The following is a 548,089-nucleotide window of genomic DNA, read 5'->3' on the forward strand; positions in this document are numbered from 1 at the left end:
ACCATGAAATATTTTGTCCACCATCATGGGGGTTCTTCAAGGCCAGCATAAATGGTTGTAGTGCAGGGTGTTTCTACACAAATCTGACATTGTGGCTCTATAGAAAATGTGAAGCAAAAAGGCATTCCTGTTGGCTACGTAGGAAAATGAGATCTTTAGCATGAAATGCAGTGAGCGAAATACTACCTTGATTAGTCTACTGATGCAGTCCTAAATAGTGCGTAATTTATGGACAGTCATGTGCAGACATTGAGATAATCATGTGCAGTTAGGTGCAGTCTTCTAAATGAAAAGCCCTCCAACTCGCAATAACAACTAATCCTAGATACATTGCGAGTTACCCGTGCGCCCTCACTTTGCTGTTTTCATGTGCACTTAAAGATCTCAGCCTTGGTGTGGGTCCTCTTCAAACCTCTGATTGTCGCCCCCATCTGGATCTACACCTTGTTCCATGTGAGACTGCAGTTTAGGACTGAAATGTATACAGAGATAGGTATGTTTGAGACAATGAAAACAGCGCAGAAATTTCTTATGCCTTTTTTGATGGGATATAGATTGTAGGATGATATGATATTAAGATATGGAAGAGTTAGAATGTATAGCTATGTGACAATGTATTACTTCACAGAAAAAAAAGTATTTATCCAGTCCTTAAAGATGATTGCTAGGCAGAACAGTGTGTTCTGTAAATATACGTACTTAGCATACTCATGCCCTCTAGTGTTGGGCTTGGATATTTGCAAGCTGTTTTTCTTTGAAGTCTTTAGAGTCAGAAGATGTGCAGTTACTCCTACTCTTCTTGTAGTTTGTGCATTGGCATCGACTCCATCATAGACTGTTTTTTTCTGCCATATGGTTCCGAAGTGCACTGAGTGGGTTCCGAGACCATCATGTTCCTAACATGTTTTCGTTCAGGCTTGTTCAATTATTCTTTTATCACATCGTGCAATGAGCTCTGGCATCATATTTCTACTGGCACAAACATCAGCAGCACTGATGATTACCACCACCACAAGGAGGTGTCGAGGGTCTAGCTCCCCCCAGAGGTCGGCATCAGTTCCTTTCCCCTGTCATCTGCAAATGCTGCATGGATGATGGAATGGGCTCTCTTCCAGAACTGTGCTTTCTGCCACTCCAAATACACTTGGTAATCCCTGCCTATTCCACGATCACAAGCCACCTACAGCCATTGTGTCTCACTTTGCATTGGAAAAAGACACTTCAGTACCAAAGTGAACTCCATTGGGAGCACAGCAGGATGTTGGCACTCTCGACATCTTCAGTGAAGATCCCCATGGTACCCACGAACAAGAGGAGGCTGTGCCATCTCGACTCCCATCAGCACAACTGTCACTCAGTTCATAGACCTTGTTCTGACCACCAGGGCATGGAGGATGTCGACCACGTGCCAAAAAAGTCCCTCACATGAGCCCTAGGTCATGAGTATGTCTTCGGCGCACGAAACTCATACCACCAAGGGGAAGCTTCATAAAAGACTGCATGCCAAGGCAGAGTACTGCTCCTGTGGGAATCTGGCATAAAGCCCTGAGCATGGGGGTCAAGACAAGGGGAAACACGGGCCCATTATGCTTTTGGACTCCAACCGGCACCAGCAAAAATCTTTGGACACTGCCAAGCCTTCAGCCCAGGACTGTGACTTTCATCATCCGCTGAGCACAGAGCATTCAATTGGCACTGAACACCAGTTCCTCCTCACCAAGACAGAGCCTACACCTCATTCGGCATCTAATGCTGAAGGGTTCTTCGTCTCCAGATCCTTCCTCATCTCAGAAAACCTCCTCAGATCCAGTGGCACAGGCGAAGGCTAGGCAGTGCTTCCTAAGATCTTTTCGAGATGAGATGCTTGAAAAGATAAGAAAAAATGCGGCAACAGCAAAATCCTTGAGGGCAATTAGTCCACTCCCTACCAGGGTTCCTTTCAGAGGTCTCTGCCTCTTTCCAAAGGCAGCAGCAGGATTTCCACCACCAAGCGAGCAGGGGGTATGATTGGAGCTCCTTCAGAGGCAAACCCCAAGGTAGAGGCTCCAGCAAGTGAGCTACCACCTCCAATCAGCGACTTGCCCTGTCTTCCACCCATCACACGTCACCTGTTGGGGTGGTTGTGTGATTTTCCCACTGCTATGCAGAATTCTGGAAATCATTTCAGACAAGTGGATCCTAACTGTGGTCCAACATGGCTAATTCCTCGAACTACATGTCACCCCACACAACATACTGCTTCAAACTCACACTGTCAGCGAGGAGCTCGTCCCCCTTCTTTAAGAGAAAGTACATGCCCTTCTGCAAAAAGGTGCCACAGAACTGATACCCCCGGAAAAACATGGGAGCTTGGTGTACCCCACTAATTTCTATAAAGGAAGAATCACGAAGATCCATCCTCATTCTCAGACCCCTGAATTGATACATTCTATCAGAACATTTCCACACGACATCCCTGCACATTATCATCCCTACAGGATGTCATCCTACTCCTTCAGCTGGAAGACTTTATGACAGTGTTTGAACTCAAGGATGCCTATATCCACATTGCCATCCCACGCACACATCAGAGATACCTTCCTCTAAGGGTCAGTGGTAAACACTACCAGTTCAGAGTACTCCCCTTCGTGATTACTATGGCTCTTAGGTTGTTTGCCAACTGCTTATTGTTTGTGGCAGCACATCTGCAGAGAGAGGGCATTCACATCTTTGATAGCTTTTGGCTGATCAAGAGCAGCTGCAAGCTGCAGTGCCTTGCACACACCCAAACAGCAGTGCCTTGCTTCACTGCTTGGGCTTCACCATAAATGCTGCTAAGTCCCACCTCCAACCACTGCAGATACAACCATTCTTAGGCTCAGACTTAAATGCAGTCATAGACAAAGCCTACCCCAAATCAGCAAAGAGCCTTAGCTTTCCAGCACTAGTTACCTCTTTTTCAGGCCTATCGTCAGCTCACAATTTGCCTGGTCAAACAGATTTGGGGTTGATGGCCTCCTGCACTGCCATCATCCTTCACAATAGGCTGCACATGCACCCCCTCTAAGAGTGTCTTGTGTCTCACTTATCACATGTGAGGGGTCACTGGGTGCATGGGGCACACATCTGAACAAGATCGTAGTCCAGGGGTTGTGGCCCTCTCAGCACCCGGGTCACAACAACTACCTAGAACTGAATGCCATCCACCTAGCTCTCAAATCTTTTCTAAAGATCATTCATTTCAGGGTTGAGGGCTTTAAAAGGGTCTTTCAATCCAGGATATGTTCAGCTCCGGGAAGGAACCTCAACTTAGCCCTCATCAGACTCATGGGTGCACCTCTGAGCCTATACATTCCATGCTCCCTTCAGTTCCTCTAGTGGTAAGTGACTGTTAATTAAAACTATTTTTACATCAAATTTAGTATTTAAATTTGGTTACATAACATATACATGGTTGAGTTATGTATATGTTAATTTCTTTTACTTTTATTGTTAATATACTCAATTTAATGTTGAAAACATTGATTAGTTTTAGAATTTTTGAAAATATATATATTGTATTTTGATTACTTGTTAAAAAACAGGTTGATTATAAGAATATTTTTTAGTTTAACATTTTTAATGAATTACTTATAACGCTAAAAACTCAGATTTGTTGTCTCACCAGCATCTCAAATTGTCGAAGAAGAGATAAGAATATTCACATATGCTATTCAAAATTATTTCAACTATAGTGATGACTTACTAGTGTGTGGAAAGAGTAACAAAGAATATGATGATGCTCTTCTTAAAGTCTGCCAAGCATTCCAGGATGCTAATCTGACACTCAAATTGAAATTCAATGGGTATATATTCTTGGCTGATGGCAAGAGGCCAGACCTCATTAAGTATCCTTTGTGGGCTTGCCAGCTACTGTTGTAGTTACTTGCCCAATTTCGCCTCAGTAAGTGAGCTTTTGAAGAAACTCACACAAAAAGTATCTGCTTTTAAGTAGGTCCTCAAAATGTCAGTGGGCATTTCAAGACCGCAAAGACAAAATATCAGCAGAAAATAGACTTGCATACTATGATGATTCATTACTCACTGAACTGATGGTTGATGTGAGTCTAGTAGAACTTAGAACTATTCTAGCTAGCATAGAGAGACATGGACCCTAAAGCATCTAGGAGTGTGATTGTTTATGAATGTTTTAATCATTTTTTTGCTACAAAATGGTGATTGATAAGAAGAAGTTTATAGATCAAGTAAAAAAAAAATAATTTGGTCCACTGGAGCTTAATATGACTATGATTGTTTATAATGAGACAACGGACTTGATGATATGACTATGATAGTTAATAATGAGAGAGCTGAATTGATGAATCGCCTGAAAGGAATTGAAATTGAACTTTTGATGTTTGAAATCAAGACCTGAAATTTCAATGTAGAGCAATATTATTGATGGTTGAAAAACAGTAATTTTGTATGTTCTATACGTCCCTCACTATACATAAGGGAATAAAGATATATTTGTACATAAAGATATAATTGTACAGTAACAAAATGTTGCTTACCGTAAACCATGCAACAAGGTATAGTGTGTTTTTTGCTCAAGTCGGGGGGATGCTGCGGATCCTTCTTTGTATCGGCCGCTAACCATGTTGAACTGTGACGTTCAGATACTCTGTAAGATTCTGGCCACTCGACTTAGAGGAGTGATTCGGGGTCTGGTGCATGAAGACCAGTTTGGGTTTATCCCGGGTCGCAGTACGTCCTTTAATTTGCGTCGTTTGGCGCATGTTCTGCATGAGACTAAGGGAGAGGAGTTGGAACTGGCACTGGTGTCTCTCGACCTGGAGAAAGCATTTGACACAGTGGAGTGGGACTATTTATTGGAGGTGTTGCGGGACATAGGCCTTGGCTCCGGCTTTTGTACATGGGTTCAACTATTGTCCACTGCCCCGACAGCGCCTGTGCGTGTGGGGGGAGAGACTTTGGCTGTCTGGGAGATTGGCAGGGGTACACAACAGGGGTGCCCTCTCTCGCCTCTCCTGTTTGCTTTGGCAGTGGAGCCCTTGGCGATCTGGCTCCAGGAAGAGATGGTGCAGTGGGGGATACTGGTGGGTCGAACTGTACACGTAATTTCTATGTATGCTGATGATGTATTGGTTTATGTGCGTGATCCTCGCGTATCGGTGCCGGAGTTGTTGCAGAGGATGGCGGTATTCGGGGCTGCTTCCGGTCTCAAGATCAATATGAAAAAATCACTTCTGTTCTCTCTTGCGTCTCTTGTTGGGGTCCCCCCGGTCAGGCTCCCTGAAGCAGGGTTGCACTAGGAGGTGGAGTGTTTTCGGTACCTGGGTTTTGGGTCGCTAACTCGGTGGATGTGTATAACACTCACAATACTGAGCGGGTAGTGGCGGGCCTGGAGCGCTCAGTTACTTTTTGGAACAAGCTGCCCCTCTCTGTTATGGGTCGGGCATCAGTAGCAAAGATGGTGTTTTTACCCCAGTGCCTTTATCTGGTGCGGAACTCCTTGTACCCGCTGCCTGCTCGGATTTTCAGATGCTTGGATAGCTTGTTGATTGCCTTAGTATGGGCAGGCAGGCAAAGCAGGGTGGCGCAGTCTGTGTTGCAGAATGACCTAGATGGGGGGGGGGACTGGTGATCCCCAACATCAGACATTATTACTATGCAGCGCAGCTACAATGTGCAGCGAAATGGCTGTCAGAGGTAGATAATTGGGAAAAGAGATTGTATGCTGGTGTGTGCGATGGGCAATCATTGGCGCACATTCTCATGTCCGGGGGCAGATCCGACCCCACTGCGCCTTATCTGGTGAGGACTACTGCTGGGATTTGGGAACAGGTGGTGAAGCGGGTGATCCGGCGGGCTCCCTTTGATAGGGAATTAAGAATATGGACTCTATCTCCGTTACGGGATATGGCAAGGACAATGTCGATGGAGGCCTGGCGATTGGGTGGCTGTGAGGTGGTCGGTGATATGTACCCTAATGGTGAGTTTCTTTCATTCTCCGAGGCTCTGGATTTGTTTGAGGTGGGCCCTGGTCAGTTTCTGCAATATGCAAAACTTGAGAGTGTAACCTGGGAGATCTGGGATGGTTTCCCGTTGGCTCCCAGGGCCTCCTCGAATCTGAACGGTCTTCTTAATTGGGGCGAGGATACGCACTTGATTGCCCTATTTTACAGAGCATTACGGGAGAATCAACCTGCGTTTGGTGCGTAGAAGGCAGGGTAGAGGGATTGTCTATAGGATGGTACAGTTGGCTTTAGTATTAGCCAAGCATAGGGTAGCGATCGGATGGATGAGCACGCGGACCCCTGCGATCTCTGACTGGTTGCAGGATTTACTGGAGTGGGGGGCTGCGGAGGAGCAACACATGCACATAACACATAGCGATGAGAGGGCGCTTGCTGATGTGACTGCTTGGAGTGCACTTTTAGAATGGTTCACTGATGAGGACATCTGCTCTGTGAGCAGCAACATGGTGGTGGGGGACGGGGAAACACACTCTCTCTCATAGTACTTGTAACGATCAAATGTGGAGTTGATCTATCTTGACTTGTTTATGTTATTAACGGTTTGGTCTCATTAAGCTGTGGGGCTGACACTCGGGATTTAGGACCGGATGGGGGGTCTGGATATGTCTTCACCGGTGATGCAATGCTGTGTGCGCCTTTGGGCATCATTATATGTCCGTGACCTAACTCTGCTGAACCTGCACTGTGTTGATTTTTTTGTTGATCTGTAATCTTTCATTTGGAAAATAAAAACAGATTAAAAAAAAAAAAACTGTGAGCAAGGCTATATGTTATCCAAATGTGTTAACTGCTGCCACATAGTTTGAATAAACAACAATGCGATGTTGATTTATGCTGATTTATATCATGGAGGGCAGTCCCTGCGTACAGAGGAGCACTCCTTCCAGTCTGGTGCCCTCTGGCAATCTGCCAGTCGATTTTGGGGATAGTATATTTACTCGCTAAAAAAGGATTGTCATATTATAGTTTGGTGTTGTAGTAATATAAAACCTAATGCTTAAACAACAAAAAAGCCCTGCAATTTACCAGTTATAGTTTACTGAACTAACTATAACCTGCACCCCTGCATTTTACTGCTTATGACTTCTCATATTACATTACTCATGATATGTTAGATGACAATAATTAATTAATTAAACTAGGACTGTTGTGGTGCCATGCCTTCCTTCTGTTTTGAATGCCCTGACTCGTATATTAAGCAATCTAAGCTCTGTTGAAATAATTGACAGGTGATTTCCAGTCTTACAGTGTAACACAAACTCGCTATAGTTTTGTGATACTTAATTGTGGCTAAAACCAGACTGTGGCTCAACAATTATGGACCTTACACCACTAGACTATTATGTCATCTCCACTTCTTGTGAAGGTAAACATGGAGGTCTTTCCATTATTTTCCAAGAAGCTATAAAATCCATTTGGCTCTTAAAATACTCTTGATCGAATTAAATGACCCCATCCGGCAAGTTTGGAAACTATTTCTGTGCTGCTATCGTGTTCTGACAACTAAAACCACTGAAGCACTGAAACTGTCTACTGTCTTATATCCATTGTCTTTAGCTAAAGGGCCTGATTAGGAGTTGGGCGGTTGAACCACCTCAACTCAAATACAGCAGTGGTGAGGCAACTTTCAAGCCAGTGGCCTCAAGCCGGCGGCATCACCATAGACGTACTGCAAAGGTTCCATTGGGCTGACCTGCAGAAACATCATATTAGGGGGCAGGTATTACGATGCTTCCTCTGGTCAATGCCATCGCACACAGCACCTTCAGAATGCGCACTGTCTACAATAGCAGACAGTGTGCATTCTGAGGGTGCTGGCAGGGGGGCCCCTGCACTGCCCACGACATGGTTGTGAGCAGTGGAGGGGTCCTCCTATGGCCCCAACACTGCCTTTCTGCCAGCCCTTTCATGGCAGGGACCCCACCATGAAAAGGCTGGCAGAAAGGGAAGTAGTGATCAGCATGGTGGTGCCGAACTCAGCATCGCTCTGGCTGGCCAGGACTTCGACCACTGCCAACCTGTCTGGATCCCTGAGCCCAGCGGAGGCTGCGGTCTCTTGGCGGTCCAACCACTAGGGTCGTAATCTGGTGGTTAGTCCAGTTGGGAAAACTTAAAGCTGCCTGTTCTACCTTAAAGAGACAAAAGCCTTCTAAGGCAAAAACTGGCATGGTTCCTTACACAATGCGTTTTTATTTAGAAGAAGATGAATTCCTGATCTTAGTGTAAGACATGATATCAATTGGTTGAAAGCCCTATATTCTTCCTGCCAAACTACATAGGAATTGGTTAAGTCTTGAACACACACTGATGACGTCCCTCTGTTATTCCACTCTCTGTTAAAGAGAGATTGGCATTTCTTCATAGAAGAAACCATCTTTGGATCCTGATCCTTTAAATAACTATAGACCAATCTCACAATTGCCTATCTAGCCATATCTATCCAAATTTATAGAAAGCAACTTATTTAAATCAACTTTCAAAATTAGTTGATTTGCATAATACCTGATACTTTATGCAGGTGGGTTTTCGGACAGGGCGTGCTGCTGACAGTGATCATGGCATCATTTGATGAATTTTGTCATTACATAGACCAGGACATCCCAGCACAGCAACCTTTCTGCTGCATTTTACACAGTAGACATTCATGCATTGCTGATATGCCTTGAAAATTTTATATTGGTGGTTTAGCCTTATCCTGAGTACAGGACTTTCTTACACACAGATTGGTGCAAGTTTCTCTTGCACATTTTCACTCTGACCTTTTATCAGGGCTCCGTATTTTTACTCACATTTGAATATCTACTGGTGTTTCTCATTCAGTCTTCTGCTTTTGTTCTTTTTTGTTGTATGTAGATGATACTGAATTCATCTTTAAGGCATCTGGAGCTGCATCACTGAGTGCAAGTTATATCCATGACTGCTTGTGTTAAGACTTGAATGTTTCAGGATTTGTTTATACAGGATGATGGCAAAAAGGAACTACTTCTTTCTCTTAGATCTTCTTTTTCCTATTGGCCTTTCTGTCTCAGCAACAAAACCACACCAGTAACCTTTAAAATAAACTCCTGACATCAAAACTGACTAATCATTAACCATGTTGAAGCAAATAAATTATATCGCCAGCTCCTGTTTTTTCAACTTAGCCTCTTGAAAAGGATTAATCGTAATTTTTTGTTTTTCTAATAAATTCTTTATTCTTAACTCTTCCATCGCTGCATGTTTGGGCTACTATAACACTATTTGCTTGAACCTACCTGGACAGGCATTAGTGAAGATGCAAGTTGTCCAGAACTGATTGCAGGTCATCACTGGTTGCTCCGTGTTTCTCTGTGCCTGCGGTGTTTTGTTGTATTCTATCCTTTTTCACAAACCAAATAAAAATACTTTAGCAAAAAATAAAAAAAAAAGGAGACCCAGTCATATTTTGTCTGCCTTGGTGTGAGTGCACTGGCTTCCAGGAAGTCTGCCTAAATCACTTTGGGCCTGTTTACGAGTTTGGAGGTCCATGCATCTCATGGTGGCGGTGGCAGTCCGACCACCTTCGACTTGGCGGTCATACCACTGTATTACGATCCTGGCACGCCTATGGAGCAAAGACAGTTGCGGTGCTGCCGGCACGGCCAGGCAGCACAGACCACTGCAGTGATGAGGCAGGACAAACAGGCTGATGGAGACAGTGTTTCCGCCTGACTCATTATGATGTTGCACATCGCCAGTATGACCACTTCCCAGCAGGCGGAAACGGAGAGTATAAAAGAAGCAACTCACCTGCCCGCAGCCTTACATGTCCTTTGCCACCATGGAGCCTATCACACACGTACTGCAGCTGCTCATTAATGGAGCCCAAAATCCACGCCACTGTAGACGCAACCGACGGAAAGTACACACGCCTACCTGTGCCATTAACCTTAACTATAGAGCGTTGTGCCGTCGTCCATATGATATGGGGACCATGCTATGGGCACCAAGTACACATCATTGTCTATACAGGGAGAGTAATTCACACAGAAGGGGACATTCACAGCCCTGAAATGACCCCTTTGGGCAGATCACTCACACAGCACTGCCACTATACACAAAAGCACATGTCTGCACATCTTAGGCACAGGGATAGTGAACTGTGCACAACATAGGCCCAGATTTAGGGGCGCCTAGCGCCTCCTTGCGCCACATTGGCGTCATTTTTTTAGCGTCATTTGTTTACATTAATGTGGCCCAACAAGGCCAAAATTGTCGCACAAGATTTACAAAGTGGCGCAATTCATGCATTGCGCCACTTTGTAACCCCTTGCACCACATTATGCCTGCGCCAGTTAGTGGGGCTGAAGAAATGGGGTGAAGAAATCTACAACTTTTTTGTGCACCATTTTTTGCAGCATTTTTAACTATTGCGCAGAGCAGGCATTAAAAGGGGGCACACCATTATTTATAATGGGCTTCAATGTGTTTTGCAGGATGAGTGTCAAAATATTTGACACTAATCCTGCAAAGCGTCAAACTAGTGTCAAAAAGTTTGACTCTAGTTCCCTGACCCAATGGTGTGCCATATCTTAATACAGTGCACACATGGTGGCGTTAGGAGTGCGCTAAGGGGTGCAAGAAAAGTGGCGCTGCATTGGATGCAACACCACTTTTCTTAAATCTGCCCTGTAGTGTCACACAGAAGCAATAACGCAGCAACATCACATCTACCAATACAACTGACACCCTCATATTGCACACATGCCATGGACTGTCATCAGATTCAACATGCATATGTATGGATGTGTCATGGAACACAAATACCCCTCCCATGAAATAGCCCTGGAATGGACCCACACACCATCCATATTGCAACACAATGGAAGGACAATGGGATGCACAATAGTCAGAGCGACAAATATCCAAAGCTCACATGCAAACAATACTTGCGCAGTAGGGATGGGGGCATCGGGAGCACTCATGGAATTATACTGCCCTGGGACACATCACACTTTGCACATGCCCCTAAAACAACATTTGTATAGGAACTGGCCCTTTAGGTATCTCAGGGACAAACAATACTATAGCCAAGTGGCATGCCCATCTGCATAATGTGGAAGTGCAAGTGAAGAAACACATACAACTGCAACAGAATGGGCCATACATCTAGATGGAATAGCTGTAAGGTACACAGCAAAATGGACACATGCACAGTCAAATGCAAAGGAAGCTAGCATATGTGTATACCCTCCGTGTCTGCAGAAAGAAAACTCAAGCTGCCAAATGAAAAAAATCTACAATCCATATCAGGGAGACAAGTCTTACACCATATATGCTGACATTGGACCACAAAAGATTAAATAATTACCATCCCATACACAAAACAGTGCAATGACACCCCATTTGGAGTAACACCCACATATCCATACAGTCAACTTTAGTCTTGGGTGACACCAGCACTGCCCACAAAGTCAGAAAATGCAAACAACAGCAAATGGATCAAAAAGCAGGCTGAAACAGACACAACTTCAGTCATACAACACAACTTCACAATGTCAGACATACAACACAAGTTACTCAGGAACAACAAACATAAAGGTAGAAAAAAACTTGCAGGACAAATGTGTATCCAAAAAAACAACTACTTGAGTTTATTGAATTGAAATGAAGAAGATCAAAGGCCATTGGCCAGTCCAATTAATGTCTATGTACATGGTTGTGCCCATACCTGACTCCAATCACTGTCAGGGAACCTCCACAGGAAGGGGCATCAAATGGGCAGGCAGGCACCTCAGTGATCATCCTTGGGTGTGGTGGGGTCAGACTGGGAATGGGTGGGACTGGATTTGGGAGGACTGGACTGTTTATTTGGAGGGGTGGGCTTCTTGTGGGGAGGGGTATGGGTGCTTGCAGGGAGGGCAGGTGTGACAGGGAAGGACTTTGATGTGGAAGGAATGGGTTGGAATGTGGGTGGGGGCATCTTGGGTTTGGGAGTGGGCTTGGAGGCAACAGGGGACAGGGCAAGGCCAAAAAGGAAACTCCATCGGAACACTGGGACAGTCATCAGAAGGGGTTGGGGTTTCGGAGGTTAAGGGAGTGGTTGTTTGGTGTGTCGGTGTAGATGTCATGGGTGTGCGTGTAAGGTATGCTTCTGTTTGGGTAGTTTCTGTTGCATGTGCAAGTGTGGGCATTTGCGTGTCTTGGGGGGCTGGGAGGTGCTGGGTGATGGAGTGGTGGATGTGTGTGTCTGTTGGGATGGTGTCTGTGGGTGTGCTGGATGTGGTGGATGTTTGTGTGTCAGTTGGGGTGGTGTCTGCAGGTATGTTGGATGTTGTGGATGTTTGTGTGTCTGCTGGGGTGGTGTCTGCGGGTATGGTAGGTGTGGTGGATGTGTCTGTGTGTTGGGCTGGTGTCTGCGGGTTTGCTGGGTGTGGTGGATGTATCACTGACTGTGTTGTGGTGCCTGTGGGTATGCTGAATGTGGTGTTTATGTTGGTGGGGGTGGTGGCTGATATTGTGTCTGTGGGTGTATGTTGAGTGCCTGGGTGCTGGTGTTTCTTGTGGTGTTTGTGTCAAAATGTGTGCTGCTTGTGTGTGTTGAGGTGGGTGCATGCAGATGTGTCTGTGTGCTCGGGACAGGTAGGCGAATGGGGAATTTGCATTGGGAAGAGGAAGGTGGAGGGAGGGAGGAATGTGGGGGTTGACTGGCTGTTGTCAGTGAAGAGGTCAGAGCCTGAAAAGATCTCTGAGGGCCAGGCATGGCACTATGAATCCCTTCCAGGAAAGCATTGGTCTGCTCAAGTTGGCTGGCCAACCCCTGGATAGCATTCACAATGGCAGTCTGCCCCAAAGAGATGCTTCTCATGAGTTCAATATCCTCCTCACTCAGCAGGGGTAACAGGGGCAGGCGGAGGTGCCTGCGGCAAAGGAGACGCCCACCCTCATTGGTAGGCGGGCACTGCCAACTGATTGGGAAGCAACAGGGAAGGTGGCAATAAAACTAAGGGTGGCAGACAAAGATGGTACAGGAGCAGGTCCTGATGCATCCACCACCACTAGGGAGTGGCCACTGAAGGTATAGTCCAATGATGAGGATGTAGATTCAGTCTCCTCCGTGGCACTTCCCTCACCCTCTGGGCCACAGGGTCCCTCAGTGTCGGTGGTGTCTTGACCGGAGCTACCATGGCTAGATGCTTCCCCACTTGGTTGTGCCCTGTCTCCTTCGCTTGCCTGGGATGATGCTGCAAATACAAAGAGGAAGAGGGTCACCAAATGTTTCTTAACACACTTGAACCAGAGCTGTGATTAGCAAACATTACCATGATGTTAAGTATGCCCCAGCAACAACCCACATCAAAGTGGCTCCTACATGTAACACACTATATGCATACATGCAATCTAAACTGTCAAAAGTTGCCCACAGGAAAATCAGGATCTCAGACAACTCAAATTGTGTGGCTGGAGCTGTGCAATCACAATAACTACTGAACAAGTAGTAGACCACATCACCTTCAATGCTTTGCCTCATGGAGCTTACCTAAGTTACCTGTTGTCATAAAATAGTAGCCCAATACCAACTTCATTCCCACAGATCCCACACAATGTCATGCAGACATCTATTTGTCACATACACAATACCACAACAATAAGAAATGATGCTCCAACATCCTGACATGTTGCTGACAGCAGTACAGTAGCCTGGAGAAGGTGACCTGGAAATACACATGGCACACTGGAAACATATCAACAATGCACACTTCACCAAGTGAAATCTGTCACAATGCTACATATTTGGCATGGAAGTGGACACTGTAAACAATAGTGCTAAATATCAGGGAGATATGTCCCTAAAATCCACAACACAATGAACCAGCAAGCCACAGGAAAATCACCCCTAATGTCTGGCACCCCTTACAATGACATACTCTGATTGCATCAGTAGATGCCCTTATCCTTTGTATGTCTGAGAGGCACTTAGATTTGCAAGTACTGGTAGAAGGCCCTCAACATATTGCCCTGTGGGAAGCTACATCACGGTCCCCATTTTGGTCCCACAAACCCAGATGTCTGTTGGTGAATGGGTGTACCCCAACACATATGATTTCAACATAACTGCAAGTGACTCCAAGATGCAGGCCAACAGTCATGTTTCAAATATTCCCCATTAGACATATGCAGTGCACTTTCCCACATGATGCCAAATCAATGGCATGTAAATGCATATTGTGGCTAAATAATCTAGTCGTCCACGTCATGTCCCCATTGCTACTGCAATTGTACATGTCAAATGACATGCTGTGATGGGTGAGGCAGCAATCAATGGTGACACACTTTCAAACACAGGTTATGATGCAGATATATGTGAGGGAATACAGAAATAATCCCTTGAACACAGGTAGACCATGCATGAATCAGCAGTGTACAACTTTGTCAAAAGAGAAAGGGACACATGCTAACATGTTGGCACAAGTAATGTTGGCAACAGTGATGGCACACAAATCATGTCAATGGACATTCCCCACTTACCAAGAGAAAATATTGATTTGTTGCTGCATCTAAATAACAATGTATGCTCTGTCACATGTATGATGGCCATCATCACATTACAGACAGGGGTGAGGCACCAGCACTCATCTCATGCTGAAGACAAGTAGCCTGTGGATGGCAGATGCCAATATACTCCTTTGACCTAACACATGGCTGAGGACAGTGATCCATCACTTACTTTCCTTTGGCCTGCACCACTGAGGAGTAGTAGTCTGTAGCATAGAATTTACACTCACAACAATTACTTGATTGATCAATGTACACAGCCATGTGTTGTCCCTGGAGAGCAACTTGTTTGTGGATTATACCCAATTGTGTCCTAGGCCCCTGAGCGAATAGGCAAGGTGCAACAGTGCACAACATGACTTATCTACTGTGTCACACCTATCTCCCCCTTAATCGTCAGGGGGAAATATCAGAACCTAACACATTAACTTAGCAAAGTGGCAGGCAGGAATATGCCCTGTACTCACTCCCTTGTGGCTTCTGTGCTCTCATCAAACCCCCATCAAGGTCTGGGTATGCCACTGCCAGGATGCAGGACATTGGGGAGGCCATGGTCCAACGTGCTCCTGGCCTACTTTGGGAGAACAGCCTCAGCTGGATCTCCGAGATCTTCGGGACCCAGCGTCTCAGGTCCTCCCACCTCTTGTGACTACGGGTTCTCTGTCGGCTGTGGATCCCCAAGGTCCACATCTTCTGAGTGATGGCTCTCCATATCTCTTTCTTCTGAGGGGTGATTACCTGTATGGGTACAAGGGACAAATCTAGGGATTACAGTCACAAGTTTTGGGACAAATAGTTGTTTCACACATGTCAGAAACACCAAGCTAAAAATGTTCAATTTTCAAAGCCAAAAGGTACAAGGACATAATTACTGACATTGTGATTCATCTGCAGACTCACCCACTAGCCTGCTCAGGGCCTACAATGACTAAACAAGCCTACTCACATTAGGTGGAACATGCTCCAGCAACATGTACTCAGATTTGACCACAATGAAACACTAAACACATATGTGGCTTCTGAAGGGTAACTTAGGACTGAATGGACCAACACATTCACACTCTGTGAGATTGATTCATTGCACACATCCCCTATAGGCAACTTCCATAGTACAGACTTCACCCTTACACTTGAGTGACAATGAAAGGGCTGGCATGGTGGGTACAGAAAATGTCTTCCCTGTGCATGTATGGACCTGTGGCCTACCAAATGCAGACTCATGCCACTTCAGGGGGTCTCTGGTACACAACCACCATGTGTAGTGTGTTGCAGGGCATAGATGTTGTTTGACAGTGGTGCACAGTCCACCGCAACTGACGGTCTTTTTGGCGGTCAGAAAATACAGTCACATCTTGAGGAGCAATTGTGTTGGAGATAGTATATTTCAGCCAAATCCATGTTATGGGCACATGTGTTGACAACCGTGGGGGTCACTCTTGACCCTTGTGTAATTGCCAGCTGGGATGTGTACTGTGTGTCATGCCTATCCAGTCAGAAATGCTTTGTCACATAATATTATTGGCATGCATCATGTAAGTTTCTGTTTCCTCTCAGCAATGATGAAAGACTCTGACAGCTACATCAGGTTCCCCTGATGTGGGAATTTAGCCAATGTGAAGGTTGACTTTTATGGTTTTGCTCGCCTCCCACATGTGGTGGGGACATTGATGGCACACATGTTGGCTTGGTGCCACCGCAGGCCACCGGACAAGTCTATTGCAACAGAAAGAACTTCCATTCCATCAACGTACAAGTTGTCTGTTTGGCAGACCTCTACATCTCACATTATCCCATTATCAGGGATCACCCCATGATTCCTTCATAATGCAGAACAGCATCATACCACAGCTGATGTCACAACTGCACCCAGAGAGGGCCTGGCTGGTTGGTATGTCACATCTTTTCTGATTGTGTGTGCAATGTCAGGTGCTACAATCATAAAGTGAGGGTCTCATTGATTCACTTATGTTCCATTCTTTAACAGGAGACTCAGCATATCCAACCTGTCCTTGGTTGTCGACGCTGCTAAGGAACTGAGCCAGGGGAAGTCTGCTTCAATGCCAGCTCCTGAAAGCCAGATTTAGGTGTCTGGACAGGACTGGTGGAGCCCTCCACTACTCACCTGGGAAAGTGTGTCAGATAACTGTGGCATGCTGCATGTTCCACGACATCGCCCTGTGGAGGAATATCCCGTACATCCAAGAAGAGGGGGAGCCTGCAGTGCCACCAAGTTAGAATCCTGAAATGCCAACTGAGGATGACAGTGGTGAAGAGGAAGGAGCTGACTTGAGAGAAGATCTTATCCACAGTTACTTCTCATGAGTGTAAGTATGTCTTGTGATGTCATGACTATGACTGTGCGAGGAACTGTAGTTATGAGAATGTTTTGAGTTGAGTGTTTTGGATACAGATAGGGAGCTAATGCTCTGCAATAATCATCCAAAGGCTGCTTGATGAGATAGCTTTTGAAACATCCCCACCTAGATGATGTTGCTTTGTTTGTGCAGTTTTCCTTGCAATGTACTTTGTCTTCCAGATGCTTGTTAAGTGACATGTGTTATAAGTATGGTTTCAAGCCTATATTGTTCTTTGTACAGGCACCTTCACCATGAAATCTTCATGTGGACATTTTAGAGTTGTGACATTGGCAGGTATGTGATGTTGGTCTGAGAAACCAACTGGACATGGATTGATCCAGTATAGGACACCTATACCAAGACAGCTTTCACAGTGTTTGGGTGGAAGGTCAGAAGTGCCCTGAGGACTTGTTTTGTGTACTGTGGTGGGCCTGATGCATCATGTGGGCCTGAAATATGTAGTGCTATCTTAAGACCAATTCATTTTTCATTCACATTGGCTAAACACTGTTTTTGTATGTATCTAGCTGTAGATGTATTTTATCATTGTAGGCCACAGTGCCTGTGTCACAACACTGACATATGTTTGTGTCATACTACCAGACGCATGGGGATTAGATTATGATGGCCATGTAATCAGGGACTGTTGTACTGCCATCTGTCTATATCTTTGATTATGTGATGTTGACTAACTGTGGTGTGGTATGTGATAAGGCTCAAGCTGCTGACATAAACCACGTCAATGTTTGCCTGTTCTACAGGACAATGTCTGATAAATCCCTTCCTTCAGTGTTTTGAAGGTCTGTACCTGTCAACATGTTCATTTACTCAGTATGAGTCAATCGTTCTTGATTTCCAGTAGTCCTGACAGAATGACAGCTGTGTGCTCAAACACTGTAATAATATTTTTCATTTGAGCAGACACTTGTATGTATGTGTTTGTATGGTAGGGTTTTAATCCTGAGCTGGACACTGTGTACATGCAACACATCCCATCTTGAACAAATAGCTTGGCTCATCATTGTACGGTTCACCTGGTCTAACATATCTACATGGCTAAATGTGAAATCAAAATCGGAAAAGAGTCAATGAAGGGTAATTTTATTGTGCATCTATGATTAACAGAAAATATTTGTGACAATACTCAAAACAAAATCAAATGTGAAGGGGTCAGTCATGGTGAATCATTGGAGTGGATGCCACATCACTGGGAGTCCAAAGTCCAGAGTACTCCTCCCATTAGAAATGGTAGGTGGTTCTGGATTAGTCCAGAGTGAATCTGTAACACACAAAGGAGGTCCTTAGGGTTACTACTGGCAGTGGTGGGTGTCTTGCCATTCGCACCTCCTGGATTCTTTGCAGGTCGTGCTCGATTGCATGGGAGGGTGGTCTGCTCCTATAGAGACAGGGGTGTCTAGGCCTTGGTGTTCCTCTCGCAGGGCCTACCTTCCAGGGGCTGGTGCCAAAGTTGCTGGGCCTGTTGTTGATTGGCTAAGGGAAGGGGTAGATTGGTGTCGAAAAGCCCTGCTCAGGTTGGTATGTATGTGCCACAACACCCCTGTTAGGGAGACCATGTTGGTATTGTGGGCCTCCGTCTGTTCCCGCATGTCCCAATGCATGTCCCTATGTAGCTGCTTGATTTCCCGGAGTTCAGTCAACACCTGGCCCATCACGCCTTGGGACTCCTGATAGACCCCCATGATGTAGATGATGGTATCCTGGCCAAGAGCAGCCCCAGTGGCCTCATCCCACTGGCCCACAGCACCCCACCCACGCACCCAACTCCCACAGGCCTGTGCCCTTGCCACAGGGTGCCCCCACAAACGTGTTCCTGGACCCTTAGAATCCGTAGTGTGGAGCTGCACCTCAGGATCCAGGACAGGGGGAGCACAAGATGGTAGACCCTGTGCTTGGGAAACAGGTTGGGGATGAAGGGTTTCCTGTGAGGTGGAAGCTGCAGAGCTGGGAGGTGACATTGTGGGCACAGTGAGACTCACTGTTGCCATTTGACCAGGTTGCACAGATGGGCGAGAACCATCCTCCACGTCCAGACGTCCAGGAGTGTCGTCTTCACAGAGGGCTTCATCCGGGGGTAGTGGCAGTCTGTTCTGTGGCCATCTGGTGATGCATCTTGAAGCCTTAGGAATACTTGTTGTATACACTGAGTAAGGTGTCATTCCTGTCCTCAATAATTTCATCTTGTGTTAGCAAGTCAATATTGAGCTAGGTAGCCAGACATATCTCTGATTTGTGCATGATTTGTGCTTGAACACTCCCAGGTGAGCATAATTAATTTGAGATTTGACAAAGAGGGGTCTATGGACAAGTGACCACTGTGCTGGTGTTTGGAGTTAGAGAGAGTGCCTACTAGGAGTTGCAGTCAGGTAAATCCCTGTACTGCACACACTATACAAATGTTATCCCCCCAGGTGAGTACACTTAATTTTTGAGTTGACAAACAGATGTATTGGGGCATGTGACCACTGTGCTGGTGTTTGGAGTTATAGAAAGAGAGCCACCTGGGATTTGCAGTCAAGACACTTCCTGAACAACACACACTATACATAGGCTGGATATTACATATCTGTATGCAGACTGCATTCAGGTTTGGGCATACATTTACATGTTGGGACATGCCATGATTCCTGGGATGGTTTTTTGATATTGAAAAACTTACAGGCCCCATTTGGACTTATGGCATGTGATGGGCCTTGATAGCTGTGTTGTTGTGTCCCACAGTACACATTGACAGTGTTACAACTCAGACATTTTGGATATTGAATGTTGGTGAGCTACATGAACAAGACAGTGGGTACAGGTGAGCTGTGAGCACGCATGACATTGCATTTTTGTGACATTTTTTTGTGTTGTAACTTACCAGACTCCACACCCTCAGGTATTCCTGTCAAGCCCTCAGGATGCTGGATGGCCAACACCGTCTTCTCCCAGGGAAAGAGACTTAACGGAGCACTGAGAGGGTCACCACCAGTGTTCTTGGTCTCCAGCTAGTGCCTGGAGACCAGGGAACAGACCGTGACCATGAGGTTGTTCCACCTCTTCCTTATCTACTCCTTTGTGCGCAGGGTTGTGCCTACAGCATTCACTCTTTCGACTATCCTGGCCATGTTTCCATTTTCCTGCTGAGAGGAGTATGCTGGACTTGTTCTCCAAACAATTGCGGCTCTACTCTTATTATTTCATCCACCATTACTTTTAACTCATCTTCGGAAAAAAATAGAATTTTTAGAACATGGCATGGTGGGAGAAAACTACGGGTGACAGGGATGTGCTTAACACGGGAAGTGCAATAGGGTGTGAATGGACAAAATTGTGTTCAGGGTGTGGCATGGGATGGTGAAAAAAAGGAGTGCCTGATCTATGAAGTTTATGGAAAATAAGGTGCTCAGGCTTCTATGTCTTGCAGTGGAAATGCAAAGGATTGTGGTCTGTGAAGGAGTGTGTTTTATAGTGTCATTTGCAGGTATGTCCACTTGGCCAATGTATGTCAGCTGCGCTGTTTTTAAATCCATCCAATGTACAGTTGTCTGTTACTTTGCTGACTGCAAACCACTGTGGTTCTGGACCTTCATTGGCTGATCGCCAGGGCGACTGTGTGATTGTAATATGCTCAGTGGTTGGTCGCGGTGCTGACGGCGTGGAGGTCTCATTGCCTGTTTCCAGGCTTTCGCGCCGATGATGGTCTGCCATTTTTGCTTGGTGGTCCTGCCTTTGTAACTCATAATAGGGTGGTCTGGAAGACTGCTGGTATAGTGGTCTATTCAGAACCGCCAACATGGCGGTCTACCAGTCCAACTGCCAAAAGTATAATCAGACCCTAAGTCTTGTGGCCATGACACTACAGATGTGTCCACAGGGATACCACCATTCTTTATTCATCAGAACCTTGGGCACATGGTTAAAAACTGTTTATAGCATTATTTTAAGAAATGCTAACATGTTTCAATACTACTATAACCTAAGGGGATGTGGATCAGGAAGAGTTAAGTGGTCCAGTGCATCAATCTCCATACATGAACCTATATTTCTTTTTTTACTGAGATGCACTGTTCCAACGAACAAAAGGATCTGTGCAACCTAGTTGGGTCTTGGTCTTACAGGTCCCTGCAAGCATCCGCCGAACAGGAACAATAGCCCTCACTCACCATTAGGTGCCATGCTGCATCATCAGGCCATGCCCCTCGTCATGCTGGCTCTCCAATGCCTGACGGGCCCTACAGGAGGGCTCTTTACTGGAGATCTTCTTAATAAAATGCCGGTGGTGAGTTGAAGTGAGAGGGGCTAGAACAAAAAAAATTACAATTGGCAACATGTGCCCTAAACAGCTGTTATTAATACAGCCTAGCACCTATGTCAAGATTAAAAACAGAGATTGTGAAGAAAAAGGATAATGATCTGCCTTCCTTTCAAAAAGTGAATGTGTGCCTACTACTCTAAAACAAGTGTAGGTGTAGGAAAACTGTGAGGCATATTTATAATCCCCTAGTGCCACCTTGCACCACATTACCGTCATTATTTTTAATGTTAATGTGGCCCAATGAGGTCAAAATCCATGTGCTGTATTTACAGAGTGGCGCAATGCATGCATTGCGCCACTCTGTAACCCTTTGCGCTACATTATGCCTATGCCAGGCATAATGTATGCAAAGGGGACATTCCCCCGTTAGGGGGGCCGAAAACATGGCACATGGAATTCTCATAGATTTCCTTGCGCCATTTTTTACGGCACTTTTAACACCTGCTCAGAGCAGACGTTAAAAGGGGGCCTCCATTATTTATAATGGGCCCCTATATACTCTGCAGGACTAGTGCCAACATTTTGGCACCTCTCCTGCTGAGTACATCAATAGGGTCAAAATGGATTACGCTTTGCCCCCTACCCTGCACCATGGTGCACCATATTTCAAATACGGCGCACATATGGTTGGGGTAGGGTAGCGCTAAGGGGCGCAAGAAAAGTGGTGCTGCACTCGGTGCAGTGCCACTTTCCATAAAGTACTCCCTACACTACAGAACTATTGGTCAACAATGTTCTCACCATAAAGTAGTATAATAGATTTGCTGGCGATTCTTCAGGAACTTTAATGTGCTTAACCCCCACTACAAGATTAAGAATTCTATGCTATGACATATGAAAGTACTGAAGTCTTACACTGGAGAAATATGCTTCCGAATGCAGGGACCTAGAACACAACAAAACAACTATATTAAGTTGGAATATAGACAAATGTTTGTACAGACATCTTTCACCCTAGCAAGTGTTGTAAATGCATGAATAACAACAAGCTATACTTATGCACAATGTGGGGTAAAAAGAACACATATTCATGCTAGGACAGAGGTGGAGCATCCCCAATCGAGTGATTCTTACCTTCCTAATACAGGTACGCAGGCCATGGGGATTGCTTGGATCTTAGCTACTCATCTGTAATGGTAATTATCAAGATTAATGAAATGTTTTTCGATATCATTTATAGGCTATAGATAGCCATCTGTTAGTTAATGAAAATTCATGATGGATCTTATCTGCAAAACATTATGGCCTAATGAGTTAATACATGTGTACAACTGTCGTGTTTTTTAGTAATTGTTAGCCAAAATATTGTTTCTAAATCATTAGTAAGGGTTGTCTACTTTCACTTTCCGTGATATCTGTCTCTAGTTTGCACAAATATGTCTCAATTTCTCATAAATAATAATACATTTGTTATTCATGTGTCCACTTTGACAGCACCCTCCCAGCAAAAAGCCTCCTGAAACAGAGGCTCTAATATGACATGTTTCAATGCCATAGTATTTTTGGGGCATTTTACTCAGGGCAAGGGAACCCAGTGTTCACTCATTAAGTCATTGCACCAGTAGTCCATCAGGTGATTGCCTACCGGTGAACAGTCAGTATGCAGTGGATAGTCAAAGCGCACCAACTGCGGCGTTGGTGTCAGTGGCGCACATCAGTCCCTGGGGCTGTAACTTTGTCCCTGGGGCTGTACTTTTGTCCCTAGGCCTCTAAGTAGTCTGTTCATTCACCACACCTTGTGGCCCAGGCCTCTGTACACACATTAAGATTTGTCTCACATTCAAGACCCTCATCACCCAAAAGAGGCAACTGCCTCATCTTGATGCTCTGAACTTCGGAATTTGAAAATCTGTGTCATCCAAAGTAATTTCTAGGCCATTCTTCATATTATTTTTCTCTCTCATGCGGCCATTGATCCTCCTGACAGTACTACAATTGACAGTGTACCTGTTCAAGGGTAAAAGCAAACTCATCTGCACTGGGATCTCTCACCAGAGCCTATATAATGCATGTTGCATACATCTAGAGTAAATTCACTTTGCTTCATTTTATTACAATCATGATTGACAATGCAGTAAACAGATTCTGCTCCAGTCTGTATTTCATGAAGATATTTTGCTCAAGGAAAAGTGAAGGAAACTGATTGCAAAACGATGCTTTTACTCCAGCTTTTATTATGTATAAAGCAAAATCCATGAAATATCCATTTGCAATAGTGCAGTGATTTAGGGGCTGATTACGAGTTTGGTGGTCAGAAAAACCTGACTGCCAAACTCCCGATGAGGAGATCACCACGGTGCTGTTGGGCTTCCCACCGGCCTCATTACGAGTTTTCCACTAGGCTGACTAGCGGAAAGCAAGGTTTCCGTCGGTAAGGACAGTGGAAAAAGTGCAGCTGCTTTAGACTCGGCTCCACATGAAGCTGAGTCCAATGCCATCGCACAGGGCCCCCTCCTAGCACCCTGGGAATGCGCACTGTCTGTGCTATGCAGACAGTGCACATTCCAATGGTGCTCGGGAGGGGGATCCCTACACTGCCCTCAGCAATGTTGTAGGCAGTACAGGGGCCCCCCTGTGGGCCCCAGCACTTGTTCTCCACCAGCCTTTTCATGGCGGTTCAACTGCCATGAAAAGGCTGATGGAGAACATGGTTGTAATCAGCGCCACCATGCCTGATTGCATACATGACCGCTGTGAACCCGTCGGGATCAAAAATCCTGGTGGAAACTGCGGGCTTTTGGGGGGCTGACCACCAGTGTCGTAATGTGGCATTCAGACCTTCACAACCGCAGTGGTCTGACCTCCACCGTAAGTATGGCGGTCTTTGGACCGCCAGACTCATAATAGGGCCCTTAGTTTGGAATACATCTTTTTGGTTCTATTCTCTGAAAAGCAAGCAGCAAACAAAAGTTTTTGCACCTATACAAAAATGTGTGTAATGCAACTGATGGCATCAAGGCAGTGAAAGGTTGAGTGTACAACTGCCTACATTTGATTATATCAAACTATTTTAATAATATTTGGCCTCTTTCAGTTCAGTTCAACCCAACAGTAGAGGACCGTGGAAGGCTGGCTATTCCCTATTGTTACAAACGTTGCTGCACTAGTATAGTGTGACACTCATCTGGTGTTTTACTTCAGGAATAGCTAGGCAGGGAGCTAAAAGCAGACCTATGAAATGCTGTAAGACCTGCTTAGAATTGCATCAGGCAAGCCTGATCAGTATGCATGCTTGTCCCTCTCTAGTAGTGATTGAGGAACACCACATGGAGAAGCAACTGGTTGTACTCAGTATCACACACAAGTGTAAATATGAGCCAGTGCAGCTTGGTGCTGGGAGATGGGGCAATTGAAGATGAGTCTGCAGGTAAGGACGCTTCCAACATTTTCTCTGACACAGTATTAAGCCTGAAGGAATTCCTTATGGTTGCTACACAAGGTATCACACATTTTGAGTGATGGTTGGTGGAAGACAGTCTACCACCTGCTTTTGTCAACAGTGAAAATCCAGCTGACACAAGTGATATGAAGAATTGAGGGCCTGGATGTTGAGGGAGTTCTGCTGCTGCAGGCTAGAGACCTGCAGGATGGGCAGAGGGATTATTGAAGGTGACCTACTAACTCCTCAGTCAGATTACCACTGCCCTCACCTGTTCTGTCTCCAGTAACATGCAGTACTTAAGGCAACTTCACTATGTTAATGTGTGGTTCTCTGAAGTTTGTTTGGGGCTTTTACAGACTGCTTACTGCCCCTCTTTATACAGAATACTGGCATGGTCACATTTAAATCATTTAATGAATGCAAGAGCAGGTAAAATGTATTCTTTGTGACTGCCAAGGAAGGTCTATTCTATACCAGATTGAGGAAGAGAGTGCATTTGTTTTCACTAGCAAATCCCTGTCTATTTATTCATTTCTTCTGTTACAAGGCTCCACGTTGTCCGTAGAAATTTGTGATCTGTGATCCACTGCCACACAAGTCAAAGTGAAGAAATTATTCTCTTTTGTGTCTTGGATATAAAGCATGCCATAGCCCAAAGGGCCTCCTACCCGCTGTCAGAGGCAACAAAGTATCCTGGAGCAAGTTGTACAGGGAACCAATGATGGGAATGGGTGAGGCAAGAAGGGTGAAACATAACACAATAATACCCAATTTACGAAAACCTGATAATATTGTAGAATGAACACCAGGGGTGATCTCACTCAGCTCAGTAGCCAAAGCACCTGCAAGATTACAAGTCCCACTGGTCCCTAAGAAACCCAGACTCATGGATGCTGTGTTCAAATGTATCAGCTTTTCCAGTAAAGGCTAGCCTTCAGCAGACTAACCTATCTATCCTTGAGAGGATTCAAAGGATAAAATAAGACTAGCAATTGAGTGAAAGGTGGAGAAGACAAATCCCACTCAACACCATCTCACTGGCCTAAAATGGAGAAACATCTAGCCTTTGCAGGGAAGGGTCCCCTAGAGGAAGCCATGGAGGTGACAATGCAAATCCAGGAAAGGAACACATCTTTTGACTAACTTTTTCTCAGAGGACTTCTACAAGGATCATTCGTATGGTGATCTTTTAATACTGATCTCTACCCACGAACGTACAATATCTGGCCTCGAGGAAGGTTAAGATCAGGGCAGAGTTTAACAACACTAAGGCCCTCATTACAGCTTTGGCTGTCTTTTTTAAAGACTGCCAAAGCCACTGTAGCCAGCATACCGCCAGTGCTGGTGGTATGCTGGCCATCCTATTAGGAGTTTTCTGCTGGGCCAGCAGGTGAAAACAGCATTTCCGCCCGCTGGCCCAGTGGAAAACTCACCACAACAATGAAGCCGGCTCATAATTGAGCCAGCAGCAATGTTGTGGTGCGTCAGGTGCGACAGACGGGGCTGTCCATGGGGCCCCAACGCCCCCTTTCTGACAGCCTTTGCATGGTGGTGATACCGCCATGCAAAGGCTGGGGGAAAGGGGACTTGTAATCCCCAGTGCAGCGCTGCTATGGAGGTTTACGACTGCTTAGACCGACAGGCTGTGGACAGGCGGCACCCTGGCGGTGCCAGCGGTCAGACCATGGCTCATCTGCCATGGTCATAATAGGGCGGTCAGACTGCCCTGTCTGCGGCGGTCTGACCACCATTGCGAGTGTGACGGTCTTGAGACCGCCACACTCGTAATGAGAGCCTAAATTTTCAGTGATCATTCAAACCACAGCCAAAGGACCACTGTCAACAAAAGCTAATCTTCTAATGCAGACTGTGCTGGGTCAGCCTTTATGTACAAGAAAAGTGAAATGTCCCAGTGAATCCATACAGGTTCCTCCCGCAGGAGTGCTGATTCAATCACTGATTGTCTGCAGAAGTGCCCTCTGTCAAACAGATGGGTAACCTTGACCAAATGGGATGTTTTCATGTTATATTTAGGTTCTGAGAATGAAAAATATTCCCATTATTTAAAGTTAACCATCTATAAGTTTGTGATTTAAATTTGTGACTTGCTTCTGTTAAGCAAATTGCCAGGATCCACTAAGGCACTTATAAAGCAGTGTGATCTAGCATGTTAAATGTAGTACCACTAGTATTATACTTAACATATCGCTTTTTCATGTGGCATCACACTGACTGGTATGGGATGATGACATTTTAAAATATTGTAAGTTGTTTTTATAAACAAACAATACCATGTTTACAAGTATAAAACAGAGGTTGTGAAAACATAAAAACAAGATCACTGTTGTTGCATACAGTCACTGGTGACAGGTAAAGACCACCATTGCCATTGAGCCTGAATAATTTCCCTGCCCCATATTACAATGTGGACTACTTAGGGCCTGATTTATACTTTTTTAGTGCTGCATTTGCGTCATTAATTGACGCACAAGGGGTGCAAACGTAAAAAATATAATTGAATTTTGTGAGTTTATACCACTTTTGCGTCACAAAATGATGCAAATGTGGCACTAAAAAAGTATAAATCAGGCCCTTAGTTTCCTGCTTACCATTATTGTTACACTATAGTTACTGCCCTATGACTATCAGAATCTCTTTTTTTATGGTTACGCATTAGAAACATTTTGTCAAGACATTGCTTGTAATTCGCCTGAGACGCTTTTCCTTCCATTTCCACAAAGTTCCATTACCTCAACTCTTGCTCTGGAATTTCTCCTCTGTTGGAATTCTTTTCTCGAGAGTGCTAATTGAGTCATATGTCACCTTTAATAAGGTTTGGGGGGGGTTCAGTAATTGTACCATACATGTAATTCTCTTCTTGGCAGTTTCTAAATTACTATTACTATTATTATGTTAAGAGTGTCAGCACAAAAACATACTAATTTCACCTCACATTTTGTTTTTGTGTGTCAAAGCTCCCAAACGTCTCTCATTGTGGAGCAGGCATGCGACTGATCCTATTGAATGAATATAACTTTGAAGACGAAATCCTTTTAAAATTAATATGTATCATAGATGTATTTTTATTTATTGCACAATAATTGTGAATTGGTCACATTTTTCAGATTCATTCTAATAGTAATAGAATGTCCACCCAGGATTCTACAAATGGTGCCGGACCCCATAGCAGAGACTCTGGAGACGATCTTTGCAGAGGTTCTCAAGATAGTGTCTGAAAAGAGGCAGCGGTTATCCCATTGAAAAAGAAAGTAGATGTGTAACATCTCCGCCCTATCTCACGCTATCTTTTCTGGCAAAGATCTTGGAGAAGCATGTAATCCAGGATTTAGCTAACTATCTCCGGATCCATGATTTCCTAGACCCCTTGCAAAATGGGTTCAGGAAGAATCGTAGTAATGAATCAGCTCTCATCGCCACTGCGGATTGTATCCATGGACAAGTGGATCAGGGAGATGCTGCTATCCTGGTTCTGCTTGACCATCGGCAACCTTTGACACCACCTCTCTATTTTTAATGGTGCAAAGGCTGTGGCAGTTGGGGTTGAGGGATGCGGCGCTGAAGTTGATGGACTCCTTTCTGCATAATAGATCAATTACTGTGAGCTGTACCGATCTTAGAGCAGCCCCTTTTCAGCTTCCCCGAGGCGAGCCCAAGGGTCATCACTTAGCCCAACTTTATTTAACTTGTATGTTTCCCCCTTGGCCAAACTGGTACAAGGTTTTGTCTTTGAGGTGTTGTCCTATGTGGACGATACCCAGATCATCATCTCCATCACAGATGACTGGGAGGAGGCAGCAGATAGGTTTAGGGAGTCTATGCAGGAAGTCAGCAGGTGAGTGAGGAACTAACTGGCTGAAAATGTAAGGGGAAAAACGCAGATTGTGGTGCTTGGAGTGGATAACTCCATTTGGATGGAATGGTGGTGGCCTGACAATTGTAGTGCTCTACCTGTCTCATTAGTGGCGGCCAAAAATGTAGTCGTTATGTTTGACTATAGCTTGACTTTTGACTCCCAGGTTAATAGAACGGTCAGCTTGTGTTTCTGGATGATTACACTTTTGAAGAAAATTCTGCCTCTGCGTCCAAAAGAGCTTAGGGTACCGGTGGTCTTAGCTCTCATTTCATTTCGTCTGGACTACTGCAATGCTCTGTATTTAAATATCAACCAGCTCTCATTAAACAAACTTCAAGTCATCCAGAATTCGGCTGCACGCTTAGTTCTGGTTTTACCCAAACACGCTTTGATCACAGAAGGGTTGCATCACCTGCAATGGCTGCCATTAAAAAACAGGTGGCCTTTAAGGCTCTTTGCCTGATACATAAATCGCTTCATTCTGTGGGCTCGGCTATCTTAAGAGAGCAGTGCAGTGGTATGTTCCTAGGAGATTACCGAGATCAGCAGGACATTTCAAAGTGGTTGTTCCACGGTGCAAGAAATCCACGTGGGGGATCGGGCCGCCTTTTCGGTAGCTGCAGCAAGGCTGTGGACTTCCCCTCCTGAACACATCCAGAGCCTGAGTGGACATCTATTGTTTTGTAAACAATGTGAAGCATGGCTGTTTGCCTTTTAGTACCCATTGGGGGCAACTTTTGAGGGTCTGTCTGTTTCTGGACTGTGGGGACATCACCTAGCGGTGTTTTTTTTCTATTCTCCCCAGCGCCTTGATACCGCTGCCGGTCTAATGCATTTTAGAAATGCTACATATGCAAAACAAATATAGTGTTATGTTGATTTATGTTATGCAGGAGTGTGGAATTCCTACTTGCATGGGATCAAGAACAGATAGATTTCATATTTACTCATATTTTTCCATCTATTCACCCAGGATCTGGAACAACATCCCTGTATCCATCAGGGCTGCCCCAGCTCGCTCCAATTTAGGAAATAGTCGAAGACTTAATTCTTTAATGAAAAACTACATCACAATCCATTACCCGTCCACAACTCAGCCTCTTCTGTAATTATTCATCAACTTCAAGCTTTCCTTGACCATGTACAGCTCTCCGCTGCCTTCTGGCTAGGTTTCACATTATAAATATCATGTGCATAATTATACATACATTTATTTTGTTTACTGGTCAAGTAGTCCCAAGAGCCTTCAGCACAAACTCTTTGGTTGTCATTTTAGATAGGTGAATGGATTAGTGAAAGAGGACTGTCTGCCTTTAAAGCATAATTTGTAGCCCTATGTATAAGTTGTTCAAATACATATATATATGATCTATCAATGCAAAGCCTTTACCATAAATACAGTGAGCAAGGCTTTTATTACTGACAGTGGTTCCAATGTAAAAACGTGTATAAATGTTTCAAAATGTAACAATTCAAGGTTGTTTATAATGCTCTCAGATCCTCCCTGTTTATGTGAAAATACACACAGAAGCTCGAAAGTAAGGCTGGTGGGGGGGCATGGTTTAGCTGCTGCGAAGTGCTGGTTGCTCCGCATGCCGTAGCGGGACGGAGGCTGCGGAGGGGGACCCCAGCTGCAGAGGGGCCAATACAGGGCCTCCTACTTAGCCCTGACCGGGCGAAAGAGCCCACGGGGTCAGAACCTGTTGCCCAGCGTCGGCACCGGCAGGACCGCGGAGGAGACTTGGCCTGCATTGTCCGAAGTCTTGGGGCGCTGCATGGTGCAGTACGCAGCCGGGGGATCGCCCTCCAGCTGCAGACAACTTTATTCTGGTCCGTGCGAGTCACAGATCCTTCTGCAGTTTGGACGTAGAGGCCACAACAGACGGACTTCCCAGACCTGTGGCGCGGTGGGGAGGTGGAGGGGCTGCAAGATACCACGCCGGAACCGTGCCTGAAGCACATGAGGGGTCATTGCAAAATACCATAGGGCCAAGCATCGCAGCATCTGACCACGTGGACTGCCCTGGGGCCTGCTGCGCAGTCGGACTTACTATATCCTACAACATGATACTCTACTCACCTCTAGCTGCCTGGAGAGGTAGGAGAGCAGATGGCTGGTGAGTCACACCCCCCCTTTAAAGCCCACACCATATACAGGGGAGAACACAGCCCTACAGTCCACGACACAGGAGTACTGCAGTGGTGTACACTCCCATACGCCCCACTGCCACGTGGAAAGACCCAGAGAGGGGAGAGGCTCTACCCTACCAGTCGGGCTGGCCCCAACGCTATAACCTCTGAGGGGCCCGGAACCAGGCCCCATGTGGGTGACGCACACCCCCTTAGCCCAGGTGAACAGAACTTAGCACAATACAACAGCGGGCTATCCTCAACCCAGGACAATGACCACTGCCCTCAGCGCTGTGAAGACAGAGCTACGACACAGCAGGCTCAATTGTGTCCTTACCTCCCTTTGGTATCCACTCAGGTGCATTTTGGAGACAGCTGTGGTCAATCCACCTCAGCATGCGGGCAAAGCCAGTACGCCGCTCATCTCTTGCCCCTGGGCAGAACTGTGAATCCCTATAACGCCAGGACACACCTTCGACAGGCCACGGCAGGATAGGGTGGAAAGCCCCTTAGCGCCCAATCCTCTCACATCCTCAACAAGACATCAAGCCGCCCGCCTCCTGCAATTCTGGGACTAATATCACTTAATCACTTTGAACGTCTTCTCTAATAGGAACTTGCTCAGCCGTATCGGATACCCACTAGCATAATATACGTAGAGGATCCTAACCATTACTGAGCAGATACTTTAGCTTACTGATCTGAAACATAACCTCATCGTCAGGGGTGTATGGTTTGACCCTCCCAGAGCCTCCCATCTTCAGAGGCGATGCCCAGTGGGAAATCCTCCGGCAAACATTCCCATCAACTGCTCTTCTCAGAGGCCATAGCTCAGCCGAAAACCATGACTACTCAGCCGACCCCTTCCAGCCCTACGACCATACCGGCTGACCCCTGAGCGGTAGATGCCACTGACCACATATTGCAGGAGATTACAGCGGTAGGACAGCGCCTTGAGGCTATGGACTTAAAGATTTCAGACCTTTCCACAGCCTCTGCCTCCATCAGGACGGACATAGCCTGTTTCAGTGAGAAGGTAGCGGATCTGGATCGACGCCTTACAGCTGTAGAAGAACACGTCGGGATGGTACCGGAACATGATGCAGAGTTGCGGACCCTGCGAGCAAAGCTACCGGACCTTGAAGACAGGAGCCAGAGAGACAATGTCTGTTTCTTTGGCATACCAGAACGTAAGGAAGGCACCGATATCAAAGCTTTCCTTAAAAGTTTGCTCCCTGAGCTTACCGGACTGACCTTTTCACCACCGCTTGCGTTCCTGAGAGTGCACAGGATCGGCCCTCTTCATTCAGCAACCTCGGGCGGCCCCGCCCGGTCATCGCTTGCTTCCTCCGCCATGAGCAAGCTCAGCAGGTTCTCTCGACAGCTCGGACGCAGGGTCCATTCTTGCTGGAGGGTCACGAGGTCAGAGTGGCAGCGGACTTCTCCAGGATTACGAATGAGAAGCGAAAGGCGTTCCTGGCCCTCAGGCCACAACTCCGGAAACTGGACATCAAATTTGGCATATTTGAACCAGCTCGTAAGTGGATCACACACAATGGCAAATCGAGGGACTTCATGGAACCTACGGACCTTAGCTTTTTCTTGGATGACCTCGCTCAGCGCCGCATGGACTGTACCCCGACGTCCTTGTGCCCGGATCCTCCTGCTGGGGGGACATTTCCTGGGCCTCTCCTGCCTTCTCCCAACCTCATACTGTTTCACAGAAGAGAGGCAGGATCTATGACCGCCCGCCTAAATCGCAGGATGGACGCGATAATGCTCTACAAGTAGTGATTGCACATACCCAAGACCAGGGCAGAGACAAGTTTTGTTCTTGTCAAGACCAGAGTTCTAGATGTAATGCTGTGTGTTCCTGATATGTACTCTCAAAATAAGATTCATAGGATGGTTCAGAAATTACTCAGATTGTTTCCTGATTCTCATGCTAAAGAAAGTACTTGAATCTGAAAGTTTTATCTAACTTCTCTTGTTTCCCCCACAGGTATTCAATCATCTAAAAGCCTAGTCATTTTAAGACTATTCTAAGGTTGTTCATGTTTTCAGAATGACGATGCTTAGAGTCATAGCATAGTACTGATTTAATGAGATGTAATTCTGATGTTGTGTGTTTTAACCTTTTGCTTCCTACAGGTCTCCTTCGCAGCTGTTCCCTTCCTAATCCCCTATTCCACACTTGGACTCTCTTATACTCTGTGACAAATCTAATCAGAGTATTGGAGCTGTCTTGTGAGGAAGTGTTGGGAACGTGCACAGACCCCGAGGATCTGGTGACTCTGACAGAATGGTGAGCCCACAAATTATTATCCTCCTGGTTTGTGTATGTTCTCAGCATGGCCACACTGGATGAGCTAGTCAAGGCTATCACCCACCTCCAGTCAGAAGTGGTATCATCAAAAGATTTGACAAATAGCCTAGCTGAGAGAGTGAGTCAGTTACAGGATAAGGTAGAGAAGAAGGAACAAAGTCCCACAGGTGTGTCTTGGCCAGGTACTTCTTCTCAGACTTCTGGAGGTAATCCGACAAACATTTCCCTCAATGATCCTTCAGCCATTCCTTTAGCTCCCCCAGAACGTTTCTCAGGTGACCCCTTGAAAGCGCAATCTTTCCTGGTTCAAGTGGAACTACACTTCATCTGCAGACCACATACTTTTCCTGATGCCCAGTCCAAAGTGGTTTCTTGTTGTCATATCTGTCTGGAGATGCAGCTACCTGGGCTATTCCTCTTGTGCATAAAGATAGTCCCCTGTTGTACAGCTGGAGAAATTTTGTTCGTGAGTTTGAGCGAGTTTTTGATCGTAGAACTGTAGCACTGTCAGCAGATCGTGAACTATTAGACTTACGCCAGGGGAATCAGGACTTAGGGGGTCATTCTGACCCTGGCGGTCATTGACCCTGGCGGTCATTGACCGCCAGGGTCAACGACCGCGGGAGCACCGCCAACAGGCTGGCGGTGCTCCCAAGGGCATTCTGACCGCGGCGGTATGGCCGCGGTCAGAAACGGAAAACCGGCCGTTTCCCGCCGGTTTTCCGCTGCCCTGAGGAATCCTCCATGGCGGCGCAGCTTGCTGCGCCGCCATGGAGATTCCGACCCCCTCACCGCCATCCTGTTCCTGGCGGTTTTGACCGCCAGGAACAGGATGGCGGTGAGGGGTGTCGTGGGGCCCCTGGGGGCCCCTGCAGTGCCCATGCCAATGGCATGGGCACTGCAGGGGCCCCCGTAAGAGGGCCCCAAAAAGATTTTCAGTGTCTGCCATGCAGACACTGAAAATCGCGACGGGTGCAACTGCACCCGTCGCACCCTTCCCACTCCGCCGGCTCCATTCGGAGCCGGCTTCCTCGTGGGAAGGGGTTTCCCGCTGGGCTGGCGGGCGGCCTTCTGGCGGTCGCCCACCAGCCCAGCGGGAAACACAGAATAACCACGGCGGTCTTCTGACCGCGTAGCGGTATTCTGTTGGGGGAACTTTGGCGGGCGGCTTCCGCCGCCTGCCAAAGTTGTAATCACCTCCTTAGTGTCATATTTAGCCAACTTTAATCGGCTGTTAGCTGAGACATCCTGGCCAGAGGAAAAACAAGCGGCCTTGTTTTACAAGGGACTCAAAGAGGAATTAAAAGATATCTTGGCGCAAATCGACCCGCAACCCACAGACTGTCAAGAATTAATAAACCTTGTCTTGAGGCTTGATCATCATTTAACTGAACGAAGAGGAACGCGTAAAAAGACTGAAAAATATTCCTGGCATGTTCACAATAACAGAGACTCAAGAAATCTGAAAGAAAGAACGCCTAAACCGATGGAGATTGGAACCATCAGGAGACCTTTGACCAAAGATGAAAAGGACCTACATAGAAAAAATTGACAATGTCTCTATTGTGGGCGGAAAGGTAATTTCATCAAAGACTGTTCAATCAAACCAAAGAACAAGCGAGGTCCAGTTCAGAAGGTTGCAGCCAATGCATCAGTTGAGTCGGAAAACTAAAACACCCAAGATGCAGAGAAGGGTTGCTCTTGGGTGTCAGCGTGAACCCTTCACATTCTAAACATCTCAAACTGGGAATAAGAGTTCAGGTTAAGAAAAACACTTATTTTAAGAAGGATCTAGTCGATTCTGGGGCTACCGGGAACTTTGTTGACGCCCAATTGGTTCGTGCATGGGGGATCCCATGTATTGAAAAGAAGACCCCAGAAATCATCCAGGCAGTCGATGGAAAACTCTTGACTGGAGGTCCGGTAACTCTTCAGACTGTCCCCTTGTCGGTGATTTGTGAAGATAAAAATCAAAGAAAGAAACATAAAGAGAAACTTATCCTTGACGTGATCCATGCTCCCCAGTATGGGATTATCCTTGGCTTGCCATGGTTAACTCATCACAATCCAGAGATTAATTGGGCAGAACGAAAAGTCGTGTTCTCATCTGTGCTATGTAAAGAACGATGTCTTTGGACTCAAGAATCGGAAGTTCGCAACTCTTACATAGCTACCGCCGCAGAGAAAGAAGTCCAGTTGCCTAAACAGTATTCATCTTATGAAGATGTATTTGATGAGAAAGAAGCAGAGAACTTACCTCCTCATAGATCTTATGACTGTCAAATTGATCTAGTCCCAGGTGCGATACTTCCCAACTGTCGTGTGTATGCCCTGTCAGAACATGAAAATCAGCATTTACGAAAATACTTGGATCAATTCTTAGAGAATGGTTTCATCCGCTCCTCTAAGTCTCCCGCAGCTTCTCCTTTGTTTTTTGTTCCAAAGGCGAATGGAGAGCTTCAAATTTGTATCGAATATAGGGGTTTGAACAAAATCACCATCAAGAACAAATATCCTTTGCCTCTAATTCCGGTCTTACTGGAACAAGTAAAGAAAGCAAAAATCTACACGAAGCTTGACCTTCAAGGTGCTTATCATTTTGTCAGAATGAGAGAGGGTGACGAATGGAAAACAGCATTCAAAACAAGATATGGCCTTTTTGAATATACCGTTATGCCTTTTGGTCTGTGCAATGCTCCAGCAGCATTTCAATTTTTCTTAAATTACGTTCTTGGAGAGTACCTCAATATATTTGCCATAGCCTACATTGATGACATTTTGATCTACTCAGACAATGAAAATGAACATGTCCAACATGTCAAGAAAATTCTGGCAGCCCTTCGTAAACACCATTTATATTGCAAACTAACCAAGTGTGAGTTTCATGTTACCACAGTTGAGTTTTTAGGGGTTATCCTTACCCCTCAGGTATGGTGATGGCAGAAAAGAAAGTAAAAGCCGTATCTGATTGGCCCACCTCATAGACTGTTCGTGATGTACAATGTTTCCTGGGGTTTGCAATTTTTTACCAGAGGTTCATAAATAATTTCTCCCAGACAGTGGCTCTAATTACTAAGCTATTAAGAAAGAAAGAAACATTTGTATGGTCCCCAGAAGCCGATCAAGCCTTTTCAACTTTGAAAGAAGCTTTCTCCACCACCCCAGTCTTGACTCATCCAGATGCGGATCGACCTTTCATAGTGGAAGCTGATGCTTCAGATGTGGCGATAGGAGCAGTCTTGTCACAACAAAACAAAGACACTGGTCAGCTTGATCCTGTAGCTTACATGTCTCGGAAGTTGAACTAAGCCAAACAGAACTATGTCATTGCTGAAAAAGAGCTTCTGGTGATTCGTGACGCCTTTAAAGAATGGAGACATCATTTGTTGGGTGCCAAATATACAGTCACAGTATATACTGATGATCGCAATCTTCAATTCATGAGTTCCGTCAGACTTTTGACTCCTCAGCAATTACGTTGGGTGCTGTTTTTTGCCGAGTTTGATTTTGTGGTAACCTTCCAGCCTGGGAAAGATAATCGCAAAGCTGACGCCTTGTCCCGCCAAGAGTCTACCACATTGCCTGCAGTTCAAACCTCCAGAGCTATCATTGCTCCTGACAAGGTCCTATGTATCATAAAAACAGAAGATTTCTTTGAAGTCATCCGCAATTCATTCACTGTTGAAAAATGGCAGACGTGGGCACAAGCAGATCCCAAAAGGTCAATCAAGCAAGGATTACCCTTTCATGACGCTTGTTTGTTCGTGCCCACTACCAAACTTCGCAAGATAGTGTTTCATTGGTTGCATGTTATACCTACGGCAGGTCACCCAGGTACTCCTAAAACTCTTGAATTAATCCAACGTTATTTTTGGTGGCCTACCTTAACAAAGAATGTAAAAACAATGGTAAACAACTGCAAAGTCTGTGCTCGCACTAAAACAGGTCATTCAAAACCGAAAGGATTGCTACATCCCCTCCCAACCCCAAGTCGTCCGAGGGAGCACATTTCTTTAGACTTTATTACTGGTCTGCCAGTGGTTCAACAGCATTCAGTAATTCTGGTGGTAGTAGATAGCCTCACGAAATATGGACATTTCATTGCCTGTAAGAAATTGCCCACCTCTAGTGAACTGGCAACTATCTTACTGAATAGATTGGTTCGTTATCATGGACTACTGCCAAAAGTGATCCTCTCCGATCGGGGGACGCAATTTTCCTCCAACTCCTGGAAGACATGGTGTAAAACACTCTGTGACATCTATACTATCTACTAGCCACCAAACCAATGGTCAAACGGAGAGACTAAATCAGACTTTGAAGCAATAACTACGTGCTTACGCTGAAAAAGCACTTCATTCTTGGACATCAATGCTCTGGTTAGCTGAGTTAGCCTACAATAACTCTTTCCACATTTCTACTGGCGTTACACCCTTCTTTGGTTTGTTTGGCTATCATCCTGACACCTTGCCCATCACAATTCCTCAAGAAAGTTCTCTTACTCCAGCTGTGTCAGAAACCATTCAACATTTGCATCAAACCCAGAAATTGATTCAACAGCATTTAGAAAAAGCCAAACAAAAATACAAAAAGCATTATGACAAGAAACATTGTGAGGGACCGCAGTATCAACCAGGTGACAAAGTGTGGCTTACCACAAAACATATAGACTTCAAGAAGAAGCACATGTTCAACCCCAAATTTATAGGTCCTTACACTGTCCTTCAGCAAATCAATCCTGTGACCTATAAACTGCAATTGCCCAGATCATTAGGGATTCATCCAGTGTTCCATACTTCCCTCTTAAAAAAGGCAGTCCAAAAGGTCCGCCCTCAACCAGCTCCTGTTCTAGTACAGTAGCGAGGCGCAAAAGCCCTTACGCGATGCAGAATCACATTTTGCGAGTCGGTGCCGACTCGCAAAATGTGATTCCGACTCGCAAATAGGAAGGGATGTTCCCTTCCTATTTGCAACAGTATCGCGATGTAGAGTTGCTTTGCGACCGCGAAAGTGGTCGCAAACCAACTCGCAGTTACCATCCACTTGAAGTGGATGGTAACTCATTCGCAAAAGGGAAGGGGTCCCCAAGGGACCCCTTCCACTTTGTGAATGCAAAAAAAAAAAAGTTTTCAGAGCAGGCAGTGGTCCTATGGACCACTGCCTACTCTGAAAAAACCGAAACTAAATGGTTTCGGTATTTTTTCTTTTTGCAGCTCGTTTTCCTTTAAGGAAAACGGGCTGCAAAAAGAAAAAAGAAAAACTGCTTTATTTAAAAGCAGTCACAGACATGGTGGTCTGCTTTCTCCAGCAGGCCACCATCCCTGTGAGTGCCTAGACTCGCTATGGGGTCGCAAAATGCGACCCACCTCATGAATATTGATGAGGTGGGTCTTTGCAACCCCATAGCGAGTCGCAGAAGGTGTTTGAGACAACTTTCTGCATAACATTTTGCGAGGTGCAAATTGCGAGTCGCTAGTACTCGCAATTTGCACCTCGCAAAATGTTTTCTTCCTACATCTGGCCCTTAATCTTATGGAAAGGTTATGGTCCTGAAAGTAAGTCATGGGTTTCCGCATCTGATATTCATGCTCCAGTACTTGTGGAACGCTTTCATCGTCTCAATCCAGACAAACCAGGCCCTAGAGCGTGCCTGGGAGAGGGGAGTACTGTCAACACGAGGACAGTGCGTGCTCTACGGGCGACTAGAATGCAAAAACTCAACACTCTCAAGATAATGTAAATTATGCATTGTACTGATATGTTATTGTTTAACCTTTTGCATTGCAGAATTCCATCCAGAAGATTCATTCTTAAGGTGCTTATAAATACTGTTCATTTGCAATGAATTGCTGCAGGCTTTCAGAGTGAGTCAGGGTATGGTCCCTTTCCAGGGCCTTCTAGAAGCTTTCCCTGCAGCATGCCAGGGTGTGGTTGTGGGCTGGGCCAAGACTCAACAGCAACTTCCTGAGCTCCTGTTCCGGTGGCCTACCTTGACCTTCCAGGCCCCTGAGCTTCATACTACAGTGGTGATCCTTAGTCAGGGTGGTAAGATGGAGGTTGGGCTGGGCCCCCTACCCCATGATCGAAGACGCTCTCATTCTTGGGCCTAATTCTTCATGTTAAAACAATTTGCTCTTGCATGTGTAATTATGCATATTGGATTTTTCATGGCATTTGCATGTTCGCATTCGAATCGGCAAGACACACAATTCTTTCCTTGTGATTAATTGATGATATTCATTGTGCGCTACCATTCCTTGACAGTTACATGGTGGCCATTGAATCAGCAAGACGCGCAATTCGTTTCCTAGTGGTTTAACCCTTGATGTTCATAGTACGCTACCATTTCCTTGGCAGTTTCATGGTGGCATTCGAATTGGCAACACGCGCGATTCTTTCGTTGTGAGTAATTCTTGATATTCATTGTATGCTACCATTTCCTTGACCGTTTCATGGTGGCATTCGAATCGGCAACAAGTGCAATTCTTTCCTTGTGTGTAATTCTTGATATTCATTGTACGCTACCATTTCCCTGGCAGTTTCATGGTGGCATTCGAATCAGCAACACGCGCAATTCTTTCCTTGTGTGCAATTCTGGATATTCATTGTATGCTATCATTTCCTTGGCAGTTTCATGGTGGCACTCGAATCGGCAAGAAGCACGATTTTTTCCTTGTGGTGAACTCATGATATTCATTGTACGCTACCATTTCTTTGCAGTTTCATGGTGGCGTTCGAATCGGCAAGACGCGCGATTTGCTTTCTAGTGACGTAACCTTTGATTTTCATTGTGCGTTACCATTCCTTGGCAGTTACATGGTGGCATTCGAATCGGCAAGATGCACGATTCTTTCCTCGTGTTTAATTCATGTAATTCATAGTGTGCTACCATTTTATGGCAGTTACATGGTGGCACTCGAATCGGCAAGACGCACGATTCTTTCCTTGTGCTTAATTAATATTATTTACTGTGCGCTACCATTCTAAGGCATTCCTTTGGTAATACTCGAGTTGACAAGTTGCGTGATTTATTCCTTGAATCTACGTTGTGTTATTTCATGGTGCACAATCCTTATATGGTGTTTAATACTTATATAAAAACCTGCAATGTGCGCAATTCATTTTCCAATGTTTTGAGAGAACACAAAAAGACCAGAGTTCTAGATGTAATGCTGTGTGTTCCTGATAAGTATTCTTAAAACAAGATTCATAGGATGGTTCAGAAATTACTCAGATTGTTTCCTGATTCTCATGCTAAAGAAAGTACTTGAATCTGAAAGTTTTATCTAACGTCTCTTGTTTCCTCCACAGGTAATCAGTCATCTAAAAGCCTAGTCATTTTAAGACTATTCTAAGGTTGTTCAAGTTTTCGGAATGACGATGCTTAGAGTCATAGCATAGTACTGATGTCATGAGATGTAATTTTGATGTTGTGTGTTTTAACCTTTTGCTTCCTACAGGTCTCCTTCCCAGCTGTTCCCTTCCTAATCCTCTTTTCCCCACTTGGACTCTCTTAGACTCTGTGACAAATCTAATCAGAGTATTGGAGCTGTCTTGTGGTGGAAGTGTTAGGAACGTGCACAGACCCCGAGGATCTGGTGACTCTGACAGTTCTCCTCTGAAGCCATCAACTACTGACCACACCTAATGCTACTATATAACCTTCATGGACCATTTGTAAGCACAGCATAACAGAGGGACACTCTGCATCGGACAGCTAAGTGCTTTGGCTGCTAGCCTTCCCTGTCTCTTCTTTGTTTTGTGGGAGGGTGGGTGTGGGGGGATTAATGTGTCAGCACTCTAGTGTAACAGTGTTACAGTTCTGTTATAGTGTTGTTACTAGGGTCCACTACGTTTATGCACTGGTTTATCCCAGTGCTGACCCCATGGGACATATATCACCTGTGGAGGCCTTGGTCTGACACGGACTACTGACCGGAGATATGCCCACATGCCCAGCCCACTTGATTCACTGGATTCTTACCACCTCCCTGTACTCTTGGTCCTGGTCCATCCGGGTTATTTGAACCCCCCTACACATGGTTGACGCTCTGTGTTTGGCCTTATACCCTCTCTATCTTCTGGATCTCGTTCTTTATCATAATGGGCGCTCCACCCTGCCCCCCTCTCGCCTGTAGACCTGGCGACAACCGCTACTTCTTACTAGTGGTTTATAGACGGCCCTTATGTTCCACGTACCTCTCTATGCCCTCCGCCTCTTCGCGCTTGCTCTGCGCCCGGACCATGCCAGCACTGACCCGCAGTCGAGCAGAGCTACTGGAGGTGAGGAAGTTCCTTACCTGTCACAGATCCCGATCTGTGCTCCTTTTTTCCTACTTCCCCTACTTCGAGGGACACACGGTTTGGGTCCTTTCTTTCTCAGAAATATCTCTAGCTTTGTCCCCTCTCTCTTTCTAAATACTGACCTAGTCTTTGTATTCCTGCATTAGCATTTGCTCTCCCTTTTCATTTCTTTTCTTTGCCTCTTAATTCCTACTGGTTTGACCCTCTTCTATTTTTTGACCGGGGATCCCCCATAACTCCCCACTTCTCCCGGGTCTGCCCTCTATCACCGTTTCCATACTCAGAGTTTCACCCCACCCCATACAGTCCCTCCATTTAGAACACTCCCCCTTAGGAGATCTTGAGTCCTCTCACAGCCGAATCCCTTCTATTTCCTAATGGGTTCCACAGCTCCACTGAACGTCCTTTCCTGGAACGTTCATGGCATGACACATTACATTAAACAACAAAAAGTTCTATCTTATCTACGATCCAAAAACTCAGACATTGCTCTATTTCAGGAAACCCACTCATACCCATCAGAATCGGAGAAGCTGCGTAGGGGTTGGTTGGCCAAGGTGCTCTACAGTGGGGAGCTACCAGTGCGAGATGGGGCGCAGGGCACAGGAAGGAGATGTGGAGTGGCGATTCTCATTCACCGATCCTTGCATTTTAGGCTTCTTAATACATTGTGTGACCCAGAGGGACGCTATGTCCTCGCTAAGTTAGTATTGGGCCCCTCCACAGTGTGCGTACGATCTCCCACGAGCTCCAAACGTTCCTTTTTCCTTTCTCTTAACAGACTACTGAGGGAGATCGGAGCTTCTCACTATCTTCTGGGTGGGGACTGGAACCTAGCACCTAATGCTATCTTAGATAGATCGAGCAGTAGTGATGCGGGCAACAATGCGGGCAGGTCTTTTTTGGGGGAAGTCCTATCAGACCATGGTTTGCTGGATCATTGGCGTCTCTCACACCCCACCGACCGTGACTACACCTTCGTCTCCCCAGTTCATGGGACCCAATCCAGACTGGACTACTTTCTAGTTTTGCATCGGCTCTTGCAAGCTATTAGAGAGTCCGAGATACTTCCAGCAGCTTTGTCGGATCACTCTCCGGTTTTATTGTCTCTAAGGCTTGGGCAAGTTTCAACCGGTCGTAAACCATGGCACCTCAACACCTACTGTTACCGCACCCCGAAAGGGAAAGAGCAGCTTAGATCCCATGTCACCGATTACCTCCATAATAACAAGGGCTCGGTCTCCTCACCCCAGCTGCATTGGGCTGCGGCTAAGGCGGCGATCAGGGGACAACTAATGAGAGATGTTGCCCTTGCCAATGCACAGCAGAAAGACCTGGAAGATTGTATTATACAAACTACACGTGAATATACTCGGGCCCCTTCCGTCGCCGTTTAGAACACACTAAAATGGAACTTAACAATTTTTTCACGTCACGCGCAGAATATGCCCTACAAAGACTAAAAGGCCGTCATTACAAACATGGTGAGAAAGCAGGCCGCATGCTAGCTGCCCAACTCCGCCAACAAGAGGCAACATTGGCCATCCCGGCCCTCTACAACACCCACAGTTCACTTATTACACATCCCAGGAAATTGCTAATGAGTTTGGTCACTTCTACCAGACCCTCTATGCTCCAGAAGTGGAGGAAGATGTGGTCAAGGTGTCCACCATTCTGGAGAAGGCGAACTAACCTCACCTCTCAGACGAGGGTAGGGCTCTTCTAGAAGGAGACATCAGCAGAGAAGAGATCCGACAGGCTATTGCTAACCTACCATATCATAAAGCACCCGGCGAGGACGGGTACCCAATGGAATTTTATAAATGGGCAGGAGAGGATTTGGTGGAAACCTTATATGAGGCCTTCTGCTGGGCTAACCAAACTGGCTCTCTCCACTCACTATCCCACAAAGCCCCTATAATAGTACTGCCCAAACCAGGTAAAGACCCCCTTATGTGTGGCAGTTACCATCCCATATCCCTCCTCAACGACGATGTTAAAATTCTGGTAGGGATACTCGCAGCTCGTCTTAAGATGATTATACCCTCTCGGGTCCATCACACACAGGTTGGCTTTGTGCCCGGCCACTCTTCCAGGAATCACCTCTGCACACTGCTCCATGCTATATGGGCGACGCGGGACTGACGGGAGGAAGCTCTTGCCCTTTCTCTAGATGCCGAGAAGGCATTCGACCGCATAGAGTGGTGGTACCTCTTTGAAACACTAAAGAACTTTGGCCTCGGAACTACCTTCATTAATATGGTACGCCTACTATATGGCTCTCCGAACGCACAGGTCAACTGCGGTGGGTTCCTCTCTGACACATTTCCGGTGGTAGGGGGACCCCCCAGGGCTGCCCTGTCGCCCCTTGTTGTTTCTCTTGGCTGTTGAACCCCTGGCGGCCATGATACGTGGCTCCAATACAGTCTCTGGGATACCCATCCCTGGTGGGTGTTCAAATGTTTATCTGTATGCCGATGATATCCTACTTATTCTCACTGACTTATCCAACTCCTTACCGGCTCTTTGTGCCATACTCTCCGAATTTGAGCTCCTTTCAGGATATTGAATCAACTTGGGTAAGAGCGAGGCATTACCGTTGTCCCCCGTAACGGTGAGCGCATCAGTCCGGAATCTCTCAGTAAAATGGAAACGGTTGCATCTTCAATATCTTGGCATATATATCAATAGTGGGCTGGATAAAATCTTAACAGATAATTTGGACCCGTTGTTAACCAGTATGAAACGTGACTTTGACAAGTGGGCGCACTTAGGTCTTTCCAAGTGGGGTAGAGCTCAGGCGGTACGGATGGTAACCCTACCACGCTTCCTATATGTCCTGGGTATGTTACCTTTACACATTCCTCTGTCTACTCTCCAAGAGATAGACCGTCGCATTCAGGCCTTTGTGTGGGGATCAATGTGTCCGCGGCTACCCAGGGCAGCATTACTCGCCAGATGTGAGTAAGGAGGACTGGGCCTTCCCTCTGTGGAACATTACACGCTTGCGTTACACCTCTCACAATTAGCCTATCTGCTACCGAACGCGCGGGACCAACCTCTTTGGGTGGAGGTGAAAATTACTCTTTCCCACTCCTTGTCGGGGCCACATATAATCTATAATGCAAGATCTGCTCCCTTGCTTTCCACCAATCCCATGATCAGAGCCATGCGCAACTCATGGTGACAAGCTCATCGATCGCTCAAAATTGACCCCCTGATCCACGACAGAGCACTGTTGTGGAGCAATTGGGGATTACTCATAGGGAAAAAAAACATCTCCTGGGAGGAGTGGCGTTCAAAGGGCCTTCATCGACTTGATCAACTTCTGAATCTGGGCACATTGAAATCCTTCACAGAACTAAGGGAGGAATTTGATCTCCCGAAGCATCATCTATGACGCTTCATTCAGCTTAAACATTGCCTGGAGGGGCGATTGGGAAAGCCCCCCTGGGACCTCCCTCAATCCCCAGTGCTCCACTACTTGGAAACCTGGGGATCCCTTTGTGATGTAATTTCCGGGCTCCACTCTCAGCTGAATCGCCACCTTGTTTCCCTCCCACTTTTGCTCTCCACCAAGGCAAAGTGTCAGGCGCGCCTCCAGACTGAATACGAATTGGAGGATTGGGCAGACATGATTGTGGCCAGAGATGGAGGAGCTAGAGAGGCCCGCCTAAAATTTAGTCTCTTCAAGACATTGCACAAATGGCACTGGACCCCCCAGAAGCTGCGCTCTGCGGGGTTATTATCCCACGCCTCTTGCTCGAGATGCCCTCATGACCTCTGCGACCTGCCCCACATCCTACATGACTGCTCAGCTATACAAACTTTTTGGCGGAAGGTGGGGCGCACCCTCAGGGAGATAATACCACTACCGCCCTCTCTCACTCCTTCACTATTGTTATTGCACAATACCAGTGAGCTAGGCTGCCTATCACAACCACAACAATGCCTACTACATACTGCGCTTGCTACGGCCAAGGTATGTATCCTCAGGCACTGGTGCACAGCTGTTGTCCCTCTTCATGGGAAATGGATTGCTGCTATGTACCAGACGGCCACGCATGAGAAGCTCATTTATGGCCTCAAGGACAAGCAGACGTGGGCCCCCTTTCTATCTGTGCCAGGGAGTTAGCGGACATATGTGTGCACCAAGTTCAACACTAACGGACATTGCTACACACACAGGGGACTTACACATCCATGCACTAGGATACTACCCTATCTTTTCACTTCGTACTAGAGATGCCCTATCAAGCAATCCCATTTGGGCTAAGTAGTGGTTGGCTATGGATAAGATGTACTTATCTACTTATTGTCCCTTTTACCCCCGCCCTCCCCAATGCCTCCCCTTCCATTGGACTCAGCTACTTCAGCACACCTACTTCCCCTAGGTCCCCCCCCCTTATCCTTCCCACTGCATTTCCCATCCTCTCCCCCCCTCTTGGTCGATGTTACTATTTCTATTATTAACTTTTCGCTTTTTTCTTGCCCTTTTCCCTCTACCCTTCCCTTAGCTCCTTCTCTCTTTTCCACCTTATTTTTTCTTTTCTCATGAACTTTGTGTTTTATCATTGTATTTTCCTTCCTGTTTACGGTCCTCACACCTAATAGCTCAGAGCCAGCTTCTGATAAATAACAGGTCATATCAGATGTTCGTTATCCCTAGTACTCCAAGTCTAGCATCTATCCTTCCCACCCATTAGTCAGCATGATTTATATCGATTCAGAAACCTGCTTAGTGTTTTGAGACGCTCTTAACATCTTAGCACTCTCCAGCATGTCCTTGAAAGGGCGACCATCTACGTTATTCCCCCACCTATCTTCTTCCTCCCCACCCCTCTAGCATATCTATAGATTCTTTTTCTCAGCTCTATTTGCCATGCTTTCCCTCTTTCTATTCCAATCTCTCTCTCTTGCCCACTATCCCTGTCTTTCAGCCCCCGCGACCTACAAGAACCACTCATCTCGTTCCGCTGATCTCCCCGTTGGTGACCTCCCCATGCTGCTTCCCTTGCCCCCGCTCACTATGGCGGTTGCTGCAGAGGCGAGGGGGTAGGGGAAAACTAGTCGACAGGGATCTACCTGAAATACTGATCGATTCTGAATACTATCATCGGGATACGATTGGAGACATGAATGCATCCTTATACACTTATCAGACTACTTGTGCTGAGTTATCAGTTGCACTGCATTTTGGAAGTATGACATTAGGTTTTGAAGCCATGTACGACATTTGTTCACCCCATGTCACATATTATCTTTACATGGCTATAGATTCCTTCATCTATGTCTAAGCCTTTGTAAGTGACACCTGCCTAATGCATGTCGAACGGGATCTAAATACTATGTTGATGCTTTTGTTCTTGAATGTTGATTCTACCACCTTTAATAAAGAACTACAACATAGAAAGTATGGCTGGTGATTGTTTGCTTTCAAAATAAGAAGTTGAGAAAAAAAATACAACAAACTGTATTCCTAACATACATTTGTGAAGTCCATTTTTTCATACTAATACAAGTGTATATTTGTTCATAACAAAATATGCTAAATGATAGCAAATTCATTTTCCCTAGACCAGAACAATGTTTTACAGTTGCTCTTTTCAGGAATACATTTCTAATATTTTCCAGTGGGCTAAGTAAGAGTTTGGAGAAGAATTGGTGAACGTATAAGTTTGTGGATGTGCAAAAACTCAGATGCCATGCCAGTCCAGGAAGTGACACTCCCCGCCTACTTGCAGGCACTCTCTGTAAAGTTGCGCAATAGTGGCAAAGTTAGTTCTAGAATACAAACCCTGCTATAATGATCACTGGCATAGTCAGTGAGGCCATTATCAGGCATTTGATATAATGAGATTGCTGCAATAATTTGTCACCTCTCTGCAAGGCACAAAAAGTGACAAGTGCATTTACTTTTTACAAAAGATGTAGCTTTGTGAAGCACAGAGTCCCTTGGACATTTAGATATGTTTTAGAAAATTCCACATCCCTGCTATTTAATCTTATGTTCTGTATTATTATGTTTCATTATGTTATGCCAGCTGCTTGTAAAAAAGAAGGTGTGGTCAAGAAAACGTTTATTGAAAGTGATTACTAATTATGATTAAAGAATAAATGAATGTGTGCACATTTATTTACAGCTCGATATGTATAGCATGGAATGGATGGACAAGTTTTTTAAGAATTCGCTCACTTTTGACCCAGATGCCCCAAAGTAAGTATTTGGCCAACCTTTTATTACTGATGTCAACTTTCTAGACAATTGCATTATTTTCTATTGCCTACCATATTTATTTTTAGGTTTGTTGTACACGTTGTGCTACCTGTTTGGATATTATAAAAAAAATACATATTTCTGACTGAGAATATTAAACATGTAGCCCACAAGGTACAGTTATTAAACATGTAGCCCCCAAGGTAATGTCCTTTATATACACACTATATTTTTATTTATTATAATTATATATTATTTGGTAGTTATAGTTAGGACCATGTTTTCATTGAAGATTGATTTTGTGGTTTGCTAATAACTCTGATGTTGTTTACAAATCTTCATGAAACTTTCCAAAAAAAGTCTCATCAACCTCACCTCCTGGAATTTTGGGGTGTTCCGTAAAGTAGGGGCTGAGAAAAAGGGGGGGGGGGGGGGGGGAAGGGGTTAAAACACATTTTCCCCACTCATTTTGCCCTCCCGGTGCTTCATTGAGGCCTGGTGACCCTATCCTCCGTGGCCAAGACTTACATTTTTGGGAGGGGGCATGTGGGCCCCCCTCCCCAAGCTGCTCATAAGCGCCGGGTACCCCATTCCTGTGAGCTTGACCTAAGCAGTGTCCCAGTGCCCCATCCACCAGGGCACTGCTGTTTCCTGTCTGCACTCTTTTGGGTGCAGAAACAAAATGCTAACTAAAGTAGGATTGTCAAAAATAGAAATTGGGTGGATTGAGGAAAGGCAGAGAGATCAAAGTAAAGGAAGTGGATACAGTCATATAAATTTGTTTCAAGAAACAATAAGAACTGGAACGTACATTGTATGACTTTAGTCTTTGTGTGACTTATATTTACTAATAACACTTCTGAAAATGTTCAGATGTTCATTCATAGAGTTAGTTTCTTAAGTCTGTCACTGCCTTGCAACAAAATCTCAAAACTGCTTAAATCTAGAAATAGGAGTGGGATTCCATACAGAGTAATGGAAAACATAACTTGAGAGTTTGAAAACTAGAAATAGCAACAGCGAAACTGAGTAATTTTTAAATAGAGATGCACAGTCTAAGAGAGGAGGCACAAATAAGCCGATTGGAGACTGGCTGATAACAACTGTAAAGAAAGAACTAGATAGCAATAAGGGGACGGGAACAAGAACACAGAAAATGGTGTAGCATGGGTGTCATGCGCCATCCAGTCTGCTTGGCTAATAAAAGTCAAAGTTGAGATGAATGGGCACCTCATGACCCTGGACCCCAGTGATACCACACCTGCCGCACAAATGATAGCTGTGCACCTAAAAGAGACCATCCGCCGATAGACGAGAGTTTTGACTCAGTGGTTCACGATGGCGGACACGGACACGGGCATGGACACGGAGCAGCTCGGATGATCGGCCGGGGGCTTCAGTGCTCCAGTGCTCCTGCAACTCGACCCGACCCACTGGGGGGGGTGGGATGCTATCTTTACCTTTACCAGGCCCTCGCCGGGTCTCTGCTTGACATTTGTTGCGCCTAGCTAGAGAGAAATGGTGCTTACTGAGCACACGTCGCTGCTGTCGCTGCTGGGAGACCTTTCTGATCCCTAGATGGCCAGTGCCCAATGCTGCTTCGCTGACCACAGGACCGCTGGGCTACCGACCACAGACCGCTGGTGGTGCTGGAGCGGAGTGGAGTTGGAGGTCCGCGTGAGTCCGGTAACGTAATAGTGCACCAGTGAAGAAGCTTTTTTCCTCAAAAGTGAGGAGCGCGAGGAGTGTGAGGTCATTGGCAGAGGAGGAAACAGTGAAATAAGTGTTACACCGACTGTCGCATTAATTATGGGGGGCTTTCCAGTGATCCTCAGGAGAGAATTGGAGACAGGCAGATGAAAGGGGGGGCACTCCCAAGACAGCTCCAAAATAAACAGAACTTTAGATGGCTTTCTACAAAAGGTTGTCGGCGCTATAGAAAAGAGATTGAATTTGCTGAGCGCTGTTTATCTTTACCATCAGCTGCCAGCTCCTCTCCTCCACCCCCCTCACTATCATCCTCACAGCCTACGCATGTTTAGACAAATGGAGCTCACCCAAAATCACTCATCGAGACGCTATACATGAGACTACCAAGGAGACCCGTGTGGGATAGATGGGACAGAGCCTGCATTGGCACCACCAGGTCCTCCGATTGGCGCAATAGACCATGATATTGATGACGCAGAAAAAGAAGGTCCGACATATATTCATACATATCGCATAATCAAAACGTATATTGTGGTGTGATTTTAGTAAAGAAAATAATGTACGAGGGAAATTGTGCCCTCGGGGTAGTTCGCCATCATTGTAAACGAGCTTTATTAATCATGAAGTATTGAAAATGTAGTAATCCGTCATAATTGCAAATGTATGCCATGATTTCTTGTTTGAAAACTGTTTTGCTTAGCTTAAATTTAGTACAGGCTTTGGCCTAGTTGCCTGGTCTCAAATTCTAACTGCGTGGCTTTTCCTTGAACTAATAAAACATATATTCGTGCTTGAAGTTGTATTTTTCCAGCAGAGATGACTAATACACTTATCTCCAAGGTTTCGTACTAGGCCGGTTTCATCCCCTTTGATACAAGGTCAGTCTCTGCAGGTGCGGACAATGAAGGTACAGATACCAAAAATAATTGCAAACCATGATACAACTTGTGTTCCAAGGCTCCAAGGCTAATGTATGCATAAATGAGTTCTAGTAAAAGACAGTTTTCATTGGACAATTTGAAGCCAACCTATGAACCCTCCAATGGAAGACCCTGCAGAATTTGGAATGATCTTTACTTAAACCCACCGGACAAAGAGAAGTCAGCCATTTTCCTTGATGCCAATTTGAAGCCAGATGCCCGACTCCATTTTGGACGACACCCTGATGTTCTTTTCTCTATCTGAGAGAAGGAAACTTTAAGAATTCTCACCCTAGAGACTTTAACTTTGACTTGCCCCGTCTTGCCCATGAAATAACTTTGCCCTATTTTCCTTGCCGATTGCAAGGAAGCTTGCCCTTACCTTTGCCCCTTTTGAAATCTGCCCCATGCTGATCGAACCGGTGCCTGAAGGACGAAGACTTTTCTTGAATGCTGATTGTATTTGGTAAATATGAAAGGATAAATGTATTATGCATTGTGTTTTTCCTTTTAGGTACCAACTGCTAATTTTATAAGGTCCTAGCTAGAAGTTTTCCAAATTTGTGTTGACTAAATTCGTTTTGCATGAAGTCCTACATGCCAATGCTAATTAGAGGTTAGTTGAGGAATTCATTTGATGCACCATGTTGATTTGAAATCTTGTTATGCTGACCAATGTATGAAATTAGTCAAATACAGTTAGTTATATTAGTGATTTGTATTGCGATAACTGAGTGCATTATTATCCAGATTTTGCGTAGATTGCGTTTCTTCCGCCGCTATGGACAGCTTGCAATGTTCATATACATATATCATTTGGTTTTGAGACTTATATACATCGTGCTAGCTTTGTTAATATAGGGAAATAAATTCACTAACTTTTAAATAAACTGGTGTGGTTATTCATGACTGAAAGGTCATGGTGCGCCGAATTACAAACCGTTATTGATTTCTGAGGTGATACATTGATCTATTAATTGAGTATTGATTATCGATTACAATAGTTATTGATTATTGATCCAAATGACCCGACTATTCTAGGATGAGGAGAGCCCGACTTGGTTAAAAGATCCACCGACCTCCAACGTGTCCAGGTACAGGTAATTTATAAGGGCTGGACGCGTTATCAGTAGATGGTAGCAGAGATTGATGGTTTAGCCCTTTTGGGACCCCTTCCGAAATAGATAGAGTCAAGTTAGAATTTTCTTTGATAAAACAAGTTGGAGGAATGATGATGCCCTAAGTCCCCAATGACTTTCCCGGGATCTCGGAGCTTGCGAATGGAGGACATGGAGGTGTGAGAATGGTTTCGGCGTTTCTGGTGACGGTATGAGTGAAGTTAGGGTTTTGCGCTTGCATAGCTTATTGCTGCAGACTAATTGAGAAGTTTGTGAGAGGATTTTAGGGAGTTAAGAGGAGTGTTACCCTAAAGGTGTGAGAGTAGGGAAGTCGTCGAACTTCACGTGTGTGTAGCGCTTTGTGCAGAAAAATTGTCCACGTGGTTGTTGATCTTGAGACGGGCCCTGCGAGGTCAAGAGACTCCGGAGTATATTGAAAAGTGTATGAGACACTTGTTTAATGTTGTAATCTGGTCGGTTTAATAGGTTGATCGGGCATGGTCAACAAGTCGGTATGAATATTGCAGAGCGAAAGAAAACTTTGACTTTGAGATTTGACAAATTCTAAAGTGCACTAGAATAGTTCATTGATCAGTTGAGAGTAAAGTTTGCGGGTCAAATTTTGCTTGCGAAAGCGGGAAACCGAGAAAGATGGAATAACTGCTGAGGCTAGTGAAAAATCCCTAAGGTTTCTGAAGCGATTGTGTTACCCTTCCTGTAGTAAACCGACAGATTTGTTTTATTATTTTGGATAAGTGCTCGCGTTATATTGCAGAAATTAGTTTGTGAGTGAGAAACGAGTGAAGGAAGACAAGCCGCGGGACTTTGTCAGCCGCAGTGTGTGAGTGTGACGTCACTAGGAGCCGCGCTGGGATAGGTCGATTGGAGAGAAGGGTCGCGCACGGATTGCATACAGTCCATGAAGCGCAACCGGTAGGAGAAAGGCAAACGAAGAGTATTCCGGGAATTAAAGCCACTTATTGATTACACATTTTAAGAAAAATAAGAGACGGAAAGATGAAATTTTTCAAAGCATTTAAGAGTGCCATGAGGGGAGACGTTTATATTAAAGCAAATGTAGGAGAAGAAACACCGCCTGAGGGTACACCAGCTTACATTGTCATTGAAGAAAAGGGTGTAGCACCATGTCTATGGTTAAAACAATGGTGCAAATTAACGGAAAAACATGGAAGTGTAGCGTTCCCTATCCACGGGTCGTTTAATCTGAGGGTTTTAGAAAATCTGAGATTTGCGCTATACGACATGAAAGTACCCCCGAGACCAGCACAGTTTGAAGCGTTAGCAATTTGGGAGCTGATAGCTAGAAACCAACAACAAAAGAAGTTCGAGACTAGGATAAGAAAGGTAGAGAAGACACTAGCGGATGCTAGATGGGACACCACACAAAAGGTTTGGAGATCAGACGTATTGCAGGGGATTAAATTGTTCCCAGCAATTACTGATGAAGGGGAAACGGAAGAAAGGAAAGCTACCTATAAGACAAACAGGAGTCAGTCCAGAGATAGAGAGAGCAATAGAAACTCAAAAAGGGGAGACGAGTCAGACGATGAGGAGTTCATTATACAATTGTTGAATGATCGCCCGCCACCGTATGTGGAAAACGAACAAGGCTCAAGTATTAGTACTGCCCCTCCAGAACCAACACAGGGTAATGTAACACCCAATTTGAGAATATCTCAGAGACCGAGCAGCTCCGACATGCCTTTCTCACCACACATACCACAGATTCAGAGAATTTATCCAGACGTGCCTACATTTAAACCTGCCGATAACTATCAGCCACAGGTTCAAAGGCACTGCTGTGATGAGCATAACATGGGAGCAACTTCTGATTTAACGGCACAGGGAGGACAGAGTTATCAAAGACCAACATTGATTCAAGCTGAATCAACACAGTTCTTGATGCCCCAAAAGCGGACACAAGAAGTGCCGAAGCATACCCAAGTGACAGGGAGCCAGTTAGGCATACCAGCAATGATGAACCATAATGTGGGGATTAACATGCCACAGAATTTGGGGAACGGGCAGAATCCAGATGCAATATCTCTGCCTATTACTGTAGGTCCACCTGTACCACTATACATACAGGCAAACTCAAGCGCAAGCGACCAAGGGTTAATAATACAGTGCGACAGGGAGAAGGTGCATAGAAACCACCCCAGAGACAACTCCGATAGCGGCACTGCCAAATGGATCTGGGTCCTTGTCGGAATTCAGTCCAATTCCGATTTGCGCTCCGTCGACTGTGGTAAGGTCACATCCACCACTATTAGTACCGTTAACCTCAGAAACCGAAACATTACAGAAACCATCGGTGGCAGTTGATGTCACTGCTACACTGATGGGACTGAACGCACAACAGTTAACGCAATGGTTCAACAGCCTGAACTCTCCACAGAGTACATCCAGCGGGAAGGGAGAAGAATATCTGAATAAAATAAGGTTGGGTATGGAGGCAGACGAACTGGTAGAGGGAACAATGGGTTTGAACAGATTAGAATCATACACAGAGGAAGAATTAACGTACATGTGCCCTAGAATTACAAGAGAAGTAAGCAGCATACACAAGAAGTTACAAGAAATTGCAGACAGAAACGAGATTAATATAAGTAAGACTAAACACCTGAGTAGAAGTTACAGGTTAGATTTCGACACAAAAGATTTTGAACACATGAGATCCGCAGGAATGAAAACTCACCTTAAAGAGATACTGCAGAGTGCACAGGTCTGGAGATGTTTAGACAAGTGGGAAAGCAGATGGGTTAAGAAAAAGGACAAAAAGAAAGAAAATACCCCAGAGCGGAATGAGAAAAAGCAACAGAATGACGATTTGATAACTATGTTACCCATGAGAGAGACAGCAGGGGGAAAACTTGTACATGTACCATGGCACAGGTGCGACATTCAATCCTTTACGGATGACTTTCCCAAATTGAGAGAGAAGCCGATTGAGTGGTATCAACAAACAGATAGATTTGTGAAACTCACGAAATGTCTCTGGGAAGACCTAAACACTCTATTTGAAATTGTGTTTCCGGCAGATTTGTGGGAAGATTGTAAAAGAGCTGTAGGTTGGCCGACGAGTGAACCAGAGAGAGATAGGGACACAGGTGCGCCATCACCTACGGTAATGAGTTTGTACCACAAAGTGATCGAGCACTTGAAAACCAAGGTTGCGTCGAAAAACGTGGATTGGCAGAGGATTGACAGGACAGCCCAAGAGGTCAAAGAATCTATACATGCGTACTACGAGAGATTGTTGAAGGCGTTTAAAAATTACAGTGGCACAGAGATGATAGAGGCAAAAGACATGCTCCATTTTGTGTTCAGATTTGTGGAAGGATTGAGACCCGAAATCAGCCAAATGATTAAAACGTATTTGATTTGTTGGCAGTCAAAGTCGATCGATGAGGTGTTGAATTATGCAAAATACTGCAGTGATGAGATTGAGACAAAGCAGCAAAGGTTGAAAGAAAAGGTGATGGTGATGCAGCTCAGAGCAGCTCAGACAGGCTTACAAGGTTTGCAAGGTTTTCAACAACAGATGCCGCAGCAGCAGCAGCAGGGAAATGCTATGTTTCAGCCGCAGATGAGAGGCAGAGGCCGAGGAGGTTTTGTGAATAATGGTCCTGATTTGAATACCGTTATGATTCCGAATGGTATACAGGCAATGAAGAAGGTGATGCCGTGTCACACGTGCGGAATCGTCGGGCATTGGAAACGGGAGTGCCCAATGATGGTGCAGGAAGGTGTAGGTCAGCAAAACAATGATGTCAATGCATTTCAGACTATGAGAGGACCGAAACTGAGAGGTCCAAATCCAAATTTCCAAAACAATATAAACCAGCTGCAGGGTTTACAACCCATGCAACCGCAACAGATGCAAATGCCCCGTGTGCAAATGACACAATTGCAGCCAATGCAACAGCAGTTTCCTATGGTACCTAATCCGCAAATGCAAATACCCTTAGCACCAATGAATCAGCAGCAAGCAATGCTTCCTCAACAGGTCACGGGTCAGGGAATGAGTCAAAATGACACAGTACACCAATTCCCATTACACAGTGAGAATGGAATAAACGATGTATGGGAGAGTGAAAGTTCAGATGAGGAGGGAAATTGTGTGCTTGCAGCATCTTTGGAAGTTGATCAAAAGGGTCCGTATGTGGAGAGAAGAGTTATGGGTCATCGCGTTTCATTCTTGGTTGACACAGGAGCTACACTTTCCACTGTCAGGAGCATTGAAGTACCAAATTTGCCACTTTCAGGGAGAACAGTACAGGTAGTGGGAGTGGCAAATAGGTACCTGACGAACCCAATCACAGACCCAGTACAAGTCAGAATTGGCAACTACCGAGGGTCACATAAATTTGTGGTGTGTGACTCAAGCCCGATATCACTGTTAGGGAGAGACCTATTGTGCAAATTGGGATGTTCAATTATGTGTTCAAATGATGGAATTAAAATTCAGACGAGCAGCGATGGGGAAGAAGAGGACAGTGCAGGAGGGGACGAAGTGGAAACTGTCGATGAAGAGTATCCCTTGATTACCCTTTATCTAATGGTCACTGAGGCAGACGTTCCTGCTGAACTACAGGAAACAGTTGGAAAGGAAGTGTGGGATATGACAGGGAAAGAGATGGGATTGGTGAAAGGAGTAGAACCAGTGAAAGTGACTGTGAAACCCAATGTAACCTTTCCCCAGACCCCACAGTACCATATGGCACAAGACACCCTCATAAAAGTTGCCCAACTCATTGATGAGTTTGTGAAACAGGGAGTACTGAAAGAAGTGTTGAGCAGTCCATGTAATTCGCCAATAATGGGCTTAATAAAACCCAGTGGAAAGGTCCGAATTGTTCAGGATTTGAGGAAAATAAATGACATAATAGTAAAATGTTGTCCTGTAGTACCGAATCCAGCTGTGATAATGTTTCAAATTCCCTGTGACGCTGAATGGTTCTCAGTTATCGACTTATCACAAGCGTTCTTTTCTGTACCTCTTCATGAGGACAGCCAGTTTCTCTTTTGTTTCAAATTCCTAGGCAGAGTTTACAGTTGGTGTCGAATTCCTCAAGGGTTTTCGGAGTCACCGTCAATCTTCAATCAGATTCTAAAGAAAGATTTGGAAGCACTGGAGTTGCCATTCGAGTCAACCCTAGTACAGTACATTGACGACTTACTGATCGCGTCCAAGACAGAAAGTGACTGCACAGCTGACACCATTGCCCTACTGAACCATTTGGGAAGGAATGGACATAAGGTGTCCCCTTCAAAGTTACAATTCTGTCAGAAGAAAGTGAAATATTTGGGTCACCAAATAGAGAAAGGATCACGTAGAATAATGAAGGAGAGAATAACAAGTGTACTTCAAATGTGTCCCCCAAAGACGAGGAGGGAGGTGAGGAAGTTTTTGGGAATGGTGAGCTACTGTCGCCAATGGATTCCCAACTTCTCAACTCTAGCAAAACCTCTGCTGAAATTGACCCAGAAAGATGCGTTGGATGAAATTGAGCTGAAAGGAGACGAGATGGATGCTTTTATTGAATTAAAGGAATGCATGTGTAGGGCTCCAGCTTTAGGTATGCCTGACTACACAAAGCCTTTCACATTGTTTTGTCATGAACGTGATGCATGTTCCTTGTCTGTCTTGACCCAAGCCCATGGTGGCGTAAACAGACCAGTAGCATATTTTTCAGCTACTTTGGATCCGGTCGCAGCAGCACTGCCAGGGTGCTTGCGTGCCGTAGCAGCAGTTGGTATCAGCCTCACTCAGAGTGAAGGAATAGTGATGGGACACCCTTTAACAGTCATGGTCCCTCACTCAGTCGAGATACTTTTGACACGTTCCCGAACACAGCACATGACTGGTGCTAGACTCACAAGGTATGAAACAATAATTCTGGGATCACCTAATGTGCAGCTGAAACGGTGCACTACGTTGAATCCAGCAACATTGTTTCCCACTGAAAATGCCGAAATTGAGAACGCTGAAGACATCGAGCACGACTGTTTTCAGGTGACTGAATTTTACACCAAACCAAGACCTGATATCAAAGATACCCGATTGGAAGAAAACGATCAAATCATTTTTGTCGATGGTTCATGTTTAAGAGATGCATTGGGAATATTGAAGGCAGGATATGCTGTATGTACTGTAACAGGTGTTCTGGAAGCATCTTGGCTTCAAGGAGTCTACTCTGCACAAGTAGCAGAATTGCTAGCCCTTACTAGAGCTTGCCAACTCTCTGCATTAATGAAGGTTACCATTTACACTGATAGTCAGTACGGATTCGGAATAGTGCATGATTTTGGACAATTGTGGTCACAGAGAGGCTTCATGACCTCTTCAGGATCACCAGTGAAAAATGGAGAAAGAATAAGAGAATTGTTACATGCCATTCAATTGCCAGGGGAAGTAGCAGTGGTAAAATGCAGTGCACACTCGAAGGGACAAGACTATGTTTCCCTGGGAAATGGATATGCGGATCAAGTCGCAAGGTTTTGCGCATTGAACTGTATATTGCTCAGGGATGAATGGAATTTGATAAGTGAACCAGAACTTGAACCAAGCGAAATCTTTGCTCTAAAGGTTATAGATACAATGGACGAATTGAAATCCTTACAGAATGATGTCAGTGAGGATGAGAAACTCTCATGGACCAAATCACAATGTGTAAAGAGACTAGATGATTTATGGGTTTCAAGTGAAGGGAAATTTATTCTTCCAAACAGCCTTTTGACACAGATAGCAAGATTTTACCATGGACAAGCACATCTTGGGAGGGATGCCATGATTAGATTGTTTAAAACTGATTGGTTTAACGCCAAATTCCGTCAGGTTGCTGAAGCAGTTTGCCACCGTTGCGTCATTTGCCAACAGATGAACGCAGGGAAGGGAACTGTAGTAAATTTGAGCCACATAGGAAGAGCAGGGGGTCCATTCAGCAGGATGCAAATGGACTTCATTGAGATGCCTGTGCATGGAGGTTTGAAGTATGTGTTGGTGATTGTGTGCATTTTTAGTCATTGGATTGAAGCATACTCTACACGCAGGAATGACAGCCTCACAGTTGCAAAACTACTCTTAAGAGAGCTAATACCACGTTTCGGATTCCCGATCTCTTTAGAATCAGATAGGGGAAGTCACTTCAATAACGAAGTAATAAAATTGCTTTGTGCAGCACTGAACATTGAGCAAAAATTGCATTGTAGCTACCGCCCTGAAGCATCAGGTCTGGTGGAGCAAATGAATGGCACATTGAAATCGAGAATGGCGAAAATATGCGCATCAACAAATTTGAAATGGTCTGACGCATTGCCTTTGGTGCTAATGTCAATGAGAAACACCCCTGACAGAAAGACTGGACTGTCCCCACATGAGATCCTCATGGGCAGAGCTATGAGACTTCCAGCAGTTCCTGCAAATGCGCTTTTGAATATTACAGATGATATGGTGTTAGACTACTGCAAAGGTCTAGCTGATGTGGTTCGCTCTTTCTCTCACCAGGTGGAGGCAACCACGTTGCCACCGATCCAAGGTCCAGGACACGCCCTGAAAGCAGGTGACTAGGTTGTGATAAAGAAGCACGTGAGGAAGTCGTGTTTGGAACCCCGTTGGAAAGGACCTTTTCAAGTGATTCTGACGACTACCACCGCTGTGAAGTGTGCGGGAGTTCCCAACTGGATTCACGCCAGTCACACAAAGAGGGTATTGTGTCCCACAGACGAGGAAGTTGAAGCGCTGAAGTTACCAGTACCTGATAACAAAGTGCCAAGCGCTGAGACAGAGCGAAAAAGAACTAGAAGCGAACAGGCAGAGATAGAGGAGGGAGAAATATTCTCTGAGGACGAAGCAACTGATTCACTTGGGAAAGACCAAGGAGGAGCCTCAGAAAGTGACGAAGCGGCTGAAGATAACAAAGGGCCTGAAGCAGCTGAAAGTGACAAAGAGCCTGAAGAAAGTAACGGTGACAAAGGGCTCGAAACAGGTGAAGAAGCAGGAGAGCCTGATCAGAGGAGGGCTTTCCCAGAAGCAGACGATACAGGAAAGGAACAGGAAAACCTAATTGACTTCCCAGAGGGAGAAGACGAAACAAGACAGAGTGAAACTGTTCAAACTCCTTCGGAAGAGGTTGCAGGTCCGTCAAGTGGACCCAGTGCAAAACGTAGACAAAGCATATCACCAGTAAAACTAAGAATAAGAGAAACGTTGAACGACAGTGAAGGGCCAAAGGTGAAAGAGAAAAGAAAAGAAGTGTCTGTCGTAGTACCGGCACCAAGTGAAGAAAAGGACTTGGCCAAAGAAGAAAGAATCAAAGAGAGATGCAAAATTGAAAAGAAAAAGGATACCGAGCAGAAGGTATTCCGGTCCAGAGTGGGCATACGTAGCCAATAACGATTGGTCAGACGAATTCGTATCCCTCAGTCTCGAGAACGAAGAAGCAGAACTTCACTTTGGAAACAAAAAATTTATGTCGATTGAAGATATTGACCACCTGATTGACTTTCAACCGGCTAAGACATTGCTAACTTGATTGACTTTGAAACCGATCTTGAGACAACGCTGCTAACCGACAAGAGACAAAAGCTGCTAAAGAAAACTGTGTGAACATTGAACTCGTTCAGCTTTGTAAATACCTGCAAATACGCTTTGATAAGGTGTCTTCAACTCTCTGATTCTATACAGATCATGACTAGTTTCACTACACAGGGGCGTAAAATGAAGTGTTGTAAATACATGTGTATAGGTTTAATAACTGCATGCGTACTAATCATCGTAGTAATAGTTCTTGGAATGCATGGCAAGAATGAGAGAGAGACGAATGATGCTACTACTTCTAAACCTACTATCGTTACTGAACTAACAGCTCTGAAAAGACTCGAACAAGACGAGAGACACTTGCATGATAAAAAGGAACTTTCATCTAACGTTTTCTATCGCTTGCTGAGTGAGTATGTTGAGACCATGGATGCGAAAGATTGTTATGTGTGTACACAAATACCTACCTCAGTGGTGGAAGGGGTAACATATCACAGCATGCCTCTTACATATGGAATTACATGTAGTATTATAGCGTCCAGATTTTACGATCAAAAGAATATTCATTATTTCTACACTAATTATGATGTTACTTTTGCATATGTCCCCATAATAGGGCACCTGAGTAAAATAGCCAGAGATTGGTGTGCAAAATTAATGAGGGAATTCTTCGAACCAATGTCACCTTTTCACACAGCTCACGCACATAGAGAGAACCTTACCTCCTTGCTTTCACCAGTAGAAATGAATTTTTTAGACCGCACTGATGATAGGAGGAATGAAATGAAGGAGAAATTAGAGAGGGAATTACATCAAAGAACGTCTGTAGATAGTTATGCATTTGCCGCAATAAAGACACAAGGGAAAATAGCTTTAGATACATTGCACGTAGGTAGATTTTGTATATATAGAGCTGAATCATATTATGACACAGTTTTTGTGGGAACGAGTGAATGCAAACACACGTATGCATTTAAACCTAAGTGGACATTCATGTTGAATGGACAAGACCCAGTTATTCCTGGAATATATTATATTTGTGGACTCAACGCCTATTATCGTCTTCCTAAAGGATGGTATGGGAGATGTTATTTGGGAATAGTGTTCCCAAAGGTTTATCAACTAGACGATTTAAAGAAATTTCCAAAGCTGTCTGAATCACATCATGTTCAGAAAAGGGAGACAGCTTCTGGTGTGGTAGGAGATATATTTGGAGCATTGATTCCTTCAGTAGGAGTCATATTGAATTCAATCAAAATACGAAAGTTGTCTACTATTGTGGATAACATGCTGACAAAGTTTTCAGGAGCTATAATCCTGATGGATGCTGAACTTGCTGCAGAAAGAGCCATGACTCTTCAAAATCGGCTTGCCTTAGACATTCTTTTAGCAAAGGATGGCAGCGTTTGCAAAATGCTTGGTACATGTCACTGCTGTACATACATACCAGACAGCAGTGGAAAAATTAGAACGATGCTTACGAACTTAACCAAAGAAAGCGTAGATTTGAAGGAATTGAAAGAGCCCGGAGTTTGGGAGAAAGTTGGAAAAGGATTTGCTTCTGTGGGAAATTTGCTCAGCAATGTTTGGAACGGATTGTTATTAAAAATAGTAAAGGGAATATTAATAGTATTAATTTGTTTATTAGGCCCTTGGGGAATATGGAAAGCTATTAAAATATTAAAAGCAAGGAACAAAAGGAAAATAGAGGAGAAAATAGAGAACAAAATGGTGGAGATATACAGAGAAAAATCAAAAGGGACTAAAAGAAAGAGAGAATTGACTGAAGTGCCAAATTACTATACAGAATTTTAATGGAATAAAATTTGTGGGTAGATTTGATGTGATGACATAATTAGTCATCAGAGGAGGGATTGATGACGCAGAAAAAGAAGGTCCGACATATATTCATACATATCGCATAATCAAAACGTATATCGTGGTGTGATTTTAGTAAAGAAAATAATGTACGAGGGAAATTGTGCCCTCGGGGTAGTTCGCCATCATTGTAAACGAGCTTTATTAATCATGAAGTATTGAAAATGTAGTAATCCGTCATAATTGCAAATGTACGCCATGATTTCTTGTTTGAAAACTGTTTTGCTTAGCTTAAATTTAGTACAGGCTTTGGCCTAGTTGCCTGGTCTCAAATTCTAACTGCGTGGCTTTTCCTTGAATTAATGAAACATATATTCGTGCTTGAAGTTGTATTTTTCCAGCAGAGATGACTAATACACTTATCTCCAAGGTTTCGTACTAGGCCGGTTTCATCCCCTTTGATACAAGGTCAGTCTCTGCAGGTGCGGACAATGAAGGTACAGATACCAAAAATAATTGGCAAACCATGATACAACTTGTGTTCCAAGGCTCCAAGGCTAATGTATGCATAAATGAGTTCTAGTAAAAGACAGTTTTCATTGGACAATTTGAAGCCAACCTATGAACCCTCCAATGGAAGACCCTGCAGAATTTGGAATGATCTTTACTTAAACCCACCGGACAAAGAGAAGTCAGCCATTTTCCTTGATGCCAATTTGAAGCCAGATGCCCGACTCCATTTTGGACGACACCCTGATGTTCTTTTCTCTATCTGAGAGAAGGAAACTTTAAGAATTCTCACCCTAGAGACTTTAACTTTGACTTGCCCCGTCTTGCCCATGAAATAACTTTGCCCTATTTTCCTTGCCGATTGCAAGGAAGCTTGCCCTTACCTTTGCCCCTTTTGAAATCTGCCCCATGCTGATCGAAACGGTGCCTGAAGGACGAAGACTTTTCTTGAATGCTGATTGTATTTGGTAAATATGAAAGGATAAATGTATTATGCATTGTGTTTTTCCTTTTAGGTACCAACTGCTAATTTTATAAGGTCCTAGCTAGAAGTTTTCCAAATTTGTGTTGACTAAATTCGTTTTGCATGAAGTCCCACATGCCAATGCTGATTAGAGGTTAGTTGAGGAATTCATTTGATGCACCATGTTGATTTGAAATCTTGTTATGCTGACCAATGTATGAAATTAGTCAAATACAGTTAGTTATATTAGGGATTTGTATTGCGATAACTGAGTGCATTATTATCCAGATTTTGCGTAGATTGCGTTTCTTCTGCCGCTATGGACAGCTTGCAATGTTCATATACATATATCATTTGGTTTTGAGACTTATATACATCGTGCTAGCTTTGTTAATATAGGGAAATAAATTCACTAACTTTTAAATAAACTGGTGTGATTATTCATGACTGAAAGGTCAGTGTGCGCCGAATTACAAACCGTTATTGATTTCTGAGGTGATACATTGATCTATTAATTGAGTATTGATTATCGATTACAATAGTTATTGATTATTGATCTGAATGACCCGACTATTCTAGGATGAGGAGAGCCCGACTCGGTTAAAAGATCCACCGACCTCTAACGTGTCCAGGTACAGGTAATTTATAAGGGCTGGACGCGTTATCAATATCCCCACAGCAAAAGAGAAAAGAAAGCGAGGCAATAGTTCATTAAAGAAGAAGCGGGTGCATACCATGGGCACCACCAGCTTTAGCTCTGAAAAGGGCAGTGTCAGGTTGGGGAACCTACAAGAGAGCCCTACTGTCTTGGACTCTGCCGTGTTGGAGTACGTAATGGAGGAGTTCACCAAAAGCCTACGCCCTATCAAAAGACGCCTAAAGGCCATAGAAGAGAAACTGGGAGGGCTTACCCGGCTTTGTATGCAAAATGACGTACTACAGAAGGTTGCTACCCCTCAACTCCAGCCACAGCTCCAATCCTAGAACGATTTTCCAACGTCGGTGATAAAAGACAAGGTCTCCTTGCATCTTGCAGGAGTCCCAATGAACCACGGGGCATGCTGTACACATATCTGCCAAGCCTAGGAGGTCTTAATTGGTGGGCTGGATTGTATCCCAGTGTTAGTTTGCTGTGGCGATGTAGCCACCACTTATATGGGGGAACTCTGGTGCTAATCCAGTAACCAATTCAGTGACCAAGATGTCTAAGGAGACCAATGCTCATATTCCTCAAGCAGAGAGCCCCTTGGCGATGGAACTGGAGTCAGTGAGCGTTAGATCTATCTCCCATGGGGCTCAGCTAGGGGTCTTACATCTTCCCCAGGAATCCTCCCCATATGTGTTAGTAATTACAAATGTCTCCAGGCAAATAGCACAGAGACCTATATTGAATAAAAAAATAAGGTTATTCACTGGCTATATGCTAATGGTCAAATTTCCATTTTCCATGGTATCTTTGATCCTTATGGTGAGGAGGGTAGGCTGCGAGGGTTTGCTGAGCACGTTTTGTGAGGGAGACTGTATTGTTATAAACTTTGAATCGCCTGCTCTGGTTCAACAGATTTTTTCAAATTGCTATAAAGGTGGTCCCCTAATTGGAGGGGCATCTCTGTGCAGACTCCCAGCATTCTACCCCCAAATACGCGATCCCGCCACACAGGGCCTGATGTTTGGCCACAGAAGTCCTCCTAGATCACATTTGCAACAGTTTGAACGTAGGCATATTTCATCTTCCCTGTCTGAAGTGGATTGACTTACAGCCAAGGTCAAACAGGGAACTCTTAGTAATGGGGGCGGAGGTTATCTCCCGGGGTGTGTGATGCCACCAGAGATAGAGATGCCAGGGGTCTAGAGTCGGTAGCCTAGAGGCAGAGTCAATGGAAAACTTGACCCTTGAGGGTCCTATACAGACTACATGACAAGCTCAGGCATTTTGCCAGTTACCGTTATTAGCTGGAACATAGCTGGTCTTGAAACCAAAATGTGCATTCCAGATTGGGGCTCCTTTGTAGATGAACATAAGATCTGCCTGTTTCAAGAAACATGGGCCTTGGAGCCCAAGCTCAGACCTGGTTTCAAGAACTTTTGGGTTCCAACAAGTAAGGTGTCCCCTAGAAGACCTTCGAGGGCTTACTTACATGGATCAGCAGCTCTCTTAAGTGTCAGGTCAGGGAACTGGATATGGGGTGTCCCTATCTACAAGGGCTATTATTGACTACTGAAAGAGACTAACCCTTGCTCCTGGTGAATATCTATAGCAGGAGTGTGGGCGGCAGTCGCAAATCCGATGTTTTAACTGTATTAGACAATATTCTAACCAGTAGATGTAATACCCATTACATTTTATTTGCAGGGGACTTCAATGCTACTTTTGAGTCCTATCCATTGGCTCAGGAGCTTTATCAAGAAGAGGACATATTTTGGGGTATCCCGCTATTAGTTGAGAACAAAGGTCATAGACTGAGCAGGGCGGCTTATGAAATTGTCAACATTACAATTGTCTTCGTGCATGCAACGGGCATTCTCGCTCAGATGTTAATCCCTCCCCCACCTTCAGACAAGGAGCATATATAAGCCATATTGATTATTTTTCACTAGATATCTGCTTGTATGGGGCATATGGTGGACTTGATGGTAAAGGAACATGAAGAAAGCGACCACGACTCGCTGATTCTATCTACCAGGGGTCTGTTGCCTATAACAGGGGCCTCTGATTCGAGGGATCTCGATCAACATCTCACTGTGAAAAATAATAAACTGAATGTCAAGTGGGAAACCATCAATTCCTCACCGTGTACAATTCCAACTATATTTAGCCTGCTGGCAGACCAAGTAGTGTTGTAATTTAGTAGCGATTAGATTAAGGATTAGAAGAAGACATCTTGTATTTAGCAACTATTGTGAACATTTCGTGGAATCCATTTGTATTCATGGCAACCATTATCTCTGCCACATGCTGCCATGTGCTCGCCATGTGCTCTGTCCTACCTTCCTGTTAACTACTCTTGAAAATCTGTCTAGTGACAAGTTATATTTAGCATCTTCCACTTTCGCACATGCCCAGTAAGGTCTGCAGCTGTTAGTAATTAGTAACAGACAGTAATGTGTCTACTAGTCCTTGAAAACTGTTAGCCCCTCCTACCTGTTGACTGTGCATTTCCATATGACCTTATATGTATATAAGTCTTGCTTCTATAATTGTATCACTTTCTTTTTAGCCCCTGCATGGGTATAAAAGGACCATGCTTTCTTAGTTCAGTGTGCTACTTCAAACATTGCTGAAGGGTGCTGTTTGAACTGTAGTACCACCTCTTGACGTTTAATAAACTTTACCAACACAAAAGAATGATGGACGGAGTGCTGACAATGCAAACACTCACCCCCAGTCACAGATCTGGGTTTAATCCATCGTTTTTTTGCTGCCCATGCCATTCCAGTTTGGACCCAGCCATATGCAAATCAGTCTTGACCCTGTTCCCATGGGAACAGTCCAGCCCGAACTGCCAGGCCAGGTCTTCCCTGGACTGGAAACAAGCATCCTGGGACCGGTTTCGGGGTTTCACCCCTCGTCAGCCAGGCTAGCTTGAATCCAGTGGCATGGGAAGCACGGGACCCACGTCTGGGCATACCCTTCCCACTTAGGGCAACATTACCAACACAAAAGAATGATGGACGGAGTGCTGACAATGCAAACACTAACCCCCAGTCACAGATCTGGGTTTAATCCATCGTTTTTTTGCTGCCCATGCCATTCCAGTTTGGACCCAGGCATATGCAAATCAGTCTTGACCCTGTTCCCATGGGAACAGTCCAGCCCGAACTGCCAGGCCAGGTCTTCCCTGGACTGGAAACAAGCATCCTGGGACCGGTTTCGGGGTTTCACCCCTCGTCAGCCAGGCTAGCTTGAATCCAGTGGCATGGGAAGCACAGGACCCACGTCTGGGCATACCCTTCCCACTTAGGGCAACATTACCAACACAAAAGAATGATGGACGGAGTGCTGACAATGCAAACACTCACCCCCAGTCACAGATCTGGGTTTAATCCATCGTTTTTTTGCTGCCCATGCCTTTCCAGTTTGGACCCAGCCATATGCAAATCAGTCTTGACCCTGTTCCCAGGGGAACAGTCCAGCCCGAACTGCCAGGCCAGGTCTTCCCTGGACTGGAAACAAGCATCCTGGGACCGGTTTCGGGGTTTCACCCCTCGTCAGCCAGGCTAGCTTGAATCCAGTGGCATGGGAAGCACGGGACCCACGTCTGGGCATACCCTTCCCACTTAGGGCAACATTACCAACACAAAAGAATGATGGACGGAGTGCTGACAATGCAAACACTCACCCCCAGTCACAGATCTGGGTTTAATCCATCATTTTTTTGCTGCCCATGCCATTCCAGTTTGGACCCAGCCATATGCAAATCAGTCTTGACCCTGTTCCCATGGGAACAGTCCAGCCCGAACTGCCAGGCCAGCTCTTCCCTGGACTGGAAACAAGCATCCTGGGACCGGTTTCGGGGTTTCACCCCTCGTCAGCCAGGCTAGCTTGAATCCAGTGGCATGGGAAGCACGGGACCCACGTCTGGGCATACCCTTCCCACTTAGGGCAACATTACCAACACAAAAGAATGATGGACGGAGTGCTGACAATGCAAACACTCACCCCCAGTCACAGATCTGGGTTTAATCCATCGTTTTTGTGCTGCCCATGCCATTCCAGTTTGGACCCAGCCATATGCAAATCATTCTTGACCCTGTTCCCATGGGAACAGTCCAGCCCGAACTGCCAGGCCAGGTCTTCCCTGGACTGGAAACAAGCATCCTGGGACCGGTTTCGGGGTTTCACCCCTCGTCAGCCAGGCTAGCTTGAATCCAGTGGCATGGGAAGCACGGGACCCACGTCTGGGCATACCCTTCCCACTTAGGGCAACATTACCAACACAAAAGAATGATGGACGGAGTGCTGACAATGCAAACACTCACCCCCAGTCACAGATCTGGGTTTAATCCATCGTTTTTTTGCTGCCCATGCCATTCCAGTTTGGACCCAGCCATATGCAAATCAGTCTTGACCCTGTTCCCATGGGAACAGTCCAGCCCGAACTGCCAGGCCAGGTCTTCCCTGGACTGGAAACAAGCATCCTGGGACCGGTTTCGGGGTTTCACCCCTCGTCAGCCAGGCTAGCTTGAATCCAGTGGCATGGGAAGCACGGGACCCACATCTGGGCATACCCTTCCCATTTAGGGCAACATTACCAACACAAAAGAATGATGGACGGAGTGCTGACAATGCAAACACTCACCCCCAGTCACAGATCTGGGTTTAATCCATCGTTTTTTTGCTGCCCATGCCATTCCAGTTTGGACCCAGCCATATGCAAATCAGTCTTGACCCTGTTCCCATGGGAACAGTCCAGCCCGAACTCCCAGGCCAGGTCTTCCCTGGACTGGAAACAAGCATCCTGGGACCGGTTTCGGGGTTTCACCCCTCGTCAGCCAGGCTAGCTTGAATCCAGTGGCATGGGAAGCACGGGACCCACGTCTGGGCATACCCTTCCCACTTAGGGCAACATTACCAACACAAAAGAATGATGGACGGAGTGCTGACAATGCAAACACTCACCCCCAGTCACAGATCTGGGGTTAATCCATCGTTTTTTTGCTGCCCATGCCATTCCAGTTTGGACCCAGCCATATGCAAATCAGTCTTGACCCTGTTCCCATGGGAACAGTCCAGCCCGAACTGCCAGGCCAGGTCTTCCCTGGACTGGAAACAAGCATCCTGGGACCGGTTTCGGGGTTTCACCCCTCGTCAGCCAGGCTAGCTTGAATCCAGTGGCATGGGAAGCACGGGACCCACGTCTGGGCATACCCTTCCCACTTAGGGCAACATTACCAACACAAAAGAATGATGGACGGAGTGCTGACAATGCAAACACTCACCCCCAGTCACAGATCTGGGTTTAATCCATCGTTTTTTTGCTGCCCATGCCATTCCAGTTTGGACCCAGCCATATGCAAATCAGTCTTGACCCTGTTCCCATGGGAACAGTCCAGCCCGAGCTGCCAGGCCAGGTCTTCCCTAGACTGGAAACAAGCATCCTGGGACCGGTTTCGGGGTTTCACCCCTCGTCAGCCAGGCTAGCTTGAATCCAGTGGCATGGGAAGCACAGGACCCACGTCTGGGCATACCCTTCCCACTTAGGGCAACATTACCAACACAAAAGAATGATGGACGGAGTGCTGACAATGCAAACACTCACCCCCAGTCACAGATCTGGGTTTAATCCATCGTTTTTTTGCTGCCCATGCCATTCCAGTTTGGACCCAGCCATATGCAAATCAGTCTTGACCCTGTTCCCATGGGAACAGTCCAGCCCGAACTGCCAGGCCAGGTCTTCCCTGGATTAAACCCAGATCTGTGACTGGGGGTGAGTGTTTGACAATGTTCAGCATTCCGTCCATCACTTGGTGTTTTTGCTTTGTCGCCCTAAGTGGGAAGGGTATGCCCAGACGTGGGTCCCGTGCTTCCCCTGCCACTGGATTCAAGCTAGCCTGGCTGATGAGGGGTGAAACCCCGAAACCGGTCCCAGGATGCTTGTTTCCGGTCCAGTGAGGACCTGGCTTGGCAGTTCGGGCTGGACTGTTCCCATGAGGAACAGGGTCAAGACTGATTTGCATATGGCTGGGTCCAAACTGGGGTGGCATGGTGAGCAAAAGAACGATGGATTAAACCCAGATCTGTGACTGGGGGTGAGTGTTTGACAATGTTCAGCATTCCGTCCATCACTTGGTGTTTTTGCTTTGTCGCCCTAAGTGGGAAGGGTATGCCCAGACGTGGGTCCCGTGCTTCCCCTGCCACTGGATTCAAGCTAGCCTGGCTGATGAGGGGGGAAACCCCGAAACCGGTCCCAGGATGCTTGTTTCCGGTCCAGTGAGGACCTGGCTTGGCAGTTCGGGCTGGACTGTTCCCATGAGGAACAGGGTCAAGACTGATTTGCATATGGCTGGGTCCAAACTGGGGTGGCATGGTGAGCAAAAGAACGATGGATTAAACCCAGATCTGTGACTGGGGGTGAGTGTTTGACAATGTTCAGCATTCCGTCCATCACTTGGTGTTTTTGCTTTGTCGCCCTAAGTGGGAAGGGTATGCCCAGACGTGGGTCCCGTGCTTCCCCTGCCACTGGATTCAAGCTAGCCTGGCTGATGAGGGGTGAAACCCCGAAACCGGTCCCAGGATGCTTGTTTCCGGTCCAGTGAGGACCTGGCTTGGCAGTTCGGGCTGGACTGTTCCCATGAGGAACAGGGTCAAGACTGATTTGCATATGGCTGGGTCCAAACTGGGGTGGCATGGTGAGCAAAAGAACGATGGATTAAACCCAGATCTGTGACTGGGGGTGAGTGTTTGACAATGTTCAGCATTCCGTCCATCACTTGGTGTTTTTGCTTTGTCGCCCTAAGTGGGAAGGGTATGCCCAGACGTGGGTCCCGTGCTTCCCCTGCCACTGGATTCAAGCTAGCCTGGCTGATGAGGGGTGAAACCCCGAAACCGGTCCCAGGATGCTTGTTTCCGGTCCAGTGAGGACCTGGCTTGGCAGTTCGGGCTGGACTGTTCCCATGAGGAACAGGGTCAAGACTGATTTGCATATGGCTGGGTCCAAACTGGGGTGGCATGGTGAGCAAAAGAACGATGGATTAAACCCAGATCTGTGACTGGGGGTGAGTGTTTGACAATGTTCAGCATTCCGTCCATCACTTGGTGTTTTTGCTTTGTCGCCCTAAGTGGGAAGGGTATGCCCAGACGTGGGTCCCGTGCTTCCCCTGCCACTGGATTCAAGCTAGCCTGGCTGATGAGGGGTGAAACCCCGAAACCGGTCCCAGGATGCTTGTTTCCGGTCCAGTGAGGACCTGGCTTGGCAGTTCGGGCTGGACTGTTCCCACGAGGAACAGGGTCAAGACTGATTTGCATATGGCTGGGTCCAAACTGGGGTGGCATGGTGAGCAAAAGAACGATGGATTAAACCCAGATCTGTGACTGGGGGTGAGTGTTTGACAATGTTCAGCATTCCGTCCATCACTTGGTGTTTTTGCTTTGTCGCCCTAAGTGGGAAGGGTATGCCCAGACGTGGGTCCCGTGCTTCCCCTGCCACTGGATTCAAGCTAGCCTGGCTGATGAGGGGTGAAACCCCGAAACCGGTCCCAGGATGCTTGTTTCCGGTCCAGTGAGGACCTGGCTTGGCAGTTCGGGCTGGACTGTTCCCATGAGGAACAGGGTCAAGACTGATTTGCATATGGCTGGGTCCAAACTGGGGTGGCATGGTGAGCAAAAGAACGATGGATTAAACCCAGATCTGTGACTGGGGGTGAGTGTTTGACAATGTTCAGCATTCCGTCCATCACTTGGTGTTTTTGCTTTGTTTAATAAACTTTGTCTTTTATTTCAGTTTCTGTGCCAACTTCTTCCTATATGGTCTGAGGACTTTGTGCAGAGAAGGGTGAACCCCTTGCACTAGTAGGCCTTGCTGAGGCTTACTTCGACAAATTGGCGCCCAAACAGGGACTCATCGGGGACTCGGACACCCGACGGATTGGTCGCAATGAAGGATTGGGATCTCGCTGCGGACGATCAATGCCTGAGGAGACCCGAGTCTTGGCAACCACAGCGTTTTTCCCTTCTTTCTGATTTGACCATCCAGGTGGCACCGGTCCTTGACTGAGATCCTTATTGTTCATTCATCATGCAGTGACCATTTGGTCGATTTTAGAACTTGGCAGTTGGAACCTGGACACCCTGTGATTGGTAAGAGCCATTTTACGGCACTTGCTGTGGGTTTTGATGCCTTTGTTTGGTAATGTAGTTTAGCACCACTTACTGTGGCTCTCATGTTTTGGGTGACTAGTCAATTTGTGTCCTTTGAATTTATATATAAATTGCAATTTATATAGGCAGGTAATGAGGAGAATTTTCTCCAATTTTCTTTTGATTTGGACAGCACATAGTACTAGAGGTACCTTAAGTGCTACTTTGATTATAAAACTGCATATTCTGCGCTATTTTTGGCATGCCTCTTTTTAGTGCACTTCGTAGGATGTGTTGCTTTTGTAATAGTACCAATTTGAGACAGGAAGAATCGCAACCGGCACCCCCAGAGGGGACGTCCAATAGAGATATGTATGTTAAACATGGTCATTCTTCTATAATGTACAGCACATTATGGAATAAATACACTCGTGCGGATCCTGAGTTACATTGGCCTATGCATGGGTCATTTGATTTGCGAAAGATTGAGTATGTGGAACAATGTATGTGTAAGCAAAGGTCTAGGCAAGATATGTTTGACTGTGTACGAATGTGGGAGAAAGAATTGCGTGGACGAGTGAAGCGTGAGCAAGCCTTGCTTGAGAAAGAGCAGTGGAAGAATGTATATGTGAAAGCACTGGAAATGAGAAAGCAAGAAAGAAACGATTTAAAGGACATAGAAGAGAAAGAATGTAAATTACAGGTAACTGGACAATACACTGTTCAGCAACCTCTCTATCCTATCCTTAATAAACCGCACAATGATTTTTTGTTACTAGATCACCCGCCACCTCCGTATGTCGTTCCTTCTGCCCCTCATGAGTTAGCTGAGGTCTCCAGTTCGGAGCAACAGAAGATACGAGACAGTCGCTCTATGTTGCCTGCGGACCGTGCGTCTGAGCTTAGATTTATTGCTCGTAAAACAATTTGTAGCGTTATCTCTGCTTCTGAACTTTTAGGCAACATGAAAGGGTGGACGGAAAAGGAGCAGCTATATTTTACTGAGGCATTTGGCACAGAAGTTATTGAACTATTTCGGAAATATTCTGATGAGTTAGAGCCCGATGATGTAGCAGCTGATCGTAAGCAAATGCATGATGGTCTTTTTGTTTTCTCCCAGGTGGCTGATGCAATCAGGCATTTGGTGAAATTATGTGTTGTGGCAGTCCGTTTGCGAGAGGAGAAAAGGGCCGTGGATGTAGTTGCACGGACATCTCAGACCGGCGGGGTGCATGCTTCCATCTTCGGAACAGATAAGACTATGATAGTTCACGCGAAACCAATGCGGGAGGCCGCGCCTTTGTATGTTCCTCCTAAAGGATGGGGTACAAGTGATGATAAAACTTCTGTTGATACTAAGGGTTATTTTATTTATAATTGGGTGTATACTCCTTGGAATAGGGCAGATGTAATGGCACTTAAAACAGAATTACCTGACCCGCGGAAAAATCCAGCCACCTTTTATGAGGAAGTTGAGGGAGCAATTAGTTCTTGTACTATGACTTTGTCTGACATTGATTTATTTTTCGGATTGATATTACCGCCAGATATGTGGAGAACTGTTCGTAAAGTTGATGATCATGTTGCTTTTGAGGCATCATGGAAAGATTTAGAACAGATAGATAGGGATAGGGAACCTGCGAAAAAGCCGTATCAGTTGATTCTAGATCTTCCTGCAGCCATATTAGTGAAGTTAAAAGTGATTTTTCTCCTAAACAGATAGATTGGACTGTTTCAGTGTCTTGTAAACAAAAGGCAGATGAATCGGTCTCTGATTTCTTTACACGCTTTGAAGAAGCATTTCATGATTTTAGTGGCCAGTTATTGTCAGATGATACGGGCAGACATTTGTTAGTCAATAAATATGTCGCAAATCTGTTATCAGGAATAGCTAGTCATCTAAAAGCTAGTGAAAGTTCATGGACTACCTCTACTCCGGTTTCTCTTTTGACTATGGCTCAGTATTATGAAAGTCAGGAATTAGAAGCAAAAGGTAGCGAGGATAAAAAGATTAAAGAATTAAAGACGAAGGTTATATTGGCTCAAGCTTATGGTCCGCCTTTTAGAGGTAGTGATAGAGATGGACGTGGATCTTATGGTTCTTCTTACACTCGTTCGAATTTGTCTGTTCATCAGTGTGCGTATTGTAAGAAATTTGGGCATTGGGCTGCTGATTGTCCAGCACTACGTGTTCAGCAGTGCTCACGTGCTCGGGGACAAATGAGAAATTCGTCAGGATATTCAGGGCCTAGAAGAACCACGAATGATCATGCTAGGTTTGATGCTAATGTACGAAGGCAGGATGGGTTTAACCTTTTTGATAGACGGAACCAATACCAGATGTCTAACTATGTGCAGCCTGATTTCCAAGATTCTGCTTATGCATAGGATTGCCTAGGATGGGGTAAGGAGTCAGTTGAGGTTTGCCCACTGTTCAATCCTGGGGAGTGCAAAGCCACAGTCTCTCAAGTCTCTACAGTGGGTGGTTTGCCCACTGTTCAATCCTGGGGAGTGCAAAGCCACAGTCTCTCAAGTGGATAACAGTCTCCACTGGTTCTGGAGGGGGCTTTGTGCCCAGAGTGCTTCATCCTGCCAAGGACTGTATGAGTGGATGTGACTCTCCACTAGTTCTGGAGGGGGCTTGGTGCCCACAGTGGTTCAACCTGCCAAGGACTGTGTGAGTGGACGTGACTCTCCACTGGTTCTGGAGGGGGCCTTGTGCCCAGAGTGCTTCATCCTGCCAAGGACAGAGGTAGTGGATGTCTTTCTCCACTGGTTCTGGAAGGGGCCTTGTGCCCAGAGTGCTTCATCCTGCTCGTGGCGGCCTCAATAGCGTCAGAGCTTTTGGTGCTCATGGGCCTGTGGTGCTTGTGGCGGCGGTGTCTTTGGCAGCAGTGCTTGTTGCGCCGGTGTCCTTGGCAGCGGTGCTTGTGGCAGCAGTGCTTGTGGCGGTGTCCTTGGCAGCAGTGCTTGTGGCAGCGGTGCTTGTGGCGGCGGTGTCCTTGGCAGCGGTGCTTGTGGCGGCGGTGTCTTTGGCAGCGGTTCAGGTGCTGGCGGTCCTGTCTTTGGCAGCGGTTCAGCTGTTGGCGGTCCTGTCCTGGGCAGCGGGGCTGCTGCTGGCAGTCCTGTCTTGGGCAGCGGGGCTGCTGCTGGCGGTCCTGTCTTGGGCAGCGGGGCTGCTGCTGGCCGGCTCCTTGGCAGCGGGGCTGCTGGCGGTCCTGTCTGGGGCAGTGGGGCTGCTGGCGGTCGGCTCCTTGGCAGCGGGGCTGATGGCGGTCTTCTCCGCCATGCTGATCTTCCCAGACTTGCTGGTTTTCTTGTGCCCCTTCCCCACCTTGGAAGGTGTTGCAGCTGACTCCACACTCCCACCTGTACCCCTGGGAGCAGCTTTGGTGGCTGGTGTCTTCCCCCTCTCCCGCCGGGCACTGGCTAACTTTTGATGCTTGACAGATGGGGGACTGTCCGTGCTGTGTCTCCTTGCCACACTGGCTGCCCTGCTGCCTCGTGCACTCCATAATCTGGTGACTATTGGCATCACTGGTCCGCCGATGTTGTGGCTGAGGTGCTAGGTTGGGACCTGGAGAGTCGGGCCCTAGGGGGCGGACGGGGTGGGGGAGGTGAGGGAAAGAGGTCAAGGCTGGCTAGGAAAAGTTTCTTAGGAACACTGGAACGGGTAAATGGAGGGGGTTTGGGAGTGGAGGAAGAGGTAGTGGTCGTAGGAGGTGTCCGTTTGCTGACTTTGGGTGAAGGTGCATGGGCAGGAGGCTGTCATGAGGTGGATGGCTGTTGGGTGGGTGTGTGGCTGCGTTTGTGTACTTTCGTAGGAGGGCTCACTGACACACTGGGAGAGGACACAAGGGATGTGTGAATGGTAGTGGGGGTGGTGACTGCACATGAGCAGGGTGTGGTGGTGGGTGTGCTGGTGATGGACGTAGTGGCTGAAGATCTAGTGCATGCAGGTGTGAGTGGAGACGAGACTGGGAGGGATGAGGGAGACGAGGAGGAGTGGGACACAGTGGAGGCAGTGGATGTTGTTATGTCTGCATGTGTGATGCTTGCGTGAGTGCCTGTGGGATGTGTGGTGGCTATGTTTGCCAGAGCTTCCTTTGTGTGTTGCGTTGTGTGCATGCTGGTCTGATGGTGTGCTTGGGATAGGCTGAGGTACAGGGGTGTGGGTCTGGGTGGAGGAAGTTGGAGGGGGGAGGCTAGAGACAGGGACAATGGCTGCCATCAGTGCTGAGGCCAGGGTCTGAAAAGCTCGCTGAAGGGCTGCCTGACCAGAATGAATGCCCTCCAGGAATGCATTGGTTTGTTGCAACTGCCTCTCTACACCCTGGATGGCATTCAACATGGTAAACTGCCCAACAGTGAGGGACCTGAGGAGGTCAGTGGCCTCCTCACTGAGGGCAGCAGGGGTGACTGGTGCAGGGCCTGAGGTGCCTGGGGCGAAGTTGATGCCCACCCTCCTGGGTGAGCGGGCACGGGGCAAAGGCTGAGGGGCTGCTGGGAGGGCGGTGCTGGAGGGGGTGGTGGCGGCTGTACCTGTAGATGCGGGGGGCACAGATGGGTCCACCGCCGCAAGGGAGCTCCCATCAGAGGACAAGTCCGTATCACTGGTGTCAGCTCCTGTCCCGGCCGTGGAGCTCGCCCTCCGTCCCACTGGTGAAGTCCGAGTCTGTAGTCTCTCCCTCCAGGGCCATGTGGGATGCAGCTCCCTCCTGCTCTGGTGCCACTGCTCCTCCGCCTGATGAGGCTAATGCACACAAGTACAGGGAGACCACAAAAAGGGGGGGAAGACAGAAGAAAGACATGTTCAGTGCATGCATTACCGCTACCATTGGCGGACACGACAGACACAGAAGCCCCCTGCACAACACCGCGCACTTGGGGTCCACTATTCAATCCCTAGGACATGGCCTACAAGGCTATGGCCGATATCTGCACACATGGATGTCACAGGAGCCTGACTAGGTGTAGTTGGCACTGTACCCAGGTGGGGTGGGGTGCCACAGGGTCTGCCTGAAAAAGGGGACTTAACTAGCACACTCGCCCTGGCCTAGGGGAACCCACAGCCCACCTCCCCCACCCAGATACCTCCACTGCACGCTGAATCAGCAGAATGAGAGTGTACTCACCCCCTTGTTGCTGATGCCCTCAAGCGCCCATGCAATTCTGGATACGCCACCTTCAGGATCCTGAACATCAGCGGGGTCATAGTGCGATGGGCACCCCTTCCACGTTGGGAGGCCATCCCCAGCTGGGCCTCCGCCGTCTTCTTGCTCCAGCGGCAAATGTCCTCTCATCTTTTACGGCAGTGGGTGCTCCGTCTGTGGTAGACCCCCAGGGTCCAGACGTCCTTGGCGATGGCACACCAAATATCCTTTTTCTGGTAGGCGCTGACCTACAGGAATTGTACAGGGGAAAAAGAAAAGTTATTACCAACTGCACCGTCACAGTCATTGGCCCGCATCCCTACCCTTGCCATGTGGCACATGCACTCACCGTAGTTTCATGCACGCCTCATTCCCCCCCATCTTTCATCCACCCCACTCCACACAGGCATTGCCCATACAGCATGCTCACAATGTACTTACCTGTTTGTCTGGAGGGCCGTAGAGTAGCGTGTGCTGGGGGTCGCGTAACTAGTTAGCATGGGAAACCTCACCCGGCCCGGACACGGAAAGGATTGATAGCTCTTTCTCGATTCTGTGGGTGGTGGTGCATGGCCGTTCTTAGTTGGTGGAGCGATTTGTCTGGTTAATTCAGATAACGAACGAGACTCCTCCATGCTAACTAATTACGCGACCCCCAGCAGAAATCTGGACTTGAACTTTGGATCATAGCAATCTTGGAACAACAGATCAATTAATTCTACTATTTGGATTTGGACAGTCATACTGTAATTGGGGATTATGTTGGAAATAATCCTATTAATTTTCAGAAATATATGATAAAACATTACCTCTGTATACTGACTTATGAATACTATTATTTTTCATGTTATAATGAGTGCCTCTTGTACTTTATATTTGCAATAGTGCTTTTAGCATCTATCAAGACCTTTTGGGTGTGGTCTTTCAAGAGTGCACCATTTCGAGATTCAACATTCTTCGTTGATATTCACCTTGCTACCCAGAGCACCTAGTTTTCTCCCAGTACAATACACCCACACGTAGTTACAGATCATCGTGGTCAGAGTATGCTTCACAACTTGGCTTTGCGATGACAGGTGCCTTTTCTGCAGGAGGATGGTCCAGATGGAGGTATTGTGGCAGCTGTGGAGCCTGTGGACAGTGAAGACGAGGAAGCAGAAGAAGAGGACATCGACAACAGGAACTCTGTGATCCTGCAATACTTCCAGTGAGACACAGGTAAGAAGACAAACATGCCTACTACATGTACTTTAACACTACTACCTCTCTACTGTCTGTCCTTTTCACCCAGTGTATGATCACTGAGTTTTCACTTTCTCTTACGATTTCACAGATGTGGGTCCCACTGTGTGACATCTGCTTTGTTTCCTCATGGACTAGAGCTGTGTGACATAGGTATGTTGACATTACAATTGAAAGAGCATTTTGTCACTATAATTGCTAATACACTAATTCGAAATCACAGACAGACTCCAGATTGTTTTGTGCTTTAAGGGTGTTTATTTAAGTGCTCAATATGGTGAGGGGTGATGGTGGAGGAATGTCCATGGCAGAGTCCAAGCTATTAATCTCACAGGTTCATTGTCCAAAGGGGCATAGGAAGTGGAGCTGGGGCAGTTTGAGGATGGACAGGGTGACAAGGTGGCACGAAAGGATGACAATAAGGGTAGTCTCATTTCTTGGCGGGGGTCTTGGCATCGTTCTCTGTCTTTGTCCTGAATCTCAGGGACCGTTTGCGGGGTGGCTCTCCGTCTGCAGGGGGTGGGGTGCTGGTGTGGTGGTCCTCTAGTGGTGCCTCCTGTCCACTAGCACCAGCGGAGGTGGTGGGCAGTTTATCATCCAGGATAGTGTCAGGGGCCCCTTGTTGTGCCACAGTGTCCCTCCTGGTGTTGAGGACTTCCTTCAGCACCCCTACGATGGTGCCCAGGGTGGAATTGATGGATCTGAGTTCCTCCCTGAAGCCCAAATACTGTTCCTCCTGCAGCCGCTGGGTCTCCTGAAACTTGTCCAGAACCGTTGCTATCGTCTCCTGGGAATGATGGTAGGCTCCCATGATGCTGGAGAGGGCCTCGTGGAGATTGGGTTCCCTGGGCCTGTCTTCCCCCTGTTGCACAGCCGCCCTCCCAGTTCCCCTGTTTTCCTGGATCTCTGTTCTCTGAACCGTGTGCCCACTGCCACTGTCCCCAGGTCCCTGTTGTTGTTGGGGTGGTGGGTTAGCCTGGGTTCCCTGTAGTGGTGGACACACAGCTGATTGATGTGTCCTGGGGACGGAGGTATGGGCCCGCTGGGTGGGTGCTGTGCTGGTGTTTCCAGAGGGGGGAAGGTCTGTGGTGGCCTGTGACTGGGTGAGGGGAACCGACTGTCCCGAGGTCCCCGATGGGCCGGGCTGGTCATCTAGATCCAGTTGGACAGAGCTGCTGTCATTACTGTGGGCCTCTTCTGTTGGTTGTGTGGACATGTGTGGACCCTCCTGTCCGGTGACGTTGGGTAGGGGTCCTGCAGGGGTATGAAAGGATGGTTATTACATCTGTGTGTGGCATGGTGTGCAATGGGTGGGTGACCGTGTACCCCAGTGCTTGCATTCCTGTGTGGGACCTTGTGTGATGATGGTTTAGGGAGTTGTATGGGTATGTGCAGTGGGCATGCTTTAGTGATGGGTGTCCATGCTTTGTTGTTGCATGCAGGGCTTGGTGTTGGGATGGGTGGTTTGTGATGTTGGGACATATGTGAGGAGTTAGAGTGCTGGGAGTGAGGGTTGGGGTATGTGCTGGCATGCAGGTAGGGTGGGGGATGTAATAATTAAGATTTGTCTTACCAGAGTCCATTCCTCCACCTACTCCTGCGAGGCCCTCAGGATGCAGAATCGCCAAGACCTGCTCCTCCCATGTTGTTAGTTGTGGGTGAGTAGGTGAGGGTCTGCCGCCAGTCCGCTGAACTGCCTGGTGGTGTCTTGAGACCACGGAACGCACCTTCCCCTGTAGGTCGTTTCACCTCTTCCTGATGTCCTCCCGATTTCTTGGGTGCTGTCCCACTGCGTTGACCCTGTCCACTCTTCTTCTCCATAGCTCCATCTTCCTTGCAATTGAGGTGTGCTGCACCTGTGATTCGAATAGCTGTGGCTCTACCCGGACGATTTCCTCCACAATGACCCTCAGCTCCTCCTCCGAGAACCTGGGGTGTCTTTGCTGTGCCATGGGGTGGTGTAGGTGATGTGTGGGGTGGAGTGTGTGGTGATAAGTGTGCTGATATGTAGTGGTGTGTTGTGTGAGGTGCGTGGAAGTTCTGTTGGTGATGGTGTTGTGTGCCTGTGGATGCTGTTGTTCTTGCTGGTGCTGTCTGTCTCTCGCCTTCTTTCGGAATTTTTGGTCGTAGGGGTTTGTGGGTGATGTGGGTGTGTGTTTTATATTGTAATGGGTGTGTGGGAGTGGTGTGTGTATGTGTATCAGGTGTGTGTATTTCGAATTGTCCAATGTGGCTGTGTTTTGTAAGAGTGTGTGTATTTTGAGCGCAGCGGTGTGTACAGCCAATGGAATACCACAGTTGAAAGACCGCCGCATGGATTCTTGTGTTGTGATAGTGTGGGCGTTTTTCTGTTGGCGTGACAGTGGAGGTTTTGTTTTCGCCAGTTTATCACTGACCTTTGGTGTGGTGGACTTGTGTGGGTGTCTGAATTTTGGCGGATTCCGAAATGTGTGTCATAATAGCTGTGGCGGAATTCCGCGGTCGCGGTGGTGTGTTGGCGGTCTTCTGCACAGCAGTAAGCGGCTTTTACCACCAATGTTGTAATGAGGGCCTTTGTCTTTTATTTCAGTTTCTGTGCCAACTTCTTCCTATATGGTCTGAGGACTTTGTGCAGAGAAGGGCGAACCCCTTGCACTAGCAGACCGTGCTGAGGCTTACTTCGACAATGGAACTTATGCTTCATTCTGCTGAGGATGAAAGAAGTCTCCTGACCAATCACTCGGAATTATTTGACTCTTTAAAAAAACTTTTCATTAAAGAGGCTGCTTGCAAAAAGAGAACTAAGTGCAACAATAGATGGTATAATCGATCATGCAGAGAAGCAAAACACAGGCTACTGAGGGACTTGAGAAGGGGGATAAAAGAGCCAATAAATCACTCAAGGGAGAATTACAGGCTGGAGTTATCCAAGGCATGAAGAAGCTGGGAAGAGAAGCAATGGCTTGCTCTTGTAGAAGCTGCGAGAACCAAAGATACCTCTAAGTTTTGGAAGTTGGTCTCAAATGACAGCAGTGACTCTATAATTATATAGAGCAGATCACCAACAGGGAAATCAGTGTACCCTCAATTAAGTTTTCTTTAGCCAAGACCAAGGCAGCAATAGTATCCTTCAAGTGGGGCAAGGCCCCGGGACTTGATAAAATACCAGGTGACCTTTTCAAATCAAAGGCTGGGCTCCTTACCTAAAAATGTTTTGCAATGCAGTGGCCGCAGGTGCACCTATCCCCTGTACATGGAGGGGAGCAGAGATAGTCCCCCTCTTCTAGAGGGGCAGTACCTGCGATCCTTACAACTATTGGCCAATAAGTCTGTTAGACAACTTCCAAAAAATCTTTGCGAAGCAGATTTTGACTCATCTAGAGGGAATGTATTAATGAAAGCTGGCCATTTCTGACTTACAGGCAGGATGTAGGCCTGTGGTCAGCACAATTGACCAAGTGCTGAGATTTTTCACAATTAGATGGAGGACTGTGGATATCGGTGGAGGAAACTTATATGTAGCCCTCATCGATCTCCGTGCGGCCTTCGTCTTGGTACCTAGGCATAAGCTATGGTTGACACTGAACAACATGTGAGTTCCCAGAGGTCTCTTGAATCTTATTGTTCGACTCCATGAAGGTACCATTGCCCTAATTAGATCTGGAAAGAATGGTGAATTAACTGATCCAGTTACCACTGGGAGAGGAGTGAGGCAAGGCTGTATTCTTGCCCCTACCCTCTTCCTTTTTCCTTATCGTTCTTATAAACAACTGTATCAAGTATTTAAATAACTGTATCAATGATTCACCACAGTTGGCCTGTCAGAAACTCCCAGGGCTCTTCTACGCGGACAACACCATCATTATGGCAAAATCACCCATGGGATTGCAAAATCCGGTTGACCAATTCTGCTTATTTTGCATCGACTTTGGTCTGGAGGTTAAAGTCGGGAAAACAAAGTTCATGATCTGTAGCTCAGGAAAGAAGAATGTGAAAGCCAGTATATCAATGAACTCTCTCCCATTGGAGAGGCTCAACGAGTTCGACTACCTAGGAATTGGACTGATGGATTCAGGTAGGTGGGATGCACATAGTAGCAAAGGAGCGCACATCATATGCCAAAGAGGGTGGGCCTTGGGCCGTAAAGCCAAAGCTGTTGTCAGTCCCCCACTAAACTCCATCGTAGAAATATATAAAGTTCAGATAAGGGGAGCTGCTCTGTATGGAGCAGAATTATGGGGCTCTTACAGACAGCAGGTTGCTTTACAAATTAAGGCAAATAATTTCATCAGACATATAGCCAGGATGGGGAAGGGCTGTCCGATGATTCCCCTTAGACCAGATCTTGGGATAAACAGCATCAAAGATGTTGCGGGTCTGAGGCCCCTCTTATACTGTATCTGCCTTTGGAGAACAGAGGAGCTAGAGCCTTTTCGGGAGGCAGTCAGAGATTTACTAACGAACCAAGGTAGCTGGAAGAGGGTCAGCTGGGTCGAGGGAAATTAAATTTGTCTGGGATGAATTGGGTTTCCCCCAATTTTGGGAGAGGCTCGACTCAATCCCAGCTAACACCATTACGCTAGTCAAACAGAGATACTGGGGGAAGGTTAACGAGCAGATCCTCCATAGTAATCGGGTGGGACGTCTAACAACAGAATTCATGCTTGTTAAGCAGGAGCCATGTCCCGAGCAATTCTTTGACCTGCCAATACCCTTCCATGCTTGTTCCCTACTTCTCCAGCTAAGATATGGTACTCTGCCTGTTAACGTTTTTACTGCTCGATGGTCGTCGAATAGCCCTGAGGCCAATATATGCAAAATGTGCAAACTGTGTGTGGAGTCAACCGAACACCTACTGTTTTTCTGCCCTTTTTACAAAACTCCTAGAGGAAAGCGGATCATTCCTCTTTATAAGATCTTGTTCTTGTATGACCGTGCTAACGCTTTTAGAATCTGTAAATATGACTCATCTACTTTAGTAGTAAGTGCAGTCACCAAATTTTTATCAGCAGCCTGGTCTATTCGCAGCAGGGCTACTATAGCGTTGGGCCATAGTAGTTAACCTGCAATGTTTAAGCAAAGAGCCTTTTCGATATGCGGCTCCAGCGGCAAATGTCCTCTCATCTTTTACGGCAGTGGGTGCTCCGTCTGTGGTAGACCCCCAGGGTCCAGACGTCCTTGGCGATGGCACACCAAATATCCTTTTTCTGGTAGGCGCTGACCTACAGGAATTGTACAGGGGAAAAAGAAAAGTTATTACCAACTGCACCGTCACAGTCATTGGCCCGCATCCCTACCCTTGCCATGTGGCACATGCACTCACCGTAGTTTCATGCACGCCTCATTCCCCCCCATCTTTCATCCACCCCACTCCACACAGGCATTGCCCATACAGCATGCTCACAATGTACTTACCTGTTTGTCTGGAGGGCCGTAGAGTAGCGTGTGCTGGGGGTCGCGTAACTAGTTAGCATGGGAAACCTCACCCGGCCCGGACACGGAAAGGATTGATAGCTCTTTCTCGATTCTGTGGGTGGTGGTGCATGGCCGTTCTTAGTTGGTGGAGCGATTTGTCTGGTTAATTCAGATAACGAACGAGACTCCTCCATGCTAACTAATTACGCGACCCCCAGCAGAAATCTGGACTTGAACTTTGGATCATAGCAATCTTGGAACAACAGATCAATTAATTCTACTATTTGGATTTGGACAGTCATACTGTAATTGGGGATTATGTTGGAAATAATCCTATTAATTTTCAGAAATATATGATAAAACATTACCTCTGTATACTGACTTATGAATACTATTATTTTTCATGTTATAATGAGTGCCTCTTGTACTTTATATTTGCAATAGTGCTTTTAGCATCTATCAAGACCTTTTGGGTGTGGTCTTTCAAGAGTGCACCATTTCGAGATTCAACATTCTTCGTTGATATTCACCTTGCTACCCAGAGCACCTAGTTTTCTCCCAGTACAATACACCCACACGTAGTTACAGATCATCGTGGTCAGAGTATGCTTCACAACTTGGCTTTGCGATGACAGGTGCCTTTTCTGCAGGAGGATGGTCCAGATGGAGGTATTGTGGCAGCTGTGGAGCCTGTGGACAGTGAAGACGAGGAAGCAGAAGAAGAGGACATCGACAACAGGAACTCTGTGATCCTGCAATACTTCCAGTGAGACACAGGTAAGAAGACAAACATGCCTACTACATGTACTTTAACACTACTACCTCTCTACTGTCTGTCCTTTTCACCCAGTGTATGATCACTGAGTTTTCACTTTCTCTTACGATTTCACAGATGTGGGTCCCACTGTGTGACATCTGCTTTGTTTCCTCATGGACTAGAGCTGTGTGACATAGGTATGTTGACATTACAATTGAAAGAGCATTTTGTCACTATAATTGCTAATACACTAATTCGAAATCACAGACAGACTCCAGATTGTTTTGTGCTTTAAGGGTGTTTATTTAAGTGCTCAATATGGTGAGGGGTGATGGTGGAGGAATGTCCATGGCAGAGTCCAAGCTATTAATCTCACAGGTTCATTGTCCAAAGGGGCATAGGAAGTGGAGCTGGGGCAGTTTGAGGATGGACAGGGTGACAAGGTGGCACGAAAGGATGACAATAAGGGTAGTCTCATTTCTTGGCGGGGGTCTTGGCATCGTTCTCTGTCTTTGTCCTGAATCTCAGGGACCGTTTGCGGGGTGGCTCTCCGTCTGCAGGGGGTGGGGTGCTGGTGTGGTGGTCCTCTAGTGGTGCCTCCTGTCCACTAGCACCAGCGGAGGTGGTGGGCAGTTTATCATCCAGGATAGTGTCAGGGGCCCCTTGTTGTGCCACAGTGTCCCTCCTGGTGTTGAGGACTTCCTTCAGCACCCCTACGATGGTGCCCAGGGTGGAATTGATGGATCTGAGTTCCTCCCTGAAGCCCAAATACTGTTCCTCCTGCAGCCGCTGGGTCTCCTGAAACTTGTCCAGAACCGTTGCTATCGTCTCCTGGGAATGATGGTAGGCTCCCATGATGCTGGAGAGGGCCTCGTGGAGATTGGGTTCCCTGGGCCTGTCTTCCCCCTGTTGCACAGCCGCCCTCCCAGTTCCCCTGTTTTCCTGGATCTCTGTTCTCTGAACCGTGTGCCCACTGCCACTGTCCCCAGGTCCCTGTTGTTGTTGGGGTGGTGGGTTAGCCTGGGTTCCCTGTAGTGGTGGACACACAGCTGATTGATGTGTCCTGGGGACGGAGGTATGGGCCCGCTGGGTGGGTGCTGTGCTGGTGTTTCCAGAGGGGGGAAGGTCTGTGGTGGCCTGTGACTGGGTGAGGGGAACCGACTGTCCCGAGGTCCCCGATGGGCCGGGCTGGTCATCTAGATCCAGTTGGACAGAGCTGCTGTCATTACTGTGGGCCTCTTCTGTTGGTTGTGTGGACATGTGTGGACCCTCCTGTCCGGTGACGTTGGGTAGGGGTCCTGCAGGGGTATGAAAGGATGGTTATTACATCTGTGTGTGGCATGGTGTGCAATGGGTGGGTGACCGTGTACCCCAGTGCTTGCATTCCTGTGTGGGACCTTGTGTGATGATGGTTTAGGGAGTTGTATGGGTATGTGCAGTGGGCATGCTTTAGTGATGGGTGTCCATGCTTTGTTGTTGCATGCAGGGCTTGGTGTTGGGATGGGTGGTTTGTGATGTTGGGACATATGTGAGGAGTTAGAGTGCTGGGAGTGAGGGTTGGGGTATGTGCTGGCATGCAGGTAGGGTGGGGGATGTAATAATTAAGATTTGTCTTACCAGAGTCCATTCCTCCACCTACTCCTGCGAGGCCCTCAGGATGCAGAATCGCCAAGACCTGCTCCTCCCATGTTGTTAGTTGTGGGTGAGTAGGTGAGGGTCTGCCGCCAGTCCGCTGAACTGCCTGGTGGTGTCTTGAGACCACGGAACGCACCTTCCCCTGTAGGTCGTTTCACCTCTTCCTGATGTCCTCCCGATTTCTTGGGTGCTGTCCCACTGCGTTGACCCTGTCCACTCTTCTTCTCCATAGCTCCATCTTCCTTGCAATTGAGGTGTGCTGCACCTGTGATTCGAATAGCTGTGGCTCTACCCGGACGATTTCCTCCACAATGACCCTCAGCTCCTCCTCCGAGAACCTGGGGTGTCTTTGCTGTGCCATGGGGTGGTGTAGGTGATGTGTGGGGTGGAGTGTGTGGTGATAAGTGTGCTGATATGTAGTGGTGTGTTGTGTGAGGTGCGTGGAAGTTCTGTTGGTGATGGTGTTGTGTGCCTGTGGATGCTGTTGTTCTTGCTGGTGCTGTCTGTCTCTCGCCTTCTTTCGGAATTTTTGGTCGTAGGGGTTTGTGGGTGATGTGGGTGTGTGTTTTATATTGTAATGGGTGTGTGGGAGTGGTGTGTGTATGTGTATCAGGTGTGTGTATTTCGAATTGTCCAATGTGGCTGTGTTTTGTAAGAGTGTGTGTATTTTGAGCGCAGCGGTGTGTACAGCCAATGGAATACCACAGTTGAAAGACCGCCGCATGGATTCTTGTGTTGTGATAGTGTGGGCGTTTTTCTGTTGGCGTGACAGTGGAGGTTTTGTTTTCGCCAGTTTATCACTGACCTTTGGTGTGGTGGACTTGTGTGGGTGTCTGAATTTTGGCGGATTCCGAAATGTGTGTCATAATAGCTGTGGCGGAATTCCGCGGTCGCGGTGGTGTGTTGGCGGTCTTCTGCACAGCAGTAAGCGGCTTTTACCACCAATGTTGTAATGAGGGCCTTTGTCTTTTATTTCAGTTTCTGTGCCAACTTCTTCCTATATGGTCTGAGGACTTTGTGCAGAGAAGGGCGAACCCCTTGCACTAGCAGACCGTGCTGAGGCTTACTTCGACAATGGAACTTATGCTTCATTCTGCTGAGGATGAAAGAAGTCTCCTGACCAATCACTCGGAATTATTTGACTCTTTAAAAAAACTTTTCATTAAAGAGGCTGCTTGCAAAAAGAGAACTAAGTGCAACAATAGATGGTATAATCGATCATGCAGAGAAGCAAAACACAGGCTACTGAGGGACTTGAGAAGGGGGATAAAAGAGCCAATAAATCACTCAAGGGAGAATTACAGGCTGGAGTTATCCAAGGCATGAAGAAGCTGGGAAGAGAAGCAATGGCTTGCTCTTGTAGAAGCTGCGAGAACCAAAGATACCTCTAAGTTTTGGAAGTTGGTCTCAAATGACAGCAGTGACTCTATAATTATATAGAGCAGATCACCAACAGGGAAATCAGTGTACCCTCAATTAAGTTTTCTTTAGCCAAGACCAAGGCAGCAATAGTATCCTTCAAGTGGGGCAAGGCCCCGGGACTTGATAAAATACCAGGTGACCTTTTCAAATCAAAGGCTGGGCTCCTTACCTAAAAATGTTTTGCAATGCAGTGGCCGCAGGTGCACCTATCCCCTGTACATGGAGGGGAGCAGAGATAGTCCCCCTCTTCTAGAGGGGCAGTACCTGCGATCCTTACAACTATTGGCCAATAAGTCTGTTAGACAACTTCCAAAAAATCTTTGCGAAGCAGATTTTGACTCATCTAGAGGGAATGTATTAATGAAAGCTGGCCATTTCTGACTTACAGGCAGGATGTAGGCCTGTGGTCAGCACAATTGACCAAGTGCTGAGATTTTTCACAATTAGATGGAGGACTGTGGATATCGGTGGAGGAAACTTATATGTAGCCCTCATCGATCTCCGTGCGGCCTTCGTCTTGGTACCTAGGCATAAGCTATGGTTGACACTGAACAACATGTGAGTTCCCAGAGGTCTCTTGAATCTTATTGTTCGACTCCATGAAGGTACCATTGCCCTAATTAGATCTGGAAAGAATGGTGAATTAACTGATCCAGTTACCACTGGGAGAGGAGTGAGGCAAGGCTGTATTCTTGCCCCTACCCTCTTCCTTTTTCCTTATCGTTCTTATAAACAACTGTATCAAGTATTTAAATAACTGTATCAATGATTCACCACAGTTGGCCTGTCAGAAACTCCCAGGGCTCTTCTACGCGGACAACACCATCATTATGGCAAAATCACCCATGGGATTGCAAAATCCGGTTGACCAATTCTGCTTATTTTGCATCGACTTTGGTCTGGAGGTTAAAGTCGGGAAAACAAAGTTCATGATCTGTAGCTCAGGAAAGAAGAATGTGAAAGCCAGTATATCAATGAACTCTCTCCCATTGGAGAGGCTCAACGAGTTCGACTACCTAGGAATTGGACTGATGGATTCAGGTAGGTGGGATGCACATAGTAGCAAAGGAGCGCACATCATATGCCAAAGAGGGTGGGCCTTGGGCCGTAAAGCCAAAGCTGTTGTCAGTCCCCCACTAAACTCCATCGTAGAAATATATAAAGTTCAGATAAGGGGAGCTGCTCTGTATGGAGCAGAATTATGGGGCTCTTACAGACAGCAGGTTGCTTTACAAATTAAGGCAAATAATTTCATCAGACATATAGCCAGGATGGGGAAGGGCTGTCCGATGATTCCCCTTAGACCAGATCTTGGGATAAACAGCATCAAAGATGTTGCGGGTCTGAGGCCCCTCTTATACTGTATCTGCCTTTGGAGAACAGAGGAGCTAGAGCCTTTTCGGGAGGCAGTCAGAGATTTACTAACGAACCAAGGTAGCTGGAAGAGGGTCAGCTGGGTCGAGGGAAATTAAATTTGTCTGGGATGAATTGGGTTTCCCCCAATTTTGGGAGAGGCTCGACTCAATCCCAGCTAACACCATTACGCTAGTCAAACAGAGATACTGGGGGAAGGTTAACGAGCAGATCCTCCATAGTAATCGGGTGGGACGTCTAACAACAGAATTCATGCTTGTTAAGCAGGAGCCATGTCCCGAGCAATTCTTTGACCTGCCAATACCCTTCCATGCTTGTTCCCTACTTCTCCAGCTAAGATATGGTACTCTGCCTGTTAACGTTTTTACTGCTCGATGGTCGTCGAATAGCCCTGAGGCCAATATATGCAAAATGTGCAAACTGTGTGTGGAGTCAACCGAACACCTACTGTTTTTCTGCCCTTTTTACAAAACTCCTAGAGGAAAGCGGATCATTCCTCTTTATAAGATCTTGTTCTTGTATGACCGTGCTAACGCTTTTAGAATCTGTAAATATGACTCATCTACTTTAGTAGTAAGTGCAGTCACCAAATTTTTATCAGCAGCCTGGTCTATTCGCAGCAGGGCTACTATAGCGTTGGGCCATAGTAGTTAACCTGCAATGTTTAAGCAAAGAGCCTTTTCGATATGCGGCTCTGACAGGGTTTCAGCACTGGTTTCTAGGTCATGAAAGGGAAAATCTACCCTTAACCATTGCTATATTACCATTGCTTATGTAATGATCTGTTCCTGTAGCCTCATATCTGGGCCCCATTATAGTCGCTGCCAGGAATGGTCCTAAAGGATCCACTGGACCACAATCCTTTTTCTCATGGCCCACGTTCCTGTGTGCCATTGCACTGTGCACTTTATAGATAGTCCTTCTGTACTTAACAGGTGTGAGCTGCAGTCCAATTTAAAGCTTGTGCTTTCCCCACTGTGTTCCTGTAGTTGCTAGTTTTACTCTAACACAAAGCTGCTAGCCACATTAAGAGGGCAATATACGTCTTTTGCTATGCTTGGTGCATGTATTTTAATGTTTTGTGTGTAAGCCATGTGCCCTCTGGAAAGATTGTCCTGCTCCTCGTATGTATTGCCATTATGGCTCTGCCGAAAGCAGAACTCCTCTGTCAAGCATCTCATTTAAACTTTGTGAAATTGTATAAAAGCACAATGTAAATCTAGTATTTTAGACTTTGTGTCGGATTACCCGCTTTTACCCTGTTGATTGTACCTTCTGGGTAAAACCGAATTTACATTTATTCATTTCGAACTGCCAGCAATTTAACATTTATACAATTTTAATCCTCTGGTGCCGATTCTTGAGTTCTCTCGGAACCTAAATGCAAAAACATATTTCTGCTTTTTTTGTAAAACAATTTGTTGATTTATTAATTTGCTGGTATTGTAACAATGTTTGAATATTGATCTGTAGTTATAGAGTTTCTATTTCTCGATTTTAATTTCAATCTCTGATCATTGTACTGTTAACTTCTTTCTTGCCAAAGAATTTGCATAGATTGTCCTATGGACCATGGTGGATTATCGAAAGTCTCTGGATTATGACCGGCTCTTTTAATCCCATTTGTTGCGGCACTAGAGAGCTATTTTATGCAAATCCCATTTTAAGTAAGTGTGGCGTACTGTTAAAATTACGACAATGAATGTATCTTTTTTCTCCTTTTATTTTTGCTATGGTGTAAACTTTTATGATCTAAGGTCGAAATAAAGTATGATCTGGTCTGATCTGATAGCTGTGCACCTAATTGCAGAAGTTGAAGAAACAGCCTGAGACGAGCAACCTACAGATGAAAGAAGCATAAGAATGCATTCTGACAGATACTTGAGTGAGCTGCAAGCTCGCTCGCCTATTGGCAGGTCGCTATTACTGGCTATGGCTTTACTGACTAGCAGCGTACTAGTGTCTTATTGGCAGCTGTTGTATTTTAATGAAAATGTTGCTTGTTTTTTTCCATTAGACCCTACCTCACCCATTTCCCATTTTCTGTGGGACTTTCATGCATGGGACAAGCTTTTTCACAGGTAGGAAAATACATATGGGATGCTCTCCTAGATTCATTATGGATTCCACCTATTTGTGTTTATCTTAGCATATCAGACTGGGCTAGTTTTTCGTAGTGTAATCCCACTACTAGTCATAGTTTATTGATTCTCGTTGAAAAGATCATTGCATGACTATTAAAAGCAGACTGTGACTAATATTACGCAGCAGTTCATTAAATTAATGTCAGTGGGGAACACTGCAATTATTTTATTCTGTGGCTGTGGATTTCCCCCAAAATTGTGGATTTACCAAACTTGAAAAAATCCACCATAGTACTTCATAACTTGCGGAGTTCAACGCATAAATGTTTCTGACTCTAACTAATCAACAGGTATTAAAAGGTACTAGAAAAAGTGGCACTTGCGGTGCTGGCAATTAGCAGAACATTGACTTGGCACCTTTCAGCTGATAAATGCTGTATTCATGTGGTAAGCTCGTAACAGTTAATGACGAAGTGAAAGCTTTTCCCAGACAGGATTAATATAATAATGATGTAAACAAAAATAATAATGTCACAGAATGTGCCGCATTTTGAAGCATAATTTAGTCACAAATACCAGTAACTTGGTCCTCCACTGGGGTAGAATTCCATTTGCCCTTATTAGAGTGCAGTTATGAAAGAACACCATTTTAGCTACTGCTTGACCTTGTTTTCCTTGCATAGCCAATGAAGAGAAAGTTAGCTATGAAATGCTAGACTGATGATCTTTTTAATTTAGAATTTGTGTATCAAGTGAAGCCAACTCTCGTCAGGAAGATTAGGGAAGTTTGGGGGGGCTAGAAGCATACTGGCTAGTAGGCCCCAGGACTTACAAGTATATTTGAAAATAGGGATAATGAAATAGTCCAATGCTTCTACAATAGTATAAATGTAATGTGCTGCAGCAAATTATGTTGTTGCCTATAAAAAGTGTGTGTCTGATCAAAAACAAACAAAATTCCTTTGAAACACACATTTAAAATGTTGTGTCAAATTATAAGGACACTGGTTGTTTGCAAGTCAATATCATGCACAATTTCTGAGTCGTTAATAAAAATAAAATTGATACCTTTATGTATGAGGCTGCTGTCATCATATTTCCAGTACTCCTAGAACATATCCCAGTGTTTTTCAAACTTTTTAGGGCACTCCTTTTTTAGGTGCTTCTCAGTTATTCCCTGACCCGGTCAGTAAACCTTAATGTTCCTGGCAGGAAGAATTGATAACATTATATATTGGTGTATCCATAGTACCTCCTAGACAAACCTGAGCGGTTATCACATCTGTAAAAATATATATTGTATTAAGGTGCTACTCCAGTATTCTAGTGTTCTATTAATAATGTAATTGAACATGTGCCTGCCTGCCAGGGTGTGTGTTCAGTTATGCATTTGTTATGCCCAATATGCAAGACTGCCAGGGGTGATCACTGGTTCTCAAATTTGCGAGGGCTCATTATGCCATGACCTCCTAGGGTGCCAGGACTAATTTTCAAACTTCGAGGGCACTGGCGCTGGTTACCTATTTTCCTCAGATGGCTGATTTGACAGACTCCGGCCTCATATACTGACTGACCCATTATATGACAATCATATGTATGGTACATTCTGCTGACACATTGCAAATCTTTCATTTTGATTTGGCATGCATGCTGGTTTTTTTTTTCTGCACTGCACTACTGCTGCTGCATTAAGCACTGAAACATCATCTAGGACTTCACTTCCCTGGTGGCCAATCAGTGGTTTGCTGTGCCCTACTTTAGTGAGGTAGCTTAGAGTAAAAAACCACTAGAATCGTGCAAAATGTGATACTAATATGGCACTTGGCACAGTGTTAGGTAGTCATATAAACATTGATTTTTTATACAGACCCCAAAAATCTGACCCCCCCATTTTAGGCATGTGATGTCATAATACAAAATGGCCACCACAGGGCCAGAAATTATCATAAATGTAATATTATTTTTCCAGCACATATTTGTAATGTTTTTTTTTAACCAGGGATTTAAAAAATGTTGCAATTTAATTGACTCATAGTACACTATGATAAGTATGTAGATATATGGTAGATATACAGGGTGTTCCACATAGCCTGCTCACCCCCCTTAACTTTTGAATGGCTAAAGAAAGACATTTCAAACAAAAATCATGATTCATCAAAAATGTAAAATTTGTTTTGTTACTATTTTAGGGGCACTTTGGCCCCATATACAAAGTGTACCAAAACTCTATTACAAAATTTGAAATTAAACCCTGCATATTTTTGCTCTATTTTTTGTTAGACTATAGAAACAGATTTTGCAACGTTAAAACATTAAAACATTTTGTTTTATTGAAAAAGAATGAAAATACAAATGATATTGTTATTAATGTTAATTTTTATTTTAGTCAACAGTTTTTTAAAGGTTACAATTTGGTCAGTCATCTAAAACATGTCCTCCTGATTGCATTGTACATCACAAACATGAAGACTTGTACATGGAAGAGACATCTGTTCACATTTTCAAGCATGGGTACACAATGTTTTACATCCACACTTAACAAGTTCCTTGCAGTGTTTTGAAGCATCAGGCAAAAGTGACCACAGAGGTTCATATCCAGGATCTTCCCTCTGCCATCCCCACTGAGCTGGATCAGGTATATCAGGATACACAGTCCACCACCGAGACCACACATAACCTGCTCGGAAAATAGCTCTCTTGCTGTGTTGTAAAAGAGCAGCCTCACTTGGTGGCACATTTTCTAGAGAGCAATTAAGTGTGGTCATCATCATTCTTCAGCACTCAATAACAGAATCTGTTTTAATGTTCTGATTGTATAATCTAATTACAAATTGCTGAAGCTGACTGAAACTGTTTATTTGAAATATCTGGTGGGCAATGAGAGAGCTCAATAAACAGTTCTGTGGCAGCCTGAAAATGTTGCCACATTTCCCAACCTGTTATCTTGCCATGACCTACAAATGCAGATACAGTGTTGCAACCCGTAAATGCATGGCAAAAATAAAACACTTTTTAAAGTTTTTTAGCATACTTATTGATAATCAGTAGCCTTTGATGTTTCCCAATACCAAACTAAATCCACAAATATAAAAGATTTAAGCTGCTAAGTGAATATAGAGCAATACATGCTACATCGGACTCAACAGTACATATAGTTATACACTTCTGACCACCTTCACTAGCATATTGTGCATGTAAAAGTATTCTGGTATTAGCTTCTTCCTGATAAGATGGTCTAAGTTCAGATACATTCAGATTTTTGGGAATATTTACCACATTATCATCCTTTGTCATCTCTACAATTTTACCCTCTGGTATCTCAAGACTCGAACAGTTAGAAGCCAAGAATTGGAACAAATCATTTTTGTTATCTTCATTTTATAGAAACGTCACCCAGTTTTTTGGTATCTTTGTTGAACCTTTTTCACAATAGCGTGGACCAAAACCTCGCCTATTTCTTTCTTCCTTTTTCAGAGACTCCTCTATGTATCAGTCAAATACTATGTCTACTCATTTCCATTTGTTAAGTATGTCCATCACATAAGGCTGAACTATATAGGTGATGTAGTCTTGAAAATTGCGTACATTGTCGTGTTTTAAGAAATTGATTATTGCTGATCCATCCGTCTTAACACAACTTGCAGTGTCAGGAATGTTATTCATGTTATCTACAACACCATTAGGCTTTTCCAAACAAGAGATGATGTCTGACTTCGTCCCTTTTCCTAGCAATCCTCCCTCAGAAAGTGATGGAGGATAATCAAGATTTTCATGGGCAAAAAATCCTTTAAATCTACTTCTCTTTCTTGACAAGCAATATACAGTCTAATGAAAAGTGAGCATACACTTTTTAAGATACATACTTTGTGCCTCACTGATTTTGGGACTACCTTATGAAATAAACATAGCTTGTTTCTAGGAATAGGCTCAAAAATAGATTTTTCGCAGCATACTAGGCATTCTTGAACAAATGTTCCATATTGAGTTCTCCACATGTCATCACCAATGCACACAGATTTATTTGCATTATCATTCATGATTAAGTTGGATGCAATAGCCATAAGATTTTCGCAATGCCACAGGCATAAGGATTTCTGTTATCATGCGAAAACACGTGTTGCAAGAGACGTTGTCTTCATGGTGAACACAGTTATTTTCGTTTTCACTGAATCTCATTTCGTCATTGAATTGTCCCAGTAAGTTGGCAATTACAGGTCCAGACACCATCCATTTTATCAATGCACTAGGATTATCAAGAATACCATCTGTCCCGATGTTTGATTTTATATCCTTGTTACACTGCTCATGCATGTGATCATGAGATATGCAGGAATAAGGTCTACCACTTTTACAAGCAACAAAATATCTGTTGGAAAATTCTTCATAAACATCTGGAAGTCTTGTTTTCAGCTCAACAATTGTTTTAATGAACTCTGGTATCCACCTGGTATAGTGGGTCTGGTCCATAGCAAACATCCAAGGATAGATTATTTCCAGGGTTACAATAAACTTCTCAAAATTTGCTGATCGAATGGTATCAAGAAATTGAAATAGCAGTAATTCAAGCTGAAGTGTAATATACCAATATTTGAAATGAACAAACTCTGCAACTCTTTGTTTAATCCATTCTTTCATGGATATTTGCCCATTAGTAGATACATAATTAAGCTTTCTTCAAAGGTATATACAGTGATGCAACACTAACCGTATATGTAGTGGGATCATTTTACATGAGACCCTTTTAGACATTGTCCAACTTTACCCTCACTAGTAACATTGGCTTCAACTAAAATATCAGTCCAGCCACTACCATCAAGCCAATCTCCTAAAACTGCAAGGAATGACATTTCAATGTGTAATGCTCCCATCACGACTACCATTTTGTCTTCCCCATACAATTCTAGTAGTACCCATTGTAATTGTTTATCTGTTGCATTACTGATTGATCACATTTCACCACAGGAGTGTGATTAGGATTAATTGTGGCCAGTGTACGCTTACGTATCTCAAAGCAGTGGTGTACCATAGAAGGAGAATTTGTTGACTCATTTAATAAAGGTAGCTATAAACTATGGCTTTTTGTAACAGAACCACTTCTGTTAGAGTGGAAGGCAGCCCAACTGTTGTGGCTTATACTGGTTGCATTATGTAGATCAAGAGTTTGAATTATCTGCAGCCATTCTTCTGGCATGGATTCATTATTAATAGGAGGAGGCTGGAAGGCATTGTTATTACTTACAGGTACACTTGGTTGTTTTTTTGCCATTGAACATGGTAACTGCAAATACCACTCTGATAGGGATGACGTACATTTCTTGGTCCACTCATTTTCTAAATTTTTTAAGAAGGATGATATACCCTGTGCATCTGATTTTCTCTGTATCAGATATATGGGTGTTCTGTAGAATTACTGAGTGGATGAAGATGACGAGGGACTGTGATCAATGTTGTGTATTGCAGCACAAGTGAAAGTGGAGAGTTGAAGGCCTGTTGGACACACAACCCTGTCATTGCAGACTTGCTTACATTGTTAGTTATTGTTGCTGAAACTTCTCGAACACACTCATATGACACGCATACACCCACTTTGTGCAATTTGTCAACTAATTCCCATTTTTGAGTTTTATGATGCATCATTTATCCAATATAAAGAGGTAATGGAGTTTCATTATCTTTTTTTGTGGTGGATATTTCCTTTAGGATTTGCCTTCTTACAGTTACTGGTATGATACTGAACAAGCTGTGAGACTGACAAAACTGCTCTCCACTTATCATTTATTGTGCTGTCATTTGAAATGTTACACACCTTCCATAATCATTGGTATTAGATTTAGCATAGCAGCCCCCACTGAGATTTCTTGGCAATTTTGCTCAGACTGTCTACTAAATCCATGTACTTCAAGTTGAAACATTTGTTTTAGAATAATAGAAGCTGCACTGGATAGGGAGACACCATCCTGAAGAGCATTTTATTTACAGACACTGAATATATTTTCTCCTATATTGTTTTTGCATATTAGAAGAATATCTCTACCTTTTGGTTCAGCTGTAAGTTCTGGTATGAATGCAAGAATCTTTTCTTTTAATCGTGTGATGTGTACATATTTGTCTGCATTTTCTACACCTAATGCTGTCATAGGATGAACTACAAGTGAAACAAGTAAATACTGACAAAACTTCAGAATTTTGAAATGTGTTTTCGAGATAGTTTACAATTTCACCTAATACCATGCCATAGATTCAAGTCAATTTTTTGTCTTCGCTTTTTTCTTTGTTCTGTATTTGCCAAGCCAGTTTTAAGACAAGACACTTTTTGTGGTAATTTGCTTTGTCGCAGCCATATCACCACCACTTAACTAGGGGAGTACTTTTGAGCTACTTAATGCAACTTCAGCAACTCGATTACTCAATTCAAGTGAACACGCATTTATAGGCTCTGCCCAGACTCTTTGTCACATAAGAAACATGTATCTTTCAATTCATCAACTAAAAATGAAGCACACGTACACCTTGAAGTACTCTCTTGAAAACTGTCTTGAGCTAGTTTAGGTTTTTTTGATAACCTTGCAAGTTTGTGATTATCAAATTTGTTTCTACATGTTTTATGGAATTTTCCACAGTTTTCATTTAACAGTTGTTCAACTACATCATGATTTTTTGGCAGCTTAGTCTTGATGATCAATGGAAATCTTTTTATTTCGTCAAAAACCTGGTAGTTCGCCAAGTAAACTTTTGCACCCAATTCCTTTATCAGAACTTTTACTATTAGCTGGACAGAATAAAATGTCTGGTAAATCTTGTTGACACAATACACACAGATCCCAATCAATTTCAGTTACAACATTTTGTGTACTAGATATAAACTCTTCATTAATATTTACAAATTCACATCTTCTTTTGGTAAACATTTTTACTCATTGGCAGCGGATAATCTTTTGACAATTTCAGAAACCTGCAACAGAAAAAGTGATTTGTTAGTTTACAAGGGCTATACAACATACTTGTTTATTTCCATCATAAGGTATTTACCTACTGGATCTTGTAAAAATTTCTCTGACTTCATCAGGGGTCAATAAAAATTAAGAATTTCTATCACCTTTGGCATTCTCGACCAGAAAAACGTGGGACATGATGAAATGGATGCCTAACATTAGATTCACAATCGCAATACAAATAATAGCGGTAGTCATTTTCTTTTATGATGTTTTACAGGCAAAGTAGCCACATATGATTTTTGGGGTCTGTATCCTCACTCATTTTTACCTTATTATTAAACCCTGTGCAAAGGTTCACGTTGGTATCACATTTTGCACGATTCTAACATTAAGCTATCTCACTACTTAGATATTGAGTCAGCTCTGTGCATCTGGCACCATAGATGGGGCGCAGAGGCATGCAATGCCTAACAGAACATATTTAGGCCTTTTTGTGCCCTTTTTAAATGTTCATCCATTGATTCTATCTATTTCTGAATGCATTACTGATATCAGTTAGGATGCCTCCAGCAGGCTGTTGTGATTGGTAGATAATAGTAACTCTCATTATGAAAAATGGAAACTACAGTCACATTGGAAAATGTATCTTCTCACTAAACAAGCCATAACTCCAAGAGAATGCAGTTAAAAACAGACTGAGAAGTCTGGAATACTGAAAGTCCCTCAACCAAATGTAAAGCATGAGGGCAGCTAAAATATTGTCCTAATATTGCTGTTTGTTGGTATGGCGTGCCCAGGAGATGGATGCTCTGATCAGAGACTGGAGAATTGACTGTATGTCTATCACTGACACCTGTCTTGCTCCTTGTTGTTGTTAAAAAACAATCTCTTACTTTTTTCGAATGCTTTACTGTTATAAGAAAAAACATCTAGTTGAACTAAAGAATGGTGGGGTGGCAATCATCTTGCGTCAGGGATTACAGACATTTAGCCCAGTTAGGCCATGGGAGTGAATCAGAATATATTTTCAATATATATTGCAGCTAGAGTATTCAGAGGTAATTCCAGCCACCTGGGGCCAGATGTATCAAAGGGTTTTACCCAATCTGTGTCTATGGGAAAATGCTTTAGTACATATGGCCTCTAGTCAGACAACTCATTAATCAGTTTCCAAGTGACCATCCCATCCACCTACATTTTCTTACAACCTTCCCGTCACCTAGATATGTCTTCAAACAAGGAGTAATTGAAAGTCGCCTTATAATCACTAATAGGGTTAACTCTAGGGCAAAATTAGTTCTCCAATTTGAAGGGGACTGGGGAAAAATAAGAACATTTAATACAATTTGCAAATCTAATATTAATGAATAAACTCTAAAGCAATGAACTGGGTACCAGCTCACTCAGCACCATGGTATTCTATGCAATGATTAAGACAGATGGCACACATACAGGAGTCCACATAACAGAAGAATTATGATCCAAAGAATAGAAGTGGTCATAGAATAAATAAGTGCTGAAAATGTATCACAAACCTATTATTAAATAGAAATCCACATACTGAGGTGCCACCATTAATTACACAAAAAGTAAAAACAATGCACTTTTTGAAAGTGTCTGTCCTCTTCTCCCTGGCAGTAGACACTGTCTGAGAGGTATAGACTCAGAATCTGTGTCAGGACTAATGAGACATTTGTTCACAAATTGTCACCATTAATCACATCCATTGACTGTAGTGAAACCACTTCCTATGTTGAAAAGCAGGCAAATAATCTATATCACAATCAGCCAGGACCATGCACAGTAAGATCAACACCCCACCTTTTAGTTCCATGAAGTGGGAGTAGAGAGACTCTCAAACTGATTGGGAAAGTCAAATATGGCAACAAAGAAAGTGCTATTAGTAACCTGCAATCCTGAGAATGGGTATTGGCTTTAAAGCTGCATTTTTACTATGGATTGACTAAATAATCTATTGATGTAGCGGGTAGTTCCCTCTGCTCTGAAGATAATAATGGTTCTTCTTTGCTGAAGAAGCCATCACAGAAAGCCCTTACGTTACCACAGACCTATATTTTGTAATCTCTGGAAAGAGACAGGTAAGACTGGATTGAAGATTTGTCAGGTTCCTCAGCAGACAGACTTCTATTTGCAGACTTGGAGCAGTGGGAAAATCTGCAATTTACGGTTTTGACTGTACTTGTCTGCCAAGGTAGGGGCAACCCCTTCTAGTAGCCACCAGCCCAAAGACAATGGAATATCTAAGCAGACAGTGCAGATCAGAAGGAGCACCCAAGAGGAAAAACTTTGAAGAAAAAAACCTCTGATGGCGATCGGAGACTCCCGGGAGGCTGATGAGGACTGGTACTGATGGCAGAAGACCAGGACTGCAGCAAGGTTCAGAAGGCGGAGATAAGGCTAGTGGAAATGCCGGGAACCAGGAGAATAGAAAGGTTCATAACAGGAGCAAGAATTACCAGTAGGAACAAGGAGACACCAGAAGAAGTGATGATACACCAGCAAGAGCGAGAATACACCAGCAGAAGTGAGGATACACTAGCAGGAGCAAAGACACACCAGCAAGAGTGAGGAGTGTTGCAATGCAAAGGAGAAAGGCAGTTCGCTCTTTATATTCCCAAAAACCAGAAGTGACATAGAGGAAGAAGTGAGGCCTCCATGATAGATTGGGAAATAATGGCAAGAATGCATGCTAGAACCTCCATGATGGATTAATTAAGTAAACCCCCTCCTAGGGAATTCTGGGAAGAAGAAATTACAGAAAGCAAGAAAAGGGCCCCTAAAGGGAGGAATGTCTCCAGCCTATCCGACAAGCAAGGTGAAGAACGTCCCTCTGCGGCACCTTGCAGGACTCCCCAGGCTGCAGGTAAGTGTTTACGTTGTCCTGCTGTATAACATGGGATGCCAGGGAGTAAGTGAAGTGAACCGTGGGTCATGCTGCAACCCATGGCGTAACAGGCTTAACTTTACTCAGCACCAAACCCTGTGACAAATGTAGGCCAGGCACCACAAACTCAACTGACTACGATCATTCTAAGGTAAAAAAATATGAACACTATGCTGACACACTCTTAGTTCCATCACACAGTAAACATTCAGTGGACCCATTACATAGTTGACACACACAGTTAAGCGAACAAAACTGCACTATATCTGGCTCTCAGTCAAATTATTGGGACAATGTTTATGTGTCAGCTACACAGTTGGAGGGGCTAGCTGAACAAGCAGTACTAGACGTAGTGGATTCCATTCCCCTCGTGACAGGTAATGGGCACTTTGCTCTTCTTGTGCACTTGGGCCTGTCAGTTCCATCCAACATAGTGGACATAGGGTAACTTTGACCCACTTTACACAAGAGAGCGGCATGCTGACCCAACAACATTCATGATAATGTTCCTGCCTCTTTGGGTACACCTGCATAATTGAACTCTCGCAATTAGATGGAGCCCCTAGAGAAATTAAATAAACAGTCCCTACAGGCACCACTCACACCCTGCCTTTTCATTATGTATGTAAGATCACTGATAAGCTTGATTAAGCAACAGTCTACATTTTAGCCATTCACAGATAGCTCCCTAATTCTTATTTAAGTCATAGGGGAAGAATTTAATATGATAATCTGTTAGGATTCCTATAGCAGATCAGTAATTGGTTGTCCCAAAACTGGCTTCAACTTCACTGTGCTAAAATTGGAGTCATTAGACTGGGAGCAAAATGTGAATTGTAAAATGCAGCAAAAGCTAGAAACTTGTAGAATTCCTTGGTCTGAAAAATAGATCAGTTGACAAAGTCTTGGTGGTTTCATGGGTAATTAATTATGTATGATTCAACAAGTCAACCTAGTGCTAAAAAGAAATAGATTTTCTTTTTCCATCTATCTTGCCCAAGAAGACCATTTAACATATCCCTGGACAGTTCCCAGTTCCAGTCGTACCCCAACTACACTGATAGTCTGTACCCAATAATGCCTGCATGTTTATTGAATAGGGCTTTGAACGTGTCTGCCAGGTTATATGTAGATGCACCACGATGGCCATCTTGGAATTCAGTGTTTTCTATTTTTTATACTTATGCCATTCCAAGATGCCACCAAAGTTGTGTCTAGATGCAAAGTGATGGCCATCTTGAAATGCTCTAGCTATATTAAACAATACAAAGAAACTGAATTCTAAACTGGCTACTTGAGAGCATAAGCTTTATAAAGCTAGATGGTTTCATAAATCCAATATTGGATGCAGTGGGTGTCAACAATGGCAGGACGGCCATTTTTGTTGTGTCCTGGCTTCTGAAACAGCGCATTATGAGAGGGGGCTGGAAGGTAAGCAAGGTACAAATAAAGCAGAGAGTGGGAGGAATAGAGAGAGGGTGAGCAAAGAGCACATAAGTGAACAAGCCCCATAAAAAGAGTGGATGACAGAACACTAGCCATGGCAACAGCAAAGAGAAGGAGCAAGGAAAATGGGAAGGGCCATGTAATCACGTTAAGTGCAAAAACGTAACTGCCATGGAAAGTAGTTTAAGGAAAAATAGTTCAGTGACATCAGCGGTGCATAGATACAACTCATTCAAACACAACACAGTGAGACTAAAATGCTCCGCTTGGTGGGACAAATGTAGGAATAGGGGGAAATCCTTCAAATAAGGACCAATGAGCTGAAATTGGTAAAGCTGGGCAACCACTCATGAGCAAGAGGTAGACCCAATGACCAGTCTAAGTATGTGTTAAAATATTGGTAACAATTCTATTTGTTACATCCAGTTAAGGCTTCCTGCAGCAAGACTGAAAAACACTAAAAGTGTTTAGCAAGACGAAAATTAATTTGTGCTAATTCCTATGCAACATTGTTTCAAAGACACAGTTGGCCACAGGGAGAATTGCATAAAAATTCAGTAAAATACATTGTTTGATGAACATGATAACCTTTATTGGAATAACAGCAGTAATCAACAAACGTGGGCATCTTAATCCTTCTTCCAACACACTTTGTTGAATGTGGAATTGGCAATCACCAGTGATTTGCTGAGTAGTAAACATACATGTTTTTTATAGTTTTTAGGTTCCTCAGATTATACATACACTGCATTGTTATAGGTTAGTACCCTACTGATGTCCTGTAAAGTTGGCGTACAAACTAAAAACTTGAAACTGCCTCAACCATAATGCAAAGGAGCAGGCATTCACTAAAGAATGCCACTTTATCCTTGGGTGTGTTACTACTTCCTCTGGAGTTTTTAAAAGTAAATACTTAGGGCATCCTCACTTAGCTTTTTTACATACAGCATTTTGCAATCAGTTGGCTAAAAGCCTCTTTGTTTGGTACACGCTGATGAAAATACAAGATATGTCTGAATTTTGGGCCTCTGCCGTACCATTTCCCAAAATGTATTAAAATGTAAAGCACCAAAACCATGCTAGTTTCCATACTGATCCAGTATGTAAAACACCAGAGCCAGACTCGTTTTCACAGTGCCGCAGAATATAAAACAATTTCAGTTTCTGCAATGGTCATTGTTTAAAACACCCAGTCCCGGCCTGTAGCCACATGACTCTTGTATCTGAAACACCACTGTCTGGCAAATTTTCACAAAGCACAAAAGCAAAGCACCACAGTCAGGTCAATTTTCATAATGCACCAATATGTAAATCCCCATAACTGTGATAGCATGTACATTGTTGCAATATGTAAACCACCTAAATAGCCCAATATCCATATGAACCTAGTAAGTCCACCCCCTAACTGTAAATCACCATAGCAAGGCATGTGTTCTTGTTGCATCAGTATGCAAACACATAATAGTCAGGTCAGTCTTCACAATCATTCAGCACGCAAGGCACCGTAGACATATCAACAGTCACAGTTGCCATGAATTTTAAAGCCCCAGCTCTCACACCTTCCTACCCACTCCCAACCTAATCATGTATATTCACCAGCTAGTGATATTCTGGAGCTCTTTTACACCTACTGCTGCTTCATACTAACAAGAATTGTATATATATGCAACTTGTTGTGTTCCACCAGTGGAAGCATTGTGGTTCTATCGCATGTCCTCTGCACTTTAAACCAAATGTGAAAATAAGCACATGCCCTGAGTCTGATGCTGAAAGAGAACCCTACTTTTGTGGCAGGGGCCACTCATACAGCCCTGAGAATAGCCTAGGGAGCCGACAGCCTAATCAGTAATTTCCGGGTGCTCTTCATGGCCAGTCCACCCCGGGGAGCTACTCAGCAAAGATTTGAATCCCCACATATTTAGAAGTGGCTATTTACAAGGCTGCCATGCCAGCTAGATAGTACATAATCCCTGAGTTTACCCAGTGGCTGGTTGTTTAGCTGGCCACAGGCTAATTCATAGAGATGTTGAATAACATAACATTTCCTAGCTTTTGTAGCCAAAAGTTTCAATTCTATTAAGGACATGGAGGCGAGGATTACGCCTTCTTTCTTTGCCTTTTATTCAACAGCAGCCATCTCAGAAACAACAACTAAACAAAAGTCAACAGCCAATTAGAATGTCCCGTTGCATGTTATAGGACTCTGTCACCACGTTCTCTTCCTTCCCTTGAGCGAAGAGCAGATAGATAGAGGATAACCGCTAGTCTTTCTGGCCCCCGTAGTTGCCTATGAAAAAATGAAAGGTGTAAGTATATGCTACATTTAAGTCTTTTAACTGCTAATAAGCTGGCAATGAAAGAGCAATGTCAATAATCAACACGAACACAGTACACATGCAACAAGTGTAATGTTTCAAATGAAAAAATCATTACTCACCACCATTACAGAGTTCTGCCTACCGGGTGGGCACAGTCAATGGACGACTCCGAGCAGGATAATCTTTGCCTCCGTGTCCTTAATATAATTGAAACTTTCCATGACGAAAGCTAGGAAATTTTATATTCTATGTCAGGACCAGAGGTGAGGTTTATGCTAGTTTAAAGCCTGTCGACCACCAAAGATGCCATAGCACCAAAGATGCCATAGAATGAAGCGGTTTAGAGTAAAAATTCTTAAAGACTGAATTTGAAGACCACTGCATTCATGATATCTTCCAACCTAGCTCCCAAAGATAAAAGCCTTGGAAGCCATTGTTCCCCTGGTGGAATGAGCTCCCAACTCCTGCATGTCTATCCCAGCCTCTTGCATGGCCCACTTCGCCCACCTGGCGACCGTCGGTGAACAGGCTACTTTATGAGGTTTGGTTAGAGCGATAAGTAGCCTTCGCTAGGGGTGTAACTCTTCCTTCACTGATTGATAAGACTTCAAGCATTCCACCAGGAATACCGGATAGGAAATTATCATAAAATCAGTTTTTGTTCTCCTGGAAAGAAAAAAAGGTCACTCCCTCAGGGGTAAAGACCTAACAAGTGGCATCCAACGCTCTAATGTCCATAACTTGCCTACAAGAGATTAGGCACAATGAGGATGCTAGCTTGGCTGACAGCTGCTTACGAGAGAGATACTTATTTATTGGCCATGAGAGAAAAAGGTTGAGCAGCACGTTCACATCTCAAAGGGATGAATACCAAGGATCAGGGGGAATAGGCAATCGAATCCCACGAAGGAGCTTACGCGTCAATGGGCGTTCCCCCACCGGTGACCGTCTCCTGGGCCATGACCCGCCGATTGAAAGGATTTAATCGTCCTGTAAGCTATACCTTCTTCCGCTAAAAGAAGCTAGAAAGTTCTGAATATTCACAATGGAAGTTGCCACAGGATCCAGGTCTCGCTGATGACACCAACTCAACCATTTGAGCCAGGCTGATCGATATTGCTTAACTGTGTTGTCTGCCCAAGATTTGGTGAGGAGATCTGAAGTCTGTTGCAAAAGGCTCGGGACATACCAACATCCCGGTAATCCTCCATGTCATAAGGTTGAGGGATCTGTTCAGGATCAGATAATGGAGATTCCCCGCGGGCCCCAAAGTAGAAAAGGAAACAGGGGTAGGCGGATTGGAGAATCCCAAAAAAGTTCCATCAGAACCGACGCACCTGGGTCGACATTCTCATGATCATTGAGAAGGGGGGAAAAGCTTATCCCTTCTCAGGCCCCCAGTTCTGTTGTAAAGCATCTGTTGCTAGGGCCAACAGATCTGCTCATCCAGCTGAAAAACCTGCTCAGTTGATGGTGCAGCCTCGACGCAAAGAGATCGATTGAGAAAGTACCCCATTGAGAACTCAGTGCTTTGAAGACCGTGGGATCCAATTTTCCTTCAGTAATCATGACTGCCAGTCTGTCACCTTGTTGTGGGCCCCTGGGAGGTGCTCGGCTGTCACAGATATTTTGCGCTCCAGGCAATACTACCAAAAGCTCTTGGCTAGGTGTACCGGAGGCTTGGAATGCTTCCCCCCCAGGTGGTTGATGTAGCGTGGTGCGGCTATGTTGTCCATCTTCAGAAGATTGTGCACTGGACCTGATCCTTCATCCAGTATTTGACCAGAAAGGAGCCGGCTAGAACTTCCAAACAGTTGATATGGAGAGAGCTCTCTAGTTCTGACCATTTCCTGCCGGTGGACAAATCCCCACTGTGCGCTCCCCACCCTACACCGCTGGTGCCTGACTCTATGATAAGGTCTGGTTAGTAACCAAAGATAGCTTGACAGTTCCACGCTTCCATATTTGCCAGCCACCAGCAAAGCTCTGCTCTTGCTTCCTCTGACAATGGCACCAGTTGGGAGCATGTGAGGCCCTTCCGAAGATGAGACATCTTGAGCTCCTGAAGCACCCAATAATGGAGGGGGCATGGGAAGATGGCTTGGATGGAGGAGGCCAAAAGACTGACGACCAGCGCAATCTGCCTTAGGGGAGTCTCCCGTTTGGCCAGGACTGGAGTCAACTTGTGACATATCTTGGCTACATTCCTGAAAGAAAGACTGAGTGTGGCCTGGACGGAGTCGATCACAAAGCCCCATAAAATTAGGGATTATGTCAAGCTAGAACTGACTTGGGCTCATTTATAAGGAACCCCAAAGATTGAAGCACGGATATTGCTCATTGCAGATGTACCCAAAGGGTTAGCTGATCCCGGCTCATCAAGAGGAGGTCATCCAGGTAGGCAATGAGCCGGACCACCTGCCTTCTGAGGGATTCCACCACCGAAGCAGCTTGTTGACACCCCACATGGCAGATGCTAGTCCAAAAGGAAGAGTTGCAAACTCGTAGGTAACCTGCTGCTACTGGAACTGAAGGAAGCAGCGGTGAGGAGGGAAAATAGGACTGTTAAGTAGGCATCCTTCAGGTCTAGCCGTGCCAGCCAATCGTTCGGAGAAGCAGGTCACGGAGCAGATGGATACCTTTCATTTTGAAATGGGGGTAAACCACCCATTCATTGAACTGCCTATGATTGATAACTGGATGCTTGCGCCATCCTGCATGCCTACTAGGAACAGGTTGCTGAGGAAACCTCGAGTGTGGAGAGAAGAGGGCCTACAGTCCCTTTGTCCAGTAACTCCCGTGCTTCGGCGTCAACCAAGGATGACTCCTCAGAAGAAAACCGAAGTGGGGGAGGAACCTGGTATTGAACCAGGCAGTCGTAAAGCTTTATTCACTACCTTTGAGCCGTCTGCAATATCCAGGCATCTGATTTGAGAGTCTGCCAACTGGGAAGGAACTGTGCAAACCTGCCCCCCCTAGGTGCACTGTTGCAAAGGAAATTACACTCACCGTGAGAACTGCCTTGTTGAAAACCAACTATGAAAGCACCTCTTGAGCCTTGCAGCCTGGGATATCCCCGGGTGGGATAGAAACCTCCAAATCTGGATTGGTCCTGTTACTGTGGGCTTTGCAGGGTTGGGCCTCGGGATGAGGTTTGTTATCCACGGCCAACGGAGCACCCCACCAGGCCCGGACCGACAAAAACCCAGGAAGTGAAGATTTTCTTAATAGATGATTGGGCCTTATTGAGTGCAGCAAAAGTGGCTACAAATAAACTACGTTCTTTAATAAAGGGCTTGCCAAGGAGACCCCTTGAGCCACCAGGCCGGCCTCTGAAGTTGCCAGGTCCCCCAGTTTAGGATCAATCTTGATCAGAAGGGACCACCTCCACTCTATAGAAATAGCACTGTTGGTGTTACCCAAAAAGATAATCGCCCTTTGGACCCATCTGGAGAGGAGGTCCGGAGAGATCAGGGCCATGCCTAGTATCTTAGTTAACGGGCCCGCTAAGTCAAACACTTGTCCTGATGGGAGTGCCAGGAACAATCAATTCTTTTTTTGGGGTCACAAATATATTTTGCAAGGAAGCTTGACATGCGTGAGTCAATATCTGACGTGAGGGCCACCTTGTCTGCCAAGGAGGAGCGTGGACATTCTGCGCAAAGGAGGTTTCAAACCTTTTTGTCAAAAGGCTTATGCTAATCTTCTGCCACATAAGCAGCTACGTTCTCTGCTGGTGTTCAGTACGAGGACCAGGGGTGGAGAAGTAAGTCAGAGTCCAACATGCTGGACTCCGTGGCAGCCGAGGGGGTCTGGTTCATCAGAAGGGGGAAGGGAATGTCGGGTGTGGGCGCCAAGGCCTGCCTGGTTCGGGCTCACCCTTGGAAGGGTGGGAGTCATCCGTTCCTGGTGAAGGAGGAGGTGGGGAAATGGGACTCAGGGCTGAACCTGAAAGGCTGTCAGTGGAGCCAGCTGGTTCGGTGTCCGCTTGGTCTAGGAGAATGCGCTGGAAGCGAGCAATAGTGTCCAAATCGACACTGGCGCACTTCCTTCAGGGCACCAAGGTCTTGGGTCTTCCCAAAGGCTGGAGTGTATGGGCCCCTCTAGTTCTGCCCTTGGGTCGAGGGGTTTTAGGAACTTGTGCTGTGAGGTTCATCAGCTTCCTGTCCAGCAGTGCCATAGCCTCCGAGACCGCCTTGTGGATGGAAGCATCCATGATATCACAAAAGTGTTCCTCAACAGGGAGGTAGATAATGGCCTCCTCTTCTGTATAAGGGTCACATATTTCTTGCATGTTGGAAGATATGTTATGGGGTGAAGCCACAATATTAACTTAGGCCTAACGGAACCTAATAGGCAAGATGGGGGACACTGCTGCCCTTCTTTTATTAGGGTATGATAAATAGAAATATAGGGCCAGATGTAGCAAACAGTTTGCGAGTCGCAAACAGTGAAAATCGCCGTTTGCGAGTCGCAAACCTGAGTTTGCTATGCAGAAATGCATTTTGCGAGTCGGAACCGACTAGCAAAATGCATTTCAGAGTCGCAAATAGGAAGGGGTGTTCCCTTCCTATTTGCTAGTCGCAGTGGTATGCAACTCCATTTGCGACCGCGTACGCGGTCGCAAATGGAGTCACAGTTACCATCCACTTGAAGTGGATGGTAACCCACTCGCAAACGGGAAGGGGTCCCCATGGGACCCCTTCCCCTTTGTGACTGGACCCCAAATTATTTTTTCAGGGCAGGTAGTGGTCCAAGGGACCACTACCTGCCCTGAAAAAAGACCGAAACAAAAGGTTTCGTTTTTTTTTCTAAGTGCAGCTCGTTTTCCTTTAAGGAAAACGGGCTACACTTGGAAAAAAAAAACTGCTTTATTTAAAAGCAGTCACGGACATGGAGGTCTGCTGACTACAGCAGGCCTCCATACCCGTGAGTGCCCATAGTCGCTATGGGGCCGCAATTTGCGACCCACCTCATTAATATTAATGAGGTGGCTCTTTGCGACCCCATAGCGACTCGCAGACGGTGTCTGAGACACCGTTCTGCATAGCAAATTGCGAGTTGCAATTTGCGAGTCGCTCGGACTCGCAAATTGCAAGTCGCAATTTGCAAAGTACCTACATCTGGCCCATAGTCCATTGGCTGCCGTCTGCTTCACTCAAGCCTCTGTAGTATCCCCTCGTACTAAGGGGCTATTGCTCACAGAACTGAGGTAAAAACGTCAATTGTCAAAACCTTGTGCGGTATCAACCTCTTTTACAGACCCTGGGGGCGGGGCGTCACCACCGCACACTAGCTCGCTTAAGCTATCCAGTTGAGGCACCGGCCTCAAAATACTGACCACGATCGGGTGTCACTGCGCACACGGACACGAAATAGGACTTCACTGCGCTTGCTGAGGCAAGGTATTGCGGGTAAATACGGACCCAAGGGAGGCGCATTGTTCCAGGCTGGCGGGCAAAACAGCAGGCCACAAGTTTACCTCTCTGCGTGCTTTATTAACTGTGTGATAACGTTTTGGACACCGTGCGCAGAGGATCTGCTCGCCCAACAAGGTGGGCCTGCCATAACGTGCGGATTCCCCCAAGCAGCTGGCAGACCGCACCGCTCAATGCCGTTCTGCAGTGTGCACCGCACAGAAGCAAAAGCGCTTCTGCTGGAGAATCCTGAAAGCAACACAAGGTTAAGATGCTAAAATTAATATCAGGTTAAACCACTTCTCAGAGCACAATGCAAAAAAAACAAGGCACTTATCTGAAGGGTGCGAGGAGCAGAAGAGGAAGAGAGCGTGGTGATAGAGTCCTATAACATGCAAGGGGACATTGTAATTGGCGGTTGACTTTTGATCTTATCCCTGATGGGACTTGTGGCTGTTTCTGGAATGGCTGCTGTTCAATAAAAAATAATCCTTACCTCCGGTCCTGACATAGCAATTGATTGGCACCAGGATAAATAGTCTTTGCTTAGCTGGTCGCGAAGTAAAAAGGGACTCCAGGTAATGGCAGAGTGGAGGCCATCTTGTAATGGGGATGCAACATGTGTGAAGCACTTGATATTAAGTGCATACAAAAGTGTACAATACTTAATACTCTATAAAGGTAAGCCCATGTATTAAGCCAGGCTGTTTAAAAATTAAACAACAATACATTCAATTTTGTATAAAAACATGTTATTTTAATATTTAAAAATGCAGGAATCAGACTTCTATTTTAGGAGTGTAGGATATGGTTCACAGACATTTTGCACTGCAGTCTAGGAATATTCCGCTTTCTGCAAAGAATAATGAGAATGGTTGCAAAGCATGCTACATAAATGTTGTAACCACTCACGAGAATACATTGTTTTTTTTTTATGTTCATGGTCCTCCTTGTGATTATGTTTTTTTTTAGGGCTGGGCTTTTCTGGACTTCTTATGGAAGGTCTTGTGCTAGCTTTAGGGTTCTTTTTGAGGGGGAGTGAGCTTGCTTAGTGTGTTTCATTCTGGCAACACAAAAGCAGTCAACATGCTGCAGCAAAAATGGAATGCAGATAGGTTGTATCTGGGCCCAAGAGGGAGGGACATGTGCAGTAGCCAATTTGGTGCTTGGGGACACTTGCAGGAGGTACATTGAATGAGATAGAGTAATGGGGCTTCTATGGCATGGAGAAGTGAAAGTAGGAGACAAGTAAAGTAATGCACTCGGGTAATTCACACTGGTGCCTGTGAATAAACACACTTTTTGATACTATTCATCCAGCAGAGTGGTTTTCAGGTATAGATGCTTATTCATCCAATGTCATGGGTGTCCCCATCAGCCACACTGACATTTTAGTCCCCTTCACAATTTATCGTGGTAGTTTTGATTTTTAACATGCTAAGCAGTGGGCACAGCTCTGTCTCTACTGAATCCAATGAGCCCTCGGTTCTGTCCTTGACAGTGCTTTCTCAGCAAAAGAAATCTGGAAGCTAAAAAAAAGGGAAAAAAAGAGTGACGGGCTTGGAGGCTGTAAATAAAGTAATTGTGGAATGGGTCTGGGGAGGAAGGAGTAGGACCACTAGGAGGTGAATTATGACAAGTAGGAGAATAAGGGCCAGGAGATGGACCCCCTGGAGGGCTAGGATGGCCAGAACCACAATAACCACAACAAGAAGTACCAGACCCAAGGAGACCTAATCTACGAGAAGCAGGGTTATCAATGCCAAAGGGGACCAGCAACAAACAGACAATGAGGAACCCGACAAGGAAAAAGAGAACTAGGGCTCCTTGGGCCAGGGTGAGGAGGATCAGGAAAAGCAGGAGGATCTGACCACACTTTACAAGGATCCCAAAGGAACAGATGGACCAGGGGTAGAAGTGCAGGAAGCCTGGACCATAAAGACAAGGAGAGCTAGGAGGATTGGAGTGCACCGCTACGAGCAGAGGGATGAAGATAACCAGGGCCAGTAATAGCAGCCCCAAGTAGACAGACCAAAGAGGGCCAGTACCAGGAGACAAGTGGAAAGAAGGAACTGAGACAAGAAAGCCAAGACCACAGAGATCAAATCAAGGAGGCTTAAGGGGCCAGAAGCGAAAGGACCAGAACTGGGAAGACCACGACTACAAATGAACAGGCTAGTAGGATCTGGAAACCCTAGATTAGAATGTCCAGGGGAGATAGAAATGACCAGGAAGTCTAGGCCCAGTAGGACCAGGATCAGGTGGTCGACGAGGATCAGACTCAGGGGGATTCTAAACCATGGTGAGAACGGCTACATCAATCAAGGTGAACTATAACTTGGGAAATAGGAGGACTGGTGCCAGAAGGGATGGGGAAGACCAAATCAAGGAGGACCATTACTTGGAGGAGCATGATTAGAGGCGACCAGGGTTCATATGAAAAAGAACAAGGTGGAACAGGCAAACCAGGTGGACTAGTACCACTAGGATGAGGTATTAGGACCGGGGACTAGGATGGCTAGGAAAGCCAAAGTAAGTGGGCCAGTACCCAATACAGGAGGACCAGACAAAGGAGTACCAGAGCTAAGTCCTAACTAAATACAAAAGAGGGACAGGAGAATAATGGTCCAGTGTACAGTCTCCCATGTAACCTAATATAAAGTAAGGTACACTGTTCCATAAGGCATCCAACCTATTCGGGGTGCAGTAGAGTAGGGCGTATGAAAGTCAGAGATCCAGAGGAGTATCAGGAGAGCCCTCAAGCACCCGCTGAGGTGACCTGTTTCATCATTGGGCAATCTTCACGCCAGACCAGTACTGCAATATCTGGCGGGCTTCCCCCCAAGGGGGGTGGTACTCTACCGAAGGCAACTTGCCAGGTGAAGGTCTGGAATAAGAACTGACTTTGGAAGTAAAAAGAAGTGTATGTGAAGGAGAGTAAAGATAAAAATAGCTCTGAGCCTAAAACATCATTTTAATGTATCCGAAACGGTTCAGGCCAAGATTAAAAACATTAAGAGTATTGGCGGGAATAATGTCCTGCTATGCTCTATAAAGAAGGAAGGGTAGTATACCTAATCCTATCCCTCAAGCACGTCCTCAGGGCAGGTGTACCATAACCACGGAGGATATGAGAATATCACCTCTTTGGTCGAGGCCAGCGCGTGCCTAGGGAGCTCTATCTCGAATGTGGGATGGGCGACAGATTGACCTACTGACTTTGACAAATTGTCTTCAACTTGTAAGTGACTCCTCAGCACTTCATGCACTTCAGCACTTCATATTTTGTTTTTGAATAGGAGAAGTAGTTTCCAGGTCCTGATGAAGCATCGTGGGATAATTTTTTGACCCAAAGAGACGCGAAACATGTTGACCAGACGATAGATAGGATTATGTATACTACCCTTCCTTCTTTATAGAGCATAGCAGGACATTATTCCCGCCAATACTCTTAATGTTTTTAATCTTGGCCTGAACCTTTTCGGATACATTAAAATTATGTTTTAGGCTGAGAGCCATTTTTATCTTCACTCTCCTTCACATACACTTCTTTTTACTTCTATAGTCAGTTCTTATTCCAGACCTTCACCTGGCAAGTTGCCTTCGGTAGAGTACCACCCCCATTGGGGGGCGGCCCGCCAGATATTGCAGTACCGGTCTGGCGTGAAGATTGCCCAATGATGAAACAGGTCACCTCAGCGGGTGCTTCAGGGCTCTCCTGATACTCCACTGGATCTCTGACTTTCATGCGCCCTACTCTACTGCACCCCGAATAGGTTGGATGCCTTATGGAACAGTGTACCTTACTTTGTACCAGAACTAAGATCAGGACTACATGGATCAGGAGCAGAAGGATTAGGAACAGGCAAACCAAGCAACTAGATAAAGCATAAGAGCAGGACCAGGAGGACTGGAGATCAAGATTTATGATGAGAGGGGTGATAAGGTCCATGAACCTGTGAAACAGGAGACGCCGGACCCAAAGGACTAGATGCAGGAGTACATGAGAACGGCTACCAGACAGACAAAGAAGTACAGGGATAGGAAGTTCTAAGGCTAGCATGAATTGGAGGTCAAAGAACATCAGAACTAGGAAGGCTATATTTTATGGTGGTCCTGGACACTTTCCAGAAACATGAGGGCTAGGAGCAGGGGGACTAGGGCTAGAAGGATGAGGACCATAATGATCAGGACCAGGAAACCAGGACAAGCATGAAAGGGACTAGGAAGACTAAGGGGGCCAGTACCAAGGGCACCCGGAATACCAGAGAAAGGATGACTAGGTGAACTGACAGCAGTACAGTCCTTACAGGTAACAAGACCAAGGTGAGGAGGAGTATATGTAAGAAAGTCAGCCAGAACACGTAAGACCAAGGGGACTAGCCATTGATGGCCAAGAGGACCAGGATCATAATGACAAATTTAATGAGGACTGAACAAGTAGAACCTGGATCAAGAATGAACGCTACAGAACTAGTAGGCCTAGGAGGACAACGAACAGAACCTGGAGGACCAGGATAACGCAAACTAGGAGGCCAAAGACTGATAAGGCTAGGACATGAGAGGCTAGGTGGACCAGGTCCTGCGGTACTATGGTAACGAGGTTTAGGAGAACCAGGACAAAGTGGCCAGGGCCAAGAGGACCAGAAAAAAAGACCCAGATGTGCCTAGATTGGGGAACCAAGAAGGGCAAGGATGACCAAAAGGCAAGGTTTATGATAACAAGCACAACAGGATATGAAGGACTGAGACCAAGGCTAGGATAGTTGGTAAACCAGTTCCATTAGAACTAGGCACAGGAGAAACCAAACTATAAGGAAAATGACGAAGAGGATCAGGTCCAACTGGAACATAATCTCAAAGGAGACGGACTATGAAAAATAGGAATAGCACAACCATGGCCAGGAGTTTCAGGGAGGTGTGACGAGGAACACAAGTAACTAGAGCCAGAAGGAAACGTTCTAAGAGGACCAGGAAACAAAGGACTAGGGTATTCAAGAAGATCAGGTCAAAGAGGATTAGGACCTTGAGTACTAGGACGAGGAGGACCAGTGTGAGGAGGAAAAGGAGGATCAGGACCACGATGACCCCAACCTGGAGATTCAGCCCACAGTGCCAGGACATGATGTCCCAGAATATGAGGAAAAGGATGGTCAGTCCCAGGAAGATCAGATCAAGGAGGACCATGATCAGTTGGTGTAGAAGTATGAGGACAAAGAGCAGGATGAATAGGATCAGAACCATTGAAGACTAGGAAGGTTAGAAGCATGAGGAGTATTGGCAGTAGGATCTGTGGACCTGACTATGCAAGGAAGATAAGGGGGCCGGTACCAAGGATACCAGGAGGACCTCTACTAGGACTTAGCAGAGCATGCCAAGAGGGATGCCTAACCACCTTAGACACTTCGATTAGTAGACTCTCAGGACCTACTGGCATGCTCAGGGATCCTTGGGGAGGGCTCCTACTTTCGTCATCCAGCCCTCCATATTAGGATTTGCCTAGCTGCACCTTTATATGGCTCCTGGCATCCCCTAAACAGCAAAGCCCTCCATTAAACTGTTGTTTGAAGTTGTTCTCATTACAGACAGGTATGTAACTTTCTCTTTAAGTGGTGAATCACCAATGGAGGGGGGGGTAGGTTATTAAGTTTAGCACGAAAAAAGCTTTTCTCTTACTTCTGTAGCACTGTGTCCTCTATGCTGCCTGTGGTTCTTGTACCAAAACATTCACTGACAAGCTCTAATGGAAGCATTGTGATATTCTCATACCTATACACCATTCACTGTACTAATTCCTTGACCAGACGTGTTTTTTTTATTTTGTGCATTGTTTTTGTAATCACTGAGACTCTTACACAATGGTATAATGGTCTCTTATCTGAAAATGCAAATACAAATATATTTTTTTTTAAAGGATAACATGAGGGCTAGGAGGACCAGGGCAAGGAGAATGAGATGGATCAGCACTGGCAGGACCAGGAACAGGCTGAGGAGTGCAAGGGGACCATGTCCATATGACCAGGGCCCAGAGTACCAGTTGGAGCAGAAACACCAGGACCTGGTGGTAGCAGGGTGAGGGTGAGCAAGACCAGGAGGATCAGAAGAGCCCAAGCCAAGAAGACTAAGGTGACCTCACCTGGGTGTCCAGGAAGACCATGACCAGAAGAACCCAGACAAAGAACCAGGACCAAGAAGGTCCACACCATTGGGTACAGTGCCAGAAGGACCATGTGGACAAACCACAGGGTCAAGAGGACCAGGATGATCCAATCAAGCAGACAAGAGTTCAGAGGTCAGAGCCTAAGAGCATCGGGACATAAGAGGCCCGGTGGACTGAGGGGAGAAGCAGGACCAGGAACTAATGTACTAGGAATCAGATGAGCAGGGGGAGAATGTCCAGATCAAGTCGATGAGAGTCAAGAGGACCAGGAAGGAAGAGGAGGTGCTAGGAGAAGTGGGCTTGCAAAGATCAGGACAGCCATGAGGACCAGAAACAAGATGTTTAGTCATCCAAAGACCCAAACAAGGAGGACCAGAAACAAAAGGATCAATTCTAGCAGGCCCCAACTTAGGAAGCGAACACAGACTGTGTGGGCCAGGAATAGGATGATCAGTATTAGGCAAACTAGACTGAGAGTGAGGAAGACTAGGAAAACAAGATCTGAAGAATAAGAAGGAGATGCCCAGGCAATCTAAGCCAGCAGTACACAAGCTAATAGGACCAGGACATGGAGGACCAGTGGAACCACAACCAAGGGGAAAAGGAAGCTCAAGACATTGAGACCCAGGAGTATCAGGACCTGACACACCAGGACAAGTAGAACCAAGAGGAAGAAAAAGGAGGGCCAGGATAAGGAAGGCCAGGGTGAAAAGGACCATGATGACCAAGACAGGTGGTTAAGAATAGGATGACCTAAATATGGAGGATCAGGAAAAAGCGAACAAGTTTGTTTAGGATGACAAGCAGGAGGGCCCCGGCCAAGAATATCTTGACATGATAGAGAAGGACTCAGATGGGGGAAGGATTAGGTGAAGTAAAAGTGCCAGAATAAGGAGCAACCAGAGAGGAGCAGAGCGGTCTGAATCAAGGAGACCAGGACCTGAAGTTCCAAGTGGAGCAGGAGGATTCAGAACTGGGGTATTAGGACCAAGCTGGTGAGGATCAGGGGAACTAGGACACCCTGAGCCACAAAGACCAATGGGACCTGACCAGAACAAAAATGACCGGAACTAGCCCAAGATGACATATAAGGAGGACAAGGTCCATGGATGCAGTGCCAGGTGGACCACAAAGACCAGGGCAAGGAGAATCCGTCTGGCCCAAACCAGGAATACTAGGATTTCCAACCCTAGGAGAACCACGAGAACAGGGTTAGGTGGGTAAGATCCCAGCAGACCAGTGTGATCAGGGTGAGGACTGGTAGTACTTAGATCAAGAGGCCCAGGAAGGGCTAATACGATGAGCCAGTTGTAAGGCCAGAAAGAACAGGGTCAGGAAAGACTATTACCAAGAGCACCAGATATAGGAAACCAGTGCCAGGGTGACCAGAACTTGTTGGACCAGGGCCACAATTAGGTTCAGGAGGACCACAACAACCCAGAAAAGGAGAACTTGGAACAGGACTAGTTGAAAGACCAATGCTGGAAGGCACAGAACAACCTTTAAGAGAAGGAAGAAATTCCAGGAGTAGGAGGACACCTATGTGATTCAGGGCCACGTATATTAGGATAACACTTTAGTAAATGGTTCTTATTCATGCTTCTTAAGTCACCAACCACTAAAAACCCCCACCTCTCCAACCCACCTATAAAACTACTAAGTATTTGCTGAAAAATAAAAGCATGCAAAGTGAATAAAAAGCAGGGACTGTCATCTGAGTGATAGAAGATGCAGTCTGATGATGGCGCAGTAGTCTGAGGGTGGATCTGAGGGAAGATAGACTGACACTTGGCAGATGAGTTTAAAGGTGGATGGGTGAAAATTAGTGTGTTCTGTGATGGATGGCAGAAAGGGTTTGAAAAACTCAGATGGCTAGTAAAAAATTGTTAATCGCAAACAAGGGGGTAAAGGGTTAAGGCAATAAACAAAGGGGAGCTCAGGGTCATTAGAAGGCTCCAATGGGCAGAAGAGCGGGGTGATGGAGGCCCAAAGAGGGATTCTGTGTGACCCCGAGATCTTTGCTCTGACATTCGATATGAGTGTGTGTGCGGTGGGTATATAGCAAGGGTGTAGTAGTAAAACTTCTTGTGTGGTGAAAGTCGTAATTAATGGACCAATGGGATGCATTTTGCATGATGTAATGGAGAGTAAATACAATATCCCTACACAGTGTGTATACTGACCTCATCCTAGTGGATGGAATGGTAAGACGTAGAACTGAAGGGAGGGAGAAAGAAGAAAAGGCTACCCAAATAAATTCTGTGAGGTCCTTTTGAGCAAAGGGCTGCTGATTAGTTCTTCTTGATTGATGCCATAGGGTAGATGGTTGGATTAAGGGGTAGGACAGAAGTTTCTTCTGTTAAAGGTGCCAAGGTTTCTGAGCAGGGATGCCTTGCGTCTGATGGCTGCTCAGGAAGGCTAATGGCAGTCAGATGATGAGGTCTCATACCTTATGTTTTGGATACTACTACTTGGAGCAAGCACTGTTGGTACTGCAGTGAGAGCCATCACCTAGCAAAAGGGCTGTGTCTGAGCTGTAGCCAGACAATTATATTTGAAAGAGAATCACAAAAAATCAGTTCTGAAACTTCTGTAGTGGATCCTCATCCCATGTCTCTTAAATGAGTATTAAAGCAGAACTGTGAAATAATCGATCCGTAGGGCACAAGAATCAAGGTAACAAAATGCCTGTTCTTTCAGTGTCTTATTTCTTACAATAATTGTAATAAAGTCAGTGAATACAAATCTCTGTGAGTTTCTTTTCTTCTGTGTGATTGAGGCCACTTTGCCTTTATCTGATTTACTCAGAAAAGTAATTCACATTCAAATGACATTCTATTCAATTTAATATAATCCCAATCCTTTGCTTGTGGCTCCTCGATGGAATACTTCCATTGATGGCCCAGCAGAATAGGGACCATTGAACAAAGTGTTTATATTATCTACCCTATTTAGAGTAAAACCTGTTGTAAGGGACAGGAAAAACAATAATGACCCAGTCACCCAGGGAAAAAAGTCCCAGCATGTGGGACCATTAGTTTTTTTTAGTTTTTCTAAAACAAACTCCTGCTTTGGGAATTATTTTTGAAACGCCTGCTGGTTGGCCACCATGCCAGATGGTACTGTCCTTCAAACATTCGTGCCTAGACAGGAACCACCATAACAGCAGTTCCTGTCAACTTAGACAACTGTCCACGGGACCAGCGGACAACTACAAATTTAGTAGGAGGAGGTCCTTCAGGATGGAGGAGGTATTGTCCTCCGCCATCCTGATTGAGTTACCTCCATCCTTGAAACTCTGACCCATTGTTTTTATTCCTTCTGTCCTGAGACTGAAATGAATCCTCCTAATTATACTGTGTTGGGCACTTCATAAGGGGCCCTATGTAATTGCTTCTATTTTGATAAAATCACCCTAAGTATTAGATGACTCTATGATCCTGGGATACAACATTTACAGTTCTGGTTTATGCTTTTACAAATCATTGTTTTCAGGTGTTTTAGTCTGAGTTGGTTAATTGAACTGAACCAGAATTATTAATTCCAGAATGAACTGATTTGCCATGAAAAAATAGGCATTCTGATAACATGGAGCCCTTTGGTAATCCTCTATCTGGCCATGCTACATTCCCATCGGTTTGCGAGTTAGAGTGAGTACATAGCTTTAGAAGAGTAGACTCTTTAACTAGTCTTACAGAGGTTCTAATCATCTTCATCTTTAGTCACCACTGCAGATAAACGTAAAAGGGTAGCAGAGCTTGTAGAGCACGAGATAGCTCCCTAAAAGGCTTCCCAAGTCGTTATGTCTTGACCCATGATGTAATGGAGTGGAATTCTGTACCGTCTTTGTCAAAATATCATGGAAACATTCAAACATTTTGGGCCTTTAGAACTATAAGTAAGTACCTGCATCTAAGCCAGTTTTAGCATTAAGGACCTCATGTTGCAAAATCACAGAGTCTGTGTACACAAAAGTGCTTTTCATTGTGTACAAAACCCTTTTCATGAGTGTGAAAATTCTTTTGCCTAGTAAAATGGCTTTTGCGATTGTTTCTGAATTGCAAATAGGAGGGTTTATGAAAGAGGTTTCTTCCCTCCCCTCTAAAATCAGGAAAGGAATTGATTGATAGTTTGTGCATGCAATTGCTATTCCAAACCATTAATGAGCTATTGCCACCCAAGGTGCAATGGTAACTAATTTGTGAAGGCGAAGAGCCCCCGTAAGACCCCCTTTCCCTTTGGAAATCATATTGTCAGTCTCGGGTCAGGGTGGGTGAGTTTTTTTTTTTAACCAGCGCTGCTTTTTATAGGAGCACAGGCTGCTTGGATAAAAATATTTTACATTTTGGAGTACAATCATATAGATGGTAGTGTACTGTCTCGTGTAAGTCACCATCTCTGTGATTACAGCCAGTCACAGAGAGTCACAAATCGGCACGTGCCTAATGGATAATAATAAAGGCATGTCATTCTGCAACCCCCTGCGTGTCAGTATTTTGTGAACAGACAGAAAAGTACGTAGGTTACTTTGCAAAATACTATTCCATTAGTTAAAAGTATGCGTGGAATTTGTGACCACTTTTTGCTAATTAAATTATTATAATATATAAGGACTATAACTTTTATAAGGAGATGAATGCCAATTGTGTTCATGTCTTGTTTGCATTGCTATGTGAAAACTGCACAAGGCATACCAAAACACAATTTAAGCTGTTTAGATAGCAGCCCGGTAAATAGTGACGTTCTTCCGCTATTTGCATACTGTTCTCTGTAGGTACACTGACTATACATTACCTCATTTCTTCTATTGTGGCAGATGTGGGGTAGATATGGAAATGTCTTTGCTACTTGCCAGGCTGCTGGGCAAACAATATACCATTTCTGCTATTTACCCAGCAGACACATAAATAATTACATGTATTTGATATTTGCATGATTAATGGCCTAACTGTACATGTCTGCTGTTTTGTTAGCAGCTTGGTCATGAGTGAAGTTTTTTAGGGCCAGATGTATCAAAGGGTCTTACCTATTCTGTGTCTATGGGAAAATGTGTTCGTACATATGGCCCTTAGTTGCTCTACTGCTAGCCAAATAGTACAGAACTTCTGATATTTAGCTAGTGGCCCAAGTTTCCTTGTTATTTGCACAGCTGTTGGCCAGACAGTGCTGAATCTCTACTATTCAGCCAACGGCTGGATTAATAGGGAAGTTTCTCTGCTATCTACATGGCCACTGACCAAATAGTAAATCATTTCTACTATTTCTCCAGTGGTCAAGTAAATAGAAAAAAAATACTATTTGCTTAGCAGGTGTGTAAAAAGCCACCGCCCACATCTGTTGCTTCTGCCAGGGTGGTTGTTTAACCCCTTTGCAAAAGGTTATAATTGGACGGTGTGCATTATTGGTTCATGGAAAGTTTTCTTTTTGAGTATTTGTGGATCAATTGTACTGTAATTGTTTTTCCCAGGGCTTTAAGTGGGATGGTCCCTCCATGTCCCACATCCTGTAGTAATTAAAAACAGGTATTGAAATCCTTCAACTTGAGTTCTATATTAAATGTACGTAACTTTAGTTGCTAAAACACTGACAATTTCTAAGTGAATGAAAAAAACGTTAAGGTGATCCATGTCAGCAGTTAGTTGCTATTTGTATTTCAGAGGCTTTACTGAAGCATTTTATGTGCTTTATCAGGATGTTGTGTTCCTATTTTTTTTTGGGTATAGCATATTAATCTTGAATAGTGCCTACTTTGAACTGGGTCCCCTCCATGGGTTTATAACAGGCCGAATAGTGTGTTTGGCCTTGAGGCTGAAGGCAATGTGAGTTCTCACAGTGCCTTTCAGTGGGTAAAAAAGGGTCTTCAGAAAGCATGGTCATCCAATCCTTGATCTCTCTGCAGGTGCTCATGTATTCTAACTGCAGTGTGTATCTGGCAAGTGGTGTAGTGAAAAAGATGCGAAAAAGTGTATTGAGGGAAGTGTGTAAGGAGGGTGCTAAATAGGAAAGTGGTGAGAAGCAAGATATGCTGATGGAAGAGATGCAGAGAGAGAAGGGGCGCACATGTCTAACATAAAGTGAACATACAAAGAGTGATTGTTACATTTTGAACAATTACATGTTTTCTACAGCCCTCAGTAATGTTTAATTCACAGTCTCACAATTTCAGAAGTGACTAATTTTTTATATACATTATTTACAAGAAAATCATTGTTGTTACTCATTTATTTTACACAGCTAACAACCATTGACGAAGTCATTAGCCTTGGCTGGTTTTAGATGTATGCCAGTCACGTTATATATTTGGCTACAATAACATAAAGCTCAGAGAGGAACCAAAATACAGTTCTGGTGGCACACTATGGCAAATCATCAAAATTTAGTGTACATATCCAAGCCAAGCTCTTAATTGTACTTGTCACGACTCTCCCACCCAGTTTCTTCATCCCAGTTAAAGCTCTTTATTCCCTAAATCTAGTCTTCAACTGCCAAGTCCCCACCACTTTGTCAAAGCTAATCTGCTTTTGAATATTGATTTTCTTTCTTCACAGATGAAGGCCAAAGTGGTGATGGTGAAACTGTTACAAAGGTTTGAATTTCAGCTGGTGCCAGGACAGAGCTTTAAGACTGTGGACACGGCGACCCTGGGGACGCTGGATGGTGTAATCTGCACACTGAGACCCCGCAAAAGCAGAAAAGAATCACAATAATTTGATTTCTTTGGTGTTCTTCTTTGAGGTTTCTTTAAAAAAAAAAAAAAAGTTAGATTAGGTAAGAGTATATGGAATAAATCACCTCCTACCACACGTTATAGAGATATTGGAAGTTACTGAGGAGTTCAATAATCATTTAGAGGAATGAGGTCAAAGTTGACTTCCTGTACAACATTACACCTGAGGTGAGATGCAATATCTTTTACCCATTTGGTTAGGTGTATTTTATTCCTTACAGTCAGGGCAACTGGAATCATGTGAATCTGATGATATGGTGTTTTTTAATTATAATGGATGTACAGCACTTGGTACAAAATTCAACATCTGCTGCATGATTTGCAAATTTAAACAAAAAAATTGTTTATACCTCAGACTGACAATAACTCCAAGCATGATGCAGCACAGTGCCAGAGGTTTCCCGGTCACCTTCCCGCTGCTGATTGGTGTATTCATATATTGATCAAATGAAGCACATCTTTTGCCCACATAGTATTGACGTGTGTTAAAATGACAAAAAGGTCAAATAATAGTTCCACATAATATACCACACTATGCCTCACAATCTGCCATTTCTTGCCTCCTAATATCTATATTAAAACCTGCCTCTTGCTTTGGTCCCCACCTTATGCTGTAAGGTCATGACATTCATCACTCTTGCCCTCCACCCCGATGAGATATTTATCTTCTGCTTTTCTACACAAGGTGGAATAGTGGTGGTGGACAATGTGGAACACGTGGAATTCTTGCAAACTATATACTTAAGCCAATTAACTTAAGTCATTATCAAGCTATTGTTATGCTGTAGACTATGAAGGTAACATGGAGATGGTTTCCAGCTCTCCTGTATTAAACCACACCACTGCAATAAATATTTTACCATAAAAAGCTGACTGTGTATATTCATTATTTATACCCTTTAGAAGGAAAGAGCTGAAAAGCAAAGCCTCTCTTTGATTGTTTCAGTCGAATTTAAGGGTTCTGTTCACAAACTTGCTTTTCAAAGTGTCTGCTTACTCTGAAAGTAACATTGTGATATCACAACTCACCTGTAAAAACGTATCACTGTAGATTTGCAATGTCATTTTCTTAATACATGTTAGTAGCGATTGCACTCCTAGTTTTGATAGGAAATTAAAACATATTTTTCTAAATGGTCTGAAAGTCTCTAATAATAGTAATAACATACTTTTTAAGAGCACTTTGAGTATGTATGTGTGTGTGTTTGTGTGTGTGTGTATAGATATTTATTCACTGAAAAAACCAAAGGGATGTTAGTTAGATTCTGAATTTACTCATACAAAACCATAGATATAGTTAGTTCATGTAACTATAACTAGCACCTTAAGGTAACTATAGCTTGTGCCCTTGCATGCACACTTTTATTAACAATATATTGCAAATGTTGCAGTGATAATGTCAAAGATGCCATGCAAGATCTCATCAATGATATAATATGTGGATATAATATGTGGAGTATTTAGCTGTGCATGGCGAAGGAGCGAGATATAGTTACCTTAGCGCACAAGTTATAGTTACTTAAGATAACTCTTAACTATAACTGCTGAATTTCTATGGTTTTGTACGAGTAAATTCAGAACCTAAGTAAAATGTCCCTGTAACCTTTGTTTTGTTTTGTGAATTTTTATGTTTTTTTTAACGTAAAGCAATTTTAATTACTATATGTTACTCCAACCCCGCTGTGCACGGCCTTTGCTGTGTGCAGTGGGGGTTGGTTGCAATGCTTGGCCTGCATCCAGGCCCTTACAACCACCCAACCGTGCACATCCTTTGACAGTGGGCAGGGAATGTTGCCCATAAGGCATGTCTCTATCAGTGGTTCTGTAAGTGGCTTTGTGTTTGAGGGGGTCTGAAAGTGGATGTGTGAGTCTGAGTGGGTGCATGAGTGTCTGAGTGAGTGTGTGAGTGGGCACATGAGGCTCTGTGTGCATGAATAAGTGAATGAATTAGTGTATGAATGAGTATGTGGTTTTTGTTTCAAATTTGTCCATATTTGCAAATAATTTGCTAAAATGTGCGCATTTTCACGAATATCACACATAGTAATGCAAAATTGTTTTAAACCCATAATTTGTCCCTAAAACACACCTATATGACACTCCTGGGTTCAGGGGACCTTCACCCTGAACCCTTAATGCCACTTTCATTTTGGATTTCCACCCCGGGGACTGTGTGCCCTGAAATAATAGGACGGCCAAAACTTTTCTAGTCAGTACGCGGTCAGCCAATTGCAAAGCTTCTTTTCACAAGCACATTGTGAAAAATTTGTGAATTTTGCGAATTATTCACAAAACATTTGTATAATCATCGTGGCCAGAGATATACAAATCTAGTTTCCCTTTAATATCTCAAAAACTACTGAACGGATTTACACCAAATAAGAGCAAGCGTGATCTGCGTACCGAAAGCTAGCTTTCTGCCAAATTTGATGTAATTCCGTTCAGCGGTTCGGGCTGTAGCATATCTAAAGGTCCTATGGGAATTAACATAGGAAACACAACTTTTTTTAACCCCCCTTTTTCTCTGCCCCCCCCCCTTGAAGGATCACCCAGAAACTTTTTGTGTGCAACAAGATTCACTACAACATGTTTGTTTTTGTGAAGATTCGTCAAAGGGTGCCAAATATATAGGCAAGTCAAAGAACGCTTTTTCTATGGAATCGTCCTAAATATAACTACCTAGTGGTGACTGCCACTAGGTAATACATATACATATATATATATATATATATATATATATATATATGTATATATATATATATATATATATATTAACCAGTGGCATCACCACTGGGTAGGTATAGTTAGGATTGTGTTTTTGTTTCTATAGGAAATACCTGTTTTGTGTTGCTAATAACTTTGACAAATCTCCGTGAAACTTTCCTAAAAAGGCCTACTTGTTCGCATGCAAAGTTATGGAGTGATCTGTCAAGTGACCGTTGACAAAAGGGGGGACCCAAAGCATGTTATCCCAATTCACTTTTCCTTAGGAACATTAGACACAACCACAGCCAAAACCTCTAAACAGACATACACCAAATTTAGCAGAAAGCTAGATCTTGGTCCAGAAAGAATGTTGTTTGTGGTTGGTGTAAATCTGTTATAGTTTTGGAAAAATAGAGGCTAAAAAAATTGTAATATCACGCCATGGAGAAATTGCAAAGCTGATAGATCTCATTCTGAAACCTGATTGGCTGCCACTACCTCAACCACAAATTGGTATCAGCCATCTTAGGACTCAGAACTCAGGCCCTCATTTTGACTTTGGCGGTCTTTTGCGAAGACCACCGTCCAAGTAGGTGCCAAAAGACTGCCTGTGTCACCAAAATATTTCTGCCCATAAACAGGCAACGTTGGCCTGACCGACAGCGGTGAGAGGTGGTTCCAACACCATCACCACCGACATCCATCCCCTCCTGGACGACCACCGACAACGTGGGCTGCTGTGCAGCCCAGACAGGTAGGTGGACTGATCGGAAGAGGGGAGTGTGTGTGGTAGGTGCATGTGTGTGGTGTGTACAAGCATGTGTGTGTCAGAATGGGTGTGCATGTGTGTGTGTGTGAGACTGTATGCATGCAAGGTGGTGTGACTGTTTGCAGGAGGGTGTGAATGTATGCAGAGGGGGTATGTGTGTGTGACTGTATGCGTGCGTGGTGGTATGTGCATATACGTGCAAGCGAGTGGGGGTGCGGGTCTGTGTGCGAGCGAGTGAGTATGCGTGTCTATGTGCAACTGGTTGGGGTGTTTGGATGTATGCGTGAGGTTGGGTGGGGTGTTTGGATGTATGCGTGCAGTTGGGTGGGGGTGTTTGGTTGTATGTGTGTGGTTGGGTGGGGGTGTTTGGATGTATGCCTGCATTTGGGTGGGGGTGTTTGGATGTGTGCGTGCGGTTGGGTGGGAATGTCTGTATGTAGGCATGCAGTTGGGTGGGGGCATCTGTATGTATGCGTGTGGTCTGTGGGGGGGTGTCTGCAAGTGTGTGGATGTGTGGGGATGTGTATCTGCAGGTGTGTGGACATGTGGGGATGCGTGTGCCAGTGACAGGAATTGTGATTTCTGTCGCTGGGTGCATTACCGCCAGGGTTTTCATGGCAGGCGACCACCGCATAAAGTCTGGTGATTTGCTTGCCACTGTCTCAAGTGCCGGGCATTTACGCTCTCTCCTCTCATCATGATATACTTGTGACCAAAACTTTGAACTTAGGAGATCTTTATTCAGGCTCCAAAGCAAGCACATTCGCAGAATTGGTGGCTGCTGATACTATGCAACCCGGGGCCTTCTTGACATTCAGTGCCATCACTAATCTTCTACACAATCTCTGGGGACGTAGTCCCAATGAACCTAATGAATCCTCTCTACTTACTTCAATACTCTCTATGGGCAACGCAAAGGGCGTCATCACTAAATTATATAAAATACTCCTATCAAGTAATAGCATTGCCCTAACTCAGGTTAAACATCGCTGGGACTCTGTCCTCACTATACCAACCACCCAGAAAACTTGGGAAGTAGCCCTTGCCACGATCAAGTCCGTATCCCATAACGTCAGGCTAAGATATACTCAATTTAATTACATACATCAATCATATCTGTCCCCGGCCCGTATCAATAAAATATACCCAAATTCTAAACCAGTATGCCCAAGATGCGCCACTCCTGCAGCTAATTTCTACCACATGGTTTGGGACTGTCACCCAATAAATACTGGTTGGCGTCGCATCATCAAAACCACAGCAGACATAGTAGAACACGTGCTTTCACCCACCCTGGAATCCTGCTTGCTAGGTATACGGCATCGGATCAAGGGTGATAAACACGTTCACAAGTTTATAAACCTTGCATTTGTGATATACAAGCGCTTGATTGCCACATACTGGAAGGCCCCAAATGCCCCTCCTTACTCTGCCTGGCTTAGAGACTTGCACAGCTGCACACTAACAGAGGCTCAAACATTAAGACAATTGCAATATAATGGTCAGATACAGGAAGGCACTGAAAACTGGGATCTTTTTGTAGTAAAAATAGAAACCAGAGACGACACGTACCCTCCCTGAGATGCGCAAAGAAAAAGACATCCGAGATGGGATCCCCTGTCTGACACTCAATAAGCATAGCACTTGAATCCTCATACCTCTCGCATCATATTAGCAGGGCACCACCATACTCAACCAAAACATAAAAGCAACTAATAAATGGAGCCTCACCCAAGAGTGAACCAAGGCGACAAGTTTGCGCGCTACTAACCCGTTAGCCCCGACCCGACACTACTAACTAATCACACTAACCACATGCAAAGTATAGATACTTCTCGTGCCCACACAGCCTAATGTTACCGCTACTATTCCTGACGCCATTATATATACCTAAGCACAATAATTGATATGACTAATGTTACAAGTTACACAATGTTAAGATGTATGCCAGTACGCTAAAATGTAACCGTATTGTATAAAAACTACAAATACGCATGGATGTACATGAGAAGAGAAGATGTTTGTTCACTTACTAAGCTAAGTGGAATGTACTGTTGCTTTTGAATTACGTTTAATAAACAGATTAAAAAAAAAAAAAAAAGCCTGGTGCTTTGCTGCCTCGTAATACGGCCAGCAATCTTAGGCATGCCGCCGGCCCGCAGGAGCTCACTGCCAGCCGTGCCAGTCCGACCACACCGGTGAGACTGATGAAGTTGTGACGGTTTAGCTTCGGCCAAACCGCTGAACTCAACAGCTGACATAAGCGAGCAGTTTCAAAGCTCCAAGGCCGCCAACAGCGTGAGCGCAAAGGAGAGATACAAAAGGAAAAATAAGTTTGCTCGCTGTCAAACGTATCAGCAAAAGGGCAATTATCCATGTAACAGGGTTGATAGCCAAGGCGATAACAAAAAAGGTCCAAGGAGGGACAAACATAAAGCATTTACCAATGATAACAAAGGATTTTTGAAAGGCAAGCCCATGACCGTGTGGTAGGGATTGGCATGCGGTGGCGTGGGTAAAAGCCCACAGATAGATTACAACAGGCCAGAGCGCTTGGGCGCTTGACCTAAAAAGGGGTGGGAAGCTCTGCTGCCCCTCTCCCTGAGCCTAAAAAAGGCCATGGACACTCCATCCCCCAGGGCTGTAAGTTTAAATTAGGTCTTTCGGTCCAAAAGGCCAACCCTATGCCAGTTGCCAAAGGCTGTGTGCAGTGTGTGGAGGGCTGCCTCCGGGGTGCTGGCTGCCTTTAGCATGGCCAAAGGATGTGAGCAGCATGGGTTTGCTGCATGCGAGAGGTTGGCGGCAGGCCTTGTGGCCAACCCCTGCCGCTCACGGCCAAAGCCCTGCATTGTGTGGAGTTAGCTGCCTTTTGGGAGGTTGTACACCGGGCCTGGCCATAGGCCACACCCAGAATGTGGCCATGTGTGGAGGGGATTGGATTTACGTATGGTAAAAAAATATTACTTTATGTTAAAATGACCCTAGAAAATTCACTGAAAACAAAAGTTTAAAATAATATATGATATGATATCCTATATATGGTTAATTTTTATGGGATGGAAGGCACAGAGATTTTCATATGTCACTGAACCCCAAAATTCAGGTGTTATTTAGGAACAGTGAAAAAGTAAATTGGGTGCTCCTGGGCATGGTGTGCTTGCCCTCCTTCACCCCTATAATTGCCATTTCAAGGAGAATACAATTCCCTTAGCCTTGGGTGAGGGGGTGTAGTTTTTGACCACACCCACCTTGCCAAAGAGTGACAAGGACAAATTGAAATTGACCAGATAGGGGTGCTTGGTAGTCCCATACCAGTGCCTTCAATACCAGGAGCACGCTGATAACCACCAAATGCACCCCACCTTGCCCATGGGCAGAGAGGCTTGTTCTAGACTTTCATTTGCCCAAGTGATGTTGGGGAATTGTCCCAATACCCTCACTTTACACATAGCATTAAGTGCTTGCAACCCCCAAGAACCCTAGACGTGCTGAAATGTGGTGTGTACCTGTGCAAACCTAGCCCCTCACAGCCCTAGTTCACTCTCTAAACCATAGCGTGAAGGAGGGATGGGACAGATTTCTGTTTTTTTCCCTTCCAACCTTCATGAACCTTGGGAGGATGAGGGTTGTAGTATGCTTATAAGCATTTTTGTAAATTTTCACATTTGTGATCAAGTATCCATGTTTTCCAGTGATCTTCAACATTTAAAGATATATTCAAAATTGGGGCATGTGGACATTCACAGATTTGCCTATATCTTCAAAATAGCTAAATAAAGTTTCAACAAATAAAGAGAAGGTAATTAATGATGGCTATGCTGCCATGTCATTACAATTTGGTGCATTTTAAATTGCCATTCCCCCATAGAAAACGTTTCCTATGTAAAACCCCATTTTATCTGAGAACATGGCAAGTTCTGTGAGACCCTTATAACTTTTAATCCATTTGATCTGTCTGCCCAAATTTCAAAATGTTCTTATATTATGTACTAAATAAACACACTTGATTGCGCACTGTGATAACTACTACCATAAATGGTAACAATTGAAACACCATGTAGTTATTTACATATTGTTTTGTTCCAGACCATTTTTAATATGCATTATCCATCATATTTTCTTCTGTACAAGCAGACAAGTTAAGAATGATTAAGTAAATGGCCACCGTGTCACATCTAAAAAAAATGATAATGTTTTGATATTTTTGGGCATGTTGGACTTGGTCATCTCTGAAGTGTCATCTGCAAACTTTTTACATTCACTCCTCCTGTTTTCTGAGCCTGTTTTTGTTGGCTTTTAGGAGACTTTGTACTTTACCACTGCTTCTTACAGCTAAAGTGCTTGTGCTTTCTCCCTAGAATTGGCTTACACCCAATTGGCACTTTTAATTTACGCATAAGTCCCTACTAAAGTTGAACTAGATGTAACCAGGGCCTATACATTAAATGCTACTAGTGGGTTTGCAGCACTTGCTGTGCCACCCACTAAAGTAGGCTTTTAAAACATGTCTCCGGTCTGCCATTGCAGATTGTGAGCAATTTTGAAGTGCCATTTCGACCAGACAAAATAAATGTTTTGCCCAGCCTAAACGTTCCTTTTTAATACATATACGTCACCACTAAGGTAGACAGCCCATAGGGCAGGGTGCATTGTAATTGAAAAGTTGGACATGCAATTTTAAACTTTACATGTCTTGGAAGTGAGAAATTCACAAATTTGTTTTTCATTTCCGGGTCACATTGGGTTACCTTATTACATTTAATAAGAGCTCACTTTTGTTTAGGAACAAGTATAAATGTCATGTTTATTTCAAATTAATTGCAATTTTAAACTCTTTATAATGGTAAAGTCAGATTTTAAGTCACAATTCTGAAAATGTAACTTTTAGAAAGTTAGCACTTTCTTGCCCTAACCATTTGGTGCCTGCAGCCTTTGTACTGGATCACCCGTCTGTGAATGGAGTAGCAGTTGGCCTTTGTCTAATCCTCCTTTTAAGACAATGGGAGACTAGGTATTGGCAGGATGGGAGTGGCTTTTCCCTGCCCCACTTACATTTAAAAGGGGCTTCCTCTGGGACCCGCAGAAAGAACTTCACACCAGGCTTTTGTCACCCTAGACATCTTAGGGCCTGGGCAGGGGAAGGAGGGAAATTTCCAGAACCAATTGTGGGGGGGGAGGGGAACTCTAGAAGTTTCTCCCACTTCAAAGGCTGCCACCAGGTATAAATATTGGGCCCTCATATTGTCGCGTATCAAGTGTGTTCCATAGCCCCAGTGTTAACCAAGGAGGCATTCCATGGAGTGCCCATTGATGAGTTGTCGGCAAATTCCTCCAGGAAGGGTAACTCATAATTATCTTCACTTAGCAAACGCAACCTCAGTGCGCATGTCTGGTAATGAACCCTCAACGAGAACATCAACAGATCAGCATCTATTGCTGGGGTGCGCTGCTGTGACAGACAAACTTCCAGTGCGTGTTCGAAAAAGCACCAGAGGCACCGAAACACGGGCTGCACACAATACAGAACCGGTCTGAATGACAAAGACCAGTCACACTCCAATTGCTCCAGGAATGTTGCTCCAAAATGCTGCATCATATGTTTACTACACAGCTGCGCTGATGAGAGCGCCGTCATTTCTCCTCATTGCGGCGGGACAGCCATTGCGCATAAACAACAGCAACAGCAGGATGCCAGCTAATAGCCAAAGTTATTGGAAATCCCCCAAAAATACTATCGAAAATTGAGTGGATAGCTGAAGGTATCAAACCGAATATGGAGGAGAAGGTGTGAACGAAACCAGAACCAACTGCTTTGAAAAAATGTGTGATTCCAGTCATGCTGGATGCATTAAATATTCATCCAACGAGTTCACCAAAGTGTCTGAAAGTTCTTATTTAACAGGGACTGTATTTCTGCTGATGACCTTGCCACTTGAAGTGCGTAGGTCTTGAGCGCAAATGTAAGGGCCGCATGCCTTTGAAACAGTAAAGCCTTGGGTCTACTCAACTTGTCAAAATTCACGTTTGAAGTAGCAATGTAAAGCCAAATATCCGCTACCTCCTTAAATTTAGTGGGGGGAAACAGTATGTTCCAGCAGCATGTAACGATCTTAGAGACCGAAACAACATAAACTATTCCGGCCCGCATGCCACAACAGCCTTCACTATTGAGAAGGACATAGCTGCCGTTTGAAAGCACCTGGAACGTGGGTCTTATCAAAGGGACTGGGTCTCCCTTAAGATAACAAGCCAAGTTTACAGCCGAGGCATTACACGCCCCATGCATGGACAGATGTTTACAAATCATCGAATGGCGGACTGAAGTCTCGTATTCACTACCGCTAAGAAAGACCTCTTTCATGCCATTGAAGCATTTGTACGAGAAGGTAAGCTCCCACACCTCATGGATGTAACTATCTCCCAGCTTTTCATATCTGCCTACCGGAATGTGTTTTATACAGGAGGTGAATTGTAGTGTGGAAATAGGCAGATTAATAACCCCATGTATTAACCACTCAACCGATGGTATTTCGACCTCGGTAAAAGGCAACTTTTCTAATTTCTCAATGTTAAGCATGACATAAGTCGCTTTCTTCTTAGCCATTAATTGTTGTTGTCGCGTTAGATTAAAACAAGAAAATATCTCCCTTGCACTGACGTGCTGCCATGGAACGCGACCTGCCTTCAATATTTGAAGCGTCCAACCCAACTGCATAATGGACCTGATCTGACTCTGTCCATGGTGTAAGGAAGACACACCAGATTGTATAATGTCTATAGTAGAAGAGACAATATTATTAATGGTATATTATTTACAACAGCTAATGCCTTTTTTTAAATTTTCCTGGTCTATTTGCCTTAACCGGGCAGCAGCATCTTGTTGGGAAAGTTTCCAAATCTCATTGTATACTGCATTTAAAAAACGCTTCTTACGTTGTGTTCTAGGTCCTGACAAGAAATCTTGTAAGTCAGTGGCGTTAGACAGGAGATTGAGGTGTTCTCAAACCGCGTTCAGTGAGGATGATTTTAGCCACTGTTGGCATAATATTCCCACACTATATGATGTAATTGTATCTGCATGCTCTGGTGATATAGCGAGGGTCTGGCCTACTCGTCCTAAAACCTGAGGAGTTAATAAAACGTTGATGAAACCCATTGGCATCTATTGGCCACAATAACCACCTCCCTGGATGTGTCAGTGAAGCTTTAAACATACCATTCTGGACCCACTCATCGAGCTCATCATCAGTTGCATTTGTACATTTTTGCCATTTGTAAAATTTTGCTTGGGCAGGTATACTGGGCATGTTTAATTCCCTGATTGTTGCTAAGCCTAAACAACTCGTTTGTTGCACTGTTTCATTTAAAAAGATCATTTGTACAGGAATGAGGCATGCTCTAAACAATGTTTCTTTTCCCTTAATTTGCCAATTTTTTGTTCCCCAGACACTTTTCAGATCAATTGATTTGGACCAATATTCATAGCCTTCTATCGATAACTGGGAAACAAAGGATTCCGAATACATTAATTTCGTATTGGTCAATAACGTGTATATCTTTAGTAGATGGTACTTTAAAATAATATGACTCAGCATTCTTTTGATTGTGCCCAGAATATGCAAACTTTTCAGAATATGTTTTGGAACTCCCTTGCGGCGGAGTCGGGCAATGTTCCCATGTGTGTAATTAAAAACAGTTTGGGGACTGCTAGCTCTATGTATGAAATGTTGCCCATAATAATTATAGCAAAACATATCACCATAATTTTCTTTAAATTGGTAAACATCTTTGTTTTCAAAGACGGTATAATATTGCAATTCAGTCATCATAGAATCAGCTGGTTTCACATCCCAATCATCAGAAACAATGCCTGGTATCACTATATCATTCATTGATAATTTGAACACATACAGTATTTGAATAACTTCCGTGGGACCATATATATCAAACATTACTTTGTCACAAACAATCCCATCAGGAATTGGCACTGCGGAAGTGTTCACAAAGGATAAGTCTCTTCGGACTTTATGTGAAGAAAAATGTGGTTTCAAAACCTTTTCCACCAGTTCAACTGTTGATCTTTCAGGTAAAAAATGACCATGTATTAACAAGAAAAAGGAAATGACAAAACCAATCCAAAGTAGAAAGGCTAGGACAGTCAAAGAGAGCCATAGATAATTCCATGGAAAAATAAAATAAGTTTCTTTAAGACAGTTTGTTAGCGTACGTGTACTTGACAAATCAGCTGTCGGAGAGGCAAATGAGTCTGAGAAATCATTGTTGAAGTCGGCAAAATAACCAGAGGCAGTTCGTGCAAATGGCGGAGCCGTTGTCAGTGGTGGAGTTGGTGTTTCCTGCGGTGGCACACTAAAGACAGCACCATCCGTTTGGCTTGAAGTCGAGTTGACTTGGTCAAATGTTTCTAAATTAGTTGACGTTAGTGGAACTAATGCAAGATCATCTTCCATGTTCGGAGAGGTGCCAGTGTTGGTGTAGACAACTTGTAGAGGAACTTCTTTGTCAGTAGTGAGAGGGATTCGGGAACTACTGGATGTTCCTCTTGGTTGGCTGTGCAGGATCGGCCACATGGTGTAGTTTGACATTGTCAACAGAGACAAAATGATTTTCTTTGGAACTGCCAACGGTGGTAGAATAACAGTTCTGGTACCGTGTATCCCTAGTACAGGGACTGGTGCTCGATAAGAAGGGCCAAATTCCTTTTTCACTGCGACTTTTTCACGTACAAGATCCCCAACTCTGGGAATCCAGCCGGCAGATGTTACAGGCACATCCTTAATTCCTGAGGAGGCAGCACTTTTGGAAGAATTATCATCACGGGACTGTTGCAATTCCTGTAAGACAGTGACACGTTCATTTATGTCAAAAGGTGTTTCTGCTGCCTCCATGCCAGGACCATCAAGATCCGGAACATAGATTCGAGTTCCGAACAGGCACTGATAATAAGTACGGCCCCCCAGGAACCTTCTAGGCAGATTATTTAGTGCTCGCTGGACTCCATATAGGTGGTTAAGCCAACTGCGACCCATACTTAAGACTCTGGCTGTTAAGGATTGCTTTAAATCACAGTTTAATCGCTCCACTACACTATTTCCCTCGGGATGAAATGGAGACGAGTACTGGAGTTGGACCCCCAACGAAGCCATGGTGTCCCTGAACGCCCTCTAGGCGGAAGCAGGGCCCTGGTCCGAATGGAAGGCCGCAACTGCATATGTACCGATAAAGATTTGAAAATCTTTATTAACAGTCCCAACGTCAGCCGAGCGTTGTGGCCACACCCATACAAATCTGGAGCATGAATCAACAGTGACTAAAATATATTTGTATGCACTATCAGGTGATAAGGGACCACAGTGGTCCAAGTACACACATTGTAATTGTTTGTTTGAAATTAAGAGGGGTGTCTGCGGCGGGCGCTTGGCAGTGGAAACTTTGATTTGTTGACAGATGTCACAACAAAGGACATACTGCTTAGTCTCTTTGTATAGACCTGGCCACCAATAACGGGCCTGCAAGATCGAAATTGTAGCCGCCACACCAACATGGGCAGATGCCACCCCTTCATAAGCTGCTTTAATCAATTGTGGTCTTATATCTTTGTTGGGGATGTCTCGTACACCCACGCCTTGTATCTTAACTTCAGCGTTCACCATACTTCCCATACGATAATGATATTTGTTAGGAAATGCTTTAGGATGAGGCGTACCATCAGCCGTAGCTGTCACGGCAGCCCAAATGTCTGCGACCGGTTTGGAACTCGAACGAGTCACCGAAGCTACAGTGGCTACTTTCACTGCTGACTTTGCGGCTTCATCAGCCAATGTATTTCCAGCAACATGTATTCCAACGCGCTGGTGTCCAAGTGTATGTACAACATGGACATTCGGTAGCGTCGCTTTCAGGTCAGCTACTTTCCCCCACAGTAGTCTGTGTTTAATGGTGTTGCCTTTGGATTCTCTGAACCCATTCTGGTGCCAATAATGCAGGTATTCATTAAAGGACTGGACACAGTAATATGAATCACAAACAATCAGCGTAGGCTGTGCCGGATCCTTGTGTTCCAGTGCCATCAGCAGAGCTTTTAGCTCAGCCAATTGTGTTGTACAATCCTCTAGGGTCTGTGTAAAGGTATGTAGAGGGCACAATTTATCGCCCTCCATATAGCCACTTACGACTGTGCAAGCAGCAGAATATTGAGGTTTAGTTCCAATCGCAGGTTGTGCAGAGCCATCGGTGAACATGACTCTATGATACTGTTCAATAGGCAAAGTATTTGCTGGAACTGGAGATTCTATTTCATATTGTAGAAATTCCTGAGTTTGTAGCTTTGGGTCAAAAATGTAGTCTACATCAGTGGCTGTCAGAGACGTAGCCCATTGTATCCAACGTGGATGTAATGCATTTGCGTTTGGAACGCTAGCTTTTGTAACAGCCTCTAGGGCTGGGATTGGAGAAACGACAATAATGCGTTTTCCTTGGGCAAGAGGTCTTTCTTTAATGACAGCCATCTGTACAGCAGTGAGAATTTTCTCTATGGGAGCAAAGCGCTGTTCTGCTGCTGAGTATATATGTGATTTATATGCAATTGGGACTGTCTCACCTTCATTAAACGTCACATAGGTGAAACCGATGGCCCCAGCTACTACTCTGAAGACCAAATGTGTTTTGTTGTCCCTTGTGTGTAAATTTTGAGCTACAAGGATGTCTGTCCGCAACTCTCAAAGAATGCGTGTATGTTCGATAGTCCAGAATTTACTTGAAAAATCGGGACGTATTAAGTCCTATAAAGGATTTATGCGTGTAGCATAATCTGGAAAGTAGGTTCTGACAAAATGTAAGAAACCCAATAATGATTGCAGTTTTTTGATTGTATTCAGTGGTTTTAACTCTGCGCACTTCTCTAAGAATTGTGGTGCTAGTCTCTTCCCTTCACTTGACAGCTCATATCCTAGGAACAGGATGCTGAGGAAGGCTATTTTTGTTTTTTTGAAGTTACATTTGTAGCCAAATTCGGCAAACCCTACAACAATGCTGGCTACCCATCTTAAATGTTGTAGTAATTCATCACCCGTCAGGTATATATCATCTACATAGGACAATGCTTCAGGGTCAATCTTGTGCAATATAGCAGTGACACGAGCTGCGAACAGCCCTGGGCTGTTCTTATACCCCTGCGGTAAACAACAGATTTTTTTCTGGGATCCTAGTGCTCTGAAACTTGTTACATCTCTACTCTCAGGCACTATATTCTGGCAGAAAAACCCATTGGAAATGTCTAGTGATGTTTTGTATTTTTTACGCACTATGTTGCTCATTAGTGCTGTGCTATGCGAATTTTGGATAGCATAGGTACGTGTTTGACTGTTTAAATGTCTGTAGTCTAAGACTATGCTGTATGAATGGTCTGGTTTAGCTATTGGTAATAATGGGTTATTCATTGGTGAGACACAGGGTTCAATCACACCCTGGTACTCTAATTGTGTTAATATTTCTCTCACTGGTGCTTTTGCTTCATGTTTTATAGGATACTGTGGTTGTGCCTGAGGTTCATTTTTAATTGGGATTACATGGTAGGGGGATTCTTTATCCCATCCCACGTGATTTCTGTATAATGCATGTGCTTGTGCCAAAGCCCATTCAGTGGAATAGGATTCAGCAAGTTCCTCTGGAACAAGGGGCGAGAAAGAAGGCTTAGTGACATCTTCTCCATATGGGCAGGCACGGACAAAGTCAGGCGGCCAATCTTGTTCAGCCAACAAGACATCATATACTTTTACTATGCGATCCCAAAAGATGGCGTCTACTGTGCGTTCAATGTCTCCTTCTAACTGTAGCGTTACCTTGTACAGCCTATCAGGCGTGGAGACACGCATGCCCGCAGTTTCTACTTGTATAAAGTCATCTGTTGCTTTCACCTCCAGATGCTCTATAAGATTCCGGCAAACTATTGTGACCTCTGCCGCACTGTCTAGCAAGGCTAGAGCCAATTCCTGTTCTTCAAGCGGACCCTCTTCCTGTGTGGCATGTCGGACTGCGACTGCTGGCACTTTTTTCTTTTTAAATTGTTGTTTTTGTTGGGTGGGTTTCTCTTGCTTTTTAACAGAAACCTCTGAAGAGCGTTGTGATTCCTGTCTCGGTTTCAAGTACTCTGTTCTTCGCTCTGATCACCCAACTCTCTCATTTATTTTTTCCGATGAGTTCTGAAAGGAACGAGATTGGCGTGTATCTGTATATTGATATCTATCAGGCGTTTTGATATTATCTCTATTTCTGAGATTATATTTATTCTGTGGGGTCTCCATACGCAGAGATTCTCACCTCTCTTTCTTAGGAGTTTACTGCTTTTTCTCCCAGAGTTTCTATTAGCCTAAGGTGCTTGCTTGGGGGTATCTTTGTTTGATTTACCCTGAAATTGAGGTTTTTGTGGTCTGGCCCCTAAGCTATCTCGACCAATACTTGAATAGGTCTCTGCTATTATTGTAGGCAGCTCTCGTTCTTGATCCTGTTGTGGAACATCACAAAGCTACATGCGCACTGCAAGAGTGACTGCTTCCCCTTAAAGGTTACTTAAAATGATTGAGGATACTGTGGCAAAATTGCCCATCAATTGCATCCCCAAATCTAAGGCCAGGGCAGCCCCATATTCATCGTGAATTTGTTTCAGCACTTCCGGTAAACTGGCAAGTGTCGGTGTACTGTGTGAGGTTGTGTAGAGTGCGGCAAATACCAGGCGCCAAGTATTACAGTTTTCTACTGTAGGGACCATCCCAAAGGGCAAGCACATTGTTAATATTCTATGTTTATCCTGAGGTCCCGTATGGGGAAACACTGCCTCCAGCGTATTAATTTTCTGTGCTAACCAAAACGGAGATTACTCGCGTTTGGCGGGTACTTTACCCATAATCGAATGTACAGTCGCAAGATTTATACCTGGCGTTACTGCATGTGGATGTGATGGAGCAGCACGTGCTGGGTTTGTATTTAGTGTTTGCATCACTAATTGTACTAATCGTCTATATATAGCTATTAATTCAACATATAAGTGATGAACTCCAGCTACTGCTAAATTTGCAACCACAGGATGTGGTGTATAGGTGGCCAATAAAGGCCAGGTACGACTGTCATTACTTAGTGGACCTAACCTTACTGGTAATATTGTGTGGGGTAGGGCGCCATCAAGCCAATTATTATGTTCTTGATAAGATAGAGGTATCTCTAAATATGCGTATGCTCTGTATTGCCCAGGCACATTCACAGGTGTATATTGGTGAAATGTATTTGTGTTCCCATCAACTGCTGGAAATGTGAACCAAGAGTAAAAACTGTCTGTTCTATAAGCTGCATGAGCGTCCATCACGAATGTGACTGGACCTCCCTGGGCCGTTAGGCCATTTGCTAGTAGGTGTGCTATTAGAGGTTGTCTCATATTAACAGCTATTTGTACCTGTTGGGGATTCGCCATGATAGTAACACTATGAGTTCAGAGAAGGCACACCAAAATGTGTTTTCCTTTTAAAGTTCAAGCTTGAACAACCGCCAGTTGTAGTAGGATTACCTACACAGCTGTGGTGGAAATCCTCAGCACCATGGAGGTCTCCACATACGGCATTGAGGTGTCATTATATAAAATGAGACAGAGATACTCCGGAGGACTCGAAAATTAGAGCCTGACCAAACGTTGGCAGCACCATGTCGTGTAGGTTCTCATTATTCTAATGAGACTACTGGATTTTGAGCAGCAAGATCGTCCACGGTGTGGGAGACTGAGTCTGACCCACTGCGGGTGACACCTGCGGCTCTAAATACAGGTTTTTCTCCGGCTAACTAGCAGTGCCTCATCTCTACCAGAGGATAGGGATGATTAGGCAGCAGAGCGCGTAACATATTAGGTTTCTCAGGGAAGTCGTGGTCACTCAGATCTCATCCAGTTCTCTCATTCACACTTCGGTCTCATATATAAATGACAATAAAAAGCAGTATAAGTTTTAATGACTGGTTTAATAAAACAACTGCATTCTAGATAGCAAAGCGTTATCTGCAATAACCAGGATGACACAACAGGACAATATTAAAATGAAGACGAGGAGAGTGAAACATAAGAATAACACTATCATATTGTCACAAGGATTTATGGACTATTTCCTATCTAAGTCATAATCTGAGCACAGCATGTTAAGCTCTTATTCTGCCTTTCAGGAGGACATCAACCCTCATACCTGAGCAAAGGCCTGTAGTCTGTGTTAGCATCTGCAGCAAAGCATTCAGCAATCAGCATACAGTTGTGGTTCTCTGGCTGGAATCTCCCTCTTAACGTGTAATGGGACTAGGAAGTGTTTTTATAATAACACAGCTGATGTTCTAAGAAAATGTCCCTACGTAAGGATGTGTATTTTCTACGAATGTTGAAGACTAAACTTCTACCACCTTCACTGGCAATGTACCAAACTGTAGCCTTGACTGAAGCACAACGTGATCAACAATGTCTTGTTTGAGAACACAGTGCTGGGCTAAGCAAAAACAGTTAGATAGATGAAAATAAAACAAGACCGTAAAACTGGTTATTATAAAAATAACAATGCGAAGCCGAATAAAATATATCTAAGTCAAAGTGCACAGCGGCCTAGTGTGTTAAACTAACGTGCATGGAGCTATAACTAAAATGGCTACACAACAATATCATCTCTACAGTACACTCCTGCATTTCAGAGAAAGGACTGCCTTGTTTTTCAGAGGACTGCTTGCCTTTTTACCCCAGAGGACTGCCCTGCTGCTTGAGGCCTGCCCTGTTTTTCAGAGGATTGCTCTGCTTCTTGAGGCTTGCCTTGTTCCTAGAGGACTGCCCTGCTACTTGAGGCATACCCTGCTCTCTGTGAAGGAAGACTAGACCTGTTCCCCTCATACCAGGCTACTTTGGTTGACTCCAAGGGTCAGTTGGCTGATCTCCTGTTCTGAGCTACAGGGACACAACAAGCTCCAGAGGGCACCCTGCAACTGCCCAGCTGACCTGCTGCAACTGTACCTGCCTGAGCCCTACTGGCCTCTGCTGGAATGAGTCCCTGATCTGCAAGAGGTGCCATCCCAGGTCCTTGACCATTGGCAGGCTTCGGCATCGGAGTGCACTCCTCTAAAAGAAAAGGAGAAATCCTGAAGTTCTGGACTTGTCGTGCCAGACTTTGAGCAGGCAACTTTATTAGTGGGAGTAACCTGGTCCCTGTATCTGGTCTTTGCACCATGGTGGTCGGTCTGAACTTTTGACTTTCCTTCGGTCTAGCAAGACCCAATGACCAAGAGTGGCGCTTTATGCTTTTAGGTGCTATATTTACCTAAAACTTTGAAATTCAGTATCTCCTTTTCTACTGATACTTTGTTGTTTTGCCATCATTTTAATTATTAAAATGTGTTCTATATTTCAAAATTTGTTTGGGATTTTTTATTGTGTTGTGTTTTCACTTTATTACTGTTTGTGTGTTGCGTATATACTTTACACTTTGCTTCTAAGTTAAGGCTCACAGCTTTAGTTTCAAGCTACCATAGGATTAAGGACAGGTTAATTTAGTGACTTTTGAGGTTCACCATGACAAGGATTGTATTTATCGGTTTGACACTGAGAATTCCACCCTGCCACCAATGTAAGAAATTTGGTTATTGGTAGACGGGGAGGAAGCCCCTCTGAGGCAACAACCACAATCCTTGTCGGAGCGAACCACAAACGTCACTAAATTAACCTGTGCCTAACCCTCTGGTAGTTTGGCACAAAATCTGTATTATTGAGAAATGATATAATGAAGACTGAAGTGATGCAGTTAAACAGAATGCAGGCTGGTGGGAGACAAATGCAGATGTCTCCTGGTGGACAAAATGCAGTGCAATATATGCAAACTGCTTTTTCTACCTGCAGACAATTAAATATTGAGCCTAGTTCAATATTTGTTGTAAGGAGTCCCTCATACCCAAGTGTTTTTATCTCTGAAAAGTGCACTGACTCCCTATTGAAGTAGAGAGGGCCTAAATATACAATGTAAAATAAATAGGTAAATGTTACCTAATCTTAACCGTCCCCCCACCAAAGCAGGCAGCACTTAGAGCAATTTTTGTCCCTGTCTGTATTATGGAAATTGACAGGATATTAACCTGGTTCCTGCTCACTCAAAACACAGTGTTTCATTTGATTCATGAATCATGAGCATTTGATCCTGTTTTGCCTCGTCTTAGAACCCTTCCATTGCTCCCGGTCACAACTCTAGACCCTCACAGGTGATTTTCCACGCTCTATGAATGTTTGATCGATTGAATGATTTCAGATTAGGTATAAAGTTCTCTGCATGGTACATCATGGAGTGCATGCTACTCCACCACAGTTTTTGAAACAAATTAGCAACTGATACATCTAGCAGAGTAACACCATTAGCACCCTTATGCCATCTTCGTGAGCTAAGCTGTTGGAGACAAGAAGAAGACTTGCAGCCAGGCTTGTTCCGTTCTTGCTCCAAAACCAAAAACTAATCTTCTGCTGAATGATACCATGATCTCTAGAGCACCCGAGTCAGGAAACCATTTAGAACCTCACTTTTCTCCCACTTTACATGATCCCTAGTGATTGTCCTGCTTTGAGGCCGTCTTTCTACACCAAGTATGCTTCATATATCTTTGTTTGGTATTTATGTAGCATATTTCTTATGCTACAGTGGCCCTATGGTGCTGTTACCTTGTCCAAGAACCATTGGGATAGGAGAGCATACACACATGCACATACACATACAATAAGTTTATTATTCATGTGTCTCGTAGACTGAGAGATTCTGTAGCCAGTGGCTATATAGGACAATCCTTTTTGAGAATGTCTATGGTACTTATCTTTTTAGGCCTGTATAAGTAGCTTTGGTGCCATGATTTTTGTTGCCGAGCATGGGTTTTGAAGTAATATTGTTTTAACAGGTGTTTTATTTTGTTAGTTTTATCTTTGAAAATCGATGCTTTAATAGTTTCTGCAATGTGTTTAGTTAACTCCATTACAGGACTTCCACATCAGTGTTGAAACTTGTTAGATCTGTGTCTTCAGTGGAGGTAGGGATTGCAAAGTTGGAGAATTTGTAGCTTTGAAACTTTTTGTGCTGAAGACAGCAATTTCACAAAATGAAGTGCTTACAAAGAAGGAGGACATTTTCTGTGACTCACACCTAAAGTGCAAATCCATTCCCCTGCACTTTGTGGCTGCTTAGGATAGCAGTTACTTGCCCCAGCGCCAAAGAGACATCCTCCACCCAAGTTTGGATTCCTGCTGGACAGTTTTCGTGTGTCTAATTTTGCGGAGAACACTCCCTCATAGGTGGAGCAGCTATGTTCTTTTCTTGGATGGGTAGTATAGAATTTCAAAAGTCCTCCATCTTGGGGAGATGCACTGTTAAGTTATTTTACAAAAAGGGAGAAAAAATTATCCATCCTGTCACAGGTTGATTTCATAGAGATATATATGGTGATAAGGTGTTTTAAAGGCTAGTTCTTCTAAGGTTGAAAGGCTGGGTGAAGCAAAAAGTATAATCCCTGGCTAGATTTAAGTGCAATAACTCATCCATGGAAAAGTGCTGCATCCTAAGGGAAGTTGCTGAAGGTGTACTCATCGAACAGAATCTCGTTTTTGTAGTGTGGTACACTTTTGAGCAACAATTGATTTGGTTGATACAGCTTTTTTCCTGGGCAAAGCTGAAGCAGAACATACCAGCTGAGCTCTTGCCAGCAATATGATTGTTACCCTATGAACATTGGGCCTAAGTAGAGGGTTCCTCAACTGGGAGATTTGTTTTAAGGAGAGTCCAATTCAGAGTGACATTAAACCGGCTCCCTTTCGGCCTTTAGTGTATTTAGATTCTTTATTGCATATTTACTGCACTGGGTTGCATTGACTAATTTGTATTCCCAAAAGGTGTAAGTGAGCATGTTGGTTGCCTCCTCTTTGCAGACAATCTCGAGTTGATTTAACTCAATCTTATTGCTTTGCAAAGGAAAACTGACAGATTACAAAACTCGTTCCTGTCTTTTAAACCACTGATTATTAAAACAAATAGTGCGATGGTGTGTGGGAGGATGAAGTGGAGCTCCCCATTGGTGGTTACAGGATACAAAGTTGGAAATTGGTGATAATTACCAATGTTTAGGTATACCATTCTCTAAAACTATGTCTTGGGTGCTGCTTTTTAAACAAATGAACTCAAATGCCTTTGATAAGCTCACAAACGTATTTAACTATAGATTTGTTAGGCCATCCAAAAATGCACTCCAATAGTTTACATGGGAGAGAAACCCTACTTTTGGATAGTAAAATATACTACTCTGCTATTCAAGAGGTGATTACAAATTGAGTGCTGGGCTTACTATTATGTGCAATGGTACATGCAATAAGATGAGAGCTAGAGATTCGATTTGTCAGATTCAGGCTGAACACATTTGTTATATAAGCAAATGAGTGCTAATACCACAAGACTATTACCATTTTGTTTAGCTGTAATTAGAGCATGTGAAAATAAATTATCTAAGTCTCTTACTCTAAGGATAGATAAATTAATTCAAGATGGAAATAATGCTAGAAGCTTAGGTTGTAATATGAGAAAATTGGTGCTAAATAAATAGTTTAGGGCTTTAGGAAGAGACAATAACTTTCAGTATTTAGAGAGTAAAAAGTTAATAGCCAACCCTAGCAAATATTTTGGGTTTAACAAGAATATGACAATTTCCCCCGGATTAGAAATAAACTGTTATGGTGGAGAATTGGAGTTCAGACACGTTGCTCCTTATTAGGCTCTGATGTAGTGTCACAAAGATAAGCATGCATGTGCTTTAAGAGGGAAATATACCTAGATTCACCTTCTACTGAACTTTCCATAGCTAACTCATTTGCATCATTTTGATTTGCATCTAATGTTTTTAAAATGTGGAGCTTGAAATCATAAAGATTACATTGCCCTTCAGAGTAGTCAGGATTTTTAGACAGCCCCCTTACACTGGGCAAACATCTTTGTATTATTGGTATTTTTGTAATTATATCAAGCTTGTTACATTGTAACCATGTATGAGTGAAAATGTAAGGCCCGCGGCCCTAGATATGTAATAATGTGTGATTAGTATTGTTTGTTCAGACTTTTTTTTATAATGCTCCATATTTTAGCCTTCTAAGATTTTTATGGTGGAAAAGATAGCTGAGATAAAGGTAGCACGGTTTGTTCACGAGCACACATTATCTGAATTAAAGATTTGTGTACAAATTTACACTTATTAATGAACTTTCTCAAATAGAGATGCAAATACAGCCTCTTGGTCTACCTTTATTGTTTATATTTTAAAATTGGTTAGAATAAAGTAAGAATCAATAAAGGTAAATAAACAGTGTCATGCCATGCAGCTCACATTTCTATTTATGTGTTCCTTGGATGACACATTGTTATTTTAAACATACTCATTTTACCAAATCAAGAATGATAGAAGGCTAAGTTGGACTTTGCCACAATTTAATTCTTCTATCCTATGTCTTCCTGTCTGTTAAGAAACCTTTGCAGGAATGGCTCTACCCATTGAGCTATTAGAGCTCGTAGCATCTTCCACTGGATTACGCTTTCTTTATAGTGCACATAGGGATGGGGAGAGGATAGATTGACATTATACCTAATGTATGTGTCCGTTTTTTTCTATACCTCTTTCTTGAATTAACGTGAATCACTATCATGATCTTGATACTGTGGACAATATATACACACCATGCAAACACCATCACACGGTAGAGGCTTGCCATTCACAGGCAGTACCAAAACACAAACACGGTGACAAAGGCGGATTCATACATGCCAATCTAACCGATTTAGATGGGAGACTCCCGATTTTTGAAGCACAAAATGACTTTATTTTGGCTGTTTTCTGCCTGAAATTGCCTCTGTTTCAACAGAAGTTAGTGAGCTAAATACATTCTCTCCATTATATATTTTTACATCTCCTGATTCTAAAATGTTGTCATGTCTACAGATTGCACTATATATGGATGCAGTTTTCATTGGGAAAACGAAAGGGCTTAAGATGGCCGCTGCAGCCCCTATGGCCTAGGCTCCCAATTCAGCCCAAGAACAATGAATATCTGAGATATGGGAGATTCAAGGTCCCCCGATTCTATTCTGCATGGGGGGGCCGTCATTTTGTTTTACATCACTATATCCCACGAATATTCATAGACCTTCGGGTAAAGCCATCAATCCATGCACTCACCCACGCATCATTGTACTCTTTTTTTCCTTCCAGTCACTGACACACACCATCCAGTCACTGACACACACACACACTTAAATTGTGCTGATACCCTGGGAGAGCTCTGGGCCCTTGAAACAGAGGGAATGTGCTGCACAAATGCACTTAAAGAAACATGTAACAACATATCCTACCCCATCTTCCTTCTCACTCCCCTACAGGTGCCCCACACACTGTATTTACTCCTTCATCCGTTCATGCCTACGTCCATCATTCCATGCACACATGCACTCTCGTTTATCCAAGCAGTCAATATCATATTCATTTACTTAACTGTTCCTACATAAGATCAATAAATCATTGTCTTCACTTACAAGCCAACCCTACTGTATTTGTAGTGACTTTATTTTTAATAACAAAAACTTTAAACATTAATTTCTTATGTCTTTCGCTAGTAATACTGGGATCCGTTTACAAGTGGCAATGTAGCGCTCTCATGCAGTTAGCAATACAGCACTGCAGATACTTAATATTAAGAAGTTATTCCCTTCCCATGAATTTCATCGCCAGTTTGTATTTTTCAGCACCTTTTCATTGACATACCGAGCGTTCCGAAGCGCCCACCCCTTCGTTCGCCCTTTTTACCCAAGATCCTTTTCTCTTTTCTGAAAGCGATCGCCCTTCCTGGGTCTGTTTCCCTCGCCAAAGTCAAAGCACCCGGCCGGGTTCAGAAGATGGACGCGTCGAGCTTCGTTTCCTGGTTCTTGCTCACTGTCCTGGCCGTCGCAGTCCTCACTTTCCTGCTCTTTTGCTGTTATGTGAAATACACGCACATGAGGTTTGACCACATCCCAGGACCCCCGAGGGAGAGGTGAGCCCAGCAGCGCCGCAATCTTTCTTATCTTTAATTTCTAGCGCACTGCGCGGGGTATCGAAAGACAAAGCGGATGGCATTCTGCGTTCTGTGACAAACTGTTGTGTGTATTTATCTTGCATTTTAGTAAATATTGCCAGAGAGTAGAACAACAACCACAAGTGCATTGTTTTGATTAAGTAAGCCCTCAGTTACTTCTAAACACTGCCTAGACGTAAAACTAGCAAAACAGTGACCTGCTCATGTAAAGAACAGTAATTTGAAGATGGGCATATGCTGCCCTCTAGAGTCATTTCATGATCATACATTATAAGTGGATAGTTACCGATTTTATGTGCAGCCAACCGCTCCACTTTTGTTTTATGTTCTTAATTTTTTAGGTCTGGGTTTTGACAGCGCTGTTGTCAAATTTACCTATTGCTAACAAATTCTTTAAGTTACCACGCAACACCATATTCAGTGTTGCCAGATGTGGAGATCCGTCCGAAGTCCAAAGCTGTCCAAGATCAAGACCAAATTCAGCCCAACATAGAGCAGTATCAGCCCTAAAACCAGCACAAATATACAACTCTCATATTATGCAAAAACTGCCTTCAGGAAACATTTTAAGGATAATCCTAAAGTCTATTCAATATTTATATAGGTGGAGGAGGTACAATGGGCACCAATGGACTTCTGCAATCATGTCCAAATTCTATTAAAAACACTAATTTTGAAGACCAGTCCCCACTGTGACCATCTAATTGACATTTCTGTCACCACAAATCCATATTTGAGTATGGTGTTCATGAATTAACTCTACAAGAACAGATTATTATCAACCTTAATGAAATCTAAATATTGGAACTTCAAAGCTATTTAGGCAGTGTGGCTCCAAAAAACAACATAGAATGGATCTTGCATAAGCATCACAACACAATGATATATGTTTTATGAAACAACCCTTGTGTTAATGTAATTCCAGTAGGACTTGTCTGGCAAGGTTTGCATTCTATCGATTTGCCTGAAGATATTTGAACAAAAAAAAACTCTTCTACAATTCATTCATGACAGTACTGAACAACAATAAAAATTACCATTGTGGTGGACAATTAAATTAAAGAGGAGTATAAGTAAACAAAAGAACGGAATAAAAGGTATATAATATGACAAACAAGTCTGGGAAGCAGTTGGCCAGGTGGTAAAGAGCATCAGGGCGACCAAAGTGGAAAGATCCATGGAGATGCTCTGTATCCTGTGTAGGAGGAAGAAAAGTCGGAGAAAGATGCTGGAAATGCAGAAAAGAAAATCAGGAAGGGTTAATAACAACAATGGTAGGATAATACTCGCCTCTGTGACTGCAATAAAATCTAGCCTTTCTGACACCAAGGCTATGAAAATCTCAATTTTATTACGAGACCGGAGGCTCATATTATGCATGTTCAAAGTATTGCAGTAAGATATTTGGAGATACGTGAAATAGGTTTGGGATGAAAAGTTCTAAAAGTATTTACATTGGACCAGTCTGCAGTTCTGAGAATGTTGGGTAAAGAAGCACCAGCCCAGAAAGCCTGAGACATCATAACTCCGCTGGCGGAATGGGCACCAAAAGAATCAATTTCAATTCCAGCTAAGGACATGATCCATCTGATTCAACAGGTTAAGGTGGGAGAGAAAACAGGTTTGTGGTGTTTTTTAAAAGAAATTAGTTACTGATTAGCAGAGGGGATCTCAAATCTGCAGTGCGAGTAACATAAGTTTTTAAACAGTTTCCAACACACAACTTGGGTTGAGAAAGGAAAACTGGATAATGAATCGTGGATAAGTTGATTTTGGTGCGTCTCTGAACCTGAAAGGAAACACCAAGAGGAGAGTAATGGAAAGAAGATGCATCTAAAGCTCTAACATCTAAAATACGTTTTAAAGAAATCAAACATAAAAGCATTGTTAACTTTCCACAAAGGTACTTACGCGAAAGTGATAAATTGTCTTACAATGAAATAAATAATTTCAACACCAAAATGTCATCCCATGTTTTGCTATATTTAGGAATAGGAGGTTTAACAAATCTTTCTCCCTTTAAAAGTTAACAAATCAGAGGATATTCTCCTTTGGGTCTGCCGTCCACTCTGTAACGTTCGATTGAAATAGCTGATCTATAAGTGTTGATTGTATGATAGGCCTTGCCTTGAGAAGCTAAAGAGGCTAAGAAATTCACTACAAGAGTTATATCTGCTGAAAAGGGATCTGAATTCCTGTTCATACACAATTCACACCAGGCGAGCTAGGCTGATCTGTAAATGTTTGACTTGCCAGGGGCCCAAGGTTGTTGAATGAGCTTGATAGCGTCTTCCGAAATTCCTGTGGTTCTTCAGGACAACCCGAAATCCTCCAGGTGATCAGAAAAAGGGAGCCTTCTAAAATCATGTTGTGCTGATGACCCAGAGGGTTGAGCAATAAATCGGAAAAATTAGGAATCCAAATGGGAAGTCTGAAGCCATCTCCAACAGAGTTGGAGTTATTAAGACCAGGGAAGATTGCTGTCTGCGAGTCTGGGCTAGGATTTGTGCAATTAAAGGAAGGGGGGAAAAAAGCACAGAGAAGAGTTTGAGACAACAGTTGAAAGAAAGTGTCTGTAGCTAAAGCCTGAGGATCTGACCTCCAACTGAGAAAGGAAGGAAGCTGGGAGTTAAGTCAAGAAGCAAAAAGATCTACTGAAATGTTGCTGAAGATCGAAGAAAGTTGATTGTACACTGAAGGGTACAGTTGCCAATCGCTTGAGTCCTGAAGATGTCTTGAATCCTAATGTGCTGCTGTGTTTAATTTTACCGGAAGATAAACTGCTCTGAATGAGATATTCTGGTGTAAACAGTACTCCTAAAGATGTTTGGTGAGATCTGCCAGAACCTTGGACCTTGTACCCCATAGATGATTGATATAGCTGGCAGCTGGTAGATTGTCCATTTTCAGAAGAATGGTGCAGCTGACTTTTTCTAACATAAAGGAACCTGCAAGCATCTCTAAACTGTTGATATCCAAGAACAACTCCCTCTGACACCATGCATCTCCAGTCAAGAACTGACCACATCTTGCACCCCAACCTGTTAGACTTGCATGGTATTCTAAGGCGAGATCTGGGGCAGCAGAGAAAATCGTTCTCCGTTTCAAGCGTTTAAATGAGTCAGCCGCCAAAGGAGTTCTTCTCTGGACTCTTGATCGGATGAGACTAGATCTGAATAGGCGAGCACTTTGCGAAGATGTCAGATTTTTAACCTTTGAAGGGCTAGATAATGAAGAGGGCCAGGAAAGATAGCCTAATGAAGAAGCTAGTAGACCTACTAAATGGGCTACAGACCTGATAGAGAAGTGAGAAACAGTTAAAGAGTGACAAATCTCCTTTTTACGAGAGCGACCTTGTGTTGAGGAAGCTAAAGGATAGAAGGAGATGTGTCTAGCAGGAAACTCAGAAATTCCAGCTGTTGGGCGTGAACTAGAGCTGACTTCTGGATATTGATGAAGATGCAAATGAGAAAGAAGAAGATTCTTGTGTTGGGACATGATAAGGTAATTGTCAAGATAAACAATTAGACCTTGTGGTTTGAGGAGAGCAACATTCAGTCTGAGACCCTTGTTGAAACAACACAGAGTTGAAGAGAGACTGAAGGGAAGAACCTTGTAACAATAAAATGAATTCCCCCATTGGAACTGGAGATATAATTTTTTAAAGGGATGAATCGGAATAGTGAGATAAGAATCTTGAAAGTCTAGCCTGACCAACCAATTGTTTTGAAGGAGAATATCCCTGAGATGGAGAATAGTCTGAAATGCTGATACATTACGAAGTTGTTGAAGACTTTGAGATTAAGGACAAGTCGAAAATGGTCGTTCTTTTTTTGAACCAGAAAAATGGTGCTGAGCAAACCTGAGGGATGGAAAGAGATTGGTTCTATAGCTTGTTTGAAAAGCAGAGTTTGAATCTCATTGTGGATGTGAAGATTTTGGTCTTGAGAAAAAAGAAGAGGATGAGGGAAATGAGACTGAACTGGAGGTTGATAAAACTCAGAGATACCCTTGAACTGGCTGAATTACCCAGGGATCTGTGGTAAGATAAAACCATTCATTTAGAAATAGAGCCAAACTGCCTCTGATGGGAGGAAGGCCAGAAACTCTTACCTGAGAATTTTTCTCCTTTGTATCCCCTGGAGCAGAATCCTCCTGATAGTCAGGGATATACTTGAGGCTTGTATCCGGTATAGGTATCAAGATGAGATTGCTGGTTGAAGGAGTGTCTGTTAGGGTACTGACCCCTGGAATAGCGGCCGGCAAAGCGACTCCTGCCTTTTTCCGGTCCTAGCGAAAACCTGAGAGGAAAAATCTTTTTTAGGGAAAGCTGGGCCTTGTCCATAGTAGCAAATGTAGATATGTATTTCCCCAACTCCTTGATAAGAGTTGCCAAAGAATAGACCGTTAGCCAAGGGACCCTGTTCTTTAGAAATTTAAGAGCCAAGTTTGGGTCAAATTTGAGCAATAAACTGGTCCTTCTCTCCTGACAAATATGAGCATTTGCATTGCCCAAAATGCAAATAGCCCATTGGGCCCACTTGAAAAGATTCTTGAGATCAATCAGAGTGCACCTCATCCTGGCTTCCTCAGCTAAATCCACAATTTTGGTGAGAGGACTCTCCAAATTCTGCATTCTGTCCCTGGCAAGATGACCTGGCTTTGTCCACACTTTTTCTGGGATCTTTACCAAATTTTGTGAATAACATCAACATATTGGACTCAAAAATAGGGGTAGCTGTGACATTGTTGGGTTGGGAAGGGGCGGGGACACTCAGATTTTAACTTATTTCTGGTGATTTTATGTAAAGGATTATGCAAGTAAAAGGAAACCTAATCCACCACATGTTCTGCAGGGAACCATTCTGTAGAATTGGGGTGGTGGATGAAAGAGGGGTAGACATTAGTTCCCCAAGGTGATCAACACGATCTCGAGACACTGGGTGAGACATCACCATCATCAGGAGAAATGTTTTGCCTTTTCTCCAAAGGGCTCATAATTTATAGGATCAGATGATCCGTCCATATCACCTGTGTTGCTCAGCACATCACCATCCTCATCAGTGTCTAGTAATTAGGATATGAGTAAAGGTGAACAAGGGGGCCCTGACATAGAAACCTCTCGGGTAGTACGACCAAATTTCATTGAAACGCCTTTCGCAGACCCAGTCATCAAAGCTGCACAGTTCTTGCCCTTTATAGGGCATTCATTGGAGGAATAAAACATTTAGGTAATGGAAGCCTCTAGATTTTTGGAGATCTCCAGCATCGAAAATGAGACAGCCTGCTGAACAGAAACCTTGATAAAGGATTTTAAATTTTCCTTGAAAAGTTTTATCTCCTCTTCCTCAGACATAATGAGTAAAAACTCAAATACAATATAAATTGACAATGGAGAAATAAATAGGAATAATTATTATATAAAAGAAAGGAAAACACTGAAGGGAAGTGTTAAAATCCTCAAGAAAATCTGTAAATCCCCATTAAATGGTAACTCCTCTTTAAGGGAAAGAGAATTGGAGGTCAAGGGTGGGACTGAAAGAAAAATGGGGAGTTAACTATGATACTTACACCGCTGACAGACTGAAGCGAGGGGAGGAGAAAAACAGGAAGCCCTCGTCTCAGGGCAGAGCACTGACATAAGACTATGTTGAACTCGGAGACTGAGGCAAAAGCAGTGGAGGTGTGGAGGAGGCAGCAGCTGCGGGACCTAGCACAGGAAAGGAAAGCTTCTGATAACCATAGGAAGCAAGAGTGACCAGACGTGTTTCGTAACAGTAGATTGGAACTGTTAAGGGATCACCAGCATTTGTGAAAGCATGAGGGAAGCACGCGAAGAGCACGCAAGAATGTACAATATTAACAGTACAAGCAAGTAAGGTTAATACTTTGACTAAATAAATAAACGCAATGAAAATGTAAAGATTACCGAACTTTGGAGAGAAATTATAAAGTACTTATCTTGACTGTGAGCAGCAAGAAATGAGGACTTGTTTGCAGTCAACATAATTCTTGGATTAGTCAACATCCTATTGGCGGTTCCCATTGTGATGTCATTTAGTAGTTCTATGTTCGGTTTTTTTGAAACTTTGTTCTTGCTTGCCTGCTGCTTTAATAAAGCAAGAAATTACTGCATAATATGAGCCTCCGGTCTTCTGGTAAAATTAACAAGTGTGCTTAAATATGAAGTGACAGTGTGAAAACTTAAAAGGACTAGAAGGAGAATGGTCCTATATGACAGCTGCGAGGATCACCACAGCAAGGTGATGGACTTACACCCATCAGTTAAAATGACTTCAAGAGGCCAGAAAAGAAACAGGCACCTACTCTGACCAGCTCCCTTCCCTGCCCACCACTCCAAAGTCCTTCACAATGACCATATAATCTGGCCTCGAAAGTAATAAAGTACCTGTGCTGTTGCCTTCATGTTACAGCAAAAGTTCGACTAAAGCTGCTAGTCTAGGCATGAAGGAAATGTGTTTGCTTTGGGGTCTAAAAGAGCCATTTTCCCAGAACTTTTGGCAACGTCCCCCCTCAACATATGAACATTCTCTCAACTCTGCTGACATTTCCATCACTCCCTTTGTTCCATCCCAATCGATTCCACTTCATTATTCGTGCTGTCCCGCTGCATACCACTGCTAACCTAGGCAATCAGATGACCCTGTGCTACTGCTTTATACTGATCACCCACAGTTAACTTTATGTGGGGAGGGAATCCATTTCAGCAAAGCAGTCCTGTTTACATTTCACATGATTTACTTCATCCTTACGAATATTTGTTTTTTCCAGGCGATGTGTCTGTAGTTTTATTTTCATGCAATATATGACTATTATATAGTACATACTATGAACAGTGTCGCCTCCTGATGTCTGTGTGAGTTCAGATTGTAGTTGGGTGTTCATGATGGTGTGATTGAGAGTCCTAAGGCTGAAAGCAGTACGAGTTTTTCACAGTGCCTGCCAGTAGGCCATTAAGGAGTTCAGACTGAATACACATGCAATCCTTGGCCTCTGCAGAGCCCACGGATTGATGGTCACATTGCTTTCCTTCTGTGGGTATTTCATATAATGAGTGCAGGAAATGAGGGGTATTATCATTGAGCTAGTTCTTGTCTTGGGACAGCATCTGTGAAATAAGATGAATTTGATTCGGTGTAATTTGCAGGACAGGGTCACCACCAAGAAACCTAATCGATCCATCAAGAAATTTCTTCAGTGCACTATTCACCCGATAGGGTCTCAAGGAGCTGGGGGGGGGTAGTGGCTGGTTACTGCTCGAAAGGCCATGTTTTTAGGTGTTTTCTGAATGTTAGTAGGTCTTGGGTCTTGCGTAGGTTGGTGGGGAGGGCGTTCCAGGTCTTGGTGGCGAGGTGGGAGAAGGGTCTGCCGCCGGAGGTGGTGCGTTGGATGTGGTGGGACTGTGGCGAGGGCTAGGTTGGCGTGGCGGGCGAGTAGGTATGTGGAAGTTTACTCGTTTGTTGAGGTAGGCCAGTCCGGTGTCGTGGAGGGCCTTGTGAGCGTGGACGAGCACTTTGAAAATTATCCTTTTGTTGATGAGCAAACATTGTAGGGATCTGAGGTGGGTGGATATGTGTTCGTGGCGAGGGGGGTTGAGGATGAGTCGTGCGGCTGCGTTCTGGATCGCTGGAGTTTTCTTTGAAGTTTGGCTGTGGTCCCAGCATAGAGGGCGTTGCCGTAGTCCAGTCTGATGCTGATGAGGGTGTGGGTGACTGTTCTTCTTGTTTCTAGGGGTATCCATTTGAAAGTCTTGCGTAGCATGTGAAGGGTGTTAAAACAGAAGGATGATATGGCGTTGATTTGCTGGGTCATGGAGAGGGATGAGTCCAGTATGATGCCAAGGTTGAGTGCGTGGGTGGTGGGTGCTGGGGGTGGCCCGAGAGTCGTTCCATGCTGTCTTGTTGGGGCCGAAGATGATGATCTCTGTTTTGTTTGAGTTCAGTTTGAGGTGGCTTGTTATCCATTTGGCAATGTCGAGGAGTCCGGCATGCAAGTTAATCTAGGCGGTGGCTGGGTTCTTGGTGAGGGAGATGATGAGCTGGGTGTCGTCAGCGTAAGAAATGATGGTGATGCCATGGGGGTGGAGCATGTTGGCGAGAGGAGCCATGTAGATGTTGAAGAGGGTGGGGCTGAGGGAGGATCCTTGGGAGACCCTACGGATGATCTTGGTGGCTGTAGACCGAAAGAGAGGGAGGCGAACTCTTTGGGTTCTTTCGGAGAGGAAGGAGGTGAGCCAGTCCAGGGCCTTGTGGCGAATTCCGGCGTCAAACAGGTGTGCGCGAAGGGTTTGGTGGCCTACGGTGTAAAAAGCTGCAGAGAGGTCTAGGAGGATGAGGACGACGGTCTTGCCCTTGTCCACTCTGATCCTGATGTCATCTGTGCAGGCGATGAGGGCGGTCTCAGTACTGTGGTTCTTGCAGAATCCAGATTGGTAGGTGTTGAGTATGTTGTCTAAGAAGTATTGAGGGAGTGCTGTAAGGGTTAATTTAGCCCCGCATAATGCTATCTGTATTTAACTACTGCTCCATCTTGACCACTAACTCCATTTTGTCCTTAGCTTAGCTTCAAACACGTCCCATTAGTGGTGAAGGTATTTTTCTGTGCACAAATTATGCAACATGTTTTTCGCTCCTTTCGTTCTTTCTCACCAAGGGCAGAGACATAACATGGAGGAGTGAGGGAGAGATAAGGATGTACCAGAGAATGTTTATGGTACGGCAGGGACCAGTTCGATCTTGGGAGCGCACCTTGGCATGTGGCCAATCGCAAAATGTGCTCTTTCAACACTGACCTGGCACAGCCAGCGTTTGAACAACAACCTACTGGATGGGGGGGGGGTAGTTTCTAGAATTCTCCTCTCCAGCTTGTTTAAAGTACATACGGGGAGGAAGCTGGATGACCGTTATTGGAAAAAAATCATTTTCTGGTAGGGGACATCTTGCTCGGAATCCCATTGTGGGTAGTTCTCTCTTTTCGTTGGGGTTTGGATTCACGACTTGAAGCTGGCAAAGGGATGATGTAGCTGTCAAGCCCAATGGTGATGCATTTTTAATTCTTAATTGTAGCTAATCTGATATATATTATCCATGATTGAAGTAGTGTATTTTCTTTGTTTGTTTCTATGATCATTATTATTCTACTGCTGTGTTTATTTTCAGAAGTGCACTTGTGTTGTTGCATTTGACATAAACGCTTTCCCTATACGAACCTTGAGAAGTGCCTTAATAAATTCATTAGACAGACTTTTATTTTGTCTTCTCTTAGCCTGAAGTGTAGCGAAAGCTCTACAGTGGGAGTGCTTGTTTTCTGGCTGCATTTAATGTGACCTGAAAGGTGTATAAGAAAGGTTCATGGTGTGCAGCACCCTCTAGGGGCTGAGTCTATGGTTGCATTTTGGGTGGCCATAAAGCGGTGCCCTCTGGGGGCTGTTAGTGTGGTTGAACTTTATGTTGATTTTAAAGCCTTTTACTGATATAATTATGCTGACAGTGACTATTAATCATTGTTGATAAGCTTTATTAAGAATTGCATTCACACATGATTATTATTGATGATTGCATTTACAAACAAAATGATGACATTTTTAGCATGTGGTTTGTTGTTCTCGGATAAAGCAAATAGGCCTGTTTTATCTAAAGTGATACCCCTCTATATTGTGATGTGCTATCTGGTATACGTGCGTGGTACTATGATGGTGGGGTCATGACCCATTAAGAGTCAAATGTGATTTCAGGATGTCATCTGAGGTATTTTCCTCCTATCTTGTCTATATATTAGTAAATGCATGCGTAGTCTTTAGTAGTGATGTGTAATAAAATGCACAACTCCTTTTATATAGAAACAGCACTGACTGGACAATCATTTGAGTGTTATTATTGTGTGTCAGCGAATGATGATTACTAGCCCACACCACCTCTCTTGAGTAGGCCATGGACTGCTCTGCTTCCTACCCTGAGAGAGTAAGGTGCTACAATGGGGTGCTTGGTTCGGAGTAAGAGGAAATTGTGGACCTATTACTTGCTCAAGCCTTACATTCTGCACAACAACCCAATTTCCTACACACTACATTAAGATCTAAAATTAAACTAGATTCTCAACTAGAATCAGGATTGTGGATTAGTGATAATCCATCTTTCCGCAGTCGGACTGAGGCCCAACTTTGTTTTTGCTCCATGGTTTGATTGAAGGGATCTCAGCGTTTCTGTTGGCATTCTCAGCTATCTGCTCAGATTTAGTAGCCTTAAATGATTGTTTACAAAATCAAACTGATCTTAATAGATTGTTGCAGATCACCAGACCATCCAAGGTGGCCAAAATGCAACTTGCACCTTGATATCGCTGAGCTGTGCTCATTTGCGCTGTGTATTGGGCATACAGATTGATGGCCATAGTTGAGTTAGGTTGCATCACTTAGCCAGGTTCTCCCTGATGCCGGCCGTACTGCACACGCTTGATGCTAGCTCCCCACCAAAGGCTAAGCAGATACCTTCTTCAGCCCCGCCTTCACTACACCCTAAAGGACCCCTTCCTTACCGTTCGATTGCTCAGACTTCAGGGGGTACCTTAAAGGGATAGGTTTGTCAGAGGGTTGTGTTTGTCACAGCCTCCCCTGTAGGGTGTGCTTGAGATAGAGCTGTGGGCCCTAGCATGCGCACATGAGCACCAATAAGTTCTTAGTTCCAGAAGACCAGGAGCTAGGAGTCCAGGGTGTCCAAACAAGAGTGCACCAAATTCACACCAAGAGTCCAGCCTCAGTCTCACGCAGTATTCCTTCCCGGATCCTCAATACCATCCTCCTGCTGCTGGTTGTAGTGACTACTGTGATCGAAATCCTTCAGTGGTGGCTGCAGCACTATGTCCATAGAAAACAAGCCCTGCAGCACATGTAATGGACAATATCTGACTCCGCAGCAAGGGTGCAGTCTGACGTGCTGCTCCTGACTCCTGCGGCTAGCTCCTTGTGCCAACTGGTGCACAACACAATAACCAAATTTCACATCCAGACAGCTTCTTACTACGCTAGAACATAAGGGTTCAAGTAATCCTACCACTAATTGTAGATTTAGTAGAGAGAGAGAGAAAAGCTTTTAGGCATGATTGAATACCTCACTAAGGCCCATGATGAACACAACAAGGCTAGGTGTTCACTTACTTGGATTACTAATCCCAACAGAAAGCGCTCCCAAATACTCACACTGCTGAATGCAGAGGGTCAGTGGGTTTACATGCAACAAGAGATCTATGTGGAGTTCCTGGTTTGTTACACTCGTCTTTACATTGCACGAGATGGCCTCCTCATGCAAGAACTCCATACATATATAATTGACGGTAAAACCAACAGGCTGTAGGGGACAGGTCAACACTTCTTTGGGGGACATTTTGTTTAAAAAAAGTACTGGGGGCCATCGATATCCTGGCTAACAGCAAGGTGGCAGAGTCCAATGGCTTGTCCATTAAATTTTATTTAACCTATATTCACGTGTCCGCACTGGTACTGACTAAGCTGTTTAAGGAAGCGACACAATAGGGCTGCCTCCCATCCATGATGCATGAGACGTTGATCATCCCACTGCTTAAAAACAGGGGGAAAGGTGGAGAGTATGTCACTTTGAATAGGGCCCTATCTGTTCTAAACATGGATTAGAAACTCCTCGCCAACACACTGATTGACCCTGCTCAGACGCCTGAGCCATTTTTACACTCCACTCTGAGGGCCTTCATCAAGGTTTTAGCCCTCATTATTAATATTGAAAAGGCTTTTGACTCCCGCTTGTGGGACTCCCTATATACAGTCATTGCCAGCCTTGACAGCGGGTTTCAAAAATGGAAACAACTGCACCACACTGGTACAATGGCACATGTTAACAAAAGGGCACCAGACAAAGGTGACCACTCTCTCAGATACTTTTCGCTGTGGCAGGAAAACAGTTAGCCTTGACCTTCAGACAGGGCCCCTCCTTCTAAGGTCCTCGTCCGATGGCGCATCACTGTGCATTTCATTATATGCAGAAGATATGCTTTTCTGTCTAAATGGTGAGTTGTCACATATCGTGGGCATTCGTGAGGCATTAGAGCGCTTTAGTTACTTGTTTTGATTCTGGGTTAACTGGGGTAAATGTAACGCTTACTCATTACATGACTCAACAGTTGACTTTCAACCGCCAGAAATCTGTGAATTGATCTGGTGGGAACCGTGAACCTTTAGATACCTTGGGTTCAATATTTTCTGGTCTGAAACTCAGTAACTTGATGGCATCATCTGAGTGGCCAGGCATTTCTTCTTTTGGTCAGTCCGTCAACATTTTCTGAAAACTCCAGTTTTCTGCCTGCTGGTACTGTTCCTGAGCCCCAGGGCGAAAGCTGTATCATCCACATTTATTGATCTTGCTTTGGTACTTGCTCATTGCCAACTTGCCAATGCTTGGAAGGCCCCTGCTGGACCCAGGCTCTGGGTATGGAATAAGAAGCTGTTTAAATAGGTGGAATGCAAGTGGGTGATTCTGTGGATAGAGGTGCAATGAGGAATTAAAAGTCCTGAATTTGCCCAGGCCTGGGATGGTGTCCTACGGAATTGCCCATCAATAGATTGCTTGGGCAGACTTAAAACTCTTTCGGGGGAAGATAAGGGCATGAGTTCCTGCCCACAGTCTGTATCTGTCATGTCAAGAGCCAGGTGCCTGACAGTATTATACTATGTGTTTCCATAAGAGAATGTCAAGAACAGAAGGAGGCCTGGTATATTCCAAATCATTTATTTTTGTTACGTTTAGTAGTGAGACTTCAGGATTTGAGGCGAGTGATATTAACAGAAGGATTGACGGGCACATTACTGGCAAATATTTTAGATCTGATATATTTACTAAAAAAGGCGAGTTCTATTGAATGTATGGTTCTCTCCCCTTTCATGAAGTCTCTAGGTTGATTATACATTTTCTACTAGTTTGATTGATCATGCAATCCTTAAGTGTGAGCAAATTCGATTTAAGAAAAAGCGATCAGTCAGTGACCCCAAGGAATTGAATGTTACTTTTGAAAAACAATCGTGTGAAATTGTTGATTCCAAAAAAATGCGGCCACTCTTTAGGAGTTTTCTTCAGCCTCATAGCAAATCTAGAAATTATTCAACGTTATTCAGTTAAAAAAACGTATTTTCACTATTTAACTCCATCTTACAACTGATACTCTGACATTTTATAAGCAAAAAAAGCTCTTAATAACTATTGGTAGAAACAAGGCCTTGTACATTTTGGCATTGTTTTGCTAGTAGAACCGGAACAAGGATTACTATTATGAATGTGCCAACTCCTGGGATCGCTTGGATTGATCATTTTAAATAATTGTGTTCAGTAAATACTGGATCAGGGCCTTTTAACATTGAAATCCCACATATAACTAAGGGCCAGATGTAGCAACTTTGGAAATTGCGACTTGCAATTTGCGAGTCGGAGCGACTCGCAAATTGCAAGTCGCAATTTCCAATGCAGAACGGTGTCTCAGACACCTTCTGCGAGTCGGTATGGGGTCGCAAAGACCCACCTCATTAATATTAATGAGGTGGGTCGCAAATTGCGGCCCCATACCGACTATGGACACTCGCTAACATGGAGGCCTGCTGTAGTCAGCAGACCTCCATGTTCGTGACTGCTTTTAAATAAAGCAGTTTTTTTTTTTTTAAGTGTAGCCCGTTTTCCTTAAAGGAAAACGAGCTGCACTTAAAAAAAAATCCGAAACCTTTTGTTTCGGGTTTTTTTCAGGGCAGGTAGTGGTCCCTTGGACCACTACCTGCCCTGAAAAAATGTTTTGGGGTCCATTCACAAAGGGGAAGGGGTCCCAAGGGGACCCCTTCCCATTTGCGAATGGGTTACCATCCACTTCAAGTGGATGGTAACTGCGACTTCATTTGCGACCGCATACGCGGTCGCAAATGAAATTGCATTCCATTGCGAATCGCAAATAGGAAGGGAACACCCCTTCCTATTTGCGATTCGGAAATGCATTTTGCGAGTCGGTCCCGACTCGCAAAATGCATTTCTGCATAGGAAACACGCATTGGCGAGTCGCAAACGGCAAATTTTGCCGTTTGCGACTCGCAAAGTGTTTCCTACATCTGGCCCTAAGTCTGTTCTTCATGGGATTCCATATTATTTTTGAATCCTACAATTAAGTAGATCTATACGAAAGGCAGAGATACTCATGTACCTGATGAAATACTCTTTTCAATATTGGAAAATGACCCAGATTGTTGAAAAGTCATTTTTGCCCTGCTTTATAAAGAGTTTGTGCTGTTATGGCAGATTCCAAGCTCGAGGGTTGAACATATTGATGCAGTTACTTTCAAGGGGTCCAGAAGAGATCCAGGAAATTATAGACTGCTTTTACTCCTTCATGCCTCTGGAAAAGTCTTTGAGAGGAAATCTAAAATGACTTTTACAAACTGGATCAACGAATATAGTATCTTGCTGATGCAGCAATAAGGTTTTCATATCTAAATAAATTGACATTACAATTGTGTTGGAAAAGGATGTAATGAAAAGGCAGCTTTTTGTTGCTTTTATTGATTTTTATACCTCATCTGGTGACATGAAATGACAAATATTGTGCCACAGACTGACTGCCTTGGATATTCCAGATAGCCATTTGAGAATGTCTTATTTTTATATAATCTGTTTATTAAGAGAAAATCAAGCAAAAAGGAAGTCAAGAAAAAGAAACACTGTAGGTTCAGTTGATACATCATTGGTATTACCTGAAAGCAAATTACCACCCCTATTGCCCAGGTTCAAAAGATGAATAATATACACCATTCACACTGTTCCTTCTTGATAATGCTGCTATCCAACCCTCACTCTTGCTGCTGTCACTAGCGGGCTATGTCCCTTTCCCCAGTCACAAAGCCCAGCCTCAGTACCATTCGCTTAACATGTAAATCCCTCATCATCCACAATGTTGGAGAGGGCCACCTTGGGTGTGAGTGTGAATGCATGGCTGAAGCCCTATTCAAGTGTGCCGCAATGTAGTTCCAATGAGGAAGAAGGACCTGGCAGTCCCAGTTAGTATAGGGAAAATTTCCCACATCTTCCCTACATCGTAAACAGGCTGGGTCATCTGTTCTGTTCATTCCCCATAAGTACTGCGGAGCCAGATATATGCAGTGCAAGTACTTAAACTCTGTGATGAATCCTCGCGTTTATGGCGCTCTCTAGAGCTCATGCCGTTGTCTACTCTCCCTCATCAAACTCCCCCAGGTCATACTCCCACTGTTCCATCTGTTTCTGGAACACACTTGGGGTATTAATCCCTAAGAATGTGTAGATAAGGGAAATGCAGCCCTCATTGTCAGCTTTGCCTTAAGGGGGCTAAATTCTGAAATATTGTTACACCCTTGAAGGTATGGTCTCAAAGCATGCAACAACTGTAAACGCCTATAGAATTGAGACTTTTCCAGCCCAAAGTCATCCTGAAGCTGTGTAAAAGAGTTCATGTCTATACCTGTAAGGATATGGTCCAGGGTAGTAATCCATAGGGAGTCACAACCATGGAACCCCTCTAGGTGTAAGACATCTGGCATGAGGGTTCCACACCACAGGGGCATTTCCAACATCCGCCTACCCTCCCAACAAAGGCCTCTGAATATTTTCAGTGCTGCCTGTGTCAGAGGGTGGTGCATGCGGTGTCAGAGGGTGGTGCATGCGGCGGCAGCCGGCTTCTGCATATGTATAATGAAGCGGCGGTAGAGCAGTCATCGCCAATGCTCTGTCAAATGTGGACTTGCAGCATTTGCTGAAGTGCCCCGTTGGGGCCCACCTGCATTGAGGGCTGACATGAATGCTGCCAACGTCATATAGAGTTGGGGCAATTTTGTACTCTGTAGAGCAGCCACTAGAAAGTAATCATCTTCAGCAGCACCAGTTGTTGAATATGGATAGCGGTAGTTACGAACAGCACTGCAGATCGAGACAAGTTGGGAGGTGAGGTTGTCTGCCCTAGACTGTATTTTGGTATTGCAGACATTCACCCCCAATTAGTGGAACCCTGTTGGTTCCAGCGTTGAACCCGTGCCTGAAGCCCATTCTTTCATCTCTCCACTCAGCCCCACCGGGACAGCTTTGTGTTACCCCATTTGACCTGTAACCCAGAGTAGTTACCCAAAGTATCAGGTAGCTCCATGATTGTAGGTCCAGTAACATGCTGTTGCCTGTAGTACATCAGCAGATCATCTACACACAAGGATACCTGATCCTCGCAAGTCCCAGACAATTGAAAGTCCTCTACTCGTGAATCAGTCCAGATAAGATGAGCACGGGACACTATTATCAGCTCAAATAGTAAGGGTGACAGGGCATGCTTGTCACGTGCCGTGTCTGAGTGCTATTGATGTTGACAGAGCCCCGCCCACTATAACCCAAGGCATTTGTCTGACAGAGTAATTAAATGTAAGACAGTTAGTGGTGGTCAAAGCTTAGATAGTCAAGCCTGCAAGCGGCCATCCCAGCTGATCGTAATCTGCCAATACATTATGTAGTCGTTGGATGGTGTTCTGTGGGGCATAAAGCCACTTTGATCTTTATGAACTAAGTCAACAATCATATTACTGAGTTGTATCATGAAAATCGTGGCCAGGATTTTAGTTTAGCACTTGGTCAGTGTACGATTAGGCCTGTATGACAAGCACCATTGTGGGAAACGGTCTGGTTTAAGAATGGTGACAAAATGAGACTCCTCCAGGTCTCCCAGGAGTTGCCCTCTGTCTCGAGCCTCTGTGTATAGATTCAACAGAGGTTGAATAAGGGAGTTAGCCTGTCAGAGAACTCCAGTGGGAGGCCGTTGGGATCCGGGGTCCCGTACTTTGGCTCCCAGTTAGCAATAGGGTATACTAACTTTACTGCTGTAAGCAGATCCTCAAGCATTTGCCACTGCGCTGGCTTACACGTGGTGGATGGACAGCAGATACATAGTATGGAAGAGCAGCTGAAGAGCAGTCAAGCAGCTCATTCTAGACCTCTGTGTAGTAAGTGGCAAATGCGCTTGCCACAGCTTCCGGTCAGAATGGTTATTACCCGACCTGCTCAAATATGTCTTGTATGTTGGATTGCCTTTTGAGAATGGTAAGTGTTTGCATTATTGCATGCATTTTCCAAGATTCTGAAGTAGGTCTTTGTAAGAAAATTGAAACTCCAAATGGTTTAAAATAGGGGTGCATTTTAGCATCTCAGTTTTTTCGCTGTACATGTATGATCGTCCTTTTATGTTTACAAAACTTAAGGATTCCCCGCCCTAAACCCCTACTTTGTGGACATCCACTGCATACTTTATGCTGATGTTGTTATAATCATCTTGGTTCAAACTCTGACTAGTATTCAGTGGAGTTGCCGGGCTTTTTCCTTTCACTCTGACACACACATCCTAAAAATAAATATTGAAAAGAGTAACATGCTGGCCATCTAGAAACATAATAAGAGGGACAATGTTATTAGAAAAATCTGGAAGGCTGGTTTTGTAAGCGGTATTAATCACATTTATTTTGGGTGGTTGTGCCTCATATTCTGTCATACACAGTATACAAAAATATTTTAGGGAACGTTTCTACCTATGCCCTTGGCTTAAGGTCCTTCTTTAGTGCTTCATGCAGGCAACATCTTATTCCTGCTCTCAAAGTTTACAGTTAAAAAATAATGCCAACGGAGAAAATGCCTGCGGAGAAATGATCTTTTTTAAATACAATATAGGGTAAGCCAGTAAAAACATTGTCTGCCAGAAGTAATTTATTCAAGAACTAGGATTGGAATTAGTGTTGTACAGTTGCCCAAGGGATTGGTGCTATGGGCTGATGTGGCTTTCAAATAGAACATGCACCATGTGACACGTTTTTATTTTACTGCATTGTTCATTGTTGTGAAAATTATGAACAAACCAAGGTCTTGTATTCAAATGCCATTTAAACAGATGCATGCAAAGTAAAGCAGCAGTATGGCACACACATCATTGCAACCGTTGCCTAAACCTCAGCTGTGGAGAAGTAGTTTAGCCACATGCCCGAATTTTCAAATGTTTTTGGGGACAGCCATAGATTTGTAGATGTGGTTTACTCTGCCACACCAGTTCATTCTGTGTATCCAATCCTGGAGCCCTGGTGGAGTGCCAATTTCAGGCTATGTCGCGTTTGGCAAGTATAAGTCTGGTCACCACCAAAGTTCTGGCAGCTCGCTGGCAACCCCGTCCAAGTCCACCCCCCCTCCACCACCCACTCCAACTCAGCCATTTGGCCTAAAAGTGTCATTCTGAGGTCAGGTGCAACAGTTTTACCCACCACCTTCAAGCGGATTGAATGCATGCGGGAACAGTATCTTTGTATAGTAGGTCATGCACACACTATGTGATAAAAGTCTAATTCAGTTGTGCACCTGAGGCAGTTAGGCTACAGGCCTTGGTGGATTTTACTGAGCCTTGATGGGCTGTAGTAGACCCTCTGTAGATATTTCAGCCGGATAAAACAAAGTGTTGTGGAAGTCGCTAGTATTCTCGGAACCATTCTTGCCTCTATCCAGTCCGCCTTGTCTACCGGGACAGCATCTTGCGCCAACCTATCTTGCAGTGTTGTTAGATGGTCAGGGGGGCTACCTTCCAACGAGTCTGGAATTACCCTTGCTCCCAATTGCAGATATTGTGACCTGAGCCTCTATGGGGTTATGCACAGGAAGTTTAAGAAGGGCATCTCTGTGTGCTTCCAGTGCATTTTGTAGCTATAGGGACCAATAGAATTGTATTTGCTGCATATCATAGGTCTCCAGCAGGTGTGAGAAGAGGCGGATGTGACTCCCTTGCCAAATGTCTCCCAACCGAGAAATACCAATGAGGTTCCAGGATTTAAAGCCAGCCAACTTGATGATGTGTTCCATCCAGGAGCCCTCACACGGTGTTTCAGCCATCTGGATTGTATCCCATTTGAACCACCGAAGTGCTTGGATGCCCACTACACCTATGCTGCCTTTGTATGGTGACAAGACGCATATCCTATATGAGAAACATGGTTGTTTGCCCATAAAAACGCAGTATCAATGTGCGTAATGTGCAGAGAAAGGATTGCAGCAGCTTGTAAAGGAAGTTTTGAAAGGTGCAGAGCAGTTGGGGGAGATAAATCATTTCGAACAGAGCCCTCCCCCCAACCAGTTAGAAGTGATTATTTCAGTGGAAATTATTTTTTTCAATTAGAACTACTTTGATTGGACTGAAGTACATGAATCGTGGTCTTTTATGAAATCTAAAGGACGGCGTTTTAACATGAATAAAAATCGTTGTACTTCGATTTCTCGTTTGAGCTACATTGTAAAATGTGCCAAGCAGGGTGAAATTGTATGGCATGCCATCAAAGCACTCCAGACTGGGCCTGATTACGAGTTTAGTGGACGGGATTACCTGTCTGCCGAACTTCCAACAGGGAGGTTGCCTCCTTACTGGCTACCTTCCCGCCAGGCCCATTATGACTTTTCCGTTGGGCTGATGGGCGGAAACCAAGGTTTCCGCTGGTCAGTCCATCAGGAAAGTGGCGGCAGCATTGTCGCCTGCTCATAATTGAGCCAGCGGCAATGCTGCAGCTCAAAGGGGGCACCAGCACTCTCGCAGGGCTCACTGTCTGCATATCAGACTGTGAGCATTGCGAGGGTGCTGGGCCGGGGGACCCCTGCACTGTCTATGCCAAGTGCATAGGCAGTGCAGGGGCCCCCCTGTGGCCCTCTGCACATGTTCTCCACCAGCCTGTTCATGAAAAGGCTGGTAGAGAAACAGTTCGTAATCAGCATGGCGGTGCTGCCTGCACCCGCCGTCAGCCCATCGGGATCACCGATCCTGGCGGAGATGGCGGTACCCTGGTGGTTTGACGGCCAGGGTCATAATGTGGAGGTTAGACCGCCACAGCAGCGGCAGTCTTGCCCGTCACCCCGAGTCTGGTGGTCTAGTGACCGCTGTCATGGTTTGACTCTTGCTCTAGGCAAGACGGCTGGTTTAAGAATGACAGTACTTATGTTTGCAGGTGACTATGCCAGTCCTACAACAAGTCGCCTTGTGTTTGGGAAAGGATGTTCCTTTCCTCAGCAGGATAGCTTGGCGGTTGTACTCAGTCCTTGCTGAACTTCAGAGGATAGCTTGAGGGCTCTGCCCACCATCTTCCTAACTTCTGATGATGCCTGACCTGTCCCTGGCAAATGCAGCCCACATCTGGGCCTGCCTGCCCTTTCTTACCCTAGACAGCTCTTAGCCAACAAACACAAGGGGAGGGGAAGAATGGACCAGAACCAGTTAAGGTTAGACAAAGGGGATGATCCCCACACGTGGGCTGGCACTGGGTATAAATGTGCCACCCTCAGAACCCCTCATCAGAACACTCCTAGACCTGAGAGGATTCAGAAGAAGGACTGCCCTGCTGTCTGAACAAGGAAGATGGACCTGCTTTCCTTGATCCTGGGACCCAAGAAGTGACTCCAAGGGTCAGTTGGCTGACCACCTTTTTGAGCTACAGAGACACAAGAGGCCTCTCCTTCTTTACCTCTAACCAGACCCAAATGAACCTGGCTTGGGTCTCTTTCCTTGCCTCTATGGGAGTGTGTCCTGATCCTGCCCCTCCCAAATGCTGTCCTCAAGATCTTGGGCCCTCACCTGGAGTCAAAGTGTACTCCTCCCTGCTAAACTGAAGGTGTCACGGGATAGAACGCAGGGTAGAGCAGAGCGACATAGGGCCTCACATCACAGCAGCCTGCAGCTCCTGATCAGTGGTTTCACTGGATCTGACGTAGAATGGCGCAAAACCCTGCATTGCAGCACCTGACAGCTACTGATCAGAGGTTCCACTGGATCCGATGCAGAATGGCAGAAGATAACCCAGGGCTTTGCATCGTAGAAAATAGCAGCTCCTGTTCGTCAGGTCAACAGACTCAATGCAGCACAACGCAGAGCCTCATAGCGCAGAACTAACCCAAGGACAAAAGGTATAGCTTCCAGCGAGTTGCCCCTGGTCCCGTAACCGACTGGCTTTCATTGCTGTTGGCCTGAACGTTTGACTTTGTCTCGGTCTGGAGTGACCAGATATCCACAGTTGGCCCTTCGCACCTTTTGCGATATTTGAACCTAAAACGTTAAGAACCCATATTTCTAATTCTACTTATTATATATTTGCCATTTTTGTGTAATGTTATTTATTAAAATATTCTCCTATAGCTTTATAAAGGTTAGGGTTTTTTCTTTTGTTGTGTTTTGACTTATTACTGTTTGAGTGTGGCATAAACACTTTGCATATGCCCTCTAATTTACCAAGTTACCTGAGGGTAATGCACAGCTTTATTAGGTTACTTCTGTGCTTCACCCTGACATGGATTGTGTTCATTACTTAAGTGGGGTTCCCACCCTTCTCAACAAATCACCCAGTTTCTAACAGTTGTCCCTTTGGATACAGATATTCATATCATTAGAAGCCAAAATCCAGTTCTCAGACTCTGGATGGGTTTGTCCCACTGACCTCTGTAAATGGTAATCCGTCTCTAAATATGCTAGTGGCTGGTGTAAGAAAATGCCTCTTTTTGCATGACCATTTTGTTTGGACATATCTGGATTGGTTTTTGGACTCTGTGCACTTGGACCCTGCTAACCATGCCCCAGTGCATGCCCACATTTAACTTACCTATAAGTTCCTAGTATATGGTACCCCATGTACCCAGGGCCTGTAAGCTAAATACAGCTCATGGGCTGCAGTACTAGACTATAGCCCCTTAACTGCTGGCCCTTTTTCCCCTAAGTGCTGAGCTCTTTGTTTTGTCTATTTGGGGTATTTCATGCTTAGGGCTGAATATTATTTTTCTACATAAGGTATCCAGGCCAACTTTGCGTCTTTTTTTCAGTATTCTTGTGATTCTCAAAGTACCCAGGGATTCCCCCGGGGGGGACTGAGAATGTAGGCAAAATATAGTTTTGGGGAAAATAGGAAAAAAGTGCTCCTGATAAAATGGTCCGTTTGTTCCCTAATCATGGATCAATGAACGATTTTCTGATCTAAAGTCACCATCTTCTCAGCATTCTGGAATATACAGAGTTGAAAAACAAAAAAATACCACAGTTTAAGCATTTTTCAAAGAGGTAACCTATTGTTCCTATTTTAGGTGCTGTCAACCTACTTACAGTTTGTGGTGGAAACCAGTGTAAAACACATGGGTGATCCATGAAGGCTATAGATTTCTGAAAAGAAGACAAATTTCTGAATTCAGTATGGGGTCATATGTATAAATCCCCCAAGGTTGGCTCCAATAAAGTAACTCCTGAAATAAACAAATATTGAAATTGAGTAGGAAAAAACGCCCACTTGTGACACTGTTTGCATCTGTAACTTTTAGTCACAATGACCGATTTACAAAAGCAATGTACGATTGCTTCTGTTAGACCCTTCTGCTTGTGGGGGATTTGTAGTTTTTTTTTAATGCTTTGTAATGCTTTTTATTTGTGTACCTAGTGTGGACCAATTCATATGGTGAAAAATGCTTATCTAGGAAACATAGGTATTTCTGAAATGGGCACAAGATAAGGAGTTTAAGAGAAGTGATTATTTGTACATCTCTGAATTTGTGGGTACCTGTACTTGCATATGATCTAGAAGGTATTTTTCAAAATGTCTTTTTTACACACTGGCTTACATTTTGAAGGCACAAATGCAGTAAAATTCAATTGGTAATAACAAACGTTCTACTATTCTATGCTCCTACATGTCTTCCAAAAGAAATAGTACCTCACTTGTGTGGGTGGGCCTGGAGCCTGAGACAGGAAATGGCCCAAAACGCAACATAGACACATCACATCACATTTTTCCACTGAAAACTGACCCTTTTTTCCCATTTTGGGCAGCTGTGGATTTGTGGCCCTATCTCAGTCGGCACCTAGAGAAGAGTAGCAAACCTGAACATTTTTGAAAACTAGACACCAGGTGAAATCCAGGGTGGGGTGATTTTCATGGCTCTCACCAGATTTGTTTTATCCCAGAATCTTCTGGAAACCTAAAACTTTAACTAAAATAAAGTTTTCCTCACATTTCAGTGAGGATAGTTCAAGAATTTGCAGGAAGCCACAAACATCTCTCCACCCAGCATTCCCCCATGTCCTTCAATAAAAATGATACCTCGCGTGTATGGATAGCGTAGTGTCTGCAACAGGAAACGGCCTAAAACCCCACATGGACACATCACATTTTTCCACTCAAACCTGACCCCTGCTTTGCAAAGTGGGTAGCTTTGGATTTTGGGCCCTGGCTCAACAGGCACCTAGGGAAACCTAGCAAACTTGCACATTGTTTAAATCTAGACACCTGGGAGAATCCAGGGTGGGGACCTTGCGTGGCTCTCGCCAAGTTTTGTTTTACCCAGAATCTCTTCCAATCCTTAATCTTTGACTAAAAAACGCATTTCCTTACATTTCTATGATGGAAAGTTGTGTAATCTGTAGGAGCCACAAATTCCCTACCACTCTGAGTTGCACCATGTGCCCCGATAAGAACTGTACTGCACATGTGTGGTGGGCCAAGATACAAAAGGCTCTAAAACACAACATTGTTAGATAACCAAAAGGAGTAGCTGTGGTATTTGGGGTTGTGCTGTGACACTACCCACAGAAACCTATGCACCACAGACATTTTTTAAAAGAAGACAACGAGGGGATTCAACTGTGGTGTGCCTTGCATGGATCCCCTGAGGTTTTCTTACCCACTGTGCTGTAAAAAATCCTAAACCTTGCCTGAAATCACACTTTTTCCTTGCAGCTCTGTGATGGAAACTTCCGTAGTCAGGAGGAATCCACAAAATTGCTGCCACATAGCTTTACCCTACTTGTGCCAATAAGAATGATGCACCACTTGTAGCTGGGCCTAGTGCCAGTGACAGGAACGGATCAAACCGAGGTCAAGGGGAGCCCTTGCAGTGGGAGTCCCATTGACCTAGGTTTAATCAATCCATGTTGCATGGACCTGTGTGTTTTCCTGATTGGGGTATGGCCATCCCCATTGCGGGCAGCCTCCACCCCTATGTTAAGTGTTAAAAAATGGACTCTGGTGTCTAGTGGGCTTTCTGCCTCCTGGGGACACATTGGGAATAATTTCTCCCCCTAGGGGACAGAAAGAATGTTCCATAAATATTGGAGGTGGGGCATGGGCAAACCCTGGTGGGCAGCACACACCCCTATATTTTTGTATAAAAACATCTCTGGTGTCTAGTGTTCTTTCTGCCCGCTCAGAGTGCAGATTGAAGGTAATCACTCCATCTTCCCCCCTGTGGGAGCAGAAAGACTATCCAATAAATATTGGGGGTGGGGGCATGACCATGCCCTGGTGGGCAGTCCCCTTTCCTATATTTAGATTACACAAAATAATCTCTGGTGTCTAGTGGATTGTCTGCGCCCTCAGGGGTTTAGGTGGGGGATAATCACCCCCCATCGGCACCTTGGGGTGCAGAAAGACTGTTCCATAGTTATTGAGGGTGGGGACATGGCCATGCCCAGGTGGGCAGACCTCAACCCTATATTTTTATTATAATGAAAAAATCCATGGTTAAAAAATCCATGGTCACTAGACAACATGGATTGTTTAGGGGTGACATATCGGGGATAATCAGTCCATCTGCACCTTTTGTTAGGCAGAAAAACTGATCTATATATATTGGGGATGGGGACATGGGCATGCCCTGGTGGTGGGCAGATCAGGGTGTTATTGCCCCCATCTGTCCCCCAGGATGGGCAGAAAGACTGAAAGTTTGTAGGGGGGATTGGGAAAGCACAAGCACTTGCCTAAGGGGCTTCTCCTCTATCCCTGGTAGCTATTTGGTGGATCCCTGCTTGGTGATCGCTCTCCTGTGGCAATCGCCAAGCACGGATTCACTGGCCAGAGGTACCATTTGAAAGGGAGATTCATCCCTTTCCAGCAATACCTCTCCACGGAGAATCAGTGTTTGGGGGCTAAGGTATGCCCCGAGCACTGATTCAGTGAACCAAACCAAGCAAAGAAAGTCTCTTCCCGAACAGCCCGAGCCTGGGGGAAAACAAAGAAACCCTCTGGTGCAAAGAACCACAGGGGCCTTTCAAACCCTCCCCAGTGTTGGCTAATGGCTGCCAGACACACTGGAGAGGGAGTGCGGCCGCTGGTCAGCGGCCTGCCACAGCAACCCAGCACAGCAGTTTTACAACTACCATTCAAACCTGTTTAAGTCACCCTTTCAACAGGCCACAACCTTCCATTTGAATACTTATAAGTGTCCCCTATGGTGCGACCTAAATACTCATATGGCACAGTGTAGGTATTTAAAAAGTAGGACATGTGTACTTAAGTTTTATAAGTCCTCGCAAAATCTGCAGTGTTTTTTACCATGGCAAGGCTGGCGCTTCCATGGAAAAAGAGTGTCATAGTGCATATCTTCAGTTTGGAAATAGCTAAATCCACAGTTCAAGATTTAAATAATAGGAATTTAAATTCAAATCTGATGGTCAAAACGGATTTTAAATCACTATTTTAAACTGCCACTTTTTAGAATGTTGTAGTTTTCCTGCCCAATGCCTCAAGTAACCTTTTCAGAGTTACAGAGCTAACTCCCCCACACCCCCAAGTTGCAACTGGATAAGCCTTAGATCCTGCTGGTGGATTTTGGGACACTGAGTGCTAAACCCCCAATGGTGCACAAATGTTCCTGGACTCTTGCCTGCTTTTTTTCCACAATTGTAAGATGAGACATTTGGATACATTTCACAAAAAGAACCAGAAGCTAACACCGGACTGCCACCAAGCTGCAGGCATCTATGTTGAAATGCTGGTCTGGTATAACTTGCTCTTTTTCCAAGCTGCAAGTATCCTGACATCCAGTGCTGAGCAGCATACTGCTGATCTTTGGACTTTACCCGCTCAGTTTTTTTCCACCTTCTACATCAAGAGCCTCGAACTTCCTGCCAAAGTCAAGTCTCCCACTCAGGTCCTGCATTGCAGCCAGCAGCTGTCGATGAACTCTTCTTTGCATCCAGCTGGCACCCGACCTGCTGCCGGCGTTGCTGACAGGGATTTTCTCTGAGAAAAATAATTAGGGCTCAGTTTTTATCTTGGCAGTATATATACTCTGTTGCCAAAATTGTAGTCTTCCCTCCAAACTTAAAAGTAGGCAGACCCTAGGTTTAATCACGGCAGAGACTACTCTATCTTTGTCATGATTAAACCCCTCCTAGGGCCCCAGCAGAGTAAGTGCCGTCTGAGGCAGACCTCTAATTCCACCCACCTAATTTAGATGAGTGGAATTAGAGGTCAGTTTTCACTGCCAGGATAACCCTGGCTATTAAGGGTAGTAAAAACTGCTGAATGCTCCCCTTACCATAGGAGAGGGTTCTGAAGGTGAGGAGAGTATTTTCTTTTTTATTTTCCAAAAGAAAATCCAGCTTCGGGGATTTTCTTTTAGAAAATAGAAAAAACATTTTGGTGCTGTGCTCCATCATGCCACAACAGTTCTTGTCAGTGCTTAAGAAATGACCACCAGCTTGGCGGTTATTTCTAAATTCCTAAATTTAGTGGGCGGCACCTCCATCAGGACGACGGAGTAATTTCCTCCATCTCCCAGAGAGAGAAACATGCACTTATATATAAATTAGGCCCTAATCAGAAGTTAAACTTTTCCCTGGGCAGAACTTGGTCCTTTTATCCGAACTGCACTCTATCACGTTTGCCTAATGTTTGACTATGGCCTGGTATAGGGTGATCAGATATCTATGGTAAGCACTTAGAGCATTTGGTGCTTGAAACACCTAAAAACTATACTATAAAAAATATCTCATATACCATGCGTCCGATTTTTGTAATTTTGGAGGCTATTTGATCATTAAAAATGCTGTTTATTTTTTTAAACTGGAGTGAAATGTTTTTTGGTACTTCTAAATGCTTTACGCATTTCTCCTAAGTTAAGCCCGTCTCAGGGCTGAGCTCAGATTTACATTATTGACACATAACTGGACCTAGTAAGGAATAGTGCTATTGTTACTTGAAGAGGACTGCCATCCACTTAAACTAATAATCCACTTTCTCATAGAAGGACATTCTACAAATTTGACTTCTAATAGGGTATTAGATCAATCTCATTGTTTGTCCTTCAGTGGGGTAGCTCTACAAAACTGATTTCTCTTTCTTATCTAATGATGGGTCCTGTTTTATGACAGATTATGCACAGTGTCTTACATTTCACTCTCTTTTAACAGGAAGCCTGTGCAAAGCAGAAATTATATAGTCTTCCATTCTCAGGTTTCAAAAGTATCCAGGCTCCATAGTTTTACAAACAGCACAGTTGCAGAAGCAGAAGCTAGAGTGGATCAGCAAGCATAAATTGGTGATCTTCCAGTCATTAGTTCTTGAATAGTGCCAGTGCCAATGTCACATGAACTTGATGGGGAATTAGTAAAATACAAGGACTATTTTTTTGCAAATGAACATAACTCGCTTTTGCAGTTTGAGATACTCACAAAGTCATTGATTGTTCTGTATCCATAATCGTGCACAGATGGTTAACCTGTGATACTGTTGTTGGAAAGGCACCAGATAATAGCATCCAGGGGTTTCCAGTGTCCTGTGGCTCAAATTATGGTAATAAGACTACGTGTTTAGGGCGACAGCACCACTGAGTGTGGGAGACTAGATCAACCCCAAACCGACTGGATGCTGAAAGCCTAAGTCCCGGCTAGCCTGCAGTACCTCAACCACCATGATAAGGGTAGTAGTGATTTGTGGCTATCTAAACCTAAGACTCTGACTCCTCAGGGAAGTCGTAGTGAACAGATCACACCCCTTTCACTCGGTTACTCAAAGACTCACACATGCCAAGGCCAAGATGAGGGATGGAAGCTGGTTTTCAATATATTTATTAAAGCAATTGCATCCTAGTATAAATAGCATGAGCTGTGGTAATAAGTCAGATAAAATATCAAATGAGTGTGAAAAAAGATTTTAAAAAACACCATTTTGCAATGGTCGAGAAAGTCTAGTGGTTCCTGCCTAACCTCTAAGTATTAGGGCATAGTGATAGTAACCCTTCTGCTTGTCCGGATCTAAGGGAGAAACCCCGACCCCATATCTGAAGTAGATAGCAGAGGTCTGTCTGTGTTCTGGATGACAGTCTTCTCGGGAGCTGAAGGGTCAGGTTCAGGATCAGCAAAGCAGGCTGCAGTATGATGTATGTCCCAAGACAGTCATAACTGGAATGCTGTCTGCCCTCCTTAGGCCTATGTGTTGTTTATATAATAAACTCTACACACTTTGTTGAAGTAGGCCTTATTTCATGATGTGTCTAGAGGATAGGGACTTTCTCCTGAGACAGCAATCCAAGCTTACATATCATGTACCAAAAGTAACAGCCTTGGAGAAGGCACAGAATGTGTGTTGTGCTAAAGGCTAATAAAAAAAGTGCAGTATATACTATGCCTCCCTAGAAGGAGGCAGGTGATTAAAAATATAAAGCAGTGCACTAAAAACCGTCTCTGCTGAATAAATGGAAGTGAATAAAATATATGCGTGTGTGTGGAGGCGCAGGCCATGAATCTAAATAAAACCTGAGTGTCTAACCCGGACCTGAAGGGCCACTACAACACCCTCTCCTTGTCAGTTAAGGAATACAGATCCTAATAAATATATTACTAAAATGAACCCTGTAAAATCTACAAATTATATGAAACCTAATGATAATAAAACACCACAGCATCAGACCGCATATTAAAAGAATATAAAACGTGTACAATGACCAGGTCGACAAGCAAAGAAACCAAAAGAACATGGGCAAGTTAAAATCATTTTTGGAAAAATTATATTTGGGGTTCCAGCTATCATTTTAAATAGTTTTGGATATGCCAGACATCAATTGCTTATAGAGAATCTTATACTTGATATCCTTGTTAAATGATTCTGGTGATAATGTAATAATGAGTTGAGCATCAATACTTCAATTAAAGTTTCTGAACCCGCTGGAGAACATCAGCCTCATGAAAGGTACCAAATAATCATTAAAGAGTAAGGGTGATAGGGTTAATCAAAATAGGACCCTGCAATTCCAAACCATTCCATAACTGTCCTCAGTAGGGCGATGCTGGATGCACAATGTTATGATTAACAGTCTGGGGATGGCTGACAGATCTAAATAATAAGGCCCCAACTTCATCTTCCTCTTGTCCTAAGTCCCTCCTTTCTCTGATGGAATCCATACATGGCAACTAATATTTAGCTCTACCTTTACATTTGGTTGCGTTCCTCCCTGGATGACATCATGGGCCAGATAAGCAATTCTTTCTTATAGACCTACAGTGAGAACACTTTGATCTGGTTCCAGGAGATTGACACCATGGGCACTTAATTAATCTATTGCGTCCCAGAGAGGTTTATCTTATTCTGACAAGTCATTGTACTTTTGAAGCTAACCCTTCTCAATCATTTCTTTAATGTTGGCCATTACACTGGTACTCTTCAAGCATTCCTTCCACTTAATGTGTAATATGTTGGATATTGAGATAAATAAGATTCATACCTCTGCAATATAATTTTCTTGGTGTAATGGTGAACTTGACAAGAAGTCAGTCTCTAAATTATATTCACCAGGAATGTATTCCATATTGAAGTTGTAATCTTCCAGCCCAGTCGTCCACTTTGCAATGCATAAAGTAGTGTGATCTAAATTCCTGGAAGCAAGGATAGAAAGTAGAAGTTTGTCATCAGTTTTTAGGGTAAAGGGTAGGCCCCAAACATGATATTTAAAATGATCTATGGCCCAGAAGCAGGTATTATATCCAGATTCCTTTAATGCGTGTGAAGCAAAGACTACTATTATTTGCTTGTCTTCTATTTTTTTGAGAAAGTGTTGCCTTCAATACGTTTATCCGTGGAAAGTATGGCTTTACGATTTACATCAAATCGACCCAACAGGCGGCCGTACTAGTGGCATTCTTAATATAATTGAAGGCAGCTTGGTATAACTGCTCCCATGAAAACTGAACTCCTTTTTAAGTAGAGGTCTGATGAAACAGAACTTGATCTGCAAAGTTTTTTTTACATATTGAGACATCTATCTGGCTAGCACAAGGTGTGACCTAAGTTCATCTTTACTACTGGGAGATGAAAACTTATTTTACCAATTCTACAAGACTAAATTCAGGTTTCTACCATCCTTCAAAGTTTTGTGACCCATGTAACGGACTGAACGCACAACTATCAAGCATTTCATAGTGAAACTTGCTTTACTGATAATTTCAACTACTTTAGGAAGGGAGTCATGATGCTGTTTCTCAGACGCTCCATAAATTAGGATATCATCTTGGAAACTCATCACATCAGGTACGGCTTCCAGGAAATGCAGTATTATTCTCTGAAAAATGGCAGCTGTTGATCCCAACCTAAAAGGTATCCTTCATAATTTATTCATACCAAAAGGAGTGATAAATGAAGTTAAAGAGTTGAATTGGGAATGCGGAACGACTTGGTGGTAAGCCAAGAGCGGGTCAGTGATGCTGAATTTACTAGATTCAACTATCATGCTCAGCATTTCAATGATCTCTGGGTAAATGATACATGTCAAGCCAAATGTTAGCACTAAGGTTCCCTAAATCCGTGCATAAACAAATTCCCTTTTGTCACGATTTGGTGGTAGTCACTTTTAGAGCTAATCATTGTGAGCTCTATATATGCTCTAAGGTACCCTAATCATTCAGTTTATTAGGTACTTTCATAACAGATGCTTTCATGAGATGAGAAATTGGGTGAGCCATATGTACAATAGATCTAGCATTAACTTTTAATTGGATTTTATGCTGAGAATTTTTGAGACATCCTATTTTATCAGAAAAAAATCCTCTGGGAAGTCATTACACACACACACAAACGTGGCTGTGAATGGTGAGTCAATCAAAAGAACATGGTGCGTATTGTTGGGATGTAATTGCAAAGATAGCTCTTTTTGGTGCCTCCACCCAAGTAGGTTGGAGCCAACTTTAGCTTTGTAAATGTTTCCAGTGCTATCTCTACCCCTAATGAAATGCCCACTTTAATCACGCTGTCTAAGAGAATAGGGTCTTTGGGGATAAGTATCGGGCAACTCAGGAACATAACATTTGTCAGCTAAATTATGTTGCAATGCTTCCTTGTTTATCAGTATGAATGGCAAACAGGAATCTGTATATACACATACAGCTTTTCCGTTTAATTATATTTCACATGTGGGGTAACATATCCTTACTGTTATCATGTACTTGGAATATCAGTTTCCCTTTTCTTCCTTTCCCGCTCTATCATATTGCATCTTCTCTTCAGACCCTGGCAAAAAGTCCTTTTTTGTTACGCTTTCTAAATCTTTTTGTTACACTTTATACCTCTTGCAGGACAATTAGGACTAGTGCGGGGTGTGTGCTATTATCACATCTAAAGCGTTTCAGTTTGGGTATGTCCGGTTGTATGTTTGGTCCGTAAGATTGTGAATCTTTTCTGTTATGCAGGTCCTCTTGTGTCTTTGGGTTATTTTTTAATTCATTTATACTTTCAGTTGTAATCTTCATTTATTCATTTATTTAATACATTGCTATATCATTCACGTATCCTAAATTGGGATTAGGTGCCAACAGTTTTTCTTGTATTCTTTAGTTATTAGTGCATCTTACACATTGATACCCCAACCCGCTACTGACAACATCCTCAGCCACCTCGACCCCACAGGTGTCACCCTTGACCACTGGATCACTGCCTGGGACCGGCTCACCACACAAAGCACTACTGCATCTTGCACCACTGTCCACTCAGGAGCTTCCACGGACCCCTGTCCACACCGCATGTTCAACATCAGCAAAATGCTCACAGCCACTTTCAACACATACATCACCTCAGCTACCTTTACAGATGAGTACACACTGAAGTCAAACCCCCTCCTCAAGAAACCTTCCGCTGTCCTCAAAAAGCTCAAAGACTTCCGGCCCATCTCCTTGCTCCCCTTTTACCACCAAAGTCCTTGAAAAAGCCATCATCCTCCAACTCACGGAATACTTGGGGAACAAAGATCTTCTGGAAGCATACACAAATCTGGATTCTGCAAGAACCACATTGCCAAAGCTGCCCTACTTGCAACTACCAACAACATCAAAACCCTCATTGACCAGGGAAAAGTGGCAACCTTGATCCACCTCGACCTCTCAGCCGCTTTAATCACTGTGTCCCATCACACCCTGATCAAGAGGCTTCTTCAGATTGGAATCCAAAAAGATGCCCTCAAATGAATTGTTTCCTTCCTCACTGGAAGAACACAGAGTCCACAGAGATGGTAGCTTGACTGTTCCCATTGGAGCCGGGTCAAGGTTGATTTGTATGTAGCTGGGTCCAAACTGACGTGGCATGGTGGGCAAACAATGATGGATTGGAATGCGGCCCGAGCGATCAGCAGTGGCTGAGATTAATTTAAGAATTCTATCCATCACTTTGTTTTATGATGCCATTTTTGGGCACACAGCACAGTCCTCCAGCAACGGAGCAGGATTGCAACAGCAACGCCTCCACTTGGGTTACATCTGAGTTGCAGTACAGCAGCCCAGTAATCAGGAGTCATTTTTACTGAGGAGTTGAAACCCTTGAGCCATTGGAGAAGTCCTTGGGTGTAGCAATAGTGATGTGTGGATGCATAGCTCGGTGGCACCCAGGCTCCATAATGCACAGCGGAAATGCCTGAGAGCCCACTGATTCTTAAAGTTGATATCACTTCAAGAAGTTCGTCAGATGAACTAAGTAGAGAAGCCAGGTAACCGCTCTCAGTTCGAGTTGACACAGGGTGCATGCCTGAAAGCAAATCAGCTTCCTCTGGATGTTCCATGCATTGAGGGTTTCTACTTCAGGACAGTCTCTTCTTCTGCAGGGCCAGTCACCCTTCTTTCCACTCTGAGCAGGCAAGCAGGCTTTTAGGCTTTAGGCAGATGCACAGCTTTCCCACAAGTTACGCAGACTTCAAGTGATGTTCCCTCACATATGGGAGACAGACTGTTCTGCAGACACCATCCCTGGGCACTCAACAGTTTTTTGAGGACTCCCTTTGGTTGTCAATAAGAACTTGGAAATGGAGCTAAGTGGAGTGGTCTGTGTCCCAATTCTATACTCATTTTCAGACAGGGGATGTGTACCCACTGTAGGAAATGAGGGTATTATTTGGGGGTGAGCTTTCACCTCAAATAATAACCACAGTGCTTGTCTGTGTGAACAACTAAAGTCACTAAATTAACCTTGACCTCCACCCCCTGGTAGCTATGGCACGGATCAGGCAAGTTTAACTTGGAGGCAATGTGTAAACCAGAAGTCTCCAATCTTTTCTGTATAAGAGTTGTTTCTGATCAGTAAAAATCATCGTGAGCTAATGACAGCTAAGGAACTCGTGCATTGCTACCAGACACCCCATGCCCAGCTTTATTGATTTTAAGACTAATGGACATAGAGCCAGATACTATATTTTGAACAAAATACTATGACTAGGGGCACTATCACTGGGCAGCCATGGGTTTTACTGAAAGCGTGGTGTTTGGGGATGCATGAACATGTGTGCATATGAATAGGATGTACTCGTATGGGTGATTGAGAGCCTCTGTCATATTTACTTGTGGCACAGGATATACTCTGTGCCATATGTGGCACTGTTACATAATACATAACACAATATTACAACCATTTGTTTTTTTAATAAGAGGAATTTAAAGTGCAGACACATGTTCTGCAAACATTTTCATAATATGGAATATTTTTTTGCACTTTAAAATTCTCCCAATCAAATGAATGGTTGTATTTTTCAGTTATAATTTAAAAATTCAATTTACGGCGTATTGTGACGAAAGTTATTGCCCTTCTCTTTATGATGCATTTCTGTGTTCTCTTTCATTCTCGGATGTTGGTACCTCGCGTTCATTTTACAAAGTTTCTGTTGATTTTAGGTGAATTCCAATGGTGCATTGCCATGAATTTTCAATAACCATGAGCATTTTCAAAGAATTGTCTTAGCTTACTATATGTACCCACATATTTGTAGTGTTGATGATTTTAAATAAACAAATACATTTATATTTGATTTGAGATTTCAGTTTTAAATTGAGCATCATGTCTACCAGCCACTGGGAGAAAGATGCCTGCTATATGAAAAGGTGCCACCCTGATATGGGAGAAAATTAAACTGAAGAATGGAAATTATTATATGTTTATATGATGTCCATTAAATTCTTCTTTTAAATTTTCTCTTATTTCGAAGTGTCAAATTTCAAACAACAGGCTTCTTACTCCTAGTGGCCTGTGACATGGTGCTGTATTTATAACAGAAAAACATAGCCGTTTTTTTAAATGGGAAGAATTTAAAGTGAAGAAACATGCTTCATAAAACTTTAAAATGCAATCGGCCTAATTGAGAATGGGAACAAATAATAAGACAATGTTTTATAGAAATAATTTTCTTCACTTTTAATCTCTTCCATTAAAAAAAAAAAAAAAACTATCAGTTATAAATGTGGTGCAGGGTGTACTAGCCACTGGCAGCAAGAGACCTGTTGGTAGTAAATACAGCAATTTAAATTGGGAGAAAATTAAAATGAAGAGTTCATTTTATAGATAAATGAATTCCATTAAACTATTCATTTACATTTCCTCCCATTTCAAGAGTCATATTGGGATGGGAGGCATCTTACTCGCAGTGGCCTGTAGACACAGTGCCATATCTATAACAGAAATACACAGCCATTTGTGTAAATCGGAGGAATTTAAAGTGAGGACTCATGATTCATAAAACATTAAGATGTAATTGGCCTATCTGAAAGTGGATACAAACATTAGGGCAACGTATCATAGAAATATTTTTCTTCACTTTAAATGTTTCCCATTTTTAAAATGACTATTTTTAGGTAAAATATGGCACAGTATCTACTGGCCACTGGGAGCAAGAGACCTTTTGTGTGTAAACGCAACACTTTGAAAGGGAGACAGTTGGAAATGAAGAGGTAACTTACTCATTAGGGTAACGTTTCAATGTAATTTTCTCTCATTTAAAAGCATTTAGAAACATAATTTTGTTTTCCGCTCCAATATCAAGTTGACAATGACATTTATTTAAGATTTAACTACCTCAGTGCTTAGGTTCTCCACCTTTGTGCCCCAGCCTGGGTCAAAAATCTGACTCGGCACTGCTCATTATCAAGCCATGCTATCTGCAGGCTGATGTTAATAATGTAAAATAAATATTAATTATGCAAACAAAGTTTACTCCTAACTTTAAAAGAAAAATGTGACCCTATGCTTATTTCAAAATTAACTCAAGGCTGCAAACTAATCTGAAGGTGTCTGCGAGCTACTGTTAGCTCAAGATCAACTAGTTGGGGACAACTGTTCTAAAGTTTGAAAAAGTGCAGTAAGTAATATAAATTGCCAGTGTAAAACAAGGGCCCAGTATCAAAAGCAACTGGGCTGGATTGTAAACCAAAAGTACCCCTGACAAAAATGTTGAAACTAGTGTTGCACTGCATGAGGTCATAAGTAGCATGGCTAATAGGGACCTGGGAGGGCATCCAGCCCTTATGCACTGAAAAATATCATGAAAATAACAGAATAACCAGTTTGGCCCTGGTAAGCAAACACAAACATATTGCTGCAGGCACATGAGGGTAACTAAATAGACAGTCCAGGTTTTCATTTTTAGATGTTGTCTTCTATTTTTTTTAGTTAGAGAGGATTGTTCCTTTCTGAGTAAAAATCAGTGGGATGCGAGTTCTGGAATATATCCTAAGGGGTAAGGCCTTCCCTCTGATCTGATTGAGAGCAACTGGTCTTTGGGTTAATAAAAACGATTCCATCTCACATTGTGCCTTACCATAGCTTGGAGCCTTCTGAAAGCAAGAACAAGCATTGGCAAAGCTAATTTTTCGTGCCTTTAGGTACCAGTCTTTTGGTGTTGTCATAGTTTATCTTGTTTTGTCCTAGTTTTTGTAAAATTGTATTGTTCGAGGAACTCTGGGGCTGTCACAAATATGAAAACAAATTGGATAAAAGCAAAAGTATTTTTGTTTTGTCTGCACTTTTTACATTAAAAGGGTCGATTGATGGATCTGAGGTATGTGAGACTCTTTAAAGAGCCCTCAACACAATTTATTTTACCCTAGAGGAATCACACAGAAAATAAATACAGGATACCTCACACAAGACAAGATTCACAGTACAAACCATGAAGGTTTATTTCAACTTTAAGAATCACTACAGAAGGCAAGAACATAATGGTTAGTCAATCAGTTCAAAACATTCATCGTCAGAAACCCTTTCAAGGTCCAAGGGGCATGCAGGGGCTACTGGTGTGAGCCATAGTGGTTGAGGGCTTTTACTCCTGATGGTCCGGGGATGGACCTGCTATGGATTCTGAACAAGTGAGCCAAGTACCCTTCTGCACTTGACTGTCAGTAGTAGCTGCGGTTGAGTTGTCAAGTCTTCCTCAGGCAGAGATGTAGATACAGGTTAGTGAGCATGACTTATAACTCAAAGTGCAAACTGTAAAAACAATAAATAAATCAATGCCCAGGCAAATACTTGCTTTATACAAAAAATAAGTATTTTATTTATAATTCTACATATGCAAAGTAATACAACATTCTGAAGCAACAGCACAATCCCTCTTGAGGTTGGGGCTCTAGTAGTAGTCAGACAAAATCCCTGTCCCACCCTCCTCCGTGTAACATGTTTGGGGTTAGTCCCCATTCACTGGTGGCAGCATCCACGAAACTCTCACTCTTAGACCATTTTCAAGAGTTCCCCTTTGACTCTTCAGGTTTTAGTCCAATGTGTCTATGGTGCCACAGCACCATTAGCAGCGATTCCCACCGAGCCCAACTGGCCCAGTTCACATCTTTACCTGCTCTCGCAACCCACTACAGTTCAACGGTGCAGTGAGTGTCATCAGCACAAGCACCCGCGAGTGCGGTTATACTTAGGGAAATCAGGCTGCTCACAGCCCACACAACAGCTCTCTGCAGCGTAGACTCTTTGTCCTGGGCTGCATAGCCGGAGTACTTCTCTGTTGGAGGAGCAGCTCTCAGTTCACAAAGATGTGGTACGTTGCCTTTGCCCACCAGGGGGAGGGAATTCTTCCCAACTGGCACATGAGGGTGCGACGTTGTCCACAGCATCCTCAGCAGACCTCAGTGGTCAGTCATGGCAGTTCTTTTGCAGTGTGGGTCCAACCCTCCAAACGAAGTCTCAGTCTTTTTTTTGGATGGTGACCTGAATCCCTCAGTAATGTTGGGACCGTTAGCCCTTTGTGGCGTAAGAGGTTGCTGCGGTATTTGACAGCCTGGGTGCACACTATCTTGGTGCAGGCATCCATGCCAAGACGGTTATGAGTCTTGGCACTTCTGAAAGTAATAACTTTACCAGTGCCCCCCTCTGGCAAATTGGGTCACTTCAGCTTGGCAGTACATATTTATCCAGGCCCATGCGATGCATAAGTCACCAGTCAATCTCCAGCGACCCACTCCTGGCATATGGGGGTCACCAAGTAGACGATGCACAATGGTAATGACCAGACTGGTGCAGCAGCCTCACACTTTGATCAGGAAATCCTCTCACAGGTTTTCCCACTGAACCTTGCTCCCTCCAGCACATTCCTCTTCCTCACAAGGCACACTGGTCTTGGCAAGCAGGAAGGAGGTGGTGCTCTAAACTCCAGGGCAGGTGATCTTGGTGTGCTAGCTCATGCCCCTTCACCCATCATGGAGACTAGTACGCTCTTGCCCCCAGTTCTGGTCACAGGCAGAAATTTTGCAGAGCTTGCCCTTCTCACATAGCCTGACTTGCTGCTTGCCGGACGACAGATATTGGGGTATCAACCTCCCCTTCTTTATAGTCAATTTCCAGACTCTAAAATGTATTTTAGGGTCTGTCTGTGAAGGTTTATGTGTGAGGGGTGGCTTCGTTTGTAGTGGCCACTTCTTTATTTCTTCTTTCCTCATGAAAGACTGTCTGTTACAGCAGGCAAGACTAGGAAACTAATTGTCCTACAGCACAATTCATGGGAGTGACCAGAGTTCACACCTGGATGTCAGCCACAGTGATATCTGCATCAAAAGGTTAATCCCAGAGCCCCAGCTCTGCTCTTTATTATTACATCATCAGACCCATCCCCTTTCCTGAATTGTGTCCAGGCCCCTTCCTTGTGATCTATCAGTTGTATACAGTCGTAAATATGTCCTCTCCAGTAACCACATAAACAGAAACTAATACATTTTCAGAATGTCACAGTGCAAGCATGACTGTAAAGCTAACTGAATTTCAAATAGTTAACCAAATAATGGTGGTCACATTTGAGCTCTTTAGTGCATGGGCAGGGAGGGAGAAAAAAAGTTAGTGTTAGGCATTGTGCCTTGCATGCACTTAAACTGTGCAATTTGAAAAGATGACCAGGTCAAACTCAGGTCAACTTAATAAACTTCATCATTAAACATAATAAGAACATTGCATTTGCAACTCACTATTATTAATTTAAAACCAAGTATTATTAACTGTGAAATTTGCTTCCACAGTCTCAATAAGTACAGGTTGTTACAGTAGTTCCTGGCATGGAAGGGAATTACTCTGTGTGTGAGTGTGCTTCTAATAAAAGAGCAGAATGCTGTCACTCACAGTGATGTTAGCCAATGGCTACAGTGGGCTGACCCATTGTCCCATGCTTTATGTTGGAGTGAGCGAAAGAAAAATGTGAATGACACAACGATAACTGGATGAAGACAGCTGACTGAGAGCACCAATGAGAAATGTATTAAATATATAGAATGTTAGTAAAATGAGAGGGTCTTGGCTAACACTAGAGCTAGAAATGGGCTCTATTTGCTGGCTGATTAGCAAAAGACAACCATAATCAGAATCAGTTAACAGATAATTTATGTAGCAGGTGTAGGGGGCTGCACACTATTGGGCCCTGGTGCAAGGAGACTTACTGCTCCAACAATAGCTGCACCCCGGTCTCCACCTGACATTTGGACCTGTAAAGATAGAGAGTCTCTCTTGTATATAGTAGTCCATCAACTTTGCCTTATTAACCCGTTTTGCTGTCGTACATAAGAAAGTATCAATGTATTTGTTCTTTTTTGACAACTCTGTAATTTATTTTTCTTTTTGCAGCTTCTTATTTGGGCATTTGCCCTTAATCATGCGTATAATGAAGAAAAACGAACTCTTCTATGACCAAGCACTGGAATGGTAAGTTGTGCTTCAGTTGTTTTTACATTTCTCTGTAAAGGTTGGTGATCTGTTTCCATCCTAAAGGCGGGAGAGGAGCAACTAATTAGCTGCCCATTGCTTAGACATTTATTCTAGACAATCTCCATGTAGTGGCAAAGTACAATAAAGCTATGGAGTGTTGGTGAGAAGGTTAATGACCTGCTACCCAAGAGTTCCTGGTTCTGCGCAGTGAGGAATGGATGGAACCAGGAATTGCTGCACCTTTCTGCACTGTCAGAGCCTTAGTTAACTGCATTACACGGCACGTCAGTGCAGAAAAGCAAGTTTTCTAGCACCTACCAACTAGAGCGCCAGGAAAACCCTTGAGGTTGACACAGACTAGGCTGCCGGGGAAGCTGTTCCCAAGAGCTCCGTCAGGGGTTCGGGCAGTGTATTAATTAACCTTAATGTAATTATCATCGCCTAAAATCATCTTTGATGAGCACGTTTTTTTTTCTGTTTGCTGAACAACCCTGCCCAAAAAATGGGCGAGTTTCGCATCTTCTTAAACTCTCCTGAGTGTTCCAACCACTCCTAGAATATCAGTGTTGCAGTATAAAGACTGAAACCGATCATCTAAACTTCAGAGAGTTGCCTATTTATTACATGGCTGTTTGGGTAGGTTGGGGGTGATTCTTGTTACTTAAGTTTATGTTTTGCCCTGCATAAACTTCTCTGCTACTATGTAGCAAAGTGACCTCCTTAGGGTGAAACATTGCGCTAGAAAAAAAACACTATGTTGTAAAACATCGAACTGAATTGTCACAGAAAGCAGTTAGAGAAGTAATTTTAGAGGCAACTATGTGTAAACGTTTAATTGTTTACATGTCAGATTAATATTTAATTCCCAGAATCACAAAATAAAGTGGCGCTTCCTTCTTCGTTCAAATACTATATTGTATATGCCTTAATTCACATTGTTTTTTTCCTATTGTCCCGTTGTAGGGCAGAGAAATACGGACCAGTTATGCGTCTAAATTTTATTCAGAGACCTGTGATCGTCGTTTCAAGTCCAGAAGGAGTCAAGGTAAGTACATTCAGTGCCTAATTTGAAACACGCGGCTGCTGCAATTAAAAGCGCGAGCGCAGAATACAGAGGCAGTGTAATCCTGAAACCATCATGGGCCTCTTTAATCAATTTACAGCCTCTCCCTGCCCCTTCAGCTCACTCTTGCATCTTTTTCCCTTTTGACGGTTTTTCATTTTTCTTTTCCACCGTCTTTACAATATGTGTCTTTTGCTCGCAGTAAATGCTTAAGGCAGAAAAGTAAGTGTCGGCCCTCAAAAATAACTGCCGGTGCCCGGACCGGAAACCACTGGCTCAAATTAAGCACTGAGTACATCAAAGCCAGATGCCTCAGTGATATATCATTGTAGGTCGCCAGCTGAAAAATATTTTTAGGATATTAATGCACACCTTGACTCGCTGGACACCACTTATGAGCAACTCACCCATAACTTTGATCACGACCTCTTTTGTCATGGGAGGTTACTTAATTTTGTATTGCACAATTTTACCAATTGTAGGGGCTTTTGGGGCCTGGGTGTCCTGTTTTTATGAGAAATTTTCTTTAGTCCGATTCACGGTATGGCTGGTTATTGAAGATATGGCTTTGCTATGTATTAGTTAATATTATTTCATAGTGAATGATGGTACCCATGGGATACATCGGGTCCTTCAGGGATCTTTGTATAGTCCTATACGCATAGATATGGTGCTGGAGAGCTGTACTATTGATACTTGTAGCTATCCTGCTGCATGGCTTCCATTTTAAGTTAGACATAACTGTTTGTGGCATATTTATGCCAACATTTCATATCTTACATAGCACATCACAGATCACCACTGGTGGCATCATGTGTGACTTCAACATTAACATCAGGCTGTGGGAGTGGTGACTGGGCTACACAGTTCCTGACTTAAGAGTGAAAAGTTGCTCAACCCAGAGCCCACATTGGCTGTGACCTGCATGCGGTATGCATAGAGAGCCTGGGAGGGACATGTGCTAAAAACCCACAGACTTCGAGATCAAAGGGCATGGACTTTTGTCATGCCACAATGTACTCAAGTTCACAGCCGAGCCTCTGGCCAAGTCCTCCATCTTGGACCTGCACTCATCTCTTCAAATCCTAACATCCACTGGATATGACCTTCATCCACGTTCACTGGTCTAAGGCTTCAGGGCCTGGCCTTGTAATTCCTGTAGTTTACTTACTGGGTACTTCTCAAGGCAGCGCCCATTGGTGGCTGGCTGCAGGCAAAATGTACAGACCCAGTGCTCAACATACCTCTCCCAACAGCTGATTTTACTCGTCCTTGGTGATGCCCAGTATATTGTGGGCATAGGGGTTGGGTTTTAGCCTGACCATGATTTGTGTCCCTGCCGCCCGAGCACCCTCAGAACATACTTAGGTCCCTGCCAAAAGCAAGAAAAAGATGTGTTTCGTCAAATGATTTACACAGCAGTCAATAAGTGCAGGGTGTGGCCTCAAGGCCAATTCTGTGACCATCCCAAGTGCCTTCACAATCCAATACGTATGGACGTAGGACACACTCTATGCCCATTTCAACTAGTGGGCTTCCAATTTAATTTTCTTCTTAGTGGGAGACTGTGTCAGCTCCGTTCAGCCATTGGTGAATAGGCAGTGCAGTTCTCATCCTGCATCAGCCCACATTTGGTGTTTGGATTGTCTTGTAGTGGCCACTCTGAGCGACTGCGTTCTGCCTGCTTTCTAAGTTCCTCTGCATCCAGACGGGACAGGTGCAGATAGGCAAATTGTCAGCCTGGGAACTTCTGCTCTACCCCACTCTTATTCTGAGTGCTTAGCTTCTGCTCAATATAATCATGTCTCCTGCTCTACAAAATGCTCCTTATTGCAGTGGCTCTCAATTGTCTCACGTCTAGTCTGTCCCCAACTGTTCTTCAAAGCACTCATTTCTTTACAGTGCACAGCACCTGGTGGTCATCCTACATGGCAAAATTTATCACTAGGTTATACAGTGCCAATGCATATCATTTTGAGATCTTGATAATATAGTGCCCTATTCCTACCTCCGCCACCAATGCTATTCAACATCATTAACACCACATAAATAATTACCATAAGCACCACCATTACCAGCGGTGGCTCCTCCTCTAGTGCGGAGTGTCACCCCCAGCGAGCAGCAGCAGCTGCAAAACTTTTACAACTTTAACAACGAAAGGAAAAGAAACAGAGTTTATTATCCTTTCTTTGTTAAAGGGGCGGGGCCAATGGGGATGACGGGGATGAGGGGAGTGCACTGTGCATTCCCCTCAGTGCGCATGTGTGTTTGGCCGGCTGTCTCGGGCCGGAAAAGCACACAAGCGCACTGTGCTATCTGGAGAGAGCAGGCACAGGCTCCCAGTCTGCCTAGGAGCCCCCTGGCTGGGCTCTCCAGCCAAATCTAATGCTGCCCATTGCAGTGTCAGGATTAGCTGCAGGGCAGGCTGGGAGCTTGTGCCTATCGAGGGGAGAGAGGAGCGGCGGGCGGTGGGACTTGTCGGTAAGTTTTTTTTTTAAATTTAATGTTTTTGTTCCCCCCGCGGCACCCCACCAGTTTAACGCCCTGTAATTACTATTACTATTACTAATAGTGACTATTACCATCACTATTGCCATTATAACCACCATAACCAAAACAAACTTTCCCTCTACTATTAGCGGGAAACATCACAGTTCCCTCCATGATTACTGCTGCTGCTTTCACATTAACAGCAGTTGTCATCATTATTAATACCACCGTTACCATAAGCATTAGCACCATGAGCGCTAGCATTGCCAACTTCATCACCAAAACCATAACCATTGCTAACACCATTACCAGCACATCCCCAGCACCATTAACGCAACCTCATCTACCACCACAATTTGCTCAATGCCTACAATCACCATTACCACCAATACTATCACTATTACCATCCTCCCCATTACAACCACTGGTATGTAACGTTTACCACACAGCTTTTACTACACTGGGTAGTACAATGCAGGTTAGTACAGTGCAGGGAAGAACCACATAGGCCGTTTTTGGCCTATTTATAATGCAGTACCTTATCATGAAGGTAAGTATTTTTATTAATGCCATATTTGTAATGTCATTAAAGAATAAGCATTGACGAAGTCAGTCTGGCATTGGCCGCCAGCCTTTTCCTTTTGTCAATTCTTGTTTTGTTTTGCTGTTTTTTTTTACGTTGTTGAAGCCCCTGGGCCATTGACAATATTGAAAACAAGCATTTGCAATGCAACGGTCTCGCATTTCTCCGAGTTAGAGCCCCAACCGGACTTCTCTTGCCTCATTAAATGTAAAAAAAAGAGCACAATTGCGCTGCTACAGTTCACTCATAGTAAAACCTATAGACAAAAGTGCAATTATATACATAACTGGCAAAAGTGCAATTAACTATGTAACAGGGTTGATGTCATGCAAAGCGCTCGACTTCTGCCAAGCGAGATCGCACTGCGAAAAAAGAGAAAAAGTAGTCCACAAACTGGACGGAAAACAGCGAGCCTCGTATGTTTTCAGTACTTGGTCGCTGCGCTCGAGGAAGGCTAACCACCAGAAAAGGCATGAGGTATGCATGCCTTCTACTAATGAAAGCAAGCATTTTTTAAAAGGCAAGCCCGCAAACCAATGAAAGACACTGACGTGACATGGACGGGGCTCCGAGCCCTTTTCTAACTACTACAGTGCCTCGCAAGCGATACACATGCGCAGGTGCATGCTAGCACAGGTTTTACCCTAAAAATGGAAAAAAGCAAAAGTATTTTTTAGGTGTAAAAGACACACATTACCATAATAGTCTCTGCCCTTAAGAGACATATTCATGTGCAGATGAGCTGCTTGTGAAACAGCAGAATGCTGTCACATACAGTGAATTTAGCCAATGACTGAAGTGGGATGACCCATTGCCCCATGATGTATGATATACGTGGTGGAAGAAAAATGTGAAGGACACAACAGACCAGTGGAGGAAAAGGGCTTGTTTAAAGCCTCATTAAGTGAGTTGGCGAGAAGTGTTCTAAACAGCAGTGGCCATGAAAATGATTGAGGACTGCTATCATTGCACATAGTTGTCTGGTGCAAAGGGTGATGCATGTGACGTTTTGTGGCGGAGGAATATTTCAAATGATATTTCTATCCAGTGGTGTTCTAATTGGCTGTATGTGCATGAGTAGTTAACTAAAAATGATGCTGCTTGTAACCATATGTGGGAGAGTGGTGCTTTTGAGTGGCAGTTTTCAAGCAATGCATTTAAGTGTCTTGTTGTGGCACTTCGTGTGTGTGTGACTGATGGTAGTGAATTGGGTGATCTGTGTATGGACCCAAGTCTCGAAAAGTTGAGATGATGATAGTGGTGAGATATAGTTGCATGCAAGTCCAAGTGCTTGGATAGTAAGAGAGGATGTTGTTGAGAACGGAGGTGCATTCAGATCACCGTGTTTGTCGAGCAGTGCGTGCTGAAAATGAAAACCGATGCATTAGGACAGGTCTTGTGCTCACAGTAGAAATAATGCAGGCCTGGATATAGAGACATTGGTAAAACTGTGTATAGAATCTGGGGACTGTAGGTCTGGACTGAGGTACGAAGTAGAGCTGTGTGTAGGTGCTGTGACGGATTAGGGTTGAGGTACATTATCACCACTGTCAAGACTACACTCGCTCTCATCAGCAGTGCAGGCACCACTAATAACCATCCACCACCATTGCCATAATCACAATGCAACATACCTAATTTATTTTATTCTGAGGACTCGGTCTGTTGTTTTGTGTCCACTACAAATCCTGTCTTGGATGACTCGCTATTCCGTGGCATCCAGCACCATCTGTTTTTCCTCAGACAGCAGTTCTGAAAATGTTTGTGATTTCGGTGCAGAATGGTGTCCAAGACAACACGCTGGTCCACAGGGTGAATCTGTGAATCTCACAGCGGAAACCTCTTCTTTGACCCAAAATCCTTTTTGGTGTCAAGGAATGTAAAACACCTTAAGAGACACGAATTTTGTAATTTTGGCAAGTGGGCTTTGAAAGTAGACACAGATCTCTTGCAATATTAAATGCTGGCTGCAACAACATTTTCAGGCCACATCTCGCCGTCAAATCATCTGGCTCCACAACTGTTTCATAGGAATCATGCTGTCATAATGCAAATATTTTTGGGGAATTTTACCCTTGCATCCAAATTGACTGATAATTAAAAAATGTGTGGTTGAAATATACAAAACATTAACCGTTTGAAGGTCCCCAGTGCCTCTATGTGTCTTGAAAAAGGATGTGGACCAAATTACAAGCATTGAAGCCACCAACCAGTAGGTCCGACTTTAATGTGCTAATGCTTCAACACATGCGTGCACATTTGGACCTGCGTGCGTTAGCACATTAAAGCTAGACTTTCCAACTTTAGGCATGCTTGCTTTTATTTGCTTTCTGTTACAGACAGTATTGCAAAAGACAAAACTACTAGCATGCAAAACGGAAACTAGAACTGGGTGCGACAATCAGACCTAACATTGAAATAAGTTTACAGTGAGAGATTCAAAGATTGATCGACCCTTGGTGGACCTGAATCTATGGTCTCCTTGTAAATAGTGCCATGCCAGTTGTTCTTCCCACCTCCCAAAATCCTCAACAAAGGACCCTGAGGCGAATCCTGCATTGCCTGCCCTGTGACACGGCCCAGCCAGGCTTGTGTACCCCTCAAAAGGTTCCCAGTGCCGGGCATTTCCACAACAGGTGAAAAAAGGTGCCCCACTGCTGGCGCCCTCCCTATAGTTCTTATCTATGTCTCTCGCCCCGTTTTTAGGTCGAGCGTGCAAACGCTCTGGTCTGTTGTAATCTAACTGTGGGCTTTTAACCACGCCCACTGCACACCCATCACTATCACTCGTACGTGGGATTGCTTTTTTAAAACTCCTTCTGATATCATTGGTAAATGCTTTGTTTGTCCCTCCTTGGGGCAGTTTTGTTACCGCCTTGGCCATCGACCCAGTTAAATGGATAATGGCACTTTTCCCAATACATTTGTCTGTTGCGAACTTCTTTTTCCTTCTGTGTCTCTCCTTCGCACTCATGGTGGCTGTGGCGCTTTGAATCCTCTTGCTTATGTCAAAGGTTTTACTTTTCATTTTCAATGTATGTGGCAAGAAAAGTCAAATTTGGAATTTACGCTTCCTTTAACTTAAGCAAATGCGAGACCCATGACATTGCAAATGCTTGTTAAAAGCGCAACTCCAGATCCTACCACAGATCTGTGTGATAGGCGCACCTGACCAGTGGCATAAGGAAACTTGAGCCCCCTCCACCCCCCACAGTGCATGGAGGGAGCTCCCTCTGGACTCACTCAGAGGCTCTCAGGCCAGAGTACTGTGCTGAGGAGGCCACCTGATGCTAACCATGAGACATGATTCGGGCACTTGTGGGTATTAGTGCCATGCAATCCCTAGCGCTCCATTCCTCTGATATTGCTTCACAGTGCCGCAGCTCTCTCAGATATAGTACTGCAACACTCAAAAAGCCATTCATAAGAGGCAGCCTAACACAAACATACAGAACTTTACAACACCTAGAGAAATCTAGATATCCAGAGAGCCCAGCCTCAACTTCACAACAACCATAATACACCACCGCAGCTCCTAGTGCAAGTGGAAAGAACACCTGCCTGTGTAGAAATTCGTTATCTGAGGACTGGTAGCACCAGCCTGAACAATCACATTTCTGATGTTGGGCAAGCGAAAAGTGTCTGGGCTACCTGCCTTAGCAGTTGTCATTAGGAGGGGATCTACTTAGCACTAAGATACTCTGCCAGACATGTTTTATTCTGCTTAGGGAGAAGCTGGGAACTTGCAGTATGTGGACCCCACAGTTCAGCTATTAGACTTTTGAGGTGATGTGGAAACTTCGTCACTTGGAGCTTCTTTTGGGCATAGGAGTGCAAGGGAAAATGACAGCATGTGCCATGCAACACCTGCTTGCGTCATTGTCTAAGACACCCAGCAGCTTTTTTTCCCATTGCCCTGTATTAATGCCACCATGCTTCTTCTTCAGCATGCAGCTTATGGTTCTTGCTGCTCCTGACCAGGGCAGAGGAAGCCTTCACCACCTTAGACTGGCATGAAAGGGCAAAGCCCACATGAGCTGGTTCAAGATTGTGCTAATCTCACACCACTGTGGCCTGTCACTTCTTTCCCCTGAACAAGTTGAGCAAGCATGCAATTAATAAACAAGAGCTTTTTGTTTGCATTTGAAAACCATTCACCGCACCTTTCCATGAATTTCAGTTTATTCTAATTATAGGTTTGTGTTAAGAATTTAGCAAAGAGGTGTGGTAACATAACCGTGGGAACCAAAAGTGCATCAGACAACTAGCATGTTTGTATACGGTGAATCGGGGCTTTACACAGCCGTCTCATTTATGAGTAGCTTTGGAGGGGGAGAAAGTCCAAAAACATAAGGTAGGCAGAATAGAATATTTAGTCATATGCAAAGCAGGCACTGTAACAGCAATAAAGAAATCATTTACACATTTATAAGCCGAAAGCCTGGATTGACCCTAGGTGCATTACTTTTGATGCACCCATAATTTATGGGCTAAAGTAACCCCTGCTTTAAATTATAAGGGTATTGCAAGTCACAGAGGAGTCATTCTATGACCATATAGAGAAACAAATTCCTTTATAAGCTTCTGGAACTCTGAGGTGACCTACAATATTCTTATCATGCACAGTAGGTGGTACTTATTCCTTATTATACTTGGGCACACCATCACCTTTCCCACAAACCACTTAAATCCTTGGTGCATAGCTCTTCCATGTAAAAGAGAGAGCCTGTTTGTAAACGTGAAGAATAAAAATAGAATATCTTGTTGGACTTGGCTCTCTCTGCAGGGTCACCCTCCAAACGTTTTGCTTTCGCCACTCCTGTTTTCTGAACCTGTTTTTATTTACCTTAAGACTCTGTGCACTTTACCATTGCTAACCAGTGCTAAAGTGCTTTCACCCAATTGGCACTATTACTTTACTTTTAAGTCCCTAGTAAAATGGTACTACATGTACAGGGGGCCTGTAAATTAAATCCTACCTGTAGGCCTGCAGCACTTATTGTGCCACCCCGTATGGTAGCCTCTTAAATATGTCGCAGACCTGCCATGTGCAGCCTGTGTGCAATTTTAAAGTGCAATTTCCATCTGGCAAAATAAACTTTCTGCTAGGCCTATACCTTTTTTAAATACATATGTCACTCCTAGATGAGGCGATAAACAGCCAGTAGGGTATGGTGCAGTGTATTTAAAAAGTGGGACATGAACATTTATATTTTTACATTCCTGGCAGTAAAAACGTTTAAAATGTACTCCAGAGCCTACCTCTCCCATAGGATAAAATTTGGTTATCTTATTACATATAATAAATGATCACACTTGTTTGGGAGCAAGTAGGAAAGACATGTTTGGTGTCTGAGCAATTGTAATTTAAAACTCTCTTTAATGGTAAAGTTGGATTTTAAGTCACAATTCTGAAAATACAATTTTTAGATAGTTGCCGTTTTCTTATCATGCAGCCTAGTCCTGGGTCACATGACGAGGTGTAGTTGGCCTTCATGTGTGTATTCCTTTTAGACAGTATCACAGTAGAGGGTCTGGGTGTTGGCAGGATTGGCCACCGCTGCCAGGGTGGAGGGAGGGGCGGTGACCTACCACATTTTCGCTTCAAAGGCACTGTCCCACCTCAAACACAAAGGAACAAACACTAGCCTGTTATGCCTCCAGACAGGCTGAGACCAGGATAGGAAAATCCAGATACATCTGTAGAGGAAGCTCATGCAGCTTCTCCCTCTTTTAAGTGGCCATGAGGTATAAAATTGGTACCCACAGACCCACTCTTCAGATCACTTCTGGACCTGTGGAGGACTCAGGAGGACTGCTGTACTGCCCTGCTGCTCTGCTGTAAGAAGGACTGCCCTGCTGCTCATCCTGCATGAAGGATTGCTCTATTGCCCTGCTACCTGAGGAAGAAGGACTGGGCCTGCATCTGGAACCTAGGTCTCACAGAGTGACTCCAATAACTAGTTGCCTGGCCTCCTGCTCTGAGCTAGCTACAGAACCACAACAAGCTTTGTCACTCTTAAACCCTGCACTCCGCCTGCTGTGAGTCCTAACCCCCCAAGTGGTGCCTACTAGTCATAGATCCTTGGAAATGGGTATAAAGGTGCAATGTCAGCCCAGTTGTGGTCCCCATCCAATTTGTCACAGCGCAACACACCCCGATGCAGCCCTGGCAGCTTCTCATCGAAACCGACGCAGCATGATGTAACTCGACACGGATCTCGCAGTGCAGCCCTAGCAGATGCCCATCGGAACTCATGCAGCATTAAGCAGGACCCCACATTGCTCATCGGAACCAATGCAGCATGACGCAACCCGACACAGACCTTGCATCACAGACGTAATGGCTCCTTATTGTAACTGACACAGTGCAGTGCAACTCAATGCAGGACCTTGCAGAACTGATGCAGAAAGGAACACCTTGATGCAGGACACCACACAGCTTATTGGAATTGCCGCTGTGCAGTGCAATGCTCAGCATCAAGCACATAAGGTACAGTTTTCAGAAAGCCTAACCTTGTCCCTGTATCTGGCCCGTGCTCCATCTTATCAGCCTGAACATGTATCTTTGTCTGATCCGGAAGGAACAGATAACCACAGTTGGCATGTTGTGCTTTTAAGCACTATTTTTCCCCTGAACCTTTGATATTGCTTATCCCTGGTTATATTAATTGGATTTTCTGTTGTTTTGGTGTCAAATAATTTATTAAAGGTTACTTTATTTTTCAAAATTGACGTGGGAATGTTCTTATGTTGTGTTTTCACTTTATTACTTTTTAAGTGCTGCATGAATAGTTGACACATTGCCTCTGTTAAGCCCAAAAGCTTTTGTGGCAAGCTACTAGAGGGTTAAGTACAGGTTAATTTAGTGACTTTTTGTGGTTCACCCTGATGAGGATTGTGGTTGTTGCTTTATAAGGGGTTTCCCACTTCAACCAACACCCAATTTCCCACACTAGTGCAAAATTAAACAGAATAAAAAGGTGTTAGATGCAGTGACAGATAGCAGGACTCTAATATGGTGGGGTGCAATGGTGCCAGACTCACCTTATATGCGGCTTCCCCGGCATCCACCTTCCTTCCTGCTCAGTAGAATCCAACTAATTCTAGAGCTGCTCTCATGCTGTTTTCAGAATGTGTAGAAACATGCAAACAGATTCAAACGTTTCTATAATTACATAAGGAGTGCCAAAAATAAACACGTTGCCATTAATATCTCTTTTGTGCTTGTCTCAGTACAGCTAGAAAAACAAATCAAAAGAAAGAAGACCCCACGTTTCATTACTGTTCTTTAAACACTGTTTTAATTATCCTCTGTGACCTGACCTGCTTTAGGGCTCAGTTGCTGACTCTGGCAGCAGGCACTGTAACATCAGTACTCAACTGTGATAAGTTATCACATTTGAGTCGATATGTCATTTCTTTATAGTAGGTGACTGGGTGCATCACAAGTTGCGTATTAAAGAGAAAATTTAGACTGTTTTTTATAGAGACATTGCAGAATCCCATGTATCATATAATATTCAGAAATGAGAACACTGCACTACTCAGGGAGGATCTTCTGAATTGACATCCCATCACACCACCCAATCAGATCCCTGGGTGAGCCAGGGACAGTACATGCAATATTGACGAGGATGCTGCTCCTACACAGGCCATAAGCACACTTACTGTACCTGGTAGGATGAGCTGCACCAACAGCATGTCCCACCACTCAATCACAACACTTCACAGGTCCAGTAGTTTAGTGGTATTCTGAGGGGTCATATTGAGACATGTTGATTGGATGAAAAATGTACTTAATGGCTTTGGGTCCAGCAGAAGCCCTGGTGGCAGTGAGTGATCCACAGAGCACAAATAATTATTCTGCAATTGTGGCTGCTGAGGAGGAAAAAGGGAGGAACTCTCCAGCCCACCCACTCTATTCTCCAGTGAAACTCTGTTAGGTTGTCTGGTCACTCACTTTCTTACCGAACTAGACAGTGCTGCTGATGTGAAGCCAGTGACCTGTCATACCCATCTGTTCATTTATTAGACATTAAGGGGGTCATTCTGACCCTGGCGGTCATGGACCGCCTCATGGACCGCCAGGGCCAATGACCGCGGAAGCACCGCCAACAGGCTGGCGGTGCTTCTGGGGCCATTCTGACCACGGCGGTAAAGCCGCGGTCAGAAAAGGGAAACCGGCGGTTTCCCGCCGGTTTCCCGCTGCCCCAGGGAATCCTCCACGGCGGCGCTGCAAGCAGCGCCGCCATGGGAATTCCGACCCCCTTCCCGCTATCCTGTTTCTGGCGGTTTTCACCGCCAGAAACAGGATGGTGGGAACAGGTGTCGTGGGGCCCCTGGGGGCCCCTGCAGTGCCCATGCCACTGGCATGGGTACTGCAGGGGCCCCCTAACAGGGCCCCATTAGGATTTTCAGTGTCTGCTTGGCAGACACTGAAAATCGCGACGGGTGCAACTGCACCCGTCGCACACCAGCAACTCCGCCGGCTCCATTCGGAGCCGGCTTCTTCGTTGTTGGGGCTTTCCCGCTGGGCGGGCGGGCGGCCTTTTGGCGGTCGCCCACCAGCCCAGCGGGAAAGTCAGAATGACCGCCGCAGTCTTTTGACCGCGGTACGGTCTTATGGCGGTTCCCGCCAGGCCGGCGGCTTCCGCCGCCCGAGGGGGTCAGAATGACCCCCTAAATGTTTCCTCCTCCTCGTAGAGAGTTGCTCCTCAGCTGTAGGAAAAAAAAGTGAAAAAACAACTACTGAAGCCATAGTGGAAAGTCAGCTTTACTAATAGATTCCATCACAAGCTTCTTTATAGTTAAAGCTTACATGAGGTTTGAGCAGTGTATGTATGTAAGTGCATGATAATACTTTTAGAGTCAGACTCTTTTTATAAAAATATTTGTTTGCTTTTAATAGCATTGTTGTGCACTAGTTTATGAAAAATAATAGTTCACAAATATTGTATTGAATTTACATAATTATTCAGCAGCTACGTCAAGTAAGAATTTGGCTGTCATGTAGAATAAGTTGCTTTTAGTGGTGGATCCTTCTTTCTAAGATAGCTTGTGCGTTCAGCAAATAGAGCCAGATGTACAACACATTTTTCTTGTCGCATATGGTCCATTGCGGCAGGAAAAATGCTTTTTCCAAGGTACAGATTGCAAAATACCACTCGGTAACTTGTTACTGAATCACATTTTGCTTTTGCGATCCAAAAAATGAAAAGAAAACTTTTCAGTTTTCTTTATAAAACAAATCCCCTTTTCCTTCAAGGAAATATTTTTTTTTTAAAGTGCTTTATTGAAAAAGCAATCACAGATAGGGTGGTCTGCTGACTTCAGAAGGCCACCATCCATGTGAATCTTGCGATTCTCAGTGGGTTGCAAAGCGAGGCCTACCTCTTGAATAAAAATGTGGACGGTCTATTTGTGACCCAGCACGACGTGCACAATGTGTCATAGACACATTGGTACATTGGTGTTTGCGATTTACTGATTGCAAAACGCAAAAATTTGCAACAAAGAAACCACAAAGCCAAACCAGCAGCTGCTGTTCATGAAAGCAATGTGCCTCACGCATGGCAGCGGAAGCACTCCATAAGAAGCAGCAGGGGCTTAACATAGGCTGCTGCAGCCCCTGAAGGCATCCACCCCTCAGCCCTTGAGGGGGTCCATGTTCAAGCGAGGACTAATGAATATATGTGAGATAAGGGAGTCTCAGGGGGCCCTCTTTATATTTTGTGAGGGGGGAGGCATCATTTTGCGTTATTGTATTGTATGGTATGGTATGGTAGAATAATTCCCTTAAACAGCCAGCAACTTGAGGATGAGGCTGAAATACTCGCCTGGTCTGATCCAAAATGTGAAGGACTCTGTCTTAAAGAAAGGGCTGTAGGAGGCTAAGCCAGTGCATCCAGTGGCAGGAATGGGCTTACTGAAAATTCCCTCCCTGTACATTCTTCATTTTAATAACAGAATACCTTAGCTCTTTCTAGAACTAAAAAGGATTTGCGTCTGCAAAAAGCAGTAGTTCATATAGGACTTAAAGTAATAAACAGTACTTTTAGCTCATCACAAATAACTTTGTCCTGTACCCTCCTTGAAAGAGCCTGAACTCTGAAGTGACAAGCCTGAACTGTACATGCCAACTGTCTGCGGATTAACAGGCAAGTGCATCAAGATTTTTCCAACTTTTTTAGCAAATTAAGGGCTTGATTTAGACATTGGTGGATGGTTTACTCTGTAACAATGATGACGGTTCACCAAAATGTAAATCCCATAGGAAATAATGAAATTTAGATTTCGGTGGGCGTGATATCCATCACCGTTGTGACGGAGTAACCCCTCTGCCGAGTTGTAAATCAGGCCCTAAATGTCTTTCCTAAGGAAGTCTCTGCATAAACATAACTATACTGTCACTATCATCGATTCAGTGTTACTATACTAGTATAGTATGCATGTCAATGTGCAGAGATAAAGTGTAATATTCTCTCTCCCACTTCAGTGTGTGGAGATGGGCCGTGACTCATAAGAGGAGGATCCCTGAGTGGATCATGTTCCATTTTCCCTCGCTTAACAATGGTGTTAGGTGACATTTTTCTCTCAGCAAATTGCGTGTATGTTTGCTGCCTGTCTGAATGTCTTTGTGCCTGTGTTGTACATATGTAAGATCTCTTCAGTATAATTTCAAAATAAAACAAAGATATAAAATATGAAAATCAGCTTGCTATAATAGTGTTTAATGTGTTTTTTTCATTCCAGGAATTTCTGATGTCACCGAAGTACAAAAAAGATAAATTTTATGAGAAAATATTTTCGCTTTTTGGGGTAAGGTAGGTATCATGATACAAAAGAGTTCCCAAAAATGTCTGAGATTAAACTTAAATGCTTTGTTAGGTTTTATTTCATTAAACCAAACTTTATCTCTAAGACAGTATATTTCCCCTACTTGTGGCAGCTCAAAAGCAGGTCTATTTGTTCCATTGCCATTTTTGCAGCCTAAAGGCTAGGGCTCAAACAAAAAAATTGACATTACGTCTTTACCTTAATGTGTTTTCAAGAAAATGAATGAGGCTTCATTTTTTGGCAAATGCTAGCAGACTCCCTCAGCAGAAGCTCAAAAGCAAATGGGACCCATCTCTGAGCACACCCTTCACATTTAAGTCATCTACTGCAACAAACAACAAGGTGAAAGAAATGAGACTTGGATTAATCTCAGTCACTGGCCCGCGCTCCAGTCCATTTTCTTCACCCACTATGCCACTGTAAACAGAGACTGATTTACATATAGCCAGTATACCCAGATGTGGGTACCATGCTTGCTGTGCCATAGAACATTACTTGCACCCTACGGACAAGGCACATATAATTAAAAAAAAAGTGCAGGGTTGTTGTGTTCCTCGTCAGAGGAGACCTGGCCTGAGAATTTAGGCTCGGCCATTCATTTTAGAGCTGGACCGTAGCTGATGTGCATGGTTCCTTTCACAAGTAGCAAGGGGCAAAAAATGGACTGTATTGCGGCCCAGTTTAATTAACAGTGGCTGAGATTAATTCAACAAATCCACCCATCACTTTTTGTTTTAGTAGAAGTAACTCCCAGGCAGGCATTCAACAGTTTCAGCTTTAGTAAGTACTCTTAAAGTGCCACTCTTAAGGGATGTTGGAGAATCACTCAGGAGTGCATTTTGTTACTGGCAGTGTTAGTACTTTTTTATTGAGTCTCCCTGAACAAAATGGGAGGGACTCATACGCAAGCACTTGCAGATGGTTTACAGCAAACAACCGTTAATGATAGAAGAGGTGTATCAGTGGACTGCTCTGGATGCAGGGAACCACTGAATGACATTAAAGAAGAAATAAGTTCAGAGGCTTAGCCAGTAGGTATACACGGGAGGAGTGAAGCCAATAGTAGGTACGTGATAGGATCTACCTCAGACTGCTAGATGATAATCTGTTAATATGCACTGGTTATAGGCAACGAGAGACATTTTTGTTACAAATAAAGACTCCAGGCACACAGTACAAACAAAACAAACAAAATAGTAGAGCACTGACTGTGAGTGGTGAGCACTGTAGACCTGGAGTCTGACTGAAGGATTGAAGCAAGGCAGGGCTCTGTGCTCAGACTCTCCGACGCACATACAATCGCCATGAGTAGCAGGCGGAGAAGCACAAAGGGTTGTGCACTGCTTGGACACAGGATAAGTCCTGCACCCAGAGCCTGAAGTGCATGCAGTTTGGAAAGTGACATGGGGTATGATGCTGTGCCTGCACCGAGAACCCACTAGACATAGCCAGTGGTCATGTGCAGGTGGTTTAGTGGCACAGGAGGCTGGCATAGGTCATTCAGGCATAGTAGCTATTTTGATGGCTTAAGGGGTGGCGGGAATGAAGGCTGGGTGGAGGGTGTGGGTGCAAGCCAGACACGATCTGATACTCAGACTACATTCCACATTGCCACAGTTTGTCGGGTTGTATGGTCCTGCATCCACAGCTAGCTGTGTAAGCTGAAATGAATGGAATTTTTAAAACTAGGCACCAAATCGGCACTGCGGTTGCACGTAGGCTCTGTGCAGCATGATTTGGCCGCATAGTGGCTTGGCCACTTGGGAGCAAGGGTTGTCTGGAGGCCAGGCTGTGCAGCCAGTCACTGCCTGCATGTGGCCATCAGCCATGTACAGCAAGTGCTGGCCTCACTAATCGTTAGGTGCGGACCTTGCTGCCAACCCGCACTGCACAGGGTTCTAAAAATGAATACTTCAAAAAAAGGAGCACCTCCCAAAGTGTTTGTTCCCAAAATATATTGATTCAAGGATAGTGTGAAAGGAAGATGTGGTTTAAGGGTTAGAGTTTAAGGGAATGGGTATTAGGTATAGGGTATATGGACTGAGGTAATAGGTTGAATTTGGTATATTATCATTAGCAACTGAGTGAACAATAACCTGCGCTCCTGGCATGTAGGGGTCATTATATCATTGGGTAAGTTATATGATCTCATCACTGAGATCATCACTGATGCTGTGGGTGGTCATGACTAGTGTATAATAAATGTGAGATATAGTTTTCATAGCTAACAATAGCTTGCTATTTTCAAAGGTTTTCCACTGCAAATAATAAGAATGCCTTCCCCTTCACTGTGGTGTTTTGGTGAATTTTCAAAGTTTTCATAACAGCATTTTATTTTTGTGAGAAAATAGAATGCTAATTAATTGCTTTCTCTGCATAGCTCAAGCCATGCCCTGCCTTTGACCCCGTGCAATAAAGATTGCCCACAAGACCTGACTACCACCCAGTCCTGCAACCCTGCACCCCAGCTTGCACAACCTTCTGCCATTTGCATCTAAGATTAGAGGTAGGGTGTGGCCTGTGTGCCAGAAATTCATGGCTTTGGGCATTCTGCTGTGCTAAGCTGGGTTTGGCCAGGGGACTGGCCCTGCATCCTGCTACGGTGCACGCACACCTCCTTCAGCTGTGCCCACACAAAGGCCCTGCATCCTGCTACGGTGCACGCACACCTCCTTCAGCTGTGCCTACACAAAGGCCCTGCAGAAGCCCCCTTCCCACTCAAACCAGCTGTGAATGGCCATCTGCCATTCTCAGGAGGCTCTGGTCTCAGGAACCGGCCTAGAGACAGGCCCTGCTCCTTATTTTTTTAAATCGTTTACAAATCTGCAGTGAGAAAAACAGTTTAAAAAGAATTATTAAAGGTTGAAAAACGCTCATTGACTTACAGATCCGTGGATCCCAACCCTCACAGTTTCTGGTGCAGAATCCCCCGTCTGAGAGCTCTGATGTTACGCTGAGGTGAGGAAATGCTCCACATGCCACCCCTCCCCCATAGTCAAAAGTTCCACTGGAGCCTTGGATGAAGGAAGGTGGTGGTGTTATGCTTCTGGCTCTTCCTGGCTCAGCTGATCAAAGAAAAGCTGTTTAGTCAAGCTCAAGGATTTACAGGGGCTAACTCCATTCATCTTTTTACATCTATTTTGGTAAATGTCCAATGGTTAAAAGCCCTGGCACTGCAAGCAATTGCTAACTGTTCAACATTGACAGCAACAGCTGTGCCACAAAGACTTTGAAGCCGCTGGGGTGTTTCAACCCCATCAGGCACCATCATTCCTTTGATTTTATTATTTAGGACATTCTGAGCCATGAATGTTGTAATGTTGTAATGTTGTAATAGTCTCATAGCCCACAATAGCGGCTAAGCTAGCTATCCACTCCCATGCTAAAGGTCCTTGACTTTGGCTTTGGTCTTTAACGCTGAGGAAGATTTTTATAGGCTGGGATAGCCTGTTACCACGGGCTATAAGGCTATAAAATAGTCTGACGTAAATAATGACATGTACAAGGCAAACATCATAATTTTTTTGTTCTTTTTTTGTTAACCAGCAGAGGCAGCTCTAAAAAGTTTTTTTTTTTTTTTTTTTTTAAATAACCACATTTTTACTACATTTTGGAAACAGTGTACACACATCGTGCTCCAACATTAGCAACAGCAAGGTTACATAGCGCCTCTCACATTGCGTTACTGGTCCACCAGCATTAATTTTAATATTACATTAGAACTCCATGGTAGGTCCACCATTTCCACCATTTGTCATGTTTTTCGGGGCACCCACGGGCAGCATAGATCGTTTTTTCTTGGTGCGCTCACCAATCCACCATCACCCTCCATGCCACCAACGATGGACTTCTGGGTTGCTTCCACATGCGGACTATGTCCCTTTTAGCTACGAGGCATGCCACCCCTACAAATGTCCGATCTGCTCAGGCCCCCCAATTCTTCCAGTAGCCCCAGCACTGCTAATTTAGGACTCTAGTCTGTAGGGCACCCTAGTACCTCTGCTATTTCTTTACTGACCCCCTCAGAGAAGGGCCTTAGCTGAGGACAACTCCAGATCCCATCGAAAAAGTCACCCCCAGGGAGGCCACACCTAGCACAGGTTGAAAGTGTCCTAGTCAACATTGTTGATAGTTGTGCTGGGGTTATGTAAGTTGCATAGAGGCAATTAAGTTGTATCATCCGAAGTCTAGCTGAGATGGATAGTTCCTGGGGGCCAGGGATGCCTCCAGCCAGTTGTAGTCATCTAGTTCCCCAACCAAATTGTGCCCATTTTCATCACAGGTGGTCAAACCCATCTGGGACATTCGTGAGTTGTGACTTATAAATTTGGGATACTGCTTTCTTCCCCAGTTTCCCGGTTAGTAGTTTCGCCTCTAGCGGGCTGTATTCAGGGAGTTGAGTATCTGAAGGAATATGGGCCCCCAAGGCGTGTCACATTTGCAAATATCGGAGCAATTGTGTCTTGTGCAGTCCATACTGTGTTCTTTAGGTCATGGAATGACAGAAGGCTACCCCCTTTGTACACGTCCCCCAAGTAGGTGATCCCTATTGAGTCCCAGCAGTGAAACCCCGTAAGTGTTGTAAGTTGGTGTAGCCATTCCTCATGCCACAGTGGAGTTATTTGAGTAAAGCACCGGCCACTTTTTGTTAAACGTGGGGCCGCCCTCCAGCAACCTGGGTACAGGTAGCTATTTGATCAGGAACCCCGCCTCCACATAGCATTCCCAGCAGACCACCAAAGCCCACTGCATGGATTTCAAGCCGGTACCCGGATTCGTCCCAACCCCATGCGAACCATTCGTTTATAGGCACCAACTGTGTGGCTAAGTAATAAACATATAGATCCGGGATCCCCAGTCCCCCTTCATAAGGAGACTTCCGTGCATTATTAAAGGCCACTTTGTGTCACCCCTTGTTCCATATAAAATTAGTTACTTTAGACGCAAGTGGTTGGAACCACTCCCTTGGTATCTGATAGGGATAGTTTGTGAAGGCACACAGATAGCGGGGAAGACACATCATTTCAAGGAGGACAGTACGCCCAATTGGGTTTAAGGTTAGGTCCTTCCAGCATTGCAGGTCCCCCTCCAAGTGTGTGTACAGGCCCCGAAAGTTGAGTACCCAAGCCAACTCAGGTAGAAGGGAGATGTGGATCCCCAGATATCTAAACACATTCCTCCGCACTGAAAATTGGGGGCACCACAATCGTCCCTCCGCTTCCCCCTTACCTCCACCAGTGTTGATTTACTGGTGTTAACTAGAAGCCCAGATATCTCCCCAAGCCTGTCCAATAATTCCACGCATCTAGGGCTTGATGTAGGTGGATCCCCCGGGAACACCAGGACATAGTCAGCGTATAACGCCACTCTATCCTCCACCCCTTCCCCCAAGCTCCAGCCCCACATCAGAGGGTCGCTACGCAACAAGCATGGCAGGGGCTCTATAGCCATTTATCTGGACCTGAGCCGTGGGGAGTTGATAAAGGACACTGATCATTCGGCGGAATCTCTTTCCCAGCCCCATACGCAGTAGAATTACGTCGATATATTCCCATGAGATCGTGTCGAATGGCTTGCAATAATCAATAAGAAGCAGGGCCAGTGCACCACTGGACTGTGAGCCTCTAGAGAGGGCCTCCTGAACTCAATGGATGCAGTGCATCGTACTCCTACCTGGCATAAAGCCACATTGATCTGGATGGATGAGGTTGGCCAGCTTGTGGGTAAGACATGTTGCCAGTATTTTGGCATATGTTTTTACATCAGCATTGATAAGAGAGACTGGCTGATACGATGCATATTGGTCTGGGGGCATGGTGATTTTGTATTCTATGGGGAAAAAAAAAAATGATCTTGAAGCAGAAACAATCAGCTTGGGGGAAAACCCCCTACTATTTAGGAGGATATTTACGGTGCTGTACAAGTTTGTTGTGAGTTATTTGGCTCAGCTCAGACGAAACCATGAGTGTGCTGCATAGGCGTCAGTAAATTATTTTCTTCAGGTAAACTGGGTTGGTATCAGCTTTTTTCGCCACAACCTGAGGTAGTACAGGTTGGCCTGACTATGCAGCTGCTGCTGTTCTAGAAGTGGATGCTTGCTCAACACTTTTTCAGCATGAACCAAGTGTCCTAGGTGCATAGCCTGCATATGGTGCCACATTCCAGTGGTGCCAAAGCTGTATTGCTTTTTTGTTCCACAGGAAAATTCACAGCATACATGTTACGTGCTTCGGTGAGTCTTTTTGTGCTCCAGGAGCAATATAAAAAACATTGCTAACAAAGGGCTCCCTGCCTGTTGTGACGGGCTGGAATATTGATGATCCTGCCTTTTGGTCATATTCCTAAGAAGAAGGTATCTTCTGATGTTCCTGTAAAGAATCCTAAATCACCTTCAGGAAAGAAGCTGCCAGGACTCAGAAGTATCAGTCTAAACATCAACTTCCTGTCCCTAATAATGAAAAAAGGAGGGTGGGTACTTCCTAGAATAAAGTGTGACACTGATTTTATCCAACAAGAACTCTTTCATGGGTGTGTGTTTAAGCTTGCAGGCCTCTGATGGGCTTCTTGTGAGATAGTATATTTATAAATTTAGTATTGTGGTGTTCTAATTCGTGTATTATTTGATGTTTCAGTGAAGCTTACAGGGTTAGGGTTTCGTTTAAATGACTAATTCAGTAATTTTTACTTAGTTTGAAATGAAAACTCTTGCGAGATGAGCCACACATTCCCCAACGCGCACTCTTAGGGGGCGCAACTTCCAGTTTCAACTCTCACGGACTACCCATGAGAGGGTGCATTGCTGTGAAAGTTCAATTTAGTGCAATACCCTAATTTTAATTATGTAGTAAACATATAGCCTTTCTTCAAAACATAAATATGAGCACAATATCACAAATTTCGTTGATTTATGACTCTGCGAGTGTACACTTGTGAGAGGATCATCAAATCGTAGACACAACCATGAAAGAGATTTGATTGGTTAATTTTAATATCATGTGTTATTACAGGAAATACTAATCCTTCTTTCTTTATTTGGGAAAAGCTTATGCCTATACTGCCATATACTACTCGGACCAGCCATTAGCTTTCTTGAGTATCTTCTGGATTGCATTGTGTAAGTTAACAGGTGCCTACTACATCTGTCCCTAATAAGGCAGCAGGACCAAGTAGCCCTGAGTCTGCAAGACCAAACAAGGAGTCCCATTTTTGGCACCTATTTGACATACCTCCTGGAGCTAATGAAGAAGGTGTCAGCCACGGTTGTCACATGTAAGCTGTGCCACAAGCAGTTTTCCGGTGGCACCAAAAAATATAGCTTTGGCATCACTCGAATATGAAGGCAATCCACCCAGCATGCTTAGCTCATACCAAAATGCACAGAAGTGCAGTAGCGGCATAGAAATCAGGTGAAGCAGCATGTGCACAACCAGGTGAACTTGTACCACCTCAGGTTCAAAGAAAGGGAGTTAATTGTAATCAAGCCTACTTAAATATGTGCTGTACTGTCACCTTTGCAACACTATTACTTTTGCTTCCGAGCTGAGCTGAACAGCTCGAGACAAGCTTTTGGAGAAACTCAAATCTCCTAGGCACTAGTAAAAAAAAATATATATATATATATATATATTTATATATATATATATACAAAGTGTTCTAAAAACAAAAAATGGCTCTTTGCAGAGACACCAATTCTGTTTAAATGAAAAATACACAATTCTGTTGTTTGTGTTGTGTATGTCTGTATGTTGGTTGCCATTATCTATTAGTCTGCACCCAGATTATTTATTCTAATAAAACATAACTCTAAAGTTACTGTTGAATCATTTTCGTTATCACTTGTAATATTAGATTTAAATTCTCATAACTATGGATGCCATGATGACCCCGGCGGTGAGTATAAATGTGGCGGTAGTACACAGGCGGCCACATTATGAGATTGGCGAGTTGGCTGCAGCCAACCCGCCACTTCTCTACTCATACCGCCATGGCGGTATCAGCCGCCGGGCCGGAGATGTCAATCTCCAGCCCGGCGGCCTGCATAGTACAGCCGGTGGCATTGTGAGCCTGCCTACCACAATGGTTTTCGTGGCATTAACAATGCCACGAAAACCACGGCGGTGGGAGGCTCCCCCCACCGCCCCAACACACACCTGACACCCCCAACTGCCCTCCGATCCTCACACCTTTGTCGAGGAGGTCTTCCGGCAGGAAAGGGGCACTGCTACCGCCAGCAGCACCCCGCCAGGAGAACACCACCAGCCTGTATCACGGGTCATGAAACGGTTGGCGCCGTTCTACTGGCTTGGCGGTGCTGATGGTAGCAGCGCCAGCTTACCACCGTCCGCCAGTATGAGCACTGCAGGATTTCCGCCCTTCTTGTGGTGGAGGGATGGTAGCCGTGGTGATGCTATGTTGGCAGCTGTGACCACGGCAGTAGGCGGTTTTTACCGCTATTGTTATAATGATCACTTATATGTCTTTTAAATTATGTTTTCATTATTACTTAATGGCATCATAATTTGAAGCACAAAATATTGAGAGAGTGTGTGAAGTATACAAAATTTTACCCCAGTGTTGGGCAGCAATAAATCTTGCTGTGCTGCGTTGTGTGAAATCAGAAACGCACAATGGTAGCAACACAGGAAGCTTTGCATAATAGGTGCAATAGAGCCTGTGTTCTGGACATTTTTTATGCAAGACGTTAGTCATTCCTGCAGAAAAACAATCCTGCCTGTAATGCTGGCCCTCTTGTACAATGGTGCAAATGTTCCGGCATTGCTACTACGCAGCAAACAGTGCACCAGTGCTAAGACACAGAAGAAATGCACCATATCTAGTAAGATCTGGTACATTTCTGCAGTATTCTAGCACTGGAGAACTGTATGCTGACATGTGGCAACACAATAGCTATTGCACCTTGGTGCAAGCAGGGCTCAAGTCGAGGGTAGACGTAGGTACACAGTGTCTACCCTTTTTTTCCGCAGGGTGGACGCTGTCTACCATGCAAAAAATGTGGGCTCCACAGAAATATGCTAAGCTTGTCCGGTGGTAATCTTTGTAGACACCTGGACACATTCAGCAGGCATGCACATTGTCTGCTTTCGTTCGTAGCAGAGATGCGCAAGCGGGTAAGGGGCTTGTCACATTCCAGCTGGGCCCATAACAAAGGCCGACATTAAGGACCCATCAGGCCTTTTTTTTTTCTTTAAGTACCTGGCTCACACCTTAAAGCAATGGAGGGGAAACATAGGCACATAGCTTATGTCTTCGCAGGTACTTGAGAGGAATGTTTTTGGCTTTTTTCAGCTCATATATATATGTAAGATATAAGCATGCATTGTAAGAACATCAGATGTGTTGGTCTGTCCCAGTATTTACACGAAGATTTAAATACCACTATTTTGTTTTACTTCTTTTATAGCGCTACTCGTCCCAATGCAGAGTGTGAGAGCGCTTTACATCACATGTACATATTATGCATTGACAATAATTCATGTGTGTAAATCAGTGTACAGTTTGTGTTACATAAGACAGTGAGGGTTACAAGGTGTAGGAGTGACATGTCCTTCAGAGCTTGCTGACTTACAATTTATGAACTGCAACTAACAAAAGGATCTCAGTGTTAAAAGCAGTAACCCCCTTACCCATTTACAGAAAAAAACATATTTTATCTGTTGTTACATAAGGTGCTCTGCAGGAGACATATTAACTCTCTGTGCTACTTTGTTGCAAAATTGGGACTAGACAAAACACAGATATCTCTCTCCAGCAAATGCATTAACCACCAGAGTTATCTTACCATTATTATTAGTCCCTGAGATTTACTTGGCACACAAAGATCTCTGCAGCAGGTACCTCAACCCCATAATATATTTTAAAATATACACTTTTCAACCAATTAAGCAAAATAGAGTTACAGACACATTTCCTCTTGTTTCCAGTTTCTTTTTTGAGTTTTAAAAAGAAGATTTAAAAGTTGAGGTCTGGATTTTGCATTGGGGTTACTTCACTTTTTTGGCACACCCTCATGCAAAATCTAATTTGTTAATTATTGTAATGTGCTCAAATGTTCTCATGTTAGGCCTGCTAAACATATGTTTGATGTCTTAAGATGTGATGTCACTACTTGTGATGTCGGTTCATGAGAGATCGTGGGTTGTGATGCTACTCCCTGTGATTGATTCCATGTGCAATGTCACATGCCGTGATGTCATGTGCCATGATCCCACGTGCATACAGCCTAACATGGTTAGCCCCCCTCTTCTTTTTTAGGTCTTGAGCCCTGGGTGCAAGGGTGCGTTATGTTACTTGCAGAATGCCTTTTAATTACTGAGGTATTCCATTCTGCTCTAAAACAATGTTACCTGTACTACTAACAATAAGTATATAAAACAATGATTAATGGAATGCTTGAATTAATTTCAGCCACTTGTAATCACTCGAGCTGCATCCCAATCCATCATTATTTTCCACACCGTGAGACCTCAATGTGGACCCAGCTATATGCAAATCAGTCTTGCCTGCTCCAGTAGAAACAGTCCAGCCCAAACTGTCAAGCCAAGGCTTCACTAAATCGGTACACAAGCAACCCCGGACTGGTTTTGCCTTAGTTATGGGCTCATCAGCCAGGTACAGCTTGGTGCCAGTGGTGCAGTGTGCATGGGACCCACGTCTGGGCATACCTGTCCCACTTAGGATGAGTGATACAACTACAACTACAAAACTGTTTTTTTTATATATATATATATATCGATATCTATATATATATATAGATATCGATATATATATATATATATATATATAGATATATCATATAGAAGGTGTTTTATAGGGAATGGTGCTCACAGATTCACACCAAAGTCACAAATATAAGTCAGCAAATCTGGGAGGCGAGATCCACCTAACCCCCCCCCCCCAAAAAAAAAAACAATCATGGTATTGATAAAACAAATAGAGATCCATGGCACACGTCCAAAGTGAAATAAAGTCAGTACCATCCTTTTATAAATTTTCCAGTTGCAGCTTGCTTTATTTTGTGCTTCAAGAGCTCTCCTCTGACAGTTCTGTACACACAGTTGCAGTTCCAGTTAATCACAGTTCCAGCCAACGCGTGTTTCGTCAAGCGAAAGTAATCGCTAAGACTTCATCAGGGCTACACAAATATCTTAGAAATTGTTGGTCATAATGCAGTGGAGGCCATATAAACTGTGACAGTTGTTCCCACAGTACCAGCAAGATGCACATTAACAAGCTTCGTATATAGTGTCCAATCCTTATTCTTGGGGTTCCAGTAATGTCAAGCTGAAACACGATTCACAAGCGTACACGCTCTTAAGGAGACCTTGTGAAAATTACACTACTTTGAAATTTTAGACATTCCTGGAACCCCAAGAATAATATGCATATGTGTATGGCAGGAGATGTTTTAATTAGTGTGTATTGTTGTTCTAGTATTATTAACTATGTGTACAAAGTATATGTATGGATGATGTATGAATGAAGCAACATGAAACTAGTTATCTACATTACTGCAAAAAAGACATACTTTAATCTGTGTTGAAAGAGAGAAAAGATAAGTAAAAGTTAAAGTTTCATATTAATAATTTATCGATTAAAGCTTCAAAATACGTAATAAAAAGCTATTGTTAATATTAAAACACAAGAAATGTATTTCATTGTATAACAGTTATACATATTATTTAAGCATCTCATGTTTCCTTTTACATTGTTCTCAGATTCTATACTTTTACACTATAAATGAAGTGTGTAAAGATGCTCATCACTGAACAGCGGGGGAAAACAGTAATTTGGACTGTAAAAAAAAACATAAGTACATAGCATGTTATTTCAAAGTAACATTACTATGCATCACACTCACTACATATTTTACCCATACTTGTTAAATACTATAATGTATAGTATAGTTTTATACTACAATTAATGTGTATGAATAATAGTGGTAGGTGAAAAGGCATATGAAGACATCAGCGTTGGTAGGCCGCATGATGTCATTAAATATGGGAATCCATAAAACAGGAGGAGAGTATCTCAGTGGTGTAATTCTTTTCATGTTTCCCAGCTGTTCTTCAAATAGAAATGTATTTTTCTCCTCAGTAAATGTTTGTCCTGGTTTGTAGTTTGTGATCTGTGTTTGGAATTTCTCTGTTTGCTTGCTTTAGTAAAAACATTTCAAGATTTAGAATCCATTATGAAGACATCACCCTAGGTACGCTTGATGTCTTAACTTGTTGTTTTATATGTCCCAGAAGTGTACTATTCAATTTTGTCACTAGTAATCCTCCTTAGAATTTGAAGGAGGAGCCAAGATGGCTGCCTGAGAAGACGCACATCGCGGCAGCTCTGACGAATTATAGTGCTGAGCGCCCCCCCCCCGGCCCTCGAACAGCAGCACTCTGCCCTGTAAACAAGCAGGGACAGCCTCTACCCCTATGAAGCGAGGACCGGAGGAGCAGAAACCTCCCTCTGGCAAGTGAATTGCTGTTGGACTGGGAGCCCGGTATGGGCTGAGCCGGGCCTGTGCCGTGAAGCCTGCAGTGTGGTGTGGTCGCTGAAAAAATAAAAGAAGAGATTGGAAGAGAACCGGGTCGCTAGCGGTGAGTCACACAGAAGTGCAATGCAAACAGAGGCCAGGAAAGGCCTACCACAGGATACTGGGGATGCTGATCTCGGCTCTGCACAGCTAAGGAGGAGAAGGCGCTAGGTGTCTAGGCGGGCAGGGAACGGCGGTCAAGGATTCCCCCCTCCCCCTGGCCTGCATCATACCACTAGAGCCTCAGGGACTGACAGTGAGGCCTCTCCCCCCATCGCAGAGACTGAACGATGATAGCAGAGGAGCACCCCCCCACCCCTGAGGCATTTGCAGTTGGGAGTGGGTGAGTGGCGATGACCCCCGTGGCTGACTAATCCCCAACCGGGAAGTTCTGGGGAAGCCATGGCAAGAGATTAATGTGCAATGCCGAAGCCCAAGGTGGGGCAATGACAGAGGGGAGCACTGGTTGGGAGCAAGAAAAGCAAGTTTCCCCTACCACACATATAACAACTGTGAGAGAACAGGGCTGATTGCCCCCTAACTTTTTGCCCCCATTTTCCACTTTTTGCTGGTGTTTTCCTGACTCTGATGGTGTCCTGGGTACTGCTAACCAGTCCCAGGGACTGTGCTTTGTGTAAAATCAGTATGCAAATTAGTCTAATTATAATTGGCTAAGTCAACCTACCTATAAGTCCCTAGTATATGGTAGGGCATATAGGTGTAGGGACCCCAGCATAGGTAGTGCACCCATAGGTGCACTGCTGAGGTTCCCAGTTTTAAAGGCAGGCCTGCCTTGTTGGCTGCTTTTAAATTAAAGTTATATGCAAATTCGACTTTGGAATTAAAAGTAGTTCCAAAGTCTTAAACTACCTTATTTTTACATATAAGTCACCCCTAAGGTGTGCCCTGTGGACCCCCAAAGAACCTTAAAGAAACATCCGGAAGAAGATCCAGAAGTTTGGAGGAGTTTGGAGAACTTTTGAAAAAAAGCTCCACAGAGGGACCGATCCGCCGCGGCAACTCTAGCCGGCTTGGCTCAACCGCGACCCGGCCTGATTTGCAGGCTCGTCCCGGTGAAGAAAATCTCAAAAAAAGAGACTAAGGGCCAGATGTATCAAGGTTTTCTCCATTTACAAATGGTGCGAATGCCCGTTTGCGAATGCAAAAAGCCAGTTCAGAATGTATGAAAGACATTCTGAACGCAATTTTAAGGAATCGCAAAAATAGCGATTCCTTAAAATTGCGACACTGTTTAGAGAGTTGCAAATTGCGACTCTCTAAATAAGAAATCGCAAATAAGGATTCCTTATTTGCGATTTCTTAGCACATGTATGAAGCCATTCCTAAATGCGATGTGAGCATTTTGGAATCGCTATTTACCACCAGGTTGAACCTGGTGGTAACCATGTGCAAAATGTAAAAATGCATTTAAAATGCATTTTTAAAATGTACATGTAAAGCACACATGCCCTTTTGGCATGTGTGCACCTTACATGTCCCCCAAAAATATTTTGGGGTGCAGCAGAGGGGGCCTTAGGCCCCCAGCACCCTGGGGTTTTGCATTTCCAAAATTGCGATTTCTGGTTAAGAAATCGCAATTTTGGAAATGCAAAAAATTTGCAGATATGGGCCAACAGGCCCATAGGTGCGAATGGGGACAGATTCTCTATTTGCGATTCGGTAATAGCATTTGCGATTTTAAAGAAATCGCAATTACCGAATCGCAAAAATCATACATACCTTTTTGCATTTCTGAAATAGCGATTTCTTAAAAATCGCTATTTGAGAATCGCAAATCGGTTGTATGATACATCTGGCCCAAAGTCTGAACGTAGGAAGTTGACCAGGACCTCCCAGCCAGCGTATCCGAGGAGGGCTCCAAGGACGTCTGATCAAGATCCAGGTTTGCCCCGGTCAAAGGATTTTCACCTCAAAAAAACAACTAAGTCTGAAAGTAAAAATCTCCACCGAGGGCTCCCGCGACGCGTATCCGAGGAAGAGTTCCAGAAGGTCGGATTGGACTGGCAGGTGCGTCCCGCTGAAGAAAATCTTCAAAAAAACGACTAAGTCCTAAGGTAAACTTTTGACCGAGGCGTCCCGTGGCCTATAGCCGAGCCGGGCTCCATCTCGGTCGGCCTTAAACTTTGACTTTGCACCGGTCGAGGTGCGACCAGATGACCAGATTGGCGCTTTTTGTTTCTAGGCGCTAGAAAACAATAATTTTTCAAAAATTCATATCTCCGGTTCCCCTTATCCAATTTTATTTGTGTTTGTGTCATTTTAAAGATAAAAATATAACCTATTTTTATGAATTGGTTTTGGATTTTTAAACTGTTTCCTGTGTTTTATTTAATTACTGTTTTGTGATATTTTTACCAATAACCCATTTTCCAACAACAACCGGCTGGAAAAAGATTGTCTTATAATACAGCTTCATAATGACGAACCCATACTGCGTAGCTCACTGTTGAGAGAGTTGGGGGTGGGGAGTGAACCGAGACCCAGTGGAGACTGAGCCATCTAGCTATGACCACTGCTGATATACTTGGGGTGTCTCCAGGAATGGTCTTGGGCTGGGTTGCCTGGCACAAACCCTGGGTTAACCAATGCCCTGTAGCAGGTGCTAATGCCACTGAAATTCGGGGGGGGAGCAGTAGCGCCCACAAAGACCCGACACTATCAAGGAAGAGCTACCAAGAATGGCGCACAGTGCTGCACCCAATTAGGAGCCTGGACTGGTGGACTCCTCACCTTCATCAAACCTAGAACAAATACATTTTATCCTGGAGGGTAACAAAGCAATCACAGAGCAAATTGAAGGAGTGGCCATCATGGTGGCACTATCGCACCAAGACATGGACTAAATGAGGGACCGAGTAAAACAAGAACTGATAATATGAATGAGGTGCTAGACACACACTTGACAAATCAGGAGAGATAGCTACAGTCAAAGGCGGCTAAACTAGCAGATTTAGAAGACAAATCGAGACGTAGCAATGTCCGCATCCTGGGATTACCCGAGGCAACTGAGACTACTCCAGTGAAACAGTTTCTTGAATCCTGGCTAGTTGAGATCTTACCCGGTTGGGGAATGATGGGGTACCACCAGTGGACAGGGCCCACATAACACGGGAGGTAAACCCAAGCCAGGAACCCCGCCAAGAACGCTGATAATGCAAATGTTGCATGCAAGAACAAGATGAACATTCTAGTGGAGGCACGCCAAAAAGGCACTGTGGAATACAATGGAAATAGAATCTCTTTTTACCAAGACTATGGTGTGGCCACTCAATGGAGACCGAGATGGTTTGTGGAAGTCAAGCGCAATCTCAGAAGATAAAGGATTAGATTACTCACTGCTCCACAGGCGTGCCTTCGCATAGACTTCCAGGAAAAAAAAGACATTTCTTTGACAATGCAGAGGATGCAGTGCAGTGTGTTGAAAACCATTGATAATTGGTCTGATGACAGTCAAGTAATCACTGCCATGAGGTGGAGGATGCAGGAGGAGGAGAGGGGGCAATGTACACTGGATCGAAAATATGTTGTGAGTCGGAGGGAACCAGGGAAGTATTTAAAGTCTTGGCTAAACTCCACATGTGTTCGAGACCTAAGAGTAAGGCGAGTGAAGTAACACCATTTGGAGACTCTGGAGGTAGCACTCCATGAGAAGGTAGAATGTGTGTTGTTTAGGGGGGAATTGGGAAGGCACAGCATGTGTCAATTGTGGAGGCTGAGTGGGGGAGAGCCACACGGGTGGGGGTAGGTAACTGTTCAGTTTTACTAGTTATGTGGTTGGGGTGCAAGGGCATCAGGGAGAAAGAAGGAGAGGTGCAGGCTACACACATAGTGAAGCCAGACTGGTGCAATTGCAAGAGGGACACATGAGAATCTAATAATAAAGCACATGGGGTGACTGCACTGTTGTTAAATGTTAAGGCGATACAGAATGCCATTAAAAGGCAAAGAATATGGTCATATGTACAAAAACACAAGGCAAAAATAGTGATGTTTCAGGAAATATATCTATTGCCACAGGAACACGGGAAGCTACTCTCCAATTGGTGGGGCAGCTATGGTACTCTTGTTTTACGTCCTCAGCAAGAGAAATGTTACTGTGGGTAGATGTCAGTATCCCACTTAAGGTTGCAGCTGAACTGAAGGCAGCAGATGGTTGTTATGTGGGCATTGTGGGCAAAATAGGGGATAGAAATACGGTCCTCTTAAATACATACACCCCAAATATAGATACATTTGAATTCCTTTAAGCAGTGGTGCACACCCTAACACCGTATGCACACTATGACATACTCTGGGTGATCGACTGTAATTGTGTACTGGTTAGGCAGTGAGATAGCTCTATACCAATCCTAGACCACTTGGATAGTCCTCCAGGGTCCTCTTAGAGGGTATGGACACGCTCAACCTAATAGAACTATGTAGAACACAGCATTGGGACCAGAGGGGGTACTCTTTCTATTCTCCACTGCACAGGACTTTCTCTAGGAATGATTATGCATTCATATACCCTGAACGGCTAGGCCATTTTGGGATGAGGCAATACTTAAATCGAACTCTATCAGATCACGCTCCTTTAGCAGTGGAGATGGTGAATTTAATGCATGTGGCACATGTACCACAGTGGCGGCTGCAACCCTGAGAATTATTAGATCAGGCAAATCGGGACAAAATAAGGGAAGCAATATGGGAGTTTTTTGCAGTCAAAACAGGCACAGTAGAATCGGCCGGAATACTGTGGGAGGCTTATAAAGTCAATATAGTAGGGAAATGTATGGCGACAACCTATGGGGTACTCAGATCACTGGGACACACGGTTATGACCCTTGAGCAACAAATATTGGATATTCATAGACAGGGCCCCGCATACGGCGGAGATATGGGAGACATGACACAGACTGCAGAGGGAGTTAGATGAAACCTGGGAAACACTTGGGAAACATGACTACAAGATATACACAGAAACGATGCATGAACAAGGTGTCCAACCAAGTAGATTCCTGGCATAGTTGGTCAATAGGGAGAGAGGTGGGAATGCAGTGGTTTCTTTAAAAGATGTACATGGGTCATCTCTGACCACCCAAGATGACATTCTACACGCTTCGCGGAATTTTATAGACACCTATATGCACAAGCAAACCAGGAGGATGAGGCAGGAATTGCGCCTATATTAGATGAGGCACACATCGCCAGGATAGATGTAAAGGCACTAAATGCTCCAATTGGGACTCTGACATTAGGTGGGCGATTAAACACAGGAACAAGGACAAAACACCAGGCATGGAAGAACTTAGGGCCAGATGTATGAAAAAAAATTTCACAAGCAAACGGTGCGTATCGCAAAATTCGGCCGTTTGCGAGTGCAAAAAAGTGGTCTGCGATGCATGAAAAGCATTCGCAGACCACAAATAAGAAATCGCAAAAATTGCAATTTCTTGCGTTGCCACCTGGTTTTGCGAGTCGCAATTTGCGATTTGCAAAATCCACATCACAAGGCGATGCTGCAAAAAATCGCAAATTGCGATTTTTCGCAGAATGGCATTTTGCACATGCAAAATACCATGAAATGAAACCAGGTGGTAACCTGGTGCAAAATTTAAAAATGCATTTAAAATGCATTTTTAAATTGAACATGTAAAGCACACATGCCCTTTTGGTATGTGTGCACCTTACATGTCCCCCAAATCATTTTTAGGGGGGGGCCGGAGGGGGCCATAGGCCCTCAGCACCCTGGGCATTTGCATTTCCAAAATTGCGATTTCTGGTTCAGAAATCGCAATTTTGGAAATGCAAAAAATTCGCAGCTATGGCCCAACAGGCCCATAGCTGCGAATGGGGCCGGTATCGCAATTTGCGATTCGGTAATAGCATTTGCGATTTTTAAGAAATCGCTATTACCGAATCGCAAATGTGATACATGGCACTTTGCGAGTCGGAAATAGCGATTTCTTAAAAATCGCTATTTCCGAATCGCAAAGGGGCGTGATGATACATCTGGCCCCTAGTGTAGAATTTTACCAGGCATATGCGGGCCTATCATGGGGACCACTGCTGGCAGTGTATACAGAGGCCTTTGAGAGGGGCATACTACTGGAGTCACTACGTGAAGCCAATATTGTTGTCTACCCAAGCCCGGTAAAGACCCAACAGTTTGCGAATCTTATCATTCCCCTATCAATGATCAATATCGATGCAAAAATATTGGGGAAAATATTGGCACACCAATTGTCTAAGGTGACTGACAGGCCCATACATACAGACCAATTGGCGTTCGTGGGTGGCTGCACTACCACTACTAATATCAGAACAGCCTTTTTGATCATAGGACATGGAAAAAAGGGTTTGGAGCCTTGTTTGGATGCACACAAAGCATTTGATACTGTAAACTGGGTATTCACGAAACACTCACTACACAGGTATGACTTAGGGTCGAACTACTTAAAATGGGTGATTTTATCATACACTAATAGCAGGACCAGAGTGAAGGTGGCCATAGGGTTTCTAGAGGCTGGCCAATAGAGAGGGGGCCCAGAAAGGATGCCTCCTCTTGCTGCTGATCTTTGCCATGACAATCGAACCACTGGCCCGTATTATACTTTCCAGATATGAAGACGTGGGGATAACGGTTGGAGGTAAATGGGAGGTCATATTGCTTTATGCAGATGATATATTGCTAACTATAAGGAATCCAACGGACACATGGGCCATTATACATGATACTATAAAGACAGTGGGATTTAAATTGAATGCAGGTAAGTCCATACTTTATCATATTCAGAAGGGTGTCCCTACGGGGTGAACCTCGCCAGTATTAAAGTGCAGAAAATGCCTGTTAATTCCTTAGGGGTCTACCCAAGCTCAGATATGACCCAAATGTGAGAGCACTATTAGATATTCCGGAAAAGAGCATACGAAAATGACAAAAATTCCCAATGTCACTGAAGGGACAAATAGCAATAAGCAAGATGATAATGCCCAGAGGATACTTTATGCAACACATGCCAATGTGCATCCCTGAGGCCAGTTTCTGTAGAATAAATGAATTGTCAAGATTACTATACTGGGTACGCAGGACGGTGTGAATCAGCCTAGAGGTCTTGCGGCTCCCTTAAGATAGCGGGGGCTAGAGGCACCAAATTTTAAGATGTACTACTGGGCTGCTCATCTTCAATATGTGATACCATGGTTTTAGGACGAAGGTACAGACCCTGTTAAAAGGACGTTTGCGAGATTAGTCAGACCCCGGAATTTTTTGGCATTACCTGTGGCAACACGTAACTCATATTAGCCTTACCAGAACAGCTGAAGATGTTATTGTTCTATCTGTGATCAAGTGACAAGGAGGAAGGGGAGGCATACATCTTTTTGGAGCAGTTAGTGCCCTGGCAAACTGCCATAAGCCCCTTCACACCACTACACATGGAGAGACGTGGGGAAGACACTGGCCTTGAGTGCACTCGAGACTTATATGCGGATGACAGAATGTTGAGGTACGTAGACTATTTCGGCTAGTTAGATGTCACGGACGGATGCTAGACTGGGGTCTGCCATCAGAAAGGCTTGGCCGGGGTTCCCACAGGAGCCTGACACACACACACACATTCTCTGAATCAAACACTACCTGACATGGGAGACAAGCTTAAATTTAAATTTATACTGCACATATATATGCCCTTCTTGTCCCATGCAAGGCCACCCACATCGCAAAACTGAAGACACTATGGGAGAGGGACATGAGTGAGGAACTGCATGAGTGTGAATGGGCCTCTATGTTGAGTAACTGTAGGGAGGGTACTACAGAGGCATACACAGGATTATGTAATACCGCAGTGGCTACAGATTACACCCAACCAAACAGGAAAATTGTCCCAAATGCTGATCAACCATTGGGACTTATCTTCACATGTGGTGGATGTGCCCAGCTGTGGGGGCCTTTTAGGAGACTGTGACCCGGATACTGGGAAATAATAACTGTATCCATGTGTCCCCCACAATACGGATGTGCCTTCTGGGCCTTGTGCCTCGAACCAAGCATGCAAAATATGCCAAAAGGGTACTGAAGCTAGGTTTAGCCATTGCAAAGAAATGCATAGCACTGCACTGGATGACCAAACGGTATCCTACTAGGAAGCAATGGCTGTGGGAACTGACACAATGGATAAGGACAAAATGTGGAGTAGGTCACAAGCTGATATACAGTGTGAATAATCAGGCGGTAGAATGGAATGGGATAGGATGGAGATCTGTGTACAGCAAGAGTTGGAAATCCCACATACAGAGAGAATACTGGATCCAAGGGATATGTAGTTTAGCGGTGCTGAAAGAGGATCTGAGGGGGAGGCCCATGCAGGGTGCCAATGCCTTCATATGCGACAAGCACAGTTGTACTAATTTTTGTTGGACACTGTGATCTGGATTTAGACAAACAATTGCAATGAAGATGTGACTGTCCACTGGCTCTATGCAGGGGTAGGCAGAGGTAAAAGGGCAACTGTTACCATTGTGTTGTATTGGTGTTAACTTGTGAAATCAATAAATGAAATATAAGAAGAATTGTGGTTTAAAAAAAAAAAAAATAAGAATTTGGTAGTTTATAGGGTAATCTCTGCTTGAATGTAAGGGTGCTATTATTACAGTCTGTCCATACAGTTGTAGGTGGTGTAGTGTCCATATGTAATACTTACTTCTCCATGAAAAATAATAGCTATGCAGCTATGTTTTACTGGAAATAGAGATTTGTCCAGCTTTAAAATTTGTAATTAGTGCTTCCAATTTACTTCTATCTGAAGTGCATTGCTGAGGCATTAGGATGATATACTTGCCAGTTCTTCTTATATTCAAAGTTGATATGAGATCTGAGTTACATTTTGTGAAGGTAGTATTTTGTGATGCATCTTTAAATAATTTATCAAAACTGACAGATTTACAGTCTGGTAGTGTTAAGTAGATAAATTGTTGTTAATTAGATTTCACAATCATGCTGCCATGAGTGAATTATTGCAAATAGGTCATCAATAGGTACCACTTCTTCTTCTAAAATACCAAGTAGGACCATCAAGAGTTACTGTGCATCTTCTTCAGTGCTGTGAGTGAAGTGCACAAATCCAGTGCACAGATCCGCAAGATCTCTAATAAAAGATGCAGAGTATGTTTTCCTCTATCACTGCACAAGCAATCTAACAAGCTAACGAGTGCAGAGCACAATCTTTTATCTTTTTCTGTTTAATTGCATGAACCAGAAGAAGTAAAGAGAATAGTGCATTGAGAACTACATTGGAATAGCAGTTGACTCCATAGAGGGTTGAGAACTGGTACCCACCAATTTCAACAGTATTTTTAGTATTCTTTTTCTCCAATACTTTCTTTTACTAAGGAACATCACTATGATCCTCTGAAATCTTTTGTTTTGGTAAGATTCTAGTCTCTTTCTAAACTGGGTACTGTCCTAAATGAGGAGCATGCAGGCTTCTTAAATGGTTATACTTTATCACACAACTTGAATCAGCATTTATTTTACTATTATCAAACTCTTATCAGACACAAACTGGACAAAGTACCTATGACATACCTTCCTTGAATATTGTGCTACCACTGATAATAAACGATTCAGTTACAAACCTTGAGACTTATATGTTGTTACAGCATATGCTAGAGATATTGGAAACTGCTTTCTGCGAACATGCAAGTCTTTTACAAGCAAGAAACCCGCAACAGACCATGCTACCTGTTTTTACACCTTCAAGATCATCAAATTTAATAGCTAGGTATTCAACCTCATTTCTGTTTGGATACAAAATGAAATCAATCATTTTACCCATGGCTCCTTTAACTAATCCTTCCTCAGCATTTAAATTATGCTGCAAAATCACCCAACAGTTCTTAGAAAACACATAAACACGGTTCTAATCCTGCAGTTTTGGAAACAGACTTCTCCAAAGAATTCAGTTTCGATTGTAGTGATTCAGTCAACAGTATTGTCACTCCTTGGTGTTCCATTTTATCAACTGAAGTAGATTCCAATATTTGTTCTTTCTCCACTTGTAGTAATTGTTTATTAAAAGAGGTATTGAAGAATAGGCATTAGACACACAATGATTTTTGTTGTTGAATTAATTGAAACATTAGCTTTGCTGCAGATTTTTTGGGAGGATATATGTTCTTTATAAGTCGGGTTTGCAAGCAACGTTTTCCTTCTTTTGACAGTATTCCTACTCTAATAACCTTCAGAATATTTCCATATTGCATATCAGATGATTGACGCATGTTTGTAATTAGTTCTTAACCAAATATTTACATTTTTAATGCTTCCTAAAGATTTACAAGTTTATTTCTGTAAGAGTGTTTTAAACACAGGCTGTCCTTTCACGGGCTAAGTTGCAATAAGTCACCAAAACAATTACATGCTTTCCTCGAAAAGGTACATCATACTCTGTGTCATCTTATATGCACAAAGGTGAGCATTAAGTTTGAAACCATGCTTACCTCATTGATGATTAAAAGTTTTAATTTCTTCAAGACTCTTGAAACTTCGTGACAAGCTTCACCAGATAACATTTGGTATTCCAGTCTATTATTGTGTTTAACAGGTAGCATAAGTAGACAATGTAGTGTAGTTCCTTTGATGTTGAGGTCTCTTTAGCACTCACCCGTCAGGCTATCCTGACATGCAAATCAGGAACTCCAATTGATCCCTGTCCTCAATTAATACTACATGCAGCCATTGATGTGGAAAATCCCATCATTAATAACATCATAAACACTTTGCTAGAGGAAGCTATAGTACCTGCCAAGTGGAAAGTAGCAATTGTCAAGCCTCTACAGAAGAAACCTTTGGCAGATTTGACTACCTTGTCCAATTTAAGGCCCATTTCCTTTCCTCCAATGCTAAGTAAGGTCTTGGAAAAAATTATTAACCAACAACTAATGACCTTTCTTGAGAATTCCTATCTCTTACACATCCGGCAATCAGGTGTTAGGCCGAAACAGTCAATACAATCAGCACTCCTCACAAACGATAAAAATGACCTTAGACTCAAGGAAAAATGCGGTGTTGATTCCATTGGACCTATCCACTGCATTTGATACAATTTCCCATGCCATTCTATTGCAGAAGATTCAGAATATCAGAATCTTGCATACTGTATTAGCTTGGATAAATTCTTTTCTGACCAACAGAGGGCAAACAGTTTCTCTTGTACAATTTGTGTCACAAGAAAGAAAAGTCACAATAGGAGTGCTACGGGGCTCCTTATTGACCCCAGCTCTTTTCAATATCTATATGACCCCCTTGATCTCTTTAATTTCTTCATATGGCATCACCACTACATAGTATGCTGCTGATACCCAGTTGATCTTGTGTTCAGACAAAAACTCAATCAAGTCAGAAACCAACTTTCAGAATTGCTCGACAGACATTTTTTGGTGAATGCAAGACGACCACTGTAAATGCAATTCCGATAAGATGGAAGTACTTCTCTTTAGAAAATCTAACAGTTTTTCTCCTATGAAGTGGTGGCCAGATTATGCCCCCAACCCTCCCAGGCACAGTGGTGGTGGCAAAGAATCTTGAGGAAACATTTGACACCGTTCCTTCCTCAAGCATCAGCAGTTGCTGACATGTGCTTCAACCTCATAAAATCACTGAAATCCTTTTTTTAATCTTCTTCCTTTGGCTGCCAGGAAAACTGTTGCCTTCACACTAATCCTGTCAAAATTGGACTATTGTAACAGTCTTTATGCTTGCTGTAGCAAACACATCATTCACTAACTGCATTTGGCACCGAACTCAGCAGCTAGACTTGTTGTACAATTGCCTAGGAGCATCAGTTGCATTAAACAAATTACACTGACTTTCAATCATTAAAAGAGTCCTCTTTAAGTTACTTCTGCTTGTTTACAGGGCTTCCAATCGTTCCGCCCCAAAATAGCTTAATGACAGGTTTGTCCTTACCTGCCTAAAATAATTTTAAGATCTTCCACTGAGAACTTCCTGAAACCGCCATCATTCCGATTAAAATCTCAAGGTGGAAAGTCTTTTGCAGTTTTGGGTCCTAAATCCTGGAATCTTCTTCCAAGTAGGAAGTGTACCATTGGCTCTGAATCGGCATTTAAAAAAGAACTGAAGACCTGGCTTTTTCTGGTCACTCTCAGGAACCCACAGTACTCTTAGCATAGCACCAGGATGCTCTCTTTTGAGTGACAGTTGTGCTCTACAAAAACACTCACTCACTCACTCACTCACTCATTCATTCATTCATTCATGTTGTGTGCAGCTAATTCGGTAGTTGTTACTGCACTCAACAAAATGGAGTCTGTAATCTTCTGTAGAAAAGTAGTTGGAACTTGTATTAAAAAAAGCTTTTTCCAGTGCCAGCTTCTGCACTGACATACAAAAGAATTGGCTTAAAACTTGAACATGTACATTGATTGTTTTTGTGGAGGAACCCATGCTCTATTTCTTTCTTTGACTTTCATATATATTTTTTACTGTTCATCATTAAGTTGTTCTACTAAATGTTGCAAGTAAACATTTTCCTCTCCTCCTTGTTGCTTTGCTGACTCCACCTCATTCATCGCTATGGCAGCTTCATTTTCAATTATTGGATGACTAAGAGGATCCTGACAGGGAGGTCGGGAACTCTGGCTGCTTTGTGAACTATCTTTTGCTATCTCAGTAGCACTTGATTCCTTTTGTTCAATTTCTATATTTACCAATTCCAGGTAGTAGGGACATTTTAGACACTTAATGCTGTCTTTTATAGCATTGAATGAGTCTTTGTAGCAGTCATATTGGTATCTCTGTTCCAGAACACCAAGATTTGAACAGCTAAAGACGTGCTAAGTAGAAAAATTATTTTTTCTCAGTATATTGACAAGTTAGTGTTCTATGTTTTATTAAATTACCTTTTGCATGCCAAACCAAACAACGGTCACAATCAACTACAGCATATTTGCGTTCATTGATGTTTTCTGACACATTGCTTCTGTCCGTATAGTGTTGCAGAATTTCAGAAAGACACATTTTCGAGGTGTGGACGTCTTCCTGGATAGTAGGTGTCCAACATATTGTTTTTACAATAGCTCTACTCTCTGGATCAAACTCTGCTAGGTAGGGAATTTCTGGGAAAGACTTCAAGACTCAGTTCTGCAAGTTGGCAAGGCCTAAACTGACCTAAACAATTCCTCTAGACTTTGAATAGAAGCTGGCTGATCTCAACCTGTCACAGCACTCAAAGGAACTAATCTCGCTATGCGAACACATTTTCAAGCTGAAACTGTATCATTTCTTGGAAAGAGATTTCTCTGCAGAAACCGCCTCCCACTTTTCCTTCATCTCAGTTTTTTCTGATTTTGTGATGTATGAAAAGTGATATAGCGAGCAACAGCAATGGAATTGCCTGCAACAAACTGTATGTCCATATTTGTACTCCATAATTTCAGAATGAGAGGATTGTAATCATTAATATATTTGGAGGCTGCTGATCTTTCCTGAATGTATGTATTTTTTGGTGATTTTCCTATCAGTGTATCGCTGACCGCAGGCCCAAAGCTGTTCATTCTTCCTTTGGAAATGATAGGGCTTGGAAATCCAAAGTATAAAGGTTTCCTTTACATCTATATCAACAGCAATACTTGCCACATCTATGTGTTTGGAAGCGTAAAATTTGCTATTGTAGGGTTTTCTTGTTTTTCTCATCTGGGATGGTGCATGTAACATACTGTTCTATGAAAGACAGTACACACTCATCAATATCAGTTCCAATTGTTGGCGCATCCTTTATCCATAACAGCATGTGTGTATGAGGAGCACTTCTTCCCTGGTATTATTTTTGACAAAAAACTGTAACTTCTCCAAAAGGAGGTTTTGTTTTATTGCGTAAAAAACCCAGCATCTGTTGAAACTTGTGTTTGAAATACCTACATACATTAGCAGAATCCAAAGAGCAAAGTTACTGTTTGCTTGTCTTAGAAATTCTAGTAAATCATCCCATGCATACTTTGCACAACTAAGTGTTAAAAACCAAGTACTCCATGACGGTACCAGTATTCATTAATTCTACGACATGCCATCAAATTAATTAAGTAGTACTCCAGATATTCATCCTTATCTTGTATTTTATCAACAAGCTCCCTTGGAGAAAGATTTTGCAGATTAACTCATGTCTTAAGAATATGGCTCACAGCATAAGAGAGTCCTGACAAGTCACTCTCAAATAACAGATGTAATATACAAGGAATACATTGTTAAAACTAAGGGTCCTCTGAAAACAGTCTTGTTGACCTGTATTCAGCTGCTGGTATTTGTACAGGTCGCTCATTGTAGCAGCCACTTATTCCTATGGGAAACAGTCGTTGAAAGCAGCAAGCCTCTAAACTTTTTTTCTTACACACTCACTGGAGCGTCTCTAGCTTGTTTAATCTGAAACAGATCATTAGCATCCCCAACACCTTCTTTTGAATGAAGTGGATTAATACTATAGTGCTTATATATTTTTACTGACTCCTGCTTATCCACTTTTTCTATTTGTCCACATGATTGTAGTATTTCTTCATCAATACAACTTCAGCACTTTAGTAAAAACACATTTTCTTTCAAGTATAAAGTGGCTTTTTTACTTTGTTTACATCCATTAAACCTTGCCTGATTTTTCTTTTTTTTTTAAACTTTTGGTGGGCACTCTATTTACTAGAATAATGAGTGGTTGATCTGCATCTTTCTCAACACCCACAGTGTCAACATTTTTTTTAATCTAAAGGTAAATACACAACTCTTTCTTTAATACCTTTCTGTAGTTCTGTTGGTGGTAATTTCCCTGTCTTTGGCTCCATTTGAACAATTGCTTAAAAATGGATGGACAATTTGTATTAGAATGGATTCATACACATTTAATTGATCAAGTTCTTGTGCAACAGGTACCCATTCTGATCTATTCTGAATTGCTCTAGCTGGCATTTTATGATCCTCTAACTTGTCATAACAACACTTACATATTGTTTATTTTGTGTCTAAATCAAATCATGCTTTTACAAAAAGATACACACCAAATTCCTGCCACTCGTCATTGTTGCTTAGTTTTAGAAGCTAGAACTACATTACGAGTTTGGTTTTTGTAGTGAGTGTTGCAACAACAAATATAAATATACTGAGTTATCTCAGAACACTGTGCATTGAACTTTCCTAACCCCTTCCTAAATTTCAGTATTAATCTGTGTGTCCAGTTCCTCTACAGCTCCTGTCACTACCTCCTCATTTTCCCTATTCTCGTATTCAGGGCTAAAGAAACGGAACTGAATGTCTTCACAAACTTTCTCAATCTCTGCCACAGTACTGTGTAAAAGAGTTTTCTTCAAATCTCCTAAACATGAAGCTGCAGTTTTTAGATAATAAAGTCTCCTAACTAAATTGTTCAATTTAGAATGCTGCACGGCTAAGATTCTAAAGTGATAAAGTGCTTCTACACACTTTCTTTAAAAGACATGAATGGCATGTAAGTTAGTGTATTTTCTAACTTTGCATGGATCTAATTCTTGAAGCATTTTAATTTTCTGTTTGAGACTCCTCCATGAAACTTCTCTTAGGAAAGTTTTGAATGTATCAATTGATTCCTGACAGACAGTACAAATATTGCTACACTTCCACTTGTACACAGGGGCTTGTTTACACCTTCCTTGTACTTCTTCAGCTATCACTTGTTCTACATTCCTAGGAACTATCTCTTCTTTTTGTATGGGACTACTATCAATTACTTCATAGCAACAACCACTCAAGTCAACTGCATGCACAAATGTGTTCCCTTACAAGTGGCTCTCTTCATTAAATAATGGTTCTGTGCTAGATGTGTGAATCAATTCACCATTAAAAACATTACAAAAATTACTTTTGTTAATAAGCCTTTTCTCGTATTTTTTTTTCATGCATAGTACCGTTTTGTCCAGTGTCTTCATTCTGTTCGATAGTAAAATAAAAAGTTTCCTTTTCAGAATATATGCATTGTCAACTATATTCTCAATAGGTTGACTTTGCTTAACTATGGATCTTCTCTTATACTTCATCTTCTTAAGCAAATTTTGTATTACTCTAGTTTGAAACATGTTTACTATTATCTCCTTAAACTGTTTTATCTCCAAGTCAAATTCTTTCTTCCCTTAGATATTTTCTATCTTTACAAGCATGTAGTTCTTCCTCTTTATCATTTGATTTACAACTCCTCTTTTCACTGAACACATTGTTTTCAGTTTACAATTTTCAACATAACTTTTTAGAAAGTCCTTAGTCCTCTTTCCAGCTGCTCTTCTTAATCTTGTTCACATTCTCTACCTTATCTGTCTTTCTACAGTCAATTTGAATTAGGTAGTGTTCTTTCCTCTGTTTCTTTCTTCTTTGTCTCTTATCAGGCATTCTGATTTTTATTTTTTCAGAACAAATGGATATTTGCAAATCAAATTAAAAAATGCATTTAGCTCTACAGAAAATAGTATAACATTACATACTAGAACTAATTAGGTGTGCCAGTGTGTTCACTGCCAAGCACGTCTCTCACTAATGGTCTAAATGAGGGGTGAGTTATTTGTACTAAAAGTAGACTTTAAGGCTTGGAAAATAGATTTTTAATAGCAACTTGAGCTAGGAGTAAAACTGAATACTCAGGCTCTGTAGTAGTAGGCCTGAGCTGTCTTTAAAGAAATACTTGTCTGGATGGGTGATTAGATTGTGTTAGTACTTGGCTACGTATCTGACAGAGTGTATTGGTACCTGTATGAGTATCCCACCAGACGTTTAAGTGAATATGGTGACTACTGGGTTAGGCAACTGTGTGCACAATTAGGCCCAATACTGTTGTAAACATAACTGCTGTCTGGGTGTATGCATGAATGTAAAAGTAGCCCTCTAAGTGGCTGTGTCAGTGGCTCTATCCTTCTGTTAATGGGAATATGAGTTGCACTATGTATGGCAGAGTCCATACATATGTGGGCACACGTAATTCAGTTAAACAGAGAAGACTATATTTCACCTTTTAATAAAATAATAAACTACTGTGCTCCATGGCCTACCTATAGCATGCCTAAGGGTTGGCTCTTGTGTGCTAAAAGGGAACTGTAATCTTTCTTTGCTTATTATTATACCTTTCCTATCACATAGATATTATTTATATTCCTTTCTAGTTGTTATGAATATGTTACTCACTCTAATTTATCTTATATACAATTATCCATGTTTTAACACATTTTAAATTAAAATACATAATACTACACATACCTCGTAAGTGTGTTTTCTGGTCTGCATATTTGTCTCTCAGTATCAGTTAGAATATTGTCTCAATGAAAGTGTGCAAAAAACAAACAGAAGAATGGTACACCACTCGCATGCAAAGCAACCATTAATGGCAACCTTTTCAACCTTGCTTTCAAGGTTACTCAGTCACAAAGCAAATCAGAATGTCTCCTTCATATTTAACTTTTGCTACACATCTTTTGATTGGATCTCATAGTAAACCCCTTCCAACACTCCACAAAAGAGAGCTCAATTCAATACCAGGTTTCACCAGATCTACGGATCAACTATGGCACTCAGCGCAGCCCCCTGTGTAGCTCCGCGGGTGAATCCGCAGATCCGCGCTGGAGTATAAAATTTATTTGTAGTGTATATTTTCAGATAATGCCATGTGTATTTCTCTTTGAATTAAAAAATTGACACCTAAACATCCATTACATTTTTTCCCCCCCAGTAGAAATGCAACTACAAAGTCACAGTCTAGTCTTTTTAATTCCCTTCCCCCAATCCTCCTGTAGCTCTGCTTACCATGGTAATGTAAAAATTTTTTGGAGCAGTAGGTCACAAGTTCATACCAGTTGTTCCAAGCACCATGCTTACTTTTAAATGAAAAATAGCAAAAATGTCAGGTGTGGTTGATTTTTTTTCAAATAATACACACATCCCAAACAGCAACACTTTTTCTTCCATCTCAAAAGCCAATCCCACATCTATTTTCTTTTATCAGAAAATCACTACCTAAATTTATGCACCAACATATTTAGAACAACCAATTTTCAAATGCATTTCATTTCGGATTTATAGTATTTATGCAATTTCAGCAGGGCAGATCTTGGCCGAGGGCCTGGCCTAATTATTTTTTTTTTTAGAGGGCCTCACCAGAGATCTCAGCCCCGGAGTCTCTATCCCCCAGGACCCAGCCTAATTTGTTATTTTTTTTGTGTGCTTTTTTTTGGGAGGGAGAGCATGTGGCCCCTCTCACCAGGGATCTCGGCCCTGGAGACCCCACCCCTGGGGCCCAGGGCCCGGACATGTGACCTGGGTGCCCCTCAGGGCACCCAGTCACAATGTTGGGGACTGTGGGAGAGCTGGAAGGTACCCACGTTCCAAGCTGGCTCCCCACCTCCTGTGGGAGCCAGCATTGCTGTCACAGAGACGGAGCTGCTAAAGCAGCTACCTCTCTCTGAGAGCAGTTTCCTCTGTGTGCCTGCCTTCCTCTCTGCAGGCAGGCAGACAGAGGAAGCCTATACCCTGATGAAGGGAGAGCTGTTTGACAGCTCTTGCTTCATGAAAGCAGAGTTTTTGCTGTGGCTTGTCAAAGCTGTTGCCAAACCCAGCAAACAGCTATGGCCCGGGGGTGGGTACCCCTAGACATAGCAGGAGCCGGTTCTGGCTGATGACGGCAGTCTCCAGGGCCATCAGTGGCTCCTCGAGGGGTGCACTGCGGCCCCTCTCCAACAAATATAGCCCTGGAGAAGGGGTGGTACTTGGAGCTGCGGGGGCCATGTGGCCCCCGCACACAATTTGTTAATAGCCCCACGGAGGTGGTGGTCAACATGGCTGCCAACACTTCCTTGTTGAAGTGTTGGCAGCCAATGAGATCTCAGCACGAGATCGGAAGGGGTTGTAAAGGCTTGGCATCCCTACATATACAAATGTGGATTTCCTTGAATTTCTCATAAACCACTGAATGGATTTACACCAAATAACACAAATGGCTATTTCTGGACCAAGAGCTACCTTTCTGCCGAATTTGGTATAATTCCGTCCAGTGGTTTGGGCACTATCGCTGTACAAAATCCTTATGGAAAAATGAATGAGTAAAATGCATTTTGGTACCCCCCCTTTTTCTCGGCCCCCGCTTGACAGATCACCCCAAAAGTTTACAGGCAGCACCCGAAGTGAGCATCATATTTTCTTGGAAAATTGCATGAAGATTTAGCAAACAGCACCAAAGTTATTAGCAAAACAAAAATCACTCTTTTTATAGAAACTAGGTCCTAACTATAACTACGGTAATATATATATATATATATATATATATATATATATCACTGTTTTGTAAACTTATTGTGTCACCCTAAGTGGGATGAGTATGCCCAAATGCGGGTCCTGTGCACACACTGCATCACTGGAATATATCTATCTATCTCTCTCTCTCTCTCTCTATATATATATATATATATATATATATATATATATATATATATATATATATATATATACAAAAATGGTAAGTATAGTGTTATTTTCCACAGAAATGCAGATCCTCATGGAATTATGGGGCTAAACATATTATTAAGATTCTGGAAAGAAAACATACCCACTACAAATGTGTCAAACTAAAATAGTAAAGAGACGTTACTGGATAATACCGCCAGTTACTACTTATTTTAATTTTAAGAACTGAACTACACTTATTAAAAAAGTAATCTCATTTGTTTATCGCCTGCCCTTTCATAAATATTAAGTTATTCTTTAGAAATCTCCTTTAGTTATATTCAAAAAAGTTACTTCTTTAAATGGTTGTTATCCTTGATAGACCACATAACTCCATTGTTCATGAACTTTCACACCTTTTTTCCTGTTTAAATGTACACAGTGCTCTACAGCACATATTTTCTAGAACTTTGGTTCGAAAAATGTGAGGTAACAGTTTGGAAGTTTCCATATTAACCTTTGTTAATATGATTTGTCTTCGCATTCAGTCCAGCCACATACATTCTTTTGATACACTGTACAGTGACTAAGTTGATGGACTCATCCTCATGCAGAATTATAGCAGCAGCAGTGAACGTTTTCCTAAACATCAATTTCTGACAAGCTTTAAAGTTAGTGATACTAGCTTTTATTTCTGTGCCATCTGCACCACAGGTCAGTAGCATGAGAATAACATATTTTGAACCCTGTTTTACAACTAATGTAGAGAGTACCTCTGCTCTACAGTCTGAACAGGAGTTATTCTGCACAGCTTTAACAAATAATGTTTCAACAACTACTGACTTGCTATCTGGTACAGTTAGGTACACAAATCACTCTGAATAAATGTATGTGTGTTTGAATGTCACCAATAAACACACTCATCAACCCATGAATAGTTTATTCTAAATAACTCATTAATTGGAATTGCCTCATTACATCTAGTGCTATCATTAGAAATCCCTGAGCATACTGGTGGGAATTCAAACTGAGGTGTAAAATACCAGTACAGTGGTCAATAAAGTCTTGTATACCTGATGTAGAACAACTCTGAGGATGTACTGAACTGAGAAGAGTTAACAGTACTCTGCATAATTCTTTCTCTTTGTTTTGTTCACCTTTCTCAACTAAAGAGGGTAACTGGACTAGAAAATTTACAAGTACATTACACTAACAAGAAACTTGTGATGATGCTGCATTTGATCACTTTCCATCTTTTTGGAAAACTCTTTAGATGCTTTCCTTAATTTTGGGACTTTTGCAAAACGTAAAACTTCAGCAATTGTAAACTTCCTGTACTTCCCTATTTTTGGGATATAGACCCAGATGAGGAGCATACAGATCTCTCAAATGACTGTATTCTTTTACATATGAGGTATCAGCATTCACTTTGCTCTCATAATACTGTAGAAGATAAAACCCTAATAGTGTCCTTACACTTGATAAATGCAACATAAGACATTCCTTCTTTGAAAACTATATGCCTTTTATTTATCATAGCTGTGTCCAAACTTAATTCTCGAGATTTGTGAATGGTGACAGCACAGGCCAGAAACAGTTGAAACTGTTGTCTTCTGACATACAGGTCCTGAACTTATCAAGCACCTACCAATTTTTTGCCCTCTTCGGTATGGTCAAATTTAATTAAAATATACTATTACTCTCCTTTATTGGGATATGTGATTAAATCTACCACATTCTCCATTGCTCCACTGATAAACTGTTCTCAAAGTTTAATTTTCGTCTCAAAATTATTCTGCAATTTCTTCTAGAGTCCTTAATAAACCAGCAGTATGTGAAACCATTTTCTCATGTGATTCTAGTTTCTTTAGCACCTTTTGACACCAAAAAGTTCAATTCTTGATGTTCCATTTGTTCTATACTACTAAAGATTAAATTTCCTTTTTCCAGTGTTGACAAAAGACACACAATCTATTTGTAATGTTTTAAAAGCTGTGGTATTACATGAGCAGGGAACATTTTCTGTGGGAAGAGAGTGCTTACCATGCGACTAGCAAGAGCTTTCTTTGCTTCATTTCGGATTATTTGTATTCTATTTTTTTAATAAACTACCATATCCCAGATCTGTAGCATGTTTCATATTTTTGTTGAACTCTGTTTACTGAAACTTTAACCATATATTTACATTTCCAATACTTCCTAAGGACTTTTTCATTTCTTCATGAAGCAGTTTGTTAAAACTGGCTGACCTTTTACAAGTGTCACACGTAGAACATCACCAAAACTATGATGTGCTTACCACCAAAGAGAACATCACAGTCAGATCAGACTATTTCTTGCATCCTTAGATGAATGAAAGCTAGCATTACGTTTGACACCATGCTAACCTCATCAATTATTAAGACCTTCAATTTCTTCAGAACTCTTCAAACTTCATGACAAGCATCACTAGATAACTTCAAGTACTCCATTTTGGTGTCAGGATCAACAGGTAAAATAAGTAGACAATGCAATTTGAGTCATTTATTATTGTGACCAGTTAATACAGTAAGTGCTGTCCCGACATGTAATAACTTACAATTCTTTTTTGTGTAAACATATGCAATTAGTACTTTAATCAAAACACATTTGCCATTACCTGCCAGACCACTAACCTACAGAAGTGTAGGCTTGAATTTAGTACAAGAACATTCAGACCTATCATGAAAAACTCCATGCTCAACTGATTTGATTATTTGTTCTAAAATTAGTAGTTGTTCTTCATTAAGTTGACATACCAAATTTTCTAAATCCATGCTGTTACTTCCACCTCAACCCATAGCATTGTCCACCCCATTCATAGCTACTGCTGTCTCATTTTCAGTGATACGCTGGCCAAGCAGATCTTGACTATAAGGGCTTAAGCCCTGATTCTCTTGTAAATTTCCTTTGCAACCTCTGTTACAAGGGTTTCCTCTTGTTGGATTTCATCATTCAATATTTTCAGATTAGTGGGAAACACTGCACAGTGAATATTATGTTTAACAGCATTGAAAGCATCTATGTAACAGTCATGTTCTCCTGAAACAATTCATCCTTAGATTACCATGTTTAAAAAGTTGCAAAAGAGCCGAGGAAAATAATTCTCTCTTTTAAAACTGTTTGGCAGCTCAATTTGCAATGATTAAGGAGACTTGACTGCAAGTGCCTCACTAAACCTCCATTACAGCTAGACATTGCAAATGTTCCTCCTTCAATGTTTTGATCTGCAGCATTCCTGTATCTATAGTACTACAGTACTTCTTACAGACAATGGTTTGCTAAGGGGGCGCTCAGATTGGGATTTTAAGTGTCCATCATGTTCTTTCTAACTATGTCAGTGCTATCTCGATCAAACTCTACTAGACATTTTCTGGAATTTATTTCAACACATGTTTTCGTGTTGATGCTAGGTCTAAACTATCTGAAATATGGATCTAGACTTGTGAAATAAACTAGCAGAACTCAATTTATCACATGCCTCATAAGATCCAATTTCCAGCCATCTCCAAAATGAAACTGAAATGCTTTTTGGTTAAAGAGTTCTCTGCTGCTGTCTCGTCCCGCTTGTCGTCATTCCTTCTTTTTATGAAGTGACATATCGAGCAACAGCAATGTAATTGTCTGCTACAAATTGAATATCCTTGCTGGCATTCTAATTAGACATGATTATAGTCTTTAAAAAGTTTTTAAAACATGGCTTCTGTTTAGGTTGTATGTGTTCCTAGGCAATTTACCAGCAATAATGTCTGCTACTGCAGACATGAAACTCTTTACTCTTCTTTTTGAGATTACATGCCTCACAAAACCAAAACAGCAGTTAGGGCCAGATGTATTAAAGGGTTTTACCCGTACTGTGTCTATGGGAAAATGTGTTCATACATATGGCCCTTAGTGTAGTATTTTTCTCTTGCTCTGTATCTTTATCTGATTTGACCGTGTAAGCATCTTTTATTACATTTTAAGAAACAAATGTTTTTTAATTGTTTGTTGGGCATTTTTACTTCTGAAGGCCATTTTTTGGCTTTCACTCTTTTTTGGGGAAATTCTTTTTAAAATATAAGGGATTGGAAAAAACAAATATTTTCTTCTTTGTTGGATTCACATGTATTGGGGGCACATCCTTGTCTTTGTGTGTGTCTTTGGGGGCATAACTTGCTTTTTCTACCTCATAGCAACCTCGGGGCCCGTGTTCAGTGGTCTCCGGTTGCTCAATTTTTTCTCTCCTCCCTACTTCCTGGTTGGGACCGACTAGACCGCCATTTTTGTTAGCGGTCTAGTTGTTTCTGGGCTCTTGAGCCTCGTTCGGCTCCCCCGGCTCATTTAATGCCGGAAGGACGCCGGCCGGGCACCTGATTTGACCGTGTAAGCATATTTTATTAAATTTTAAGAAACAAATGTTTTTTAATTGTTTGTAGGCCATTTTTTGGCTTTCACTCTTTTTTGGGGAAATTCTTTTTAAAATATAAGGGATTGGAAAAAACGAATATTTTCTTCTTTGTTGGATTCACATGTATTGGGGGCACATCCTTGTCTTTGTGTGTGTCTTTGGGGGCATAACTTGGTTTTTCTACCTCATAGCAACCTCGGGCCCGTGTTCAGTGGTCTCCGGTTGCTCATTTTTTTCTCTTCTCCCTACTTCCTGGTTGGGACCGACTAGACCGCCATTTTTGTTAGCGGTCTAGTTGTTTCTTGGCTCTTGAGCCTCGTTCGGCTCCCCCGGCTCATTTAATGCCGGAAGGACGCTGCCCGGGCACCTGATTTGACCGTGTAAGCATCTTTTATTAAATGTTAAGAAACAAATGTTTTTTAATTGTTTGTTGGGCATTTTAACTTCTTAAGGCCATTTTTTGGCTTTCACTCTTTTTTGGGGAAATTCTTTTTAAAATATAAGGGATTGGAAAAAACGAATATTTTCTTCTTTGTTGAATTCACATGTATTGGGGGCACATCCTTGTCTTTGTGTGTGTCTTTGGGGGCATAACTTGGTTTTTCTACCTCATAGCAACCTCGGGGCCCGTGTTCAGTGGTCTCCGGTTGCTCATTTTTTTCTCTCCTCCCTACTTCCTGGTTGGGACCGACTAGACCGCCATTTTTGTTAGCGGTCTAGTTGTTTCTGGGCTCTTGAGCCTCGTTCGGCTCCCCCGGCTCATTTAATGCCGGAAGGACGCCGGCCGCACAGCGGACGCGCGCAGCGGGCGCGCCGCTGGCGTGCCGAATGCGCGCCAGGGGCGAGCCCGTCTGCGCCCGTCCGCGCCCTGAAGTGCCCAGTGCCCAGAGCCCAGAAATGCTGCTCTTTCTACTACAGACAGGTTAGTCTACTCTCCCTTGCAGCTTCACGCACTCAGAGGGGCAGGATCTGGCCCACCCCTCTCAGTACCCCCTGGGTCCTATGCCTCTTCTTTCTGCCCGGCCTGCCCTAGTTCCTCTAAGGCGGGTCTACCCCCCGTCTCCCCCCCACCTCAAATGAGCAAATTATTGCTCCTCAACTGTCGCTCTTTACCAGCTCACTCCCTTCACATATATACCCTCATAGAAGATTTTTCCCCTGACGCCCTGTTTCTTACCGAAACCTGGTTGGGCAATGACTCAGCAGTAGATATCTGCAATTCTCTACCCTCCACCTACTCTATGGCGCATGTAGATCGTCTCCATGGAAGAGGTGGTGGTATAGCCATTATCTACAAAAATACCTTTCGGTGTATCACCTACCCCTCTGATATCCCGGACTGTGAAAGCTTAATTTTCTCTCTCTATCTCTCCCCCACTTTTACCTTTTCCGGTATGCTTCTCTACCGACCCCCAGGACCTTGCACTCGTTTTTTAGATTCCTTGCTGGAAGCCGCAGCTAGTCTTATCTGTAAATCCCCTAATTTTACTATTCTTGGGGATTTTAACATCCACCTTGATAATGAAAACTGTCCGCACGCCAGGTCTCTACTTGCGTCCCTCTCTGCGCTTGATTTAACTCAACACGTAATAGGACCTACTCATACCAAAGGCCATTTCAACTAAAATTCTGGAGAAACATGTTAACCACCAATTAACCAGCTACCTAGAGAGCCATGAACTCCTCCACCCCACTCAAATGGGCTTCAGAGCCCATCATAGCACGGAGTCAGCCCTCCTTACAGTGACGGAGTCAGCCCGGCAACTTCTGGACCAAGGGTCTCATGTAGCCGTGATTCTACTTGATCTCAGCGCAGCTTTTGATACGGTGGATCACAACCTTCTCTGCTGTAGGCTCTCTGAATTAGGGATAGGAGGCTTAGCATTGTCCTGGCTGTCCGCTTTTGTCAAAGCTAGATCTTTTCAAGTCCTGGACCGAGCCTACTTTTCCGATATCTTTCCATTGACTTGTGGAGTTCCTCAGGGCTCCTCCCTGAGTCCAACTCTTTTTAATGTTTATCTATCCACGCTGGCTAAAGTGATCGCTCCCTACAATTTGTCTTTGGTCACCTATGCCGACGATACTCAACTTGTGGTGTCACTATCTAGTTCTGGGGATTCGTCGGCGGCCAACCTTTCGTGTTGTATGAAAGACATTGGAGTTTGGATGATCCAGTCTAAGCTTAAATTCAATGATGGAAAGTCAGAAGTCATTGTACTAGGCAATGCCCCCCCAGCCCCTTCCCTTTCACTGTACTCTGAGGCTTTCAACAATCTTCCTCCTCCCAAGGACCAGGTAAAAAGCCTTGGTTTTTGGCTGGATTCTCGCCTGACCATGGATTATCAAGCAAAAAGAGTTTCCTCTACATGCTTTGGCATTTTAAGAGCCCTTAGGAAAATCTTTAATCTTCTTCCCCCTACGGCCAGAAGAATCCTTGTTCAAACTCTGATCCTTTCCCGTCTGGACTATGGGAACTCACTTTTTCTCAGCGCCCCGGCTTATGTCATAAAAAAGCTGCAGACAGTCCAGAACGTAGCTGCCAGGCTTCTTATCAATCTTCCCAGACATTTATCCGCTAAGCCTGCTCTTTCAACACTCCACTGGCTCCCTATTAAGCAGCGTACCCATTTCAAAGCCCTATGCATTGTTCACAGAGCCCTTCAAGATAAGGGTCCGATGTTCTTTAGAAAGCGGCTATATCTTTATGTCCCCTCTCGAAGTCTGAGGTCCTCCTCCTCTCGACTTGTGACCATCTTGCGGTCTAAAAGAGCCTGGGGGGCCAACTCCTTTTCCACCAAGGCCGCTCGTCTCTGGAATGATCTTCCCTCTGAACCCTCAGAGCAGCTTTTTAGAAAAAAACTTAAGACCATTCTTTTCTGTAGGTAACTCTCTGAGGTCTCCTGTTGCCAGCACTGGTCAGGTTAGGTTAGCGCTGGGATGCCTTAGGGTCACTACGCGCTTTATAAACCATTAAAACTAAACTAAACTAAACTTTATCAACAATATTTGCCACATTTATGTGACTGTATCATAAAAATTGTTGCCTAAGTGTTCTGTTCCAAGATTCTTCTACAATCTCCCATTACATGCTGCTAAATGAATAAAAACAGTGATTCTGCACCATGTTCAAACGTGGTGAATCTTTCATCAACAATAGCATATGAAAATGTGGTATACCACTAGCTTGACATTCTTTCCTCTAGAAAAAATCCATAAACTCACCTAGTGGTGATTCCTTTCGTTACAGGTAAAGTGAAATAAAGCTTCTAATCTATGCTTAAAGTACCTACCAATGATTTATTGAACACAATTCCCCAGGAGTTTTAAAATTAATTCCTGCAGTGTTTGCTTTAGCTAGTCTGAGGAAGTCATGAAGATCATCCCAAGCATATTCTTCACAGCTCTCAGTGAGAAACCAGGTTGGTGCACCTAGATTGGACAACATGCATGTTACCTCACTCTGCTGAGGATGCCTGTACTCATTTGTAACATGTGGCCAAGCCATAATGTTCATCAGATTACTCACTAGAACCTCATCTTTTTCATGTACTTTTTCAACAAAATCTCTGGCAGTCATAGTGAACTGTGCCTGTTTTCATAATATTGGATATAGCACAAGATAGCACTGAGAGATCACATTCAAACAAGACAGGGAATATGTATGTAATGTTTTTTCTAAATTAAAGATCTTCAGAATATAATCTAGTAGATCTATATTCTGGTGCTGGAAATGGGGAAACATTGTGTGTCTAAGCTCTTTCCCCACACACTTACCAGTTCTCTTTTTGCTTGCTTCATTTGGTACAATTCTAAGGTATTACACATCATATCTCTTGAGTATAGAGAACCTGAGATAGAGGTGTCTTTTGTGACCCAAGCTACAAGTCCCACTACATCAACGTATTTATAAATGATATTTTCAAGTTTAAGGAATTCCAAAGCTTTCTTGCCCCTGTCAAGGCTTTCAAGCTCCTTTAATTTTTATTTTTAGTAGGCTCTCCATTTAGTGAAGCCCCTACTTAGCCTACAACACAATTTGTGCTTACTCTACTATGGAAGAACATCTGATGATGGTTCTTTGAATTTGTTATTCCTTAATCTAGTTTGCTGCTCGGTTTCAATTGTAGTGTTTTAAGGATGTGATATTTTATTAGACATCAACACATCTTCACCAGAAGTGACACCTGCTTTATAAATGTTACAAAAAGTAATTATTTTGTTTATAAAATCAGTGGGTAGTCCTGCTAGAATTTGATGTTTTTTACCGTCTTTCCTTGCTTTTCTGTCTTGAAATTTTGCACTCTTCTTAGGACAGGATTTGCCTATTCTTCTTCTGTTGTTTAGTTGGCATCTTAAATCAATTCAAATGCCTACAAAAAACATAAATACATCTTATTTCTTCTTCTCATACAGTTTTCACTAACAATTCACAATATTTTACAGTAGTATATATATATATATATATATATATATATATATATATATATATAATATCACCAACAGCACCACTCCACTAAAATAATTGAACAATAGTGAGATGTCTAATGAGGATATACTCTGTATATGCAAGACACAAGTCAAACACAAAGGCCTTACTAAGCAACTTCCAACAATGTGCTGGTTCCAGATACTAGAGTTTAAACACAAACTGGCTCCTCCTCTTTCATCTGTAAACAGAATGAACAATGTCTGTGTAAGCTTTTACTTACACAGCGACTGCTTTCTGTAAGAACATATCCTCTCTGTATAAAGTTCTCTATCATAAAAAACCTCTTTTCTTATACCATTATAGAGAGTGAATGCTTGAGTTTAATGACAGTGTACCTTCTCCCCTGGGACACCTCAACAAGGTTAAAGCCAGGTATGAAAGGCTTTACTTAGGAAGTCAGCCGTCTGCAAATACCTTTTCTCTGGGTGAACAGGGTTTATGGTTCAATTTTTCTAAGAGCAGCCTCTCTTGTGACTATTCACTTTAGAGGAATGGTTCTTTGTATAAGGTTTTAGAGAAAGCACTAGACCCTTTGTTAGCACTTTTTAACAGTGTGCAAACTCTATATGGTAGAGTTGGATGAGAGACTGGCTCTTTTTCTTAAACCTGTATGCAGGATGAATAATTGGGATTCATGCCAATATTGCCTTTCTGCTGAGAACTCTCTACAGGGAGAAGACTGGATGTGAAATCCTTCACTGAGGAACTCACCCCTCTGCAAAGTACTTTTATCTGGGTGAACAGAGTGTGTGGTAGGATTTACTAAGAGTGGAATCTCTACTGATATCTCAGCACAGAGTAAAGACTCGGTGTATACGGTTCTAGACGAACACTTGAACCTGTCTTCACATTTTCACAGGATGCAGATGCTCTATGATAGACTTTCCTGAGAACTCTATGCAGGGTGAATGCTCAGGTTTTATGACATGTTCTCTGTACTGACAACTGTCTACAGGGTGAAGTCTGTGTGTAAAAGGCTTTAGTGAGGAACTCACCTCTGTGCAGGGTGAAAAGGGTGTATGATTGTGTTTGCTAACAAGGACCACTCTACTGACACCTCTGAACAGTATAATGGCACTTTGTAGAAGGTTTTAGTGGACCACTTGAACCTGTGTTATCACATTTTAACATAATGGAGATTCTCTGTGGTAGAGTTTGATTCAAGACTGGCTCCTTTTCTTATAACTTTATACAGGGTGAATGCTCCGGTTTTATGACAACCAATGTTCCCTCTAACTTGTTTAGTCTGTGTGCGAAAGTGTAACATCTCTGTGCACTTCAACCAAGGCTAAGTGCACCAGGAAATGATCATACATACAATAGTTATCTGGGGTTCTACTTTAGGCCAAACAGGAATGTATTCATGTTTCTTTATTAACATTTGTTACGCTAAACAGGTTTATAAACCCACATTGTGGGTTAATTCTTTTGTGATACAACTTTTGCTTCACATTTATGCTGCAGGAGAGGTAGAGGTATGCAAGCCTGGAAATTTATAGGGAGGGTTGAGCCAGATACCATCCTTTAGAATATCCCTCATGAAACGATGTAGCAAGTGGCATGCAAGAAATATGGCCAAGACTCTTTCAAATTAAAAATAGGTTATTTCATTAATAGTTGCATTTCAATTTATTTGTAGTACAATAGATGACAGAACAGCAAATTGAGAATGCAAGGTTTGAAACTATAGGAATTCGGCAGCAGCCTGCTACAACCCTAAAACATAACATATGACTGTTTCATTACTCTGAATATGGAGCATCAGATTGTTACCCCAAGAAACACTCTTAAAAATCACACCAGGTTCCTGAGACCATACAATAACAATAGAGAATGTGGTGTACCACAAATGTACTTTCCCACCATCAGTATCTAGAAGGAGTGCTTCAACTTGGTTCCTTGACCCTATGTGCATATCAGTGGAGTTGAGGAGGATACAGGCAACACTATGGGTTAATTCCCACAGCGCCAATTCAAAGGGAGTCCTTGCAGAATTGCACATATGCAGCAGTACTTTAGGTGAACTGAAACTGGTGAGGAATCTCTAAAAGGGGCATGGCAAAAGAAGTGTAACTAAGCATCCATTACAAGAGGTTCTGGCTGGAAACATGTGAACCAGAATCAAATCTAACCAGCAATTGGGTGCCTTTGGGGTTTTTCTGTTAGTACATCCAGGCATAACACAACATTGGACCTGTTCCTGAAACAAGCCAGACCTATTGGCTTTGCCAAAGCATTTTAGCTGTATCACACAAATGAGTAACAATGATTTTATTGAGATACTGCAAACTGATAATGTCTGCCCTTCACACCAGTGTTCTCTGCAGTCTCTCATGCTGTTAGACACGTACATCCTTTTCTCCCTCTGCTTTCTGAAATCCTCAATATGCATATCTCACATGTCATCTCTTTCCTCTTGTACACCATTTTCTCACTCTCCACTGAACATACTTCATTTTACCTCCTCTACTTCAACATCCCCCCACACACACACCACTCACCCTCTTACCTGCTGAAAGTGCTGCATTTTGTCTCTTTTTGGTGGTCATATTTGGGAAGTTATGTTACTCTTCCACCTATTTTTACACAGTTAGCGTACATATAACCATCACTCTCTATGGTTTGCAGAGAGGCCAACATTAGAGGTACATGTCGTCTGAACAACTTTAGGACTCTCTGACAGGCACTGTGAGAAACTGGTACTTCATCCTGCCTTAACTACAGAGCTCTCACTCACATCCCATCATAATCACACATCCACAGTGTCTACTCAGTACGACACATGGATGTGACTCAGTTCACAATATGCACTGTACAGTTGTCACATATATTGCATTAAAAACTGCAGATACACAAAATGTATAAAACCTCCTCCTCTCAGGTAATGCACAATGGAATTATACATGAAGCATTCACGCATCAAAGCGTATTTTATTTAAAATGGGAAGGTAATGGAGTGACTGTTGATGTAAGAATGCGTGTGGTGTGTATTTCCAAAACACTTGGATTTATTACTGTATGTACTGTACAGTGATCTTTATGAGTGCAACATTTCTAAAAGCAAACTGTGGTTGTAAATGAAACAAACGGAAAACTTTATTTTAGGTTGGAGGGAACCAAGAAGAGGTAGGCAAACATTTCCTACCTGCTCAGAGAGTGGTGCTACAGTTACACATAATGTAATTGTTATCTGTGCAAGGTCCTGGGCAAATTCACTTTCCAGTCAAAAAGTACAATCCTCCATCATTGCTAGCAGTGGCACGTAGCTCAGGATTGTGCATATTGTGAAAAGACCAGCTAATCGGAAGTAGCTTATCCCAAGATACCATGATCTTTGGAGAAAGGAAGGAGAGTGGCCCCTTTAACTGCTGTTGGGATAGGAAAAATATGGAAGTTTACATTGTTTAATGGTCTCTGGAGTCACTGTACCTGCTGCACCAATGTGTAGCTACTCCCCTGGTAATAATGACAGCTCATGCGCACTACATGGAAACAGTGGGCTGGTGCCCCTAAAAGAAAATGCTACATTTTGTGTCCTGCAGATTCATAGCTTCCATTTATGAAGCAGGTGCAGCGACACCAGGGTCCAGGGCAAGAGGTTTCAGCTCGCCAGCTGGCCTGTGTACTGATGCACAAAGAATGATCAGGCTGATCTTTATCCACGAGTGGAATGGCTGGGACAAGAACAGCAGAAGCCCTCCCTGCAGGAGCATCAGCTGTCACTTTAAGCAAAACATTATTACCAGCTCTTTGAGTCATGCCCTTGGATGCCAGCAATGCCAATTAGTCCAAAATACATTAATCAGAGATGCCACTGCTGCCTTATGCCCCTGTAGCTGCTCCCATATCACTGAAACGAATGCAGCAAGTGATGTGCACGGAAGCCAGTTGCTGCGCACCTTGTGACCCTCTGCAGCCCCCCACACTTCTCTTCCACAGTGAAATTCTCCTCCACATTAGATTGCATCCGCTTCTCTTTGTGGTTCTCAAACACCCAAATGACCTTTGTTTTCGTGCCTCTCGCAGTTGTGAAAGCAGCTGGAAACGGTATTTTGCAAGATTTGTGAAGTGTGCGCGCTTTCCAATCTAGATTGCGTGCTCGGAAAATTAAGGTGCGCAGACGCTCATGTACGCACCTTAAAGGGAACACTGATGACAACATGTCCTCTCTGCTGACACCTCTCTACAGCATGAAGGCTGGGTGTGAAAGGCTTTCTACTTACTACATACTTCTTACTACATTTATCATAGCCCCGGGTATGAGCTTTATTTTAACTTAATTCTTTGCAAGGAGAAGGTTGTGTTTATTCATTTAGTTTTGTGATTGTTTGATACACTTTATGACACTAGTACTGTCCTGCTTCACATTTGTTCCTTGCCTCTTCATTTGATCTCATTAGCTTCTTGCCAAATCACTGAAAGACCTCACTGCAAGGTACTCTTTGGTAAATTTCCATAAGACTCTCACAAGAGTCTTGCGGGATTGTACAGAGCCCACACAACAAGCTTTACATGCAGAAGCTTGCAACCAACTCTTACGGGATCGTAGAAGAATTTCAAAACAACCCACTATAACTAACTAAAATACAGATAGATACTCTATTTTTGTTTTTCTAACTACACTTACTATATTCAAATAGTTACACTATGTACATTTAGTGTTTAGATTTATAAAACACTTTCAATACATACTTTCACAGCAAGTGCAGTGCACTACATGTAAGCTGTTTCCTGCTTAAACCATCATCTATCTTTTGAAATATATATTACCTAAGCAAACTTATATCAGCAAGACAGACTACACCATCCACTCCTCTTACATGGCTACAGTACAGCTTCCACAGCAACCCATTTAAGATCTATTTCTAACTGAGAACCAGGTAAGAAGTTCATAAATCAAAAGCTAGTTTGCACAAACAAAACTGTCCTCTTTAAATACACAATAGCACACTCCTTTAGCAAACTCACACTGCTTAACCAATAAGTGTACAGCATACCAAAAACAGTGGCTCATAGCCTAACCTACTTTTTAACTGACCATAATCCACAAGTAGCATGTCTGCTTTTTACCCCCTGAACTAACCCAATGTTCTTCATGAATATTACTCATTCTGCTGCACACTCTTGTGGTGACTGGCATCCCCATACTGCATCATGATTTGCTTCTGGATTTGGGACACAACTGTGTTCACTGGGTAGAGAATATACTATCTAGTTTGGTATTTACAGAGATCTTGGATTTCCCCAGTTGGGCATCACTACGATTGGTCACAGAGGCATGAAGAGGCATCAATTGTTTTTAACGGTTTAGAGTATTTTGGATTGTGAGAACACAGACCTCATCACACTGCACAGTGGTGGCATTGACCTAGGCACAATCACTGTGGTTGTGGACTTGAAATCCAAACGAGCCCTTTTGTGAGTTGATGCCTTTCTTTCCTCATACAGCCTTTGTATATTCCAACATATGCCAAAGGCAAACATCGCAATGGTAAAAAAAAAATATATTTCAAGCTAGGGAAATCCTGGAGCCATGTTAATAAAACAATTTCTGCCTTTCTCTTGGGAAGGGCTCTATTTATCATCACTACATCAGTTTTGAAAAGCCAGATATCCATAAGAGAGGTGGAGTGCACTTTACTTCAGAAGGAAAAAAGATTTTACTTACTAACGGATAGGGTGCATTCAGTTGTCCACTTCATAGAATAAACACAGCTCTTTTCAAAGCCACCCTGCATCCTTATTACCTGATTCTTTTATGTTAAAACTCCCTTTAAAAAAAATAAAAAACATGTGCAGGACTCCAGAGGGAGTACCCACACAGCACCCTCTAACCCTATTATTTGTCTAACTCCTGCAAGAATCTCACAAGCTCATACATCTCATCTACAAAATTTGGCTAAGAGCTATGCACAGTACAGGGTGGGAAGGGACTCACCTCTCTGCAGGAGGTTGAGCGGGACTATACTCCTAGCTGAGAACCCTCCCCAGGAAAACAGGTGAGCATAGTAGGCTGTCAGTAAGAACTAGCCTCTCTGATGACACTGAGTATGCGTAGTAGATTGTGAGCATGGACTAGCCTCTCCTCAAGGCAACAGGTGAATGTATAATGATGTGGGAGAGACTTACCTCTCCACTATAACGTCTTTCCCAGGGGGACATGCGTGCATGGTAGGGTGTGAGCAGGGACTATTCTTTCCACTGACACACCTCCCCGAGATTGACGTGTGTGCATAGTGGGTGGGCTGAGCAACTGTTCTCCGAGCTAAGGCCAAACTCTTGTACGATGGATGTGTGTAGTAGCTTATAGCGATAGACTGGCCTCTCCGCAGAGTCCTCTCTATTGGATGGCGGGTCTGCGTAGTAGACTGTGGGAAGGGACTGGCCTCTCCACTGAGACCTCTCTCTTGGACGACAGGTGTGCACAGCAGGATGTGGAGTGGGACTTGCCTCTCTACTGAGACCCCTCCCCTGGGTGACGGGCACACATAATAGGGTATGGGGAGGGACTGGCCTCTCCCCTGAGACCTCTCCCCTAGGTGACAGGTGTGCATAGTAGGATGTGGGGGACTGGTCTCTGGAATAAGACTCCTACCCTGGGTGACAGGTGTGTAGTAAGGTGTAGAGAAGGACTGGCCTCTTTGCTGAGATTCTTCACCAGGGTGACAAGTGTGCGTAGTATGGTGTGGGACTCAGCTGAGACCTCGCTCTTAGACAGTAGATGTGTGTAGCAGATTGTGTAGAGGGATTGGCCTGTCCACTGTGGCCTCTCCTCATGGTAATGGATATGCACAGTAGGGTGTAGGGAGGGACTGGCCTTTTCCACATGTAGATGTTTCACAGGAGCAAATAAAAAAAAACAGTTCATATAGAAGAGACCAAGAAGACAGCCATATTCAAGATCTTTGCAAAGGCACACACAGGGCACTTTCGTTCACCTAATAGAGTCATTCCAAAAAAATAACAAAAAACACTTATGAAAAGCAAAGTTTTTGAGATGAGGTAGAGGCCATGGTATTATTAAAACCCAAACAGACTTAATACCAATGAAAAAGGACACTCTCTTAAGTCTGCCCTCGCCACATGCAACACCAGTGGGAGGCAGAACACTAAACCTTTACCAAGAATAGCAAACAACAACAGACAAGTGGATATTAGATCTTGCAAACTATGGAATTAGTATAGAATTCATACAGAAACCACATGCAGCAAAATAAATAAAAAATCAAAGGTACAGACCATCTACAAATCCTACAACAAGCTCTATAAGAACCACTCCTGATGATTACAATAGAAAGAGTAGTATTAGAGGAACAAGACATAGAAGTCTACTTGATATGCTTATTAATTGCCAAACAATTCTTTAATCCAAGACCTATACTAGACCTCTGTTTTGAAAACCAGTTTTTAATGGCACAGAGGTGCCAGGTAATGACTCGTCAGGCGGTAATTCCCTTAGAGAGAGAAAACAACTGTTTGGCCACAACAGACCACAGCAATATATACTTTTACTCCCCAGTGCATCCAGCATATCCTAAGTTCCTAAGGTTTGCAATTAACGTGGTCTGTTGCCAAGTTACAGCTTTACCCTTTGGCATTAACGTGTCTCTGTTGGCGCGTCAGACCTTAATAAGTAAACTTACAAGGAGACGCAAACAGATCGGTGAAACTTTTGATCAACTCTTGAGATGTTCCCACCATAAGAACCCCATAACAACACAGGTCAATAATCAAATGTCAATTATTAACATCAGCAATAGTCAATAACATTAGTAATCAGTCATGAATAACCACACCTTTATGTAAAAGTTAGAATATTATTTCCCTATATTAACAATGCTAATGTCACGTAGGTTAATCTCAATATCAGATGATAGACGTATAAAAACTTCACTGGCTGTCTGAAGCGGCAAAAGAAACACAATCTAATCAAGGCTTGAGCCACTACACATTCCAAAATCACAGTGCAAAATAATAGCAAGAATAATTGTGCAAGCGATATTACATACATTTATTCAGCAAGGAAAAGACACCATTTGTTATGCCCTGTATTGAACTTCATTAGTGAGAACCTTAACTATCACCTGATTAGAATTAGCATGTTGGGCTTCATGCAAAATGATTTTATAAACCCAAATTTGGAAAAACATCTACCTATGGCTCTGTGAAAATAGCGCGGTTTGTATCTAGAAACAAAAGCAAATAGACATTTTAATCAGCATTCTAGTTCATAATACCTATCTCAGAAGGGACCAGCAAGCAGTGTCAGTCTTCGTCCTCAGGACTTCAGTCTGGTCAGCAAGGATTAAGCATCAAAGTTCAGAAAAGGCAAAGTCTCTTTAAGCATTAAAGTTAAGCACGTCTCTTCTCAAGACACTCAAAAAATAATGACCTCTCTTTAAGATAGTGAATGGGCAAATGCGGTGATGAATGGTGAATTCTCCTCAGTGCAGTCCCGTTAAGTTAGATTTCCTAAAACTACTTCTCAAATCCCCATTGGTCAAGGGATCGCATGTTCACACTTTGTCCAATAAAACTAAAACATCCGATCTATAATTTCTACTAGTAAACAGTTCACATGTCGATGATTGGCTCTTTGTGTGATGTTCTCATCATCCGGCTCGTCAGGTAACAATAATGTTGCAACTTGTACTCTAGTCAGTGCGATTATTGTTCTCCTCTCGAGAAAGTCAGTCTTAAACATGTTACATTTACACTGTTGCATTTAACAGGAACAACATCTTCTAGTAAGTAGTTCTCATGAGAAAGACTTTTAGCTATGAGCTCATTGTTAGCAAAGTGAAAAATCACAGTTTAATTCTCTGAACAGCCATTTTAATAAACGTTTAAGAAATGCAGCTTGACATGAGGCCGTGCAAATAGGCCAAGACGTCTGCTAAGTTAAGGCTTTCAATTAATAAAGCAAATACATAATGCATAACTCTTAATATGATGTATTACTACATTAATCAAACAAATGCTCAACATTTCATATTAATAAGCCATTAATAAGTACACTTTGTGAACATTGGTGGCCACTTCTCATGGTCATATTTTCAAACGTGTGCATTATTTTTCCTACGTTATCATATTTTGTATGCAAATTCGACACGCAAGATACATAAATATTCATTAACAATTCTGTTAAAAACTCCTGCTCTGGCAACTCCAGGAGTCTTCACACAGACATTTGTGGTAGCAGCAGTACACCTGAAATGTTAAACAATTTACATGTTGCATTAACTGAACAAATGGTGAACGCAAGTTTATTTTAGCAATGCCAAACAGACAGACAGAAATTGGAAGACAATTTTTTTTAAAGCTAAAATTCATATGCAATGTAAACAAATCCTCACCAACTCCAGAGAAAATAAATACCTTTCAAAGGGCAACATTATAGACAACAATGTCTCCAGTAAGAGCCCTCTGGAAAAGTTGGAATGAATTGCAGGGATTAATTCTCTTCTACCAGATGTCTCTTTCTATGACAGTGAGGAATGAGATTAAACTGTTGAGTCAAATGCTTGATTACATATGAGAGCAAATCTGGATTGGTTAAGCACCTGCGTTTGAAAATACAGGCACCCTGGGAAGACCTAGTGGTTGGCACAAAGTTCAGAAAGGTATACCATGGTGGAACACAGACAGTAAGACAAAGGGGAAATACTTTCACTTGATTGCCCCTCAAGCCATCATAAGAACAGACATCACATGAGGGATGGGGTGCACATATGAACAAGCTGAGAATCAGAGGTCAAGGGTCCCAAACAGATTTGTTAAGATACAAAATATTGGGGCCAAAAAAAACTGTTCTCCTAGCCTTAAAAGCTTTCCCGGAATAAGTGAAAACAAAGTTGTGCAAATCCATAATGATAATACAAAGAGGAACTGTGTCTGAACAAAGAGGAACAGTGTCCCTTTCCCCTGGGACAGCTTGCTCAAGAAATACAAAAATGATCAATTAAAAATACAACATTGCTTGCACATTACCGACCAGGTGTGCCGCAAATGTCAAAGGGGGTGTGGAAAAAAAAACACTTACCGCTCTCGTCGTTGTGGCGGCATCGCCGCCGCCGACGCCTGCTGCCTCGTTCCTCTTCTGGTGTCTCCGCATTCACTGGGACACCAGCACAGGTTCCCCAGCAATCCTGCTGATGCTTTCATGCTAAACCTAGCATGAAAGGAGCATCAGGATTGGTCTGAGCTTTGACTGCCGCTCTGACACAACCCTGGGGTCGGTGCAGATTCTCCAGCCTGGCTCTGTACACAGCTGTGTTGGAGAAACCTAAGTGCGCATGTGTGTTTGGCCGGCCTAAGACGGCCGGCCAAATCACAAACGCACTTAGGTGCAGTCTCTCCTCCTCCCCCTCTCACCTCCCGTGGCCCAACACCGCCCCTCCCTGCACTGCTGGCAGAGCCAGGAAATGAAAACTAAAACGATAGCAAGCTATTGTTTTACTTTTCATGTGCTGGCTTTTAGCCAGTGGAGCGTCACCCCTCCGCCATTGCTGAGGATCCGCCCCTGGGTGTGGGCAGTGTTCAAGTAGACTGTGTAAGAAGATAGACAGGCATAACAGGGCTTGGTTGTTCAGGCAATCAGTATTAGATCACATTTTCAACCCATGGGGTAAACTGGACATATCTCTATTTGAAAAACATAAAGCACACAATGGCAAAACTTCACATTAAGGCATTAGGACTGCAGATAGGTGGAAATGAGCTGTCAATATGCTAGCACAAATTATTTTAGGACAACGGAATTGATTTTGGAAATTTACAGCACTTGTGTTTTATTACTGGGACAACTTACATTAGACTGCAGAAAGGCTTGTAGTGCTGTGGGGGTGGGGTGGACGGGGGGCAGCCCCGAAATATGGCCTGTGCCTCAAGTACTATTCCCCAAAGCCCACAGGTCATTATTCCTAGCAGACTCTTGGATGCAGGGCTTGACCCTTGACTAGGTCTTGTGCTCAGCTCAGTGTTGTCCCGAGCCAGATGATTAGGGCCTTTAACTGTGCCTAGCTGACTTGCTGACTGTAGACAAAGAAGTCGGTAGTATACCCGGCACTCCTTTCAAATAACCCACTATGCACAGCCTTTGCTTTTCAGTTTTCGACACTGAATAGTCCTTGGAAAAACTTGCATATAGAAGCATGGCGGTCTATACATTTCCAAAAACAGATGTGTCAAAAAGCTAACATATTCCACCTCAGGGATATATCATTGGTAATGTCAGGGGAGATATATCTTGGTTTCATCGTGTGTGAGGTCATGATAAGTGCTTTAGTGAAATAAAGGTCTAACTACATAGCTCACCTTCATTTGCATATTGCATTTTTCATTTTCATGATGCCCCTTACAACTTAATTAGGAGAAATCGAATCTTTTTTGGAAGACCGGTTATTTTGTGATGTAATGTAAGCAACTAAAGCTAGAACCTTCTTCCGTTGACTTTTTTTTTTTTTGCTTGCTATACTTTGTCACTATGCAAAATGTTGAATGTGCAACCCTGAGATGTCATAGCCTTTGGTTGCACCCTGCAGCCTTTGTCCATGCACCAAATTCCATTTTACATACCTATCTTCAATGTCCAAAGGGCTTTTGGCACATGGCATGACCTTTAGTTTGGGCCAAGCATATTTATTCCACCCTAAATATATAAGGGTAACTTTGAATTGTTATTGGTGTGTCCATTTTGGCTTCATACTTCTGTTCAGGCCTATGGACATCATGGCCAAATTGTTTTTTAATGGGGGTAGACATGTTTACCCTAACGAGATGTCCAGTGCTCTCTCTCTTTTAGCCCTGGTGACACTAGGGCATTGACCCAATGGTGGTATTTACTCTCCTCTGTTCAGATATACACAACTCATTCTTTGTACATGGGACAAAATGAGTAGCTTTGTGGCCACACAAATTATGACCTCAAACTGGAATTGTGAAGGTCTGCTAACCCAACAATCACTGAATCTCACTCAACATTTTTTCTTTTGCTTTAACCAATTCTTTCAGAAGTCACACAACAAATTTAGACAGAAAACATGTTATATAACTTATGGCTGCTACCTTGATCCCGAGTTTGCTATTGGAATGACAGTGCTTTACTCTATGCTGGATAAAATGTTATCATTTAATTTGAATGGGAAAAGTAAGTTTTGGGATCCTTCATATCTTCAAGTTATTGACCCGTCTCTGCATGTAAGCTGACAGGACTACGATTGTTTTAAACGTTTTGTACAGACCCTCAAAATTGGGTCAGAATTATCAGTGAAACAAAAACCACTCTAATAATGAAAAATGTGTCTCAAACCTCACCTCAGAGTGTTGGTAGCTGAAGATATTATTTTATAATTAATCTTTATACCTTGGTGACCATGTTGGACGTCACACTTCAAACAGTTTGTAAAAACACATGATTTGATGAGAATGGATTTTGAAAGACTGGACATTTTCTTTAACCGTGCACCCCTTTTTGTAATAGATTTTTGGGAAGTGGTTTGGTGACAGCTCAAGATTATGATCACTGGCACAAGCAGAGAAGAATCATGGACCCTGCATTCAATCGAACGTAAGTTGCACTCACACGTTTACCGTTCCACAACTGTTTCTCCACTATTCAGAACCAAGTATGTGCAGTTTTCTTTGAAAACCATTATGTTTCTAAACACTTTCCAAACTATAATTGTATTTGGAGGTAATATCTGCCTTTCCGATCTTAAATTACTCTTTACGTTATTGGCAGGGTACTTTAGTGCAGAAATTCTCTGTTGTCCTTAATTATTAAATTGTTATAATTGTTAGGTGAATTAATTTCAACTGGGGGCACCAAACACCAAGCAAAGCTTTTCTTTTAAAAATTATCCAAATCTTGGATTAAGTTAATTTGGCCAGCACTCCAAACTTTACCATGCATTTGAATGTAAAACGGAAGCATAGGTCGGGCACATGATGTATCTAGTGATATCACTTTGCTGTCCTATGCACAACAGATGAAGCACCACTCTGTAGGGCACCAGTAACGATCAGTTAATTAACGTCAGGATACCCATAAGTTATCATGCATTTTAAAACATGAAATAGACTACTTAAGTTGAAACATTAAATGCAAGTGCTGCAGTATATTAAAGGGAGAATTGTAGACCAGGAAGAGCACTCTATTATGGCCACCAAAAATATGAGGAGGAAGAAATGGCAAAATATAATAACAAGAAAACATTGACCTTGGCCAGAGTAGGGCACAGCTACAAAACTGTTGAAACTATGTAAGTGGTCAGGAGAGCCGCCACTAAACATTGCTTGTTCGTGGAGACCACAAAAGCTCTCTGTAGTATGTACCATGAGGTGTTTGTTTCCCTCTCCAAGATCCTTACTGGTCTCTGTCTCACTTGGGGGGGGGGGGGGGGGGAGGGGGAGGCTGCCAGGCTCACAAAGACTAGTAAAACAAAAATGATTTCCAATGGATTTTAGGGAGATCGTTGTCTTGTGTAAGTGGCAACTCATTGTAATCCAGTGTCCAGTTCTCTTCTGCCAATAGCAATGGAAAGTTGTCCATTATATATTCTACAGTTCTCCAAGTGCCATCGGAGCCTAAAGGGAGTCTGTGGGTCACTGGACCTGAGAGCAGTGACTGCTTTCTAATGACTGGGCCCACTTCGGCAGTTTCCCCTGTCTGGCTTTCAGTTCTGGGGTCTCCAGGGGAGTAGGGCACATAGCAGAAACTGTGTGCTCAAATGGAGTTCAGATTGGTTATCACAGGGTAGTCCACATCTGTCAATCATGGGAATCTGGTGCATCTAGTCTAATGGTTGGTTTCATCTCTCCATTCTTCGATCCTACCTTCCTCCCTGGCACCCAGCTCTGGACTCCAGCTTCAGTATCAAAGTGGGTAAAAGGCATGCCAACATTGACCATGAACCCACCAATGTTGAAGACATGCTGCGTGTTAGCTGAGAGATCTCCCATTGCAGGAGATGAGAGAGCTATCTATGGTGCTAGCATGTGGGGGAAAGAGGCAAAGGTGTTCCCTGAGCAAAACTACTAGCTCTACACCATTTTGGGTTTATGCCACTGCTTCAGCTGATGCTGAAGCAGTGGGTGTAGGCAGAGACTGCTGCCAAAGAGAGCCTATCGGGGCACAGGGGACCTAATCGAGTGCAGCCTCCACCAGCGGAGGCAATGCCAAAGCACTGGTGGCCCACTGATCCTTGACAGGGTTCAGCCAATCTCACCAGCAGTGACAGGAGATGCCTGCTTAATTCCCAAAAAAATAGGGAGACATGGGTACCATTGGTACTGCAAGCAGCAACTGAAAGCTACCTTACTCCAAGAAAGCAGTGATTTTGCCTGCAATGTCTAATCGGTACAGTGCTGAGAGTATTGGGCCTGCACTTCTGAATCTGTTGTAACATCTTATTTAAGACACATGCTGCTCAATGCTTTCACCTATACCGGTCTCCACTTGGTGACTTCCTAAAGTTCCCACCAGAAAGATCATTCCAAGATATGAGTAGGTCATCATTCCACCCCAGGGCTCAGCCTGTCTCACCAGCAGAGGCATGAGAAGCCCTGAGGTGCTGGATTTTCTTTCTTGGTACCCTGGGGCACACTGGTACCGTCGGCAGCTCAAGTTGGAGCAGTTTAAAGCTGCCTACTCAGGGGAGGAAGAGAAAAAACAGAAAATTTTTTTGTAGAGTATAATCTATGTTGCGCTTAGAGTGTCACTGCACATGGTCTTATTAATGTGGCCCTTTTTCTAGGCCCCGGAGGCCCCATCCTCCAATTTTCCTATTTTTGGGAGGGGCCATGTGCCCCTGAGCCTTTTTAAGGCCCTAGTAACTTCATCCCCTAGGGACGATTTCCTCTTTTGGAGCAGAAGATTTGGGGCCACCTCCCCAAGCCATTGAAAGACACTGGGAACCCATTGCCCTGGCACTGAAGGCATTTTTTAGTTAAGATGAGGAGCGTGGGGCTCCCTTCACTGAGCCATCCTAAGGCCTCATGAACCCCATCCCCTAGGGCCTAATGGCAGCAGTGTCTGGGAGCCCCATCATCGGGATACTGCCATTATTGGGACACTGCTGTTTCCTTTCTAGGAGAGTGTAGGCATGGAGTACAAATGTAATTCCGTGCCTGCACCCTTCCGGGGAGGGGGCAGAACCTTGCTTTCGCCCGGCGGGAGCAGAAAGAAAGCTGCTCCCTTTAGGTAGGAGCAAAGGAATGAAGATGGTTCCCAGGATAGATCCTTGATAGGCAACCAGCAGGGACTGTGGAGGCCTCCCTTCCGCCATCAACAGTTCTTATATTTGTGGTGCCCGGGTGGGTACCGGGACAACCACAAGAAATGGTTAACTTCTGTTGGCACTCACTCTGGGTTGAGGAGCAGACAGGGGCTGCGGGTGCCTTGGCACTCCCCCCTGCAGCCTCCAACTTAAAAAAAAAAAGTGTAAGTGTCCCTGGTGGGCACTGGGGTAACCACGGCATGGCGTCCTTGCCATGCACTGTTTATTACCTCCCATATTACATTATTCATGGCATGTTCTATGACATGATTGATAACATCACTAATGTCACATCTGAAAAATGACATCACTGATGACTATGCATGGCATAGTTACTTTAAGGCACAGGTTATAGTTACTTAAGATAACTGTAACTGGTGGATTTTAGTTGTGTAAATAACATTTTAACCTAACTATGACACCCCTTACATCTTTAGTTTTTATCAGTAAAAAAAAAAAAAGAATATATATATATATATATACATATATATATATATATTACATATTCCCATAGACACAGAATGGGTAAAATATATATATATAGGGCCAGATGTATCAAAGGGTTTTACCCATATGTACCAACGCATTTTCCCATAGACACAGGATGGGTAAAACCCTTTGATACATCTGGCCCATATAGGGCCAGATGTATCAAGGGTTTTACCCTTTCTGTCTGTTGTTATGTCTGCAGATGTGTGTTGTGTGAATGCATGCCTGTGGGAACGTTTGTGATGCCTATGACGGTCTTTGTGCATCTTGTCTGTTGTAGTGGGTGTATGCCGGTATGTAGGTGTGCTTTGGATGGTTGAAGGTAGAGGGATTGTGGATTGGGAACAGGTAGATGGAGGGGGGATGGAAAATGAAGGGACACTGGCTGCAGTCAGCGAGGAGGCCAGAGCCTGAAAAGATCTCTATAGGCCAGACAAGACACTGTGAATGCCTTACAGGAACGCATTGGACTGCTGCATCTGGGATGCCAGTCCCATGATTGCATTCACAATAGTTGTCTGCCCTTCAGAGATGGACCTCAGGAGGTCAATAGCCTCATCATTGAGGGCAGCAGGGCTGACCGGGGCAAGGGCAGAGGTGCCTGCGGCGAAGGAGACGCCCACCCTCCTGGGTGAGCGGGCACAGGCAACTGGGTGGGGTACTACAGGGAAGGTGGTGCTGGTAAGGGGGATGGCGGACAAGGATGATGCTGGGGTGGTCCCAGATGGCTCCACCACCACCACCAGGCAGGCACCATCGGAGGAGGAATCTGAATCAGATGTGTTGGTAGCTCTAGTGGCCCCCTTGATGCTCCCCTCGCCCTCCTTCCCACTGGTCCCATCACCTTCACTGGTGTCCGCCTCCTGGGACCTGTGGGCTGCTGCATCCCCACTCACCGGTGCCCTTCCTCCTTAGCCAGGTGATGCTAATGCACACCTAGACAGAGGTGGAGAGAGAGAAAGAGGGTGGGGGAACAGAAAGGGAGGAAATAATGTTAACCCACACATCTACTTCACATACAAACAATACAGATTACAGCCCCTGCCGGGAAAACAAGAGACCATATAGCAATCATATACTATTGGGTCTTGCAAGCGATACCCAAACTCACATCATTCTTGCAGCCTAAGCACCTGAATGAAGATCACTACATGGCTATCAACTGCATAAATGACCTGTCCAACAAACCAGCCCAGGTCAATACCCATCCACATGTCATCCATTACGGGATGATACAAATCTGAGCACAGAGGGACTGGAAACACTAACTAACTGACAGGAATGTGTGGAGTGCATGTGCTACAGAGGTCCATTGATGTAGCAAGTTAAACAATTGTAATGTTCATGTAACATGTTTGTCATTACACATATACAGTGCCTAAATGACCACCTTGTACTACAACAGTTCACGCAGAGTTGGAGGAGGCAGCCAGTGACATCAGTGCATACATGAGCATCCCATACCTACAGGTAAATGTGTGTCACAGTATCACCACTTCTTCGCCTGCATGGCTTAACATAGGTAACGTCACACACTCCTACATGATGGGTGTGACAACCAGGACTGTACATTCCCTAAATCACATCTGACCATGTCAGTTCCTAATCCAGTGAGGGTCACAGTACACAACCTTGCAGTAGTCATCTGACAGTCAACACTTACCCCCTTGTGGCTGCTGTGCTTCCTTCAAGCGCCCATCCAACTCTGGGTATGCCACTGCCAGTATGCGGGCCGTTGGGGGGGAGGGGTCGGGGTCCGAAAGACACCCCTCCCACGTTGGGAGGCCATCCCCAGCTGGGCCTCCGCGGTCTTCCGGGGCCCAGCGCCTCAGGTCCTCCCACCGCTTCTGGGTGCTCTGCCCGCTATGGACCACCAGGGTCCGCACTTCGATGTCTCTCCATAACCCTTTTTTCTGGTGAGCGCTGACCTGCATGGTAAACGTTCAGAAAAGGGGGGACATGGTGTTACTTACAATACAGCAGTAACCTTTGGCGACACGCAACAAACAGGGACCATGCACGCTGCCAATATTCCACACATATCCTGTGCTCGCGAAACACCTGATCAGTCATGACATGTCAATGTGCACACACATACATCGTCAAACACCACCCGACATGAGGGACAAAGGAAGTTGTACTGACCTGTTGCCCTGTAGCACCGTACAACCGCTCATACAGGGGTAGGACCCCTTCCACCAGTTCTTCCGTAGTGAAGGCTGGAGCCCTAACCCCTGCAGTGCGAGCCATCATTGCTCCAAGTGACAGGACACAGCAGCACACAAAGTGGAGGTCTGTCTTGCCCGATAGCCAGGAGTCAAGTGACCTGGCCCATACAAAATGGCAGCTACGACCGCAGTGGTCATTGTTCCCATTCTCCCATAGATGTCAATGTAAACCAATGGGGAGTCGCAAGGCGGTTCAGACCGCCTTCCGTCATGACAACTTCCGCCGGCGGAACAAGGTCACTTCCAGCTGTACAATGCATGCACTAATACATTTCATCATTATACCCATGCTAATGCACCTGCTCAATACAGAGCATACGCATACATAGAGATACCTTTATCTTTTCAAGACCACCAGAACTGGCTTGATGGTGTCCTACCCCACACAACACTACATGTTAGGCTAGGTCTTCTGAGTAGTGACGGTCCTACCTGGCCTCAATTGCCCACATTCACGCCACATCCTGATGCAGGCACCTTGGCAGTAGCTGAGGTTCGCTGTTTAAACATTGAGCTTGTAGGTAGTAATATATAGACTATTAGTGCAATTTGTAATGCAGACATTAACTACAAATCCTACACGCCCTGCTCCAGCACAACCACACACAGGTACACCAGGCATTAACCCTGCAGCGGTGCATTAGATCATGGGTAAAGTACCAGCCTAATGTGAAGAAATTCCATTTTGGTTAATTCAAAAAATAAACTTGCTGGAAGCTGTGTTTCCCCATACCCAACCTCAAGATAAACACAGAATTCTCACTATGTGCTTGCCATTAGGGATGGTTCCCGCAGTAGATAACTGAAACACTTGGGGCACGGTATTTGCCACGTTCTACACTACCGCACACGGTAGGTACACCAACACCATTCTTCCCGAGGTGTTAAAACTGATTCAAGATGAATATGGGGCTGCCCCGGACCTAGATTTGGGGATGCAATTAATAGGCAATTTTGCTACAGTGTCTTCAATAATATTAAGTAACCTTAAAGGGAAAGCAGTAGCACTAGCAGTATGCATGCTGCTCCGGGATATTCCTGCACAGGATCAAGAACGTGAACTGCCTAAAATTATTGCCGAAACCTAGTCATGTGTAGGTCGGGATAGTTTGGGATCCAGACCTAATAAATCACGATTACAAGGCAAATCCAAAAAGGATTCTACCAAGCAAGAAGCTGAGGGTTCTAAAAAATGCTGGGATAAACAAAGAAAAACATTTAAAAAAGACAGGGGAGAATCTCAACACTCAGAGACCACAAGAAACATTATAACTTAAGAAATAGGGATAATATTAAAAACTCCTGATAAATATCAGTATACTGATACACGCTAATTTTGTTCCTTTCAGGACTCACCGGATAAATGTAGTGTGAGAGGTGGGTGATCAGAGCAATGAACAGGGTACATGAAACTGAAAAAAGATTAAAAACGGTCAGCAGTAGTTTAAATTAAAAAAGAAGAGAAACTTCCACAACGCAAACCCCAATTCAAAAAGAAGAAGTTGTCAGCTATTTCTGAATGAAATGCCAGGCAAGATGAGTTTTACTGAAGAACAGGAACTAGGCACTGGCTGTGCTAGACACCGCAGCAGAGGTAACAATAGTTTGCTGCAATCTTCAAGAGCATCTGGAGCTGAAGCAACTGACGACTTCATAGAAGTCGAGACTGCGGACATGTATGTCTCCCCTTCCAATATTGTATAAAATGAGAATACATTTAGAGGGAGACATTGAGTGCACAATTGACATTATATTTTGGAACCGGTTAACTGGCATTTATGACATTTTGTTGGCTGAAAAAGATTTGCTGCCAGAATTTGCCTGTAAAGTCTCATGGGGGGAAGAGATCAATAAGCCTTCTTTCTCACCCCTGGTTCCTGAAGAATTAATAGAGTCATACTCATTTGATTGGGCATTGGTACAGTCCACACGCTGTATTTCAATCATGTTGGGTGGGATAAAGATTCTCCCTAGCACATAATACCAATTAGGTCCCAACCACAGCCTCAACCTCAATATTCTATTACGTATGAGACTTAAACACCTGTGAGAGAAATTCTCGCACAATTAGAATACCAGGGTGTAATTGAGCCCTGTGTCTCACCAATGAATAATCCTCTATTTCCTGTTGCTAAACTGGACCATTCATATAGAATAGTCTTAGATTACAGACATTTAAACAATAATGCACACATTCAAAATCCACATAGCACAGCATTCATTAACAAAATTGTGCGCAAAAAATACAACACAACATTGGATATTTCCAATGGCTTCTTCTGCCAAAATATAGAGCCTGAAAGCAGGAATTTAACAGCATTTAGCACTTTAGGCTTGCAGAAAAAATGTGTAGGTCCCCACAGGAGTACAAAAACAGTCTTGGGTTGTTTTCAGCATTAAGCGCAGAAATCCTTTATAGAACTTTTAATTGCTTTTCATAAAAGCTGCTCGTACTGTTATAAAAGGTGATCTCTACACTTTTAAGGTGTGCCATTGTCCTAAGTGAGGAGAAGAGGAAAGCTGCAATGGAGGAGGCACATGAGGGGAGAGAGAAAGGGTGAGGAAGCAGGGTGGTGGTGGAGGTGACGATCATACTGTGCCACAAGGAGCACTGGGACGACAGACAGTCCCTAGGGATCAGGGAGGTATCAGCCATAGATGTTCCGAGTTGGGGGTAGTATTAAAATATAACACTAATCACTGCTCAGTGGGTGTCCTAGCACTTTTTGTCTCTGTTCCACTGCACCTGCTGCACCATTCAAATCACTGCTCTACTGCCTGCAAGTTAACTGCACTTGTTAATGCTTGTTTAATTGTAAAATATAGCAATAGTCAGTGTTTAGTAGGTTTCCTGGAGCTTTTGGCCCCTGTGCCACTCCACCAGCTGCACCATTCAAATCATTGTCCTAGTGCCTGCAAGGTAACTTGACTTGTGACTGCTTGTTTAGTAGTAAAAGATAGCAATAATCGCTGTTGAGTTTTCAAATATAATTTTAGAAATGTTCATGCTTCCACCTACTCTGGCAATGCCAATAGTGAACGTCATGCCCCACTAATAAAAGGCAAATGTTTTGTGCAGCTGAAGAACTTGATACCTTTTGAGATAGCTATATCTAAAATAAAATAAAAAAAGGTACAAGTAGACTCCATGGAGAAAGTACACTGCATTCCTTTTTCCTGTGAACACTTTCACTTTGAAGTCAGCCAAAAGCAAAATAAACACCAGGCTCCCTGGAAGACACAGCTTGACATTTGACCTCGGTCTTTGAATGCCCAGCAAATGTGATGAGATAAGATTTACAGGCCTATTTATTACTGAAAGGGAGTTTGTGGAAATATACTGTAAACATGACATTAGCATGGGCAGGTACAAACTCCAACCAGGGAGTCTTAAACAAATAAAGCCAGCACATTGAAACCCAGAAAATGTGAGTTACAAACCACAAGACTAATAGCAAGCGATGGGCAGAATGCCTTCCCAGGTCAACTTTCTGAAACTCCCCAAGTTGTCTTTCATAAACCAGGTAGCTGCACTGTCTAAAAGGCTGCGATCTAAAAAGTACCTCTATTTGGAAGGAATCCACACATTTCTGGAGAGACTAAAGATTTCCATTTCAAGTACTGAAGATGCAGCCATATTAATGCAACTTTTTCAGAAAGAGAAAATAGCTGAAATAATAATACTTCAGTCTTCAAAGGTTAGCCAATATATTTTATATCCACGTGTTGATTGTGTTCTAATTGAAGACTTTTGGCCCAAAGAAAAAATAATAATAAAATAAACCGAGATTATGAAATAATTGGAATACATTGCTTATGTCACATGAGTATTAAATATATTGGATAACTTTTGAATAACCTCCTTTGAAGAATAATTAATTACGTCTCCTGACCTATTCTTTTGAAACTTTTGAAACAATAAATAAGCCACCCAATTGTAAGAAAACAGGAGAAGATAGGTTTCCATTAGGATGGTACATAACTTTTGTCTCAGTGTTAAAGGGGCCTCTTAATGCACTTCATATAGTAACATAATAACAGTAAATATTCTATCTTCATTCTTTAAAGATTCACTAATATTTTTTCTCAAAAATATAAATATCTACTTGACCCAAACATTCCCATCCAGTTACTTTGCTTTACACTATGTAATAACTAGCTCTGGGAGACTACCGACTAAAGCCTCCCATCTAATTCACTTAGATTAGAATGGGTTCATTCCCTCTGGCCAACATTAAGTGAATACTCAATTTGTAGTCAAAGCCCTGGAAGAGCCTCAGCGGCAATCCGGCCTTCTGGAGGTTTGTGTCAGGCCTGGGGAGAAAGTAATTTTGCCTGCCGACCGGGCAGGACAGAGGACTTTCCCGCTGGTGGACCGGAAGGGCTGATATGCACACCCCTAAGCTGGGCGCCTGGCTCGGGGCTCGGTGGATCAGCGAAGTCGACGGGAGCCACCCTGCTTCCTGTACTGGTCAGCACCGACCTGTTTGAGGTGACTGAACGTGCAGCTAGCGTAGCTTAGTAGCCGCTCTGCTTGGACACGGGCAGCTGCAGGTGGTTTGTGCCAGGCATTGAGCCCTACACGGTAGAACCAGAGAGGTCTCCCCGCTGCTAGTGTAACCACGAGTGCCTTTTTTCTCCCCCCTTTTCTTTCGGTAGGAGCGCGTAAGCTCCTCGTTGTAAGTACTCATTGGAGGACTGCATTCCCCCTAATCTGAGCGCAGGAGCTCCTGTGTCGGGACATGTATGAACTAGGTCGCCCTCACCATACATAATTTGCCGGGGAATGTTTTAGGGCTATGTGCATTTTTCCAGTGTGTGATCTATACAGTTAGGGGAATGGGTTTTCATGAGGAGGATGTGGCCTCTCTGCTAATGTGTTTGCTCTTCCAGGAGCATTTTTAGAAGTTTCATACTATGTACCTTCAAGATGTTGTTTTTGCATTTATGATTATGTATTTGCCATGACATGTGTTTCGCTGGTAACAATGACAACCTGACTACTGCTTTATTGCAGGATAACCAGTAACTTATGTGTTTTATGTGACTACTGCTGGCTTTCGCAGAGTACGAGTAACTGAGTAATTTTCTGACAACTGCTTGTGTAGGAGGGTATTACTGACATGTTGTGTTTGGTCAAATAATGTTTTGTGCAATACAGTTTATTTTTATATAACTTGGTGTTGTGTTTCCTTTGTGGTGTATTTATTGCATAATGTGTGTTGTGTGTGTTGTGCAATCGCTTTACACATTGCTTCTGGCATAAGCCTGACTGCTCATGCCAAGCTACTAAGAGGGTGAGGAGTTATCGTGGGTGTGTAACTCCCTCGCCCTGACTAGAGTGGGTGGGTTCTGCCTTGCTTAGGTGTCTACCCTAGCCAACCAGAAACCCCATTTCTAACCATAGTCATGTGCATCATGTGAAAAAAACATTGACATAGACAATAGATTTTGCATAGGCAAAACCAATAGGCTTTGCCAATGCTTGTTCTTTATCATTACGTATAATATGATCTTGAAATACTTACCTTCAGGATGTGCGCTGTATGAAACCTTCTCCAAAATTTGATTTTTCTAACGTGTTATCTATGTAGAATAGCAAACTAGGGCAACCAAAGAGTGCACATAACTGACTTGCCTCTTAGGTCACTATTGGCATCATCAGGGTGGGTGGAAGCATGAACGTTTGAAAATTCATGTTTGAAAACTATTCCTTTAAAAAAATAATTTCACTGATTTAGTCTAATGTACTACTACTACTATGATAACACAGTTTTACATGTGAATAAAATACTTTTTGGGAATTTTTGAAAATACTTTTTCATATTTTGTGCGTTTGTTGCAGAGTGTCTTTAAATATGAAGGTGGCCCAAAAGTTAACTGTGCTGGACACTCTAGTTACTTGCTTTCTTTCACATTGATTAACCTGTAAATAAACGCTTACCTGTTTTGAACAGGGGGCTACATGCAAAGTTCAGGCGTGTACTTGCGGCCCCTAGACTATAGATCTACAGGGGCGTTATACTATAGATTATACAGCAGTGCTGGCTTCAGTGCAGCATAGCTGCAAGTGAAAAAAGACGCTATAATGCATGGCTGTGTCATAAAGCTTTTTATCTTTAATTTCAGCCATTTGCAACATGGCTAAAAAACATTGGCAAAGCCAATAGGTCTTCCATGTGCAAGACCTATTGACTTTACCAGTGCTTGTTTGAAATATATGTACTTTGAAAGTTCTTGAGAAAACCTTGAGCTACCTCTGAGGATTCAGAAGTTACAGCATTAGATTCTGAGTTCTGAATTGAGATAATCACGTTCCTAGCACTGGCCATTTTTGTGTTTTCCTGCCTGTTCAATTTCTTTATAAAGCTAAACATCTTTGAGCTCAGTATCCTTTTTTCCACCTAAAATATCTTGAGTTTCTCCTTAGCCTCGTCCTACGTATATAGAGTACATAACATTATATTATCACAGCTGCTGTTCACCAGCTTTGTCTTGTGCTATTACATATGTCCACTTCCCTTATTGATGGCACTAAAGGCGTCCTAAATGAAATCAAAAGATGACAAAACTTGACTTTCTGTGAAAAATACAATTATGCTGGGATTAATTAGTTAATAGTGACTTGTTAAATTAGCATCACATAGGTATCATTTCTAATGCCATAGTCACTAACGTGATATTAATTGCTGTAGCAGGTGGGTATGAAACTTACGAAAACATTGCTCAGAATATTAGAGACTGAAAAGAAGACCACCCTAAATACAGATCTAATTTGTTTGAAGAAAGGTTAAATATACTCAGTACGCTTTTGAGTTCTTCATGGATCCATAATTCCTAGTTCTATCTTGGGAGTCTAATTACTCACAAAAGTTGAGCTTTCTTTGAATCAAAGGAAATAGATTGTAAACAATATTTATCTCCACCAATATTAATTGTTGCTAAGCAGTAACTAATAAGTATGTTGATTTCGGATGTTTTTTTTGAGGCCATAATAAGAAACTGTCGTGAAAGCGTGACCTAGTCATTAGCTTCATCCTTTTCCTCTTTAATTATGGAACCTGAAAAGTTTATGGTTAAAAGAATAAAGAATATCTATACCCCATCAGTGGCAGCAGCTGAAGAATAAAAAGAGTGACTAAACTTAAGCCACGTTTGTGTATTTTCTCTGGGATATGTGTTTCCTGAAGTAAAGCCATAGATGATTTGGGTGATTAGTCAGACAAGAATCATTTTTACTTTTCAGCCTATTTCAGGCTTTGAATTTGAGAAAAATAACCGTTAACTTACCATTGCTGTTGTTCGATTCAAATCCCATTTGGATCTTGATAATTATTTCACTAATATTCCAAATGAAGCCTATTTTTAGATTTGTAATAGAAATCCCTAGCACTAACACCAACCTTCTTTGGCTCAGCCTCCCCCCCATCCTATCCTGCTTACCCATGCCCCAACCTAACCCGACCAGTGATTCCTCTCCCTCGTAATCCTTTTGGGCTTTGGAAGAATCTTCTTTGCAGGCCACTGTGTTGTGGAATTGCACCTGAGGCTGATTAGGACACCTGCCCCACTTCATACCCCCAAACTTACCTATCAAATGTGACTGTTGGATCTGGCCCTTTTTGCAGGGTCATTCTCAAACTGTTTGCCTCCTTCCTCCTATTTTTCTGACCAGTTTTTGTTGGCTTTAGGACTCTGGGCACGTTACTACTGCTAAAGTGCATATGCTCTCTGCCTAAATTGTATTGTTGATTGGTTTATCCATAATTGGCATATTTGTTTTACTAGTAAGCCCCTAGTAAAATGCACTAGAGGTGCCCAGGGCATGTAAATCAAAAGCTGCTAGTGGGCCTGCAGCACTGATTGTGCCACCAATATGAGTAGCCCTGTAGACAGGTCTCAGACCTGCCACAGCAGTCACTGTGTGTGCAGTCTTGCACTGCCAATTCGACCTGGCAAGTGTACCCACTTGCCAGACCCAAACCTCCCCTTTTACTACATATAAGGCCCCCTTACGGTAGGCCCTAGGTAGCCCCATGGCCAGGGTGCAGTGTATCTTAAAAGTATGACATGTACTGATGTGTTTTACATGTTCTGACAGTGAAATACTACTAAATTCGGTTTTCACTGTTGCAAGTCTGTCTCTCTCATAGATTAACGAGGGGGCTGCCTTTAAATATCTTTTAAAGTGCAATTTCCCATTGAGAGCAGATAGAGATCTGGAATTTGCGGTCTCTTAACTCACAATTTAAACATACTTCTTTTTGTAAAATTGTTTTTTAGATTGTCAGTTTAAAAATGCCACTTTTAGAAAATGTGAATTTTCTTGCTTAACCATTCTGTGCCTCTGCCTGCTTGTGCATTCCACGTCTGGGTCAGACTGGGTCAGACTGATAGTTGGGCTGTTGTAAATTCCCTCTAGACAGTGACACAAAGGGAGCAGGGGTGTAGCCTGCATATCCTGATGGGTCATCTGGGATAGAGTGGAGGGAGGCGCTGACACTTGCACCTGAATGGGCTGTGCCTGCCCTCACACAAAGCAGTCTCCAACCCACTTGTGGGTGTCTGGAGCCCGGACTGGGCAAGGCAGGAACTTGTGAACAACAGAGACTTTCCTTTGAGGTTTGCCTACTTCTAAGCCAGAAATGAGTATAACTAGTGGACCTAAAACCCCAGATTTTCAGATTACTTCTGCATCAAGAGGAACCTCTGCCAAGGAGAAGAGCTTGATGCTTGAAGAGGACCTGACACTCTGCCTGTTGCTTTGCTGTGATGGCCTGCTGCTGCTGCTTCTTCCCTAAGAGGGAAAGAACTGGACTTTGCTTTCTGAAATACTGCTTGTGTAGTTTCTCCAAGGGCTTGGATTGATCTTGCCCCCCTGTTCTGAAGTCTCAGGGACATCAAAGACTTCATCCTCCAGTGCCTCTGCTCTTCTGCTGGGAGTCCTGACTTGCTAAGTGGTGCCAAATCCAGTCCCTGGGCCCTTAGAGGTGGAAGCTGGTGGCCTGTGAGGAAAATCAGAAAAATCGACTACGACCCATCCTGCGGCTGAAAATTCGACATAGCGCCCGCCTCACCGCTGGAGAAACGACGCAGCTCCTGTTCTCACCACAGACTCTCCACACAGCATGTCGGAAATTTCCACGCACTGATCCTGGGCATCAAAGTCTTCATCATCCCGCACAGACCTGAGGCTGCACACCTGGAATTGACGCACGGCCCCCCTTGCGAGAAAAGAATCAATGCACTGCCTCTGGTGCGAGTAAAGAATCGACGCTCTGCCTCACTTGTGAGTAAGGAATGGACGCATCACTGGCTTTTCTGATGCACCATCGCCCTTGCTGGTTTATTTTTGACGCATACCAGCTACTTTGTGCTAAAATAACATATCCATTGATTTCTATGGATTAAGACTTAGTATTAAAAAAAAATCATATAGTTGCTTGTGTATGTTGTGTTTTTGTCGTTTTGGTCTTGTTTAATTTAGATAAATATTGGCTATTTTTCTAAACCGGTGTGTAGTCCTTCTGTGGTGTTTTCACTGTTACTCTGTGTGTTTTGTTCAAATACTTTACACATTGCCTCTGAGATAAGCCCGACTGCTTTTGCCAAGCTACCAAGGGGGTGAGCAGGGGTTATCTGAGCTGTGTATCTTCGTTACCCTGACTAGAGTGGGGGCCCTGCTTGGACAGAGTGCAAACTGACTGCCAACTAGAGACCCCATTTCTAACATAAATTTCTAATTAGTTTCTCATTAGCAATAGCAATTTTTGAGATTGTAATCCAGTCAGAGAATATTGTGCAAAGTGCAGATCAATAAATATTTTAAAGGTGCAGCATGCCCTCACCTTCATTTTAACCACTAGCCTGACACCCTAAAGATTTGAATAAGGGTAATTGTCTGTGAGAATTCCTAATGGCACTTTGATGACTCAAATGACATGTCAGGGAACACTCCCAAATAATATTTATTTCAATGTTGAAAAAGTTCACCTGGAAAGTACCTGAACGAATCTTTGTTTGATAGAATAGTCCCCAACATTCACTAGTATTGGTCTAGGCTGTGTATGTATTTTTGCTGGTGTAAAGGTACCCTAGTAGTTAATGAGCTCTGCTTTCTTTGTTCAGGGATTCCCAACAACAGTTACACTCTCTCCACATTTATGTGAAGTTTAGCTAAAACCCCTGCATGTAATGCTATGCAACATGGGGGGTGAGCTTTCATACTTATACAGACAACACCAAGCTCTTGCCCTGTTTAGCAGGAGTCTTATACTAGATGCCCTTCAATATTGAGTGATCATTTTGCTGCATTTAAGTACTGGGTACAGGAGGGGGCTATATATATGTCTTGGGACACATAAAAACACTTTTTTAGATCTATAAATTTGGTACAAAAAGACTCCTTTCTAAGAATAGCACATTTAATGACAGTACTTTCAAGCAGAAAGCAATGGTAATTGTGCTTGATATTTCTTGAAATCCTGCCTGGACATATGGCATGACATAATTTGATACTCCCTGATCCTCGGGTATAATGAGGAGTACCTACATATATATTTATACATTCGAATTGAATCAGTCCGCCTAGTGAATGATAATTTGCCAGTGTATTATGACAGCCTTTTTTCAAGAGTTTAATTATTTTAGAGCCCAGACAAAATTAAGGGTGAACAACACCCATGACTGTCACTTTCATTACAGAATACAAGGAGTTGAGCTTTATCTAAACCGGGGAATTTGCCAGTTTTCTGTGCCTGTAAAACTGCTGTAAATCTACATGTGTTGCAATGGAAATTCAACATCTTTTCATTCGGTAATTCAGTGTTCTAGGGATGATATCAAGATGATTAAATGTTTCAAACTGTTTATCTTCTATGATATGTGTCTCTGGTCTTGCAGAACATTCATTACTTACATGAACAACATGACAAACAAGTTGCCTCCCAGGTGACGGTTTTGATATGTTTTTCCATATTGTTGCATTTTCAATCTAACTTATTGAATTGGACCAGATTGTTAAATACTTTTTGTTGTCTATGTACGTGCATCTTATCTTTGTTCATTTTCAGTTTAATCTTAGACAGTGTTTCAAATTAACCTAATCCGCACTCTATTGTACCATTGTGAAGATTTCTGTTAACAACGAAGTTTGCTTTGTTCGGTAAAATAAATAATCGGATAGCTACTTGAACAAGACGCTCATATAAATTAATATAAATTTAGGTTGGCAATGTATCTGAAATAAGAAATAATTGACTTAAGGAAAGCAGAGAGGGCATGGATTACATTAGTCCGTGGCAAATAAACATTTCATGGTTGTAAATAATAACCTCAGGCCAGTGGCGGATGGAGAAGTTGAAAGTGGTGGTACATAAACAACCTCATTGAATTTTGGAGCATGGCATGAGAGATCCTGGCTTCCTGTAGGGGAGTTCGGGGGAAGAGGTTCCACCATAAGAATATATATATATTTTTTAAATGACGAAATGGTGCATTTTACAGCATGTTTAAATAAATTAGGGAGGAATTCAGAAGTATATCTGTGGTTCCCCAGGTAAGCCCTATCTTCCCCGTAAATGTTGGGACTGACCTTCCCCAAGAACAAATTGAAAGATTGGGCGCAACTCAGTGAACTTATCAATGTAATGCCACCTAACTAAGGACATACTTGTTTAACATGCAGTAAAGAAACTAGATACGCATGGATTTTCATCATGCTTTTAGCATCTCCAGCTTAACTAGTATGTTTCTAGGAATAACTACAATACTTATTTTACAGGCTACTGTTCTGTTACATAAAACCAGCATGTCCCATTAAGCACCTACAATACGTCACTCAGTAGCGATTAATATTTTGCTGTCAGCCAGAATGTACCCAGGAATATCAAGAATATTAGCCAATATGTCCCACAGGAAGCCTGTGAAAGGTGTCCAATGAGCCTGAATATTAGCCATGTCCCGCAGGAAGCCTGTGATAGGTCTCGGAGCCTTTATTCCGTTAAGGTTAGACAGCATTTCGCCATAAACACCAAAAATATGTTACCAATGGGCTTTATTAATCAGTATCAGCCCGTATGCCCCCAGGCAACGTCAACAATATGTATTTAAATAGATATTGGAATGTGTTAGCTAGAACGTCTTTGGAATACCCACAATATGTTTTTGATGGGCCAGTATTATTTCAGGGCTAGCCGGCATGTCCGCACTCACCATTACATCATGAGATTTTATGCAGCATTACCTTTCTTAGCTTGAATGTATTTGTCCTACAGTCCATGAAATGGGAGTGTCAGAATCTGTAACTCTGATTCATAAACTGCAAAGAAATGTTCTCTCCCTATTAGACGTGTATCTGGAGAATGTTGTATTTTACAATAAAAATGAGTAGTGTCACAAAATATTACCATTTCTTTTGATAACATTAGTAACGTACCCTAAAGGGAACGCAACCTGCAATCCTTAAAATCTAACACTTATTTAATAAGGCAAAATGTGCACAAGCGCTTTCCTTAAAGTTGCATGCAATAATCTATTGTTCACGGTAACCACTATGCAGAGTAATGTGCACACACAAGAAATTCTTTAGGTGATAAGGCCAAAGCAAAAAGTGTACGCGAAAGGGGGAAATCCGTTCTCTTAGTTAAACATCAGTTCCAATCTAATTGAAGGTTGTTCTGTTGCATTTAACAATATGAGTAAAGCTGGCTGCAGATTGTAAAGTTACATCGAGCCACGAATATAAAACAAGAGATAAAAAAGGTTGCTACTGCAAACTGCTTAAAAATGTAGTTGCATATTTTTTTAGAAGAACGGCTCAGCCATGAATCATTCTAAGAAACTAAATAGGGTGAAGTTATGCAAACTTTACAAACTGCATGAATCAAAAATGTAATGAATTTGCATGGTCTGATGACATTCAGGGAAGGTATCAAATGAAGATCCCGCATGACTCACCTTCACTGATCACAATTCCACATCGCAGTCATTGATGTGCATTCGGGTCTTCAAGTAAAACCTGTAGACAAGCTGCTGCAAAAGGAAGCGTTAGCATGTTTGTGTTTTAGAGAGTCAATGCAAAAAGTGACATGAGAAGTTAACCTCATCATGCAGGGCTTAAGCAAGGGGTGTCCTGTGACAATCATTTCCATTCTTCTCCTTGAGCCTGTGCTGCAGCACTTTTTTGTTGGGACAAAGGCTTTGAGATGGTAAGAACAGTCATGTGCACTTGGCAGCCCATGCTCAGAACGATGCTATGCTTAGAGCATTGAGCTGCAGTGCAGCTATCTGCATCATAGTAAGCCAAACCAAATCTCCAAACTGGAGAGGTGGGGCCCCGAAGCCCTAACAAAGACGCCACCAATGCCTCAGGCACAGCTCCCGCCCAGGAGAGCTCAGATCTGAAGTGGTCAGTTATGCCATTCTGCCTGCATCTCGTGTGTCAATGTCAGTGTTCTTGTCTCATGAAGAAATATTCACATATAGCACTTGATTTTAAAACCAAGTTCCAACCCCAAAAAGAGTAACAGGTGATGTTCCATCCTGCATTAAAGATGCAGCATGGAACATATTGTTCCTGAATGCTGTCCACATAAATGGTTTCATTAGCGTCACACAACAGGCATGTTTCCTCTTCGTGGTACACAGCATGAACACTCACATTGGGAGGAGGCTATCTGATTTGCATAGGAAGCTAATACTTACTGCAAGGGGCTGTGTCACAAGAATTTTGGTAAAGATTTTCACAAGTACTCCTTAAGTGCTACAGTCAAAGCTTTCCAAGAGTACTAACATGCATATTTACATGTCTATGCATGTGACAGATTTTCAATTGTACATGCATAGTAGTATTTAATAGCGCATTTGCACCATAAAACTCTTTATCCCAACACCCTAAGCTGTGTAGGTAGTGTTTTTCTAAGCCCCCACAACATTTCAGTCATGGTGGAGTAATTGGGCTAATGTTGGTAATCTCTCAAAGAAATGTATGCAAAATTAGAGAGGTTATGCCATTATGCAACATTGTGTAGTTTTGGGGAGAAATCTTAATGCAAGTTGTATCTTTCGGGCAATTTTTTTTTAACACAAGCGGCACTTCAGGTAGACTTTTTACCCAAGGAGACTGTTCAAATCCGAAAGCAAATGGCAGTATTTCAAACATGAGTAGCAATACTTTTAATGTGGGTGGTCAACAGACATTATAGGTAGGTTTTTTACTCAATAGGACTTGCAGTTAACTTTTGAGTGCAGAACAACCAACCCAAATACGAGTTGCAGAGTTTTTAAAGCAGCTGGAAATCAATTGGAAATTTAATTTTTGAACTGATATTTTTTATGCGAACGCCACCGCACACAATACCAAAGAGCTCTTAGCTGTGGTTAAAGAGTTTGCCAAACCCAAACCGGAAGCTGCGAACATCCCTCCATCTCAGGACTCCTGCGACAGACTAGCCACCTACTTACATTGAAAAATCAAGGACATCTACAATAACTTAGGACCCCAGGACCTTCCAAACCCACCAACAACCCTCCAGCCGGATCCTTGAAACCTTCACAGATCCTGTACTGCTGGACATCCCTCACCACGGACGAGACCCACTCCATCATGAGCAGCATCCACTCCGGAGCCCCTACAATCCCTGTCCTCACCACATTTTCAATAAAGCCAACACCTCTATTGCACTTGAGCTCCACAACACTCTCAACTGCTCCATGGAAACAGCTACCTTCCCCAAAGACTGAAAGCACACCGAGATCCGTCTGCTTCTGAAGAAATCCACAACTGACCCATTGGATCTCAAGAACTACCGCCTCATCTCTCTGCTGCCTATCTCAGCTAAGGCCATCGGAAAGGCCATCGACGCACAGCTCCAGAAACACATCGAGGATAATATCATACTGGAAATCTCCCAATGAGGTTTCAGGAGCAACCACAGCATGAACACCGTCCTCCTCACCGCCACAGATGACATTCGCTCGCTCCTCGAACGCAGCTAAACAGCAGCCCTCAGCCTACTGGACCTATCGGCCGCCTTCAACACAGTCTCCCATCACACCCACTGCTGCAGACCCCACGCAGCCAGCATCTTCGGCAAGGCCCTACCATGGATATGTTCCTTTCTAACCAGCAGAACACAGAAAGTCAGACTCCTGTCATACCTGTCAGAATCTACAGATACAGAAATCAGCTGCGGAGTACCCCAGGACTCCCTCCTGAACCCCACACTTTCCAACATCTACATGGCCCCACTCACATCCATCGACAGAAGTCACGGACTGAACATCGTCTCCTATGCTGACGATGCTCAGCTGACCATCTCATCGACAGAAAACTCGACAACTACCAAGAAGAACTTCCACAACGGGATGCAAGCCATCGCCGAAGGAGAGCCACCTCAAGCTCAACTCAAAAAAACACAAATGTTGGACAGAATGTGGAACCAATCAAACATTCATCCCCAGTCACAGATCTTGGTTTAATCCATTAATTATTTTGCTCAACATACCACCCCAGTTTGGATCCAGCCATACGCAAATCAGTCTTGACCCGGTTCCCCATGGGAACAGTCCAGCTGAACTGTCACGCCAGGTCCTCCCTGGACTGGAAACAAGCATCCTGGGAGGGGTTTCAGGGTATCACCCTTCATCAGCCAGGCTAGTTTGAATCCAGAGGCACAGTGAGCCTGGGACCCACGTCTGGGCATATCCGGTGCACTTAAGGCAACAAATGCAAGCATACACAAATGAAGGACAGAATGCGGAACCAATCAAACATTCACCCCATTCACAGATCTGGGTTTAATCCATCGATTATTTTGCTCACCATGCCACCCCAGTTGGATCCAGCCATATGCAAATCAGTCTTGACCCTGCTCCCCATGGGAACAGTCCAGCCCAGACTGCTAGGCCAGTCCCTTTCTGGACCGGAAACAAGCATCCTGGGACGGATTTCAGGTTATCATCCCCTTCATCAGCCAGGTTAGCTTGAATCCAGTGGCACGGTGAGCCCGGGACCCACGTCTGGGCATACCCAGCGCACTTCTGGCGACAAAAGCAAACAAACTCAACTCAGACAAGACTGAAATCCTCATCCTGGGGCCCTCTACATCAGCCTGGGACAATTCCTGGTGGCCTGCTACACTCGACAGCCCCCCCCCCCCCACACGCCCCAACAAACCACACAAGTTATCTCTGCTTCATCCTGGATTCATCTCTCGCCATGACCCGCCAAGTCAACTCTGTTGTATCATCCTGTTTCCACACACTCCGACTTCTCTGGAAGATCCTCAAATGGATCCCTAACTACTACTGCAAGACAGTAACCCACACCCTGGTCACTAGCAGACTCAATTATGGCAATGCCCTCTATGCCGGCACCACCCAGAAGCATTTGAAGAAACTACAGCACATCCAGAACACATCCCCGACTCATCCTGGACGTCGCGGATCTCCACGGTTCCCTGCCGAGAAAAGGATCAACTTCAAACTCCTCGTCCATGCACACAAGTCTCCCTGCAACCTAGGACCCACCTACCTCAACAACTACATCTCCCTCAACTCCCCTGCCAGATCTCTCCGCTCCGCTCCACTCAGTAGGCACTAGCCACCGTACCCCGCATATGGAAGACCTCGGCTGGAGGAAGATCTTTTGCCTACCTCGCGGCAAAGAGCTGGAACACCTTGCCCCTCCTCCTCAGGCAGTCACCATTGTTACCACAATTCAGGAAGGACCTTAAGACCTGGCTCTTTGACTGGAGCACAGAGGAGCAGTCCCCACAGAGCCTTGAGACCCTTACTGGTGAGTAGTGCGCTCTACAAATGTCTGATTGATTGATTGATATTTAACTTCTGTTAAATTGAGGGATTACCAGCGAGCAGGGGCAGGACAACAAAAACTCACAGCAACTTACAATTACTTGCTGGTGACCAAGTGGAAAATAGGAGGATTGCTTCAATATAACAACTATTATTGATAAAGTAGAAAATTATGGATAATTACTTAGAAGTTAATTGTAAAGACACTATCTCCTGATGCCACATATGAAGTCCACTTTTATATTTCAAATTATGTGCTTTTATAGGCAAACACATCTTGCTTTAATGATCTAATCCAGGTGTGTACGCTCAATCCCTTGGTGTGAACAGCAGATAGTACTTTGGATGGCATTGCTGGACCACACATCAGTTATTTTAGAGAACGGTAGAGCAACAAAAAGATCAGTATGTGAAATACAGCGGATTAAATGGAAAACAATAACACACATCCCACATTTTAATCCACTTGTATAAGGACCCCAGAATGCTACCGGGTTACTCAAGAGCATCAACCCAACAGAGTTGAAAGGTATGGTGTCTCATCTTTTTGCTTGTCTAACAAGCTGCTTCAGCACTGTCCGCAGGTGTGCTCCACATCGTATAGAAACTGTTTTGGAGTAAATAAAAAAAGCTAACCTGAAAACGGATTTGAACCAGATAACATTTTGTAAAATACACATTTTTGGCATCTTCACATTTTTACCAGTGATCAGGTATGTACTGGAGAAAACAGATTCACAATATTGAAAAGCATAGGTTGTTCCACCAACAATATTTATGCGATGGTTCTGCAGACGTTTTTAAAGTAGGACTCATTGCCTCTTATTTATGTAGACATGTGAGCGGGCACTAGGAAAAGGAATCATCTATCTGTAACACGGGAAAGAATGAGACATCTAGGTCCGACAAGTTACAGTAGAGCACCTCCAAAGGAAACAGTAAGTGCACTAGTCGCAGGCCAGACCTCACCAGGAGCACTATGTACAACCACAGAAGCCACTTCTCCTGAAGCACAGCAGCTACCAGCATGGCTCAGGGTTAAAACCACGTCTCAAGATTAAAAGACTCACCCCTTTTGCTCACTGGATTAAATAATCACAGTTTGAGAACTTTTCAATGTAGCTTTCCTTCAATCTATGCTCCATTCATATTTGCACTTCTTGAATGAAGGTGGATTACTGGACATTATTAGAAGGGACAGCAGGTCAGACACATAGATGTTGATGTGGCCACGTGAGAATTCCTTTACATATAAATCAAAGGAGCTCTGTGCAGACAGGTTGTGAGGAAGAGCATTATGTTGCATAAATTATTTATTTCAAATTGCTTTTATGATTAAAAACCAGAAAAAGCACATGTGCAACCTATTCATCTATACAATACAAAATATATCAGTGCAGAAAGTTCTTAATATATCATTTCATTTATGTGTGCGAATTACCCATAAAATCATAATAAACTACAGAGTAAAACCATAATCCATTAATACATAAAAGTTTCAGACCCCTCTTCTTCTGTACTAACCCTAAAGCAAATAAGTATCTACTAAGGCCAAAAACTATTAATGGTAGTGTGTTGCTTTTAGATCTCTTAGTTCATCTAGGTGTTTCCTAAACGCCATGTTACAACAAATTGGTCTGATCCATTTCCTTCCAAGATTAACAAACTGGACAGAAAAACATAGCGTGTGCAAGATTTGTTTGACATATAAGGTGCATAAAGTACAGTTATTTTCCCTATCTGGAGAATATCGAATCGAAACTTAATAAGCATTGTTTATGCTATTTGGGGCTGGACGATGCCCAACTTCTTAAATTGGACAGTCAGTAAATTAGGGTAATTTCAGAAACAATTTAAGCCTAACTTGGCGAACCAGGTATAAACATAACGAAACCAGGGAAAAGAAAGGTGACCATCGAGTCTCAACTATTTCCTTAATCCCTCCCTGTAATGGGCGAGTTTCTGTATAACCCAGTTTGACCCAAAAAAAGTAGTGGTCTCAAAGCTGCTAAATGCTCTATTCTTTAATATTTATAAAGTGGTTATCTGGGAAGAAGGGGGTACACCTAGGAAGGCACAGTAAAATCCTTACAAACTTGTTATCTCCCAAAGTTAATTTATCCAGGTTATTTAGTCCCCACAATTCTGCCCCATAGAGTGCTGCTGTTTTGGCCTTATTCTTGTAGACCTTGAGAGCTGGAGAGATTGCTTTGGATGTGGTGGCTTGATGATTTTTAATGATAGGCATTGAACTGTTATATATGTATGTATATGGGAACTCCATGACAGTTTTGAATCCAACATTGTGGCAAGGTAATTGAAATAAGTTACATATTCCAGCTGTTGCTGCACAACAATATTTCTTATAAAGGTCTTGTAAGGCCTTACAGCAATATATTTTCTTTTGGTAGATTTAATTTCAAGACGTTTAATTGTGCAGTAATCATTAAAACTATCAAATAACCTTTGCAAACCCTTTGATGTATGAGACAGCAAGATAGTATCATCTGCAAAGAGCAATGAGTTTCAAAGAATTATGATTACACTTTTGCAGGTGCTTTGCAACATCATTGATGTACAGTGAGAAAAAGGTGGCTGCCAACATATACGTGCCTCACACCCCTAATAATTGGTATTGCGTCTGTGAGTTAACTAGCGGGCCCCAATGAACTTTGTATAGTTATCTTGATGCAATCTAACTACCTCTGTTAAAAGATTATCAGATATACCTGGTTTGTTAGCGAGTCCCACAGGAGGCTCCTAGGAACAAGGTAAAAAGCTGCTTTTAATTTGACAAATGCGACAGACGTGGTCTCCCTTCAGTTTGGAATACTTCCACTCAATACATAGGAGCCTAAAAATACTAGCGTGTGTTCTAAAACCCACTTGATATGAGGATAGGATGTCATTTTCATTTATCCAGTTGCTAAGTTTATTCAGGACCTGCTTGGCGAATACTTTTTGCAGAGAGTCAATCAGATTTAATGACCTGTAATTGACAGGGTCCTGCCCATTCCCCGTTTTGAAAATGAAGACTATTTTGCCACCACTTCATGTGTTGGGCATTGGGGCTCTTGAGGCCACTGCATTGCAAAATAAATTAACGTACTTACCCATTTATCCTTATCATCCCTTAGTAGGTCCCCTGGTATTTTATCGGGCCTGGGGCATTTCCTGATATGATGGCATTGATAGCTTCCCTAGCCCCTGTAAACTAAAATAGGGTCCATATGTTATATCTCAGTTTAGTTGGCCATTAAAAGGCTCTTGTGAAGCCTGAAGGTGTTCCGTAGAGTCAGAGTCAAGTTGGATAAAGTGTTGACTCCAGTTATAAATTTCCAGACAGTACTCTGTGCCAGTATATGCATCCTTACTACCAGGTGCTATTATTTTCCAAAATACATTTTGCTCTGCGTTTAACTGCAAGGATCAGGTTGTTCCAGTTAGCCTCATCCCATCTCCTTTCAGTAAGGTTAGCACTTTCTTACATTCTGCCCTAGCTTCTACCACTGCCTTAGTTCTTTTGATCTTTAGAGATGATATTAACTGCCTCTTGGCCACTCGAAGGTCCTTCGTATACCAAGGAATACATGGAGGATGCGGGAATATTCCACCTTACATTTTTTTTAGGACATCCTGGTTAGATGTGGTTTTAAATCCTCGCTAAGGGAGCAGTGGATATATGTTATAGGAATATCAGAGGGCAAGTGGTCTATGGATGGGACAGAATGTTCAAAAATACATTATAGATCCTAGACATGGTATCTAATTTGGTATTATTTATTTAAAACAACTGAGAGCAATGCCTTTCCTTTCCTTCCTCTTTCCTTTCTCCTTCCCTTCCTCTTCCCTGCTTACTTTCCCCTTTTCTTATTCTCTTCCCTTACATTCCCATTCCTTCCTTTCTCTTCCCTCCTGTTTACCTGTTTCACTCCCCTTAGTTTCCTTTCCCTCCGTTTCTCTTCCCTTCCATTCTCAACCCTTCCTTTCTCTCTTATTTCCTTTTCCTGCCCGTTCCCCCCCTCAAGTTTCCTTTGCCTTTCCCTCATATTCTGCTTCCTTCCCTCATGTTTCTCTTCTCTCCTGTTTCCCTTCCCTCACGTTTCCCTCCCCTTCCCTTTCATTTCCTTTCCCATAACTCCTGGCTCCCTTCCCTTCCCTTTTCCCTTTCCCTTTTATTTCCCTCATGTTTTCCTACCAATTTCCCTTCCCCTAACTCCTGTTTAACTTTCCTCTTTCCATTTCTCTTTTCCCTTTTCCCATGTTTTCCCTCTTGTTTCCCTTCCCTGTTCTCTTCCTTTTTCTCTTCCCCTTTCCCTTCCATGCACTACTCCTGCCTCTTCTCCCTTTTTCATTTCTTTCGTGATTTTCTCCCCTGCCATTTCCTTCTCTTTCCTCCTGTTTCCCTTCCCTTTCCTTCTCGTTTCCTTCCTTAAAATTTCCCTTCCCTTTGCCTTCTCTTCCCCTTCCCCTTCCCTTCTGTTTTCCTTCCCCTTCTGCTCCCTTCCCTCCTTTTTCTCTTCTCTTCCTTGTTCTCATCCTCTCTCCCTCCCTCCTTCATCTGTCCTATCACATCTGATAGCTTCCCATTAACCTCAAGTACTTACTCTCATCCAAGGGCCTTGTGGATCACCCACTTTGGCACCTTCAGCGGGGATGGGATTCTTTATGGGCCTCTTCTGTCTGCACTGGGCAGACAAAGGCTGATAAACACTGCTATAAAGGAATACAGCAATAGAAGAGTACGCAGAACAAAAGAGGGGGTGAATAAAAGAGGGAAGGTATATTAAATGTACAGAAGGGAGAAAGGGTAAGTGGGTGAATAAATAAGTGGGTAGATGGAAGGAAGACTGAGTGGATGGACGGATGGAATAGATAGCAGAGTGGATGGCAGCATGGTGGATGGAGGGCAGAGTAGTTGGATGGAAGGACGACAAAGAGGATGGATGGCAGACGGGATGGATGGATGGATGGATGGATAGGTGGGTGGATGGATGAGTTGATGGCAGGATGGATAGATGGAAGAATGCATGGCAGAGTGGGTGGCTTGTTGACAGGGTGGATGGATGGCAGAGTGGATTAATGAATGGATGGATGGAATAGGAAACAACTCAATGATGGATCAAAGAATTAACGAACAACAGAATGTAAAGGTGGCATTGTGGATTTCTGCAGGTGGAAGGAAGGGTGACAGATGAATGGATAGATGTTTGGATGGAGGAGACAAGGGAGCTCTTCCAGGAAAGATTGGGCTCATCTGCTTTGCTTGCTTGGTACCATCAGAGGTTTAGTTCATGGTGGGGGTATTTTAATTTTCTGACTACTCCCTTGGTCCCATCCCCTCTCATCTTCCCTCCTCTTCCCCCCGCCCTCTTGCTTAAAAGTGGCACCCTTAGAACTTCTCATCAGAAAACTCCTGGAACTGTGAATATTCAGAAGAAGGACTGCACTACTGTTTGAAGATGGAAGACTGGACCTGCTTGCCTTGAACCGAGGATCCCACAAGGGACTCCAAGGGTCAGCTGGCGGCCATACTGTTTTAGCTACAGGGATACAACAAGCTTCTAGTGGCCTTGCCTGCAACAGCCCAGCTGACCAGCACCAACTGTACCTGCTGAACCCTGCTAATGGCCTCTGCTGGAGTGAGTCCTGATCCCCAGGAGACGTCAACCTGGTTCCTTGACGCGTGGCTGGAGTCATAGTGTACTCCTTCAGCCTGCAAGAACTGGATTACAGGTAAAATCTAGAGCTTCTGGGCTATTCCTGTCGAAAAAGAACTGTCCCTGGTCTCCTCAGTCTCCTCACAAACGTGAGCAGTCTTCACTGAGGCCAACGCAAGATCTACATCCGGCAGCCTATGTGACCTTCCCGGCTACAGACTCTGGACATCACCCTCACAGTACCTTTCATGTTGACAGTGACCACCCCAGGTTTCCTGACAATGTTAAACTCTCACTGGCAACCAGCTCTTCACCCTGACAATGTTTTCATCGTGATCAAGCTCCAGCCTGCAACCAGATTTTTGGGCCAACCTGATCCCCTCACAGCCCCCCGCCAACACAAAACTCCGACTGAGGCTCCTTGCATTGAACTGGACCTAGTTAGAAGGTAAACTTTCCACTGGGATGACCCTGGTTTCTGTATCTGACCTGCACTACATTATAGTTGGCCTGAACTGTGACCCCGCCCAGCATGCCAAGAAACCCATGATTAGCGCGTTGTGCTTCTTGGTGCTATTTTGACCCAAAACTATAAAAATTAATAACTGTGGACTTATTGGATTTTTGTAGTTCTCTAAATCAGTTTGGGATTTTGATTGTCTTTGTTTTTAGTTTATTACTGTTTGAGTGCTGCATTAAATACTTTACACATTGCCTTTAAGGTAATCTGGACTGCTTTTGTGCCAGGATACCAGAAGGTTGAGCACAGGTTTATTTAGTGCCATTTGTGGGTCAAAGGTGAGGGGAGTCAAGGCGAGGAGAGATGAGACAAGGGGATGAAGTAGGTTATAGAAGGGAAAGAAGTGGGAGGAGATGGGTTCAGTGCTTAATATGAGCCGATGGTTTCCAGTGCTCAGCATCAGAACTCAATTGTCAACACTGACACTTGTCAAAGCCCAACACATGGTGGTGCTGCTTAACTAATTTCAAAATGAGCACAACAGTTTTTTATTATTTCAATGTACGTTAAAAAAGAGTAGATTTTTCACCCAAGTCATACTTATACCTTTGCGTGGCCTGTAATAGTCTGAAATGTCACACTTGGAGAAGTGTGATTTGTAGTAGTTGTGTAGGTCATATCACTGGCTGCGCTGGCAGGCGCAATGGTTGGTGCAAGCTGCAGTGGACTCCTGGTGAAGGCCCTGGCACTTATTTCTTTGCAAATTAAGCACTGGATGGGATCATGTAGAATAGGGTAGAGGAGGTGATGTGAGAGGAGGGCAGGGAGAGAAGAGGGGAAAAGAGAGAAGGGGAGATGAGGGGAGGAGAGAGTAGGGGAGGTGTCAAGAGTCAAGAGTTGACAAGATAAGACAAGAGGGTGAGGTAGTGAATTCAAAGTAAAGCAGTGGGGGGGTGGATTGAGTAGGGCATAGCAGAAGAGCAGAGGAAAGAATAATGTGGGAATAGGAAGAAGGGAGTGGAATGGCTAGGGTGAGGCTTGAAGTGAAGAGAGGAGGGGAGAGGGACAGAACTTAATGGAGGTTGAAAAAAATGAGTGGAAGAGAGGAAAGGTGAGAGGAAAGGGGGGTAGGGGAGGGAATGGAAGAGGAGAGGTGAGGAGAGATGAAGGGCAGAGCTTAATTGAGATGGAAAAGGAAGGAGAGAAGGGGAGAGCAGATGCAAGGAAAGGTGAGGGTAGTTGAGAGGAAAGGAGAGCAGAGGGGTAAGGAAGGCAAGAGGCAAGCAGATGAGAGGATGGGAGGAAAGAAGAGTTTCAGGAAGGGAAAGAAATGAATGAAGTGGAATTGAACATTAATTAGGAAGGGTATGCAGTGGAGGGGAGGGGAGAGTGGGTTGGGATGAGAAGTAAAGGGAAATAAAGGGGTGTGAAGTGGAAGAAGGTGGAAGAAGAGAGAAAAAGTGAGGGAATGTGAGGCAGGAGAGGCTAGAGGTGAGCATATAAGTGGGGGGAGGGAAGGTGAAAAGGAGAGAATGGGGAGGAAAAGTGATGACAGGAGTGGAGAGAAGTGGAGGGGAGAAGAGAGAAGAAAACGGAGAGGAGGGGCGAAGAGCAGAGAAGAGACAAGAGAATAAAGTAAAGTACACAAAGGAAAGCGGTGGGAGGGGTGGTAGCAGGCAGGATATGGTAGAGGACGGGAGGAAAGAATGATGTAGGAAATAGGAGGGTGAGGAATGGAACGGTTGGGGACTGAGGAGGAGAGACGGGAACAGACCGTAATGGAGATGGCAAAGCAAGGTGAGAAGAAAGGTGAAAAGAGTCAAAGTGAGGGGACAGGAGGGGGAAAGGGTCCGTAGGTGGAAGAGGTGAGGGGAGGAACTGGATGATTAGGGAATGGGAGAGGATGAGGTTGGATATGGAAATGTAGTGGAGGGGAAGAGATAGGCTGGTGTCAGGAGAGGAGGGTAGAGGATTAGAGAGTCGAGCTGCGAGGGGGGGAGAGGAAAAGAGGGGAGCAGGGGAGAGGAATAGAAAGAGTTTAAAAGGGAAGGAACGAATAGGGACGGCAAGGTGTGGGAAAGGGAAGTAAAAGTGAACTGGGAAGGTTCGTCTGGAATGGAGAGGAGGGGGCAGGGAAAAAAGGTTAAAGGGTAGCAAAGATGAAGATGTGAGACAAGAGGAGTTGGATGAGAGTAGGTTATGAAAGGTAAAAGAAGGGATGGTGGGGGAAGAGAAGGGAAGTCAGAGTTACGGGAAGTGAAGGGGTGGGAGGGTAAGCACATATGAGGAAGGTCTGTAAGGGAACTAGTTGATGGGAAAGGGTAGGGACTGGGGTTGATCTTGGAAGGTATGGAAAGGGAGATCAGGTCTGTTGTGGAAGGGGATGGGAGAAGGAAGTGGTTGGAAAGAAAGATGGAAGACTGAAAGAAGCAAGGATGAAGGTAGGCGGAAAGGGATGGGCGGTTTGGCTAAGAGGCATGAGTTGTGAAGAAAGACGGTGGGATGTGGGAGGTACTGGATACTGAAGGTAAGGTGAAGTAGATGAGATGAGGAGTAGGTGGGTTTGGGTATCGACGGGATGGGGAAGTAAATTGGAAGGAAGTAGAGGGAGGTTGGTAGGGGAGAGAGTGAAGGGGGTCGACGCTGAATGACAGATGTGGTAGGAAAGGCACGGGAGAGCAGTGGGAGAAAATGAGAGTATGATGAAGTGGAGAACGGATTTTAGGGAAGGAAATTGTAGATGAGAAAGAAGTGAGAAAAGAAGTGAATAGGCGGGAAGTGGAGGGGAAGGCGGAAATGGGGCGGGGGAGAACGGAAGGTCATAGATTAGAAGCAGAATTAAGTTGAGAAATGAAGGATTTGACTGGTGGGTGGTAGTGAAGAAATTAAAAAGGTAAAAGGGAATTTCAAGTCAGTTCTCAGTTTGGTTTCGATTTCTGTTCTCATGTTGATTATCAGTTCAGTTTTCATTGTGTTCGTTCACTTACCTTGTTCCCCCCAAGATCCTTCATTTTAGGCGGCGGTTTGGCCTTAGGGTTTCCGGTCTCAGTGTTACCAGCTCCAGTCACCAGCTGCGGCGTGCCCGCTCCAGTGTCCGTGTGTGCAGTGATGCAGCTCCCAGGTTACCTGGCTTTTATAGTAAGGGCACGTCATAATGGAGGCCTTTTAACATGTCATCACGCATCTCCGCTGCGGGTGATACTACGTTTCCATGTTAATGGGGGAGCGGGATAAGACATGGACATGATCCAATTGATTGCCGAGATCATCTATTGTCACTAGAAATGATCCATCTGTGAACCTGGAGACCCTGTGGCTCTCGATAGACTTCCCAAACAGTGACCTCTTCTTTTCTCAGTGCTGCCGTGGGGGCCTCCCCAGTCCCCGCTGATTTACTCGCGCCCTCTGACGTCAGACTGCAGGGGCTGTGACATCACAAGTCTGCCGTCCCAAGGGTTCTGCCTCGGTGCTGCAGTGAAGCCACGCACGCTTTCAAACGAAACACTTCTTTTAAATATAAAATATATTCAATATAACTCCCATCTTCAGAACCTGTCTGCTCACCTCGATGTATACATTAAAAAATTCTCGCTGGGCCGCAGCTCTGTGTCTGGCCTGCTGTCCCTTCGGGTAATGTCCAGGAATCCACCTCACCTCTTTCTAGAAGTGCAAATATCAATACAATCTAAATGGTAAGAAATGTAAATATCAAACTCCTCGAAGTGATTATTTAATCCCGTGAACAGGAAGGGTTGGTGTTTGAGTGGCGTCTCTGGGGACCTGCAGCTCGCACCCTGCGCCATGATGGTAGTTGCTTCAGTTCGTCCCCTGTGCTTCAGGGGTTGCGTCTTCTGTGGTTGGACGTCGTGGTGCCTCTGGTGCGGCCTGGCCTTCTGTGCATTTCTTATTTCCTTTAGTGGTGCCCTCCTGTGACATGTCGGGCACTGCCACACCCACCTTCCCCCCCATTCTTAACTGAAGACCTAAACTTTATCTAAAATGCCTAGATGCTTTACATTTGTGTATTACAAAAGTTTCGCTTTGATTCCCATATTTTTCATCATTTTACACTGTGACGCTTAGCTTCATGTACTAAAGTAGCTTCGAAGCGCTATAGAGCACGCCTATGCAGAGTGAATTAATTATTTCTTATGATCCAAACGTGCAGAAGGATCTGGCAGCTATACTCTTCGCTGCTTTTTGTTAGGTTATTGGGGCTTTTTCGTAGCTTGCAGCATTCTGGAGTCCTTATATAGGAGGGTTTACGTAGGGCTTGTTTCATTTTTCACGATTAATCTGTTTATTCCACGCAGTGATTATTTTTAGCTGGCATGTGAGCAGGCGGTGCCTCCCAAATCATAATCTACTGTTCACATCAAGAGAAAGAGGGAACACGCCTCCGTTAAATCATTAAAGATACCTGGGCTTTATTTATAAATGTGCCTAACCTGAAATACTAATACGCGGTCTATGGGGGGGATTCCGCAGAGATGGTCTTTATAATCCAGTGTGAAGTCCCTTCACCATCATCGCAAACTGGTATCAAATTCACTTTAGATTCATTTGTCGATGTTCCATTGAATCTTCCCTTCCTCACTAAGTGCAGTCCTGACAGTTTTTTGTTGCCACTCCGCACGTAGTCAGTGACAATCCCTAAATTTAAACAAACATTGGCAAAACCAATAGGTCGGTCTTTAAGCACTAACACCTGAAAACACAGGTACACTAATTTATGCGTGCCCGTGAGTGCATGTTTTAGCATATTCCAGCCAGATCTATTGGCTTTGCAAAACTTGTATGGCTGTGCTTTTTCTGAAGCTGGAAAACGCACAAACTCGGGAAAGTATTCTCCACTAAATGTATTTATCTGCCTTCCTTTCCAAAAAAGGTTCATATGGAATTGGAAGGGCCACTGGTTTCTTACCAATCCCGCGCCTGGAGTTAAACCTAAGGGGACTCTTGCTTCTGGTGCAACACCCCTCTCCTAATTCCTACCTCTCCCTCTTAGCAACGATGTTACTGGCATTTATGTGCGTTAAAATGTGCATCCGCATTTCCTTTGGAAAACAAAACATTTTTATATATCATCCATACTAATACAAGCACAATTTTGTGCAGAGCATGCTTGACTGCTGTTGTCTGCATCATGTTTAAAGGCCTGTCAAGTGTCCAGTAGGGCTTTATATGCATATACTCTCTGCCGCACAAAGAGCTAAGGGCCGCGCTCGTGAAAGACATCGCTGTTAATGTGGTCTGCGTGCCCAGTGGATGATTTAGAGCTGCATCATACCATGTGACTGACACGCTTTCTTCTACGTCGTCTAACGCACAACCGACTGTGCATTTGAAAACTCTGTAAGTGCACTTTACTGCATAAAACAATAACACGTAACGTAAAACAGTTTGTGTTCTCGTATCTGTTATTCAACAGAATTGTTTTTTATGAGGGACCGTTAAGATACGTTCCCTGATGAACAGTGCACCGCAGCAGGCAATGTAGAGCACCTCACGTGCACTCTGGTGGACAACACTTCCTTCTGTTAAGAATACGAGAATGTGGACGTGGACGATTGTCAGTGATATAGCGCCCAGCCCTTACTTGGCGCTACACAGTGTACGGCACGGGTACTCACAAATATTTTCTCGGGGGCCAAAATGTTTGGTCTGAGTTGTGACCGAGGGCCCTGGGATTAAACAGGGCTTCCCCGCTTTATCAAAGTGTGTGATCCAACGCAATTGTTTTATTTCAGTTTCTCTCATTTTTCTTAATTATTGCATATAAGAGGAGCTTGAAATAAAGTATAATGTGTGCATGTATAATAGGAACCCAGTCCACCCAAAGAGTGCACTTAAGAAGAGACTTGCCTCTTAGTTCGCTATTGGCCTTGTTGTCTGATTGGAGGGGGAGCATGAATGTTTCTAAACTCATGTTTTTGAAAAAAATATTTCTCATTGCACTGATATAATCTGATGTACTACTAAGTTGAAACGATTCAGCATGTTAATGAAATACACTTTTTAATTTTGTAAAGACTTTACCATATTTTTATACTTTTGCTGAAAAATGCCTTTAAAAATGAGGATGTTCCTAGAGTTAAGCAGTGCAGGACAACCGAGTTACTTTCTTTCTTTAACTTCAGTTAACCTTTAAATAAATGCCTACCTGTTTATTTAACATCTTTTTGAATATTAGTGTTTAATAGAATAAAAAGCAGCCTGGTACTGTTGTAGACCTGCGGCTGCATGTAAAGGTCAGTAGGGCCGTACTTTGAATATCACTGAGAGAGAGATAATAACAAGTTTATTAGTTAATTAAAACCATAAAACTTTTCCTTCCACGTAAACAATAACAGAACAATTTTAGTTCAAAAAGACAATTACAGTTCTTTGGCTTAGGGTGAAATGGTAAGTAAAATTTCCTTCCACATAATTTTTTTTAGAAAAGACATACTAGTGCTATAAGGTATTGATAATAGGGCAACAGAATAATCTTATTGAAGGTAAGAAAAAATACAGCGCAAAATAAAATCTTGTGATTAAAATGAAATGATATATGAAGTTTTCCTTCCACAAAGAAATATAAACAGTAACCCAATGAGGTATTGGTAAAAATAGTGCAAAGTGGGAAGAGACCTTCTATTGATTTTATTTACCCCTACTTAAGTCTGGTTTTTGGTACCAGACTTTATTATGACATAAGCTAAACAACCCAATGGACTACCTAGGAGCCTTCCCTTCTTTAAGATGATCAATGCGGGTTATAGGGATTTCGCTATCGTTTCAGCCCTCCCTCTGAGTTGGTTATTTCGAGAGGCTGTGGTTTTTAGAGTGAAAATTTCCAAAAATTGAACCAGCCTAATGTTCAATATTGTATTTCGAGGGTTAAAGGCTGCAATTAATGCTTGTCTGCATGATCTAATTTTTAAACCGTTAAATTCTTTTTTTAGTAAGAGTCCCCTTTCAGCCGCCTGGGCTGGGCAAATGCAGACCACATGCATCAGGTTTTCATCTGCTAGATGACAGAGACGGCACTCCAGGGAGCCTACTTGCCGCTCCTTCTTCCATTTTGGCGTGAGGTCTAAAGTAGGGACTTCACCCAGCCTAAGTCTGAGAAAGGATTGCTTGATTTTCCTTGAGTAGGGGCCAGCCATAAGTGGTGATTCTTTAAATGTTTTGTAGGAGTTAAGAATCACCAACTATGCTCCCTTTTGGCCAATGGGATCTTATCTTCTATCAAGCTCTGTAATTTACTTGCTTTATTCACTGCTTTATTGAAAATGGGTATGGGTAGAGACCGGTTCCATACATCATCTAAGTTCAAAAGATTCTTACTTTTTTCTAGATACCTTATGTAGTTGGTGTTCCCTCTTTCTAGGATAATTTCCTGCCAGACTAGATTGGCTAAAGACCCTTTTGAAGCGCAACTCAGTTTGTAGCAGCATTTAATGTATGCTGCCGGTCGGGCTAACAACTGTTTGACCAGCATAAATTCCAATCTGACCTGGGCTGGCGATGCACGTCCGGGCAGCCGAAAAACGCGCTTATAGGTTTTTATCAGAAGTTTATCCAGAAGACCTACTTCCAGCCCCCTCATTATTTCGGTCCCATAGGTAATAGATGGAAGTAGTTTCGCTCTCATTACAACTGTTAATGGGTTCAGAGCATGACCACAGATTAAGATTGCTAGCTTGCAAAAGGTGTAAGTAAGGGCCTGCGTCTTGTTTTTTATAGCCTCTTTTTGTGGCGTGTAATTACCTGTAGCATCTACCACCAATCCTAGGTATCTGTATGATGTTACTTCCTCTAGGGTTTTCCCATTCATATGCCATTTGCCTTGCGTGGTTGGCCTGCGGTTTAAGGTAATCATTTTAGATTTTTTATGATTAATTTCTAAATCATTAGAACCTGAGTATTCTTCTAATGCCTTTAATAATTTCTGCATGCCTATTCTGGTATTACTGATTAGTAGTAGGTCATCTGCATATAGTAGGTTGGATACTTGTTGACCGCCCAGTGATGGAGAGTGGGATGAGTGACCATTTAACTTGGCGGGGAGATCTGCTATGTACAGGTTGAAGAGTGTTGGAGCCAATACACAGCCTTGCTTCACCCCCACTGTTGTTTTGACTGCCCTGGATAGGTGAGAGCCTTCTCCCAATTTAACCTTTACCCAAGTATCAGAGTATAACATTTTGATGGCATTTAAAATAGGGTGTGGCAGCCCCCACTGTAGTAATTTGGCCCACATTTTGCCACGGGGTACACAGTCAAAAGCAGCTTTAAAGTCAACAAAACATAAATAAGTTGGAGTCCCCTTTGCTTTTGCTCTGTTTATGATCAAACCTAGCCCCATAAGATTTGTTAATGTTCCTTGGTGCTTGGTAAACCCGGTTTGATTAAAGGGTAGAATATTATTCTCTGTAATCCAGGCTTCTAGATGTTTAAGCACACAGCAGGAAAAGTACTTGAGGTCAACGTCTAAAAGAGCGATTAGTCTGTAGTTGCTTGGGGAGAGCGCGCTCCCACCCTTATAGATGGGGTGGAGTATTGAGCCTTTCCAGGATGCCGTGACAATGCCTGTTGTGATCACCTCATTAAACATTGCTGCCAGGAAATTGGCCCATCTTTCCGTGTCTTGTTTAAATAGTGCTTGCGGTAGGCCATTGGGGCCAGGGGCACAGTCCATTCGTGACTTTCCAATGATTTTTAAAAGTTCTGGTGCTGTAAATTTCAAAGGTTCAGGGGTGTTGGGATCCCCACCAATCATATATGACTGCATTTGGGGGCCTTCTTCGATGGTTGATTCTTTCAGATGTGACCTTAAATGGGATACCCATACTTCCTCTGTTATGTTTGCGTTATTGCCTACTTTTGCACCATTGTCTATTGTATTGATTTTCCAAAATCTTTTGGAGTCAATTGTTTTGGTCGCAAAATGTAGTTTGGCCCACAGGGCCTCCTGTTGGCCTTTTTTAAAGGTCCATAGAACCCTTTTATACAATTTCCTTTGCTCTCTAAGGGCGGTCAATATTGATCCATTATCTGGGCATTTACGCAGTGACCTTAATAATTTACCTATTGCTGCTTTCCTTTTGCGCACTGGCAACGGTAAAAGTGAACTTTGGCGGTGATTCAATTGTGCTCCCTTTCTCGTGTTACTTAAGGAATCTTTTTTGATGAGGTTGTGGGCAAAGTTCTCCCAGACTGTTGTCAACTTTGCCCCACTTGTGATAGTTGATTCTAGGTTCCGTAGGGCCTCTTCTGCTTGTCTTTCAATGGTGTCAGAGGACCATTTGAGTCGCTTTAGATTTTCGGAGCCTAGTGTCCCGTTTAGGGCTGCCACTTTCTCCGGTTTTTGCGGTGATGCACAAATCCCAAATACCTTTGGTTTGTGGTCGCTTTCCGTGCGGTCCATGATGGTAAAGGTGTTTACTGACTTATATAAAGCAGGGGACACCAAAGTGTAGTCTAGATAGGAGACCGACTTCCCAGAGAATCTTGTCCATGCCGGTGGAATATCCGGGCACTTCCGTCCGTTTAGCGCGAAGAGGCCTACTAATTCACAGGTGCGTATGAAACTCTCCCCTATTTTATCTTTCCTAAGTTTTTTTGGGAGGGTTTGGGTGGGCATTCTTGCAACTGTTTGGATGTGATCCTCACTGGGGTTGTGGAATAAGCCGAGATTGAAGTCGCCCGACATTAACCAGAATGCTGATTTTATTGTTCCTTTTATCCTTAATAGTTGAGTTAGAAGTTTGTTTGCTTCAATTTTTTTATTTTTAGGATTGATGTATGTGTTGACCAGAATCAATGGCTCCTGTGTGTTTTTCCCCCAATCGTCTAGCTGGAGCAATTGGAAAGGTTGGTCTTCCTCCTTATACTCAGAGATTTTTACCAAAAGGCTGGTGCTAAAGTAAATGGCGAGGCCTCCCTTTGGCCTTCCACACCTATTTGTTTTCGTTGCTGGGCTAAGGTATTCCATGAATCCGATTATCGGTATTGATTCCATTGCCCAGGATTCCTGTATGAGTAAGATGTCGAAGGAGCTGAAAAAATGTATTACTGCAGGATCCTCCAGTTTTGACCGTAGGCCACCGACGTTCCAGGAGCAAATGGATAAAATGCCGTGTGCGGGTTGATCCTTACCAATTCAATTATTGCCCATCGGTCTTGGGGGTAAAACCGTTGCTACCCGTTCCCTATCTGGATACTTTTGTTGACCCAAGACCACTTTTTCCCTCCCGTCTTCTCTCCATACTTGGACTGTCAGCGGGAGGTTAGGTGGATTCTCCTCACTACATCTTTCTTCAATGGGTCTGCTGGCCTGATGTACTCCTTTCAGAACCGACCATGTACCTTTGGGAGTTCCCAGGTGTTGTGAGGCTAGTAACGGAGTTGGATAGCGGTCTCCTTTGTAGGTGGTTACCTCAATGCCCCAGGCTTTCAATAGGTCCTTTCTATTCAAGATCCGCTTTGGGATATCTGGTGCCGAGAAGATGGTGAGTGTTGGATCCGTGTGTTGGTTGCCTCTTGCTTGGATACATTTTATAGCTGCCAGGTCCTCTGAGGCTACAAACTGAAGATCCGGTAAGGCTTTTATGATTCTTAAGATCAAAGAGCGATTAAGAACATCTGTGGGGGACCTGGAGGTGAATTCTGGAATCCAGAGTAAATGGAGGGTATTCGTGTCTGTTATACGTGACTGATTTTGCTCTATGCGCGGGTCTTGCTCCATATAGCCATCTTCCCTCTGACTAATGGCAGACTTGCTGCCCAAATTGACCAGTGTTAGTTGGGGAGGCAGCGCAGGTGTAATGGGTTTAGGTTTTGTGCACTGCTGGACCCTTGTGGGGCTTGGCCTTCGATTCATTATTGTGCCAATCGCTTCGGAAGGGCTCAGGGGGGACCTTGTTAAGTGGGTGACGTCTGCTGTGGCTGGGAGTGTTGTCACATCTATTATTGTGTTAGAGCTTGTACTTGTGTGGGTAGTAATGTTTCTATTATGCCCTCCATTTGACGTCGCCTGGTCTTTAGATGGGTCCTTTGATGAGTTGAATTGATGGAGTTGGACGGACTTCCTTCCCTTCCTTGCCCGCTTTCGTTCTCTTTTTGAGAGGGTCCGAGTTATGGGAAACTAGGGGTTCCCAGGCTTATTGTTGGGCTGTAGCGGAGGATGATTCACCATGGGTTCCCAGTGGACACTTGCTAGTTGGCGGCTGTCAGCCAATATTCTCTCATCACTTAAAAACGATGAGACAGGCGCAAGGGAGGAAAGGGGCTGCTGCTCTTTTTGTTTCTGCTCCCTCGGAGTAGATTTTAGCATGGTGGCGAGTGGTTTAAGCCATGTATGTTCATCCTTCCGGGTGGAGCGGATTTCTTGAAGTATTCCCTCTAAGATTTGCGGCAGTTGAGATATCTTTTCTACTACCTCTTTACAGGAACAAATTGTATAGTCATTCCAGTGAGTGACTTGCGCCCTTGTTATAAGTGTGTTTAATTTTTCCAACTTACTGTCAATCCTGGAGACAAATACTGCCAGGGTGTTTAGCAAGTCAACTTGAATGTCCATTGTGTTGGAATCAAATTGCAGCGCCATGACCATGGCTTGCATTGAATTTAGGATTGCAGCCCACATTTCTTCTGACCTGACTGCCACGGGGACTTGTGACTTTAAGTCGGGCGCTTGGTTACCACTTGATAGAACTTTGTTTATTGTTGTTTTATGGGGGACTTTCTGTGCCGCTGTCACTGTTTCTGCTTTTACTGGCCCGTTTGTGATGACCTGTTCTATACCCCATAGGTCCTGTTCTTCTTTTTCACAGTTATACATTGGGAATGAGTGAAGTTTTGGACTTTGACAGAATAGGCCACCTTCCTGAGATTCTTGTTCTAAATGTTCTACGATTGCTACCAGTTCTGAGTCCAGGATGGGTAGTTTCGCTGGACTAGATGTCCATTGGTATTTAGTGGCATCTAGGGGTTTATTACATAGAGTTAAGTCTTGCCTAGGATTGTAGAGGGATCCTGGTGAAGGGGTAGCTGGCATCACAATGTCCTGAACTATACTTGATGCGTCTACTTTCGTGGGGTGATTTTTCCTGATCACTACTGTTGGCGATAGGGGAGGGGGAGGAGGAGAATTCATTCTGAGTTTCTTTTCGCTGCTTCCTTGCTGTTGCCGGTGTTGGCTGAGTGGGGTTATTTCCCCAAAACTTGTTTGGGTTGGAGCCAGGGAGTCGAACCTTTTTCTGGTGGCAATGGTACCAGCAGTAGGGAAATAGTTGGTTATCTTGTGATGCTTGGGAGAGGCTACAGTCTCTGGAACCCCCTCCGGCGGAGTCGCCGGTTTCCAAAAGCCGGGCTCCCCCCAGATCGTTTCTTCCATGCTTGAAATTTGGTCGCCTCCCCCGCTTGTGCCCTTTGTTAGGGGGTCCGCGGAGGGGGGAGGGGATGGGGGACGCTGACCTCCTCTGCTCGCTGTCACGGTGCTGGGGGCACCGGTGGCAGGCTCGGTTGAGAGTCAAGCTATGGGTAGGGCGCTCCCAATGGTCCCGTGGCCCGTGATCCGGAGGCTGGGAGGCTCACCAGTGCGGGCGAGCTGTGTGCGGCGCTCGGCGCGCTGACCTGAGAACCGGAACCGGAAATGCCTCTCGTCGGAACTGGTTTACAGCATGGGTGGACATACAGCTCCAGCATGTACTGGTCACTCCAGAGTACATCACCCTCACTTGTCTCAAAGTACCAGCACATCCTGTATGGTACAGAGCAAATCACCCCGCCCTGCCAAGTGCACAGCACCAGCCTGCGCAGCGCATTGTTACCGTTCACTTCACATTTAAATGGAGAGTGGCGTTTCTGCTCAGATCTCTTATGTATAGATAAATGCACATAATGGTTGGGAAGCAGTGTGAGTGAGTAGCCAGCCTCATAACATGAATATTATGTACACACCACAGCATGGGCTGTAACACTAATGTAGTAAAGTGCACACAGAGCTGTATAATTTACCAGACTAGCCTGCATAGAGGTTACTCATGAAGTGCTTCTCATGTAGTCTGTGCACTACAGTACTCCCCAAACTATGTTTATTATCACTTCCACTGCACTGTGCATGTGCTCTGGAAATAGGCCAAGTTTGCACTAGAATAACAGCCCCTGTTGTCTAGATATGCACACTAAACACAACATAACGCTTGTTTTAAAGATGTCTTAGGGACAAAAGGCAATTCGCACAGTATGTGAACAGTAATATAATAACATTACGAACAAGAAAACACTTACAGGCAGCACTGTCTGCACCCACAAACAGAGGCAGCAACTTGTCAGCTTTATCACCCTTGAGGTGAACAAGAGCCAGCATGACCTCTAGAATGCAGGGCCAAATAGGCTTTTTATGAGGTTTTGTCTGCACATTGCTTGCGCTGTGCTTCCAAAGTCTTTTGTAAGTAAAAAAAAAAAATCATAACATGGGGCTTAGAACCCCTCCCTTACTTACCAGAACGTACCAGTGGTTTATTCCAACCACATTCTAATTGACATGCTTTTAATTGGCCAGCATGTGGTCTCCACATCATCTGCTTTCACTTCCGCTCTTGCTTTACCATCCTTCCCTGGCGTGGAGCTTTGACTAAGTGCAGCTTCCAGTCATTGGCCACTGGGCAGTCTCCTTCCACCGGCTACTTCAATGTAAAGGTACTTTTTTTTGCATTTCCGAATGAGCACTCCTTACGAGTGCATTTGCAGGCTTTCTTCTCTTACATTCTGTCTGCCAAAAGAAGCCTCGCCTTCACTTCCCGTTGTGCCTTGATTTACTGGCCTGACTTTATTGTTTTGGCCGTACCAGCGGAATAACAGAAATTCACTAGAAACATACTTGCTTTTTTGTCCATTTTGTAGATGCCTTCGGGCTGGCATTTCACAATGCACGAACAAAGCCATTAGTCCAGGTGGCAGCTGCTGTTTGTGTTTTGCTTCACTGTCGGGTCGGTGGCTATTAATTCAGCTGTTTTGGTGCCTCTTTCTGTTCTGCTCCTTGTGCATTTCTGTTTTTCTACTGGCATGTCAGCTCTTAAACAGAATATTCAAAGACTTCTCAGGTAGGTTTGCCTATGTAACTGTTGCTGAGTGTTGTGCTGCATCTTTGTGGTGCCTCATTTTCCTTTTTTTCTAATGACAAATAAAGACAGCTTTTTATTGTGGAGCATTATGGTACTGATTTTAAATGTTAACTTAAAATCATTCTGAAGCCTGTTACTAGATACCAGATGTTCTTTGTTCTAGTGGGAATATTGCTCCTTAACATCAAGACATTGGGGGACAACAGCCAACTTTTCGGTTAGGCTGAGCTTAATTAAGGCTTACCCTGATTGCGTGCATGGAAGGCTCACAGAAAGCTCCTGCTAGTGTTAGTTCAATTTGAAGGGATTTTGGAATCACTTAATCTCCCTGTGCCTTAAACAATAAAATAATTTCATTTTGTGTAACATAACTGGTACTCACGTAAAATGCTCCAAAACCTTTGTATAGAATTTGCACTAAATAAAACTGCAAAAACAACAAAGATTGGCAACGATAATGGCAATAGGTTTCGCCTCTGCAAAATCTATTGGTTTTGTCAATGTTTGTTAGACTTGTTACATAGCAGCCCTATTTAAACCGTGTCGTACAGCATCCAGTGCCGCTTCAAACCATATCTGTGCCTTGACCACATCATACTGCTTTTTTAACTTTAAGACATGTCACAGCAGCTATTGCTGTTGCTGCTGCGTAGCATGTCTAAAAACTGTTGACAAAAACAACAGATTTCACAAAGGTGAAGCCTATTGGCTTTGCCAATGCTTGTTCAAGCAGGCGTTTCCCCATTGAGCAGAAGCCACTGGAGGTAGGTTTTGAAAGCTCAGGGCGACTGCTGATGCCTCTGTCACTTCCCTGCTCCCCAACGTTAATTGCAGGAAGCAAAGTGGAAGGGTAGGGGTTAGAGAGTGGGAAAAGAGAGGAGAGACAGAAATTGAACAGAAAGAGAAAGATAGTGCGAGGAGAGCAGTGCTTAATTTGAGTTGATGGTTGCAGGTGGGGCCCATGGGCACTCTGTTTTTGTAGACTTTGGCATATGTTTAATTTTCAGACTTTGATCCGAGAGTAAAACACACAAGGGGGTAAGAAGGAGGAAGAGAAAGCTGAAAAGACAGTGACAAAGCGAAGAAGCAGGGGTAAAACAAACCTGTAAAAATGTGATAAAGCAGCAGGGAAAGCATGTTGGTGAATGAAAAAGGCATGAGGTGAAATCCAGACTATGCAGCATTGGTATTCGGCAACCCTGATTTTAGACAGCAGCACCTCCGGGATTCTGAGAAAAATATGGACCCCAGAACTTATTCCTTTACAAATTAAGCACTGGAGGACACAAAGGGAGCAGGGCTGGTTTAGGCATTTTTGCCAGGACTGTTTTTGGTCCCCAAGTCTAGCACTGCCTGAAAATGACACTGTCTTGTGGCATTGGTTGGGTGAAGTGCCACTCCAGCAGCTGGAACCGGGCAGCAAGAAAGCCAGTCTGACAGCAGGCTGTCCCACTGGAAATACAAGAAAACAAGCAAGGGCATAGATTTCCTAAAATGCGACAAGGTGTACCCATCTAAAAAGTATAGGGTGGGCTGCGGCCAATCGAAGCTGGTAATGGCCATGTTTAGGGATATTAGTTTTAATTTAGTTGGAAAAGAAATGCCATTCTGAGTAGGGTCTCAGTAAGATAGTCTGGACTGGGTTGTCCATTGTAGTCCAATTCTCGCAGCAGAGGCAAAGGATAACAGCCTAGCTTACACCCCTACCTAAGATCAACTGCCCAGGCTTAGGGTGGCAGTGAGAGCTGGCCTTTTAGTAGCCCAGGCCCAGCAGGAGACGTCATTTGGAAGAAGATCGGAATCAAGTAGAGTAAACTAGCTGAAAGCTGCATAAAAGTAAAATTACTGCAGATTATGTAGCAGTGTGTAATGGCAAAAGGTATCAAAACTCCAGGAAAGAAAAGCTTGAAACTACCTGGACTATAAAACCCTTTTACACCGTGGTGAGCTACACAGCAAGGAATCAATGTAACCCTCTTTGTTTCTACATTTAAAAGAAAATATAGAAATTGTAAAACATCCTTAAAGATATGAAGATGATAGCCATGGATTTGTCTGCTGAAGAAAATGCAGTTTATCAATCCTCTGGGATATGCAATTGTCTGCTCAGCTTCAAATGGTTAGGTTTTGAGCTACCTTTTCTAATTATGTCACTTTGATGCCTTTCTAAGTGTGTGTGGAATTGGGAGGTGTAATCTAACATTTACACAATGCACATGTAGATTGATGACAGTGGCGTAGCGTGGGTTGTCAGCACCCGGGGCAAGGCAAGTAATTTGCGCCCCCTAACCCGGGGCAAGGCAAGTAATTTGCGCCCCCTAACCCGTGGATTTAGTCTCTTCCAAGATGTTGCGCCCGGTGCGGCCGGCCCCCCCTGCACCCACCACGCTACGCCACTGATTGATGATGTGATATCATTTGTTAGTGTAACTTGAAAGGATGTACGACAAAGGGAGGAAACACTTGGACAACGGTACAGCTTTGATCTGTATTGTGCATATGGTGGTGACAAGAATTGTGTCTAATGTGTACTGTTGTTGTAGGATAATGTGTAAGTATGGTCTGAGCTGGAGGCGCTACTGATCTAGCAAACACTGAACCATCAGGGTGGATTTTAAGTGATTGATTGCTGTAGGAGTTGTCACCTCACCTACTGGCACATGACAGGCCACGACAAAGCAATGACGAAGGGAAATAATTGTAGAAAGGGTAGATGGAACCATGCTGAAGCAGGAAGAGGAGGATGGGAGACACAAAGACCAAGTCCAAGTCAACACGCCCATCACCACCATGTGCTCAGCTGATGAGGTAGGTTCAAAAATAAAGAAGCAAGTAGGCTCAAAGGTTCCACAAGGATGTATCTAGCAAAAGCTTTAACCCGAAGCTATCTTAATTAAACTTCAAGTGTGAGATCTACTGTTACATGTAGTGCTCTTTTGCCTGTGCATTAACCATCAACTCAACGTTAAGAGGATTGAAACTGTGACCATTGGTCATGCCAGTATTTTCATGTCAAGGTAGATAAAAAAAAAAAAGGAAAATCATCGCAATTCAGCATTTGTCTCGTTTAAATGTAAACATAAACCAGCAACAACTAGACCTGGGTGAAATTTCAATTTTGGGGAGACATGTTAAGACTAGATGTACCATTCAGGATTTTTCTTTTTAACAAATACAGTATTTCAGGTAGATTTTTTTCTATAGCGGACCATTTGGATAATTTTTGTGCGCAATAGAAATCCGAACATGAACAGCGACATTTTGAAAGTGAGCGGCAGTTACTATAACATGTGCGGTCACCAAACATTTCAGGTCGATTTTTTACCGGAGTATGTCTTTCGTGTCGTTTCTTTAGCACATATCTACAAATATGAATGCGAGCGGCATTGTTTGGAATGCAAGCAACGAGAAATCAACTCAAAATTATATTCTAAAACTTAATTTTTACCAGAACGCACCATTCGGTAATCTTTTTGAGTGCACGATGCATTGCACATAATTATGCATAATCTCGGTTAATGCTGTATATTTCACATAATGACACCGCACAGAATAATGTAAGTTACGCCCACCCCTAGTGCTTATCCAATTCTACCCCGATGATAAAATGACTTCTGCTTATACTGTAGTAAATTTAATGTGAAATTACACGTTAAGCAAGCTATTTGAACACCTAATTTCAAGTTGCATGTGAATATGGATTTGCAAATCTGATATTATTGAGAGTATAGCTAACCCGGTACAGAGTTCTTCTGAAAAAAGTTCATAACAGTGCATAATTCTGGGATCACCAACCTTCGAAAATAACGTTTTTCAGTCCTTATATCGACTGTCAACATATAATCATCAGGATATTTTCCTTTTTTAAATTCATATTGAAAATGCACACTGTATTTTTAATAATGTGATCGAGAGCTATTATAATAACTAATAGATGCATTATACTTTGCACAGCTACCTAATGAATTTAATGGGACCATTTAATGAAAAAGCGGAGGAGCTAATGGAGATACTTGCAGAAAAAGCAGATGGACATGAAGGTGTCAAAATGCATGAGATGATGAACAGGCTGACTCTTGATGTTATTGCAAAGGTAACAGTCATTTTTAATGCTGCGCTATAGAGAAAGAGATGGAAAATCGCATTTCTTGGCATGTCAATCAGTACAAAATGATAGAAGAGTGATGAGCGTTCATTTTATATGGAAAAACACAATGTGAACATCAGTATCATCAAATCCAAGAAAGATACAGGTGTCAATTCTATACCTTCTTTTTGAAAATGTTTTATTTTGTATAAAATGACACCTCTCGTCTTGCATTAATTTTTAGCCATCCAGTGGGTGTGACTTGGGCCCTCAAACTGCTGTTCATTTCAAGAACAGATGTGGGGTGATTGTCAGATGTGTGGCTGCCCAGGGTTATGATGCACTAATAATCACGTTCTTTCACCGGTTATAAGCTGAACACTAATTGAATCAGAGCAATCCCATTAGGGATAAACGGGGGAACCATGAGGGGACTAGTAAGAGAGGTGTGCTAGCACCCCTATCAAATGAATCTTCCTTCCGTACTGGTATGGCAGCAATCTAGGGTTGAGAGATATTATTTCTGTTTAACAGAGGGACAAACAATTAGAGTCCACTTTAATTTACAAATCAGGTGATTTGGAGGGAGCAGAAATCATTTGGACAAAGGTGCAGCTTGGAGAGCCAAGGTAATCAGAAAGGAAATTAGGAACGCAGCTCCAGGTAATTGCATAAGTCAGAAAAAAACATAGAAGCAGCGTCAAGTTCAGGAGAGTTTCAGGGATGTTTTAAAAAAGCCAGGAACAAAATATATTAATCAAACAATCCCAGAGTGATGATAAAACAAAACGAATGTGTTCAAGTCGATCCGTGAGTGTACTTGATCGGAATGCAAGTATGCAAGCAGTCACTGCAAAATATGGCATTGTCAGGGATTGTTAGACTGTCCGCTTTAGGATGCTGTTCCTGCAAGAGGTCTAGGATTCAAAAATCGCTTCAGAGAGGAGGCCTACGTGGCTGCCATCTTAGTGTTGGACGACATCGCAGTGAATCCTCTGATATATTTAAGAGGAAGCCTGCATGTTTCGATGGGCAGAAGATGGGAGCCTAACACAGAGACCATCAGTTCCCAGGAACTCAGTACAGCAAGCAAACAAAGATGACACACTACCCTGGCTGGTACCATATCCCACACCACTTCACAGAGCCAGAGACAATGCCATTTTCTGTGGTAAGATAAGTGTCATGGAAAAAAGAGAAACCGTTCGTGTCCTAATGATGAGCTGTTCCTGACCTCGCGTTTACTACAAAGATATCCTTTCTCATTGAGAACAAAGTGGTATGTCTACGCCGGATAATTTAACTGGTTGAAGGGTACCAATGGGGACAGGAATCTACATGGCCTCCCACAACTAGCGACTTTCTCCCCCCTGCACCTTAAATAGCAGCACTTTTTTTGTACAGAAGTGGTGCAGTGCAGTGTTTTCCTGAGGGCTGCATGGTGCAATAAATGAGGCTTTGGGAAGTGGCAGGAGCCACCCAGGCCAGAAGAAACTGCTCCAAACACTCTGGCCGACAGGGATGGACATCGAAGGGAAGTTCAAAGACCTCACTGTTACAGTCCATGAGATGGAAAACAGAGCAGAGGATTCAGAAGGTCGATTGCACAACAACAACATAGGCATCATTGGCTTTCTGGAAGGTGCGGACCTGGTTTCTTTTTTGGAGGCATGGATATCCAAAACTGTATCGCCGGTAGGCCTGTTGCCTTTCTACTTGGTGGAGTGGGCCCTCTGAAGTGCCGGCAGGACGACCCCTGTCGGGTGCACCACAGAGGCCTGTAGTAACTAGGTTGGTGAAAGTCAAGGGTGTATAAATATATGTAGTATAAGATTTGAATCCCATCAAAAGCCTCAATTGTAATGCTTCATCTGTCTAAACCTTCTACCACATTCATAGTTTCAACGTTTTCATATACATCTAATCAGCTATAATATAAAGTTCTGGGTTTCATCACAGTAGTTGTTTTAGAAGGCAACATAGTGGGCCACTGTGCTCTTATTAAACTTTCAACAATAGAGTTTAAGAAAAAGAGGTGGGTTGCATAACAATTGGTTTGATTTAGTACTTCAAGCAGAGTTTTATTCTAAGTACCATATTAACAGCTGCCATGCTAGCCCATAATTAAGGGTGCTAAAGATGCTATGGGCTATATTACGGAAGGATGCTACACACATAAAGCCGATAACTACACAAATATTGCATTCAAGACAAAATACTCCTAGAGTTAGTGGGGCAGTAGGTGTGTAGGCAGACAGTGTAAGGGTAAACCTGGTGCACAGTAGAATGTATTTGTCATGAGCCCGAGTTAAACACAACTTAGGTCAGCACCTGGCTAGAGACCTGCAGGTCAAAGGTTCGAATTTCTTTAGGGGCTTCATAACCTTTTGAAGTTGAGCAATCGCACCTCTCATTCAAACACTTTGAAACTATTGAAGTTCTATAGTAAGCTATAAATAGGCATTAACAGTAGTAGCATAGCATACAGAAGTAAATAAAACAAAGGCTGCCGCTACTAAAGATGATTACAGCGGCGCAGGTAACACCTCATATGTCCACACTCCCCAGAAACAGCTATTTGCATTTCCCAAGAAGACTTGTAATACTTTTAATAGCTGGTTTCTTTGCAACAAGCGCATCCTGGACCACCCACTTTGGCAGCTTCAGCGGGGATGGGAGCATTTATGGGCCTCTTCTGTCTACAACTCGGCAGACAAAAGCTGATAAATATTGCTATCAAGGAATACAGCTTCAATAGAAGAGTGAGCAGAATGAATGATTTGTAAATAAAAGAGGTAAAGATTGAAAGAATATTAAAAGAAAGGAAAGGTGAAAGGATAAGTGGGTGAATGAACAAGTGGGTAGGTGGAAGGATGAGAGAATGGATGGATGGAATAGGGAACGATTGACTGAAAGAATTAATGAATGACAGAATGTAAAGGTGAAATAGTCGATTTCAGCGGGTGAAAGGAAAGGCAAAAGGATGAATGGATAGATGATTGGATGGAAGAGAGGGGAGCTCTTCTAGGGAGGATTGGGCTCACCCGTTCTCTTATTTGGTGTCATCAGAGGTTTAGTTAAAAGTGGGGGGGTAGTTTAATTTTCTGGCTACTCCTTTGGTTTGCATTACATCCTTTTACTTCTTCTAACTTTGAATACAGGGACCTAAGACAAGCTCGCCAATCGAATCGTCAGTTTGCATTAATATGTTACCAAAGGGGTGATTTTTACAGACCGGAGCCATGTGAGTCGCAAAGGACGTGGCCCAAGACAACTAAAGGAAGCCTACACAACAAAAGATTCAAAGTCCAAACCATGAAGGTTTATTTAAAATTAAAGCTCATTATAGAAGTAAAGGGGCAATTAGTCAATTCAAATCAGCATCAATAAAGATCACAAGTATAGAGAAAAAGTCTAGAGAAAAAGTTCAATTTTAGTGTCAAGTAGCTGACTGCCATGGAGTCTGCCTTTAGAGAAATGAGGACAAGGTCTTGCAATTAAAAATATTCTGAATACCGAATTAAAAAGCAAAATTATATGGCGAATTCTCAATAGGCCTGGCACGCATCTCAGAAAAGGCACTTTATGTAGGTTTTCAAGCAGTTAAAAGCTCAGTCATGACATGGCCTAAAATTAAGTAATAATATCAGCAGCTTGTAGATTTTCATAACTCACTATACATTAACTTCAACTTTGCTAGAGACACCTTCAGAATGCATAATTAATGCTAACCCTTCACCTAAAAACAAGAAAACAACATTACATCTTTGCTCATATTAGAATACAACGAGCTCTTAGAAGTCACCTACAGGAACAGGAAAATTCTTTGAGTTGTTACAACAGTAGGTACAGTTCGAACACAGCTTTAGAGGTAGTCCCAAAATTAAAGATTGTGGTTTCAGCACATCGCCACAGAACAGATCCTATTTCAATAATTTTGTGTCAGAAATGGCACAGTAGAAGGAAAAACATGCATGCAGAAAACCTTTCAATGCACTTTTAAAAGCCACGTTGTTTTTAGCTGTAAATGGAAGACCCAAAAGACCTAGTAGATTTGTTTTTTGTAGCCAAGTAATGCTAACGTAAAAACACAAAATGTTAATTGAAAGTTTCATTAATAAATCTGGTCTCACGGGTAGGGCGGTGGTCTTCATTCTGTAAACATGCTTTCTTCCCATTGGCCAAAGAGTGTATTAATGATATGTAGGAAGGCTGCAAATACAACAGCCTTCCCTGGAGTCCTGCATGAATTTTCCCATTCTCACTGTCTTGTGCACTTTCTCTCTTGTGTTCTCTTTATGGCTCTCTTCGATTTCCCATTTTCTTTGTTTCTTTCCCACACACTCCTTAATTTTACTGATATCTTTCACTCTCCCAATCTTTTTTCACACACTCTCTTTCTCCCTCTTTTCCTCTCCCCACTTTCATCTACTTCTCGTCTTACTCTATGGATATCATAGGTTAAACATTTATACAATTAGTTTTTTCTCTTAGTTCCAGCTCTTATACTTTTACTGTTCACTCATAAAATAATATTATATGTTCCACAGTACAATGAGGAATACAAGACATAATGAGCTTCTCAATCACTCCAGATCAAGTACATTTGGAGAACGCTGTACCAGCCACAGTGGATGGCATTCCATTAGTCCTTGACACCTCTATTGGGATTAGAAACTATGGCTTTCATGACATCATCAGTTCCCACATTAACCCAATGAGCTGTCTCAGGAGAGGGGGTGGATTGAGGTGGAAGGTGTCAAGTGACAGAAGGCAATGCGTGCAGTAGCAAAAGAGTGGAAGAATAACAGAACAATAAAGAGAAAGGAAAAGCATGATGCTTGGAAGAGAAGCAAAGGGAATAAGCCAAACCAAAGAGATGAAAAATGGAATAAGAGGTAGAGAAGAGATATTAGGCAACATGACAGTAGGAGAGAACATGATGAAGTGGTGAGTGAAAATGGTGTAGATGAGAGAAAAGAAAGAGGGTAAACTAGATTGAATGGCTTACATCAGTGGCCCCCAACCTTTTGACTTCTGTGGAACCCCACTTTATCATTACTGGAACCTGGGGATCCCCACTAAATCATGAATGGAATCTGCGGAACCCCACTGAGCCATTACTGAAAGCTGGGGACCTATTCTGTTAATATTATTTAATTTCTTAGCAGTCGCAGACCCCCTGGGACCACAGGTTGGGAACCACTGGCTTACAGTAAAGACGCCCACCTACTGCAGTACAGCATGTTACTTGAGCCTCACATTCCACTACTTAGAAAAACCTGTTCTTTTGCAAAGTGAAATTCTGATCAGAAGTAACAAGGACTATGTAAAATAAAAGCAGCACTTGCCTTAAGCAGCATCAATATTAGGAGTTCAGCCATCTTTAGTGAAGGGACTAGTTGGGGGTGTGACTAGCCACAGCAAGATGGAAGACGAGATTTAGTATTGCTCCTCTGGGAGACCTGTGATCTGGTCCCATCTGGCTTGCAGCCTGTGCCAAGCTGCTCACCAACCATGCCAGGGAAATGAGGACATAGCGAGAGGTGGGACCAGCAAGAACTGCTGATGCCGGTGCTTTGACACGAGGCCAGAGGAGCCACCTGGAGCAAAAAAGCAGCGCTCCCCTGAGGCCCGGTGAGACTCCCTGGCAATGCTGTTCAAATCACCAGTGAGTGCCCCCTGGGGGAGAGACCAAACATGCCTGGAGAAAGCCTGAAGTAACGAGGAGCGGGACGGACCTGCTCCACGCGAGGGAAGTGGCAGTGCCAGGGGAGGCCTGGGGGGGGAGGGGAGGGGCTGGGCAAGCCCCTTCATGACCGGACATTGCTCTGCACAGCCCACATGACCAAAGGGTACCAATGGGGACAGGAAACTACATGGCCTCCCACAACTAGTGACTTTCTCCCCCCTGCACCTTAAATAGCAGCACTTTTTTTGTAAAGGAGTGGTGCGGTGCAGCGTTTTCCTGAGGGCTGCATGGAGCAATAAATGAGGCTTTGGGAAGTGGCAGGAGACACCCAGGTCAGAGGAAACCGCTCCAAACACTCTGGCCGACAGGGACGGACCTCGAAGGGAAGTTCAAAGACCTTACGGTTACAGTCCATGATTTGGAAAACAGAGCAGAGGATTCAGAAGGTCGATTGCGCCAGAACAACATAGGCATCATTGGCTTTCTGAAAGGTGCGGACCTGGTTGCTTTTTTTGAGGCATGGATATCCAAAACTGTATCGCCTGTAGGCCTGTCACCTTTCTACTTGGTGGAGTGGGCCCACTGAAGTGCCGGCAGGACGACCCCCGCCGGGTGCACCACAGAGGCCTGTAGTAACTAGGTTGGTGAATGTTAGGGGCAAGGAAACCACATTGCAGGTAGTTCACACCACTGAACCTTTTGCTTTTGACAATGTGCTTATGCTCCTGTTCCTAGATTACACCCTAGCAGCCCAACAGCACAGAGCTTTGTTCCTGGGAGTAAATAAGAGCCTGCAGTCAGCTAGCCTCACTTATTCCCTGCTGTTTCTGGCCAAACTGAAGGTTATAGTGTATCACTCCAGCTATTTTTTCACTGAGCCTGTGGACGCCTGGGACCGGTTGGAGCAGCGCTACTCTGAGACTTCAGAACAAAACACACCAACACTACATAGGCGACCAGCAGAAATGCATCAAGGGTCCAAGCACTACCACAGTGGGAGTGGACATGCAGTGATGGTCAGAGCCCCCACCCAACCTCGGCCAAAGCCCGCAAAGAGCACATACAGGCGCTCTTAATGTCCACTAAATGTGGATGGGGAGGTGATTTCCACCACTGGACAACCCTGAAGGGACATCACCTGAGACAGGATTGCGTGAATCAGAGAAGAGTGTTGCCTCAGATAATCTCCTTACCGTTACACCACAGATGGCGAATGACATTACCTGAACCTAAACATAAACAGGGTTCCGTGGACAACACAAGGAGGTTTCTGGTATGGGAGTCACATGTGGTGTCATACATTGCTTAAAGATGTCTGATCTCTCCTCCCAACAGGGGTACCACTGAACACAGACCACCTTACTGGGGTTCTCCAAGAGTGGCGGATTCCATGAGGGTGGCTCAGGTGGCTTCCTACACTTAGGCAGAGATTGATTCAAGAAGTGTTATATCCCCCACCTGTTACATACTGTCTACATGTGAAGTGGCCAGTACAGGTTGGATGCCCCCCCATTCTTCAAGAGATCTGATGCGCTTTGCAGCTTACAGACTGGGGGGTACCGGCGAGTGGGAATGTGAGTAACTTTTTTGTGCAGTTAGTTGTTAATCTGAACCTTGGCATGGGAGTTCTGTTCTTCCTTTTTCTCAAGCCATGCAGTATGTTTAGAGATAGCCATGTGCGCAGACTATCCCCTGCACCTGGGCACCTCATGGATGCGCCCTCTGCCCCCCTCCTTCCCTACCCCTCCAGATTATGGCTAGTACATGGTTAGATTATGGTTTGTAACATCGAAAGACTGAGGGATGGGCTTCACCTTGTCATAGTTTGGACTCTTGCTCTAGGCAAGACTGCTGGTCAAAGGATGACAGTACTTTTGTTTGTAGGTGACTATGCCTATCCTACAACAAATCTCAACTGTTGTCCCAACCTTACCGGCTCACTAGCAGGACCTCACCAAAAACACAATAGTAAAAAGGTGGTTTGTGGCAGCCTTTACGCATGGACTCAAGAATAAGACATCTCAGGGAGTGTCGTGGTTAAACGGAGATTACCCCTTTCTCACAGATATATCATGTCTCATGCAAACAAAGGCAATGACAAAGATGCAGTAAAGTTTCAATAGTTTTTATTTAGCACAACTGCAATTTGCGATAAGTTGCATGGGCTGCAATGATTAAGATAATGAATAATGCAAGAAACAGAATTGTGAAGACGAGAGTCATTATTACAAAGACCCCCACCATCTTGCAATGCATGTAAAAGACATACGAGATGTAATATGCCCTAATACCCTAATATGATGGGCCTAACCTCCTACCTAAAGAAGAGCTGGGTTGGCTAAACCTAATCTGCCAGTGCTAGGTCCATGAGAGGAGCCCCCCACCCTCATTACGTTGGAATGAGGTCTCTATCTCAGACTCTGCAGTGACACGAAGACTGGGTCAGCGTCAAGACGACGTGCAGCATCGATATCAGCAATGGTGGCGATGCCCTCTGGTCGGAATCCCTCTGATTATCTGTCTAAAGTGCGATGTATTTATACATATCTACCAGGACCCCTGACGTAGGTGTGTTCCCAAACAATAGATAACAGACATGCTTGGGACGGCAATTATTATAAACAATCCCTGGAAAGTATAGAGAGGGAAAATCCCTAAATGTGAACACCTACTGTTTGTTTGTCTTTATTGCTTGATCTTGACGTCTTAGCGCGGTGGCACTGATAATGCAAAGCATAACAAGTGTCCTAACTACAAACAAGGCATCCATCTTAGATGAATTAAATAATTAAGAGGGTTATTACAACTTTGGAGGAGGTGTTAATCTGTCCCAAAAGTCACGGTAAAGTGACGGATATACCACCAGCCGTATTACGAGTCCATTATATCCTTTGGAACTCGTAATACGGCTGGTGGTATATCCGTCACATTTGGGATGGATTAACACCTCCTCCAAAGTTGTAATAACCCCCTAAATGGGCTAAGACAGAGCAAGCTAAGTAGGTTAAAAGCCAGTAGGTGACGGGGGCACGAGTCTGCAAGCCAGAGGCTAAGCTAACTCCTGTTATCCCAATAAAACAAACGAGGATTCACTACAACCTCACGTGAGGAACCCTACTTCTTCCAGTACCGACTTGGTGATTACAGCCCCAGCTTTAGAAGATCCAGTGTTCTGAGAATTAACCAACACTGTCCTATTAAATTACTTAGAGGACAACTGGGGAACTTCTACTACTAAGCTGACAGAGTGGGAGGCAATAAAGGTGTTCATATGGGGGCAATGCATGCATTCTGTGGTGGGTGCGTGAGATACCGTTCAGCGCAAATTGACACTAGTTGAGGCATCGCTAGGTACCCTTGAGAACTCTGTGTGAGATGACCCCGCTGAGTGGCCCGCTTTAGCTGATCAAAGGGAACGACAGGCCCGCCTTATAGAATCACCACGATGCCTTGACTATAGGGCATACTAGTCCAGGATTCATGATTAGAGGGATAAACCAGGCTGATTACTGGCATTGTTACTTAAGAATGCAACAGCTACTACCCAAAACTGAGATACAGGTGTCTCTGACCGTGCATGCCACTAACCAAAATGACATACATGCAGCGTTCACCACCTATTACACCTTGCTGTATGACCCCTCCCCCCACCATCCGAGGGACCACTGAGGCCTGATCAGAGACTTCCTAAGCTTGGTTACGATACCTATAATTGAGCTAGTGGGACATGAGGATCTTAACACTTCAATTACAGAACAGGAAGATCCGAGGAGCGATTAGGGGTTGCTGCCACATGCAAAACCCCGGGAATGTGTTACCCATAGAGTTTTACAAACCATGTGAAGTGCAACTGCCCCCAAAGCTATTAGAGCTATATGCCACTCTCCTTACTGTGGGGCGATTGCCTCCAATACTCTGTGTTGCATTTTTATTGTCACTTCTAAAGCCGGGACGGGACCCATTAGAGTTGACTTCATACAGACTCCTTTTCTATGCTGGGTACAGACTACAAAATACTGAGCAAAATTATAGCCATGAGACTTCTTGAACACCGCTCACATTTAGTCCATCCAGATCAAAATGGTTTCATACCACGTCGGTCCACAACGCTTAACGTTCACCTGTTCCATAAAGTGCTGTAGAGTGCGCCCAGCTAGCGGCCCTATGCGGCATGCATAGTATTAGGCCTAGAAAAAGCATTAGACAGTGGACTGGGAGTACATTTTGTGACATTGAACGCAATGTACCTCAATGGTATATAGCAGTGGTTCATAAGGTTCCTCTATATAGAACCCACAGCATGGGTGAGAATAGGGCAATGTGTCTCGCCCCCTTTCCCGATAAGTAAAGGCACGCATCAGAGCTACCCCCTCTTTTCATTTATGTTTTCCCTGGCAATTGAGCCAGTGGCAAAAGGGCTCAGGCATGTCAGACCTGGGGCATTCCACTGGTGGGGGTCGAAGCATATAGTCTTGCTATATGCAGACGATGTTCTGATATATGTAAGAGATAATAGGGCAGGCACCGATGAGATAAGAAATATCCTGGCCGAGTTCCTAGCCACTTCGGGGCTTTGCATAAACTGGTCAAAAACTTGTTTGATCCTGGTCCATGCTGAGTGGCCCCCACAGTGAATCATTGGGTACACACATTGCCTCCGCTGGCAGTGCGCTTGTTCCGCTATTTGGGCATCATCATCTACCATGTCCCTGACACCTTACGAATGGTAACATCACACTCTCAGATCGGCTTCTGGTGTACACTCCCACTCTTAGTACAGGGAAGAGTGTCCCTAGCAAAGATGGTGATACTCCTACGCCAATTGTATTATGTCAATAATCTCCCTGTGAACGTTCTGCAGCACTTTCCACACATTACATGCAATGCTCAGGGATTACTTTGAAACAAAGATAGACATAGGATAGCTCTAGTCAAGCTGCAACTTCATGCAACTCCCAGTGGAGAGAGGTGAGCTTGGTGCCCCGAACTTCAAGCACTGCTGCCTAGAGGAGTTAAGGCTGGCTTCTGAGCCTGTTGCACAGCAGATGGTGAGGGAGGTGTTACTCCCACAGGGGATATCTCCCCCGCAACCAGTCGGTTCATTGCTTGAGTGGCCCACGATTGCTGTAAGAGGAGCCTGTGCCTGATGCCGAGCATGCCTCAGTATGCTTCTGGGATTTGATTAAGCTTCACCAAACATCTAAAGAGCTGCTCGGATGAGAGGGTGTGACACTGTGGGAGTCAGCCAATGTGGGAACCCTGGGTGATTTGTTTTAGGTTGGAGTACTCATCCCCTTTGGCCAGATGAGAGGCGATAAGGGCTTACCAGCAGGTCACTTCCTGGCCTATGGGCGGCTGATAGCAGAAATGGGCAGATTTTGTAATATAGTTGACACAGAACCTGACCCGCACCCACTCATAAAAACAATGCACAACATGGGGGAGGCCGCCAATTGATCACCTGACTGAGTAGGACCCACTCCTACCTGTTGCAGGATCCCTTAGACTCTATTAGAAGGGCCTGGGAGGGTAATATAGGCCAGAAATTGACCCAGAAAGAATGGGATAGGTCTCTAATATATCCACAAAAGGTCTCCCGCAACACTCGCTTTCAGTATATATAGCACGACATCCTGCATAGGGCATATCTCACCCCAGCATGGCTTCACAGGCTCTTCCCTGCGTCCACATCAAACTGCCTGCACTTTAAGGAGCCCGAGGCAGACATGAAGCACATGTTATGGAGCTGCCCGCTGCTGGTCAGAGGTCACAGACACACTTGCCAGGATAAAGGGCTGTACAGAGCTCCATAGCATGCTAGGGCTTTCTAAACATAGAAAGGCTGGTGGAGTCATGCATTGTTTTGTTGACTTGGCGCTGCTAATGGTTCATAGACTGATCACTATGCACTGGAAGGCCAGCGTGCTGCCTGTGATTGGTCACTGGCGAGCAGCACTGTTTATGTGGGAGAGGGCTGAAGCCACATCGTTGAGGCGGGAGGAGGCGCATGGACTGTGGAGGCAGACTGTTGTAGCAGAATGGGAAGGGCTGCTAGATGCCCTACAGGAACAACAGGATAACTCCACCACATTGGATTGAGTGTTAACATTGGTCAGGATGTGTGGAACCCCCTTACGATCTATGGTCTCGCCGTCCACTCCTGAATATGTGGGGAGAGGATGGCAAGCGCTGTCATGGCACAGATTATGTCACACATTGTAGGTGGATACAGACCTGCCACACCAGAGAGGGTATTTTGGAAGGGTCAGCGAGATACAAGGTTGTAGTAAATATCTTGTTACCATACGTTGCTATGCTACATGTCTACATTTAAGTTGGCTTCTTGCTTGAATGGTTTGTAAGGCTGTGAAGTATATGGAGCATGTATCTCATGATTATTTCGAACATGTGTAAAACAATATGAGGGGTTATGTTGGCTGCCGCTTGCACTGATGTTTCCAGCCATTCAGCTAGTGCTGACCTACTCACTGTACTGTTGGAAGTTACACTCCAATAAAGATGGTTTTAAAAAATGGGAAGGGACCAGTATTTGTTCTAACCTGTCTGGACGCAAAGGAACCTACCTTATAAACTGTCCCTCACAGCCGAATTCGGAGACTCATCTCGCTTTTAAAATAACCCCTGAATTCAGGAAATCAGGGTTAAGTGCTTCCTGAAAAAAAGTAGTGGTGTGGTCGCCTACTCATATGTACACATGGAAACTGGCAACAAATAGTGCACCAGTGGGACTGAGTACTGGCAGCTTGACAAACCAGGTGCCAAATGGTCTCACTTTGATGTTGGTCAAGATCAGTAGATCAAAATGAACTAGATTATTAAAGTTCACCAGCCACGGTGGTCATCATGCTACTGTCGTTGACATGAAGCTGACTTGTATTTCATGAGGAATGCTGTTGTAGTGGAATGTTCGCAGATACATTAAAATGTATTTTATGTGCCAAATAAGTCAATGACGTTTACCACGTTTGACATCACCACATTTCATAAATCTGATTTTTGGGAGGACATGATAAAAAAGGGTAAGGTGATTTATTAAGTGGTTATACAAGAAGTGCCACCAAAAGGGGAAAAAAACAAAGAAAAAAAGACAAGGGTTTATAGATGCAAAGATAACTGTATGCTCCTCCTACCTAGCCCTCTCCCCTTACAGTTCATTATCAAAGACATTTACTGCATGAGCCATACAGCCATTAACTCAACATGATTAACTGGGCCACATTGGCGTCGGAATCTTGTAAAATGTGCTGCGTTTTGTTCTCCAGTCACCATAGACCGCTACATATTAGTAAGGTGTTTGCGGGAAAGTCTGCCTGTTTTTTGTCATGAAATAATAAGCAAAATCAGTGGCTAGTAATCAGCGCTCTCTGTTTCACAGGTGGCGTTTGGCCTGGAACTCAATGCACTGCATGACGACAGTACCCCATTCCCAAGAGCCATTACCGTGGTCATGAAGGGAATGATTGAAGTCCGCAATCCTCTGTCACAGGTTTGTGGCTTGTTTCTTGTCTCTTACTATTATTTTGTGTAGTGGGAGTGTGCAGTTGGATCTATGAAGGGAATCATAGTGGAGGATTAAAATCTAACAGCTGGTCTATCTCACAATCACTGAATCACAAATGTGTAGATTTTGCCAGAAATAAACGAGCCAGTTCAAGCGCGGCGGCACTCTCCATGTTGGAGATTGTTGATAGCACTTCAGGAGGATGGTTCGTGAGCTACATTTGCCAGGTTTTGTACATGTTTCACATACATGTATGTTTTACATGTATGTTTTCACGTAGATGAATGCAATTCTGTTCCCATCACACAGGTCTGTATGTGTCAATGTGTGCTTGGTCAAGAGAGCCTGAATCAATTAGGGGATTACATGTACACTTTTTCCCAAGCGTTGCTACCTTTATAAAGGCAATTCACTTTGCAATCCTCTACTAAAGAGCGAAGATAGTGCATGCTAAGCATGTAAGCGATTTCAAGGAGACATTCCTGCACATTAATAAGCAAGCACTTTCATTTACACACAAGTGTGCTCACGTTTAATTGTCGAAATTGTCAGTTGGCCTACCAGATGGAGAGTCGCAAGTCATTGCGGTCATTGTGGAGCTCACATTTTGTAGGGATTCCATTTCCCCTATGGTTCCCCAGAATAGTTGTTTGTGGCGCTTGCGCCCATTTATTAGCTCAGGTAGGGGCTTGACCTGTGAAGTTTTAACCCCACCCACAAATGTTCAAGAACGGTAATATAACAGCAAGGTGTCATGAATATGTAAAGCATACATGCCCTGAGTTAGCAGGCAAGCAACAGTGGGTCTGCAGGTGTGATGCTTGATTCTGCTTGCGTAGATGCATGTGGCTTTACCTCAGAGGGTACATGAAATGACAGCTCAGACTGAATAGTTCCTTTTGGGACGAGGGCAGAACAGATTTACATATGTCTAGCCCTGGCTGTAATGCCACAAGCAATCATTGTTGTGCTGGGTGCATGTACCACTAACCCATGTCATGAAGCTCACCAAGCTGAGACACTGTTCTCAAAAGTTTACGCATTTCTTGCCTAGATTGCCAAATGTGGAGGGGATATTTGCATTCTCCAATTCTTCTTTACTGGAGATTTTGTCACTACTTTGGAAATCGTTTGTCGCAGCAAAAAGTTCATAATAATGAAGGAGTGAAGCATGCTCTCCTTGAGTTAGCCAGTAAGCCATTGAGTGGCTGCGAACGGTGATATATGCTCCTTCTTGCCTGGTATGCATTTGGCACTTCTTCAGATGAAACCTGCCCTAGCAGGTCAGGGTGGAGCATTGCTTTGGGAGTGTGGCCAACAGTGATTTGCATATGGGTAGTCCCAGTCTGTACTGGCACAGATGAGCTGAATAAAGATGATATAATGAATATGGCCCAGAGTAATTACCTATGGCTAAGAACATTACAAACATTCCACCCTCAATTTTTGTGCTGCCTACATGTACAACTAAACTATTATGGAGGTGAAGCTTATGAAGCTCAGGTAGTGCACGTCTCAATTGTCATCTTTTCCACAAACACCCTCTGCTTCTACAAGCAGTCCTATACTAATAGCCACTGGTTTTGTTTGGTTCAGTGCAGCATCCTGTGTTGCATGACATTCATTTTTGAAGTTTATGGAAAATATTCTAATCAACATACAAACAGGTAGAGTGACCGGCTCTCTTGACTGTTGCTTGACAAAGAGATCGATAGATGGATGTTTCTATTTTGTCCTCTCTAATTTCAGATAACCATTGTTTGGGATAATGTATTTTAGATTATCATTAATATTTATTTATTGTTGCCGGACATGTCTGTCTACAGATTCCTCACCTTTTGGACTGCATCCCGAAGATTTTTCAGCATAGCCCCTATGCACAGGGAGGTGGTGCTATGCTACTGTACGTTGATCCTGATCCTCCCTGTAAGTGCCACCCAAGCACACTGACATCAATTCTGTTCTTTACGCACCTTCATATATGGAAACGGAGCTAGCTTCCTAATTTCTTCTTGTCAGTTGTGTATCAAAATTATTTTGCAGTGTGCAGGTGAACAGGTCCCCTCCTGAAATTACTGTGTTTAAGCCTTGTAGGGGTTGTTGCAAGCAGGTATCTGTGACAGATCCCCATATGTTATTGCTCTGGTGTTTGGGCATCTGCTCTAAGTCATGCAAGGAGTGTGCTCCTATGCAGCCCAATGCAATTCAGTATTGTGAAGCCAACTTGTACATTGCCGAACACCACAGCAAAAGCCCCATTTCTCATTGAAATCGAGGGTGTGGACACTTTCTCTCTCGGTCACTCCTCCAGCAAGTCTTCATCATGTTCCAAGCTCTTCGGGCAGATCGAAGTCCAAAAAGAAATATAAGAAGGCCAAGTGTGATTTGTCCCTGCTGCGCCACTCTCTCTCCTAGAATCTGCAAGGATTTGAAGGTGCCCCTGATACTGCTCCTGGTAACCTATGATGGAGTCAATACCACAGCTGATCCCGATGCAACCTGAACTTTCGCTCCATCAGCAGCATTGCAACAGCGTGAGGCTTTCAACGTTTCCATGATGCATATCGTTGGCCCCCCACTGGTTTCTTCTGGTGTGCCTTCTGGCCCCAGAGATCCACAGAGACCTCCATTTGGGTTACCACCAGCAGATCCGTACTCTGCACCATCTGCACCTCCTGAAGGCACCTTAGGTTCAGCTCTGACTCCAAATTTGCTCCATGTCTCCACCAAAATTTATACCAGTTCCTGTTATGTGATTGCTAGCCGTGAAACCAACCCTATTGTCCTGTGATGACACCAATTTCTCTTTGAACCTGCAAGAGGCCAGTGGACTTGACACTTCCCCTGACACAGGAGTGGGTTCTCCCTATTCCCTCAACAGAAGAGACAACCTCATGTGCTGTGGTCATCAGAAGGGCAGCTGAATTCCTGTACTTGAAATTGATGTCTGTTGAGGTGAAAACCAATGTCAATCCTAATGTTTTGCTGTCCGAGCAGATCTTGTCTAAGCCCTGACTGCAATTTAACGATGCCCTGACTGACACCTTCTTTGGTGCATGTTCTAAACTTTGTTCATGCCCACCTGTACACAGACAGCTAGCATGACACCACAGTCTTGCTCCAGGTGTCTGTTCCTTATTGACATAAGACCATCCTGCAGAAGGTCTGGTGGTTCAGGCTTCCACTAGCAGGATCAATCCAAACTCATACCTTATGACCCTCACCCCAAGTAGAGTGTTGAAGAGAATTGAGGCATTCATGAAATGAGAATTCTCTTAAGCCAACGTCTCCATTGGTCATTCAGTGCCATCTGTTTGCAGTGTAGACACTCCCAAGTAGCATGGAACATGATCGCAGAGATCTTCTTAGCAGCCCCTGAGAAATTCCTTGCCACCTTGATGCAGACCATTCAGAATGGCCCAAGTGTGGCCAAATATGTCATGTGGTCAGAGTATTCAGGACTAGCATGTTGCGCCAGCTGCAGGCATGGATCAGATCCACAGGCTTCTTGGGTGACATCCAAGCATCATTCATAGGTAAGCCTTTTGACAGATCTCCTCAATTTGTTGAGAGCGCTGATTCCTCAATAGAATAATTTAAGGAAAGTACAACCACAGCGTGCTCCCTTGGTCCCTCCACACCACAATTAACTGTTATGCATTTATCATTCTGTAAGTTACCTCAGTAATTTAGCAAAATGATGAAGCCTTTTTTTAATGTTTCTATATCCTCACCTTATAGAGACAAAAATGGTCGGTCAATTTTACGAAACACCTGCATCCCTACATTTGGAATACATTTAGGAGTTTTTTGTAAATTGACCATATATTTTAGGATTACTTCTGGAAAGCTGTGGCTGTCGGTTTTCCAGCAGTATTCTTCCCATTTCCACTTGCAAAAATTTAATAGGTGCGGATAGATGCTTGTGTAAATGTTTAGCAAATGTACATTTGCACTTTAAGATAATTTCCCTTTTCAGGGTCGAGCCTGCATTGCATGCGCTCGCGCATGCGTATCGCAGCAAGACCCTTTTGTATTTAGAAAAGAGCTCGGAGCCCTGTCAACTTCACGTCAGTGTTTTTTATTGGTTCGTGGGCTTCCCTTATAAAATCTGCTTGCTTTCATTAGTCAAAGGCACGCATATGTTATGCCTTTTCCAGTGGCTAGCCCTCCTCGAGCGCAGTGATCAAGTACAGAAAACATGCAGAGGCTCGCTGTTTTCCATCGGGCTCGTGGACTATTTTTTTCTCTAACTTACGAGCGCGATCTCGCTTGGCAGAAGTCGAGCGCTTTACATACTTGATTTCACTTTTTCGGGTTATGTACATAAATGCACTTTTGCCCGATAGGTGAAAAGTCGGGTTAGGAGTTTACAACGCGATCAGCTCTAACATGAGCAAACGCGAGACCCGTTTCATTGTAAATGCTTGTTCTTTTTGTGGAGAAAAACATCCTGCACACCCTCAGTTTTGGTGGTGTTACAGCCTCATTCCCACCCTTGAGATGTACTCATGCTGAGTAGATCTCCAACCGCATTCAGGGTGGGACTACCCAAAACTTGCCCATTTTCTGGTTTTTACTTACTTTTTAATGCATAGGCATTACTAATCTCTAAAGCCCACTCCCACTGTTCTGTGAGATTTGCATACGTATGTGAGAGTAAATTCATGTTTAGCAAATACACATTTTGCACGTTTTTGAGAATGAGGCCCTCTGGGTTCATGGAGTGATAAATGCGTAAATTATTAAACTGTTGTTACAACTAGGTACTTCCGATATCATGGCGTGTTCGGGTTGTTTATTCAGCATTTTGAAAATGAGTGAGTTAGGCATACGAAGGCACACGGGAGACAGATCTGATATCTAACATTTCATCCTGTGCAATTCAACTTCACTATTGTTAGTCTAGTGTTTCTTTTACCGTTTTCAGCATGCATAAACATGTATACGTTTACAGTTAGAAAGCTGTGACGCATGTTTGATGTTTTCTTTCTATGGTATTTTCCTAAGCTGTTTTCCTTCTTAATGGTGCTGGTTCAAACATTTTTTTTAATAACTGCAGTTTTTCCTAATTTATCGTTTAGTATATGCCAGGAAAGCAAGCCTTTGTTAAAGAGGTGCGGGAGAGCCTTATGTTGCTTCGTCGCACAGGAAAAGAATGCCTCGAGCAAAGGCAGAAGGCCATAGAGAACGGAGAGGACATACCGACGGATATTCTTACACAGATTCTAAAAGGAGCTGGTAACTCAAACATTATTTGATTTCATATCATCCCCTTTAGTGAGGCCATGCTAAATACTGATACTAGCATATATAATGAAAAGTAGAGTTTTTATTCAAATATCTTCCTAGATAGCCTAAATAAATGCTTGATTATCTTTAATTAGCAGCTCAATCATATTAGTTTTTATGTCATAGATGGGAATATAAAAGGTACATCAGGTCACTGGAAAAGATGCTAAAGTATACAAAAGTGATTGATAAGATACTTGAATTAATCTCAGCCACTGGTAATTACTTCATCCGTATCCCAGTCCATCGTTATTTTGCACACCATGCCACCTCAGTTTGGAAACAGATATATGCAAATCAGTTTTTACCTTACTCCAGTAGGAGCATTCCAGTCCAAACAGCCAGGCCACGTCCACTCTGAACTGAAATACAAACAACTCTGGACCAGTTTTGTCCTACTTAGGGCTCATTAGCCAGTTGTATCTTGATTCCAGTGACACAACGTGAACGGGACATACGTGAGGATACCTGTCCCACTTAAGGCTACAATAAAGAATACAAAAGTGATAGTAGGGCAATACTGGTCCTGGTTTGTTTTTGTTCTGGTTCAGGGAGGATCTGGCTTGGCAGTTCGGGCTGTCCTGTTCCTACTGGAGTATAGTCAAGACTGATTTGTATGGGGGCGTGGCTGGGCCACGAAAGAAGATGGCCGCCTAAGTCCCGAGCTCTGCGCTGCAGTGGCCCCGAGGTGGCGGCGGGGGCCCTATGGAGGCCGAAAAATCGCCATAACGCACGCCGAAACCCTCCCACAACCTCGAGCTTCCGTCCGAACCTCAACAACTGGCCGCCGAGACCCTATCGGCCGACAGCGTGCCTCGGAGGGAAAGGGGGAAAAATGGCCTACAGAGAGGGCGGAGCCGCGTCTCCTCGACCAGAAAACCGGCTCTCTTAAGGACGGAGGAACCCAGTCCGGAAGACCCTGAGGAGCCTCCCAAAGCCCAGGACCTCCGATCTTGAGTGGGGACACGCTCCGGAGCACCAGGGGATCTAGGATGCACAATATCGAGGTAGGCCCAACTGTGGGGGAGGAGCCGCTCTCTCGAGCCGAGAGAGGAGCCGGCCGCCCTACCATTACGGCAACTGGAGTCGCAGGCACAGTCCTTCGCATCCTATTTCCAAAGGGAGGCGGTGAGCATTTATCCTCTATTTGGCCCGGGAGAGGAAAGAAGACAATGCCACGGAGTGGCGAGGGGAACGAGGTGAGGAGGCGAGGAGGGGCAAACTAGGACAGTAAACAATAGAAAGGAATAAAGACACGGAAACAAGAGAAGAAGGGGAGTAAGGGAAAAATAAAAGGAGGGAGGAAGAAAGAGCAAACAGAAAAGGGGAAGAAGAGAGCTAAGAACCAAGCTAAACAAAGAAGGAGAGGGGAGGCGAAAGGGGGGAAAGAGGGAAAGAAAAACAAAACAGGAGGAGAAGACAGAAAGAAAGAAGAAACACAACAAAAAATTCCCCCCCAACACATCCGGGAACAGAAAAAGGATCAAATAAATTACCGCCTCAACCCTAAAATCCCCCCAAAACAAAACAAAAAAAGAAGAGGAAGGGAAAAAGAAAAGGAAAAAAAAAAAAAAAAGAGAGAATATCAAAAGTCAGAACAAGAAAAGAGCCGGCTGACTGCGTAACACTGCTTTCGCCAGACTCCGAGGAAAACTCTGGAACCAGCTGGACAACACACGCAGACGGACGAGGCGATGCCCGGCAACAAAACAAACCAGAAACCCACTGGTAAGTCGGCACGACAATTATTATTCTCCGAAGCTCTCCATCACAGGCGTCCAATATCTACGATAACAGGACCTCACTCACCACCCTCCCCAACACAATCCACCGCAATGTCTGACAAGGAACAATCCATAACCATGGAAAAAATACTACAGGAGATCACTGCTGTCAGCCGCCGAATAGAGGGAATGGACGCTTCTCTGTCTTCCTGACCCTGGAAACCAAATCTATGAGATCAGACATTGCAGGTTTTCAAACCAGGGTGACAGGCTTGGAACACCGCATGGGCTCATTAGAAACGCAGATGACCACTTATCGAGACAGAGACCAAGACCGCCTTTACCTTAGGAGTAAACTCACAGATTTAGAGGATAGGAGCCGAAGAGATAACATTCGCCTACTGGGAATCCCTGAGCATGAAGAAGGTACAGACTTGCAGGCCTTCCTGGGCTCCGTTCTCCCCAAACTAACCTCCCTGGACTTCGACCCACCGCTGGAATTCCAAAGAGCACACAGAGTAGGCCCGAAACGTTCTGATACATCTTTAAGGCCCAGACCGATAATCGCTTGTCTATTACGCCACAACCATGCCCGACAGATATTACAAACGGCGCGTAAACAGGGCCCTTTCCGGATAGGCCAACATGACATCCGAATAACGTCTGATTACTCCAAGGACACCAACGAACAAAGAAAAGCCTTCCTAGCTCTAAGACCTCGACTTCGCCAAATGGGGATGAAATTCGGCCTCTTCGACCCCGCCAGAATGTGGGTCACCAATAACAGTATATCCAAAGACTTCTATAATCCAGACGAACTGAGCCTTTTCCTTGACTCTTTTCAACATCAGCCTATGGACTCTACCAATTCAGACTGTTCACAAGATACCGGGAGAGAAAACGAAGGGGGAGGACTCTTACCCCCGGGCCCAGAGAAAGAAGGCCCGCTCCATCATGACACCGACCTCAATCAAAGGGGCAGGGACGCAGAGAGGTTAGCCAGACTACACAACAACAGGGGTCAGGTTCTCCACGCTGTGGCAACCTACACCCAACTGTCAGAAAGAGACAAATCCAGATCACCTCTAAAACCAATGACTGTGCCTCCCTGAGACACCGATCCCTCGTTGGGTGCATGTGAGATGATTACAAGACATTGAAACTGGAACGACGAGAACTCACGGAAGGATGAGTACAAGCCCGGGTTTTGTTTGTAACCATTATTACTTAACAATCGTCAATAACCTTTTTAACAACATTAGATGACCATTATGTTTACATGTTCCACAAGATAACACAGGGCTTTATTCTATAACACTGTTGCATAGACATCCACTGTATAACACGAAACGCACAAGCCGGATCTTGCAGACCCCACAGGTGATGCAAACACATACATCGGGACCTTGCTCAGTAGGAACAAGTTCCAACACCTAAAGAGAAGCTGTCATTCACCCCCTCACAGCACTACTACAATATAGAATATTCGACAACACAACACCACACAATAACAACAAGACTACATGAACAGGCCCGATCCTGCAGACAAGTCGTAATGCTGTCCCCTCTCAGCTAAATCTACCACCCTCTACTTCTCCCTTAAACGGCCGTTCCGGGAAACTAGACGAATGTAATATAATCTACACGCAATAATACACATCCCGACGATCACTCTCAGAGTACTGGCACAACATGATCACCTGCCACAGGGGACGATAAGATATAATACAACACAACATTACATATTACGGAGATGCACCACTACTTCTTACGGGAACACTATATCTCCATAGAGACATGACAAACAGGTCGACATTCATACGTATTCCCCAGAATCCTCCCCATGAGGGTGATGCAACCCCCCCATATACTCACGATGACACCTGACCACGTAGATGATGAGCAGTAGACCAACCACTTGTATACACAACCCATGTTCCACCCTTCAATAACAACACCCACCCCAGGGCTGGTCCCACGACATATAAACTAATAGAATGTAATAAGATTACCTGTGTGGAAATAAGTTATATTGCGTTACGTTATGCTATATTATACTATGTTATGTTATACAAATTAACAGATTGCAGTGACATTATGCTGTTTGACATTATGTTGTTTGACATAGTGATATTATGCTATATAAGTATAGCAATATTTCAACTGTTATTATGTGCAAATGTACTCCAATATCCTGACCTGAACCAGCATTATGTTACTTAACACCCTCCCCCCCCCGCCCTCTCCTCTCCTCCGGCCCTTTAGACACCCACCCCTTGATCCCACAAATCACTTCTCCCCCCCCTTACACAAATACCAACACCTACGGTAACATCTACATTACAACCATCACCACATTTATATCTATCATTATAATCATGATTACAAATACACACCCTGATCCACACCCATCCCCCTCCTCACAACATAGAACCCATCGCGATGACATACATCAAGTACAGTGATCGCTAGCCCCCTTTCACTCGAAAATAGGATAAACATTTACCCCATTAACTTAGACACTGGACACTGCGAGGTATCAACTGGATCCTTCTCCATCTCTTAATCCAGGCCAGTGCGAACTCCCCCTCTACCACCTTTCCCACTGTACCCACCCTCACCATATAAAAATTATGTCACCAAATCCCCCCCCCATTATCTACACATCATACACTCCCTCATCAACATAGCTACTATCCTCTCCCGCCCCCCCCCTTCCATAATATGCCCATGGCTTCCCCCCATATCCGTTCCCCTCCTCCGGAGCTCAGCTCAGAACCTGTGCATTCGATCACCTTGGATCAATACTGGCCTCCCCCTGCCCCAACGCCGCCTCCTCGGCAGAGAGGCTGCATCGACGGCATTAGGAGGTCGGATAGGATTCGGACTCGCCGTTTACAGACCGTCCCTAAGGGAGCATAGTACTCCTGGTCCTCCCTATATCCCTCTAACCTCTTCCCCTCCTAATCATCACATCCATTCCCCTTTACAGACAAACTCTAACTCTAGCCTCCTTTCCTCCCATATTATCCCTTTCCCCTCCCTCACCAACCCCTACACGTTCTTGTTTCTCCCCCCCCCTTTTCTTGTTGGGGTACCCGACCCTCATCAGCTGCCTCTGTCTCACCCCTCGAACTCCCAAATATTCATATTACAGCGAACACAGTACCACACGACTACCACCCCCAGTATTGCTGAAATTCCTTCCTCCAACTCAGTATGCCAGAGACAACCCCCCACATAGTACACCCTCTACGAATCCTCTCCTGGAATGTTCATGGCATGACGAATTACATCAAACGGAAAAAGATCTTGTCATATTTCCAATCTAAAAAAGCAGACATAGCCCTGATCCAAGAAACGCATCTTGACAATATAGAGTCCGACAAACTTAGACGTGACTGGGTAGGAAAGGTCCTCTTCAGCTGCTGTCCAGAAGATCAGGGAATCAAGGGAGGCACACCTCGTAAATGTGGCGTAGCGATACTAATACGTAAATCCCTGCCGACCACGATCATTAAAACATGGAATGACACAGAAGGGAGATATACATTTGTCAAACTGAAAATAGGAAATACCTTCCTATGTGTGGGCTCTGTCTATGCACCAACCGGACCAAAGCGTTCCTTCTTCCTACAACTCAATCGCGTACTGACCGAAATAGGGACCACACGCTATATCATCTGAGGGGATTGGAATCTTGCTAGAGATGCCATACTGGACAGGACAGGCCCCATCGATGTGGGCAATAATCCCGATAGGGCCTTACTGACGGACATCACAGCAGATGTAGGTCTAGTCGACTGCTGGAGACTAACACACCCAAAGGACAAGGAATTCACATTAATTTCGTCCGTCCATGGCACCCAATCACGCCTGGACTATTTTCTTGTATCACACACCATAATCCCCCAAATACTAGACACTAGCATCTTAGATAGCGGACTCTCAGACCATTCCCCGATTTTACTCTCTATTCAGGTGGGCTTGACCTCTCCTGGTCGTAAACCATGGCGCTTTGCCATACACAGATACCGTTCCCCCCAGGGGAAAGAGCAACTCAAGGCCCACATATCCACATACATGACCGAAAACATAGGCTCTGTGACATCCAAGCGGGTCTTATGGGCAGCGGCTAAGGCCACTCTGAGAGGGAACATGATGAGGGACGCAGCACTGGCCAATAGAGATAGGGAGGTCCGCTACCTCACCCTAGAAGACACGATCCAACGCCTCACCAAACAATACACTACTCAGCCGTCCCCAGCGCTACGCCGCTCCCTCGAACAAGCCCGAATGGCACACAACGATCTTTACACAACGCAGGCAGAATATGCACTACAAAGATTACGTCACCGCCACTATGAACAAGGAGAAAAGGCCGGACGCCTCTTAGCGGCACAGCTCCGACAGAGAGATGCTGCCTCAGCTATCCCAGCTATAACGTCTCCCTCCGAAGCAGTACTGACCCGCCCGCAAGACATTGTGAATGAATTTGCTACATATTATCAACTCCTTTACACCCCCGAAACCCCGACCAACCAGGCACAGACAGAGGCATTTCTCACTGTGGCAAAATTGCCCTGCCTATCAGAAGCCGGCCGAGCTCTCCTTGAGGGCGATATAAGCAAGGAAGAAATTATACAGGTTATCACAAAATTCCCATACCATAAATCCCCGGGCGAAGATGGATTACCAGCGGAATTTTACAGATGGTCAGGAGAGGAGACAACCACGGCAGTACACGAGGCACTCATGGAGGCGTGCCAGGAGGGCTCTCTGGGTGCCCTGTCCAACAGGGCCACGATTGTCGTCCTGCCTAAACCTGGAAGGGACCCCCTACTTTGCAGTAGCTATCGCCCCATCTCCCTTTTAAACTGAGACGTTAAATTACTAGCTAGTGTCCTTGCAGCACGTCTACGCAAAGTCATACCGTCCCTAATCCATAATACCCAGGTGGGATTTGTACCGGGCCCCACTTCCAGAAACCATATGCGCACACTATGCCACACCCTGCTTGAATCGTTAAACCTACCAGAAGAAGCCTTGGCACTATCCCTCGACGCGGAGAAGGCATTCGACCGCATCGAATGGCCCTATCTATTCACCACCATGAAACATTTTGGTCTCGGAGATCAATTTATTTCTAAAGTCCGATTATTATACGATCACCCTGTGGCACAAGTTAACTGCGGGGGCTTTCTGTCTGACCCATTCCCCATCGGAAGGGGCACTCGACAGGGCTGCCCCTTGTCTCCGCTCTTATTCCTACTAGCAATGGAACCGCTGGCGGCAACTATAAGGAATTCTCAACAGATAACAAGTATCTCCTTACCAGGGGGTTCCTCCAAAATCTATCTATATGCAGACGATATTCTGTTAACCTTGTCTGACTTAGAAAGATCCATCCCATCCCTACTCTCTATCATAGAAAGCTTTGCACCCTTGTCCGGGTATCAAGTAAACTGGGACAAGAGTGAATCGTTGCCCCTATCTCGCGTAACAACGAGAGCTGCAATCCATGGCCGCCCATTTAAATGGACCCCAACCCACCTCAAATATCTGGGGACATATATTAACCGAGGCTTAGAACACATGGTCAGGGATAACCTAGACCCTCTTATATCCCGGATGAAACAGGACTTTGCCAAGTGGACCTTACTCGGCCTATCTATGTGGGGCAGAACACAGGCGGTTAGGATGGTCACCCTCCCCCGCTTCACATATGTTTTAGGCATGCTCCCCCTACAGATTCCGCTCTCTCTTCTCCGAAGGATTGATACTTTGATAAGGTCCTTTGTCTGGGGTTCTATACGGCCAAGACTAAAACCGGGGACAATATTAGTGCGTAGACCCCATGGAGGACTAGGTCTACCCTCAGTAGAACAATACGCTCTAGCCCTACAACTATCACAACTAGCCTACACACTACCAGGCACTCCAGACCCCCCACAATGGACAATCACGGAGAAACACATACAGGGACAACACTCCGAACTAGGCGGGATATATACCGACTACTCTCACTCGTCCAATCCTATCCTCGCGGCCACAAATACAGCATGGCGCAGAGCCCACCGGCTACTGGGAGTGCACCCTTCTCTACATGCTCAAGCCCCTTTAGCGGGAAACAAATGTATAAAAATAGGGGGAAGTACCCTAAGATGGCCCCAGTGGAACGACGCTGGTATCCACAACATAACTCAAATAATAGATGGCAATGATTTCCGGTTCTTTGAATCCCTACGGGAAGAGTTCGGAATCCACAAAAATCAGGAATGGAGGTACATGCAACTCATGCACTGTATGCGCAAGGCCCTAGGACCCCCCCCGTGGACGATCAAAACCTCACCCGTTGTCAATTACCTGCAGAAATGGGGCCGGCACAGAGGAGTTATGGCCGGTCTATACGCTGAGATTACGAACCATCTTTACTCGCAACCCCTCCTAGAACGACTGCGTCTCAGATGGCAAGATCGACTAGCGATAGCCTACACAGAAGAAGATTGGCAAGGCATAATCGAAGCCCTAGACAGAGGGGTCCGCGAGGCCCGCCTGAAATTCTGTCTCTTCAAAATCCTCCAGGAATGGTACTGGACCCCCACAAAACTCTTCAGGGCAGGTCTGATACCACATGCGAGGTGTTGGCGATGTGCAGAGCTCCATTGTGATCTACTTCATATTCTGTGCCACTGTCCGACGATACAGCCCCTATGGGAAGCTGTGTTCCAGACACTTAGGGATTTCATATCAATACCAAACCCGTCACCGATAACACTCATTATCTTACACGACATGCGCCCATACCCCTCCCTATCACGCCCCCATAAACGACTACTTCACACGGCAATTGCCACAGCGAAAATCTGTATTCTTCGACATTGGAGGTCTGCTGTTGCCCCAACACCAACGGAATGGATGACAGCCATGTTCCAAACAGCTACCCATGAGCGAGTCATTTATAACCTACAGGATCAAGTGGCCCTATTTACAGAAATTTGGAGCCCCTTCCTGACAAGACCATGAGGCAGCTGGCTGATGGTCAGTGGATGGCAGTTGACACCCCACCATCTTCCTTTCTCTCCTTCCCTCGCTTCCCTCCCCGCTCTCCTACCCCTTTCCTCCACTCCGGAGACTATTCATCCCAGAGAACATCCTTTACACCATGCCATATCGACCCGCTTAAATACGTACTAGAAACTATCCTTCTTGGTTTTGCTCGATCAGAGGCTAACTGTCCAACATTAGTAGGCAAGACCGGATTCTTTATACATCTAATCCTAAATCTACACAGATACTCTTCCTTGTCTACCCTCCCCTGGAATGGCCCTCTCCCCCCCCATAAATGTATCTTCTTGGCCCACCCTACAATACACGTTGATAAATGTATCACATGGCACAATCCTATAAGATCGTCGGCAAATGACGAGGAACAACCGGAATATCCATCTAATAACCCAGAAACACAGAGCCAAAATATTTACCTTTCCCCCCTAATATCCTACCTAACCCTCCTACTTCCCCGTTCTCCTCTCTATCACTCTTCTCTCTCTCCTGCTCCCCTCTATTACAATTTGACCCCCCAATAACCTCTACCCCCCTTCCCCGCATCCTCTCTAATTTTCAAGCCATAGTCTGTCGACGAATCAATGTACCTATTAGACAATGTACATTCAGATATCATTTGTAAAATTACCATCTGAACCACGGATTACTGAAAAATGTCAATGCATATTGTGTATCGTCTTATATTTTTCTCTAATAAAAAATTTACAAAAAAAAAAGACTGATTTGTATATAGCTGTGTTCAAACTGAGGTGGTATGGTTTGCAAAAAACTTGGGCTTGGGAAGCGGCCACAAGCAATTACCAGTAGCTGAGATTAATTCAAACATTCCATCCATCACTTTTTCGTATACTTCAGTTTGTCACTGAGTGGGATGGGTACGGCAAGACGTGGGACCCATGCATACTGTGTGGTACTGGAACCAAACTACACCTTGCTGATGAGCACTAGCTAGGGCAAAACCGGGCATGGGTTGCTTGTGTTCTGGTTCAGGGAGGACCTGTCTTAGCTGTTCAGTCTGGACTGTTCCCAGGTCAAGGCTGATTTGCATACAAATCGTTTAAACTGAAAACTGAAGTGGCATTGTGTGTAAAATAATGTATTGGAATATGGCTTGAGTTGTTACCAGTGGGTGAGATTAATTAAAAAATCCATCCATCACTTTTTTGTATACTTCATTGGAAAAGAGCTGACTTTTTATTGTTTTCTCCCTATTATAATCATTCTGGCACACCTGTCTGCCAGCTTGGGAAGTATTCCTATTTTACTATTGAAATGTCCCCTTCACACAATAACGGCTGCCTGTGTAGGCAAGGCGATGATTTTCTACACTGGGAATTAAAGGTCTTGGAGAGCAATTAGGCCATACTGCAACTAGTCTTCCTAAAAGTCTTTGTTATCCCCTAATTATACTGCCAAGTTCTAGGCTTGTAAAAGTAGTTGACCTACATGTGTTCATTGTGTGTCCATGCAGCACTTGTTGTAAATGCCCACTTGATTTACAGAGCTGGTGTTGTTTAGAGGTAGGTCAGGCTAGCAAAGACAAATGCTCTAATGCTTTTGTGCGTCCCCTGTGTACGATGGTGGGGCTCTGAAATTGAATGTATTTGTTTTTGATTGGTTATTCTAATTTAGGACCCTCAGAATAAAGCTATTCCATTTCTGAAACTTACATTCTCATTAAATCACACAAATGCTTATAATACACATTCTCAGCTTCACACATTCATGACATTGTGGTATATTATTATTAGGGAAAGGGTAGCAACCCTTCTGTGGTGATCCAAGCATGATTCCCACTTATTGTTCTCTGTCTGCATTCCCTTTACTCCATTTAGCTCCTTAGGATTAACACCACCTCCTTTCATCTGAGATGGTGGTGGACGGCATTCCTAAGACCACTAGGCTCCAGGGGCTCATAAAAGACTTGTGCTCGTCTGTCATGAACACGCCTGAAGCCTCAGCCCTGCATCAAGGCTTCTCCTGTGATGAGGATTTCCCAAGAGGAAGTCCCTTTCAGCTGTAATAGCTTCTCATCTACAACAGCAGTCTACAGACTAACCCATCCTCACATGTATATACCTTTTTCACGTGGGAACCTCTACCCATTTCCTTGTTGCTGAATGATACCTATCAGTATCCAACCACCTTTCAGCGATTCGGTGGTGCAGACACCTTTTGGACCAAGATAGCCTCGCTAAAGCAGACTTATCTTTAAATAGGTCTCCTTTATGGTTGTATATGACTACATTCAATTGTGAAATGCTCAAGAAACAAATATTAATCAGACTGCTTTTTCTATTTTCAGAATTGGAAGGAGACTATGATGTCGAAAGTATGCTGGACAACTTTGTCACTTTCTTTATTGCTGGTTGGTACTTTTAAACTACACATATTTTACTGTTGTGTAGCTTTTTGTCTAATAATGGCAGTTTCAATTACCCAATAGTACTTCATTTATCAACCCGGGATGAATTCAGGGTAAAGGCAGTCTGCCTGAATTAGGACCTGCAACCTTCATGTACTACACACAGTCATGTAGTGAGAAGTTTTCCTCCTAAGTCATCCAGCTAAGATTGTTTGAGATGCAGTTTATTGTGTAATATGAACAGCTCTAGGGAAGCCTAATACCCTACTGCCTAGCAGCACCGATATTGTACTCTACATTAATTGTTTCAACAATAATTACGTTGGCGCTTTACCATTTAACAATATTAGGACTTGATTAGCACAATTATTTGTACAGCTAAAGTCATGATTAACCGTACAGAAAGTTGGAATAGGGGTTGGAAGAAGCTCAGCATACGGAACATTGATAAATCAGTTTTTACAAAAGTAATTTCAGGTTACCAAGCCTTATCCAGATTACAAAATATGCATATTCAACTGTTTTCTAATTATACCCCTCCTCCACAAAACTGAAAATAAAACAGTAGCAAAAAAGGTATGTGGCTATATATATTCAACTCAACACAGTTCTTCCGCAGTAAAACACCCACTAACTGGAATCTGGTGAGAAAGGTATTTTTTTAGAAATGAGAATAAAATGGACCCAACGTGTTTAAGCTTAGCAACACCGATTTGTTTTCATGGATAGGTGTCATGTCTATCAGCATATGTGCAATATACAGTAAAGACAGATTTCATCAAGGCCTTTTCTAATTATATCATTATTTGGTTTGGTCATAATTACATATTTGGGACTCTTATCTAAATTTGTATTGTATTTTTGTAAGTCTACATACTCTTATTTGTCAGTAGTTCAGAAGCACTTTTCAGTCCAAGTCCAAATAGGATTACACTTGAATAATTCATTCGTGCTTTACTTAGACTTGATGCATATTTTATAGTAAATTATTAAGGTGTAATTTCCTTCTAATCCATTGTATCTAACTCCATTGACCAAGTGGTCTTATCTTCTTTGCCATCTCAGTTTATTATTGTTAATTGTGGTAATATGTGTTGTGTGATTCACGATCTAATGTGAGCTCATATCTTGAGGGGGTAGACAAAATAGTTTCAGACCATTATGATCCAGACCATTACATAATCATATTCATTAGTCCCATTTCCTAAAAAAGTGGGGTAAATATGGCAAAGTCAATCCTCATATGTCACTAATTAAAATATTTCTATTTAAGAGTAATGCAAATGCAGCAGATACTACTAAAATCACAACAGTTAGTTTTTACTTTTCATGTTGGTAAGTGAAATACCAACTCTTCACAGTTTTTTAACCATAATGTTCTCATATCTCCAGATTTATTATGAAACAGGATTCAAGATTGCACAATTAATTTATGTGATCTGCTTCTATTGAGTGTCTTAATTTCCTGTCTAGAGCAAAAAAATGTTTTTGTTGTCAAATCCTCATCATGATGTTTTATAGTGTCTTGCTACTGGATATTTCTGATCACGATTTGGTGATGGCACAAATGAACTCTACGATGCGCTTCTTAACCTGGAAAATGGTGCTTCCTATATATCTATTGTGACTAGGCCATTCTACACAATATACCATTAAATTTGACCTGCAACATATGTATTTCATGTTTTTTGCTGGATGCAGTGTCATATTCCAAACTATTAGAACTATGTTTACATGCTTTACAATTCTTGCATATAAAGAATCCCAATGACTCATTACCTAACCTATAGTATGTGGGGTGTTGACAGATGATTCATTAACTTTATACCTCTTAGATTTTTACATTTTCTAAAGGTCTTATCGACGGAATCTCCTATGAATTTATAAATAGTTTTTTCACTGTTCAGTACATCCCTGTTTTTAAACAATATATTCTTCACCCTGTGTGCTTGATTGCTACAGCTGTTTATGACTTTGGTTTTATGTGTTTTTTTGTCGATGTGTGAGGGTTATACTGTAATTCTTCCCTTGTGACTGAATTTATCTTCTCTTCTACAGTTCAGAGTCTTCTCGGTGGATAGCATCTGGCTCTGAAATGCTCTAATATCTCTTCTCTGTTGTTTTTTACTGTCATTTCTTTTCAGTCAAACTAATTTGTCATATGGAATATTCCACTTGACTTGTGTTGAGTAGCTGCTAGAGGTGTGTAAGAGTGTGTTGCCTGCTCTCTTCGTTCTGTAGTGATGTCTGGAAGGTGTCCTCTCTTCTAATTTTAGATCCAAGCACTATATCAAAGATGGACTGTATGTAATGGTGAATGTGATGTTAAGTCTATTATTATTCAAAAGTGTGGTAAATCCTAATAGCTGTTTTACTGAACCATTCCAAATTAAAAATAGGTCTTCAATATCCCTATGGTCAACACCATTGATGTGCACAACACCGTCTCCTATGCTGATGCCATGCAATTCATACTCTTCCTCTCAGACCACTTTTGTGCCAAATTTTGTCTTAAGTCCTCAGTTTTGGAAATTAGCCATCTGGGTGCCGTTAAACCACAACTAAGAGCCCTGAACTGGTGAGACACCTCTTGTGGGTTCAGGACTCAATCAAGCTGGGTCCAGGTGCGGGTTCAAGATTGAGGGAGCCTTTTATGTCCCCATGACTCTGAACAGAAGGCCAGCAAACTAGCCCTTGGAATCACTTCTGATAGTCCTAGGTGCTGATGAAGTTTCAGGGCTCAAAGCAGGACTTGCCTCTCCGGGGTTAAGGCAGGCTTCAGGCAGCAAAGTAGTCCTTCCAGGTACAGAAGCAGTCCTGGCAGAGTGCACTGAATGTCAGAGAAGCAGGCAGTCATCTCAGAGTCCTTTCCCAGGTTCAATAGTGAACTGAAGAGTGGGTCTGAAGGTCATCTTGTTATACACTGATGTCCTACTTCTAGAAGATGGTAGAAGTTTCAGGAAATGTTCTTTGAAGAGCATGGAATGTTCTTACTCCCCTGCCCTGGCTCCAGGCTGGCTGTGGTGATAATACAGGGTTGTTAGTCCCTTTGTTTGAAAGCAGAGCACAGGCTATTAAGGTGAAAGTGGGGCTGTGCTCAGCTCAGCCCCCCCATCCTGCCAGGAGATGGCCCATTGAGGCACACCTAATCCCTCTATCGTTCGACTGTCTGGAAAGAATTCACAAAGTCTAACTGTCAGCTACACCAAGTCATGTGACTCACGTCACGCTGCAGTCATAAAGAGCTGAGGGCAGGAAAATGTCACCTTTCTGAAAGTGGCATTTTCAGAATTGTTATAAAAACTCCCAACTTTACTATTAAAAAGGGTTTATCATTATAATTGCTTTGGTATCAAGCATGACATATCCACCTGCTCCCAATTAGGAAAGACAACCTATTAATTGTAATACGGGATTCTTCAATGTTATCCTATGGTGGGGCAGGCCTCACAATAGTGGAAAACAAATGTAGAAGATTTCTACTACCAGGATATGTAAAAAGTAAAAGTACTTGTCCAGCCTTTTAGTTACACACCACCCTGCCCTAAGGGCTAACGTTGGCCTACCTTAGGGGTGACTTATATGTAATGAAATTGAGATTTATTCCTTGGCAAGAGGGGTCTAAATGCCAAGTCATCATGGCACTGTGACACTGCATTCAGGCTTAAACGGCAAATCTTGGCCGGTACAATAAGTGCTGCAGGCACACTGGTAGCATTTATTTTACAGGCCCTTGGTATATGGTATACTACTCTACAAGGGACATATAGGTATATTAAATATGCCAATCAGGAAAATGCCAATTAAACCACGTTTAGGGGCGTGAGCACAAGCACTTCAGCACTGGTTAGCAGTGGTAAAGTGCATGGTCCTTATGCCAAAAACAAGGTATTTCAGCAGGTAAAACGTTTGGGGGAAGGCCACCCTAGGCTAACAGGCCTAACAGAAAGGAATAACAAGATCAAATACTCGATATAGAGATGAAGCAATAATTAAATGACTTATTTATTGTTTTGTCTTCCTGTGTGGTGAGATGTTATCCCTTTTGCTGCTCAGTATTCAGACTATAGTGAATTATACCCACAACACTTGCCTGTATCTACTAATCGCATGAAAATTCACAAATGTTTTTGTGCAACATTGGTGCACTAAAAAAACTATTTGCTAATCTAAATTCTGCATCAGTCAGTAGGGTTTTAGAGCCTTAAACTGCAATTGCAATGAGAGAAAATCCAGAAGTATTGCAGATTTTTCACTTTTAAGGTTACGGTTATGGCAGTGGCACAGTTGTTCCCAGTGGACCAACTTTTTAAATTGTCATAATGCCAACAAACCCAGAAAGCTTTCCACCACGTTTACATACCTAAAACTATTCTTTAAAAGCAGGCATAAAACCTTGGTGAAAATATTCTGTGAGAGAGATTTTTCAGAGGATATGGGGGATGTTTTTTATTCTTAAGTGCAAAGTGGAGAATCAGAAGGAGTAAATATTTGCTTGTCAGAGTATTCAGAAACTCAGTGACTTTTGTAGATTTCTGGGACTGTTTCCTGGGGTGCCTGAATTCATATAAACTTAGAAATGTACTCCAAATGAAGGATGAAATATGGCAAAGTGACTTTTTGAAGCAGGGGGTTGTGCATTGGACCGCCAGAGTTTATTTCTATCAAACTGAAAGTTGACTTGTTTGCATGTTAGTTTTTTAAGAATATTTATTTGAAGTTTTATGACACATCAAACAGAATTCAAAGTAAACCATAAAGTTACCATGCTTAGCAGGATCATTTTACATTGAAATAGCATATAGTGTGTCGTTTGCACAGTTTTCAAGTTGCATAGACAAGTCTCGCTGTGACTCTAGAAATATTCGACGCATTCAGTGTGCAGTCTGCGTAGCCCATAGCAAAGACCTCCCCACCCTTCCTCCAGTTAGTGTATATGTAGTTTCTCTTTGTCAGATCTTTTGTTAAATATGTAGAGCCAGGTAGGTGCTAAAAGGGGCTCCAGAAGTCCTTCAGGTGAGACTTAGCTGCTATTAGCTCTCAATAGTCTTCCAGTATTTCCTGGCAGAAAGTCACATCAGTCAGTCAGTCTTCCAGTATGGGCTAGTGCAGTGTCCCTAGTGCATCACCACCTTTCTTTTGGCTAGCAGCAGCCTGTGGGTACCAATTGGAATATCTTTAACATGTCACAGCAATGCCACCAGCCTGCGTTCTTGGCACCGGGTGCCCAGCTACTTCTTCAATGCAAGTGAAGACCTACGGCCTAAAGTTAGCTATTTTTCTGAAGTCCCAGGATAGATGTAGAAAGTCAGCCCTCTTTTAGCCACATCGCAGGCATCAGGTCAGAGGCCCATCTTGAGTAGGCCAAAAGCAATATGATCTACGCAGTGGATTAATATTATGTGTATGAGGCCCCGTCTGTAGTTCGGTGAGAGCAGCAGTATCTCCATTTCTCTTCAGTTAACCCCCTAACCAAGGTCAGCCTGCCATCTCTCCAATGCCTTAGGCTTGACTGTAGGGGCTTTCTCTTGCATTGTGGTGTATAGTCTTGTGATCAACCTACTAGGGGAAGGTACTCAAGAACACAGTCAGGAGCATTAAGCTTGTCCGGCTCCCATGGAAAGGACCAATGCAATGCCTTGTAGGTACTTTGCAGCCTGTGATAAAGGAACATATTCAGCGGTGTACAGTTCTTGTGCACCTGCATTTCTTGTTGCACAAGGAACATGCCCTCTGGGTAACAGGCCTCCCATTCTCTGCAGTCCAAGGGTTTTCAGTTGCTGCTGTGCCTGCTTTTCCTTCACCGGGGCTAGCACTGGATTATAAGTGAGCAGCACCAGAGTAGAGGTGGTCCAGTCGAGATGTGTGGTGTAGTTGACTCCAAACCCATAATTTGCATCTAATGGTATTGATCATGTCTCTTGGGAGGGTTGGCATATTGCAAATCGTCAATGAGAATGGGCACAGACGGGCATTGTCCACTTCTATAGCAATGTAGGGTAGGTGCAGTATGGGGTGGAACCAGTGATAGGCATTTGGGGATTGTCCACAGTAATAAAACAGTTCTACATCATTGACAATCATCCCTCCCTGTTAAAAGGGCAGGATCAAAACCTCCCAGGCTAGCCGCAGCTATTTGGGTAAAGAGGGAGCAGACTTGATTGAAAGAGGCTGTAGCAAGCAGCATGGGGAAATTGGTAAACTAAAGACAATCTTGGGCAGTATCTTCATTTTGACAAAGACTATTCTCTCGACCAGGAATTTGCCTTTCTAGCCATCCCAAAGCCCTCCTGTAATTCTCCTATGAAAACTCAGACACATCTCTGGTAATCCTAATCCCTAGGTATCTAATCACTTCGTCTGTCCATTTCAGGGGGTACTTCATGGGAAATCTTGCCATGTTGTCGGACAGGGAAAAATAAATAATTCCATAATTAAAGTAATTACAGAGAGGGCATTGAAAAATGTACATTTGCGTAGCTTAGGCAGCAAGTTCTGGGTAGGGTCCATCACATCAACGGTGACATCGTCTCCATACATTGAGAAACAAAACTTGGGTCATGTAGTTCAGGCCTCAGTCAGAATAATGGTGCCTCAAACGTGCAGAAAGAGACTCCAGGGCAATTGCATATAAAACTGGAGACAGCGCATATCCCTGTCGAGTGCCTCTGTTGATCATTATTGGGTCAAATACTATACCATTTGTCTGAAGCTTAACACTAGGAGATGCGTACAGGAGCCTGATCTATTGAAGGAAGTTTGGGCTGAATCTAATGCATTCAATAGGGCAAAAAGGAATGGCCATTCAGGGGAACCAAAGGCCTTTGTAGCACCTAGGAAGACCACTGCAGATTAAAGTTGCAGATGTGAAGGTTGAAACAAGGCAAAGAGAGTGCAGAGATTGTGTACTTTGGAACACCCTGGGACAAAGCCTGACTGATCCAGTATTGTAGTCACAAGAATGTATGGCAGGATTTAATTATCTATGTTTATCATGGAAAGTGGCCTGTAGGAGTCACAAAGCTTAGACTGTTTCTTGGATTTGTAAATTGTTACTATTAGTGCCTCTCAGATTGACGGGGCAAGATGGCCAGTCACCTTGGCCTTCTCATATACTGCTAGTAAATGTGGGGCTAATATCTCCCATTATTCCTTGTAAAATTGAGCTGGTAGTTCATCCAGCCTGGGGACCTTGTCTCCTAGCATGCTGCTGATTGAAGTATATCATCAGTAGTAAATGGGGCATCTAGAAATTGTCTGTGGCCACTGTCTAAGCAGAATAGTTGAATAGAATCAAAGTATTCAGTGAACCTGTCTGGGCACCAAGGCATGAGGCCAGTAGAGGCATCAGAAGTAGTATAGAACTGAAGCATTTTATGAAGGATATAGGCACAGAAAGGACATGGTTTCCTGGTGAGGTTTAGTAGCTCAGTGAAGTAGAAGTTGCTCTACTTTTTCTTAAGTAGGGCTGCCTGGGTCTTGCTCGCTGTGTTGCCTTCAACATAGCAACAAGCGATGGCCTCCTTATGCGAGAAGCAGGATTAGTTTTCAGCTCATTCTTTGTACTCCAAAAGTTTGTCACAAAATTGCACCAGGTTTTGCATGTCTGGCAAGTCGAAATAGAAATGTTCAAGTTACAAAGTTCGCTGTTCAGTGCCTGCAGCTGCCTGCGAAAGTCTTGGAGAACTCCTGACTGCTTTGACATGCATAAGTCCTGGATATAGGCCTTGAAGGCCTCCCAGAGTAGTCCAGAGCGGTCACCGAGCCTAGGCTCTGCTGGTAGAATCTAGCAATGGTAACCCCCTTCTTCTTTAAAGAGAGGATTCCTGAGTGCATTTGGAAGTTATCTCTCTGTGTTTTGCTTTTCACTAATGGCTGAGCTGAAATACTCATGCACTGGAAAGCGCTTCTTAGTCCAAAGAAGACATTTATTATTTCACTACACAAGGTCCTAAAAGGAGATTAGCATGTTGAAAGTACACGTTTAAGAATGGTCACAGCAATAAAATGAAAAACATACATGAATGATTCTCCACTGCAATATACACAGCAAAATATGTATCTATATTATAATGCGAAGCAAATAATGAATTAAAAGGAATGCATTACCATGAGGCAAGGGCCAACTCCTTCCTCTCCCTCCTATCGGCATCAGATCACCAGATCCCAGAATCGATCGAGGAGAGAGAGATCAATTATCCTCACAGGAAGGATGACACACTTCAGCGTCCTGAATGCACCTGAGACCTGCTCTGTCCCTGGTCCATCTGGTCTCGGCCTCTTATACTTTAAACAAACAAGAGAGGAAATTTCCAGACTTCGCTCTCCCTGCAGAAGTTTATTATATAAAAAAATGCTGTTTACTTTAGTCCAGCTTTGAAAATAACATGTTGAAACGTGGCCACAATCCCAAGACGTCAAGTCAAAGCAAGGCTATGCCCTGCCGTCTGAGTACATTCTTATCAGCCAAAGCCCTTGGTGAATGAAAACAAGACAGAATACACAGTGTACAACGTGGAAAATCATTTGCAGCTTTTAACATGGCAGTGTCTAATGCTAGGATAAAGTCAATAGGCAGAATGAAGCTAAGGCTAAACTGAATACAAAATGGAGTCTGTAACTGGTGAACACTGGACAGCTAAACCAGGTGCAAAGTGGTGTAACACAAAGTCAGTGGTCAAAACACACATTTCCCTACACCATGTGAATGTGCAGACCAGTGTGCCAACCAAGGGAAGTGTTCGGCAACTGGCACATGATCCGATAGTGTGCAGGCGTAGTGCTCAGCGCTTTCAGTGCACAAGCAAATGTCTCTAGTGACCAGCCAGTAGTCTATTTTGCACCACAGGCCTTAGGAGATAGTCACGCATGTGCCTTCAGTCACCAGGTGCTATCCCCTCCAGATCACTGTTGAGTGGTCTAACGCCTTTTTTTTGTCCCAAACTAGGGCAAAGAAATCTGGGGTCAACATTAGGGCAATATACACAGGCAGTGGTGAGGTTAATTCCTAAGAGTATGTCATGCAGGGGTATGTATAAGCCCTTCATGCCGCAGATTGACCTAAGAATCTGCCACTGTAGTCCACTCAAAAAGAGGAAAGCCACTCCTCAAGCATAAGCTGAGTAAGTGGAGACATATGCTTCTAAGTAGTCATGATATTGTGTTCTCAGTTACGTGAGGCTCCTGTAATACTGCTATGTCAACATTGTCTCTCTGGAGGTAGACAAATGTTTGTCTGACCCTTTTGGGATCATTCACACTGCATACTTTCCACGACATGAAAGTAACATTTCTCATAGCTGTTCACTGAATGCTACATTTGGGGGTTCAGGCTAACAAGGGGCATTGCCCCAAGGGGCTGTCATCTGAAGATCAAAGCATGGTGCATATGTACAATGGCTGAGGAATGCAATATGCATATTGTCATGGGAACTGCTCTAAAACAAAAGTCTAAGTAATCCTCCCTACCACAACAACTCCATCCTGTTGAAGAGCATTCCCAATCCCCAAAACACCAAAGTCAAAGAACAAATAAGTTCCCATGTAGGGGGGCCAGTTTCACAGACAGCGAGCCACATGTGAACACAACCAGATACCACACGGGAGCAGAATGCAGGAGTTCTAGTGCTTAGGCATCTCCAGGGTATTGCCCATTGTGTGTTACTAGAAGCACACACCAGCACGGTAGCAGACAGGCCGGTGCAGTAGGCGAGCACCCCTGCCTCCAGCCAGTCTAAAGTGCTGCCACAGTCTCCCTCGCTCCTCCTGGGATCATAGGCCCTTAGCTTCTGGATGCTGGGAAGCACATCTTGTGAAGGAGCCTCTGCAGGACTGCAGGCAGGTCGCAGCCGCTCATGCCCAGGCTGCAAACCTGAGTGTGCTTCTGCCACCAGCCGAGGCATGAGAAAACGTGGTGAGGCACTGTAGGCTAGCCGCTTTTTACCTGAACCACAGCCTCTCGGGTGCGTGCTGCCGCAGCAGTTAGGAGGTCCAATTCCTCGCTCCTCTTGCGTGCAGCGATGTCCAGTCTCCCAGTTCTTATCTGGCCTGTGTCTCTGGGTCAGTGGCCAGTCGCTGCATGTCTGTCAATGCTGGCTGCTCAGGCCCCAACGTAGCTCACTGGAACATTGTCTTTGAAATGGACAGGTCCTGCAGCACACAGGCCAGATGGCAGCCTGATAGTATAGAAATGAACACATAATGCCCTGGGCCAGCGGAGCCACACACAATGGTGGCCATCTTGCAGTCTGGCTTTCTAGTGCCCCTGTTTGCATTATTCTTAACATGTGAAGTAAGCAATGTCCATGTATTCATATTGAAGTATCTTTTCTATCTTCCTCAACATTGAAAACTTCATGCATTGCTTCTGGAACCATTTTAGATTATTCCTCACCCTCCCTAATGTTTTGTTACAATATAGTTTTTGCTCTGATTTGCAATTATTACATCTCCTCCACTGCATCATAACAATCACAAAATGATACCATTCACCTCCACAAACATTTAACAGTTGTCTATAGCAGCCTTTTGTTTGTCCAATTTATACAGCTAATTATTAACTACACAAAGAATGGCTGACTTTAATGCTAACACCACTGCAACAATTTTCAGCATAATGGTAAAAGTGCTAAATTACTTTGCCAATTAAATTTGTTTTTTAAACTAAATACACTATTGTAGCAGTAAGCACTTAGTTCAGGACCAATGCTATCAGTTAATATTTGATCATGCTAAACATAGACTGCTCAAGGGAGGAGCGGCGACTGCTAGGAGACTTGTTTGCTTGGTAATCTCCTCCCGCCCACACTATTTTTTGATGCGTGGCACTGCCCTCTTCTGATATCAGCAATAAAGCTTTGCTCAACAACGCAAATTGCTCTACACTGTTGTTGCATTCTGCACCTTTTTCAGTGCTATCAATTAGCTTTGTTTTTGCTCCTGCTGTGCAAAGGACTGTTGGATGCTGATTAAGTGAGGAGCGGTGAGAGCTGGAAGGCTAGTTTCTTAGATCATCACCTCCTGCCACACGCTGTTTGCAAATATCTTCTCTTCCCCCTTTCCTGTTACTAACTGTAATAAAGCTTTATTTAGCAAGGCAGAGTATCACAGATGTGCAAATGGCAAGATGCACAGAAGGAGGCAGTCCATTTAGATTTTATACTGATAGTTCTCTGGTTAAACAAAACCTATTTCCTTGAATAGCAATGTTATGGTAAGACAGACTCCTCCACCAACTTTAGACAAATGCTGTAATGATCCAGGAGCGTCCCAGGTAACTCACTTGGGAAGCATAGATCTTAAAGATCAAATTGAATCCGGACTCTTATTAACTGGGTCAGTTTGAGCTTTCATTAACAAAAAGTATTCTAAATCTGAGCAAAGACATCAAAGGGGTCATTCTAACCCTGGCGGTCGTCGACCGCCAGGGCTAAAATGACGGGGGCACCGCCAACAGGCTGGCGGTGCCCCGCAGGGCATTCTGACCGCGGCGGTTCGGCCGCGGTCAGAAGTGGAAAACCGGCGGTCTCCCGCCGGTTTTCCGCTACCCTTCTGAATCCTCCATGGCGGCACCGCCATCCTGTTCCTGGCGGTTCGCCCGCCAGGAACAGGATGGCGGTATGGGGTGTCGTGGGGCCCCTGGGGGCCCCTGCAGTGCCCATGCCAATGGCATGGGCACTGCAGGGGCCCCCGTAAGAGGGCCCCACAATGAATTTCACTGTCTGCATTGCTGGTGCCACTGCACCCATCGCACCTTCCCACTCCGCCGGCTCCATTCGGGGGAATGGTTGTTTTACACTGGGCTGGCGGTCGCCCGCCAGCCCAGTGTAAAACCCAGAATACCCGCAGCGGTCTAATGACCGCGGTGCGGTATTCTGGAGGGGGGAACTCTGGCTGGCGGGCGACCTCCGCCGCCCGCCAGGCTGAGAATCACCCCCAAAATCTCTAATCCTACAGAGCATACAGAGATGTGAAACAGTTGCATTTTGTTTTCAGTAGAAGCTTCCAACAGAACTAACACTAGTGATTTTCATTCTCTATTCCCAAACTGGACTTCATCTCCTCTATGAGCTTTGCGCCTTTTAATTAGTCAACCTTATTACAAGTGCTTCATCTCTTATGGTACTTGTATTAATATGGATAGGATTTTATTCATATTTTTGACAGAGTAACCCATCTGGCAAACTATAAACCAGGACCTTTGTTACCACCTTTAGTGGTTATTTGTCATTGGCACAGACCATAATGATTTCATAAATGACAAGACCCGCAATTTGTTGCATTAAATTAGTCTCTACTACTTTTCAGCTACTGACAAGGATTCCAAGACTGCTCGTAACATTTTCTGCAAGAGAACCATAACACTCAGCATTAAAGGAGCCTCTTCCGAGAAGTTACTGAATTCCTGTATGCATCATCCAATCTCAGAGCCTTTTAAATCACTTAGGGCCAGATGTATCATCAAGGCCATTTGCGAATCGGAAATAGCGATTTTTAAGAAGCCGCTATTTCCGACTCACAAAGTGCCATGTATCACATTTGCAAATCGGTAATAGCGATTTCTTAAAAATCGCAAATGCTATTACCGATTCGCAAATTGCAATACCGGCCCCATTCGCACCTATGGGCCTGTTGGCCCATATCTGCAAATTTTTTGCATTTCCAAAATTGCGATTTCTGAACCAGAAATCGCAATTTTGGAAATGCAAAACCCCAGGGTGCTGGGGGCCTAAGGCCCCCACGCTGCACCCCAAAAAAAAAAAAAAAAAAACACCATGTAAGGTGCACACATGCCAAAAGGACATGTGTGCTTTACATGTACAATTTAAAAATGCATTTGAAATGCATTTTTAAATTTGGCACATGGTTACCACCAAGTTCAACTTGGTGGTAATTAGCGATTCAACAAAATGTTGTAGGTTTACATCTATGTCAATGTTAATTACAGCAAGTTCACAGGCCCCCGAAGCTTTCAAGAAACACAGTATATAGTTGAACAAAGCATCTTGAGTGATAATCAAATCTGAAGCATGCATTTGCAGGTCACCCTTTCTGCCAAGAATCTCAAGTGTTCATATATTTTAGGCTGTAATTAACATTGACATAGATGTAAACCTACAACATTTTGTTTCAGAGGACAAATTGCTCAAACATTTGTTTAATTGAAAAACAGTTGCGCTCCATGGCCTCCTGAAATACCAAATTCTGTAGTTAACAGGTCTGGCAGGAAAAGTTATACTTCCCTTTATTTAAATTTGTGACAAGAACAGGACTCCTTCCAGCGTCTTACAAAGGTATTACAATAAAAGCTCTCTCTAGACAAGAATATAGAGCTGACTCTGCTTCCTATAAATTGATTTCTGTCCTAGAGAACGGGGAAAGATGTTTTTCAAATGAATCTTTTTTTGGAAGAGTAGGTAGATGACAGTGATCTGTTCCTCTGGGAACAAGATTAAGACCTGGCACTAGTGCCCAATATAATGGATTTGCATTATGGTACTATGCCCATACGCCCACCCTCACTGGAAAGAGGAAACTATTCATGTTTTGTGGACTTCTGGTCAGCATTTGATAAGGTAGATTGAAACTGTTTATGATGCAAAATAAAGGGACTTGGGATTTCTCCCCATCTTTTTTTTTTGTTAAGGCACCTTCATGATTCAACATGGACTCTCGTCCAGTTAAATAATTTAGAAAATATGTTACTGATAATCACTGTCGAGAACAGTATCAAACTGAGATCTGTGCTGGCTCTACTGTTTTATCATTATTTGTACTTGACCGCCACAACACTTCAATTAATGAATGTAGATGTCCTACAAAACTTCGTCTAAACCAATGACAGTGTTATTGTATGCCAATGGCCTTGGGTCCTGGATAGAACTAATACAGGTCTAGAGAGCCAGTTTGATATATTATTACAGTACTGTCCTGCTAAAATCAACAAATATAAACCTCACATTATCATTTTAGGACACTCAAAAGACATTGTACCTAGGCATGAGAAAATGGAAACCAAATTATTTGGTAGTCACTTTTACTAGATCACTTACACAGAGGTTGCAAAGGGAAGCAGTTTTGAGTACAGAGTTGATGAATTTAAGAGGCTAGTTAAGTTTTGATCTATATTTCTAAGGATACTCAGTGACCTCATTTTTAAGGGCATACACGGCAAAAATTGCTCCTGCATGCTGTATGAACATCCTATATCTGCATTTGATCCATCTCAGAAGTATGTAAGATTAGATAGATAGATAAAACAGGGTATCTGGGCTCCATTAACATGCAATAGTTCAAGCTTTAAATGTTGAGTTACAGCTGTGATAAACTAAAGTTACAGCTTGCACACAAGACAATCTGCTTGTTATCAACTTGGCTAGAGGTGGTATAAAGTCAATGAAGAAGGTCTGTTCTTTGGAACTTTGAAGAGGTGCTTTTCGGTGGGCCAGTGTATATTGGAAAAAAATACTGCAATTATTTCCTATAATAAATCCAAAATCAGTAGTGATGCCTTTAGAAGAAACTTGTGTATGAGTTAATTCTAATTAAAGAATGCATTTTTTCACGTCTTGTTTGCTTGATGTGGATTATGCATCTTCAAAAAGATCATTAGAGATGAGGGTAAGGATTAAAAAATCATGTCTCTACTGCAGAACCTAGGCTTAGGCATATGTCGCTTAGCATTCAAATAGGTGTACCAGTGTTTCCCATTAAGTCTTTGGCTAAAGAAAATGGGGAGAGAGCATAAGAATCCGAATGTAATAAAATAGGTCAGTAACTCATGTTTTGCTTTTTTTGCCCCAAACTATCTCAACTACAATATATATGTTAAATTTGTTTAAAGCCAATACTATTCGTGCTGTTAAACCTGCAGTGGACTTTTTATTTGCTTTGTACGATGCTCGGGAGGCAATCTCATTAGCTCAGTATTTGAAATGTATTATTACAGATGATTTTATGTATGTTTATTTGGGTTGCATTGGTCTAATAAACAGGGTTATTATTATTATTATTGCCATCATTGTTGTTTATAGAAATGTGAAATAGTAATATATAATAATAATAGTAATGAAGTTGATGCATTTCAAGGGAAACTGCAACCTGAAATGTTATCTGGTTGTATGTGTTGGCACAAATCTTAGAAGAAATATCTATAAGTTCATGCTGTATTAGCTTAACCACGAACAGTAGCAGGGAAGAGATACCACTGCAGTCACTCTTTCTGGCTAAAGCCCAGTAGTGTTATTGTCATGAAACATGCATATTTGTGTGTTTTCTGTCTGCATAGACCCCTGTATAGACCCAAACACTCTCTGGTGGAAAAATGGCAGTTGTTAAAAGCTTAAGAGACCCATATGTTGTAATGAAATTGGAACTCCTCTATAGCCTATTTATTGACTTCTCAATGCCATTTGATAAAGTGGACAGGACAATTTTATGGAGGAAATTACTTACTCTGGGTATCTCTACAAACTTAGCAATACTGCTAATTGCACTTCATTCTTCTACATGGTGTTGAGTTTTGATGGGGGCAAGAAGGACCCAGCCCCAAAGAACTGCTTAAACCAGGGATGTTTTTTGACAGCCCTTTTTCTCTATATATTTTTATAATCATCCCGTCCAATTTGTAAATAACAAGAACGTTCCACCATGTGTTGCATCCTTTGATTTATGTGTTTTAGTGAATACAGATGATACGGATTAATTTTATCCTACTCCAGTAGGCCTACAACATAATTTCAATGCTCTGAAAGTATATGCAGAGAAACACTTTTTAAAAATTGACGTCTCTAAAACTAAGGCAATGACTTTCAGAGTAAGAAAACACTGCCACCCCCTTTGTTGGAATTTAAGGGGGAACTCACTAGAGATGGTAAAACCTTACAGATATCTAGGTAAACTGTTCTCTCGGAGTCTAGACATAAAACTACACTTCTTTCACTTAGGGAATAAGGTTTAGGATTTGATGGTGTTTTCAATTTTTAAAAAAAAATCTTCTGGAAGCAGGTATTTTAAATCTTTATTACAAATACATAGAGCAAAAATCCCTCCGACTCTTACATATGCTCTTGAGTATGCACCTATTAGTGAATGGTCATTTTTCAGTCAAGATGAAGAGAAGATTCTCTATAAATTAGCTACATAAGTCCAGCAGTGCCTGTCCAGACACTGCGGCTAGAATCTACACTCACAAGTTCTTGTGCCTCTGCAATGACAAATATAGTCTGGTGGGCTGCATGCAGCAAACGGCACTCTCAGAGATACACTGATGCAGGAATCTCTCATAACACTCAAAAAGGTTACATTTTTATTGAAAACCTTAAATAAGTTTCAGAAAAATTGGAATGCAAGATAGAAGACTTGCATTCATATACCCTTTCAGAAATTAAACTTTTCCTAAAGAATTCTATTCCAAGATTAAGCCATTCTTGAGACATTAGTGACTGCATGAAATTTAAGCTATACAAATCATTGCCAGGTATTAGAGATGATAAGCAACCTCTGAAATATTTATCCCTTGATTTAGATCATTGATGTATGTGGGAAACACTATCACTCAGGCTCAGCGGCGTTACTTGTCTAATTCTATATATGAGACAAGCTTGTGTGAACTGTGTCTCAGTGGCATTCAAGATTTATGAAATGTACTTTACACTTGCCCTGCAGTTTTAGATATTTATTTGCTTCGTATCTTTAATTTAGTATAACAATAACTGATTAATTTAATATTGTCACCTACGAATGAATATGTATGTTACAATGTTTTAGATGTTTTAGAAGCCTTTTTTAAACTGTTTTAAAGATTTTATGCTGGTGTAGTAATGGAATTATGTCACATTTGTACTCAAACTGTTTTATATTGTTATTCTCAGCTGGGAACTTAATCAATAAAATATGTTTCTCTCTCTGAATTGGCTCGGTTTGCAGTGGTAGTGCATAATGTATGTCACTGTAAAATGTTCCTCTTTAGATCCGCTAGGTTCTAGGTTTTGGATCACTAAACCTACCACAATTTGAGAATAACTAGGAAATATGATTGTAGATTCATCATATGAACAAGCCTGACATTTTGCCTAATCATTACCTGTTTGGAATGCACTTTGTGAGCCTAGGTGGGACTATCTTTTTTTAATTCTATGGTTTATATTCTAGGTCATGAGACAACAGCCAACCAGTTATCATTCCTAATACTTGAATTGACCCGTCATCCAGAAATTTTGAAAAAGTAAGTATAGAACACGCTTATTGCTTATTTACATGCCTTTTATCTTAATGGGATGGTTAATTGATTTGTGAAAAAGTCAAAACTTGTCTTTATTTTACAGAGGCAATCAGTCATTTTCACTATCTGATAGATGCCAAGTTTCATAATGTGTCATTTTAGTTCATCATAAATCTGGGTTAGAGTCTGGATGCAAATGCCACTGCGATTCTGGTGGTCAGTAGACCGCCAGATTTGTAATGACCCACAAAATGTGAATGTTCTTATGGTACTTCCATTTCTTTATTTGTCTAATGTTTAGCGGCTGGAGTTGCTAGGAATGTGTTGCCTTAACTTCCAACATTGTTGGTGTGTTTTACAATGCATACAGCGTTTTATCTCTATTTTATTTTAGCCTTGATCATGACACAGCCAGTGTTCTATAGAGGTCCTTGGTTTTCATTGGATTTCTTCCAGGGCAAGAATTTAGTAGTTCCCTGACTAAAGTACTTGTAAAAGTTGGGTTTCAAGGACAGGACTATAAAAGGCTGGCAACCAAAGATTTTACCTTTGTCTTTGTCTTACATGAGGTGTTGTCTAGAGTTGGGGCCTTATTTAGAGTTTAGCGCATGGAATAATCTTTGAAAACGTGGCAGATATTCCATCTGCTGTATTACATGTGTCATAGGCTATAATACACTTGAAATATGGCGGACAGGACTTCCTTTGTAGCATAGTATCCTGGCTGCAATATTCTAAATAAGGACCTTTCATGTAAAGACGTGTGATGCCTCACAATGGTAGTGGCGTTTATTGCTTGCTTTCTAGGATTATTGCAGGAGGTCTCTAACACTTTTAAAATGCATTGTCCACAACTAGATATAGGAAACTATGCAAAGTTAGTTACAATGTGGTTTGAATTAAATGAATATAAAGTGGTTCTGTAAAAAGCTATAAATTAATTTTCTATTTTCTTTTATATCAGACTACAAGCAGAAATTGATGAAGTAATTGGGTCAAAGGTCAATGTTGATTACAGTGATCTCGGCAAGCTGCAATACTTATCACAGGTACAGCAAAACACTAAAATCAAAAGTATATGACGTTGGAAGGAATACTCTGTTCAGCTAGGGGATGAAAGAGAATCTAAAAGCACAGCACATGACCCACTCTCTAATCTTGGTTGTGATTTGCTTGCAGTGCTGTCTAGATGAATGGAATGCAAATCCCTTTGTCTTTTTGACAAGGCATAGATGTAACAACTATGTACAGAAGGCCATAAGGAACAGACAAAAACTACTAACTCAGTCACACCGACTATAGTATTGACTAAAGAAACCCTTTGTTCTGTTGCTTAAGTCACTACGGAGTGTTTGTCATGGAACAGGAGAATTCATTACTTTAAAAAAAGACAAATAAAGCCTTTAATGGTTCTGTGCTAGACCTTTCCTCATACACAATCACCACATGTGTTCTGAATTATTTTCTACCATCAAAATATGGTTTGTCAATGCATCTTACTCACCTATGAGTAAGTGACTTGTATCAGGTGCCACAAAGCAAGGTGATAGTGGGGCATCAAATGAAGGGAAAACTAATCCAAATTACGATAGCTGAGAAAATTTTAATTTGGAGATCTTGTGTAATTAGTAACACTATGCGATCAATAAAATAACAGCTTCACAATGTTTTCCTTGAAATCTGGAGTGTCATCTCATTATTTTATCTTTTTGTGTGTTTCATGACCCTTGAGTGGGTACTGGGCACTTACCTCACAAGGTGAAAGTTGTGTTGCATTCTTGAGTCATACTGTAAGGGTATAGAGACAAAGGGGCTCATTACGAGTTTGCCGGTCCCAATGCAGGACTGCCAAACTCGCAGCGAGAACGCCACCGTCATGGTGCCCCATGGCACCCTCGATCTATTACAAGGTTTCTACCGGCCTGACCTGGCTGACTGACGGAAACTTTGAAATAGAGCTTTCCAGACGGTCAGACCTGTGGGAACAGTGCTACGAGATAGCACTCAGCTCCCTTAAAGGAGACCTTAAAGGAGCTGAGTGCTATCTCGTAGCAAAGCAGACAGTGCACATTCTGAGGGTGCTGGGCAGGCCTCTTGTGGCCCCCTGCACTTGTTCTTTGCTAGCCTTTTCATGGTGGGGAAAATGCCAAGAAAAAGCTGGCAGAGAATAAGGTTGTAATTAGCAGGGCAGCGCTGAGTTCAGCGCCATCCTGGATGATTACAAACAAGACCACCGTCACCCTGTCGGAATCTGTGATCCTGGTGGGGACAGTGGTCTGCCTGCCTGACTAGTAATGTGACGGTCAGACCGCCACAGCTATGGCAGTCTGACCACCACTGCAAGGCTGGCAGTCCTAGGACCTCCATCCTCGTGATGAGGCTGAAAGTTTCTTGTGGCTCCTCGTATTAACAAGTTATTCCTCCTATTTCAAATGAACCTCTACCTGTTCCCATAGTCACATATATACATTTAAATAGTTTTCTAATTAATTACAAAGTAAACATTTCAATGCACTAGCATTGTTTCTGCCCCTTTCCCTCTTTTTGGGTGCTAGCACAGTCATTGCCCTCATCCCTAGAACGATAGCAGAGTCCCTGACCCTAACCATGTGGTCTGGCTCAGTGCCTGCCTTCCCTTCCAGGATGCATATTCACTCTTTGCCCATCCTCCTATGAGGCTGTCTTAGTACCCTCCAACCTAAGTCCAGGGACTGGCTAAATACCACTACACCCCATCCCATAAACAACCAGCCTGTCATTGCACACAAAGGCACCCCACGCACCACCTGACTGTACTAGTGGGCCCATGTCAGGCATTGGGGATAGAAGGCATTACTATTCATCACAGAGATAGGCCTCTGGCTCTACCATTGCATAAACCTTCTCTCACAGGAACAGCCTGGTAAAAGTAATATTGTCTCACAGAACTAGCGCAGGCATGCACAGATGCCTTCACACCAAGCTACCCAAAATGACCCATGCATTCTGGCAGTTAGAGTTTCTGATTCCCTTTGAGAGGAATTCCTGGGAAGTGATAGTAAATGCATTTTACTAAATTTCTGGCCAGGCATTAAGAATAAGGGGCTTAATTTAGAGTTTGGCAAATGGGGTCCTATCAACCTCATTACAATTGCAGTCTATCCTAATATTTAAACTATAAATAAATGTTACTTTAATTAAAATATTTTCACCTTTTTTCAAATTTAAAAATAAATGTAACATTCAAAAAATCGTAAATTAATTGTATGCATAACGTTTAGTAACCTTTAGTACATAACACATAAGCAGAAACATTTTAGTTGAGCTGGGCGATACTTGAATTAAATCTTTAAAATGTAATTTTTAGTTTAATTTAATTTGCATGAAACAATTACATTTTTAATGTAACATTTAGTTAATAGTCCTGTAGTGTTTTTTAAATTATTCTGCATTTAATGTTTATGTATAAAGCCAATGTACATTGACATGCAACAAAAATTATAAATATATTTTTAAACTTTAACTTTTCAAAATGTCTCTGTACTTTACCGTAGCGAGTTCCCCACCTCCATTGCGGAACATCAAATACTATTGTAAGGTCACTCGTAGTAATAATATAGCAGTCTTTCATGATGTTTTTTACTGACTCCGCCCCCTGTTTCAGGAAGCGGGAGCATGTACGTCTACACTTTTCAGTAACTTTACACTAATAAATGGAGAATAGCCAAAAGGTTTAATGTTATTCACAAGTGTAAGAGTAAACTTGCAAATGTAGCTTTCCTTATGTGTAAGTTTACCTTTGCGAATAGGGACATTATTGCCTACAACATAATGCACAGAGTGGACTTTGAGTTAACCTCTTGCCAATGATTCGATAGCTTTCTTGTTAATCTAAGTTCCCTACTCCTTACTCAGAGGCTTTTCTCCCTGTTCTTGTGTTTGTCCTGCCTTTAGAGCTTAGCTGCTTTACCAAGTGGATCACTTATATCATTCCACTGCTGACATCGGAGAAGTATTTTTTTAAATTTTGTTTTAGAGCGCCATGGGAGGGAGGGCATGTCTTTCCTGTCTCTCTTCCCTGTCTGCTTGTTCAGACTCTCCCAGGTTTACTTTTTGTAATTTTTTTTTTTTTTATTGTAAAGAAGTGCTAAGGGTTATGCAGCTGCACACTCCTAAAGGTAGTTTGCTTCTTTATTTTTGCTCTCCTGCAAATATTTTTTTACATTTACTGTTCAAAAGTGGCTGGCAGCCACCTTAAAATTGTACTGTTTAGTTACTAAAATACCAAATAATGTCAAGAGTCAAGTCAGTCGTGTACTAGTATTTTAGCATCCTTGATGGAGAAATAATGTTGAACTCACTAACTTCCCAATAACTCTTCTGCAAGTTTATGTATTGTGTGTACATCATAGCTGCACCAATTAGCACTGTATTTTGCTTGTTATGAGCGGAGCCTACATTGCAGCATGGCTACTACCCCTATCATCCATGTCAGCTTTTTCCCTGTTGTAGTCTCTAGCCCTTTGCCTTTCTGAGCCCCCTTAACTGATCGTACTTCTGTTATGTAGCTGATGTGGTGAACTACTGGCTTGATGGTATCCCACACTGGTGATTCTGGATGTCTGTTTGGCCAACAGAAATCAAGCATGCAGGTCAGGCAGGATGTGCTTTTGAAGACGACAGTCACATTATCACAGTGACACTCAGTCAATAGATTAGCTATTTGGGAGTGGACAGTAACAGCTGGCAGATCAAAGAACAGTTTAAGCACTATCTTGTGTGACTTGGAGATGCAAGGGGGGGGTCTCTTATTTATTCCCACCTTTACTCTCCCCCAGATGGGTTTCCAGTCACAGGAGAAGAGAAAACCAGTTTGACCCGGTATGGTGGAAGGAAAGCTCATTTAAATGGGGGAGTGGCTTGAGAGCTGAAGACATGCTTATCTGCTGGCAGCTGTGTTTCACCATCTTGAAACAGTGGCTCCTTTGTAATTTTATACTAAGGCAAAAAAGATGTAATACAAAAGAAGGTAGGAAGACTGTGAGAAAATAGTTAGAATTGGGTGGAATAATTTCTCCAGTCACCCCCTAGTACACACAATAAATAAGACACCTCCACCATCAACTCCTGAGAACATTCCTGGGCCTAGGAAGACTCCATCGGACGAAGAAAGCCCTGCTAGAATAAGACTTCTGACTTCTGGGGTAAGAGAGCTTACCAAAGAACTAACAGTCTCCTAATTCTTGCTGGCACCCAGGAAATTGAAGTAATATCAAAGGGTCAAGTGGTTAGCCTTCAGTTTTCCTGTTTCAGGTAAACAGAAAGCTGAAGTCTGGGCCCTGAGTGAGACCTGACTGGAGAGAGATGAAGAGAGACCTGGGTGCAAAACTGCACTAATGCAGTTTTACAGCAAAACGTTTAGCACCGGCTTGCACCATTTCTGTGCACCAGATGGACACCATATTTATGGAATGGTGCAAGCCAGTGCAAAGGGTAGGCTAGAGTAAAGAAAAATAATGACGTTCGTCGGGTGGGGCTGGCGGTATGGAAGAATGGGGTTTTGCACCAAAAAATGACGTTAGGCAGGTTAGAGTAAAAGAAAATGACTAACCTGCCTAGAGTCATTTGCTGAGGCAAAACCATCCATACCACATGGCTCCTGTCTTAGATAGGACAGGAATCATGCCCACCATCCCAGTTGCCAGCACAGGGGACCAGGGTCCCCTGGGCATGGCCATTGCACCCAATGCCATGTAGGGGGCCCATTTCAGGGCCCCAATGGCACTTTAAAAATGAAACAAATACTTACCTGTAGTTACCTTTTCTTACCTGGGATGGGGTCCCGCTGTCCCTCTGGTGTGGGTGGGGGTGTCCCTGGGGCCTGGGGAGGGCACCTGTGGGCTTATTCCATGGTGTTACACCATGGAAATATGCCCACAGGTCCCCTAACGCCTGCCCTGAACCAGGCGTTAAAAAATGGTGCAAAGCAAGCTTTGCACCCTTTTCTGATCCCACCTTCCCCTTGCATGATTTTTGCCTGGGAGGATGAATAAGGCACTAGGGACTTAGGTGGTCATTACAACCTCAGCGGTCTTTTTACAAGACCGCCGAGGGACCACCGTGCTGAATACCGCCAGTGCAGGCGGTTTTCTGCTCTGCGCATTATGACCGCTGGCAGCCCTCCGTCCTTTTCCGTACTGGCGGAGAAGTGGAGGTAGCTCCACCTCCACCGCCCATCAACAGAGCACTGCCCACAGAATCACGTCCTGTGATTCGCCGTGGCAGTGTTCAGTTGACGGGGTGCTGGCGGTGAAGCTGCCCCCATGGATCCCGTCCCCTCCCGGAGGATCAACGGACCTGGTAAGTTGATCGTCCGTTAGGGGAGGGGGTGGGGGGGTGTTGTGTGATGTGTGGGTGCATGGGGGTGTGTGTGTGTGTATGTAGAGGGGGTGTGTGAGTGCGTGTATGCATGCAGGGTTGTTGTGTGTTTGGAAATGAGTGCGAGACTGTCTGTATGTCTGTATGGATGTGTGCATGTATGTCTGAATGTGGGTGTGTGCGTATGACTGTGTGTGTGGCTGTTGGCATGTATGCTGGTGTGTGTGCGGGTATGTGTGTTGGTGGTGCCTGCGTGCATGTCGGGTGTGAATGTGTAATGTAATGTTGGGGGTACGGGTGGGAAGGGGGGTCCTGCCACCTTTGGGGGTGGCAGGGGTGGTGGGGGGTGTAGGGGAAGGACTCGGGTGGGGTGTCCCCTATCAGTGCCTGGGAAGGAATTCCCTGGCACTGATAGTGCTCACCGCCATGGATTTCATGGCGGTTCCTAACCCCATGAAATCCATGGCGGTCAGCCGGGTCATGATACCGCCGGCGGTATTGTGACGACCGCCGGGCTGGAGACCCTGGTCTCCAGCCCAGCGGTCGTCTCCACCCTGGCGATCGAATCGGACAAGTGGCGGATGACCATGGCGGTAGCCGCCATGGTCATAATTCCAAAATTTTTACCGCCAGCCTGTTGGTGGTAAGACCGCTGCTTCTCCGCCAACCGCCAGGGTTGTAATGAGGGCCTTAGTGTCATTTTTTGCCCAGGAACGCCTACTTTGCATCTCATTGATGCAAGGTAGTTTTCCGCAGGCAAAAAATGACTTTAACTCCAATATTTTGGCACTAGACATGTCTAGCGCCAAAATATAAATATGGAGTTAAGTTTGCGCTGGATTTGCGTGAAAAAAAATTACACACAGAGTATAAATATGTCCCTTGGTGTCTACGAACCTGCCCTTAGTAGCTGATGGTTGGAAATCTGATCATGAGGAACTTCTCCAGAACTTTAAATAAAATGTTGCTTAGCCATTTTTGGACTTCTGGAGGCCTGGACAAGGTGCTGAAGTGTGCTCAGTGAGGTCTCACTCACGGTGGGCATGAAATTCATATTTAACCCACTCAGCTTTTGATGCTGCATCCAATGGCTTTAGCCGGAGCTCAACAACAACGTAAATTCAGGAAACTCAAGAAGGCCACAGTCCTAGACTTTTCCACCCAGGAAGATTTGAACGTCTACTTTGAAGACCAAGGGCTCGATTTAGATCTTGGCAGTGTTACTGCCAAACTGGTGCGATGGCAGACCCAAGAAGACTGTCAAGTCGACAGTGTTCCGCCCGCCGTATTTAGATGTTACAGTTCTCCAGGTGTTGTACTGGCGACAGTTTTCTGATTGAGGGAAGATATTGTGTGTCCCAATAGACATCAAACAATGACAGTGGCTATGGAATACAGGTAAGTCTCACACACAAACACACACTGTACCTTTGCCATTTGTGTCCCCCTGAACAAAACTCTACACAACACATACACTCTATTGTCCATTGCCATTCCACCACAACAAAACATGTTCCACGTGCATGCTGCAAACACAAATTGCCATACATCTGTAACAAAACATACACACACTAGTTACACTGCATGCACACAAGACACACCCACAACAACCAACACACCTCACTCATCTACACAAACACACTTACACATCACAACTACACACATCATGACAACAACCGCCACACAACAATCAAAGCCATATGCAAGTGGCACACATACTAACACAACCGCAGCACCCACTGCGCATCCCTCTACCTCAACCAGCCAACCGCACACCTACATACACGTACTGACTGACGCACACAATTCGAAGTGCATTATTGACAAGTAAAGGTCCCCTTGCAATGTGCACACATGGACACAGTTGACAGGTGTGACTGTACCCTCATTGTGGTGCCAGCATTCATTTACCAATGAATACTGAAACCAAATCACATTTGTTTATATGTGCAGTATGTGTTGTGTATCACCATGTCCCCACCCGTGTCTGTTCCACTCGTGCCCACCATATGCATGTCACAGTAATCTAAAAACAATTACTGTGACATGTATATGTCTGCAGTGGTCCCAAGCTCATGTGCAGTGATTCCCGAGTGTACACAGCCAATGGGGTTCCCTACCTTCGTGACCAGCGACGAGGGGTTAATGTTTTCTCCATGGTCCATTGGTCTCTCTGACGGGGGTGTTATCCAGTAGTGTCCAGTTGGAAACGGAAGTGGAATTAGGAAAAAAAGGTGAGTTTTCACCCCTCCTCTCCCAGTTTGCCAAGTCAGACATTTTGCTTGGGGGTAAGGCACATCCACATCTGCATGGCGTTAAGTGTGGCTGGCGTCTCGCCACCAGCCACTCTTTACAATGGTGTTGTGGTGGTGGATTTGAATCCTTGGCAAAGTCGGTGGGACTCGGGCGAGTTATCATGTGTGGGACCGCTAACTTCTAAATTGGGCAGACGGACCGCCAAATGAGCGGACAGTGTTTCCGTTGAAAAAGTAGTAGCAGACCTGTTACTGCCACCTTCTAAATCAGGCCCTAAGTCACAAGGTAAAATTTTTAAACAGGAGGTTCTGCGTAGCATATGTGACCTCTTCGCTGGCTCGGTAATCTTGATTTTACACCTAAGTCCCATCTCACCTGGGATCAGTTACATCTGATTGGTGTTCTACTTTTTCATGGTGCTTTTTTCCCTAAAAATGTAAAAGGTCATACCTCCGGTTCCACATTAGTTATTTTGATGATCTTGGTGTCTTTTTGCTCATTAAAATGTACTCTATATTTTTATTTTAAGTACTTTAGGAATTGTGTTGTGTTGAGTTCATTGTTTTAGAATTGTTGTGACTACTTGAACGTAGTATGCACTTCTTTCTAACAGTAGGATTATCTTGTGGAATCCTGTGTCACTTCTTTTTGTTTCCATTTGTAAGTGGTTCTCTGGTTTGGTCAACAGGTATTAGTTTTCTACACTTACGCAATACAAACTTGATCTTAATCAATTTGAGCCTCTAAATCCCTCCACCCACTGTAGCTCCAAGTGCATTGTCTGTCTTCCTTCTAATTTAGGAGTACTACTATGAGTGCATTATTGTACCAGAACTTAAGCCACTTTATTCATTGCATTTCTCAGTACATAAGATGTGCCTAGTAACCCCAAAACCTCGGGACATGCACCATAACATTAGTGCAAAGTAATTCTGTATTGGGTAAAATAGAATACTATGCATGTAAAGAAACAGGATCCATCCAGTTGCCACAGATCCTCTTTTTTATGGGATAAAACTAATTTTCAGCTGCCAAGTTATGCTTCACTTCTTCATATATAAGCCTAATAAAATATACCAGTGGACCCACGTGTATTCTATGTGTCAAAATAGTATTCATAATTCTCAAAGAAGTATTCAAATTTTAAAAATGTATATTCACTTTGGTCATCAAAGGGTCCTTGTAGCACGCTCTTCAAGCACAATACAACTGCATTTTATTGTGTCTTACTCACCAAACAGACTTATTTGCAAGGAGGAGAATCAACATATTCTACTGTTTGATTTGCACATGAACACAAATCATTAATGTCTTCCTTTTTTAATTATTGCATACTTGGATGTTTAGCACTTTTCAACCTCTCTTTATTATCTGGGCCTCTTTAGGGCAATTTTATAAGGCCCAGATCTTTGTAAAGACTTTAAACGTTATATGAAAGTCACGAGTTGGTTTACTACTATGATAGTGCTGGAAGAATTGTACTACTACACTGACCCTGAGTAATCATCTGTCTACCTATACAGCCGGCAGGGAACGGATTGGCATTTCTCTGGAAAACTGCTTGCAACATTTCCTCCGTTTTTAAACCAATGTTTATAAGAGGCACAACTTCATGTGACAGATTGTGCAAGCACACAGGAAAGTGAATAGTACCATATCACATCTCCCAACTGGATCACCACCCGTTGTAGGGCACTTGAAGTGTGGTAGCTGTAATGTGTGTCAGCTCACATTAAACACCAGGACTTTGAACAGGGAGAACCGTATATGTCGTTAAATCAGCAAACTACCTGCAATTAAAACATTTAGTGTAAGCAGTGTGAGACCCCTGTCGCAAAAATATGATGCTTAAAATACACAGGACTCTTAAGAGTTATATCCTGCAGTGCAAAGCTAGGGTGAGGATGAGACACTCTAAACCACGTTGACTCCACATTAGTCAGATCACAAACACACTGCAAGCAAAATACATTGCCAAGTCATAGAATAGGTGTTGCGTAACTGAAGGGTAGGTGACTGTGTTAGTGTTGCTTATGTATGGGGCTAGTACCTTTGCTTGTGGTAAGCGTAAACGGGACCGGGAAGAGTTGATTTAGGTGGAGTATACGTGCCACATGGTAAATAAAAGTTTCAGGCAATACCATATTTAAATTCAAGCTGTATACATTTTTGCACAGGGTACACATAAAGTGAGTCACCCTGCATATGTGGCCAGCTAGGAGTAACACATATACTAGGTGACAGAAGATCATGGATTACATATATATGATATGGAAGTGTCAGGTAATAGCCCGATATTGGAAATGTGTTGTTCATACAATATGTATTGTAAAAGGCTGAATGGTAGTTGACCATTAAACCATGTTCCCTTGGTCTGTATTCACCCTTGCAAAGAGAAAATCAAACACAGATTTTCAGCATATGTCTGCTCTTGGCTTAAAGAGAGCGGCCATTCGTAGGGAACAGACAACAGCCCCCCCCCCCTTTAGTGAAGTGGTACAAAAACATGCAAGAATGAGCAGTGGCAGAGGAGCTCCACATATTAGAGACTTGTACAGACCCTACAGCAGCGGAAGATATTGAACAGTTGTGTGAGATCTCAGGTGTGTGTCCCCGATGCGCTGCCCCCCATTGCCTAATGATGATTTTACTGACTATTAAAATAGTTGGTTTTAATTGCTTTTCCCGTAGTTTGCTTTCCCTTTCTGGAGCACCTAATGTTTGTATGTCTATTGTCTTTTGATTTTTTTAATGGTTGTGTGAACAGTAGAAGATTTTATAAAATGGGTGCACTTGCCCTTGCCTATTTTTGCAAAATAGATTTTGTTTAGGCTTTTATATGAGTTGTATTGAACCCTCAGCTTAGTTTGAAGGGATGCGCTGGCCCTGTGCTTCAGCGAGCAGGTCAGGGCACTATACCACAGTAGCCTATTTTCTGCAGTACTTGGTTTAGAAGGCGGAGCAGAAGGAAACAAAGAAGCAGGAGACATGTAGGGTTAACAGAGGGGATAAACAGACAAAAGAGGATGGGGTAAATAGGAAAGGAGAGGGAGGGGTGTTTGGGATTGAGGTGTATCGAGGAAGAGGAAAGCCGAGAAGAAGGAGAGAGATTGGAAAGATAGGTGAGGCTTGAGGGAAAAAATAGTTTGGGCTAGCGGGAGATCGGTCAACTAGGAAACAAGAGGAAATGTGTTGAAATGGTTAAGATTCAGACTATGGAACCAAACAACCTCAGTGATCTCAGATTTCACATTTAAATCATGGGATATGGGCAAAGCAATTTTCTCCCATGGCCCTTGTTTTCTAATCTCTCAGCATTCACAGAATGTAGGAGGTCCTGTTTTCATCATTTACTATATAAATAATTAATTCACCAATCCATTTATCACTTTTTTGTTCTCCTCAGTGAGATATCCTAAATGTGACAGTTATGCCGAGATGTGGGCCCCATACTCACTATGGCATAGGACTCATGCTTACCCGACTGACAAGGTCCAAATAGGCTGAAACCCATCTGGTGTTACCTGCGTTCCCGTTTGCAGGAGACCTGGTCTGGCATATCTGGCTGGACTACTACTGGAGGAGAATCAATGGTGATTTCCATATGGCTATTTCCTGTCTGAGGAGGGACATTGGACAAAGAAATGATGAACTGCACTGCTCCAAGAGTAATTTCCGGTGGCTTAGATTAATTCAAGCATTCCATCCATCACGTTATTTGTTTATTTGATTAGGGAAAGAAAGTTTATTGCACTCCCCAAAAACCTTTTCTATTTTGGATTTGCACCTATGTGCCTCGAGTACTTTAGGTTCCGCAGTACTGGGAGATAAGCCCTTTTCTTGTTGGCATTGAGGCATACAGTGCCCGAGAAGTCTGAACTTTTTCCTTCTTTGCAATATGAAATGTGCTGAGAGAATGGGATTTACATGAAAAAAGGAGTAAATTATGTGTTTAAAGCTGGATAATTGGTCACACTCAAAAGAGTTGCTGACAGTGCAGGCAGTGATGGCGAAAAGAGATAACTTCCTGAAGATGTATATATATTAAATTTTGTTGCAGTAGATGCATTGAAGTATTGTGATGTATCTTCGTTTTCTCTTCCCAGACTCTCAAAGAAGTACTAAGGTTGTACCCAACAGCTCCTGGCACTTCACGCCTGTTAGAAGATGAACTAGTCATTGAAGGAATTAGAATTCCAGCTGATGTTCCAGTCATTGTAAGTCCAATCACTCTAGCTTCACAACAAGAGCAGTAAACTGTGGCACCTTAATGAATTTCAGAATTTTAAATGTGTTAATTTTAAAGATTTGAGTCCCTCTGCACACACAACTTTAAATTTTATAGACGGTCCTAGTTTTAAAATCATATAGTAAATGGTGTTGTCGATGGACAATACATATCTTAAATCGTTTGTTGTTTCCCTTTTAAACATTATGGACATCAGTTTTTAATCAGATAAGGGGACCTACAACATATCTTACCTTTCTTAATTGTTTTCATTCACTTTTTACTTAATGGAGTCTCCCTGATTATGACACTGTTCACAAATTTGGCAGAAAGTGGTCTGACTGTTGAAAATGATTGTTGTTTCTTGATGGATTTCTCGTACATACAGATGTAATCTAGAAAGGATACATGTGTATGTTAGTTGAAAGCCCTCATCTAGCATAGGTTCACTTTAGCCTCCTAACCCTTAGATGCCTGGTATAACTGTGTGACTTGTAGGGTTACAATGGCACATAAATTCACCTTTTGTTTCAAAGGGAGTACTTCACAGCAGCACTGATCAATACATTGTGATACTTTCTTCATACTGTTTCGTTAAGAGGTAATTGTCCTCTTTGCCCTGACCAAGCACTTCAACGTTCTGCTTGTTGAAAAGTTGTGACCGCCTCATTTGAACAACCGATTATCCAATATTCCATTCCTCAAACCGTGCAGCAGCTTATATTGTTAGACTGCAAATTCACACATTTCCAGAATAGATGCCAGTCACCCATCCTCAGAGCATATTTCTCTGTGATTCCTCAATCAACAACCCTCGTCAAAACACTAAATACCACCCAAAGTATAACATTTAACTTGTTACGGGCCTAAGAGACATTTCTTTCTAGCAAAGTCCTTCTAGACCCAGACCCCAAAGTCTTAACCCTATGCCTTAACCAAACCGTAACACATATCTGTGAACTATATGCTTAACTTCTCTTAAAACCATAATAGCACTGCTGTTAACAGCTTAGTATATGCTGGACCTGAAAAATAATCAGATACCCACCAACATGAGGAATTCTGCAAAAGTGGCATTCACCAACCAAACTTGCCACCATGAAAGCATCAATCAATCAATCCATTAGGATTTATAAAGCACGGCTAATCATCCATTAGGGTATCCAGGGTGTGTTATAGTTAAATTAAGCAAATTACTGTCACCAAGCCAAACGTCATTATGTACACTACCTGCCAGGCAAACAATGCAATGGTTGCATGGCTCTCTAAAAAACAGTGCACACATTCTTTAACAATTTATTCAAAAACAAATATATTACACAGCAGCAGGCTTCAAGGTGTTTTTGATTTTGACAATCCATTTTGGAATGCACCACAGGATCTCACCATTCTCTTTGTTCCTTATTCCAGCCTATTAGGCTCATGATCCCCAATTACTTATCAATGTTGTTTATCCTCCTCCATAGTCTCTCCAGCGAAGCACTCCCATATTTAAGTTTATCTAAAAGTTTCAATGATCAGTGGTTATCAGTGGCTCAGTTCCACGTTCTCCTTTATCTAAACCTGGACATCTATTTTCTTCGTGCAGACTTGACCCCAAATCAAAGTTTTGCCTCCCCACAGTCCACAAAAAACCATGCCATGAAAAGGGCCCAATTGCTAAATTGCACTATACAGTACGTAAAGAAGACTGTAGTAGTACTACTTACTACAAAATGCAGTTTGCAACTTGTGGGCCATGATCTTCAACTCTCTTACATTTTCTATGGAAAGATCTCCACTAATGTAAATTTACTATTTAGTAGTAAACGTGGAAGGGGCCAGAGGAGTGGTGGAAATAAATGTAGAAGGGACCAGTGGGAGTGATGTGAAAATGGAGAATGTCTACTATAAAATGGGAGAGTTTTAAGGAAAAGTAAGAAAGTGGTTTGTACAGAACAAGCTACCACAAACACTCACTCACAAAAGAGTAAGCCCATTGGTACTGACAAGCTGCACTTGCAAAAAGAACTAAAGGGGGGGGAAGAAGTAAATGTAAACCAACCCACGTGGTCATTCACAGATACTGCAACTCACTCCCATTGAAAATAATAGAAGCAAGTACGGGTAGTTAAACTAACACCGAACAGGAACTAATGATGTTAAATAAGATTAAGTGGGCTTTTAAAATACACAGACACGCACAATTGACGATGCAACAAATAGATTTTGCTCCAATTCGTATTTCATGAAGTTATTTTGCACAAGGAAAAATTAAGGAAACTGATAGCAAGCTGTTGTATTTGCAGCAGTCTTTATTACGTAAGCACAGCAAAATTCGTTAAATATCTATGTGCGCTAGTGCAGTGATTTAGTTTGGAATAAATCTTTTTGGATCTATTCCCTGAAAGGCAAGCAGCAAACATGGCACAAAAAGGCTTTGCTCCCTTACAAAAATGTGTGTAATGCAACTGATGGCTCCAAGACACTAAAAGGCTGGCTGGACAAATCACAATGTGTGATGATGTCAGACTATTTAAAAATAAGATTTAGCCTGGTTAAGTTCAACACCAAAATAGTGGGTGTGAAGGGCTGGCTATTCCGCTATCTTTGCTGCACTCATATAGGTGCATTTTACATGTAGAAATGTATTGTTAATGTGCAGATAGTTGTAGGGTGTGCATGAAAGCACGCCCACCTGTTGTGGCATCCATTTTCTGAGGCAGGTCACTTCTTTAACAAAAATTATTTTCACCTTCACCTACATAGGCGATATTTGAAAGTCTTGAAACATGCGCAAGGATCATCTAGCACTATAATTTAAGTCGCTGCTCAGGTGTGAAGTTGCCCCACCCCCATCTATTTAGGGGGTCTCAGAAGGCCAACACCTTGAATCTCAGTCTAACATCTACCCTGATGTTCCCCTTCGGGCAGAGCTGGAATGTGAGCTAAAAGCAGACATATAGAATGTTGTAATACCCTCTCTAAATTGCATCAAGAAAGTCTCCTCAATGTGCAAGAAGTGATTGAGGGTCACCGCCAGGGGAAGCAGCTGGCAGTACTTAGTACCGAACGCAAGAGTTCATAGGAGCAGTGTGGCCTGCTACTGGGAAAGTGAACAGGTGTGGAGGAGTCTTCAGGGAAGAATGCCTCAAATATTTCTCTGACAAGAACAGAGGGCTGGATGTTGAGGGTTGAATGCTGCTGCAGGCGGCAGACCTGGGAGAAAGCTGGTGGATCAGTGAGTTTGATCTTCTAACCTACTGACTCCTAAGTCAGATTACCACTACCCTCCCACTTTCTTCCCCCATAACCTCCAGTGCTTAAGGCAACTTTGTCCAGTCAATGTGTGGCTCTGTGAGGTTTGTTTGAGGGCTTTTACAGACTGCTTACTGCTCCTGTTTACACAGAATACTGTCATTGTCTCACTGCTAGGCCTTTCCTCCCCCCACCCCCCAGTTTTTAGCCCATTTTGGCTATTTGGGGCAGTTTGCACTTAGGCTCACATAACGTTTTGTCCACATAAGATATCCATGCCAAATTTGCATCTTTTTTTCAGCATCCTGGGGATTCTAAAGGTACACAGAATTTGTGGATTCCCCTGAAGGGGACGGAGAAAGTAGGCAAAATACAGCTATATTTTGGGGGTTTTGGGAAAAATGGGAAAAACGCGCTGCAGAATAAACAGTTTGGTACTTTCCCTACAAATGGCATTAATGCAGGATTTACAGTGCTAAAATCACCATCTTCTCAGCTTTCAGGAACAGGCAGACTTAAATTAGGAACCCACATTTTTCAACACAAATTTGGCATTGTACCAGGAGATAGCCCATTTTTCCGTGCTTTAATCTCTGTCCAGTTAGTGGTAGAAATGGGTGTGAAACCAATAGTGGATCCCGAAAATCTATACATTTCTGAAAATTAGACAAAATTCCAAATTCAGCGAGGAGTAATTTGTCTAGATCCTTCAAGGTTTTCCTATAGAAAGTAACAGTTGAAATAAAAAAAAAACATTTAAATTGAGTTGAAAAAACAGCTGTTTATGTCTACATTTTCATCTGTAACTTTTAACTAGGGCAGATTTTCGAAAACAATATACTGTTACGTCCGCTTGACCCTTTTGATTGTGAGGATATATAGGGCTTGTAGGTCTACCAAGAACCCGAGGTACCCAGAACTAATAACTTAACTGCACCATTCAATGGTTTTTCATTGTGTACCAGGTATACAGTAATTCCTTTGGTACAATATAAAGAGTGAAAATAGGTATCAAGGGAACCTAGGTTTTTCCGAAATGAATGAAAGATATGGATTTTAGAAGCAGTGTTTATTTCCCTATGTCTGGATTAGGGGTACCATTACCAGCATGTAAATTGGAGAACATTTCTCAAGATTACTTCTTTTTTACACACTGCCTTATATTTGGAATGTGCAAGGCAGAGAAAGACAATTGGTAATAACACTTGTTCTACTATTCTGCCTTCCCTTAAGTCTCCCGATAAAAATGGTACTGCACTTGTGTGTGTAGGCCTAGTGCCCGCAACTGGAAACAGCCCAAAATACAATGTGGGCACAGCACATTTTTCCACCAAAAATGGACCCTTTTTTGCAATGTGCTTAGCTGTGGATTTTGGGCTCTAGCTCAGCCAGCACCTAGGGGAACCTAGCAAACCTGTACATTTCTTAAAACTAGACATCTAGGGGAGGGTGACTTGTGTGGCTCTCACCAGGTTCTAATACCCAAAACCCCTTGCAAACCTCAAAACCTGCCTAACAAAACACGTTTTCCTTACATTTCTGTGATGGAAAGTTCTGGAATCTGAGGGGAGCCACAAACTTCCTACCACCCAGCATTCCCCCAAGTCTCTCAATAAAAGTGGTACCTCACTTTTGTGGGTAGGCCTAGTGCCCGCGACAGGAAACGGCCCAAAACGCAACATAGACACATCACATTTTCCATCCAAAACTGACCCTTTTTTTTGCAATGTTCCTAGCTGTGATTCTGGCCCCTAGTTCCGCTGGCACTAAGGGGCACCTAGAAAACCTGTACATTTATGAACTAGACACCCAGGAGAATAAGGATGGGATGACATGTGTGGCTCTCACCAGGTTCTGTTACCCAGAATCCCTTTCAAACCTCAACATTTGTCTAAAAATACACATTTTCCGTTACATTTCTGTGTTGGGAAGTTCTAGAATCTGAAGGGAGCCATACATTTCCTACTACCCAGTGTTCCCCCAGGTCTCCTGATAGAAATGCTACCTCACTTATGTGGGTGGGCCAAGTTCCTGCAACAGGTAAGGGCCCAAAATGTATTGTGGATACATCAAAATTGTCCATCACAAAATGACCTGTTTTTGCAGGGGGGACTTGTGGGGAAGCCTACCAAACCCAGACATGTATGAAAACTAGACACCAGAGGAAGTTCAGGTGGGTGTGGTTTGCATGGATCCCCCAACATTTTCTTAGCCATAATCCCCTGCAAACCTCAATATTTGCTAATAAATCACATTTTCGTCACATTACTGTGTGGGATCCCTGCGCTGGCACAAATTTCCTACCACCCAGTGTTTTCCTCTATCTCCCAATGAAAATGATACCTCACTTGTGTGGGGGGGGGCCAAGTGCTTGCACCATAGAAGGCTAAAAAATATGTAGAAATTGAGAGCGAACCCAAGCGTGTCCAAAAGGGTAGGTTTTTTTGTACGTTTTTAGGATGCCCCACAAAAGTGGGGCAGAATTTTTATCGGTACAGATGGGGCAATGCTAGATGGTAAGAGCTTTGTGGATTCATACTGATTTCGGAAGTCTCCATCACAGAAATATAGGGAAAATGCGTGATTTAGGCAAAGTTGGAGTTATGCAAGGCATTTTGGGTAAGAAAATGGTGTGACGTGTATGTGAAGCATGCCACCCAGGACTCCCCCAGATTTTTAGTCTTAAGAAGTATATGGTTGTTTTTTCCCGGTGGCAGCCTACGTAAGTCCAAAAAGTGCAGCCGCTCACCTTTGCAAGCAGATGATATTGAAAGTTAGCCAAGCTCTCTTGGCCCATATGTAAAATCAAAACCCCAAAGACTGTTATCCCCTTTAGTTGGGGTGGGGGGCATAACCATTCCCATGGTGGTGGGTAGCCCCCACCCTCTATTCTTTTTTAAAATGCCTGGCATCTAGTGAGCTGTCTGCCTCCTTGGGTGGTTCAGAGGTAATTACCCCATCTGCCCTCCAGGGGCAGAAATACTTTGTCCCCATTTATTCAGGAGGGGGGCATGGCCATTTAAAAAAAAAATCTTCTGTGGTGTCTAGTGGGATTTCTGCCCCCCCCCCTGGAGGACAGATCAGGGATAATAACCTCCATCTGCAGCCCCCCTCCGAGGGGGGAGCAGAAAGACTAGCCTTTTTTGGGGGATGGGGCTTTACCATGCCCAGTCTGGGCTGCGCCCACTCCTACAATAACCAAAAAATAGTCCCTGGTGTCTAGTGGGCTTTCTGCCACCCCCCCACCCTCGCCCCTGGAGAAGAGAGCAAAAATACTTTGGTCCCCATTATTATGGGGTCAGGGCATGGCCATGCCCATGGTGGGCAGCCCCACCCCTCTTTTACAAAAACAAAAAACTGGTGTCTAGTGGGCTTTCTGCCCTCCCTGGAAGGGTGGGGGGCAAATGCATAAAAGAACAGATTATGGACATTATGCAAAGCAAATCAAGCATTCACCCCCAGACACAGATCTGGGTTTAATCCATCAGTGTTTTTGCTCACCTGCAATTCCAGTTTGGACCTACCCATATGCAAATCAGTCTTGACCCTGCGCCCCAAGGGAATAGTCCAGCCCTAACTGCCAGGCCAGGTCCTCCTTGAACCAGAAACAAGCATCCTGGGACCGGTTTCGGGGTATCACCCCTCATCAGCCAGGCTAGTTTGAATCTGGTGGCACAGCAAGCACAGGATCCACGACTGGGTATACCCTTCCCACTTAGGGAAACAAATGCAAAAATAAAAGATAATGGTCAGAATGTGGAACAAATCAAGCATTCAACTGGCGGGCAAACAAACTGATGGATTAAACCCAGATCTGTGACTGGGGGTGGATGCTTAATTTGTTCCGCATTCCATCCATCATCTGTTCTACTGCATCTGTTGCCCTAAGTGGGAAGGGTATGCCCAGACCTGGCCTAGCAGTTCGGGCTGGGCTGTTCCTATAGAGAGCAGGGGCATGACTGATTTACATACGAGCACTGCTGGGGAAGACGGCTCCCAGCCGTTCTCCGCATGCAAAGAGTTAAATCATGTAATGGATGAACGACCAGGTAAAATGTATTTGTAGCAGATTGTGGCAGGGAGTCTCTAAATTACCACCAACAGGTCTCTGTATGTCTCCATTTCTCCTGTTACAAGGCTCTAAGATACCCATAGCAAATTATGATCCATTGATGCGCAAGTGAAAGGGAAGAAAATAGTTTTCCTTCTAGTGCTTCAGATCTGAAGCTTGCCACAGCCAAAATGGGGTTCTCCTCCGAAAGGACCTCTTACCCTCTCAGAGTCAAAAAAAAGTATATCAGAATGATTTATGCAGAGCATAGGCAAGGCCAAAAGGGCAACACAGCACACAGTCCTATTTCTCAGAAATGTCAGATAATACCAGACATACCAAACCTTGATAAAACAGAGAATTAAAAACAGAGGTTACCTCCTCGATAAACACAATATCATGGGAAAGCCGAATCTCTTGCATGATTACAGGTCCAACTGGTCCCTAAGAAATCTAACCTGCATGTGCTGCTGACTGTTCAAAAGTATCAGCCCCTCCAGCAAGAATCAACCTCGGGAAGACTGCCCTGTCTAACCTCAAAGACAAGATTTGCAATAGAGTGAAAGGTGGAGAGTGCAAGGACAGCTGAACCCAAACACAGGCACACTGACCACAAATTGAGACACATCTAGCCTCTGCAGAGAAGGGTCCCCAAAAGCAGACCATACAAATAACGTTGCCACTCCAGGAAAAGGAAGACATCTTTTGACTGAGAGGAGTTCTCCCACAAGGGCGTTCCTACGATAATCTTTTAATACTGATCTTTCTTCATGCACATGCAATAGCTGGCCTCAAGGAGGGTCAAGATGAATGAGAGAGTTTTAACACTAAGGGGGTCATTACAACATTGGCGGTATAAGGTGATACTGCTGTGCATAAGACCGCCAATACACCGCCGCGGCCGCGGTAGACCGCCACAGCTATTATGACACACATCACGGAATCTGCCGAAATACAGACACCCACACAATACCGCCACACCAAAGGTCAGCGATAAACATGCGGAAACAAATCCTCCACCTCCACGCCAACAGAAACACGCCCATGCTATTACCACCCACGAATCCACGCGGCGGTCTTTCAACCGCGGTATTCCATTGGCGGTACACACCGCCGCGCTCAAAATACACACACATCTCCAAAACACCGCCACATTGGACAATTACAAATACACACACCTGATACACATACAAACAACACTCCCACACACCCAACACAATATAAAACACACACCCACATCACCCACAAACCCCTACGACCAAAAATTTGAGTTGAAGGCGACAGAGAGAGCACAGCAATAGACAACCCCACCACACAGAGGCACACCACACCATCACCCACACAACATCCACGCACAAAACACCACATACCACTACCCTCACCACACTCACAACACATACACCACCCCACACATCACACACACCACCCCATGGCACGCCAAAGACACCCCCGCTTCTCCGAGGAGGAGCTCAGGGTCATGGTGGAGGAAATCATCCAGGTAGAGCCACAGCTATTTGGCTCACAAGTACAGCACACATCAATAGCCAGGAAGATGGAGCTATGGCAAAGAATAGTGGACAGGGTCAACGCTGTGGGACAGCACCCAAGAAATAGGGAGGACATCAGGAAGAGGTGGAACGACCTACGGGGGAAGGTGCGTTCAACGGTATCCAGGCACCACATCGCGGTACAGCGGACTGGCGGCGGACCACCACCTCCTCCCCCTCAACTAACAACATGGGAGGAGCAAGTCTTGTCCATCTTGCATCCTGAGGGCCTCGGAGGAGTCGTTGGAGGAACGGACACTGGTAAGTCAAATCTTAACTATCATAACCCCCAACCTACCTGCATGATATCACACACCCCCACCATCACACCCTCCCCTATCACCCCAAATCCTCACCAATCTACCCATTACACCAACCACCCATCCCAAACCCAAGCCCTGCATGACATAACTAAGCATCGACACCCATCACCAAAGCATGCCCACTGCACAGACCCAGAACACCCCCCAACCATCAGCACACAAGCCCCCCCACAGGAATGCCTGCACTGGGGTTCACGCACACCCAACCATTGCACACCATGAAACACACACATGCAATAATCATGTACCCCCGCAGGAACCCGAAGGAACGTCACCACACCAGAGGGTCCAGACAACACCACTCCACCCCCAGAAGAGGCCCACAGTGACGATAGCAGCTCTGCCCCACTGGATCTTGATGACCAGCCCGGACCGTCGTGGGCCTCGGGACAGTCGGTTCCCCTTGCCCAGCCACAGCCCAACACCTAGCTGCCACCCTCTGGTAACACCAGCACAGCACCCACCCAGCGGGCCCAGACCTCCCTACCCAGGACAGGTCAATCAGCTGTGTGTCCACCACTACAGGGCACCCAGGGTAACCCACCATCCCAACAACAACAGGGACCTGGGGGCAGTGGTAGTGGGCACACAGTCCAGGGGACGGAGGCACAGGAACATAGGGGAACAGGGAGGGCTGCTGTGCGACAGAGGGAGGACAGGCCAAGGGAACCCACTCTCAACGAGGCCCTCTCCTCCATCATGGGAGCATACCACCACTCCCAGGAGACGATGGCCACAGTCCTGGACAAGTTGCAGGAGACCCTGCGTCTGCAGGAGGAACAATATTTGGGGTTCAGGAGGAGCTCAGGACCATCGGCTCCGCCCTGGGCACCATCGTAGGGGTGCTGACGGACATTCAAAAGACCTTGAGGGACACCGTGGCACTCCAAGGGGCCCCTAACACTAGGCAGGATGACGAACTGCCCAACACCTCCGCCGGCGCTAGTGGACAGGACGCCCCGCAACAGGACCACCACACCAGCACCCCACCCCCTGCAGACGGACAACCACCACGCAAGCGGGCACTGAGATCCAGGAACAGGACAGAGCAAGATGGCAAGACCCCCGCCAGGAAATAAGACCACCCTGATAGTCCTCCCACTGTCCCACTTTGTTACCCTGCCCAAATCGGAACTGGCCCAGCTCCACTTCCAATGCCCAGATGTGCAATGTACCTGTGAGACTAATAGACTGGACTCTGCCATGGACATTCCTCCACCATCACCCATCACCATTTTACAACCCCCCTTCATTTTGGTACACTTAAATAAACACCCTTCAAACACCAAAAAAAATGGAGTCAGTCAATGATTTGTAAATCTGTATAATCAATTACATTTGCATAATGTGTTACCCATTGGAAGGCTAACATACCTATGTCACACATCACAAGCACTTCAAGGATGCAAACAGTTGACACGTAGGTTACCACATTTGTGGAACTGAAATGGAAGGGGAAAACTCAGTTAACAAATAGTGAGAGAAATTGAGGTACAGGATATAGGTAGATGTGTGAAAGTGAATGTAAAGGTAAAATAGAAAATGTGCTCACCTGTGTCTCACTGGAAATATTGCTGTATGACTGACTCCCTGTTGTCGTTTTCGTCTTCCTCAGCTTCATCCTCATCACCCTCCACAGGCTCCACAGCTGCTACAACACCGCCATCTGGATCATCCTCCTGCAGAAAAGGCACCTGGCGTCGCAAAGCCAAGTTATGGAGCATGGAGCAGGCGATGATGATGTCGCACACCTTCTTCGGTGAGTAGAATAGGGATCCACCTGTCATATGGAGGCACCTGAACCTGGCCTTAAGAAGGTCGAAGGTGCACTCGATAACCCTCCTAGTCCGCCCATGGGCCTCATTGTACAGTTCCTCTGCCCTGGTCCTGGGATTCCTCACTGGGGTCAATAGCCACGAAAGGTTGGGGTAACCAGAGTCCCCCAATAGCCATACACGGTGCCTCTGGAGTTCACCTATCATATCAGGGATGCTGCTATTGCGCAGGATGTAGGCGTCATGCACTGAGCCAGGGAACATAGCATTTACCTGCGAGATGTACTGGTCTGCCAAACAGACCATCTGGACATTCATCGAATGATAACTCTTCCTGTTCCTGTACACCTGTTCACTCCTGCGGGAGGGACCAGAGCTACATGGGTCCCATCAATGGCACCTATGACGTTGGGGATATGTCCAAGGGCATAGAAGTCACCTTTCACTGTAGGCAAATCCTCCACCTCAGGGAAAATGATGTATCTCCTTACGTGTTTCAGCAGGGCAGACAACACTCTGGACAACACGTTGGAAAACATAGGCTGGGACATCCCTGATGCCATGGCCACTGTTGTTTGAAATGACCCACTTGCAAGGAAATGGAGCACTGACAGCACCTGCACGTCAGGGGGGATTCCAGTCGGATGGCGGATTGGTGACATCAGCTCTGGCTCCAACTGGGTACACAGTTCCTGGATTGTGGCACGGTCAAACCTGTAGGTCACGATTAAATGTCGCTCCTCCATTGTCAACAGGTCCACCAGCGGTCGGTACACCGGCGGATTCCACCATCTTCTCATATGTCCCAGCTGACGGTGCCTACGAAGGACAACAGCGAAGAAACAGTCACTATTCTTCCAGGTAGGTACCCACAGTCACACACAAGACTACCCCAGACACTAAACCCTTCCTGTATGTGTGTTGAGTGTAGGCCTCAGTATGTGTGACGCAGTTGAAAATGAAGCCATGTGGGCCCCTGAAATGGTGGCTGCCTGACCTCTAAACTGGGACAATGGGATTGTGGGGTAACAGCGCTGGCGTTGCACACCGTCGCAGTAGGCGGTCGTAGAGCGTGGCGCAATGCTGCATTGGTTAACAATGGACCCTATGGGTCCCAGGAGCCAATGAACAGCTGCGCCGGCAGTGATAATGCGCCCCGCCGCGGACGTCACCGCCGCGGACATCACCGCCATTTTCTATCTCTTCAATCACTAGATACCTGACCTTCGACAGGAGAGGACCTACACTGCTAGTGCTGCTGTGACCTCGGTCTGGAAGCGACAATGGCTGCTGCGTCTGGGGAAAGGGCCCCTGCCTTCACATCGGAGGAGTTGGAGAAACTTGTGGATGGGGTCCTCCCCCAGTACACGCTACTCTACGGTCCTCCAGACCAACAGGTTAGTACACAGGGAGCACGTTGTAGGGGCTAGGCCTGGGTGGAGAGGGCTGGCTGGAAGAGGGAAGGGGGTAGAAGTCATACTACAGTAAAGCATGGGAATAAATGTGCCACATGGTCAGAGTATGGAGGGGGCCACACACATTGATGGTGCAATTGGTAATGACTGTTCCTCTTCCCTTGTGCATGTCATGTAGGTCAGCGCCCACCAGAAGAGGGACATTTGGCATGCCATCGCCAAGGACGTCCGGACCCTGGGGGCCCACCAGAGACGGGGCACCCACTGCCGGAAGAGATGGGAGGACATTTGCTGCTGCAGCAAGAAGACGGCGGAGGCTCAGCTGGGGATGGCCTCCCAACGTGGGAGGGGTGCCAGTCGTAACATGACCCCCCTGATGTTCCGGATCCTGGCGGTGGCCTACCCGGAGTTGGATGGGCGATTAAGGTCATCACAGCAGACACAAGGGGGTGAGTACAAACTCATTCTGCGGACTTTGCGTGCAGTGACGGTGTGTGGGTGGGGGAGGTGGGCTGTGGGTGTCCATAGGCCAGGGCGAGTTAGTTAGGCAAGGCCCCTCCGTAATGTAGGCCATGTGGCACTCTACCCCACCTCAGAAAACTAGCAAGTTGAGGTATAGTTGCCCCTGTGGCATCCATGTGCGCAGATTTCCAACATTGCCATGTAGCCCAAATCCATGAAATTGCATGTGCAGAGGGCAGGAGCGCGGCGTTGTGCATGGGGCTGCTGCGTCTGTCTTGTCTGCCAACGGTAGCGGTATGCCATGTACTAAAACTCTCTTTCTTCTGTCTCCCCCCCTTTTCCTGCTCTACCTGTCCGTTTTTACATCAGCATCAATAGGCGGAGGTACAGTGGCACGGAGCACGAGGGAGCTGCATCCCACATGGCCATGGAGGGCCACACCACAGACTCTGAATACACCAGTGGGACGGAGGGCGAGGGGAGCTTCACGTCGGCCTGCCGGATCACCAACCAGCGACACAGACTCGTCCGCCGATGTGAGGTCCCCTGTGGTGGCGGCACCATCTGTGCGCCCCACTTCTACTGGTACAGCCGCCACCCGCCTACCAGCACCGCCCTCCCAGCAGTCCCTCACCGTTCGCCGCGTGCCCGCTCACCCAGGAGGGTGGGCATCACCTTCGCCTCTGGCACCTCAGGCCCTGCCCCAGTCACCCCTGCTGCCCTCAGTGAGGAGGCCATTGACCTCCTCAGGTCACTCACTGTTGGGCAGTCTACCATTGTGAATGCCATCCAGGGTGTAGAAAGGGAGTTGCAACACGGTAATGCATTCCTGGAGGGCATTCATTCTGGTCAGGCTGTCCTTCAGCGAACCCTGCAATCTCTGGCCTCAGCACTGATGGCAGCAATTGTCCCTGTGTCCAGCCTCCCCCCTCCAACTTCCTCCACCCAGACCCAATGCCCTGTATCCCAGCCCATCCCAAGCACACCTACAGACCAGCATGCAGACAAGTCAACACACCCAAGTAGCTCAAGCAAACATAGGCACCACACACACCACAAGCACTCACACAAGCATCACACCCATACAGACACAGCAACATCCACTGTGTCCCCCTCCTCCTCTTCTCCGTCCTCCCTCCCAATCTCGTCTACACACACACCTGCATGCACCACATCTACAGGCACTAGGACTCGCACCAGGACACCCAGCACCACACGCCGCTCACCTGCACTCACCACCTCCACTGCCATTTACACGTCCCCTGTGTCCTCTCCCAGTGTATCTGTGACGCCCCCTCCTTAAGTACCCAAACGCCGGCAATCATTCACCCAACATCCATCCACCTCACAACAGCCTCCAGTACCTGCACCTGCACCCAAAACAGCTAAAGTGACACCTCCTACAACCACCTCCTCTTCCTCCACTCCCAGACCCCCTCCAGCTACCCATCCCAGTGTTCGTCAGAAACTGTCCCTCTGTCAAATTGACCTCTTTCCCCCCCAGCCCCCCCCCCCCAATTCATCAGTCCCGTCGTAGCGCCTCAGCAAAAAAGCCTCCAGGACCAGTGGTGCCTGTTCAAGGTTTTTGGAGTGCACCGTCCACCAGGGCAGGCAGTAGGACCCGGAGCCAAGGCACAGGCAGCCCACCCCCTGTAAAGGCTCCGAAATTGGAGAGTGGACGACGGGACCGTGGCAAGACTCCTGGTGGGACAACAAGTGAAATGGGATCGAAGGCAATTGGTGAGTCAGCTGTAACTCCAAAAAAGGTGGGGAAGGTCCAGAGGAAGTCTGCCCAGCCTGTTGTGAGTGTCACGGCGGAGAAGTGCGCCATCATTTCCGGCGGTCCAGACACAACCGCCAGCACCGTCGTCACTGCTCCAGAGACCACCGCCAGAGTCACAGCTCAGGAGGGCTCAAGTATCGTCACTGGTCCAGAGACCACCGCCAGAGTCACAGCCCAGGAGGGCTCAAGTATCGTCACTGGTCCAGAGACCACCGCCGGAGTCACAGCCCAGGCGGGGCCAGGATGCCACAGCCCCGCTGGGCAATGATGGAACGTCATGCCACACACCAATGTCCAGTGTGGAAATCGTCATGCCACACACCAATGTCCAGTGTGGAAATCGTCATGCCACACACCAATGTCCGTATCAGAACCGCCATGTCATAGCACCGCTGAAGAGGGCAAAGACCGCCATGTCATAGCACCGCTGAAGAGGGCAAAGACTGCCATGTCAAAGCACCGCTGAACAGTCCTGAAACGCCATGTCATAGCACCTCTGAAGAGGGCAAAGACCGCCATGTCATAGCACCGCTGATGAGGGCAAAGACCGCCATGTCAAAGCACCGCTGAAGAGGGCAATGCACCGGGTAGGAATGAATGGCCCACCACATCAGGCATCCTTATCTCATGTGCAGCTGGGACAGTGACAGGACACTACCATTCACGGGGAGACTCATCCAGTCTGGGCACCAGTCACCCCCCAGTATCAGTATGGACCTGCATCAACTTGAGAGACTGTGGCTTTGCACTCCCCAGGATTGAACAGTGGGCAACCCACCCACTGTAGAGACTTGTGAGACTGTGGCTTTGCACTCCCCAGGATTGAACAGTGGGCAAACCACCCACTGTATGGACTTGAGAGACTGTGGCTTTGTACTCCCCAGGATTGAACAGTGGGCAACCCACCCACTGTATAGACTTGAGAGACTGTGGCTTTGCACTCCCCAGGATACATCAATGGGCATGGAGCCCCGTCGTGGATCTGGCTTTGCGTTTATGTGGCTGAGGTGCCCCCCCTTCCCTTCCCCCTGAGGTGCCTGTAGTGTTTCTATCTGATGGCCCGGCAGTGTTCTCTCCGATTTTGGTCAGGTATCTATTGTGGGCCTCGCCCATGCATTTTTGGACTGTTTGTGCACGGACATTGTTGTGTACATATCTGCACTACTTCTCGGATTGTATATATGTAAATAAGAGTGATTTTGGTATACATATATTTGTTTATTTTTGTATGACATGTATATTGGCACATTACAAAGTTTGACCGAAATTCGCATTATCTTTGCATTCTTCCGGGGGAATTGTGGGTTGTTACTGTGATGTTTGTGACTGCATTGGTGTGTATGTTGTAATATGTGAGGGTGGGGGTGTTTGGTGGGTGTCCCCCTAACTTTTGCCTCCCCCCTCCCCCATGTCGTACGTGCTGTACTCACCGGTATCTTCTGCGCCTACGTCGCTGTTGGTCGTGAAGGAGCAGAAAGACAAGGGCAGGTAGTATATGGAGTTCGGGGTCCATGGAGTCGTCGTTCCTCGTGGGATATGTTAAGGTGAGCGTTTTCCCATAGCAAGAGCTGTTTCCGCCGTGTTTTTATCCACGGTGAATCCGCCCCGGAAAAGGTGGCGGATTGGCCTGTTGTGATACTGTGGACGGTACATTGTCTCCCGCCTGTCTGTTGGCGGTGACCGCCGCGCTGCTTGTCTGTACCGCCGTGGCGGGCGAAATGTTAAAGTGGCTGTCTTTGTTGGCGGTTTCCGCCAGGGTCATAATTCCCTTTTTTGTCCGTCTGACTGTTTGCGGTATTACCGCATCTTTAACACCGTCCGCCAGGGTTGTAATGACCACCTAAATCTTCTGTGATCCTTCAAACCACACCCAAAGGACTACTGGAGACAAAGGTTAACCATTCAATGCAGACTATGCCGAGTCACACTTCATAAGCAAGGAGAGGGAAATGTCCTGATGAACCCATGCAGCCTCCCCTTTATGAGTGCATACTCAAGCATTGGTTATCTGCAGCAGTGCCAATTCTCGAACAGATTGGTATTTGTGGCTAAAGGGGATATTTTTCATGTGGTGGTTCTAAGAGTGAGACATATTCATGTTATTCACAGTTACCCATCTATAATTTTATGTGTGTCAGATTGATTACTTGTGTTGAACCAAGAACACCAAATTTTCATACAAATTCATAATTTTGGATCTACTTGCCCAGGATCTGGAATGGCATCCCTTGTCCATCAGGACTGTACCAACGGCGCCTCAATGTAGGATAGAGTAAAACTCTCACCTCTTTAATGAACACTACATCACAGTGCATTGACCATCCTCAACTCAGTTTTCTCTCCTGTTACTCACCAACTTTAAACTTTCCTTGACCGAAAAACAGAGCTATGCTGCCTCTTGTCTAGGTTCGCACTCTGGAAATACCATATGCATACAAATATATACACATTTATTTTCTTCTCTGGACAAGTAGGCCTATGCCCCTGCAGCTCAAACTCTTTGGCTTTCATTTTAGACCAGTTCATGAATATGTGAAAGAAGGATGTCTGTCATTAAAACAAGATTTGTATCCATATGTATAAGCTGTTCAAATAGATATATATGATGTATTATTGCAAAGCATTTACTATTGGGGTGAGCACTTTAAGGAAATGCAGTGTGCTCAGCTTGCATTACTGACAGTGGTTCTACTAAAAACAAAATGTTTATTAATGTTTCAAAATGCAACAGTTTGCGGCTGTTTATACTGCTCCGAGATGCCCCCTGATTAAGTGCAAAATACATGCAGAAGCACAAATGTAAGGCTGCCAATTATTTAATTTCAGAACAAAATATTCACACAAAAATTGCAACGTGAAAAAACCGTTGTGCTAAAATGTTGTGTAAATTTAGAAACTATTTCTCTGAGAGATCATTTAGTAAAAACATGTTTGATGCATGCCAGTAGCTAAAAAAAACAGCAATGAAGTATAGGCTTAAAACCATTATGGGCAACATGACAAAAAATCAGGAGACCGATTCTTAAAGAATTCAAAAAAGTGCACCGCACAGAAATACGTCCTTGCATTGGTGCAGATTTATGCTTTTGAGGAATTCACAAGAATTTACAGAAGTTGGTCTGAAAACTGTCCTCCTAGTAAATGGTTTTGAATTCCATTTTTTTCCTTGAGCAAATATACATGTGTAAATTTGTTCATAACAAAACCTGACAAGTGATTGCAAATTTACTTTCTCTACACCCTCTTTTTTTCTCACCCTGGAAAATGATTGTTCCTACCCTTGTCAGAAATAAGTTTCAGGTCTTTTCCAGTGTAGTAAGAGATTGGAGAAGACTTGCTGAACACCCTTTAACATGTAAGTTTGTGAGTGTGCACAAAGTCATACAGCATTCCAATTCTGGAGCCACAGTTTCCTGCCTACTTACAGCCCATGTATGTGGAGTTACAGGATGGTGGCAAAATCAGTTTTAGTACTCAAACTACTCAATGAGCCCTGGCTTAATCGATAAGTAATCTCATATAAAAACAATGCTGCCATAACTTTTCACCTAACTGCAAGGCACGAAAGGGGAACAAGTGCATTTTCTTTTTACAGGAGAAGGTTTCTGAAGCATTGAGTCCCCTGGGCAAGTAGAAATTGTATAAAGTTTCATTCCTACTATTTCATGTTATGTTATGTATTGCTTTATTTTGTTATGTTATGTTGGTTGCTTGTAAAGTGTATAATACGGTTCGGAAAAAAAAAAGGTTTATTGAAAGTGCTTAACAATTATGATTAAGTAGGAAATGATGTGCGTGCATGTATTTACAGCTCAATGCTTATATCATGGGCCGGATGGACAAGTATTTCAAGGATCCACTCACCTTTGACCCAGATAGATTTCACCCAGATGCCCCAAAGTAAGTATTTCGCCAAACATTGAGAACTAATTCCATCTTTCTAGACATTTGCATAGATCCTACGGCACACTATATTTATAGATAATGTTATAGGTAGGATATGTTGTACTACCTGTTTGGATAATATGAAAATATTTACACAAAAATGTATACATTTATAACAACCAATATTAATCATGTATGCCCCAAGAAAGTTTTATTTTATATATATATATATATATATATATATATATATATATGTATATATATATATGTGTGTGTGTATTTTTTATGATTAGTTTTATTATATATTTATATATTTTCGTATACTAGATATGTTATTATGATATTTAGGCATGAGACACCCACTTAATTTAGTCTGAAAAGATTGTTGAATAATGGGCTGTTCTTCTAAATTCTAGTGATTTTCTTTCATTCAGTATAAAAACTGTGAGATTATTAATGAAATGGAATTAAAGATGTTCTGTTTAATTCGCCTTCTACAGTGGTATTTTTAGATGTGGAAAAGGCTTTTGACTGCCTGTGCTGGAAATATATGCTGTTCGCTTTAGAATGGGTTTAGACCACTTGTTGTACAGCTAGATTTTCTATGATGTACTGAACATAAAGTTTACCTTATATTAACACAAATCTGTCAGCTCATTTTCACGTTCATAGAGCTTTCTGTTAGGACTACTCCCTCTTTGGTATAAAGCCATAAACATCTTTACTTGGATTTTCAATTAATCTAGACGACTTGCTAATATATCTAATTACAATATTTTTGGGGTCCAATCAGAGATTTTACATTTGAATAAGTAATATGTTAAAGTTATGTGTGTTGGATTTAATATTGTTTGTAACAGTTTAAGATTAAGGGGGTCATTCAGACCTTGGCGGACGGCGGAGGCCGTCAGCCAAGGTACCGCCGACAAATGACCGCACCGCGGTCAAAAGACCGCGGCGGCCATTCAAACATTTCCGCCGGCCCAGCGGAAATGCCCCTGCAACGAGGACGCCGGCTCAGAATTGAGCCGGCGTAGTTGCAGGAGTGCGACGGGTGCAGTTGCACCCGTCGCGTATTTCAGTGTCTGCAAAGCAGACACTGAAATACTTTGTGGGGCCCTCTTACGGGGGCCCCTGCAGTGCCCATGCCATTGGCATAGGCACTGCAGGGGCCTCCAGGGGCCCCGCGGCACCCCCTACCGCCATCCTGTTCATGGCGGGTTTCCCGCCATGAACAGGATGGCGGTAGGGGGTGTCTGAATCCCCATGGCGGCGGAGCGCGCTCCGCCGCCATGGAGGATTCAATGGGGCAGCGGTAAACCGGCGGGAGACCGCCGGTTTACCCTTTCTGACCGCAGCTGAACTGCCGCGGTCAGAATGCCCTTGGGAGCACCGCCAGCCTGTTGGCGGTGCTCCCGTGGTCGGTGACCCTGGCGGTCACCGGCCGCCAGGGTCAGAATGACCCCCTAAGTATCTTGGTTTATGATTTTCCACTTCACTTACGGATAATCTCAAAACTAATGTGATAATATTAAGAAAAAGATTTGTGTTTTTGTTTTTAGAGATGGTGACCTTTATTTCTTTATTCAAATCAAATCATAAACATTTATAAAGCGCGCTACTCACACGTGCGGGTCTCAAGGCACTAGGGGGAGGGGGTTACTGCTGCTCGAAGAGCCAGGTCTTGAGTAGTCTCCGGAAAGCTGTGTGGTCCTGGGTGGTCCTGAGGATGGTGGGGAGGGAGTTCCATGTCTTGGCCGGCAGGTAGGAGAAGGACCTCCCACCTGCCGTTGTGCGGCGGATGCGAGGGACGACGGCGAGAGCGAGGTTGGCGGAGCGAAGAGGACGGGTGGGTGTGTAGAAGCTGAGGCCGCGGTTGAGGTATTCGGGTCCCTTGTTGTGGAGGGCTTTGTGTGCGTGGGGGAGGAGTCGGAAGGTGATCCTTTTGTTGACGGGAAGCCACTGCAGGTGTCTCAGGTGTGCGGAGATGTGGCTGTTGCGGGGTATGTTGAGGATGAGGCGGGCGGAGGCGTTTTGAATTCGTTGGAGACGTTTCTGGAGTTTAGCGGTGGTTCCTGCGTATAGGGTGTTGCCGTAGTCCAGGCGGCTCGTGACGAGGGCGTGGGTCACGGTCTTTCTGGTGTCGGCGGGGATCCAACGGAAGATCTTTCGGAGCATGCGGAGGGTGAGGAAGCAGGAGGATGATACAGCGTTGACTTGTTTGGTCATGGTGAGAAGTGGGTCCAGGATGAAACCGAGGTTGCGTGCGTGGTCTGAGGGGGTCGGTGCGGTGCCAAGGGCCGTGGGCCACCAGGAGACGTCCCAGGCGGTCGGGGTGTTTCCGAGGATGAGGACTTCCGTTTTGTCTGAGTTCAGTTTCAGACGGCTGAGCTTAATCCAATCTGCGACGTCTTTCATTCCATCTTGCAGGTTGGTCTTGGCGCTGGTGGGTTCCTTGGTGAGGGAAAGTATCAGTTGAGTGTCGTCGGCGTAGGAGGTGATGATGCTGTGTTTGCGTACGATGTCGGCGAGGGGGCTCATGTAGACATTGAAGAGAGTCGGGCTGAGCGAGGAGCCTTGTGGGAAGCCGCAGATGATCTCGGTGGTGTCTGAGCGGAAAGGTGGGAGGTAGACTCTTTGGGAGCGGTTGGAGAGGAAGGAGGTGATCCAGTCCAGGGTCTGTCCTTGGATCCTGGTGGAGCGGAGGCGGGTTATTAGGGTGCGGTGACAGACGGTGTCGAAGGCAGCCGAGAGGTCGAGGAGGATGAGGGCGACTGTTTCTCCGTTGTCCATCATGGTTCTGATGTCGTCTGTGACTGAGATGAGGGCGGTTTCTGTGCTGTGATTGGCTCGGAATCCGGACTGAGAGGGGTCGAGTAGGCTGTTGTCTTCAAGGAAGTTGGTAAGTTGCTTGTTGACGGTCTTCTCTATGACTTTGGCAGGGAAGGGGAGGAGCGAGATGGGGCGGAAGTTCTTCAGGTCGCTTGGGTCCGCTGTAGGTTTTTTCAGTAGGGCGTTGACTTCAGCGTGTTTCCAGCTCTCTGGGAAGGTAGCAGACAAAAACGAGCTGTTGATGATGGTCTGCAGGCGCGGGGCGATGATGTCGTCGGCTTTGTTGAAGATGAAGCGTGGGCAGGGGTCCGAGGGGGCACCGGAGTGGATGGAGTTCATGGTGGCTTTGGTCTCTTCCGTGTTGATGTGAGTCCAGGCGTTGAGGGTGATGGCTGGGGTTGTAGGTTCTGTGGTGGTTGGCTGGGTCTGGTGTCCGAAGCTGTCGTGTAGGTCGGTGATCTTACGATGGAAGAAGGTGGCGAGGGAGTTGCAAAGGGCTTGTGAGGGTGTGATGGCATTGGCGTTGGCGTTAGGGTTGGAGAGCTCTTTTACGACGTTGAAGAGTTCTCTGCTGTTGTGGCTGTTTTTGTCCAGTCTGTCTGTGAAGAAATTCTGGCGGCGCGGATCAGTTGGTGGTGTTCGCGGGTAGCGTTCTTGAGGGCAGTCATGTTCTCTGCGGTGTGGCCCTTGCGCCAGGCTTTCTCGAGGGTGCGGCAGGTTATCTTTGATTTCTTAAGGGTGTCGGTGAACCAGGGAGGTTTTTTGGTGTTGGTCTGTCTTGGGAGGCGTCTGAGGGGAGCGAGGTTGTCTGCACAGTTGGTGATCCAATTCGTGAGGCTGAGGGCTGCGTCGTTGGGGTCGAAGGGGAAGGTGGGTTGGTTGTCGTTGAGAGTGGAGAGAAGCTGTTCCTCTGGGATTTTGTTCCACTGTCGTCGTGGGATGGGTTGTGTGCGGAGGTGGCGAGTCTCGCGTCGGAAGGTGAAGTGGACACATCTGTGGTCGGTCCAGTGTATAGCGGAGGAGTGGCTGAAGGATACGTGGTTGCTGGCGGAGAAGATGTGGTTGAGCGTGTGTCCGGCGATGTGGGTGGGGGTGTTCACCAGTTGCTTGAGGCCGAGGTTGGCGAGGTTGTCGAGCAGGGCGGTGGTGTTGGGGTCGTTGTTCTGTTCCAGGTGGAAGTTGAGGTCCCCGAGGAGGATGTAGTCCGGCGAGGCAAGGGCGTGCTGGGAGATGAAGTCAGAAATAGAGTCGCTGAAGAGGACGCGGGGTCCAGGGGGTCGGTAGATGAGAGTTCCTCTGAGGGTGGTCCTGGGGTCTGTGTGGATCTGGAAGTGCAGGTGTTCGGCGGCGAGGGGGGTGTCTTCGGTGGAGGTGGTGACGTTGATGGAGTCCTTGAAGACGATGGCGATTCCTCCTCCTACTTGGTTGGTGCGGTCTTTCCTGGAAATCTTGTAGCCTTCGGGGATGGCTATGGCGATGTCGGGGGCCGAGGAGGCGTTCATCCAGGTATCAGTGATGAAGGCGGCGTCCGGTGCGGTGGAGTCCAGGAGGTCCCAAAGTTCAACGGCGTGTTTGTGGACCGAGCGTGCGTTGATCAGGATGCATTTGAGGTGGTTGTTAGCGCGTGGGCTGGCGGGCGTGGTGTTTTCGCGGTGGAAGGTGAGTTTGCAGGTGTGACATACGAAGGGTCCGTGGGTACGTTTCGGGTTGGCTTGGAAGCAGGTACTGGAGCTCCCCGGGTTGAGGGCGTGGAGGGTGGCGGGGTCGTAGCGGTGCTGTGGGGTTTGGGAGTGCTGGTGGCCAGGGATCGTGGCGCTGGGTGTGGTCCAGGCGCGGACGGGCGCAGACGGGTGCAGAAGGGCTTGCCTTTGGCGCGCCAGCGGTGCGGCCGCGCAGCGGCCGCCATAAGAGGGAGGAGTGGGGGAGGAGGGGTCAGCGGGGGGGCGGGAGTGGGGCGACGAATGGGAGCAGGGGGGGCGGGGCGAGCAGGAGGTGGCGGCGGGAAAGCGGAGGGTGGGGGGGTCAGGTAGAGGGGAGAAAAGATAGGGGAGGGGGGGTTAAAGGTGGGGGGGAGTTAGGAAGAAAAGATAGGAAGATAGGGGAGGGGGGTTACAGAGGTGGAGGGGAGTGAGGAAGGTCAGAGAGAAGAGTCAGGAGCAGAAGAGAGAAGAGCCCAGAAGAGGGTAAAGAAGAAGAGGAGCAGAAGAACAGAAGAGAGAAGAGCCCAGAAGAAGGTAAAGAAGAAGAGGAGCAGAAGAGAGAAGAGCCAGGGAGAAGGTAAAGAAGAAGAGGAGCGAGGAGTCCAGAGCAGAAGAACAGGAGGAGAGAAGAGTCAAGGAAGAGGAGTCCGGCAGAAGAGGAGAGCCCTGAGGAGCAGAGGATACAAAGTACACAGAAGAAGAACACAGATGAAGTACACAGAAGAAGAGTACAGATGAAGAACACAGAAGAAGGACAAAGAAGAAGGAAGCACACGCAGGTTGCGGTGCAGACGAGAAGGAAGAAACACAGATGAAGTACAAAGAAGAAGAGTACAGATGAAGAACACAGAAGAAGGACAAAGAGGAAGAAAGCACACGCAGGTCGCGGTGCAGAAGAGAAGGAAGAAACACAGATGAAGTATACAGAAGAAGAACACAGATGAAGACAGAAGAAAGAACACGCAGGACGGGGTGCAGGCAAGAAAAGAAGAACACAGATGAAGAATACAGATGAAGGGCACAGAAGAAGATCAAAGATGAAGAAAGAAGCAGGAGAGGAGGTGAGTAGGGCGGGGGGGTACTTACTGTATTTTCGCAGGACTTGCTTGGAGGTTTCAGGTTATTGGGTGGGCACATTAGACAATATCAAAATGAAATTTACAACTGTTATTTCATACCATGTCTCAATTTAGTTTTTTTATATAACCAGATACATTGTTTAAATATTTGTTTCTTGATTTTCTCTAAAACACTTACTTACTTTATAGTATACGAGTTAGAAATGAGGAGCTATAGCAAATGTCCATAACCACCAAACCTGGCCATTATGTATCAGTTGTCACTGTGGTGCAAGACCCTACTGCATAGCATTATGTTGTTAAACAAGTCCTCCATCAAAAGGGAAAAAAGAGGGAGGAATTAAATGCCATTAAAAGGCACTCAACATTAAATATTGTAATGGAGGAATATTGGCAAATTAAAAAGAGATTTTAGTAATGCCAGATGTTTCAATTGTGTTCTACCCATTTAGTAAGCAAGGATTTTTTGCTTTTTTGATCACCCAGTTTTGGACTTTTTCCTGAGGGTGTGTCTCACTACATGTGTCCCACCAAGGTAATCACATGCCAAATGGACAGCATGTGTTTACTGCAAGTGTCCACCTTCTAAGATAAGGCTGCTGCAACGCAGCAAGGGCAAGGGAAATATGTCAGGATGCATATGAACACATGTACACACGTGCACATATGTGCGGGCTGCGTGTGGGAGACTACCGTTGTGCGCAACCCGCTACCTGCGCAAAGGTAACCTGGCACAGTGGGCACTCTGCAGGATTGGATATTGTATACACAAATACGTCCAGCTCCTGAGGAGGAAATGGGTGGAGCGACATGATCTGCATAATCAATCAGCTGTCACAATGTACCAGGGGTGTGCCTGCCCAAGCCCACTGAACAAAGGAGGGAGCCCAGATCCCTGGAGCCAACACAAGAGGGGGTTTCCCTTTGAAAATCTAGTTAGGAAGGTCCTGGCATTGATGACAGTAAGGGGTGGAGCTGAGGCCCCTAGTGGAGATGTGACTAGTGACTCCTTGATGATGCCATCTTGAGCTGTCCCAGCATGCTGTGCAGGAGGGTTTGGAAAGGAATGGAGAGGTGACGTGGCACCCTAGGATTGGCCAGGGGACTTGACTTCTGGAACCTTCCTCTCCCCTTTAAAAACTCTTGCACAAGGGGAGACTCTCTTCCCTTGTGACTTCTCTGCGCTTTGCTGCTGCACCCTGAGGCTGCCATGGACAATTGGAAGGAAGAACCCCCAGATGCTCAGAAGGAATTAAGGACTCTGCCCAGTTGACCCCAGGACCAGTAAATCTCCCCAAGGGGCAATGAGGCTGGCCCCCTTACACCCACTGAGGGCCCGCTGGAGTAAAGCCTTGGACTTTGGTGCCCAGAATCCAAGACCAGGAGGAAGGGTAGCATAGGGAGCCAGGATATTCAGCTTCCTGATGATTGCACTACTTTGGGGGTGAGGAGGGCTGCTTCAGCTACCCCTGGTGACTAGAGTGCATCACTAAGAGTAAAATCAGGCCAACCGGGGTCGAGTTATGGTATTTTAAAGTTTGACAAGCTTTTTGGCGACAAAGTGCGTGGAGCTCTGCTTCCGTTTCATAATTTACCCATGGGGTGGGCCAGGGTTTAGGGGTCGTTGCTGGACTTATTTAATTCATTTTTTGCAGGGAGGGAGCATGCAGGGGGCTTCCTTCGCTGACTCTCTACTAGTCCAAGGACCCCATCCCCCAGCCCATTTCTACTAAAAGAGGGGGCCAGGACCTCATCCCCCGAAGCCGAGGGGGATGGAGGAGTGCCGTTGTCCCCCCCCCCCCAATTTTGTAACCTCGCCCCGCATTTCCATGCCTGTGTCTGTGGGGGAGCGGGGCAGCCACAGCAGAAGGCTGCACGTAGAAGTGGGCTGGAAGAGATACTGTGGGAGCCAGGGGGTCAGCGAGAGGTGGGCTTCCTCAGCTACCCTCAACCTGAGGATTGCATGGAGTGCCTGGGTAACACCGGGCACCCCCCAAAAACGGCAAAGAAAACACAAAATGAATGCTTTGCGCCTCTCCCGGCACTGCGGGAGAGCTGCTGTTAGAATATTGACTGCTCCCAGAGGAGCTGCTCATAACGCCATGCTGGGCTCTGTAATTTAGATGTTTTCGACTCTTGGTGGCCCCTGCATGGCAGGGGCACCACCAACAGATTGCAGGAAGTAGAGGGGCTGCAGGAGTGCAGCGGCTCCCCCCTAAAGAGTGTTCTAAATTACTGACCCTGTGTTTACAGGGCTCAAGAAACCAGGACTTCTTTGCAATTTTTCATATTTGTCAAAGCACTCCCCAGGCAGGAGCTTTGGCTCTACAGCTGTGAGTGCACCCTCTAGTAACTGATTGTACGATTGCAATTATTATGACCTGAAAGTGTATAAAAAGGTATATGTATTAAAGCATCTTCTATGGGCAAAATCTGTGGTTGAATGCCAGTGTAGTCGAAATGCTTTGCCCTCTACTGCTGTCTCTATGATTGCATTTTAATGGTTTAAAAAGCACACAGACAAGTTCATTTTAAAAGTTTTATTGACATAATAATGCTGACAGTGTTCATTGATCTCAGTGCATATGTTTTTTATAGTAACACGTGCATTTACACACAATTATTTTTATTGATGATTGCATTTACATACACAATGATATTCACGTGTAGTTTGTTGATTTTGTCTCTTTGACCAAGCCAGTAGACTTATAGTATATATTTGTATGACTTCTTTAGGGGGGTCAAAGGTGATTATGTAAGGTCGCCTATGGCATTTTCCATATGCCTATGTACATACTTGTAAATTACTGCATAGTATTTATTAGTGTGTGTGAAATGTACTTTTTCTTTTCGTAAACAAATAGCACTGACTGGACAATCATTTATTGAGTATTATTATTGTGTGCCTGTGAGCAGCTATTACTGGTCCACACCACCTAACCTGAGTAGGCCTTGGACTGATTTGCCTTGCTACCTTTATAGAGTGAAGTGCTACAATGGGGTGCTTGGTTCCTAGTAAGGAGAATTGTGGACCCATTATTTGTGCAGGCCACACAACCCAATTTTCTACTCTGGAATATATTTGTCTAATATATACTTCACACTCAAAAATATGTAAATATAGAAGTTCTAATAGCAAGTAGTCTTTAACCTCAAGTTTGTATGTTGAATGCTCCTGTTAATTTTATGTTTATATTGTATCCAAAATCATCATCAGTAGATCAACCTCAATAAACAACAAAACTCTATTTACTCCAATAGCACCAATGTGTTTCATCCCTCATAAAGAACTTCTTCCGGGTAATTATATAATAGTTTTCATGTACGCCCTTTGCTTCACCAGAGCTACACTTGGATATAGCTTAGAAGTGAAATCAACTTTACAGGTATTCATGGAACATTGACATATGTAAAATAGGCTGTGCTTGGTGTGATATTAAAACACCTCTGATAAGCCTAGAAAGGGTGAGGTGAAAGTGTAGTTGTGATGTAAAAAGAAGAGGAAAAATAGTATAATCAGAAATGGATATAGGATATAATCATAATGACAGAAAAGAAAATAGAATCAGTTAAGTAGTACAAAGCAGTTGGCCTCCTGTGGAGAAGAAATATCAACACATTTATAAATAACAAGCACAACTATAGCAAGAAGGGTGAATGTAACCAATATTTGGTACATTAGAGTTATTGTAAAGGCATAACAGTCATGTCTATCATTGAACTGTATGCCATATCAATATTTATATAGAGTTTTTAGATGACAGTGGCATTGCTTACTTGTCATATCATTCTTGATGATGTGTGTAAGCTTCAGGTTTAGAGTCATAGTGAATAAGTAACACCCTGTGGTACTCGTAACGAATTTCTTGGCTATTCTCCATGGTTGGGTAGGCAGAAGGTCCATTTGTGGTGGAATGATTAGATCTGGTGGTCCACTTCTTCATTACCATTAATATAGATTCAGTAATGTTCAGTTAAATACAGTATTCCAATAATTATTGTGAAGACCTCGGAGATATTATGCCATCCTGTTTACATCCCTCACTAAGAAGATAGAATAAAATCACATGCTTATTTGTTAGTTCAAATCAAATCAAATACACTTTATTTTGGTCATTTTTACTATATAAGTACAATACATCATCACATAAGTCAAATGACAACAATACATTTAAGAACCTCTTATGCTACGTTTCACACAGTAAAATACAAGAGTGTATAAAAATATATAAAAGCACGTACATAATTTACAATTTAAAAAGTAAACAAGAAGCAAATATTTAGCTCCACAGGCTAAAGTGCATAATGCTGGACATAAACCACGTCATGTATCAATATGCGACAATCACCTACACTGCAGTGAAAGACACAGATTATTCAGTTGCGCGCAGTAGCTCTGGAATTATTACTTTTTAACAATTGACTGGCCTGCCTTCAGCACCTCTGTACGGAGGCAACGGGCCCACTTGAGGTATTTTGTCAAGTCAAACACTATTGATTCAGCTGTATCAGTTCTCAGCATACGTAAAGCTATCACACAACTGCTTAACCCCCAACTTACAACAGAAAGGGAGAATCAATCTGGCTTATGGAACCTTATATTTTTGGCAAAATAAGAGGAAATGTACATCTGATTCATCAGTACTAGAACAACAAGGACAACCCACCTGCTCGGGGTCATGAGGGTCCCGTTTGGCAGTGAAAGATCTCAATTGCAACGTGCCTAAGTGGAACCAAATTTACAGGGACTTTGCCTTTGTTGGAACCACCCTGTCTAAATAGATTTCAAAATGAGGGCAGGGTTTATGGGTCAGGAACTTGTCTACAAGCCCCTCAGCCTTTGCTTCACATCATGTTCTTTCTAGCACATGTTCCCAACATAGACCCTATTTTTTTAGTTGTGCTCCTGTCCATTGTGTTGGACTCCTCCACCACACTGGGTAGCTTTAGATTGCTACATAAAGATTTTACATAATACATGCATGGGTAATGCAATTCTTGTCTAAAGAGATTAACTCTTGCAGCGCTAGTTTATATGGCCTCGGCTGTATAGTTGTCCATATCCTGACCCAGTATGTCAAAACTTTCAGGCAGGCAACTTGGTTAGTTATTTTCATGTTTAAGTCCCACCTTAACGGTACTAGAGAAGTACTTTATGGAACATTTACTAGAGACCTAATGAACCTATTTTCTGTGATGGTAAGTCTTGATAAATCAGCCAAACCCCATATTTCCGCCCCATACAGTGTGCCTCCCAGAGCCACAGCTGGTATACCTCGAGCTCAGGGAAAGCAGCTCTATTAATAGACAGTCTGTGCTTTCTGGCAATCACCACTGACCTGAGACCAGACGGCATTACTTTTTTGTAACTGAAGATCCCAGGTGAGTTTTTCTGACAACCTGACACCAAGTAATCAAAGCTCTTTACTCACTTTATTGGAGCCCCATCAACAGTCTAGGTGTTTCTAAAGTAGTGGTAACCATCAGCTTAGACCTCCCCGCATTAATTTCAAGACTTCTACATTTAATAAAATCAACAAACGGATGAAGCTAATGTTGTGACTCCATGGAAGTCTGCAAGATCAGCAGGATGCAAAAATCAGCAACGGTATACTTTCACTTGCCAGCTAAAAGACATGGTGCTGGCAGGTGGACAAATCATCCACCACTCCATTCATAAGTAGCAAAAAGAGGCTGGGGTGGCCAACACATAGCTCTATCATACACCCTGCTCGATGGGAATCTGTGCGGTTGTCGCCTTGATCATTCCACATTACCTGGGCGTATGTATCTGTATGAAGTCGGATCAGCAAATTCAACAGATTATGAGGCATCCCCAACCTATTCAGCACCACCCAGAAGATATGCCATGGTACTAGATTAAATACGGTTCTTGTGTCCATATAGGCCACATACAGATGCTCTTTCTTAATGGTGACATATTTCCAGCAAACTGTCATAAGCCGGAACGTTGGGTCCACTGTACCCGTCTTTTCATCAAAACCCACATGACAGTGAGATAGGACATTATTATCAGTCATCCACTCCTGGATCTGAAGTAAAACTTGGTGACAAAAGATCTTATGGAACTTATTGATTAAGCTAATTGGTCTATAGTTAGCAGGGATATCTCTAGCCCCCTTACTGTGACAAGGAACAATAATTGCACCTCACAAGGTTTCAGGAATTTCTCCCCCCTGAAAGACTATATTTGTTAACATATACAAGTATGAGACCCAGATGTCAGGCTCTGGGTGAAAAAAATCAGCAGCTATACAATCCGGGACAGGGGCCTTTTCTTATTTTTGGTGTAAAAGAGCAGAACTAGTTTTCTCCATAGTAAACATACTGGATGGCCTGTAATAAGAATAAACTTGCCTTTGGTCAAAGAGGAAGTCAATATAGCCTCCTTTGTTACGGAAGCATCTCCACAGACATTATCATATTCGCTATACAAGGCCTTAAAATGTTCTACTCAGCATTCAACAGGGACACAAACATCAGAAACAGAGTTACCATATTCATTACCTTCCTCCATTATCTCCCAGAATTTTGCACAATTATTTTTCCCTAGGGCTTTCAACATCTGAACCCATTGTGATTCCTACCATGTTTTTTTTGCTCTTGGCAAACAAGCCTTATATGTCTTTCTGCCACCGGTTATTTTCCCCTTAAATGCTGACCTTAATGGCTTTTATCCAGTTCCCTTTGGCAAGGCTACATGAGGGTGAAAACCATGAATGAGATCTAGACTTTCCTTGCAATTTCCCTGGCTGCTTCATAAATAGGAGTTTTAAGACACCAAACAATTGATCATGCTTTATAATGAAGGTAGACACATTACTTGCAGAAACCAAACTTCTTGACTAATTTGCTATAAATACCAGCCTTGATACTGTCATTTTCACTGATAATGATCCCTTTTATATTCCTATGGTTATTGGTACAATTTAACGGAAGGTTGAATTGATCTGGAATCGCTATCGAAGGCATACCCAAAAGACTTGAACTAAAATCAGTGACCAAAGTGTTATGATGGGTGTTCACCCTTTGAACAACTACCATATCAGCCGTGAATGTCCAAAGCCTTATGTCTAGCAGAACGTAATCTATGTAGTTTATGTACGAACCTCATTTGAAAGAGCGTTGAGGGCAATGGTCAGACTTTATGCTGCTGTTTGCAGGTCGTAAACCGTAATTTAAACAAAGGTGAAACATCTGAAGTGCTACTTTTGACCACCGCGTAGCCGGGGTCGTGGTGAACTCCAGTATGCCCCACGCAGCGTCTTCCGCAGCCATTAAGGTTGAGAATGGGTCAAGTGGTTCAAATTTGGTGTTATAGTCACCTGCGATAACCACAGGTCATGAATGTTGTGATGTCATATGTTCAGTTGATGACTCTGCACTATCATATACAGACCTCACATAAATATTCAAACCACAATGTGTTTGACTAGGCAAAGGCTGCTATTGATGATGTGAATGCCTAATATATCACTGGAGCCTGTTTCTTCAACTTGAACTCTATAATCAAGGGTATTTTTTATCCAGATGAATAGGGCCCCAGAGGCTCTACCTGCCCTTGCTGGAGTGACATTAGCATAAAAAGTAAGGAACCCTGGCCTAAAGACCTGTTCTATGGCCCACGTATCCTGGAAAAGGATAATTTGGCTGGCATCAATAATGCACCCCAGTCAGGACCACATAGCTTGGTCTGCAAACCAGTCACATTCCGTAACATAACCTTAACTAGTTTTCCTGAATCCTGATTATTTCCTACTGGGGATGAGGTATGTGTAGTAGCATCACTTGGGTTATTTCTTGATGAAGGAGTACTAAGCATCTTGACTGCCTGCTCCACCATAGGACGCTTCGGCTCAGGATCCAGAAAGCCATCCTGTGGCAAGGGGTCTGAGGCAGCCCACGTGCCAGCACCAGCTACAGCCCCTTCCTACGAAAGAGAGCGGGAGATGCCATCATTTATGTTTATGGACGGTAACTTTTAGTTGCATCCTGTGCTGGTGCTCAGTGCTCCAGGGCAATCAGACCATCATTTATTTAGTTATTAACAAACCTTATGCCAATATCGTCAAAACTGCTGTGGCAAACACTGTGCAGCTTCACTGAGACGATGTCCTCCCTAATTATAGATCGACAATTGTGAACTTTCCGGACCCAGTGGATGACTTTGTTTGTAAGGGATTCATTATTATCTGTGAGACCTGCAGGCAACTTCGTGAGTTTTACCAGAAAGATCTCCTCACCTTGCTGGATGTTAAGCTTGGGCTTTCTCATATTCATGGCCCAAGGATCTTCCCTCCGCCACCTCATCTGGAAACTTTGATGCAATCTACCTAACCAGGGCTCTTTGGGGAGGGAGCCTATTGTGGTCATTCTGCGGGCCTGGCTGTTTGATTTTATCCAACCTCTTATTCCCATCTTCCACCTCCCTTGCACTTGACTTACTACTCCTAATAGGTGCATTAGATGATCTGGGTACTGTTCTAGGTAGGACAATGGGCCGTGGTCAAAATGGCGGCCGGAGCGGACGTGTGATCCGAGCTCCGCTCGCGGCCCACCATTGATTAGCACACTTCCACCGTCTCTGCGGTCGCTCGGACACCTGGCTCGGCTGCCTGGAGACATCGGGAGTCTCCGGCGACCACTGATATCCCACCCGAGGTTCGGGCGGTCTGTGCGGACTGCACTGCGCTCCGCTCGGGGCCAGAGGGGAGAGGCCTTCCCCTTCCAACGGAGGCTAAGGAGCTCACCGGAGCGAGCAGAGACGGGCCCTGAAGCGGCCCTGCAGGGTCGGGACGAGGAGGTGCAGGACCCACGGGTGCCGGTGGTGGTCATCGTGCGCGGGCGCTGATGGAGCGCGTGCGGGGAGTGACGGTCGGTTCCCCGGACCGCGGACGAATCGGTGAAGTAGAGAGACGAGAGGAGATTTCCTTAAAGGAAAACGAGTGGAAATACAAAAAAATAACGACCACTGCCTGCTCTGAAAAAACATTAATAGCGACATTCACAAAGCGGAAGGGGTCCCATGGTGACCCCTTCCCTTTTGCGAATGGGTTACCACCAGTGTGACACTGGTGGTTTGCAACGCGTTTGCGGTCACAAAGCAATTCTGCATCGCGGTGCGAGTCGCAAATAGGAAGGGAACACCCCTTCCTATTTGCGAGTCACATTCCCATTATGCGAGTCGGTATCGACTCGCAAAATGGGAATGTAAAATGCGATGCGCGTTTTGCATGGCGCAAACTGCAATTTTTGCAGTTTGCGCCATGCAAAACGCGTTCTACATCTGGCTCTACGACCTCATTGGAAGGGAAAATAGACTCAGTGGTGTTGGAAGTCAATCTCCTCCGCACTGATCATCGGAAACTGGCAGAAAGAGTTACCATCACTTAATCGGGACTTGAAACGACCCAACCGGCAATATCCGAGATGAAGGCTCAAATTCAGCGAATGGAAAGCGAAATATCATCACTACAACGCAGAGCTGAAGATGCTGGGGCCGCTCACACAGGAATAATGTAAGGTTCCTGGGGGTCCCAGAAAGAACAGAGCTCCCCAGTGCTGAACACTTCTTGGAGCAATGGCTCAAAGACACAGAGCTACTTCAGGCCACACCACAGACGCTGGTAATAGAACGAGCACATAGGGTCCCGGGTGGACCACCTCGACCGGGTGCCCCACCCCACCCACTAATAGCAAGATTCCGAAATTACAGAGACCGGGACCAAGTGTTGCAAGGCTTCCAAAATAAATGCCCTGTCCGCATGGAGAACACCGAGATAACAGCATACCCTGATTACACGATGGAAGTCCACTTACATTAGAGTGAAACAGATACTTCGAGACAAGAACATCGCTTACTCTCTCCTGTTCCCGGCCCGACTGAGAGTGATAGATGGCGACAGGATTCTCTTCTTCCCGTCCGCAGAAGATGCATGGAAATGGTTACACACTAAGGGACTGGTAGACCCAGTGACGGAACCCGATGGACACGGAGAATGGCTGGAACAACGCCCTAGACGGAAAAAGAAAATCAATGCCAGGATCAAAACTCGACCATCAAAGTCTCAGGCCGCAGACGCACAGACACAGGTCCTTAAAGTGGCAACCATATTTGCGACGGCGCAAACATTGGCCAGAAACGAAACCAGGATGTGGATGCAAGACCGGACGACCAAGATGGGTAGGGATACAGGATCATTCACGTGGGCCACAAACATTTGTTAACCTAGATCCTCCCTGACCACGTCTCCATACCCAAATGGATCACCGAATGGACCCGAGATTAAGTAATGTACTCGATGGCACCGGTTGTGCCACACAGTTTGTTATGGTTTTGGTTATTGTTAGTTTTAGTACGCCAATACACACATCCCGACAGGTGTCACAGATAGTATACTAAGGGGGTAGAGGATTGGGGGGGATGCTGAGACGGCGGAGATTTATGACCACTGCGGGGAAACTACCAAGTAAAGCAAAATTAACACTATGGCTACATATAATATTTTAAGTTGGAATGTAAGAGGGATGGCCAATATATCCAAATGTAGCAGAATATATAATTACTTTAAACTCCATACAATACACATAGCAATACTGCAGGAGACACACCTCATGACTGAAGACCTGAGAAAAATAGACAGGAAATGGCCAGGAAAGATATACGGAGCTAGCATATCAACATACACGAGAGGAGTGCTGATATGGATAGCCCACAGTGTCCCCTACACAGTTAAGTACACACAAATAGACAAAGATGGAAGATATGTCCACCTAAGAGGAGAACTAGACGGGAAACAATTGAGCATCACAGGAGTATATGCACCTAATATTAGACAGGGGGATTTTCTGCTGTCCACTTATGCAGCTCTATCATGGGACCCACTGATACCCAGCATATTGGGGGAGATTTCAATTGAGTGCCAGATGTTAACATGGATAGATCCCACCCCCCGCTAGAGGGCGCCCCGAGTAGAAAACTCTCCCAGACGCTACGAAATTGGATGACAGATAGAAGACTACATGATGTATGGCGGAGCTTGCACCCCACGGACAGAGAGTACTCCTTCTTTTCCCCTGTACACCACCTACACACCTGAATAGATCTGCAGCTGTATACAAGCGAACTTACTCAATTATTAGTCAAGGCATCCTACTTGGCTAAAACTATATCAGACCATTGCCCCCTAGTGACAACAGTGCAATGGGGTAGACTATACATGCGCACACCTGTCTGGCGCTTATAGCCGTCCTTACTACGAGACCTCCTCTTTCGAGAAGAACTAGCAGAGGGAACAGACTCATATTTTAAAACAAACACGGCGTCGTTGATGGCAGTGGAATAGGACGGGCACAAGGTGGTGATAAGGGGTCTATGTATGTCGACGTCAGGCGGAGTCCTTAAGACATTACATAAGGAGTTATGCGACATTGAGAGGGGGCTAAGGGAGGTGAAGAGGGCGGCGGGACTGAACGGGGAGGGCGAGGGGAGTATGATTGAGTTGAAAAAACAATGGGTTGCAATCGATGCGCTTATGAAAATTTGATTACCAACACTACACAGCGCGATTATATGCTGAAGGTGACCGATCCAGTAGGTTGTTGTCCTGGCTGATAAAAGGCGAACTACAACACTCCACCATAAATGGCATTCGTACAGATGAAGGCAACATAGTTAATACACAGTTGGAGATCAATGAGGCCTTTAAACAATATTCCGCTACTCTTTACAAGGCGGGACCCTCCCCGCCCGAACAGCAAATAAGAGAATTATTCCAGATACCCCTATTAACCAGGTTGACGGAAGAACAGTTGTCAGACCTAGAGAAACCCATTGCACTGGACGAGATTCAACAGGTGCTGAAACAAATGGCGCACAATAAAGCCCTGGGGGGGACGGGCTCCCAGCGGAGTACTACCAGGTTTTTGCAACGCAAACAACAGCACCATATCTAGAAATGCTACAAGTAGCATTTGAAAAAGGCCACCTCCCAGAATCACAGCGCGAGGCAATTATAGTGGTTCTCCACAAAAAAGGGTGCGATCCACTAGATGTCCGGTCCTACCGACCCCTGTCTTTGTTAAATTCTGACTGTAAATTGCTAGGGAAGGTACTGGCAAATCGTCTTCTCCCATTGATGCCAATATTAATTCACCCGGATCAGTCCGGTTTCATACCTGGCCGCAGCACACACACTAATACCAGATGCCTCTTACGATTAATAGCCGAGACCCCAAAGTAGGACTACACACGAACAGCGGTCTCATTGGATATAGAAAAGGCATTCAACACACTGGGCTGGCCATACCTGATGAGATCCCTAAAATGTATGGGTTTCAGCAATACATTCATAAGATGGATAAAAACATTATATGCAGATCCGAAAGCAAGAGTGAAGACAGGCGGTATGGTATCGGAGAGATTTGAAATAGGCAGAGGCACCAGACAGGGTTGCCCCCTGTCACCTTTACTGTTCGCACTGGCAATTGAACCACTCGCAGCACGATTGCGACATGAAGCACCAAACTGGGGTATTCTCAACGGAGATGTACACAAGGTCGTCTCCCTATATGCAGATGACGCGCTGATATACTTGCGTAACCGTTCGGAATCTCTACCAGACCTATTACACCTGCTAAATACATTTGGGGATTGTAGCCGGGTAGCGGAAATCCTGGCTACATACTGCGCTGAAGCCGGGAACCCGGATATCCGGGGTACCCGAAAACACAAACAGAGAAGATGGACAGAGCGCGCGACGCGCTCAGGAGGAAGATGCCGTTGAAGCCGGGAACCCGGATATCCGGTTTCCCGAAACCCTTAAAAGGGAAAACGGACTGCGTGCGGTGTGTGCAGAAAGAGGAGAGGACGCGGAGCAGAGTGAGACACAGAGACCAGAGGACGGAGAAAGCTGAGAGGACGCGACAGCAAGCGAGTCCGACGTTGAAAAGGAAGATCCAGTCAACCAAGGTCCATTGACCTCTCGAGATAACACCACGGAGGGACAGGAAGGTCCCAAGAAACAAGAACACCGCCACGTCCCTGGAGGGGCGTGGCTACAGCAGGTATGGTCCTGCCTAACAAATAGAATACTCTCTATAGTTGGAAGAAAGGAGGGAGAAGGGGGCGAGCAGAGGGAGGCTGGGAGGGGAGGTTGGGAAGGGAAAGGGGTAACAGCACCAGAGAAACACTAACCATTGAGCACAGGAACAGAGTGGTTCTGTTCTTAGAAAGAGTGGCTTGATTCCACAGAGGTGAAGGAACGGGACCCTGTAGTCCATAACTATTCTTTTCTCTAATTTCTCTGTCTTTCCCTTGGAGTGGAACCCTGCACCCAAATCACCATTACTCACACACACAACCTCTCTCTCGCTCTCTCTCTCTACCCCCTCTCCCCACTATAAATCATACAGACTAGTTCCCACATCCACCAGTTACCTACCTTTCTTTCCTTTTTCTGGTCTGCCTGATGATACCACCGCCGGGGAACAACCATCAGCTGCCAGGAACCCTGAGGAAGAAGAGAACAAAGGAGATTAACAAAAACATCACGACCACAGACAGTGAGTGTTATAAAGAAATCAGTGAATCACAATAAAAGCACGTATATTCAACCACCCACCTGAGTGTCGCTTTACTCCCTATTGCTATACCCACTGCCACAGTGGTGTCAGAAGTGGGATTGGAAATAACGATAGAGGACAGATCACCGAGGACAAAATGGAAGTGAAGCCCACGCTAGAAGATATGATACAACAACTTGCCGAAGGCCAACGCCATCTCCAAATGGTATGGGAGGCCCAACAAAGGGAAATCAAGGAAGATAGAGTGGCCCTCCAGAATGCATTAAAAAGCCAGGCCACTATTATGGCAAATAATCAGTTGGTGCATGAGACGGCCCTACAAAAGTTAACGGACAGCATTGCTGCCAGTAAGGTCCACCCTAATGTACCTAGTTCGGTCCTCCAAAAGTTCTAAGAGGGGGAAGATGCCGACGCGTTCTTTACAAACTTTGAAAGGGTGGCTTCCTCCGCCCAATGGCCCGAATAGCGTTGGGGTCAGTATGTGGCGCCATTATTAACGGGCATCCTACAAACGGCATATCAGGCAGCCAATCCGGATGGGACAACCCCATATAAAGACATCAAGAAGAGTATCCTGGAACGTGTAGGACACGACGTTGAATACTATCGCCTAAGATTTCGTAAAATAAAATGGGCCCCTACCGAAGGCCCCAGGACATTGTATTATAAGGTGAAGGACCTAGAACTCAAATGGCTAGGGCACATAGGAACGGAAAGGGAAGATGTTATAAAAGCGGTCATCCTGGAACAATATCTGGAATCCCTTCCCCCGCTCACACGTAGTTGGATCCGACAGCACCCTAAAGTCGATACAACTATGGCAGTTGACCTGGCATGCGCCTACCACCGGTCGACTGAGTTTAAGAGCGGAGCCTGCAGAATGACAAGCCCTTCGACCCGACTTCTACTAATATCTGCTCGGTCCTTTCCCCGCAAAACTGTCAAGGACACTCCTTTACCCAGCACAGGGGAAAAACCTCCTATGCAGCAACCTCAGTGCTACAGTTGAGGTGAATGGGGACACATAGCACGGGTATGCCCTCGCAAGGAGGACAAAACAGAACCTATGGAAATCGGGATAACACGGGGAAGAGTCCTATGCACAGGGAAAGGTAACCCCAGATACATGCAGGTGATAAGAGTCAATGGCAAACCCATTACAGCCCTGGTAGATTCGGGATGTAGTCATTCTGTTCTTAGAACCGGTTTGGTAGAACTACCAGAACATCAGTCAGAACAATGGGTTTCCACATGCTGTATCCACGGAGACAAAAGAGAATACCCCCTGACCTCAGTTCATCTCAAATGGGAAGGGAAACAAAATGAGGTCCCAGTGGGGGTTATGGACCGCTTGGTCGAAGACTGTATCTTAGGGACAGACTATATACACTTCCCTGAACTATTACAGAGGGTAAAAACCAGTCTCCAATTAGACTTTTGGTGGGCAGAGGCTCCCTTTTCGGAGATCCCAATAGAGAGTGAACCTCTCTGTTACAAACCTACTAAACGGGAGAAGAGGCGCGAGAAACAACTCTATTGGACACAAGAGAAGGAGGAGAGCCCAAGGAAAGTTTTGGGCACTATCCCGACCCCCTTACCCTCCTTCCGTAGCAGTCAACGGGAAGACCCATCCCTTCAAAATGCATGGAAAGCAACCAAAACAGAAAGTACAGACGAGGTGGTTCCATATTTCCTTATCTACAAAAACCTCCTGTACCGAATCATCAAACATGACAATAATGAAAAAAGACAATTAGTTGTACCCAAACCCTACCGAACACAGGTGTTCTATCTTGCTTACAATCAACGATGAGGGGGACATTGGTAGAGAGAAAACGGAGGAATATTTATTACGCCGGTTTTATTGGATGGGAGTTTATGCACATATCCGACGGTATTGTACCCAATGCCCCAAATGTCAACTAGTAGACCCAGGACCCCAGAGAAAAGCACCCTTACCGATAATAGACATTCCCTTTTCCAGGGTTGGAATGGATTTGATAGGCCCCCTCATCCCATCCACCAAAGGGCATACCTACATTTTAGTTCTCGGCGACTACGCCACCAGATATCCAGAAACCATACCTCTCACTAGCATGACGACCAGAAATGTAGCCCAGGCCATGATTGGCTTCTTTTCCAGAGTCGAGTTCCCTAGCGAAATCTTAACTGATCAAGGTACCCCATTCATGTCAGCCTTAATGACACACCTCTGTAAACTATTGGGAGTCAAACAACTCAAAACATCGGTATATCATCCACAAACCGATGGCCTGGTCGAATGGTATAACCGTACAATAAAATCATTACTGAAGAAAACCGTCTCAGAATCAGGGCAGACTGGCATAGGAGGCTCCCACTGATCCTCTACGCCATAAGGTCCCACGAACAAGCCTCTACGGGTCATAGTCCTTTCGAACTCGTCTTTGGGCGGCAACCCCGTAGTTTATTAGATATGGCGGCCGAGACATGGGAAGAAGAAAAAGGCGAAAAACCCTTATTAGATTATGTCCAAGAACTTAAGTCACAACTGCAAATGGTATGGGAAGACGTTCGCAATCATATGGAGAGGGCTCAGAGCAAACAAAAGAATTATTCCGACCAGGGTGTGAAAGCAAGACAACTCCAGCCCAACGATAAAGTCCTTATATTACGTCCCAGTTCAGACAACAAACTATTAGCCAAATGGCAAGGCCCATATATTGTGATAAAACCGGTCTCTCCTGTTACCTACCTCATAGAATTAACAAAGAACCCAAGACGAGTGCAAATTTATCATATCAACTTTCTGAAGAAGTGGGAGGAACCCACTATGTCCTTAACCCCTGCAGCAACTGGTTTTTTGGTAACACCCGAGAAATCCTTAGATATAGAACTATGCCCCACCAACCCAGATATATCCTCGGAACGCTCCCAGATTAATCATGATATACCAGAATCCCAACAAAGACATCTGGATTGCCTTCTGGCTCAGCATACCAGCTTCTTTTCAGGAAAACCCGGTAAAACAACCTTAATACAGCATCATATTAGAACCCCAGAAGGTCAAACCGTACGTCTACGACCCTACCGTATCCCAGAGGCCCGACAACATCTAATTGAGCAAGAAATAAAAACCATGCTACAGATGAAAGTGATAGAACCATCTGTCAGCCCCTGCTGTTTTTTTTATTTTTTTATATTTTATTGGTTTTATATTTCAGATATACGTTACAAGCTATACAATTGTCATCAACAGGATCCCATTTATCTGCGTGAGAAACATATAACAACCCCGAACCAAACACGTCTCGGAACACTACCTAACCTTCAGTATCATTACTTGCTGCAATGGCTGGAAACTTTAGCGTGTGTAAAATAGCTGAGGGGGTACGCGCGCATGACCAGTGTGGGTCCTTTACTGCTGGACCTGTACCGCGTGTCGCCTAGTAGTGGCCTAGCATGGGCCTGGTAACAGCGGATGGTGACGGAGGTTAAGTGTTTACCCTATATATTGTAGATATTGTTGTGCTGGTGAGCTAGTGAGCTGTCAGCATGGGGGGGGGGGTGATCGAGCCCGTTCGATGATGGCGCGCCGTACGTCGAGTTGTGCTTCCGTGGGGGGTGCGCAGGAGGATTTGTGCTGCGCTTATTCAATCTGTGTATTCCCCGGTTCATGGGGGCTTATCATCGTTTTTGGCCTCGAGTTTGGTTACCAATGTTTCCCAGGCGACGCACCCTGTGTGCCCCTGCTGTTCACCCGTTGTGTTAGTACCGAAACCAGATGGCTGTATCCGTTTCTGTATTGACTTTTGCTATTGAATGCCATATCCCAATTTGATACATACCCCATTTCCCGAGTCGACCATCTACTTGAAAAACTAGGTAAGGCCCGCTATATGTCAACTCTCGATCTAACAAAAGGGTGTTGGCAAATACCCCTGGCTCCAGCGGACCAAGAAAAGACTGCTTTCTCAACACCCTCAGGGCTTTACCAGTTCACAGAACTTCCGTTTGGCCTGCATGGTGCTCCGGCTACCTTCCAAAGGTTAATGGACCACCTTTTAAGACCCCTTCAAGATTGCGCAGCCACCTATCTGGTTGATACAGTGGTCTTTAGCGAATCATGGGAAGACCATCTCGACCATCTAAACCGTGTTTTCCATATCCTAAGTGCAGCAGGTCTTACAGCCAACCCAAAGAAATGTCACTTAGCCCATGATCACATCGCATACCTCGGGTATTTTATAGGGAAGGGACAACTGCGGCCCCAAAAAAACAAAGTAGAAGCCATCTAACAGGTCCCAATCCCAACAACAAAACAAGAACTCAGTTCCTTTTAGGGGTTAATAGGCTATTACAGACAGTTCATACCCAGGTATTCCACCTTAGCAGCACCTCTTACCGACCTGTTACAGAAAAGCCAACTGTCCAAATTATCAGCCTTGACTGGAGATCAACTATCTAGTTTTCATCATCTCAAATCCTTCCTTATGACGGAACCGGTCTTGAGATGTCACAACTTTACTAAAACCTTTCACCTCCAAACCGATGCCTCAGACGTAGGATTAGGGGCAGTATTGTCCCAAACTGACGAGAACGGACATTATCATCCCATAGTATTCATTAGTAGAAAGTTGATGCCTAGAGAACAACATTATCCAATAATCGAGAGGGAATGTTTAGCCATTAAGTGGGCTATTGAGAATCTACAGTACTACCTTTTGGGTCATCCCTTTATTCTGTATACAAACCATGCACCTCTCACCTGGTTGGCCTCCCACAAAAATACAAACTCGCGCATCCTCACATGGTTTATGGAACTCCTACCCTTTTCATTTCAGGTCTGTCACATCCCAGGGAATCTCCAGTATGCTGCGGACTATCTATCTCGTTATCCTTGGACCACGGAACTCCATCAGTCCCGTCCTTGGGAAGGGAGATGTAGCCGGGTATCGGAAATCCCGTCTACATACCGTGCAGAAGCTGGGATCCCGAATATCCAGGTTCCCAAAAACACAAACAGAGAAGACGGACAGAGCGTGTGACGCGCTCAGGAGGAAGACGCCGTCGAAGCTGGGAACCCGGATATCCGGGTTCCTGAAACCCTAAAAAAGGGAAAACGGACTGCGCGCGGTGTGTGCAGAAAGAGGAGAGGACGCGGAACGGAGTGAGACACAGAGACCAGAGGACGGAGAAAGTGGAGAGGACGCGACAGCGAGCGAGTCCGACGTTGAAAAGGAAGATCCAGTCAACTGAGGTCCATTGACCTCTCGAGATAACACCACGGAGGGACAGGAATGGCCCAAGAAACAAGAACATCGACACGTCCCTGGAGGGGCGTGGCTACAGCAGGTACGATCCTGCCTAACAAATAGAATATGCTCTATAGTTGGAAGGGAGGAGGGTAAAGGGGGCGAGCAGAGGGAGGCTGGGAGGGGAGGCTGGGAAGGGAAAGGGGTAACAGCACCAGAGAAACACTAACCATTGAGCACAGGAACAGAGTGGTTCTGTTCTTAGAAAGCGTGGCTTGAATCCACAGAGGTGAAGGAACGGGACCCTGTAGTCCATAACCATTCTTTTCTCTAATTTCTCTGTCTTTCCCTTGGAGTGGAACCCTGCACCCAAATCACCATTACTCACACACACAACCTCTCTCTCTCTCTCTCTCTATACCCCCTCTCCCCACTATAAATCATACAGACTAGTCCCCAGATCCACCACTTACCTACCTTTCTTTCCTTTTTCTGGTCTGCTTGACGATACCACCACCGGAGAACCACCATCAGCCGCCAGGAACCCTGAGGAAGAAGAGAACAAAGGAGATTAACAAAAACATCACGACCACAGACAGTGGCTGTTATAAAGACATCAGTGAATCACAATAAAAGCACGTATATTCAACCACCCACCTGAGTGTCGCTTTACTACCTATCGCTATACCCACTGCCACAGGGATATATCAGGCCTACGAGTAAACTGGACAAAGTCATGTTTGTTCCCGATGCAACTAACACCAAACCCCCAGAGAGAAATAATTTCCACACACAAGTTACAATGATGCTACACCACTTTCAAGTATCTGGGGGTGCAAATATATCACGATGAGCAGGACCTCAGCGAAGGTCATTTAGACCGAATGATCAGGTCCATAAAAAGCTCGATGCCCTTCTGGTGCTCACTCCCACTTTCGCCTCTAGGGAGAGTACCAGTAGCTAAAATGATTGTATTACCACGAATCTTGTACTATTTCTCGGCCTAGCCACTCAAGCTCCCCAAGAATTACTTCGCACCCCTAGCTAGCCTGTTGACAGACATGACGTGGAACACAGGTCATGCCGAGTAGCCCTAGCCAAGATTTACCTGCCACTGGAAAGGGGAGGGATGGGTGCACCCCAGTTCGAATTATACTACGCAGCGGCACAAATACACTGGGTCATGCACTGGATATGCAACCCAAATGGCTCGGAGGGGCAAATGGTGAGCACTTTGCTGTGACAATCGAACGTGATAAACTTGCTCGTCGGCCGAGATAAACCAGTACATAACAGCAATATTTTGCTGGGAGTGGCGCACTGGATATGGCGTCGATATGTGGCGACAATGGGACGTACACCACCGTACTCACCCAGAATTCCATTACTAGCTACCCCGGGACTAAACAACATAACATGACAATTTAAACCAGCAACTTGGGTCGCTAAAGGTGTTAACACAATTGGAGACATATTCGAAGAGGGATACTTCCTATCATATGAAGCATTAGCGGACAAGTTCAACCTGGGCAGGGGTGAATTCCTCACACACAGGGCGCTACAACAAGTGGTGCGCAATACCTGGGGAAACGGTAACAACGAACCTCATACCTCACCAGTACTTCATGAATTACTGCTAGGGGCAGGCACGCAAACAGCTAAATCCTGGATATACAAGATACTACAGAATTACCCAGAAGAGGCTCAAACACAAGCAAAAAATAGATGGGAGACGGTTCTACTCGCACCTCTAAAAAAATAGGTAGCACAACACACAGCACCTGAAACAATTGTTGGGTTGTTCCTAAGACTTGTCTCACGTCCATTTTCTCTAGCCTTATCCCCAGTTTCGGTTACCGTTATGCCCGACCTTCCCTCCCCCTTCGTCCTGTCTAACCAGCCAACCAGCGTATCTACCTTATCCATGAATATTTGCAGTGCTCTCTTTAATTCCTCTATTTCCATCCTTGCCAGTGTTAGCTGGGCAGTAATATCTCTAGTTGCAGTATCAGGGCTTTGAGTAGCTCTCTCGCTTCAGGAGTTACATCACTCCTGGATCTCTCCTCCTCACTCGGCTGCAGTGCCTCAAACTGGTTAGAGCATTCAGCATCAACCACAGGAGGGGCCGGCCAACTTGCATCCTTTTCTATACCTGGAGTTAAGTCGGCTGCCGTAGTGCAAGGCTGTATTTCACTGTTTGCAGACATAATCGCTACTTTAGCAGATACCTCTTGTTTATTTCACTTTAAGTCTCTCTTAATTAGGTATGACTTAATGCCTTTGCTCCTCGGCCTAGCCCCTGTTTGTTCTACCCCTCTGTCATCTTTATTCAAAAGCCCCTGTACCTCTTCAATTAACCCATCAATGTTGTCTAACGCGCAATTAGATACCACATGCTTGGCCTGGTTTTTTAGCCTTCCGATATTCCCCAGTAGTATCTGTAGCTTTCCGTTTACCCGTTTTGACCCAGAAAATCACAGACCTTTACAATACCAAACAAAGGGAGCCTAACTGTAAAAGCTGCAGAAGCTGCCATAATGTACACTTACAGACACTTAATAGTGTGCATACCAGGCAAAAACTCAGAAGTTACTATCCACGGTTCAGAGTAGCGCTGCGTGGCAGGCAAGGAATATTTCACACTCTGCTACAAAAGTCTTGTTGCATCCTAGGTCCCTACAAAGTCTATGAGAGTCAGAGTCAAATTTGCCACTTCCTACAATAGGGCCAAGGGGGTGGCCCTGCCCTGCCTCTTCCTGTCGCTGACGGATGCAGGATGGGCCCGTCCTTGTCCCTTACTTTGCCAGGGCACGTCCCACGCAGTGGGATGTCAAGATGTGCTATAAAGAGCTAAGCTGGTGCTGATGGTGAAGGGCCGCCTCCTGGGACCCCAAAGTAACCTGAGACTTGCAGTCCTTCCTCGCACTGTCTTCACAGTATTGCCTTCACAGCGGGATGTTGGGATGCGCTATATAGCGCTCTGCTGGTGCCAGTGGTGAAGGGCTGCCTCCTGGGACCCCAAAGTAACCTGGGACTTGCATTCTCTCCTCGCAATGTCCCCACACTGTTGCCCATGCAGAAGGAATGTTAGGGTGCACTATATAGCGCTCAGCGGGTGCCAGTGGTGAAGGGCCGCCTCCAGGTACCCCAAAGAAACCTGGGAGTTGTAGTCCCTCCTCGCAAAGCTCCCACACTGGTTCCTGTGCAGCGGGATGTCAGGATGGGCTATTTAGTGCTCAGCTGGTACTGCTGGTGAAGGGCAGCCTCCTGGGATCCCAAAGTAACCTGGTACTTGAGTCCCTTCTCGCAATGTCTCCACACTGTTGCCTACGCAGCAGGATGTCGGAATGCGCTGTATAGTGCTCAGTTGTATCAGTGGTGAAGGGTTGCCTCCTGGGATTCCAAAGTAAACTGGGACTCCACACTGTTGCCAGGGCAGCAGAATGTCTGGATGCGCTATATAGCGCTTAGCTGGTGCCTTTGGTGACAGGCTACCTCTTGGGACCCCAAAGTAACCTTGGACTTGCAGTCCCTCCCTGCAGGGGCTCCTCACTGTTGTCCATGCAACAAGATGTCAGGATGCGCTACATAGCGCTCTGCTGGTGCCAGTGGTGAAGGGCTGCCTCCTGGGATCCCAAAGTAACCTAGAATTTGCAGTCCCTCCTCTCAATGTCTTTACACTGTTGCCTGCGCAGCAGGATGTCGGGATGCACTATATAGCGCTCAGCTGGTGCTGAAGGCCCGCCTCCTGGGATCTCAAAGTAACTTGGGACTTGCAGTCCCTCCTTGCAATGTCTCCACACTGCTTGCACAGTGGGATGTTGGGATGCCCCATATAGCACTCAGCTGGTGCTGGTAATGAAGGGCCGCCTCCTGGGACCCCAAATTAAAACTGGACTTCCAGTCCCTCCTCGCAATGTCTCCACACTGTTACCTGCACATTGGGATGTTGGGATGCACTATGTAGCGCTTAGCTGGTGCCGGGTGTCCCTCCTCGCAGTGTCCCCATTCTCTTTGATATCTTTCCATGCTTGGGATACAAAGGGATGTCTCAGAGTTTTAATTAGAGGGCTCCCACATAGTAATGCCTTTCTATCCTCATAAATGCCTATATTGACCAATCGTAATTTGGCAATACATTTGTCTTCTTTAAGTTTTTGGGAGTCTGAGTATTCTGTCTCTTCCTCTAGATTTTTGCTGCATCCTTCAATGTCATGGAATGGACGTGGATCTTAGGTTCCATTTCTTGACATCTTAGTTTATGATTTGTTGATTTGTTTAAGAGTAATTACTGCTCCTATTTCTGATGGATCTGACATGGTCCACAATTATTTTTTAAGTGGTCCGATTGCGCTCTTAACAAAGACTTATTCAGCATTTCTGTGATGACATAGCCCACGATTTAGGTATTACAATTTATGAAGGCTTAGACGTGGTGGTAAGTAGTCTTCAAATTATATTTCAATTCCGTTATTTTATTATTGATATAAATACACATTTTACAGTTAGCACATTTGTGGAAGCCTTTGGAGAATTGCTCCTGCCTTGTAGTTCTGTGATCTGCTGTATTACCTTAGCTCATGGCAGTTGATTCATTGCATGTATGTTCTGTAACATAGAATGTGCTCTGTGAATCTTGTTGAACCTGGCTTCCAGACATAGGGCCTAATTACGACCTTTGAGGATGGTATACTCCGTCACAAACATGATGGTTATCCCGCCCGCTGTATTAGAAGTTCCCTTATATCCTATGAAATGTGTAAAACGGCAGTATCCCATCTGCTAAGGTCGTAATCAGGCCCATAATCTTTCTCGAACCATCCCATGAAGAGGTTCACATGTGAATGAGCAAACCTGGAATGCCCTGCTGCTTCCTGCTTTTGTCTGGACTAACATCCTACATGTATGAAAAACATGATTATTCCCAATAAGTATGATCATTGCCATTATCAGTCCTGTGTATGTTTATAAAAAGCAGTCTGTCTTATGGAAAAGGAAATGTGCAGCTTTAAAGCCAATTTCTGTCGGGAAACATGGATACAAAGAGCAGACATCCAATGTTACAAATACCATCCAGGCAACCACTGTACGTCAGTTTATTTATTCATGATGTCCCTGGCGTCTTAATGTATAACATATAGATTTATACATGAGGTACAATGTGTTTTTCACTGAGGAGTTCTGGCTAACATCAGATGATGTCACTCAGAACCCTGAGTTAAAAAACATCCCATTATTCGCTTTTTACACATCATTATTGTTATGTTATTTAAGGCCCCCAAAATCATCTTACCCTGCTTTCATTTGCCACGCAGGAACAAAGGAGCAATGGGGGATCATGCATAGCATAACGTCCCCTCTCTAACCCAAATGTGAAAAACTACGCCACCATTGACCAGCCCACCAGCATCCCTGCAATCCTTCCCCCTCCCACAGCTGTGCTTTCTGCTTTAAGCATCCAAGCTGCGCTAACAGGCTCTCAGACAGCCATGTGATCCTTGCGTGGAAGGACTTTGTGACATAGCAATACTGGGTAACACGTCTTTTTTAATCAACTGTTGATACGTCATAGCAGTGAATCACAGGATTTAGAATCTGGTATAAAAGATAGAGGCTTCACATGGAAGCCATGCATAAGTGGATTAATCAACATGCTTGGCCTCCCACATGCAGTCGTTATTATACACCATAACCCTTTTGAATAAGTGTTTTTCAACACTATCACAATAAAAGTACTATGGTTGTTTTTTAACTCCACAAACCACTGATACAAAGTTAACAGAGTTCATGTATCTCGGACAGTTTTTATATATCGGTAGCCTACGTTCACGTGTAAATCGATCACGTTATTTTTGATTTCCCAGCCATGAAGAAGTGTTAGCTGCCTGTCCGCCTGCCTTTTGCCATTTATACAAACCACTGTGTATATGTTTATGTATGAGATGTACTTGAACTTGATTCTAGTGCACTGAACTGTCTAGTTTCTTATTACAAAAAACAATAAGTCAACTCACAGATAATATTGTTGCTATGTGTACTACTTAGTACTTTCTAAGTTAACTGTGTACATATAAAAGTTATAAAAGCCTGTGCACTTCCATTACTAATTCGGTTCTTCCTAATTGAAGTAGGATTATAAAAAACTGAATTGAGATGGGTGAGGAGTGGCAGTGATATCAAAGTAAAGGAAGTGGGAACAGTGAGATACATTTGTTTCGAGAAACAACAATAATGCAAAAAAATAACCCAAGAGCTTGAACGCTAGAAAGAGCAACAGCTCGAGCCAGGGGAGGGCGTTAAAGAGACAGGGCAATGGGCAAGGAATTGAGGGGCACTTAAATAGAGATCAACAGTCTAAGAGAGAAGGAAGAAAAGGGAAATTAGAGACCATGTGGAAACAGGAAAGAAACAGAGAGCAACACGAAGGGAACACGGATCCTCATAGGTGGTGCAGCATGAGTGCCATGTGCCGTCTGGACTGATTGGCTAGTAAGACATATTTTAGAAGCAGAGGGTAACTCACAAACCTGGACCCTAGTGCCACTGCACCTGCCGCACTCATGAACGTTATGCACCTGATCCCAGAAGGGAAAGAAACAGTTTGAGAAGAGTGACTTACAGTTGAAAAGAGGCAGAAAGGGACATGAACGCATCCTGACAGCTACCTGAGTCAGCTGCAAGCTAGCTCACGTGCAGGCAGATCGCTAGTGCTCGGAATGTTGGGTATGGTCCTGTTGGCTAGTAGCTTAATATTTGTAATACTTTAAGGTAACTATTGCTTGTTTTTTTTTCCATTAGGCCCTACTTCACCTATTTCCCATTTTCTTTGGGACCACGTTCATGCATTGGACAAGCTTTTTCACAGGTAAGAAAATATATATGGGATACGAGGTTCTATATTCATTATAGAGACCACGTGTGTGTTTATCCTAGCTTTGTTAAACTGGGGTCATTCATAGTAGTGTAAGCCCTCTGTTAAGCATGGTTTATTGAATTTTTTTTATTTAAAAGATTATTGCACAACTTTTAAAAGCAACCTGCAATTAATTCTTCTCATCAGTTCACTAAGTTTATTGCAGTGGGGACAGTTGCAGTTATGTAATTCTGCAGCTCTGGATTTTCCATTAATTGTGGGTTTACCATGCGTGCACGTAATACCCCAATCCTCATTAATTTGCAGATTTCAATACAAAAGCATATTGACATAAACAACAGATGTGCACTACGTCAGTGTACTTTTAAGGAAAAGTCCTTTTTGAAATTCTCAACTATGCCCAATTCTTCGCTTCATTTTTCTTGTCTTAAAACCACCACACATCAACAGCGACGACAGCCAACGCATTTTGTCCGCACAAATGGACTTCTTCAGAGCTGTAATACAATAAATATGAACCATATATGATGACAATCCCACACATGGTAACACATTTGTTTTGTATGCATACTCCAAACAGCATTGGCTGTTGTTGCTGTTGATGTGTGATGGTTTTAGAACAAGAAAAATAAAGCGAAGAATTGGACATAATTGAGAATTTGAAAAGGACTTTTCGTCTCTATTGTTTGTTATTATGTCCTTTGGATTGAGTTGCCCCTCGGCAACAGGTACTTTGAAGAGAGTGCACATGAACAGAAATGTATTCGTTGTGGCTCATTTTTGGAATAGGGTACAGGTACGGTGCCCTATGGTCTGATACCTCCTCTTTTTTTGATGTATAAAAACATATTTGCAGCTCAGACAGACAAAGACGTACTAACAACGTGCCACTTGTGCTGCTGCGCATTAGCAGAGCCTTGACAAAGGTTGGCTTGTCACCTTTCAGTTGCTAATTGCTTCATTTAGGTGTTAAACCTGTACTAATTGAGTGAATAAATGAAACCTTTACCCAGATAATATTAAGGGAATGCTAATATAAATAGGAACACAATACTGTTACAGAAGGTGCCACTAAATTTCCAATTTCTTGACACATAATTTTAGTCAATGCTACCGCAATATTTGGTTCTCCATTGTCGCAGGATTCCATTTGCCCCTATCACAGTGTAGTTGTGAACACCATTTTAGCCACTGCTTGTTCTTGTTTTCTTTGTGTAGCTCATGAAGAGAAATACGGCTATAGAATGTTTGACTGACAAAAATAGAGTATGAGTATCTTGTGAGGCCAACCCTCTCCAAGAGGTCTGGGTGTTTTGTGGGACTCCAAGAAGGTGTGAAATAAACAGGGGCAAACGTTGCATTTTACAGCAGAGTTATTAAGCCATATGGCTAGTAGGCCCCAAGTCTTACAACCAGGTTTGAAAGTGGAGGTAATTGAATAATCTAACGCTTCAGCTATAGTAAAAGTGTTCATGTTGCGGCAAACGATGTAGTTGCTTATAAAAAGTGGATGTTTGATTGAAAAGCCCCTTTGAAACCTAGATTTAAAAATTTGTGTCAAAAGATAATGCCCATATTCCTTTGCTAGTTTCGGCATGTATAATAGAATATTAATGAAACCATTACATGCCAGGTTGCTGCCATCATATTCCATTATACTTCTAAACCATATCTGGGCATTTTTCAGATATTCTAGGGTACTTATTTTATTAAGGTGCTTCTCAAGTATTCTCTGGTCCTAATAGTAATGCCTAATAGTAATGTGAACCTCAAAGTGCCTGCCTGCCAGGGGAAATTACCATTGTATATCAAGGTGCTACTATAATCTTCCATAGTACCTCCTAGGCAAAAGTGAGTGATTATCATATCTGCAAAGCCATATATTTGATATTAAGGTGCTTCTCAAGTATTCCAGAGTTCTGGTAATCATTTAATCCTCATTGTACCTACTTGATAGGGATAATGTTCATTTATGCACTTGTTATGCCTAATAGGCAAGACTGCCTTGGGTGATCACTGGTGCTCATATTGCTCAGCTCATTATGTCATGGGCCTCTTAGAGTACTAGGACTAATTCTGAAGATGACATTAGCTCTGGTTAGCTATTTCCCTCTGATTGCTGATTTGACACACTCAGGCCTCAGACACTGACAAACTATGTAATAGTCATATGTATTATACGTTGTTCTGACGCATTGCAAAACTTTCCTCCTTGTCACTTTTCATTTTGATTTGGCATAAGAGCTGTTTTATTCCTTTTCTGTAGTGCATTGCATTGCTGCTGCTGTATTTGAGACTGCATCTAGGACTGAAATCCCCAGGGGAACAATCTATGGTATGGTTGTGTTGTACTTTGAGATGTTGAGTCAGCACGGTGCAATTGACACCACAGGGGGATAGCAGAGGCATTTAGTACATAGTGCCGTACGCTTAGTCCTTCAATTATGAGATGCAGAGGCATTTCCACATAATTATGGATTTGCCACATAATCCATGATCTGCTTCTTTATTTTAAGATTTGAACATAAAAATTTCTAGCTCAAACAGATCAAAAATTACTAAAACATGGTGACACACGTTAAAGCACAGTGGAAGGTCCATTGCAAAAACTGACTGTTCGTCTTTCAGTTGCTGTTTTTTGGGTGCAACTCATACTAATAAAGTGAATATTTGTCCAGACGGTGTTACCATGTTTAGAAAATGAAAAAATAACGAAGTAGTACTATAAAAAAAATGTGCCACATCATACTGCATAATGTGCCTTTACTTGCCCCATAATATAGTCAACTGTGCTGCATAAAAATGTACATAATCTACTGAATAAAAATCATTAAGTCTAATGATAATAAAAGATGCAAACAATGAGAAAAAAGTAGAATACAACAATGTACGCAAAACTGCATGTAATATGTACAAGCATGAAACTGTGTAAAAACAAAATGTTAATAAAAATATATTTAAAAAAAAAAAAAACTGTGCTGCATAAATGAGACGTCTACTGCTGCATGATTTACGTACCCCTTATCCTCTTCACAAAAGCTGATTGCATGCTGACCCGTGAACCTGCAGGATATTGTTCTTTCCTCTTGGGGTATGCCTGTACAGATAAACTGGAGCAATTTGACGGAGCCCCTAGAGAAATGACTTGCTTGGTCCCTCCAAGCACCACATACTCCCTCCCATGTCATTGTGTGTGTAAGACCGCTGCCAAGCTTTGTTAAACAAAAGGACATACAGATCAGTCATTGAGTCATTCACATATAGCACCCTGCTTCTTATGGAAGCTATAGGGGAAGTATTTTGATATGATAATCTGTTAGGACACCTAGAGCAGATCAGTAATTTGTTGTCTAGAAGTCAGCATGAACTTAACCACGTTAAAACCGAAGACATTATGATTGTACCAAAAGTTATATTGGAAAACCCCACAAAAGCTGGCACATTTCCAACATTCCTTGGCAAACATAAGAGATCAGTTGACTAAGTGTTTATGTTTTCCTGAGTGGGGAATTATCAATGACTCAACAAATCGTCCCGGTGGTAAAAAAAAAACATATTTTCTGTTTTTTTTAACTATCTTGTCTAAGAAAGACCAATCAATGCATCTCAGGAAAGTTCCAGTCCTGCCTCAACTACGCTGATGGTCTGAACCCAGGAATTGCTGCAGGTAACAAACAGAAAGCAACCCATGACGATGGCAAGGGGAAGGGTCAAGGAAAACAGGAAGGGCAATGCAATCACACTGAGTGCAAAACATTAATTGCCATTGAAAGTAGCTCAGGGAAAAATAGTTTTGTGACGTCAGCAATGCATAGATACAACTCATCTAAAACAAAACACAGTGAGACCAAAATGTTGCTCTTGGTGGGGCAAATGTACGATTAGGGGGAACGCCATCAAATAAGGAGCAGTGAACTGAAAAAGGCAAACCTGGCAAACTAGTCATGAGCAAGGTTCAGACCCAAAGCCCAGTCTAAGTATCTGTTAAAGTGTTGGTTTCAATTATATTTGTTTGTCCAGTTAAAGCTTCCAATAGCGAAACTAAAAAAAAGGCAAGGGTTTTTGCAAGGTGGGAATAAGATACAAAGTTGTCAAAAAGACACAGTCGGCTACAGGGAGCGAGATAATGAATTCCACAAAAAATCGATATAATACACTTTTTGATGAATGTGATATCTTTCATCAACCGATTAACAGAGTTGGAGAAGCGCTTCGTAATATCATCTTATCCGTCTTTCTTCTACTGAATGTGGAATTGGCTATCTCTAATTTGCTGAGCGGTAGACTTTCACATTTTTTGTTTTAAGGTTCCTCAGACTACAGCCACACAGTATTTTTAGAGGTCAGTACCATGCTGATGTGCTGTAAAATGTGCATAACATCTAAAAAAGTAAAGCTTTCTCCTCCCTAATACAAAGAGGCAGGCATTCACTAAAGACCACTACTCTTGGGTCTGCTACTATTTCCACAGGTGCTGGTGAAAGTAAATACCCGGGGTTATCCTCACTCGGCATTTTAAATATAGCTTTTTCGGTCTGTTGTCTACAAACACCTTTGTGTATCACAGGTGGATTGAAAATACAAAAGATATGCCTGAAGTTTGGCTCATAGGCGTGCTATTTTCCAAAATGCACCAAAATGCAAAGCACCAAAACCATGCCAGTTTCCATGGTGCTCTAGTACGTAGAACACCAGAGCCAGGCCAGTTTTCAAACTCCTACAGTGTATGAAACACCATAACAATTTCAGTTTCTGCATTGCTCATTTTGTAAAACGCCAGGTCCTGGCCAGTATCCACATGACTCTTGAATCTGAAATGCTACATTCTGGCAAATTTTCACAAAGCACAAAAGCAAAGCACCGCCCTCAGGTCAATTGTCCCAATGCACCACAATACAGTATAATACAAAACCATTTATAGACCACACAGCTGCCTCCGAAGAGACGTTGCGGCTTTAGGGGTAGTGTTCCGAAAGCAGTGCAACATATCACAGCAGAACTTAAATATCCAACAGGGAGCAGTCAAAGAGCAAGGTTTTAAAATTCTTTCTGAAATGGGATTATGTTGCAAACTGAGAGGAAGACGATTCCACAACTTAGAAGCAAGGAAAACAAAAGGTCTTCCACCTCTCTGAGCCTTATTAATTTGAGGTACTTCGAAAAGTTTAAGGTTGCTGGGTCTCAGAGACCTGACTTGAAGATAAGGCTTAAATTCCTTCCTTGGATAAAGGGGTCGTTTTTTTCACTGGGACCCGCAGTGGAATCTTCAAGGTTAGGCAAGCTGTGGAATTTTGTATTGTTTGCTGCTGAATTAGGTGCAATGGTAGACCCAAATATAAATGGTTAGCATATTCCAATTTGTACGTTACCAAGGCAAGAACAATCATTTTTCAAGAGTCTTCTGGTATTAATTATAGCATCCTTTTTAGCGACCTAAGTGTGGCATAACGGTTGGCAGAGGTAATCTTGATTTGGGGCTTGAATGATAGATTGGAATCAAATTTCACACCCAGGTTTCTGACAGTAGGTGCCGGAAGAAGAGAACCCCCCAACTCTGCCAGCCACCAGTTACCGGAATTAGGGGAAGTCTTGGTGCCAAAATAGAGAATCTCTATTTTTTCAGAGTTAAGCTTTAAGCAGCTTCCATCCAGTCAACTACTAACTTGAGGCAAGGCTTAAAGGAACACAATGCTTCTGTCTTGTTTTCCTGGAAAGCCAGTAGGTGCTAGGTGTCGTCCACCAAGGATACCAACATACTCCCCAGGCTTTAACCAGCTTTGCTAGCGGCTCCAGGTAGATATTAAAAATGGTGGGACTCAGCACCGAACCCCATGGAACTCCACACTCTAAAGGTTTAGAGGAAGAGGTGAAAGGAGGAAGAAAAACAGCATGTGCTTGATCTCCAATAGAGGATTTAAGCCATAACAAAGCTTGATCTCTAATACCAATCTTGCTGAGTCTTTCAAGCAGAGTAGGATGAGACACTGTGTTGAATGCTGAAGACGAGTCCAGGAGCACCATCACAGCTGAGGAATTATGGTCCTGATTTTCCTTGATCAACTCCATTACCTCAGTTAAGGCAGAGTCTGAGGTGTAGCAAGCTCGAAATCGAGATTGAGAACCATGCAGCAAGGGGTTAGACTCTAGAAAGTGAGACAGCTCTCTATTGACAATCTTCTCCAACAGTTTAGTCGATGTAGGCAAGAGCGAGATCGGTCTGAAACAACTTTGTACCATCGGATCTGCAGAGGTTGTTTTTTAATTGCAGAAGCAACAGAGCCTGCTTCCAGCTCTTACTTAGGAACAAGACCAAAATCCAAAGAGTCATTCATCAATTTGTTCAAGATGGGATTCACAAGAGGGGCTGCATATTTTAAAATAGGAGGCGGGACCCAGATTTACATTTACCAAGCTCGGCTGCAGATTCCTCCAGGGATAACAGTAAGTAGGGAACCAGAATGTGAAATAGGAGCCGCTACCCGAGATTTGGAATCCTGCAGAGGAAATTGCTCATAGATGTAATGGATTTTCTTAAAGAAGAAGACAGAGAGGTCAAAGTCAAAGTCAAATCATACTTTATTGCAACCATAGGTCATTAAAGTTGCACATAAAATAGTAAAAAGAGAAATTGCATTCATTATCATTGTGCTTTCACACTGGCTTAAAATAAAATTTAGAATAAAAATAGCTTCAAAAACTGGCAATAAAAAGTCAATCATAGGCCATAGCATACTATAGTCCAAATGTAAGCACTATCAGATCATTAAAGGCACATGCACAGTGTGGCAGAAAGCTTATATCATGACTTAAAAACAGATAGCAAATTCATGTTAAAATGGCACGAATACCAAACAACTGCATAATAATAACTCTTTACTGCTAGCACTGGTGATAAAATAGCAAAAACACAGGATGGTTACCCACATATTGTCTAAAAGAAATCTGTTCCAAAGCCCTGTCCAAACCACATGGTCAAATAGTTCTTTACTCATAATGTGGGCTAAACACTGAAACCTGGTACTGTAATAGCCTTATGGCGAATGGACCAAGCTGCTGACAAACATTTAGTAACCGCACTTACTACCAGTGTGGACGGGTCATATTTGCTAATTCTATGAGCATTAGCACAGTCATATAAAAACAGATCCTTGCACAACAGGATGATCCATTTTTTCCTTGCACTCTTATATAGGGGACAGAAGAAAAGCACATGTTCTGTTGACTCCACGCATGAATTGCAATTTATGCATTTATTGGCCTTGGAACTATTCTGCGACCATTGGGCAGTAAAACTGTTAACTGGTAGAATACCATATCTAAACTGAAGGAATAGAGCACAGGCACGTGTAGGTATTGGGAGATCAAGAAATTGCTCAGGTCATGGTTCCTGTTTGACAAGCAAGAATTCTGATGTTAAACGGCCCACCCCATTACTATGAAGAATCTGCTCGTTGGCCTTCTCAGAATATCTCAGTTTGACCAGTGAAATAGTGTTAGCTGGGATCGACTCGGGCCTCTTCCAGAATTGGTGGGAACCCAAATCATCCCAGATTGATTTTATCTCCCTCAGCCAACTGAACTTTTTCCAGCTACTTTGATTCCTTAGAAGATCTTTGATTGCCTTGCGGAAAGGTTCCAGTTCATCTGTTCTCCAAAGGCAAATCCAATATAAGAGAGGCCTCAAACCTGCTACATCTTTAATACTATTCCTCCCAAGGTCAAGTCTAAGGGGGATCATCAAGGTACCCTCCCCCTTCCTGGCTATATAGCTGATAAAATAGTTTTCTTTAATTTGTAGGGCATCCAGCTGCCTTTGAAAGCCCCATAGCTCTGCACCATACAGTGCAGCGCCCCGGATCTGAACTTTGTAGATTTCTGCAATGGGGTTTAATAGAGGGCTAACTACAGCTCTGGCTTTAAGTCCCAAAGCCCCTCCTCTTTGGCATATAATATGTGCTCCTTTTCTAATATGTGCATCCCATCTACCTGAGTCCATCAGCCAAATCCCCAAATAATCAAACTCATTGACCCTTTCCAATGGAATAGAATTCATTAATATACTAGCTTTCACTTTCTTCTTTCGCAAGCTGCAGACCATAACATTAGTTTTCCCGACATTGACTTCAAGGCCGAAGTCTCTACAAAATAAACAAAATTGGTCAACCAGATTTTGCAATCCCAGGGGTGATTTTACCAAGATGATGGTATCATCCGCGTAAAGCAATCCCGGGATTTTCTTGCCTGCCAGCCTAAGCGAATCATTATTACAATTAGTTAAATACTTAATACAGTTGTTTATATATAAAAGAAAGAGGGTAGGGGCAAGGACGCAGCCTTGCCTTACTCCTCTCTCAATAATAACTGGGTCTGTTAATTCACCATCCTTGCCACTCCTGATTCGGGCAAATATAGGTTTCCACCTCCGATGTCCACAGTCCTCCATTTACTTGCCAAAAACCTCAGGACTTGATCTATTGTAATAACCACTGGTCTAAAACCTGCCTGTAAATCAGAAATTGCCCCACTCTCTGTAATCCACTCGTCTAAATGGAACAAAAAAATGCTTCGCAAAACGTTTTTGAAAGTTGTTGAGTAGGCTTATTGGACGATAATTAAAAGGGTCACAAGAACTGCCTTTCTTAAAAAGGGAAACTATCTCAGCTCCCTTCCATGTGCAAGGAATAGGTGCTCCTGTGGCAACTGCATTACAGACCGTGTTCAAGTAGGGGGCCCAAATATCGGGTTTTGATTTATAATGATCGCCAGGTATTTTATTGCGACCCAGGGCCTTTCCCCACTTGAGGGAAGCTATTACTGCCTTAGTTTCGGCTAGGGAAAACTTAATTGGAGGAACACCAATTTCCCTAATGTTGATCAGCTCCCTGAAATTAGGTTCATTTGCCCCTGAGTAAAATGACTCAAAATGATTTACCCATATTGCCGGGCGATTAGAAGTACCAGGCAAGGGCCGGAAATCACCACTGTCATTTGAAATCAGCTTCCAAAACCTGGAGACATCATTAGCTCTTGCAGCCTCCAAGAGAGCAGCCCATTGTTTCTCCTCCCAGCTTTTTCGTGCCTTGGAAAATTCCCGCCTGTAGCTCTCTCTTGACTGTCTTATTGCCTCTCTGATCCCCCTTCTCAGGTCCCTCAATAATTTGTGCTTGGCTTCCCTGCATGAATAGTTGAGCCACCTCTCGCTACACCTGTTTCTTGTTTTATCGGCAACAACTTTAGTGAAAAGTTTTTTTAAACAGTTGAAAAGTTCCATATGAGCAACCAGGAGCCTATTATCATCCTCAAGTAAATGAGGCATATGCTCCATTTGGTCTGCCAGAAGGCTATATATTGATGAAAGGGAGCCTAGAGAGGAATTAACAGCATCCCACTTGACATTCCGTTTGTTGTTTGTCATGGTAAGCTGCTGCACATAGTCCCTGGAACCAGGGGCCTCTATTGTGGGCAGCAGACCCCTAATAGATAAAATCAACAGGTCATGGTCGCTTTCTTCATGTTCTTTTACCACCATATCAACCATATGCCCCCACAAACGAATGTCTAATATAAGGTAATCAATATAGCTCCTATAAGCTCCGTGTCTGAAAGTGGGACAAGGTTTAGCATCTGAGCAGGAGCGACCGTTACAAGCGCGGAGACCATATGCAAGTGTAATATCAACAATTTGGTAAGCCATTCTGCTCATTCTGAGACTTTTGTTTATTGCGGGATACCCCATAGAATGTCCTCTTCTTGGTAAAACTCTTGGGCCAAAGAATAAGGCTCAAAAGTAGCATTGAAGTCCCCTGCAATTAAAATGTAATGGGTAGTGGATCTACTGGATAAGATATTATCAAGAACAGTTAAAGCATCAGACTCACAGTTACTGCCCAGACTCCTGCTATATATATACACCAATAGTAGTTTTTTTTTCTCTTTGGGTGAATAATGTTAAGCCTTGCAAGTCTGTACAACCCATGTCTACTTCCTCAGCCTGAAACTTGAGGGAACTGCTAACCCATATAAGTAAACCACCTGAGGGTCTTCCAGAAGCCACCTTAGGCGCTGGGACCCAAAAACTCTTAAAGCTGAATCTGTGCTTGGGCTCCAAGGCCCATGTCTCTTGGAACAGGCATATATTGTGCTCATCTATAAAAGAGCCCCAGTCTGGAATTTGCATTTCGGACTCAAGCCCGGCTACATTCCAACAAAGGATTGTGATTGGCGTATCATCCTGGGCTTGTGGTGCATCATTCTGGACTTGTGATGCAATCTGTGTGAGACTCATAGAGTTTGGATTGCCCATTTGATCTACCGCTAAACTACCCACCCACAGAGAGGTCCTCACATAAGTGAATTGAGGGAGAGTGAACATTCTTAGTTGTATTTGGGGAGAAAAATGATTAACAATTCTAAACAGCTTGCGAGGTTTGTTAGTTGCTGCTGTAACCGTGGATGGAATAAAAAAGCCTTATGAGCCTTGCAAATGACAGCATGATAACTTTTCAAGGCATCGTTATAAGCACATTTAGCATCCTTGTCATAGGAGAGCCTCCATCTCTACTGTAACCTTTTACATCGAGATTCCCGCCCTTTCTTATAAGAAAACCAAGGAGCCGGATTGTTTAGATCTTTTGGAAGTGGAAGTTTTTAGTAAAGTTGACAGAGTCCAGGGCATTGGCAAGCTGGTTATTAAAACTACCCACATCCTGTTGCAGGCATCCGTAAGATTGAAGGGAATGGACTGGACTGTCTTCAAAAAGTGGGAATAAAATATTTTATGCTATGGTCTGACTGTTTTCCTGTTCCAAATCTTGCAGTCTGTTGGGCAAAGATGAGAGAACATTAAAAGGAATCAGGGAATGGTCAGACCAGATAATCTTCAATGCAGTTTTAACCAGAACCATTGAGGGGTTAGAAAAAATAGGTCTACTATATGACCAGCCTTGTGGGTGGGCCCCTTTCGGAACTGTTCTTGATTTAAATCCTCAAGGGAAGACAAAACTGCTGAGCGTGTCTGCAGTTTTAAGTCATCAACCTGTAGATTAAAATCACCCAATATCACAAAATTGGCATGAAGTAGTGACAGTTGACCTAGAACGTTGGAGAATAGCTGTAGAGAATTAGCAGAACTGTGTGGGGGTCTATAAATTAAGGGCCTGGATAGAGCGAAGGAGGGGGCCAAGACAATAGTAAAAGCTAAGCCTTCAATATTGGTAATATTCACAAGTTTGGAAATGGAGCATGAAAAAGAGGAGTGATGTACAATTGCCACACTGCCTCCAGTTTAACCTCCTGATCAATATGCTTGATTAGAAACCCGGGGGGGGGAATAGCTGGGGCAATATAAGTGATAGAGCACTCTTTAGCCACGTTTCTGTTAAAAACATCAACTCCCAATAGTTCCCAGAAAGTAAGTTAAAAACTTTGAGTGCATGTTTAGGTAGGCATCTACAATTTATAAGGCAAGTAGAGTGGAGGAACTTGTGGGTGGCGAGGCTCAAACAACATTAGTTCCGCCGACTCTAAGAGGAACCCAACTTGATTTATCAACATAGTCAAGAGAGAATCCGTAGTGCGGACACTTAATGAAGCAACCATTGATCACAGAATTGAGATTAAACAGATGGCTACACAAAGAAGCTCTTAGCTTTGACAACTCCTCCCTAGAGTATCCCGGAAAGGGCATGTTATGGCAGGCCTCACCGGCAGCATGGCTGGTGTTGGACGCGATCCGGATGTGGACAGGTGCAGATGAACTTGCATTAGCTGTGCCTTCGGCGCACCAGCTACACACCCACTGTGCGTCTGCGGAATGGTGATTCTTATAAAAATCAAGGGGCATGATTCTAACTACTAGAGCGCGTTAGTGAGTTAAAATGGCGCTACTGTGGGGAATCCAGACTGGAATGCGGAAGCAAGCAGAAGAATAAATGTGCAGCAAGTATAACCAAGTGTTACTAAGGTCTGGAAAAGTGACCAAGAGAAATAAAAACATTAAGATAAGGTTGAGATAAAAGTACCCCCCCAACATAGCCAACTCGATTTTAGCAGTAATCAGGTAAGCAAAAATGGCCGGCACTCAACTAACCGCAGCACGTCAACGGCATGGGGATTCTTAAATAGGGCAAGGAACCGCAATTCTAACCACTTGAGAGCGTCGATGAGGAAAAATACAACCTCTTTGGGGTATCCGGTCTGGAATGCCGTAGGGAGCAGAACAGTAAATGTGCAGCAAGTCTTACAAAGTGTTACCGTGGTCCGCAAAAAGTGACCAAGAGAAATAAAAACATTAAAATAAAGTGGTGATAAAAGTAGGGTCCCCACAACCGAGCAAATTCAATTTTAGCAGTAATTCAATCATCCATTCATCCATTCATCCAGCCTTTAGCTCCATCCATCCATTTAGCCTTTCACATATCATATGTATCCTTTCACTCACTAATCAATCCATCCTTTCTCTCATCATCCATCCATTGACCAATCCTTTCGCCCTTTCATTCATCCATCCTTACATCCATCTTTTCACTCATTCCTCCTTGCATCTGTCCATCCACCCCTTCACCTACCCACCCATCAACCATTTCACTCACATCCACTAATTCTCTCTTTCACTCACTCACCTTCCCAGGCGTTATGAACATTTGTCTGCCAAGTTGCAGACAGAAGAGGCCCTTCAAAAAACCCCACCCCTGCTAAAGCTGGGGGTTACAAGACTGCTATGGAAGCAAGCAGCAGTACCAACAGTCAAAAAATGCGTTACGCCAGTGGTGGTGCAGTGGTTCCATATCATGACCTCAGCATTTTAAATCACATGTCAAAATAAGCACCTGTCCTGAACCTTAGGAGGCCTCTGTCGGCAGAGAGGGAACACTGCTTTTACGGCGGGCAGGACAGCTTATCCAGCAGAGAGAACAGACTACAGAGGTGGCAGCCTACGCAGGGATCTCCTGGTGTCCTTGATGGCGAGTCTGCCAGAAAGCGCTACTTAAAGAGAGTTTGAAAACCCATATCTCTGCCTGAATGATAGTTTAATCCCTTTGCCGAAAGCTACAATTTGTCGATGCGGCGTGTGCCTATCTGTTCATGGGAAGTTATCTTTTTGAATATCAGTGTTCTTTTTATTTTTTATCGGTGATCTAACAGTTTACTGCTAAATCCCCACCAATTCGTCACAGCTAACCTGCTTCTGATAATTGATTTTCTTTCTTCACAGATGGAGGCCAAAGTGGTGATGGTGAAACTGTTACAAAGGTTTGAGTTTCAGCTGGTGCCAGGACAGAGCTTCAAAATTGTGGACATGGGAACACTGAGGACAGTGGATGGTGTAATCTGCACACTGAGACCCCGCACAAGCAGAAAAGGATCAGAATAATTTGATTTAATTGGTGTTCATTTAAATGTTTTTTCCGAGAAAAAAAACGGGACTATATACCTTCATGACTTTAATAGCTGCTCCTTTAATGATTAAGTAATAATATTCAGAGTATATGGAATAAATTACACCCTACCAGTACGTGGTAAGGATATTGGAAGTTGCAGAGGAGTCCCGTAATCATATAGAGGAACGAGGCCAAAGTTGAGTTCCCATATAACGTTACCTCTGAGTTGAGATGCAATATCTTTTACACGTTTGGTTAGTTGTATTTTATTTCTAATAATTAGAACAACTGGAATAATGTGAACCTGATGACATGGCTTTTTTTGAATATTAATGATTGTACAGCACTTGCCACTTAATCCAGCAATCGCTGCATAATTTGCAGATTTAAACAAAAAAAGTTTTTAGCTCAAACTAAAAACAAAAAAAAACCTCCATGGCGGTCGACTTCAAGTTATTTGTTGCTGTATTCAGGTATTAATACAATGAGGAAGATCTTTTGCACACATAGGTCCTCATTACAACCCTGGCGGTTCGTCGGAAGCACCGCCAACAGGCTGGCGGTGCTTCCCATGGAATTACGTTGCACCGCCGGGACCAGCGGTTTACCACCACATTCGTCCCTGCAGATTTAATCCTCCAGGGCAGCACTACTTGCAGCGCTGCCCAGGGGATTACGAGTCCCCCTCCCGCCAGCCTTTTCATGGCGGTATGAACCGTCATGAAAAGGCTGGCGGAAAGCGGAGTCGCGGGGCCTCCTGCCACGGCCCCATGGAGCTTTTCACTGTCTGCATAGCAGACAGTGAAAAGCGCGATGGGTGCAACTGCACCCGTCGCACCGCTGCAACACCGCTGGCTCCATTTGGAGCCGGCTTCCATGTTGCGGCCGACATCCCCGCTGGGCCGGCGGGCAGAAACTAGGTTTCTGCCCGCCAGCCCAGCGGGGATCTCGAAATGGCCACCACAGGAGTGCGGCCGCATTGGCGGCCCGCTCGGCAGATACAACGTGCTCCGCCAAGGTTGTAATGAGGGCCTTAGTATTGATGTGTGTTAAAATGACAAAATGGTGGAATAAAACTTCCACAGAATATGTCACAGGATCCCTCACAGTTTACTATTTTTTGTCGCATAATATGTATAGTAAAACCTACCTTGTGCTTTGGTCGTGTACTGCTGCATACCTCCAGTGGCCCTGCTTATATAATAACTGGCAACGCCCTCCATCACCCTTGCCCTACGCCCCTAATACATTTTCGGCATCCGTTTTCTATACACAACGTTGTAGACAATGTATACATACGTGGAATGTTTACTGTGCAAACAAATAAATCATGAAGAAGCTTAATAGTGGCGCGATCTAGAGACGCAGATGCCAGATACCGACTGGGCACGCATTCTGGAAAGAACGCCTAAGGTGTCCCGAAATGCAGGTTCCAGCTTATACAGTTTTTCGTGTTACGCAGAGCCTACCTCACACCACTTAGATTAAGAGATCACTTTAGAATAAAAGAGGCGAAATGCCCCCGCTGTGAAGAGGGGGCAGCGGATTTCCTCCTCATGATCTGGTCCTGTCCTCTACTGGAGTCTTACTGGGACACAGTGACCACAGAAGTGGCTAACATCACAGAGATCGAAATTACCCACACGCCTGCTAGATGCATACTTCATTGGTTCCCACATACCCCTAAGAATAAGGCCACTAGCAGATTTCAAGACCTAGCGTTTATATTTGCCAAAAGGGAGTTGACGAGGAACTGGAAGTCCCCGGGGGGCCTGTGGCTCCAAGACTGGCGAAGGGAACTTAGGAAGTGGGCCGAAAGTGAGGGAACAGTGCTATATGTAGAACTAAGAAGAGGTCTGGGGTTCCCTGAGATGAAGGAGGCTTGGGATCAGATTGTCTTGGGGTTGCAAACGGAGCACTCGGACCTGGGGTGGGACGCCCACACACAGGCAACTACACAAGGGGATTGATGCCCTCTCAGTAGGTCACAGTGGGAAAAGAAGGGGTCTCCGGGCGGGCTATTTGGGACGCCCGTGCGGCTGGCACGGCCAGGTAGATCAGGCATGACCAGACATGATACATAGTCATCACAGGACATAAGCGGGGGGGAGGAAGGGGACTTGTTACGTTTTTGTTTGAGTACTAAACACACTCAGTGGACGCACCTGGACGGAAATACCAGGTACGTTACAGCCTAGCAATTGTCTGTATGTCAACCATGTGGATGAACGGGCTGGGCTGGCTCGAACCTCACACTAACTATGGAGATACCTATGGGAAATAAATTCTCTTAAGCTGATAGAAAATGTTATATTGGTATAAAGATACCTTCACCGGTATCCCATTAACTATGTAAAAGAGCGAACGACATTTAACAAAAATATTTTACCATTTTTGAAACGCCTGACTCGTTGATGTATGTATGAATCATTACCACTTTACAGCAATAAAATTTGTTTACAAAAAAAAAATAAAGAAGCTTAATAGTGCCTTGCAAATTATTTCTTAAGCCAATTAACTTAAGTCAGTATCAAAACTATTTTTATGCTTTTTAATATATGAAGGTTAATTACATGGAGGTAGTTTACATCTCTCCTTTGTTAAACTACAACAGTGCAATACATATTTTACAGTAAAAAGCTAATGACTATATTTTCAACATCTATACATCTTTTAAGGAAGAAGTCTGGAAAGGGAGGTTTCTGTTTGGTTGTTTCAGTGGTAGTTAGCTGAGTGTTCCGTTTGGGAACTTGTTTTTCAATGTGTCTACTTAATCTCTAAGTATTATTGTGATATCACAACTCAACTTTTAAAACTTGTCATAGTAGAGTTGCAATGTCATTATCTTAATACAGATGACTAGTGATGGCTCAACTAAGCTGTATTAGGAAATTAAAGACATTTTTATCCATGGGTTACAAGTTTCCAATAATAATACATACTTTTTAGCATCAAAGAGAGCTTAAAACAGTGTTTATAGCATGAGTTTATATATATATGGCACTGGTTACATAATAATAAGTAGAAGGCAGAGAGACTTGGAAATGTCACTGAACCGCAAGATTCAGGAGATGTTTTGGAGGATTGAAGAAATCAGTAGGTTGCTTCTTGGTAGGGGGTGCGTGTTGCCCTCCATTTCCCCCTATCATTGCCATATAAAGGGACTACAATTCCCTTAGCCTTGGCTGAGGGGTGTAGTTTTGGTCCACACCCCTGCCAAAAGATGACAGGGATACGTTGAAGTGACCAGGTTGTGGTGCTTTGTAACCCAATACCACTACCTGCAATACTTAGTGTAAACTGGTACCCACCAAAGGTACCCTGGCTTGCTCAAGGGTAGAGAGGTCTGTTCCACCCTCTCACATTGCCCACGTGATGTTGGGGAATTGTCCCAACACCCCCACTTTACCCATGGCATTAGTTGCTTGCAATCTCCAACATTTCGAGCCTTGCCCAATGTAGTGTGTAGCTGTGCAACCCAACCCCTCACTGCCCTGTTTCACCCTCTGAAAACATAGTGTGAAGGAATGCTGGGACAGCTTTGTTTTATTTTCCTTCCAATATTCATGGACCTTGGGAGGATGAGGGATTGCAGTATGCTTATAAGCATTTTTGTAAATTTTCACGTTTGCAATCAATTATCCATGTTTTACAGTAATCTTGAACATTTAAAGATATATTCATAATTGGGGCATGTGTTCTCGAGAGTCACATTTTTGCTTATAATTTAGCTAACCTAGATGAAGTTTCACTAAATCCATTGAAGGTAATTAATGAAGGACATGCTGCCACATCAATAAAATTTGATGTATTCTAAGTCTGCATTACCCATAGAGAAACTTTCCTATATCAAAGCCATTTCATTTTATTTTTGAACGTGAGACCCTTATAACTGTTAAACCAGTTAGTCTGTCTGCCCAATTCCCATAATGTTCTTATATAAGATAGTGATTAAACATACTTTATTACACACCGTGATAATTATTTACCACATGACAACAAATGAAATATGTTGTCAGGAGCACTTTCCTCAGAAGCAGTACCCTCCAATGCCCACCTTCTGGCAGCACTGACTCTGCAACTATATTAGTTAGCAGAGGTTCGGAGTGGCCGGATGAGGGGAAGGGATTTTCAGAAGGGCACTGCAGGGGGGGAGACCTGTAACAATAATAAAGACTATGAAATCAGATGTCATATATTAAATGGCTTGATATACTTTCAACAGATATGATTGTATGAACCTACTCTCACCTGTTGGATTTATGATGAATGAACCAGATCTGTAGTTTGTTGGATTACTTTCCAATACCGGGTAATTTAGCATTGTTGAAGGAATTTGGTTTCTATTCTTATCTTCCCAAGAATATACAGTCTTATATTCATGTAACATAACAGTTTGGAAACTGTATTAACCTTTAAACAAATTATGCAGGATTCCTTAAAATAGCACTTAGACTTTTAAAATACCAGAAGACAAAAATCACCAAAAGAATATTCACCAAAAATGAAAGTACTGGTTGCTTTCAAGCTTGTCCACACCTTGTAATTTCACTCGTGCTCGCTTTCTCGAAAATACATGAATGTTCTGTGATTCTCTGATTAAGGTCTTTCAAAATGCTGTTTTATCACATCTCAAAAATAGTCTGTTTCTGTAAATTATCTTCGACTTGACATTCTTTAAAAAAAATGCTCATTTATCACATCTCAGAAATATTCAGTTTCTATAAATTAACTTCAGCTTGATATTATTTCAAAAAGGCTCCTTTATCACATCTCAGAAAGAGTCTGTTTCTATTAATTATCTTCGACTTGACCTTCTTAAAAAGAAAATACTTTTATGACCTCTCAGAAATATTCAGTTTCTATAAGATAACTTCCACATAACATCCTTTCAAAAAGCTCTGTTATCACATCTCAGAATCAATCTGTTCTATAAATTAACTTCACTTGATATTTCTACTAGTTTTCACAAAATAAATTGAGTAAATTGTTCCTTCAGTTTTCACAAAACACTCTGTCTATAAGTAGGTACAGAGTTGTAACTCTTGATGCCTCTCACATAAATCACAAAGCTTTCATTGACGATTCCCAAAGGAGGCTTAGATTCAGGAGCTTATCAGTCATCACTAGCTGCCAGGAGAGAAGCTGAATCAGGAGCACAAGTCAGGCAGTTATGCTGGTATTTATAGATGGGCTAACTGGATTACATAATCACCAGGGGTATTCTAATTAAATCAGCACATGGCACTTCTGCCGAAGAGAGGAAACACAGTCAATTACTTGCAGGTCAATGTGTGTGCTTCGCAGGATGTAAATAAAGGATATTTTTAAATGACTCCGTCATTTCTGGAATACTTACTCTCTCTTGTTTTGTATTGCAACATTTATAAGTTACCAAACCCAGATTCTCCAGTTACCACCACAGGCTGGGCTGATAATCATGACATCATCCCCCCTCAAGCCCAGCAAGCGTGGGTGTTATGTCATAGGATGAGTATCATGAAATGTTTTAAGAAGTTGTGGTGCATTAATAAACTTCAGCGGTACCCAGGCGTCTTCTTCTGGACCGTAGCCTTTCCAGGAAATCAAATACCAGAGTTGATTCATACGACGTTTCACATCTTTAATGCTTTTTACCTCATACTCAAAATGGTTATCTACGAGAATGAGTGGAGGCGGCCGAAATCGTGCTTTGCTGGACGCCGGTTTTAATAGCGAGGAATGAAATACAGGATGGGTTTTCATGGATGGAGGCAAATGCAATTTTACTGTTACCGGGTTGATGATCTCTTTAATTGGAAAAGGCCCAATGAATTTAGGATGCAATTTATGATTTTTTTTAAACAAAAGTGTTTGGTGGACAACCATACCTTTTGTCCTTTTTTAAATGGAGGATTTTCCTGTCTTTTACGTTCTGCAAACTATTTGAATTTAGTTACAGCAGAACGTACATTCTGTCTTAATTTGGCTGCTAATTTTGAGATTCTTGTTAGATGTTGAGACAGTGTAGGTAACTCTTTGTTAACTACAGGCATTAGAAAAGGTAGATAATGTGGATGATAACCATAATTTGCAAAAAATTGTGACATCTGTATAGAAGAATGTCATAGGTTATTGTATGCAAATTCCACTTCCCATAGAAGAGATACCCAGGAATCAGGAGAGTTAGTTAAGTAACATCGTAAGTATTGCTTTAAGTCTTGGTTAACCCTTTCGATTTGACCATCAGTTTCGGGATGGAAACTAGTTGAAAGCTGATTATGCAATGTGCAATGCTGAACACCAAGCCTTCCAAAATCTAGATGTAAATTGTGGACCTCGATCAGAAGTGACCGATTTCGGGAGGCCATGAATGCGTACTATGTGTGTCAGGAATAACTGAACTAACTCTGCGGCTGTTGGAACTCCTGAGCAATCAATAACATGTGCCATTTTTGATAGAGGATCTACCACTACCAAAGTGGTATCTTTTCTTTGATCTTTTGGTAGGGCAGTGATAAAATCGAGTGTTATGTCTTCCCATGCTCGGTGTGGAATTGGCAGGGGTGTAAAAGTCCTCTTTTTGTTGTTCTGTCGGACTTTGCTCGGTTACAAGTATCACAGTTGTGCGCATACAGCACAGTATCATGTCTCCAGTTTGACCACCAGAAATTCCTCCTGATTAGTTCCGAGGTACAAGTTTGGCCAGGATGACCAGCTCCTGAATTGTTATGTCTCCATTTCAAGACTTGAGTTTGTAGTTTTTTGGTGGGTATATACAACTTATTTCCTTGAAATGGTAAACCTTCTGCAATACGTCTTGTACTGTCACACGTCTGCCATTTTTGCATTCTTCTCATTCTTCAGACATTTTTCTTTTTATTTAGTCTAGAAAATCTTCTGTTACTATTTTTATAGTTATGCTTACTATTTGATTTGGAGAAATCATGGATACTGGTGGAATTTGAACCTTTGTTTTTTCAATGTCCTGTCTTGATAATGTGTCTGCTTTATTATTTGTTGTTCCTTGGCGATAAGTGATAATACATTCAAATTCTGCAAAGAATAATGTCCAGCGAAGCTGTCGGGGAGTTAAAGCTCACGTACAGCGCAGAAATTGAAGGTTGCTGTGGTCTGAAAGCACAGTAATTGGGTATCTTGCTCCTAATAGATAATGACGCCATTCTTTAAATGCTAAGTGGATTGCTAGCATTATTTTCTGCAATTGTATAATTTATCTCTGCCGGAATCATTTTCTTTGACAAGTAAGCTACGGGGTGCAATTGACATGTATTTGCATCTCTTTGAGACAAGATTGCTCCTATGGCACATTCTGAGGCATCAGCTTCCACTATGAAGTGTTGGGTTGGATCTGGATGTGCCAAGACAGGAGCTGAAATAAAAGCTTCTTTCAATAACTGGAAGGCTTGTCTAGCTTCTGTGGTCCATTCAAAGTTTACTCCTTTTTGCAATAATCTAGTTAATGGGGCAGACTTAGCAGAAAAATGATCTATGAATCTGCAATAAAAATTTGCAAATCCCAAAAATCTTTGTAAGTCTTTTACATTGTGTGGTTCCAGCCACTCTTTTATGGCTTGTATCTTTCTCTCTGCCATATGGATTCCTTTGGGTGAAAAAATAAAGCCTAAAAACTTTACTTGGGTAACATGAAACTCACATTTAGTGACTTTAGAGAACAACCCATAGCGTCTCAAGGTAGTTAAAATGGTTCGTACATGTTTTACATGTTCATCTTGAGAAGATGAATAGATTAGTATATCATCAATATATGCAATCACAAACCTGTCTAAATATTCCTGTATGACATCATTTATAAAAAATTGAAATGCTGCAGGGGCATTACACAAGCCAAAGGGCATTACACAATACTCAAATAGCCCATATCGAGTGCGAAATGCAGTTTTCCACTCATCACCAAGTCCGACTCGCACCAGATGATATGCGCCTTGACGATCCAGTTTAGTGTAAATAGTGGACGATTTTACTTGATCTAAAAGGACTGGAATTAGTGGTAATGGATATTTATTTTTTACAGTGATATTATTTAACGCTCTATAGTCTATGCAGGATTATAATTCCCCATTTGCTTTTGGGACAAAAAATAGTGGAGAAGCTGCAGGAGATTTGGATGTGCGAATAAATCCATTCTGTAAATACTTATCCAAATATTCTCTTAAATGTTGATTTTCTTGTTCTGTAAGAGCATGTATATTTGACTACAGGGGATTTTGGTCCCTGGTATTAGATCTATTTGGCAATCATAGATACGATGAGGTGGCAGGGTTTCTGCACTACTAGCATCAAAAACATCAGCAAGATCTTGGTAATCGACGGGAAGTTGAGTGTCCTGTTCGGCGGCTGTAGCCACACTTTTGTTCAGTGTATTATTCTCCATAAATAACGCTATACAAGAACTTGGATCCTCCTTTTGTCTGTTGTTATTTTGTGGTAAAAAACAGGATTGTAAACACCATTCAGACTCAAAGGCTAGGCTTCACTTAGCCCAATATATACAGGGATTATGCAGAGAAAGCCAGGACATGCCTAAAATCACACCAATTTGAGGAGCTGCAATTAAATCAAAGCTAATCTGTTCTTGATGTACGCAATTTCCAGACAAACAGGTTAATTTTACAGGATTTGTATGGTAGGTAGTTAATCCTGAGGTTAATAAGGTTCCATCTACAGCTCGTATGGGTTTCTGTTTTTCTTTTTTGTTCTATCGGTATCTTTAATTTGTTACAGCATTCTATGTCAATAAAATTACCTGTTGCTCCAGAGTCTATCAGTAATACTACTTCCTTTGAATGATTCTCAAAATCTGCACGTGCATTTATTATTAAATTGGGTGCTGAGGTTTGTAAAGTATTGGCTACTGATTTCTTTTTTTTCGTTGGAGGCTTTTTAGATAGACTCGGGGAAACCTCCAAATTGTTCCTCAAGTCTTTTAGTTTACCGATTCTTTAGTTGGAAGTTGAGCTGAATGTATTCTGGTTCCAGAACCTTTTGGGCGAATAGGGCACTCTCTAACAAAATGACCTTTTTTGCCACAATATAAGCATAGCCCTCCCTTTCGTCGCACATCTTTCTCATCTTGGGTAAGTTTTTTTTTTTACCCCTTCTATTTCCATTGGCTAGAGAGAGTCTTGGCTGTTTGTAGATCCTTTCTCTTTCGTTTGTACGAACATCAGGTCTTTTTTTTATCACCTGTGCTTGTGCTCTCTCTAAAACATGGTAGAATTGACGTACATCCAATTGACACATTTAATTTGCTTATAAGTCCCTAATAGAAAATTAAAAAGTTGGCCTGTATTCTTAAGCTTTACATGCCCTGATAGTGAAAAACTCCCAAATTCATTAGTCACTACAGTAGTGTGAGATCTACGTCTCCCATAGTATTACATTGGATTACCTTATTGCATTTAATAAGTGCTAACTTTTGTTCAGGAAAAGGTAGTAATGTCATGTTTGTCTCAAATGAATTGTAGTTTAAAGGGCTCTTAAATGGTAAAGTCGGATTATTAGTCACAATTCTCAAAATGCCAGTTTTAGAAAGTCTCCATTTTCTTGCCCTAGCCACTTAGTGCCTGCAGCTTGTCCTTGGTCACATAACTGTGACTAGAGTGCCATTTTGCCTTTGTGTAGTCCTCCCAGACAGCGAAACAATGGAAGACTAGGTGTTGACATGATGTGTGGGGCACAGCTGTTCCCTGCACCACTTACATTTCAAAGTGGCTTCCTCTAGCAAACTCCAAAAGAACTTGACACAAGCCTTTTGTCATCCTAGACATCTGGGGGCCTGGGCAGGGGAAGGAAGAACATTTCCAGATCTAAAATGGGGGAAGTCTAAAAGTTTCTCCCACTTCAAAGACTGGCTCCTGGTATAAATATTGAACCCTCAGAGCAACTCTGCAATACACTCCTGGACCGGTGAACATTACTAACAAATGACTGTCTTGTTTTTCAGAGGACTGCCCTGCTGCTGCTTGCTGCTTGTCTTGTTTCCGTAGAGGACTGCCCTGCTGTTTGTGGCCTGCCTTGTTTTTCAGTGGACTGCCCTGCTGCTTGAGGCCTGCCCTTAACTCCATAAAGGAAGACTGGAGCTGCTTGCTTCATCCCATGCTATCTACGTGACTTCAAGGGTCTGTTGGCTGACCTACTGTTCGGAGCTAGAGGAACACTAAAGCTCCAGCAGCCTCCATGCAACTGCTCACTTAACCTGCTGCAACTGTACATGCCTGGACCTGCTACGTGACCTGACTGAGCACTGCTCGCCTTACCCTGAGTGAATCCCTGCTCTGCAAAAGGTGCTCCCCAGGTCCTGGACCCTTAGTTGGTATCAGAGTGCAATCCTGTGCAAGAAAATAAGAAGTAATCAAGTTCTGGACTCTTCTTGCCTGACTTTGAGAGTAACTTTTTCAGTGGGAATAACCTGGTCCGTGTATCTGGCTCACACTCCTCCGCAGTTGGCCTGAACTTGTGACTTTCCCCCGATCTAGCAAGACCTGATGACCCTAAATGGCACTTTCTGCTTTTAGGTGCTATACTTACCTTAAACTTTGAATTTCAGTATCTCCAGTTTTACAATTGTTTTTTTAAGGTTTTGGTCATATTTCACTTCTTTGACTTTAGTCTATTTTTCTAAATTGGTTTGGGATTTTTCTTGTGTTGTCTTTTCACTTTATTACTTTTTGTGTGCTGCATAAATGTTTTACACTTTGCTTCTAAGTTAAGCCTGACTGCTTTTGTGCTAAGCTGCCAGAGGGCTAAGCAAAGATTGTTTTAGTGACTTTTGTGGTTCACAGTGACAAGGATTGGGGTGATTTTGTGTGACACTGAAAATTCCACACCTGCCACCTATATAAGAAAATGGGTTATTGGTTGGGGGGTGGAAGCTGCACTCGGGCAACAACAATCCTTGTCAGGGTGGACCACAAAATTCACTAAATTAACCTGTGCTTAAACCTCGGGTAGTTTAGCAGAAAAGCAGTAGGCTTAACTTAGAGGTTAGTGTTCAGTATTTATGCAGCATACGAACAGTAACAAAGTGAAAAAACACCACAAGAAAAATCCCATACCAATTTAACAAAATGTATTAACTAAAATTAGACCAGAATGTCAAAAATCATATATGTAGAACCAGAAATATTGAATTTCAAAGTTTTAGGTAAATATAGCACTGAGAAACATAAAGTTTTACTTGTGATCATCTGGTCATACTAGACCGGGTAAAAGTCACAAGTTAACAACGATGACTATGAAGCGCAGGTTGGATACAAGGACAAGGTTAGTCGTGCGGAAAAAAGTTACCTTCTTAAAGTCCAGTGCGGATAGTCCAGTTCATGATAGAGGAGGCTGCAAGCAGCAGGAAGAATGTAATGGATGGTAGTCATGAAGAGCCTGGACTCATGAATGGTCGTCGCTGTAGTGCAATGATTCAATCGGGCATTGCCGAATGTTGATGCTGGAGTTTCCCATTGTCAGTCACCATGAGCTGTCGTTGCTGTAGCGCAAAGTGCAGCTGTTGCACTGCTGGTCATCACTGGTGGTCACTGTAACATAAAGAGTTGAGTTCTTCGGAGTTTTGCATTGTCTTCCTGATGGCCAGAAAAATCTCAGCACGAACACACCGATTCATGGTCGGGAAGAGCCCAAAACTTCAGGAGTTCTCCTTGTCTTCCCAGGAGAGTGCACTCTGATGCCAGCAAGGGTCCAGGGCCTGGGGAGGCACCTCCTGGGGATCAGGAACTCACTCTGACAGAGGCCACTAGTGCTCAGGCAGATCCAGTTGCAGGTCCAGTGCAGCAGGCCACCTAGGCAGTTTCAGGGAGGCCTCTGGAGCTTGTTGTGTCCCTGTAGCTAAGAACAGAAGGTCTGCCTCCTGACCCTTGAAGTCACTGTAGTAGTCCTGGGATCAAGCAGCAAGGGAGGCCTCAAGCAGGCTGGATAGTCTTCTGAAGATACAAGGCAAGCTTCAAGCAGGGATGTCCCCTTGTAGCAGCAGGGCAGCCTTGTGAAGGACAAAGCATGCCTCAAGCAGCAGGGCAGTCCTTTAAAGTACAAGGTGGTCCTTCACTGTGATTACTCTATTTTTCTAAATTGGTTTGAGGTTTTTCTAGTGTTTTCTTTTCACTTTCTTACTGTTTGTGTGTTGCATAAATACTTGACACTTTGCGTCTAAATTAAGCCTGACAGATTTTGTACCAAGCTCCCAGAGGGTTAATTCGGGCCGGCAGGAGACATACCTTTTGGATTCTTCAAATGTGTGACTGTTCTGTTCCTGTTGACCAACTTAAGAACACTGGCTTCAAAAAATGCAAATGTCTCCTTGTGAACAAAATCAGTGCAATATCTGCAAGCTGCTTTTGATACCTACAGATATTTAAATATTGAGCCTATTGCATTGCTCACTGTAAGGAGTCTGTCATCCCCCAGTGTTTTTATCTCTTTTGAAAATGCAGTGACACCAGATTTTAGTACAGATATGCTATATAACAATCTAAAATAAATAAGTAACTGTTACCTAATCTAATCTTAGCCCTCCTCAAAGTAGGTAGCATTTAGGACGAGTTTTGGATCTGTCTGTATTATGGATGTTGATTGGCTATGTTGGGAAAACAGGATATTAATCTGGTCGCTGCTCATTCAAAACAGTGTTTCATTTGCTTCATGGATTATCAGCATTTGATCCTGTTTCGCCCAGTCTTAGAACCCTTCAGTTGCTCCCTGTCACATTTCAAATTAGATTTTTAGTTCTCTGCCTTGTGCATCATGGAGTGCATGACACTCCACCACTGTGTTTTACTTAAAACAAGCTAGTAAAGTATATAACCAACAGAGTGCCGCCATTGGCACCCTTATGTCTTCTTTTTTAGCTGTTCTGTCAGGGCCAAGAGAATGACAGCCAGGCTTGTTCTTTTCTTGCTCCAAAACTTGGTACTAACCTACTGCTGAATGATACTCTGATCTCTAGAGTACCTTAAATCAGGAAGATTATTAAAACCTCATTTTTCACCCATTGTACGTGATACTGAGTCATCTTCCTGCATTGATGCACCAAGAAGATGATGAACACTTTATAAGTTATTGTCTGGTATTTATGTAGCATATTGTGTATGCTAGAGTGGCCCTGCAGTGCTGTTCCCTTGTCCAAGAAAAGTAGGAATGGAAGCGCATACACACATTGTTAGGAATGGGGTCTCCAGTTGGCAGTCGGTTTGCAGTCTGTCCAAGTAGGGCCCCTCACTCTAGTCAGGATAAGGGAGATACCCGCTCGGATAACCCCTGCTCAACCACTTAGTAGCTTGGCACAACCAGTCAGGCTTATCTCAGAAGCAATGTGTAAAGCATTTGCACATAACACACAGTAATAAATGAAAACACTGCAAAAGGACACCACACCAGTTTTAGAAAAATAGCCAATATTTATCTCTATAAAACGGGACCAAATATGATCAAAATCCACCATACAATAATAAATATACGAATTCTGCAAGATTTACTCAAAAATACGGTCCCTTGAAGTCGATAGCTCCATCTAGTGCTATCACTGCATTGTGATCAACAAAACCAACAGTTCACGCCAGCCACGGCATTGTGGACCAGCTGTGAGGAAGTGCGGCTCTGTGCAGCCTCGGCAGGTCACAGTGCAGTCCAGTTGCTTAGTTGGTGGCGGCACAGTGGTTTCTCCTCTTGAACAGCACAAAACACACAGTTCCCAGTGCTGCAGGTCAAGGAAACTGAAGTCTTTGGTGTCCCTGAAGCTTCCAATAGGAGGCAAGCTCTACTCCAAGCACTTGGAAAATATTCTCAAGAAGAACACACAGCAAAGTTCACCCTTGGCACTCTTGTCAGGCAAAAGCAGCAACTGCAGGCCAGTCCAGCAAAGCAACACAACAAAAGGACAGTACTCCTCCTCCAGCTCTTCTCCTGGGCAGAGGTTTCTTTTGATTCCAGAAAGATTCTCAAAGTCTAGGGTTTTGGGTCCAATTTTAAACTCTTTCTGCCTTTGAAGTTGGCAAACTACAAGGCAAAGTGTCAAGGGTTTGCAAGATCCTTCCTTGTCCAGGCCAGGCCTCAGACACACCAAGTGGTTGGAGACTGCACTGTGTGAGGGCAGGCACAGTCCTTTCAGGTGTAAGTGACCACTCCTCCCTCCACTCTAGCTCAGATGGCTCATCAGGATATGTGAGCTACACCCCAGATCTGTTTGTGTCACTGTCTAGAGGAGAGGTATATACAGACCAACTGTCAAACTGACTCAGACAGAGAATCCACAAACAGGCAGAGTCACAGAACGGTTTAAGCAAGAAAATGCCTACTTTCTAAAAGTGGTATTTTCAAACTACAATCCAAAAACCAACTTCATTAAAAGATGTATTTTTAAACTGTGAATTCAGGCACCCTAAACTCCATATTTCTATCTCCTCTCAAGGGAATCTGCGCTTTAAAGTTATTTAAAGGCAGCCCACATGTTAAATTATAACAGAGATAGGCCTTGCAACAGTGAAACATGAATTTGCAAGTATTTCACTGTTAGAACATGTAAACACACCAGTACATTTCCTACCTTTCAAATACACTGGACCCTGCCCAGGGGGCTACCTAGGGCCTACCTAAGGGGTGGCTTACATGTATAAAAGGGGTTGGTTTAGGCCTGGCATGTGGGTACACTTGCCAAGTCGAATTGGCAGTTTAAAACTGCACACAGACAAGGCAGTGGCAGGTCTGAGCCATGTTTACAGGGCTACTAATGTGGGTGGCACAACCAGTGCTGCAGGCCCACTAGTACCATTTGATTTATAGGCCCTGTGCACCTCCAGTGCACTGTACTAGGGACTTACCTGTAAATCAACTATGCCAATCATGGGTATCCCAATCACCAATACAATTTACATAGGGAGCACTTGCACTTTAGCACTGATCAGCAGTGGTAAAGTGCGCAGTGACATTAAACCAGCAAAAACAAAGGAGGTCAGAAGGCAAAAAGACAGGGGATACACACCAAAAAGCTGTCAGGTCTAACACATGTCCCCTCCAGCTGAGAGTAGTGGGAACTACCCAACCCCTGGGGAGTCCTCCTCACTAAGGCGTAAGAACCTGGACAGACCATCAGTGTTGGTGTGTTCTGTGCCAGGATGGTGTTCCACTGTAAAGTCCATCCCCTGTAGGGAAATGGACCACCTCAACAGTTTTGGGTTCTTCCCCCTCATCTGCATTAACTATTTGAGGGGCCTGTGGTCGGTCTGAACCCGGAAGTGAGACCCAAACAAGTAGGGTCTTAGCTTCTTCAGTGCCCCGACCACAGCAAAAGCTTTGCTTTCAATTGCACTCCACCTCTGTTCCCTGGGGAGCAGTCTCCTGCTAAGGAAAGCTACAGGCTGGTCTAGGCCTCGTCATTCCACTGTGAATGTAGTGATCCTACACCATGCTGTGAAGCATCTGTCTGTACCACAAACTCCTTGGAGAAGTCAGGGGCCAGCATCATGGGTGCCGTGCACATGGCCTCCTTCAGGGTGTCAAATGTCAGGCAAGCCTCAGTCCAGATCGCCTGTCTAGGCTGCTTCTTAGAAGTCAGCTCTGTCATGGGGTAACAATGGTGCCATGCCCCTTGACAAATCTCCTCTAGTACCCGGTGAGGCCTAAGAAGGCTCTCACCTCTGTCTGTGTCTTGGGTGGTGCCCAAGCCTGAATGGCATCAATTTTAGGTTGTAGGGGTGCTACCCGGCTGCTTTCTACCTGGTGTCCCAAGTACACCACTGACCCCTTCACTATCTGCCACTTACTGGTCTTGATAGTGAGGCCTGCAGCTTGCAGCGCCTTCAACACTTTCCAGAGGTGGTGCAAATGGTCCTCCCAACTGGAGCTGAACACCGCAATGTCGTCAAGGTAGGCGGCACTGAAGTTTTCAAGCCCAGCCAGGACCTAATTGACCAACCTCTGGAAGCTGTTAGGGGCGTTCTTCAACCTGAAGGGCATGACCTAGATTTGGAAGTGCCCCTCTGGTGTTGAGAATGCTGACCTCTCCTTGGCCCCTCGGTTAAGGCAATCTGCCAGTACCCAGATGTTAAATCAAACGTGCTCAGGAACTTGGTTGCCCCCAACTGATCTATGAGCTTGTCAGCTCTGGGGATGGGGATGGGGTGGGCATCTGTTTTAGTGACTGCATTGAGCCCCCGGTAGTCCACTTAGAGCCAAAGTTCTGTTGTGGCACCAGGTGCAGCATGCTTGGGTACCAAAACCACTGGGCTGGACCAAGGGCTTTTGGAGAGGTCAATCACCCCTAAAGCCAACATTTTAGCACTAGCATACATACTACCTCGCTCAGCAGCCTTAGGCTCGCTATACAGATCATTTTCCCAGTAGATCAGGTGATCCTTGGGGGCAGCACCAGCTGCCTGGTCTTTGGCCTGCTGCCTAAGACCCGCAAGAGTAGGGCACACTTTCTGCTCAGTGCAGATCTCCTCCCTGGTGAGATCCCCTTCTTGCTGCCAATGGGTCAGCTCAGGTAGTAAACCCAGTTTGGCCACTTGTTCCCCTGTAGGTGCCGGGGCATCCCCCTCAAGGTCAGCCTCCTCCCGCACCATGGGAACTTCTGGGGTGGGTTTCCCGCGCCCCTTGCCCTTTCTTTTGGCAGTCACCTGGGCCACTGTGTCAGGCTCCAGGTCTCTCTGATCACCCTGTCTGGCTGCCATGGACCGAGTGGTCACGCATGCCCACTCTGGCAACCCCAACATTCCCAAGTGCGACCTGAACTCCACCTCCTTCCAGGCAGAAGTCGCCAGGTCAATGCCCAGCAGACAGTCAACTGGCATGGTGGGACTCACAGCTACCCTCCAGGAACCTGAGACACTCCCCCCACTCAAAGGAAACCTGTGCCACCTTACATTGGTGCTCCGAATTGTCCACTGCAACTACTTGGTGGAATACACCAGGGACTATTTGCTCTTCAGATACCAGGTGACAAAGGACTGTGGTTACACTGGCTCCAGTATCTCTGACAGCCTCTACCGTTTGCCCATTGATGGTCACCCACTGCCTGTATTTCTTAGTGTTATCAGGCATTAGTTTTCTCTGGATCATCTCACCGTCCCCTAGTGAGACAACGGTCATCTCTGTGGGATCCCCACACCCACCTGGGATCACATCCTTCCCAAGCGCTTCACTGGCCAACCCCTTGGTCTGCCCACCGCTGGGTGGCGGTGTCCACTTGGGACACCTGGGATCTACCTTCATGTGACCCTCCTAGTCACATGCAGAGCACTTACGGTGCCCTTCCTCTGCAGGCTTTCCCAAAGAGGCCCATGGTTTCTTATCTCCTGGGGAGTGGGATTTCTTACCCGGGTTACTAGATTGGGGCCCTTTGGAAGACTTGTTTTGTTTACCCTTGTCCCCTCCCACTCTGCTGCTGGGAACCCTGCCCACCTGTGGCAGATTCTCCCCTATATACCTTTTTGTGGACTCTGGTACTCACCCAGCGGTCTGCCTCCATAGCAAGCTTCCTGGGGTCAGTCAGCTTACTATCAGTCAAGTGCTGGGACAGCCCTGCAAAACACAGACTAGACAAGTGCTCCTACGCAATGAAGTTGTACAACCCTTGAAAATCTGTCACATTACTGCACTTCACCCAACCATTCAGTGCTCCACAAAAATAATCCACACATTCTAACCAGATCTGGGAATCAGTTTTCTTACTCTGATCAAACTGATCCTGGTACTTGTCAGGAGTGAGACCATACCTATAGAGAAGGGCCTCCTTCATGTCAGCGCAGGTGAGGTCGTACCCCCTACCCAAAGCTAGCAAAGTGTCCCTCCCCTCCTCTGTGAAGTGGTTCCACAATCCTGCCCCCCAATTCTTCTCAGGGACCCCATTCATGTGGATGGATGCCTCATATCCCTGAAACCACCTCTGTATGTCATCTCCCTTCCTGTACTCTCTTTACATTCTTAGGAATGTGCACAATTCTGTCTGGCTGCACTGAGGTATTGCTGCCACCATCATTGCTGGACCTGCTCCTCACATCCAGCTCCTTTACTTTAAGCTTATGCTCCAAGAGCATTTTCTTCTCCTCCATTTTCAATCCCTCCAACTCAACCTGGTGCCTCCTGGCTTCTCTCCTGTCCTCCAGCTCCTCTGGAGTCAGGCTCTTAGAACCACCACTGCTGCCTGACCCAGGGGTACCCCACCCTCCCAGCAGCTCCTGCACCCTCAGCACATCTTCTCCTGGATTTGGGTCCACAGACTCCCCCATTGGATCCATGGACTGCCCACTGGCAGTTCTGGCTTCTACACAGGCTCTCAGCGCCTTTTGTAGCTCCTCCTTTTTGGTGAGCCCTCTGACCTGGACTTAGAGGTTTTTATAAACTACATTCAATTCCTTCACGGTATAGGTTTCCAACCTATCCTCCTCAAAAACCAAATACTGGGATGCAACTGGTGCTGCTCTTGTCTGAAACATTATATCGCTGGAGTTCACCTGAACTCAAGATCAAAAATAGGCCAAAGAGAAAAATATCAAAAACAAAAATCTGTATATGGCACGTAGTGCTCTGCAATATATGATATTAGTGTACACCAATCACTGTGGGTCAAGTACAAATGCAATTCCTATCCTCACTACTGACAAACAATTTTAGAAATGGGGATTCTAGTTGGCAGCTGGTTTGCACCCTGTCCCAGTAGAGACCCTCACTCTAGTCAGGATAATGGAGATACCCGCTCAGATAACCCCTGCGCATCCCCTTGGTACATTGGCATGAGCAGTCAGGCTCATCTCAGAAGTAATGTGTAAAGCATTTGTGTAGGAAAATGTCCCTTGCTGCAATTACACCCCCCCCCACACACTCAGACTGGGTCCTATCACCGTTGTCCCACAGGGAATGACCTAAACAGGAGGATGTAAGGCAGAGTAGGCCCTGCAACCAACAGCCTGTTTCCCTACTCTTCCTCACCTGACAGACTAGGAAGACTCTCCCACGTTTGGCTGAGTCTCCTGGCCTGTGGGTTGGGGGGGATAGTGTAGGAAAATGGCCCTTGTTGCAGTTACGCCGCCCCCCCACTTTTTGCTGGATATTGATGCTGGCTTGACTGAGAGTGTGCTGGGATCCTCCTTACCAGGCCCTAGCACCAGTGTTCTTTCCTAGAAATGTGCCATTGTTTCCACAATTGGCATGCCTCTGGCATACATACAAGTCCCTTGTAAAAGGTACCAGTTGTACGAAGGGCCCTGTGACCAGGGAAGGTCCCTAATGGCTGCAGCATGTGTTTTGCCACCCTAAGGGACCCCTCACCTAACACATGCACACTGCCATTGCACATTGTGTGTGTTGGTGGGGAGAAAAAGGCAAAGACGACATGGCATCCCTCAGGGTTCCATGCCCACAAAACACTGCCTGTGGCATAGGTAAGTCACCCCTCTAGCAGGCCTTAAAGCCCTAAGGCAGGGTGCACTATACCACAGGTGAGGGCATAGCTGCATGAGCAATATGCCCCTACAGTGTCTAAGCCAATTCTTAGACATTGTAAGTGCAGGGTAGCCATAAAGCGTATATGGCCTGGGAGTGTGTAAAACACGAACTCCACAGTTGCATAATGGCTACACTGAATACTGTGAAGTTTGGTAGCACACTTCTCAGAACAATAAATCCACACTGAAGCCAGTGTGGGATTTATTGCAAAATGCACACAGAGGGCATCTTAGAGATGCCCCCTGTGAGTGAAACAGGTATGGTCTCAACTTCTTCAGGGACCAAACCACAGCAAAGGCCTCCCATTCAATGGCATTCCAACACAGCTCCCTGGGGAGTAACTTCCTGCTAATAAAAGCAACAGGCTGGTCAAGGGCATCATCATTGGTTTGGGATAGAACTGCTCCTATCCCGTGCTCAGAGGCATCAGTCTGCACAATGAACTTCATAGAATAATCTGGAGCTTTCAAAACTGGTGCTGAGGACATAGGGGGTCATTACGACCTTGGCGGGCGGCGGTGCGGCCGCCAATGCGGCCGCACTCGCGCAGCCCCCATTATGACATTCCCGCTGGGCCGGCGGGCGCAAACCAAGTTTGCGCCGGCCGGCCCAGCGGGGATGACGCCGCAACATAGGAGCCGGCTCCTAATGGAGCCGGCGGTGTTGCGGCCGTGCGACGGGTGCAGTTGCACCCGTCGCGCTTTTCACTGTCTGCTATGCAGACAGTGAAAAGCTGGCCGGGGCCCTGTTAGGGGGCCCATGCACTGCCCATGCCAGTGGCATGGGCAGTGCAGGGGCCCCAGGACACCCCTTACCGCCAGCCTCTTCCTGGCGGTGCAAACCGCCAGAAACAGGCTGGCGGTAGGGGTGTCATAATCCCCAGGGCAGCGCTGCTTGTAGCGCTGCCCTGGCGGATTATCACCGCTGGGGCTAAAACGGCGGTAAACCGCCGGCCCCGGCGGTGAGACCGCGGCGCTTCCGCCGCGGTCGTAATAGGGCTGGAAGCACCGCCAGCCTGTTGGCGGTGCTTCCGTCCTATTAGCCCTGGCGGTCTTGGACCGCCAGGGTCGAAATGACCACCCTAGTTTCTTTCAGGGTGAAGGGGCTTTTGACCGTCCAAGGTCCAGTTAACTTTTCTGGGTATTTTCTTGGAGGTAAGTTCTATGAGGGGTGTCACTATGGATCCATATCCCTTCACAAACCTCCTATAGTAGCCAGTTAAACCAAGGAATGCCCTGGCTTGAGTCTGGGGTTTTGAGCTTCCCAGTCCAGAATAGTCTGTATCTTGGGTTGTAGTGGCTGAACTTGGCTTCCACCTACAAGGTGTCCCGAATGAACCACTGTACCCTGCCCTATCTGACATTTGAATGCCTTGATAGAGAGGCCTGCTGCTTGCAGAGCCTGCAAAACCTTCTTCAGGTGGACCAGGTGATCCTGCCAGTTGGAGCTAAAGACAGCACTATCATCTAGATATGCTGCACTAAAGGTCTCCAAGCCAGCAAGGACTTGATTCACCAGCCTTTGGAGGGAGGTAGGGGCATTCTTTAAGCCAAAGGGCATAACAGTAAACTGATAATGCTCCAGGTGCCATTTTGATTTGCCAGTACCCTGCTGTCAAGTCAAAGGTACATCTGCCCTTAGTATGGGGTGAGCATCTGTCTTGGTGACAGAGTTGAGTCCTATGTAGTCCACACAAAATCTCATCTCTCTCTTTCCATCCTTGGTGTGAGGATTGGGGACCAAGACCACTGGGCTAGCCCGGGGACTATCACAGTGCTCTATCCCTCCCAATTTCAGCATCTTGTGGACCTCCACTTTGATGCTTTCCTTGACTTGGTCAGACTGTCTGAATAGTTTATTCTTGACAGGTAAACTGTCTTCTGTGTCCACATCATGGGTACACAGGTGTGTCTGACCAGGGGTCAAAGAAAAGAGCTCAGCAAACTGCATTCCTGCAGTCAGCTTGCTGTTGGCCAGAGAGGGTGTCTGAGTAGGCAACTCCATCCACTGAGCCATCTTTAGGGTCAGTTGAGAAGAGGTCAGGGAGAGGTTCACTCTCTGCTTCCTGATCCTCATCAGTAACCATCAGCATGGTTAAGTCTGCCCTATCATTGTAGAGCTTAAGGCGGTTCACATGGATCACCCTCTTGGGTGTCCTGCTAGTGCCCACGTCCACTAAGTAATTGACCTGGTTCTTTTTCTCTAGCACTGGGTAAGGGCCACTCCATCTGTCCTGAAGTGCCCTGGGAGCCACACGCTCCAAAACCCAGACTTTCTGCCCTGGCTGAAACTCAACCATAGCAGCCTTTTGGTCATACCACAACTTCTGGAGTTGATGGCTGGCCTCAAGGTTTTTGCTTGCCTTTTCCATGTACTCTGCAATCCTGGAGCGGAGGCCTAGTACATAGTCCACTACATCTTGCTTAGGCTCATGGAGAGGTCTCTCCCAGCCTTCTTTCACAAGTGCCAGTGGTCCCCTTACAGGATGGCCGAACTGAAGCTCAAAGGGGGTAAACCCTACTCCCTTCTGTGGCACCTCTCTGTAGGTGAAAAACAGGCATAGCAAGAGGACATCCCATCTCCTTTTGAGTTTTTCAGGGAGCCCCATGATCATGCCCTTCAATGTCTTGTTAAATCTCTCCACAAGACCATTGGTTTGTGGATGGTATGGTGTGGTGAATTTGTAAGTCACCCCACACTCATTCCACATATGCTTTAGGTAAGCTGACATGAAGTTGGTACCTCTGTCAGAAACCACCTCCTTAAGAAATCCCACTTTGGTAAAAAATACCTATGAGTGCTTTGGCTACTGCAGGGGCAGTAGTGGACCTAAGGGGAATTGCCTCAGGGTACCTGGTAGCATGATCCACTACTACCAGTATATATTGGTTCCATTATGCAGTGGGAGATTCAAATGGACCCACTATGTCTACTACCACTCTCTCAAAGGGGACCCCCGCCACCGGAAGTGGAATGAGGGGGGCCTTTAGATGGCCACCTGTCTTAGGACTGGCTTGACAGGTGACACAGGAGCTGCAAAACTCCTTTACCTTCTGGGACATATTGGGCCAATAGAAATGGTTGACTAATCTATCCCAAGTCTTGGTTTGTCCCAAATTCCCAGCAAGGGGAATTTCATGGGCTAAGGTCAGAATGAACTCCCTAAACTCCTGAGGCACTACCACTGTCCTAGTTGGACCAGGTTTGGAATCCCTTGCCTCAGTGTAAAGGAGTCCATCTTCCCAATAGACCGTCTGGGTTCCACTGACATTACCTTTTTCTTGCTCAGCTGCTTGCTGACTTAGGCCTTCAAGAGTGGGACAAGTAATTTGTACCTGACATAGCTGTTCCATTGAGGGTCCCCCTGGGCCCAAGGGCTCTACCTGGTAAGGTCTCAGCTCCATGGACTCAGGGGATAGGATATCTTCCTGAGAAGAGAGGTCCTGTTTCTTGTGCGGTGAAGAAGCTGGTCCCCCAGCTTTCTTTCCTTACCTCTTGGAAGGTTGGGCCATTATTTCAGACTCCATACTTCTCTTTCACCCTGTGCTCTGCATTGTGCTCTAGTCTTGACACACACCAGTTCAGGGATGCCCAGCATGGCTGCATGGGTCTTGAGTTCTACCTCAGCCCATGCTGAGGACTCCAGATCATTCCCTAGTAGACATTCTATTGTCAGCATTTGTGACTAGATATGTCTGTCCAGACAGTTACTTTCCTGGGGAAAACAGTTTGTCTGTCACCATGGTGACACTGGCATCTATATCCCTCAGGGCTTCTACCCTATTCCCATTTATCAAGTGTGGCTAAATCCACCCCACCCTCTGAGACTAAAGTAGCTTCAGTGTGGACCCTGATTTGCTCTGGGCACACTGTGGATCCCACCTGGAGACTGGCTATTCCAGTACTAACTTGAGTAATAGTTATGGGACTTTTCTTGGGACAGGCCTTGTCTCCAGTTTGGTGTCAATGCTGTCTACAGTTGTGAGACCAGGCCTTCTTGGGATCAAAGTTTTTACCCTTATACCCATTTGTGGACTGTGAAGAGGCTCAGGCCCACCCTCCTGAGCAGGTTTTTGGGGCCCTGTAGAAGACTCTTTGTTTTTGTCCTTGGATGTCTCACCACCCTTCTCCTGGGGAGGCTTTGTAACCCCCTTTTTTTGTTCACCCCCTGTGGAAGTCTTGGTCACCCTCGTCTTGACCCAGTGGTCTGCCTTCTTTCCCAATTCTTGGGGGGAAATAGGACCTAGGTCTACCAGATGTTGATGCAGTTTGTCATTGAAGCAATTACTTAACAGATGTTCTTTCATAAATAAATTATACAGCCCATCATAATCACTTACACCGCTTATCACTTATCCAACCATCTAGTGTTTTGACTGAGAAGTCAACAAAATCAACCCAGGTCTGGATCAAGGATTTGTGAGACCCCCTGAACCTAATCCTGTACTCCTCAGTTGAGAATCCAAAGCCCTCAATCAGGGTAGCCTTCATGAGGTCATAAGATTCTGCATCTTTACCAGAGATTGTGAGAAGTCTATCCCTACACTTTCCAGTGAACATTTCCTAAAGGAGAGCTCCCCAGTGAGATCTGCTTACTTTTCTGGTTGCACAAGCCCTCTCAAAAGCTGTGAACCATTTGGTGATGTCATCACCTTCTTCATATTTGGTTAAAATCCCTTTGGGGATTTTTAGGATGTCAGTATTCTCTCTGCCCCTATTTAAGTTTGCTGCCACCATTTATGGGAGTTAAACCCATTTTTCGTCTTCCCTTTCTATGGTTAGGAGCTGCTTCTCCAAAGCCAATCTCTTGGCCATCCTTGCTAAAAGGATGTCCTCTTCATTGAGGCTGCCCTCAATGCTTACAGATGCACTGGACTCCCCTGTGGAAGAACAAGGCTCTCTGACTATGATTTGTGGGGACGGGGCTCTAGGAGCCCTGTCCTCCCTATTTAGGACCGGAAGGGGGAGTTCATCCTCCTGTTCACTAATGTCCCCATCTGAGGGAGTATCCTCCATCTCAGAGGGTTGGTCCCTTGTAAACGCTGCCAAGAGCTCCTGGAGTTTTGCCTTGGTAGGGTTGGACCCAGTTTTTGTATTTTTTAATTTTACAGAGAGAGCTTAACTCTGACATCCGTAGATGCAGGTAAGGGGTGAGGTTGAGTTCCATCACCATCTCATCTGTCTGACTCATTATGACCCTCAAAGTTGGGATTTACTTTTTAAGAATCTAAAAACTACTTCTAGAACTTAAATCCTAACTTTTACACACTTTTAAAGTTCAAAAGAAATGCTAACAGGTACTTACACAAGGCCCTAGCAGGACTTTAAAAAAAATTGAAAACTAGTCAAATTGCAAAAAATCAATTTCTAATGACAATTTTTGGAATTTTAGTCGTGTGATCAGGTATTGCCTGAGTAGTCCAGCAAATGCAAAGTCCTAGACCCCGCCGCGGATCCACCAATGTAGGAAGTTGGCTCTGTATATACTATCTCAAAGTTATAGATAGTGTGCTAGGAGTCCAAGGGTTCCACTTAGAGCTTGATAGTGGCAAAATTAGATAATATTAATGATCTATTTTGTGGTAGTGTGGTCGAGCAGTAGGCTTATCAGAGGGTAGTGTTAAGAATTTATGGACACACGCAGGTAATAAATGAGAACAAACACTCAAAGACTTAACTCCAGGCCAATAGGTTTTTCTAAAGAAAAATATTATTTTCTTGATTTATTTTAGAAGCACAAGATGCAGAACTCAAGTAAGTACATAAACTGTAAGGCACTTGGCATAGGTAAATATGGAACTTTGAATTAAAACAGTAAAGTGCACAGTTTTGGCAAAAATGGCAATATGCTATTTTAAAACTGAATGCTGCAAAAATCAACAGTTACTGGGGGAGGTAAGTAATAGTTAGTTTTTCAGGTAAGTAAAGCACTTACAATTTCAGTCTCCTGGGCATAGGCAGCCCAACATTGGGGGTTCGAGTCAACCCCAAACACCCAGCATCAGCAACACAGGGCTGGTCAGGTGCAGAGGTCAAAGTAGGGCCCAAATAGGATAGGCACCTATGGGGACCAGGGGTGCTCCAGTTCTAGTCTGCTACCAGGTAAGTACCTGCGTCCTCTGGGAGCAGATGAGGGGGGGTTTCTAGAGCACTGGGGGTGTCATAAACAGGCTCACAAAATACACCCTCAGCGGCACAGGGGCGGCCGGGTGCAGTGTGTGAAGTAGGTGTTGGGTTGTAGGTAGAAATCAATGGAGAGACCCGGGGGTCACTCTGGCGATGCAGGCAGGGTACAGGGGGGCTTCTCGGGCCAGCCACCGACTGGGCAAGGATGAGGGCTGCCTGCTGGTCACTCCAGCACCGGTAGTTGGTTTCTCTCAGGGCTGGGGGCTGCGGGTGCCGTGCTTCTTTCAGGCATCAGGTTCCTTTGTTACCGGGCAGTCGTGGTCAGGGGGAGCCTCTGGATCCTCTCCGCAGGAATCGCGGTGGGGGTGCAGGGAGGTCGTCTCAGGGTGTCCATGTCGTGAGAGTCACCTGGGGGTCCTCTCTGCAGTGTTGGTTCTTCTGGACACGAGCCGGGGGCGTCAGGTGCAGTGTGTTGGGGACTTACGCTTCCGGAGTGAGGCTGAAGTCCCTTTAATGATGGTTTCTTTGTTGTTGTTTGGACAGAGACGCTGTCCACTGAAGTTTCTTGGTCCTTTGGGTGCAGGTCAGTCCTCTGAGTCCTCAGAGGTTGCTGATTCCGCTGGATGCGTCGCTGTGCAGGTTCTTTTAGTATGGAAACAGGCCGATAGGGCTGGGGCCAAGTCAGTTGTCGTCTCTGTCGTCTCTGGGGGCTTTCGGGTCAGCAGTCCTTCTTCTTCTTTCAGGACATAAGGAATCTGAGTTCCTGGGTTCAGGGTCGCCCCTAAATACTCAGTTTAGGTTTTTTTTAGGTATGGGGGGGCAGTAGCCAATGGCCACTGTCCTTGAGGGTGGCTACACCCTCTTTGTGCCTCCTCCCTGTGGGGGTGGGGGGAACATCCCTAATCCTATTGGGGGGAATCCTCTAAAGCAAGCAAGGGTCACCTCAGCTCAGGACACCATAGGGGCTGACCTGGCTGGATGGTGACTCCTCCTTGTTTTCCTCATTATCTCCTCCGGACTTGCCGCCAAAAGTGGGGGCTGTGTCCGGGGTGCGGGCATCTCCACTAGCTGGAGTGCCCAGGGGCGCTGTAACACAATGCTTGAGCCTTTGAGGCTCACCACCAGGTGTTACTGTTCCTGCAGGGGAGGTGTGAAGCACCTCCACCCAGTACAGGCTTTGTTCCTGGCCATAGAGTGACAAAGGCACTCACCCCATGGGGCCAGAAACCCATCTGGATGTGGCAGGCTGGCAGAAACTAGTCAGCCTAGCACTAGTAGTTGGACTGGTATACAGCGGGCATCTCTAAGATGCCCTCTGTGTGCATTTCTCAATAAATCCCACACTGGCATCAGTGTGGATTTATTGTGCTGAGAAGTTTGATACCAAACTCCCCAGTATTCAGTGTAGCCATTATGGAACTGTGGAGTTCATGTTTGACAAACTCCCAGGCCATATACTCTTTATGGCTACCCTGCACTTACAATGTCTAACAATTGGCTTAGACACTGTAGGGGCATAGTGCTCATGCAACTATGCCCTCACCTGTGGTGTAGTGCACCCTGCCTTTGGGCTGTAAGGCCTCCTAGAGGGGTGACTTACCTATGCCATAGGCAGTGGGTTGTGGGCATGGCACTCTGAAGGGAGTGCCATGTTGACTTAGTCTTTCTCTCCCCACCAGCACACACAAGCTGTGAGGCAGTATGCATGTGCTGAGTGAGAGGTCCCCAGGGTGGCATAATACATGCTGCAGCCCTTAGAGATCTTCCCTGGCCACAGGGCCCTTCGTAACGGGGGTACCATTTACAAGGGACTTATCTGTGTGCCAGGGCTGTGCCAATTGAGGAGACAAAGGTGCAGTTTAGGGAAAGAACACTGGTGCTGGGGCCTGATTAGCAGGGTCCCAGCACACTTTCAATCCTAACTAGCATCAACAAAAGGCAAAAAGTTATGGGGTAACCATGCCAAGAAGGCATTTTCCTACACCTGCCCTCTGGACAAGCCCCCACTTTGGGTGGCCAGTTCAGCAGGAAACTTAAAAAAAATAAGGAGGAGTGACCACTTCAGTTGGTACCACTCCTAAGGTGTCCAGAGCTGAAGTGACCCCCTCCCTGCAGAATCTTCCATCTTGGTTTAGAGGACAGGGACCAATAGGGATAGGAATGTGCCCCCTCCCCAAAGGGAGTGGACACAAGGAGGGTGTAGCCACCCTCAGGGACAGTAGCCATTGGCTACTGCTCTCTGACCCCTAAAACACCCCAAATCTTGTACCTAAGGGCTCCCTGAGCCAAACTAGTCAGATTCCTGACGACCTCACAAGAAGAAGAAGGACTGCTTAGCTGAAACCCCAGCAGAGAAGGAAAGGAGACAACAACTGACTTGGCCCAAGCCATACCGGCCTGTCTCCTGCTTCAAAGAACCTACAGAAGGAAGGCGATGCATCCTGCAGGTCCAGCGACCTCTGAAAAACCTCCAGAGGACTGCCTGCATCACAGAGGATCAAGAACTCCTGTGGAAAACGGCTCTGTCCAAAGAACAGAAGAAGAAACCTCTTCTAAAGGACTCCCACCTCACTCCAGAAGCGTGCTGAACACTCTGTACCCAACGCCCACGGCCTGTGTCCCGGTGGTCCACCCAGCCATATAGGGTCCCCAGGCGATTCTGAGAAAGTGCTCACCCTGGGTTGACTCCTCCACTCCTGCACGACGGTGCCTGCAGAGGGAATCACGAAGAACCCCCTGACTGCAAAAGCTCTGGATAAAGATATCTCACACCAAAAGACCCACTGCACCCGCAGCCCCCAGGCCTTGGAGAAACCGTAGTGATCAACAAAACCAACAGTTTCAGGCCGGCCACAGTGTCGTGGGACGGTGTCAAGAAGACCCGCAAACTGTATCTTTGGGATTGCAGGGCGTCGGAATCCTTGTGGTGAGCTCCGGAGAGCAGCGTCGCGGTGTCTGTTCCGAAGTCAATGTGGGAGTCGTTGGGCCCCTGAAGTCATATGCGTTGCAGACTGAACTCCGGGCTGATGAAGTCAGGTCGGGGCTGCGGTGCAAAGCGGGATGATGAGAAGTGCGGTGCCCCTTGGTCACAGTGCAGGCAGTGGCTCGGTGACAGCATCCAGTGGCATCGGTGAGACCAGGGCTGCGGTGTGAAGCGGAGTGGTGCGATGTGCGGTGTCACCAGGTCACGGTACAATCAGTAGCGGCGTTGTTGCTGATGCGCTGTCAGCCGTAGGCCCAAGCCAACGGTGCAGGATGGGACAGTGCTTTGTGACCCTCACGAGCAGTGTCCACAGGCCACAGTGCAGGCAGGGATGCATGGTAACAACACTGGAGTCGAAGGCGTCTGTGGACTGGGGCTGCGGTGCGGGACTGGACGGTGCTTCTTGTACCTCACGAGCAGTGTCCACAGTCCACTGTGCAGGCAGCGGCACCGGTGCCAGCAGGAGCGTCGTCGTCGGAGATGCCCAGGCTGCAGTGTGACCAAGGTGATGCCGGAGTGCGGGGCCCACAGGTCGTGGTGTGAGCTGCGGCTCAGTGAAGTCATCCGCGCCGGTGAGACCAGGGTCTTGGTGCAAAGTGGGGCAGTGCAGCTCTGTTCTGCGTCGGCAGGTCACAGTGCAGGCTACTGGTGTCGTTGGCTGCGTCGAGGTGGTTTCTCATCTTGTATAGCACAAAACTCGCAGTTCCCAGTGCTGCATGTCGAGGAAACTGAAGCCTTTAGTGTTCCTGAGATTTCCAACAGGAGGCAAGCTATACTCCAAGCCTTCGGAGAACTTTCTGAAGCAGGACACACAGCAAAGTTCACCCTTTGCACTCTTGTCAGACAGAAGCAGCAACTGCAGTCCAGTCCAGCAAAGCAGCACAGCAAAGGGACAGTATTCCTCCTCCAGCTCTTCAGCTGTTCTCCTAGGTAGAGGCTCCTTTTGATTCCAGAAAGATTCTCAAAGTCTGAGGTTTTGGGTCCAATACTTGGATCCCTTTCTGCCTTTGAAGTTGCAAACTTCAAAGCAAAGTCTCAAGTGTTTGCAAGATCCTTCCTTGTCCAGGCCAGGCCCCAGACACACTCCAGGGGGTTGGAGACTGCACTGTGCAAGGGCGGGCACAGTTCTTTCAGGTGTAAGCGACCACTTCTCCCTCCACTCTAGCTCAGATGGTTCATCAGGATATGCGGGCCAGACCCCAGCTCCTTTTGTGTCACTGTCTAGAGGAGAGGTGTAAACAGCCCAACTGTCCAACTGACCCATACAGGGAATCCACAAACAGGCAGAGTCACAGGATGGTTTAAGCAAGAAAATGCCTACTTTCTAAAAGTGGCATTTTCAAACTCACAATCCAAAAAACAACTTCACTAAAAGATGTATTTTTAAATTATGAGTTTAGAGACACTAAACTCCATATTTCAATCTGCTCTCAAAGGGAATCTGACCTTTAAAGTTATTTAAAGACAGCCCCCATGTTCACCTATGGGAGAGTTAGGCCTTGCAACAGTGAAACCAGAGTTTGGCAGTATTTCACTGTTAGGACATGCAAAACACACCAGTATATGTCCCACCTTTTAAATACACTACACCCTTCCCATGGGGCTACCTAGGGCCTACCTTAGGGGTGCCTTACATGTATAAAAAGGGAAGGTTTAGGCCTGGCAAGTGGGTACACTTGCCAAGTCGAATTGGCAGTTTAAAACTGCACACACGGACACTGCAGTGGCAGGTCTGAGCCATGTTTACAGGGCTACTAATGTGGGTGGCACAACCAGTGCTGCAAGTCACTAGTAGCATTTGATTTACAGGCCCTGGGCACCTCCAGTGCACTGTACTAGGGACTTACCAGTAAATCAAATATGCCAATCATGGGTAACCCAGTCACCAGTACAATTTACATAGGAAGTACTTGCACTTTAGCACCGATCAGTAGTGGCAAAGTACACAGAGACATTAAGCCAGCAACAACAGAGTCCAGTATACCATAAAAACAGGAGGTCAGAAGGCAAAAAGACAGGGAAGACATTCCAAAAAGCTGCCAAGTGTAACACCCATACACATGTAGTATGTTTATTATTAACATGTCCTGAAGTCTGAGAGATGCTTTAGCACGGTCTTTGTGGGACCTTCCCTTTTGAGCACTTCCAAGGTATGTATCCTACTAGGCCAGCATTACTAGCTTTCGTACAGTGATTATGCTTTGCAGAGCCTAGGTATGCCTAATTGAAGTAAAATTGTTTTAATAGTTTTATGTTTGGAATTTGAGGTTTCAATTTTAATTTAGTGTGTTTAGTCAATCCCATATCAGGATTTTCACACCAATGTTGAAACATGTTGGACCTGTGCTGTCTTCGCGGATTTGCCTTGACCATGAAAGGAACTTCAGTGGAGGTAGGGGAGTAAAGTTGAATAAATCACAACTTCGCATTTTTTGTGCTGAACTCAGCAAGATTAGTTTCACAAAATGCAGTGTTTGCAAATAAGGAGGAAATCTTCAGTGACCTAACCCTGCAGTGGGAATCCTTTCCCCTGCTGTTAATGGCTGCTCAGGAAAGCAGATTGCCTGCTGTTGTTTGACAGCAGTTACTTGTTCCCAGCACCAAGAAGACATCCTTCAGCCAGGTTCTGAGTACTGCACGTTAGAGCCAGCACCAGAGGTATGCCCTGGCAAAACGTGTATTTGTAAAGCACATGTTCTGCTCTTGAGGCATCTTGACACGGACATAGCAAATGTTAATTGTTATCCAATAGCACTCATTTTATCGACTTAGAAGGGTGAAAGGGAGGATTTAAAACTATAGCCATGTGTCCAAACACAGGTTTCAGGAGTGGATGCATTAGTCCATTGAGCCACCAGACCCGGCTAGCACTCTGCAAAGCACAGACCAGCACACTGTTCGCTCAGCCGAAACCTCCTATGCACCAAATATCTATGTGGGGAGAGTTGCAACCTGCCCCGCCATTCTTCGCTTAGAATCTCCTCCACATGTTATACACCCAGCAGAAGAATGTCACTATCAGCATGAGGGTGAACAGGTTTAACTTCTTCTAACTTCACGTGTGAAAGTTTTGCCCCCCCTTAACAGAATGTTCATGGTTTGATCATTTTACTTTTGTGGGTTGGATTCTTTACTCCACTATCTTTGCTTTTAAAAATTTAGAATATTTTCAAGACAATCCCATCCTGTGCTTATTTGAGCAACTCCCTTATGTAATCACCTAGGTTTATAACTGCCAATGATAGTCGAAGCTAACTGTTTATACTCAGGAACTCACCTTTTACCACCGGTGGAACACCTTATGTGTACATTAATGAATTAGTAACTAGTTTCATTTAAGTCTCACAGACAATCTTATTCATTAAGTATGTTTTTTATATCTTCACTCATTTGGTATATAAATATTTGAAAATCGGATCGCAATTACAAGTGGTGCAATGTTTATCGCCCATGATAACTCGAGCGTGATAAAGTCCAAACCCTCCAATACATTTCTGTCAGTAAAACCTGTTTAATGGGGGGAAAGGTCAGATATTTAATTAGATATGAGGATTTTGGTGCTATAATTTCCAAAATCCACATGTTAATACCCACTAACGGGAAAATACAGAGAATAAGTGCTATTTGTTGCAACCAGTAAATTCTGAAGTTTAGAATATTGAATTGTGTCAGCTGCATTAAATACCGCTTATTCCTTTAGGGCATTCCTAAACAGAGTTTAACGTACATGTGCCTTTAATTAGAAATGAAAAAACGAGATATTGGTTGATCTAAAAAGTTCAGAGCTCCTCCTATAGAAAGACAAATGCATTATTAATCCTGAGTCTCTACATCTCTCACTGACCTTCCCCAGTTATACAAACATGCTCACACCTTGTCATACTGTCCAACCTTTCTTGTTTCACAGCTTGCCAGTACTTAGGCCCTCATTACAACCCTGGCGGTCGGTGTTAAAGCGGCGGTAATACCACCAACAGGCCGGCAGTAAAAAAAATGGGATCACAACCACGGTGGAAACCGCCAACACAGATCGCCACTTTAACACTCTGACCGCCACGAGGGTAGCAACAAACACTGCAGTGGTCACCGACAACAGACAGGCGGAAGACAATGTACCGCCCACCCCATCACAACCCCCCAATTCGCCAGCTTTTCCAGGGCGGTACCAATGCCATCAAAAGCATGGCGGAAACAGTGTTTGGAAGGGAAAACACTCACCTCTCGACACTCAACGAAGAACCAGGACGCCAAGGAGCCAGAGTTACAGGTCCTGCCCATGCTGGTCTACCTCTTCATCTACCAGGAATACCAAAGGCGGCGATGAGGACGACCACGGTGAGTACTGCACCTAGTACACAGCGGAGGGGGGGAGGAAAAAGAGAGTGACACACACACACGCAACTCCCCCCCCCCCAGCCCCAACACCACACACACAAACACATGCAGCAACATTACATTTACACCTCGTAACCCCCTGGAAGAATGCAAGGACAAAAGGAATAGAGTTCAATCATTGATAGTTTAGAAATAGGCAGATATACGTAACAATTATAAAAACAGTATTTACAAAAATATGCAATATGTACATAAGGCCGTACATTGTCCTTTCCAAATGTCTGTGGGTCACTGGGCCAAAAATCATGGGCCAAGCCCACACTTGACTCCTGCCTCAATACGGAGAGAACACTGCAGGGGAATCAGGTTGAAAACACACAGGCACCTCAGGGGGACGGGGAAGGGGGCACCTCAGCTGGAAGATGGAATAACGCCACTGCTCCTCGAGGGGGATCCATGCCCACAACAATGTCCTGGGGAGTGCAAGGCCACAGTCTCTCAAGTGGGTGGTCTGCCCACTGCTTGGTCCTGGGGAGTGCAAAGCCACTGTCTCTCAAGTGGGTGGTCTGTCCGCTGCTTGGTCCTGGGGAGTGCAAAGCCACAGTCTCTCAAGTGGGTGGTTTGCCCACTGCTTGGTCCTGGGGAGTGCAAGGCCACAGTCTCTCAAGTGGGTGTTTTGCCCACTGCTTGGTTTTGGGGAGTGCAAGGCCACAGTCTCTCAAGTGGGTGGTTTGCCCACTGCTAGGTCCTGGGGAGTGCAAGGCCAGTCTCTCAAGTGGGTGTTTTGCCCACTGCTTGGTCCTGGGGAGTGCAAGGACACAGTCTCTTAAGTGGATGGCTTCTTCCACTGGTTCTGGAGGGGGCTTGGTGCCCAGTGTGCTTCATTCTGCCAAGGATAGGGTAAGTGGATGCCTTTCTCCACTGGTTTTGAGGGGGCTTGGTGCCCAGTTTGCTTCATCCTGCCAAGGATAGGGTGAATGGATGCCTTTCTCCACTGGTTCCGGAGGTGGCTTGGTGCCCAGTGTGCTTCATCCTGCCAAGGATAGGGTGAGTGGATGCCTTTCTCCACTGGTTCTGGAGGGGGCTTGGTGCCCAGTGTGCTTCATGAGGGGCTGAGTGGATGCATATCTCCACTGGTTCTGGAGGGAGCCTTGTGCCGAGTGATGCAGCACTTGGGATGTGGCAGTTCACATTCCCTCACCTGGGTGTCTGAGGCACAAGATTTGCAGGGACCAGGTTGCATGACAGTCCATGGAGGCTGGGCTAGACTCCATCCTGCGGCGCATAAGGCTGCAAACTGGTGGTAGTGCTGGTGCTGGTGGGGGTGCTGCCAGTGGTGGTGGGAGGCTCCAGCCCGTCTCCTGTAGCCTCGGACGGCCGCCCACTGGGGCTGCTGGTACTGGTAGTGGTCCTACTGTCAGCGGTGCAGGTAGTGGCACTTGCGGCGGTGCTTGCGGCAGGGCTGCTGGCGGTGCTGACTGTGGTGCAGGTGCCGGCGCTGCCAGTGGTAGAGGTAGGCCCCAGCCCTTCTCCTGCAGCCTCGGACGGCTGCCCACTGGGGATGCTGCTGTGACAGTAGTGGTGGCAGTGGCGGTGCAGGTGGCGTTGCTTGCAGCGGGGCTGCTGGCATTGCTGCCTGCAGGGCAGGTGGCGGGGATAGCAGTTCTGCTGGTGGGCACCAGGCCTTCACCTGCAGCCTCTGACAGCTAAAGTGCCTTGCCTTGGGTTTTCTGCCCCTTCCTCACCTTGGCAGATGCTGTTGTGACCTTGGCTGGAGTTTTGGAGGAGACCTTGCTGGGTGGGTCGTGCTCCTTGCCCTTGCTGCATGTTGTCCCCTTCTTCATCTTGGCAGGTGGCGGAATGGTTTGGTCCTTTGCAGGGGTTGGTGGCACACTGGCTGGCCTGACGGGTGCCCACTTTGAGCCTCTGGGAGTTGCAGGTAACAAAGCGGATGCCGACTTGGTGGCTGAGGTGCTGGCCTGGATTCTGGACATCCTGGTAAGAGGGGAAGGAAGGGGGGAGGGGTAGGGAACAGGTCAATGTTTGCCAGGAAAATCTTTTTAGACACACTGGGGTGGGAAAAGGGAGAGGGTTTGGGAGTGGAGGAAGAGGGAGTGGTGGTAGGAGGTGTCTGTCTGCTGAGTTTGGGTGAAGGTGCATGTGCTGGATGCTGTTGTGAGGTGGATGGCTGTTGGGTGGGTGGGTGCTTGTGTTTGTGTACTTTGGGAGGAGGGGTCACAGACACACTTGGAGAGGACACAGGGGACATGTGCATGGATGTGGGGGTGGTGACTGCCAGTTATGTGTGAATAGTGATGGGCGTGCTGGTGATGGAGGTAGTGGATGAGGATGTAGTGCATGCAGGTGTGAGTGGAGACGATACTGGGAGGGAGGTGGACGACGAGGTGGAGGGGGACACAGTGGAGGCAGTGGATGTTGGTGTGTCTGCATGGGTATGGTGCTAGTGTGAGTGCCTGTGGTACGATGTGTGGTGCTTGTGTTTGCCTGAACCACTTCTGTGTGTTGATTTGGGTGGATGCTGGTCTGAAGGTGTGCTTTGGATAGGTTGGGGTTGAGGGGATTGGGACTGGGTAGAGGAAGTTGGAGGGGGGAGGCTAGCCACAGGGACAAGGGCTGCCATCAGTGAGTTGGCCAGAGCCTGAAATGCTCTCTGTTGGGCCGCCACGCCAGAGTGAATGCCCTCCAGGTATGCCTTTGTTTGTTGCAAATGCCTTTCGACACCCTGGATGGCATTCAGAATGCTTGACTGCCCAACAGTGAGGGATCTCAGGAGGTCAATAGCCTCCTCACTGAGGGCAGCAGGGCTGACTGGGGCAGGGCCTGAGGTACCTGGGGTGAAGGAGATGCCCACCCTCCTGGGTGAGCGGGCACGGGAAGAACGCTGAGGGGCTGCTGGGAGGGCGGTGCTGGTGGGGGGGTGGCGGCTGTACCTGTTGTTGGGGTGGGCACAGAGATGTCCGCCACCGCCAGGGAGCTTCCATCGGAGGAAGAGTCGCTGACAGTGGTCTCCCCTCCTGTCCCCGTCGTGGTGCTCCTCTCGCCCTCCGTCCCAATGGTACCCTCACCGTCGTGGATTCGGCCTCCAGGCCCATGTGGGATGCAGCTCCCTCCCTCACCGGTGCCTCTGCTCCTCTGCCAGATGATGCTAATGCACATAAGGACAGGGTGACAAAACAAAAAGAGGGGGGAAGAGACAGAGGATACACTTGGTCAATGCCAGCAACACCACTACCGTTGGCATACACAACACACAGGGAGCAGCCCTATGCACTAGGCCATGCCCAACCAGTTACTAAGATAGTCACCAGCCCATGGGGTAGAATGCCTAACGCCATCAGCTGCACACCAGAAACCCACAGGGCCCTGCCCAGTAGTAGATGCCCACTAACACTATTGGGGTAGGAGTGGTTCAGAGCCTGCCCAACAAGGGACCTACCCTGCCATCTTCACCCTGGCCTAGGGGCACCCATAGCCCCCAATTCCCCGCCCAGGTACCTTTCAACGTGCGCCAATGCAGGAGTCTGATTCTGTACTCACCCCCTTGTGGCTGCTGTGATGCCTTCGAGCGCCCATCCAACTCCGGATAGGCCACGGCCAGGATGCGGAACATCAGGGAGGTCACCCCTTCCTCGTGGGGAGGCCAGCCCCAGCTGGGCCTCTGCCGTCTTCTTTGCGCAGCGGCACAGGTCCACCCACCTCTTGCGGCAGTGGGTGCTCCGCCTGTCAAAGACCCCCAGTTTCCGCACCTCCTTGGCGATGGAACGCCAAATACCCTTTTTCTGGTGGGCGCTGACCTGCAGGGAAAAGACAGCAGAAAAGGGAATTAGTCAACCGTCCGGACCGTCAGACTCATGGCAAACCAGATCCCTCCCATCCCCTGACACACATACATTGTCCACCTTACATGCTGCACTCTAACCAGGATGCCTCTCCCCCCCTACATGTGGCTTATATACACAGCACTCAATACATTCATGGCCCACGCATCATGCTCAAAGTGTACTCACCTTTTTGTCTGGAGGACCGTAGAGTAACGTGTACTGGGGTAGGACCCCATCCACCAGTTTCTCCAACTCCTCCGCAGTGAAGGCAGGGGCCCTTTCCCCAGACACATGAGCCATGGTCGGTTCCAGACACAGGTCACAGCAGCACTTGCAGTGTAGGTCCTCTCCTGTTGAAGGTCAGGTAGCAAGTGAATGGATAGATAGAAAATGGCGGGGACGTCCACGGCGGTGCGTACCGTCACCGCCGGCGTACATCGCCATTGGCTCCTGGAACCCATAGGACCCAATGATAACCAATGCGAAGTTGCGCGGCAGTCATCGACCGCCTACCGCGATGGCGCACAACGCCAACGCAATTAACTAATTTCCACTTGTCCCTCCTCACAAGTCGGGCATCCGCCATTTTAGGGGGGCAGAGGGCATGGCACCTAACTGCGTCACAGCAGACATTGGCACGGCAACTGATTGTCGGGTTCACATTTTGTTTCTGTAAAGTAAACAAATCATCATTAGTGCAATAGATGTGGGAATATGACCTTCTGCTCACGGTTCTCTCCCATAGGCTTCAACCACTGAGGCTGAATATGAGATGGCGGCATCCCCCGGTGTACTGACCCCTGATGGACCTTGCGACAATGGAGGACAGACACATTATCATTACATACAGACTTGATCCGGCCACAATTCAAGAACTGTGTGCCCAATTGGAGCCAGACCTGATGTCAGCTATCCGCCAGCCCACAGGTATCCCCCTCTAGTGCAGGTCATGTCAGTGCTCCATTTCCTGGCAAGTGGTTCCTTCCAAACAACAGTGGCCATGGCATCAGGGATGTCTCAGCCAATGTTCTTCAACGTGTTGACCACAGTGTTGTCTGCCCTGCTGAAACACATGCGCAGCTACATCGTGTTCCCCCAGGTGGAGAATTTGGCCACAGTGAAAACTGACTTTTATGCCCTGGATCCTATCCCCAACATCATTGGTGCCATTGATGGTACACATGTGGCATTTGTCCCCCCCCCCCCCCCCCAGAGAAATGAACAAGTTTTCAGGGATAGAAAAAGCTATCATTCTATGAATGTGCAGATGGTGCGTTTGGCGGACCAGTACATCTCCCATATCCTGGCTCTGTGCATGATGCCTTTATCTTGAGGAATAGCAGCATCCCATATGTGATGGGCCAACTCCAGAGGCACCGGGTGTGGCTAATAGGTGAGCCAAAGTTCTCCACACACTATGAGTAGGTGTCTGGGTATGGGGTTGTCCCTAAGGGTTAATGTGTGTCTAACAGTTGTTCCTCGATATTTGCAGGTGACTCTGGTTACCCAACCTCTCATGGCTACTGACCCCAGTGCGGAATGCCAGGACAAGGGCAGAGGAACGTTACAATGAGGCACATGGGCGTACAAGGAGGATTATTGAAAGGACCTTCGGCCTCCTGAAGGCCAGGTTCCGGTGCCTCCATCTGACAGGAGGCTCCCTGTACTGCTCACCCAAGAAGGTGTGCCAGATCATCGTTGCATGTTGCACAACCTGGCCTTGAGACGTCAGGTGCCTTTTCTGCAGGAGGATGTGCCTTGAGATGGTCTTTTGGCTGCGGTGGAACCTGTGGACAGTGAGGAACAGGAGGCAGAGGAAGAAGATGTTGAAAACAGAAGCAATATAATTCAGCAGTACTTCCAGTGACACACAGGTAAGACACTGTAAGTTCACTTTACATTTCAGTTATCTGTTGGACATTGTACAAGGCAGCCTCTTACCCTATGTCTATGGCCACTGACTGTACCCTTTGGCATCTCTATTTTCAGATCTCTGTGCCCCACTCTGGCTCATGCTATGTGTACTGCTGCCCACCAAAGGTCATTCCAAAGTATATTTCACTGTAAATTTGAGTTGCAATGCTTTGATTATGTTGTACTAATACATTTGTGAATCATTTGACAGACTCCAGATTAGTATTTGTTCCAAGGGTGTTTATTTAGGTGCTCATAAGTAGAGGGGGATGTGCAATGGGCTGGGCTGATGGTGGAGGAAAGTCCAGGGTAGAGTCCAGTCTCTTGGTATCCAAGTGCATTGTCCAATGGGGCATAGGAAGGGGAGTAATGGCAGTTCAAGGTGGACAGGGTGACAGAGTGGGACAGAAGGGTGACAATCAGGAGAGTCTTATTTCCTGGCGGGGTCTTGGCAATGTTCTCTGGCTTCTGCCTAGATCGCAGGGACCGTTTGCGGGGTGGTTCTCCTTCTGCAGGGGGTGGGGTGCTGGTGGCCTGTTGTTCCTGTGGCGGGGCCTCCTGTCCACTAGCGCCAGCAAAGGTGGAAGGCTGTTCATCAGTTTGGCTAGTGTCAGATGCCCGTTGTTGTGCCACTGCCTCCCTCATGGTCTTGGCCATGTCAGCCAGCACCCCTGCAATGGTGACCAGGATGGTGTAGATGTTTGTTAGGTCATCCCTGATCCCCAGGTGCTGTCCCTCCTGCAGCCGCTGGGTCTCCTGCAACTTGGCCAGTATCTCCTAGGAATGGTGGTATGCTCCCAGGATGTTGGAGAGTGCCTCGTGGAAAGTGGGTTCCCTGGGCCTGTCCTCCCCCTGTTGCACAGCAGGCCTCCCAGCTTCCCTGTAGTCCTGTGCCTCTGTCCCCTGACTGTGTGCCCACTGCCACTGACCCCAGGTCCCTGATCGTCCTGTGTTTGTGGGGTTGCCTGGGGTCCCTGTAGTGGTGGACACACTGTTGATTGACATGTCCTGGGGACTGTGGCATGGGCCCGCTGGGAGGGTGCTGTGCTGGTGTTTCCTGAGGGGGAAGGCTCTGTGGTGGGTTGGGACTGTGGCAGGGTATCCCACTATCAAGAGGTCCCTGATGGGCCAGGTTTGTCATCCTGATCCAGACGTGCAGAGCTGCTGTCATCACTGTGGGCCTCTTCAGGGGGTGGACTGGATGTAGCTGGCACCTCCTCTCCGGTGACGTTGAGTATGTGTCCTGTGGGGATGCAAATGCAGTGTTAATGTATCTGTGTGTGCCATCTTGTGCATGGGTGTGTTTCCCTGTATGGTTGTGATTTCCCTGTCAGTTTTGCCTTGTGTGAGTGGGGATTTTGTGGGCTGGGTGAGTCTCTCTACTGGGCATGCTGTGGTGATGGGTGTCCATGCAGGTTTGTGTTGGGGGTCCATGCTTTCGTGTTGCATGCAGGGCTTGGTATTGGGATGGGTGGGTTGTGATAGTGGGGTACATGTGAGGGTCTGTGGGTAGTGGCAGGAGTTTGTGATGGCATGCAGGTAGGGTGGGGGAATAAAATAGTAAAGATTTAACTTACCAGAGTCCAGTCCTCCTGCTACTCCTGCGAGGCCCTTAGGATGCATAATTGCCAAGACTTGCTCCTCCCATGTTGTTAGTTGTGGATGAGGAGGTGGGTGTCCACTGCCAGTCCTCTGTATTGCTACCTGGTGTCTTGCAACCATGGAACGCACCTTCCCCGTAGGTCGTTCCACCTCTTACTGATGTCATCCCTGGTTCTTGGGTGCTGTCCCACGGCGTTGACCCTGTCCACGATTCTCCGCCATAGCTCCATCTTCCTTGCAATGGACGTTTGCTGCACCTGTGATCCGAATAGCTGTGGCTCTACCCGGATGATTTCCTCCACCATGACCCTTAGCTCCTCCTCAGAAAACCTGGGGTGTCTTTGGGGTGCCATGGATGTGGTGTGAGTGATATGTGTGAGGATGTGTGGGGTGATGTGTTGGGGTGTATGTTGTGATGTGCGTGGATGGTGTATGGGTGATGGTGTTCTGTGCCTCTGATTGAGTGGGTGCTCCTGGCTTGTGTCTCTCTGTGTTGGCAATCTTTTTTTTCATTGAAAGGGTTGTGGTAATGTGGGTGTCTGTTTTATACTTGTGTGGTGTGTGTATGTGTGTCAGGTGTGTGTAGTTTTAATTTTGTCCAATGTGGTGGTGTTTTGTAAATGTGTTTATATTTTGAGCACGGTGGTATGTACCACCAATGGTTTACCGCGGTTGAAAGACCGCTGCGGTGATTTGTGGGTCGTGATACTGTGGGCGTATTCCTGTTAGCGTAACGGTGTGGGTTTGGCTATCGCCAGTTTATCACTGACCTTTGGGCTGGCAGACTTGTGTGGGTGTCTGTATTGTGGCGAAATTCTCTGTGTGGGTCATAATACCCGTAGCGGAATACTGCCGCGGGCACGGTATGTTGGCGGCCGTCGGCACGGCGGTAGGTGGCATTTACCGTCACGGTTGTAATGAGGGCCTTAGAGTAGTTTCCTTATTCTGTCTGGCCTATTTTACTCCAGTCCTAATAATGCAGGGACCATATTGTGAAAGTGAGTCTGTGGCGTAACAGGCATGTGTGCCCGCTTGTGTGCCCCTGGGGCACATTGGTATTACAGAAGGGACCGCAGACGCTAGTGCAGCTCTTTCTGTAATACTGATAGCGCATGTACCACCATAGCTATCATGGGAGTGCATCTCCTCATTTACATGGGGACATGGCCCCATGCAAAGGAGGGAATCATTTTGCCTCTGGGCCCACGGTGTATTATGGACTCAGGCACAGAGGCAAACATGCTTTTAGGAGGTGCACTGAAAGTTTGGCACAGAAATGCACTGTTCCTGTGTGCACCCTGCTGACCTTTTGAAAGGTGTGCCATAATGCAAACAGGGAAAGTATGCCATTTACAGAATACAGCCCTTGAGATAATCTCTTTTTTCGATTCCTTACGTTCCCTCGTGTTGTTTGTGTAGTTTACTCCTTTACGTATATACCTATGCTTGCAGCATCTTCCTGCCACTGTTCCTAATCAGTCATGGAGTCATTACTTTTTCCCATGGTGTCAACATTTCTGAGGTTCCAGCAATTCATGTTAGAAGAAAACATTAGTTTAAAATCTACAATAAGGTAAAGTAGCTTCAAAGAAGTAATTTGGTTACACAAAACACATTTATTTTTTCATTTTGTTTAAGCCATTTGAGGAAAGATTATCTTGTTTGTTTATGGAGTATTTCTCCTTTTCACCTAACCTTACTACCCTCTCTACTCCACATGGTAGCCTTAGTTCATGGTCTGTAATTTTAAACCTTAATTGCGATATTGTATGATTGGGTAGAATAAAATTCCTTGTTACCAGTGACCGTTGGTTATTTGTCGTTGTTACCGGTGAGTGTTGGCAATTTATTCTGATATATGATTAATGTTCGTACTACCTTTGCTTGGTCTTTCTTATTTTTACTCCACGTAATCAAGACAATTCAGTGCACTTACTGTAGAAATAAAACTATTGTCACGAGTATAATATCCTCTTATGGGTATTGACTTGAATGGAAAATGTAGTTATCTTTTGTGACATTGTGGTAGTGTCTGCAATGTTTTTTAGGAGGCTTTCCCCACACCTCGATTTTTACAGGGAGGCCATGGACAGAGGCCACTTCCTTGCCGAACTCAACCATACCACAATTGTGGTGCTCCATAAACCAGAGAGACCCCCGGAGAAATGTCCTTCCTATCGCACTGTGTCCCTTTTCAATACAGAAATTGATTTTTTTGCAAATATCCTGGTAAACCGCTTCCTGCTGCAGCCACCTTCCCTGGTCCACCCAGATTAATGTGGCTTAATGCCCTGCTGCAGTACCCGGCATTGTATTTGCAGGTACACATTGCTCTGGAACACTGATGCTGCTTCGTAGACCGCACTGCGCTTATGCTGTTGGACTTTGAGAAGGCATTTGACTCCCTCGACTGGGGATTTCTCTTTTAGGTCAGTTCCCGTCTGGGTTTCAGGCCCCACTTTTAGTCATTCATCTGGGGCTCTACCCCCGTCCAGGGCACAGCTCCGGGTCAGTGGTGTTTTGTCCTCCTCTTTCCCAATTCAGAGAGGCACCAGGCAAGGCTGCCCCCTCTCCCCATTGATCTTTACCTTGGCAGTTGAGGTTCTGGTGGCTTGGGTTCAGTGTGATGCCCACATTTGGGCTTACAGTGGCAAAAATGCTGGATCAGCTCACATGTGTATGATATTTTGCTCTTTCTCTGCCAGCCGCACGTCACCAGGGCCCAGCTCTTCTAGGTGCTCAAGATCTATTGCAACTCTTCCGTGTTGGAAATCAGCTGGGCCAATGCATTCATTGTCTCTGTCCAGGGTGGCTGAGAGGCCATTGACTGTCAGGATCACCTCCTTATCCACAGAATAAGTTTTCCTAACTGGGAGTCATTATTGCCTTGGAACCAAAATTGACCTCGGGCCTCTAACCTGTACACGCTGTTGCTTGGGACCTGAACAAATGAGCTGCCCTCCCACTTAATGTCCTGGGATGTGTTACACTCTTTAAAATGATTGCATTGCCGCAACTTCTCTACACATTGCAAAATTTCCCCCAAATGTGGCTTTCTGCATCTGTGTCCAATCACCCTAGGATGGCGAGATGTGAATGGCTGACATTCAGTTGTACTTCTGGGCCTTGCAGCTCCAAACCTTTATCAACTGGATGATCAGGGAAGCTGAGGATCTGGTGTTTCACCTCGAGGTACTGCTCGTGGGCCAACTGCATATCCTGCATTTGTTGTTCGGTGGCCCGATCCCTGGCTTTTTGCCTCGGCCTTCGAAGGTCACTCTCCTGTGTTGTCAGCATGCCCTCTGCCGAATTGATTGGGACCACCAGTTAACGCAGGCTACTCCCCTACAGCAGGGCAGATGTATGCTCCAGGTCACCAGTTTGAACAGGTTTGAGTGCTGGGACATTTTAGACATATCCCATCTTGGGGACGTTTGGGAAGATTTTCACATAAAGATCTTTTCAGACCCTCCAAAAGGAATCCATTCTCCATAGGAACCATTTTTTCCTGATATTTGCAGCTTCAGCATGCACTGGGAATGTATCAATTCTGATGAAGGATCTGTCAGAGTATAGTCTCCTTGAGGTCCAGGTTCTACAACAAAATAAGCCACACAACAGGAAACAAGAAAACCAACCTTTAAACTTAGATTATATTTTTAGGACTTTTTAGATTCCAGGACGATCAAAATCCACCACAGGTTTCCGAAGATACAAATGTTTAAAAAAATCCTAATTTTTAATCCAACCACAACTGGCAACTGTAAAGTTTAAAAACTTTTCAAAAGTTTATAAACAGTTAGTTCAGCTACTCCTGCCCGGCTTGGGTGACCAGATCCAACACGAAGAAGGTCTAGAGTGTCAGTGGGGTAGATATGGACAGTTACTTGGCCACCAGAGAATTGTTAGTCCTATTCCAAACTCTACAGCATGACTGCCGTAGACTTCAATGGAGTTGTCCTGATGCTGAGGATACAGGAGATGAAGATGCTATAGGATGCTCCAGGTGCTGTGCAGTCGACAGGGATGCCTTAGCATTTATTCTTCAGTCCACGGGTCAGTTGGGGCAACTTCAACCACAGAGGTTGGAGTCCCTTGAAGTCCTCTTTGAGCCAGTAGAAGGCCAGTGGTGGCTGGACTACTTGTCTCTGTACACAGCAATCCCAGTGGTATCCTTTAGTGGAGGCTGGTGTCCCTCTTGGGCGACAAATCTGAACTCAGGTGACATTCCTGTGTTTGGCTGACTCGGGCGCAACTTTTGGCCATCAAGGAACAGTCTCTAGGGGTGCCCTGCGACAGTCAGTGAGGATTCTTCCACAGTGGCAAGTGACTTCCCGAGTTGAGCCACTCCAGCTCTTTTGTCCCTGGAGCTGCTTCCAGGGGGTCAGACAACTGACCCTTAGAGTCATTTTTCTGGTCTGAGCTGGGGTACAACTTTGCACTGAGCCAGGAGACACAGGCACAGTCCTCTCTTTGCTAGCCTAAGGTGCAGCAGGTGTAGTCCAGCAAATGGTGCAGCCTCTCTTTGTACAATCCTCGTGTCAAGAGGGCAGTCCTTCTTCAGGCCTTGTTCCAGTCCCGACATAATGTGAGGTTCATGGTGCAGGTGTGCCATATTTATTCCCAGAAAGTGCCCTGGGGGGATGATGTGGTTAGTGATGATTTTCCAGCAATGTGTGGTATCTGACAATCCCAGAGTACTCTATCCTGCCCACTACTAAGATATCTGCACCATTCCTCAAATGTTAGGAGCTTGGTATCCCGCCCTAGAGGTGTAGCTACCTGTGGGCTACATGCCCAAGGAAAACCCACTTTGGGCACTGGTCTGCCCTCTCTGTTCTGGTCGCCAGCCCATCTACCTGAACAAAGGGCAGCCCCGCAGGAGTGTGATTGCCATTCCCCCCCAAAGGCGGCTTCGCCTTTGAAGCTTGCGTTTTGGGCTAACACCCTGAGTGGTTTTCTGCGAACAGGAGCTAACACCTCATCCTGCAGCAGGCTGCTATTTTTGTTAAGCCTAAGAGTTGTTCACACAACTCTCCAGGTGGGGAGAAAGCTCCCTGGTGGCCAGTGACCGTGCAAAGCCACTTGACAAACTGGGTCACAGAGTGGCAAGTTTCTAAAAGTTGCATTTCTTTAATAGTGACATTTAATTCCACTTGGGCATCAAGCCAGGTGTAATGCCATAATTAATTTAATATCTTACAGTACCTAGCTAAGTAGTCCAATTCAGAAGTTAGCTTGGCTGAGAGGTCAACTCAGAACCCTGTGTTAGCAAATGGGGCTACTAACCATTCCACAGCAAATCAACAATTTAGAGGAGATGCTGCTAAGGCATTGTAACGGGGTTATCCGTCGACCAGACACTGCCACGGGGATAGGGCCGACAACCCAGTACCCCGAGGGCACCTTGTAAAGATAGAAGCAGGAAAACGCCTGCATGAACCCAGACGTAGACGGTTCACAAGCGACGCGTTTAGAAGGTGGTCAAGAGAGCGGAAGAATGAGACGCGGAGAGAGATGTGGGAGGAGGAAAAGAGCGAGAAGGAGACGCAGAGAGAGATGTGAGAAGGAGAACAGAGCGGCCGGGAGATGTGAAGGAAAACCCGAGAGAGGGAACAGCAGAGATGATAGATGTGGAAGGAGGAGATGCACTCGGAGGTGGAAGCGAGAGGAAGACAGGCCTCGCAACGCAAGAGAAAAACCCAGTGAGAGGAGACGAAACCACCCGCCACATCTCAGGAGGGATGTGGCTCATGCAGGTACGTGCCTGCATTCCAAATCCTGCCCATTACTTATTAAGGTGGGGTGGGGGAAGAGAGAAGGGGAGAAGAGGAGGAGAATTGAGGACAGATATATATAGGGAGGCACTCCTGGAAAAGCTCTGGATATTTTGCGGTGCATGTATTTTTTTTTTCTTTCTCTATTGTCACCTACACCGGTTTATTGCACATCAAGAATATAATACTGTAATAGAACCACAATCTGTAAGCACTATCCCACACCAAAGAAGAGAAAGTTGTCTTTTGGGTTCTACCAATTTATTTTTTCTGTTTCAACTTCTTTTCTTTTCTTTCCCTTTTTCTTTCTTCTTTCCCACCCCCACCCCATTATCAAAGAAAAACAAAATCAGAGCAAAAACCCACTCACTTACCTTATAGTCATCTGTTTCCGTTTTTTGTCGTGGATTCATCCGGTGATGGGGGACTGCTATAACACAAGACCGCGAAGATACCTGAGAAGGAGAGCAGGAGAAGAATCCATGAGAAGATTATCTTAACAATAATCCTCAAGCCTGAAAAACCCGAATAAGGGAACAACTAAAATATGAATTGAGAAATAAATATAACTATTTAGAGAAGAACAATTTTCAATAAAAGTCAAGTACTTATCCTTTACTATAAACCGCTGTCGGAACTGTTCTTTATGCCTGCACACAGCGAGACCCGCAAATGGGATATATATAACATTACATGTTCTACCTAATAATTTACACCTCCCTCCATTAGGGCTCCATAGGCCTTCCTTAGGGGAGACTTAAATATATTGTGAAGGGAAGCAGTGGCTCTGGAATGAGTTTGAATGGCAAAGTCGAACTAACAATGTGACCACTCCCCTTCCAGTCTGTAGTGGCAGGCTAACAGCCATTTGGACCTTGTCTTGCACAGGGTGGCACAAACAGTGCCGCAGCCCTGGGTGGACACTCTGGCCCTCATTTGGAGATTGGCGGTAAAAACCGCCTACCGCCACTGCAATAGCCGCCAAAAGACCGTCGCTGCGGCTACCAGCCGTCTGCCGTATTATGACCACAGCCAGATTTCCACCAGAAGAATGGCGGGAAATCCTGCTGTGCCTATGCCGGAGGATGGCGATAAGGTGCGCAGCTGCCACCAGCAGCGCCACACCAGTAGACTGCTGCCAGCTGTATTATGACCCATATAACAGCCTGGCAGTGTTCTGCTGGCAGGCGCTGCTGGTGGCAGCAGCACCCCATTTCCTGCCGGAGGATCCCTTGAACACATGTAAGTCTGGTCTCCGACAGGGGAAGGAGGTAGGGGATGTTGTGTGTGTGGGGGTGTGTGAATGTTTGTGTGTGCATGGATGTGGGTGTGTGTTGCGTGTTGAATGCGTGTGTGCATTTATGGAGCTGTGAGTGCATGTATGTTGTGTTAAGTGAATCCGTGTCTGCGTGTATGCATGAAAATGTGTGCGGACGTGTGTGAATGAATGTATGCATGCGTAGATGCATGTGGAAATGGGTGTGTGTATACATGTGTGTGTGAAGGGGGCATGAATGTGGAGGGGTGGGGGGCTTTGGAGAGGTGGGGGATTTGGGGCTAACTGGAGAGGGAGGGGGAGACCCCCATCAGTGACAGGGAAGGAATTCCCTGCCACTGATAGTGCCTACCGCCATGGTTTTTGTGGCGTTAAGGAAGCCACGAAAACCATACCGGTAGGCGGGGTCATAATCCTGCAGGCGGAACAGTGACGGCCACCGGGCTGGAGATGGCTATCTCCAGCCCGGCGGCTGTTACCGCCATGGTGGTTGGAGTGGTACATTGGCGGGTTGGCTTCAGCCAACCCACCAATGTCATAATATGGCGGTAAGTACCGCCAGCCTGTTGGCAGTACTTACTGCCATATTAACTCCGACCGCCGGGGTCGTAATGACCACCTCTATCTTACAAGCCCTGGCTACTATATACTAGGGACTTAAACCTAAGTCAGTTCTTGCCAATTGAGAATAGCCAATTCGACACATACTTTCTAAGGGGTTAGAACACTGACACTGAGGTCTGGTAGCAAGCCTCGGTGTACTCTCAGAGTAAAGAAACAGCAGCTAGAGGCCCAATGGGGTCAAAAGGTGGTGGGAAACTTGCAAAAAGCCTGTTTCCTTGCAACTGGCCTTCGATTTTCATGACCCTGCCCAATATTCCAGAGAGACCTATTGATTGTTCCCCCTGTGTTGCTTTGCTGGGCATCCCAGAGGGTATGGAGTGACTTAACGGGGTGCGCCTCTTGTTGGTATCGGTATTCTGGTGGCTGAACGCAACATCACACACTGATGGACATCCCCATCGCAACCCACCATCGGTGAATGGTGCTCTACAATGGACTGGTGCGCCAAGTTGAAAGAGTCTGTTTATAAGTCCCGCAGTTGCTCTAGCAAACGCAATATGATCTGGGGCAGTGGTGGGCATAGAATAAACCTGGGTGGTGATTGTCATATTCAGGCCTGATGTTTCACACCTTGATGTCTCTGGGGTGCAGATGTTATGCTTTCTGCCGAGTGCTGTGAACTGTGTTTTGTTCTTTACTAGTGTTATAAAAATCAATAGACAGCATTTAGATAGCCACCCACAGGAGCAGGCTTTACAGTGGATGCAGTGCTCTAAAAGCAGCAATGCAGCATATAGACAGCTATTGGGCCCTCTAAGAAAATAGAAATTGGCAAAGCCAAAAAAAGCGATTAGACCACCAGCCTTGGTTCAAAATTTCACTGCTTTATTGCGAGATGTGCGCAAGTGACCAGCAAAAACAGTGTCATACAAAGTGAAAGTGAGGAAATGGCTGAAGTGGGCTGACCTATTATCCCATGCTGTACGCTGTGATAGATGGAAGCAAAATGTAACTGAAAATTTAACAAACAAGTGGGTGAAGAGAGCTGACCCAAAACCCTCTATGTATGCATGTATATATTTGGGATTTATCTTTATTACATGAAAGTGGTGAAATAGCGTTATCTGCCCATGTGCCAGACCTAAAAAGTTGTTTTCTTCTCAATTAGTGATTTGGTCATTTCAGGCTAGCATAATGATCCCTTACAGTCACAAGACTAAGTTAAATTATCTTACATTTATTATTGAGGACGTTAGTGCTGCGTTTTTAGGTCGAGCCTAGGCAGTGCGCATGCGCTGTCTTGTGAGACATGATATATCTCTCTCTCTGGGCTTTGTGCATGCACATAATTTCTCATTGGTTCCTTGTAGTGCCCCTTGTATGATCTTGCTTTTCTGTGGTTCCTTTGCTGTCTTTAGCCTGCCTTTTGGTGTTTTGCGCCTCCCAAGAAGATTGCCCTTGTTACATGTGGTCTTACTCATTTGTTTATTTATCGTTGGTCTGACGCACATTTTTTTTTTACTTCCGGCTTGTTCATCATTGCGGCCGCACCTCCCCCTCTGTTATTTGTCTGGTGTTATTTTCAGCACCCGTTTACTCGCACCGTTCTTTGTTTTTAGGTCTTGGCTCTTGGAGTGCTCCCGTTCTGTTAATAGGCCTGTGAATCTTGAATCTATCTTGTTGCATTTGCTGTCAGGGATGTCGCAGCCAGATTGCCCTCACATCCGAACAAAGAGACAAACTCTGTATATAACATTCATAATTAGAAAAGTAATAATAGTATGGTGAGAAGCAAACATGTATCTGATCACTATGCATGGCTGACATTACAGACAAACAAAATGTAATATAAAAACTATAGATAGTTAAACTATAAATAGTTTCAAAATGTCAATTATTTTTAGCTATTCTTACATTTCCAAAATGCTCCTAGGCTACATGCAAAGAGCTGTGCATGCCCTCATTGGAGGGAGCATCTACCTGCCTTTCACCCGACCCTTTTGTTTGTGCTCCTTGATTGGCTTAGATTGGAACGATGAAAAAGGACGCTACAGAAGCCACCATCTTGGAAGAAAGAGATTGGAACCCCAATTAATAGAAAGCTATAGAAAAACAATCAAAAGTTATGACTTGTCCTATTTAAGTGCAAACAGTGTGAATGTTTGAAAAAAGAAAAGAAATATGTTGCATTTGGTACATTTTGTAAGTTTACATTAAATATATATTGAACAACAGAATCGAAAATTACAAAATATACATGGACAATCAATAGCAACACTGGGGCATATTTATACTTCATTTGTGCCATTTATGTGTCATTTTTTATGCAAAAGTGGTGCAAACTTAACTCCATATTTATATTTTGACGCTAGACCGGTCTATCGTCAAAATATTGGAGTTATCGTCATTTATTGAATGCGTGAACCCACCTTGCGTCAATGAGATGCAAGGTAGGCGTTCCCGTCCAAAAAATGGCTCTAAGCCCGTAGTGCCATATTTATGTCCCCATGCAAAAAATGTGCCCGGGTGGGAGGCGAGCCTAAATAATGGCGCTAAGCCTGCTTAGCTCCATTATTTAACGCCTGGGTCAGACCAGCCTTTAGGGTACCTGTGGACCAATTTCCATCGCTAAACGCCATGGAATGGGCCAACAGATGCCCACCCCTAGCCCCAGAAACATCCACACCAGAGGGACACCAGAGGATGGGGGACCCCATCCCGGGTATATTTTACCTTTTGTTTCCCCTTGCAGTTTTTGTCCTTCTCTACTATTGAATCCGCTCTTCCCTGAAATGTTTCTCTGGCTACCTCTTCCACCTCAACCTGCTAGACTGCCCATCCCTGCTTGTGATCTCTTGATCGTTCTCTCCGCCTCTCCACTGCTGTCTCTATACCCCACAATCTCTTTTGTGAGGAAAAGTGCAGTGTCAAAAAATAGAATGAGAAGTAATTGTGCTGCATTTCCCCAATGATCTTGGTTTGTCTGACTCTTTCACTCGCTAGCCAGTTCCAGCTCTAAACTATGCTGCAATGAGAATCAAAACACAAGCTTTTTTTCAAATTGCATTTAATGAGATTTTTGTCTTTTGCCCTGTCAGTTATCAAGGGTGTCAAATAAACACGCTTTGATCCATAAATAATACTTCCCCTGTGCCACTGTTCAGACTATCTGTATTTGTTATTCATTTGGTCAGCTAAATTTCTTCCTCAGTTCATGCCATAAAATTCAGTATTGACAAACTTTCAAACCAACCTTGAATCTGAGGTATCCAGTCATTTTTTTTCTGCATGGCTATTAATTAATTGAATAAGAGGCACCACATCACCGCTGGTGAAGGTATTTCCTTTTGACAGCTGCACGCAATTTATGACTCCGCATGCTCTAATGAAAAATGGTGGTAAGCAAAAAATTCCAGTTCATTACCTCCTGGTGTTTAATTAAGCTCATGCACACTGCACACTAGGGGTGAATCTTGGAGTCACTATGGCATAATGGCAGAGCCACTGCTGGCCTCGTCTTTGAAACACACAGGAGTGTGCTTAACTGATTTCTGTCACTGAACTATAACAGTTTTTTATCATAACTTAGCAACATGCTGCATAGCAGACACAGTACTATACAACATAGCTCACAAACATTAGTAAAACCAATAGCTCTAGCTAAACACTTAAAAGGTCCCAAAGGTGAGACTTATTGGCTATGCTAATGCTTGTTTTGTCTCCTGTGTTCTTGGCAGGCTTTCTTTTTTCTGAGATTTGGAATTTGCAGCGATGGCTGGTAGAAGTGTGTACCAGGAGGTGCTCCTGTTTCAGTAAGATGAGCATTGCTGTGCATGTGTCTTGTGGTGTAACCCGTAGTCCTGTTTCTTTCCAAGATAAACCATGCCTTTGCCTTTTAGGTCAAGCGTGCAAGCCCTCTGACGTGTTGTAATCTATCTGTGGGCTTTTAACCAAGTCCACTGCACACCCATCACTGTCACTCGTTTCTGGGCTTGCCTTTTGTTAGACCTGACAGCCTTAAGGTGGTCATCCCCCAACTTTTCACCTGCCTCCTTCCACTTTTCTGACACAGTTTTTGCTGGTTTTAGAACTCTGCGCACTTTACCACTGCTAACCAGTGCTAAAGTGCATATGCTCTCTCCCTTAAGCATGGTAACATTGATTCATTCCCAATTGGCAAATTTGATTTTGATTTGACTTGTAAGTCCCAGGTAAAGTACACTACATGTGCCCAGGGCCTGTATATTGAATGCTACTAGTGGGCCTGCAACACTGGTTGTGCCACCCACATAAGAAGCCCCTTAACCATATCTCAGGCCTGCCATTTCAAGGCCTGAGTGTGCAGTTTCACTGCCACTTCGACTTGGCATTTAAAAGTACTTGCCAAGCCTTAAACTCCCCCATTTCTACATATAAGTCACTCCTAAGGTAGGCCCTAGGTAACCCATAGGGCAGGGTGCTATGTAGATAAAAGGCAGGACATGTACATGTGTGTTTTATATGTCCTGGTAGTGGAAAACTCCTAAATTAATTTTCCACTACTGTGAGGCCTGCTCATTTCATAGGATAGCATTAGTTCTACCCTCATATTCTGTTTGAGTGGTAGATTCTGATCAGAAAGGGGTAACCAGGTCATATTTAGTATGGCCAGAATAGTAATGGAAAATTCTGCTTATTGGTGAGGTTGGATTTTATATTACTATTTCAGAAATGCCACTTTTAGAAGGTGAGCATTTCTCTGCACTTAAAATCCATCTGTGCCTTACAGCCTGTCTCCAATAACAGTCTGGGCTGGTTGACAGCTTCCTTGAGTATCTCACCCAGACAGTCACAAACAGAGGATACTCAGTCACACCTGCACTTCTCTGCATACTGAATGGGTCTTCCTGGGCTGGAAGGGTGGAGGGCCTGACACTTACATTTCAAAGGCTAGTGGCCTGCCCTCACACAATGGACTGCCAAACATCCCACTGGGACCCGGGCAGACAGACCTGTAGTGAAAGGGGACCTTGTGCACTTCAAAACCACTCTTTCAAGTCTCCCCACTTCAAAGGCATTTTTGGGTATATAAACTGAGTCCCTGCCTCACCAACTCAGACACTCCTGGACCTGAACCTGCAACCTGTCAACAGGAACTGCCTGGCTGCCCAAAGGACTCATCTGGACTGCTTTGTTGAGAAGGACTGCTGCCCTGCTGCCTTGCTGCCTTGCTGCCCTCTGACTTTGCTGAGAAGTGCTCTCCAAGGGCTTGGATTGAACTTGCCTCCTGTTTTCTGACGTTGTAGTGACAGAAAGACTTCATCTCTTCAGGAAACTCCTTGTGTGCCAAAAATTGACGCACAGCCTGCCGGAACCGATGCAGAGTCGTGGTGCGACGAGAACTTGCCGCACAGCCGAACCGGACCAACGCAACCCGACTTCCTGAGTGAAGAATCGACGCAGAGTATGCGTGCGACAGAAAGTTTTACGCATCGCCATACTGGATCGATGCAACGCCTGTGATTTCACCCCGTACGCCCAGGATTTCCCTGCATCATCCCTGGGTGTAAACAAATTCCCTGCATTGCAGTGAGGGACAAAGACTGCACGCCAGAAATTGACGCAAAGCCCCTTACAGTGTGGAAAGAAATTATGCATCGTCTATGCCTCGTCGGAATATCTGACGCACACCCTATTTTTCCTCGCATCTCCTCCTCTGCGGTCTCCTTGCGTGTTATTTTTTACGTAAACCAGGTACTTTGTGCAAACAAGAGACAACTGTTGATTTCTAAGATCTAAGACTCTTTTTAACACTGCAAAAGTGATATCTCAACTTGTGCTTATTAAATCTTTATCAATTTGACCTTAATTTAACCAGATAAATATGCTATCTTTTTCTAAACCGGTGTGGTGTATTTTTGTGGTGTATTCACTGTGTTACTCTACGATTTATTGCATAAATACTTTACACATTGCCTTCTAAGTTAAGCCTGACTGCTCAGTGCCAATTTACCAGAGGGTGGGCACAGGATAATTTGGATTGTGTGACTTACCCTGACTAGGATTGTGGTCCCTACTTAGACAAAGGTGTATGCCTCTTCCAACTAGAGACCCCATTTCTAACACCTTTCTAAAAATCCTTTGTTTTCATTGGTAAATGCTTTACGTTTGTCTGCGAGCGAACTTCTTTTTTCCTTTTGTGTCTCTCATTTGTCCTCATGCTTATGGCGGCTGTGGCACATTGAATCGACTTGCTTTAGGCAACTGTTTTACCTTTCTTTTTCAATTTACGTGGCAAGAGAAGTCCAGTTAGAAATTTACAGCGCTAATAGCTCTAACTCGAGGAAACGTGAGATCTATTGCATTGTAAATGCTTGTTCTTCATACTCGACGAGTACTGCTGTTGTGATTGTTGCCTGGCCTGATCCATTTGAGGATCGCTAAGAGGTAACACTGCCTCAGACGTACTCTTTTTTTGTTAGTTTGTAGATAAGGAGAAACCTGGTTTGCTATCATGTTATTGAAACACTGCTGTTTTCTGGAATTCCTGACCTTTGATGCACTCCTTTCTTAGAGGCAGCAGAGACTGATGCATAGACCCTCATTCTTAGAGGTGCTGAGAACCGCATGGGTAATCCTGTACCGAGTGCTTAATTTGTGCTTGTTGTTTCCGGAGCGGAGCACCAGCGCTTATTTTGGAGGGCCGGCGCTTACTATTCTGCCTCAAGCATTTTCTGCGAGCAAAAGACACATTTGAGAAAGAGGAAGGAAGAGAAAAACTAAAAAGATTCACAATGCGAGAAAGCTGCAAGATTGGGCTGAAGGGGCAGGAAGCGGCTGTAAATGGATTGAAGAGTCCTGAGTTGGCTTCAGGATTACACTGCCTCAGTATTTCCTGTGCCCACGTTTAATTGCAGCAGCCGCATGTTTAAGAGGAGAGCTTTGGGCACCAGCACATTTTTATTTACAAATTAAGCACTGCCTGTACCAAATACCAATATCGTGGGGAGCATTACTCACGAGGTGGGTCCCCTGCAGCAGGATTCAAAGTGATCGGAAGAAAAAATCTCTAAAGTTGCTTGTTCTTACTTTGCATTTTGTTCCACGCACATTTTTGAACGGTTGTACCTGCCAACATTTGCGTGGGAAAGGAAAATTGCAGTTTTAATCGCACCACTTGTAACTTCCAGAAGAGTGGAAACACCTGTTATTTCCGCCTTGAATTGACATTGCATCAAGTAATGAGGGACAGGGATTTCGGAAAGCCCTGAAAGGCAGAACAACAGTTTGACACCTCATTCTTAGCGGGGATTGCTGCTGGTTGCCAATGGAGGGGCCCGCGGAGAGGGAGAGACGCAGTCTAGTCTCTCCGCGGGCATTTTCGGGAAAAGGAAGTGGCGCGCAAGGCGCCTCATTGGGTAAAAGGTAGGTGGGGGTGGGTTTTTAGGCAGGAGATATAAGGGGGGTGGAGGGTGGGGTCGGCCTCTTCACCGTGCCGACTTAGCGTGGGAGGGTCGTTTAAGTAGGACCACCCACCCACCCAGCTTAGGAAGGCAGAAGGAGGAGATCGTAGATAGGCAAGAAAGGGGGGTTAGGTAGGGGCGGTTAACAGTCATTTAGGACAGGTGAATTTGGAGTGATGGCAGGAGATGGGGGAGGGTGGAGAGCCAGGTGCGGGCTTGTCCACCCTTCCAGGGGGAAAAACAAGGATTTGAAGGATCAGAGCGGGGAGGGGTAGGCTACAGGCAGGGAAGGCATGGGAAGAATAGGGGAGTAGATGCGGTAGGGAAATTGAAGGGAGATATTTTAAGGAGGAAATAAAGGAAAAGGAATTGTTTAAGTTAAAGTCTGTTTAAAAGGAGATATAGTTAAATGTTTAAGTAATGATGTTTAAAACCTGTTCTAATAAATGACCTTTTACACCAACAAGAGTGTCACGTATGTATGTCCCGAGCACGATGGGTTGCTTAACTTATTATGTAACGGTTTCTTTACCTGTTGTACTCTCGCTCTTTCGGTGGCTCAGTCCCAGAAATCATACATCGATTTGTGGGTGGTGGTTTTAACATCCTGTGAAAGAATCGGTGGACACTAATTATTAGCTTGGTTTTCCTTTCCTATTTTGCTCACTTGCATTCTGAGGAATTAGATCATTTGTGACGCGTGTTTTCCCTTGGGGTGTCTGGGCGGAATGACTCCATTTAGGGTTCCTTTATTTTGGGGAGGAAGACCATATGCAAAGGGTGACTTATGACCTTTCTGTTGCTTATTGCAGTCTTTGTGTGCTAGAATTGTAGTAATGAGATAAAACCATTACACAAACAGTGTTTACATGTATAAAAATGACAGAAGTGTGAAGCAGTAATATAACTATTCTTGCCACATAATTTTAGTCACTATTGTTGTATAATGTGGTCCTCCCCTGCCACCCGATGAGCGTGTACCTAGCCTAGGTAGCTCACCCCGCGGTCCGGGCCCACACTTTGGGAAGATAAATTAACAGCCACTTGCTTGCTTGCACATGCAGATAGTAACTCACTACCCCTAATGGAGTCCTCTTCGTCCCAGTCTAAACAAGTGAGGCTTTCCCTCCTCTCGCCAGTATTCCCACTGAAAGTCCTTCTTTTATTTTTAATATATATATATATATATATATATTTATATATTATTATTATTTATTTATTTTTTTTTTTTAAACAGCTCCTCCCCCCTGCCTCGTCCTGTTTTTGTTTCCTGTCCCGAGCGGGTTCGCTGTTGGTCTTCACGTCGCTCTTCAGTACACGCGCTGCTAACTGTGAGTAAATTTCCCTTGTGGATCTTCCGTTTGCAATGTTGTTCTTACCTGTTGGTCCGTGCTGCGGAAGAGCACGGTGATTTTCTTGTTTCATTCCGACGCGCGCCCTGTCCTTGCGCGGGAGCGTGGCTACTACGGGGGCCGTTTGGCGGCTTCCTGTTTTCAAGGTTTGCCGGACTTTTGGCAACTTTGGGGCACTTTTATGTAGCGTTCGGTGTCGCGAGGCGAGATATCGTTGCCATGGTGCCCTATTTATACAGAAGTACGGGCGCTGCTGTAGCGCATCGGGTTGCTTTCGCGTTGCTGTACTTGCTTTCTTGCTGTCATGGCTGAGCAAGTTGATAAGCTTCTTCATTCCCTGGCTTCTGTGCTGGACGATGCTGAGGAGGTCCTGCATATTTCTAGGAATGATTTACAGTCCTTGGTGAAAGAAGCAGTTGATGCTGCTTTATTGGAGAATGGACTCCTTGCTAAGCGCCTAAGGCTGGATGATGAGACTGTTGATTAGGAGGACTGTAGAGGTCGGTATATCCAGTCTGATCAATTTAAGGAGGGTTTGTCTCATTTTCGTGCTCAGTTACAGTTTCATGCTCAACAAGTGGCTGAGATGGACTTTTTGTCGCAATACAATATGTCTCCTGACCGTTTGCCCTTGCATGAGTTTATTCACAATCTCCTTTTTAAGGAGTGGAGTGACATTGACAAGTCGACTATCCCTCGTTTTCTGCATAAGTGGTATCTGGTGGAGGGCTTTGAGGATAAGTTCCTCCAGCTCCCCAAAGTTAAAATGATTTTGGCTTCTATGTCCTTTTCTTCCGCTTTGGCTCCTGAAGATGCTGTCCTCTCTGAGGCAAAGGATAAGAAGGTGGAGTCTGCCTTGAAGCGTGCTTATGCTGCCTCTAATTATGGAATCCGCGCCACTGCATATGCTGCATATGCTACGCAGGCTCTTTTGAAAGACTTCCATTCCTTGTTTGTCTACAGGCCCATGATGATCCTTTGGAATTATTGGCCAATATGGAACTTTTGTCTCAGTTTTTGTCTGATGCTACATTTGACAGTCTTTGGGCCTCCACTGCTGCGGCAGGTGCTTCGATTGCAGGTCGGCCCTCCTTGTGGTTGAAATCCTGACAATTGGAATCTGGCCAGCGTTCCATCATTTGTAAGCTGCCTTTTTTGGGGCAGACCCTGTTTGGTCCTGAACTTAATGACATGGTGGACAAGGCTACTGGGTAGAAGAAGATTCTTCGTCCTTTTAAACGGGGCACGGAAAAACTGCAAGCTTTTTTTATACGTGGTGTTTTTCAGTCCACAGAGCGTCAGCCCTTTTGTGGGAGGGCCCGTGGTTGGGGGCCGCCTTCTACAATAAATCCTGGCCCTCTTCATCCTGTGCCTCTTCTGGCCAGGAGCACAAGTGACTATATGGCAGTGGGGGGTTGCCTAAGGGCTTTTCTTCCTCGTTGGAAGCAAGTCATCTCCAATGCATGGGTCCTTTCCGTGGTGGAACATGGTAATCCGATGCGGTTCAGAGATGTTGTTCCGCCTTCTCGGTTCCAGTGTATACTCCTTCTCCAAAATCTCCAGAACTGTGTCACAGTTTCCGGGTGGGCATCGAGTTGCTGTTGTTGAAACAGGCAATTGTTCCAGTTCCGGAGTTGCAGAAGGGTTAGGGGTTTTACTCGACTTTGTTTTTGGTCCCAAAGCCAGACGGTTCCTTTCGGCCCATCCTCAACCTCCGGGCCCTGAACAAGTTTCTGCTTGTGAAGCATTTCAGGATGGTGTCCCTTCCTTCAATCTTTCCTCTTCTCCTGAAGGGGGATTTCTTGGCCACGCTGGATCTTCAGGATACTTACGTTCACGTCCCGGTCCATCTGGAGAGTCAACCATTCCTGAGGTTCATGTCTTCGACCAGCACTTTCAGTTTCAGGTCCTCCATTTCAGCTTGACCACTTTGCCCACAGTGTCCACAAAGGTATTGGCCCCTTTTGTGGCTTTCTTGCATTTACAGGGTGTTGTCCTTTATCCTTATTTGGATGATTGGTTACTTTCTGCTTCATCTCTTTTCAAGGCTCTGAGGCATGTGGAGTTGGTGCTGTGAGCCCTGCACGACTTTGGTTTCCTGGTGAATCTTCCGAAGTCTCACATGGTTCCCTCCCAGTTGCAGATGTTCATCGGCGCTCGTTTGGATACTCACCTGGGTGCTGCCTTCTTGCCAGAAGACCGGAATTCTTTCTCTTCAATTGTCAGTGTCCGACTTGTTGACTCGTTCTCACAGCTCTGCAAGGTGCTGGTTCAGGGTTTAAGGCCTGTTGACAGTCTCCACTGCTGTGGTCGTCGTGGGCCGGTTTCATTTGAAGCCGATTGTGAATCACATCCTTGCTCACTGGGATCCTTGCTCCAAAGACTATGAAGTTCTGAGTCCTCTTTCAGATCAGGTGACTCATGCCCTGTCCTGGTGGTTGGTCAGGGACAATCTGTTGAAGGGTGTTCTTTTCCAGTTTCCTCCCCCTGTTTTCTTGACCACAGATGCCAGCGAGTAGGGTTGGGGCGTGGTTCTGGGTCACCTGGAGCGGAGGGCCCATTGGTCTCTGAGTGAGAGCTGGCAGTCCTCGAATTGGAGGGAGCTCATGGCTGTGTTGCGGGCCCTCCTTGCTTTTCAGCTTCACTTGCTGGGTCAGAATGTAGTGGTCAGGACTGACAACCAGGTGACCAGGGCTTACCTCAACAGGCAAGGGAGTACAAGGTGCGGGTCCCTCAATCATGTTGCATCCCAGATATTTGCATGGTCAAAGACTCATGTTCTCCTTCTGAAGGCTGTATACATCAGGGGGAGTTGAATTATTGAGAGGACAGTCTCAGTCGGAACCTTCCATCCAGCCTTTGTTCTGCTTGATTTGCCAGAGGTTCGGGGTTCCTTGGCTGGATCTGTTTGCGTCCCTGCACAATGCCCATTGCCCTCAGTTTTGCACGGAGCTTCCTTCTCATGTGGCCTGGGTGGTGGATGCTCTGCCCATCCCTTGGCCGCCGGGGCTTCTTTATCCTTTTCCTCTGATACCTCTCCTGCCCCGGGTTCTGCAGAAGATCTGAAGGGAACACTCTCAGGTGATCCTCATTGCTCCTTACTGGCCTTGCCAGCACTGGTTTCTTCTGCTGCTTTCTCTGGTGTGGGGGCACTTTCTGGTTCTACCTCACAGGCCGCCTTCCTCCTCCCCTGTCAGGCTTGTTGGCGTCCCGGCAACGACTGACGGCCTGGCTCTTGAACGGGTAGGTTTGGTTCAGTTGGGCTGTTCTTCTCAGGTTGCTTTAGACATTCAGGCCCTCATTACAACCCTGGCGGTAAATGCCATCCACCGCCGTGCTGACGGCCGCCAACATACCGTGACCGCGGTGGTAATCCGCCACGGGTATTATGACCCACACTAGAATACCGCCACTATACAGACACCCACACAAGTCTGCCACACCAAAGGTCAGAAATAAACTGGCGATAGCAAAACCCACACTGTCACGCCAACAGGAATACGCCCACAGTATCACGGCCCATGAAACAACGCAGCGGTCTTTCAACCGTGGAAAACCATTGGCGGTACACACCGCCGCGCTCAAAATACACACACACTTACAAGACCACACCACATTGGACAATTCAAAATACACACACCTGACACACATACACACACCACACCCACACCACTATAAAACACACACCCACATTACCCACAACCCCTTACAACCCAAAAAAATCGAACAAGCACAGAGAGACAAGCAAAGAGCACACAACCACTCAAAGCACAGAACACCATCACCCATACACCATCCACGCTCATCACATAATACATCCCAACACATCTCCCCACACATCACCTCACACATATCACTCACACCACATCATGGCACCTCAAAGACACCCCAGGTTTTGTGAGGAGGAGCTAAGAGTCATGGTGGAGGAAATCATCCGGTTAGAGCCACAGCTATTCGGATCACAGGTGCAGCAGACGTCCATTGCTAGGAAGATGGAGCTATGGCAGAGAGTCGTCGACAGGGTGAACGCCGTGGGACAGCATCCACGAACCAGGGATGACATCAGGAAGAGGTGGAACCACCTACGGGGGAAGGTGCGTTCCATAGTTTCAAGACACCAGATAGCAGTACAGAGGACTGGCGGTGGACCCCCACCTCCTCCCCAACAACTAACAACATGGGAGGAGCAAGTCTTGGCGATCACGCATCCTGAGGGCCTCGCAGGAGTAGCAGGAGGACTGGACTCTGGTAAGGCAAATCTTTTCAACTTTATCCCCCACCCTACATGCATGCCATAACTAACTCCTACCCCTACCCTCAACCCCATCACTCCACCACCTCACGTATACCCCACTATCACAACCCACACATCCCAATACCAAGCCCTGCATGCCACACCAATGCATGGACACCCATCACACACCTGCATGGACACCCATCATCACAGCATGCCCAGTAGAGAGACTCACCCAGCCCACACAGTCAGCAATCACACAAGGCCAAGGCAACAGGGAAAGCACAATACTATATGGGAAACACACCAATTGCACAAGATGGCACCACAGATACAACAATAATGCATTTGCATCCCAACAGGACCCCTACCCAATGTCGCCGGACAGGAAGTGCCAGCTACATCCAGTTCCCCCCCAGAAGAGGCCCACAGTGATGACAGCAGCTCTGCACGCCTGCAACACGATGACCAACCTGGCCCATCAGGGACCTCTAGACAGTCGGTTACCCTGCCACAATCCCATACCACCACAGAGCCTCCGCCTCAGGAAACACCACCACAGCACCCACCCAGCGGGCCCATGCGACTGTCCCCAGGACACGTCAATCAGCAGTGTGTCTACCACTACAGGGGCCCCAGGCAACCCCACTAACCCAGGGCGAGGAGGGACCTGGGGTCAGTGGCAGTGGGCACACGGTTCAGGGGACAGAGGCACAGGACAACAGGGAAACTAGTAGGACTGCTGTGCGACAGGGGGAGGACAGGCCCAGGGAACCCACTCTCCACGAGTCACTCTCCAACATCATGGGAGCATACCACCATTCCCAGGAGATCATGGGCACGGTACTGGCCAAGTTTCAGGAGACCCAGCGGCTGCAGGAGGGACAGTACATGGGGATCAGGGATGACCTCACTAAAATCTACACCATCCTGGTCACCATAGCAGGGGTGCTGGCTGACATGGGCAAGACCATGAGGGAGGCAGTGGCTCAACAAAGGACCCCTGACACTAGCCAAACCGAGGAACAGCCTTCCACCTCCGCCGGCACTAGTGGACAGGAGGCCCCGCCACACAAACATCAGGCCACCAGCACCCCACCCCCTGCAGAAGGAGAACCAACCCGCAAACGGTCCCTGCGATCCAGGCAGAGGACAGAGAACATTGCCAAAACCCCCAACAGGAAATAGGACTCTCCTGAATGTCACCCTTCTGTCCCACTATGTCACCCTGTCCACCGTGAACTGCCATTGCTCCCCTTCCTATGCCCCCTTGGTCTATGCACCTGTGATACAAATAGACTGGACTCTACCATGGGCTTTCCTCTACCATCACCCCAGCCCCTTCCACATACCCCTATATCCATTAGCACCTAAATAAATACCCTTGAAATAAATAACAAGCTGGAGTCAGTCTGATGATTCACAAATGTATTAGAAGAACATTAGCAAAGCACTGCAACGTATATGTTCATTTACTCATACCAATGTATGACAGCTGTTGGGCAGCAGTACACATAGCAGGGTAAGAGGCTGCCATGTACAATGTCCTAAAGTATACTGAAATGTGAAGAGGAGTTACTGTCTCTTACCTGTGTGTCACTGGAAGTACTGCAGGATAATGTTTGTTCTGTTGTCAACATCTTCTTCCTCTGCATCCTCTTCCTCACTGTCAACAGGCTCCACCGCTGCCACAAGACCATCACCTGGCTCATCCTCTAGCAGAAAAGGCACTTGGTGTCTCAATGCCAGGTTGTGCAACATACAGCATGCCACAATGATCTGGCACACCTTCTTGGGTGAGTAGTACAGGGAGCCACCTGTCAGATGGAGGCACCGGAATCTGCCTTTCAGGAGGCCAGATGTCCTCTCAATAATCCGCCTAGTCCGCCCATGTGCCTCATTATAACGTTCCTCTGCCCTTGTCCTGGGATTCCTCACTGGGGTCAGTAGCCATGAGAGGTCGGGGTAACCAGAGTCACCTGCAAATATTGAGGGACAATTGTGAGACACACACTAACCCTTAGGCACAACCCCGTACACCTACGCATAGTGTGTGGGGACCTTGGGCTCACCTATTACCCACACCCGGTGCCTCTGGAGTTGGCCCATCAAATGAGGGATGCTGCTATTGTGCAAGATATAGGCGTCATGCACAGAGCCAGGATACTTGGCATTCACCTGGGAGATGTACTGGTCCGCCAAACACACCATTTGCACATTCATCAAATGGTATGTTTTACTATTCCTGTACACCTGTTCACTTCTGCAAGGGGGGACAAATGCCACATGTGTACCATCAATGGCACCAATGATGTTGGGGATATGTCCCAGGGCATAGAAGTCAGCTTTCACTGTGGCCAAATCCTCCACTTGGGGGAAAACGATGTAGCTGCGCATATATTTCAGCAGGGCCGACAACACCCTGCTCAGCACGTTTGAGAACATTGGTTGAGACATCCCTGATGCCATGGCCACTGTAGTTTGGAAGGAGCCACTTGCCAGGAAATGGAGCACTGACAGGACCTGCACTTGAGGGGGCGAGTCCCCTTTCCGCCAGCCTTTTCCTGGCGGTTTGAACCGCCAGGAAAAGGCTGGCGGAAAGGGGAGTCGCGGGGCCCCTGGGGGCCCCATGGAGCTAGGCAGACAGTGAAAAGCGCAACGGGTGCAACTGCACCCGTCGCACAGCCGCAACACCGCCGGCTCCATTTGGAGCCGGCTCCTGTGTTGCGGCCGTGGTCCCCGCTGGGCCGGCGGGAGGAAACCAGGTTTCCGCCCACCGGCCCAGCGGGGATCTCCAAATGGCCGCAGTGGGAGTGCGGCCGCATTGGCGGCCGCCCGGCGGTCCGATCTTGGTGGGCGGGCAGTCGTAATGACCCGCATAGTCTGGCTCCAATTGGGCACACAGTTTTTGGATTGTGGCACGATCAAGTCTGTATGTGATTATAATATGTCTGTCCTCCATTGTCAGACAGGTCCACCAGGGGTCTGTACACCGGAGGATGCCGCCATCTCATCACCTGCCTCAGCGGTTGCAGCCTATGGAGGAGAACGGTGAGCAGAAGGTCATTTACCACATAGATAGCACAACTGTGTCTGCATTAATGTTACAGAAGCAGTGTGTGAAATCGTGAGTCATTATATGTGCCAATAAGTGCTGTGACACAGTTAGGTGCCATGCCATGTGCCCCCCTGAAATGGCATCTGCCTGACCTGTGAGGGGCCAAGGGGAAATGAGGTAACTGCGCTGGTGTTGTGTAGCATCGCAGTAGGCGGTCGAAGACCGCCGCGCAACTCTGCATTGGTTATCATTGGGCCCTATGGGTTCCAGGAGCCAATGGTGATGTACGCCGGCGGTGACAGTACCCACCGCCACGGGCGTGACCGCCATTTTCTACCCATTCACTCACTTGATACCTGACCATCAACAGGAGAGGACCTACACTGCAAGTGCTGCTGTGACATGAGTCTGGAAGTGACAATGGCTCATGTGTCTGGGAAAAGGGCCCGTGCCTTCACTGCTGAGGAGTTGGAGAAACTGGTGGATGGGGTCCTCCGCAAGTACACGCTACTCTACGGTCCTCCAGACAAACAGGTGAGTACATTGTGAGCATGATGCATGGGCAATGGCTGTTTGGAGTGGTGTGGATGTAAGGCACATGTTGGAGTGTGCAAAGGTGTCCTGGCCTGAGTGCTGCATGAGAGGTGGTCAGTGTATGTGCGTCAGGGCATGGGTGGGAACTGGTGGGCAATGAGTATGATGGTCCGGACAGGTGAGTAATCACATTTCCCGCTGTCTTTACCCCCTAGGTCAGCGCCCACCAGAAGGAAGGGATTTGGCGTGCCATCGCCAAGGAGGTGCGGACCCTGGGGTCTATCACAGGCGGAGCACCCACTGCCGCAAGAGATGGGAGGACCTGCGCCGCTGGACCAAGAAGACGGCGGAGGCCTCCCAACGTGGAAGGGGTGCCCGTCGCACCATGACCCCCCTGATGTTCCGTATCCTGGCGGTGGCCTATCCGGAGTTGGATGGGTGCTTGAGGGCATCACAGCAGCCACAAGGGGGTGAGTACAGTTTCAGAAAGCTGACTTTACACACTTTAGGAACTAGCTGGGTGGGGGATGTGGGCTGTGGGTGTCCCTAGGGCAGGGTAGGTCCCTTGTTTGCAGGCTCTGAGGCACCCCTACCCCAATGGTACAAGGGGGCAGGCAACTACTAGTGTGCTGGGTCCTGTGGGTGTCAGATGTGCAGGTGCTGGCGTTAGGCATTGTACCCCATGGGCTGGTGAGTACCTTAGTGAGTGGTTGGGCAAGGCCTAGTGCATAGGGCAGCTCAGTGTGTGTTGTGTCCGCCAACTGTAGTGGTGTTGCTGGCATGACCATGTGTGTCCTCTGTCTTCCCCCCTTTTTGTTTTGTCACCCTGTCCTTGTGTGCATTAGCATCATCTGGCGGAGGAGCAGAGGCACCAGCGACGGAGGGAGCTGCATCCCACATGGCCCAGGAGGGTGAATCCATGGAGAGTGAAGCCACCAGTGGGACGGAGGGCGAGGGGAGCTCCACGACGAGGACAGGAGAGGAGACCACTGACAGTGACTCCTCCTCAGATGGAAGCTCCCTGGCGGTGGCAGACACCTCTGTGCCCACCCCAACAACAGGTACAGCCGCCACCCCCTCTACCAGCACCACCCTCCCAGCAGCCCCTCAGCGTGTTTCCCGTGCCCGCTCACCCAGGAGGGTGGGCATCTCCTTCTCCTCAGGCCCTGCCCCAGTCAGCCCTGCTGCCCTCAGTGAGGAGGCTATTGACCTCCTGAGATCCCTCACTGTTGGGCAGTCAACCATTCTGAATAACATCCAGGGTATCGAGAGGCATTTGCTACAAATAAATGCATACCTGGAGGGCATTCATTCTGGTGTGGCTGCCCAACAGAGAGCATTTCAGGCTCTGGCCTCAGCACTGATGGCAGCCATTGTCCCTGTGTCCAGCCTCCTCCCTCCAACTTCGGCTACCCCGACCCAGTCCCCTCTACCTCAGCCTATCCCAAGCACACCTTCTGACCAGCATGCACACACATCAACACAAAAAAGTGGCTCAGGAAAACATAAGCACCACACATCATCACACAGGCACTCCCACACGCACCATCCCCATGCACACATACCAACACCCACTGGCTCCACTAGTCCTCCACCTCCCTCCCAGTATCTTCTCCACTCACACATGCATGCACTGCATCATCAGCCACTGTCTCCATCACCAGCACGCCCATCACAACACACCTCTCACGAGCAATCACCACCCCCACAACCATGCACACGTCCCCTGTGTCCTCTCCCTGTGTGTCTGTGAGCCCTCCTCCCAAAGTACACAAACGCAGGCATACACCCACTCAACAGCCATCCACTTCACAACAGCCTCCAACCCATGCACCTTCACCCAAACTCAGCAGACGTACACCTCCTACAACCACTACCTCTTTCTCCACTCCGAAACCCCCTCCATCTTCCAGTCCCAGTGTGTCTAAAAAACGTTTCCTAGCTAACATTGACCTGTTCCCTACACCTCCCCCCCGTCCTTCCCCTAGATCCCAGGCCAGCACCTCAGCCACCAAATCGGCATCCGCTGTGGTCCCTGCAAGTCCGGGAGGATCGAAGGGGACACCCGTCAGGGCTGCCAGTGTGCCACCTACAGATGGGAAGGACCACCCAATTCCACCACCTGCCAAGGTGAAGAAGGGGCCAGCATGTAGCAGGGGAAAGTCGCACCACCCACCCAGCAAGGCCTCATCCAAAACCAAAGAGGACAGTGCCAAGGTCCCAGCAGCAACTACCAAGGTGGGGAAGGGACACAAGAGAAAGGGCAGGTCACCTCAGGGCACAAAGCATTCTGGTGAGGGGCTGGTGAGCACCATTTCCCCAGACAGGCAAGCAACCGGTACCACGGTCAGCCCCACCGCTAAGACCGCCACCTGCACCGCCGCTGCCACAATGTCAGTCACCAGCATCCTCCCCAGTGATCAGCCGTCCGAGGCTGCCAGAGACAGTCTGGTGTCTCCCTCCACCACTACAGACACCTGCACCACGGACAGTACCGGCAGCATCTCCGCCGCAAACACCGCCACCGCCACGTGCCCAGCCGGTGCCACTATATCAGACATCAGCAGAATCCTCAGTGGGCAGCCGTCCGGGGCTGCAGGTGACGTCCTGGACCCTGCACACACCACATGAGCGACCACCACCAGCACTGGCACTTGGCAGGATGAAACAGCATGGGCACAAAGCCCCCTCCAGAACCAGTGGAGAGATGCATCCACTCCCCCAATCCTTGGCAGGATGAAGCCTGCTGGGCACAAAGCCCCCTCCAGAACCAGTGGAACACCACATCCACTAGAGAGACTGTGGCTTGTAAATCCCCAGGAGCAAGCAGTGGGCATTCCACCCACTTGATGGACTTGAAAGACTGCCTTTGCCCTCCCCAGGACCAAGCAGTGGGCAAACCACCCGCTTGAGGGACTTGGAAGACTGCATTTGCCCTCCCCAGGACCAAGCAGTGGGCAAACAACCCACTTGAGAGACTGTGGCCGACTGCCTTTGCACTCCCCAGGACCAAGCAGTGGTCAAACCACCCACTTGAGAGACTGTGGCTTTGCACTCCTCAGGACCAAGCAGTGGGCATGGAGCCCCCTCGAAGAGCAGTGGCGTAGTACCATCTTTTGGCTGACGTGCCCCCCCCCCTTCCCACTGAGGTGCCTGTGTTTTTTCGACCTGATACCCCTGCAGTGTTCTCTCCGGTTTGAGGCAGGTGTCATGTGTGGGCTTTGCCTATGATTTTTGGGACCACTGGTCCACTGACATTTACAAGGGACAGTGTACGGCCTTCTGTACAATATGTAAATATTTGTAGATACTGCTTTATTTTTATTCGATTGCTGTATCTGATTGTTCAAATATCACTGGTTAAACTCAATTCCTTTTGTCCTCTTGTTCTTCCAGGGGGTAACAGGGTGTATCTGTAATGTTTTTGGATGTGTTAGTGTGTATGGTGTTGTGGGTGAGGGTGGGGGTGTTGTGTGCCGTGTGTGTGTAACTCTCTTTTACCTCCCCTGTGTGCTAGGTGCAGTACTCACCGTCGTCGTCGTCGCCTTCTTTCTACTTCCTGGTGTATTAGTAGATACACCAACATGGGGAGGACCTGCAGTCCGGGCTCCATGTCCTGGTTCTTCATGGAGTGTTGGAAGGTGAGTGTTTCCCCTTCACTGTACTGTTTCCGCTGTGCTTTTGCTGTTGTTGGTACCGCCCCGGAAAAGCTGACGTATGGGTGCCTTGTAATACGGTGGGTGGTACATTGTCTTCTGCCTATCTGTTGGCGGAGTCCGCCGTGGTGTTTGTTGCTACCGCCCTGGCGGTTGGAGTGTTAAAGTGTCTGTCTATGTTGGCGGTTTCCGCCGTGGTCGTAATCCCATTTTATTTTTTTTACCGCCGGCCTGTTGGTGGTGTTAGCGCCGCTTTAACACCGACCACCAGGGTTGTAATGAGGGCCTCCATCTTCCAGAAAGCAGTCTACTTTGAAGTCTTATTACAAGCATTGGAGGTCTTTTTCCTCCTGGTGCAGTTCTCATTCTGTGGACTCAGCTGTGGTAGCTCCTTTTTGGATCCTGGACTTTTTGAGGGATGGACTCTTTAAGGGGTTGGCCCCCAGCACTCTTTAGGCCCAGTGGGCTGCTATCCGCGCTTGTCGCTCTTTTTCTGGGGATTTGTCCTCCTTGTCTCCCCTGGTGTTGCGCTTGCTGCGTAGTTTCAGGTTGCATCGTCCTCATGTCCGTCAGTTGATTCCTTCATGGGATTTGTCTGTTGTCCTGAGGGGTCTGCAGGGTGCTCCTTTTGAGCCTTTGGAAGATGCTGATTTGCTTTGGCTTTCTGCTTGGTGGTTTTCCTGGTGGTCATACATCGGCCAGGCGTTTGGGTGAATTGGGTGCTCTCATGGCTGTTTTTCCCTACCTCATATTTTTCCTGGATCGGGTTGTGCTCCGGTTGGATCCTAGGTTTGTTCCTAAAATTTCTTCGTCATTTCATTTTTCTCAGGAGGTTGTTTTTCCTGTTTTTTCTGATTCCTCTTCATCCCTTCCCTCCTCGTTGGATGTCAGAAGAGCTCTTCTGATTTACTTGATTCGTACTAAGCCTTTTCGTTTGTCTCGGTCCCTGTTTGTGGCTTGTGGTTCGGTCTCCAAGGGTTCCAAGGTTTCCACCCAGACTCTGAATCGGTGGGTCAGGAAGGCTATTGCCTGTGCTTATGTTGCTGTTGGGGAGTCTCTTCCTGATGATATCCAGAGAAGTCCACTCAAACTGTTTCCACTTCCTGGGTTGAGGCTGGTGGGGTTTCCCTTTTGGAGATTTGCAGGGCTGCCACTTGGTCGTCTCCTCTTACGTTTCTCACTCATTATCATCTTTCTGTGTGTGATGATCTTGATGGTCATTTTGGGTCAGCAGTTTTGTCTACTGCTGCTAAGTAATTATGGTTGGCTCATTAAACACGTTTGCTGGTGTCAATTATTGTATCCGTGTTTTCTTTCTGCTTGGCCACTTCCTCATTTGTTTGGACTGGGACAAGGAGGACCCCATGATGGGTAATGTTCCGTTACTTACTGGTAATATTCATTACACTGATTAGGGGTCCTCCTCGTCCCAGTCCTCTTCTCTCCCTCCCTCCCTGTTGAACCTTGTCTGGCTCTGCTTGGTAACATACAGGACGAGGCGGAGGGAGGAGCTGTCAAAAAAATTAAGTATATAAATATATATGTGTATATATATATATATATATATATATATATATATATATATATATATATATATATATAAGAAGGTCTTTCAGTGGGAATGCTGTCCGGTGGAGGGCAAGCCTCATTTGTTTGGACTGGAACGAGGAGGACCCCTAATCGGGGTAATGAATATTACCGGTAAGTAAGGGAACATTCACAAGGGCGAAACAAAAAATTTATTGTGCAAGTACCAAGAAACATAAACTGATATAAAACCAAGGCATGTGTTTAATCGCTATAGGCACAGTAATGCCAAAACGATGAGAAGCAGAACCTCTGAACACGTGACTGGACTTTAATTATTTCATTTGTCTCACGATGAGAATTTTAAAAAATCTCATGCAAGGACTACACTGCGCTGGTTTATTGTCTATCTTCTTTTCTTGCGGATGAGCAACAGTACAAAAAAGCTGCCAGCAGAGGGCGATCCAAGTCCTCGTGTGAAAGATATAATAGCAAATTCCAGTTCTGATTGAAGACCAATAGATTCATTTTGTTTCTTAGGTGAACTACTGAAAGACAAGTGTATATAAGGTTTGGCTGTTTTATATCCCTTCACAAAGCGGTTACCAAAATTAGCAAGATAAATAACAAATGACTGGACACGAGACAAAAGCATCGCTCATGGTAAATTATTCTTCAGTATTATTGCTTTCAGATTCAGGTGGAAAAAGAAATATTGGAGTCAGGTAAGAGAGATGGGGCATATTCTACCGAAGTATTGAGAGCGCCACAACCTCAATCATCGGTTTTCATCAATTGTTAGGCTTTTTTCTGTGTGGGGTTTATAAAGCAGATTGTGGATTTGCACATAATGCGCTAAGGATTACTCATTGTGTCTGTTTTTACCACTGTAGGCCTCCCTCATTTTTGGCCCTCGCCAGTGGCTCTGATGTATAACTCGAGTCGAGGGTCTTAACGACGTGTGTAAGCCCTGACAACGGGCTACAATCTAATAGAATAAACCGTACTATCTGCTTCTGGGAGCGTTACACCGAGTGTTTTAGCGTAGCGAAGAAATAACGGTCCTGCTACAATGTTTGTTTTAAATTGAAATCTAAATGCTGTCACGAACTGATTTCTTAAACACAGGGATATCTTAAGGATTTTGGGGGCCCTGGACTAAAGGGCCCCCGTTTGGAACAGCTTTGAATTTATGATCCAATTTCAGTTATTTTGTGCCCTCTTTGGTCTGCTCACCGATGGTTATGGATGTTGCATGAAATTTAAGTACAACATTTCTCTGCAAAATGCCTGTAATAGCCTCTTACACATCACCCACATAAAAAATATATTAAAAGAAAATAGCATTTAAAACAATCTGTTTAAGAATTATTCAAGGACATCTGGGCAAGACTCTTTGCCGAACGGAGCTGGCTCTATCAGGGGTCCTCCTGAAAGGCTGGGGCCCTGGGCCAGAGACCTCTATGCCCATGCCTTATACAGCCTCGGGATAAAAGCAAGCACACATTTCATATGCCAGCTCCCAGCCATAAGAACTCCCAGTTTGGCTTGAACTGCATTAAAACATAATTTGCAAAGAAAATCGCCATCTTCACATGGTAACGTGCCCGGCTTTAACCATTCCATTGTGTTATACCTGGCGTCCTGTCCATCCCTAATATCAAGACAAGAGAGGATATATTTTGCCCCCCGTGGCCCTGGATACATAGGCGCCACCTCCAGTGCTTATGGCCAGAGTTACAAGGCCCTAGCACCACCGGAGCATCACTTTTTGTGACACTTCAGTGGCACTGTGCCGTACGCCACATTTACAAGGCAGCGCTAAGCCACTTTTTGTGGCTTACCGACACCTTGTAAATATGGGCCCACCAATGCAGTTTCTGCCTCACAGGGGCTAGCAATTGGTGTTGCTGTGGACATTCCACCACACCACCCATTACTTTTGATGCTGCCCAGACTTACAAGAAGGTGCAAAAACTTACGCCACCCTAGGGGTGGCGTTAGCATGGCACAACAAGGAGGAATACTTTTATTCTACAGCACACATAGAGAGAGCAAAAGGCCAAGAATGAATGTTTATGGGCAGGAAGGTGTTCCTTCCTGCACATATAATCATTAAAAAATGACGGCATTCGGCAGCGCATATATAAGTGCCAAATCACTATTATCGATTGTTTATGTGCAGGAAGGGACAGCTTCCTGCACATAAACAATCAATGCCCTCAATGCAGACACCCTTGCTCTATAGTGCAAGGGTGCCTGCGTTGGCGCTGGCAGCTAAAATTAGCACCGGTACGGGGAAGCACGGGGGGCATCATATTTTAGTGAATACAGCACAACCCTGCATTTCTAAAGTGATGCAGCGTGGCACTGCAAATTTAGCTGTGCCACTTTTTAGCAAATCTGGCCCTTAGTTTGTAAAAGAATGAGTGTGGGTGCCCAAAGCTCTGCTCAAAAGCCTGCGGTCAGTCCAATTAAATGTTGGTGGACCGAATACTAAAACCACTCAGTCATAAATGCACCTCATATCTCTTTCATTCACTACCAGACACTCCCTGTATCTTTAACTCCTGCAGGTTCCAATTTTCTCTCTTTAAGACAGTTTTTTCATCTTTCTGTTCCTCCATCTTTCTGCTGTGTGTTTTTTCCCTCTCTTGCTCTAAATGTCTGATGCAAAAACTATGTTCCAGTCCCCAAAAATGAGTGTCGGTGGTTCCCACTGGTTCAAATTAAGCACTAGCCATCTCTACAAAATGTGCCCGGCAAGCCACACACACCACCTAAGCATTCAGAGCTAAGCTGGGGGCTTGGCTTGACTCAGCACAGAATAATTAGTGCTGGGTTAGGTATCATGATCCATTGTAAGATCACCACTTACTATGGATGCTTTACAAGTTATGGGATTTGAATTGTGAGAAAGTAGCCTCTTTCTAGCCTTGTTACCCCCACTTTTGGCCTGTTTGTGAGTGTATGCCAGGGTGTTTTCACTGTCTCACTGGGATCCTGCTAGCCAGGACCCAGTGCTCATAGTGAAAACCCTATGTTTTCAGTATGTTTGTTATGTGTCACTGGGACCCTGCTAGTCAGGACCCCAGTGCTCATAAGTTTGTGGCCTATATGTATGCGTTCCCTGTGTGGTGCCTAACTGTCTCACTGAGGCTCTGCTAACCAGAACCTCAGTGGTTATGCTCTCTCTTTACAAATTGTCACTAACAGGCTAGTGACCAATTTTACCAATTTACATTGGCTTACTGGAACACCCTTATAATTCCCTAGTATATGGTACTGAGGTTCCAGGAGATCCCTATGGGCTGCAGCATTTCTTTTGCCACCCATAGGGAGCTCTGACAATTCTTACACAGGCCTGCCACTGCAGCCTGAGTGAAATAACGTACACGTTATTTCACAGCCATTTTACACTGCACTTAAGTAACTTATAAGTCACCTATATGTCTAACCTTTACCTGGTAAAGGTTAGGTGCAAAGTTACTTAGTGTGAGGGCACCCTGGCACTAGCCAAGGTGCCCCCACATTGTTCAGAGCCAATTCCCTGAACTTTGTGAGTGCGGGGACACCATTACACGCGTGCACTACATATAGGTCACTACCTATATGTAGCTTCACAATGGTAACTCCGAATATGGCCATGTAACACGTCTATGATCATGGAATTGCCCCCTCTATACCATCCTGGCATAGTTGGCACAATCCCATGATCCCAGTGGTCTGTAGCACAGACCCTGGTACTGCCAAACTGCCCTTCCTGGGGTTTCACTGCAGCTGCTGCTGCTGCCAACCCCTCAGACAGGCATCTGCCCTCCTGGGGTCCAGCCAGGCCTGGCCCAGGATGGCAGAACAAAGAACTTCCTCTGAGAGAGGGTGTTATACCCTCTCCCTTTGGAAAATGGTGTGAAGGCAGGGGAGGAGTAGCCTCCCCCAGCCTCTGGAAATGCTTTGTTGGGCACAGATGTGCCCAATTCTGCATAAGCCAGTCTACACCGGTTCAGGGGACCCCTTAGCCCTGCTCTGGCGCGAAACTGGACAAAGGAAAGGGGAGTGACCACTCCCCTGACCTGCACCTCCCCTGGGAGGTGTCCAGAGCTCCTTCAGTGTGCTCCAGACCTCTGCCATCTTGGAAACAGAGGTGCTGCTGGCACACTGGACTGCTCTGAGTGGCCAGTGCCACCAGGTGACGTCAGAGACTCCTTGTGATAGGCTCCTTCAGGTGTTGCTAGCCTATCCTCTCTCCTAGGTAGCCAAAACCTCTTTTCTGGCTATTTAGGGTCTCTGTCTCTGGGGAAACTTTAGATAACGAATGCAAGAGCTCAGCCGAGTTCCTCTGCATCTCTCTCTTCACCTTCTGCCAAGGAATCGACTGCTGACCGCGCTGGAAGCCTGCAAACCTGCAACATAGTAGCAAAGACGACTACTGCAACTCTGTAACGCTGATCCTGCCGCCTTCTCAACTGTTTTCCTGCTTGTGCATGCTGTTGGGGTAGTCTGCCTCCTGTCTGCACCAGAAGCTCCGAAGAAATCTCCTGTGGGTCGACGGAATCTTCCCCCTGCAACCGCAGGCACCAAAAAGCTGCATTACCGGTCCCTTGGGTCTCCTCTCAGCCCGACGAGCGAGGTCCCTCGAATCCAGCGACTCTGTCCAAGTGACCCCCACAGTCCAGTGACTCTTCAGTCCAAGTTTGGTGGAGGTAAGTCCTTGCCTCACCTCGCTGGGCTGCATTGCTGGGAACCGCGACTTTTGCAGCTACTCCGGCCCCTGTGCACTTCCGGCGGAAATCCTTTGTGCACAGCCAAGCCTGGGTCCACGGCACTCTAACCTGCATTGCACGACGTTCTAAGTTGGTCTCCGGCGACGTGGGACTCCTTTGGGCGACTTCGGGTGAGCATCATTTCACGCATCCTTGTAGTGCCTGTTTCTGGCACTTCTCCGGGTGCTACCTGCTGCTGAGAGGGCTCCTTGTCTTGCTCGACGTCCCCTCTCTCTCCTGGTCCAATTTGCGACCTCCTGGTCCCTCCAGGGCCACAGCAGCGTCCAAAAACGCTAACCGCACAATTTGCAGCTAGCAAGGCTTGTTGGCGTTCTTTCGGCGGAAAAACACTTCTGAACGACTCTCCACGGCGAGCGGGATCCGTCCACCAAAGGGGAAGTCTCTAGCCCTTTTCGTTCCTGCAGAAACCTCAGCTTCTTCTGTCCAGTAGAAGCTTCTTTGCACCCGCAGCTGGCATTTCCTGGGCATCTGCCCATCTCCGACTTGCTTGTGACTTTTGGACTTGGTCTCCTTGTTCCACAGGTACCCTAGATGGGAAATCCACAGTTGTTGCATTGTTGGTTTGTGTCTTTCCTGCATTATTCCTCTAACACGACTTCTTTGTCCTTAGGGGAACTTTAGTGCACTTTGCACTCACTTTTCAGGGTCTTGGGGAGGGTTATTTTTCTAACTCTCACTATTTTCTAATAGTCCCAGCGACCCTCTACAAGGTCACATAGGTTTGGGGTCCATTCGTGGTTCGCATTCCACTTTTGGAGTATATGGTTTGTGTTGCCCCTATCCCTATGTTTCCCCATTGCATCCTATTGTAACTATACATTGTTTGCACTGTTTTCTAAGACTATACTGCATATTTTTGCTAGTGTGTATATATATCTTGTGTATATTTCCTATCCTCTCACTGAGGGTACACTCTAAGATACTTTGGCATATTGTCATAAAAATAAAGTACCTTTATTTTTAGTATAACTGTGTATTGTGTTTTCTTATGATATTGTGCATATGACACTAAGTGGTACTGTAGTAGCTTCACGCGTCTCCTAGTTCAGCCTAAGCTGCTCTGCTAAGCTACCATTATCTATCAGCCTATGCTGCTAGACACCCTATACACTAATAAGGGATAACTGGGTCTGGTGCAAGGTGCAAGTACCCCTTGGTACTCACTACAACCCAGTCCAGCCTCCTACATTGGTTGTGCAGCGGTGGGATAAGTGCTTTGAGACTACTTACCACTCTTGTCATTGTACTTTTCATAAGAGAAAAATATACAAAACAAGGTCAGTGTATATACACATAGCCAAAAAGTTTTGCATTTCCTCTTTTCACTCTTTTCTAAGTGCTGAAAAGTACTTCTAAACTTTCAAAAAGTTCTTAAAAGTTTAAAAAGTTTTTTTTCTGTCTTTCTAAAAAGTTCTGAAAACTTTTTTCTCTTTTTCTATCACTTTAACTCTCTCTAAAAATGTCTGGCACAGGCCAAAATGTTGATCTGTCCAAACTTGCATATGATCACCTTAGCTGGAAAGGAGCAAGGAGTCTCTGCATAGAGAGAGGTTTGAGTGTAGGGAAGAATCCTTCTTTGGAATTATTGCTTAACATGCTTAGAGAACAAGATAAGGCCATAGGGGCCACATCTGTTGAAAAAGTAGCAAATGGTTCCCAATCTGATCAAGGGACTCCCCCAGGAAAAGATTCAGGAAAGAAACTTCCTAGCCTGCCCATTACTAGACAGTCTAGCATAGTTGGTAATGATGGAGAGCCTCACCATACAAATAGTGTTGTCTCACATCATAGCAAAAGCATTTATTCTCACCATACTGGTAGTGATGTTTCTGTTAGCCAAGCTGTTAGGGTGGCTTCTGTAAGGGACAGGTCTCCTTCTGTTCATTCTTCTGTGTCTAATAATGTCCCTCCCACCAACCCTGATGACAGAATGTTAGAGAGGGAACTCAATAAGTTGAGAGTGGAACAAACCAGACTGAAGCTTAAAAAGCAACAGCTGGATTTGGATAGACAGTCTTTTGAACTAGAGAAAGAAAGACAGAAGTTGGGTTTAGATACCCATGGTGGCAGCAGCAGTATTCCCCATAGTCATCCTGCAAAAGAGCATGATTCCAGGAATCTGCATAAGATAGTTCCCCCTTACAAGGAGGGGGATGACATTAACAAGTGGTTTGCTGCACTTGAGAGGGCCTGTGTTGTACAGGATGTCCCTCAAAGGCAGTGGGCTGCTATCCTATGGCTATCATGTAGTGGAAAAGGTAGGGATAGGCTCCTTACTGTGAAAGAAAATGATGCTAATAATTTCCAAGTTCTTAAGAATGTACTCCTGGATGGTTATGGCTTAACCACTGAACAATACAGGATAAAGTTCAGAGAGACCAAAAAGGAGTCTTCACAAGACTGGGTTGATTTCATTGACCATTCAGTGAAGGCCTTGGAGGGGTGGTTACATGGCAGTAAAGTTACTGATTATGACAGCCTGTATAACTTGATCCTGAGAGAGCATATTCTTAATAATTGTGTGTCTGATTTGTTGCACCAGTACTTGGTGAACTCTGATCTGACCTCTCCCCAAGAATTGGGAAAGAAGGCAGACAAATGGGTCAGAACAAGGGTGAACAGAAAAGTTCATACAGGGGGTGACAAAGATGGCAATAAGAAGAAAGATGGTGAAAACTCTCAAGATAAGCATGGGGATAAGGGTAAAACCAAAGATCCCACTTCAAATCTTAAACACTCTTCAGAGGGTGGGGATAAAACAAATTCTTCCTCTTCTTCTCAACCCACACACATTAAAAAGCCTTGGTGCTTTGTGTGTAAAAATAGAGGCCATAGGCCAGGGGATAAGTCCTGTCCAGGTAAACCCCCTGAGCCTACCACCACTAATACATCAAGCTCTAGTGCCCCTAGCAGTAGTGGTACTAGTGGTGGGACTGCTGGCAACAGTCAAGCAAAGGGTGTAGTTCGGTTCACTTATGGGTCCATCATAGAAACTGGGGTAGTCAGTCCCAAGACAGTTTCTGTCACACCTAGTGGCACTGGCCTTGCCACACTGGCTGCTTGTCCCCTTACAATGGATAAGTACAGGCAGACAGTTTCAATAAATGGTGTTGAGGCCTTGGCCTACAGGGACACAGGTGCCAGTATCACTTTGGTGACTGAAAACCTAGTGCATCCTGATCAACACATCATTGGACAACAGTATAAGATTATTGATGTCCATAACTCCACTAAGTTCCTTCCCTTAGCTATAATTCAGTTTAGTTGGGTGGAGTTACTGGCCCTAAGCAGGTGGTGGTATCACCTAGCTTACCTGTAGATTGTCTCCTAGGTAATGACCTAAAGGCCTCAGGTTGGGCTGATGTTGAGTTCTATGCCCATGCAGCCATGCTGGGCATCCCTGAGGAATTGTTCCCTCTCATTTCTACTGAAATGAAAAAGCAAAGGAGAGAAGGCCCGAAAACTCAGGATCCCTCTCCATCAACAGGTAAAAAGGGTATCACAGTATCCCCTAACCACCCTACCATTCAGGAAACCATTCCTGTGGTGGGAGAAACCTCTCCTGGGGTGGCACCTGTTCCAAGGGAAACATCAGCTGGCAAAGCTGTACTCCCTGAGGTAGAAGTACCTCTCTGTGGGATAACTAACATTGGTGAGAAAAAGAGCACCATTTTAGTTAACATGGAGCATCCCTCCAACCCTCCCAGAGAAACTTTAGTGCAGAAACTCTGCACTGCCTCACAACACTTAGGACAGCATCCCTGCCCTAGTGTGGAGCTCATAGGACAGCATCCCTGCCCTGCTCCAACTCAAGAGAAACAGCATCCCTGTTCTCTCTTCCAGCCATATGGACAAAGTTTTTGTCCAGCTATGGCTTTATTGAGACAGCATCCCTGTCTGGCATTTCCATCATTACAAATAGGTTCAGTGGACAATTCCCACTGCTCTAAACTAAAACTTACTGATAGAAACTCTAGAAATACATCTTCACATTGTTGCTTAGCTAAAAAACTTCAAACAGGGTGGTTTACATCCCCACAGGGAAGTAACCATATAGTGGATGATAAAGGGAGTAACCAGTCTATTGCAGAGCTACTCTCTACTTATCACCACTTAGACAATAAAGTCTCAACTGGCCAAGGTTAGCCTTATTGTCCTTCGTTTGGGGGGGGGGTTGTGTAAGAAAGTAGCCTCTTTCTAGCCTTGTTACCCCCACTTTTGGCCTGTTTGTGAGTGTATGCCAGGGTGTTTTCACTGTCTCACTGGGATCCTGCTAGCCAGGACCTAGTGCTCATAGTGAAAACCCTATGTTTTCAGTATGTTTGTTATGTGTCACTGGGACCCTGCTAGTCAGGACCCCAGTGCTCATAAGTTTGTGGCCTATATGTATGTGTTCCCTGTGTGGTGCCTAACTGTCTCACTGAGGCTCTGCTAACCAGAACCTCAGTGGTTATGCTCTCTCTTTACAAATTGTCACTAACAGGCTAGTGACCAATTTTACCAATTTACATTGGCTTACTGGAACACCCTTATAATTCCCTAGTATATGGTACTGAGGTACCCAGGGTATTGGGGTTCCAGGAGATCCCTATGGGCTGCAGCATTTCTTTTGCCACCCATAGGGAGCTCTGACAATTCTTACACAGGCCTGCCACTGCAGCCTGAGTGAAATAACGTACACGTTATTTCACAGCCATTTTACACTGCACTTAAGTAACTTATAAGTCACCTATATGTCTAACCTTTACCTGGTAAAGGTTAGGTGCAAAGTTACTTAGTGTGAGGGCACCCTGGCACTAGCCAAGGTGCCCCCACATTGTTCAGAGCCAATTCCCTGAACTTTGTGAGTGCGGGGACACCATTACACGCGTGCACTACATATAGGTCACTACCTATATGTAGCTTCACAATGGTAACTCCGAATATGGCCATGTAACATGTCTATGATCATGGAATTGCCCCCTCTTTACCATCCTGGCATAGTTGGCACAATCCCATGATCCCAGTGGTCTGTAGCACAGACCCTGGTACTGCCAAACTGCCCTTCCTGGGGTTTCACTGCAGCTGCTGCTGCTGCCAACCCCTCAGACAGGCATCTGCCCTCCTGGGGTCCAGCCAGGCCTGGCCCAGGATGGCAGAACAAAGAACTTCCTCTGAGAGAGGGTGTTATACCCTCTCCCTTTGGAAAATGGTGTGAAGGCAGGGGAGGAGTAGCCTCCCCCAGCCTCTGGAAATGCTTTGTTGGGCACAGATGTGCCCAATTCTGCATAAGCCAGTCTACACCGGTTCAGGGGACCCCTTAGCCCTGCTCCGGCGCGAAACTGGACAAAGGAAAGGGGAGTGACCACTCCCCTGACCTGCACCTCCTCTGGGAGGTGTCCAGAGCTCCTCCAGTGTGTTCCAGACCTCTGCCAACTTGGAAACAGAGGTGCTGCTGGCACACTGGACTGCTCTGAGTGGCCAGTGCCACCAGGTGACGTCAGAGACTCCTTGTGATAGGCTCCTTCAGGTGTTGCTAGCCTATCCTCTCTCCTAGGTAGCCAAACCCTCTTTTCTGGCTATTTAGGGTCTCTGTCTCTGGGGAAACTTTAGATAACGAATGCAAGAGCTCAGCCGAGTTCCTCTGCATCTCTCTCTTCACCTTCTGCCAAGGAATCGACTGCTGACCGCGCTGGAAGCCTGCAAACCTGCAACATAGTAGCAAAGACGACTACTGCAACTCTGTAACGCTGATCCTGCCGCCTTCTCGACTGTTTTCCTGCTTGTGCATGCTGTGGGGGTAGTCTGCCTCCTCTCTGCACCAGAAGCTCCGAAGAAATCTCCCGTGGGTCGACGGAATCTTCCCCCTGCAACCGCAGGCACCAAAAAGCTGCATTACCGGTCCCTTGGGTCTCCTCTCAGCCCGACGAGCGAGGTCCCTCGAATCCAGCGACTCTGTCCAAGTGACCCCCACAGTCCAGTGACTCTTCAGTCCAAGTTTGGTGGAGGTAAGTCCTTGCCTCACCTCGCTGGGCTGCATTGCTGGGAACCGCGACTTTTGCAGCTACTCCGGCCCCTGTGCACTTCCGGCGGAAATCCTTTGTGCACAGCCAAGCCTGGGTCCACGGCACTCTAACCTGCATTGCACGACGTTCTAAGTTGGTCTCCGGCGACGTGGGACTCCTTTGTGCGACTTCGGGTGAGCACCGTTTCATGCATCCTCGTAGTGCCTGTTTCTGGCACTTTTCCAGGTGCTACCTGCTGCTGAGAGGGCTTCTTGTCCTGCTCGACGTCCCCTCTCTCTCCTGGTCCAATTTGCGACCTCCTGGTCCCTCCAGGGCCACAGCAGCGTCCAAAAACGCTAACCGCACAATTTGCAGCTAGCAAGGCTTGTTGGCGTTCTTTCGGCGGAAAAACACTTCTGAACGACTCTCCACGGCGAGCGGGATCCGTCCACCAAAGGGGAAGTCTCTAGCCCTTTTCGTTCCTGCAGAAACCTCAGCTTCTTCTGTCCAGTAGAAGCTTCTTTGCACCCGCAGCTGGCATTTCCTGGGCATCTGCCCATCTCCGACTTGCTTGTGACTTTTGGACTTGGTCTCCTTGTTCCACAGGTACCCTAGATGGGAAATCCACAGTTGTTGCATTGTTGGTTTGTGTCTTTCCTGCATTATTCCTCTAACACGACTTCTTTGTCCTTAGTGGAACTTTAGTGCACTTTGCACTCACTTTTCAGGGTCTTGGGGAGGGTTATTTTTCTAACTCTCACTATTTTCTAATAGTCCCAGCGACCCTCTACAAGGTCACATAGGTTTGGGGTCCATTTGTGGTTCGCATTCCACTTTTGGAGTATATGGTTTGTGTTGCCCCTATCCCTATGTTTCCCCATTGCATCCTATTGTAACTATACATTGTTTGCACTGTTTTCTAAGACTATACTGCATATTTTTGCTATTGTGTATATATATCTTGTGTATATTTCCTATCCTCTCACTGAGGGTACACTCTAAGATACTTTGGCATATTGTCATAAAAATAAAGTACCTTTATTTTTAGTATAACTGTGTATTGTGTTTTCTTATGATATTGTGCATATGACACTAAGTGGTACTGTAGTAGCTTCACGCGTCTCCTAGTTCAGCCTAAGCTGCTCTGCTAAACTACCATTATCTATCAGCCTAAGCTGCTAGACACCCTATACACTAATAAGGGATAACTGGGCCTGGTGCAAGGTGCAAGTACCCCTTGGTACTCACTACAAGCCAGTCCAGCCTCCTACATGAATACATAATGAAAAATGTGCTGTTAAACGCACCATTTTCCACATTTTTGGAGAAAAAAATCTGGGGGAACAAATCCCTCCTCCACCCCTGAAAAAACTTGGCTTCCAGTAGTTGGACTCCCTTCTTCAACACAGGAATGGGGGGCTGATCTAAAAAAAAATTGGCAGGATGCATGTGATTGCCCGTCCAGCCTCACATAGTTTTTGCAGTTGTCAGATATCTGACTTTCATAATTATCGGTAGAGCCCACAGTTGGACTGACCTATACAGGTACCTGAATGGCTGGTCTGACAAATCAGTGTATGAGCTGATTTTTTGGCAGTTTTTTGGCCTATTTTATGGTCTGGTGGGACGGTTTTCACTGTTGATTTCCATGATTTTAAAACAAACATTGCCTGCAACAAGCACAAATGTATGCACATGTTTCTTTACAAACTGAAAACTGCCTTAATTTGCAAATGTGGGCCACTTTTTTAGCTATTTGATTCGCTAATGGGGGCCATTTTTCTTTGGTGGGTACTCCTATGTTCTGTCCATCTGACCCAGACTGACCCTGATGGAGCCTGTGGCTTATTTGACTAACGTATTCTAAGGAAAAAGAAGTATGGCTGGCACCTATGTAGGCATGTATCACAGGTGTGAACAGACATCTTAATATATCCCTCACAACTATACAGACGAGCAACAATAGCGTCAGGTTTAATTTAATTAGCAAAACAATTGAATATTTCACAAAAGCCTCAACAGCAACATAGTAATTGGGAATATCAAAGGAACCTATGTCGAATGACCTGTGTACAGGAGTTAGGGGTGACACTCTGACTCCAGAGTGCCTTGCCAATCTAATATGCACCTTTGTTAAGATCACTTTTACTCCTTTGTAGTGCTAAAGATCCCTAGGATAGTATCCCTGTGATACCATGATCCTGATTTCCAAAAATTTGCAGACACAGTATTTGTTCCTGTAGTCATGTGACGACTGACCAGGCAGGTCCTCTACATGTTTTTGGATCAAGGTGCTTTCTAGAAGTCTACTTGACTCTGTTGGACATGGTGTTCGTCCAAAGCAAGCTTCCTTTTATCCTGGGTAACTTCGGTCCCCAACACTTGACAGAAGTAGCAGTTGGTGCAGCTGATTGATAGTCATGTGGACCTGACCTTTAACCTGTGCCCCTTTTTGTGAGGCTGCATAATGTTCCTTCTTGGTAAATCTGTGCAGTCCAACTTGACCGGGGCATCTTACTTCCCCAGAAAGCAAGAGGTATATTGCACATTAGGGTGGGTTACTCCAGGTGGGGGATTCCAAAGCAATGGAGTAGCTAGAAAAATAAATTACCTCCTTTTTTGCACCCTGCGTCCCCTCATTTTTTCTACCCTGTATGTACTTTTTTCCATTCATCCACTGCTCATCCATGCTATTGTCTTTTCCATCCATCATCCTTCTTTCTGTCCATCTTACCTTTTTGTCCATCTTCATTATCTCCTCTTCATTGTAATTTTCCACCATTTTCATTCAGCCTTCTTGCTATCCATCTTCCCATCCATCCATTTTACTCTTCTCCTTTCCACAAGTCACTATCTTTTCTTTCAATTCATTCATCTTTCTCTCAATTCATTCACCACCCATCCTTCTCTTCATCTTGTGCTACATCCATCTCTGCAGCCATCCATTCATCCTGTATCGCTCCCTAGTCACCCTTCCTCCTCTATTCAACCATCTCTGCATCCATCCATCCTTTCTCCATCCTTCTCTTCTTCACTGTCTTTCTCTCTGCCCCTTTGTCACTTCCCTCCGTGAAAGAGGAGTGCCTGACTGTAGGGATACCTGCACTTCCCCGATGAAGGCCTTAGACCCTCCTTTGAGGGAACTACTTTGAGGTCTAAACATATTGGTAATCACACTCTGAAGTGATGCTTGCGACATAAACTTCTAGTAGCATCCATATGTTTTAATCCAATTAAGTGTACCTGTCACTAAAGGTAATCCTTGGGTTTACACTCAGATTATTTTATGATTAACAGGACCCTGCATATGACCAAAATAATATGATCTTCCTCCTTAAGGCAGTTGAGACCACTGAGTTAGTATTATCTTAACGCAGTGGGTCAGGTTGGGAGAAGATGGAGCATGCCACAAAAGAGTGGGTGAGGCCTTTCCAACTAATATCTTTATGCTTTGTTGTAGCCACTATCCTGTAGTGTAATGTTTTTCCCTTGCCTGAAATAACCGGGATATATTCCTGCCGACCAGTTGTGCAATATTGGTTATTATTTCTGGAGGATGTGTAATAGGTGTACCTCTTGCCCCTTCTTAGTCTGATTTGCATGAACATCTGTCTTCTGATCAAGAACGGAGAATCTCCTCTCACAACAATGGTCCTGCAACCAGACCTCTGAACTACTTACATACGTCAAGACTAAATGACTGTGGCTAGTCTCCTTTGAACTTCCTCCTGAACGTGTTGATATGTTTCTAGGAGCCAGGTGCCCATCTAAAAAATCAGTGTATGGTGGACACTGGGACAAATTTGTGGCTTAGTGCGACAGTGGTCATATTGACCTTCTACAAGCCTAGCTGTCCAAAGTGTTATTTGTTTTGTTGTTGCGCCTGCAAGCATTTGCATTGGGCACTGTTAGAAGCTATTAGCTGGCTCTTTCACCTTTTTTGAGGTTGTTGGATCAGCGTTCTTTGTATAAATCACCTGTTATGCTGAGATGTCTTAAATGTTTACAGCATGTTTCCACCTAACTTCTTTGTGATGCCACAGTGGGACTTGAATTTGTTTTTCATTTTTCTAATGTGTACCCCATGTGAGCCAATGTATAGCTGTCCACTATGGCTCTTGACACTGAAAACAGTTTTACCGATCATGATCACATCAGCTTGTTGCATGAGTGTGCTACAGGCCCTTTCTGCTCTGCCTCCTTCTACAATGTTCTTCCTCGACAAGCTGGTGCTGAGAACTCAACCTGCATTCCTTCCAAAAGTAGTGACAACGTTCCACGTCAGGCAAGCAATAACTCTTCTGACTTTCTTTGCCTTGCCTCAGCCCTCAAAAGAGGAGGAGAGACTAAGGGGGTCATTCTGACCCCGGCCGGGACCGCCAGAAGACCGTACCGCGGTCAAAAGACCGCGGCGGTCATTCTGGGTTTCCCACTGGGCTGGCGGGCGACCGCCAAAAGGCCGCCCGCCAGCCCAGCGGGAAACACCCTTCCACGATGAAGCCGGCTCCGAATGGAGCCGGCGGAGTGGAAGGTGTGCGACGGGTGCAGTAGCACCCGTCGCGAATTTCAGTGTCTGCTGAGCAGACACTGAAATTCAAAGTGGGGCCCTCTTACGGGGGCCCCTGCAGTGCCCATGCCATTGGCATGGGCACTGCAGGGGCCCCCAGGGGCCCTACGACACCCCTCACCGCCATCATGTTCCTGGCGGTCGAAACCGCCAGGAACAGGATGGCGGTGAGGGGGTCGGAATCCCCATGGCGGCGCAGCAAGCTGCGCCGCCATGGAGGATTCCCATGGGCAGCGGAAAGTCGGCGGTACACCGCCGACTTTCCGTTTCTGGCCACGGCGGTCAGAATGCCCGGCGGAGCACCGCCAGCCTGTTGGCGGTGCTCCCGCCGACCCCGGCAGTCCTTGACCGCCGGGGTTGGAATGACCCCCTAAATTTTTTTGGTTTCCCAAGAGAGCCCCAAGTTTCTACATTGATCATACCAAGGGCCATCAGGTAAGCGATCAACGCTTTATGGGTTTCTTGGGAACTAAAAAGGGTAAAATAGTGCAAAAAAGAACCTTCTCTGTTGGATAGTCTCTGCTTCAAAATCTGCTACATATTAGCTGTGAAGCAGCTGCCTGAAGCATTGAGGTCTTATTCCAGTTGAGCTGAGACTGATACTACCCTGCTAGCTTGTGGATTACCTGTTGTGGATATCTGTCAGGCTACTACCTGGTCCTCAGGGCACACATTCACAAAGCACTATTGCCTTGACATTCAAGTCCATTAAAGTGGGCATTTTGCCTATTTGGTCCTGTAGGACTTTTTGATCTGTCATTCCACAGATCCACCACTGAGGAAAGTACTGTTTTGGTATCTATTCGCAAGGTGAGGAATCTGTGGTTAGAAATATCCATCAGCATAACAAGTTACTTACGTTCGATAATCCTCTATCTAGCTACTCTACCTAACTGCAGATTACTCACTGACCTCCCACCTCCAGTTCTGTGGAATGAATTCCTACATAAAAAAGATTGTGTACTACAGATTGGCACACTGTTCACACCAAGTTATTGATGTGCTCTGCCTTTGAAGTTGCAAACAAGCCTTAGAAGGCAACTGACATCAGTGCACCTGGTTGGCATCTAAATGCAGCAACGCTCATCAGTTTTGGAGTGGAACGACATTGGCACGAAGCCTCACGATGCCATGTACTGGTGTGCAGGGGTACTGCTTTTGAGTCTGAGGATCCAAGTCTGTGTCTGGAGTAATATTCACGAGGTGAGGAGTCTGTGGTTAGATAGAGTATCCAGCAGAAATAACACCACTTAAGGTAAGTAAGTTATCCTATTATGACACCTCTGTTTCTGGCTGCCATTCTCTCACCCTCTACCTCCAAACTTCCATTGTCTGCCCCTTGTGGTGATTTACTTATGACTTCCCTTCCTGTTTTAACTCTGCCCTTTTTGGCTATAACCGCTTACCTTTTTTCCAAGATTTGTTGCTTTTGTCCTTTTTCATACTCCTCCATCTCTGGTTGCATATTTGATTGCAGTAGAGATAAAAGATATATACTACACCCCACTTCTCTTCTGTGGTTGTTTTTTCAGTAATTATTCTTTCAATACTAAGGGCCTGATTTAGATCCTGGCGGTCGCACCACCAATTCCCGTTGGTGGCAGACCCACGAAGACCGCCAAGTTGACGATCTTTCATCCCCCACTGAATTTAGATGTATTTCGGCAAAGCTGAAGACCACCACAACGGAGTGCTCTTCCCAGCCATCAGGCAAGTGGGTTCCCACCAGGCGTATTTAGATGTTACAGTTGGACAGGCAGTGTACTAGCAGCAGTTTGCTGTTAGAAGGAGGATATGGCTGGACCCAATGGACATCAGGCAATGCCAGTGGCTGTGGAATAGAGGTAAGACACACACACTCTACACTTCGCAGATGTGTCCCCCGGCATCACACACAACACAAAACATCACTTTCACAATATTATCCATTACCATTGCACCACAACACAACACCGACATGTGACAAACACACATACATTTCAATCCATCACACAACATACACACACCAATGACACTGCACACACACATGACACACCCACAACAGCCAATATACTCATCTACACAAATACACGCATGCACAACTACACACATCACAACATCGACTGCCACTCAACAACATGCATCTGAGTTCTGCACACAGCAATACAACACACAACACAACATACACAACAACATCCACGCCATATGCAATTCGCACACACACCGACACAAACACATCATCCACTATACCTCCCTCTGCCTCACCCTGTCAATCGCATCGCAAACACATATACACATACTGACTCACACACACAACTCAAGCACAACATGACATGTACAGGTCTTCTTGGAATGTGCACACATCGGCACAGTTGACAAGTGTGAATGTACCGTCATTGTGGAGCCAGCATTCGTTTGGTAGTGAATACTGACGCCATAATGACAGTTGTGTATGTGTTCAATATGTGTTGTGTACCAGTGTGTCCAGACCTGTGTCTGACCCACCGTGTTATGCATGTAACAGTAAATTTAAAAAAATTACTGTAGAATGTATATATGTCTGCAGTGGTCCCGTACTCATGTGCAGTGACCCCCCCGAAGGTACACAGCCAATGCGGGTTGCCTACCTTCATGTCCATCGACGGGGGGAGGCAGTTTTCTCTGGGGTCCCGTGGCAGCAGTTACGGCGAGTCCTGTCCAGTCGTGTCCAGCCAGAAATGGAAGTGGAATCTGGAGGAAAGATGAGGTTTCATCCCCTTTTGTGCCAATCCGCCAAGTAAGAAGTGGAGGTCGGACTGACACTTTTTGCTTGGCGGTATGGCACATCCAAATCTGCTTGGCTGTAAGTGTGGCTGGAGTCCTACCATCAAGCACACCTTCCTAAGGTGCCATCAGTGCGGTTGGGAATGCTTGGCCGAGTTGGTAGGACTCGGCCGTGATAAAGTCAACGGGATCGCCAACATCTAAATACGGCGGGCGCACTGGTTTTCAGTCAGAAAACCGACAGTGGGACCATTACCGCCAACATCTATATCAGGCCATAAATGTTTTAGGAATTGTTACAACTTTTACATTCTTCCCCTCCAGACCCAAGAGGCAACACTGCTTCCATGGTTAATTTACTTTATTTTTAAAAATGAACCAGTCTAAAGTGGATGAATATCAATTTGGTCATTTGTCAGATTTCCTTCTAATTAAATTATTGTCATGACCTATTTATGTGTTATATCTTCTGTTCCTTACATGTAACATACTGCCCTTCACCCCTCCACTTCTAGATGCCATTTATCTCATCCTTCTACCTTATGACTCCCTTCTCTTTTCTCACTTTTGTAGTATTGAGTTTATTCTAGTATAATAATGTAGATAGTGTTTTGGTGTAATGTTTTAATGTGGAATTGTATTCTGTGTTTTAGGAGTATTTGTATTATGTATGATCTGTTTAGTATCTTCCAGCTTCACCCCTGGTGTTTGGTATCTTCCTCAGCTGGACAGCATTCCGTGCTGGACAGTTGATGGTGCTGGAGGTTTGGATGAAGACTGGAGTTCCTGTTTTACTATGTATGAAGTATATCTGAAATAAACGTGATTTCAACTTCATCTACATGGACTTATTTTCATCTCCAGGATTGATACTACATTTTGGCGACGAGCTGGCGAACTCCATCCTTCGACAGCAACTCTGGTCTATTTTGATCTTGGTATTGTTGGTTACCTATTACTAATTTTCTTTCTTCCGTGTCCTTTTCTATCTTTACATCGTTCTCAATATCTGTTTTATATTCATCTTTATTGTTTTATTTGTTTATATTTTCCTCTTCATTTTTTTTCCTGTTTATACATCATTTGTTTACTACAACATATGTGGTTTTTGTTTTACTGAGTCTTTGGTGATTCCTTCACTCTCCGGTCGCTTATGAATCGTGTGTCTCTTTTGTTTTCTTAATACAACGCGCTTCCGTTTACCGCTGAGCTGTGCATAGCAACGAAGAGCGCGGTGTGTTTATTTGATTACGCGCACGTGGCTGTGCGCTGTCAGAGGGAATGAATACGGGCGTTTCCTTTTGCCGCGAAGCTGTGCACCTTGTTGCATAGCAACGAAGAGCGCGGTGTGTTTATTTAACTCTGCGCACGTACCGTGCTGTCAGAGTAAATGTTTTCTGCTCGTGCTTTGTTTTCGGTTGCTTGGCAACATGCAGCAACTTTGAACGCTTAACACGCACGAGTTGCAGGTTGCTTTAATGTTTATATTTCTGATACATGGGTACTCGCGCACGCATTACCATTTATCTAAAGTGTCGCTCTCAAAATACTTGTATATTCACACTTCTACTGAATATTCAGCTTTGTCTTTATTAAGGTTTTGTAAACAGGATTTCAGTACAATATTGTACTGCTTGAAAATTTGAATAATACAAAATCTTTCTATTGTTTATTACTATTCTCTAATCTCTAGTTTTTTTTCACTTAATCTTTTTATCTTTTCATCATTATTTTCGTTCCTTCTTCTTCACTTCTCTCTGCAGATTCCTTGTTTGTATCTTTTTAATTATTTTTTTTTTGTTTTCTTACTTATTCATTTAATTTTTTTTGACATTCATCATGCAAAACATCTCTCCTCCCCCTTTCTTCTTATCTTCTCCGGGTGAACCAACAATTCCTTGGTCAAAATGGAAAAAAGTTTTCTTAACTTATTTGAAAGTCTGCGGTACAAACTTGTCCATTGAGAGGAAAACGTCACTTCTCCAACACTGCTTAGGTGCAGAAGGACAGGAAATATTAGAGACATTACCTGCGGTATCAAATTTGGATGGAGCAGTTGGTGATGCTCCCTTGAATGATTTTGATGAGACGCTTCTTCGTCTTGACACGCATTTCTTACCCAAAGTCTCTATTCTTCTACAAAGGTTTTATTTTGGGAAAAGCAAACAGATGGATGAAGAATCTATTGAAGACTATATAACAAAACTACGCAAATTAGCTTCTCTTTGCAATTTTGGTGCTAATATAGAGGAACGTATACGTGACCAATTTATGTTAGAATGCAAATCTGACAAAATCAGAGAAGCTCTATGGTCAAAGAGTGATCTGTCTCTTGATGAAGTATTGAAAGTTGCTAAACAAATTGAGCATTCTCAATCCTGTATTGAAACGTTAAAGAATTCAAAAGTTGCTCCTTCTTTAAACAAAATAGATTCCAAACCTAAAAGCTCTGTAAATATAAGGAACAAAAATAAGACTTTTTGTTTTAGATGTGGTTCACCTTCACATTTAGCAAATTTTAAAGATTGTCCAGCTGTCCAAGTTGTTTGCAATAGGTGCAACAAAAAAGGTCATTTTGCTAAATGTTGCAAGTCTGTTAACAAGAACATTGCAAAAATTAATGAAGTTACTGATGACAACGATAATCAACCATTCATTTTACAAGTGGTAAATGATGTTAATTGTATTTCCACAATTAATTGTGAATATCCAAAATATCTTGTGATGATTAATGAGATTCCTGTCACTACGATGATGGACTCTGGGGCAAAGTTATCTCTGGTGTCTGTAAAAGATTATGTTACACATTTTGAAGGCAAAGTTGATCTTTTGACACCAGATGTTTTGCCTTTCTCGTATGGTGGCAAACCTATTGAATTAAAAGGATATTTTAAAGCAAAGATTGGTTTCAAAGCCAGTGAAATAGTTGGGAAAATATATGTTCCTGTTGTCGGAGATACCATATTGAGCTGGCCCCATCAGAAGGAATTGGGAATAATTCTGAATCCTAATGCTGTACCGCAAGTTTTGGTCCAAGAAGTGTCTGATCTTGAACGCCAATTGTGGAGTGAATATCCTGAGGTTTTTAGTTCCAATGTGGGGTGTGTAAAAGACTATAAGCATCAGATTGTCTTGAAAAAAGATGCTCTACCCGTGGCTTCTAAAGTACGGAATGTTCCGATGAGTATAAGAGGAAAAGTGAAACAAGAACTTGAAAGGCTTAAGGACAGTGGGATCATTGAGGAGGTTGAGGCAGCACAATGGATAGCTCCTATAGTAGTTGTGACCAAACCTTCTGGAGACATTAGACTGTGCATTGATTTACGCAACTTGAACAAGGAAGTGGTGGAGGACAGATTTCCTCTACCTAACATCAATGAAATGATAAGTACATTAGGAGATGCAAAGGTTTTTTCCACTCTTGATCTTACTTCTGCATACCATCAAGTACAACTGACTGAAGACTCTAAACTCCTTACCTCTTTTATTACTCCATTTGGAGTTTTTAAATTCAATCGTATGCCTTTTGGTTTATGTTCAGCAGCGGCTGTTTTCCAAAGACTAATGCAAAGACTTTTAGGGGGTTTGAAGGGAGTGTGTTTTTTCCAAGATGATGTTCTTGTATTTACTAACACTCAAGAAGAGCATGTTAAGAAACTGAGAAGTGTACTTTCATTGTTCAAAGCCAAAGGAATCACTCTGAAAAAAGAAAAGTGTAAATTTGTCCAGTCTCAAATAACATATTTAGGACATGTTATATCTGGTGAGGGTGTTAAACCAAAAAATGACTTAGTACATACTATTATACGTTTATCCACTCCAAGTTGTAAAAAAGATATTCAAGTTTTTTTAGGAATGGCAGAATTCTATGCCAGGTATATTCCAAACTTTGCTAAAAGATCAAACACAATTAGATCCTTGCTCAGGAAGGGCAGTGAATTTGTTTGGTCAAAGGAGTGTGAGATGGAATTTCAGGACCTTAAGGAAGCCCTGAATTCTGCCCAATTCTTAACTAGTTTTCAACCAGGCATTCCTTGTTATCTTATTACTGATGCATCTGATAAAGGTTTAGGGTGTGTACTAAAACAACTAAGGAATGGTGTTGAGACTACTGTTGCTTTTGCATCCCGTAGTCTTCATGGTGCAGAATTTAATTATTCAACAATTGAGAAGGAGGCACTCGCGATTTATTGGGCTGTTAAGAAGTTTAGGCAATTTCTGTGGGGAATATCTTTTGAGGTACGTTCCGATCATAAGCCTTTGCAAGAGATTTTTAGAAAAAAGGGTTCAGACAATGTATCTTCACGCATCTGTAAATGGATAGTGGGACTCCAAGATTATCAGTTTACAGTAAAATATGTTCTGGGTTGTGACAACAGAACAGCTGATTGCTTGTCTAGGTTAGTAGTGGATGATGTATCCGATGAGTGTGATAGTATGTCATGGTGGACAGAGGACGAAATACAAGTGTGTGCCTTAACAGATGGGTGTGTTTCAGAAATTGAATGGCGTGAGGAGTTGACTAAAGATGAGAATCTTTCTAAAGTAATGCAATTGTTGTTGTCAAAGGAATTGAAAGATTGCCGTGATATTTCACTTTCTTCTTACAAGAAAGTGTGGAATGAATTGTGGTTACATGAGGGATTGTTACTAAGAGGTAACAGACTTGTCCCTCCGTCATCTCTACGTGATCAACTCCTTGCTCTATCACATTCTGGGCATCCTGGTATAAGTAAAACTAAGGAAAGAATGAGGGCGTTGTATTGGTGGCCGGGAATGGATATTGCTCTAGAAAGGAGAGTACGAGATTGCTATGAATGCTGTTTAGCGGACAAATCTCTTAAGGTGAAGACTCAACCGTTAATACTTAAGGAAATTCCAAATGAAGTTTGGGAAGAAGTTGCCATTGACATTATGGGACCAGTATCATCTAAGTCTAGTTCTAAGTATATTATTGTATTGATGGATATGCTTTCTCGCTGGCCGGAGGTTTGCATAACTTCGGAGATTTCTTCAAAAGTAGTGGTGGATTTTCTTTCTAAGGTTTTCAGCAGAGAGGGTAATCCTGCTGCTATTTTGTCTGACAATGGTGTTCAATTTATCTCAAAATTCATGAGAGATTTTCTTTCTTCTAGAGGAATTGTTCATAAAAAATGTGCACTGTGTCATCCAGAGACCAATGGCATGGTGGAACGTTTCAATAGAACATTGAAAGAAACTGTACAGTTGGCTAAAGTGAATGGAGTTGATTGGGAGAGTTGGGTAGAAACGAAAGTTGAAGAGTACAGATTCACTCCACATTCCAGCACGGGTCAGACTCCTTTCTTATTGTTTAAAAAACGTGTGCCACATACTAAAATTGATCCTCCATGGCTTAAGAAGCATCTTTCTTATGCTTTAGATAGTGAGGTTATTAAAAGCAATGCTAAGAATAAGGATGAACGTCACCAACTGAGAAGAAAAGAAATCTATGACATTCGTAAATCGGTAAAAAAAAATATTGTATGTGTTGGTGACAGAGTTAAAATTAAATTACCTGGAACCAGCAAGTCTAGCATATCTAGGTTCAGTCCTATATATGGAGTTGTTAAAATATACAAAGGGGCTGTCAAACTTGATGATGGACGGATTTGGAACTTGAATAGGATTGTTGTGGTATAAATTTGTGTGGGGAGGAGGGTGGTGTAGTATTGAGTTTATTTCTAGTATAATAATGTAGATAGTGTTTTGGTGTAATGTTTTAATGTGGAATTGTATTCTGTGTTTTAGGAGTATTTGTATTATGTATGATCTGTTTAGTATCTTCCAGCTTCACCCCTGGCGTTTGGTATCTTCCTTAGCTGGACAGCATTCCGTGCTGGACAGTTGATGGTGCTGGAGGTTTGGATGAAGACTGGAGTTCCTGTTTTACTATGTATGAAGTATATCTGAAATAAACGTGATTTCAACTTCATCTACATGGACTTATTTTCATCTCCAGGATTGATACTACAACTTTCTTCTCCTTCTTTCTTAGTGCTCTCATTTTATCTTCTCTTAATCACCCCCAACTACTTTCTCAACATCACTGCTCTCTATCTCCTTCTGCATCTTCTCTCACGCTACCCCACCTCTTACACCTCCATCCACGTCTCCACTCTCTTGCTTTCTCCCATCCTTCCTCCTCCTCTCTCACAATTTTCCCCTGTGCTCCTTCAGCTTCTTTATCCTCCTCTCACCACCCAACCTTTTTCTGAGCCCCAAGCAATTGGAGTAATTTTAGTAATTTCACTCTTTGACACAGAATTACTAATAATTATGCAATTACACCAGCTCGCTTAATTAAGAGTAATTTGGGGGGAAGTAAGCACAAAAACAGCTAATTTAAGGAAAGGCTATTTGCGCTGATGGGCGTGTTGTTTTGCATTTATTGCTATTTTCTTAGTGCAAAATGCATACTTGTGTGCAGTTTGAATGCAAGGGTGCATTTTACACTAAGAAAATAGCACTAAAGGCCGGGAGTAAGCTGGGGGAAAAGTTGCACTACTATTAGTATTCTGCACATAGCAATATTTCTTAGCTCAAAATGCATCTTTGTGTAGATTTTGGACACAAGGGGCATTTGTGCACTAAGAAAATAGCACTAAGGCCCTGATTTATACTTTTTTTGCACCGCACTTGTGTCGTTTTTTGACGCAAAAGCGGTGCAAACTTAGAAAATATAGGCCCCTATTTATACTTTTTTAGTGCCGCATTTATGCTGCTTTTTGACGCAAAAGCAAAAGCAGAGCAAACTTACAAAATACAATTGTATTTTGTAAGTTTGCGCTGCTTTTGCGTAAAAAATTACGCAAGTGCGGCGCTAAAAAAATGTAAATATGGGCCATAATTGTATTTTGTAAGTTTGCACCACTTTTACGTCCAAAAATGACGCAAATGCGGCACAAAAAACGTATAAATCAGGGCCTAAATGTCGAATTACTCTTCTTGCATATTTTCGCAGAATCTCACTTACTTTTGTGGTATTTCTGTGTGATTACGTACAGCAAATTATGCGTTAAACCCACCCGTAGATGACATAAAACCGGGGGACTTAACTTCCAGAACAACTGGGAGAGCCACCCCAGTAAAGCTACTGATGCTACTGAAGTCTGTCCCAGAGACACCAGGACACTCGTAATGGCGAGTGGTGGAATTTTACCATGAGTTATTGTTCAGGCAGGCATACCACCACTCCTAATGAGAGTTTTAGAAAATGTAAACAAAAATAGAAGCTGTAAAGGACGACAGTATTTTTGTGTCCAACTATTGCAGAGACGAGCAGCACGCAGGTTTAGCCACACCCTGCGCTATATCAAGCCTTCAAACATATCATGTTCTCAGCTGCAGTTCTGCGATCCGCCCTAAACTGAATGATGCTTTCTGGTGATTGAATGACATGCATGTACATGAGCACTGTAGATGACAGATCAACCAGCATACAATGCAGCCAATTGGAGATTACCACGCCTGGCAGCCAGACCAGCTGAACAGTTTCCATTGTGTGCTTCCAAGTGAGAAATGCAAGTTAATTAGGGGAGGCTGCTGCAAAAGATGAATCTAATATCGCCCTAGGTCTGATTATGTTCCAAAACGCAAATTGCCAAGAATGACATCTGTTAATTTACCATACATCTGGCGTGCCTCCAAATCTAACTCATTAATTGCTTGTAAATTAAGTTCCTACCCCAACTTTCATTGCAGAAGCAAAGCGAACGTGCCCACCGTGTCATAAGAGGGTTTGTGGGGGTGGATGGTCTTCCCGGAAGAAAATACTGAATGGTTCATTTTATGACACAATATAAAAATAAATAACTATAAACCATTCAATTTAGGGGCAACTTTTATGAGTCTCTGATGAAATATTCCGATAAATCACAACCTGCTAAATGACACAGAATCTCCCCAGGGATGCTTGAAGAAATGTCACTAAGATAGTGTGAAATAAGCATTTAAAATGCTGGGCTATTGGCTTTGTCCATACCTGATTGTTTTGGTATTAGGAGAAAGGAAAAAAGAATAGAATAATTCCAAAATACCCACAGATACGTGACAGTGTAAGCGTACACACTAGCAGCCAATAATAGATAATAAAGCAAAACCATTGCTAAATGGCTGACAATGCGTGCACCTGCATGCGCGTACATCAAGGAGTGTCTGCCACTTTAGCATATTACTTGAAAATGTTTATACGGTTGCAAGTTGGCTGACTGCCACTTAAGAAGGAAAAAAAATTAAAAAACGTTTGCACGAAAACTGCAAAAAAAAAAAAAAGAGTGACCTGGTAGCAATGCTCTACTAATGCTGAGCCCTCACTGAAATACATTTTTAAAAAACGGGAAGGGCGGGAGAAATCATGGAGAAATGACAAGTGGAGAAGTGAGTAGCTCAGCAGAAGTGTGAAGGTCCTAGTTAATCGCACAAAATATAACATTTAAAAAAAATGAAGTGGCAGGGAAGAGGGAGCAAAGGATAAGTGGGGCGGGGATGGTGATGGGAAAGAGAGCAGGAAATCCATGCTTGTTAAGAGCCCCGTGGTGTCAGCAATGAAAGGATGGAACTCATCTAGTCAAAAAGATGGCAAAGAGGACATTCTCCAGAGGAGGGACAAACACATGGAGTGGATGGGCAAATGCATCCACTCTAATAATCTGTCACTGACTTCCTGGTCACAGTTTGAAATCCTGGCAGGTCCACTCAGGCTTTCATTTGTCCAAGGTCGATAAAATGAGTACCATTGCGCTGGATAAGAATAAACATGTTATATCAGCACCAGGAGACCCGAAGGTGAGCATGTGCTTTATAAATACTCATGAGATATACAATAAAGCAATCCATTCATGAGAAGGGACCCAAATCCCACTATGTATTATTGTATTGGTGACAATTGGTTTGACACAATGCTAAAGCCGTCTTTTAGGCAAGACCTTAAAAAGTATAATTTTTTCCTTTCTTTGATCAATGGAATATATCCAATTGATCAAAGAAAGGAAAAAAAAGAAACAGGAGATAAAGGTCAAACTAGAGGAGAATGCAAACATGTAAATCATAAATAAATACTTGATTAGCACATCCATTCCAGAAGACCTGGCTGAAATAATTGTGAAAAGGAGAAGAAGGATGAAATATAAACTGAAATGAGAACAAAAGATAATAGAGTCCCTTCACACTTCATTCTAGCAAGGCAATACAGCACTAACATTCCATATTTTAAAAGATGCTTCAAGTTGCTTCAAAATGTACATCTTTTCTCAGATGTAATGAGAGGAATGCTGGTTCCTTTAACGTGATGGGAAGAGAAGAAGAAATCCAGCCAAGAGGCGTGATTTAAATCTTTCAGTATGTAGCTCAGGAGGGTAATGCCCCACAGCAAAAATCGGTGCTTAATTTTAGGTCAGTGGTTAAACTCAATGAGAGGAACTCTAGTCTTTCTAAGGCAAGTAAAAACAGCTCAAGTGTTGGGTCATTCGAACACTTAGTGCATCAGCGCTTAGACATTTCCTTGTTACAGCGCTTGGAGCTCACTGAGACATCCCAAGCATCAGAGGCGATTGAAGGGAGAAACTCGACTGTCAAGAATGCTCATACAATGAAACGTCACTGACCAAGACTTGGGGAACAGACCCCAAGATTAGAGATTATAAATAGAAAGAAGATGCATCAATCACACCTATAAAATAAAAAACGGAAAAGTGAAAACAAAGGATGCCTAGAAAGCCAAAATAAAATCATTTAACGTTTCCTGGTCACTCCTTAGACTTCACTACTAGAAATAGCAAAAAGAACAGGTGGAGACACACGGAATACAAGCAACCATTGCCTCCCCGTTTTGTGAGAACAGGTAAATATGCAAATGTATGAAGCTTCGTAAAGGCCGGCGAGGCAGGGACAGAGTCCTGAGCAGAGCAGATCTTGGCATGAGTCCTGCTTGCCTTTCCCATCATAGCCAGTCGTGACACTGTCCTATTTACTTCCAAGCCAGACACGTCGTTGTACTCGGTGCTATGCGGGGGTGGAAGCAGATGGCGCTGTAGGGAGCAGTGCAAAAATTGAAGTTGTGCGGAGGACGCGGGTTTGAGTTTTTCGAAGTGTACACATGCGCTCTGAATCCTGATCGGGCAAAACATGTCTGTAATGTGCCTCTCGATGCCAGCCTTTTAAGAAAGAATCACAGAGTTCGGTTCATCTCCTTACCCCCAAACGAACAGAATGCAAAATGCACCATAAGGCTGCTCAGAACACCAAGACATAGAACTCGGAGACCACTAGCAGGCCCTCACCCCAACACCGGCTATACGCAGACCGACAAATTTATTTTGTTGGAAGAAGTTTTATTTTAACTTTTTACTTGATAATTCCATAACACATGTTTTAGCCATAAATCACTTCAAGAAACTGAAAAACATTTACAATAACATAACTGTATTCATAAACTTCAATCTGTAACCATAAATCATTGTGACAGGATCCCTTCCTGTTCTGAACCTCCCTTGGACCACACAGGTGAACTGTACCTCACCTGTATCCCTAGGGGGGGCGGCTCCCCTGACTTCACCATTCCTTGCCCACATGCTCAGGGTTCCGCCCCCTCTCCAAACACCAAGCTGCCAAGGGGTGTAACGGGGCGGCCAAGAGCAGGAGCTGTCCAATCGTCCTCTGCCGTGCCACAACAAGGCCGAGCCTTTCTGGGGGGGCGCTTAAGTAGCCCCCCACTGGCGTGCGGTGGCTGAGACTGGATCAGCAGTCGTAGCTGCAGCGTTCGCCTAGAAAAGTTACTTCCGCCCCCACATCTCACGAGGTGTGAGGGAGGAAGTACCTGTCCAGCCTGACGCACAACTAGTGCGAAGGGTCCGACCCACGGCGTCCCCGATTCCTAAGGGGCCGCGCTGCCCCCATATTGGGGGGGGGGCGCTTTTCCCTTGTTGTGGCTTTTTCAGTCTCAATGGGAGACAACTCAGGACCTCAGCACTGCTGGTGCACGCTAATTCAAGTTAGCAATATGCCACACCCCTACCACTGGATGAGTACAATCTCACCAAAAAAATGCTTTGTTCACGCGTGTTATGTGGTGGGCCCTGGGCCCAAATACTATAGAAATGAGTGACGCAGAGACATGGTTGTAGTGGTGGTAACTGGCCCCAAGCATGTGCACTCAGGCTCTTTTATTCGCAGGGTCACCTGACTGGTGATGCCTATGTTGCATGGTGTGGGGTGGGTGTAAGTTCCAGCCCTCAAGGAGTGTCTGTGTAACAAATGCTAGAATGTGTCCAGTAGGACACTGCATTCCTCCCAAACATTATTAAAAATAAAAACAAGTCCAAACTGTAAGAAAAACAAAAACACAAGACACCTGCATAGTCTCTCAGACTCGAGAGGCAGTCCGCAAAAAGGCAGTGGACAGGTGCATCTGAGTGCACCTGTTCATCTCTGCACATATCCATGGTTTAAACAGCTATTACTGGGCAAGAACACTGTGTAGATGGAGTCTGGATTCTTTGACAGCCGGTTGGTTGGGTCAGTGTCCACTCACGTGGTCAGTCCTGCATGCCCTTGTGGTGATACAGTTGTGTCAAACAGTTCAAACTTGGTGCATCAGGAGCATTGATGAAGTCTGCTTCAAAGGTTTCAAGTAAGGCATCCTGACTCCATGAAGGCCAATCCTGCAAAGGCTGGGAAGACATTAGCGATGTTTGGACAACTTCTTCTGAAGCCCTGGTGCTTCCTGGTACCCTGTCAGTGGATCAGCTTCCGGTCATCTCTTGTGAAGGATTCCTTTGCGCCAGAATTTCCTTGAGGCCCTTTTTCATTGGGTTGCCAAGTGACTGTGTGGGGCCTCTCGTAGGCCGCGCAAAGGGGTTACTGCCGAACCGCCAACAGGGCCATGGCCAAGCTGCTTGTGCAACCACAAGGTGTGGGTGTCTCATGGTCTGTGTGCTCTTGCCAGCAGGACTCAGGTGCCCGTGGGGCTTAACAGTTCGTCTCTGGGTGATTGGTCTCCTCAAGTGCCAGGAATGCTTCGTCGGTCCCTTGGTGTTGATCTTTCACAGGCAGTTTGGTGGTGAGATGCTCATAAGGTGCTCCTAAGGTGGTTCTTGTGATGTATGTGGTAATGATGACTTTCTTACCAATTTGACAACTTGCGCTATAGGTGGTGAAGTCTTGTATGGGGTAAAGATAACTGGAGGGACTTCGGCGCCACATGCGGTTCTTCTTCTTTGGCATGTGCTGTCACTAGTAGGGATGCCATTTTCCTCAAGCAACCGGTGGCTGGACGGTTGCACTGTGAAGCGTAGGGAAGGTACACAATTCGCGCATGGAGGCGGCTTACATTTGATACTCCTGCTGGGCTGTCTCCAATGACATCACTGCATTACGGTGGCTGGCTTGTGTAGATGGTTGCACTATCACGTGGAAGTACAAGTCCTCAATCTTGAACGCACTTCTTCACTCCTCTTGCGCACTTATGGTTGTCGGGATCTTCAGTGTGACAGGTCTGTCGCACACCTTTCTCTCTTCTTTTCTTCTCCTTCATGAAGTGGCATCATGCCACGCTCTTCTCTCTTCTGACCAGGTCTCTCCTGGAGATGTGGCGTCCTGCCATGTGTCTCATGTTCATTGCACATTGACTTGTCGCTGGTTGTGTCCTGTTTCTAAGATGGTGTACCTTCTTCGGTCGCGGCCTCTCTTAGGCCCGTTCCTATCAGTAAGATTTGAGTTTCTTCTTGTGGACTTCTCACAGGTCCTGTCAGTAGGACTTTGCTCTTTCTGATCACAGACCTCTCTTATCTCCAGTCCTGTCAGTAGGACTTGGTGTTCTCCTGGTGGACCTTGCTACTGAAAATATGGAAAAAAGAGAATGCCCACTTTTGCTAATGCATGAATTGGGAGGAAAATCTGCAGAATCATACATGATCAGAGAAGAATACAGGCCTAGAAAGTTCATGATGTCCAAATAGAGAGCCCAGGATAGAGAGGATGCAGGCGTGCAAGGACAGGGACAAACAGAAACATTTAATCATAACGGCAGCTGGAATTAGAAGGCCACAAAAAGCTTGAGCCATAACTTGATAACACATGCACAGGGAGGGCGCACATTCTGATCCACGTTCACAAGAGAAAGTGTACACCACAGTGGTTTTGGAAAGCAAACACAATAAGCTTTGATGCTTGAAGGTCAGCAGCTGTGCAAGGGAGGATGGAAACATTTCTGTCTAAGAATGGAATTAGCTGAGGAAGGACATAATGATAGGCTTCAGAACGTGAGATCAAAAGGCACTGTGGTTATTAGCAAATGTGTCCATGACAGATGTGTAACCTTCGCTTTCTGTAAATGCGTAATTAGATGCTTTCCCAAGGAGAAATGTGGCTTCGTGCTAACGTAAGTAGAGATAACAATGTACCAAGCAAGCGCTTAAATCAAAATGCATGTCAAGTGATAAGATGCATTCAAGGTATTTTAAACCTAAAAAAGAAGCTGTTCGTGATGACAAAGTTGAGTGCGGTATCAGTCACAGAGCTGTGCTGCCCTCATGGCCATTATTCATAAATGCTTATATTATTTTCCAAACCGAGTTGTGTCGTTCTTTCATTTCCTGACCCCGCAACAATCTCTCACAGGTCCTGTCCCTTCCTTAGGGATCATCTTGGTGCTCCACTCGCTGGGTCACCTTCTTCAACCGACTTTCAAGGACATAGGGCCTGCGCCTCGAGGCTATGCAGTAAAGGTGCCTTGTCCTGTCTAAGTTTGTGCATGGTTGGCACGGTTTGGCACTCCGTGTGACATGTTTCTCAACAGGCAAACATTGGCCATTCGGTGCTGGAGTGGCCGGCTGGCATGGCCTCTTTCATGTAGTCATACATTGTCTATTGGCACTCTGGCTGGCAGTATTACAATAGTGGTGTACAACTTCAGTCTCTGGATGGCGCTGAGTAGTTTGCACCTCATACTCAGGGTGTCCTCTTGTGATGGCTCCTCTCCTTTGCCGGGTCAAGCCAGGGTCAGAGCACTCTCCTCCCTTTTAGTGCTGAGGTTTTGGGACCTTGTCATCTCCTGCTGTGTCTCGCCTCCAGTGTCCTGATGTCTAAAGCTGCACTTCCTCTGTAGAGAGCATTTTACATTCATTGTGAGTGTATCGCAATGGGGACCTTGCAATGTGCCTTTAAATCGCCACTGTATGGAAGATACTATGGACCAGATTTACAAGGCCCTAGCACCCTCTTAGCACCACACTAGCATAATTTTTTTACACTAATGTGTCATTAAGGTGGCCATTCTCCTTTGCCATATTTACAAAGTGGTGCAAAGCTAGCATTGCACCACTATGTAACCCCTTCCGCCACATTATGCCTGTACCAGGTATAATGTATGCAAGGGTGAGTTCCCCCACAGGGAGGCCCATAAAAATGGCACAGTGACATTTACAAAATTAAAATGACGTACCCATTACTTTCAAAGGGTCTCCCTTTAAGTTACAGGATTAGCGACACAATTTATGACATTAATCCTGCAGAGTACCACAATAGCATCAAACATTCTGACACTACTGTCCTGCTGACAGACAAAATGTCAGTGCTTATTTATTTTTCTGCTTAGTGGTGGTGTTCACTGGGTATCAGGGCAGGAAATCTCCTGTGAACGGGCTCAAAATGACTAAGGCTGTACTTCTTTGCTGTGCTGGGCTTATGAGCAGGGCCTTGCAGTGCTCGGAGGTCTGCATAAAGGAACAGTTTGACTCTGCTGTCCTCTAGTTGACCTCTAGTGAAGATGCAGGGTGTGTTTAAATTCTCTCACCTTGCCAATCCCATTACCTCTGCCCTGCTGACTGCGATTCGCGGCCCTCTCACTACAACCGCTGCCGTCTCTCATCATCAGAATATGTCTGCTTGTATTTCAGGTGAGACCTGTGTGCCCAGTCCATCTGCTGCTTGGGTCTCAGGCTGTGTTACAGATGTTGTGATCTGAAGGCTGTGGTGGGGTTTTTCACTTTTCATGTGAGGGTGGGGCTGTGGCAGCAAGTTCATGCAGCAGGATGTCTCTCGCCTGGGGTGCAGCACTTATTCGCGCCTACCAACTTCTGTCCCCAGACAAGATGAGGGAAGACGGAGGCCTCCGCTGTGTAAAGTGGGCTGCAGCAATTTCCTATTTTTCTGACAGCATTCCAGCCAACCCAGGGCATCTTCCCAGCAATGCTGCAGGCTCTGGAGATGCCCGTGCAAGTGAAACTCATCTGGTAGGTGGAGCTCACATGGCTGAGACAGGCAGTGACCGCAGGGGTACTGGACAGGGCATCAAACATCTGACCTCATCTTCTCCTTGTTGCAGGCATGGTCTTTACTCAATATCCATGGAGCTCTTCAGCCCATTATCACCTAATCTTCTTGCACTGCTTCATCTTTGTTCTGTCCATGGGCTCACCTAAGACCCGGCAGTTTGGCGGGTGCTGTTCCTAGTCTGCCACTGCCTCGCAGGAGTCGTGGCCGTGGGTCATGGGATCCCTCATCACTTTTATTCTAAATCCTCTGTGTGGGGGCAGATTATGGGCACACATTAGGCATGGGGCATGGTATGTTTTGTACTATGTCCTATCTCAATGGGTCGGTGTGTCCGGTGTCAGCGCCTCTCCCTTCTTTGTTGCAGGCTTTGTGGTCAATCCGCCTGATGTCATTGCCTCCCAACAAGGAAACGCCATTCTCCCTGCTCCATGGCACGTGGGGCCAGCGCCGCCTTGTCACCAGTGTTATGTCGTGGGCCATGATACTATAGAAATGAGTGACACAGACACATGTTTGTAGTGGTGGTTCTGGCCGCGAGCACGTGCACTCGGGCTCTTTAATTTGCAGGGTCACCTGACCCGTAATGTCCTTGTTAGATGAGTGTGGGGTGGGTGTATAGTCCAGCCATCAAGGAGTGGCTGTGTGATAAACATTAGAATGTGTCCAGCAGGACACTGCAACGCCCATCAACTGTCTAAGGTAATACATATTAACTTTGCCAATGCTTTTTCATTCCTGTGTGTCAAATCTAAAGAAGTGATTCAAAACCCTCCCACGGTTGTAATTAAGTGAGTAAGACCAGCAAAATGAAGAGCTGTTGCTGAACATTAAAAGCAAGAGAAAGGAGAGTGTGAGCTGCCGCTGACCAATGAAAACAAAAGAAAGGAGAGAGAGAGAAGCAAGCCTACCAATGGTAAGTAATGGGTGGGCTATAAGCCCCTCATTAGATATTTTTAAAGAACAATAGACTTACAAGCAACAATGAATGGGCTGTCTCACGCAAGATATAATAAGCATTTGCAATGCAATAGGCCTATCAATTGCTTGAGTTAGAGATATTGGCATTTTAGATTCATAACTGGACTTTTCTTGCCACATAAATTGGTCAACCCTGCCTCATAATTTCGTCTTTTCCTTCCATATAATTCTGTGGCCCTGGGTATAAATAAAGCACTTTCATTTAACTTCTTCGTCTATCTGAAGCCAAAAATGAAAATTTTGCCATTTAGGATCCTAATTTAAATCTGCATGCTACTTCAAATAGAATATAACTTTCACCACCCCACCATCAGATTTTCTGGCTGACTAGCACAATTCCCCCCAAAAAGGCACAAAACAGCCACAGAGGATAAATAAACTAGAAGGGTCACCCAAACATATCAAGAGTGTTCAAACAGTCATAGTGTAATAAGGATGTTAAGTTGGCCTGAATCATGGTCATAGTTGTAATAAGGAGAGATTATTAAAACATATACAATTATCATATACACTTTTATCAGAAAAAACTTTTGGCATTAGACTGTAATGCTCAAAATATCCCTTAGAGGGCACCATAACAAAAAATATCATTTGTAAGAAACATGGTCATGTAACCATATTGTTAGCCCATAGAGGGCATAACCCCATGAAAAAAACAGGAGAATGTAATGCAGTGTAACCATATACTTAGCCCCTAGAGGGCGTTTTTAGGGCTAGCAGGCCCACTGCAATGATATTACAAACAAGACCTTTAAAACAAAACTTCTCCCAGCTGTAAAACAAAAGTTCTAGCCATGAGAAAGATTAAAAGTCATTGAATGATGGGAAGGGGTTATTATTTTGGGATCCCTACTAAGCTAATGCGGGGGCCCAGAGATGATGTAGACAGTAAAAGCATTTTGAAGGTGGTCCCATTGTCCTAGGACTACCATATGTTGAGTTATGAGCAAAAATGTTTTGTAAAAGTAATGCCCTGCAGAGCATTATGTGGTGAGTTTCCGTGTCGCGAATATTATAGTATGTTGACTGCACTGCTCAGAACAGCCCCTAGGGAACACCACAATAAAAATAGAATTTGGAAGAAACATGGTCATGTAACAATACAGTCAGCCCTTAGAGAGCATAACATCATGAGCAAAGAATAGGCAAAAGTAATGTAGTGTAACCATATAATTAGCCCCTAAAGGGCATAGTACATTACACATTTTCAAGACCAACAGGCCTGTTGCAATGATATTATAAACAAGGCCCATAAAACACAACTTCGCTCAGCAGTAAAACAAAAGTTCCAGCCATGAGAGAGCTTAAAAAGCATAAAGAATGGTGGTAGTAGTTATTATTTTGGAGCCCCCACTAACATAGTGTGGGGATCCAGAGATGATGTAGACAGAAAGAGCACATTGTGGTCAATGTTTTGAAGGTGGTCCCATTGTCCTAGGACCATCACAGGCTGTTATGAGCAAAAATGTTTTGTAAAAGTAATACCCTGCAAAGTAAGTTTGGGGTAAGTTTCCGTGCCGCAAATATTTTAGTATGTTGATATGACTGTAATGCTAAGAACAGCCTCTAGAGGACATCACAATGAAAATAATATTTGTAAGAAACATGGTCATGTAACTATATAGTTAACCCCCAGAGGACATATCCACACAAAAAGAAAATGGCATTAATTAATGCAGTGTACGCATATATTTAACCCCTAGAAGCCATAGTGCATTATGCATTTTCAGGTGTAGCAGGCCTATAGCAATGATATTAGAAAGAAGGCTCTTAAAGCACAAGCTATTCCCAGGTGTGACGTTCCAGCCATGAAAGCACTTAAAAAGACACTGAATGGTGGGAAGGGTTAAAATTTTGGGATCCCCAATTACCTAGTGTGGGGACCCAGAGATAAAGAGGATCAACATGAATGTTAGCCAGTGATATGCACCTAGAAATGACAGCAAAGAAGAGGAAAAAGAACAGTTTTACAACAAACTCCGTTACTTGCTGGAGAAATGCCTTGAGAGAGACATCACCCTACTGATGGGGGACCTTAATGCCAAGAAAGGAAGCGACAACACTGGGTATGAAGAAGACATCTGCAATGGCATAACAAACAAGAATGGTGAAAGGCTCATAGACCTCTGTGCCCTGATAGACGGTAATGTATTCCCAAACAAAAGAATACACAAAGCAACATAGGTGTCAAAAGACCATTCACCATAGAATCGGGTTGACCATGTGCTGCATTGTCAAGAAGTTCCGACAAAATTAATGCCAGCAATGTAACATCGCCCTCCTCAAAGATGCACAGAAATGGAGTGAATACCCAGTCACTCTCAGTAACAAGTTTGAAGTCCTGCAATAACTAGAGGACCACACAGTCACAAAGGAAAGCCAGCAGGGGAAGAGCAAACAAACAGTGACATCAACCTGCCAAGAGTTACTGAGTCCCAAGATATACCAGAATAAAGAATGGATCTACACTGAGACTCCCTGCAAAGTCCAAACGAGAAAGGAAAAGAAAGCTGCAGTCAAAAGCAGCTAAATGTGAGCAGAAAAAGCAAAAGCTCTAGGCGACTACACCGAAACCAACAAGGAATCAAAGAGAAGCTTAAGGGCAGAAAAGCTAAGATTCATTAATGGTCTTGCCACAGAAGCCCAGGAAGCAGCAAGCTATGGAAACTTGAAAGAACTCTACAACATAACAAGGAAGCTCTCCAGATGATACAGCAAGCCAGAAAGACCTGAACGTGTTCAACAGAGTCATCCCGAACAGAATGAAGGAACACGTCTTTGCTGAGTTGCGAGACAAGCAAATTGTCTCCCACAAAGATAGGTCCTGCACAGACCAGATTGCAACACTGGGCATCATCACTGAGGAGTGGACGGAATGGATCCCCCCCCCCATGTCAATTTCATCGACCATGAGAAGGCATTCAACAGCGTGTACAGAAAGACCCTTTGGAAATTCCTTTGCCACTATGGTGTGCCAGATATACTCCTAAGAGTTATCAGGAACTCTTATAGGGAGTGACCTGCAAGGTAGTCCAGGGTTTTTTGCTCTCACATTTTCTTTTTGCTGCTGGAGATAGACAGTGTCATGAAGACATCTAGAAGGAGCAACAACCTGGACTTTGTAGACGGTCTGGCCCTACTCTCCTATGTCCATCTGTAGATGCAAGAGAAGACCGACAAAGTGGCAGCCACATCGGCACAACTTGGCCTTAACATCCACAGGGGAAAAACCAAGATCCTGAAGGCTAACACAGCCAGCACAACTGCAATCACTCTTGAAGACGATGCACTGGAAAAGGTTGAGGCCTTCACCTACCTGGGCAGTGTCATAGACAAGCAAGGCAGCACAGACTCAGAAATCAAGGCACAAATCAGCAAAGCAAAGGCTGTCTTCATTCAGCTCTAGAAGATCTGTCGCTTTAAGGACTTAACGCTGCAAACCAAAATCAGACTTTGTAACACTAGCATAAAATCGGTCCTTCTGTATGAAGCAGAAACTTGGAGGACAACAGAGACCACCACCACCAAAGTCCAGACCTTCATCAACACCTGTCTGAGGAAAATCCAAACACCATCAGCAACAACAACCTATGGCAGCAGACTTTCCAACTCCCTGCTCATGAAGAAATCATGAAAAGACACTGGAGCTGGATAAGTCACACCCTCTGCAAGCCCGCATTAAACACCATCAGGCAAACCCTCACCTGGAGCTCTCAAGGGCAAAGGAAAAGAGAAAGGCCAAGAAAAACCTGGTGTCGAGGTCTGGAGGCTGACTACAAGGAGATGGGTTACACCTGGAGTCAGATTGAAAGAAAAGCGCAGGGCAGAGACAGATGGAGAGTCCTGATTGATGACCTGTACCCCAGTAGAGGTAATAGGCATGAATAATTATGTAAGACAAGATAGGGGCTACCCTTAAGCTTAAGAAGATGTTCTTCCAAAATTAGGAAAGAGGGAGACTCTTTGTTTGTGGGAGGATCTGTTTGAATATTGTATAAATTTGATGAAATTGCATTCTTTACCTCAATATTTAAACCAATGACATCTGGAGAATGAATATGTAATTTCCTTATTACACAGTTTAGGGAATTTCTTACCCAAATAATAAAGGCCACAAAACCACAGCCAACATTTGATGGGTGAGCCTGGTTATAAAACTCGACCTATGTCTCGGCTCAATTATCAAAGTCTCCTGTAAAACACAAAAGTGGTAAGAATCAATAAAATCGGGCCAAGGTGGATTATCCAGTTTTCTACATAGTCCTTTTACATTCCATGACACGAATTGACTTTTGGGGTCAATCAGTGGCACAAAATTACACATGGCGTTTACTACCTCCCTCCGCAGTCTCAATGCTGGCTTAAGTAGATTGGGTCCCATTGAATCCTGGGTACACAGCAATGAATCTCATGCCTACTTTAACAATGTTGTGTCTTCTGGAGCACTTTCGGGTGCCTCACCCAGTGAGTGTGGAAAGTTGTTGAGTCATGCAACAGTAGTTAAAGCTTCGGCAGTGGGACTAAGTCTCCCAAGGGTATTCCAATATGTGCTTTGGAGGGTGTCTGGATGACAAGTAGGAGGCAGTGCAGGGATGCCAGGGTTTCATTTAAATTGAATGTTAGAACCCAGGAGGGGGTGTGCGAGCCTCCAAGGACAGCAAACCATCTACGATGTTAAACGCATCGGAGAAGAGCTGCATTATGTTGTCAAATGGAGTTGAAGTGGAAATGCAATGTCTGATCGAATGAGAGAAAACAATGTTGCTGCTTCCTAGTTCATTGTATCACCTTGTTAATAAGAGAGTAAGTGTTTCCTCCCTGAGTTTTGGTACATTGGTCATATCAGCAATCCCACCCTTTTTAAGTGACTATCCTCCTGGTGTTCTTCATTTCTGAATTCACCCTGTTGAGAACAATGTCTGTTACAATTTTGTGAATTCCCCAAATGTACATTATAGGCAACTCCTTGTTCTCTACCGCCATGTACTCTAGTAGATGTGCACTGAATACGGGAGCATGCACCTTCTTTTAAATTCCCCTTTTGGAAGTCACTTGCGATGTGCTTCGGGTTATTACAGAGAGCACCATGTCCTCCAGCCGCCTTTGTAATGCACGTTACACTGGGTTGTCTCTCTTCCAGTGGGCTTTGGAGAGAGCATGGAAGATCCCTTACACTGGTCCCTCACATTCAATAGTGGTGGCCACAACGTTGCTAGAATTTCTTGTATCTGCCACTTTCATTAACCTCCCAGCCAATACCTCAAGCAGATTCCTCTCCTCAAGTCTCTCATTTCTATCAAGCTCACTATTAAGTGTAATGCGTGGGTAGGGGTAGTGAAAGCCTGTTTATCAGAATTTAAGACTGGCAGCGGGGCACATCTATTGGTACAAGTAACAGAGGAGATTGGGCAAATACCTCACTCCCTATCTGTAGATGATTTGTCCTAAATCAATTGCAATTCTTTTGTGTTAGATGAACAGAGCCTCTAGGATGTAATACTTCTCCTCCAGTCAGACCTCTTGAACTTTCCATAGGTAAGCATGTAGCTAAGGAAAATGACACGTTTTTTCTTTTTGACTGAATGTTTATAAGCATTATTTTCCTGGTTAAGTAAGGTTTCCAGTTCGTCAAATAATACATCAATCTCCTTCATGGTGCAATTTTCTGCTACCTGTTTAGTGGCCTTAGGCTCAGATTTATACTTTTTTTGCACCGAATTACTGACATTTATTGACGCAAATACAATTGTATTTTGTAAGTTTGCACCGCTTTTGCGTCAATAAATTACGGTAATGCGGTCAAAAAAAAGTATAAATCTGGGCTTTAATTTTGCTTGTGCTCTGCTGTGGCTCTTTCGCTTTTCTTTTCTCAATGTTTAAACTACCTTGGGCCTAGGGCCTAGGGTCTCGGTGAGCTGCTTTGATGTTTTAGACCCAAACACAACAATAGAGCTAAAAAATCTCCAGAGTATTAACATAAAATATACAGGCCAAATACATTTTCCAAGTGGTCATGGGAGTCAGAACAATAAAAGATTCAACTAAGTTCAAATCCCACCTCCCACTTTCTTAATACACACTTTGTATGACAAATTAAAATTAAAATACACATTTAAAAAGTAACCTAAAAAGAAAGGCTAAGGGTGTGGCCCTACCCTACTTCTTCCTGGAGCTTATAGGTGCAGATGGGCCTGCCCTTGACCTGGGTTTTGCTGGGCACAACCAAGCACACCCGCGTGCATCCCACATAGAGAGGCAGAGTATTGCACTTTATAGCACCAAGGGTTCAGGTAAATACACTATTTTTGGCACCAAATATCAGCTCCCATTTAAAATTTAACCAATGGCTCTCATGTACCACTAACCCCACATGGACAAATGCTATCTCCATTCCCAAGTACATCCTTATATGTCTGTGTAGCACCACTATATGGGCAGGCTTAGACTCACATGCACATGAAGACTACGATTTGGAATGTCAATCAGATACCGGATACTCACACAATATTTTGGGGATTCCAACTGTATGTCATAATTTGCCCTGGGTGCAGTCCCTTTATGAAAACGTTGATCACCAGATATCCAACAGTGTGCAAGGAGTGGTCTCCAGAACCCACTGGTGGGCCAGCTTAAGCCTGAGATGTTCTGCAAAGACTAGAGATCGGCATCAGTTGTTAGAGATGCCCCTCCGATGGATGAGATTTGCTTGTCACAAATATACCTACCTCACGACCTGTATAGTCACTGTATAGCAAAGATTCCCACCATAGGTAAGGAGTAGCCACCACAGATCACCACCATGTGCCACGAATGCTACCATAAGCCAGGGATAGATGTCAGGGTGGCCCATCATATTACAAAGGTGATCACCATGTTACTGGAGTGACTGAGGTGGCAGTGAGTTCCAGAGAAGGCCACTGGATACCAGGGATTGCCACGCAAATACCAGGAAGGTCATGCATGTTATCTCTTTCTATTTCTCTCTTCATCACACACTGCCAGATATTAGGGTTGCTCACTAGGTGGGTTATTCGAGTTGACAAGTGCCAGTGGAAGACCAACTGCCATACTAGAGATCTCTTTGCTACATACTCAGTATAAGTTCCAATGACACACACCATGTGGGAACCAATTTTGAATAGTGTTAACCAATGAATAGATGTGCAGCAACGGAAAATGATCTGCACTGAAATCCCAAAACATAGCTGCTTCAGACAATTGGAAGCAGTTCCTCTGCACACATTCATATAGCTCCTCTGAGCAGGGACGTAGCTTGGTCAGTATGATTGGGGGTCGTGGGGTGAGCTTCAGATTTCCCAACAATCACCCTGGTACATCTTGTTAAAACTTTTTGGGCCAGATGTATCACCACGGCCCATTGCGATTCGGTAATAGCGATTTTTAAGAAATCGCTATTATCGACTCGCAAAGGGCCATGTATCACATTTGGGAATCGGTAATAGCGATTTCTTAAAAATCGCAACTGCTATTACCGAATCGCAAATTGCGATACCGGCCCCATTCGCAGCTATGGGCCTGGGAAGCTGCAAATTTTTTGCATTTCCAAAATTGCGATTTCTGAAATAGAAATCACAATTTTGGAAATGCAAAAGGCCAGGGTGCTGGGGGCCTAATGCCCCCTCTCCTGCACCCCAAAATATTTTTTTTAAACATGTAAGGTACACACATGTCAAAAGGGCATGTGTGCTTTACATGTTCAATTTAAAAAATGCAGTTTTACTGCATTTTTTAATTTTGCACCAGGTTACCACCTGGTTGCCTATCATGGTATTTTGCAAGTGCAAAATGCCATTTGTGGAAAAATCGCAATTTGCGATTTTTTCCAGCATAGCCTTGCGACCTGGAATTTGCGAATCGCAAATTGCGACTCGCAATTTCCAGGTCGCAACGCAAGAAATCGCAATTTTAGTGATTTCTTATTTGTGGTCTGCGAATGCATTTCATGCTTCGCAGACCACTGTTTTGCACTCGCAAACGGCCAAATTTACAGATTCGCACCGTTTGCGAGTGCAAAACTTTTTCATATATCTGGCCCTATATGAGAAGCAGGACATGAGGGGTGCTTAAGGGGCAGTAGAAAGAAAGAGGAGTGCAGATTGTTAGTGGTACTTAAAACATTTTTTCAAACTCATCAAAATTTTTAATGCCTTCAAAACTTAGACAGAGTGTGTGTTTTTGTTAGTGTCGGCATGGAAAAATCCCAGGTGAAATCCTACAGACACTTCACATCACCCAACAGAAAGCACTGGTACCCAACTATTTACTACAGAATACATTTTTAGGGAGGGTTAACACTCCCCTGGAACTAGGCCCCTGCTTCTGGTCATCTGCTTACCTTTAACACTAACAACCAGTAAATTATATTTGCAGTCTTTGTTATTTTATTGTTTCTTTTTTCAGAACATTTATATTTCAAAACGTTTTTTAAAGAAATAATGCTTTTATGTGAATCAGAGATGTGTTATTCAAATCCAAAATTCAGTCTCCACGATGACAAGTTATTCCACAACAATACATTTTTAGAGTTTACGATTTGATGTGTCCCCAATGCATTTCGGGTCATGCTAGCCCTTTGTGAAGGGGATTAACCACAAGCAAAGCAGCACAAAATAAGGCACACCACAAAAGAAACCACACATTTTGAATATGCATCCTAGGGTTGAGTACCCAGTCCTGCTAGGTGAATCACATCACGTAACATCACCCTTTAACATGCTTTGTGTAAAACAACCGACAGTACACTGTGGTGACTGCTTCTTTACCCAGAAACACTGTACACCCATAATAACGCCAAACTTATCAATTTCAATGCCACCCATAATACCGTAGGTGAATGTGTGCAATACAATTACAATATACCTACAAAGTTTGTGAGTTATCCACCAAGCTTAACCAGCTTTTTAAACTGTCTTGCATCCCATTAGACTCACCCATTTTCATAATGAAACCATACTGAAGGGCCAAGAAAAATAAAGTGTTCAATGTAATTCAAGTCTACAGACGACTGGGACCAAGATGCAATTTTAGACTCATTGCGAGAGAACCAAAGTCAGATGTACCAAGTGTAAAAGTTTTCAAGTCTCATTTCAGAAAGGGACTTTGGCCCTCATTTTGACCTCGGCGGTCTTTTGGCAAGACTACCGAGGTACCGCCATGCTGAAGACCGCCAGTGCAGGCGGTTTTCCGCACAGCGTATCATGACTGCTGGCAGCCCTCTGCCCTTATCTGGACGGAAAGTCGCCAGCAGCCATTCTGGCGGTCGGCGGTGAAGTGGAGGCTGCTCCACCTCCACTGCCCGTCATCAGAACACCGCCCACCGAATCCCAACCCAGGATTCGGCGTGGCAGTGTTCTGTTGGCGGGGAGCTGGTGGCGGAGCAGCCCCCATGGATCCTGTGCGCTCCCGGAGGATCACCGGACCAGTTAAGGTGATCTTCCGTTAGGGGAGGGGAGTGGGGGGTGTTGTGTGTTGTGTGCGTGCATGGGGATGTGCGTGTGAGTGTGTAGAGGGGGGGTGTAAGCACGTGAATGCATGCGGGGGCTGTTGTGTGTATGGGGAATGTGTGCGCATATGTCTGTGTGTATGTCTGTGTGTATGTGTGCGTGTATGTCAGCGTGTCTGTGTAGTTGGTGTGTGTGCGTGTAGGGGGGTGAGGGTGTGTATGTCAAGTTGGGGAGGAGGGTCCTGCCACCTTTGGGGGCTGGTAGGGGGGTTGTGGGTGTGGGGGGAGGACTCTGGGGAGGGGGATGGGAGAAGGGGAGAACCCTATCAGTGCCAGGGAAGGAATTCCCTGGCACTGATAGTGCCTACCGCCATGGATTTCGTGGCGGTTCCAAACCCCACAAAATCCATGGCAGTATGCAGGGTCCTGATACTGTCAGTGGCCTGGTGACGGCCACCGGGCTGTAGACCGCAGTCTCGGTGTGGAGAAGTGGCGGTTGAAATTTGGCGGTAATCGCCATGGTCATGATTCCATTTTTTTTTCTGCCGGCCTCTTGGCGGTATTACCAGCACTTCTCCACTGACCGCCAGGGTCGTAATGAGGGCCTTTGTCTCTTTCTTGAACAGAAATGTTGACATTTCTTCTGAGTCTCAATGCAGAATGGGACTATATCACTTTATGAGAAGAAAAATCTTCCCCACGTTGGTCGCAGCTGAAACTGTAGCTGCCATTTTTGGACTGAAGTCTGGTCCCGCTGGAGCATTGGACATTGAACTTAGTTGGAAGGGCAGGGTGCTCTGAGTGGGGCAAAGCTGAAATAAAATCCAATGCTGTGGAACTGTAAGTCGGATACGTTTTCCGGCAGGTCTTGCTGAAACTGTGGAGGAAACATTTTCAAAGTTTCCAAGCTTTCTTTTGCTGTCCAAACAACTCAACTACAGGCGTACACTTCTAAGTTCCCCCAGGACCTCAGAGGAGGCACTTAGAGACCAGTTGTTCTTGGTCAGCTGAGCACTGCAGGGAAAGGGACTCCTGCAGCTTGTTGTGTCCCTGCAGCCATACAGGAGATCAGCTAACTGACTCTTGGAGTCCACTTGTTTGTCCTGAGTTTAAGTAGGAGTAGGTCCAGCGCCTTAGGTCTCCTCACCGATCTGAAGTAGCAGATGCAGCTTTTCTTCTGTTCTACCACAGGGCAGAAAGTATTTTGAGGATGGTGCCTTGGTATGCCACATTTATGCCTGGTACCAGCTAGTCGGTGGTGGTGACGCCCGGCTCGTCCCTAACCAATGGCCACTTTTGGAGCAGTTCTTGTTTGCTGTGCTGCAAACAATCCCACAGTCATTTACTTTAGGACCCAGATACCCCTAGTCTAGCCCACACACCAACACGACACAAACAAGGCACCATCAGAACTTACAGAGGCTTTGTGGAGTTAGTGGAGCAGACTTTATTACAGAAAAGTACATCAACAAGTTTAAATGCAGAAAGAACACTCGTTAAAATATACTTGTGTCAGATTCAAGTAAAACAGCAAAATGAATTAGGGCACGAGAGAAATAAAAACACGATTAAGCAGTGAATTACTTGATCTCTGGTCATCAACAACACCAGGGCCTTCCTGCAATCACAAACACCATCGGACCACCCATGTGTAACCACTTGCATCCATGAGGAGCGGTACCCGCCTCACTGTTCCCTTGTCCTCATTTCTCAGCACAGCTGCCCAAACACCAAGCTTCCTGAGAGGCTGCAAGGAGGTGGCCAGGAGCTGTAGCACCAAGCCAACCCCTTACGATCTGTGGTCCCTAGCCCCCAAGCCAGTGTGTACATCTTCTGTTTGGCTCATGACTACTACGCCCTACCCTTGGTGCTGCCTGGGGAGTCTGCTTTGGAGGACCCTCCATAAAAAAGTCCTTGTGCAAACACCCAATGTCATTGATGAACAAATCAGCCCCTGCGTCACAGAGGTGGACACCGTCTTTATGAAACATGTTGTCAGCCCTCAGTAACTTATGCAGAATATTCCACAGGACACCCAGGACGGGTACAGCCTGGACAGCTCAAAGTTCAGAAGCCTCACAGAAGCATTGATTGCCCTAGACCAAATGCCAATACCCCAGGTTCAGCATGGCAGAATGTGGGACCACACAATGGCCGGGTCAAGTAAAAACTTGGCCTGTTGAGCAAATTCTTTAAGGATTCCCCACCTGAGTTCCTTGCAGCCCATCTTTACCAAGTCGTTACCTCGAAAGTGGACAAAAATAAGGTTGGGGAACTAGAGTCCCTCGCAACCCCTGGTTACCTCAATTAGCTGTTGTAAATGAGAAATGTGGAGGCCACCAATCCCGCACCACCAGAATGAAACATCATGGAGGGCCACCGGATTTGCAACCTGTAGGCCATCCACCGGAAGAAGGAATGACCAACAACCCACAAGTCCTTGGAGGACATCCTACTACCAAACAGAAAAACATAGATGTGAGTACAGAAAAGAGACAGTGAACAACCGTGTACCAGCATCTTTATTGCACATCCGGGTGAATGTACAGCTTATGAGATTTTGACACCACCGTCCTATTTTTTTAACCTCTTCAAAAGAGAAGCCGGCATCTACTACTGCCGTGGCCCACCTATTCTGAAGGAATGGGAAGAGTAACCATTGGGATTGACACCCTCTGCACTGAGGACAGCAGTCAAGACTACAGTAAACTGATAACATGAAAGGCAGTTTCCATTCCAGTAAATGAATAGAGAGGATTTCGCAGTGGTTGGACGTATACCCAGGTAGGAGCCCAATTGAGCCACTAGACGAGCCCTGGGCTCCTCTGAGTTTGATCCCCGTCCCCTTTCTCTCCTGATTAGTTTTAGACTTTCTCAACCAGATCAGAAGCCACTCATCAGTTATATGGATGTTCCCCCACTGTAGACCTCCCACAAAGTCACTTCTAGAAGACCCCACCAGTTGGCTCCACCTAAAGGTGCTGTAAAAGGCCACAGAGAAGGCCGCAGCGAACAGTGTTACTTCATGTGGGTAAGTGCACACCTTAGGCAGGCTAGACAAAAGTAGGCCCAGGACCTGCGCATTGAGAGGACACCTACCATTCTTTTGACAGCCATCCAGTCTGGCCCACCCTGCTAATGCTTTCCTAATAAGAAAAGAACTAACCATGGCAGCGGTGCCCTTCAGTTTAGTGAAAAACCTTATGGCCGAGATATGGGCATATGCGCAGGAAACCGGCTTGCTCTTTTCCCTGAGGTTACCCAGAAAAAGATAAATGGCATCTGTCCTGAACATGTCAGTGATGTTACTCGCTTGCAAAAAAGACCTATACTGCGCAAAAAACTTTTCGTAAGACATCCACATGCGCTTTGCCAGATAGGCCGCTACTAAATCCTGTAAGGCGGGACTCCAATCTTCCACAGATATGATGGGAACTCTGTCATCTCCTGGGCTGCCAGCGGGTGGAAATCCCATAATTCCTGCAGCTTGGAGTGAAATAAGGCATCAGCAGCATTATTATGAATACCAGCCATATTCTTAGCCCTAAACAAGATGTTAAACTTCAAGCACAGTAAAACCAAATGTTTCCGAAATCTCAAAACAAACTTATAAGAAGCCCCTGTCTGTTAATTGCCTCAACCACCGCCATGTTGTCTGACGAGAAAACCACACTCCCATCTCTGAAACCTCCGCCCATAGGATCACCGGTACTACAATGGGGAACAACTCCAAGAAGGCAACAATCCTAGTGATGCTGCTGTCGTGCCAGGCTGCCACACAGTCCTCCCTACACCACTCAGAACCTAATATAGCTCTTACCCAATGATGCCAGCCACATCGGTGAATAGGCCTAAGATGCAGTTAGAGGCTGGGTGTAAAGGTCAGATGACGAGCCATTAAATTGCTGCACAAAAGTGGACTATAAACCTTAATCTTCCCTGACCTCACTGGACAGCCGAGTATGGTGATGTTTGTCTCCCAGGCCGGCCATTGCCCTTGGAATGGACAACAAAAAGGTGTGAGCCATGGGAATGATCCGTAAAGCAAAGTTCAGATGTCCCACAAGAACCTGGAGTTGGTGTAGTGTTACTTTTTTTAAGGCAGGCACAGTGTCAGTGAATTGCTTGAAGGCTTTAACCTTCTCGAGAGGGCAGCGACACTCACCAGCTACAGTATCAATTTCAATACCCAAGAAGGTAAGACACGTGGAGGGGCCTACAGTTTTCTCTGGCACTATGGGCACCCCCAGTTCTTTGAAGAGGGATATCAGTGCATTTAGAGCCTATGAGCATTTCCTGGATCAAGCAGCCCCAAAACCAGGAAATCATCTAGATAATTAATTAAACTCCTTGTGATCGGTGCGTGAGGTAAACATCCATTGCAACAGCGAGCTGAACCATTCAAAATAAGTGCATGACACAGCGCACCCCATCAGCATGCACTTATCGCAGAAGTAGGAGCCTGCCTGCAGATTGAAACCCCAAGAGGTGGTAGTCATCAGGATGAACTGGGAGCAGCCTAATTGCAGACTCTATGTCTATTTTTGCAAGGAGAGCCCCTTGGGCAAGGTCTCACAGCATAGCTAGCACCTGGGCTACTGCTGCATACCGCACTGAACATAGCTACGGGTTGATAGCCTCATTCACTGATTAACCCTTGGGAGCTGAGAGATTATAAACAATCTAAACTGTCCTGGTTCTTTCTTCAGGACCACGCCCAGAGGAGAACACACAAATTCCTCCAGGGGAGGGGATGAAAATGGGCCTACTATCCACCTAATGTGCCCTCCTTCCTTATCATTTTGGACACTACATACTGAGGCACACAGGCTGACACTATGTTAGTGGGTACCCCAAAATAATAACCCCTTCCACCATTCAATCCCTTCTTAACCTTTCTTCTGGCTGTAACTTTTGTTTTAAGGCTTGGAGTAGTTTGTGTTCTAAGGGCCTTAGTACTGCAGTAGGCTTGTTAGGTCTAAAAATGTGTCAGGATCCGGAGACCGTCAGACAGCCCACACTCCCCCCACCAACTATACGCAGACCGACAATCTTACTTGTTGGAAGAAGTTTTTACTAACACAACTTTAGTATTCTCCTAGCATAAAGTCATAAATCACTTTTATAAAAACATTCCACAAATATTTACAAATCATGAGGTACGAAATTAGTGACCATAAATCTTTTACAGACAGGATCCCTTCCTGTCCTGAACCACCATTGGACCACACAGGTGACCCATACCTCACCTGTATCCTTAGGAGGGGCGGTTACCCTGACTACATGCTTAGGGTTCCTCCCCCCCCCCCCCTCCCAACACCAATCAGTCTCGGGGTTTAATGGGGCAGCCAAGAGCTGGAGCCCCATGGCCCCCCCCCAGCGATCTGTGCTCCCTTACCCCTTAATCTGGTGTGTACATCCGCAGGTTGGCTCAGAACTTCAGGATTCTATCCCTGGTGTCCTCCCGGGGCCCCAACCTTAGGGACCCCTCTGTTGTTTCTGGTCACTTTAATACCTCAATTTCCGCTTATACCTTTCTTCACAACCTAAATTAAGGAGAGGCTGGGTGGGTCAACTGCGGGCCCCCGCAAGCTCCAGCCGCCGCGTCCGAAAGAAGAAGGACGAGCCTTCTTGAGGGGGCTCTTAAATAGCCCCCCACCGGCATGCAGTGGCTGAAACCAGCTAGCGGCCAACGCAGCTGCTACGATTCCTCTGCCTAACTTCCGCCCTCACGCCTAGTGAGGCGTAAGGGCGGAAGTCTCTGGCCAGCCCCTCACACCACTAGTGCATAGGGGAGCGTCGGGCCTCGGCAGGCCCGTCCCCTAACGGGCTGCGCTCCCCATGTTGGGGGGGCACTTTACCCTAGGATCCTTAGACTGCCAGACAGCCCACACTCCCCCCACCAGCTATACGCAGACCGACAATCTTACTTGTTGGAAGAAGTTTTTATTAACACAACTTTAGTATTCTCCTAGCATAAAGTCATAAATCATTTTTATAAAAACATTACACAAATATTTACAAATCATGAGGTATGAAATTAGTGACCATAAATCTTTTACCGACAGGTTACCCTGACTACACCATTCCTTATCCTCACGCTCAGGGTTCCACCCCCTCCAAACACCAATCAGTCTCGGGGTGTAACGGGGCAGGCAAGTAGTGGAGCCCCATGGCCCCCCCAGCGACCTGTGCTCCCTTACCCCTTAATCTGGTGTGTACATCCGCAGGTTGGCTCAGAACTTCAGGATCCTATCCCTGGTGTCCTCCCGGGGCCCCAACCTTGGGGACCCCTCTGTTGTTTCTGGTCACTTTAATACCTCAGTTTCCGCCACGAGGGCGACCAGGGCCCCAAAGGTCCTTCGCCCTCCCCACCCCTGAAAAGACTGCGAGCAAAAAAACACGTCATAAATGAGCTGATCGGTACCAGCATCCGACAGATGCACCATGTCCTTGTGAAACATGCGAGGGCCCTTCAAATGTTTGTGAGGAATGTTCCATAGACGCCCTGGACCAGGGCATAGTTTAGTCATTTCTGCGTTAAGTCGGCGTACTAAGACGTTGATTGTTCTTGATTTGATTCCTGCGCCCCACTGGCGTCGAGGCACCATGTGGGACCAGGCAATTGCCGCGTTTGGATATTGTTTTGCCAATTTTGTGATCTCCATGAATATCACTTCTCTCAGAGCCTTGCGACTCATTCTCACTAAGTCATTGCCTCCTAGGTGAATAATGATGAGATCCGCGAACTGGAGCCCCTCAAATCCTTTTGCTAATGTGACCAACTGTTGCAGTTGGGCGATTCCCACTCTGCCAAATCCGCACCAACAAAAAGACACGCCTTGAACCATCGCCGGATTCGGCTCACGGAGCTGTTGCACCCTGTACGCCGCCCGTTGAACAAACGAATGCCCCAAGACCCATACTACATGAGGTGACATTGCACTTAAATGAAAAGAAAAGAGTATGAGAAGATCATACTACAAAAACCAGATTTGTCGAGGAACTTCTGACTATACCAGCTCAGGCCTAATGTAACGCCTATAGCAATCCGACGACCAACAACTGATACCCTTCACCTTGGACACCGGCAGACCCGCGGTAGCCGCCAGCGTAGCTGCCCCAATTTGAAAAGAATGGGAGGAGTACCCTTGCTGGTCAACCCCCAGTGACCTCAACGCTATTTTGAAAACCTCTAAGAATTGGTAGCGGGAAAGACATTCCCCGTTAGCGTGGATGAACAAAGCAGAAGAGCCTGATGGCGGACGGACCGACAGGTAAGCTCTCATCAGTTCCACAGGGCAGAGGGGTGATCCAATAGCGGCCTTAAGTGTAATGCGCACTCCTCTTTTAAGCTGGTCCATTTTTGAATTGCGAAGGACTATAGATAACAACTCTGCACTGACCACCACGTCGCCCCACTGCAACCCACCTGCACGTCGCCCCACCAATTCACTGAAGCGGAATGCCCCGTAGAAGGCTACCGAGAACGCTGCCGAAAATAGTGCTGACTCCGCCTGCGAGGAGCAAACTACTGGGAGAGTGCGCAGAAGATTCTCTAGCAGGGCAGCTTTTACCGGGCGCCTAGAGTCTGACCTAACATGGACATCCCTGGCCCATCCTGCTAGAGCCCGTTTGATAATAAAAGTGTTCAGAGGTGCCTCCATGTTCCTAATCTTAGCGAAAAAGCGTATCGCAGCCAGGTAAGCTTTTGCACAAGAGACAGGTCACCCCCTGTCTTTCAAATGCTGTCGGAAAGCGCATATCGCTGATTCAGAGAACAATCCTTAAATTTGTTGCGCCTGCAAGAACCGCCTATACTGGTAAAAATCGTTCTCATAAGCCCTTCTTGTACGCGCTGCTAAAGATGTTCCTACTAAGCCTGTGAGGGCAGGACACCAATCTTCCACAGAGATTCTGGGAACTCTGTCATCTTCTCCTTCGCCTGAGGGAGATACCGCAGAAAGTCCTGCATCAATGAGCGAGACAGGGCATCAGCAGCATTGTTATAAATCCCTGGTACATGTTTAGCCCGGAATGTAATGTTGTATTGTAAACATGTTAATATTAAGCGTTTTAGTAGGCGGAGAACCAGTGGGCATGTAGCCCTTTGACGATTAATGGCTTCTACTACAGCCATGTTGTCAGACCAAAAGATTACAAACATATTCTTAAATTCCTCCGCCCAGATGATGACCGCAACAACAATAGAGAAAAGCTCCAAAAAGGCTATATTTTTTGTCCAGCCCATGCTGACCCATTCTGATGGCCAATCCGCCCTGCACCACAGAGGGCCCAAGATTGCGCCAAAACCCATGCTACCAGCTGCATCAGTATAAAGCCCCAGAGTAGGGCTGGAAAACGCCGGATGAGGCCAAATCACCGCTCCATTAATGTCCTGCAAGAACACCTCCCACAACTTTGAATCCTCCCTAACCTCCAGAGACAACCGAGTGTGATGGTGCTTCTCAGTCAACCGAGCCATTGACCTAGCGATGGACCTAGAAAAGGGGCGAGCCATGGGAATAATCCTTAGAGCAAAATTCAGCTGACCCACCAGCACCTGTAGTTGGTGAAGGGTGAATTTCTTCTGTGATAACATTGTTTTTATGGACTCCTTGAATACCTGCAGCTTATCCTTAGGCAGGCGACATTCACCTGCCACTGAATCAATCTCAATCCCTAGGAAGGTAACATAGGTAATGGGCCCTGCTGTTTTTTCTGGAGCCAAAGGGACCCCAAAGTCTTCAACCATTGTGATCAAGGCCCGGAGCGCCCACCTGCATTTCTCTGACCTAGGTGGACCCAATACTAAGAAATCATCCAAGTAATGAATGACGTTGTGGTGTCTGGTGCGAATTGAAAAGGTCCACTGTAGGAAGATGCTGAACTGCTCAAAATAGCTGCACGATACACTACAACCCATGGGCATGCATTTATCATAGAAATACCCACCCTGGAATTGGAAACCCAGTAAGTGGTAATCCTCGGGGTGAACTGGGAGAAGTCTGAAGGCTGACTCAATGTCGGTTTTTGCCAACAAAGCCCCATGGCCCAAGGCCCTCACTTTTTCTAAGGCCTGGTCTACTGTCGCATAACGGACCGAGCACAGCTGGGGATCGATGGCCTCATTTACCGATGCTCCCCGAGCGGCAGACAAATTATGAATCAACCTGAACTGGAACGGCTCCCTCTTAGGAACCACCCCCAATGGAGAACAAACAAAGCCTTTCAAAGGAGGGCAAGGGAAGGGACCTACTAACCTGCCCAACGCACATTCTTTTGCTAACTTCTTGGACACCATAGTTGGGTTCCATAATGCCGAGACTACATTTTTACAATGATTCACTGGAGAGACATTGAGAGCTGGGATTCTGAAACCGGAGGAAAAACCATGTGCCAGTAGCTATGTGGACCCAGTCACAGGATAAGCCTGTAACCATGGGAGCAGAGTGTCAAACTTAATGGGGGACGGCAGGGGAGATTCAGTTAGAGGGCTTGTTCGTATCTCTACCTTTTTCTTAGGATTTTTTGGTACATTTAAACTCTTGGTGAGGGGAGACCACAAAAGGAACAATTGTGCCTGAACTTGCAGGACCGTGTGGGGCGCGAACATATGTTCCTATTGAACGCCCGACAAGATCCTTTCTTCTCGCCGGAGTATTGTGCCCGAAAGGGCTGCCTCCCTGGTAATTTGATATTAACTCATTCTAACCAGACGTTCACCTCTGTTTGATCCCAGCCAATAGATGGATCTTCCACTTTTGCCCAGCGAAAATCCCTATCATACTCCAACCAGGCAGAACCCCCGTAAGTGTGTTGTGCCTTCAGTATCTTGTTTGCATAGCAAATCATCGAAATGCCCAAATCAGGTTTCTTTTCTAACATCACTGACATGAATACATTGAAACCAAACAACCAGTTTGTAATGCTCTCCTCCACCTTGGGTTTTTTGTCCCCCGAGGAAGATGCCTTAACTTCTTTATCTTTACTGTCTACCTCCCTCCTTTTTGCCCTGATTAATGAAAATATGTCGACAAATTCCCCCTTCCAACTCTTTTCTTTTACTTCTGCACTAACCTAACGTGTGCTGCCAGCTTACCTGGTCTTGACAGTAATGCATCGATGGTTGTCCCCTCCTTTGCCGAATTATCTTTGCCTGGAACCTTGTCATTTTCGGTCAACCCATTTGTAACTAAAGGGGTTGCAGGACTCACAGTGCTCGGTGTCGGGGTGACACTCGGGCTAATTAATGCCGCCTGCGGTGGGATTGAGCTATGTGCTGCTGCCAATGCATCTACTTGGCGCTTCAGTTCCATTAATGAATTTTGCAAAGAATAGTTTGAATTCCAAGGAGCTGTGGGCGAGGGGGATTACTAGCTGGGACATTAATATTTGCTAGTAGCCTAGACACTTCCAGCAAGGCCTGCAATGGTAGGTTCTTGGACCTGCGCATGCTGAGTGGG

General features: G+C 44.7%; 2 protein-coding genes and 1 long non-coding RNA gene across 4 annotated transcripts; 2 read left to right on the top strand and 1 right to left on the bottom strand.

The window, feature by feature from the left end:
- Nucleotides 1–146,680: 146,680 nt before the first annotated feature.
- LOC138260125 (cholesterol 24-hydroxylase-like) lies at nt 146,681–426,609 on the top strand. 2 transcript variants are annotated; one of them, XM_069208300.1, is made up of 16 exons: nt 146,681–146,894; nt 186,133–186,210; nt 187,177–187,258; nt 201,105–201,175; nt 254,567–254,653; nt 301,087–301,225; nt 314,308–314,418; nt 319,518–319,674; nt 330,823–330,885; nt 348,034–348,106; nt 349,068–349,152; nt 360,823–360,933; nt 379,349–379,437; nt 410,671–410,737; nt 413,013–413,081; nt 423,960–426,609. In XM_069208300.1, the coding sequence occupies exons 1-16, from the start codon at nt 146,758–146,760 to the stop codon at nt 424,116–424,118; spliced, it is 1,578 nt and encodes a 525-aa protein (XP_069064401.1). In that variant the 5' UTR covers nt 146,681–146,757; the 3' UTR covers nt 424,119–426,609. The 2 variants fall into 2 exon arrangements, with proteins under 2 accessions (XP_069064401.1, XP_069064402.1); XM_069208301.1 differs by lacking the exon at nt 413,013–413,081 and having other exon boundaries at nt 146,682–146,894.
- On the bottom strand, nt 387,770–480,957 carry LOC138260126 (uncharacterized). Its single transcript, XR_011198810.1, has 5 exons — nt 480,833–480,957; nt 470,546–470,626; nt 404,350–404,418; nt 398,497–398,565; nt 387,770–389,077 (listed from the first exon to the last, which is right to left on the bottom strand). It is a non-coding gene; the product is annotated as an uncharacterized lncRNA (long non-coding RNA).
- Nucleotides 480,958–514,645: 33,688 nt separating this feature from the next.
- Nucleotides 514,646–531,566, top strand: RTL1 (retrotransposon Gag like 1). Its single transcript, XM_069207647.1, has 2 exons — nt 514,646–517,378; nt 531,321–531,566. The coding sequence occupies exons 1-2, from the start codon at nt 514,646–514,648 to the stop codon at nt 531,564–531,566; spliced, it is 2,979 nt and encodes a 992-aa protein (XP_069063748.1).
- The last annotated feature ends 16,523 nt before the right edge of the window (nt 531,567–548,089 follow it).

This window comes from Pleurodeles waltl, chromosome 9 (genome assembly GCF_031143425.1).
Source record: "Pleurodeles waltl isolate 20211129_DDA chromosome 9, aPleWal1.hap1.20221129, whole genome shotgun sequence".
Taxonomy (NCBI): domain Eukaryota; kingdom Metazoa; phylum Chordata; class Amphibia; order Caudata; family Salamandridae; genus Pleurodeles; species Pleurodeles waltl.

Bases quoted from the DNA above. Each gene is read 5' to 3' on its own strand.
- LOC138260125 (XM_069208300.1), top strand. From the start codon at position 146,758: ATGGACGCGTCGAGCTTCGTTTCCTGGTTCTTGCTCACTGTCCTGGCC. The intron at 330,886-348,033 runs GTTGGTACTTTT...TTTATATTCTAG, and splicing joins TGTCACTTTCTTTATTGCTG to GTCATGAGACAACAGCCAAC. The intron at 360,934-379,348 runs GTAAGTCCAATC...ATGTATTTACAG, and splicing joins CAGCTGATGTTCCAGTCATT to CTCAATGCTTATATCATGGG.
- RTL1 (XM_069207647.1), top strand. From the start codon at position 514,646: ATGGACTCTGGGGCAAAGTTATCTCTGGTGTCTGTAAAAGATTATGTT. The intron at 517,379-531,320 runs GTAAAAAAAAAT...GTCCATCTGTAG, and splicing joins TCTATGACATTCGTAAATCG to ATGCAAGAGAAGACCGACAA.